General features: G+C 37.6%; 4 protein-coding genes across 4 annotated transcripts; 3 read left to right on the top strand and 1 right to left on the bottom strand.

The window, feature by feature from the left end:
- Window positions 1-2,619: 2,619 nt before the first annotated feature.
- mboat1 (membrane bound O-acyltransferase domain containing 1) lies at window positions 2,620-19,789 on the bottom strand. The gene is made up of 13 exons (XM_038275924.1): window positions 19,541-19,789; window positions 18,345-18,490; window positions 18,023-18,100; window positions 16,399-16,494; window positions 9,390-9,445; window positions 9,147-9,201; window positions 7,164-7,356; window positions 6,757-6,949; window positions 6,491-6,594; window positions 5,737-5,801; window positions 5,511-5,643; window positions 5,264-5,415; window positions 2,620-3,271 (listed from the first exon to the last, which is right to left on the bottom strand). The coding sequence occupies exons 1-13, from the start codon at window positions 19,628-19,630 to the stop codon at window positions 3,097-3,099; spliced, it is 1,536 nt and encodes a 511-aa protein (XP_038131852.1). The 5' UTR covers window positions 19,631-19,789; the 3' UTR covers window positions 2,620-3,096.
- Window positions 19,790-23,796: 4,007 nt separating this feature from the next.
- On the top strand, window positions 23,797-45,212 carry LOC119777100 (transcription factor E2F3-like). The gene is made up of 8 exons (XM_038275894.1): window positions 23,797-24,336; window positions 28,381-28,501; window positions 36,255-36,385; window positions 36,689-36,777; window positions 38,574-38,732; window positions 39,785-39,899; window positions 40,286-40,424; window positions 43,903-45,212. Exons 1-8 carry the CDS (start codon window positions 24,055-24,057, stop codon window positions 44,193-44,195), a joined length of 1,329 nt encoding a protein of 442 aa, XP_038131822.1. The 5' UTR covers window positions 23,797-24,054; the 3' UTR covers window positions 44,196-45,212.
- Window positions 45,213-48,388: 3,176 nt separating this feature from the next.
- Window positions 48,389-309,193, top strand: cdkal1 (CDK5 regulatory subunit associated protein 1-like 1). The gene is made up of 15 exons (XM_038275895.1): window positions 48,389-48,550; window positions 50,236-50,399; window positions 52,673-52,785; window positions 83,860-83,944; window positions 115,964-116,060; window positions 120,406-120,454; window positions 133,121-133,241; window positions 153,489-153,592; window positions 186,249-186,415; window positions 198,415-198,560; window positions 223,129-223,309; window positions 237,959-238,021; window positions 279,820-279,903; window positions 286,370-286,534; window positions 307,386-309,193. The coding sequence occupies exons 2-15, from the start codon at window positions 50,242-50,244 to the stop codon at window positions 307,545-307,547; spliced, it is 1,695 nt and encodes a 564-aa protein (XP_038131823.1). The 5' UTR covers window positions 48,389-48,550; window positions 50,236-50,241; the 3' UTR covers window positions 307,548-309,193.
- Window positions 309,194-432,802: 123,609 nt separating this feature from the next.
- On the top strand, window positions 432,803-437,047 carry sox4b (SRY-box transcription factor 4b). Its single transcript, XM_038275804.1, has one exon. The coding sequence runs from the start codon at window positions 433,335-433,337 to the stop codon at window positions 434,562-434,564; it is 1,230 nt and encodes a 409-aa protein (XP_038131732.1). The 5' UTR covers window positions 432,803-433,334; the 3' UTR covers window positions 434,565-437,047.
- The last annotated feature ends 40,392 nt before the right edge of the window (window positions 437,048-477,439 follow it).

Below are 477,439 nucleotides of genomic sequence, written 5' to 3'. Positions count from 1 at the left end.
GTGATACTTTAAACTTTTTATTCAATTTATTAGGGATTTTCTGTTCACTACATGAGTCTGATTGATATAAATCAGTCTTTTCAAGAACAAAAATAAAACTGATGATGCAAAGGTCTGAACAAAACATGATTCCTTTGGTGTTAAAAGGCTGGAAACTAAAAATGCAAATTAACTTTTTGTTTTTAAATAACATTACAACAGATTTCCTATAGCAGATATTAAAAAAAAAAATTGTTGTGTTTTATCTAAAGATCTAAATGACTTTTATTTTGATGGGCAGGGGGTAAAATGGCTCTTTGGATTTGAAAGGTAGCAGAATCCTGCTGTAGGGTTTGGATGTAACCGTCATGTTTGCTGTTATGATTACCTCAATGTGTTTCCCTGGTTGTTTAGAGATAACAACAAGCTGAGAGAGGATGAAAACAGAGCACACAGACAAACACCCACCCTGTTTCACAGGGGGAAAGAAGAGCGACACTCGAGACAGAGGTGGAGCCACTCTGAGGATCATACAGCTGGGGAAAAGCAACTCAGAGGTTTAAGATGCTGAAACGGATCAAGTCAGTGACCGTGACACAAAATGATGCTTGTTTATAGTTCAATGACACTTTATTTCACTTTAAGATAAATGTTTAACCGTTCACTCTTTCCTCTAGACCAACAATACTAAAATGGAGCAGCGGCATCATAAAATCAGTCTGCCAGACACTCTTCTAATCAGTGCACGAAGGTAACAAGTCTGCAAACGTAACAAATCTTCAACAGTGTTACATCATTCAAATAGCTGCTCATCCTGAAAACATGCAAACGTGCTTCACCGTCCTCCGCTCTGCTGAAACTTTACCCACATATACACAAACGGTGCTGTTGTTATTTTAGTAACAATACATTTAAAAGGTCCCCGTGTGTGGGGCCTGCTTCATTTTACATGCTCAGCCTTTCTTCAGGAGCCTGCATGCAATCAGCCTTAAACACTCAGAATAATGTTAAAAAAAAAATGAAAAACTACAGTGAACTGTGAGAGGTATAGGTGTGCAATTAAAGTGTAACACAATCAACTAAATTATTGTAATGCTTTTAGATGAAAAAAAAACTTTTTTTTTCATTTTTTTTTTTTTTGCTCGTTGCACCGATTACATTTATTAGAAAAGGTTCAATACTTCTTTTATTCACGTTAACCTTGATCATCCTCTGTTCTCGAGCCATTATTCAGCAACTGTCCATGAATGGTGCCATTTGGGCAACTGCCCAGGACGGCGTGTAAAGCTAGGGCGGCAACAGGTGGGGGAAAAAAAAATAAATACAAAACTTTTCAGTTGCATCTTAAACAAATTAAGTATTGCTTTCATTCAAGTGCAGGTAGCTGGAAGTTGGTGACAACAGGAATTTCTCTTACCCCCATATTTCCATTACTTTCTTATAGTTTGATTGGTTACTGGATGGCAAATCAAGGAACTAGGCAAGGTGACTAAAAACCACCATTGTCACAGCTTATCTGCATTCTGGACTCTTACTATAAACATGATTATTTAGCCCTTAACTCTGTGGATTTACACTTTATGGGTGGTAGAAAATGAATATATGGAACAAGCTGGGAAAAATGAGCAACAACACGCACATTTGCCCGAAGTGTAAAAAAGCCCAAACAACTCCTGTATGACACTCCTGAATTAAACAGTAAAAGTTGGTGTGCAAGTAAACTATAACCCAACAAAGTCTTTTTTAAGACGTCTGGTCATTTTAGATATGTCAATTTTAAAAAAGCTACCTATATAGACGTATCTAGAATTGTAATAAGCCTGAAGATAGCACCATTAACAAGCCCTCCCTCCCAATTTTTAAAAAGCCAAATTCATCGGCACCAGAACTAAAGTCACAACTCATCTGCAATCAAAACATGAACTTAAGTTTTAAATGTGCAAAAGTGGAAGAAAGGGTTAAAATAATGTCATTGTTACTAAATCTGTTGGAGGAAACTCTATTTTAACCAATTTAAGCTGAATTCATTTTTATTTTAGTTGAAAATATATATATTAGAATAGATGGTACGGGCAACCACCAGATGTCTCTGTTCAACCCTCCTACAGGGAATCGGTTTAAAAACAAACTCTTCTCTCCTCTGTCTGTCTGTCTGTCTGTTGGAGCTCAGTGATTCCTGCCTGATGACGGACAGTCTAAGCACGTTTTTTAGTCCAGCTAAACTTTTATCATGGTAACAGGTATCCAGCCCCGAACACATGATGATAGGAACATTAGGAACCGTATTATTGAATTCTTACCTCCTCCTCTGCATAGAAAGATATCCAAAAAAAGTGTATAAATTACATTCATTAACCTATAAAACATTGATTCACCAAGAAATATCCTATTTAACTTTTCTACCCATCATTCTGATTATTGGTGGAGATATAAATCCTCCTCTATAGAGAATGTGCTGCATTCACTGTCTGTTCTAGTTTTCAGCCCAGCCTACATGTCATTGAGATTAATACTGACCCATGTTGTCGCTGATATATGGTGCTGGCATGAAACTAAGAGCAGCTCCTCGTTCGTACAGTCAGCCACACAAAGCTACAACATTCTCTGGGTAGGGTGGGTGTAGCGGCTGCAGGCCGGTGCCCTCTCCTTTGTGAACTCACAGGGCAGCCTTTGTGTGGCACCACAGTGTGACCGAGTGCAAGCATGTCGGAGGAGAATGTGCATATTTACTTCCTTGTGTCTGTTTATAGACGAGTCTGTGTGTTTGGGTCGTCTCCCACTCTGCTGGCTCCCATCCAGCCGCCCGGGGAGGCGAGACAAAAAGGAAAGAGAGATCCGTTTTATCTTCTGATATCGGGGTATTGCTGCTGAAGCAGCCGCTGGGGTTCAGATGGGTGGCAGGGAGTGAGGGGGGTATGGGAGGGGAGACATTATGTCAGAGGTCCTCCTTACAGTCTGTGTGACTCCTCATCCTCCAACATGTCTGAAGGTTCCCATCATAGGAGGAATCTTCTGTGTTCTGACAGGAAAATAAATAGTGTTTGGTTCAAACTTTCAGCAGGCAGAGCTCTCTCCAAGAAAACTCCCAGCCTGGTTAAAAACGCTGTGAGGAGGGTTTCAGTTGATTTTGTCATTGTTGTTGGAGGGAACAGGCTGGCACTGAGCTGAGGAGGAGGAAGAAGAGGAGGAGGGGGGAGTCAACTTGGTGGCAGAGGGGTCTCTGGGTTTCTGTTTCCGATGCAGGGCGACTGCGGCCAGAATACTGATGATGTGGACATGGAAGTACATCGATCTGTGGGAAGAAAGGAGGAAAAACTAAATAGGACTCCTCTGCTGTTCCTCATGTGCTGTGAGGAGGAAGGTTAATCGTTTGGAAGATGTGAAGTAGCCTTTAGGGCTAAATTAGTCCACATAATTTATTCACACTCATTCAGAACAGGTCTGAGCAGATTTAAACAGTACATACCAGTTAGATAAACTAATATCTATGTTGGCTGATATTAGTGTTTTTTCTTGTACCTTCCAGTATGTGTATTCATTCACCATTTCACTGGTGGATTAAGCAGTTATGCAGATAATGTGAAGCACATGCATTGATGCTATACCTCCATTTTGCTGCAAGTTATTAAACTTCTTTGTTTTGTTTTTTTTGTTTAAATTGAGACTTGTGTTGCAAGTTATAAATTTATAATGGAGGAAGAAAAAGCTTAAAGATCTAGCTCCAAAGAATTTGGCAGCACACATCACTAAGACTGACATCAGAATAATAGATCCATCTGCATCGGTCGATCTCTACTCTCTAGGAACAGGCGTGGAAGCCCAAAATACTGATTGAATTATGCAAAATATAAAAATGTTGTTCTTTTAACCCTGGCTTTTATAAATCCTTCTAAGATTTGTAATGATTATTTCATTTCAGGATGACAGATGAACACATCAGCTAATCCTGCTACAGGCATTTAACCATAGATGGTTAATTTTGATGTACAACCTGAAGGAGCAACATCTTTTTATCAGTTAACACAGTGCCTTTTAAAGGTACATGAAACCTATTCCCACTTTGTCACGTTACTGATAAAAATCTGACCACTGCGGCGTGCATTTCTGTTTCACCCCACTTTCTTAGACCCCCTTATATAAAATACGGTGCAACTCTTTGCTCCACCAGTTTCAGTGGAGTTAAAATGTGTAGAATTTAAGGGTCTTTATAATAAGAGTGAAGATTAGTGAACAAACATCATGAAGAAAACGGAACACAGCCAAGAGGTCAGAGATAAAGTTATATCTGAAATAATATCTTAAGATCTGAACGCCTCAGAGCTTTGTTCAGTTCAGCTAAATATGCAAAGAGCAAACCTACACAGACATGTCCGTCCACCATAACCTACAAGCTGGACCAGAAAATTATTCATAAGAGAAGAGAAGCAAAGAGCTGGGGTCAGAAAAACTGCTATCAGTCTGTTCTAGCAATCAAGCCAATTATACCCCTTTGCCACTGGCTGAAAAACCCGTTTAAACCCAGAAACAATCAGCCTTAGTGGGAACAGCTCACTGACACGTGTCTAACCGGGTCAAACGACTCGGCAAGTGAGCCGCGTTAACAACGCCTCGGCTCTGATCGCCATGCTATGGGAACACCAGCCCCGCTTTAGCTGACTTATTTACGTGAACAAAACGCAACCTACTGACATCAACACACCGCGCCAGTTGCCTCTGATCTAACAAGTCGAAACAACTCTGTTAATATTCAATAAACATGGCGTAGCGCTAGTAAGAGGGATTAATGAACCACACTGACTACGCATTGGCTTCCTTACATGTTGCTCTTCATTGGTTAGTTTCCTGATTTCTGTCACATTAGTGACATCATCAGAGGCCACACACCTTGCCAGCGAGAGGTTAGATCCAGCTTTTTTTTTTTTTTTTGCCAGTAGAAAGGGAGCCAAATGCAGGTTCTTAGCGGGTCGATCCATGTTTGAAAAAAAACCTGTTAACCTGGTAATTTCAGAGGGAAAGAGGCTTTGGAAACCTAGAAGAAGTCCTCTACTGAAAGATTAAAGGTAAACATGTGGAAAGCAGTTCTCTGCCCAGATGAGACCAGAATCTAACCGTCTGAAGCCTTATATTGGACTTAAGATTTTCGTTCTGTTCAAAGCTGGTGGATCAGATGAGCTGGATGCATATGAATAACATTTTTTATAAAAACTGGAATCTTTTCTTAAGGAGTCTAATTTCCAAAGCACTGGAAACTCAAAGACATGCAGTTTAATAGCAAGTAGCATACCTGTAGTAAATTAAAGTGTGGTCCACTGAGAGGAGAAGAAAAGGCATGACAGTGTAGCCGATGGCCAGCTGGGTCGCTGCCCACGTCACAACGTCGTACCCAAGCTTCAGCGCTCTAGAGCCAGTGAAGTAGTGTCTGATAGACCTCCGGATCTTTTGCAGAGACAGGAAAAAATAACTAGGGGCTCTTAGCTGTTGCTTTTTACTTTCTTCCAAAGTTGCAATTCCACAGGAGGAGGTTTACTCACAGCTCTCGCTGCTATGGTGATAGGGATGGCAGTGATGAAGGTGAAATAGTAGCCTGGATACACGCCATGCCACAGAGCAGACAGCAGGAAGGTCAGCGCCAAACGATGCTTTGGAGCTCGGTCATAACAAACTCTGAGAAAGAGCCAGAACACCAGATACCGTACATTTATTCTAGGCCCTATCTAATAGCTTTATGTCTAAGGGGTCATTGACCTTTGAACTCACGTTTTGAGCCAAATCCCTGTTTGAATGTTCCAGTTGTCGATGAAGGTCTTAAAGCTGGTCGCTGTCTAGAAAAAAAACAAAGAGTCAGCAGTTTATGTTTTTCATCCATATTGAAGATTAATCCATATAAACAGAAATAAATATCAGAAGTTTAGAGTTGGACTTTAATTGATGCATTTAAAGCATGTCTTCATGGATTATATTATATTATTTTCTAAACCTTATACATTATAAAAAAGAACTGCATGAAAAGAAGAAAAAAATACAAATTGAAGCTCAAATACATGAAAACATCCCACTAAGGTTTGGATAAATATCCCTTAATAAACTGCAGAGAAACCCCAATGCTGTTTTATCACAACATTAAAAGTTTAAACAATCTGGGTTTAAGGTGAAGTGGAACATTTTTTAGTCATTAAATCATTTTATTATGGATCAGCCTTGGATGAGTCACAACCTCTTTCCTGTTATCTGAGTGTGACCCTATATGTGAGTGTGAATCATAGATCATTTCTGAGAGAAAAAAGGTCCAGTAAGAATCTACCCAGAAGATACTAGACAACAGCATGCAGAGTAGTAGAACTGAAGCTGAATCTATCTAAATAAAGGAGTTTTAATACATTTTCCCAAAATATCAAACTTCCGCAGCCAATTTTTGTATTCTGAAAATCATTAAGATTGCACGTTGTATCATCATGACACAATATGGAAATGAAAGGTTTCCTTGTTTTATTAAAACACCTGATGTATTTACCTCAATCCCTATAATGTTGAGGTTGGAAATGAGGTCCCAGGAGGGTCTTCCACTCTCATCTATCCCCAGAAAACCATAACCTGCTGCATTATTTACAGCATCAGCTGAAAAACAACAAAAAACAGTTACACAACCATTAAAAATTCTAAACAAATATCTCTTAACTTCTCTCAAACTTGAACCAACAACAAGGTTCTCAAACAATGAAATGAGAAGCTTTCATAATCCAACATGTCTGTGTTTTAGCTTTAATTCCCGATTTTTACCAAGCGTCCAGGCGAAGTAGAACTTGGGTCTTGCAGCTTGTATGGAGAAGAAAGCATATGTGAGCCGGGTGAGGAAGGAGGCATGGCTGACAAAGTGGTCATCTATGTTATAATTAATGGGCAACGAGCGGGTGATAAAAAGGAAGCAGGACATGCAGGCGGAGCAAACCAGCAGCTTTTTACACACTGCGCCCTGAAAAAAACATCATATAGGCAGAACAATTATAGATAAACCGATGAAGTACCCTAAACAAGACAAAACATGAAGGAATAATTAAATTCATGCAGATCAATGTTAATTATTTAACTTTAACAATTAAGGTCTATGATTTAACCTTCAATAGAAGAGAAACTTTTTTGTTTTTTTGATTTATTTATTATGCTCTAATGGGGGTTGATGAACTAACCAGAGGGGACAGGTCCGGTGTCTTGTCATGGCCGTTCTGCCCATTACACGCTCCAGGGTGCTGCTTTAACCTGCAGCTGATGTGTTTGCCCTCTATGAAGTCGATGTATTCCTTATAGTTGCTGCAAGGCCCGACCAAGACGCTCAGGAAGTTCAGGTTATAACTCAGATACTCCATGAGAGACGGCCTCACTCTGCAGGAAAATTCAAAGCAGATTCAATAAAACTGTACCCAATTAGAATAAAAAAAGGATGTTACATTATACAGTAATACATTATAGAAAAGTCTAGAATTAAAAAGTGCAAGATACATAATGTAGGATTTTTGTGTTTTTATATTCAGATCTAACATGCATTAATTATTCAGCCCCCTTTTCTCTGATACCAGTTACTAAAATCCAAAGCAACCAACTATAATCAGGAAATGGAGCAGAAAAGCTGCAAAGACCAGACCGTCTACCTGTCCTGGACTGGCTGGTCGAGTAGAGCATTAATTAAAGCGTAGTAACAGGGAAGCTATGAGTCATGCACTGTAAATATATGACTGTAATCTAAGAACGGCAAGAAGGAAGGAACAATAATGCAGTTCACTAAAAGCCATTAAGGGCCCAAAGCAAATATTTTCTTTCTTTTTTTTTTAACAGTGTCCTGTCTGGCAATGTGGCAATAAGAATAATTGTCTTGATGCCAAAAAAAGCCCAACAGATTTTACTTTCACAAGTGAAGCAGTAGAGCTACTGCCATATTGTTCCACTTGTTTCATGCATATAAGTTGCGTTATTATAATTATGCAGGGAGTTTTACAGATTAAATGGACACTGCAATGTAAAAAGAATACAAAAGGAAAAACAAGAAGAAGAAAAAAGAGAAAAGATGAAAGAAAGAGGAGATAGAAAGGAGATAATGATAAAACATTTTCAGCAAATATTTTCTTTGAATAAGCTGTGATTGGATGAGTCTGAAATTGTTTTTTTTGCTTTAGCCTGCATGCATGCATCCCTGAATGGAAACATGGTGGTAGCAGCATCATGCTGTGGGGATAGATTTGATCTGCAGAACAGGTCAGAGAGATGGTTTACAATTGATGGGAAGATGGATCTAAAAAAAAAAAAAAAAAAAGAGAGCAATCCTGGAAGAAAAGACGCGATAATGTTACAAGCTGCTGTGGGAGTGTTTGGAATAAAGCATATGCATGTAACTGATAGCCTCAGTTTAATAGATTTGAAAATTGTTCCAATAGGACTGAGCTTCACCTATTTTGGAAAGAAAAAGCAACAATTTCATCTTTAGATTAATGAAGCTGGTAGAGAAAACCTTCCAGCTGTAACTGCAGTAAAATGGATTTCTAGCTCTGACAGCTGAATATAAAATGCACACAGTCTGCAGAACCTGATGGGAATAAAAATTGCTTCCACCTGTCAGTTATGTGGCACTTTATGTTGGTCTATCATCACATTAGAATACAATAATTATTTACCTCAGCTGGTGGATTATATTGGTGGAACGGCTGATACTTGGTTTTAAAGTTAATATCCGATATCAATAGAATGCCGATAACATCCTGCATCCCTATACCACAGGAAATCAGCTCTTCATTTCAAGTCGTCTGACCTTCAGGTCACATTCAAAGACAACTAAGGTCAGATGGAGAACTGCAACTGTTTCACTTTGTCTTGATTTGCTAAGTTATTTCATATTTAATAAGCATGCAGCGTTGATGACGGTGATTCTATCAGTTTTCATGCAGAAAAAGGCTGGATGTTTCATGCAAAATGATGCCTCTCTTAAAAACAAGCTATTCACCATTATTTCCCCACCTTGTCATTGTCCTTTGTTGCTAAAGGAAAAGAAAAGGTTATTTAATCTTTAAGCATGGTGTTAGTTTAGGTACAAAACTCCCTTTTAAATAGCAGACCTCCCGTTTTTAAAAATCATGCTTGTCATAAAAATAATTATGGAAACCCGTCTTTTAGGGAAAACCTACCGTATAGCCAAGTGGTTCTGTTCCACTGTCAGCTGTTCACTTTTCTTACACATGCCTGAAACAAAAAAGATATTAAAAATCTAAATTCATGCTCCTTAAATTTCAGGAGGAATCACATTATAATAGAATCATAGTTAATATCAACTTCTCCTGTTTTCACATATTTACTTTACCAAATTTAAAACTGTCCCTGGCATTTCTTTTCCTTTTTTGTATTTCTGTGGATAAATTCTGGTGTCTCACCGTCATGCAGCTGGAAGGCCAGCATTGTTATCTTCTGGGTTACAATCATCAGGGGCCTGTGCAGAAAACGAATCAGTTTATTGATCATTTAGACTTTAAAGAGTCATAACTGTCATTTTTATAGCTTTGAAATATAAATTTAAAAAGCACAAAAAGCCATTAAAGGAACTTAAACCATGCAAATGATAAACAGGGCTTTACACAGTGGTAAAAGTTAGGCATTTCACAGGAAATTACTGAGCTGGGGTGGACGTATATATATCAAGGATCGAGGACATATCTTTATTCTTTTTTTTTTATGTCAGAGTTTCTAAAGACCTTTATAACTTATACCTCTGTGTGTCCTTGAGGTATACCTACGACCTGACACATAGACCAATTCTGGACATGCCACCCCAATGGAGCTAGCAAGCAGATGGTAATGGAAGTCAAAAATCAACAGAGTTCACTCTTAGATAACTGTCATAAAAAGTGCATCTGGACACCAAATCTCAAGACAACATCAGACAGCATCTATAAGCCGGATAACTTTTTATTAACAGACTGTAAAACACGCTCAATTATAAACACTGAAAAAAGTGTCAGAAGGATCATCTGCATGAATTAAAACTCTAGAGAAGTTGGAATACAATAATATATACCTTATGTATACAGAGGGATATTAAAGCTACAGTGTGTAATTTTCAGCGACATCTAACGTCCAGACTGCAGACTGCAGCAACATGAACATCTCCCCCCCACCGCTTCTCCCCCCAACAGTACGGCGAGCGTTACGGGACAAAATGTCAGACAGAGTCCAAGTCTTGTTTGTGGCACGGGGGTTAAAAGGCGAGGGCCGGGGTGGGCGTGCAGCCAGGGCCAGGCGAGGGAGAGGTGCCAGCGGGGTGACTAGAGCAGAGGAGGAAAGGCTTGAAGATCTCCAAAGGAGCCGGAGAGAAGTAACCGAGGTATATATCCAGAAAATTATTTTACAGAAAATTACTGAATCATTACCTGTGAAACGTCAGGGACGTTGCTGAATAAGTATACTGGAGAGTAACAGCATCATCACGCAGCATGTTATTGTAAGGGGCGATCTCGCAATCGCTAGTTTGTTGGCTCTGCGCTGCCGTAGCGCAAAGATGTCTGCCTCCATGGCTGCGACACCCGCTCCTATGTAATTATAAATAACGAATTCTAAGGCAACGCAAATATTAAGGTTAAGAGGCTGAGCTCCTAGATGATGATAAATAACATAGTTATGTATAATATATTACATTTCTGACTGTATATTCCTGTAATTATTACACACTGTAGCTTTAAAGAGCTGCACCAACAGGAAGTGCTGCTACCCTCTCTAGTTCATTTTTCTCCATTTTATGCTAATTTTTGCAAGTCCAGCCTCTTTATATAAGCAGTCAATCACAGTTAAAGGCTAACAGGTGAGATCACATTAATATCAAAAAGATAAAGATGGAAAAACCACCAGTGTGGTGTGAAATATTACAGTACAGAATCAGAAACAATGATGAACGTTCATCTTCATGACACGCATCTTAATCCAGTCTAGTTTCTACAATCAGCTTATTTGTCTCCACTGAGAGAAATGTGTTGTTTCTTTTTTAGTTAGAAGCTCTCTAAGAAGACTAAGACTTTGAATACATGCTGTGAAACTTTCTGTTAGATATCAGGGATGTAAATCCCCAGCTTTATCATAATCCATTCATCCATTTTCTGTCACGTTTTATCCCTGCAGGGGTTGCTGGTGCCTATCTTCAGCTGTCAATGGGCGACAGTCCATCGCAGGGCAACACAGAGACAAACGGGACAACCAACCATTCTCAGACTGAGATTTTATTTTGCCATTTTGTACTAACAATTGTAAAAAAAAAGAAAGTTTGTTAAGTACAGCTGCTCTCTAGACTTTCATTTTTAAAGTGCAGCCTTGATAAAGGCAAGCAGCAGCGATAAAAACATTGTCATGAAGAAAAAAAAAGTCATGTAAATATATGACTGTATAGTTACAGTTCCAGGTTGTTGTTTTTTTTAGAAACCATTTTACATAACATTCAGCAGTCTAATAGCAGTGGGGAAGAAACTGTTCTGGAATCTGCTGGACCTGCATTGAATGCTGCAAAGCTTCTTCTGAGAGGGCAGCAGGGAGAACAGTCCATGGTGGGGGGTGTGAGCGGTCATTTATGATGTTACGGGCTCAGGACACGCAGTGCTGGGATGAAATGCCTTTAATGGAGGGAAGAGGAGCCCCGATGATCTTCTCTGCGGTTCTCACCACTCTCCTCACTTCCTTCCAGTCTAAGGCGCTGCAGCCTCCACACCACACAGTGAGACAGCGTTTTAAACGCATATTTGAAATTGTCTAGAGCTGTTCTTTGCTGCTGCCTTGGAGCGCCGCCATGGTGACCCACTCACTGATTACCCATGGTAATTCACACACACACACACCTAAGGACAATTTAGAGAAACAATCTAACCTAACAGTCATGTTTCTGGACTGTGGGAGGAAGCTGGAGTACCCGGAGAGAACTAACATATGCACAGGGAGAACACGCAAACTCCATGCAGAAAGACCACGGGCCGGGAATCGAATCTCAAACCGTGCTGCAAGGCAGCAGTGCTACCCACTGCCCCACTGAGCAGCCCAGCTTTACCATAATATCATACCTTTTTAATTTGTTAGGTTGACAATAAGATGTTCACCAATAAAAAGTTGAGGATCATCTATCAGAGATGCAGTTTTTAAACTAAATAACTCAATATGCTGTTAGGAACCATCTCTAAACAGTCCTCCTTTATTAGCATCAGGATCTTTGTTTTCTGACATAGGTTTGCTGCTGGAGGCTTAAAAAGCCATTTAAGAGGCTACTTCATCTGATGAATTCATACTCTGTTCTGATACAGGCAAATGGGGTTATTTATTAATCTAGCGCTATAAATTCTAATCCTCAAATTGGCTGAATCATCTTCTCTGTTTTAATAGATTTTTCCTCAAATATTGGCCTCTATAGCAATAAACATTTCATAAAAAGAGCCTGATAGAAGCAATGCAACATACAGAGTCCAGCACTTTATTTCTGCACTTTTCTCACATTCAGATTTCTCTGTCACAGGAATTCTAAGAACTAAGCACCACATCTCTCCACCTGACACAAACACTCCCTTATTAACACCCTCAGTTCTCTTTTTAAATGGGCTCCATTGTATGCATAGAAAGCCTTGAAAGAAAAGGGGCGGGACATATGGCTGGCAGTGTCTGCTCATCAGCAGTTGGCAGGAAGGGTAGGAGTAAAAAAAACATCGTCAGGGTACCACCCAGCATGCTCACAGCTTCGATTTCACAGACTCGATTTCACATGTGGTCTATACAATCATTAGCTAATGGTAAATTCTGGGAGCAAAATACCGTCCAGACAAACCTTAGAGGGAAACTAAACTCCTCTCTGGAGAAAACAAAACTAGAAAATCATTTGGAGAGTGTGAACCGCAAAGAAGCTAATTTCCCCCACGAAATATTGTGACTTCCACCTTAAAGTAACGTCTGTATTCACAGGATCATTCAACTAATCTCTGGATCTAAATGGTGATTCAGATCATCATCAAAATGTAATAATTTGTTGCCCACCACAATACACACCTTCTTTGAAAACTTCAGCAAAGTCTGTGTAGAGCTTTTTTTCTTATTTTGAAAACAGACAGACAAACATAACCTCCTTGGGTGAAGCTAAATTAGTCCTACCAGCGGGCCAAGTGTTGTCCGGGGAGATCAGAGCGAAAAGCTGGAGCCTCTGAGGAGTTTGGAGAAATCATGAAACAAGACTATCAATCGGCCTCAAACTAAGTATGCTAAAGGTCTACCAGAGAGCTTGTTAGTGGGAGCTGCTGACCTTGACTGAAGACATTGAGGATCTCCTCAATCTGCCTGACACATCTTCTCTGGAAGAAACTGGTTGCTTGGAGCAGGACTTTATCACCGAGGCTGAGGTCACCACGGTGGTCAAAAATGTTGACAGTGGCAAGTCTTTAGGGGTGAATGTGGTCTGCCCTGACTTTGCTGTCATCGCTGGCACATATCTACAGCATTGTGTGGCGGTCGGGGACAGTTCTCTTGGACTGGCAAACTGGTATGATGATTCCCTTCAATAAGAAGAGGGACCACACATTTCTTAAGCCTGGTTTATGGTCAGAAACCAGGTCATCTGTGTGTGTTTCGCAGTTAACGCAGATATGACCCCCCTTCCGCAGGCACACTGGTGCACCTCTCCAAAATTGTAGGTGACCGCAGACAGTACCGCAGATAGCGTCGCGGGAGATAAAGAAGGCCTCTGATTGGTCAGTTCTACAACCGCTCTACACTATGCGTAATTCCTGTGTGGTACCCAGTGGCAGAAACTCTGGCTGTAGTGCCATCTACAATGCCTGGCACATCTCAGACACTATCCCAGACATCGTGCAGGATGCTAGTTTGTAGCTCTGTGCGACAGTCTGTTGATTTGCACCCGAAGCAAAAACACGCCGCACCACGGCCAGTCTTTCGTGTACATTCACGGGTGAACTGTGTGTCGTCCGGCGTGGGTTGAGGGGTTGTAGACGGCGAACAAACTCATCAAACCGACACATGGACACCCACAATCCTAGCTAGTTTGTGATTGTCCCTCTTGAGTTGTGGCATGGAATAACATAGTGCAGACCACGCTTCAAGATTGGGCATAAATCAAAAATATGTCATCATAATTGCGACAAGCTAACTGCGACACACTGCTGAGGTAGCATAACCAGCCCTTTAGCCTACCTGGGAAAGCTAATGACAGAGAGCTAGAGAGAACCATTATGCTGATTGTTGAACCTCAACTTTAGGACGTACAGTGTTGACCTTCATCCTGACTTAGAAACACTGGACCAAATGCGTTTTTTGGACTGGTAGGAGCCATCCAAAAGTCTGATATGACTGGTAGATTTTTTTCACTGCTCTTTTGTGTTATGCTCGTTCCCTTTCTGACAGACCCACAGCGTGCGCTGGGGCAGTTCACAGCCAAGTGTTAAGCAGCCCGGATGAACAACAGCTCCTCCAAATTTGACTCCATGGTGCTTTCTTGGAAAAAGGCAGCTTGTCCTGTTGAGGTTGGAAACGTGATGCCCTAAGTGGAGGAATTAAAGTCCCATTAATTCCTGTTCACAAGTGAGGGGAGAATGGAGCTGGAAATCGATGGATCATTGTCCTGCCATTATAATGTGCTCTTGATTTACCGGTTGGTTTACGTTCCTACCATCACCTTGGATCATGAAATGTGGATCCTGACTGAAAAAAGGGATCCTGGATACAAGCGGCTGAAAAGAGCAGGATGGCTAGACACCATCTTAGAGACAGGGCAGTGAGCTTGGTCATGCAGGAGAGGCTCTAAATAGAACCACTTCACCTTCACATCGAGTGAAGTTAGCTGAGGTAGCTAGGAAAGCTGTTTTGGTTGCTTGAAGGAAACTTCCCACAGGAGGTGTTCCAGATGCGTTCCATTGGAAAGAAGCCCAGGGAATGGCCCAGTACAGGATGGAGAGACTGTCTCTCTCTGCTGGTCCTGTAATGCATCAGGCTTCCCCAAGAGACACTGGAGGAGGTGTCTGGTGAGAGTCTCTGCTGACACCAGATCTAGCCTAAAAACCAATGTCTAAATGACGTCTGGTGTTTGGGGGGCCAGGGTTAACCTGACATTTCTCAATTATGTGTCTTGATAGGTTTGCAGTTGTGCAACATGTTCAGATGCTCAAAGCTTGCTATATTATTACCAAAATCTCCTTTGAACTTCTCCACAACTTTCTTCCTGACCTCTCCCCTTTGGTCATCAAAAGGCTGTTTGTCCACTAATGAGCTCTAAATAACTTCTGAGGACTTCATAGAACTGCTGGGTTTTTCCTTAAATGAAATTACTCACAAGTTGACCCATTTAACTGATTCACTGATGTCTGACAGCAATAAGTTCCACTAGAATCTACTTCTAGGTATTAAACTAAATATGACTACATATAAATGCATGCCATATTATTCAAATTCTTGCTTGCAAAACTGATATAAAACCATGTTTTCTTTCTATTCTAAAATGATGCACCATTTTCCATTGGCATGACAGTTAAAGTTGTCATGAAATTGACTCAAGTTTGTGGTTATAGACTGCAAGAAAAGGATGGATGTAAAAGGATGGGTTTAAAAAGTAAGATGGGTATAAAAACTATTTGGAAAACAAAAAAAATCCATGGGCTAAAGGGGATTTATCTTTGTTTTTCTGGACGGCAGACTGCATGTAGCTTCTGAGATTCCCAACCCTAAATATTTAGTGTCTGGAACAGGAGAAAAAAAGAAAAAAAAAAGCCTGACACAGATTTGGGTTCCTAATTTAATATACGACAGTGGGACGGGTTGCCTCACTGGCCAGGCTGGTAGAGCAGTCACATGGAGGATGAGTTTGGCTGCCAACTAGTTTATCCTCAGTGGAACTAAGCAAAAAGACAGAGGAACAATGTTAACTGGTCCCTTTAGAAACATCACATTTTACCCAGATTTACTGTTTGAGTGTTATAATTTAGTAGCAACAATATATAATCTACTCATATCTCCTTCACATTCAATAAGTTTGTGTATCTAGGTAGGGATATCTTTCAAAAACTCATTTAAAGCAGTCATTCCTAAAGCAAAGGCATGACTTATTCTCAGGGAACAAAAAGAAAGAAAAAAGCCTTTCCTTCCTTCTATGGAAGGTAATCAGATCCAACCTTCCTCTTTAAATTCCTTCCTTTCTTCAGACATGATTAAAACCTCATCAACTGTACCAGGGTGGACACTGTCACCTGCTGCTTTCAAATCAGTAGTGTCGTATTTACACAAGGCTGTGGTGAGGCGGGAAGCCCGCTGTTTGGAAATGTCAACCGACAACAAAGGACCCGCTCTACCACCAAACTGGCTGTCATCAAGTGGGAGTGGCCGGAATAACAAGTGAGGCAACAAAATGATTCAGCTCGTTCTTACCCGGAGAAGTCCGTGGAAAGAATGCCGTAGTTAAAGATGAAGACTCGGCTCACGTGGCAAACTGTCAGATAGCCCATTGCTGTCACCATGGAGTACCTGTGTGTGAGGGAGTAAACATAAGCTCTGCAGACAAAAGGCCATTCACATATTCTTTGGGAAAGATTGCAGGAATTACAGGAGCATTTTCCCACCTCTTGGCGAATCATTATGGTGACTCACAATATCTCAATGACTGAGTATATCCTCAAACATCTTAGAGGAGCTTTGTTTTTCTTTTGTTTTTTTTGTTTTTTGTCTTACAGTTTTTAAGAAATGTTGGGAAATTTCTAGAAAAACTTCCAAGGAAAGATGTTTGCCACATCTGTGGGCATGTACTTTGGATTATTACTATTGTTATCTTGCGTTTTTCTGTGAACTATAGAAATAATTTTCAATCCAAAGCATCTACGTGACCTTGAAAAAGTTTTAACACCCCCTAGACTTTTCCACACATTATTGCAATACATACAGATACATTATTTTAATGGATTCTATTCGTATTTTTTGTTATAGACCACCACAAAATAGACAAAATGGTCAGTGAAGGTCAAGAAAGAGTTTGTTTTCTTTTTTTCCAAAATGTCATACAAATAAAACCTGGTGTGATCTCTAAACCTCTTAATAAAAACACACCAATGGAAACACTGGAAAGGTTTCTGAAGAACCCAAACTCAGGTGAGAGAATCTGCCCCAAGAACAAGAGTCAGATAAAAAAACAAAAAGTTAGGGTTACTTTCTGGTTACTTTCTAACCTTCATGAAAAGCATATGGCTAGTTATGGGACAAAAGAAATGTAAAACATAACAGCTAAGTTTTTCCATGTTAAATTATGCGTTGTGATGTAGTTTTTTTTTTTTAAAGACATGAATCTATTACTCAAAATTTGAACGGTTTGCTTTAAAAAATAAGCTTTTTTTTAAGAGTCTAATGAAGGCAATCTCTAAAAACCACAGCTGTGGTTTTATCCACTTCTCTTTAACAATCAAACGGACTGAACCAAAGTCACAGAGTAAACTTTCACAACTTGTATCTGTAAGCTTGCATCACTACTATGGGAGTAAGAATGAGTAACACCCAACAGAAGAGCAAATATATACACACAGTAATAAAAACAAATTTTTTTATCAGAACTGCGTCGATGAAGGATCATAGAAGGTTTAAGGCCAGCCTTTATAAAACAACTTAGGTGAGACTAATTTGGGTTTCAAAAGCTTTTGTTTACAGTCAGCACTGCAATGCTGATCTTTATCTTGTTCAGCTGGCCGGAAATCCACGTGAATAAAACAGGAATTTTTCGACAACAGATATCGTTAAGGTAAATGTCTAATCTTAGCCCACCCATAGTTATTCACAGTTTCTGGGAGTGACTCAGATAATCTGACAAGATCAACCAGAAATCAAGTGAAACTGAAGGCAGCAACAATAACTCTGGAAACGGAGTTCCAAGAAGCTGTTCTGTCGTTCTGTGTTGAAATCACAAGACAGACATGTTCATCGGGTCTAGAAACAAGGTTTTCCTTGTGGAAAACCACAAGACAGGCAAGTCCTGCCAAATTTCCTTAAAGGTATGAAGAAAAACACCTGCCTGTGTACGTTGTTGATGTCACCTTTCAAGATGAGTAAATAGTTTACAGCCACCACAGCCAGGATATGACCTGAATACCTGCAGGAACGAACACACACAATCAACAAACAATTAGTCTATATAGAAAAACAACTCTAACGCATCAAAAATACGTCATGTGTAAAAAGATTGTGTCCTTTTTACCAACTCGGCTCATTTACTGACTTGGATTAGACTGGATTGGATTACAGATATATACACTCTGTCCTATCAACATAGCTAGATCGACTAATTGTAGATGAAAGGAAATAAATGGAGCACTGTGTGTCCATTATTACAGTACCATCCAAAGCAGAAGAGGAGAAAGGTGATTCCAAAGAGTGTGGCAACCATATGTCGGACCGCGGGGCTTGCATGGTTAGGACTGAGGCAGAGACGAAACCAGAAGGCAGCAACGAGGGCAAACAGCTGGCAGGCCAGGAAGTTCACCTGAAGGGATCACAGAGGGGAAAGGTTTAGAGTAAAACAGCTCAAAATGCTCCATAGTGGCTTTAAGAGATGCTTTACCATGGCCACTCCGAAATAAAGCTCAACAATGTATTAAATCCTAATAATTGTTACTGTATTAATCAGAGCAGTATCACAGTGACAAAGCTGATCTGTGCATCAAAAGTCTAATTTGAAATAATACTGCTGGTCACTGGGGTGTACAGTCATTTCACAGTGAGGGGTTCATGGTGTTTTTACTATTAGAGACGATGAACATGGCAGCTTTATGAATGGGAAAAGGATTGACAAGGCTTGTGGAGAACCACTACCATTTTCTACCAATCTTAGATCAATTCCATTCCTTGTTCTAAAGCCTTAAATTAAAAAAAATAAAATAAACTAGATTGCTGAACCCAACAATAAATGTATGTAGTAAATAAACTTGAAAAGAGTGTTGTTGTCATTTTTATCTATGGTCAATTAAATTGTGTAGCTCTGGAAAAAAGTAATTCCCTATAAGGAGAAAAAAGAAGACTGTCAGGTTTGTAAAGGTTACACCCCCCTAATCTAGAAAGTATTTGATATACAGAGTTAGTCTGGATTAGGATTAGGGGTCCAGATCATAAAGTTTACAGACATCTACTTAAATAAAGATAAAGACACGTTTAATGAATTATTTACTGATGTATTTCCTCGATCAAATGTTGTATTAGATTGTAGTTTTAGACTGAAGAGAGCCTAATAATACACAACAACAAACAAATAATTATATTTTATTTTTTTATAATCAGACATACTGAACTGAGCACCCAAACTTGGTAATGGAGGATTACCTGTAAAGTTAGACATGCTCATTTAATCAGCTGACTGTTTTGATTTTTGGATGTAGATTAATCTACAATCTCTGACGTCACACAAAATCGGGCTTAAATGTATGCCTCTCCTCGCGAGGTTTTATTGGATTAGCTCAAACTTTAAACATAACAACAGAAACATTAGAAAACTAGCGAGGATGTTTCCCTTAAAAACTTCTTGTCCAGTCTGTCCTACCTGGTCCAGAGACAAACCCACTGTAGCGCTGACAGGCAGCAGCCACCTGGAGCCGGTGGTTTTAAACATCGCGTCCTCCCGTCCGCCCATATGTATGGATTTTCAGTCCCAAAGCTGCGCTTTTTTAGGCTGCTACCTTTTTTAAACTCCGTGATATTGTCAGTCTGTGAAATGCATGCTCTGCCTCAGAGGGTGTGTGACAAGCCAAACCAGTCCTGTCCTCCGGACTCTCCTCCTTCTCCCTAATGTCCTCAGCATCAAACGCGCTCTAATTAGAAGATACCCAATTTCCGGTTAGTCCTTAAAAAATAAAAGCCGGGGCGAAGTTTTATTTCCCCACATTTAGCGTGGTGGATACCAGCAAAGCTGTTTTAAAAATGCATGCTGCATGGTAAGTTATTTCTTTCTCCTTTCGTTCAACGCTTTTATTAATTTTAATTAATAAAGTAGTAACTATTTCACATCACTTCCGGTGATTTTCACATTAAAGCAATATTTTGTACAACAATTGATTAAGATACTGTTTTGTGTGCTTGGGAATCCCATGTAAAATATGTAAATATAACAAAATCTATAGAAAAAGTTTATTTAAACAAACAAACAAACAAAAAAACACAATCCCCCCTTTCATTTGAAACTACAGTATGTTTTAAGTGACGCAGTGACTTCAAAATAATGGTATTGTATACTTAATAAATGTTTATGATAATTTTTGAATATATATACGTAAAAAAAAGTTTTTTTATTATTAAGATTTGTTTTAGATCAAAATTAGCTCCTTAAACTTTTGCTCACTTACTAGCATGCCTAGGTATTCCTGGTTTTAATCATTGGTAGTTCTTGACCAAATTTACTAAGGGACCCAGGCAAGGGCCATTATTTTTTTTTCTTTTTATCATGACAAAAAAAGAAAAAAAAATAGGGCAATAGCTCATCTCATAAATAAGAAACAAAGCAAATGTTGCAGATCCCTGATCTAACATAGGAACACTGTGATGCTATCTAAACATTGCTGAAGCTTGAAGTGATATTAATAATAACAACCTAATTACTGCATTACTGTAAAAGCAGACTGAAATATATATATTTTAAAAAGGTCCAAGAAGCCATTCAGTTAGTCTCTTTTGTTAAGTATATCATCATCAGAAATTGATTTAGTATTATGTTTTGAGTACAGGGGCCACAAAAGGGACCACAACCTGCTCTACAGGGGCACTGCCCCATGTTGGCCCCTCTGTAGAACCGCCCATCAATTGAACTAACTGACTTGCTCTTTCAGTGGCTGATCAAATAGCCTGTTATAGTTGGAATAACTTCTAATTTGGTAAAACTACAACTATTGATTTTTATTTAAATTTTTTCAGCAGCATCTGAGTTTTTTTGTGAAATATTTATATAGGACTCAGAACTGTTAATAAATGTTTTCATGTGTTGTTAATATATATATATTTTTTTTTTGAAGTCTAAGTTAATGTTGTGTGTCAACAATATTCCAGGCTGAGGAAATATTCAAAAACATTAATTTAACTAAACATTTAACTGCTGTTTTACTCCTGATTCTCTTACAAACTATATGTTCTCTGTTTTATCCTCTGACATTAGAACTGGCTTAAAGCTAATCTGCTTGGCTTTGTGTTTCCTGGACGGGGCCGCCTGTGGTGCTGGTTTACAGTTGCCTTTTGTATCTCTGCTTCTTTCTTTATGCTTGCTTCCACACACACTGAGTCTGGTTCTGCTGGAGGTTTATTCCTGTTAAATGGGAGTTTTTCCTCTCCACTGTCACTACATGCATGCTTGGTGTGAGGGATTGCCTTCAAGTCAATGAGCCGATGCAATCAGCTGGTTTTCTTTAGATAGAAAAATTTGAACCAATCTGACTGTATGATCTGGTTGAATTGTCTCTGTAAACTGCCTTGAGATGCATGTTGTTAATTGGCTATATAATTAAACTGAATTTAATTTAGTTTAAAGTAGGCTAAAGAGTTCATGTGAATAAACCTAAAACAAATGTTAAATAAAATATAGGTAAGATCTTACATATGTGCAAATCTTCAACTAAACACTGGAAATGATCAAATGCCTTCAAAAACAGTTCAAGAGATTTTTTTTATATTGCAAGATAGCAGCTGATCTTCTATGACAGCCTATGAGCCTATCTCAACAAATGCATTGAGGACGTCAGCATCACAAAGAACATCACCACCCGGGCCAACCAACCACCCTGGATGAATGGAAAGGTTCGGAAATCACTAAAAGCACGGAACTCAGCTTTCAAGTCTGGTGACAGAGAGGCTATGAGGAACCATGCTATCAGATCAGTGAAGCAGAACCACAGCCAGAAGATCCGGGATCTTTTCCACAATGCCAGCAACACCAGGAGGATGTGGAAAGGCATTCGGAAGATCACGGACTACAACACACACCCCCTGCACACCACAGCATCTGATGGGAAAACTGAAACAGCTGGGATTCAATACACCCCTCAGCAATTGGCAGCTAGACTTCCTCGCCAATAGACCTCAGTCAGTCCGGCTTGGACCAAACTCCTCTAATGACCCCCTAAGCACAGGCTCCCATCATGGCTGCGTCCTAAGCCCACTGATGTTCACTCTGATGACACATGACTGCGTCGCCAGGTTCACCACCAATCAAATCGTGAAGTTTGCAGACAACACTGCAGTGGTGGGCCTCATTAGAGACGACAACGACCTGGACTACAGAGAGGAGGTGGAGCAGCTGGTGGCTGGTGCAAAGATAACAGCCTGATCTGAACATGGAGAAGACGAATGAGATGATCTTGGACTTCAGGAAGAAGCGGCCTAACCAAAGTCCACTGATCATCAATAGCTCAGCTGTAGAGGTGGTCAGCAGCACCAAATTCCTGGGGGTGCACATCACAGACACCCTCACCTGGAATGTAAATGCCACCTCACTGTTTAAAAGGGCACAGAAGCGCTTGCCCTTCCTGCAGAGTATGAGGAGAGCCCACCTGCCTCCACCCATCCTCACCACCTTCTACAGAGGTACCATAGAGAGCTTTCTGACCAGCTGTCTCACTGTGTGGTGTGGAGGCTGCAGCGCCTCAGACTGGAAGGAAGTGAGGAGAGTAATGAGAACAGCAGAGAGGATCAGCTGGGCTCCTCTTCCTTCCATTAAAGACATTTCATCCCAGCGCTGCGTGTCCCGTAACATCATAAATGACCCCTCACACCCCCACCATGGACTGTTCTCCCTGCTTTGCAGCATTCAATGCAGATCCAGCAGATTCCAGAACAGCTTCTTTCCCACCGCCATCAGACAGCTGAATGTTGAGAAACTCTAAATCATGTCACAGACGCTGCATCAAACTGCACCTTGTTTTTGTCTTCTCCCACAATGTTTACATTTGATCACTGCTGCTGCTGGAATGGAAATGTCATGACAGCTGTACAAAACGAAATTGCATTTTGCATACACTCTGTGTATACCAAATGACAATAAAAGTTGTCTAAGTCTCTGAGTTTGTTTAACCTTTTCCTTATAATTTACTGCTGATTGAAAGAGTATGAGGATAACACTGACCCAATACTCATGTGGTTTTACTGTAGTACTAGTTTCCATTATGAACTGGTTTCCTATATGTAATACTACCACTAAAATAATTTACTTTCTCATATGGTTTCATTAGATTATTATTATCAATTATATTTTTCACTGTAAATTAGTTTTCTGATCAAATGTAATTTTATCCAGTGTTATAGGGGTCAAAGGTCTATGGCATTCACACTGAAAATAAGTGCAGCTAAATGAAGTTTTTTAGCAACTCTTCAAAGGCCATGAAATATTTCATTATTTTGAACTTGCTTCCCCATTTTTTAAACATTCTTGGCAACTTATTTTTCAGGTTATCTGATCTACAAGTTCTATTTGAAAATAGAGTTAAAATAGAAAAAAGAGAAACAAGAGTTAAAACTTGTATATATTTTTAATTTTGTTTTGGTTTTGTTTATAAAGACTGCTATAGTTACTGATGTCTTCCTCTTTTCACCACAGTAGGTCATTTGCGCCACCTAGCGTCCATCCTTAAAACATGCAGTGCGTGGCCGGTGACGTCCCCTGTTTACAACTGCCAATTAGCACGTGGCGGACACAAAGCAGATCCCCCATTGGTCAAAATGGGCGGAAGCTCAAAAGCGAAGAACCAATAGCGTTTGTCATGCAAATTCCGTTTGAAAATTTGCCGGGAAATCCGAGTTTCGCGGGAGGGCTCTTGAGCGCGCAAACCGTATCCCTTCATTCATCAGGCCGTTTCCTGAAGCCATTTCTAGACGGGAGGAACGAGAGTTGCGCTACTTTTAAATCCGTCGCATCTGCCTAAATGCACGTTCTCCAGGAAAAATCATTTTTAAAAATCGATCCTTCAGACATTCACCTTCACTTCGGTGTGATTATTTTTGTCTCTCTCGCGACTGATTAGCAGCCTTACGGGCTTTAAAGTTAAGAGACAAGAAAAGGGGTTACCCCGAATACGCAAGATGAGAAGAGGGATCTCCTCGGCTCCGGACAAAGTGATTTTAACAGGGGTTGGGGGCTCCTCTCTGGACAATAATCTCATTTTAACCGCTCTCTCGGACCGTTTAAACCCCGGTCAATCTAATACCACGTATATCCAAATAATAACCACCCCACCGCCTTGTAATGTTACACAGACATCCAATGTGTGTTTATCCGAGCCTCAGGTTAACAGCATTTATACGACTCCACAACAAGCTGCTGCAAACGGAACCGGACAGCGACCCTCTCTGGGAAGACCACCGGTAATAACCTCCACAGCATTATTTTCACACATTTCTGGAACTACAAGCAGCCTCCGGTGGGATAACCGTTAGCCTGCTAAGCTAGCCGAGCTTGTTGTTCGCGCGGCTAACGTTAGCTGCTTTAGCTTTGGCATCCCCACGACTATGAAGCTAACTAACTAACCTCAAAAAGAGGTAGTTTGGGGAGATTTGTTGACTTTATGAACGCAGAAGGGGAGTTTAGGTTAGTTTAAAGGAATAATACGAATGAAGAGCCGCCGTGTAGCATCGAGCTAGCCAACTTCATGGTGATTTAGGGTCCGCTTCACCTTTGCAGCCAGATGGAAATATCGGTAAGGGATGAGTGGCGTTAGCGTTGGCCTAGTAGCTGCAGTTAATGTCTTTATTTGTCTTTTTTTTTAAAGGGGTTTAAGTGCTTGGGGTTTTTAACGGCTTTATAACCAAGCTTCTTAATGATACAAGAAGCAAAGGTTACATTAAAACACAAAACTTCTACACGAACACAGCTTCGCATCAGTTTTTCTTTAAACTACTCGATAGATTATCGCCTCTGAAGATGCAAGCCAAGTTAAACTGCGTTAGCTTTCAAAGCTAGTAGGATTTATTGATTATTAGACTGGAGTGGGACGTGACTCGTTGTGTTCAATGACCTATATTTATTTTTTAATAAAGTGACATTGGTGAAGCCAAAGTGAAACCCAAGTTTGCTGCTTTTGAATCTCCTTGCTCGTTTCCTGTGTTGAACATCGCAGAAACCACAGTTAATGCAGAGTTCAGGGCGTAGAGCTGTTTGATTGCGATTCATCTTTCATGAAGGAAAGCAGTTAGTGTGTCAGGCTGGAGCCATGACCAGGCTGAGGGGGATCTGCCTGCTTATATAAAATGGCTGACTCTTTAAAACTGTCAGAGGACATATTCCCTCCTCTAGGTGCCAAAAGATTACTTTTATTTTCTTTTAGAAGGTTGAAGATTTCCTGAATATTGTTCTATCCCCCCTGTTTTAATAAGTGTAGTCATGCATTACTGCTTTGAGACTAAAACGAGCTGGGTGCTTTCTAAACACTTTTTTTCTTTACAAAGTGATTTAAATCCAGTGTTTCAGGGTAAATTTAACTTGGATGTTTTTGCAGGGAAGTACTGGAGCCTCTGCAGGATGGCATGCTCCCAGGCCTTTAAATGCTGTGTGGTAATGGACCAAGTTATGGTTGGGGGGGGTGTTGAAGAAGAGGACACATACCATTTCAGAAATTGGTTTATAATCTTGGCATTTGCCTATTTAAAGCCTATTTAACTCATTAAGATGTTTGCGCATAATTTATTAGTAAAAATACAACTGAAAATAAATGGAACTTAATTGAACCTTATCTGATTTTGCTAGGCCTGGTATATATTCTTACCTATATCAGAATGTTTGGTCTATTCCTAACGCTTTTTTTTTTTTTTGTTAGATTAGGGAACATAATCTTAAAGTATATATTGGTAAAAGGGTGTCTTAGGCTACTTTCACACTGCAGGCCTTGATGCTCAATTCAGATTTTTTTTTTGCATTGGCCTTCACATTTCCAAATATATGCGACTAGTATGTGATCTCTCTAAAATGCATTCATACAACTTAAGTGTCCTGCATGCGCAGTAGAGGACGCAATGACATCACAAGCCAGCGTGCTCTGTGTTTATGGAAGTAAACATGGATTTTTTGCTGGAGCTCATCTAGAAATCTTTCCAAACCTTAAAAACCTCAATCTTTTCAAGATGGTTAAAAAAAGTACTGCTCTCCGCATCATCGTCCTCCATCGTGTTTGTTTTTCTGGCCGCTTCTGGGTAGCAAGACCCAGAATAGTGACCTATGTCGGATATTAATGGCGTTCAGGTTGGATGAATGCGACCTGGCTGTTCAGACACAGGTCGTTTTTGAAAAGATCAGATTCGTATCGAATTCAGGACCAATGAGCCAAGCGGCCTGGGTCGCTTTGGAAAAAATTGGATCTGTGTTTTTCACACGGCCATGAAAAGATCAGATCCAGGTCGCATATGGGCCAAAAAATTGCATTTGGGTCACTTCAGGCTGCAGTGTGAACGTAGCCTTGGATGCAAAATTTTTTTTGTACTGTTATGTTTTAGGTGGAGCTCTTAAGGCTAATAGATCACTTCCAAAGATCCTCATGTTTGATATCGGCTTTGATGAACAATATTTTGAGCTAACGGAAGCCCAAGAAAATTAATCTGTAGATTAATTGCAGTCCATATCACTATTACAATATTTAGTTCTAATGCTGCAGGTGTTTTTAATACTGTGCAGCCCTAGGAAGAATTGCATGACGGTGCACATTTCCTTTCCTTTGCTTTACTCTGCAACATGAACACATGTTCACAACATAGGATGTTTCTATCTTTAGGTTTATGTGAGTTTTGTGCATGTGAGGATGCATGCTTCAAACTGGACCCAGAGGCTAGATGATGCAGATACATAGAAATTAGGTCTGTGATCACAGTTTTGGTGTGAGCCTGCATGGAGAAAAAAGGGGTGCTTCAAAACAGTATAACAGGTTTACAAAAGGAGGACCTGCTTTTAGAGCTGTTTAAATGACATTTCAAATTACGACATTTCACTTAAACACTAATATACCTAAGACAATATTTAGAATATACTTTTGTTTAACATTCATTTTCAAGTTTTTGTGCAATCATTAAACATGTATTTATTCCGCTTATTTTAGAGCAAGACCAGCTGACAGGGTTTTAGGCTTCATACTAAAGTAGTCGGGTTGGAGATGCCTTTTAATAGGCATGTGGTTTGCAGCTTCAAACGCCTCATTTTCCTTGGTGCTTAGTGTTTTTTTTTTAAACATCGTTTTTTATGAAGTGTGCAGAAAATGTGTGAAAATGACAATGGTGCAAACTAGAACTGGGCAGTTAGTTGCAATTGCGATATAATACAATTAAACATAATGCAATTTTCAAATCACACATGAACTTTATTTTGGTTGCATTTCACAACAGGACACTACATTTCTTACTCCAGCCCTATATCCGTAGTTAATGCACTTAAAGAGGGGTTGCGGCCATAAAGAATGAAAGAAAAGGCTGCGCCTAGCATGGAGATCAACGCACGCAAGGAGGAGGTTAGCGTAAAGTCCTGCAACTATAGACTCTGGACAATCAAGTTTTCATTGTCCTGAAAAAGCAACTCTTTAAATAAATGAAATATCCTCATGTGGTTAAAGACAAACTGAAATAACATCACACATTTTAATATTGGTTAAAAATAATTGCAATTTTAAAAAATTATATCGTTCAGCCCTACTGCAAACCTAGAACTATGCTGAAAGATTTTACATTTTAACACATGGTCATCCTTTCATACATGCCACTTTTGCTCTCCTACTGCTCTGCTTAAACATGGAAAATGAATACATCAAAGCCAAGTTTATGTTAGGTAGTTGATTACAAAAATATGAAGATTTATTCTGATAATCCATCTTCACTACTATAAATGTGCAAAATGCTGTCGTGCGGTTGTATTTTGTTTTTGCGGCAAGATTATTAAAGTCATTCCCAATTTATTATTTTTCTTATATAAAGATGACCATCAATAGTTTCATAGTTTGATTTAGGGATTGACTTTCAAACATATGTAAAAAAACAAAACAATGCATACCCACCTCCAAACATGGTGTAGGTATAACTTGTAATAAATATCCATATATCTATTATATCTTAAAATGGATATATCTATTTTGAGTTTATGTTTTTTGTCTCTTATATATTGAACAAAAATACGTGTCAGGATTTTCAGGTCTGTTTTGACTAATTTAATCGTTTTGATCGCATACTAGAGTGTTTGTACCCGGCTGTAAATAAGAACCAACTTCAGGCTGCCAGTCGCTCGATTAGTCCCTATACCGAGTCTGAAAGCACAGATACCCCATTTATTACTGGTCTGGTCGTATGAAATTAGAAGCAGGAATCATAGCAAGAACTTGGTAATGAATGCCTGCCCAACTTGATCAGACTTTCTGTTAAAACCTGTTTGTTCCCTTCCAGGCAAAAAGGCGGTTGGCGCTTGACGATTCAGATCACCAGTACCAGTCAGAACCAGCCAAAACACCAAGAGGTAGAGGAGGAGCTGCAGCAGCAAATGGGACACGGCTAAAGACGCCCAGGAGTAAGAAAGCTTTAAGGAAACCTGAACACTTTGTTGTCACAAATGGGTCACAAGTATACAGCAGAGATCCATGATGGGTAGGGGGTGCCATGGAACCTTTGAGTAAAGCCTTTTAATCCTGTTCTAATCGTTACTTATCATTTGTACTCCAGATAATGTAGTCATTAAACTGCGTAATTGTCTGATTTAAGTTCCTTCTGTTGCCTTTTTACCACTATAGGAATATTTGAATGTCTCAGATGAACCAATTGGTTAAAGGCTTGTGTATATTAGTGAAACAAACAGTGAGTGTAAACCCACATCCATGCCAACCGTACCTCACTGAACACATAAGGGCCACGGAGTTTCTGCCAAGCACCCCATTTCGCTGGCAGAGTTTCACAGCGGATAGCTTAAATTATGAATTATTTCATCATCACACAATAGTGGGAAACCTGTTGGCTTAACACTAGAACTCCCAGAATTCTGATCCTACTAGAACCTAACCTGACAACAGCCAGATGCATGTCTCGCTCCGCCCAGCTCCACTCACATACATCTGGGAACCCGCCATAGGAATTGCCTTTACTGAAGGCTGGGCCTTATCAAAACTCCTTGCATATGATTGGATAAGCCACTTGTCTGTCATCTTTATTGACGTGCTATTTCAACCACTCACACCGAAGCTAACCCGTGACGCTGTGAGAGGAGGAGCCATTTGATAGATCAAGCTCTTGCCATATCCGGTCGGGAGAAGGGCGAAAACATCGTTTCCACCAACAAAAGCCTTCAAAGCCGTTCTTTGATGTTCTTTTAATTAAACAATATCAGATAGATTGGACAACACAGAAGAAATAGCAGCATCAATGCTAACGCTTGCTTCCTCAATGCGAGCCGCCATTGTTGTTGGAATCTCACGGTCGCTTCTCCACTCCAGGACACACCCACCCTGCGTCCTGATTGGACAGACCATAAATTCGGTTGGGGAAATCACTTTCAATGAGCGGGTTCCCAGATGTATGTGAGTGGAGCTGGGCGGAGCGAGACATGCATCTGGCTGTTGTCAGGTTAACTAGAACCCCCACTGACTGTCAATGTGACGGCTGACATTTTCCCCAACGGAACGCATGAGTAGTAATGATGTCATCACCTGAGCTGCAGCCATTATGGATATGTAAACCTTATAACAAATCTAATATATATTTTTCAAAGGCTGTATTGTATGCTATTATTTTTGTTCTAAATTTATATCAAAAATAAATCCGTAGAGTAAGACTGTTTTACTACACAGGTTCAAAGTCTGAAATTATAATTTTATTTACAGATATTGAATGATTCCCCCAAACATTTCCCGCAGACCACCTTTTCACATTTATGACAAACCTAATATGAGCATTTATTTGTGCAGCGCTGAAGCACCTGGCGCTGTTTTCTGTGCCTCGCCAAAGCTGCTCTACGGTGAGGTAGGGGCTAGAAACCTGTGGTTTGCTTGCAACTGTTTTATCAGTTCAAGAATAAAATTGCTGCGTAAAAAAGTGACATTCAAACAGCTCCTGTAAAAAAACAAATGTGTTTATATCTGATATTTCCAGGAGATCATAAATTACAGCCACGGGCCAACTTCGCGTCGGAGCTTTTACAGAATCCTTTCTAATCATCTGATCAGACCCATCCACGCCGACCTGTAAGTGGTTATAGTAGACTATGGGCTCTGGTTTGGCTTTTGGGTGGATGTGGACCAGCTGAGGTGTGGGCAGTGCTTGAACAAAAGTTTAATTATTGTCTGATGGGTCACTGATACGTCTGCGTTCTCCCAGGGGTGGGTGATCATCCTCGGACTCACTGTTATAATCTGAGTCGCTGCCTACCCAGTCCTCCTCATCGGTCTCTTCCCCTCCGCCTGAATCGCTATCATCAATATTTTGAAGAATTTCTAAAGCCTGTTTCATGGTTAGATTTCTTTTGAAAGCCATTTTTCCGTGTTAGCCAAAGCGTTCTAGGAAGAATGTTGGTTGCGAGGCAACGTTACCGAATGTCAATCATCCGCGGGAAGAAGCTGCAATGCGACTAATAGAGCCGTCAGAATGACAGCTGTTGGAGATCAGGGTAAATAACCATATTTATTTTTTATGTTTTAATTTCATTAAGAAAACTGTGAAACTGAAGGAAATATAGAAACAAAAAAGTCAGTTAACATGAGCAACATAAGATTAATTTTAAATAAAGTTCTTTCCCTTTAAAATCTCAGAACCGGCTTTGGGAGTTCTAGTGTTAAAGGCACACCCTGTAACTTTTGGCCACTAGGGCACTAGTGCCGCAGCGCTGTCGCAAAAGTAAACAGTCAGCCGGCCAGCCTCCGGTGTCTTTTGAGGTTTCCCTGCTCTCGCACTGCTGACTTTTATTGATTGTTGAATAACAGGCTTTACACGAGTAAAAATGACATGGAGAAAAAGTCCCGAAGCGTGGGTGTAATAGATTATCACTTCCATGTTCTACTTGTTTTCTTTTATGAAAAGTAGGAATCAGTCGTTTGAGTGGAGGGCCTGAGATTAACACATTCAGGCTGTGCGGTTGTTAGCTTTTGTTTTTAGCCTGCTAGCTTTCTCTGGTCGTATTTTGCTTCTACCAAACATCGAAAATAATAAAGATATCTGACTATATACTAGGGTCAAACACTGCTGCTCTCTGGAGAGCACTGCCGGGGCAGGCCTGAGGATCAGCGGTGGAGCTCAGTGAACAGCCACAGCCTGCTAGCTTTCTCTGCCTGCATTTTGCTTGTACTAAATATAAAAATTAATAACAAAGATATATGAACATATACTAGGAGAAAAGTGTTAAGTTACCAGTCTAATGCAAGAATTGATAAAAGACAATCTGTTTTACATGCGGCGGCTTCTTTCAGCCTGCGCAAACGAACCAACTCCTTTCCTTGATCGAAGGTTTAAACTTCTTCCTGTCTCAACCATGACTCGTAGTCGAGCAGGTGGGAAAAATTATAGAGCAAAAGCCTTAGCTCCACGAGTATATAAGGTAGCCTGATAAACCGGAATAAATGTGAGATTAAGTGTGTAATTTAGTCTGGCCCCGATGAATGAGACATTGGAAGATTGTTGATGAGAACAACCCGTTGTTTTTCAAACCATGTCTGTGCCTATTGGCCAACGCTCTGATCAATGAGCGCAACTGACTGTGACATAGTAAGAGCGACAGAATGCTGGTGGGGAGTGTCAACAAACAGCCTGTCTGTAAAGTGGCAAATATGTCCTTCTTAAAAATGAATGAGCGTAGAGCCTCTTCCTGCTCACGTTTCAACGAAAACAAGTCTAATCCTTCCAAAACTGATTCCAAAGCAGGGGCAAACGAGAACTCTTCAATAGTTGTTTCTGCATCCAGAAATTTAAAACACATCTCTGCGTTGTGATTGGCCCGCCAGTTCTAGGGCCTGGGGCATTGATCGAGGCTAGACCACTCGCAGGCAAAAATGATTTTGGCCGCTGGTGGGTTGAGCTAGTTTACTAGTATATATATAAGAGCCTGTAAACAATATGTTCTTTAAGGTCATGTGGCCAAACGGTGCGTATTTAATTTACATATTTGGTATTTTAAGAGGGGAGCCCCGTTTGTAGCATTGATAGTCAAGCGCTGTATTTTGTCCTGAGGAATAATTTTAAATGTCCCATATGTGTCAACTCTTTAGGTCGCAAAGTCTGCGGTGTTCCTTTAAATAGAGCATTAAAATGGTTATTTTACATGAAGAAAGAAAATGTTGCCACGTTGCACCACGTATCTTTATTAAACAGAGTCGTGTCATCAAATGGTGAATTTTTTCACCTCCAAATTAAACGTTTTTCTAGCCATGCTGTTATATGAAATGAAATTCTCTGGTGCCTCTGTGCTGGAGCCGCAGGTAGTGTTTTTAAGTTTTAGAGTAAAATGCAGCCGACAGTCTGCAGATGCAGTCTTTACCTTTGAAACACCGTGGCTGGTCCTTCAGGGAGGCTCAGCGGCGCAATGTTTGGAACTGCTCTGACAGACTAGATTGGCTGTGATCAACGGATGCAGTTAGGTGGCCCTGTGCTGCTTCCATGATCTGTGGAACCTCAGGGTTGTTGCTTTACTGAGGAACATTTTGTGATAATGCAGAGAAAAATTTGGTCTGAAAAAAACAACATGAGCAGCAAGTGGTACAAATTATTAATAATTTCTGCATGTTTGTACACAGCCTTGTGTGGGACAGATTATAATTTGCTTCCAACATTTCCTGGATTTTAAATACACTATATTGCCAAAAGTATTTGCTCACCCATCCAAATTATTGGAATCAGGTGTTCCAATCACTTCCATGGCCACAGGTGTATAAATTCAAGCACCTAGGCATGCAGACTGTTTTTACAAACATTTGTGAAAGAATGGGTCGCTCTCAGGAGCTCAGTGAATTCCAGCGTGGAACTGTGATAGGATGCCACCTGTGCAACAAATCCAGTCGTGAAATTTCCTCGCTCCTAAATATTCCACAGTCAACTGTCAGCTGTATTATAAGAAAATGGAAGTGTTTGGGAACGACAGCAACTCAGCCACGAAGTGGTAGGCCACGTAAACTGACGGAGCGGGGTCAGCGGATGCTGACGCGCATAGTGCGAAGAGGTCGCCAACTTTCTGCAGAGTCAATCACTACAGACCTCCAAACTTCATGTGGCCTTCAGATTAGCTCAAGAACAGTGCGCAGAGAGCTTCATGGAATGGGTTTCCATGGTCGAGCAGCTGCATCCAAGCCATACATCACCAAGTGCAATGCAAAGCGTCGGATGCGGTGGTGTAAAGCACGCCGCCACTGGACTCTAGAGCAGTGGAGACGCGTTCTCTGGAGTGACGAATCGCGCTTCTCCATCTGGCAATCTGATGGACGGGTCTGGGTTTGGCGGTTGCCAGGAGAACGGTACTTGTCTGACTGCATTGTGCCAAGTGTAAAGTTTGGTGGAGGGGGGATTATGGTGTGGGGTTGTTTTTCAGGAGCTGGGCTTGGCCCCTTAGTTCCAGTGAAAGGAACTCTGAATGCTTCAGCATACCAAGACATTTTGGACAATTCCATGCTCCCAACTTTGTGGGAACAGTTTGGAGCTGGCCCCTTCCTCTTCCAACATGACTGTGCACCAGTGCACAAAGCAAGGTCCATAAAGACATGGATGACAGAGTCTGGTGTGGATGAACTTGACTGGCCTGCACAGAGTCCTGACCTCAACCCGATAGAACACCTTTGGGATGAATTAGAGCGGAGACTGAGAGCCAGGCCTTCTCGTCCAACATCAGTGTGCGACCTCACAAATGCGCTTCTGGAAGAATGGTCAAAAATTCCCATAAACACACTCCTAAACCTTGTGGACAGCCTTCCCAGAAGAGTTGAAGCTGTTCTAGCTGCAAAGGGTGGACCGACGTCATATTGAACCCTATGGATTAGGAACGGGATGTCACTTAAGCTCATATGTGAGTCAAGGCAGGTGAGCAAATACTTTTGGCAATATAGTGTATCTATTGTTTTTTTGTAATGATGTATAAGAGAAGTATGCTGCTCTGATTGGCTAAAAGATTGAAATGGGAGGCTTCTGCCACTTGATTTACACAATTTTACTTTTAGGATGGGAGCAGAATAGAGGAAGCAAATTTAGCACTGCTTTAAAAAATATTAGCTTTTAATGCAAAATATCCCAGACCAGATTATTTAGATGAAGCTGATTTTTATTGGTCTAAATGCCCGCCCAACTCAATCTGGAGCCAAAATGCGTGATGCATTTTATACTATTAGGCATGAACATGATAAAACCCCATCATTGATCATACAAGCTTACTTTCCAAAAGAAGATTTGCAATTTTTCCACCAAGTCAGACTTGCCACCGGTAAGTGAAAATGGGGACGAGCACGTAGGACGGCCTTACGTAAACGTATCACCAGAATGATTGACAATTAGAAGAACCACTTATTTTGATGATCCACCCGGAAAAAGAACATCCTCCACTCTACCTTTAAACCCAACTTTTATTAGCTTTAAATTTCACAACTCGTATAAAAGCAAGATATGTTTTTCTACTTACTCCTTCACTCCAAAAAATACAACTCCTTTCATAAAAAAAAAAAACATGAGTAAATTTGACTTCCATTAGCAACGTGTTCAATGGCACAAGCTTTACACCTCATGATAAACACTTTCCTTCTAGCTGCTCTGATTGAGCTAATCAGCCTTTTATCTCTTAGAATCTATTAAATTAATGTGGAAATGGACTCAAGATTCTCAGATAAGGTTTTCTAACAGATAAAGAAACATTTATCAGATTAATAACAAAGGGTGGAATTAATTTCTATTCCAGTTGATAAATTCTTTTACATTTTTTGTGTTTTAGTTAATGGCGGTTTAAAATGTCCAATCTTTATTTTAAGTCAAATACAATTATTTTGGTCTGTGAAGCACTTGGACACAAGCTTTATTCCTATATTCTCATATTATCATAATTCAGATTAATTTATCTAATGCTCTTTGTGTGTTCACTATGAACAATCATTATACCCTGTGAGAATTCTCCTTTAGTATTTATTTTTCTTGTACATCTTTTAGGTTTCACATTTTTTCCCCCACTTGTTAATCATAACAATAATGTGTGCTTTTTCCTTTTAAACGACACCAAAAGACTTAGTTTGCTTTCACTGCTTTAGATATAAAAAGGGTAGATTTAATTTACTGATGGCAAAAATAAATGATTTTGTTTGATAAATGATAAAAAGCTTGTATCTTTTTTAGTGCTGTCAAAATTATCGCATTATTATCGCGTTAACGCGAGGCCATTTTAACGGCGATAATTTTTTTAACGTGAGATTAACGCTATGTGGTTTTATGGTACAATTTTCCAAGTACATCCCGCTGCAGCCTGCGGGAAGGCGGGGCTATTTTCCCCCAGTCTATGCATTTCTCATAGGCTTCGAGAGCGGACCTCCTCAAGGAAAAAAGACGCTGATACACTGGGTGACGCTAGTGCCTTTTCTTTAAGCCCCACCACCAACAAACAAGTTGAGTGTCTGGTAACTAGTAGCAACCTGAAATACGCTGAGAAAACAGATTACTGAGGTGAAATGGAATCTGCTACGGCACTCTTGCCGTCTGTGTACGCCACAGGTCGGTATCGTGTGTGTGTGGGTGGATGGGTGCTTGTGTGTGTGTTCTCATTTTTGTTAAGAGGCTGAAAAGTAACTTTCTAGAGCATAGACTACCTCCATCTAGTGATGTCGGTCTATTGATTTTGATGTATTGATTGAAAATTGTTCATTATTACCTTGGTTAATTAACATCTAATGTTAACTCTACTAAATTTTATAGCAGTAGGGTAAAATGCTTGTCTTTGTTCAAAAGACTGTATTAACTGTAAAGACTGTCTTTTACATCAGCCTGTTTTCAGGGCCTTTTTTTTGGCTACATATTTGTTATTTTTGGCATAAATCAGTATCTGTGACCTGTTTTCATTTTTAAAAAAGAACATTGGCACAAACCTAGCCTGTATGTATTTTTTTGTATGTCATCGAGAGTATTTAAATGATTTTCAATCAGGAAAAAAATGTGCGATTAAAATGCGATTAATCGCGAGTTAACTCAGGCATTGATGCGATTAATCGCGATTAAAAAAATGTAATCGATTGACAGCACTAATCTTTTTATATATTAGTTTTGTAAATGTAAAATATAAGTTTTCTAAAGCATGGTTTTAATGTCTTGTCCGTTTCCACCTTCCTAAGCTCCCAAGTCTCCGCCTGAGAAGACACGATACGACACCTCGTTGGGTCTGCTCACAAAGAAGTTTGTGGATCTCCTCGCTCAGTCTTCTGATGGTGTTCTGGACCTCAACCTTGCTGCTGAAACCTTACAGGTGAATTCCTATTTAGAAGTCAGAACCTTGCATTGGGTTGGTGAGAAATGGGAGAACTAGGGGGGTGCTTGTTGTAACTGAACTGAACTGGAGGGGGGACAAGGAGTGAAAAATGAAAATGTGGAGCTGTGCATGGAGAACTTTGTAGTCTGTTACAATTATGACACAAATCTTAACATGGGAGCCTTTAGGTTAACAGTTAATATGAAGATATTAAACAAAGCCCATTTATGGAGATGTTTCTTCACAGCATGCATTTTGAATTGACCGTTTCTCTCTGCTTTTGTCCATATTTGCTTTCAGGTTCAAAAAAGACGACTTTATGATATCACCAATGTATTAGAGGGTATTCATCTCATCAAGAAGAAGTCCAAGAATAACATTCAGTGGATGTAAGTGATCACAGACTTGCACTCCACCCTGTTATGTAGATGCCAAGTGAAAGAAGGCTGCTAGACTACAGTTATTTAGCTACAGCTGAGAAAGAAGCTGTTCATATCTCTTTTATTTCACCAATTATTCCATCCTATGTACTTTAGATAGGAAATGACAGACACTTGCAGGCATCAACTCTGTTCTTTGCTAACACTGTGCCAGTATCTTCAGTTGTTTGATAGAAAACATTGCATCACAAACAAAACTCCATGAATTTAGACAACAAACATCCTCACCAGAAAGCAGCCTCAGGTGAAACCTTGCTGTGTTTTCACTCTGCATCTCAATGCCTACTGTATTATCATCCCATTTGAGCCAAAGGAAATGCTAGCCCCTAGCTATTTGCATTTAAATCTCTGGTGCCAAAATAATGGGAAATTGTTCTTGATGTCAAGATTTTCTATCACTTTACTGCCACTTACCTCAGTTTATTTTATTTGATGGACCAGCACAAAGAATACATATTAACATCTCTATACAAAAGTAAATAAATCTTCCCTTTACTTTGATACCCTTTAAAAGACCATGTTCTAAAGCACTTTGAGTGTTTGCACCATTCAGTGTATCAGCTGTAAATGGAAAATGCTGGCACACCTAAAAAACCCACTGTGGGACCACAGACCTATATTGACCTACATGCAAATTCATGGGTGCAATAAAGAGACACAAGGTCCTCCAGACGTTTTTAATGCAGGTGGTAGGATTTAGGGCTAAAACAATAAATCTGATTGATTGTGATTAATCGATTATTGCAATAGCCGCTAACGATTAATAGTTAACTGCAGTATAGAGACTGTAAAACACCGCTTTAGCTCACAAAGTTACCCATTTAGAGCATTAATTATGTCAAAATTGTAAAAAAAAAAAAAAATATATATATATATATATATATATATATATATATATATATATATATATATATATATATATATATATATATATATAACATTCTGCATTTAAGACCTAAAAATAGTTTCATCTGCTAATATGCTCTATCCAGAACTCATCAAGTGGAGAAGTTTGAGTTTCCCCTGGTTTACTTCTGTGAAAAAAATCTTCTGTAAGGAACCTTTGGCTATCTGATTATTAATCGAAAAAAAAATTAAACAATTTGTAAAATAGTTAGTTGCAACCCTAGCCTGGATGTCCTCTATGGAAAATTGGCTTTAAGGATGACCTATTTGTCAAAAGCTGTGTAGGAGACAAAACACACTCTGGTGAGATGAAAACAAAGCTGACCTTATTTGCCCTCATGAAAGCTGCCATGTGTGGAAAAACTGCAACAGCCTGAACACATCATCAACACTGTTAATTCTTCTCTTCACAAGCGACTAGAAAGCTAGTAAGAGTTGATGGAGAATGGGGTAAATTAATTGAAGACCAGTCCTAAGAAATGAGGATAAAAAGATGGGGGGTCGGAGTAGAAATTCACCAGAGAGAATGAGAGGTATTGGGTTATAGAGAGCCGCTGCAGATCTTAAGATGTTCTGGGGACACCTTTGTCGTTTAAATGAATTATGGTGGAGCATGGATGCATTTTAAAGCTGCAGGACTGAGGTCCATGTGGACTGTTATAGAAAAACAATTCAACTTTTAGATTATTTTTAAAAATAGATGAATGCATCTTTTTTTTAATCAGTTCTTTTTGGGTTTTTTTAAGTTGATTGAAGTGGTTACTTTGTAACTTAATGTCGACATTATCCAGAGAGATGATCACTTTGTTAAAAAAATCTATTTTCCTTCTCCTTCTCAGGGGCTGCAGTCTGTTGGAAGTAGAGGGGGCTCTGAGCCAAAGGCAGAACCTGACAGCTGAGGTTTCTGCGCTGGGTGAAGAGGAGCAAAGGCTTGAGCAGCTCATCCAGAGATGCAGCCTGGATATAAGACACATGAGCGAGTTACCAGGCAACCAGAAATATCCTTTTTTAGTTGGATTTGGATCGACACACGTGTGTGAAGATTCCTTTCATTTTTAAAATGCAGAGTTTTAGCAGGTATGTAATGTCATCGGGGTTTACTTCTTTCACAAGGATCTCTCCTCAAAACTCTTGAACCAAAATCAAACACCCTATTATTTTCTCACTGTACAACATCGCAGGCTAAAGGTTTACAGTTTTGGATCGATTAGGTTTACTAAAGTTATTATTGTTTGCTAAATCTCTAAAATTTAAAGCCTAATGTATATATTTTTCTTTTGTAAATTTCCACTTTTAACTGTATGACTTGGATACCAAAGGTATTGATTATTTCCCAAAATAGCTACATTTCTGCCATTTATTCTAGTTCCAGATGGCCGTTGAACATGTTTCTATCTTACAGCTACTGTTTAATGGCGTATTGGCAGAGTTTTGGTATAAAAGCAGTTCAAAGGATGAAAATCCAGACATGACGCTGAATTTGCTATGACTGCAAACCTTTCTTTTTCTTTTAATTTATTTATGTATTTATTTGGCAGGCTTTAAAAAGCAGCTAGGTTAATATCGCGATCATAGAAATCTTTTTTATGCAGACCGGTCGCCTCCGGGTGCATTGCTGCCCCCCCTCAGGACACTGGCTTGTGCATCATTTCATGGGCATTATGCTGCCGTGTGTTATGCATAAGTTAGGCTGTCGTTGGACATAAGTTCTGGGCTCCTTATTAATACTCTATGTATATGCCCAAAATAGAAAAATTACATAGAAAGTTCAGCGTATGCCAGCGTTTAAGAAGATTCTGGGATGTCAGGATACATTGGCTAAATTGTCATTGTGTGACGGGGGCTTTATGAAAGAAAACCAGATCAGACCAGATTCAGTTATTCATTTTTGGTAATTTATTACCAAATTGCTCTAAATCCTTGTATGTAACAAGCTTCAATAATATCAGATGTTTTCTGAAACGTTAATGCATCCTTTTGTAGTTTTACTCTAACCTGTCCTGTGTTCATCTTGGTAATAGTTATGTTTCTTTAACCCTGCTGTTTGCACATATGCTTATATAACGTACCAAGACATCAAACAGCTGAGGAGCCTGAGAGACCAGACTGTTATCGTCGTCAAAGCGCCAACAGACACAAAGCTGGAAGTACCGGACCCTGATGAGGTTTGTGCAAGTTCCCACAGGCTGGATGTCTTTGTTCTTTCACTCTCCTAATCTGATGTATGGGTTGCAGTTTGCTTAGTGATGATTGACATAAAGGATCCACTTGTTAGTGCTGTACTGCACTGTGGGCCGTGGATATTATCTGTATTTATATGTCGTTTATATGACGTCTTTTTGTGTCTCTGTAAACTGGAATGTTTTTAACAACTCCACAGTTGTTAAAAACTGCATCCTAGTTTCAGATTTTTTCAAAGTTTATTTGCTGAAAGTATGTCTGGATCTGTTGGCAATGTTTGGATCATATTTATTAGCGCTCATTTAAGGATGACTTGTGACTACATTTGTTGTAAATCCAGTGTTTATGTTTTTTTTTTTCTTTTCTCCAGAGTCTGTCCATCCACCTCACCAGCACCAAGGGTCCCATTGAAGTGCTCTTGTGCCCAGATGAGGAAAATGAAATAAGTCCTGTAAAGAATGGCAGCACAGACATAAATGGAAACTCCCCTTTCCTAAAAGTTGTCCAAGGTCAGTTTCAGATACCAGTGAAATACTTCACAAAAAGACTAAAGATTGTATAAATATTAGACTGTTAAGTTCATTTATAGATAGCTCTAGTTTATCCTTATAAGATAAGAGTAGAGAGTCTTTACATAAGTTCAGGTTTTATAAACATTTTGGGTTGAAAAGAGGAGTCAGAGTAGTCAGAAAAACTTTTATTTAAAACAGTTGCACTTCAGGTAACACAGGGAGAGAAAAAAACATTTTAAACAGGGTTTCTGTGGATCATTAAAAGTAATTAAATTATTTTTTAGATTAAGGCCTTAATTGGCATTCAAATTAATTAAATGTGATAATTGTGGCATTTAAAATGCTTTATTTAAAAATAAAAACGATCATAAAAGCAATTTTGTCAGATATATTTCTATATGTTTGTACAGAAGTAATATCGGTTGATTGTAAAGTCGAATGTTCGGAGAAAAAGCTAGAGAATGGGGAAAATGCTAATTTCAACAAAAGTGGCTGGAAAACCAGGGATTCGGGACATGGCTGCCCCCTGTCGACTGTAAATACATAAATATATATGAGAGTCATGGGTTTTTGTTGATGGCATTAAAATTATTTTTAAGAGCATTAAAAAGCATTAAATTAGTGTTACTCATTCCTGTATAAACGCTGTAAAATGATTATAGTCATGGTTACATCTATCAGCGGACAAGACGAAAAGATTTCTAAAATCACAATCAATTAAGACATAACTTTTTTTTTTTTTGCATCTTTACTACTTTATCAGATGTTAAATCCCCTGATACTGCGCTAGTCTCTACACTGTTCCACTTTTTAAACGGATGCTAACTTATTAAATAACCTGCAAACAAAACAGAAGGATGTAATATAAAAAGAAGTTTGTTAAACCCGAAACGATAAAAAAGATAAAAATGGATCATAATCTGTTTATAAGAAAAATAACAGGTTGTTTTGGGATTCTTTAAAAGAAAACATTAGATTACCTTGATGCAGTTCATTTGTTTTAAGAGCAGGTTTCATAGATTAATCACTTATTATAAAAACGTCGCAATAACTATAAAAAGCGTTACTATAAAAACGTCACTAACTATAAAAAAGTGATTAACACAGTTATGTATCTCATAATAAGATAATAAGCTGGTAAATCTCTTATCTACACCATAAATGGAAAACACTTTTCAGGGCTGTACACTTGGCTTTTTTTACCAGGAGCAATAGGGCTCCCAAATAAAAATTCACTATGAATTTTCTTACATTTTCTTCCCTTTTTGTATTATTTAACAAGTTTAACAATTACTGTTTCATGAGGCTGTCTTTTTTTTCAAATGTGGGTTTCCAATTACAAATGCTGAATTACCTGCCTGCTTCTGCTCTTTGCAATATCAGGTAGTCCTTAAACTCAGGCCAATGGAAGAGTTGGATCCGCTCTTATTTAAACTTGTAAACCTTGTTAGATGTGTAGCTTAAATCATCAACACACAAAACGCTAAATGAATGTCCTGACACTAAATCAAATTTAACTTGAAGGCAGTGACCTCCTTGGCCAATCCAGTGGGAGGGATAAAAGCCACCTTTTGTCCCCCCTAAAGGCCTGGTTATACTCCCTGCAGCAGTGTGTCGCAGATACTTTTGATTTATGCCCAATATTGAGGCTTGGTCTGCGCTATGTTATTGCACCCAACAACCCAAGAGGGACAATCACGACCTAGCTTGGGGTCTAGATACTGCCAAGGTGGTGAGGAAGTTGGGACAAGTTTGTGCGACAACGGAGGGACATGAGGGCGAAAAAGAGCGGGGATACTAATGGAAAAAGGGTCCCAGTGTTTTCGCGCACCTCGCTGTTCTAGCTTTTCCAACTTCATGAGTCGTTTTCCACAATGACGGTCATAAAAGCAAAACAAGCTGGTAAGGTACCAAACAGGAAATATGCATAGTGTAGAGCAGATGTAGATTTGACCAATCAGAGGCCTCCTGTCTGCGATCACCTACAATTTTGGAGAGTTGCAGCAGTGTTTGTCCGGCAGGGCTGGGGCCACATTTGCATTCACTGAGACACACGCAGACGACCTGGTTTCTGAGTAAAAATCAGCCTTAACTCTTTGTTACACCTACAGTATATTAATCGCAGTGCTCCCCACCACTAGTTAGAACTGATGAAGCCTCATGGATGAGAGGCGAAATGTCTTCTAGAAAACTTCACGTCCACTTGCCTAATCTGAGCCTTTTCAATCTTATTTTTTCCTTTAACAAGGGAAGTATTACTCAGCAGTCAGTCTCTCCATTTGACTTGGTCACCAAAAGGAAAACAGATTTCATTAATCAACTGGTAAACTTTATCATCTCAAAGAGCAAAGTTAGCCTCTTCTCTGGCTGTTCTTAAGCTAACACCAACTGCCCAAGGATAGATTATGCTGTCCCCTTGTCCTGCACCTTTCCCTCATATATCCTTTTACTCCCAGGTTATAATTGTTTTAGTAATTCTTTAAAAACATTTTTTTCTAGGACTGGGGGGAAAAAAGTAATTAAAAAAATAAATCTTCCCTGTTTGTGTTTACTTCTGTGGGGCTCCACAATGTGTGCAGACAACCTTTGTACCTCTTAATGAATAGTTGTTCTGTTTTGCCCCAAAACTGACAGTCACAACCTGGCTCAAAGGATGTGACTTCAACAAGTGGGAAAAGGGCACAGGAGGAAGGTTTTAAAATATATTTTTTTGCATTTTCCTTCAAAATAAACAAAAGCCAGGTGTACGAAGGTTAAATGTAAATGTTGAGTTTTCAACTGGGAAACTAAATAGCAAATCTGACCCTGGAGGAACGAGCATGACAGAGGGAGGAGTGACGACCAAGTCGTCACGCTACTCACTGTAAGATCGCTCCACCCACATGGAAATGTGACCCGGGATGAACTGACCGGCTGCACAGCATCCAGGCTTTTTATAGGGCTGAAGGTCCATATGTAGCGTTCTCAGTCAGTTTACCTGCTGGAATTCAGCCAATGGCTGCAATACTACAGCAGCTCAGCATATCCACCAACCTGTAGGGCTGTCCCTTTTTTTTTCAAATCAAGATGACAATCTTTCCTGTGATTCATTTATATTTTTAGGACAGGCTGGTTTTACAAAGCTGAGCAGAATTTTTTTTTACTGTGAAACAATCTTTAGCTTCGTCAGCAATTAGATTGTGATTGCAGACTCTGTAGCATTTGGTTGTTTCTCTAATCGTGGGGTTTTCACTTAAGATCGGCTTTGTTTCTATTATATTATATCTGACTTCTAGGTCTGTTTTTATTCTGTTTGGTTTTTTTTTCATTTGTATTTTACTAGCAAGGATTTGAAAGTTGAGTGATTGTGTGCTTACAATGAAAACGAGTATCATTAGTCATAATGTTCATCGTCATCTTAAAATTTGCAATGTCATGTTTTCCGAATCTGAGTCATCTATTCTAAAAACTAGCGGTGTTTTTTTTTTTGTTGCAGATTCACATTGCACGACCACATCTCCCAGCAACTTCCTGTCTCCACCCACATCCTCCTCCGCCGTCTCCGTGACAACGCTGTCCCCCATCTCGTCCCCATACACCAGTCTCCTCCAGCAGACAGAAGACCAGGTCCATTCATCCCAAGGTCCCTTCTTAAACCTGGTGCCTCCCATTCTGGAAGATGACTACCTTTTGGGTTTAGAAGACGACCAGGGAATCAGTGACTTGTTTGACGCCTGTGACTTTGATAAAATGCCCTCGCTTGGCCTGGATGATCTCCTGTGCAGCTAGCATTGGCTGAAAGACGGAGATGGAAACGCAGAGCTTTGATAGTGTCTTTCATCCCCCTCCCCCCCTCGGATATTTTTTAACACAGGTGGAAGAAACTGTAGGTAAAGGGAATCGGCTCTCTTCACAAAGCCTTTGTACAGAAAGGCAATTTGAAGGAAAAAAACGCCACAAAACTTGGCATTAGCATCACTGTCCTGGTTGACTGTTGAGTTTAACATGGCGGCATGATCACAAAAGTCCAAATGCAGAAAAGGGGAACCATGCAAGTAGATTTTTCTTTCATTTCATAGTTTCAGGTTTATTTTTTACAATTTGGTGCGCAGTACGAAACCCCTTATGTGTTTAATGCCAAGTGTCGTGGGTGAGAGAGTAAAGAATTTTAAAAATAGATTTCATTTTATTACAACAAGGATGTGTGTTTGAAGGCTGTGCCGCTATAAATGTGGCACCCTTGTGTGCAAATGTAGAATTGTTTTTTCTTTTAGATGTGAAAAATATGAAAGGTAAGGGTCAGGAGGTGGTTTGGCGGCCACCCTCGTATGTTTGACCACCATTCTCCAAATGAAAGCCGCATGTCACTGTTTTGGTGCACAGGTGAATGTTGGGTGCTGTGACAGCTTGTCTGGAGATGGTCTTGTTGTGATAAAGTGGGGCGCTGCAAATTATAATTGTGCAATGTGTATACAACATAAAAGTTTAGTCTCTTTGAAATTGCAGAGCCCCTGTCGTGCACACAAAAAAAGCCATAACCCTTCTGAAGTCAGAGGTTTAGCAGATATGTAAACCTATAAATTTTCTGCAGTGCATAGTTTTTGAAACTTTGTCAATTCAAAACCCAAACAGCTTCGTCTTGCTGTTGTCCTGTCTCCTAAATTCCTGCAATAGTCTCATAAATTCCTGTTAAGTAAGTGTGCTTGGAACCTTTTTTTTTCTTCTCATTTTTAAATGTTTTAACACTTTCCAACTGAAGATCGTGAATGAATCTGATCATTTCTGCCAGATATACAAACTTATCATCGTATTTTTCACCCTTGGTTCTGAATAAAACCTTATTCAATTTAGAAGCTGCCTACATATCAGCCCCCCACTGGCTTTTATCAGTCACAGATAATCCTCCTGCTGCTAGTGTTGACCCCTCCCCTCAGACTTGACTAATGTGTAATAGTGTGTACAGCATGAATGAGTTGACAGATTAAGCCAGCTGTGTGTAAGTAAACTCATGTACAGTTTTCTATTTTTTTTTCCATCAATGCACAAGGTACTGTAGGCTACCTCTCACTAAATGTTAGAAAATAGTAATAGATTCTAGAGGTCAATGCCATAGTGAGTGAGATTATTTGAATTCCCCTTTTGTTATAGAAGCGGGGTTGGATTTTACAACATTAAATGTTAAGGCTGAAAATACCAATGCTCTTATATCAGTTTGATAACATATTTTAAGTCATTCAAAGGGTGCATGTTTGATGTGGAAAAAGAAAAAAAAAAATGGATGCAATGAAAATAATTTCTAGATGATTTCTATACGTTATTTAGTTTTTGTTGGGTTAAAAAGTAGAAAATCTTGTAATAACCCCCACAAAAACAGCTTTTCATGACTTAATTCATTATTATTTACTCTTAAAATTGTGTCGGTGCTGCTGAGCAACCGTGTATGATCACAGGGTTCCTACATTCTTGGAAGAACTGAAGTCTGATGCTTAAATGGGAAGTCAAATGTTTCAATCTCCAGATTTCATTAGAAAATCATTTGGACTGAGGAAAAACTCTCCGTCTGTGGACCCTTTGAAAAAGGTTTCAAAGAAAAGGTCATGTGGTTCTTGGACTGTCTTTACATGCCAAGAAAAACTTTCTGACTTTTAGACTGAATTTGTTTTTACTGTTTTCTATATGTGATAATGGACAAATCTAGACACTATAGATCTAGGACTGAAGCTGAACCTAAAACCAAAATTTGTTGGAACTCTGTGATCAGGTCTTAAATTTTCTACCAACATGGAGACGGTTAAAAACCCTGTAATTTCCCTTTATTATGGAGTGCCAAGAGCGATTGATCGAAGAGTTACCCTAAATCTGTTAAATTTTGGCTTTATCAATAATTTTACACGAAGCATATTTACAATACTCCCCAGTTCTTGTAGATGAGCTATTTTGCATCCATTTCAAGCAACCAACTATTTTTTGTGTGATGAAAATGTTTCCTGTGTTTTTTTGGGGGGGGTTTTGGAAAATATACTTTTCAATAGATTTACAAAGAAATGTTCAAATATTTTAAAAGCACCACTGAAGGATAGTGTTTTTTACTAGAATCGGTGACGTAAAATTGACGCTTGTTTTTCTATGGTATGATTCTGATGTGTGATTAGATCCTGCAAAACTACTTAGGATTGTTATAACAGCTCAAGTATAGATCAGATCGATATCTATCTGATTTACGAACATTCTTGAGCTGTTACCAAATACAAACCTACACATGAATATATTTGCAAATGTTTGTGGGGAAAAATAGGAAAAATCTGGCTGGATAAATATTGCCTGGTTTCACTAACCCTGAAGAAAACTAATTTGCAGTTTGAATGCATGGGTGACAGTGCTGTTGAATGTTAAGTAAACTAATTGGATGTTTTTTTTTTATGTGTGTTGTCCAGTTCTGAATTGTTTCTCCGTAAAGTTGGGATTTTTGAGTTTTGGGTGGGTTGGCGGGTCTGGAAAGGAGGTAATTTGATGCTTTTTTGTATTCTGGAAATTTGCAATGGAGAAAAAAAATAAAATAAAGCAATATAAGCCAATAATTTCTTGGCATCTCTTATTTAAATGTGTCTGCATAGTGGTGGAAAAAAGAACATTGAGAAATATTGATCTTTAAGTTCCATGCCTAAACAATAATCAACAGAGTGAAAGTTTCTCAATTCAGTTAATTTATATAGCACCAATTCACAACACGTCATCTCAAGGCACTTTACAGTTCACAATACAATCGATTTGATTCAAAGTTTTCTATCTAAGGAAAACCAGTTGATTGCTTCGACTAATTAACTTGAAGGCAAACCCTCACAACAAGCAGGCTAGTAGCGACAGTGGAGAGGAAAAACTCCCTTTTAACAGGATGAATCCTCAAGCTGAACCAGGTTAAGTGTGAGCGGTCATCTGGCGAGGCTGATTGGGGTTCGAGAAGGCAGTGTGTTTGAAATGGTGCTTTCTCTATTGATTATTATCAGCTCATTCTACACTATGGTGAATTCAGAGAAGTGGTGGCTATGCTTCTATACATGATACAAAAGTATAGGGTTACACTTTCAGACACTATGCAATCAAAGAAACCAAAACGTAGAATTAATAAGCCCCAATAGCCACTTATCAAACATTGCATTAGAAAATGTTTAGAGCAATCTAAACTAAGTTTTCCTCCAATGTCCAAACTATGATCAGTACTCAGTGACACTATTTGGTGCCAAGACTGAAAACCAGTAGTGTGCAACTCATGAAACGTTATAGATGCACAGTTGTAGTGATGATTATGTTTGGAAGTTTGTGTATTTACAATCAATCTGGCTCTCATACAGAAAACAAATGATTTATGGTTCCCGCCCTACCTGCAGGAAAGACTATTCAAAATACCTGAAGATATATCCAGCTTTAGTCTATTTTATTATCCTTACCTATTCCCCACCTTTAAAATTCCAACAAACATTTTTTTAAATTACACTTTTGACTTTAAGTTGTGCATTTTAAACTTTATCAATTTAACACTTTAGTCGGAGTCTATATGTGTAGCATAACACCTTTTTCAATAGTATACAATAAGTATTGTCTGATCAATATACACACTACTTACACACAATATGTGTGTAAGTAGGGATTTCATACATTGTGTAGTTTTTTTCAGTTTCTTAAATCAAAATATACTTTCTAAAGCTTTTGAAAGGGCACATACAGGATTCCCATATTAATTGGCAGCTATTACAACAAAAATCATGCTTAGACAAAAAAGTGACAGACTATGTTTTAAGTTTGACTGAAGAATGACTTCAAATGTCTTAGATAGTGGGATAAATAATAGGTCTGGGCATAATAAATACAGTTATATAAATTGTGTTGGTTTTTCAGGGAGGATTGCAATTAGATGTTAAAATATTCCAGGAATACCAAATCAATCAGTGGTCATTCCCGCTCTGCGTATGCAAAAAATAACTCCGGTCTCATTTGTCCCTCGTTGCTTGCTGTACAAATACAATCATGGCGGCGCTGGAGTTGTAAGATCTGTTTTTGTTTTGCAAATAAACCAACATTTTAATAAAAAACAAACTCTCTCGTTGGGATTTGAATTTACCTGAACTTATAACGATATTCCAACTCGGGTAAGCTACCTTGTAGGAAATGTAAGATGCGTGTTGGTAGATAAACAGAGACACGTGGGTCATAGTTAGCCTGTGCTGCTAGTGGAGCTAACAGCTAGCTGATGTTTGCCTGTGAAAAAAAGAATAAACTTTTCATGCTCTTACATGTTTTTTTAACCCCGCTGTTTCTAATTACTGTCGGTCCATTGTTTGCTCTGGTTATTACTGTATGTGAGTTTTGATATAATGGAAAAAAAGGATGAAAAGTTAAATCTGCAGCTCGTAAAACAGGTGATAAACTTAGCGTTTGGTAGATTTACTACATATTTTTATCCTTTAATGTGAATTGTGCATTTTATTTTATGAATAGTATTGGAAACCGTGAATGTCTGCATTTTTCATGTTGCTCCTGAATGGGTTTTTTTTTTTAGACTCCATCTAATTTAAATCTTATCAATAAACCTAAAAAAATAAACACCCAGAGTATTTATCACTAAATTTTAAGACCAACTAGTGTTTCTGCAAGGAGAATATTTGAAGCAGAAAGGGTAGAGTTACAACCTATGTTTTAAACTAGATATTTTATGCTTTACATTGAAAAGAGGAAAACCTCTTTTCAACCAAAAAGTCAGACATCAAACCTTTAAAGGGAAGAATAATATAATAAAACCGACAGTCATTTTTCAAATGTTTGCTGAATATGCTTTTTAATGGAGTTTTTGTAGTTTGGTGGCGGTCAGTATTAGAGACAATAACTGGAAGCAAATGTGGGAACAAATTTGTCCTAAGTCACTCCATACATAAAAAAAATGCAGTATGACTGTTAAAATATAAATAACAGACATTTTTTCCGCACCTATAAGAGAAAAGAGGCAATAGACTTGAAGTTTAGGCGGGAAGAAAGTAAAGTAAATGGACATTTATTCCATTCTTATTTATATGCAAATTTAGGTTGAAGCTTAAATAACCCTATTATTTTTTCCCAAATTCAATCACAAATCTTAATTACTCAAAAAATAAAATGTATACATATATACATTTAAGTCATGGAATGGTGTTTAGACTTAAGATCTCAACCTTTTAGCTCTATTTCAAAATATTTTTAGACTTCATTTTAGAACTCACTGTTTCTCGCTAACCCTGGTCCATCTTATTAGTTTTGATTAGTTTTTCTAAACTTGTGAACCTAGAATACTCTCCTATTATAGTATTACAGCAGGTCCTGAAAAGATGACTATTTTTTTCCAGTCTCCACCCTGAAAAAAGTGCAAAACATTTCATTTTTTCCCCCCATCCCTATTATATTGTAGAATAAATTAACTAGGCATGCACATTATATCGGTATTAATATCGGTATCATCCAGTGTTAGTTCTTTTTAAGTACATGTATACAATTTATAAGTACATTTTTTTTATTATATTTTAAAACTTAAGATTTTAAAGAAATACATCTTCAAAGTTTTTTTAATTTGGGCCAAATGCTTTATCTGATGTTGGAGTCTCAGTGTTTATCATTATTTGTGTCCGATCTTATCTTCTTTCATTCTCTTATTCTGATATTATCTGTTCCCATTCATACACAGTCTTATAAAACACTCTTGGGTCCTGAATTTATTTAAACTTTCAGTTTTGGATTGTATGTTCTATAATTTAATTATCTAAACCCCTACTGTGCAACCTATACATTTGTTTTATGTTTTTTTCAGATCACTATGCCGTCCGCCTGTGACTCTCTGATTGAAGACATTGAGGACATGGTGTCTCTTAATGACCCCACTCCTCATGACAGACAGTCTGCAAGGAAGAGTATTATACCAAGGTCCAGAAAGAAGAAGGAGCTTCTGAGCTCCGAAGAGCTTCAAGCAGACAGGTACTTTGTTAGCTTAGACATCCATTACAGGTTTGATCCTTTTAAACTGAAACTTTGGTTGAACCGGATGAGCTTAAGAAACAACAAAGGCTGAATCTCATCCTACTAATTGCGTCAGTCTGATGGACAATGATGCTACGTTCACACCGGATGCGCTTTGGGCAGCAAAGAAGAGCCTGCTGCTTCATTTTTGATACTTGTACCCAGTAAGGTCAGAGCATCAAAGATGTTCCTGAAGCGCGTCCAGTAAAGTGTGTCCAGATGCGTCTGATGCTTCTGCTGCTTCTGTCTTCAATGGCAGAGAGCGGCTTTGCTATATTTGCTGTTATAAGTGTTAAGTAGTTTTAATATGTTTTTAAGTGAGAAAGTCCACTTCTAAACTTCATCTATGCAGTCCGTTCATCAAGATTATGATCCTCCCTTAAAATATAATTTTGCTGTTGAAGATCCCCCTATACCTACAGTGCGTTGTCACTGGGAATCCCCGCAGCAGCTGTATCAGGGCTTTTGTTGTCTCTCCTCTAATAATCTAACATATTTTGGCAGCAGGTTTCAACTTTTTAAGTTAATTTAGGCGTTAATAAACTGTTTCAGGGCAGTGATCATATCTGCATCAGCAGTGCTGTTTCCGTCTCCCTGCCGGCTCCCAGATCAGCTTCTCTGATTGGTTGATGTGTCGGTTGAGCAGCAAAAGTTAAATTTTTCCAATTCCAGCAGCTGCTGCTTGTGAATCGCATCAGGTGCTTCAGCCGCTCAGAAGATCATGAAGCGCTGCTCAGATTCATCAAGATGCGCTGCAGGACCCATTGATGCGCGTCAACCATAGACTTTGCATGTAAACCAGCTGTTTTTGCTGCTTCAATCACAAAGAGTTGCTAATAGGTCCTGAAAAAACAGAAACTCTGAAATGAAACATCTTCATGCGTGTGGTTAGTGCAAAAGAAAATCAAAATAAGAGATATTGGTTTAAAATAATAAGAGTTTGTTTTTTTTGGCTATAGCTTTTAGCCCTAATTTACAGGGTTTTTACATAGTTTTTTTTTCATTCTGTTTTATTTTGTCTGAAATATAATTAAACTAGGTGAGATGGCTGATATCAGAGTAACTAAAACCCACACAGAAAAGCTGGTTGTGGAGCTGCGAGGCAACGGTGCTCTAATCACTGTGTCCGCCACTAGGCAGGAATAAACACAAAGCAGCAAAGATCACAAGCTGCTGTAAAAAGAAACTGAAAATTATTCTCACCACTCTACCAAATCATAAGCTTACTGGAGCACGATAAAGACAATAAAACTCCTGGATGGGTGGCTTATTCTATTTCTGTTTGTAGAGCTTCTTCATCCTCATCACCTCTGTTGAAAATCATGCGGCATTTTTACGATTTACCATCTAGATGTTCAGAAAGGCATCACACCTTTCCGCCATGACCGCTCACATAAAAGAACTGCCTCTTTGTCTTCAGTGACCTTTCATGGAACCCAGATAAAATGTGTAACAGTGTAGATTTGGGCTGGTTTCCAAATAGTACCAAAATGATTTACTCTGTAAAGTTGAAAGTGGAGTATTCAGTCTCTTTGGTAGTTGTCTTTAGTTGTTTTTTGGCAGAAGAGGCCCCATCTGAATGAGACTGATCCAGAAGGAGACGTACCTATAACGCTTGTGAGCAGCGTGAAGCAAGAACTCTTCTACAACTGCTGGTTGATCATTGTGTTGATGTTGCACATCAGAAAACAGTAGAGTAGCAGCAGCAGCTGACATAGCGCCACACTGGACTCAAAGCAGAATGGATTCTCTGTTTCTACTTTTCCTTCAGACTTTGTAGCCTTGATTTCAAAACAAAATCAACACTTTTATGAATATACTCAGATAACGCCCTCTTTGAATAACAAGCTTCATTTGTAACTACCTTTTTAGCTTAGCCTCCTTATGAATAGACTGTCCTCATCTGTCATGTCAGCAGATTGTGAAGCTTACCTTCCCAGAGTAAGAGAAGATTTTAAGGTTCAAGAGAGCTTTGCTGTCTATTTTGAGTTGATTACCTTAAACTATAGGTTTCCGTTATTTATTATTATTATTTACAATATTCATTTTTCAAGACGCTGAATTTTGTAAGTTGCAATCATCATTTACAAGAAATAAAGTTTAGAAATATTTACATGTCTTCTTTTGTTTTGTCCCTTACTGAACGGATGTAATGAATGAACTTATGATGCAGGGCTGCCATACTGATTTGATATTTAATACTTTGTTAATAATTTGTGTCTTTTTTCCAGTTTTATCCCTGGTACCCAGAAGATCTGGATGAAAACGTGGGGCTGCAGTCATAACAACTCAGATGGAGAGTACATGGCCGGACAGCTGGCTGCCAGCGGATATAAGATGACCGGTAAGAACTGTGGTGTCATCAGGAGATATGATGGAAAACAATACTGACAAATTCATACAAAAGGATGGATTTGTATTTGCACCAAGCAGAAAAATAATATAAAATAGTGTAATTTTCACTTTCTATGTAAGGCTCACACTCATTGAAAAACATGACAATAACATTAATAAACACAAGAGGGCAGTGTTGTGCTGTTTGTGAGCAGGCTGTGTTGTTTTTTTCTGAATAAAACCGCCAGGATTTTTAGTTTGGTGGCAATTTAATTATTATTTTAAGCCTCATAGAATTTTTTTTACTTAAATAAAGATATTTTATTTTTTTATTAATGATCGTTGTTGTAGTGCAAATGCTTGAACAGAACAACTTGGCCAGATTGCAAATGCTTAAAACAATTTTCCTATGAAACGCTTCCTTTCTTTCTAAGATTTGCATGGTTTTTGCACAGAGACCAGACATTCATCTGGTTTTATTTATTCACTCGGTTATGTGTGATTAGTTGTGTAACCGGTATAACAATGGTTTTTGTGAGCAGGAGCACATATGTGTGTTATTTTTTAGAGACTGAGACAAAGAGCAAAAGGAGTCTCTCCCTCAGGCGTTTTTCTCTACATGGGGTCTCCCCAGCCAATGAAGAGACATTAATCACATATTTCAAAAAATGCAAATGTGCCCATTCATTCACATGCATGCAGTCTGTATCCACAATGCCCTCCTTAGCACGAACCAACATGTTTTGTTTCCCTCGTCTGGTCATTTAAACCTCTGATCTCTCCATCTTTTCCACCTTCCTTTGTTTTACTTTTTTCTTTGTCCCATGAGTTTTTCTGTGTTACAATGCATCTCTTAACTTAATTCCTCCTCACTGCGTCGTCTCTTACCTGCCCTGGAAAGCAAATCTTTTGTCCAACCATCTGCTGGGGATTTCCTTGCACTGTTTGTCTGTTTAAAAGTGGAATTTAAAACTTGAGGAGGTTGTTTTTTTCTATATATCTGTTCTCTGTTGCTAGGTGCATGAACTGTGTTTTTTAATTTAATCAGAGTATACATGTCTTAAGGTTCAGTGCAAATAAAGATCCAGGTGTATTATAGATAAGGTTAGTTTGCAGTTACAAAATGAGATTTTCTTATCTCTGTATTAAGTTAGTTTCTGCTCAATCCTCTGATTTGAAACAGAACTCTGCAGTAATCACCCAATTACAGTGGTCCCTAAGAGTGTTCAGCATTTGTTTTAGATCAAAGCCTTAAATTATTTTCAATTTGCACTCGGGGGGAAGGTTCCTTTTTTCAGTACTTAATTCATAACACAGATATCTGTGCAGAACGAAAAGCACTGTGGGTCTGTAATGAAGTGATAAAGATAAAAGCAAGGGCTGTTGCGTATCTCGGCGTGGTGTCCAATATGTCCCCAGAAAAAAAAAATATAAAACCGGACACATTCAGGGCAAGGAATTCGATTGCACACATAAACAGTCTTCGTTTGGTTGAATTCAAACCAAACAAAAGAACCTGAGAAGATGGATCCTTAATTTCAGGAAGCCAATCATCTAACAGTATTAACAAAACCAAAAGAAGTAGAATAAAGTGGAACGTCCCAAAGTGTAAATAGATTCCTTTAGTTGAACAGCTCAGCATGGAGGTGAGAGAACATTGCTCTCTAGACATGCTGTGCAAAGCATAGGAACAAGTTAAACAATAATAGTAATTCCTAGTATCTGCAGGATTTATTCAAACATTTGCATAAAATCATAGCAGAGAAGCATCTGTGCTTACATAAGTTCTGTTGGTAATGTGACAAACATACAAGTTTTTTTTCTTTTCTGACATCAAAAAATTAAAAATAATTAGATGCAGCCTTCTGAGCATTTAGAAATTCAGTTCTTCATCTGGAGAGGCAACCATTATTGCATAAATGTCGAGACCTGGCTTCTTACCCACTGCTTGTCAGTCAATCCAAAAAAAAAAATACAACACAAAAACTGAGGTTTGTGGTTTTAATAAGACAACAGCTGAGAAGGTGAAATATTTTTATCTCCCGGTGTAACTCGGATAATCCTACAAAAACATAAAGACTTTGTTAGTTCTGCTGATAGCTTTCCATTTGCTTAGATTCATTTTTTTGCAAACACCTCCAAAGGTTGGATCAGATGCCTTTTATTAAAACGCCAGTAAAGACACACTTCATGTAACAATCAACCAAAAGTTTCTCTGTCTTAAAATCATTAACTAAAAGTTGATGCTTTTTGTTTTTCTTGTCCCCTTACCCCCGACCCTCCTCACTGAATGTTAGACTTTCAATGCTCTCTACATTAACTATCCTAGAATAATACCCAAAGGGGCAGTTAATCATCTTCATCACACAGAAACGTAGAGACGAACCTGAAGCTACCTGGAAACAAGTTGGTTTTGAAGCCCAGGGCTCCTGTTACTAATCATTGCTGTGGTTGGAGAACATTTTGACCTCAGATTCGTTCTGGGAAACCAATGTTTTGTAACTGACTGTTTTTACACACAATTCATTGAAGAAAGTTGATTAGTAGCAGGTATCTTTTAGATAAAAAAAAAAAAAAAAAAATCTGGGCATATTTGTGCATTAAGTGCACATTTTTGCATGCTTGACCTCTGCCTAAAATTAATTTTAGTTGATCCACATGAAAGGGGGTGTTTTCATGTTTTACTCCATCCTTCTGCATTAACTTTAAGCTTGTAATCTAATCTTGTGCAGCATTAAAGGTTACACTTGCTGCTGAGGGAGACTCTTAACGATAGTACTGTATATTGTGTCTAGCAGAAAAGGTGTGGAGTTGTTGACCAGATTGAGTATTAATAAAAAAATGTTTTTTTTTTTTCTCCGATTATAGTTAGTTTTGCCTGCAGTAATGGAAAAGAATAAAAATCCTGACTCAAAAGCAGACCTTACCGTATTTTCTGCTTCAATCTGTGTCGTTTTGCTGATTTTTAACGAGGAGCTTGAGGACAAAGACGCTGCCACTGCACTGAAAACATGACATCATCTCTTCCTTTCTCTCCTTCTTTATGCCTGTTTCCTCTCTTTCACATCCTTGCCCTCTCTTGTCTCCCTTTCATACTCTACTCTAAATCTTTCTTTCTCAAACTATGACATCACCTGGTGTGTTGCATAGTAGTAGTTCATAGGACAGCCTGTAGGGGGCAGGCTAGGCCCACAGAGGAGATTTTTCTCAAAGAAAACATCTCTGCAGTATCAGGATGAGGTCATACCTCTAAAAACACCTCCTATTCATATTTTTAGGATTTTGAACTGGAATTTTTTTGCAATGCTTTTATGTAATGTATAAAATAGAGCCCCTTTTGGTGATTATTTGATTTAGAAAATGAATGTGGTTTAATTATAAATAAAGGGCCTTTAAAAAAATATCAATTTACCCCTAATTCTTCACTCATACATTCTGGCTCATGGGTCCTTTTTCTTATTAAATGTATTTCCTTTTTCAGCTGCTTGTGCTTTAACACTGTGTGTATTTATTCAGTGTCTACTACCCAGGATGAGCTTAATTATCAAAGGGATCCACCTGTAACTTTGCCCCCTCTGCACGTGGGAGCATGTTGTTCCCATGTTGATCCAAGGAGGGCACTGTTTACCCATTATGATACAACAGCATGAACAACCCTCATTTGACTAGCAGATCAATGTGCCAAATTGTGACTTCATAGAAAAGCATGAACACAGACACACGCATACATACACACAAACCCCCACCCTTCACGGAAAGTCACACTAAGATATTTTGATTGTTTTTGGCCGGTCCCTCTCCCCTCCTCTCTGCACAATCAGCCGCACACGCAGCTCTTCAGTTAGGATTTTACATACCAGTTAGGCAAAATGAGTCCCTGGTACACAATGTCAGCCAAATGAGGCGTTCACAGTTCCTGGTTTGGATGCAGGCAGTTAGAGGATCTGGCTTTCACTGAGAGGGAAGGAGTTGTTTAGATAAGAACAACCTGGAAACTGATCTCCATATGTGATGGACGCTGCTGATCTTCATGTTTTTTCTAGTCTAGAGCATTTTTAGGGAAATAAAGAATCCTATACATGTGAAAGATGCTTAAAAGATCATAATTTACTTTAATCTACTTGCATTAAAGCAATAGAAAACTTTATTATCAGCTTATATTTACTGAAACCTGATGTAGATATTGGAGCTAAAACTCTCGTGTTTGTTCTATACGGACCTCAAGCTGCACTTGCTTACAGCTCTGCAGCTCCGTGAAGTTGTGTGACATCACCGTAGAGTATTTTCACTCCGAGTGTGTGTACCTTGCATGCGTGCCGTCTCATTCATAAAACGACTCTTTCTAAATGATGGGATTGGCTGCCTGAGCACGGCGCAGCCCCAACACGCCGCGGCGTTGTAGCCAATGAAAACATACTATGCTGTGTCTGACTCCACCTCTCATACATACCCGCACACATCAGCTCTCTCTGCCCGATCACACACGCTTTCGCTCCTCTCGCACACAGTCGACGGCGTAATGAGAATTAGAGTTGCAGAGGGGGAATCGTGTGAGAGACGGTTCCGTTTTTCGACAGTCCCCGTTCTGCAAGATTACACTGATCGCCTGGTGTCTTTAAGAAAGACACTCTGTGCCCCCTTGTCTTTCCTCTGCAGTGTAAGATTCAGTGTCAAGGCTGTCGAGCCTCGGCTAAATTGGAGCAGGAGATGTGAAAGGATGAAGGAGAAATCCATCTAGGGAGGGAAGAGGGGAAACAAATCTGTTTTGGACTGTAGGATCATGTAGTAGTGTTAAAAAAGTAATGGAAAAGCAGGCTGGGAGTGAAGGAGTCTGACCAATGATGTTCTTCTAGAGCAAAACTGGAAGGGGAGAAAAATAGTGTAATCAGACCATGAGACTGAGAATACATGGGGCTGGATATTTGTGAAGGGAAAGGGAAATTTCTTTACAGCTTTCTGGTTATTTATCTGATAAAACATGAATAAATAAAATGTTGCCTGGATTAAAATTCAACCTCCTGGAGTTTGTATGTAGTAGAACTACATTACACCTCAGTTACAGCTGTTAGCCTCTATGGCTTTGTTTTCATAAACGATGCATATAGACAGGATGGAGGCCAACTGTGAACTTTGAATTCTCCATCAGTTTCATGATAACTTTGACTTGGCCCTTTTATTTCAGGACATGCTTTGAACTCATCCTCTCTGTGTTGGATGTTGTCCTGCTGAAAGGTGAAGCTCGTCTCAGTCCCAAGTATTTAACAACCCTAAAAAGTTTTTCTACCAGGATTTTCCTGTTTAGCACCCTTCATCACCCTTTTAAAAGGGCTAAGAGTAGATTCATTAGAAAAGAAAAATCAAGAAAAAGACAAGAGAATCAGAAACTGAAAGAAAGACAGAAGTATAGACGGGTTGCTGAGTTCAGAGAAAGAGATTGCATATTTGTACAGGAGTGACCCATGGTTTCAGCACCACTCTACTGTAGCTTTCCCATCCCTGTTAAGATAAAAAAGTAACCACAGCATTATACCCTCAGTGCTATGTTTCACCATTGAGCCGGTGTGTTCAGGGAAAGCTGGAACGTTAGCTTTAGCTTATAGTTTGACATGTAGATCAAAGAGCTCAGAAGTTGACCTCATCTGAGTAGTAGTTTGTTCTTCCACCTGTTTGCTGCATTATTTGATTGCTGGTGTCTTGCAACAGTAGCTTTTGTTTTATCCTTTACATTAGGGGCCACAGTTAAAGGGATGCAAAGCTAATGACAGTGGACAAACTCTCTACCATAACATTTAGATTTCTGTAAATCACAGAATGACCATGAGCCTCTAGGCTGTTTGTGTATCTCTTCAGTTTGGTGGACAATCAGTTCTTGGTAGCTTAGTAATTGTCCAATGTCCTTTTTTCATCAGATCCAAAGCAAGAATGCTGATAATCCGGATAAATTAGTTTTTTTTTTTTATATCCTAACAAGAGAAAGTACTCTGAGGATTCTTCACTAAATGAGATGATTAACAATTACTTTTCAGCATGCAACTGTCAGTAGTAGGGACATAAAAAAATAAGGCTTTCATTTTAAGAAAGACAATCTTTTTAGTTTTATGAACTTTTCTTACATGGATTAAAATATTTTAGTCAAGTAAACTGTTGGAGGAATAATCTCATTAACTAGTTTTTATTATTCCAATTCTGTTTTCCAAACCTCAGGTACTGGAGCCAAAATGGGATTATTTCCATCCATAAATTAGTATTCCAGTCCTCCCATGGTCCACTCATTTGTTTACTGGAGCTTTAGTGCCTTTAAAGAAGGCAAAAGATAAACGATGTGCTGTGGAGGAAAGACTCCTTTCTTTCCCTGTCTCGGTGAGAAACGCATTTCCGATTTACTTTGGAAGCGCCCTACTGAGAGACCCTCCAGTCTCACAGGAATACAGTATTACATTCCTCAGGGGTTGCAAATTCCCTAAAGGGATATAATGGGAGAATTATGGGAGGGTGATGAGTAATGGGACAAGTCAAGAGCTGAGAGAATGGTGGTGGAGATAGCCGGAGAAAGGAAAGGACAGAAAGTATTAGAGGTCTGAAGATGAGCTTTGTTATGCTGATATCAATATTATTAGATGAAAAATGAAAAAAATACTTAATGAATTCAAACGTAACCTTAGTGCATAAAGTTAAAAATTACATCCAAAGACAATGGATATGTTACAGGTCCCACTTTAAGATCCCTGCTTTCATTTAGTCTTATTTGTGATGCCACTTCTCTACTATAGATATTAAAATATTGTTCTAATCCTGTTAGAGAATATGAAATCTGACAGATTATAACCTTTGTTCAAGGCATAAGAACTCTAAGCAATGGTAGATTTTATTTATTGAATATATTTGTCTGCTTGACAGTGTTTCAGATCAGTGCATTATTCATACAAAGCTTTGATAATTCGGTCATTTATCTATTAAAGTTCCTGCTAGAAAAAATACTTAACTCAATCTGTTTTTATAAATCGGCAGCATCTTTTGGGCATTAAAAAGCTCCAATATAGCAGTGATGTTCCTCATCTCTGTAATCTGTGCAGTTTGTTTTAAAGACATAACGCAGGTTACTGAAAGTTGAAATAAACCATCTACAGTTTCTCTGTGTGTTTTCCCTCCTAATGTTTGTTTGCATGTTTTTATTTCTTAGAGGAAAAATCTGGAGCATTTTTGTTTCCAGATGAATGTTTTACAGCAGCTGTAGTCATTTTTATGAAATGTCAGGCCTTGGTCTGTTTAACACAGCGGCGTCAGGTTTCTTTTTGTTCTTCCTAAAGAGTTAAAGAGTTGTTTTTATTTGATTAACAGAGAAGCTGGCCACTCTAATCAGGTTCTGTGGCGTTTGACGTCTCATTGGTTCCTTTTTTTTTTTTTTTGGTCTATGAATAATTATCCTGTCCAGCATATTTGAAGCTGAAAGACACGTTTTAGCCCCCCTGTTAATTTTTTCTTCACCTCTGATTTCCCTGTCATTCCAGCTCAACACAGAAAACAAATGTAATTCTCTCCATGAAGAGGAAATTAAAGCTTAAAAGACATTTGTAATTAATGTGGGAATGAAGGCTGCTGGCTTGGTAGGGAAAATAATGTGGGTCACATTGGATTTAAATGAAGGAAAGTGATATTTATGCATTCAGGGACATGTTGTAAATGACTTTTTAAAGCCTCCTGTCCTCAAGGTTTTTCCTCCCTCCCTGTCTGTGGTTTGGCTCTTCTTGTTTGGAGTATGACCTCTCCTTTCTGTTTGGGCGTTCAACGTTCAGCCATCAGTGCCTCCGCTCACTGACCACCTGCTGGAATGGAAAGCACGATGACCGGAATGGCTGCGTAGGGATGTTCATTTAAGCCCACCTGCTGAAATAAAAGCATTCGCTGCCTCAGTGTGAGGACCAAAGTGCGAAACGAGGTGTTTGTGCATGGTTTGAATTTCTACAGCGTGAGATTTAGTCAGCATTTGAAATAAAGGAATGACTAATTAGGGTTAAAGTCCCAGAGGTCCTTGAACACATCGTTATCTCTGTGTATATTAGTCTTAAAGGTATGTTAAAAATAAATAAACACACAATATACAGTATAACCCACAGCATCAGCAGTAGTTTTAGGTTGGATCGGGCTCTTATTATATCTTTTGTAAATTTGTTGCTACAGTGGTTCGGTACCTGAAAGTCGATTTCACTGATTAAAGAAATTGGCGAGAAACTTTAGTACCCAAATTAAAGGAATAGTACACCCAAAACATGATTAGCCTTCATTTTCTACTCACCCCCATGCTGAACATAGGAAATCCTATACACTACTGTTTATGCTCTAAAAACATTCTAAATGACTTCGTTTCGAGTAAATTCTGGACGCTACCCACTCAGGACACTAGGAATACATTGGACGAGCAGTATGGAGGAATATTGACACGTTTTTTGTGGACTTTTATGGACCTTTCTGTCTCGGTCACCATAGACCTCCATTATTTGAATGTCAGCAGACAGCAAGAAGCCTCCCAGATCTCCAGATGCATTTGAGATATCAAAAAAGTACTCCAGAGTGTTGTTCAGCTTGGGGGTGAGTAGAAAATGAAGCCTAATCATGTTTTGGGTGTACTATTCCTTTAAGTTAGAATGATGACTCAGAAAGACCTGATTTTAAACAATTTTAATAACTATTGTGGCAGTTTTATGTTTTAAGAGATAGTGATGGAAAGTTAAGCTTGGTTCATGCTTGTCTGTGAGGTCCTTGTGCCCAAATCACATCATTCTGGGCTCCCCCTCCTCCTCGTGAGGCGGCAACATGGATAGACTTGATAGAACCGCGCAGATTTGGACAGAATTGCGTGGCAGACTTTCAGTGTGATCGTGCGTCATTTAGTCTACAGGGGGTTATGAGGGGCGATCAGCCTCTCACGACCACCTACCGATCAGGAATTGTGAGTCCCAGTCGTGGGCAAATCGCTCACTGGGCATGTGCAAACAAGGATTCTTCTTTTTCTTCTTCCTCTCAGATGTAAACAGAGAAGCATGGCGGGGGTGCAATAAGTGAAATAGAGTTCTGTCTGTAACATTGACGGACTTTAGTAGCCACGTTTGTTCAGCCATGTCTTCGTCCAAATACGTTACAAATTTGCACAAATTGCAAAGTCAGTGTGTTTCACTCTAGTGAGCTTCATTTTCGCCTTCTCTTTGTTCGGCTTCTGGATAGACGAGTCAGAGCAGCTCCATCTCACTGCGGAGCTGAGCCCGACGTGTTACGTACAGTGTGAGCAGATAGATCGTATCAGAGCGTTGTGCTGCATTTGCATCGTGAGCTGTGAGCAGTAGTTGCGTGCAACGATTGAAAAAAATTGCACAGTATACACCCGGCTTTGTGCATTTTATTTAAGAAATAACAGTAGTAGCAAAGTTGCTCAAGGAGCAAAAGGATAAAAAGAGACTGGAGGAAAAAAAAAACATGAATCGATACGTGTCTATTATTATTATTTACACCCCTAGCACCAACTATAAACTTGTACAGTGCTTCTATGGGGAACCCGATGTTCGAGTGTGTCTCAGCCTTTATGTTGTGATTTTCACTGATCTTCAGGCTGCATGTAGAAATGATTGATAAAGGGTTTAACTTAATGAAAAAAAAAAAAAAACATATTATTTTTTTTTTACATTCTGCATGAAGACGTTTATGATACAAAGGTCGCACATAACCTTTGGATTAAATGTTGCTATGTAAGCGGCCTGTCTTTGTAAGAAATTGCACACATTTTTGCTTAATCTTAATGTAAATGAATGAATAAGCCATATTATAGGTCTACACTCAACAGCCGAGATATAAAATGTATTTATTAACTGTATAAATAAGCAGGGATTTTTCTGTGAATCATGGCTATCCAATTATTCTTTAGAAACAAGCTGAAAACCTAGAATATAAGAAACTTTTGCAGAAAGACATTTTCTGAGATTATAATTATGTGGTCCTTTAATGGATCAGACTATTACTAGTGTAGGGACTGTCTTGTCCAAAACCCACAGAAGTAATAAATGAATGTCATGCTTGACCACTTTCCAGGTGGGTCTTACTTTTCTTTCAGGCTGTGAACTTCTCTTCAACCTTGCTCTCCACTCATCCTGTGGTTCCATTGGCAACATAAATCAATACGGAGTGAAGTTAGCAGCATAAATACAAGTAATGTTTCGCCTTGAAAGAGATCGATCGCAACGCATTGATTAAGCATCAAACATGGCCGCTGGTAATTTCCTGTTGTGCTGCATGTGACTGTGTTGGAAGGTGAGTGATTGAGTTTAGTGTTGTAGTCTTAGGACAGCGGTAAACAAGATGGGAATAACAAATTAAAAGGCTTTTAAATAAACTTTGGGTTCGCCTGAAGGGGAAGATTTTTCTGTTTAGTGTTATTTTAGTTATTTATTCTGGGCTGTTGATGTAGTGTGAATTATTTTTATTTTTTTTCACCCTTCCAGAAGCTGATCAAACTATCCGGCTCATTGAAGCACGCACATAGGGAGAAGTGTGTGAAGTTTCTTGATAATCAGTTGCTTTCCACATGGCAGACAGATGGCTCTTCTAATCTCTCAGGCAGACACTGTCATTCCAGATCTGATGATTGCTGTGCCTTTGCAAATGTTTGTGTATCTATCCTTCTATGGTTTTCCTCAGTTGAACTCAATAAATCTATCTGCACAGAGCTCCATGCGCGGCTGTGTGGTCTTCAGCTGTTTGATGCTACTCATTTTACAGTTTTAGTTGGAGTGCTTCCATGCCCTTGTCATTAGTCCTGATATATGATTGGTAGTTTAGCATAAATATTATGACATGTTTCCTTACCCAAACTTTGACTTTTCTTTGGTCTTATTTCAGTCATGCCTCGATTGGCTGAGTTAATAATGAGGTTGTTAAATATTTGTTTCTTTTTATCACAAACTGTACACATTGGAGAGAGGAAAAAAGGCCAACGCTTAAAGGTTGTTTATAGCTTTTCTCAATTTGGTGATAATTCATAATAGTGAGTTTTCAATTTAATGCATATGTGCATCTGTTTTTCTCTGGGAATATACATTTACAGCGCGGGACCCAGAAATTACAAGGAAGTTGACATTTATTCAATTTATAATGAAAGAAATGAGAAGTTTGGATGAAATAAACTGATTTTATAATTATTCTCCAATAATCTGCTTTATTCTCTTTTAATTATTCCAGTTTTTATTCCAACAATTGTTTTCTTAGCAGCCAAATCTGAGCCTCTTACACCTTTTATAATCACATTCCAGCATTTACTCTGCAGGTTGAATAACATAGCTTCAAATTTTTTGCAATACAATCAGTTTGAATGTTTTCTAAAATTTTACCAACATTCACACTAATAATGAGGAATCTACACACAATCTTTACACGATTATATCCTGAACTGTGATTGGAGTCAATGTAGGATGTGGTTCATGGTAGATAAGGTTTATTTACAATGTTCCATCAAAGAAAAATGAAAAAGAGAAATTTGCAATCCCTCTTGTTTTGGTAGTACCTGGGTTTTCATTGCAGTAAATGCCAACCCTTCTTTCATCACTTGCATTGTATAAAACGAAATCCTAATAATAATAATAATAATTTTGAAGTCCAGTCATGTCGAGCTGTTGGATCCAGCTTTAAGCATCAATAATGGCTTCATGTAGCAGAGGAACTGTGAAGAAAACAACAGGATTCCTGTTGTGACCATGAAGCCTGAGTGACAAAATGACGGTTGGCACATGCTGATAATTACATATTATGCAAAGAAAACACATGATGCTCAACAATCACGTGTGTAACATAATTTTTTTTAGATGTGAAAGCAACAGCACGTTGTGCCAGCATCTCATGACATCAGGAGTATTGATACGTTGGCAGTGTGACTACCTGTCGGGGTGTATTGTAATTCCCAGGCAGCACGGCTGTCTCGGCTTGATTTAGTTTCTCTGACCTGATATCTGATTAACGAGACTCAGACGTGTGTAGGAGCTGGATTAGCATATAAAAAGACAGTGACAGGACATCAGATAATTCTGACGCCATCTGTTTTTAATGGAATCGGTTAGAGGGAGAGAAGTGTGTGTGTGTTTAGTCATCTGTGTTTGGACCCCTCCTACAGCTCTGTTCTTCTCTCTATTGCCATTGCAAATGTTTTAGCCTATTTGTATTTTGCTCTGCAGATTTTCCCCTTTTTATTTTCTTTCTCTGAAAAAGCCCATCGACGTGGATTATATCAAAATTGCCCCATTATTAAACTGCTTTATTGATTAGGAGCCAAATTTCCCAGCATATCAATTTATGCCGACCCCACCTACTTATGCATGCTTGTTTGTGCTCACAATCATGCAGCACTAATGTAAAGGCGCTTTAGTGCTATTAAATTGCACCTGTTTCAAAGGATTATCCATTGGATGTCAGTTCTAAGCTTTTACAAATCAGATTTCAATAGATTCTGCAACCTTATAGTGCAGACATCAGCCTGGTTTGCAAACAGTACATAGAGTGCATGCATTCATTTAAGGCTGAGCCATTTAGAGGGCATCTGGAAATGCAACATGATGGATTAAGGAAAAAAAAACAAACATCTTTTTGCTTTTCGTTAGAGAGGAAAAGGGGAAAAACTTGGGCTTTAAAACCAAGCAGAAAACAAGTAATCTGGGACATGATGCTTAAATGTGGACTGCTTCAGTAGTTTGGTATATAGGTAATGGCCTTCAAGCTGCACTAGCACTTTGTTTAGTTTCTGTGCAGTGACTGTTACTGGCTTCACACTCTGAGTAGTCCACTTCGTCTTATGAAATGCTGACATCCACGTATTTTAAACTGTTCCGCTCTTTGCACACCAACAGCTCTCTATGAAATCAGAAGGAAGGTGTGCTGTAGCTTGGAAGTGTTTCTTTTAGATGTGGTGGTACTCCAAGAGGGAAAAAAAAAAGGGAACGCTGGATTTTGATTGAATGTTAATGATTTTATTGGACCCACCAATAAGGAGGATCAGAGAATTTAGAGGGGCATATTATAGTTGTGTCTCTGAACTCTGGAGGAGATGCATGGATTGGAAACTATTACAAAGTGTTTTTTTTTTGTTTTTTTAAGCTCCTCATGCATCGCTTACACAGTGTCTACTGTGTATCACCTCGTTAAGTTCCCACATGATTAATGTTTTATGAACCAGCTAGATCATTTTCCTTTTTTTTTCTCTGGAGGATATCATGTAAACATGTTTTTCTATGTGTTAAGCTTTCTAAAATGTTTTCTTGTCTTTCTCTGCCCTTTGTTTGCCTCCTAAGACTTTATTCCAGTTAGTTTACATTTAAATATAACCATTTGCTCTTACAATCCTGCTCTTTTGTTATTGTGACTTAATTTCTGCATCAGTTATTGATTAGAGCTGACAATGCTGCTTGATTATGGTGGTAAAATAACTTTTGCACAGACTTTTCTCTTCATCTTTTCCTCCGTTATCTCAGTTGGTTCGTCTATCGTCAATCATTGATGGGTGATATTAAAAGTGGGAGCATTGGATGAAGCACACATGAGCAGGCTTCAAATCTAACACGTAAACACTGTTTGTCTGCGCTAATGCAACAGAACAACTGTTTTCTGTGGTGCAAGAAATAAGGACTCTGCAAGTTTATTTGCATACAATTTGCATATGAACCCCAACTGACTGTTTTTGGAATGCCAAGAGGCTAAATTCAGTATTTATTACCCAGGCCATAAAACTACTTTTCACTTTTCTGCTGGCAATTTGCATCTAATTTGCATGTCCCATAGCTTGGTTCTGGGAATAAGGGGCCAGATGACCTAAATTGTTTCAATTTCACGTGGAAATAAAAACACAGAGGAAGGTCTAATTATTACTATTAATCAAATTAGGACGGTTTATGTGGAGTGTAAATCTGAACGTGTTTCTGCAATAGGAGGCTGATGCTGTCTGCTCTATATAAGGTGAATGAAAGCGCCCCAATGAGTTTTTTTATTTTGTAAAACATTTTTACTGCATTTGAACTGTTTTCCAGTTTTAATTAAACCACCTGAGCTCATTATTTCCATGATATCTACAGCTATTTGATGGTGTGTTTTCATAATAATTAAAGTTTCTGCTTTGTCGGGTGATTGCTGGATGCTGTGTATGAGTGACCCTTGTTAATGTCCTGAATTCATTTATAAAGAAAACATGAACTGGGTTCCATTAAGTGGTGTCCTGGGGCCACAGATGGTTTCAAAGTTATACCAGGGTGGGCAAATCTTTTTGTTTGTTCACCCTGACTGAGTTCGTATGAACGCATTTGATTTGACTCAGATGAAACGAACTCTATAGTTATATTATGGAGTGAGTCTGAAGCAGGGATGTTATGGAGTCTAGAAGCTGCTGGAACTCAGCAGCCTGGAGGCCATGTTTTAAAAATAAAACATAGACTTTCCTCACTTTGTTTCAAACTGTTACTCCTGATTTTCAAAGTATCGTTTTATTGATGATTCTTGGTGATTTTCCAGTAACAATGAATCTGCCATGTTTAATGAGTTTAGGGTTAAAGAAATTTTAACAAGAAGGAAAAGTGAAATGTTCAAAAGAGGGCAACGTTGCTGTCTGGAGGTTCTTTGTCAACTGTGAACTAATGTTAAACTGGAAATATTTCTACCTGAACTACTTGAAAAGCAAAGCGGTAAATTCATTTTTTCTAATACAAATACAGATATCAAATTTTCACAAAGATCTATGTTAAAGACGTACAGTGACTGTCTTCAAGGCAGCTGTACAGCTGATTGTGTAGACCAGGCATCCCCAAACTCGGTCCTCGAGGGCCGCTGTCCTGCAGGTTTTAAGGGTTTCCCTGCTTTAGCACAGCTGATTATCATGAATGCAGTAGAGCAGAAGCCTGTTAATCAGCTTTCAATTAAAATCAGCTGTGCTGGAGCAAGGAAATCTCTAAAACCTGCAGGACAGCGGCCCTCGAGGACCGAGTTTGGGGATGCCTGGTGTAGACTATGGACTGAGACTAAGATTATTTGGGTTAACTATAAATATGAGTTTGACTTGCTGAAAAAGAGACAAAAAAAAAAACACTCAACTTGATGATTTTTTGATTCTAGATTAATTTGCTAATTTAATTGTAGATTCTGGTTTGAGGTTCTGAAAGAGGGTACTCCATGTTTTATTCGTCAACTCTAGCTAATTTTAGTATTGTGTTACAATGAATAAGGAACCTATAATAATAAATCTACCAATATTTTTATTTTATGAAAAATTGTTCTGAATTTTAATAAAACCAAACCTCTAAAGTGATTGGAAATATGCATGGAAATGTGAGTGAATCCCAGTGTTTCTATTTGATTATAACCCTAAACCGCTGAACAGTGAGCCCGTCTGCTGAGTAAATATGAAGTGTCACCATTCCCCCCCTCCAGATTAACTAACCAGCCGAACACGTCTTTACTTTCTGGGTATTGTCTGTTTAAGTACTGATCCTTTCAGCTCCCACCACCACAGTTTCTTTTACTCTGGCTGCAGCTGCCATAGTTCACATTCAGCATTGAACTTGGGTCTATTTTCCTTTCATAGGACAGGTGAGCTTTTACATACAGGTGGCTCCTACTGTTCTTCTTTTCTTTAGCTGGCTCTCAGTCTTTGTTTCCCATGCAGGTGACAAGCGGGAGAAACACACTCGAACACTCCTGCGTATGTTAACACTCACACACAACACAAACACGGATACTGGTTTTGGAACTTTTAGCTCTTCTGTCATTTTTTCTGTGTACAGAACAAACTGAGGTGTTCTCTTGGTTTTATCATGCCTGTAAATGCATTTCTTCTTTAAATCCTTCATGAACCTACTCCCACAGAGTCTCACATGAGGGGACAAACATCCTATTTAATATCAACTGCCATCTCCTTGAGCAAACAGCAAATATAATCACATTTGTAATGTTGGAGAAATGGTGTGTCAATATTTGCCCGCTGTGTTATTGTTGTGAAATGGGGAACTGACTGTGGTTACAGTGCTGTGCATGAATTTGACAGTTGGCTTTGAGGCTCAGGCACACCTTCGCTTCTGCCTCCAGCACACTTTCATTTTTCAAAAAGAGATCTTTGAAATCATATCTGATGCCTGAATATTTTTTTATTTTTTTTTCCTCAATAGCTAAAAGAACATTTCTGTATCTAAGGCCCCATCCAGGTGGGGACGAGCCTATGTGTAGTAGGGAGGAGTATTGGCAAGGGTATTCCAATATGATAGGTATCGCAATACTTGGGTCATGATATAATCACAATATTGCTAAATCGCAATATATTGTGATATTATACCCAGCTAATATCAAAAAGGGGAGTGGTGGCGTAGTGGTTGGAGCATTGCACTTGGGTCTCATAGGTTCTGAGTTCAAGTCCCACACACTCCCACGGACTGCCGCTCTGGCCATCCTTAAGGGCAGATTATACTTCTGCCGCCGCACACATCAAATGTCGCTTGGGTCTGGTCGCGAGCCAGTTTTGCTGGCATGCTACTGCGCCGTTGGTCTGGAATTTCTAGGGACGCACAGCAGTTTCCCGCCAAAATGCAAGGGAGAACTATTCAAGAACTCCCGAGAACTTCGGCGGCGCCTGCGGGAGTGTTTATTTTCTAAAACAACAATGGCGCATCTGCAAGATATCGCGGTTACGGAGATGGATCTAGAGTTGCTAGACAGCGAAGAGGAACAGGTTCTGTTAATGGAGTTGGCAAAAAGACCGATTAACCTTTCGTCGTAGTTTTCCATTGTAATTGTTCCTAGGTTTTTAAAAATGGCGCGCCCCGGCATGGAATCGAGAAGGACGACCACACAGACAGCCGGAAAGGCATACCAAGGACCAATCACAGCTGCTTTTCGTCTGTGCACTTCCGCTTGAGGTGAGTTTCCGACCGTCTGATTTTTTTTTAATGGTGCGCAACGCCGGTTGCAGAACCTCTGTGCGGGGGACATGCTCGCACAGAGACAGTTTTGACGTTAGCAGAGGCTATGCGTCAGAAGCATAAATTGGCCTTTATCCCTAGACTGCTCCCCAGGGGCAGAGGGAGAGAGATGTTTTTGGCTAAAGATTTACTGAATCGATTTCAAATCACTGAATCGGATCGGATTGTTTTAAATGACACCAAAATCACCCATGAATCAAATTGTTGTTGAAATGAATCGTTGCACCTTGCAGCAGATCTCAGTTATGATGTGTTTACAAGTGTAGAAAAGGCATATTAGACCTATTAGGCCTCTTTATGAGGAAAATTGGCAGCTTGTAGTCATCAGCCAGTTTAGCTGCTAACAAATTAGATAATTATTCCCCCACCGAGAAAAAACTCATTGACATGATTATGATTTATCAAATTAGTAGAATAGGAAAGATTTGTCTTTTCAATACTAGACATTTGTTTTAGCAGGAATGTTTTAAAACTTAAGATCCACTGTTTGCAATAGTATTCAAAGGCTTTGTACTAATTGTTTTAGCTAGAGATATACAACAGTTTGAACATTTTGTCATAATTTCGTTGTTTGATATCTATGAATTACAGCTTATAGCCAAAAGCAGAACTCTGCAAACATACATAATAAAAAGAAACGCAGTAAAAAGATTTTTAGCCAAAATGGTAATAAGCTGAAACAGGATCTTGATATCGCTCTAGCTATTGCATCTTCCCTGTCCTGAAACTAGAAAGTGTTTCCATGTGTCATGTCTCACTCTGAGGTGTGTTTTAACCTGAAATCCCTGCTTTATTACTCTGTCAGTCAGTAACCTTCCTGCTCTTTCTTTCTCCCAAACACACTGACTTCAGTGCCCTTGACTCTAATAATCCCTTTCTCACTGTGTGAAATATCTTTTCATGTCTGCACTGATGATCATAATGGTTTTCTGTCTGAGCTGCAGACTAGTGATTGGCCCCAATTATCGCATGAACCTGAGGCTTCAAATCATCTTCTCTTTGCAAGGTGAGACATGCAATGGCAAAAGGCCTGGTTTCCATCCCGTGCTTTTATGCAGCTCAATAAATCACATTTAATGTCCATTTAAGATCTTACCGACTCGACTGCCAGATGTTTATCATTACTTACCTCCGTTGTACATGTCGCCCCAGAAGGCCTCCAGTCTTCTTTGGCAGTGACGGCTTTGAAGCGTAATAGTTCAAAAATAATCTGTTGCTTTACTTTATGTTTAATGCATAGTGCCTGATTCCAAACCCACTTCAATCACAAAGCTTTTGACATTTAATATTATATATTGACCACTTTAGGTAGTATTTAAACACCGATCAAAATCAGTAATTGGATGTGCGGCTATTTGTGGTTCCGTTGTATTGATTTCCCCTAGTTTTAGCCTCAGAAAAGTGTACTTGTATGGACTCGGGTGCAGCCACTGTGACTTTCTGATCAAAAGTAAGAGAGACAGATCGACTCCATCCTTTTGCACCATGAAAACACAACCCTGCCATCCAAATTAGCAGTTTTCTTGACTCGCAGCATTCATCATTCCTGCTCCACTTTCAGTTGAACCTGGCTGCTATTTTTCACTAAAATACCCTCACTTAATCTTCTAATACCGTCTCTTTTCAGCGTCCTCATGTTGCCACATCTCTCTGTTTCTTCTGCATATTTTAAGTTTTCTCGTCCTCATTTTCTCCAACCTATCTGTCTTTAGTCATTAGATTCTTTATTCATCTCGACTCTCTTGATTCTTTCCCTCCCTCTCAGCCCTCCCTCCTTTTAGCTGCTGTCTCTTACAGCTTCTATCTGTCAGACTGACTCTAACTCTAACAGCAAAGTACCCTGAGTCGTTAAGGACAGTGTAAAAATCCCAAGTGAATAGATCTTTTGGAGATGTCAAACTTTTGACGTGAGTGCTATCGTGGACCCCTGCTGTGTTTAACTCTGTGTACCCTCCCTCCTTCCCAGAGTACACAGACACACTTATATCCAGCTCGATCCGCCTTCTGAGTAAAGCTTATGAATACCCCACATAGTATCAGAAATTTGAATTTCAGACGATTACCTTTCATGGAGAAGGAATATATTGTAGAACTCATGGTGTGTTTGTGTGTCTGATGGGAAAATGCAGATGGAAGAAACAACAATGCCCAGAGATTCTGATGCCTTTGGAAAGTCCATAAAGCAACCTGTTCCAACAAAACTAATCCTTTAAACAAACATAGGAAAAGTACAACTCACTACACATTTGTTCTTATCACAGCTATATATGTATTAATTTTTTTAAGATCAAATATTGCATACCCTAATATGCAAGGTCTTTATATCCTTCTGCATTTAGACTTTAAGACTTTAATATTGTTTCTGCCAAACTATTGCCTATAGGCCCTCTGTTAAGGAGGTATTGATATAAAGCTGGGAGCTGGATGTGAAACTGAAGGCACAGTTTCCTTTTAAAGAAGCAATAACTAAGAAATGTACCATTAAATTAACCAAAATCATTTCTAATCTGGGATGGAAGTTATACTCTATTAACAATCAGTCCTCTGCATCAATAATGTCTTTGTCATGTTTACTCCTTATTTCAAGTAAAAATAAACCTAACTAAAACCTGGTTTATGCTGTTCAAGAGTAGCCATCCCTGAGCCTACACACAATCTGCTCAATTCAGACATTTTACATAAAACTGGAGCACTTCTTCAAGAAGAGAGGGAAGAGGGTAACAATAGAAAGTAAACAATAAAGAAATGGGGTTACACAGAATTTGAACAGATTATATATTTTTTATTGTTAGGCTAGATTCGTGTCCTGGTATAGTTTTCCATTCTTTATAAAGGTCAAATAGTGATTATTATTATTATTAATATTATTATTATTATTATTATTTTGTTTCATTGTTTAACTACTACAACAAAGAGTATCGTCCCCCCTGTTTATTTTGAAAACTGTATCAGCTTCAGCATCACAATGATGGCCCTTATTTAGTCTAATGCACCATCACCATTCTCTCTCTGTTCTCCTATTCTGCAGAATCTGTTTGTTCAATCTCTAACCTTCTGCTCTCTCTGCTTTTCCTCAGAGTAGCTTTGCCTCGTCTGTTCCTGTTTGGCTGTGACGTCATCCAGGAAAGAAACATCAGCTGTGCTGCTTCCATCAACACCCTTGTTTGTAGATGTTGGAGATCGGCCTGTCTTCAGGTGTGGTCCTGTTTCTCTGGCCGTGGCTGGGTGGATGTGCTCTCTTCATCCTCTGGCATGGGAGCTGCCTTGGAGCTCGTCTGCCTGGCTGTGTGTTTCCTGGACGGGGCCGCCTTTTACAGCTGCTTGTATCTCTGCTTCTGTCTCCTTGAACCCCAGTCGGCCTTGGCAGATGGCCGCTCACACTGAGCCTGGTTCTGCTGGAGGTTTCTTCCTGTTAAAAGGGAGTTTTTCCTCTCCACTGTCGCTACAAGCATGCTTAGTGTGAGGGATTGTATTTGAGTCAATGAGTCAATGCAATCAACTGGTTTTCCTTAGATAGAAAACTTTGTATCAATTTGACTGTATGATCTGGTTGAACTGTAAAGTGCCTTGAGATGACATGTGTTGTGAATTTGGCGCTATATAAATAAACTGAATTGAATTGAATTGAATTGAATCACAGAATCCTCTGTTACATCTTAAAGTTTGCCTCCTCCATCATCTGCCGTAAACTGTGTTGTGCGGGAACGACACTGGATGTGTGCAGGATGCATTCAGTCTGACTGAAGACAGAGCTGGGCTCTCTGTCATGATGCAAAATGTTTTCTAAGATATGGCATAACGGTGCTATTCTCACTTTTCTGTTTAATTTCCTCTAGAAATCTATATTTAAATGAAAAAATATATTTTTTTTTTGTAATGATCACTTGAAGCATGTCCAGATTGTTACTTTATAGTAAGTATTCAGTTGTGATTGACAGGTTGTAGCATATTGTGTGTGTGTGTGTGTTTAGCCAGCCAGCCTCTCTCTAATGACGGTTGATTGCATTATCATCCACAGCTGAGTGGTTGCTCACACAGCTAGACGGATAGACCAACTGCCAAACCCTAAGGCCCCTCCGTGTGTGTTTTTCCATGTGTCTGTGTGCGCGCCTGTCTTCTTCTTAATGTGAATGTGCTTGTGCGAGTTTTGGCTTGTAAAAATGTGATTGGAGGTGAAAATCGCAAGTCCGCTATGACCCATTTACAATTTGCCACGTCAGTGAGGCAAATACAACAATGCACGCATGTGCACTCTTACACTTAGTTTTTCCCCTTGGAAAAAAACCTTTTAGACTGAAATCTTGTCAGTTAAGAATCCTTCCTGAATAGAAATTCCCAAGATGCTTTGCAAACACACCGACTCTCACACGCATGCTGTGGAAATGTAATTCGGCACACGAGGAAGTATAGCTTAACAGAACTGGATCCAGTTACATTTTAGGCTGCAGGTGATCAACTGAATTCAGCCTCTGGCTGTTTTAATCGTCATGGATGCGTTGAGTTTGACACGGTTTTAGGGCTAAAAGTACTAATCAGATTAATCAATTATTGAAATAATCGTCAACTAATTTAGTAATCGATTAATCGTTAACTGGATTATAGAAACTTTAAAACTAACCCATTTAGAGCAGCAATTTTATTAGGATAAAAAAAAAATATTAAACATTTTGCATTTAAAGCTACAGTGTGTAATTTTCAGCGACATCTAACGTCCAGACTGCAGACCGCATCAACATGAACATCTCCCCCCCCACCGCTTCTCCCCCCCAACAGTACGGCGAGCGTTACAGGACAAAATGTCTTCCACGACGTCTGCATCACCTACCTTCTCAAGTGATGAGGTGTGTTTACATAGATAATTTTACAGATAGTATTTCATTAGTCTGTGTAGGGTATATTGTTCAGTACCGTCTCAGTTCATCTCTCTCAACTTGCCGTAGTCACTTTCGAGCGTAATGGGCGATCTCGCAATTGCTAGTTTGTTGGCTCTGCGCTGCCGTAGCGCAAAGATGTCTGCCTCCATGGCTGCGAGACCCGCTCCTATGTAATTATAAATAACGAATTCTAAGGCAACGCAAATATTAAGGTTAAGAGGCTGAGCTCGTAGATGATGATAAATAACATAGTTATGTATAATATATTACATTTCTGACTGTATATCCCTATAATTATTACACACTGTAGCTTTAAGATGAAAAAAATGAATTAATATATTGTAATTAGAACTCAAATGGAAAGGTTTTGGTTTAACTTCGTTTAAATTAGTAAAAAATCTTCTTTAAGGAACCTTTGGCTATGCAACAGAAGCGTACTTGTGACGCCACCACACGCTCAGCTGGTCTGGAGCTGCATTTCACCTCATGTTAATTATAGTCTGTAGATAATACTAAATTCTAGCCTAGTAAACTAGCCCCACCCGCCAGCGGCCAAAATAATTTTTGCCTGCGAGTGGTCTAGCCTCGATCAATATCCCAGGCCCTAGAACTGGCGGGCCAATCACAACGCAGAGATGTGTTTTCAATTTCTGGATGCAAAGCGGACGGGGTTTTGAGGGCTTGTCCACAAAGCTGCGTGACGCTGGAAAAAACACAACAAGGAAGATGGCAACAACTATTGAACAGTTCTCGTTTGACTCAGCTTTGGAATCAGTTTTGAAAGGATTAGACTTGGTGTTTTCATTGAAATGTGAGCAGGAAGAGGCTCTATGCTCATTCATTTTTAATAAGGACGTGTTCGCCACTTTACAGACAGGCTGTTTGTTTACACTCCCCCACCAGCTTTCTGTCGCTCTTACTACGTCACAGTCAGTTGCGCTCATTGGTCAGAGCGTTGGCCAATAGACACAGACATGGTTGTTCTCATCAACAATCTTCCGATGTCTCATTCATCTGAGCCAGACTGAATTACACATTTAATCTCACATTTAGTCTGGTTTATCGGGCTAACTAAATTCTTACTTTTTTCATTTTTTGGGGGAAATAATAATCAGATAAACACAAATAAAAATCATATTTTGCGAAATAAAACAAAAAACTCGCCATCAGAGCCAGCGGTACTTCACACACACGGCTATGCTGAGAGGGCAGCTTCAGACGGGCTACGGTTACCTCTGGCTGCGGTTAGCCTCGGAGGTCTGCTGGTTGCCGCGGTCCTCTCAACATAAATTTTTTAATTGGGCACTAAATCCGTAAATGGTGCTTAAAAGTATAATGTTATCACCTCAAATGATCTAAAAATTAACTTTTATAGAACAACAGCAACAGAAAAGAAATCATTTAATTAATACTCTGAGCTTTGTGAGTGCTCCCCTGGAAGCTGCTGCTGCCGCAGTGCATGCTGGGACAGCTGTCAATCTCAAGAACAGACAAGTCTGCTGTTGTGCATACTCCGTACAGAGGGAGGGGTGAGAACAACATCTGGGGACTTTGTCCGTTCTCGGTCCTGCGTTCTTGTTTATTGGAACCGTACTAAGGCTGAGGCTGATGACATTTTTTCGAGTACACAAGCACATGAGAACGCACAAGAACACATAATTAGAAAAGGCCAGTGATTATTCACATTCCACGTCTTTAATAAAGGTTTACACTTTTGTGTTATGGGACGTTTGCATTGAGACTATTATGACATTGCATATCAACAATTATTTCAACATTAAAGGGAATTAAATAATTATTTTTTAAATTAAGGTCTTAACTGGCATAAAAATTAATTAATTAAATGTGTTAATTGTGGCATTTAAAATGCTTTATTTAAAAAAAAAAGATGTTTATAAAAGCAATTTCGTCAGACATATTATATCACAATATATTTGTGTGGAACTGCTTCCGGTTGATCGCAAAGCTGTATGTTCAGAAAAGAAGCTTGAGTCGGAGAAAAAGCTACAAAATGGGGGGGGGGGGGGGCAAATTTCAGCAAAAGTGGCTGGAAAACGAGGAATTCGGGAGATGGCTGCTGCCTGTCGACGGGTACCTGTTGGTGGCATTAAAATAATTTCTAAGAGCATTAAAAGAGCATTAAAAAGCATTAAGTTAGTTATTCATTCCTGTATAAACCCTGAGTTACAATTATGTAGTCTTTGCTGGAAGTTGTAGTAAGCTGCTATTTTTCAGCAGCTTGTCTTTATAAATATACTTAATGAACGTCTATGACAACGTCTGTGTTTTTTTTAATGGCTCTTTTAGGAGACTTTATTATTGGGAGGTCACAGCTCTACAAAAAGCAATGATGGTAAATTGGACACATTTAAAGCAAAATTAATGACAATGAATCATTTTATATAGTTATTAATACCTAAAAAATGTATTCCTTTCTATATTAAATTGACTAATTATACCTCTCTTTATTTGAGCACTTTAGTTCTCTTTAAACATCCTTCATGTTTATATACTTTTAACATGCATTTTCAAGTGTTTATTCAAACTTGGATTTAAATGTTTTTAATAGTTTCTGTTGATTTATAGTCAACACAATGGAAATTGCTGCTGACCTCTAAAAAAAATCTTGAGAAATACAGTCGTGACGGTGATCTCACTTTTTTCGATGTATAACATTGGTGAGTGGGTCACTGCCCTGCCCTGCCCTCCAGTCCACCTGTCCTCCCTGCCTGTAAGCCTGGCACTCAGCTGTCTGGTCAGCCTATCAGCCATACATCCCTTGTTGGCTCAGTCAAGTGTGTCTATTCACCCCTAAGCCACCCCTTGCCCTTGCATGCTTCCCCCAATAAACACGCAGGGCAGTATTTCCCAAGGTCATTGTGTTCTGTGTGTGTGTGAGCGAGTGTTGAGCAATTTCAGAGGGCAGTGGAGAAGGAATGATGGTGTGTTTGAAATGTGTGGGATGGATGGAGCGTGGAGGGCAAAAAATAATAAGAAGGAACTGTGTGTGTGTCTGTGTGTGTGTGTGTGTGGGGGGGGTAATTGGGGGTGTGTGTGTGGGATTGGTTGGAAAGTGGGTCATGGTGTGATTTGTGAAGCACCAGGAGCATCATATTGACCCCAGGGCAACTGTCTGTCTTTTTTTTTTCTCTCTTGTAAACCTACAGACACACACACCATCCTAATTGTCTTTAGCTCTTATATATCATCTTCCACAACCAAAGAGAATAGAATCAGATACGCTACTGATCTGTTATTTTACATGGTATTTATTTTACATGTAGAAACCAACTGTATAGACTGACAGCTAGTGTAGATAACAGTGACATATCTCCACATTACCTCATATACTTGATGTAAAAGCAAACATTTCATTCAGTCAGACTCTCTGTAGATAAAATGGTAATGATATAGTTTACATTGTTCATACATTTTATAGCTGGCAAGGGAGATGGTTTGCAAACCTGTCAAATAATCTGAAATGGGGAAAAAAGAAATTGAAGCTCTAGTGAATATCATTAGTGAAACTGGGGTTATTTCTGGTTCATATCTATAATAATGAGGGAACTTAAAGGGACCTTCATGAAAACTTTATACTGCTTGGACAGCAAAGAGTCTGGCTTTTTGTTTTTTTTACCTACATAAATATATAAAATCTGCCTGCGGTGACTTTTCCTGAGCTGCCAGATATCAAATGATAGATTATCTATAATGAGCATTTGAGATGCCAGAATGCTCAGTGGAGAGCAAACAAATATGTTTCGTTTTTCATGACACCTCCGTAGGAAGTCAGCAGGCAAAACATTTTTTTTCCCTTGATGACAATCTGGACATATTTTAAAAAATAAAAAAATTTAAACGGACCTTTAATTGTATTCTTTAGCTTTGAAGTAATGAATTATTGCTGTATGCAGTGAAATATACATCTGTACTTTTCAATGACTTAATAAACAAATAAAAGTTATTTCAATGCCTTGAAAGAAGACCTACCGTAATATAGCTCGGACCCCCTCCCCAAAGCATCTTAACCATTACTAAGATCTCAGACATGCCATAAAGTATCTAAAAATGAAGCAAATAATTTGATAAAGTAAAAATTTGTAGTTTAATGTAGTAAATCACACCAACATGTAGCAGTTGAGCCTTTTCTGCCTAACTTGTTCAAACCTTCTTCAGATAAATCATTTTTGTATTGTAAGCTTAAGCCATTACTGTAAGTATTGTTTCTGTGGTATTAAATATTTTGATAAGAGATAAATGGTTAGGAAAAACCTTTAATGTCCGTTATTGCTCAATAAATTGGTTGATATTCACTGCAGACTTTGCTTTACTTCCAAAAAATTAGATTAACAGGCCTATTTGGACAATTTACCGCCGATAAAACATTTCCTCTGATTCACAGATACGACTCAAGTGTACTTCTTCTGAATAAAAAAAAAACATTAAAATGACAGCGTTTACACGTTGATGCTTTGTCAGTATAAAAACGTCAAATCGCACGAAGCTCACTGTCCAAATAAACATAGCCATCGATGAAACTGAGGTTTAAAAAGCAATAACAGACATGGTTTTTATTTTACTGTATTTTCCAACAGGAATTTATTGTAAGTTAGTGGTGCAATCCATTATCACTGTTAACACAGCCCCCGTTTCTGGTTTGAAACGGACACTGAAAATAAATTCTTACTCATAAGAGGAGGAAGTTCTTTGAGAGAGGAAGTCAGGTCAGGTTTATCTTGAAGCCAACTTTATCTTTACTGCCTAACAGAGAAACATTTGGAACCAAAGTACGGCTTAATATCTTTTTGTATGCAGACAAAACATTGGTCTGATCTTCACAGCTCTGGTTTTAATTTGCAGAGTATGTTAACATGTTTGAATAAAACTTGAGTTTGTGCAAATAAATGCCATACTTTTCAGTTAAACTGTGAGCAGCATCGGTTATCAGCGGACGGCTGACTTTGATTCACAGTTCAGAGTTTTGTTTGGTACACATGCCTGCATATTGTTAATCTCTGACTGGGCAGCTGAGCCGGATCTATGATTCCATGGGGGGAAAGCTGCTCACACCTTTGGGTAAATTGACTTCCACCCATGAAAAATACAGCAGAAAACAAGTATTTTAAGTTTGTTAAAAAGGAACAACATTATTGCATATCAGCATGATCACACAATCATTCATTGTGGTTTAAGAACCAAACAGTTGATTTTCCCATCACTGTGGGGTGCGGGTTCTCCCTCGCACTGTTTCCACTCCCCTGACTAGCCTCTGCATTCATGCATTTATTTGTTTTTCCATCTCTGTCCCATATATTTTTTATTATTTTTTCCCATTTCTTTTCCAATGTGTAGCTGCAACTCTCTATCTCTGACTGTTATTCTAGCAATACTTTTTTTATGCACCTGCTCCCACAACTACTTTGCCTCATCTCCATAGGGTGCAGTGTGATTGGAATGTGTTATGTATGACCCTTTGTATATGTATACCCAAACACACACACACACACATGCGCTCAAATACTGACCACAGGTGCTGGATCCACAACATGCCGATGTCTCGAATAATTCAGTCATAACCATGAATGACCTCCCGGATTACATCTAGTCCTGCCTGTGGAGATGTTTTTTTCCCCTAGTATAAGATTCTGTATAGGTCTACATATACCCAGACAGGTTGAGGCAAAGTTGGGTACCAACATATACACACAGTGGTTATTATACTAGGGTCAAAAGCTTGACATTGAATGTTTGCTTACTAATTCCCATTCAGCAATAAAAACCCAAACACTGTCTCTGCTGTGGGCAGATGAGTTCTGTAAAGGAAGATGCTAATGAAATTTAGCCAGTCTACTATTACTACCGCTGCAGCTTAGTGCTGCAGCTCATTAAACATATAAATAAAATATCAGTAGAATATAAATCCTCCTCACTAAAGATTTGTTTTCTATTTATTTTGACACTTTTATATGAGAGCCCATTTGTATAGACTAATCTAGTTAGAAGTAGGTATAACACCACACCCTGCTGGAGAGTATTTTTAACAACAGATGCATGGGTTTGCACAGTTTTACCCTCTGGGCTCATTATCAGATAAGTCAACAGTTTTTATCTACTTTTAGTTCTAGTAAAGTCTCACACGCTCATATAATCTATGAGAGGCAAAAAATAAACAAATGAGCTTCATGCAATTGGTTGCACGTCTATGCTTATGCAAATCTTATGCAAATAGGAGATTACCAAAATTTTCCAACAGTCCAACATGATTTTATGTTGTGGAAACTTTTTTTTTTCCTGCTGAGTCAGCAAAGGCTGCTTTCTCATAGTGTGATAAAAGTTGCTCTGATGATGGACCCATGTATTTAATGCAGGGTTTTCCCTAAAGGATAATTATTTCTCTTATGTTTTTGTTTTAAACGACTGATGTTTTCTCACCCGGCTCATAGAATATATAGGTATAGGGCTAAATCCTTGGCAGAAGTAGAGCAATAGGATTTTTTCAGGGCTTAATATGCCTGTATGTATTGGAGCTATTCTCTGAGTGCAGGTTTTAATCCTTAATCACATAATTTGTGATGAGTGTTGTGCGTGGGGGTTTGGCAGATCTTTTTTGGTTTGTTTTTTCTCTGTTTATATGATGGTGTGTGTTGCATACACTTAAAACTGGCAGTGAGCTTGTTGTTGGTGGTCTTAAAAAGTCCCTAGGGGTAGAGAGGAAACAGGAGTCGCACAGCTGAGATTCCTCCCAGCACGCTATTAGATGTTTGTTTTTTATTTTTAGAAGAATAAAAACACATAATCTGCATCATCGAATTGAATTTATCATGTAACATATTTTTTATTATTATGTGTGTGTGTGTGTGTATATATATATATAAAATATGAAAACATAGTATTTGTCTTTTAATTTTAATTTTTTATTTTTTACTCTCCTACCATGTTCCTTTCTACCATTCCACCCATGTAAATACACAGAGCCCTCCACTTTAGGAACCACTGTGTTAGAGAAACAGAAGTGTTGGTTTCCTTCAGGCACTGTTCTGTTTGATTGTTCCCTATTTTATAGAAAACAGCCAGTGTTTAGTAGACAAGCAAATGCTGAGAAGACAACTTGTTTGGTTTGATATGCTCTGCTGCAGAGGAGGAACGGCTTTCTGTCAATGTTGCTTTACTCATCAGTTATTATCCTGATCAGTAACTCGCCTTGAGAAAAACATACGATTGTTAATGAATGTTCACATTAATTGAGCATTATGTCAAAAGCACTGAAATATCAATTCACCCCTCGAATGTAACAGTCTGTTTTATTTCAGGTTTAAATATATTTGAATTCAAATGAAACTTTATGGTACTGAGCTTCTCTGGTACAATAAAAAGCTTTTTAAAGCCCCAAACCTCTTAGTGTACAGAGGAGCCTGGACTGTTTTTTTTTCTTTTTTCTTTTCTTATTGTTCAGGAATTGATGTTTAAAACTGCGCTTAAAATAAATGCACCTTTGTGTGTGCTTTTGGCCTCATTTTGATGTCTTTCTACACCCATAGCACCCTGTCCTCAGAGAGCAATAGTTGCTGAGATGTTGCTACACCTTTAATGTTTGACGTTTGCATCCATCATCCACAACCTGCTTGTAGGGTTGTGAAAGCTCAAAGAGCGCTACACGTTTTATCAAAAATGTATGATGCGTTAAGTCACTTAACACATCACTGGGCACTGGGGCTGACGCCTCTGTTGTCAGAATTTGAGGTGTTTCTCATCTTAAACAACCACAGACTGAACTCATCTTGATGTGTGACAGTTTTTAGCCTTTGGCGCCTGCTGAATGTAGAGTGAGGACATCAGGTCTGTAATATAACTCTTAGTGAATCTGTGCTTACATGGACATAAGTGGTTGTTGATCGTACTAAAAATATTTTATATTAACAAGTCAGTCTGGATATTCTGATCAGAAGGATTGGAATCAGGTTATAATCTAACTTAAGCTGGTTATATATAACTTGTCTGTCAGATGAACGCCTTTGAGCATCAAGTTATTCTTACGTGACGCATTTCCGCCTTTAGTGGCTTGTCGCTGAGGCTAGCTGTTACCAGATTATTCTGACGGACTTGTTTACATCACATATTTGGTTGGTTGTTTCATTCTGTTTACTTTTTTCCATATTAACCTTGCAATCTGTTTTTATGTTTTGTCTTTTAATCAGATTACATTTTAATCTGTAAAATTTTGTGTGTGAAATCATCAAATCAACCTTACAGGCAGAAAAACAAAGCTCCCTATTGTCTACTATCCAGTTATTTCTAGTTGGAAGGGAAACTGTAGTTACATACTTACTGTCGGTAGAGTATTTCTCTTAAGTTGTATGACTTTATATATTTTGAGTTTCTCCCCACAGTACTGGTGATATTTTAACCAGTTGTGACAGATCTGATTAGATGCAGTCCAGTTGTTTACAAATCAGTTTACTCTTTTAAGCTTCTTCAAAAGTGAACAATAACAACAAAAATTAGGTGATAAATTAACTTAGGTGTTTCGTTTTCACTCCTGGAGCTTTGATCCTGTACGGTAAGTATGAAAGCACAATCAGACTCTAATGTACACCAAACTACTGTGGCTTGAAGAGGTGGTATCGGTTCGGCTCCAGATGGACTCTGATGCGCACTAGTTGATGTCTTAAAACAACTGTACTCTGGTCCGATAATATAAATATATATCATGGGCATATATTACCGTTTCGTGCCAGATTAGTATCTCATTGTGCATGTTTAGGAGATTTAATCTGAACCTTCTCCTTAATCGGGTAGATATTTAAATTCAGCATCTCCAGTGCATCAGCATATTTTATATAAGCAGCAGCCACATTTCATTTTCAAACAATACCATTTGCCAGCAGTAATACATGCAAACCATATAGAATAAAAGGCAAGCGCTAATAAGGCTTTTCAAGTACTGCGGCATTTAGTCCTAAGTGGGGGAAAAAGGGGCTGACTTTGGGTTGGTATAAGGGACACAAAGGCTCAGGTTTGAAAAAAAAAAGAAAAGATTCTTTTTAATTAATCGTAAATAATGTATTATTGCTGATTTTCCTTTTTATTTATCTCTCTATCTGTCTGTCTGTCTTATCTATCTTATCTAATCTATCTATACCACTTGGCTTTTGTTGACTCCTGTGTTTGTGTTTCATTTTTGGCCATTTCCATATTTTTACCAAACTAAACTGAACTTTGTTTCTGCAGATGACCCGGCCGATGCAGACCTGTGGTTGCTCAACAGCTGCACCGTGAAAAACCCTGCAGAGGACCACTTCAGAAACTCCATCAAGTAAGTTAATAATAAAAATAACACAGACCTCCTTCTTTAATACTAAGCATCGTTTATGGTCATTTGAAGACCGTTTCAAACATAAAGAAAACAATTTCTGAAACCAGAGCCTTTCTGTTCATTCCTCCCTGAATAACAGGGCATTACAATAATGGTGTGTGTAATCAATTTATTTGTTTAATATTATGAGCTGACATGATGTAGCTAAATGAACGTTATCAAATGATCTTTTAGAAAATCTATGCAACCAGTGCAGAACTAAACCTGAATACATGCATTTTTTTTTGTACCCAAGAGTAAATCAAGATTCAAGACCAAGACTAATTGCAAAAATGCAACTAAGATCCAATAAATTCCCTCAGACTTCTCGGGCTTCAATTTCAGCTTCCCCGTTAAAAAAACAAAAAACAAAAACAAGAATTGTTTTCTAAAGGAGACTAATTTTCCTGCAGAAACTTATATCAAACCCTGTGTGGTCGACCTTTTGAGTTTCAGTTTCAGACTCCACCTACTCATTGTTTCCAGAGGTGGTGCACACAGGGAGAAAAGGAGAAACTTGTATGCTTTTGCATAATCACTGAGAAATTGAGCTAGAAACTGTTTTGCATTTTGATTAATTTGGCACGAAGCACACACACCTGGCAAATACATGCTTATGTTTGACATGGAGCTGCATTTTTTATTCTTTAAAGTAACTTTGGAGTATTTTACTGCTTTAAATTGGTCCCTCACTTCCTCTCACACTGCTGCAAAAAATCGAATGTACACACCGAAGAGTACCGTATTTTCACGACTATAAGGCGCACCTAAACGTCTTTTTTTCCCCTCAAAATGTGGGTTGCGCCCTATGGTGCGGTGCGCCCTATCTGCGGACGTTGTTGAGACCACCATGAGTATGTGAGAACCTTAAAGGGGGAAGTGTGGGCGTGGCTTGTGTATAAAAGAACAGTTATGTGCTTTATGCAGAACATTGTTTTCTTAACAACCCTGGAAATGGCAAAGAGACACGCCTATGAAGCCCAGTTTAAACTGAAGGCTATCAGCTACGCAGAGGAACATGGAAATCGAGCAGCTGCGAGAGAATTCAATATAAATGAATCGATGGTTCGCAAGTGGAGGAAGCTGGAAAACGAACTCCGACTGGTGAAGAAGACACAGCTGAGTTTCCGCGGACATAAGGCGAGGTGGCCCGAGTTGGAGGAAAGACTCGAGGGGTGGATCGTGGAGCAAAGAACGAGTGGGGCCAGCGTTTCAACTCCAGCTGGAGTTGTTATTAAGGCGAATGAAAAAGGCTGGATGGACGAGGAGATGATGAAAGCTTGGCTGAGGGAGGTGTATGTAAGGAGACCAGTTGGTTTTTTCCACGCATCACCATCTCTGTTAATTTGTGACTCCATGCGTGCCCATCTCACAGCCGATGTGAAAAAAAAGGTCAAAGAAATGAACGCTGTGCTTGCTGTTATTCCGGGAGGTCTGACAAAGGAACTTCAACCGCTCGACATCGGTGTGAACCGGCCGTTCAAAGTAAGGCTGCGAGCGGCGTGGGAGCGATGGATGACAGACGGAGAGCACAGTTTCACTAAAAGTGGAAGGCAGCGCCGGGCAAGTTACGCCACCGTTTGCGGATGGATTGTAGATGCTTGGACTAACGTTTCTGCTGGGACTGTTGTTCAAGCTTTCGCAAAAGCCGGCATCATTTCCAAGGAGCCGCCCGGCACGGAAAGTGACTCTGACAGCGAAGAAGAAGGGGAAACTGGCATGTCGGATTTAGCGCAGCTGTTTAATTCAGAAACAGAGGATGAGGACTTTGAGGGGTTTGATTAATACAGGTGCTGGTCATAAAATTAGAATATCATGAAAAAGTAGATTGATTTCAGTAATTCCATTTAAAAAGTGAAACTTGTATATTATATTCATACATTACATACAAACTCATATATTTCAGATGTTTATTTTGTTTAATTTTGATGATTACAAATGACAACAAATGAAAATCTCAAATTCATCATATCAGAAAATTAGAATATTGTGAAAAGGTTCAAAATTGATGGCCCCTGGTGCCACACTCTAATCAGCTAATTAACTCAAACCACCTGCAAAAGCCTTTAAATGGTCTTTCAGTCTAGTTCTATAGGCTACACAATCATGGGGAAGACTGCTGACTTGACAGTTGTCCAAAAGACGACCATCGACACCTTGCACAAGGAGGGCAAGACACAAAAGGTCATCGCTAAAGAGGCTGGCTGTTCACAGAGCTCAGTGTCCAAGCACATTAATAGAGAGGCGAAGGGAAGGAAAAGATGTGGTCGAAAAAAGTGTACAAGCAAGAGAGATAACCGCACCCTGGAGAGGATTGTGAAACAAAACCCATTCAAAAATGTGGGGGAGATTCACAAAGAGTGGACTGCAGCTGGAGTGAGTGCTTCAAGAACCACCACACACAGACGTATGAAAGACATGGGTTTCTGCTGTCGCATTCCTTGTGTCAAGCCACTCTTGAACCACAGACAGCGTCAGAAACGTCTTGCCTGGGCTAAAGAGAAACAGGACTGGACTGCTGGTGAGTGGTCCAAAGTCATGTTCTCTGATGAAAGTAAATTTTGCATTTCCTTTGGAAATCAAGGTCCCAGAGTCTGGAGGAAAAGAAGAGAGGCACTTCATCCACGTTGCTTGAAGTCCAGTGTAAAGTTTCCACAGTCAGTGATGGTTTGGGGTGCCATGTCATCTGCTGGTGTTGGTCCATTGTGTTTTCTGAGGTCCAGGGTCAACGCAGCCACATACCAGGAAGTTTTAGAGCACTTCATGCTTCCTGCAGCTGACCAACTTTTTGGAGATGCAGATTTCATTTTCCAACAGGACTTGGCACCTGCACACAGTGCCAAAGCTACCAGTACCTGGTTGAAGGACCATGGTATCCCTGTTCTTAATTGGCCAGCAAACTCTCCTGACCTTAACCCCATAGAAAATCTATGGGGTATTGTGAAGAAGAAGATGCAATACACCAGACCCTACAATTCAGAAGAGCTAAAAGCCACTATTAGAGCAACCTGGGCTATCATAACACCTGAGCAGTGCCACAGACTGATCGACTCCATGCCACGCCGCATTGCTGCAGTAATACAGGCCAAAGGAGGCCCAACTAAATACTGAGTGCTGTACATGCTCATACTTTTCATGTTCATACTTTTCAGTTGGCCAACATTTCTATAAATCCTTTGTTTGTATTGGTCTTCAGTAATATTCTAATTTTCTGATATGATGAATTTGAGATTTTCATTTGTTGTCATTTGTAATCATCAAAATTAAACAAAATAAACATCTGAAATATATGAGTTTGTATGTAATGTATGAATATAATATACAAGTTTCACTTTTTAAATGGAATTACTGAAATCAATCTACTTTTTCATGATATTCTAATTTTATGACCAGCACCTGTACTCTGTAATAAATACTTGAATAAAGCACAATCATACTCAGTTTTGCTCCAGCTCTATTTTTCTACCTGAAAACTTAATTCAACAGCAGCCTCTGGGCCGCGGCGCATCCGGGCTCACCTCCGCAGGTGTTTTTTCATCTAAATAATCTAAATCTTTTTAAGTGAGAAAGTCCACCTGAAAATTTAATCATTGCAGTCAGTTCATCCAGATTATTATCCTGCCTATGTTTTAAGTTAATTTATGCGTCAATAAACTGTATCAGAGGAGTAATCACAGCCCTGTGTCATCAGCGATGTGTCTCTCACGGCCGGTTCCCAGGTTTGAATAATACTTTGTAATAAATACACCTTGCAGCTTTATTTGCTGTGATCAGTGGGAATAAAGTAGTTTTAATATGTTTTTAAGAGGGAAAATCCACCTGAGAGGACATGTACCTGTATATAAAAAACGCGCCCTATAGTCCGGTGCGCCTTATGTGTGTGTTAAATACAGAAATGGCACACATAACTGAGACTGCGCCTTTTAGTCCGGTGCGCCTTATGGTCGTGAAAATACGGTAAAAATCAAGTGGAGGCTTGGTGAAAGCAAATATTTCACCTAACGAAGGCATTTTAGTCCCTTCTTGCTTAAAAATAAGGAAATATAAATCTCTACCTTCATTCATCATTTTGTTTGGGGACAACTGTTAAATGATTAACATTTACAATCAGGTTTGTAGGCATTAAAATCCATTTTATTTTAATGCCAATTATTCGTCTTACGGAACGTTTGTACAGATAAGTGCATTCTGCCAGTCTCTCTTCTACAGCAACATCTGTATGCTCACTTTTTTCCCTCTGCCACAGCATTTCCTATGCAAAATAGTCAATTAGAAAAAAAATACAAAATAATAACACTCTTCAAGAGTTTGAAAATGTCCTCTTTGTTAGTGCCCGACTTTTCTTTGACAGGAAATCACCCAGCTGTAATGCTAATGCAATTAATGCTCTATTCACCAAGAAGAACGCACACATACACACCCTCACACATGCATGCATAAGGCATAAAGTTTCTCTGCCTTTCATCGTTCAGTACTTTCATGATTGAGTAGCAAAATGAGGGGGTTCAAGATCAGAGGGAATCCAAATGGCCACTTGTCATCGCTCTTAAAAAAAAAAAAAAAAAAAAGTCTTTGTTTTTCTGAGGAGGAGGCAGTCCTGCTGGCTGCCTCACACTCGATCACACGCTGGCCATGAAGCCGGCGCCTCCTGGTACCAAGAACTTGTACTTGAATTTCATGTGTGTTTGTACAGGCGGGGGTCAGGGTGGGACAGCATGCTAAAAATTACTGGATGGGGAGTTTGTCCACAAGAACCCGAGGCCCCAGCTACTCAACTTCTTTTAAAGAATTGTCCCTAGTGTTTAGGATTATTGTGAAGGACAAGGTAAAATCTGCATCAGTAGGAAGATATCAACATTAACATAATCAAATTTAGGATATCATATAAAGTATGGCTTAAAGCGGTGCTTGGCTAAAGATTCTTCTAAAGTATCTATCTATCTATCTTTATGTTCTTAAGCTGAGGTTGGAAGTTAATTAGAAATGCTGTCAGTTAAAGAGACTCTTTGATAGAAGAACCCATAAAATCTGCACAACTGTTGTTTCCAACAATAGAAGCACTTCTGGTTATTGTTTTTTACTTTTTATTTTTTTTTATGGCAGCAGCAGCACAGCTGATAATTCTCCAGGATGGAGTCACAGCCAAACAGGAACAGACTGCATGAATCCACTATGAGAAAAAGCAGAGAGAGAATACTGTTAGAGATTGAACTAACAAATTCTGCAGAGTGGGAGAATACGGATAGAATGCAGCAGAATGATGAAGAAGGGGTCCTTATGTCCTCCAGGAGTCTAAGCCTATAGCAGCATAACTATAGAGATAACTCAGGATTGAGATTTTTGTTTTTAAGAGCTTCATAAATATTCATATTCCATAAGTGGTATTGGTGAAGATTCTCAGTCATCCAGTTCATAGTCATTCCAAAAAAAGGATGGGCTACTGCATAAAACCTCAAACTCAACACTATTCCTGACATTTTGAATTGAGAAAGCTTCCTGGATGGGAAGCGACATGTCTTCAAACTTAGAAAATAAGGTCCAGTGGATTCCTTTTTTTGGAATCCCATAAGTCAATACTGCATAACTACAGTCAGTAGGAATGTATTGCTCTTACTTTTTTAGAAAACTATAGTGTAGACAGATTCATTTACTTTCTATTCTTTTAATGATCTTTTTTAATCCCCTCTATTAAAATATGAATTAAGATTTCTGAAAAGGAGTGATGCTAGCTACTAAGTGGGTTATGAAACTGCAAAAGGATAAATCTGACATGTAGCTGCAGAAATGTAGGAAATGTACGGTTGATGTTATTAATATTGTATGCATAGGCAGTGTAAATGATATGCCACAAACTGAGCTTAGATAACTTTCTGCTTTATGAAGTTTTTTTCCCCCTGAACAAAGTCTTCATGAGGATAAGAGCTGCAATCACTGCAGATAATGCCCTTTTTGGCAAAAAGCATCCATGTTGGAGTGGACTGGATTGGAGCTGTTGGTGGATAGATGCCAAGGCAGCTTCTGTAAAGGTTTTTAAGGCTGTTTGCATGAGTGCAAGAGGACACTATCAGTATGCATGAGGTTTCTTTTGTGTTGACGCTGTCTTTGTGTATGTTTTGGCATTGATGTGTTTGCATATTCTGCATTTGCAAATATCACATCCATTATACTACCTTCTATGCCTATCCAAATAAACCCATTTAAATTGATCTATAGAAGATAGGGCAGTGTTGCTCAAAGATTTGATTTATTTGGTGATGATAAAGTGAATAATATTCGCTATTAGCCTATTTTATTGTGTTTCCATGTTTTTTTAATATATATATATATTTACATCTGGAATTTTATTAAAAAGCGCAAAGCATAGAAGACAACCTGAATGCTAAAAAGTCAAATATAATGAGGATTTAGTTTTGCTTGTGTGTTCCTGTGTGTGTTTTAAAATGCCAAAATCTATATCGTAATTCAATGTCAGAGACCTCAAATCAATAGATGCTGAATGCATTAAAAACAGTTGCTCAACAGCATGTTATTAAGCGGCTCAGTTTCGGTGTGCATCTGTGTATGTGTTGAATTTCTCCGCTTGGCTGTTTCTCCTAATTTGTATGATCAAGGGAATGTACGCTAAATGAATAAGTTCCTAGCTCTGCGCTCTGTACGTCTGTTTTCCAAATACACCAATTCCCATGTTGTATTTACATTCCTTTTAATATAGTTTTAATATTCATGAAATAACCATAAGAAAGGAAAATCATTTATGGTAATTAAAAAGGGATTCCAAATACACAGAATGAACTCTTGAAAGAAGTCCTCCTGAGCTCGTGTTATGCATTAATAACCTATGTGTAGGCTGGATAGTGAATATGCATAAAGGTCCCAAACTCACAGGACAGTGTTCATCTGTGTTATTTTAACTTAAGTTTGTTTACAAATGTTTACCCTTGATTGTGTTGACTTTATGCTGCTAAGATATAATTTCAAAAACGGGGCAAAGCCTGATATGTTGGGTTGGCTGAACCCAATATTTATAAAAGAAGAGGAAAGAAAAACAGGAAAATGGTCACACATTTCTACACTTCTTTGTTTCATATTGTCACACAAAATGATCTAAAAATAATTTACATATTTTTCTTTCAATGTTAAATAATTAGTGGTGAGACTATTAATTTTTTTTTATTAAGTTGATTACAGGGTCTTTAATTTATTGAAATGAATCATTAACCATAAAATCCACAGAATAAATCACCTTTGTAATTCAAAAACCCCTTTTCCTCTTCAATAATAAACAAATACTGATATAAGCACCACACCACATATATATCGTTTTAATCCAACTATTTAGGATATTTAACCTTCAGATTGGTTAATTGAGACCCTGATAATTTCTGAGCTACTTCTATAGAAGTGTTAACAGTACACAAACGTTTGTTATAGGACAATCCCATCCCACAAAACAAGGCATACAATATTGCCTGTAAATAGAAGATAAAGTTTTATTTCTAATCCTGACTGAACTGCGACAGTACAGCTTTGCATCAAACATTTGCTCTTCATTGTTCAGCATTTAATGCAATTCAGACTTTGATGCCACTGAGGCTGCATTTTCTCATGGATATTGTTACTCACACAAATAATCCATGTTCCTGGTCCTAGTTCCTTCCTACCTGCCAGCACAGTTTGGATATATAATGCTGATCTTGGCGTCACACGGATGCATTTCCACTGTTGCTCGGATATCCATACCGATTTGAGGTATTGGGTAAGCGCACCTCACTGCAGAAGTTGTCGGTTCGAGCATTGAGTGATTTAAAGCTTCAGTATTGCCAGTGGACCAACACCTGTGATCATGTTTGTGTGTCAGGTTTACTAGTTTACAAGAAGATTTTAGTATCTATTTAAAGAAATGCAATTATTATTTATTATTATTACATGTTAAAATGATTGTAATTAATTAATCTTACCGGCCCTAGAAGTAATAAATGCTATCTTCTCTTACAGCTTTATTTATTTATCAGTGGCAGGTCCACTGATAATGAAGATATTACACCATTAATGGTTCTAATAAACAATAATCAAGGAGGAAATCTAAGCTTTACCACAGTTTGTCATGGTGCCTTACTCTGCTTTTGAAATTATAAGTAATCTTATTCAAGTTTAGCTTTAATTTTAAGTCTTTAAAATGACAGATCGCTTGAGTGATGAACTGTGTAGTGAGCCTAGAAAACCATAAATGCCACTCGCCAACATTCAGATATATTCTGAAATATACATAATGTTGAAATTGCTGAACAGTCACAAAAGTGTTATTATTTAAGTGCTTATAATGTAAGGGGGCTGCGTTACAATCCTCACAGTGTGTTGTTTTAAATGAACTGATGCATAGAAGTGAGTGACATTAAGGCCAGAGCTGTTTGCTTTTCATCAACATGACATCGAGGTATAAACAATCTGAAATCTGCAGTGACCTTTTGAGTTGTTTACTTGGGGCAGTTGTTTCATGTCTGTGCTCCTATGCAGCAGACACCAGGTTTTGGTTTGTATCAGGCTGGAGATACACACACATACACACAGTCAGCACTTGATGCCTGAGGCTGGTTTTGGTACAACCCAGGGATTGGCATTTAATCTGTCAGTTCTACAGGGCATTAGCCTACATTCTCGGGTATGCAGACGCAAAAATAGTCTTGGGGATGGAGAGACAGACTGACAGCTACAGAGGGGCCTAATTCAGATGCCCTGTGTTTATAATGCTGAGCCTAAAGCAGTCTGAGAACCACACCAAGGACAAGGCTGACCAATAGTTGACCTTGCTTTAATATTTTCTTTTGAAATGTACCGTTGGTGTGGTAAACTTTTTTGGATTTGGGAAAAAAAGTTTCTTAAGATCATTTTCTTTAGTTTTTATACAATTTTTCTTGCTTTAGGTTCTTTCTTTTACATCACATATGCCATCAAGCTTTGCCTGATCTTCTGGCTCTCTATAAAATTTGACAAATTATTTTTAAATGGCATAATATTAGATGGGGCATTTAATGCTGTCTAATGATCAGTTATCTTTTTCTCCATTGCAGACATGACTTGCCATATCCTTTTTGGTTCTATGTCTTAAAGCTACAGTGTGTAATAATTACAGGGATATACAGTCAGAAATGTAATATATTATACATAACTATGTTATTTATCATCATCTACGAGCTCAGCCTCTTAACCTTAATATTTGCGTTGCCTTAGAATTCGTTATTTATAATTACATAGGAGCGGGTCTCGCAGCCATGGAGGCAGACATCTTTGCGCTACGGCAGCGCAGAGCCAACAAACTAGCGATTGCGAGATCGCGCATTACGCTCGAAAGTAACTACGGCAAGTTGAGAGAGATGAACTGAGACGGTACTGAACAATAGATGGCAGTATTAAAATTATCTATGTAAACAAACCTTATCACTTGAGAATTGAGGTGATGCGGACGTCGTGGAAGACATTTTGTCCCATAACGCTCGCCGTACTGTTGGGGGGGAGAAGCGGTGGGGGGGGAGATGTTCATGTTGCTGCGGTCTGCAGTCTGGACGTTAGATGTCGCTGAAAATTACACACTGTAGCTTTAATGTTGTGTTTCAGAAGTTCTTTATCAATTAGGTCCAAAAAGGTGTCTGACTTAAAGCTTTATTTTGAAGGGTTTTTTCTTTTTTTCTTTCAAATTCTCAGATTTAAACTACAAGCCTATATTTTATTAGGTATGTTATGATCAGTTGAATGAAGGAGAACAACCTTTTTCAGTAAGGACTGTGCAGAGGCAGATCAGGTTCAGTCCACAGTAGAATCCAACAGGAGTCCGAAGACAAGTCAGGCAAACGGATCAGAAAATGAGGCTGGCAAAGCTTAAAGATCTGAATACAGGAACGGGTCAGGGTCAGCCAAACGGTACACTATTGGTAACGCTCAAACACTATACACCAAAGGCTCAATAATAATCTGGCACTGATGGCTGGAACCAAGGAGTTTAAATAGAAGCAGGGGCAGGTGGATCAGATGAGTAATGATGAGAAACAGGGCAGAGCTAGACAGGAGAATGAAATGAGCAATAGAGCCAACCATCAGCACCAAAAATCATGAAATCTCCAGGTGCATAAAAACATTGCTTTTGCAGCAATCATTTGATCAATCATTGATCTAAACAATGCAGAGCAGTGGTCAAGAGGACCTGGATTGAGATCCAACGCTCTAGTGCGACAAAATCGACAACGACTTCTGGATATGTGTCGAAACATTTTAGAAATACTGAGAAAAATTCTGTCTCCCTCCAATTTAAGCCTGTTTTGTGTTTATCATTACCCGAATCACTGAGAATTTGTACAGGCATGTTGCCTTACATGTTATGAGCCAAACCATTCACACAAGCACCATTGAAGATTGCCCTATTTTATTAAAAGACTTAATTTATTAGATGCAATCATATTTAATTCTGGTGCAACTAAGATTCAATAATTAAAGTATTTTGATAACTGCAGACAGCTTAGAAAATATGTTATAATTGAAATGAGAATAATTTGTACAGTAAGGAAAAAGTACAGTAAGGATTGTTTTGTGTTTTGTGAACAAAAGGTATGGACATTGATTTAGAGACTCATGCATTTAAATATGATCTGGTCAACTAGAAATATCATAAGAAAAGCACATTTGAAATGAAACTGAATTACTGGACTCGATTTTATCTCCTTTTGATATTAGAGAATTAGATCTACACGGACATGCAGGGTATTTGTTTGCTTAAGATGCAGTGATATGGTTCTACTGATGCAGTTGATAAAAAAGGCAATTTTCTTTTTTGGATGGGCAAAGGAGCTTTGGAAATTATTTCAGGTTATACTTCAAGCTTTTCTCTGAACATTGTTGAGCTTTGCAAGCATCCCTGGGATGCAGTCATACATCACTTTTTGAATTTACGTAGTGTGTATACTATGTGTTCGTGAATTGTTATTCTTCCCACATAAACTTGTCTCATCAGCTTTAAAGAATTGTCTGGAATCCAGCCTCAGCTCAGCGTGAGACCCTGGTATCCAGAGTTAAATATGCAGAGTATGTTGTCACAGCAAAGATAAGATCTCTGCATGGCACTATAAGGACCTCAGGCAACAAACCCCCTAACTGACCAGCGACCTCTCTTTAACCAGAGTCACCCTTTGCGTTTTGTTCATCTTCCTTAGTTTATTCATACAACACATGATTACTTTGATTGCATGTGGCTAGTTTCTAATGTATTTATGGCACTTATTGCTTCTACACAACCTGTATTCATTTGAGGCTTATACACCCCCTTCCTAAAGTAGATATCAATGGAGAGATTAAATGTCATAAAGAGTCCAGAAAATGTCTATTGTTGCCTCCAACTTTAACGGCTAATTTAATGCAAGATGAATGAAGTATAATGCTCCTGATCAGTTTAAAAAGACAATCTGATAAAAATGCATCTTTAGATTTCACACCTTGAAATTGTCATAAGTTCAAGCAGGAAAAGAAATGGATATTTCTTGCATTTGTTCGTTTGGTCGTGTGTAGATGTGTGTGGATGAGTGACCCTTAAAGTAAATGGCTGCATAATTACAGCCTGTCATGTTCCATTCATACTTAAAACGTCCTTCTGAACAGCAATCACAAACAACTCATCTTTCATCTGTTTCTCTGGCAGTGCTTTGTGCTCTTCTTTTCCCTACTACCCAGTTGTGGTTTTAGACCACACCATTCAAAGTTCATAAAAAATAAAAATATAAATGAACATCCATGAGGACTGTGTTTCATAACAAAATAATTGTCTCTTTTCATATTTTGGATTTTTATGGGAATTTATTGAAGTTTTGGTGCGTGTTAAGAGATTAAAAAAATATATATCTGAAAAAATACAATGTAACAGTCTGATAAGTGAAATTAGAATAACACTTTATTCCCCAATTTGTATTCCTAACTAGGGAATTTCATTTCATGTTTTGTGTTGGGCAGTGGAACATTTCTGAAATATATTTATAAATGCAACCACCGTTTCAAAGATTTATACTTTAATTCAGTCAAAATATAAACAAAGCGTGTCCGATATCTTCATAGAATCCAAATAGAGAGCACTAAATTGCATGGAGGGGGGTAATAGCACATGCAAAGGTTGGTATGTTGGAATTAATTTACCAAGATTATGTGTCCAAGTGATAAGATCCAGCCGAGTTCCATCTGTGCACAATAAAATCAACAAAGTATCTACTAGGATTCTTATAATGCTGCAAAACAAAAGTAAGAAGAAAGTAGGGTTGTCAAAAGTATCGATACTCAAAAAAGTATCGAAACTGAAACGTTGTATCCGGATACAATACTCATTTTCAAAAGTATCGAGTACCAGTGGCACCTAAACAGTCATTCATCTAAAGTGCAGAATAGAGGAAAATGCACTTTCTGAACACTGTGTGATCAAATAATTCTGTGCACTTTTCAGTTTCAGTTTTTGTAACAGGTGCAGTTGCTGAGAATTATTTTTGTTTCTTAACTGGTTTGGCTAATGTCATTGTTATGTGTGCAAAGCATAGCCAAGTAAGGAAAACTTAATTTTAATTTTGTAAGTTTTTTATCAAGCTTGCTAAATACTGTGCACAGCAAACAACCTCAAAATGTTGTTCTTATTGTTTATTGTATTTATTTATTTATTGTATTTTAATTATTATTCAAAATATTTCTGTTGAAATGTTATCCTTGTGGTATCGAAAATGGTATCGAGTATCGAATATTTTCCTTAGTATCGGTATCGAGTTAAAAAAGTTTAGTATCGTGACAACCCTAGAAGAAAGAGGTGTAAATTACAAAGTTTAGGTTTAAAAGATTAGGTATCAACAATAAAAAAGTCTCTTTCACCACTGTTATTATTCTACAATAATTGTCTCTCACATTTAAAATATGTTCCATTTGGGGCTGAAACAATTCATCGGAATAATCGTGATTAATCGATTATTGAAATAATCGTCAACTAATTCAGTAATCGATTAATTATTAACTGGAGTATCTAGACTCTAAAACATGCCTGTAGCTGATGAGCGACCCACTTAGAGCAATAATTATATCAAAATGTGAAAAAATTATGCAAACATTTTGCATTTAAGATGGGGAAAAAAAATGTCTGTCAATATGCTCTATTCAGAACTCAAAGGGAAAACTTAATTTCGGTTTAATTTAATAAAAAGTCCTCTTTAAGGAATCTTTGGCTAATCAATTATTATTCAATTGATTGGAAAAAATTCTTGACAGATTAATAGATTTTCAAAATAATCGTTAGTTGCAGCCCAAGTTCCAATGCGCACATATTTTCTCTCCATTGCTTGTCGTTGTACCAAAGTCTCCTCTGGAAGAACGATGACTTTAGTTGGTTTGTTCATTAGAATATGATCTGAACATTTATTAAGGCACAGGTGCTAAAAAGTTTGGACACATTGATCTGCTGATTTTTGAACACGCAATTCTTTGCATATTGTATGAAGATCAGTTTTGCATGTGCCAACAAATTTAGATGTGTTTAAATACACGCAACCCTTTTGACGATGATTAAGCATTAAAGTTCTATGAATAAATGAAAATATTCAGAAATTGGTGGTTTTTCTTGCGGTTTTTTAGTGACATGATTTTTTCTTAAACTGGCGGTGTTTTATATAATGTTTTTAAATAGTATGTCTATATTGTGTTTACGGATCCTCATACTAAGTGTATCTTTCTGAAAAATATCAGTGAATATTATGTGCCATCTTTACTGATGGAATTTTACTGCAAACTTTAGCTTTATAACCATAACAAATGTACTTGATCACAAAGTACATCAGTGTTTTTAATGAACTTTTTTCAAAGATCACACTGTTATTTATTCTACAAACTAGAGATGCTCCAGTCAGACATATGAGGCTTTTAAGTAATGAGCATAATTGCTATTTTTCTCATCTCCCTCCTTGTCAACGCATAAAAAAAGACACTCTTTAACTCTCTTAAAATGCTGATAACGTTTCCATATCCAGCTTGTTCCAGAGCAGTTTAAAGTTTGAAATGTAAAGGAATGAAATGAGAACAACCTGTCAGCTGCTCTATAAGAGGAGTTTGAATAAACAGCTCACATGTCACTGTAGAAATTATTGTTCTGTTTCATACAGCTCAATCAGTGTATGCTTATATAGTATTGTATAACTGAATCTAACATATTCCATGTGTCATGAGCTCACGCTTGGCATGAAAATGTGCTTCACTCTGTTCTATTGAGTTTCACTGCATTAGACGCTCATACCTGAAGTTGGTCCAAAATGCTAAGATCTGTCTAGTAAAGGCATTGATGGTAATGAGGAGACAGGAAAATGTGCAATTATCACAACTCATATGTCCTTCTAAACATTTGAAATTAACAAGATGACTTGATTTTTTAACATCATAAAGCCCTCATCTTTAAAAAAAAGCATCAGGGACCTTTAGCAAGCGGTCAACAGCATTATTTAATTTTACGTTATTTTTTTCTTTTTGCATTCAATTTCTATAAAAGCATTCTGTTCAGTTTTCAAACTAGTTTGTTGTAGAGTTTATGTCTATGTTTTGCAGTAGCTTATTAAAACATTGTAATACACTGCCAGTTTTAATCCAGAGGTCAGATAAATATCTGGTAGATGTTAATAATTTCTACAAAACCTTGGAACCATCCATCTAAACAGAAATTCTTTAACTACTTTGTTTCTGCCATATAGATGTACAAAGAGACAGTTGTGGTGAGTCTATGATAAAGTTAAATATTTGTAATGAATGACTAACTAAAAAAGTGTGGTGAGAGCTGAGGGAAATTCAGAAAGGATAATATAAGTCAGCAGAGCAGGTGTTCTGCATTGAAATGCAATGTCTGCTGTCGTCTGCAATAAGAAAATGAATTATGTTCAAATGGACGGTTTCAGCAGGAGGCTGACATGTTGTTGTTATTTTTTATTAGGCCTGTATGGTATATGTTGGCTTTTTTAAAGAGTGAGAGGTGATATCTGTGAAAGATGGTTCTTGTAACAGTTGTTATTCTGTTTGATAGATCTGCAGTGACCCTTAGTGAAGGTCATCCTATAGAGGTCAGAGATCGTCCTAAAGATTCTGGAGGAGATGCTCTCTGCAGCAGGTGATTGATCACCTGGCTGTGTCTGGACTTTGGACGTGTTCTCTGTGTGTTTGTAGTTGAAAGAATTATTGATTGAGAGACCTAGCCTTTACTTTATTTGTCATCATTAGAGTGGTGCGATGTTAGTCCTTATATTAGGAGATGTTCCTGTTTGCTTTGGTCTTGTGTGTCTGGATGATTTATTATTTTAGTTCTCTTTATAAGGATGACAAAATTATGTGAATAAGTGTCCTAATGGAACTAGCCAGGTTTGTTTTTAAACCTGCTTCTCAAACACACAGTGCTAAAGGGTTCTATAACAGTGCTTCAATGTATTTTATAAGTCTTATCAAATGCTTTTCAGCACAACTCTATTTCAAAACTCTCCTCAGTTTGACTCCCTGGTCTTGAAAGGTTTGTATATTATCTATTGATCTTTACAGAATCTCCCAGGCTTTGGAGAACAGCTGTATTTATGCTAAAATTAAATTACACACAGGAAATGAAGGCTCTCTTCTGTTTTGTTTTATCAGAGTATCTGGGAATATAAATACACTCCATACGTTTCAGATTTTGGGTTGTAAATAAATCAACATTTTTCCGCTCAAAGCTCTGGATTTAAAGCGCCATTTGTTTTACCTGAGTAATGGGAATCACTTGGAATTCATCAGCCTGCTTTTCTCATTACTCTGAAAGGTTCCTGCACATTTATTTAAATTAGCTTGAAAAAAACTGCACTACACCTTCAATCCAGCCAATGGCAGTAACAAGAACACACACCTGCTTTTACCCTTCACTCTTAGTGCAGTTTAGATTACTGATGATAATATTAGTCGATTAACAGCTTATTGTTAGCTCACCATTAAGAGTAAAACTGTTGCACAAAAAACATGACACAATAACCTGTACAAAAAAAAGAAAAAGGTTAGAATCCCCACTGAATGAGCAATTGTTTAACCAAACGGCCAAAAAAGATGGATTACAAAAAATTATCCATTTCCAATTGTACTTTTTAACCCAACTTGTGATTAAATAAAACCAACCATAAAAATCACACAATCCGCAGCACAGTGTAGATCAATCCAACATTTCTCTTTCACACATAGCAGGGAAATATTTTAAGTTGTTTTAACCACACAGAAAAAAAAATTATAAATGACATTGCCTTTTTTAATGTAGCAAAACATCCAAAGCCTTAATCAAAACAAGTGTAGTGGCATGTTACGGTCTGCATCACCATCGCTTTGTTTTTTATCAGGCTGAAAAAAACAGAGGATCTTCACTACATGCATGCATGGTGGCTAGCATGTTTTCTACAAACGGGTCTTAAATCCTTCTGTACAACACTGATTTCCAGGCCCTAAATAAATTGTGGCCCACTGGCCGGATGGGGCTATGTTCACACTATTTTCCATACTGCAGGCCTTGATGCTCCATCTAATGCTTTTTAGGGAGGAAATGAGATTGTTCATTCATACAACTTTAGTGTCAAAACCCTAATTTAGGAGAGGCTAAATGGTCCACTACACATTTCCTACATTTGGGAAAATGCTGAACAGAACCACACAAAATATTTGTCCCGTTGTTTGCAGATTAGAGTAGAGTTCTTCAACAGGGGTCCACGGAGGTACTGCATGGGGGCCGCAAAAGTTTTGGTTGATTACTTTTTTTTCTATATTCCCCCCTGCAATTTTTCCACTAATTGAAATGTCTTTAAATGCACATTCACATGAATTTAATACACTGTAGTAAACAGATAAATGGAGGCAGAAGATGTTTTTCAGTCATCAATGCACACATTCAGCGACACACAAGAGCTCTTTGAAGCTGGGCACCGTTTCATTCACAACACCTGTCCCATCAACCAGGAATCAGAATGAGAAATACTTTAATAATCCTAGGGGGAAATCATTTTCGTTACATGACTCCATCTGTAATAGAGTGACTATAGGACCAGTTTGATATAACACAATTTCATACAACATATATAAGTAGGGGGCCCCCGCTCCATCTCGCCATCAGTTTGGGGGTCCTTGGCCCTGGAAAAAGACCCCTGGATTAGAGGATCTGAGCCCATCACTTAAGAAATGTTGGCTATTTATTAAAGTTTCATTGCTCTTCGTTACGCCTTTATATACTTGCTAACACTTGTAATTTACTCTACCATAACAGGGTTAATCTAACCTGCGAGTTTGGTCTAGCCTCGATCAGTGCCCCAGGCCCTAGAACTGGCCAGCCAATCACAACGCAGAGATGTATTTTGAATTTCTGGATGCAAAGTGGGCGGGGTTTTGAGGATGTGACGACAAAGCTGCGCGATGCTGGAGAAAGTACAACAAGGAAGGTGGCAACAACTATTGAACAGTTCTCATTTGACTCAGCTTTGGAATCAGTTTTGGAAGGATTAGACTTGGGGTTTTCGTTGAAATATGAGCAGGAAGAGGCTCTACACACATTAACTTTTAAGAAGGACGTATTCGCTGTTTTACCGACAGGCTGTTTGTTTACACTCCCCCACAAGCTTTCTGTCGCGGTTACAATCTTCCGATGTCTCATTCACTGGGGCCAGACTAAATTACACATTTAATCTCAAATTTAGTCTGGTTTTATCAGGCTAAGGTTAATCCAACTGGTTTAATCTACTACAGCAGTAAAGGCTGTACTCGACTTTACAACTTGTAGGTGGAATAGTCTGACAGTTCGCAGCAGCATAAATCTATTTTGTTTATAATTAATGACCCCTTTGCCCTGGTAATATTCATGGTTATTCCATAAGGAAAATGGTTAAATAAAAAAAAAAAGTAAGAATTTTATATAAAAGTGAAGCTGTTTTAATCCAAACTACATTGGATGTTCACCACCCATGTGATGTTTCTACTGGTATTTTCTTTGACTATTATCCTTCTCTCTTTGAAGCTCTAATTTTTATCTATGTATTTTTTACTCCCTCTATTGTGGTCCACCCCACAATGACAAATTGTTTTTTTTTTTTTTTTTTCTGGTATCTTTTGCTAAATCCAAGGAATTCAGTTTGAACGTTATATTGCAGGAGGATAAAGATGAGAGCAAAAAATGTCAAATGATCAGAGCTCAATAAGTTAAGTAAGGGGAAAGGGGAAAAATAGTGAAAGGAGTGAGTTGTTTAGAGCACAGGAAAGGAAACATTTCTGAAATAAAGTGAAGCTTAGAATCGGCTCAATCATTGAGAAGTTAGACTGACGAGATGTACTACATTGTGAAAAGCACGTGTGGTCCAAACTAAATGGCCTTACTCAGAAAAAGGTCAGCAATAGTGATTTCATCATGACAAGGCTGTTTTTTTCTAAGAAAATTAGTCATTAGTTTCAGTTTTTTATTCAAATCTGCCCGATTTTCTCATTATTTACAGCTGTTTTTATTTTACAAATTGTAACCTGTCTCTATAAAGTAAAGCAGTGTGAACAAAGACCAGTGTAGTGACTAAAAAGAAGAAGAAAAAAAAAAGAATAATGAATTAGAGATCAAGAAAAATCACTCTGACTGCCGTTTACTCTTTTTTTTTTATACCTGTAGTATGTTTGTCTATTTTTAATCAAATCATTTTTTAGAAATCTGGAAGTTAAGCACACAAATCTAATATTTTCTACAACGTTGTTCAGACAAAAAGCTGTCATGTTACTAAAAAGTTGATTTGTGTGATCTTTAACAAGTGATTTAAAGGGTTTATTTATAATTCATTAGACAAAAACTGCACATCTATTTATGCCTAATTGAGATGTTTTGTTTAGTGGAGGAGGTAGAGGAGGAAGAAAATAATCATATAATCTCTGAAGAGAGGGGGCATCTGTGCATGTTTGGGTTTTTGTTGGGTGAGCTGCAGAAACAGTGTATTTTGATCAAACCTTCATTTAAAAAATCTAAAATTATAAAAAAAAATGCATCAACCGTACTTTATTTGTTTTGTAGCTTTCCAAAAACATGTATTCTTATTGAATTGTCAAATTTTTTTAGTGGTGAATTGCTTTTTAATCAGTGTTATATTGTATTTAGTGGGCTAACTTTTAGAAATATCCTAAGGGGCATATGCTGTTTGTTCCAAGGGGAGGTTTGAATTGTTTTTATTTTTTTCCCTCTGAATGTAGACCAATGTCTTATGAAACAGTGACTCATGTGACAGATGGTGTATGGAGAAGACTGTTCTGACCTTTTGTTAACCCGTCGGTTACCTTTGACTGACAAAACCCAGGTAAACCACAGCACCTGCTACTTGGCGTGTCTTTTTGTCTCCACTCTGATTGCAGTCAAACTGCCTCATCAGCAACCTGATCTTTAAATATACTTTGTATTTTCTGAAATGTTAAGTCCAGGTTATGTTTTTCTACTCAAGGTTTTGTTCTTCAAACAGAGCTGCTCGGCTTCCAAGCCCCTCCATATGTACGCGGTGAACATACAAGATTTCTAAAAGTGTAAATATGTTTTATACTCTCAGCTCAGCCTGTATCGTTTTACACCTGACCACATACATCTAGCACGATGCCTTTTTTTTTTCCTTTTCTTACACTGATTTAATAAGTAAACATAGAAAGCTGTAGGAGGCGAAAGGGCAACGGCAGGTTAAAGAAGCAGCTGTAAGCTTTGACATTCTCTCTGTGCTCTTGTTTCAAGCTAAAGGTTTTCAAAGCTGACATTTGCTGCTGTTATCTAAACAAGCACTGACCTGAAAGGCCTGAACCACTTGGATACTATATACTCACTGCAACTTATAAATGATGGCATACATGCCCTCTGCAACAGAGTGCTCTTTTTCTGTGCACCTTTGAGGTGAAAAAGTACCGTAGAACTAGTTCAGAAACTTTACAGGTTCCACTTCACAATAGTTACAATACAGTATTTCGACATATCTGTCAAATCCAGATAAAAAAAAAAAAAAGTTTAAGTAAAGCACATGGGATTAACCTATAAAACCTATAAAAGTACATATGGATGTAAAGTGGCTCACAAAAGTATTAATGCCCCCTTTTTTACTTTCCTTTCTCTCTGAAAAATACTTTTTCATTTAAACAATCAAAAATAAATTCATAGTTGCAAAGCTGAATAAAACGGTTATTTAAAAAAAAAAAATATAAATCTGGAAAGTATCACATCCATACACATAAAACCATTATGTTTTAATAAAATCTGTTGCTATAGATTGGGGTTTCAAAGCTTACTAGTTAAGAAAGTCTGTGAATTCCCAGTCGTCTACCAAAACACCAAACTTTGATTAGGACACTCAAAAAAACAGTTTTTTTTCTTTGTTTTTTTTTTTCTTTTCCCTTTTCAGCCATTCAAAGATGTGCTTTTTGGTGTGCCCTTCGTCTTTTTCTTGATGCACGACCTTAATGTACTTCAGCTTAAGCTGAAAAACTGATGTCAGGACATTGTCCTGTTTCTCTGACCGTGACTGAGTGGATGTGCTCTCTTCGTCCTCTGGCATGGGAGCTGCCTTGGAGCTCGTCTGCCTGGCTGTGTGTTTCCTGGACGGGGCCGCCTTTTACAGCTGCTTTTTGTATCTCTGCTTCTGTCTCCTTGAACCCCAGTCGGCCTCGGCAGATGGCCGCTCACACTGAGCCTGGTTCTGCTGGAGGTTTCTTCCTGTTAAAAGGGAGTTTTTCCTCTCCACTGTCGCTACAAGCATGCTTAGTGTGGGGGATTGTATTTGAGTCAATGAGTCAATGCAATCAACTGGTTTTCCTTAGATAGAAAACTTTGTATCAATTTGACTGTATGATCTGGTTGAACTGTAAAGTGCCTTGAGATGACATGTGTTGTGAATTTGGCGCTATATAAATAAACTGAATTGAATTGAAAATTGTCCTTCAGGATTTTCTACTAGGAAGCAAAAATCATGTTTTCAAACAATTTCCAAGCAGCAGATCAGTTTTTAGACCATCATCCTTCCACCATCATGCACAGATTTTGAGAAGTTGTTAATCTTTGTGTGCATTACTTATATTACAATATGTTTTCATTAATCCTTTTATTGTTCTGGCCTCTTATGTGTGTGTGTGTGTGTGTGTGTGTGGTTGTTTGTGCATAATTAGGATTGAATTAACACTTATTGTAACAGAAGGAAGTGCATCTGCTTACAAATGTTTGAAAATATGATGAATTTTAACTGTTTTTCAGCCTTGTTCTGCAGGACCTCATGGGACACATTTTTCATAAGAACGACTTTAAATGGAAATAAAATAAATAAACTGAAGTAGATTTTAAGCTTTTGAAACTTAAGTATAAAAAAGCCAGTAATTTGTACACATATAATAAAATAAAAAGCCATTATAATAATTTAAGGTTTTTGTGGGAATTGTGAGTACCTGTTAAGGAAACATTAGTTGTTTTTTTTTCAAGGCACCTTTCATTCTTTTATTTCCATTTTATTCTTATTAATCAACTAATGTGAAACACTTTCACTTTAGTCTGCAGCAAATTAAAAGTAAATTCATTTTTTTAATGGTTTTGTTGGTGCTGTGTTGGCTCCTTCAGATGGCATAATTATTCAGCCTTTCTATTATTTTGATTGCTGCTGGTTTGCTGATTGTTCGAATGATTCCAGGTCATTGAGCTTGTGAAATTGCAATTCTTGGAGAGGTCTTGTAATAATTTATGACCTTGAAACCAACCTTGATTGTTTACGCCTGGGCTAATTTTGTCTGAATGCATTCAGCCAGGAGTGGCCTTTCACCTGTGTCATCATACGAAACACGTACAGCTTGTCTGATCTTTTAAATTCAGATAATTACGCAGAAATGGGCGCTTTCAGATAGAATAGAGAGTTTTAACCATACAGTGGAAACCAGATGTTTACATACACTGTATGAAAACACATACATCAGACCAAACAGCTCATGTTCGTGGGTGAGGTAGAATTATGAAACTTTCCGTTTTAAGACGCTGTTTTTCTTTGCAGATTGCATTTTATTCATTAACATTGAATAGTGCAAGACAACCATAGAAATGAAAATAACGCTGCCTTCTTCCTTATCAGGCTGAACTGAATCTCTACCTTGAGGTTGAATCGTTTGTTGAACCTTTCTGTGTTGGAATAGAGAGATGTTTGTAACCTTGCACAGAATAGGAGAGTAATTTTCCAGTTTGTAGCATTCCTGTGTATTCTTCTTTTGTTGCCTCGCTGCCTCTATCGGCAGAACACTATTAAATGATATGTCGAGGAATCAATGCTGGAAAGGTGCTTTCAATAGGCCCAAGTTTGTTGGGTTTTAGGAAGTTATTGCAAATGCTCAGATTTCAAGCTCTGCATGTTTCTGTGAAAAGAAAACATTCACATTTTCCTTTTACTACATTTTTTTACAACAAATAATTGGTCAGAGGTTAACAGTATTATACTAAAAAAAGGCAACTTGGTTAATTAGAACTTTTTGTTTAGGGGTCATTTTTTATTATAAACATGTGATTTGAATTTAGTGATGAAATACTAAAATACATGGTCGCTTTATACTCTATATAGACTTCTGTTTGTCATTTAAAATATTAACTTATCAGCTTTTCCTCTGCCACAGCCTGAGGCTGGTACTATCAAATTAATGCCCAATAATAGCCTTTCCTCTATAAATAACGGGACTTGGCATGGGGAATGGGACTCTTGGGGGTCTTTTTAGGATTTCGCTGTATAGTCTTCCGTCTTGAGGTTCATGCTTGTGCTGATGTCTAATGCAATTTCCAGCACGTCTGTGCGGTTCTTTTTCACTTGCCCTACCCTTTTCTTCTTTTATTAGCCCTTTCTCTATTATAAAGCATTCAAGCAGTCAATACAGCTCATTTACTGTAATATGATATTTATTACACATTCATCTGATTTTACATGACTGATTTGTCTCCATTTCATTCTCCATCGTAGTGTGAATGTGTGTCCGGTGTTTTTTAAAGGCCATAATCTAAAAGCTTTGCATAATATCTGCTTTTCCTTTACAAGGCCCATGTGGACTGTGGAGGAGCATCCTATCTGCAGCATATCCAAAAGGCAGAGCAAGTCGACCATAAAACAGCCATGTTATAGGTGTCTATTGATTGGCCAACAGATTGCCTGTATCTTGTAAATGGCAGACAGGTAATAAATGCTTAAGAAGGGAAATAGAAAGTCACCATTTCCTGATCTTGCAAGGTTTTATTTGCCTTAACATGGGAACTGATCACAAAGATCTGCACATGGCTTTAACATCATATGATTTAGCTTGTGCTGTATAGCTTTATATCTTTGGATGGTTTAATCTAGATTCAGTTCTCTGTGCTTCTGATTTGCTTGTTTATTTATTGTAAACCTTTGTTTTATCTGAATTTCTCTCTTTGGGGAGCAGCATAGAAAAATTGGTACCTAAAACTGCATCCTGGATATGTGTTTAAAGGAAAATAGAAAAGGGATTCTACAATTTGACCTCAAATCTCATCTTTCAATCACAATCCCCTTCATAGCTTCAGACCACTCATCATACCCCTTCAATTTCCTTATGATTGTTGTTGTCTTCCTCCCTCTTCATCTTCCATTATGGTGATAAAGATGTGAAGTTGAAAATGCTTTTCTTCACACCAGCATCAAGGTTCACTGGTTCTTTTTCTCCTCTTGCCTATGCCATTGCTTGCTACAGTCAACCAGCTTCTTTATAAGCTTAATCTAAATAGAGCAGTTTTACTCCTTGAAATGTTGAAAGAGGCTGTCATAAAATAATGGATTAAGGAATCAAATATTTCCCTCTAAGGCAGAGTTACTAGCCGGGATTAGAAAAAACCCTCCTCTATAAGATTATGGGCACAATTATGCCTTAAAGTGTCATAAAAAGTTGCTAGAGGAACAGAAATCTGGATTTGAACTTAGAAACATCGCTCCTATAGGTGTGTGGTGACATGTTTTTCTGGTAACGTTGCTGTATAGAGGACAATATGTTCAATATCTCCAGCGTTGTATGGACTCCATAGTTTTTGTCTGTTTCTGATATTATATGGCAAGTTTCTTTATGTTCACTTCTATATAGGTATGTTTCTAAATCAACCTCCCTGTTCCCTCATTGGGCTCTATTCTTAGTAAACACTGGAATTATATTTTACTATTTCGAGCTTGGGTGTGATTAAAGACAACTACTTACATTTTAGAGAGAAAATCTGCTCTATAATAGAGGTAAGCTAACATTCATCCAAGTGACTAAGCACTGTGGGATGCCTTTATTGGACTTCTACTGAAAACTGCAATGTTGCTGAAGTCCTTCAGCTTTTCTTTCATTTAGTCACTTATTTCCAAATACTGCTGCTCAGATTTTAGGAAGAAAAAACCAGCAGAAACATGTTTCAGTAATTCTGTCCACTCTCCTCCCTAGAATATACTATAAAAACTCAGATCTCAAACTGATCAAACACATTTGTAATCATTTAGACTTCAAGCTCGGCTTTATTACCCATCAACAGTGCTTAATCTCTAAAATGTGATCTCAACAAAGAATTGGCCAATATTATGATCTTGTTTCTACTATACTCCAATCATCTTAAACTTTAATTCAACATCCAGCAACATTTTCAGTTTCTGGTGTTATATTGGTTGCCTCCATCATCATTTATATAGTTCTTAATAGCTTTTATCCAGAAATGGCATCAATCTAAAAAGCCATAACAGTTTTATTACTTAATTTAATTTTAGTTTAACTATTATGTGGAATTAATATTTAACCGTTCTTGCTAGGGCTGTTTTGTAAATTCCACATTCAGCCCTATAATCTTTTTTTTTATTGCAATTCAATTATTTTAGTGCAAGATTTCAATGTGTGTTGATTTTCTTAAAGCACTGTTTGTTAAAGCTATGAACCGTTGGAGTTATCCTACTTTTAAAGCATTATTTATGCCTGTAATGTCCATGAGTTCCGCACTGCTAAATGGCGTTATTTTTGGCTTCCATGCTCCTCCGTGTAGCGTCTTTGTACAATTCAACAATTGAACAATTCTGTGTTGCTCACCTTGGAAAATGTGTAACTCATGGATGGAGCAGTGCGGAAAAACAAAATGAGAAGGCAGCAGCTTCAGCCGTGCAGGAAAACGCAAATATAAACGTCAAGAGACATCCTATGATTAGGCTTGTTAATTCCAGCACAATAAATGAAAGCTACAGACGTGACAGGCAGGTCATTCTCCGTGCGGATTGTACGTGCATCAACCAGAACCCAATCCTTATGGTGACCCCATTTTTTAGGTTGCTTTTACAGCTGGCGGCACACCTTTGTTTTTTTTTATTGTATGTTTCTGTATTTTACGATCAATATGGGTTATTTTCACTTGTTGTATTTTTATTGTCATAGAAACCTTTGGACAACCATTTGTTTTTGTCAGAGCACTATACATAAATATGATATGGTGTACTGCTATGTCCCTGTGGACATTGTCATGTCATTTTGACAGCTTCCTGTCAATCACTGTTTTCTGTTCTCTAAGAGTCTTCGTTACAGACTGTAACTCGTTTTAGTTTGTCCATATTCAGGTCCCACAGGGGTAAAGTTTGCAGATGTTTTTTTTTTTCTTTTTCTGATACTGTTTTAATCCTATCAGTGCACTGATACACGAAAGAATGAGTACAGTCTCTATCAGAGCAACAGTTGTTCAGTCTCTTCTTTCAGGAAGTGGAGGAGAATGTTCTGCCTCTGCTATAACAAAACTCTCAGGAATATAAATATGGAACAATGAATAAAACATTTAAAAAAGAGAAATAAATATGATTTGTGGATCCCCCTGTTGATAAAATCAGGTAACGTCTTGGATTACAATAGCTGTTGTGAAATTGAAATTGCCTCAGTGACCAAGAGTAAGGCTGCATTATTGATTCAGCTGGAGTTTGCAGAAGTGGAAAATATGTGAAGGAGCAATTTAAAACATTTGCTCACTCTCACTTACCCGCACTCACAAACACTCATGCACACATCGACTCACATGTTAATTACCGAGGCTTGATGGGTACTTAACCTTGCCCCTTGCTGCTTATGCTAATGCAGAGGGGTCAGGGGTGTACCGAGTGGCTGGCTCGCTGTCAAATCAACCAGAAACGGCCGTTGAAGTGCAGATGAGAGGGTGAGGGAGACGAAAGGAGCAAGGACAAGCCAAATATGGTAAAGAGACAAGAGAAGTAGACATGTAACAGAGCTACATCTTTAATATCCTCCTTAGATTAAGAAAAAGTTTTGAAACAGTTAATTTATTCTTCTAGCTGGATCAGACATTTAAACTCCCCTCAGCTTACTGCTGTTACTAAGATGACCTCATCTTTAAACAACATGCTTGTGAAGGAACATATGGCAGAGACTCATTGTGTGTATGTGAATGTTTAATGAGCTCATCCTCTCCCCTGCTATGTAGCCTAAACCTTATCGGTATACGGCGGAGGATGTTGTGCAGAAAGAAGTCACTGTGAGAAAACATCAACCCATAAATGCACAATGAAATCAGGCATTTATTTTTGGCCAGTAAAACTAAAAAAGCTTTCTGATCCACAGCATTGTTGTCTTGAGGGACAAAAAGTAACTATAAATATTTGATGAAATTAATATGAATACATTTCATTAAAATAAAGAGAAAAAACAATAATGCTCATAATGAGGGTCCTATGAAATCCCCGAATTTTGTTTATATTTTTTACCAGATTCTGCTTTTTCCATTTTTATTTTGTTGAACTCATTTTTTCCCCCCGTATTTCCACACTTTTCAAATTCAAACGTATTCATCTGATTCTGCACATATGGCAAGAAAATCTTCAATAAACTCACACCTCACTTAATGCTGATGTAGTTTACTGCTAAAGGGTTTGCAGGCGTATCCGTCTCCAGAGATCCCCCCAAAAAAAGTAACAAAAACTAATGTCCTGGAGATTATAATCGATAATCTCAGTAGTTCTAATCCACACATGGTGCACGAATTATTATATTGCCTGCCCGCTCTCACTCATATTAAAAAAACACCACCTCCTTTAGTCTAAAATCCGGGACAATTTATCCGACTAGTGGGCATCCGTGAACAACTATCGATATCAGGGAGACTCCCGGAACTTCCAGGAGACTTGGGATGTCTGTGTCTCATGCCAGCTAGCTAGCTTTTCCTCCCTGTTTCTGAAGTGACTCTTTGGCTACGTTCACACTGCAGCCTGAAGTGACCCGAATCAGATTTTTTTGCCCACTTGCGACTTGTATCTGATCTTTTCAGGGCTGTCTGAACAACATGGATCTGATTTTTGTTTTCAGTGCGACCCAGAGTGCTTGGCTATGTGGTCCTGAATCCGATACGAATCTTATCTTTTCAAATGCCAACTGTGTCTTAACAGCCAGGTCGCATTAATCCGACCTGAACGCCATTAATACCTGACAAAGGTCACTATTCTGGGTCTTGCTATGACGAAGTGGCAAGAAAAACAACAACCATGGCGGACGACGATGTGGACAGCAGTATTTATGTTTAACCATCTTGAAAAGATTGTGTTTATGGTTGGGAAAGATCGCTAGATGCGCTCCCACACTACCATACATGTTTATTTCCATAAACACGGAGCACGCTGGCCTGTGATGTCATTGCGTCCTCTACTGCGCATGCAGGACACTTGCGTTGTATGACTGCAGTTCACACAGGAGATCACATTCAAGTCACATGTATTTGGAAATGTGAACGGCAACGCAAAAAAAATGAGATTTCACAAAAAAAATCTGAATTTAGCATTAAGGCCTGCAGTCCCAGTGCTGAAGTGTGCCATAAAAACACAGGACATCCTAATGGTCTGCAATTTCATTGAATAATTGATTTCAAAAAGCTAAAATTCTCTTATATGGATTCATTACATACAGCGTTTCTAATGAATACTACTTAAACCTTTGTTCATTTTGATGATTTTGGCTCGTATGATTTATAGAACGCCAAATTATTTTGTTTCACTGTTCAAATAGATGTGCAACAAAGATTCTCAGTAAGCCTCTTTTCTCGCAATGTCTTCTTACAATATTATGATGGGTCTTTTTTTATTTTAAGGCAGTTTGCCAATCAAGCACAGTAACACCATGGTTATTCAGTCAGCTTTTGGTGCCTTGGGCCATGAGGAGAGGTTCCAAAATTAAATCAGCATTTCTATAGAGCCTTTCAGCTAAAGGAAGAATGAGGTGATCTGAAAATGTTTAGTTGATGTGATTTTGGACCTGATGAGACAAAGCAGACTAAGACAGTCGTCCCTCTGGACAGTGTAGTTGGGTATCCGAACCAAAGCTCACAGGCTCTATCTGCTTAGGCCATATCTGTGGTGTTCATGTGCTGCTAAGGCTGTCTTTAAAGCAACACTCATCCCTCACTCCCCTATATCCTCATATTCCTCATAATGGTTCTAGGTTTATGACTGCCTCTGCAAGCAGATAGAGTGTTTGAAATAGCTGGGTTGACTTCAACCCCCCATAAAGCATGTTAAAAATGTTTAGATCACAGAAGAAATGATGATCTGAAAATGGACATTGACTATTTGATGCACAGCCATCTCGTCAGCTGTCCCCTAACCATGTGGGCGATAATATGGGCGGAGCATATGTTTCTATTATAGAAATCATTTTTACTTGGTCTTAATACACAAATTTTCTGCAAAACTGTGAGCCGGAATTTTCCAGAACTGCGTAAATTGATACTTTAAATATATATAACTCCATATATAGATTCATTATACAGAAGGTTAAACGTTTTTAATTGACTCATTAAAATATTTAAATTTATTAGGAACTCCATCTGTTAATCAAGCCATCTGATTGGTTAACCTGTGCATCATGGCCGTTTCACACCAACTGCATTGGCTAAAGCACCGCAAAGGGGGCGCAGTGGGAGTGCCGTGTTGGCTGAGATTACTGGACTCCAGCATTGGGCAGTTTTAACAGACATGTTGACGCCTCAATAGAGCAAGTCTGGACATCAGCCAGAGACCACCCACAGCCAGTGTGGGTTGTGTGATAGAAAGGGAAGTATTTTCTAATGCGTGTTGCTTTCTTTTTTAATTTTGTTAGAAAAATGATTTAATCCTACCGGTACTTGTTTTTGTATAATAGATAGGAGTATGAGCTGTTTACCATCAAATGGGTCTGAAAAAGCCCTCTGGAAGATTGTCCCAATCCTCTAAGGAACACTTTCTCTTTCACTTTAGATTTTGCTGTGTGAAAGTTGAAGAGTCTCTTAAATGGGTCATGCTCTCTGGTCCATCTGATGCCTAGGGTAACTTAATGTCATATTCCTAGCAGGGGGGCATCTCGAAGTCAACCCGATCAATTCAGTTGGACATTTAGTCTAGTCTAATTTAACTTATTCACTGTGTCCACTCGGCTGTTAAAAACAAGCGTGTACAGCGCAGCGTTCCCTCGCACATATACCACAGAGGTCAGCCATCTATGTGTAGACCTCCCAATACTGCACTCATCACCAGCCCTGACTGCTTAAATGTGTATATACAGTATGTTGAGACCACGTTTGACCCTGTGGTGTCGAGACTGTAAGGAGAAGTGGCAGAGTTAAGGGAGGGCTGCAGAGATTTGGGAAGGAAAGCAAGAAGAGAGGGAGGGATGTGTTCACAAGCTAACACACACACCTCCCCACACACCCATCCCTGTCGTCTGATCTTGGGGGACATCTGCTCAAGTCTGGGTCACTAGCAACGAGAGCTCTATTAGGCTATTAAGCATCACCATAGCAACTGCATCCCACAACCCCCCCCACCAACTCATCCCACCCAGGAATTGTGCTCGACGTGATTGGCCTGATCCCACCGGGGCGCTCAGTCGGCAACTCAGGCGCTTTTTGCTTCCTCGCCATGTCAGCTATGGCTGTGAGTCTATGGGCAGGGAGCGAGAAGCACATTAAAGGGACGTTTGGTGCATTTTGGCATGAGACGGTGTCAATTAGGCAGCTGCACCCCTGCTGTGTGTGTCTGAAGAGAAGAGAGATTTTCATGGCTGTGAATTTGATTGGGAGAGTAAGGCACACTTACCGGAGGCATCTCTTGAGTGTTTGTTTGTACATTGGGTTAAGGCATAGTTATTTAACCAATTGAAATTGTTATTGTTGTAATAGTAGAAGTGAGGTGAGTCACTCGGCTCAGTCTCAGCAGAGTGAATTAAATTCTCCAAATTTTGTTCAGAATTTGATACCTCCTGTCATTTATTTATTTGGCTTTGCCACTATACTCTTCCATCGCTTTGTATATTTTTACAGTCTGTTGACACCATAAAAAGGCAGTTACAATAACACAGGTTTTGTTCCTTACTTTCTGAAAATGGCATAAGGCCAGAAGATAAAACTCTGACAGTTTGTGCACACATTGTAAATCGGCCTGGGCTCGGTGATGTAAAATGAGCCATTGTGTCCACCGCTGTGTTATCTTTACTTCTTTGTCAGCCTTCTTTGTAATTACCCATCAGCCTTCTTGGAAATGTGTTGGTGTGTATTAAAACACACATAATATATTGTTGAACCTTTTTGCAGCGTTTCAGAGTATAAATAATCTTTCCTTGGCCCAAAATAAGGAATCTGTTTCTAAAATAAACAACAAAAACGCTTTTTGATTCCTGGCTTCACCTTTTTTCCTTCATCTCCCACCATTTTTCATCTATCCTTGCAGTTCTCATTCATGTGACAATGTAAGCGGGCTTTGAATTGAGTTGTCTGCCTTCACATTCCCTTCTCTTACACCGTCCTCCCCCTCCATCACTAGCTCTTTGTTTTGTTGAAGAATACAAACAGTGTGAATTAAAACACTACTGACAGTTTGCATCCAGCCTCACTGCCGTCCCCAGTCCTCCTCCTACGATTTCTCCCTACTTATGTGCCTCCCCTCTTCCATCCTTCCCTCCTTCTCCCACTCCAGCTGTCAGGAGGCTTCATTATTAAAGATTTATGGCAGAGTCTGGGCAGCTCCTCCAAAAGCTTTTGTCAGACAGACCGCGTGACTCAAATCTCACTGCCACTAACTTGAGGTGACACGGAGACTTGTGCACATGGTGTGCACACACGCACACACGTTTTCCTCTCAGTTAAGGACACTGTTTAAATTGCTGCTAAGCTTTTTTTAGTTCTTTTAAACTGAATATAATGCACGGTTTATTGTTTTGAATAATAATTTACTGATAAATTATCTGCGGTTATAAATGACTGCCACTGGCCACTTAACACTATATACATAAATTACTTGGACATTTCTAATATGAATTTCTTAATCCTTTTTTACTAAAATCTAACTTCCAAAAACCTTCTAACCCCTTAGATTTTTGTTTGGATGTTTTCCCACCATGGAGTCCTAAAACAGGCTGTTTTAGCAGATCTAGTTTAACATATTTGCTTTTAATTTGGCCACTTTCAGATTTATTTTTGTTTTTGTGTTAGTTGAGATAGTTTCACCGTCCTCTGACTTTAAGGCAGATCGAGCATCATTCCTCCTTCAAAATACATTTATAGTTTGAGTTCAGGGATTCAGAAGATTCAAAATTTGCAATTCATATGTGAGACAAACGGTTGCACACAGTTTGGAGGAGGATTTAATTTGGTGCTGGATGCACTAAGTCTGTTAGATCATTAAAGCTTTTGATTCTCGTATGTGGGTTGAAAGTTTCTACATTTTAGCTTGATGAACCCACAGTATTTTTTAAATGACAGGAAAGTTTATTATAATTCTAAGCAGCTGTTGGAAAATGTTAACCTTACCCTATCATGCTAAATGTGTAAAATCTCTTCCAGGTTGGTTTAACTAAAATTGGATTTAATAGTAATTAAAATGCTACTTCCATTAGGCAGGCTGGTAAAAATAAAAATATTGGTCTTATCTTAGACTTATCTTTTATGTGTTTGTGCAGGAAAGCTCAGGAGCAGCAGAAGAAAGTGGTCGTTGCAGGTTGTGTACCCCAAGCCCAGCCACGGATGGAATACCTGAAAGGCCTCAGCATTATAGGGGTATGTGTTTGAGAAGTTTTACTGTTCTTGTTTTATTTTATTCAGCTTTGGTGCAAAAATGTGTCAGAGGCAACTTAGCCATGCCTAGTCACAGTAGAATAGGACAAGAATGGATGAGTGTTTCTTGGTGATCAGGCTAACCACTGTTATTGCTTTACTTAGCCGATCACAATATATTGCACTGCACTATCAAACGCCGTTGCTGTGCTTTTGTTTATTTAAGGTTAAGCTCTTTTCGACACAGTTTCATCTTTAAATAAAATGTAATTCAAAGAGAAAAAGGAGGGAAAAAAGTTTTAAGTTATGTCTTTATTTCATAAGGTAATTCACTAACTACATTCTCCCCATTGCAGGCGACTAGTCTTGGTCTGTTTGAGGATATAAACTGGTTCTGTGTTTCTTTAAAAAGTTAATAAAATAAAAGCACAATCATAAAGTCATCCATTCTGAAAAAAAGGAAATCTCCCCAAAATAAAAAAAATGGGGGCATTATAAAATTATTCAAAATTATTTCAATAAAGATAAAAAAAATGGAACTTCACCTTAGATTAATCATATTTAAATATTTGTTTATAGCACACCTTCTATGAGTAGGCACTATAAAAAAGGGTTTAATCAAACTTAAGACATACTGATTTAAATCAGGGACTTTAAATTTGCCTCTGCAATCATATCAATCAGGGGTCTTTTGCATATAAAAAAGCCAAAAGTTAATAAAGTCTAGTTTTTTTTTGTAACAATCTAAATGAATAGCTGGTACTTAAGAAACTCCTTACAGCGTTAGTGCTTCATCTTGCTTCTTTTTTGGACACTTAATAGAATCTGAAAATAGCTGCTAGTCTTCCAAGGCAAGGCAAGGCAAGGCAAATTAATTTGTATAGCACAATTCAGTACAAAGACAATGCAAAGTGCTTAAAATATAGGAAAGTAAAACAGAATCAAAGCAAGTAGAAAAAAAAACACTGAATTAAGACAAAACAAAAAAAACACTGAAAAAACAAAACAAACACTGAACAGTGCTGTTGCATGATCAAAAATAAAAAGAACTTTTGAATTGGCAAACAAGGACTAGTGAAGGTTAAATGTGCAAATCAAAATTCCAACTTCAAATTGCTTTTGAGCAGCTTTTAAACCTGAAACTCAGAAATTTTAATATCCAAAAGCTAGTGGAGCGCTATGCAGCTCAAAGGAAAATTAGTCCGCTGTTATAGTTTAATAAAACCGTTCTGAATTTTTTGAAGAGGTGTCATTATCTTGAAATGTTAAAACCTTGAAAATAGCAGATTTATTTATTTTTTGGTGAGAGTTTTATTGTTGCTTTAAGGCTTGTTGAGGAGCACAGTATTAGCAGACTGTTCCACTGTAGTTACAAACAGGCTTAGATAGTTATTCCTTCCAGTAAACATGGTACACTGGTTTGAAACATTGCAGTTCATTTCCACCATGTCTTTACATACAGATTAACAAGCTTGTATCTGTGGAAGCTTTCAAGGGGCAACAAAGAACCAGGAAGTTCACCTTTGTAACCTGACTTATTGTTATGAGTCAGTTGAGTTTATGGGCTGATAAAGGCAGAAATTCACACACCTGTTCTCCTTTTGTGTTTGTAGGGATCTGTCAGGGTTATGTTTTATGCCTGTTATTCTATTATTTAATCTTAAACCTGAGATAAGATCCCAGCTCTGAACATTTGTTTAAATTAGGTTCCTAATTGCTTTATTCACTTATGAAACAGTCTCTGAAATGTGTCGTTTGAACATCCAGTAAAAGGTATTTATCCATTTTCCATTCAAACCACAAGTCCATTCAACCCTGATTTTTATTTTTTCCCTTCATTGTAAACATGGCTGAATGTGCCTATACATCGCATGCATGCATGGACAAGCTGCACACAGGTATATGAGAAAAGACAAACACGGCTTATGTTTTTGTGGTGGCTACAATCCACTACATAATGACAGTGGCAGTTGGTGGGTTATTCAAATTAGATGCAAATGAGTTCAGAATTTGTCTATTGTGATTTCACTAACGGCTAGATAAGGGATCTGGTTAAAAACGGGCACTTCCTTTTTCAATTCACTGGGTTTAATTGACCTTTGTGTCTCATCTTTTTTTGTGTAGATCTGTTTTCATGTCTGAGTGAATGACAGTGCACTTTATATAAGGTACAGAGGCAGTCACGCAAGCCTGCAGTGTTTCACCCATCTTAACTAGACTTGTCATATTCTGAATCCAACACACACATACAGACATATACTATACTGAATAAAGAAAAAAAAAAAGACATAGCATGGGGTACGGACATTGGAGGCGCTCATATCTCAAACAAAGCTTTTCCATTGGCTGTTTTGTTTTGAACTCATAAATGGTGCTGAATGCATTTTATTTTTATAAACCTATAACTTGCCATATAAAAAGGTTGAGGTGATGTTTTTTTAATGTTAACAGAGTATGTCTTTTGATTTAATTATTTTAATGAAGGTACTTTTTTTCATTTTTTCCCCCCTTTAGGAATAGAAAATACAGATAAAAAACAAAATAATGCAAGTCATTGAAATTCTCTCTGTATGATATTATTAAGTAAAATCCATCAAAAACGTTTCAAAATTGTCCAATATAAAGTAGAAAGGAAAACGTTATTTTTTTCAGCTGCTTAGATTATTTATTATTGAAGTTATGTTTATTTATGATTTTGATTTAAATGCAGCTTTGTGGCCTGATATTATAGAGTTGAAACCATAGCAACAGTATGATGCTACATTTGAAGGGTTTCAAAACTAACCTTTAAAGCTCAGTGTAGATGTGTTGATGACTGAACACTAACTTATCTCTGATTCCAAAGCTCCAACTAAACAAACGTCTTATTAACGTTTCAGCTTCGAAATAATAAAACCAAGGATTGTTCATTTCTAATTAGAGGAATTAGGCTGTTAATCTGCTTTCTTTTACATTCCAACATTTTTACTTTACAAATGTTGAAGATATTGATAAATGTTTATAATAATAAAGCTAGCCCTCCCTTATTTTTATTTTTCTATTTTTTGGCTGTAGTACAGAGTGTCTTTATAAATGTGTTTCTTGTACAAAGCGATGGGGCTGATCAATAATCCTCTTTAATAAAAAGAATTGGCAAAACTTTAATTATTTTTCTGAATAATATGATTTTCCTTCCAATATATATTTATTTCCAGCCATAATCCGGCGGTTCCTCTTGTTTTTAACATTCCTCCATTTTTGAGTTGTGGAGTATTCTATGAATATAAAGTAGGATTTGAGCACAGAGTTGAAAGGGGAGATCTAAATTAGTTTGCAAAGTGTAAGCATTACCACACCTTTACTGTACAAAGAGACACCCGCTGCTGCTCTGAATGGATCCAGATTGCTTGGCTATTACAAGGAAATAGGTTTTATTTCAGTGTGTAACATGCATGGAACGAGTGCCTGCAAAGCACAGTGTGTCTCCGTGTGAATGTGTTTGGAAAAGTACTCTGGGTAATGGACCTGCGGGCAGTCGGAGCCCTTGGCAAGTCCAAAGTACAAACATCTGAAAGCAGAGGAAGGGAAAGACTTAGAGGAATTAAACCAGATATTTACGTTAAAGAAAATTGTACATTTTACCTCTTAAGGTTTCTGCTCCTCTTTTTAATCTCTTTACAATTAATATTCCGCTCTCTCTAACAATCACATTGTACAATGGTAGATTAATACATTCAGTGCTGTTCACTAGGAGATTTTTTTTCTCTTATTTTGTATGTAATTCAGTTTTCTAACAGTCTAATTAAATTTAAGCTGTAGCCAATTGGGTTTGCTTATTATCTTTGCTTGTATTACAGAGGTTTAAGCTGCCAGAACTGCAGATTTTTCTTTTTTTTTGCAGATGAAAATGAGAATGACTTTTACTGATTTCTGGGTTTTAGATATTCTTCAGTAATCTTATTTGAAGGCTCTTTCTAATTACCTACGTGGTGTTTTTCTGCTCCTTTTTTTTACCTCTCCCCTCTGCCATTGACTTTTGATTCACATCATTAAAAATGCTGCATTTCCAGTACACTGATCAATACAAACCATACATGTTAGTGTGCCTATGTACATACTCGCTGATTGGCATTTAGGAAATCCATATTACTCAATCCTTCTTGGTGAAAGTTTGTTGTGATAGTATCATTCTGCACTCGTTTGCCATTCTACTTATTGCACACTGTCTTAGTTTGGATTTACATAACCTCCTTAAATAAACCTTGATAAGTATATGTGTGTTTGTGTGCTGTCAATATTCTGAGTTTGACCGCGTGGGCTTGTTTAGGCTCCATCAATAACTGTATTCCCTGGTGTCTCTGCACTGCAGGTCCAACAGATTGATCGAGTGGTGGAAGTGGTGGACGAGGCTGTTAAAGGTATTTCAAATGAAAAAAACGATGCACATACTAAGCTTATTCATGGGATTTTGCGAGCTCAGGGAATGAAGAATTAGTTGACATGTAAAAAATTAGAATTTCAAATTTATTTTTCATCTATAAATAAAATGAGCTGCAAAGATTTTTATTTTTGTAAGGATCATGTTTTAACCAAAAATTTTTAGTGCATTTCTTTGGTATTTTATGTGATATTTCAAAGGGGTGCATCTTTCTTAATTCCTTTGCAGTTTGCTAAAAGCGATGTTGAAAAGCCAACAAACATCTGGAAGACGCTGCTACTTCTGCACATCGAAACCCTTACATGCAATGCTTAAAGTACACATTGGTTGTGATGCAACATGCTGCAGAGTTAAAATTTTCTTAAACAAGCACAGGTAACCTGTTAGTTATGATGGAACAATTAATGGAGGTAAATAAGGAACATCCAGGGGATGCAGCCACAGATATGATACTAAGGTAGAGGTTTACCATCCAGCAGGAGAGCCCTAATCAACCCGTCAGTGCTTCAGTTGTAGGACATTCACTAAAAAGTCAACGTCGACAAAACTGAGTCAGCTCACATCTGGATAACTTGAAGGTTTCCCCCCCACCACCCCACCCCACCCTGGCTTGACCATTTAAAATCCTTAAACAATGAGACTTGAAAACACAGATCAAAGAGAACAATTTTTTGAAAAAAATGTTTTTTTTTTTTTTTTTTACTTAATTCAGAGGTCATCAACTCTGGTTCTCAGGTACCACTGTCCAGTATGGTTCAGATGTTGTCTTACCTGACTTAAATAACTGGCTGATTAACAGGCTTCCCCAGCCCTCTGGATGCTGCTGAGGAGGAAATGCAATTATTTGATTCTGGTGTGCTGCAGCAGAGGCAGTTCTAAACAGAGGGATCTAAGGACAGGGTTGAAGACCTCTCACCTTATCAATAAAAATATATTTTTTGTATCACATAAGGCTGGGCATGTATGATATTTTCAATTGTTGAACTTAGCTACAGCTCAAACTGTACGATTAAACCGCAGGGTTTAATAGTTCTCAGCTCACAATGTATGTTCTTACACTGTGCTGCCTGGTGCTCTGATTCGAGCTACCTGATCACACCGCACAACCGAAAACCACACGTCAGACTCGGCGCTGAATGGTGCTGGTCAGACTCGTCGATCTGGATTTAGAACTGTTCAGTTTTTTTGTACATGCCCAGTGTGTGAGGTTCTGGTTAATCAGGTGGAAGACGCTCCTAACTCTGCTTCAACAGCAGGATTTGCACGCAAACACCTCACAAGGGCCAACTTAAATTTTCAACATGTTTGATTTTTCTACTGACCTTACGATTCCTGATCGGGAGGTGGTCGTGAGAGGCTAATCGCTCCTCGTTACCTCCTATATACAACACGACGCAGGACGCATGATGATGCTGAAACTTGGCCCGTTCCAAAAAGTCTCGTACGACTGGAGAATCGTCCCGAAAAGGGCCAAAAATTATACAGTGTATGTCCAGCTTTAAATCCCAAACAGTGCAACAACAAGTTGCAACAAGTAATATAACCAAATGTAAGAAGGTTTGAAAGATAAGAATGTTTTTACAAGGCACCAAGTATCTGTTTTAAAGTTGAGTTTGCACTAATTTAATGAATGTAAGGTCAAAAAGTGGCTTATCTAATGGAATCAGAACATACCTCTAAATATAATAATAGATTTAACATAATTCCAACTTTTTAAATCAGTTTTTTCTTAATCAAAATTAACTAGCTAAGTTTTTTAATTAGAAGTGCTTAAGTTGGAGTAACTAGATGTGCTGTTCGGTTCATAATGAATTTTAAATCTATATTTATTTTCACTTGTCGAAGATTAATGATGGGAAAATGTCTGTAATTAATGAGTTTTGCTGCCTGAGGTGCTGCTTAAAAAGATCCTTCTTGTGTATTAAGCTTATTGACGGGCTCACATGTCACTGATTAGGTCATCCATTTAAATTGTTAGTGAACCACTGCACTTAACAGTTTAATGAAGGTCAGAGAGAGTTTCCAGTGAGAGAGTCCAGTCAAGCTGTCATGCACCTCCAGCTGTTTTTCTAATAAAGAACAGATTGAGTTTGAACTGCTTGTGTAAGTCTATCAGTTTTGCACTGCAGGCTTTATTTTAATGAAGGACAGCTGAACTAAGCTTAATTTTTAAAATGTGCCATCACCTCTAAATTGGCTGCTTATCATCATTGCGTATGTGTAAACACATATATAACTTTATCCTGCCTTCTTGATGTCTTATGTTTTACCACTTTCCATTCATTTCCAATTTGCACCCTCTTCTAAGCATTTTTGGAGCCTTCGTTTTTTTGCCACATTCTACCTCCTCCTTTTCTCCTCCCACCATCACCTCCTCCACAGAAACCAATTTCCCCAGTATCATTACAGTCCTTTATGACCTCGTATAAACTGAGAGCTGTTTTCTTGTCTCAGAGGCCCGGGCATAAACCCTTTAAGATGGGGGATTTGCCTTTAGTAATGGCTACTAAAATACTAACGTCAATGAACTGGTAATAGTTGCATGTAATTTCTGAGCCAGGGCTGCTTGCAGGTCTGTTTTCCACATGACATGAGTACACAGCATGTTTTTATGAACTTGCCTTTTTAGGCAGTGAAACTGTCCATTCTGTTCATGAAAAAAAGTTTGGTCTATATGATAACTTTTCCTGTAAAGGTGCTTTCTATTATGCCTTACCTCTGTTGGATTTAATTAGTATGTATTGACATAATTTATACAGTTGCACAAATTACAATTACCGCTGCTCACTGTGGTGTTGCTAACCATTTTACAGCATTAGTGGTTTGATGGGTGTTAGAGGGCTTCTATTGTTCCAAGTTTGCTTACATAGATGCATTTTTTAACTATACCAGATGCTAATTTACTTTTTAACTGTGGACGCAGCTGGGACTACACAGCATTTTCTTGCCCAGTGGCACATACATAAAAATGAAACATTGACAGTCATTAGATTTGAAGGAAAATTAGCTGGTTTTGCTTTTTTGCATCAATAAACATGGAAACTTCTTTTACTTTTAGTAAAAGAGATGTTTTAAAGAGACTGTAGTGTTTTCAACAAAGATGTTGGTGACACCCAGTTAAACCACAAATGAAGAACAGAAATAACAAAAATGAAATAACAGAGAATACACTATCTCAATACCTACACATCGATACAAAAAATAAGTACTTCAACTTCACCAAAATAACATTTCCAAAAATCATCATTAATATTCAAACTTATCAGTGTAAACTGTCATATAATGTAACTTACTGCGTTCCTGCCTGATAATTCGGAGTGGATGGCATCTGATAACATTTCTGTGCTGCTTTTTGCATGTTACTCTCTGTTTTCATAGCAAAACGGTAAACCGGAAGTGCACAACCGGAACCCGAAGTACAATTTACCGACAATATTTCTTTTTTAATATAAACTTATACAGAGCATGAAATGATTAACTAAACTACTTGCAATCATTGTTAATACCATAGACATATTTTAAGAGTTATTTATGCAACCTTATGAACTTATCAATAGAAATGCCTTGAGGGCAACACAGAAACCTCGGCAAAAACTAAGCAATATGGTTTTCATTTTAATCTGTTCAAGCAAATGTTTATTTCCACAAGAATATTATATGTAGCAATCCTTATAATAGTGGCATCCTTAAATTATTTTTGAGATCAAATTTTCAACAAAGATCTTTTCTTTGTTTTTGTGCTTATCACAGTGAAGCTTTATTATAAAAATGGTCACAGTACTAAATGACAAACGTTTACAGCTTTGTTTGTGTTTAGGTAAGCTATATTTTTTGTTTCTTCCTTTTAAATACATCATTGTTAAAAATTAATAGCTATGAAAACAAGGGAAAGGCAATTATCATAATCTCTAAGAACATGACAAGTAAATACAATGCTCAAAAAATGAAGGAAACACTCAAATTATACATCCTAAATTTAAAGGAAATATTCTCATTGAATACTATTCTGTATGAAGTTGAATGTGCCAACAACAAAATCACACAAAATTCATCAGTGGAAATCAAATTTATTAGCCAATGGAGGCGTGGATTTGGAGTTGCATACAAAATTAAAGTGAAAAAAAAACACACACTACAGGCTGATCCAACTTTGATATAATATACATAAACAGGTCAAAATGAGGCTCGTTATTGTCCATTGCCACATGCCTGTACAGTGAAGAAAATAAGTATTTGATCACCCTGCTTTTTTGCAAGTTCTCCAACTTAAAAATCATGGAGAGGTATGAAAGGATCTTCGTTGGTGCATGACCACTGTGAGAGAGATAATAAAAAAAATATATATAATTTTACTATTTTCCTCCCTAAAAATGTCTTAGAACTAATTTCTCACTCATCACATCATATAAAGCCAAGTCACTCTCTCCAATGTTTCTACCATTGTACATAGATCTGCAATCTGGGTCTGATGAGTTTGCACATACTTTGCTCATCTGACTTCATTGTGCAGTAGCATCTAAAATGTGAGTCTTTGGAGTTCTTGTAACACATTCAGTGGAAACAGAATAAAGGAATCTTGTCAAAATATAAAATGGCAGAGTAAGATATCATTATTCAATCACTTGAATTGCCAAATACTTTATTTCCAAGGGATTTTTATTATTTTTATACACAATAGAATACACTAAATGTATATTTTATACAATATATTTGATAAGGTATGCTTATTTGTATAAACTAGGTGGGCATAGATAATTTTTCTTAAATCTAGATTAATCTTGCTATAATCTTGAAATTAACTGAGATTAATTCACATTAAAATGGCTCATTGAATTCTGCCAAAAGGTTTTACAAATCGGAATCAGAATGACTATATGTATCCCTTTGAGGAAATTTTTTTCTTTCAGTGCCAGTTTACAGAAAAGGGAAAAATAAGTTTATAAGTACAAATAAATTGTCAGAATAAAATAAGGACAAGAATAAACTAAGATAAGGATGATATGCGTGTGCTACTTAAAAAATAAGTGAAAGTAGATCTTAGAACAGGTTTCTTAATCCAGGTGACGCGTTAGACCAGGGGCTCATCTCCTGTTCCCAAAATGCATCACATAATACCACTGAACATATATTTTCAATAAGCGGCACATTTTACCCACATTCAGCAAAGCAATCATCAGGAGGCAAACATAATGTTGTTTTTATCCATTCGTGGTGGTAAAATCAAATTTAAAATCACATGACATCACCTACCTAAAGCGGAGGAGTGAAGTTCCCGGCTGGCATCGATGAGGTGTACAGTAACGCCGAGGTAGTTATGATTATTGACAGATGTCCAGTGGTTCAGTGCCAAACAAGTTGCCTTGATCAACTTCTCATCTTCCAAAGCTTTCTCCGCGGTGTGCTGGTCATGTATTCTCCTCATGATAGTTTGCTTGCAGGTAATTTATAAGATGAGTCACCTGTGGCCACCTGGAGCCCATCATCTTCAACCACGCTGATGGGCGTTCTTAAAAATAGATTTTCCCTTAAGCCAACCGAGCTACCCATGTTTGCGCATCACGTTCAATGTGTTTTTTTTTTTCCTTCTACTTGCTTTGTTTCTGTTTTATTTTCCTATATTTTAATCATGTAAAGCACTTTGCATTGTCTTTGTACTGAACTGTGCTATACAAATAAATTTGCTTTGCCTTGCCTTAACAGTAGGCCTACACACAAGACTGATTCGTTCTTGACCCCAGATATACATCAAACCAACTGTGAGAATCGATTAACGGCGATATTTTGTTTATCGCCCAATAAGAGTCTGGCGTTAATGCAGCACGTTAACACAGATAACGACCCACCACTAGTATAAACCTACATTGTAGCCATAGCTGCACTGGGGCTCGCTGAGAGAAGCAAGCCTGCCATACACAGACCACCGTCAGGAGGTAATGCTGGTTAAGGACACAACACTGAAAGCCGGAGCTTGAACCGTCAGCGCATCTGTCGCAGGGCAAACTACATCAGACGCCACATTTCTTGGAGCCACAGTACATAGGTTATAGCTCTGTTTATAGACATAAACATATAAATATAAAGTGTACTTGGCACATTATATTTTTAAATCTGCATATTCTTCAGTAACATTGGCAAGATTAACTGATAAACTGAGAAATCATTAAAAAGAGAGTAATTGTAAGGAAAGGGAAAGCTGTATAGAAGACAAAAACTAAATCCTACATTATTATCTTTCATTTAAAGCAGTCTTATGTAAAATAACATTTGTATTTACCGAATTTCAAAGAATGCACAGTTTTTAAGTCAAATATAATTAACTCGTGGAAAACGGTAGTAGTCCAAATAGATTAATTGGCGATGGTGTTCATAATTAATTACCTTAAAGTGTTTTCCACTGTAAAGCCCAATAGATATAATTTTGTTCTTTTGAAATCTACCCTAAATGTTAACATTAAAAGTTACAAGGCAGATTACATAGTGTTGAGCATCACCAGGATATTCTCAGATATGTTTCAGTTTTAGTCGATATTACTACCAAGTCCAATCACTGGAGGCTGAATGCAGTTTATAATATCAAAAGGTAAAGATCAAATGTTCAACATGCATGTGGTCATTATTTAACCTATAAACAAACCTACATTGCATCTAGCAGAATTGTTATGAATTTATTCTGTATAAAAGCTAAGATTAAGAAATTATGTGCATTTCCCCCAACCGACTCGTCTGATTCTGTTCCCAAAGTCCCCATCCCCCTTTAGTCCTGCTTGCTGCTATTTCAATCGAACCAGTGAGCACAACAGGACCAACCACTTAGAAAACCTCACACACAGGTCGGTGGGGTCATCCTTTCAGAAATCTCCCTCTCTCACCATCCATCCATCTTGCTCTCTTGTACATCTTTAATTTATTTCTGTCATCTTCTATTCATTCACCAGTATAGCGCCCCCCTCAATTTTCTCTCAGATGTTTTAATGTTCTCTTATGAGTGCACAAAAAGATTTATGGTGGTTTGTATTTATCACAGGAGATGGAAACAAGGACAGATTGGAAAAGGTGCATGTAGGATTGAGGAGGGGCACAATCAATAACAAGAAAATGTGGCACAGAGTGATGCGCCTGTCTCCGTGTGGTGATGTCACGGCAGTTGGCCTCTTTAAACTCTGTAATTGAAATGACAAATAGGGAAGCTTTCTTTGCTTTTATTCAGCAGCTCATGATGGCTATTTAAGTCCTTGCCCCTCATTTATGGACGCCCTGGCTCTGAAATTGAATTTGGCTTTGGAAACATTCCTGCAGTGATTCCCTGCTGTTTTTGAGATTATTTCTTCAGTCTCGGTCTGTGGTCACATTCCCAGATTCCATCCATTTAATGTGAGGGGATATGCGGGAAATGACAATTTCTAAGTTTATTAGAATGGGCAGTTTCATAATTGGAGAAACATCTGGAATATTCAGCATAATAAAGCTAATTGCTCTCTCTTGACATATCAGCATTTGTAATTATGCATAGTTAGTTTATTTACTCCCCATCCTGATGCAAATGATGTACTGGAAAATGCAGGATTTAAACTTCAACCGTGATGCAACTTTCAATTGTGTTGCATAGTGTAATTGTATAAATCTTTAGAGGAATTTCTCATTTAAACGTGACATTATGCTATATGCCTGTGGTTTATTTGGTGTCATCAGAAAATGTCTTTAGTGCGACCTTGTTTATCATTATTGGATACATTTAGCTCCTTGAATCTGAGATTCTTTTCAATTTTGGTCAAATATACAGTCTAATAAAGAATTATAAAATCGAGTCAAATTCTGAAATACTATATATTTTAATGGATTTTCCCTTAGTATTAGACACTTAGCATTGTTTTATTGTGGGGTTTACTCATATGTTCTATCTTTAGTTGGTTGATGATAAAAAAAAAAACTGCATACTAGTTACAGTAGTAAAGGAGCATACAGCAGGTTCGTGTCCTTGTTTAATCGTCACAACTCTGATATCTTGAAGAAAGGACGGCCAAATGTGCTCAAAGCCTCAGCTGTTTTCCACTGGGGAACATTTCTCATTTCCTTGCTTGTTCTGGGATATTACAAGCAGTCACGGCTCACTGATTGGCTCTCTGTCCTCCTCTGGGGCAGCTTGTCATTTTTATCTACCAATTGATAACTCTGCTTCCCAGCCTGATCCCTCCTTCCCAGGAGACTCATGTAGAGAGGATGAAAACAGGAAGACAATTCCATCCCTCAGTGCCTCCATCCTGCACACCTGCAGCTGGTACCCTCTTGGATGGGTTGAGTAAAGAGCCTTCATCTTGCTGTTTACACTCAAACTATGAATATTACGAGCAATTACACTTAATGGTAGATGTTCAGTTATGTTAGAAACAAAGTAACACCCATCAAAATTATACTTTGATTGTAGGATTAGTCATAGTATCTAATGTAAATCTAAGTAGGGTAGAACCCTTTAATTAGACCTATTCTTTTATTCATGTGTACCCTTCATTGTCTGCACTTGTAATAACTAGAAAATAATTATAGGAATTAATTTATGCAAATTGGTGACCTACTTACTACAATGTATATTGCCTCATTTCCCAAATGCATGTCCTTTCAAGTCAAGTCAAACACTTTGCCAATATTCTACAAATTCTTGGAATATAGCCTGGTGCTCAAGGGCACAAAATAACTAAAGCCTCGTTTAGAGTTAAATTAGCAGGTTTAGACTGGTCTGTAGCATGGATCTGACTTTAAGAATCAGGCGTTATTCCCCTGATTGTTATTAGAATGCCCAACATCAGCACTTTTTGCTGCTTTGATAACTTTTGTCCGTTCCCAACTTGTCTTCAGTCAAACGGTACAGCTATGTGGAAATAAGGCCACTAACACAACCTAACAGTCCTGTAAATGTGTCAGATCCGGACTTTACAAAAACCTTTTTTATAGGATGCCTTTGAAAAAACAACAATAAAAAAGATTATTTTTATACAATAAAGCTAATGTTTCATTCCCCTTGAACTGCAGTCATATTATCTTGTTGTATTTCCTGTTTACATTTTTATTTTGTGTTCTTTTTTATCAGTTAGATTAGAATCGGAACATTTTACTGTCATCATACCCTGAAAAAAGAGGTTAAACGCCTCTAATATCAGAGAAAATACAGAGTACAAAATATGAAAATATGAAATTTTCACTCAGGATTATAGTGTTTGTTAGTTGCATTTCTCCCTATGACAGATTTTTGACAAAAAAAAGGAGGAAAAAAAAGATAAAAAGCCAGTAAAAGAAAGCTGAAAGTCCAGAAGATTTGAAGTTTCTAGCCCTGACCTTAAGTGAATTCAGTGAAATCACTCCTCTGCTGAACGACTGTGACAAAAGCTGTAATATAAAAAACTAATAATAGCAGCATTCACACACCTGTAATTGTTGCTGTGGATTCATCCAGCATCATTACTCTGACACGCACAGTTGTTTAGTGATCTGCTGGTGTTGAATTTTTCATTAGAGTTGGACCAAAACACATAAACAATAATTACTTAAATTATCGCCAGAGATATTTATTTTGGATGAATGAGAAAAGTAAAGAAAAAAGGTAAATATTGTTAATTAAACTGTATATGTAGGTAACATAAATATTCAAATTAGATGGACTATAAAAGAGGGATTTTATTAGCCAAAGAACTTTATACTTACAAACAGAGCTGCTGTAAAGTCTGCAGCCTGACTGCAGAATCTGTTGAAGATCTATAGTAGATATACAACAAACTGTCTCTACGCCTTGGGTTGCTGCTGCTCTTTCTAATAAAGTGGTCATTATATAGGGTATTTGGAGCTAGTCGTTAAGGTCTCTGAATAGAGTGTGTAACATTGGTTGGGCTGAAAATGGCATATTTGCTGTTCTGTGTGCCCTAATGCAAGCCAGGTTAAAAATCCCTAGATTGCAACAACAGGCTCTGATTGGTTGGTTTACAATGAGCGAAGCTGCTGAGCAAAGACGCATCATAGCAACAAGCACTCACTCACTGAAACATCGAAATTGTTGATATGGTAGGGTGACCAGACGTCCTCTTTTATCCCGGACATGTCCTACTTTTCACACCATAACAAATGTCCGGGGGGGATTTGAAAGTTGTCCGGGATTTTGGTCGACTACAGTGCAGCACATAGTCAAAACCCACCAAGCATTCGAACTGAGCCGTCAACTCCGGGGACCCCGGCGGGCAGCAGCGGGGAGCCAGCGGGGGACTGAGCCACCGAACCCGACCCGGTAAGGGTAGTCTGGGCACCGGTGGCCCCGTCCTTCCCCCAAAAAGTGTTCTGCTTTTCAGAAGCCCAAATCTGGTCACCCTAGATATGCTTGCATGCTATCAACAGCTTAGCGACAAAATTATTCTTACAGCTTGCGGTTGTGACGGCCTTATGGTCGGAACAGTCTCTTGTTTCAGTAAAAGAAGTTTAGCAAATCCTGCTTTGGACTGTCCAAGATTTTGAAAGCTGTCTTTGGTAAAATGCTTAAAGCAAATGAACATCTGAGCATCGAACTTTGCAAGGATCTTCTGATACACAAAAATAATCCATGCCTGTTGAGTCTTCGGATCCTTGGGAAGACTGTGAAAATGTTCCCCTTTCTCCATGCAGCCTGGAACACTGCGTTTACGCCCCTGGTCCTGGCTCATTTTCAATAGAGAAACTGCCTGCTTTGTAATTCTTGTAGAAGTAAACCCAACTGTAGGCTATACAGCTAAACTAGTGTCTAATATCTTCGTGACCTCTGTTCATGTTCTTGAGCCATTGAACCAGTGAGCTGGTCCGTTTGTAAATTTCGTGGCGTGACAAAAGAACAGGCCAGAACCAAATAAGGCACCACCCCCGAGTTTACGTCAACTCTGGGCTTTGTTTGGATTCACCTGTTTTATGGTGGAAGTTTAGAATTGTGAGATTTGCATAGAAAGGAGGTGTCGATGGGGTTTGAAATTCTCTATACGTCCATTTCACTCACTAAACTATCGTTATTCATCTACGACCATGTAAACTCTGTTTTGCATACTATGACACCTTTAAATCTACTTTCCCTATGATTTTCGAATCCTGAGCAAAACTTTCCCACAGAGTAACGGATATTATTGTGTCCCAGTGTGTGCTCTTTGCCTATTTTTAGTTTTACAAATCTCAACCAAGTGTTTTCTTAGGTGAACTGTATTAAAGATGTACTCACTTCACCCCATTTTATTAATAAGCTGCTACACATCCATTGAACACGTTGACACAAAGATTTCTCAAATTTTAAAATGGACAACTCATTCTTTGACTACCAGTAATAGATGCTGCCTCATGTTCCAAAATTGGATCATATGTGTTTGGTAGGATCTCTGTTACGGGGTAGTGCGTCTCAAGAGCATACTGTTTCAGAAAAAGAAATATTTAAATGTTCTTTTATTTGAAAAAAAGATGGAAAGGCTGATATTTGTGTTTTAAACTTTAAAAGACAATTAATAAAACAATTTATAGATTTTATGCCTCTTTAATTAGTACACTCTAAAAGTTTTGTCATCTTTGCTCTGAATATAACTGAGAATCTTCACCAACAATATAACATGACTAACACCTTTAAAAAAGTTCCTCTTATTTCTCATATACGCATAGATTATTTTACCTAAATAAAAGCTTTAGAATCATTCAGAGGTGTTTGGGGGAAAAGTGAGAACAACTTTGGTATAGTTTTTGGTCAGCTGTGGATTTGGTCTGGTCACTCTTCCATAGATGCTGTTTTACATCCATTTATTTTATAGTAAATGACCATTTTACTATATCAGAAGAAAGTTATTAAGGTGTTTTCTTATCATTTGTGTTTTTTGATTATCTGTGGTAATAATTTAGTGAGGTGGCACTGCCTCCAATCCCCTCCACATGGACAGAGATCATAAACCTTTTTTCTGCTTTTAAATTTGACGGGTGTAGATCTGTTCATTAAATACGTACTTCATGTTTTCAGACCGATTCTTTTTAAAATAATTCTCGATTTTACAAGTCAGCCAGTAACCAGGCCTGAGTGTCACCAGATAAACTGAACCAGGGCTGATCAGCTTATTCCTGATTTACGAGAGGTGGTTGTAGTTTCACTTATGGCCAGGTAGTTATTGCCATTAGGAACGTTGTACTTGGATTTTACTTATTGTTGAATATGTTTTCTCCCATATCTTATCCATAATAAAGTTACTTAATAGGTTGTCAGTCCCTCATTTTGTCTGCTGCACACAAACATAGACAATTGGAGACAAAAGTATTTGTTGGGAGAGCTGTTGCACATAAAAAAGTAGGATTCCTGTGTTTAAAGACTATTGTTTGTGGTGTGTTAGAATCAGGATGGTTTATCCTGGGCCTCTTTTCCTGCATTTCTTTTCTAATGTTTTACCACTTTCACTGGTATCTTTGTCCCTCTGTTTTTCTTTTTGTACTATTATTTACAAAATCATTATTTTGAGATGATAAACAATCATAATTAAGTTAATTTCTTAAGTTTCCTATACCCTTCCCCCTTAAGCCAGAATCTGTGCATTGTAAAATTTGTTATACACGTAATTGTGACAGGAAAAGTGTTTTTGATGTGGCTAACATGTTGGTAAATTTGTATTTTTGATGTTTCCAGGTCACTCTGTTCGCCTGTTGGGCCAGAAGAAAGACGGAGGAAAAAGACTTGGAGGTGCAAGGTTGGACCTGCCAAAGATCAGAAAGAACCCTCTGATTGAAATAATCTCCATTAACACTGGGTAGGAGTCACAGTTGCAAACAGAAAACACAGCTTATAAAATATTCAGCTTAACAGAATTCTGCTCTACTGCGTCCCTGTTGCACTTCACTGTGTGTGAATGTTTGTGTGCTCCCCGGCTCTATTTGCTGAACCACACAGCTCCTCTGGGCTGGTTGTTGTGCCTCTAATTTTACCCATTTACAGGCTTTGTTTGGATGCGTGTAGTCTGGGCCTATACATATCTACATGTAATCCGATTACTTAAATGGAAATGGCACAAACTATAATAGAGAGCAAAAAGTGCAGGACCTTTTTGAGACCCATTTTTACTCTTCTATTAAGAGAGAAATGCAGGCTAAGTCAGAATTATTACCACCGCTGCATTATTGCGCATCATCTGTCACGATGGTTTTTTCTTTTTTCGCTGCGTATTTTAAAGGCTTGTTCTTGATTTATCCTATACATCACTATTAAAAAACAAAGTATTGCATCTTAACAAATACAATATTTCTCTACCCCTAAAGGTTTAATCATTTTAATTGATAATATCCTTTTTTTCTGATTTCAGGAATGAATAGAGACACATTCCTGTTATTACAAGGACACATTTTTATAGGTTAATTTTGCTCTGCTTACAGAACCACGCTGCTTTCTACACGGTCGATACTCGGTGGCATTGTTAAAAAAGGTTATGGGAGAGCATTTCCACAGTGTTAGACCTCAGTGATCCATCAGCTGCCTGTCTTAAAGGTGCCTTTTAACGACTGTCTACAACAAGCAAGTGAAGATCCCACAGACACATTACCTTTATGCTTTCAAAAGAAGATATAATTTGTTTCTAAACACAATTTTTATGCTAATGACTCAAAGCATCTTTAAGAGTATAGCAGTGAAACTAATTGTGAGTACAAATGTCCTTGTCTGTTTGGTGGTTTCATATTTTTCATGGATTTCTGCTGACGTCCTTGAACCCTCTTAGCTTATTACAGAAGCATTCTTAGCCATTTAACAGAGAGACCAAAGGGTGTTTTTTTCTTTAGGTCCTGACCCATTATTTATTACACCTATATAACTAGAATCTGTGTTTTATGATTACTTTGCTCGTTATCGTCATCCTGGAGATGCTTCACTTTGGACCTATAAATCTAATCAATTTACATCTTTATGCTTGTTATTGGGGGACCTTTGCGTGCTTAAATATTTATTACTAGTCATTATAAGGAATAGATTAAACTCCCACATTATATGCTCTTGATACAACATATTATAAAACATGATCAGTTTTTTTTATAATTCTGGGAACCAATCCGTTGATTCGGTGAGTGTCTGATAATTTAGTTGTCCTCTACCTTGTTTTTGGGTTTGAATAAAACTAGCTTCAAGAAATGCTTGAATAAAATGTAAAAGCAAACAGTCTGCTGTTTGTTCATAAAGAGGTGATGAGTGTTACTTGATTTGACTAAGTTTCTCGATATAGTTCAAGCTGTTTTTAGCTTTAATATATTACTCCTTTTTTCTATAATAAAGGTTTCTTATGTAGGGATCTAAATGAACAGTTCAGTCAAAAAGCAAGACAAATTCTATTGAAAACCATTTAGATTAGTCTTTAGTGCATGATTTGTTTCATTGGAATTTCATTCATAGTTTATGTTTGAGTTGCCAGCTAAGCTTTTATTACATTTTCTTTATTTTGAGCATAAAGAAAATAAATGAAGCACTTAAAGCAATGATGGACCTTTCATTGTCTTCATAATTTTATCTTCAATCAACACTAAAAGAGCGTTGTGCACAATTTTGATGAAAGAAAGAGCCTCAGTTTTAAAATATACATTATAGTATACATTCCAAAACATCAGAAAGCTAAAAAGTGAAAACTAGAGAAACTTGATAGACTGAACAGGAACACTGTTTGCATGAATCCCATCAATTTTGTAAAGAAGGAAAGAAATATTGTACCTCAGATAAACAGTTATTAGTTCCAACAAATCTGCTGGAGCATCTTTTCCCAAACAGAAAACCTTTGAGGATTGCCTTCCAGTGTTTTCCTCTTTCCTGTTCCAGAGGTCATGCTGAAGGTTTTCTCTTTGTTTGAGATCAGGATTCATTATTAAATTAATTAAAACATTTATTTTTTCATTTGATTAAAGGATAAGAGGGATGCGGTCCATACTTCTGTCCTTCAGAAAGATTTTCCCTGTCAACCTTTTTCTGCAAATGCTTTTGCTGCTTTCTATTTTATTTTTATTCTATGTTTACTGTCATTTTAGAGGAGGGTTGCAAACTTCTTTTTAGTGTTAATATTATATTTTCTTTTTCATTAGACAATAATTTGTCCCCTCTGAATCCCTACATTTTTCTGCTCGGGGTTTACAGAAACATTTTTTTTCCATTGGCCTTTGAACCCTTATTTTGATGTTTTCTCTTGATCCTGCAGAACCAAAAAAAAAAAAAATTAATTGGAGGCAGCTGGACTTTCGCACAGTTTCTGTTTTTGGAAACATTTCGACACCTAATCAGAAGGCAGCATCTCTCTGTAGAGCAGAAGAATCGTCTTGATTTAATCCATGCTGCCTGTATCTTGTTTTCAACTTTGTGCAGAGATCCATTAATAACAGTAATTACAGTTTGTTATTAATAACGATTAATAACAGTCTGAGCACGCTTTATTTAAATATCATCATGTCTTCACAAAAAACAGTTTTTAGGCTTGAAGCCCTTAAAATATTGATGAATCCCAATTTATATGACTAGTAATTATGAGCTATTGCAGAAATGTATATTAATTATTTATTTGTGGGGCTAAATATGTTTATAATATTTTATAAAGTAAATATGGAAGAGGGTTAGGGCCACTGAGAAAAAAAAAGTTAACTGATTTTTAAATTTTATTTCAGTTTAATATGGGAAAAGAATCTGAATTCTGACTTTTTTTTCTCAGAATTTCGACTATTTTCCCATATTAAACTGAAATAAAATTTTAAAATCAGTTAGCATCCTCTTCCGTAAGTAAGGGAACAGCTTATCCCCTTTAATGATTTGGATGATGATATGAAAGCTTTCTCAGGTTGTTCATTAAAGTGGTTTATCTTCTTTAAGGTGTTTACTAATCATAACAAACAATAATGCAAATCAAGTTTTTTCACTTTCTTTTTTATATTTGATTCCCTGAAAACTTCTGCTCTGCATTGTTGAAAAAAAATATGCAGATGTGATCCAGATGATCTTCATGTTGTTTTATATTTTTCAAAGTTTGACATGCTCCAAACCATGCTCCCCGTTTTACTCTGGAATGGCTTCAGCCAAACAGTAGATGTACGCTCATGCGGATGACCAAATCTCTCCAAATTAAGCCTTCAAGTTATGAAATGCTTTCTGTTGAGTAACAAATATCTCTATTCTGATGTGGTCATGAAAGGAGAGTATGTCCTCTATTTGCCTTTTTCCCTTGTTGGACAATCTGTTTTCATTACATCCACCTGAGGTAGCGATGACATCATGGCTGACATTTGTCAGTTGCTGAAACACAGAGATCCTCGTGCGACGCGTGGTATTAACATGCTCAACATCATGTAGGCTTTCTAATCCAAACTTTTCCAGCATCACAGAGAACAGTTGGAATCATTCATTTGTTGTGCATGTGGCCTTTGATGTCCCGGGTTTGTTGCTAATTTGTCTGTTGGTATGAGCATGTGGAATCATTAAAGCTCATGTTGTCCTGCTAAATGTCAAACTGATGTTTTCCTTTGGATTGGAGTTTGTGCGCAGGATGTTTTCAAGTCATCTAAAAGTCTTTAATCTCAAGCGTTTCTAGGATATAAAAGGTTAAAAAGTCAAAAGATGCTCGGCTTTGTTTGTGACCTGGAATAAAAAATGACGTCATCCATGTATGTAGCTAGTTAAGGGGAAGATGTCCTTTTTTACATGACAGAGTGACCAGTTTGACAAAATAAAAGATGAAGAAAAGTTAAACAAACATTCAAAGCCCCAACTAGGCTAAAAAGACTGATTGGTGCCGTATTACAAAACAATCCTGCCTGCTTTTTATTTTTTGTTGCTGTTGTTACAACGCAGATTGTTTGACTGGAATTTTTTATTCTATTGACTGTGATAGACAAAAATGTTTGACATTAAAATCTGACGGCGTTGTATCAAACCAAGTGTAAAATACAAATTTATGACCATGCATCTACAGGCTTTAATTGTTTTAATTTTTTTTTTTCAATCTATTTTATTTTTCCTTAATTCAAAAGCACAGAAAACCAGAAAATTATCCCCCCCAAGTAATCGTTTGAGTTTTAATTGCATTTGATTTTGCATAGTCCATTAACCTCTTAAAACCCACTGGGTCGCCGGCGACCCGGTGGCCTTAAGTGGGGCTAATAACTCAGAATGCATAAAATTCCACTGGTAAAATTTTTACCAGCAGGTGGAGCCATTGCACGCAGCTCAAAGCTGACACCAACAGTTCAAAGCCCCACAGCTCTGGAACTGTTACAGCTAGAGGTCTGAAATCTTCTGCATTGGTGTTGACATGATGTAGAACAAATATAATACAATAAAACCTGCTTTTTCTAGAATGTCTTTATTACTGCTGTTAAAAAAAGAACTATCATTTCCGATAATACAAAAAAAAAAAAAAAAAAAAAACATTGAGTCATGTTTGAACTGATGCAAGTTGGTCTGTGTTCTACTCACCCAATTTCATATTTATATGTTCAGAAACTAGACGGTGTTCGCTTTCAAATAATGTATTACACATGTAGTTTAGGCCTACAAGTTATTTACTTTTCCATTTGGGTATGCAAATTAGGCGAGGATTACCCAAAATGAGGTGGAGGTTAAGAGGTTAAAATATATATATTATATAGTAATAAACCTCTAACTATTCAGTTTTGTTTCTCCAAAGTTGGCCGTTTTTATTCAGCACAGCTGCATGCACTAACTCAGTCAAAAGTTAGCTAAAAATAAACCACCAGAGACTGCAAAATACTTTTTCTTCCACTAAAGCTCTAATACTTTTTAAATGTAGACTATGATTATATGAAGATTAATTTTCTTCTATTAAAGCAATTTCTCCTTTCAAATTACTCTGCACACGGCCCCGGGATGACAGATGAACCTTCCTTATTATCATCTTCACTTTATTAGTGCAGATCCTCACAACACCATAGTATAGTATCTCACCTGGGACCACCCATGAAAATTTAATTTTGTGTTCAAATTGATTCACAATATTAGTTTCATTAAGTTGCATATTAATTTCATTTGCACCTATTAAATCCAAATTAGATTGGCTTTTTTTCTCTCCACCAAGGTAATTTTAGCACCCATTCAGCTTAGTCCAGCTAGGCCTTTCCATAGCCTCTGGCTTTGTAATAAAGGAACATCATCAGGCTTCTTGTGGGCTATTAGCTTAGTTATAAGAGGATCTCTGTACTTGAAACATTAACACAAGCCTTGGTGTAAGTTTCAGATCATAATAACCATTTAGTGTTTGTAATTTATTTTATTTCTGGCAGTAATGGAAGTTTTAATATATATTTACATGCATTCAGGATCCACCGATTTATGTACAGAGCCGGATTTGAATATTAATAATTAATTCATCTTAATAGAGCTCAAGATACTTAAAAGAATCATGAGAGATGAGGAAGTGAGAAATAGAAAAGAGCAGGGACTTAGTCTTTGATTGGGTCGTTGCTCCATTCAGAGTAAAATCTTCATATAATAAATCAATAAATGTTCAGACCTTTAGAATAGCTTTCCCAGCTTTTAATGTAGCCCTATAAATGGTTTTTCAGAACAGTTGAGGTCCATGTCTGTCTGATCGTGGTTGTTACAGCTGTAGGGATATGTTTTTTTTCATCTGTTAAATTTCTACTGTATGCAACTGCCTGTTTAAGAAGATAAAAAAAAGGTTAAGGCTTCATTGATTTCATCTATAGGGTTGGTTTGTGATGGAAGAAATGCAGCATGATGGTTTCTTCCACTGAGGCTGATTCTACATGAATCTCAATATGGTTTCATTTATATTTAGTGTTTGTATTAAAATGAATTTTGTCTTTTTAACGATTTATTTCGACAACTTAACATTAGAATTTAAGTGCATTAAAAGTCTCTGTTTACAGTGATGTTCATCATGCAGTTTCTGCCTAAACAGATTACTTAGACGAGCGCATAAGCATTTAATTCTAAGTACTTTTTATGTTTTTTTTTTCAATGCACCTTTTCTTTTAAAAGTCTTCTAAGTGTGTTACAGGTCATTACATTCCATTAGCTGTCTTGTCCTTGTTCTCAATTTCCTTGCTTCTTTGGCTGTCAGTATCTTTTTCATTTGCATCGGGTTGTGCTAAACACGGGTGGTAATGATCCTCTACTCTCACTCTAAGCCAGAAACCATCTTCATCAAGTGTGTCCTCCGGGCAGGCAGGAAGGCCGGATGATTTAGAGTAACAGACACTGACAGTAGACTCGTGGTTTGAGTTCTCTCCTTAACTCAACAAGTGAGGAATCACAGACAGCCTAATAGTGAGGATCTGGCAGCTCATGTATTGAAATAAGTGGTTTTAGGGCAAATACTGCTGATTCCTAAAATGCAGCTTGAACCTGTGGAAATATATCTGCTATCTTTGATCATTTAGATATCTAACTTATTTTTAGTTGCATCTTTTCAACACAATTTTGTACACCTAATTTTTGACATTTGGGTCAAGTTTAACTTATTACTGGGAATACACTTATTATATAAGCAAAGCAGCTAGTCTATGAGGTGCAATTAAATAGTATTTGTGATAAATAAATTCTTTCATTTATAAAAGGTCTTAATCAATATAGATTAGGATGTAGAGTTGTAAAATACTTCAAATAGTTATCTGTAATTATAGATGTATTTTAATGCCACCCAAAGGTCAGGATGTGCAATCTTCATCTCACAGTTTAAATATAGCAGACTAAACTACTTCACCCGGCTGTTTCTTTTACCAGAAAAACAAGAAAACGTATTTATTTTAGCATATTTTCTTGTTTTGCAAAAAAAAAAAAAAAAGCTTATATACTGTGTTGCCCAGTTTGTGTTTTAACATTAAAGAATAACGTGAAAGTTCACAAGCAAATCAATATCTCTTCTCTCATGCTGGAGCAACACACCTTGGTCTGTTCCCCAAATGGAGAAAGACGAGGAAGAAGAAAACAGAACTATCGATTGAACGCCATACTGCACATGCGTTGAAAACATTTCAGCAAAGAGAGTTTGATTCATGGTTTGTTTTATTCTTCTTCCTCTTGTTTAATGGCGGTAGACTAAAACAACCTTCAGGCTTATTGCCACCAACAGCTGGTAAGGAAAGTAGCCGCTTCATCTGGGCTGCAGATTTATACTTGAACCTTTTTTGGGTTGTAATTGTATCATTGCAAAGTTGTAACCTTGTTGCTTGTATTTGTAACTTTTAAATCTGTATTCTCAAGATAAGAAATATAATTTGAAACATATGAGTTGCCAAGAAACAAAATCTTAAATTCATTTAATTTTATTAACATACATTTTATGTATGTATGTAACCTTTATTTGACCAGGTATGTCTCAATTAGATTATTAATCTCTTACAAGAGAGACCTGGACAAACCTAATAACGTAACAACAATTACAAATAAAATCTAAAGATATAAAAACCAGATGATGTACAAAATAGGTAGTTAAAAAAATAAAAGCATAAACAAACAAAGAGAGAGAGAATTTCCTGTATTAGCCCTGTTTTAAAACCGGCTCACTAACTATCAAGGTCACTATGTAGGGAAGGTATCTGATTATATAATACGCAGCACGTTGGTGGAAGATTTAGTGCAGTATGTAAACACAGAAGCTTTAAGTCGGGGCTTATATCACAAAGAAAAATATAAGAAAGCAACCACAATCTACAGCGATCTATGGTGTAAATAGTAGGGGTGGAACGATTCACAAAATCCACGGTTCGGTTCGATTCACGGTTTCGTGGTCACGGTTTTCGGTTCGGTTCAATTCGGTATATGTTGATTGTTACACCGAGATCCCATAAAAAATTATGAAATTAATGAAAAAATCCCCCAAAAAATAATGGATTGTAATTATTTTAATTGATCCGCGGAAACCTTGGATCATTTCCGTATGTTTTGCTACTTTGAATTTAATCATCTGGCTCATGCTCTCTACCATCTCCAAGGGACTCAGAGGGGAGCGGACGGGAGCCACAGTGGGGGCTGTAGGCTTTGCTTTGAGCAGCCGGAGCGGGGGTTGCTGAGGGAGTATGTGGGATTTCGGGGTTAGCATGACATGTTGGTCATGTTGCTGTTAGCATAAACAAAACGTGTTGCACAATGCTTGCACACTGTTGCACTTTTATCCAGAACTTTCTTTCCACCGTCATCGTAGGTCACTCTAAATGCAAAGCGCTCCCATACAGCAGACCTATAAAGTGCTGCTGGCGCGTCTTCCAACTCCTGTTCTTTCCCACTCGCCATTCCGACACAATTCTCTACAACTGATTTTTTTTCCCTGCTACACCCGGCTACGCTGCTTCGCTTCTTCTTCTTCTTGTTTACTACTGGTGGTTGGCTTTGGTCGCAGTACCGCCACCTTCTGCTCTGGAGTGTAAACGCTTCGCTTATGAGAAAAAGGAGCAGCGCATGAACCGAACGAAACACATGCGAATCGAACCGAGACAGTCGAACCGAACGGTTCGGACGGTTTTCATAAATCGTCCCATCCCTAGTAAATAGTGAAGTAAGGTTTGAAAACAATATTTATTTAGGAGTTGTTTAAAAATGGTTGAAATGAACCGACCATTGACTTTCCAGCTGCAGTTGGTCCTGTCCTTATCTAAGCTGAAGTAGTTCATCTCGCTGTCTGCATTAGAAACTACTAACTGCTGATTACAAGTCAAAACATTCTTAATTAAAAATTTAAATATCCCTTAAAGTCAACTCCTAAGTTTTAAGCTGTCAAGTAGTGTGAGTGTTTTGTATGTTGAGTAAAGCCATAGAATCTTACATTCCAACCAGCTATATTAACACTGGGAAGAGATGCTGTCCAGAATTGCTTTACACTAAAGCAAGAAACAGATAAGACCATCCAGCACATGATTTACATCAAATTGTTGCTGCTAAATGAGCTAATAAACCATCTCATTTAACGCATAGTGACAGATTATCTCCTACAAATATGTTAAGTGATATTCTTAACTTTTAGAAGTCTGTCAGATTCCACTTAGGTTGAGCTCAGAAATGTTCATAAAACACAAAACTATACGTTTAGTGAAGTCAAACACTAGGATTTAATTCACTATGTTGAGATCTATTCTAGAAAAAGTGCAATCTCTCCCTCTCTGAAGTACTTGCTTATCAGGAAACATATTGGATGCTTGCAACCCAAACAGCATTTTATGCCTCATTTGTTTGGCTACTTCTATTCAGTTAATCCTTTTTTGTTTGTTTCATTATATTTTTTCCCCCAATTCCTACTGTTGCCATATGTATCTACGTAACAGAGAATTAAATTTTGCTATTAAGTCACATTGAATATCACATGATTCCTTTGTTGGAAGCTTTATTCAACCACAATAATATTCCATGTTTTCTGTGCTATTTTCTATATTTGTGGTTTGCTTATGTTCATACTGTAAACAATTTAGGACTGGTTGTTCATTTTTAATAGATCTTTATCCCCCCAAATGTTCAGCTTATGCAGCCAGCAGTCACAGTAAAAGATTTGACAAATGTATTATACAAATGAACACAAAAGCAAAACCAGAAAAGAGGGAGTAAAGATGATCTTGGTGGTTTTACATCAAAATGTATTGTGAAGATACTGTGATTTCCCCACTGTGTAAGTTACCTGTTTTCTGCTTCCTTTGTCTTGGTCCCTTAACTTCCTTATCTAACATCCAGGCCGACGCACAGGGATAGACAATATCACATCTAGTACTGAGATGCTTAAAAAATGATGTTGGAATCCCGGCTGTATAAACTAGAAGTCAGTGTGTTTCTTGGTGGTCAGGTAATTATTAGCTGAGTTGATCAGCTAATTAAACTGATACAATAAGTCTTACTTTTATTTTCAAGCATCCAGCATCCTGAGATGATGAAGTGTCTAGCAAAGCGTAGTGTCAGATTATTTAATGTCATCCTGTCATTTCTATGGCATTTCAGTCACACTGACACTGTAACCATGCTCAAGAAGTTGGTGTATGTGTCATGTTAGACGAAGAATTGGCTAAAAGCTTTTGGATCTCATCCTATTTGGTGATCAAACTGTAAGGATTATGAAGGCGATGTAAAAGCGTCTTGTGTTGCGTGCCATTAAACTGAAACAATGATGTATCGTCTGACCAGGATATTTTCTGGGCAAAGAAGGTTAAGTTGGAACCGTTTGAATATCGGTACCTTTGCAGCAGATTGCTACTCTTTGTGTAATGTTACTGACATATGATTCCTCTTTAGCGCAGCCATGAGAGCGTCTACCATCGTCTCCTTTCCCTGCTCCCCTCTCCCTCTTCATTGTCTAACTTTAATAATATTTTTATCAACACCCACAGCTGTCTGATCATATATTTGTGGAGAGAGATATACGTGTTGGATTTCTTGGATTCGATATCGCTGCAGCAAGTAGTACAGTCCGATATCTTCCATCGTGTAGTTGCTACATAAATGGTCATTTTGTGCGTACAGCTGTTTAAATTGCATTGTTCATTCTGGTTCTTGCATGTTGTTTGCAGAGATTGACGGGAAAAAAAAAAAAGGTGGAGTCCCATCCAGGTGTTTGAAACAGCAGTTATTTCAACGTTTTAATATTAATGTAAAGAGCATTGACTTGATCATATATTTGACATATTTCCTCAGCATATTAAAGGATATTTTGATTTTGATTGGCTCAGTTTGTTTTACCAGCTTGACATCTCTATACATGGTACATTGTTTGATTAAAGATCTTAATGTTGGTCTCAGGCAGCTTTTTTTCTTATACGTCCATGGGGGCTGGGCACCTTTAAGGCGTATGGCACAAAATAAATAAACTACTGGTATATTTTACTATGCACTACTGAGGTATTGCATTCTCTTCTCTTTAAATATGTTCCTCTTTTTAATGTCTTATAAGCTAAGTGTGCTGAACCATTTACTTTTTTGTTCCTGTTTAGAGCTGGTCACTGAACTAACCCCTTTTTTTTCTTAAAGAAGCAGAAATTGAAAGCCTTCTTTCGGCCATGGAAAAAAGCGGCTGACAGACTGTTCTGATCTGCTTCAGAAAAGCAGAATTACTGCAGAGCGAGGGGTGTTTACAATAGGATTTCTGATCACGTACATACATGTGCAGGATTGTTGTAATGCATGGATGCACCCAATACACACAGTCTGCTTTGATTTTACACTTTAGTTCATGTTCAACACATACATACACCCTTTTTCTCTGAGAAATTCCCTTCTTTTATTTTCTTCTTGACACACATGATTGTATATTTACTCCATCACTTTCTTTCTCTCGCTTTCTCTCTCTTTCTCATGCACCTACTCACACAAACAAACTTCTTCAAGCCATGTATCATAGTGGTCTTTCATGCTGTTTATCAAACCAGTGTATGGGTAGTTTTCAGCTCCAGTGGTCTGAACATTTTATTCCATTTCACTCTTCCCCATTACCCAGCACACAAACACTCCAATATATGCCTGAGACTTTGACAAACACACACACACAATGTTCGTTCAGTGTTCTCTCCACATGCACTCAACAGAAGAGACACTGATCTCCCCAGTATATCCAAAAGATTGATGTGTCTCCTTGGGCAAAATGAGATTTTGTGTCATTACAAGGTAATACGCTACACAACCCCTGAGTAACTGAATTAGTTCTACTGTGTCACAGCCAAATGAAGTTTGTACATAGGCATACACATGTAACCACAACTCATCGTCTTATGCACTCTTTGCACAATCTAGTTTCCTATATAGTCTTTATATAGTCTATCCAAGTGATAAATGGTGAACCATCAAAATACGCAGGCCTCATTTCACTAACCAGGTATCTTCAGTAATCATTCAGCATTTTTGTTTGTAATAGAAGATGTACAAATGCTTTCCACTAACATGATTTGTATTGGAAAAACTCTTGCATGTAACCAAGACATCGGTTTTGAAAGGGCACAATCCAATGTTGTGCAGGACATCAGCTGTTTATCAAGTGTAAAAGAAATGCAAACCAAGCAAATCTTTAAAAGTTTGCATGCAATCTTCAGACACCAGCCACATAAAGATATGAGTGACACTGAAGTTTTGTAAAAGATTGTGCATCGCACAGACACACTTCTGCATTGAGTAAGGGAAACTCTGTTTGCAAGAAGAAAAGTATCCTTGTGATCACAAGCCACTGTGAGCACAAATGTGACCCAACAAACAAATAGATGTTTCCGATTTGCCCTGAACTTTCCAAATCCTGCTTAGTTGCTTATTGATTGTAGTACTTTTAAAGCAATGGAGGCAGAGACCGTGTCCTCTGTTTTGGTGTCTCCTTTGATTGGTACGTTTCTGGCTTGCCTTCTATCCTGTTTGGTTTTTGTGTGATATCTGCATGCCTATTTTCTCTGTCAGGCATGTTTCTTTTTAATTTGTTCATATCTATCCGTCTATCTGTCTGTGTAGTTTGAATCAATCTAATTGGAAACTGAAACGATATTCCTGACATTTTGAATTGAAAAAGCTTCCTGGATGGGAAGCGAAACGTCTTCCAACTTGGAAACCAAGTCCAGTGGATTGCTTTCAATTCTTTTTGGAAGGAAATTTTAATCGGAATTAAAACCAGCACCATTTTGATGAAACCTTTCCATAAAGGTCACTAGTCCTAACTTCACTCAACTATAAAGCCTCATTATAACTTATATAACTTATGCCCTAGTGCAATGGTAGAGGGATGCTATCTAAGGTTGGTAGATGTTGGGGACTGGGGTTACCGGTTTGGGTCTTGTAACACCAGTTTGGATTTTTATGACGGAAGGTGATAGAGGGCACTGTCTAGGAAGACAAACACTGTCTACGTTATCCTTTGGAGCTTAAAAGTGCTTTGATTGACATAAGACTAAGGTTAAGACAGAGTAAGAAAATATAGACATAGCATTTTTACAAATCGGAAACTGAACCTCGGAATCAACGATATTCCTGATATTTTGAGTGTAGAAAGAAAAACCTTTTTGGAATAAATAAAATTACACATCTGGTATATTACTGAATGAATGTTTTTAAACATCTGTCCAGTGCTTAAACCAACAGAAGGCCAAAAAGCAGCTGAAAGAATAAGAAAATTGCTGTCACTAAACAACCTCTAGAAATCCAGCCTTTTAGAGTTTAGAAACTCACGTTTTATGCCTTACATAGGGCATCAGTTCAGTCAAAGTCAACACACTTACTTTAACTAGTCTTGAGGATATTACACAGAAGAATCAGAGAAAGTCGTGTTACATTGGTGGGATTTACAAGTGCCCGGTGCTGCAGTAGGTGTTATCAGCTGTTTAAGCTCTGGTGTGTCTCTAAGTTCAGATCTTATCTCTCTGCAACACTTGTACTGACCACCAGTAAGCTAAAGGCTCAGCAATGACTATATTGCCATTCTTTTCTCCTAACAATGGCCTTATTGATCTTGCACTAACATAGTCTAGAGGCCTGCCTAAAGACAAAACAAGCAGTCATAAAAACAGTTTCAGTGTTGACACAAAGTCGTGTTTTCACACACAAATGCACATGACCTTGTAGGCATTCCTGGGCTGCATTTTTTTCGTAGTCAAAACAACAAAGGCGTTTGTTGGAGGAGTTTCCAAAAAACTGAACCCAACTTCACAATCCCTCAAGCATAACACTGACTCAAGTGATTCAGTCAGAAATAGGAGCTCCCTGCATTTCATACACATGCACCTATACACAAAACATGCAACATTATCTGAAATGATGTAGATCACAAGGTTTCTTTACCTTGTGAAGGCCCGGAGTGTTAAATAAGTCAAATACCAAGGAACCATTAGTACAGGGGGTTTCAGGACTCACTGTCCAACATTATTCAGATGTTTACCTTTCTCAGCAAACCTGAATCAAATGATTTCATTAACTACTTCATGGCCTTTCAATGAACCCCTATAGTCTACTATTGATTTAAATCAAGAAGTGAAACACCCAAAACATGGAGGATAGTATGTCCTGAGGATCACGTTTGAAGACCGCCACATTAGGGGAATGTTATTTACAATTTTGAACAAAAGATTAATTACAATTCCAAAAGTCCAATCTGTTCTATCATCTGGGCATAATTGAGGACTTACACAAAATGCCATTTTCCTTGAAAGTTGAGAAAAGATGATCAAGCTTTTTAAGAAGCTTTAAACACCTACAGATTGATTTAAGCCTAAATTCCCATTATGGATTAGTATATAAAAAAAACATGCCCAATGCTGTCTTCATCAGGGTATTTGTTGTGCTTGGGGAGCACCCATGTAATTTGAAGTGGGTTAAACTGCCAGACCATTTTTTTCAGAATAACTAATCACCCTCTATTCATTGCTCTCATTATGTGTTTTCTGCATTGTGTTGTCATTCTTTGTTCCCTGACTTCATATTATTTAGCTACCTCCACTTTGACTTTGAGATGACACTAACAACAAACTTACAGGCTCCATGCATTGTTCAGACATATAATGGGAGATTTAAGACATTGTTTGCTCATATACTCACTTCTTCTGTCTCCAAGTCCCATCAATAAGAGAAGTGAATAATCTGTCTTTACAATATGAAAAGTAGCCAGACTCCCCCTGTACACTTTCAGCTTTGTTTTCTTAATTACATTTTGAAGCAAAGCCCCTTAAACACACGCATGCTCTTATTTGAATACACCAATGGCCCAATCTGTTTATGCATGATGCTGTTTTCTAATTAATGTGTAGATACTAAATGCTTATCAGAATGAAAACATTTTTCACTCACTTCCAGTGTGTCTCTTTAAGATTCTGCAAAGGAGAATATTCTCATTTGTATGAGTCCGTGTGTCAAGGGAGGTTTGCAAGTAGTTTACACAGAGAAATCTCTAGACTTTCTTGTTCTTGTTACACTTTAAAGCCTACACTAACACAATAGTCTTTGTCTAAAGAATTACCTACATACAGTATTAGATACACAAGGGAAGTAGCCTTTTTCATTCTAACACATTAATGAATTACTGTGATGTCAGGTGTAGAAGCCACCTCTGTGGTTTAATTAACAGGAATAAAACAGAAGGGTTAGGACAGGTAGAGAGTAGGAAAAGATGGTAACAGATGGGAGGTTGGTGGCAGAATATTTATTTTGAACAGTTCTAGACAAATGTAAGCTTTTAAAAACTGAAAAAAAGGAAAACTGGTTTAAAAAATTCCATAAGGAGATTGTAAAGAGAAGTTGAGAAGTCTTAAAGATTACAGAAAACTGTATTTTATGTTAAATAAGTGTTAAATTGTTGCTTAATGTCGCATTTGTAACAGACTAAAACATCATTCTGAGTGAATCTGTTGGATTATTTATATACTTTATTAATTCAAATAAAAAACTATATATATATTTTTTTTTTACAATTGACAACTTAATGCAAACAGAAAATATACAATATGCTCCATATCATAAATATTTTATGTTTCTGGGACCTAGAGCTGCACAATACTGTACATCATCATAATGTCATTATGTCCAGTACTGGGATCACGAGGGAATCGTTTGGTCGCATAACAAGTATGTGGTTGGATGCTATGTTTAAGTGTCTGTATTTTACAATCTGTATATCAATATGTCTGGTCTGATAGATGAATTATATATAGTTCTAATGTTTGAAATACTACCTGCTGGTGAAGAAAGAGATGAGTAAGGAAATTATGGGTTAATCACAATTGTCAAGTTAAAACAGCAAATGGTGTATTGGTGTGAATGCAATACCATCTCCACCCAACTGGTACGCACCTCACAGAAATCAAGCGCACCCATCTGTCTCACTCAGGCCTTCAGGAGCCTATAAAGTAATTCAACACACCTGTGTTCTGAGCAATCTCTACAGACAAAGACCTCATCTTCAAGCTCCTGCAGAGACACCACTGGTAGGAAATGAACTTTAAAACATTAAACCTGCATTCAGAGGACCTAGCAGGCTTTACAAAGATGGATTTATGCATTTGGAATTAACTTTGTTTTGCTTATTTATTGATAACTCAAAAGTAAAAAACATTGACTGGAAACTTATTAATTCATTGTGTTTTGTTTATTTGTAGGTTTTCAACCTGCTTGGTTGTCTTGTCTTTGAAATTTAAGTGATTTAAAGAAGAAAAAGAAAAGAGAAATAAAAAGATGACACTGAGATGAGTTGGTCCTGAGTCTCTTTGATGGGAGCAAGCCCTTTTCAAGTTTGGGCAGAAGGCAAGGTGGTTTGTAGAGGCCAAAAACTTGACAACAATCAATATTAATATCACTATTATCAACAATGCTATTGCTGTAGTATTTTTTAGTGCATGCCCTGGAGCCCTACTTTAAAATGCCGTACCACTATCATTGAGCCAGGATGGGCTACCCTACAATATTTTGTTGACGTGTATTATTCGATTTCTACATTAATTGAAGACCCTACATATCTACCTGTCTGCAGAAGCTATGACAGCGTGCAGGTAGGGTCTGTGTCTCTCCATCAAAAGATCCTGAATCAGCTTTTCTGATTGGTTGAGGCTCCAGCATCTAGTGGCAAAAGTTTAATATACTAAACTCCAGCAACAAATGCTCACACGCCAGAACTCTCAAAATGCGCCGCTCCTCGCGCTCGTACACGCCGCTGGACGTCTTGAAGCTGTCCTCCTTAGACTTTGCATGTAAACCAGACGCCTGGCCGCCCTTAATGCCTTCGGTGTAAAATAGTATTAGGTGTCTGAATTAGCAGCATTAGCCTGATGAATAACCAAGAGCAATGTAGGTTGATGGTCAAATGCTAATATTGGGACTACTGCGCTCGGTGGATGACCATTTAATATTTTTCAATGTTGTTTGGTTTTATCAGAATATCTGATTGCATAATGACTTTTTGGACAGATTAACTCTAATATCCTTGACACGTAATGTGTTTTTTGTCTTATCTTGAGATGTATTTTTAAAGTGTTTGCATTCCAGAGTAGAATATGATGAAAATGATGAAAATATGAGTCAGAGCAAGCTGTTCTTCAGTCTAGCTTGAACCCTAGAGATTGTGTCAGAGATTCGTGTTTTATTCAGTTAGTCTTACAGTGTCAGGTAGCTTTTGTAGTTTGTTGAAGCTTGTGGGAAAGTCCCCTGTGTTGTTGTGATACTGGACAAATGTTTAACAGCAGTGTGCTCACAGCCATATGAACAAATGTGCACTTAATTGATGCAAATACTGACACTGACAACCAAGCCACTGATTGTCTCTTGAGATTAATGTTGATTTGATCCACTCAGCTGGGCCTGATCACATTAGAAAGGATGTACCCCCCAGTGGTGTGTGGGTGCGCATACACAGAACCCATCTGTCTGTGTTTTCTCAACTTAGGTGCTGTGACCCAGCTACCATCTTCAGCAGCCAGATGGATGGATGTTTATGGCTGGTTTCATTAATAATGTTGCTGTCAGTGTGTAAAATAAAATTCAGTTCAGGATCATTATTTTTTTTTTCTTTTTTAGCAATATAAAATGATAGTGTAGAGTACTAATGCATGTTATAGAAAAAAGTGGCACCGGCATGACATGAAGTCATTCTCTATATGCAATTTTAAAAATCTAATCAGTAGAGCTCCTCCCTTACAGCCAAACCCACCTGGTCTCTTATTGGATTGTGTTTACATAACTTTTACCAATCACAAGAGAGATGTTTTTTTTTCTCACGATATTTGGCAACTTCTAATACCCCTTTAGCAGATGGGAAAAAGCAACTAGCAGAAAAATGTAGTGACTTTTTTTCTTTGTGGTGTTCTTGACTTTAATACGATTCAGTTGTGCTCTTCCCTTGATCAGTTATTATATATTGTAGCACAAATCCTCAGACATTTTGTTTTGAAAGGTGAAAAAAAATTTTACAACTACACATTCTGGTTATGATCACGAATACCGTAATTTTCGGACTATAAGCCGCAGAAGATAAATTGCATGATTTGTACATATACAAGCCGCACCGGACTATAAGCCGCAGGTTTTTTGTTTAATTACCACATGGTTCGTGCACAGAGAGGATTGTCGGGAAAGAGGCAACTTTCTCCTATTTATTAACATTTCATTTCAACGCAATTTGCATATTTGCATACGTTAACTGTTACAATTTAGTGCAATAGAAGCTCCCATTTATTAACCGGTACGTTTGTTTCCCATAATGAGGGTGTCACACAAACTGTCTTGCGCTCGCAATGTCCGTCTTTCTCGCTGTCGTTCTGTCTCATACCACTCGCGGTAGAAGTCTGCTTCCGCGGCTACCGTACTTGGGTGTTGAAGCAAATATGACGTCAACATGGTGGATGGTAAAATCCATAGATTTAGGTATTACCCTAGTGGCCGTTAGCTGTAAAAGTCCATAGATAAGCCACATTGTTATATAAGCCGCAAGGTCGAAAAATTGTGTAAAAGTTGCGGCCTATATTCTGAAAACTACGGTATTTATTACTGGAGTCTGTTTCTTTTGATACCTATCATAAACTGTGTGGATTGGTCTTATTCGCTTTTATTAACTCCTTTATTTAAGATACCTTGTTTTCATTGAGAAGTTTTGTAGAGGTTCCCCTCCCTTTTCTTTCAACTAGTTTTTCTCCTTTTTGTAGTTGTCCAGGGAGCTTAGGCATTCTACTTTTGTTTTGTTAAGATAAGAATTGTCTTTAATTTTTAGTCAGAGGAGGGTATTTTTGTTTGTTTCTTCGTCTAGTAGACCCCGATGTTTAATGCTTCCTTTCTGTTTAAGTCGTGTGCAGAACCCTGAACTAATGAAAATAAACAATATTTTATGCGCCGTCAGATTTTGCTCTGGTTTTTTTGTAGTTGTTTACTGGATTCCTTTAATGTTTTTTGTATTGTGTGTTAATGGATTGTTTAATGTTAATGGTTCTAACATGAGGGTTAATTAGAGGGGTGTTTTTATTCATCCAGGGTTGTTGATCTGACACAAAGCGGTTACAGCAGGTATTGTTAAACTGCTAGTGAAGCTGTTGTTTGTGTTAAAAGCTTGTGTTGTGTTCATTGGCAGGCATGTGAAATTTGCATTGTGCCTGTATTCATTTTGCATAACATATGTAAATAAAATATCACTGATACATGTTTGCGTTTATTTTTTAACCACTGATGTTTAAGTTGTCAAATATTTTTTTTATTTTTTTACAAACTAGAAGAAGAATATAATAGTTCCCTGTATTAAAACTAAAGCAGCTGAAAACCGTCTGTCCTGTTGTTGAACCCAGTGTGACAGATTGGAGGTCAGAAATAATTGCAAATGCTGTACATATTAATAGAGACCATTCTGAAGCTTTTCTCTTGTGATTTACACACTTGAATAAAAACCCCTTTATCTAAGACAAAGTTCCCTCCAGACTTCATGCTTCTGCATCTTAGTGGGGGACAGCTATTCTCCATTTTCTTTTCACTTTTCCCTTTCCTGCTTTATTCTTCTCCAACTCCAGTCTTTTCACGCTCAATTTAAATTAAGCTTGCTATATTTGAAATACAAAACAATGCATTGAATCGAGGCTTTCCATGCCTCTCTCATTCTAAGAGACAGCTGGTCATATAGTCGTATTGAAATTAGCAAGTCTTTGTGAGCGTTTGACTCTATTTTTTTCCTGTATTAAGCCTTATCTGTGAAATCAAATATATGAATTAAGTGAGTTTTTTTTATTTTTTTATTAGCATGTTACCATTTGTTTTCATCGACATTTGCAACAGAGCTTAGTTTAATTCTTCCCGTTTCGTTAGAAACTATTAATATGCTAAAGATGAAAGTGTTTTTTTCCGCTTGGCATTATATTTTTCACATATTTATACTCTCTAAATATGCTTTGTTTTTTTATGCCTGGTATTTTAAAACCTCTGCTTCATAATGAAGCAGAAGCAAATTCAGTTAAGCACTAAGCGGTCATATATAAGAGACGCCATCTTTACAGGCTACAGCCTCCAAAAGTTTGTATTTATTTAGTTTATTTTGTGGGGAACAAAAAGAGTTCCTTTGTAGTGATGGGCTTTCTCTTCTTTTTTTTTGTGTGTGTTCATGTTGGTCCAGGTGTCTGAATGCATGTACTTACTGCAAGACGAAACATGCTCGAGGAGACTTGGCCAGTTATCCCATAGAGGAACTGGTGGAAAGAGCCAGGCAGTCCTTTCAGGGTGAGTATCCTGCTTTTCCTGTGAATATTTCTTATAATGATATTACGTTTTATTATGGGGAATAAAAAAAAATCAATAAAAGAGAGATCGTAATGAGAAATTACCCAAAATCATATATATTGACCCAACTTGTTGAATAAATGAACATGCCTCTGTATCCGTGTTCTTGGACAGAGGCCTGTGAGGTAGTTTAATTTATTATTCAGTGGGAGCCCATGAGTGTTGCTCTTTGTTTGCTGTGCAGTAGCAGCGTATTTGTGTGTCCTACCAGGAGGCTCTCGGTTTTAGTAACACATGTTGATGTTTTTATTCTTGGGGAGAGGCTCCTGCCAGTTGGCCCTAGTTTTATGCCAGAAGAACAGCTGTTGTGCCCTGGCATCTGTTTCTTAAGAGCACACTCCCAGAATCCCAAGCTGCACAGCGGGCTACTCTTCCATCAGAGCCGCAGGCGGGTCAAACAAGGGCAAGTTTACACACTGATAGCGCAGGAGTCCTGCACTCTTACCTAGGAGTGGTGTTGTCATCAGTTTTAGGAATTAATTGGCATGTATTATTGTCATATTGGGATGCATCTCATCACCTTCATTTGAAAGAATTAAAATAACAACAGAAATAACATCATGGGATTGTAACATGGTTAATTAGGTTAGTTTTATTCAAGCCCAAAATTTAATAGAGAATGAGAATTTAATCTCTATTTCTTGAGGTTTCACAATTACAAAATAAGATCAGATTTCTTTCCAAAATATATTAAATTGTTCATGTTCTGAAAAACGCTTTTGGTGCAACTTGGTTACATCGTCATTGTTGTATCATAAAGATATTTACAGCAGAAGAGCTTCAATATATATATATTTTTTTTTACAGTAAAGAGATGTGGAAAGGTTTTCTTCTTTTACAAACGCTTTAGATATTTGGTTATTTATTTGACTGCCGCACATGAATGTGTTGCACTTGTAACCCCTATGTGAGTCCAGCCCAATGTTTTGTGGAAAAAATTTAATATTTAACCTTTATGCCACATTTATGTCTTTATAAAATGGTTTATGCAGCTTGGCTTATTTTTATACATCTTTTAAAGTGTTAATTACAGCATTATTTCAATCTTATTTACGAAAGTATTGGATGTGTTGGTAAACACCCTAAGGCTATTTGGACAGCCTGCTAAAAACAGCCTTAAATCTACACCAGATGACAACAAAATGTTGAGATCTGAATCCGGTGCTTTTTGCCAGTGGTCATTCTCAGTGTAGATTTTCCCTAATTTGCTGATGCACAAAAAAATCCACTAATTTAATCTGCTTTTCTAATCTAAGTTGTGAATTTTTATAATAAGTATATTATCATAATAAATGTGCTTTATAGCTTAGTTTAAGGAAGTTTTCCCGGTTTAAAGTGGAAGGTATATTTATCTCTGGTATGTTAAATAAAATGGGACATTTTGTTTCTGCATGGCATGTACATTTGTTAGAGCCATTACTTAATTTAACTTTTGTTTTGAGGAGGCTCCTATTATATAGGAGGAATCCAAACTAAAACGAAGACGCCCTTGTGAAGGACAGCTCTTAGTAAATCCCTCCCAGAACTCTCCCAAACAGCTGCATCCATGCCACTGCCACAGGGTGGGCATTGAAGGGCAAACACACCAGCTGCCCAGACCTTCATCTGTGTCTGTGTAGTTTTAACATATAGGTGATTTTTTATTTATTTTTTTTATTTTTTTGGAGAAAATAAAACACCCCGATCACCGATTGGGAGACGAGAGTTGGTAAACAGTCACAGGTTTCCTAGTGGAGTTTTTTTTTCTTCTTTTAATTCAACAGAAAATGGAATAACAAGATTTGATTATTTGTTCATTGAATATCATAACTCTGTGGCCAGAATTACCCATAATGTCACAGATCTTTTCTGTAACCATAACAGTCAAGATTGGAGCTGCAATGGAGCGATGTTTTTTTAATTATGTCCTGCATAACAAGGACATATCTTTACAATATCAACAACTGGCTGCTGAAAGAGCTTTTCTTTAACAATTAATTTTTTTTGTCTTACATCCATAGTTGTCTAATTGGTTGTAACCTCTTCCAGCTGACTGTTATTCCTGCCTTTGAAATCAGGCTTTACCAGCTCCTTTCTAGACTGATATGCTGTAACTCAGTCTTTCTGGTGAGTCTAGGTAAAGCAGTCTGACGAGATGTCAGCTATTTCTATGCGTGATGACATTGTAGCCCAAGACTAAAGCTTCCCTTAAGGGAATAAAGTGTACAAATTAACACTGAACCTTTATTTTTTTTATTTCTGTTTTACAAACTCTCTAGTCATCAAGTTGCCCGGTGCCCCTCTCCAAAACATACACACGGCTTTCCTTATGCTGCATTTTTCAAACTTGTTTTACTTAAAATTGCCATTCTGCTCAACTTTCTTCACTCTTATCTGCTCATCATATTTTGGGGGCTGCTTGGTCTGAGTGTCTAATTATCTATAGGGCTCATTAATAAAATGATATTGAATCATGAAATGCTTTAAGCTACAGCAGAGTTATACATTTGCTGTGACAATATGTAACTCCAATGCCTGTAATCAGCCCCCTTCTGGTCAGAGCTCCATTATATATCAAAGTTATCTTAGTTTTTCTTCTTTATTGTTTGTCTAATACATATTTTGATGTCGGTTGTTTTTTATTCTCCTGAAAGAACAGCCTAATTGTGCCCATTCTGAATCCTTTGTATCGATGATGTAGGGCTGTGCCAAAATATATCTTCCCTCCCTATTGTTTTGCTTTTGGTCATCACATTTCATATCAGTCAGACCGCAGCCTTTAGCTTACACATTCCTATGTTTTTTTTTTTTTTGTTTTTCAGTTCCCCCTAACTACATCGTAGTCGAGATAATTTTATGAGAAATTATATCAAACAGTACAATCCATATCCTATTCTCCATTTATTGTAATGATCATTAAATCCATAAACCAACACTGCAAAATGTATTTGATTTGGTTGGTCATGATCATGTTATGCTCTGGTTGTTATAGTAACACACCTTTTCTGTTATGCCTTTGCGGTCCAAATACTGCCCTTCATTGTTTTGGTATGTTTTGTCCTTACACTGATTTATTATGTGACATTTATCCTTAGATCTAAAATATGTTAAAGAGAGATATTGAGGGAAAGCCATAAAATATGACTGCTGTCAGAGGTTGAATTTTATAGTTACACAATGAAGGACCTTTGGGAGCTCACAGAGTCAAATAAAAGACAATGAGAAGTGAGACCAAGAGGAGTGTGAGATTTTAGTGTTAGGGCGTAGTGATCAGAGGTCATTGATTGGTTCTTTATCACCAACTGGTACCAGAACGATCATCTTTAATTCAAATAGTTTTCAAAGAATAGGAGCAAGCATCTACAGTTTGGTGACCGTTACTTCCCAAAGGAAAGCACTGAAATTATTTTGTTTTGTTTTCTTAAACCTTATATAATTTCGATAAACTGATATGACCAATCTAAAAGCAGTTTTACTAAAAACAACACAAGTCTAACAGTATACAGCTTGTTCACTGAAGAGCATTTATATAATAATAAAGAAATGGTCTAAAAAGAAATTTAAAAAGAAGTTCATTTTGATCGGATTTTATTCACATCAAATCATATAAATTTCTGTCCAATCCAGGAACAATGCATTAAGAAAAGGGTGATTTTAAGATTTTATAATTTATGTTGTTTTTAATTTGTGACTTGGTTCTAGAAAGCTTTCAGTGGACTGTTCCTACTGATTGGCATTATTTATAAGTAGGTTTAATCAAAACAGATTTTCTTTATTCAAAAATATTCAGATTTGTACTCTACTTGTTCATCTGATGTATATATTTTCTGTTGGATTTGATTTCTGTTTTTATAAACAGATGAAATCATTTGTCACCTTTCCAAATGAAAGGCAAAGTATTTTCTCTATCAAATGTTTTTGTTAGGTTTTGAATTACATTATAGCAGTGTAGCAATTCCCCTATTCTCTCTGTCTCACTCTATTAGCCACCTTTTTCTTATCTCAAATAAATTGAGTCTTACAAAACCACACTGCAATTTGATTTACTGTTTGATCCATTTTGAATAAAAATAAACTGAAAGTATGAATTGCTAATTTTGAGTGGCCAACCTGCCAGTTTTAGAGCTATTTGATTGGCTTATCTCAGGGAACTTTGAAAGGATTTATGGGATTTATTCAAATGCTATTTGAGGTATATGGCTCTCATTTCATCTGGAAAAAGGTGGGAGAATGTGAGTGCACAGCTTTTAAAGTAATCTGAATTATTCAAATGTATGAATGTATAATTTTTAACATCAGAGGGGTTTGTTAATGCATGCAGGTAATGGAGGCTGTGAATGTCATGGCAAATGACAAGCTTGTGGGTGTGTATGTCTGTTTGGGAGAGGAGTGGAGAGGTTTATATGTGGAGTTATGTGTGACATGTTGAGAAGAGGAGAGTGGGCTGGCCTGTGTGTCAGGAGGAAAGGGTGCATCTTAGGGTGCATCTTAAGGTGCGTATTTGTCAAAGAAATGAAGGTGTTAAGTCTGGTGTTTGATAGTTTTTTGAAAGTGGGAGTATCCTCCTTAAGTTCTTGAATAAATGATAGAAATCCTCTTACTTCGGGATGTTTTTCTAGACAAAGTATCCTAGTAAACATTCACTCTTCATTTGTCTCTTCATAGTGTTTTAAGTTTTTTCACTACCAGCTTTTTAAATGGTATAATGGTCTGTTTTTCCCTTCCTTGATATCGTGCATTGTGACCAAAGAGCTTTAGACTTTTCATCCAGACCTTGGTTTGATTTTGCAGCATCATCTCAAGCAGACGGTTGGAGCCGATCCCAGCAGACTTTGAAAAGGAAAAAAAACAGCCTGGTCAGGTTCATGTACCTGTGGCCGTTTATGGCCTTAAAATTATTTCAGAACAGTAGAGCAAAGATGTGTGAAAGATTGTGAAAGGTAAATCCAAAAGTATATAGCTAAATATAATGCAGTTATTTAGTATATTCAGATAATATATTTAATTTAGGAGTTTAGGCTATCCAGTGGTGGTCATTAGGAGAGATGCAGGCTGCAGCCTGGACAGCTTACCTGTCTATTACAGGACAGTAGAGACGCATAGGAAAAACAGCCACTCACACCCATAACCAAGGATAGTTTGGAGAGGACGGAGGTCCATTATACACAGCTGAATAATAAATAAAACCAGGCTTTGCTTAGCCTGGTCAGTGCATCCTGGCTTTATCTGCTCAGTAGGTGTGGTTACATTAAGCCAGGTGTAAGTAAGCAAGCTAAATGGAGACCATTTAGCTTGTTCACAGATTCATTGATTTAGTAAACGTTAGATCGTCTTAATGCCTAAATAGCCTAGAATATATATTTCCTGACCCCCTCTCTGAACTGGAAATGTCATGTTTATCAGATGAACAGTGGAAGCCAACATATCCAGATCTTTAAATTTATAGATTGATACCAGTTCTTTTATCCCGACATTAATTTTCTGTGTTGTAATGGTTCTTTGACTTTTATACAGGAGATGGGTATATTATGAATGACATCTGACATTAAAAACTGCGTCAAAAAATGGATTTGACTGACATCCATGTTTTTTCTGTTATGTTTTTATTCCCAGAATTAATGGTAGCAGTCCGCATCACAGATCATCTGAAACAATAATGAATACTGTAATTCTCATAATACCTTTATGTATTTAACTCAGTCTTACCTGAATGTTTTATTTTATTTTTTATTTGTTGAGATGTTTTTGTTATTTGGTTTTTAACAGCAGCTAGCAAGTCATGTGAAATGTGTATAACCAAAACCAACAGACAAGATACGTAACCAGAGGTTTTGTAAAACCATTGGCCACAAAATCATATTGTGATTTTAAAATATCACATTTTTTTCATCACATTGATGCTGGTGGGAAGAGCTTACATTTTAGGGCCAACAATTCAGCTCATCTTTTTGTTAGCAATATGCGTTTCCTTCTCAGACTAAAGTAAAAAATCAAGTCAGCTTTTTGTTTGATAGCTTTAATGTGATAGCTATAGGTAGCCATCATTATTGCTACCTCTCAGGAATAACCAAGGCAACATATTCCGTGAGATGCGCTAAGGAGCCAGGGCTGACCAGAGAGAAAAGCTCTATTTTTGTTTTGGTCCCCGAACTCCTCACTGCTGCAGACGCCTTGTCATTTTAAACTGTCACCAGGGTGTGTTTGAAATGACCCCGTCGAAAACAGGATGTGACGCTTCCTAGACACAAACACACAAGGATCATTCCAACATGACACAATACATTAGCATGTGACATGCATCGCAGCAATCATGACGCAACTTTGTTTTTAGACTCTGAGGCTTGAGGCTTGCATAGAGCAACATTACATTTATTTATTGTGCCAAAAGAACAAGATAATGAAACATTTATTTTTTTCTTATAATTATATAACTGGATGTTGGGAATGATCTTTCTGCTCAGATTAGTCCCTGCTTCTTATGCACTGAAGGCAAAAAAAAGCACTAATGTTAACAGACATCTGCTTTCTTCTCATTTCTACATGACTGCTAGCATCAGTGTTAAACACTGATATTACGAGAAATGACACTGCTTAGATTCAGGGTTCTAGCTGGGTGATATATAGACACAGATAGACAGATGCATGGGTGAGCTCTTTGGGTAGGTCTAACATCTGTGACAGGTGTCAGCTCCTGTTTGCCTCCCCTGCTGAGTTTAGGCCAGAAGAGGCTGCCAAAGTTTACCGGCCACAATCCTGAATGGCTGAGTGGATCATTCAGGTTGTAAGATATAGTTTAGTGCCTTTGCATCACACCTTGAATCGGATTACAGAAGGCTCAGTGAACCATGCAGGGGAAGACTGGTCATCAACTCAAAACAGAAAAGGTTGGAGAGAAGAATTTAATCTTGGAGGAAAATGATTTGACAGATTCACTCGGTCAAAGCAGATGTGTTTTTTTTTTTTTTTGTAGAAGTTGATGAGCTGTTAGCATTATCAGAGTGCCGAGACTGAAAACAGAACTCAAAGCATAGAACGAGCAAGAGATTTGAATATTGAAGGAGGCATTGATCACAGTTTAGTTACGGAAGTGCAATCTATTGAAAAGAAGGGGAAAAGTGCCGAGCATGCAGGAAGGAGTACAATTTTCCTGTATGAGGGCATTCTGATTCATTATCCACTGCTAGAGTTCTCATGGAGGAGCTAAAATGGATTTTCTGAATCGCTTCCAGGCCAATAACTCGCTGATGTTTTGCACACAGACAGAGGTTTTCCCCATGTGTGCAACAACTGAGATATAACCCAGACTACAGCAACACAGAGTGCGCCAGGGTTCAGCCATACATTATGTCACCACTCCTGTACCCAAGCACTATGCAGCGATAACCTGTCATGTGTGCAGAGCTCTGAAACATTTCAACAGATGTATAGCGGTGTCAGTTGCACTGAAATCTTTTTTTTCCCACAAGTACGGGCCAAATTTCAAAAGAAAAAAATAGCTCGCTCTAAGCTATACAAATATGCACACCAGGTTTCATAAACTAAACTTGACTTCAACTGTTACCATTGTTCTTTGCTCTCTACTACATGCTTTTCCAGTATTAACACCTGATTTTTCTCTCAAAATTGATATGGTAAGCCTTAGTCTAGTTTAATATTAAACATAAAAGAGAAATAATACCAAAAATAGTGTAGTTTTTTTCAGTAAAATTGAAGGGAATTTAATTCACTTCAGAAAGTGGTGCTGGCGTAAAGTAAAAACACATAATGATATATTTCAAGAAAAATATATATAATTATTCTGACTTATAGCTAATTAAAACCCAACAATCTGTTTCTCAGAAATATGGAGTATTAATGAAGACATTTAGCAAAGCAATACTGTATCACATTAATTTTAGTGCACTGTGAAAAAAAATTATGTACTGCACAGCACACACACTCAATAATTAGTGCTTGTTTTGCATGAATCACTGCATTCATGCAGAGTAGTATTGAGGCAGTAAGACTGCAGCACTGTCTGGGTGTCCAGGTTACTGTAATGATGCCCTCAGTTTGTTTCGTTGGGTCTACCTTTCATCCTCATCGTCCTAATACCCCACAAATTGTCGGTTGACTTTAGGGTTTGTTTATTTAAAGCCAAAAAAAAAAATGCACATGCCCAACCCTGTAACAGAGTGTCTGCCCTAAATCCCTCAATCACTATATAGAGTGCGGGACATTTAATAGTATTCATGGGGAACTCGGTTAACTGACCGTTTGGACAGATCATCACTAGTTTTTGCTCCCCGTTGGTCAGGTAACTCCTCCTCTACTGCCCGGTGCCTCTGCCAACTTTATTAGTCGCCGCTGTCGGGTAGCGATAGCCTGTGGTGACCGCGGGCCGCGGTGGCAGCAAATCCCATAATGCTTTGCGAGGAGAGCTCTCTATTCAAAGCATTCTGGGATATATCTGCCTCTTCTGATGCATTTTCTTCTCAGACACTTCGTACACACTCATTCTCTTACAACCCTCTGCCACTTTTAAAGAACTGTGGTGAGAAAGGTGAGCTTCAATGACTGTCTGAAACCGTAGCTCACCACACATATACGCCTGAAAGTGCTCATGTTCAGAAAAAGATAGCTAACGGCACGGCCTTACATAAACACATCACCAGAATGATTGACAATTAGGAGGACTACTTATTTAGAAATAAGCACATCCTCCACTATACCTGTAAGTGAAATGTTAAGGGCTATAATGTCTTCCTAAAACAACAGCTGATATATTTCCAGGTCATGACTGGGTTTGACCTCAGACTGAGATGCTGATTTCCAAATAGGCTCACCTCTTTACTGGACTCTAATCTTCTCAGGTTCATGAAGAAGGAACGATTGGGACAATTATGGCCATATCCTCGACATGTCTGTAGAACCTCTGACTCCAGTTACCAACTGGCATGTGCATATTTTCATCCTTCCACTAAACTTTCCATTTATGTGCCTTGATAAAACCCTCTAAATAAACCTCATTCTGGTGTCAGTGACTATCTGCTATAGACATTTAGAAGCAGAAGTCTTCCCCACAATGATAAAGGTAAAAAACACAAGAGTTTTATTGTTTTTCTTTTGTTTCATATTATACATTTTCAAGAAAATTTAAATCAGTTTTTTGTAATTGCCTGCAATCTATTATCATCAGAATCAAAGACCTAAATAATCAAACTATTACCATGTGTAATGACATTATGCAATATGAGTTTCCTTTTTAATTCCTGAAATCACATTTTTTTAAACAAATTATATTTATCTTTTAATCAAACAACAATTTAGCCTAATCCTGAAGCTCAATATAGCTTTATTCTGAGACATTCAGATTACATTGTTGTAATTTAAAATGGTCACCAAAGGTGATTTAGGACAATGTTAAAATATTGTCACCTTTAATGGAACCTTTCAGGACCACATTCCTTTATGATGGCATAGTGACTGCAGAGCTGAGGGTTTTTTTTTATTTTATTTCCTCCTTGTGTTTTTCTTGTCTGAGACAATTAATTATAGTTTTAGAAAATATGAAGAAAGATGGGCTTTTGTCATCACTAAATAAGGAAAAAAGGAGCCAGTAGATCACTTTTTTTTTTGCTATTTGTCCCATACACACAAGGAGTCCTTCCTGAGGCTTTCTCTCCAGGCAAGGTTTGTATAACCCAGCTGCAGCCTCACCTCTAGCACAGCTCATTATGCACGGACATGAGGCTCTTTGTGTGTTCATATGCGTCTGTCTGTTTATTCTTGGTTTGACAAGTCGAAAGCCACTGGGACAGTAAAGAGGAGAGGGGACTGTTATTTTCTTTTCTCAGTTCTTGTGCTATTATATATATATATATATATATATATATATATATATATATATATATATATATATATATATATATATATATATATATATATATATATATATATATATATATATATATATATATATATATATAGCTGGTGTACCCCTAAAGTTCGGCCTAACTAGTGCTGTCCTTCATTTGTGCCTCTGCCCCTATATTCTTCCATGACCTCTTTTAATTCTCTCCCTGAGCTGGACAAAAAGACAGCAGAGGGTGGTGTGTGCATGCGCGTGTGTGTACCGTCTCCTCCTGTGATTTAGTGCCAAGCTGGCAGCCGAGCACAGTGAATAGGGGGCCCCTTCCATACAAAGAGAGCACATACACAGAGACACACGCACAACTCCTAGTCAATGCCAGACTGCAGGCCACCAACCACACACCTGGCATGCTGCTATTATGTCACCAGTGTGCTGTGCGTCTGCGTGCGCTAGCGTGTGTTTGTGCGGGATTGTGTAAGTCCAGCAGACACCATCTGCTCCGTCCTCTGTGAACTTGTCCACACTCTTCCTCTTGCTGTTCCACTTTGCCACATTAGAATAGTTCACAACCCGTTGGTCACTTTATTTTACTGTACTTCCACTGAAATGCACTTTGCTACTAAATACCATTAGGTTACTCCTTGGCCTCACTGGTATTTACAACTGTAATGGCTAACGTGCTCAATTGCTGTGACACTATGTGACAACCTTAATATGCAACTTAAGATTTCTTTGCTATATTATTGGATAAATGCATTCAGTTAAACATTTTGAGTTTTAAAAATTATTCTCCTGATGCACTTTTTGAAAGAAAAAGATAGAATAATTATGATTGAAGAACTGACGGCACCTATAAAAGCTAAAATAATCTTTCTAATAAAGGAAGAAAATTGTATTAGATTGTTTCTTTGAGGTGTATTTAAAAAAATAATTTTTTTTTTCCTTTTTCTACTGTTAGATATTACACTGATGATTTTTTCCTGAAACGTTTAATCTTCCTGATATTCTCTTCACCTATTCACACCAAAAGGCTTCTGTGTATTGGTGTTTTTCTTCTGCTCAATATACCGTAGGGGGGAGGGGACACCTGTTCCCCGCTCAATCAATAGGTGGCAGTAAAAGACTTGAATTTATGTTGGAGCCATGTGCTTGGCTCCCTGTTTTCTGAGAGTCGCCTTGTGCCTGGTAAAATGTTTAACTGCTGGAAATCCTCTGACTCACATTTGGGTTTTATTTCCTTCTCCTAGAGCGTCTTTCTATTTGTACACCTTCCCCATTTCTTTAGCTGTTTGGCACATTGTTGTTCTATCATGTAATAAACAATTTCTTACTGTTCTAATTCTCCAAAATGTCTATAAATTAGTTTAATATGAGGGAACATGAAAATTTTTCTCTATTGGCTTTCCGTCCAAAGTGTTTATTTTCCAGTGATTTGTCAGAATAAGTCCAGAACTAACTCCCATTTTAAGAGGGAGATCCTATCACTGTATATTCTATGTCCACAATCAAGTCCTAAGCAGTAAAGCCTATAAAAGCTATACATTTATTAACCCCAATGGAGTTACAGTGCAGTAAACACACAGAGAGGAGCAAATAAACATGCAAAAACATGTGGCTCAAATTATGAGGTTTGTTAGTTTCCATAGAAAGTGTTCACTTAACGAGGGGTTGGGGGTGTATTTATCCATTTAGTTCAGGTTGAACAGCATTTAAGTGTTAGAGCAGTCCCATTAACGTCTTTGAATCTTAAAAAGGTCCAGATTTCTCTCATTTAGCTGGATTATTTTTTAAGATCCAATTATTAGATTGTAACCTCCTGGGCATTAGTATCCTGACCTTAAGACTCTTTATAATGAATATTCACCAATCATCTTTACAATCAGTAATCTTTAAATGTTTAATATTATAATATTAGATTTTTTCTTAAAGCTCTAAAATAGCAGAGCAAGATGTAAATGTAACCTTTTTAAATCTTAAGCAGGAAACAGGAACCAGTTTTCAAACTGTTTCATCTTTAACAGTCACTCCATAGAGAAAAAACAAAACAAACAAACTTCGGATTATTTTTTTTCTTATCCGTTTAGCGGATTCTCTAAAATATCTTGTGCTAATTATTTTGTTTCCACCACCAACTCTACAGTCTTTCACACTGAGGTAGGGTCTGTAAAAGAGTGATGCTTTTCTTAACCGTGTGTTTTAGCACTTCTCTTAGAGGTGTTTGTGGTATAATTTGCTCAAAAAGCGACATAGAATCCCGTTAGTTGTCCCAAAAAAAAAAAAAAAAAGATAAATTCCCTTTGTAATTTCTATGACCGTTACTTTTCCAGCTCTCTGTATAAAAAAGGGCTACTGAAATGTTTTATCTAATGTGGACTTTTATGTAACTCCCTACATTATCTCTGTACAGCTGTGTGCTCAGTCAGTTGCTGGATGTTTGATTCAGGACCCTGTGTTTGCTGACGGAGTGGAGGGTTTGAATCCACAAGTTTGTTACCACTGCTCTCATGATCTTGCCCCTAACATTCTGTGCTGCAGCTGCACAGACAATCCCTCCATCTTAGCCTTTAACAAGTGACCCACTCAAACTGAGCACAACCCCCACTGATGTGCATTTAAACAAATGAAGCCGGCAACGAGTGGCAGCAGTGGTGCTGGATTTGAGTGCATGCTCTCTGCTTACAGACATAACATCCACCCCTCCGTGCAGCCTGGGGTCTCAATCCTGTCACTCTAATGTGAATGAGCGCTTCCTAAGACGGACTTAAAATATAAAAGGAACAAGATAGATTAAATATTTAACATTAATTCCAATCGGTAAAAAACAAAAAAAATATCTATGATCCTATCAAATATGGATTGTCTTATTACACATAATGCTTTTTGTTCAGATTTGTCTTTTATACTGGAGGATCTGCTTTTCTCCAAGTCTTGTTAACATTTTTCCTCCATAGATTTTACGTCCAGTTAAAGTAATTTCACTTTTGGCACAGGCTGTGTTTCAAGGTTTCATAAATCATTTTAACTTTATATAAGATCGACACGTCTGCAAAGTCTGTGTGGCCAAATTGTCATATTTAGCTTCCATGCCCCGTGCGGCGTCCATACAGGTGGAATATCTGCACCATGCACCTAGAAAAATTGGTATCTATATGGACGCATCTGTACAGAGAGACATAGCGAGTGGGCAACAGCTTCTACCTGCAAGGGTTTGATGTAAACATCTAGAGACATCTTGTGATTCAACTCATAAATACCACTGCTATCAACAAATAGTGAATAAGTCTTCCAAATAAATGACTGTTGCTCTTGGAGGGCACAAAGAGGCTTTGAAAAAGTTGTAGCTGTGTTTTCTACTTTGCATGTAGTTTGTTGTTGTAAGCTAGCTGTTTGTGCTGTACACGCCCCCTGGAGCTGGCCACAATGGGCAAAAGGCTGCAAACATTGTGACAGGCTGCTCATTTTCGGCCTTGATCGTATATGCTAGGAGAAATACTCAATCCTTACCATTTGCAAATCAGTAGTCTTGCCTGCAAGCTGAATTATCGCGCCATTTGTGAATTCACAAACACAAATATCCAATTATGCTCCTGCTACAACCGTTCAAGAACCAACCAAAAACAAGACGGCCAATCACGTTGCAGAATTATGGTTTAAGGCAGGACATACAGCCTGGAGGAAAACAACCCAGCTGAACCGAAATAAAAATGCCAGCAAGGTCGGACACTGCTTCTTTCACACCTGTTTTGTTAGAATCCATAAATTTTTAAAAGAAGAGGAGCAAGAAGTGTGGTGTGCATTTTGAATGAAAAAGATATTTATGCCTTTTTACGTGCCAGTTGGCTCAAACAGTAGCGTGGTGTGTCGCTGTCTGCTGGAATTCCCTCCTTTTCAATAGGAGTCGTCTCAGGTGTTAATGTGTAGATCTTAAATGAATCTGATAAACATGATCATTCTAGCTTACCAAATGAGCAAACCTGTAGGTATCAACTGTTTTTTGATGACCTTTTTATTATTTAAAAAATTTAAAATGGAACAATTGGAACTTTTCATAGTAATGTATAATTTAATGTAAATATAAATATATATATATATATATATATATATATATATATATATATATATATATATATATATATATATATATATATATATATATTGTTCACGTGTCAGCTGTAATGGATTATTGAAAGGAGAAATAACTGAAATTTCACATTTAGCTTCACTGTAGACCAAAACAAGATATGTGATAAACAATCTATCTGGCTATTATGCTATTAATTGTTTCCCCATTTGCATTAACGCTGTATGATTTACATGATGGCAGAATCAGTAACCCTTCCTCAAAAGCAATCTTAGTTGCTCCTTTGCTATGCTGGCATTTTATGGACAAGGAGCAAAGCCCTATGTGGCAGGTATTCATATATTCATATGTGCAGGTATTCATATGTGCGTTCATGCATGCGTTCCCAGCATGACTTGTAAATAATAGACTATAGAACAACACATAGTGATGGTGTGTGACATTACACCATAATTCTATGAAAAAGGCACTTTCTGTTTAAAGTAATTAATTATTGCTTATTGGCTGTAAAATTTGACAAATCCATCTCACATTAATTTGATTCAGCTACTGATTATTTGATTTAGCATCTTCCTCCCCAAATCATATTCTGTTAAGGACCCAGTTGAGTCCAAAAGTTCAATTTATTGTTTTTTATTTAACTCTAAACTGAAATACTTTATTAACTGACTTTAAAACTCAGTGTAAATTGCTAAATGGCAGTTATTCCCTTTATTTGATATCGGTATTAGATTTAAATACCCTTTTAATTAGATCTTCATAGTAGTCTATTAGCCAATTGAGAAAGGGAATTAATTAAATCTGCTCTCAGGTTTCGCTGGTATTGACCATCCAAACACTGACACATACAGCACCTAAACTAAACACCACAATTAGTGTGTCTACCTGTAATTGACTCCAACCTTACATCAATGCTGTGATCAACACACCTCATTACCTGAAAGAGAAAAAGAAATCAAATGGAGTCTAATAAAAAATGGCTAGAGAAACTAAAGAAATGCCAGTAAGAAAACGAGGAGAGAATGTTCACTGTGCTCCAAACATGTTTATAAAGTTATCTACTACTAAGCTATCTGTTTTATATCAGTTTAACTGTTGATCCTCAACCAGATCAGGGCGCAACTTGTTTTCTTATTTTTTCCCCCAAACACTCAATCTTCAACATTTATTTTTCCTTTGGTTTAGAAAAGCTGCTCCAGTTGTTCTCTTTTCACTCCATCTCTGAATCGTTTTTTTCTTTAATGTTGTTGTGATTAAAATCAGTTATTAAAGCTCAACAGAATTTTATTCATACGTTATTTATACTCAAAGGTGATCATTCTTCTTTCCCCCATTTACTGCATGTTGGACAGTGGCTCATCCTTTTCCCAGTCACATCTGAAGACAGATAGATGCAAACTTACTGGTTATATTTAAAATGGCCAAACATTGGTCCACCTTTGATTCCCTGTTGTGATAAAGACCTGAAGTCACACTATTAAAAAGTAAACTCAAATGTACTTTTCCCTTTAGTTTAATGTTCTAATTTACCCACGGCATGTTTTAATGACTAATTAAATATTGAAACAACTTACTAATAGCAATTTTAGCTAATTAAGAGCTATTAAACTGTGGGACAGATTGAGGCACAAACTTGAGGCTATACTTGAATATTTTTGTTTCAGTCAACAGTTACATCTGATTAACTTTCACCTTTGCAAAACTGTACCAATATTGCGAGTGTCATAATAATACAGCCAACTCCAAGTGTGAATCTGATTTAATTTTAGTTTAAAATAGCTCATTTTAATTAGCTAATTGTAAACGAGCTTCAAACCTAAATGGCTGATAACGAATGGACTTTTAAAATTCATTGGAAAGTCTGCTGAAGGGAGTGGGAGTCCATTTGAAAATATTAAAATAAGCCCTGTGACCCAAAAGCAGAAATGCATTTCTATTATAGCTGCAGTGTAGTACACTCGCATCCTCTTGGTGTGATTTGCAGCTCTGCGTGGTATTTAGGCATACATTTGTGTGTATTTCATCTCACTTCGGTATATATTTTGATACCATCAGGGGGTCTCTTCACACCCCCTGCAGGAAGCAGTTCTCACATAGTGGACCACCCATGGCCGCAGCCGCAAGCTCCTAGTGTTGGGTGACATGAAAAGGCCACAGGGGAGACAGCTGATCCACACACGCATTCACAATTAAGTACAAATACGCACTCTCAGAGAGATGTTCTACAAATGCTTGAAACTGTTTTTTCCTGCACGTAAATGTTTTTTCCTGATTGCTTCAACTCAACTACTCTAATAATGCTCTGGGTTGTCCCTGACATTGCCCCTCAATAAATGACCTTTTTCTAAATTAGCTTCAGTGTTATTCGATGAACCTTTAGGCATTAAATTATTTTAGCGAATACAACAAGGAAACATTCTTTTCTCAGTTTTATTGTACTACAGGAAAGGTACACCATGTCATTACCTATTTCACTTAAGTTTTTCAGTTTCAAAAATACTTTCAGCAGTGACAGTAAAAAAAAAAGGTTTATTTCAATTAGTTTATAACATTTTTATGTACTGTTAAATCAGGGTTCTTTTAACAAACTGAAAAAGGTATATTACCGATTAATCTGGTTGACATTCTGATTCAAAGGATGTGATATATTTAACTGTTATAATTAGTCTGGGTAGTGTTAGAAATAATCTAAACACACTTTAAAGTATCCCTAAATACATCAGTTCAGCCAAGGCTTTAGTATTATTATTATTTACTTAAAAGTTAAAGGAATTGATAAAATGTCACACGAAATATCCATAACTATTTAGTGATTGTTAAAGATTGCTCTAATTACATAAGATTTACTAAAGCAAATCCTTTTATAGAAGTATATGCATTCTTTGAGGCAATATTTTACCTAATATTGTTGTTTTATTGGAGGGGGAGTGCACCATCAAAGCAGAATAATTCAATAGTTCAATAAATGCTGAATATCATTAGATGACATTTAAAAAAACAAACAAAAAAAAACATGCATTTCAGAAGCTCAGTTGTTAACGATCTAGATGGTGCACATTAAGAAAGCCGCATTTATTTTTTAGTTTGTACCTGTACTTAAAATTTACATATATATCGTAAACCATATAAATGTAGTAAAACAAAATAACCAAAGAGACAGCAATAGCATGGATGAAAATAGGTGAAACTGTTCAGCTTCCACATTAAGCATGTCTGGGACATGTTGGGACTTGTCTGCAGTTTCCATCTCTCTGTATCTCTCCTTTCTCTCTCTTGACTCTTGTTACAGTTTCCTATTTTGACTCTAGTGATCTCTGTGCAGTAAAAGTAATTGACTAATCATGGAATAAATTGACACTTTTTTTTTTTTACAGTTTTCAAATGATTTGTCAGGGGAATTGCTTCGAGAAGTTTTAGAGTTACATATGAGGGAGGCAAATTAAAGGCACTTTATAAAATAAAAAGAAAAATAACAGAGCAGAAGTTACAATATTTTGTTCCTTTGACTTTAATTGGGAGGTGATGGCTCTACATGCTATGGAGTGACAGAGAAATTGGCGTGTGACTATTAACAATTAGCGTAAGGGCTCATTACTTGGTAATAAAATACCTGGCTGGTTCCATGATGCCACATTCAAATTCAGTTGTTAACTAGATTCCCATAACCTCCTTTACAGACATCTTGGGCTAATTAAGTAATCCTTACTCTGAAAGCTAGTCTCCACAGTAAGTTTTGTCACCTTTTGTTAGGCAGAATAAATCCCCCTAGACCACAGTACCGCATATATTTTTGCTCAGAATGTTTTAAGCAAAAATATACACAGTACTATCAACTTTGACATCATATTTTTTATTGGTTTAGAAGGGATCCAAATATTTTCATCTATGGATATAGGTTATCTGGCCAAACTTTCTCAAATATAAACATTTATCAGAAGTATGTCCAGCACTTAACACATTGGCCAGCTCTGAAAAATCATTACAAACAAATCACAACTCCTGAGGAAAGTTTAAAAAATTTGTATTTTTTTAGGCTTTCATTACAGTGGTAGCTCAGCCTCTTAAACATGCGAGAAAGGAAGCATGAAAGAAATAACATATTTATTTTCAGTGTCTTCGTGTAACAGGATGTCCTAATATTATGCAGCTATAAAGTCAGTTAGCATGCTCTATTTAAAATTCATTAGACCTAGACCTATCCACCTACATAGTGAATAATTGGAATATTTATTTTATCTCCATATATTTCGATGGTGAACCATATTTTATAGCTGGATCTGGAATACACAGAATACTTGTAAATATGAGGTAGATTTAAGGCTGTTTAGCGTCTAGTAAACAGTGATTATATTTGACCAATCTAATGAGGCTGTAATAAATGTGTAGCAGATTGGGATCAGTGGCCCTTCCTTATGGCCTAGCTCTGTCTCCACTATTTCATACAGTAAACAAACCAGTTGGTATTCCAAAATCTCAATAGACGAATGCCCCATATGTTTACATTAAAACACTAACATTTCCATCATCAAATAATGTTTTATAATCCAGGACTTTATTAATGCATGCATGTTTTTTTAACATTAACTTAATTTACACTTGCACACTCACAAGCCTGAGTACATAGTTCATCCAGGCTTTCCAGTTTAACTAACTCTAAGCAAACACACACATCCACACTGCACAGGCTGCCTAAATGAATTAACAAACACAAACACGCTGCCTGCTTGTGGCCCATGAATATATTAGCATAAATACTGACCGGACGTATTATTATTTATCAAATTATTGCCCGTGCAGGCACACATGTTCACACAAACAACACTCAAAAAAAGTAGGTCAACAGACTTGAATTGAAAGGAGTTAAGCCTTATTATGTCTGATTAATAACACAACTGTAGTGCTATATGTGTTGGTGTGTATTCTTTAGTCCAGTGTATGTGTGGGTCCACTGCCTTGACTTCTTGACAGGCGATATGAACCATTACCACTTCAATGACTTTTTAATAAGAACTCATTTCCATATATAATCTCAGTTTTGGGACTTGTGTGTGGCGGGAGGGGGCGGTCTGATGCCCAAAGCAGTCTGCGGTTCCTGGGGTCTCTGAACCATACAGAAATGAGATCCTTCCTGTAACACTCTCTCCCCTTACACTCTCCAATCATCCCAGTAGCCTGCTGTCGCCTTCTCAGCTTCATTTCATGTGCTTTTAATGACGGATGATACAAGTTCATTAATTTGATCGGCTCACATGGGTTAGCTTTGTAAGAGGATATGTGAGTCTGTGTTGTATTAACCCTGCAATTTACAGCAAAGTTTAAATGTTTTTATTTTTAAATTAATAGTAAACACATCCTCTTTTGAAAACCATAACTGTACAGAGAACTGCTTAAAATGTAACAAAGCAGCCAGAGATTTTACCTGCATTGCCGACTGATGGTGGTCAGAAGTCCCGGTGGCGGCTGCGTACGGCAGCACTCACTTTTGAGCCCCAGGGCAGTTGTGACTACAATGTATCTTGCCATCATCAGAGTGGGAATGTGTGCGTGAATGGGTTAATGACTGAATGTAGTGTAGAGTGCTTTGGTTAAGTCTCCTGACTTCAGTGTGATAGCAGACTTTCCTCTGATTGCAATCCAAACTAGTAATGGTAGCATTTAAAACTTCTGCTATCTCTCAAATCTATTCTCTTCTCCATCAAATCTTTGCTTTTGCTGTCAGATCTGATGCTTCTTGCAGAGGGATCTTCTCCTCTGGTTTCCTTATTTCTCCTTGTGTGAAAAGATCAGAGATCCGGGCACAAACCTGTCTCTTGACTGGAGAAAGTTCGTCACAGAACCATAGCCTCAGAAAGGGTGCGCTTGTTTTCTACTACTGAGTTTGCCTGTTACTGCTTACTGATGATAAAATTGTTTTTCAAAATTAAACCTTTTATAATAAACTGAAAAACAAACACTCAGGAAAAAAAGTGGGAATTTTATCGTAAGCAGTAACAGGCAAGAAATCAAGCGCACCTTTTCTGATGCTGTGGATCTATTGGCTGGAAAGCATCGGACTCCACTCTGAGAGAGCGTGTTTTAGTCGTACAGCACAACAAATTATTTGCCTTCTTTTCAATTTATGTCTTCTAAAATTAAGCTTTGGATAAAGGCCTGAGGACATTTTATTTGCTGTTGCACCCAGTAGTTAACATTTTTGGCCACCCTAAACTAGCCTGACGTAGTCCTACTCAATTCTATTCAGAATATGAGTCTGATACTGCTCCATAGAGCTGTGATTATGGGGCGTGTTTCAAACGAACCAGGAAATAAAATGCCTCTGCACTCAATTGGATAGACCTACAACCAATAAGAGCAACGGAGTGCGTGACGTATGTTAAGCGACGCATAGTTGTTGTCAACAAAAATCAAAGCGTGCAGTTGCACGCCTAGAATAAGAAGATGAGCCTTGATCGCGTTTCTCTGTTCCTCTTTTAAAATTAATTTGCTGTCGATATCTTCTAGAACAGACCTAATAGCAGAATCTTCACACCTCAACTCTCCAGCGGCAGCCATTGTTGTTGTCACCCAAGCGTGCTTTGGTGACGTGGTTGATTACGTTACTGTTGATCATCTGTTTTAGCATATTATCTAATTATCTTGTTTTAATAGTAAAAATCTCATTCCATTGAAAAACTATCCCATTTACCTACTCAAATTAAGAGTAGATATACTTCATTTAAGACATTTTTACTTATTTCTAGATCGTTTTCCCCAAAAAATTAGTAAAGAGAGTCAGAATTGAACTTAAGCTACATAATTTATTCACTGCTTTGACCTAATCTAGCATCAAGCTGTCCTCCGGTAGACCAATGTCCTGTCCGGATTCTCTGATGTAAATATAACTTAAATATCATTTAATAGCCTACATACATTTCTCAGGGTGTAAAAATATTATTAGTCTTTGGGGATACAACTAATATTGTTGTTCAGAACATTTTGAACTTATTAAAAAGTTTTAAGAAAAATACAATTCTTTTGTTGAGATCAATTCGGTTATTAAAAGAATAAAAAAACACAATAAGCATGTAGTAAATCATAGGGGTTGCAGTTAAATCTCCTTTATTTTTTTAAATTATTATTTTTCCGTCTATAGTGTGGGCTCTCAGTGCAGGAGAGTGATCTTTTTTGAATTCCTACTGGCCCACATTATTGATTCTTTGCAGCAACCCGCCAGTTCTGGAGGCTTCAAAATAAGCTTCCTTTATGATAACCAACAACCATGACATACACTCAAAAACATAGCCGAAGATGAGATACAAAATCCCCCCTTTCATTACCAATGTATACATATTTTATACACACAGCTGCCCAGCTGGACAGAAGGAGTAGCTTGATCTGCCAATTACTGTTGATAAATCTATAGAATGTGTGTGACCCAAATATACAATGAAAAACTTTTCTCGTATACTGAACACAAGACTTCAGGACACGTTTGTGTGTGTGTATACATACTTTGATGTATCTTGACATCCTATCTCATACACAGTCACACAGAAAAGGTCGCGCCTGCAGTTCAGAACTATGTGTGAAAGTAGGCTAAAGTTGATGTGGTATTTTAAATTGTGTGGGCTGCTGTAGATGCATGCATGCATGTCCAGTCACTCATGAATAAACTACATGCATGTGGAAGTTGATCATGCCTGTGAGCATTCCCATAAACACATCTTTATGAAACTTGCCAATGAGACGATGACTGCATAGACAATTGCGTGCGTTGGGTTTATCTGTGATGATTATGCTACCTGCCATGACACCCACACAGCCCGTCAACACTGACAGTTGTTGCTCTGAATTAGGGCGGTTAATTACTGCAATTAAACCCTTGTATGTTGTGTTGTTGGCGTATGAATTGGATTGTTGAGTTTTGTGTGATGAGTTCAAGTCGGTGTTTACTCAGTTTGGAGTTTAATGCGTGACAGAAGATGTTTCAATTAGTATAGTATAAGAAGTATTTCAGCTGTTGTTTTTAATTGATATTGGTTTGCAAAATTTTTTTAGAGCCAGTTTAGAATTGTACATGTATCAATACATTTACAATGATGATTCCACATCCAAAATTCCCTTTTAAATATTAATTAGTATTTATGTACTTTTAGTGTATATGCTCAATTTTCCCCCTTAGAGTTTAATAGCCTTTTTTTCATTTCCTTTACAGTAAGCCTGATTTTTATACCCTGGGAGCTGACATGTTTGTGTGATTTCTTTCTCTTTGCTGAGGGAGGAGATTTACTGTGGACCAAGTTAGCCAGAAGGAAGCTGTTAAGGATAGAGATGTTGAGGTGTTTGTAATTCATGAGAGAAAGTAGTGAATCATCTCTAAAAAGGGAAACAACTGCGTGTATGTCTGCATCTGTCTAAGATTTGTATTGATGCACAGTAATGTCAAACAACTTTATTTATGTTTAAGCGATGAAATTGTGAATGGTTTGCATTTAATGAGAGTTTATATTGAAATAAATTTTGTACTTTTGCTTACCAACTACTTCAGATGTTTTTTATCTTTAGTATTTTTATTTAACATTAACATTGTTGTTTTAATGGCTGCAAGTCATCAGTGCCTGTTAGCAGAGCTGTTTAAAATCACCCACCACCTCGATTTATATTGGGGGAATGTTACAGAAACTCATGGAAAGCCCAGAAGGGGAAGTGGCGGCCTAGTGGTTCAGGCATAGAGCTTGGAATCTTGTGTTTATGAGTTCAAGTCCCACTCCCACAGACGGCCACTCTGGGTCCCTGAGCAAGACCCTTAACCCCACACTGCTCCCTAGGCGCCGAACAATGGCAGCCCACTTCTCCCCAAGGGGATGGGTTAAATGCAGAGAGTTCATTTTGTTGCTCTGTACTCGTGACAGTGTAATGACAATAAAACGCTGGAATAAATTAAAAAAATTTTTTTCTATGTAGTTACACACTTTTTACAACTTTCTGTCCAAACATATATTAAAGGGTGAATATCAAGATTAGAAATTTATGTATGCGATTTGTTGTATTTATTTTTTTCTAAATCACTAATGTAAAGACTTTTATCTTTTACATGATAGTCAAAACATGTAAACATCTGTTTTAATTTTTAGAATTTCCTCTCAGGCTGAAATATCTAATAACTACTAAAATGAAGCATTTTTTGTTTTTTGTTTTATGGACTTCATTGTTCAAGCTCTCAACTCCCAGTTTTTACTTATACCTTTAGAACTGGAGAAATACAACAATTCAGTGGCAGCGTTTTTAATTTGCATGTATAAAATCATTTGCATTGCCTGTGGCATCCTGTCCATAACGCCAGAGAGATTAAGATTAAACAAATGTTTTACATGAGCATGTATGATGGGGATAGAATGAAATTAACTCATTTTATTTTTGTATTTACAATCTGTAAATATAGTATAATCTGTATATTTAGTATAATAACTTAGACAAAAATTTTTCTTATATTTTTTCCCCGGATAATTATATTATCTTAAGTTTTTTTGGTAATAGCTTTTCACTCTTGGTTTCATAAATCACTGTATTTGCAACGTTTTCTGCATTTTGCAGCAAAACTGTTATTTAAAGTTTTCTTTTTTTTTTAAACCTAGAGTCATATATTAGTGTGAAATATTTTGCTTAATGGATTTTTATCGCAGTATCAACCTAACTTTTTTGTAGAGCTTTCTACTTGGACAAGAGACTGGGGTTTCTGTACATGTCAGTTAAGAAAAATAACAAAATACCAGACAGACTTTACAAAAAACGTTCTGTAAAGATCAAAAAAAGTAAGAACCAATATTAAAATTTACAAAATGCTGCCGCTCAACTGGAACTAAAAGCCAAATTCAACTTTAAAAAAGATAGAAAGGCATTCATGTCCTCTGTTACCAATGCAAATATTGGAAAGCCATTCCACTGTTTTGTGGCAAACAACAAAGTTCTCTCTCCCCGATTTCCTGGGAACATCTAAATATACACTATATTGCCAAAAGTATTTGCTCACCTGCCTTGACTCACATATGAGCTTAAGTGACATCCCGTTCCTAATCCATAGGGTTCAATATGACGTCGGTCCACCCTTTGCAGCTAGAACAGCTTCAACTCTTCTGGGAAGGCTGTCCACAAGGTTTAGGAGTGTGTTTATGGGAATTTTTGACCATTCTTCCAGAAGCGCATTTGTGAGGTCGCACACTGATGTTGGACGAGAAGGCCTGGCTCTCAGTCTCCGCTCTAATTCATCCCAAAGGTGTTCTATCGGGTTGAGGTCAGGACTCTGTGCAGGCCAGTCAAGTTCATCCACACCAGACTCTGTCATCCATGTCTTTATGGACCTTGCTTTGTGCACTGGTGCACAGTCATGTTGGAAGAGGAAGGGGCCAGCTCCAAACTGTTCCCACAAAGTTGGGAGCATGGAATTGTCCAAAATGTCTTGGTATGCTGAAGCATTCAGAGTTCCTTTCACTGGAACTAAGGGGCCAAGCCCAGCTCCTGAAAAACAACCCCACACCATAATCCCCCCTCCACCAAACTTTACACTTGGCACAATGCAGTCAGACAAGTACCGTTCTCCTGGCAACCGCCAAACCCAGACCCGTCCATCAGATTGCCAGATGGAGAAGCGCGATTCGTCACTCCAGAGAACGCGTCTCCACTGCTCTAGAGTCCAGTGGCGGCGTGCTTTACACCACCGCATCCGACGCTTTGCATTGCACTTGGTGATGTATGGCTTGGATGCAGCTGCTCGACCATGGAAACCCATTCCATGAAGCTCTCTGCGCACTGTTCTATAGCTAATCTGAAGGCCACATGAAGTTTGGAGGTCTGTAGTGATTGACTCTGCAGAAAGTTGGCGACCTCTTCGCACTATGCGCGTCAGCATCCGCTGACCCCGCTCCGTCAGTTTACGTGGCCTACCACTTCGTGGCTGAGTTGCTGTCGTTCCCAAACACTTCCATTTTCTTATAATACAGCTGACAGTTGACTGTGGAATATTTAGGAGCGAGGAAATTTCACGACTGGATTTGTTGCACAGGTGGCATCCTATCACAGTTCCACGCTGGAATTCACTGAGCTCCTGAGAGCGACCCATTCTTTCACAAATGTTTGTAAAAACAGTCTGCATGCCTAGGTGCTTGAATTTATACACCTGTGGCCATGGAAGTGATTGGAACACCTGATTCCAATAATTTGGATGGGTGAGCAAATACTTTTGGCAATATAGTGTATGTTTATTTGGTTTATATTGGACAGAATAAGAGTCCACTGAACAGTGCCATAGAACTGTTAGAACTGCATGTCTACCTCCTAACTTTTTAATACCACCTCATAAAAAAATTACCCTTAGCCTGCAGAACTATCAATATTAAATTATTATTTTGAACTTTATTCCAACTCTAAGATTCTAATCATATTTGAATTTGCAGACTATAGAGAAAATATAATAAAACTTACTGTACAGTCACATAAAAGGCAAACGGGTCTTTGGCACAGAAATGGAGTGATGATTGTTTGATATGAATAATGCATGGTCAGGCTAACTTGTGTTGTTCTTGGACAAAGACAAAGGGAAGTTCGTCATAGCACAACTGTTTCCTCCCTCTGCTGTTCCTCTGTTTACTTGATGTTAAATACATATCAGAAAGTAAAGTCCTGATTTATTAAGCTCCTCCTCGGGCTTTATTTTTATTTTGTTTTTTAATACAACATAAAATGATTTACATGAGCATAGAGTAATACTGGCTCTGAAATGCCGAACTTTGAAATTATTTAACTTGTTTTGCTGTGGGGGGGTAACATGCTGTTTAAAAGCAGAACAGCACCTTTTCATCTGGACAACCACATTAAGCTTAATTATGTTAAAAAGTCCTAGTTTAAGTGAAAAGAAGTTGAACCGCAGCCTTTATTTAAAGCTTATTCTTTTTGTTGAAACAAATACTGTGTTGAATATAGAAGTCAAAATCAAATTTGCAAAAATCATCAGCCAATTTCCCTTAGATAAGCTATCTGGAAATCTTTTTTTCCCCCTTTAATTAAAAACATATAAACTTCAAAAATATTAGATATCGATCCATAAGCACATCGATCAATATCGGGTTCTTTGAGCTTTTTGGGCTCATTTTCTAATCCATTTTTTAAGGCAACATTACATAACTTTGGACCAAACTATTAGCTTAAATTTCAGGTATAATAAAGTGTTTTTCAGGTCAATACAAAACATTTGGAACTTGAAATGAGTCATGTGACCCAAAGTACTTTTATAGAGCCATCTCAATCCTCCTTAAACACCAGAGTTTAACTTGCGTACCACTTGTTAAGCTCAGATCCGATTATTTTCCATGTCACACCGACTGCGTATTGAGGCTCCGACAAAGCAGGGTGAGCAGTTCAGTGCTGATTTTTATCTCACCTCTGTTTCTGTGAGAGGTTATTCTCAGAGAGATTTCTGTGAAATTTGTACGAGATTTTGTTTTTCTTTTGTTTTTCATAAAGAGTGGAGAATGATGAGCTTTGCTTACCTGCTCTGTCTGCCCCTCGTTATATTGGTTTTTGTGAGGCTCAAAAGAGGATCTTTACTTTTTTCTGTCTTCCTCAACTCCTATCGCGGTAAAGACTTTTTTTGTTTCTTTTTTTTTTGTTTCTTGTTTAGTTTTATATTTTTTTTTGTTCTGGCCATAGCCTAAAAGTTGTTGCTAGACAGCAAAATAGATATAACCTTACCTGAGGGGACATTTAAGTGCAGTAAAGCATATATCTTTTAGTTGGTTTCTCAAGCAACAACCATTCACCATTAAGGGCGGATTTTACTTCTGCAACCGCACACAGCAAATATCGCTTGGGTCTGGTCGTGAACCAGTTTTGCTGGAATGCTTCTGCAACATCGGTCTGGAATTTCTAGGGACGCGCAGCAGTTTTCCGCCAAAGCGCCAGGGGGAGCCTATTCAACAACTTGCGCGAACTTCAGCGGCTGGTCTCAAGAACTTCTTCAGCGGCGCCGGCGGGAGTTTATCTTCCAAAACAACAGGTCTGAGGCATTGTACAAGTGGCTGTACTTCCGAACCTCCTCGATTAACCTTTCGTCGTGGTTATCCATTGTTGTTATTACTCCTCGGTTTTTAAAAATGGCGTGTCCCGGCATGAAATTGAGAAGGACGCACACACAGACAGCCAGAAAGGCATACGAAGGACCAATCACAGCTGCTTTTTGTCTGCGCACTTCAGCTTGAGGTCTGCATGGGTTTGGGACTGTCTGACGCGTAGTCAGGATTTTTTTGAGGTGTGAGATGACAGTTGCAGAGCCTCTGCGCGTGGGGCATGGTCGGGCACAGAGACAGATTTGACGCTATCCATCAGAAGGATAAATTGGCCTTTACTGTCATTTAGATTGCATAAAGAGGTCCAGTCTAAGAACGTGAAGTTGGCTAAATTATCTTAAAAAGCAACACATCTTTGACTGATTTTAATGTCATCATCAATTATACCTGAAACGGTTTCTAAACCATTTCTAAGGCACTCGAGCAGACCCCACTAATAGCTATCATTTAAAGATGGAGGAAACATGGATCAGTGAAGGTCTTCTCCAGAGGAACAAACTGATGACTCTTCTAAAAGGTCACAAAAGGAGCCCAGGACAAGATCTAAAGCTCTGCAGACCTCACCTTTATGAGTTACTATCATTGATTTAAAAAAAAAAATTGCATCAATGGACCAATCAATGGACACCTGCTCACCAGAAATAAAACAATTATACAATAAAACTGCCAAATTGTTTTAAGACATTTTCTAACATATTCTTGGGAATGATAAGACTTAAGCTGCATCCTTTTACACCTGTGGTAAAGGTATCAAAAATATTTCTGAACATGCTTATTTACTTCAGTTATCTTTTATTGATATTAAAGTTTATTTCATGATAAAAAACATTTTGTGGGACAAATGTATAGGGGAGCAAATTTTTTATAAATTGAGATATTTTGAATGAACATATGTGATTGAAATCAGAGCTGCTTTCAGCAGCAACGGTTTTGTGTAGGAATCATAATTGGCAGGTGAGACCCTAGACAAAGCCAGAAATCTATAATTAGCTAGAAAAACCCGATCATTTTATTTACAGTCATAAGTGATCTGATTAATGTATCTAAGTAATCTTGGAGACATTATTCCAGCCTGACACACGGCTGCTGGTAAGCAGAGGAAGCAGCTGTGCAGTTTAGATCAAACTTCGTGGAGTGGAGAGCTAACAGGCTTTTCCTGATGGCCACCTTCCCTACATTCCTGGCCAACAATAACACCATTGGCACACCTAATGACAAGGAGCAGAGAGAGGCAAGCCAAAGGCCATGTTATTGGTCAGGTTGTTGGGTTTATCTGGAGATCTACAAATGGCTATGGCCTTGAGTAAACATGGGATTTTCCAAAGCATCACCCTTTTTAAAATCATAATCAACAATGGAGTCACAGTATCTATGTAAGCAGATGATACACAAGCTTAGTGCCTCAGCAGCATTGTGTGGCTGGAATTTCAGGAATTTTGTTTTGGGAGGAATGCATTCAGCTTACAGACCAATTTAAAGCAGGTCTGACCCTGTAATAAGCAACCTCACAGGCATCGTTCCTCTGGGGCGGTTGTATTACGTTAAAAATGCCTGCTGATGGTCTGATAGTAGGAAAAAACTCACTCCCAGGATGCAGATGATGCAGTGAAGGACCTTGACATGGCAGTGGGACTGGCATAATTTATCCCACACAAGCTTGACATTAGGTACCTGGAGAACTCCCCTCAGCACTCTCCTTTTGGTCTGAAAGATTACAAACATAACACGTTATGGATAAATCATTACGCAGAGAACTAGCACTTTAATAATGTATTTTTTACAGATTATTTTTAATTATTAATGCTGACAGAGGGTAATGATATGTCCCTGTGTGGAGCTTGACCTCAAGCTTTTCAGGGGCCTTCGGAAGAAAGAATGTCTCGCATCTGTGATGTTCTTTAAACAGTGCTGGTGTTCCCAGAAATAACGTTTAAAGAAAAGTGAAAGGATAAAAGAAAGTTAACGAACTCCACTGTTAGAGAGACCAGCACAAAGGACATCATTCTCTGTATTGTGTGTGTGTGTGTGTGTGTGTCAATGTAAGGACGATACGATCTAAAAATTTAAGATTGGTTGTTGGGTTTGATGTGTTTTCAGTCATGGATGGCTTCGAAATCTTCATTGCATTTTAATGTTCATGATGATGATATCTGCCAACCTTTTAAATCAGCTTTTGACAATTACACTTCCATCCATTTTGATTTAACCCTCCCATGAATATGTATCTAAGTCCTACTTTATATCATCTGTATCTCTCTGTCAGAAGACACCACCACACTGACACACACCACCGTCCAATTGGCCAAGCATAGTTTTTGCTATCTAAATGACCACATGCATCTTTCTGTCTTTCCCTGCACAGTTAATGATAATGATTGTTGCACACATTTTTATGCCACTGTGTGTGCAATTTGCCTTGTGCCTCTGTAAGTGCAAATCTATTTTTGTGTGCCTGCATGAGCTAATATGTCTTAACACGTAGCTTAAGCAGACACTCAGCCATTGCCAAACCTACAGCCAAGTGACAGATCATTAGACAGTAGCACTGAGCGTGGCTGTAATTTACTATGAAGCCGGTAGATCATCCCCTCTTGCTACATCTGACCTTCCCGTTCCAGCAGTAATTGTTTGTAGGAAGGTTATTTTTAATGCTTGTCACTGACTGTCATGAAGAAGGTTTTACTAAAGGCTTGGAGCATTTAGGCGATGACAGCTAGGGGCTTAGTGAGGTAAGGGACTAACGGCATTGAGAGAAGAGCTGTTGGCTGGTTGACGAGCAAAGGATGTAGGCTGGATTGGTACAAAATATGGCTGAAAACAAATCAGTATGTGCTAATAAAGATGGTCTAAAAAATAGATTTAGATTATACACAAACTTCATTTGTACAACAAAATTCCAATTTCCAAGTAGTTTACATTAGAAATAATTGTCAGTTTGTACCAAGATTTCCTAACATTATATATTTTCTTTGATACATTATGATTCTTTTACTGAGATCCCAGAACAGGAGCCGCATGGGCCAGAGTTTTCACTCAATTCAACTCAACATCTGCATTTTACCGGACTATTGAGCAGCTTCTACCACCCAGGAGCTTTGTGGGGTGAAAGGTTTTGCTCAGGGGCCCTGAATGACAGTCTGAGGTTTGATCTTCTTATCTTGTAGCATCCCCAGGACACAAATCTCCTGCTTCTAACAGGGGGCGCCACCATTGGATATCAGTCAAATATCCGATTATGTCAGCTGGTATCTCAAACCTAAACCCGCATGTTTGGAAAAGAAGCGTAGTGGCTCAACTGAAAAAGACTAGAGAATGGGAAAATGCAAATTTCAACGGTGGCTGGAACAACAGGAATTTGGGATGTGGATGCAGCCTGTCGACGGTAAAGATGACGGAGGATTTTGCCGATTTTTTTTTTAAAGAAAAAAAAGTACCTTTGCACAATGTGTGTCAATCCGTTACGATTTCAAGAGCAGTCGAACAGCCACAGATCAGCTTTGAGGGACAGACAACAGCTAACAATGTCAAGTTATATTTCTGTAACCAATGCAGCCATGTCTGCAGTAGCTGCCACCACAAACAGCACAGCACCAGCTGGAGCAATCACTACCGCCACTAACTTTGAGAAAATCAGACTCTTCCAACAATATTTGGATCCAATGCAATACTGCAATGCAATGCATAGGGGGTGCTCTGGTTTCTGAACACAACCGTGCAACACCACTCACACGCTTTTAATGACGGTGTATCCAAATTGTTCCCGGCAATGTTTCAAGATTCAGAAATAGCCAATTCTTTCACCTGTGGAAAATTGTTTTATCACACTAATGACTCAAATGCTAACAAAATCCAATACTCTAAAGAAGAGGTAAAAGGACAAATGTAGTAAATTTAAAAATGTTGAGTCAGAACTCAAATTGAAAGCGAACCAACTGAGACGCGTGCATTAATCCTCTTTTCTAAAAAAATTAATCCTTCTTACTAAATGTACCATCTTCTGTAGCATTCTACTTTCCATGTTATTTTTGAAGCATGTGTTTTTGTATCCACTTTTTTAAAATATTTCCAGTTAATTTCCATTTCAATTTTAGTCCTATGTTCTTAAATCTTCTTAAGGCACTTTAGAATACCTAGATTACATAGAATACTTTTTAAAAAGTCTCTCCCTCGTCATGGGTACTTGTTGATGGCATTAAAATTATGTCAAACAGTATTAAAAAGCATTAAATTAAAGTTACCCATTTCTTTATAAACCCTGCACTTGTTCAAATATTTTCTAACAGTGCAAAATAAATAATAAAATTATGTATGATACGTCGTAATATCTTATTTGGTCAATATCAGTATCGGAAAATTCTCAAAGCTGGAATATCGTTATGGTATCTGAAATTAAAAGTTGCATCCGTATATCCCTACAAAAAGAGGCACCAAAAATATGCAGGACAGGTGTACTTTAGGAGCCATTTGGAACCACGGATATAGATAGGACAGGAATTATCAAAAAGCCAAGTTGGAATAGAATTAGCAAAGCCAACTCAGATCAGAATCATTAGATTATGTCCCACATGTTAATATTGTGGTTAAATAATCAAATTATATTTATTTAATCTTATTATATCTTCAGAATTTCCTTCTAACCAAAACCACTTTTTCATGTATTTATCTTTACCTAAAATCAAGTAATTTATTCCATTTGTTGATTATACTATGATTACATGACAAAAGATACAGTGGTAGCTATTTAGTGAGTCAAATTTATTATAGGAAGTCGTATGAACACCCCAAAATGACACACTGTGGATAATCACATGATGGATAATGTTTTCAACGCTATATAAAGTCATGCTTGAGTCCTTTTATGAGCAGTAACAGGGTTTAGAGCATACTGGAGTATGAATGTTAAATTACTTCCATTCTGTGCAGAATTAGACTCCTGCTTTAATGAAAATGATTGTGGAAAGGGAAAAATCCACAAGTCACATTATCAGGGCTATTATGAGTTATTTAGAAAGCTTTATTTTCCCCCATACCTTACCTGTTAGGATTCAGGTAAGGCCTGGTGGCAGGATTAATGTGGATGTTTGGAGACTAGAGATATTATTAAGTCCTGTCTCCACGTAAGGCAGGATCTGTAAATCATAGATATTTTTTTTTCTCATGTTGCATTTATTCATTCATTTTTCCTGTTCCACACCAGCACTGCCTGATATGAGTGTACAGGATGCCCCAACTGATTTGTTGGGATAAAAACTGATCACATGTATCTATAATCCCCTCTGGCTTCAGCCTAGGGGTTTAATATTCATTACCTACAATAGGTGAAGTTATTTTAAAGTCAGTTAATGAAATGTGAGATTCCCCCAAGTGTAGAGGCAGCTGCAATCAAAGTAGAGAAAACCCACATGGGATCCTTTACCTAATTCAGTGTTTTGTTTTGCTTTTTTACAATTATCCTAAATGTATTATTGGTTTATAAGGCAGTTATGTGTTCCGCACAGCTTAAACCTGAAAATCCTTAAAAAGCAGATCTTTGTCATCCCTTTTTTCCCTATCTAAAGTGCGGCTACTCTCCATTTATGTTTCCAGAGGGAGTATGTGAGATCTGGTTGACGAGTGAAGACACAGGTGCTTACGGCAGAGACATAGGGACAGATCTGCCTACATTACTGTGGAGGCTGGTGCAGGAGATTCCTGATGGAGCCATGCTGAGGCTGGGCATGACCAACCCACCTTATATCCTGGAACATCTGGAGGTACGTGCAGTCACACAGACTAATTTTCATTTTATTTACAGGACAGAAAACCGAGTCTGTTTTTTTTCCTCTAAATAACCCAAGTTGTACCCTGGCTATATCTGTACCTAACCCAAAGTCACCTCTCTGTCATTAATAAAATACATGGTGGTTATTTCATAGTTCATCAGATCCTCATGTTATATTTGTAAATGTGTGTCAAAAATTGGACTCTGCATATTTCAGATTTCATCCAAATATCTTTCAAAAATAATGACACATTAATGTTAAATTAAACTAAAACACTGAGGCTCATAAGAACGTTTGCTCCACACTGTTTTAAAATGTTTTCCCCCCAGGTCTCACATGCGCTCATCGTAGTTAAAAAAAACAAAAAAACAAAACAATATTGCTTTGCCTAGATTTAATAAACTAAATGGCCGTACGATCTGCTTACCCAGCAGTTCAGCTCCAGCCTTCCCTCTGCTCATTAGTTCATTTTCTCCCTCTCTAATGAGTCAATTAAAGACCATTGTGTATTCCTTAGCCACCCCAATTCTATCAGTCATTATTGTCTTTTCTAATGGAACAATGGACCTTGTTTACCCCTCCTCTATTCAGTTTACTTTGTCTCTCTGCAGCTCCGTGAAAGATGCAGTATTTAGAAAAACTGAAGGCATTTTCCGCATGCTTACAGTTTTGAGGAAAAAAAAATGTCTGAAAGTAATTGCTAAATGCTATTACAGACTTTCCTCAAAAGCTGAATGTAAATATTTATGGTTAAATTTTAGGCAATGGAGGAGCTTAGAGCAGCATTAAGAGAAGGGTTTTAGATTCAGCATGGTGTCTTTATTACATTAATGAAGGATCAGTGAAATTCAAACAAATAATGCTACTATATGCTCTTAAGGTTGCACTTTAAATATGGAGGCTTTTTCCTTAAAAGTCAAGGGATGGATGAACATGAACATTTTCTTATCAAGTCCCAGCAGTTTATATACAGGAGCTTTGGGGGGTGAAGGAGGTCCACTATAGAAACAGGTTCTTGCTGGAGAAGGGACACCTTTTCTCACATTTCAGCCCCATGTAAATCCACCTTGGAGATGCGCTTCTAGAAATGGCTGAAAATTCAAAAGAGTGGCTGCACATTTACTAAATAAATAGATCACTAAAATAGCCTGTGTTTGTTTTAGTAGATTTTTAAGGCACCAATAAACCCAACTCTGCTTATGTTAGGGAAGCTCTGGTTCATGTAGTGGCTCCAGAACAAAAGTGAGGACAGGCATGTTTATTCTTCAGTGTGATAAAATTTGCCAAAAGCATCAAATCCTTACAGTAGGAGGGTTTGCACAAGGCTTACTGTAGGGCAATAAAAATCTCTGATCCTCTAAAAATCTTGAAAAATCAAATTACTTTTGTTAAAAAAAAACACATCTCCTGTAACCTTTCTAGTAATGAAAGCTTTCTCCTTTGCAGAAAAGGTTGATTTTTAAAATTCTATGAAGCTGCTGCCAGGAATTTGAGAATTGTTCTCCGCAGTAAAAATGCTCATAACAGGAAGTTCAAATATCAGAGATGATTTCTGTCCTTGTAGCTCGGCTTCATCTTAGTTGTAGAGTCTTGCATGAGATCATTAACCGGGTGGAAAATGTCAGCAAGGCAAGTAAGATGTTATTAAGGAAAAAAAAAACTTCTACTTCTGTTAGATAACTTTTTAATTTTCAGATTTCTTCTGTTTTTGCTTGTTTTGTTGTACTTTAATGTGTCAGTTCATTAAATACAATTTTAAAAAGCTGACATCTGAATGATTATCTAGATTAACTGCTCTTCAGCTCAGCTTTAATTCTTGCATTCTAAGGCTCATCTATAAAAACCTATGGAAAAAATATATAATTACAATAAAAGATTAGGAGAAAAAACAGCCAGGGCTAATGTAAAGGAAACTATAACCTAGTTAGATCAGTGTTTTTAAGGCAAGTTTAAAAAAGCTACTTAAATTTGAACAAACAAGAATGATTGAGATCATAGATGAGAGGAAAGAGGGCAGGAAAAAAGGAGATAAACGGGAGGGTCGAAGGCCTGGGGATAGAGATGAGAGGTAAGGAAGAGTATAAAATAAGTGCTGTGGGAAGCAGCAATGGAGGTTGTAATTAACCAGGGGTTAATGGAGGTGTCTAATTGTCCCCCTCATGTATAGGTAGGCTTTCTGCTTGGCTACATTACAATTAAAAAACCATCCTCCTAATGATAGGGAATAACAATTAACTGATAATTAGAAATATACTTGGGTGCCACACTAGCTTAGTCTATGTGGATGTATGTTAAGAATCATTCATATGCTACCAGCTCTTTTATTGTTAACGTCTATGCAGTGAATTGAATTATATCTTTTTTTCTGCCTTAATTCCTCAGTCAATTAACCTACATAAAGGAAGATAAGAATGGTCTTCCTTAAGTTGTCATTTCCTTTTGTTGCTCCCGTCCCCTATTTACCCTTTCTCCTTCCCCTCTTCTCTTCAACTCATTGTCTGCAAGCCCTAGTTATTTTATTGTGCACATTTTTTATCTTATACCTTGTAAATTAGAATATATAGTTATTAGTTACCCGCCACTTTAAAGATTCAGCTTTTAGAGATTCTTCATTTAATTTCCCTCCTTTTAAGAAGACACAGACTTTTTTTTCTCTTTTCCTAACTTTTTATAGAGGTAATATAAATGCTCTGATGAGGGCCAGTTATCAGAACTATATTTATCCATCATCTATGAGTAAGGCCAAATAATAGCCTGCTGTCTTTCCTTTTCTACCGAAGACCAGCACTTATATAAGATCATCAAACTGAATGGCTGTGATTGAAGCTGAAAAGGCCAAGTAACTTCACCACTAGCCTGCTAAAGATCACCCTCTCGCACACATTCAGATCAACACTTTGGTGCCGTCTCCTTCTGTCACACAAGAGCACTTTTTTTTTCCCTTTCTGCAGCATGTTTTTCTTGACAGATGTCACCAGCCTCATAGCACCATTTGTTGATTGGAGTAGTTAAAGGCCCAATCGCCTCTCATGGGCCACTTCTCGCTGACATTTTAGTTGATTGCATTGTGCTGTCAGGAGTTCCTTTCTGAGTAGCTACATAAAAAAAAATACATCTGTCATTTTCTGATATTTTTCCCTCTATAAACTGTATATTTTTAACTTCAATTTATGTCAGTCTCCACTGAAGTTTCTCCACAAAAAAAGTAGATTTAAGAACTTAGTAATGATTTATGAGTGTACTAATGTAAAGTCAAACATCTGAATATATCAAGAAAGCAGGAGCAGTAGGTAAATAAAGATGACGATCAGACCTAACCTCACGAAAACTACCCAAATAAAAGACATCATTTGTCACCTGGGCAACCATCACCAGTGAAGGGACTGAGAAGAGATTTAAGAATTCCAGTCCGAGGAGCAATAGATAGCGATAGAGGCCCTGTTGAAACCTTCCTGTAAACGTTTTGTTAACCTTTATTCAACCAGGAAGACTGATTTATCAGCCGCATAATGTATCTTCAGTCTAATCAAACAGACAAGTTTTTATCAGACATGCTTTCACTCATTCACAATCATATATTTATTTTGTATTTCACAAGGGAATTACAGTATAATACAAATTAAGAGTAGATCTCAAATCTGGTTTCCCTTTATGCAAACCTCCATCCCTCATAAAACACAAAACAAACGTGCAATCAAACAAAAAACACACAAATAAGAAAAATAAAGTATATGCATATGTATGTATACTCCTATCTCCATGTAATAAAAAAAAAATCCACCCTGATTCATCAAATTTCAGTGACGTGCCTTACATCCAGATGAATAACACAATAGGCTGTTGCTACCAGTGAGTCTCTTGACATTTTCGTAGAATCCCCAAAACGTGCTAAATTCAAAATGTTTACAGGGCCTGGTCGATAACTGTTGCTACAAAATAATCAAAAACGCATATATTCACCTTTTTCATAACTGTTTTTACATGGTATTTTTTGAGCATGAAAATAATATTTGCACCGGATGCGATCAGCACACATGAACATTGCTGAATATTGCTAAATTCTAAACTTGAACAATGAGGAATATCGTACACACTCCATACCCTATTAGCTTTGGATCACTGTACCTTAGAGCCACTGAATAGCATTACTATCACTAGCAAAAAGCCAGCAGAATGTATTATTATATTTAAGGAAAAAGACTGTCCTAATCATTACTTCACTCAATTTTTTTCTTACTGAAGTCGGCGTAAAAAAATATTACCTCGAAAAAACGTTATTTTCACCTCTAGCGGCTAAGAATGGCAGTGGGATATCCTTTACTGCTTGGCCGGCTGCAGAGGGCTTTCATTGAGGACTCCACAGATGATGTTCCGATGGGTCTTTAAAGTTGTGTTAGAACAACTTTTTTCCAACTCCAACACAACAAACCGGTTTCAAAGAAGAGAACAAAGGGTATAAACACCCCGAGAGTCGGGCATCCAGGGAATCTGACTTTAAACTGCGCAAACGTCTAAGTTGAGGCAATGTAACCGGTTGGCTAATGATACATGGATGTTGACTGTTTTTCTGACTGTTTTTCTCTTTTTGAGTATTATCACTTAGATTAGATTAGATTTGATTAGATGAGCTTTAATGATCTCACAGCGGAGAAATTCACTGGTCACATATATTAGTCAAGCCTTTTTTGTTGGATTTGCACTACTATTGAATCGGCTTAGTTTTTGGTATCTGTCAATACTCCAAACTGCGATACCGGCATCGATAAATAAAAAAGTAGTTTGGTGTAATTACCTTAACCTTTTTGTTAAAAAAACATCCAGTCTTTCTTTTTACTTTATCGCCTCTCACATATTAAATAAAGGTCTATTCACATCTGCAACAAATATCCTTTCAACTGCATCAATGCCATTTTAAGCTAATCTTGGCTGCAGGTAGAATTCTTGTAACCTGACTCCGCCAGATGGATTTTCTCCGCATATCCATCAGGAAACCTTCCGTAGAAGTAATTTTGGGAAGGGGCGAAAATACTGGTTAGCTGATTGGCCTATGTTGGTGATAGACGGGCCAAATAAACCAATCAGATCAACGAAAAATATGACGTAACACAGCGACGACGAAGAGGAGCCAATTGATAGATCAAACTCTTGCCGAAACCAGTCAAGAGAAGAGCAAAAACATGTTTTGCTCTTCTTTCAGTGAAGAAATACAGTGTTTTTCTGATAAAACTTGCTCGATAGCCACGCTAACGCTAGTTTCATCGGCTGAAGCTGCCATGTTCTTTAGACTGAACTGTCGCGCTTCTCGTTGAGTCACACCTCAACCCGCCTAAAAGCCAACGCTGATTGGACGTTCGTTTGGTGAACGGCTCCAAATTTTCTTCAACGGAGAGTCTCCAGACTGATTAGCGAGTGAAATCTTGAAAGCTTGCGAGATCAGGATGGTCTCACGAGGCTAGAATTCTTGTGGTATTTATGGGTTTACAAACACACAAGAATCCATCTTGTACTTCTGCAGCTTAAAATGTTCGAGTCCGATCCAAAATGGGTCTGTTTTGTGTCTGATATTTCATTTTTTACTGGGGTTGGCTAAGACCAAACTTTGGTAGGCGGGCGCCAGGTATCCCTTCACCCTTGTCCCTGATTGATGGTATGTAGAACTAAACCTGAGTGCTATACATAATCAATGTGGCTCTCTAGCTTAATTTCAACCTGGGTTTATAAAAATCAAATGTCTCCTTAAGAAGGAAATGGAAGGACAGTTATTATTAAATGATCGCATGATTTTATTTTTTAAAAGCAAAAGCCGCTATTCTCCCTAAGTTTTCCACAGAAAGGTTTTCAGATGGTTCAGTGTGTAAAGTTGCTTGATATGGTCACTGTTTTCACAAAGGTTGATAAACTTCCAAACTATATTATGGCCTGAACAAATATTCACACACACACACACACATACATTCTTATCTTTCAGAAAGTAAACTAAATTATCTGTAGTTTACAATCTATCCTCCAGCTGCAGAACCCAGGCATATTCAGGGTCTTGTTTAACGTGTGATGGTTTTGGAGTGATTCCTGTTTACTTGCCTTAATCTTTTTCCTGCTGAAAGCAAACCTTGATACGCTATCAATATCTGAAGGAAAATGAGTAAATGGGATGTCTCTACTTCTCCACCTCACAGTTATAAAACACAACCGGCACATTAACTCAGTATGAGATTCAAATGCCATTCATTTACTTAATTTCTTCTTTTACAGTAAATTCTAAATTTGATCTGCTCCACAGGAGGGTCTGCTTTTTCCTCCAGGGTAAATTAATTGTAGCACAAGGTGTTTTGAAATGTGTTGTATCGTTTTTTTCTGCTGCAGTCTCACTTAAAAAAACAAATTTTCTGGGAATTTTTGTCTATATGAACCCCAACGAACCTGTTTGATCCTTGTTTGGTAATATAGAGCGCTGTAATGACTAGGGCTGGGTAAAAAAATCGCTTTAATCGATTTTTAATCGTTTCCTTTACATTTTTGCAAAGTCGTTGTCTAGGGAATGGGATCGATTAGTTTTATAGCGACGTTCACATTCAAATGAGCAGGAAAAATGAACCCAAGATTACTTCAAGCCAGACAGCTGCAAATATAGCCAATGGGTTGACTGAAGACAACGCTGCACATATGGTTTGTGCAGTGAAGATAATGCAGCTCATGCATGTCTGCTGTGTCACATCTGCTCGCTCGAGTGAGGCTTCACTCTTTCACTTTTTCAACAAGTTTGCACTTTTGAGACATTTATTCACATCTCAAGTTTAAACTGTATGATTTACAAGTTTGCTCTTTGTGTTTAATATGACAGGAAAAAAATAAATACATGAGTGTTTTATTTAAACACAGTTAAACCACTTTCATTATTGTAAAAACAGATCGAATCGAAATTAATCGATTTAGCACTGTATGAATCAAACTCAAATCGATTCAAGACCTACATGTAGTCTAAGTATGCAGCAATGCAGAATTCTTTCCCTTTCCTTAGAAAAATTTTCAACAGATTAAAATAATTCAAAAATGCCTTGAAAAAATGTTCAATAGATAATTGAAATGTCTACAAATAAAGGCTTTTCTTCCTTTCAATTTGTAATGTTGACATCTTACGAGTCTTAACTTAAAGATGCATTTGGTAAGTTTTTTACTGAAAAACATTTTTGAAATAGCCTTTTTAATTTGCCCTTTACGATTAAAACATTGTTTGATGAGCAGACTGACACCTCAGTAGTTCAGTGCAGATTCATATTTTCCTGATTTTCCTTCGGGTTGGCAGTTCCTGCACTGTTCAACCTCATAATCAATGGAAACGTTATATTCAGGACAGATTTTGTGGATACTCTGGAGCAACCGTCATTCAGCTAAACTCAGACAATAACGCAACATGTGAAAAAACACACAAAAAAAAACCTTGTCAAGTAGAAGTGTGAGCTACGAGAACGAGCAGAACAGTGCTGCAGTTCTGTATTTTGACCCCAGGTCAAAATAATGGCCACATAATGACTCTTTAAGATGCAACCTTTAATATATTATATATTATGCTTACTACAGTAATTCTAATCTCAATTTTATTTTACTATAAATTAATTTTACCTGCTTTAAGTATGTGATGTCTATTCTAGAAATAAAATGTCAGCATTTTGATTAAGATATTTTACTCTGTGCTATAGTTTGATATATGTATAATGTATATAACATTAGTGAGCAAGGCAACTTTATTTATAAAATATATTTCAGCGACAAAACACATAGAAGTAAAAGGAAATAAAATGTTATACTTAAAATTAAGTTAATGACATGTGTGTGTATATATCTATATAGATATAGATATATCTATATATCTATATCTATATAGCCCGCTGTCAGATAGCGACTAATAACAAAGATGGCGCAGGCACCATATGGTGGAGGGAGGGAGTTACGTAACCAATGGGGGCCAAAAAGTACTGATAATCTTTCCAAACGGTCAGTTAACTGGGTTCACTATAAAGTCCACTATATAGTCCCCGCTCTATATAGTGATTGAGGGATTAAGGGTTTAGGGAGGATGTTTGGACACAGTAAGCTTGTATGAGCTATGAGAACAGCTGCATATAGATTCAGCATCTCTCCTTTCTCTCTTCATATTATTTTGGGTTTTATGGTTATGGACTCTTAAAAGGCTTCAAACTGGATATTTGAAGACATTTACCATTATAAAAATTGAAAGAAGAAGTAAAAGCACTATGCAGCTAAATTAACCTTTTAAAAAAATCACTAAAATCCAATCTCCCTTTTACGTTTCTCTTTTTTATCGCCCAACCACATTCACACTCACACAGCAGCCTGATTTCTGTCACCAATCAAGCTCAATTTTCCAACCAAATTAATTCTTTCTAATTTGGAGCTTCCTGCGGTCAACCCCCTGTGGCGCTGCCACTGAGCTGTGTCTGTGTGGGTTCCTGTGCACATATGCTTTAGTGTCTTCGTGTGAAGGAGAGACTGTTCAACAATAGATCTTAATTGAGAAAATGGACTGCAATCAGCATATTCTTGTAGGGAATCATTAAATCATTCCTTCCTCCCCAGTCCTTTTTTTTCTTTCTTCTTTTTCTTGTGGTGATTAGCATGATGATGATACCATCTTGATTATGTCCATCACAATAAAAAAAAAAAAACTCACATCTGTGGTCTCTTAAGCTGTTTAAGAGGAAATAATTCAACTCAAAGAAAAACAAAAGATAGAATAAAAACGTAATAATCTTGCTCTAAAGTGTAAGAGCTAAAACAGAAAAAGAAAATACTTTTTTTTACATCATGATTGCTGTTTATCCACTGAAAAACATGCAGTTTTGATGGATTTGTGATCAAATGGAGAATGTTGGTTCACAGTTAAACATCCTGACTTTCTAGCTTAAAAAAAAAGAAGAAAATTTTTGATTATACTTCTAAATAGAACACCCCTTTTTCTTTTTATTTGATTTTCACATCAAGTATTTTGTCAACTGACTTTATTGTACAGTTATGCCATTCTGCTGTTGTATAACTGTTTATCTTTTCTTTTCTTGTGATGGGAAGCATTTCTTTAAAGAAAAAAATTATAATCTATTCTATTTTTATTTCCATGTTTTGCTTTTTATTTTATTCTAACTTCTATAAAACCCCTTTTGTGCTATTTATATTCTATTGTATTCTATTTTATGTTGCATTTATGTTAAATTAGCTGAAATAATGTCGTTAAACTTCAACTCTATTATCCTTATTCGATTCTCATCACTAAGGGTAAACACTGCCTTTGGATTACTCATATTGAGATTCTAATATAAAAAGAAAAAATTTATTTTTATTGTGCCTTTTATTTAATCTCAAGTTTCACTAAATAACTTGCCAGCTTTTTTCCCTTTAGAAAGCAACTCCAGAAGAAAGCATACCGTAAGCATTTGTACAACTCTTAGTAAAAACAGTTAGATGCCTCAGGGCCCCAAACATCTTCAGTGAGTTAATTATAGACTTAATGTATTTTTCTTTTTATTCTTCTTCATTTGGAAGTTGGGACCTGCATGTCTCGGTAGCTGCTATCAGCTTTTTTGACACAAAGGGTCTCTGCAGGAGCAACCTTGACTCCTGGGACTTTGAATCTACTGGGTGCACAACACGTTCCCACTGCTGCTTCTCTTTGAGCATTATGAAAAAGATAAATAAGAAAATGAAAGCATTATTGAAGGTCTGCAGGGAAAAGATTTCACAAAGAAGCAGGGATGTTAATGGAGCCTTCATTTTATTTAATGAGCCAACAGAGATATTTTGATTCTTTCACCTAGACTTGTTCTTGATTAACTTGTATTAAAAATATTTGAATTTCTGTTTCTGGGTTAAAACTATTGGCTGTTGGTGAATAGAATGAGTGTTTATCTCCTGACCTCTAAAGGTGTTATATTCCTGTTTCTGATTATATACCATAGAGCAAATACAGCTTTAGTAAGTTTTGGAACTGAATTAATTTTGATGTTTTTAATATAAAGATTCTTTAATATCCAGGTGACGATGCAAATCTCTTAGATAAGAAAAAATGTTAACTTTCTCAATTTCTAAACTTGTAACTTTAAAAAGTATTCCCCTATTCCACATGTTTTTTACTTTGATAAATAAGATCTGATTAATTAGATGTTTATTTTGTTTTTGGTTTCTTGTCACATAATTATAGTTTTATACCAAGATTATTTTGACATTGATACCTTTAAAGAAAAAAAGTGTGATTTCTATATAAGCTGTTACTGCTGTTTGAATTTAGGCTGGTGCAGAATAGCACTTTTTATGTTTGGTTGTTTAAAATATGTTTTATAAAATAAAGCCCTGAGTTATATATATATATATATATATATATATCGCTAATGGTTTTTTTTATATTGGATTTTTCTTTCTTTATATTTCCAACCATAAGATGTTGGAGCAGAGCATGGTCTAGCTGTGGAGAAGGCGTCAATTCATTTCTGTTATTTAACCATTTTCATCACTCAATGTGTTTTTCATCTAATCAGTTGGAGACTTCAAGTCAAGCCCAAGGTTATCCAAAGACTGCAGGATCCTCTCGGTCTCCATTAAGTCTACTTTTTCTACGATGACATCCCTTTTGTTAACTTCCCATGTACTGAAACACATACACAAAACATTATCACGTTTAACTATATAGGTGCCGTTATTTAGATTAAATATGTCTCCCTTTCACACCAAATGAAAGATCCATCAAGAAGCCAAAATGTTAAATCTTTTTCTTTAAAATGCAGAACTAGAATACTTATTTGCCCTGATGAGGTTTGATCAAACATGAAGCAGTCTTTGGTGAGCTTGATTTGGGGAAGTGGTCTGGATCCATGCAGTCCAGCAGTAATGCATGTCTGACTAAACCTTTTTCCAACAGCATGGCCACAGTTAGTCACAGCTTGCCACTATCAAGCTGCAGAGAAATGCTGTCTTCCACCTGTTGAGTTGATGAAATCAGCTATTTTCAGTTAATTAGGGTAAATGGGATGCTTTGGAAAATATGGGATATTTCCATTAATAAAGATGTTGTACATGCACTGTTAAATAAAATGAAAGCAGAAATTCCTTTAAATGCTGTTATTTATGGCACAGTCCTACTCAATTCTAGTCAGAATATGAGTCTGATACTGCTCCATAGAGCTGTGATTATGGGGCGTGTTTTGAACGAACCAGGAAAAAAAATGCCTCTGCACTCAATTTGATAGACCTACAACCAATAAGAGCAACGGAGTGCGTGACGTATGTTAAGCGAGGCATAGTTGTTGTCAACAAAAATCAAAGCGTGCAGTTGCACTCCTAGAATAAGAAGATGAGCCTTGATCGCGTTTCTCTGTTCCTCTTTTAAAATTAATTTGCTGTCGATATCTTCTAGAACAGACCTAATAGCAGAATCTACACACCTCAACTCTCCAGCGGCAGCCATTGTTGTTGTCACCCAAGCGCGCTTTGGTGACGTGGTTGATTACGTTACTGTTGATCTTCTGTCCATCATCGTATAAAGCATGCCCTGACAATTTGATTGGCCCGCCAGATATTGTGCGAGCATACTCGCGCTACTATTGAGCAATGCCAGACCGAACTTCCCGACCTGAAACGTTGTGGGCGGGACTAAGTTCGGAATGGAACCCAGGCTACAGCTGTGTGAGGGTAAATTCTGAACATGACTTTGAATCGAAGTCTAAATTATTTTACATTTAGGATTTTATGTTATGTGAAACACCATCCTTTTGATTGCTGTATATACTTCATCTATTTAAATAACTAACATTTTTAGTGCTACTTTGATGCCAAAATTCCCAAATGAGTTTGACCTATGACTTACTTTGATCTATGAAGGCAACATTCAGAAAAGTATTTTAGCGACTTTTGAATTCCTGTTGGTATTAATTACTTTCTCATTCGTCTGCCCTTACCTCTGTGTCCTTCTCCATGTTCCCCATTAGGAGATGGCGAAGATTTTGAATCATCCGCGTGTTTATGCCTTCCTCCATGTTCCCGTGCAGTCAGCCTCAGACAGTGTCCTGATGGACATGAAGAGAGAATACTGCATTGATGACTTCAGAAGAGTTGTTGACTTCCTCAAAGACAGGTAAGATTTGGTATAGACAACCAATCTTTACTTTAGCTTTCAATATGTTAACCTTTAATTCATTGACCAAATTTTCTGAGCTTTACTTTTTTTATTTTTTGAGTTTTTAGGGCAATAGTGGCTCGTTTTCTCGACAGTAGGCTGACAGGAAAGGGGGTATGAGAGAGGGGTAGAGACATGCGGCAAAGGACCACAGGATTTGGCCGGATTTGAATTCCCGGTCGCCTGCGTTGAGGACTAAGGCGTCCGTACATGGGTCATGCGCGCTAACCACTGCGCCACCTGTATGTCCTTCTGAGCTTTACTTTAGATTATTTGAATTGATGTAGAAAATCTAAGGAGTGACTGCTGGATTGTTGAACCCCAATTCATGTAAAAAAACATGAACAACAATCATTGTTGAAAAGACTCACCAAAAGACACACCCTTACAGTAAGATTTAGGATAAAATCACAAATATAAGCACATATATTTACAGGAGCCCTGTCACAGTGCGCCTATCTTAGCCTAAAATCCTTAGTGCTTCATTTGCTAACAATAACTATGAGCGAACAGTTGACATGAATACCTGTATCATTGAGAATATGGTTGACACCATTGCTAGCTGTAATGCTGTCTTCTATTAGCCTGGCTGGCCAGACTGACTACAGCTGTATATACAGCATATCGATATGGAAAGGAGCGGTTAGGACAGAGGACCAGTGCCTCTGACTGAACATTTCTGGGAGGACAATCAGGAGTGTCCTGCATCAACAAAACAGCTTTCTCTGTTTGTTTTGTCCTTTTCTCTGCTTTAGACAAACATCAAAGGCTTAAAGCAATAAAATTTACCTATGAAAATGAGTAGTTGGAGAGTCTCTACTTAGAGCAATGCTCATTCCAGGAAACATCTACCTTAACTGCGCTTTGCTGACAATCTAAACAAACATCCTCTTTCTTCCTTCAGGGTGTGGTGGTGTGAGGAAGAAAGCAATGTTGCTGGCTTAAAGTTAAGATTAAGTGGCTCTTTTAGCAGCTAATCTGCACAGAGCCGCAGCTTTTCTTTTTAAGCTAATGTCTAAATCCTGGAAACCTGTTTTTTTGGCCTCTGGTCTCAGACTTTTTTTTTCAGTTTTCTGAAATGCTTTAAAATTGTTCTAAAATGAGGGTCGCTCAGATGGGAGAGCTGCGACTTTGCTTTGAAGGCAAGTGGTCTTTTTGGGGATTAGGAGAAAACAAGTTTGTTTTAATACAAATTAATACCAATATAGTTTTAAATGCATTATTTTGTCATATATTTGCATATGGGTGACTCTGAAAGGCTCAAAAAAACATGATATAAAACCTTTAAGGCTCACTTTAAGTTCTTGTCACTACCCCTAACATTTTTTTTTTTTACTTTTGGAGCTCTTCTACAGTTACTTTGTAAGTAGCGTTTATTTTATCAAGGTAAAATAAAATTTGGGAGATTTAAAGATAAAAACAAATTTTAATCTTCAGATTCTTTTTGAGAAAAAGCCCAGATTGTTTTCTTAAAGTGAAAATAGTACTAGTTAATGTAGCCATAGTGTCATTTTTCCTGGTATGTCAAGCTTTAGAGGATCTTTTTGTAAGTAATGCTACAGAAAAGCATGTCATTGGTTAATTCCAGATTAGGACATTATCTCTGTAGTTGAAGAGCAGCATACCTGTGTTAGATGTGTTCGCAATTGTGTAGTCATTCGTTTTTTTCCCCTTTATTTTTATATGAATTAAAAAGAAAAAAATGGCTAATTTGGATTTATGCTGCGTTCACACCGGGGGCAGCAAAAGCAGCAAAATCGCGTCTGCTGCTTCATTTTTGCTGCTTGTACCAGTTAGTTCTGACGCGCGTCTGAAGCAGCTTTGCTGCTCTGGCTGCGCGGTCCAAAAGTGTGTCTGACGCGCGTTGGGCGGAGCTTCACTATCCTTTCTCTGCCTTGCAGCTATATTTGCTGTGATCAGTGGGAATAAAGTAGTTTTAATATGTTTTTAAGTGAGAAAATACACCTGAAAACTTCATCAGTGGAGTCAGTTCATCCAGATTACAATCCCGCCTTCCAATATTATTTCTGTCGGAGCCGCTCAGACCCCCACATACCAGCTGTGCGCCGACAGAAGGAATCCATTCATCAGCAGCCTCTGGCCGGATCGCCTCCTCGCGGTTTACCGCGGTGGCTGGTAGGTGTTTTTCATCTAAATAATCCAAACTGCAGGCACCAGAATAATAAAAGCGAACATATTCTGCCGGCAGATGTATATATTTTAAGTTAATTATGCTTTAATAAACTGTTTAAGAGAAGTGATCAGAGCAGTCTGTGTCATCAGCGCTGTGTCTCTCTCCCAGCCAGCTCCCAGATCAGCTTCTCTGATTGGTTGACGCGGCGCGTCGAGCAGCAAAAATTCAATTTTTCCATCTCGAGCAGCAGCGCGTTTGCGGCGCGTCTCGCGCGTCAGATGCCAAAACGCGCCCGACGCGCTGCTTCAGCTGCTCAGACGCGCTGCGCTTGCTGCTCGAAACGCGCCGCAGGACCTTTTGCTGCGCCTTGACGCGCGTCAACCATTGACTTTGCATGTAAACTCGCTGCTTCTGTCGCGCCAGCTGCCCCCGGTGTGAACGCAGCATAAGCCTTCAATGATTATAATGACCAATAATTAACCAAATGTACCCATAAATGTGTATATTTCAATTGATTCTGAACCTTGGTTTGAATTAACCACTTGTAAATGTTAATATTTTTATTTATTAATCATAAACCAAGCATAAGAAATGTCTCTACATAATTAACCTTTTAACTAAGAAGCAGTAATTTAGTACTAACCTTCAAGAAAGCAGATCAATGTCAAAATTAACCACAAAAAAACAACAAATTATTCAAAATTAGCAAAACTGATGAATGTGGATAATAGAAGCTCATTAGTCAACAAAACAACTAATTAAGCTTTGCTAAGTCTCAGTTTTGAATAATGATCCATCAAACCAGCAGCAAATATGAAATAAAAAGCACTAAAGGGAATTTAGAATATGACAGAATTCTAACTCCATATCTGCAAGAAACCATCTTAGCTATGGCTGGACCACCCCTCTCTCCCAGAACCTAAAAAAAGCAGTTTGGTTTCTTAAGCAAATTTCTTCTAAAGCAACTATGAACATTAAAACCTAATTCTAACAAAGCCTGCTCAGGCACAGTTAAAAGTAGCAAAGAAAGGTTAATGTTTGGTTCTTGGCCTAAAGTGACAAGGCAGACTGCCCTCTGAGCTGGCTCTGTCTGCAGAGAGAGGGGAGCAAGCAGGTTGCAACCTGTGCAGGCAGTTACTTTTGGATCACTCGGCCAAGACGATCAGGTAAAGCAGTTCTGCCGCGTTAAAGAAGGAGGATTTCTTGGTTTCCAAAGATCCAGGGGCGTCCCTTTTGTGGACAAAACAGGCAGCAACATTTTGACAAATAAGCTTCTTCATGGAAGGAATGATGAGAAGCGTTACTGCTGAGATTTAGCACCAAAAAGTAAAATTTCTTTTACTGTAGCAGTTACTTTGTTAATTTAATTGTTCCTTGTAAATCTACAAGCAGCAACATAATATTTTATGTCTAATCAGGCAGTAACTTATCTACATACAGTGAGTCACACATTCTGTTAATACAGCCTTATGTTGGATGTTTTTAAGTAGCTGAAGTTCATGCACAGCAGCAACTAACAATAGAGTTTGTATAATTACCTCATCATGGCTAAAGTCCATTATGATTAAATATAAAACTTCAAGCTGGGGATTTTTTTTTATTCAGGTCACTGAGCTCACTTTCTAAACTGTCTAGTTTGTTAACTAGGTTTAGGTACAAAACGCCTCACAATTTTAGGCACAATGATGGAAATAAAGGTTAAATTTCTCTCAGCTGTTGAATGTTTTTTGTAACTATCTCTTAGTAACATATGGATTTGCCTTCTGTTTCCTGAGGTAACTCAGCCAAACTAAACGCAATAATTGCTACCTTCTGCCAGGCAGCATAATGTTGGGAGATCTAGAATTAAAAAGCATTATTCCATCATAAGCTCCTTGGTGTATCTTCCTAAGTTTTGATGAAAGAATAGATATTTCATTTCTCTTTTCATATCTACGGCTGACATTGTTTAGAGATGTTGGTGTTTGTCTGCAGGAAAATCTTCAGCTGGAGAAGTGTCTCTTTATCTGTATTTGTGGAAAGATTTAGTTAAAAGTCTAAGCATAGTGATGAATAGTGAATAACTGGTTTCTGTTTGTCATTTTAAAATAAATAAATAGTCACTCAAGACAAAACAAGAAAATTGGCAAAGAAACTTTAACTACTCGTGAGGCATCTTTTGACTCTTTTCCTGAATCAGTGAGTGTTTCCAAGATCAGTTGCATCACATGCATCCAAACAACAATGTTTGATATTGTCTTTGTAAAATTTAGTATATTTATCGCTGTGTGACTCATTTGGCTGTAGTTGCTTCATCAGGGGTGCAATTCATGTTCTGGAAGAGAAGCAAAAGGTTCATGCAAGCTAAGTACACACGCCCCTATTTGTGTGAGTCTGTATAAGTCAGAATTTAATCAGAGCATATTGTTATTGTTGGCAAGAAGTAATACTGTTCTGTGGAAAAAAACAAAATAAAACAAACTTAATTTCTTTAAATTTCTATTCACTGAGGTGGACTCTTGTGTGTTTGAAAATACTACTTTTTTTCATAATTAAAATATGTTAACCAATGGTTAATGTTATCATGTGTACTGATAAACCCCAAGGCGGGGAAGATATTTAACTTTAGGAAAAACCCACATATTTAGGATTTTATGACAGTTGATGATGATCCAAACTCTCAGCCCTTAGAGTTGACCCCTTAGAAATGTACATTCTTGGCCTTATTCATATTCTCTGTGTATAGAATTATTCATTAAATCTATCCGAAGATTACGTTTAGAGAAAGAAACTCTTTAATCTATTTTTCTTCAAGTAACACCGTCTTTGAATTTTGTGGTTATAATGACTCCAGGCTTTTCTGTTGTAAGAAAATCTAATGAGTAGAGTGATGTTAACAATTAATGGTTAATTTGTACTCTTCCACCAATATAGCCCTGTTTTTTCTCTCTCCTCTTTTTTCCTTTGCTGAAATAAAATTATATAAGGATTTACACCATTTATCTAATGATGTATGGTGAAAATCCTGTTAGAGTGGAAAAAAGCTGTTACAGGCTGTGTGAACATGGTCAAAGGATTTTCCACACTTAGTTTATAGTTAGCTATAATGTCTGGGCAGATTTTCCCAGAACTCTCCTACAGGATTAAATATGCTTGATCCATTGGGACTAAAGATAAAACACTTGGAATGAAATAGCTGTGTGCCTGTGAGTAGGGGATTGCTTGTGTACGTGTCCAGAGGAGCAGAAATTGGCAGCATTAATTTGAAATTTTAGGGATGGTTAAACTGAGAGGAGTAAGAAGAAAGGAGCAGAATCATTCTATCTAAATGGAGAATAAAGCTGGGGTATGTGTGACAGGCTTATAAGCTGGGATTCCCCTTTGCTTTAGCATTCATTTTAAGTGACGTAATGTATAGGAGCAACTTCTTACATCAAGCTGATTGGCAGTGTGCAGCAACACGTTGAGTACCTGTGTCATTTCTTGCAATACAAAATCCTTTCCTGTTCAGGCCTCTTTGGCCTTTTTGTTGCATGTCGTTGAATTGAATATCCTTGCTTTAACCTGATGCAAACGTGGAAATAATTGTTGGTACCCCTTTTTTAATGAAATAAAAACCCACAGTGTTGACAGACATAACTCTAATCTGAAAGAATAAAATAAAAAAGAAATTCTATAAATATGAAGACACTGCTTTTTCCAACCATGCTTCAACAAATAAACTCATGAAAAGGCCTGAACAAAAACAATGGTATCCTTAACTTTATATTTTGTGGCATGACTTTTTAGACAATCACTGCAACCAAACTTTCCCCATCTTATGAAATAAGTTTTAAAGCAAAGGTTATCTTGTTTTTGTGAATATAAACAACATTCTTCAACTGTTAACAGAGATAAGTCTTCCCTCTCTATATAAGATAGTTTTAGTCTTTGTGGAGTTAGTGGCATGAAGCAGAGGCTTGTGTCACGAAAGGAGTAGCCAAAGTGGTGATAGTATTAGTGTAATATGTTGATAACAAATTTGGTGCGTTTGTTTCAGTAGTTCCTGAAGGCAGCGTTTGTCTCCACACAAGCACAAGGCTCCAAACAGTTGTTTGGGTCCTGTCTGTGCGTGTGATCTAGGTTAGTCATTGCTATTAGTCACAAGGTGCGACAGGGTTATATCAAACCTCCCTGGGTTCTGGCAGGACACATGCTTCAGTGGCGTGACTCCACAGTATCTTGTGTGCAATGTGGAGACCGTCTTCTGGTCTGTTTGTATTCAAAGATACCTTTATAGCACGCACTCACACTCAAGGGTTTAGGGTATCTGCGAGGGTTAATGTTTCACCCGAATAGTGTGAGGCAGAGATGGCATTCCCCTAAAGGCTTTGGAGAGAAACAATAAGCAAAGGGGAGGAAAATGTGTGGGAGTTTTGAAGGGAGGGAGAGCACGGGGGAAGGAGGGGGAGAGGCGGGAAGAGGCATGGGGAGAGGAAAAGTTTACTGCGATAAACCTGGCTCATTGGCGGGAGTTGTCAACATGGCATCCCTCCTTTCCTCCTTTCTTTTCCCTCCAGCTGATGATTCAGCAAGTGAGGTAAATGGAGCGTCGGGTATCTGTGTTTGTTTTGACTCTCGGTCTTTGAGTTAAACTCTGTTTAGTCACGGCAAAAGCACGTACAGCAAACAGGCTGCTTCAGTCATCTAGAACACCAGTTATTTTTTCTTAAACACAAACAAGCCTCTTAATATTTCATCTCAAGCATTTTATGGTTTTTCAGAGCTCAAATTTGAGCTAAAGCAATTTTTATCAAACCTGTCTTTTAAAATGTATCTCCCCCAAAAAGACTGTTAATTATAAATGCAGCTCAGTTTGTTATTAGTGTTATGTGGGTAAAGATTGATTGTTTAAAAAGGAGTCTTTCTCCCTTCAGATGTTTGTGTGAACATCTGTAATCTGAACACTGTGAACTGGTCCCTCTCTTTAAACAACAGAAACAAGCATAGACGAATCATTAACTTCACAACAAGCTGAAACTGAGCTGTGTGTATGTGTGAGGGGGTGCTCTGTAAAGCCAGAGCCGGCATGTGGATAATTACTCCTGCCAACTCCTAACACATTGTTGTCTTATTGACACTTCCTCCAGATTAAACCTCATTTCCTTCCCATAAACCACACACATGCAACCATAAAATAAAAACAGCTCCTCTATAATTACAGGAGTTAAGTTTTCCTTCATTAGGGTGATCTTTGTAATCAAGCCTGTCCGACCACGGCGCAGATCATTCCTGTCTTTAGAAATAATAGATGAGCAGAGGGGTATTGTTTGCAAATGAAAAGGTTTGAAGTATGTGCATTTCCGTCAGTGCCTGAGATGTCTTGTCATCAGTCAGACTTTGCTACAGATCTCCTGCAGCAGGTGGAAAAACCTCAGCCCATTCATATAGATTATATATATATTTATCAAGTCGAGGTAAAGTTCCCATTTTTTTAAATATTGCTATCACCTCTGCTGTTTTTAACAACTTATCTCCTTTGTGCCATGCTTATTTTAGTCAGGCGTCTTAAAAGAGGTCGTTCAATATTGTTTTAACCAAATTACTGTAGTTTGTCATTGTCATTTTTATCAGTTCATCCTTTGATGTGGATGTCACTCATGCTTCCTAAGGTTATCTGTGTTTGTAGACTGAGGCTATGTTTAGTTTAGCGCAGCGGTCCTACCTATCTTATATTTTCTGCAGTTGGCTAAACTCTGCTGTGCTATTTGTTTTTCTGCTTTTCAACAACCTGATGTGTTTGAGTGAGAAACTTTTTTCACTGGTTTCCTTCACAGAAAATTCAGCCATTCAATCAGAGGACCTAGTTTACTTTTCAGATATGACTGATTTCTTGCTTTACTGTGTTGTCTGGTTAAGATTAAAATTTAGATTTAGGCAGGTTAGTTTTTTATTTTATTTTTTTTATTTTACAAATATAGCTAATTTGAAAATGCTAAAAAGGCTAAAATGCCATATTTACCAGATTCTATCCATTTTTTTAAATGCTGTGTTAAGTGAATTTATTAAAAAAGAATTTTTTTTCCCTATTAAAGTAGTCTACTCATGTTACCAACAAAATGCTGGTGTAATTGTGGCATAAAAAATCATAAAATTGTAATGAATCTTGATACTTTTTAACAAGATGGCCGATTTGTCTTTTCCACGACAACACAGGTGAAATTTTGGGTTCTTCTGCAAAGTGTGCCTTATGATGAAGATGTTTGACTTCAGCACCAGCGCTATAATTTAAATACTTACAACTTAATTCTGCTTAAATATATCTGTCAACAAAGAAGCTTTCAACATATAATCCTTTCTCTTAACTTTCAGGATGTTGATTAATTGATAAATCATAAAACTTTTATTAAATACATGCATGCAAATAAAAGTATTGCCATCAGAGGTTTTTAATTTTATTTTCTTGTCACTCATGTTTCAGATCATCTTAAATATCTTGCTAGTTTGCTCCCTTAGCATAAGTGTTTATCCAACCCTTAGAAAGTGGGGAAAAAAACATTTATAATTACTTGTAATAAGCCTCTTGGTAAAATATTTTAGAACCTCTTTTCTTTAACTTATCAATGTTGATAAACTCCTGTTTAAGGCATTTATTTTGTTTTAAAATAATTTCCAGCAAGTCATCTAGTTCATGAAGCAATAAAGCAACCCCAGACCGATATCCTACTGCCACCATGTTTGACTGTTGGGATGTTCTCATTCTTCAAACTATATTACAGCCAATATATTCAGGTTTTCATGCACGTCCGTATATCCCCCTCCCCCCCTTTTTTAAAATTAATTTTTTATAAAACTAAAGTAATACATGATCCACTTTTGCATAGTACTTTTTTTTATTATTATCCCTAACCCTGACCAGGTAAGACCTGTTTTGCCCTTGCACCTTTTTTGGGGTACCTGGATGAGTCATTGATCAACTATTGAAGTCAATTGGTAGGGTGGTCACTGATTTTCATTTTCATAACTTCCTGTCTCCTCAGTTCAGCTTTTACACCCTGCTCTTCTCCTGTCCATCCTTCTTTACTACCGTGGCAGCATTACATCGTCGCTCGCTTGCATGCCATAAGCATTGTGATGCCTTTACGGCTTTATCTTTATGCACAAATTTGCTGCTCCACCTTATTTAGCTTATTGTACATGTAGCATCCATGAGGGTCACAGGGCCCAAAAGTAAATATCTTTGAATCACTGAGTACTAGAGTAGTAAACGTTAATGACTATTTCTCTTCTGTTATTTGGTTTCTTTAGATGTCTTATTCGCTGTTCTTTTTAATTTTCTATCTCAAAAAGATTCATTTGAACCCATTTCTTTATTTCATATGTCTGGCCTAAATCAGACTTAAGTAAGGTGAGTCAAATGAAACTCATCTTTGACGAATAATCATAAATCCCATTTACAGTCAGGATAACTAATGACTGAGTTTGCCAACATCATAATTTTCTTCTGATGGAAGAAAATAGTGCAGAACTGTCAACTTGAACTGACCCCTGGACAGCTGTGCCCACTGCTGTAATATGCTATATCACTGCAGTAATATGCTGACAAATTAAACAGCATTTACAAAAACTAATTATTGTGCTTAGAGTAATGAAAATACTGAATCCTAAAGTGTCATTTTGAAATCACGAACAAACCTTTTTTGAAAAATGCAGGATAGTGGAAATAACTTTTGGAAGTGATGACCTTGTATGGAAATTACTTTACAGTAGAAGAGAAAGGACTAAACACACTCAAAATACTCTGAAAAACCCCATCTTCTGTCGTTTTGCTTAAGATTGGCATTAATGCTCCTTTAATCAGCAATAAGGCTGAATCCTCCTTGAGCACCACTCTCTCTCTCGAGCTCTAAATAGCATCTCACACAGCATTGTAGAAGGGATGAGAGACATGAGAGGATCATTGTTAATCTATAAACCTTTGTTAGCTTCCTGTCTAACCAGGGAAGAGAGACGCTGGAAAAAATATCCCATTATAAGTAATGCAGTCTTAAGTATTAGCCAGTGAAACACAAAGAGGAACCCTGCCCAACTTTCACAGGAAGACCTATAAGGACTGCTGCTGAAAAGACGGAACTCTGAGACCCCATTTTTACTTTTATTAGCTTAACATATTGCAACATTCTGAAGTCTTTTATGCTCTCTTTATTTCCACAATACGTATATATACAGTGATATGAAAAACTTTGGACGCCCCTATTAGTCTTAAATAGATTTAATTTCTAAATATTTGGGGGTTTGCAGCATTTTTCTAGTCCAATAAAAATCAATTCAATACTGAAATATTGAATTGATTTTTATTGGACTAGAAAAATGTGCAACATGCATTAAAACAAAGCTTGACAGGTGCAAAAATATGGGTACCTGTATCATTTTATTGATTTGAATACCCTTATTTACTTTTCACTGACTTACTGAAAAACAGAGATGGTTTGGTAACTTCATTTTGATTTGAACTTCATACCCAGGTGTATCCAATCAGGAGAAATTGTATTTAAGGGGGCCAGTTGCAAGTTGTTCTCCTGCTGGTGAAGGTTCTCAGTCATCCAGGTCATAATCATAAAAAAAAAAAAGAATTAAACACAATCCACTGGACTTGGTTTCCAAGTTTAAAGACGTTTCGCTTCCCATCAAGGAAGCGGATTATAGCAACTTACAGTTTAGAGGAACCATCTTGGTTTCACATTTTAAATTGAAAAGGCTTCCTGGACGGGAAGCGAAACATCTTCAAACTTGGAAACCAAGTCCAGTGGATTGTTTTTAATTGTTTTTGGATGTTGTTCTCCTGTTTGAATCTCTTCTGAAGATTTATCATGGGCACCTCAAAACAACTCTCAAATGATCTGAAAACGAAGATTGTCTAACCTAGTCATTCAGCGGAAGGATACAAAAAGTTGTCTCAGAGATTTAAACTGTCAGTTTCCACTGTGAGGAACATAGTAAGGAAATGGAAGACAACAGTTCTTGGTAAGCCCAGAAGCGGCAGGCCAAGAAAAATATAAGAGAGGCAGAGAAGAAGAATGGTCAAGGAAATCCCACAGACCACCTCCAAAGACCTGCAGCATCATCTTGCTGCAGATGGTGTCACTGTGCATCATTCACCAATTCAGTGCACTTTGCACCAGGAGAAGCCGTATGGGAGAGCTTGTTAAAAGCTACAGGAAGCGACTAGAGGCTGTTGTTTGTGCAAAAGGAGGATCTTCTAAATATTAATGTCTTTTTTTTGCTGAGGTGCCCATATATTTGCACCCGTCAAATGTTTTAATGCACATTTTCTGTTAGTCCAATAAACCTCAATTCAATACTAAAATATTACTTTGTCCATCAGTTATTAGATATATCAAACTGAAATAGCTGTTGCAAACACCCAAATATTTAGAAATAAATTAAGATTAATAGGGGTGTATTCCTCATGCAAAAATATTTTGTATAAAATGTTAAATCAAAAAAGTCAAACTTCATCTGAAACCACAAAACATTCTGAGTTTAAATAACACCTAAATGGCATAACTTTTTTGATTCACTGACCCATTTAGCTAATTAAAATGTTATGGAAAGGTTCCTTAAATTCAGTACCTCAATTCACTATGTAAACTATGTAAAATTAATTAAATATAGTAAACGGACGCAAAATGATGTTTTTCTTTTTTTAGCTTTATTTCTAGTCATTTTAATTATTTTTTTTATTTACAGTTAATGGAGACATTTAAGATTAGAAAATTACAACAGACCAATTAGAAATAACTAAAAGATACAGAACTGTCAGCTTAATAAATGTTCATGTTTTATTCTGCTTATAGATGGTTGTTTGTAAAGGTTAATTAAGATAGGAGGAAAAAAGCCTCTCTGGAATGCATATTCTAATATGCTGAATGTGATTGCATACACTGCCATGTTCTTTTTTTCACACAGCCTGGTAGAAAAGATCGAGAGTTTGTGCCATTTAATTTACAGAACAGGCCTACAACATTTTAAGATATACATTTTCTTGTTAAATGTAAAATGTAAATGAATAATAAATAATACAAAAAAAGCCAGTACTTTTTGATAAAAGTTTGTACTTCTATGAAGCAGCACTTTTGCTGAGATACTTCCCAACGTAAAATACCACATTTTACTACTGGAAGAGACAAAACTTCTTCAGCTACTTCATGCTGGATGTTTTTCACTTTAGAAAACCAATTAGAAGTCTAGACACATATCTTAGTTGGTTTGAGGTCTAGACTTTGACTAGACCATTCATTTCCATTAATTTTCCCCCTGAAACTACTCTGGTGTTGATTTAATCGGCTTTGTGTCTCCTTCCCAGCAGGACATGGGCCCAGACAGACTGACATGCTCCTGCATTTAGTATCATCCAGCTTTACCTCAATTCAGTCCAGATTAACTTACAGTATTCTACATCTGAAAACATCCCACGGCATGATGCTGCCACTACTATGTTCCACTGTGGCGATGGTGTTCTAGTGATGGATGTCTTGGCTTTGTGCAAGACTAGCATTGTCCTTGGTGGCTCAAATATTTAATTAGTCACATCTGACAAAGCACCATCTTCCAAACATATGGGGGAAATCACCTACATGCATTTTTGGAAACCTTTGGGAAATGTATTACTTATTTAACACTAAGTTAGAGTGGTTCTTCAGTAAAGGTTAGTTTTATGTAGTGGACAGCCTTTTGTGTACAGATTATCCAGTCTGTGCTGCCTTTTCGGGGTTCCTTTGGCCTGCTTCATGTCCTGGTCTGTGAGATTTAGTGCGTAGCCCTCTCTTGGCAGTTTGTTTTTTGTAGTACACTATGCTTTCCACTTGAAAATAATGCATTTGATGGTGATTTTTATCTAACCTTGACTTGGACGTCTCCACAACTTTACCCGTGACTTGTGTTGAGCGTTCCTCATCAACACAGTTAAGCCTCTTGCTTATTGATGACACAGTCTCTGTGGTCTTCCAGAAAAGTGTTTTATACTGAAAGTTCAAGTGACACTTAAATTGCGCTCAGGTTGGCTTAATATGTCTTATTGTGTGACCTCTGAACATAATTGGTTGCACCCAAACTATAGTAGTCTTGTGACAAAAATTGTGGATGTATAAAACATTTGAATTAAAGGAATATGATATATATGTGTGCATACTTTATGACTATTTTCAGATTCAAATGTAAAATATCTCTTCAACAAATACCGGGAAGCAGGATTATGCTGCCACTATTACACTTATTCTGTTAACTCTGTTGAAGTCTGACCTGAAGCAGGTCATTTTACTGAGGATATGACAATGTTTAAAAAGGTGCTTTTATCCGATATCTCTGTTTGAAGAAAACCCCTTTAATTGATGTCATTTAGCCATTCTTCATTAGTTTAATGACTCATTAAATGAACAGTTAAGAATGAATTGAAGCCTTTGCAGCATTAGTATTACACCTGTATTAGATAAAACAGCCAAACCTTTAAAAATGTGCTTTATAGCTACATCTATAGTCTATAAAGTCTTTTTTCCATTTATACATTCCCCCCCCCCTTAATCATATGACAGGCTTCTTTATTGTTGTTTTAATGGTTTAAATTTGTGGAATTAGAAAGTTGAGTTGTTTAACTAGCTCTGTAAATGAAATAAAAAACAGTTTTAAGATGTTCAGTATAAGTACTATAGGTTCCTCTTTAAAAGCAAAAGCCTTTAGATATTTAACATTTTAAATATGGGTAATTGCTATCCTAACATTTACCTCAGTGATTCTTTTGACTTCCATCTGGCCTTTTTTATGAAAAGCTTTTTTGGGCTTTGAAAATGTCACTTTTAATTACTGGACTTTTTAGCATTTTAGAGCTTTGACTCATCTTTTCCACGACAAAAGAATCAACTTTTGCTTTCAGCAACGTATGTTATTAGCGGTATTTCTAACTACATGTGGGTGAACTGTGAGCTGCATGATGAAAAGAAAACCAAAGCCTACTTTAAAGTCATGTCGACCATTGATTAGATTCAGGTGAGGCTTTTATGTTCAGCAGTTGTCCAGAGTCTTCATGTTCCGCTTATCTGCGCGGGTCAGGTTAGAAATGATGAATCAGATCTTGCTGGCATGCCGGTGAAGGTTGAATTAAATTGAAATGAAGTGCAAAGGTTCAGTCCATTTAACGCCTGGCCAGACAGTCACAAGTTTCAAGCCTTTGCACCACTACCCTCTTCAAGCTTTTGTATGAACGTGTGTGAGCGTCGGTCTGTAGATGGATCTGCGGTGTCTTCGCTCTCATTACTTCCAGCTCAGACTAATGAAAAGTGTACGCGTGTGTTCTCATTACCCTTCTCTGAGGCTAATGATGTATGTCTGCGCTGGCATACGTCAGCGTTGTGTGTGTGCGTGGAATTGAGCTGCAGTTCTGCTCGGCCGTGTTCAGGCCATTTCATTAAATGATAAAGTTTACTGATGACTCCAGTTGAATCTGGTTTCCATTCATCCCACTGCAGCCACCTCGATCTTTACAAATGACCTGCTGCATGGACAGATCGAGATTATTTAACAGTGCAGCTTTAAAGCTTTGCCTTTTCCTTAATAGAGTTCCAGCATTCCCAACATGTTTACACTGCCCATACACAAATAAATCCACAATCACATCTTGATAAGCAGAATTAAAAGATGGGTCTATATGTTTTTGATAATTGAATAGGCTACGTGAACTAACTTATTAGTGCTGAAACAATTGATCGGATTAATAGATAATTGAAATAATCAACTACAGTAGTTTTGTAATCGATTAATCGTTAACTGGAGTGTAGAGACTCTAAAATGTTCCTTTTGCTGACAGAGCAACCCACTTACATCAGGAATTATACCAAAATTTAAAAAAAATGTCTAAACATTTTGTACTTAAGGTAAAAACACTTTTTTGTCTGTCAATATACTCTATCCAGCGGAACAGCTTTTTTTTTTAAGAAAGTCCTCTTTAAGGAATGTTTTGCTATGCGTTTATTAATAAAAAAAAAAATCGACAGATTAATTGACTTGAAAAATGATCATTAGTTGTAGCCTTACTTGATATGTCTGTATTTATATAGTTAATACATTTTTTATCTCTCTGTCTCTGAAGTGTTAATCAGCTGTTGTGTGGATTTTTATAGTTCTTGCTGCAGAGAACACAACCTCACCTGCATCTAAATGTGACGATGCTGTTAGGTCAGGACACCTGCTCTGTCACAATAAGAGCCGCTGTCTGCTTATATGGCTTTAATCATTGTGAAATACTTTCATTATATGCTGCATAACCTGACATTACTGACAGCCTCCAACTTCATCCTACATCATGTCAGGAAGTGATAACCAGACAAAGCTGGTTCTCAGTCTCTTCAGCTCTCACACTTCATAATTTGAGCTGTAACATGACAGTGCCATTACATTAAGATGCTACTGCTAAATAATACTCTTAAGGCTCTGAATTGTTACAGACAATCCTGTGAGTGTTTTTTTTTTCTTTTCTCAGATTCATCTAGAGAAAATTCATTCATTTTCTATTCCGGAAATTATCCTTTTTTTCCTTTAGTTGGAGTGAAGTAGTGATGTGGTCTGTAATAATAATTGATAACATAACACTGATGAGGAGAGTACTAAAATTTTTTTTTTCCTATTGTACAATAAAATCTGGTTAAAAATCCTGTGTAAATATCACTTCAAATAAGGTTTTAGGAGGGATGGCAGAACTGATGGACCCATTGGGGTCATAAGACATAGACATTTTTCTTTTTTTGTCACTTCTAGTTGTTTAAGATCTTTCATCAATATATAATTTGATTCAGTCCAAAATTGTCAGACAGTTATCCTATTTTAGCAAAGTAAAAATACCAAAGCAAAATACGCATGGTTGTGCCACCATGGGCAGGAAAGACTGCCATTATACATCTGTATTACCGTAAATATGTTGAGCTTTTTTTCACTTATTGGGGATTTTGGCTCCTAATTTAAACACTAAAAAAACCTAATTTGATTTAATGTATGTATGAGACATCTTATAAAGGTTTTATCTTGGCTGATGCAAATACAGGTTATTATTATTTTTTTTTAGGGGGCAGATTTTTTGACAGTGGCGTCGGGTGCAGGAGTTTGCCCTGCAATCGGAGGGTTGTCGGTTCAAGGCTCCAGTTTTCAGTCTCGTTGTGTCCTTGGAAAGACAACTGACCTGCATTTCTTGCTGATTGTGGTCAGAGAGCCCGGTGGCCCCAGTGTACGGCAGCCTCACTTCTGTCAGTGAGCCCCAGGGCAGCTGTGGCTACGATGTAGTTTGCCACCATCAGTGTGTGATTGAATGTAGTGTAATCTGCTTTGGTAAAGTCTCCTGACTTGAAAAAGCGCAATACAAGTACAGGCCATTTAAAGTTTTCTTATAAAAAGTTTTCCTTTTGTTTGTGTTAGGAAGATTATTTTGAGTATTTTTTTTTCTTTTCTCCTTTAAAAAAACATATATTGTGTAATGCCTGTTTGTTTTTATAAGATTCTATCTTTTAAATGTCTGTCACATTACCTTGTGCCAAAAAACACTGTTAAATTGTGTTTTGTGAATATAGTCATATAGCTGAAAATAATTTCAGAAATGTCACAGCCGATAATGTGAGGTATGAAATACATATTTTCAAATAGTGTCTAGGGAGTTTTTCATCCTCAAGCCTGAGTGCTGATACATTTCACACTGATTCTAGACCCATTCTACTACCCGTCCCCCCCACCCACCCCCATCCCCCCACTTCAATTACAAAAAGCTGAAATCTTCTCAAAACTTTTGTCCCTGTTAAAACATACATTTCCTCCAGCCATTCCTTTCTCATTTAATCTGTATCTTTCTTTTTAGCTCCTATGTGTTACTTCTTTCACCGTCTGCCTCCCACGCTGCAGCAGACCACACATTTTCATTTCAGAGAACACACATCCAACACGCAGCAGCAGCACAGATGGATAGCATGCTCTCTTTCTGACATGTGAATAAGTAAATATTTACCTTCCCAGATTGTATTTTTTCTCGTCTTCTTCACAACACTTTACTAACTACATCACCCAACTTCTCTCACTTTCATTTTGTAGTAAAACTCTACACTCATGTTTTAGATCATCACAAGGATCACTTACAAACTTCTGTTTGGCAAGAAGCTCGTCTACACATTTATATGCCGTTGTGCTTCATGCTTTACATACCCTCCCATTAAAAAAAATTATCCATTCACACTAGTAATTCAAATTACACAAAACTGAAAAAGTAACGATAAATAAAAATGTACTAAATGATAATTTAGCAAAATATTGACTTTGAATTTTTGTTAGAAAAAAAATTATTAAAGCACCTTGCTCATAAACAGTGAACCAACGTTAAAGAAAACACCTGATTTCAGTGATTGTCTCAAAATATTGCTCAGCAACATTTAGGAGCTCTATCAGGCTTTTTTCCCCCTGTTTATTTATTATTACCCATCCATTTTCCGTCATGCTTATCCCAAGCAGGGTCATGTGTGGTGCTGGATCCTATCTTCAGCTGTCTATAGGTGAGAGGCGGGGTGCACCCTGGACAGGTCGCCAGTCCTTCGCAGTGTTTATTAATATATATAATTCGAATAGATCATTTAGTCAGATTGCTAAGAAACAGAAAACCAGCTGATGGCATCAACTCGTTGAATTTGCAGGAAACATTCCTCCTGGATGAGCATGTGGTTTCAGTAGGCAAGGCAATTTTTTTGGTACATCACAATTCAGCACATGGACAATTCCAAGTGATTTACATGAATTAGATAATAAATTAGAAGAAAAATAAAAAGCAGAACAAAAGAAAGAACATTTGTAAAAAAGAAAAAGAAAAATTGGACAACAAAAAAGCAGAATAAAAACAAGTTAAAACAAATGATAAAAGTAGGTAGAGAAGAAAATAAGAGTCAGATCACAATCTTAAACTACAGTAATAATTCCTCAGTTCAGAGTTTAACCTCAACAGTCAAAGGCTGTTCTAAACAAATGGGTTTTTAATGTTGACTTAAAAGAACTCAGTTTTTGAGCACTTTTACATTCTTCTGGGAGTTTTTTTCTAGTTCTGGGTGTACAGAGTAGGCTTGAACTAGAAGCCCTGATGGTTTAAAAGGTTCATACACTGACAACAAATCTGTTATGTGTTAAGGTGGAGATACATTCAGTGATTTATAGACTAGCAGAAGGATTTTAAAGTCTATTATCTGAGCTACAGGGAGCCAGTGGAAAGAATGGGGCTGATGTGCTCTACTTTCTTAGTTCTAGTAAGAACAAGGGCAGCAGAGTTCTGGATCAACTGCAGCTGTCTGATGGACTTTTTCGGCAAACCTATAAAGACACTGTTGCAGTAATCATTTCTACTAAAGATACATTCATGAATGAGTTTTTCTAGAACCTTCTTGGACATTAGTCCTTTAATCCTTCAGACGTTCTTCAGGTAATGAAAAGCTGACCTGGTAACTGCCTTTAATAGCCGTTGACTCTACAGCGATTTTTCACAACAAGCATACAGTGACGATGGAGAGGAAAAACTCCCTTTTTAACACAAGAAACTTCGAGCAGAACAAGGCTCAGTGGGAGCGTCCTTTTGCTGAGGCCCAATGGGTTGCATATAATTTTGTCAATTAGTCCTTTATGAATGGACTTCAATGCTAACTTTGCCCGTTATTGGTCTCTGGTTTAAGAAGCCGACTCATCTGAGATTGGAGAAAGATTAGCAGAGGTAAAAAAAACAACCTATAATAGTTTTTTCTTGTTGTGCATTACCTCTAAAAGTAGGGCAATAGCCAGTCTTTTATATTCTGTATTTGGACAGTAACTTGTAATATTTTTTATATTTTCTGGTAGTTTACTTTAACTCAGAGAGAGGCTTGTAATTAAACCCCCCTAAAATAGTTTCTAAACTACTCACACAGAGATGTCTTGTATCAAGAACTTTTCTTGAATTGATCTTTGCCAAGTCTTCTTCATCAGTTCTAGATGTATTTAGTTTTGAGTGCCTTGAAGATTTACTTAGTAATAGCGAACCCCCGTATTTCAAATCAGAACAGCACCCAAAACAAATGTTTCTTTTTTTTTTCTTATTCAAACTTAATGTCCTGGTAGGTTGGAGGTTGCAGCAAGGGCTGCTGGGTAATATCAAGATGGGAAAAAAACTCACCATTTAATCATAGTTTTCTGTTAAAAACAGTTTAGGTTTGTAATCTGTTAAGGCTAAGCTAGCGTTATGTTCTGGAGGCTGCAGTTGTACGTGTTAAAATGGCAACATGAGAAGAATGTTTCACCGGTTTCATGGACAGGAAAAACTTTTCCTGGCTGGTTGAGTTGAATTAATAAAGAGCCCCAAGACTGGGCCCTGGTTGACTGGGCCCTGGTTCCAGTGTGACTTATTTACCTGCTGACAAACAGGCTACAATTTAGTTCTCGGTAATTTTTTCAGCTCCTTGTTAGGATAATATTAAATTCCTTTAACTAGCTTTGCTAAGGAACCAGAACATTACACCTCTGGACATAAAGATGAACACAGGCCATTTTTCATTTAGATTTTACTGAAAATAATAACTATTTAAAACACGTGACCAATGAATGACAAATTAGTGAGATATTCTGTTAGTATTTATACTGATCAAATGATATAAGGTTGAACATATTTTTCTTTTATCCCAAGAGACAGGCTGCCTTGACAAAGGGTTAGGGACCACTGTGCTGTATTACCATCAACAGACACTAAACGGTGGAATACATCTTTGCAGAATGAGGTAATAGTCCTTTAGTCGTCTCTCAGACATGATTAGAAATAAGAAGTAGACATTTATAGACCCTGACATATAAAATGTGTAATTATGGGCTTTACCTCTTACGGACTTATATTTAAATTGGAATTTTATAACACTTTCATCCAAGATCATTATATTTTTTCTTCATTTTTGTATTTGTTTTTACCCCAAATCTTAAGGATTGTTCTGTTTGTTATGTGTCTGTTCATTATTCTTGAAGTGATCAGAGTCAGAGGGTGCCATCTTCATACTGAACACAAAAAAACACCCCTTTCCCCACACCTGACCATGCTTCATATTGTCTGTTTCAATTGATCCTGATGTGTTTTTCAGTCTCATTCGCTGCAGCACAGATTTTTATGTTGTTTCATCTTAGTTTTTTTTTTTTTTTGTAGCTATTCTTTGTGGGATTAGCTCACATTTGCATCGGTTTAATTAAAAGCAAGCTGAGCTGAAATGTCATCTGCAGTCTTGATTTCTTTTTCTCTTTCTTTCATATTTCTTTTCCTCAGACTGTTATTCAGAGGTAACCAATGACAAAATACGTTTCTCTTCTTTCATTTTTAACAAGGAAAAGTATCACTGTGGTTGTTATTCATTAGTATCACACATCACACCTCTATCACCCTTAGATCTGGGAGAGGCAGGGGTGTCAAAATGACAGTATGTGCACATGCTTTTTTTCTTCCTTCGTCTTTTTTTTAACCCTCTCACCTTCTGCCTTTGAAAAATCCATAAAAGTCAATTTGCACCATCCTCTTCTGCTTCCTTTTTCTGTTCAGCTCCTTTGGTTATTTTGAAGCGCTGGTCTGAATTGTACTTCTTTCTTCCAACATTTGTATAAATCTTTTAGCATCTGGAGAGTGATGCCATAAGATAGATAGATTCCTGCCTGGCATCCTTATGATTACTGTAAAAAAAAAAAAAAAAACAGCTATACATTATAGATGTGAATTGACTCATTGAATTATATTTATGTATCAAAAACATATTAGTCTCCTAAAAATATATATAAGGGTTTGTATTGATCACCTCATTAGAATATGAATTTAGGAAACAGGAAATTCATTTTCCTGTCAAAGGGAAATTGTATTCTGTTCCAACCATGAGGTCTTTGTTTTTCAGAGACCAAAGCACTAGATGAAATGAATGAATTTCTGAAACACTAGTTTAAATTGTCTTTCTGACTGAAGGATCTCTCCTCTTAAAGGGGTCATAGAATGCAAAACAGAGTTTACATTGTCATAGATGAATAACGATAGTTCAGTGGGTGAAATGGACGTACAGAGAAGTTCAAACCCCATCGACACCTCCTTTCTCTGCAAATCTCACAATTCTAAACTCCCACTATAAAATGAGTAAATTCAGACGCAGTCCCGAATTCAGGGAGGTTGCCTTTTTTGGTTACTCCGTAGCTCCCTGTTTCAACTACGTGCTGCACTGTAGTCGACCAAAATCCCGGACGATTTTGAAATTCCCCGCTGGACATTTTTTTAGGTATGAAAAGTAGGAGATGTCTGGTAAAAAGAGGACGTTTGGTCACCCTACCTTATCAACAATTTGATGTTTCAGTCAGTGAGTGCTTGTTGCTATGATGCGCCTTTGCTCAGCAGCTTCTCTCGTTGCAAACCAACCAATCAGTGCACAGCTCATCTAAATACTCATGAGAATACCATAAAAGGAAGAAAACCTGTTGTTTCATTCTAGGGCCTTTAACCAGGCTTGCATTAGGGCTCATAGAACAGCAAATATGCCTTTTTTAGCCCAACCAATATTACACACCCTATTCAGAGACCTTAAGGACCAGCATCAAATACCCTTTGGTGTTTGAACGACATGTTTCAAAATCCATGGTTTTGTTCTATTCTTGATTAGTCACATTAGAGACATAAATTGAGTGAATTTGGGCATGTTCAAAAGAAGTGCATATTGTTTAAATAAAAGCGTTAATACATACATGTGTTCTACAACCTTTGTAGAGATAATGTGACTGACAATATTTGTACGGTCAAATCTTCTACATTAAGGAGTGTTGCACATTTTTGATTACATGGCTCTTAGTTTTCAGGTGTTGGAGGACAAAAACCACTTAATACCTGCCTCTAAAACCATCCAGGTTAAAAACTGAAACCTCCTTGGTGAAAAACTTACTGTTAATAACCCTGATGGCATTCAGGCATCCTAAAGTACTTTTAATTTGTCTGTATTGAAACGAGATAAATATTTTTGAACATGTTTTTTTTCTTCTTTTTTTATGTAAAAATAAATAGATAAGAATGGATAGAGATTGTACTTTACATTGTCTAAATATCTTTTCGGAAGAAGCTTTTCTCAGCTTCTCTCATCAAAAAAAAAAAGTATCTTTTTATTTATCTTATCTAAATCTGCCAACGGTGTAGATTTCAGCTTGCTGTGCAGGAAAATACAGCTTTGGTAATTCTTCAAAACTCCAGAGGTACATAAATGTTTTTTAAAAACAATTCTTAATGCAGGACAGCTTCAACTGCAACGAACAATTAGGTCTGCAGAGAGGATCACCAGGGCTGACCTTCCCTCCATCCATGACCTCTCCCGGTCTGAGGCCAATAGAAAGAGCTACTTACATCTCTGCTAACCCAACCATCCTGCTCATATGCTTTTCAAACTTTTACCATCAGGGAAGCACCACGGAGCATTAATGGCAAAAATCAGCTAGTATAGGAGCCATTTCTTCCCCCAGGATGTCTCTCTGTTGGACAGAATGGACAGCTAACAGCCAGGATAGTCAGATACTATTCTTGACACAATTAATTGCCTCCTGCCCAATTAAAACCTTCCTTCCCTCTTTTTTCATTTGTCCAAGACAGAAAATAGCTGCACATGTACACTTGAACATGCTGTTTTTTTTAATCATATCAGTTATCCTTATAAGTATTCCTCAATACTATGCTTTTTGTTCTTACTTTGGATTATTGGTGTAGTTGGTTTTGTGCAGAGCTGTTAGCAGGAAACCATGTTGTTGTTAGTAGAGCCGATATCTTGAACTCTTTACTATCTGTACCTTCTGAATAGGGCACTTAGAAAAACTTTCCATTGTTTCCATTCTGGACACAGTTAATTAATTACAGCAAATCCTGCTGGCTCCAGAGAGTCGTTTGTTTATCTAATAAGATAAGGGAATAGCCATTCGTTCTGTGTCAAATACTGGGGGAGCTTTAAAACAACCAAATGACCAGCTTAAGAAATAGCCGTAATAATACCCATGTTTATATTCCCCTTTCACTATAAACATCATTTCTGCCTTTTTATGTCTATGCAATTTCCCCTTCTTACCCGTTAGTTGTCAGGCACATCTAAAAGGTCAAGGGTGTCTTTGCCTGGGAGCCACTGGTTAATATTAATGACCATGAGCCAATTGAAACTCATCAATATGTCAAAGGTTATCACAGGGCTGCAGATGCAGGAAGTTAATGCAATTAAAAATGCATCATGTTGTCAATGGCAGAGAAAATGTCTTTTCCAATTCTTTACGTTTATGATGTCTTTTCTTATCCACCTCTCTGTTTTTTTGTACAGTTGAATACACTTGTGGTTTTAAGGAATATATCTCTCTGTTGTGGTGTTTCAGTGGTTTTTAATAAGAAAAACACTTTTGTGTTTTAGTAATTTCACTAATATAAATAATAAAAATAAATAAATAAAATAAACCAAATGGACAAGAATCCAAACTTTTTAGGTTCCTAAAAGCATCCTGGCTTACTGCAGCAGAATGGTCGTCATGTAAGCAATGCTTTGAATATCTTTTATGTTTTTCCTATCACAACATGAAACAAAGTGTGTAATCAATGGCTTGGTTTGCCTGAATTGAGAGCGATTTCTTATTGTTTCAATTAGGAGACCTTTTCAGCTGTGACATTAGGATGCGAGCGTCAGTGATTACCATGTATTTATTTAGCTCTGTACTCTGTCTAGTAAATAAAATCGTTCATATCACCTGTCATTCTTATATGAATCATTCAAAATATCTATGTTGACATGTCCAAAACGGTCCCTTTTTATATTCTGAATGTCAAGTATGTCCTAAAGAGAAACATTGCCTCCTGACAGACAGTGATGTCATCTCTCTGAAGCTATTTTATAAGCCGTCTGACTGCTGCAAGTACAAACAATATACATGCAAGAAATCAATCCCTTCCCTGCAAAGCTGTTTCTACTGGCCACAATTAATCGAATGAGCAAGCCAGTGCCGATAATCTATAGGTAGTGATTTGCACAGGAGGTTGCTAATCAGATTTTGATTGGCTGAATGAGTCCACGGGGAAAAGCATTAGCATCCTGTAAGTGCTGAAGTGCCTCAAGAAGTTAGTTTTTCTTTTTTCAAAGTGCTCAGTTAGAAAATGTCTCTGAACTGTAATCTTCAGGGTAATTCATGGCAGGCAATGGTTAATGATTTTTTGTTTTCCTTTTTTTATTTTAACTATTAGAAGAACACTTATATCCAAGATGCACATTCTGAAAAGTGAATAAACAAATGATAAAAAATAAATAAATAAACTGACATTACATTTACAGTGTGTTATGAGTCAGGAGTGTATCCAGCAACAGTCAAGTGTATTTCTCTTCCTTATAGAGTACCTGGGGTAACGATTGCGACGGATATAATCTGTGGATTTCCCGGTGAGACTGATGAGGACTTCCAGGACACCTTGGATCTTGTGAAACACTACCAGTTTCCCAGTCTGTTCATTAACCAGTTCTACCCCAGACCCGGTACACCTGCTGCTAAGATGGACCAAGTCCCAGCACATGTGGTAAGTGGAGACATCACTCTGTTTGATTATAAATGACTACATTGGTGCATAATGCTGTGTTCATTGTGTATGTAGATCTGTGATTCAGTCACATAGAGTAGGTCATTTTCAGCCTCTTTTCATCAAACCCAAAGAAAAAAGAGCATTCGAAAGCACTCATAATTCTTAGACTGATTTTATCTTGTCATATGATTGTTTTTATGACTCAAGAATAGAAGCATAAATGCAGAATTATTGAAACAATCTTTACCGAACCCCTGACTGTCTTTATGCTAAAAGAGGCCTTGCTTTTTAACGCACACCTTTTGTAAATATGCTCTCTTTAACTTTAACACTAAACCTGCTAACTGAGCCCAGTGGTGACAGAAATGTTGCTCCTGGGTCCTTCACTGTTTCTCTAAGCATAATGCAGCCAGACCTGAAGGTGAGAAGCTAAAACATCCGTACCTGGGAAGACCAGCTGCTGTCTTCAGTGTTTTTCTTTTGTGAATAATCTCTCTCACCTTTAGAATAATTGAGTCAACATAGCTCGGAATAAATCCCCATTGCATCTTTTCAAACTGACGGACTGCATTTTGTGTTTTTGCGAACACAGACCTAAACGCTCCAAATCTGCACACTCCCAAAACATCTGCTTTTATAAAGACATTACTACTTGATTATGATCATGTAATCAAGTTCATTTGATCAACAGCACCTGGCTGCTGACTGTTTCTTTCTACCTCACGAGGCATTAAGTGGGCTGCAGTTAATATGAGAATATATTTGCATAATTTTAGGATCTGCATAAGAAAACAGTTTTTCATTAGTTTTACAAGCTCAGCATTGATGGAGGAGTCCTCTAATTTACTGAAAGTCAAATAACCATGAGTAATTCATATCTTCATATATTGTGTTAAGATTTTTGGCAGATTTTTACTATTTAAATATGAATTAATACAAAATGATTCAGAACTATCAGTTGATATTGCAGGTTATTATTTGTTTGTGTTTAATTAAAGTTAAATTAATAGTTTGATATTCTTAATAATCATTGGAGGAAAAATCATCAAGTTTGTAGAATAATAAAAGTTTGATGGTTTTTAACCTCCCTAAATTGATTAGATGTTTGTTTTTATACTGTTGCTTAGAATAGAGTATCAATATAATCAGTGTATAGATTTATTTTATATTAATGCCTAAAATGTGGTTTGTTTGTTTTTTCCAGATTTTAAGGTGAGGTATTTTTTATTAGTTTCAACAGGATTAGAAGTCTATAAATATCGTAAAAGAAAATTTTACTACAAAATTTAATTGTGTTTGTGAAGTAACTCATTTAATAATGGGGAAGCTTTCATTTCCAAATCATATTTGTTTTTCTGTTGCTTTCTTTTCAGAACCATAAAAAAAAAGAATTTGACTGTTTAAACACCTTTTTAAGTATAGATTGGGACATTTTTAAAGATTTAGATCCACAAAGGAAATCTGTAGAAAAGGGAGGGATGAATAAATTCATGTACAATTTAAACTCTATCAACATTGATGTGTTTGTTGAAAAACCTGAAACTTCCTCTCCAGAAAAATCCAATCTGGCAAACAATATAGCAATTCAGTTTGAATTAATTGTAGTGTCATTACCTATAAGAATTACTCAGCTTAGCAGAGATTGAAGTGTTTTTAAAAAAAATACGATTTAAAAATGGGTGAAAAAAAGATTACTTGGTCATAACACTCTTTTTTTCATGTAATTATTTTTTGCTTATTTAGATCAACATATTATTTATTTATTAAACCTTTTGTAGTCTGGTTTCTTTAAATAATCAAGTCTTTGCCCATTCCTAAAATGCTCTGTACTCTTCTGCAACATAAATACTCTGACATTGTGATTCTCCTATTGTTTGGAGTCTAGTATTGCATATCTTTTGCTATCTGTTGCATCACTTCCTACATCTGTTTTAATTCATTTACTGCCCGTTATTGATAGGAATGTCCCAGTCCAACGTGGATATTGGTCCGATCTTTGCCAAAAAATCTAATTTATCATCTAAAATTCCATGCTTATAAAAACACTACCTAAGGTAAAAGTTTCCATAACTTATTGGTTAATTTTATAAGGGTCTGTTGTTTTCATACCTTTTGTTGTTGACTTTTTTTCCCCAGGTTTTAGTAATATTACTTGATCAAGCCTTTACTAACTCCTCAGTATAAAATAAGTAATAATAGACGTATGATTCATGCTGATGTCGTATCGGGTCAATATCAGTATCGCACAGTTCTCAAAGCTGCAATATTGATATTATATCAGAAACGAAAAAGCAGTACTGGGACACCCCAAGTTCTTGGCATGTTTTTCTTAGGTGTAATGATTTCTGTTCACCTCATTTGTCCATCTCCTTAATGGGCTCTATGCACAACGCCACTACATCCTGAACTTAAGGAAGCTCTTCTGTTTCCTGTCTTTCATTACTTGGGGAGTTGATTAATCCAGATGTGGCTAACCATGGTTAGTGAGATCAGGCACAACATGATTAATCAGTTCATCGAGTAGAAAAAGATAGGAAACAGAAGAGCTGCGTTCAATTCAGGAAGTAGTGGAGTTGTGCAAGAAGACCATTTTAAATAGATGAATGCCCAAACGATTGCTTTCCTATCTCGTTCTTCTTTTTCTTACTACTTTTTCTCCCTCATCTCTGATACTTTTAATTACTCATCTAAAAATTGTTACAGCTGCATTTCTATATATTTTATTTGTAGTATATACTTTGAGGAAGCAGGTTTAAGTACAGATTTAAGGTTGGAGCTAAAGTGATTTCATTTTACTTGCAAAACACCAAATGTTGGCTTGATTATTGTAATTGTAAGTTTATTTGTACCTGACTCCTTTACACAGAAAGGTGAAAGCGACATAGGAAAACATGTTTTTTTTTCTGTAAGCAGGACACCTGCTACAGTGGTTAAAGTGCACAAAAACTCACTTCATCAATCAGCATGCACCTGTTTTCCCCCCCATACATGGACACACATAGCACAGCGAGCGGTGGCAGTGAGGTGACATCTAAACCGTGTCGGGTCGGTCATTAATAAAGTGGACCAGATGGTTTGTCTGGAACACAACTGTGTTGAAACGCCACAGGAGGGATGGATGAAGAACTGGATGGACCAGGCAGAGAGGCCCAGGAAGGAGATGACTTAAAAAAGAGATGCTAAAAATAAAGAATATAGTTAAGATGGATGGAGAGACAGAGAGTTACAAATACAGGGATATGTTCTGACTGGGATATTTAGGAAGGACTATGCCATCAGCATGCAGGGGATCAAATGATTAGCAAGTTAATTATTTGCAAGTTTGGTTGAAAAAAAAAAGTATTTTTATACTGAATATTCAGACTCTTGATTTAGTGACTGTTTTTGTGTTTCATTTGTTGCTTTTTAAAAAATTAGTTAAATCTGACTCTATTTTCATTTTTGTTGTTTGGGACATTTCACAGCCCGATCTTAAATCTAAATAAGAGTGTATTTTAAAAAAAGCTGTCATGTTATCTTTACAGGTACCTACTAAGGTTTAGAAAGAGTCAGTATTTACTATCTTTGAAGAAAGTGTCAGAATCCAGGTGCTCGTGCTTTACTCGTCATCTACCGCTTTTCATTGACCATGTTGTGGGGGCAGTAGTCTCAGCAGAGACTCCTAGACTTCCCTCTCCCCTGATACCTCCTCCAGCTCCGCTTGGGTAAGCCTGAGCCACTCCCAGGCCAGCCGAGAGACATAGTCCCTCCAGCGTGTCCTGGGCTGTCCCCTGGGCCTCCTCCCGCCGGGATGTGCCTGGAACCCCTTCCTCCAGGGGTATCCAAAAGTCACTTCAGCTCACTCCTCCCAAGGAGAAGATGAGCTACGAAGGCACCTCTGGGCCCTCTTGCCACTATCGGTAGACAGTTCAGGTTAGTTTCTTGCCCAAGGAAATGACTGAGATGGAGAGAGCTTGGGTTTGAACTGGCAACCCTCCATTTGCAGGACAAACTCCTGCATCTTTCTCCCATGAAGAAGAAAGTCTATCTGTTGCTGCTCTAGTGTTCAAATCTAGTTCTTCACCTGCTCCTTTTCAGTATATATGTGCACATTCCTACTGTTTTTCTTCTTCCTTTACTACTTTAATGTGCTGCTTTTATGTCATACCTCAATGCAGTTGCAATATTGCCTGGTTTTATAGTCTGATCTAGAATCCTGGTTTGTATTCCAACAGGCATTATCCAGACTGTGACATGGTCAAACATGCTCCAAAGGTTAATTATGAACGTGCTGTAAGGCTTATTGCCTGTTTACTGAAGACACATCCCCCAGTGGGCCCACCACCTGCAGGGGGAACCATGAGGGACCGGTGCAAAGAGGATTGGGCGGCAGCCAGAGGCGGAGACCTCGGCGACCTGATCCGCGGGCGCTTGAACTAGCTCTGGGGACGTGGAATGTCACCTCACTGGGGGGGAAGGAGCCCGAGCTTGTGCGGGAGGTGGAGCGATACCAGCTAGAAATAGTTGGGCTCTCCTCTACGCACAGCCAGGGCTCTGGAACCCAGCTCCTTGAGAGAGGCTGGACTCTCTTCTACTCTGGAGTTACCTGCGAGGAGAGGCGGAGGGCGGGGGTGGGGCTGCTTGTCTCCCCCCAGCTCAGCCGTCTCGTGTTGGAGTTCACCCCGGTAGACGAGAGGGTCGCCTCCCTTCGCCTTCGGGTTGGAGGGAGGACTCTGACAGTTGTTTCGGCCTATGGGCCGAACGGCAGTACGGAGTACCAGGCCTTCTTAGCATCCCTGGGGAGGGTGTTAGAAAGCGCCCCTCCCGGGGATTCCATCATTCTGCTGGGAGACTTCAACGCCCACGTGGGAAACGACAGTGACACCTGGAGGGGCGTGATCGGGAGGAACGGGCCCCCAGCTCTGAACCCGAGTGGTGTCTCATTATTGGACTTCTGTGCAAGTCACGGATTGTCCATAATGAACACCATGTTCAGGCATAAGGATGTCCATCGGTGCACTTGGCACCAGGACACCCTAGGCCGAAGGTCGATGATCGACTTTGTAGTCGTATCTTCTGATCTTCGGCCGCATGTCTTGGACACTCGGGTGAAGAGAGGGGCGGAGCTGTCCACCGACCACCACCTGGTGGTGAGTTGGATACGCTGGAAGAGGAGGAAGCCTGAAAGACTCGGCAGGCCCAAACGTGTAGTGAGGGTCTGCTGGGAACGTCTGGTGGAGCCCTCGGTCAGAGACGTGTTCAACTCCCACCTCCGGGAGAGCTTCTCTCAGGTTCCGAGGGAGGTTGGAGACATGGAGTCCGAATGGGCTGTGTTCTCTGCCTCTATTGTCGATGCGGCTGCCCGTAGCTGTGGCCGTAAGGTTTGCGGTGCCTGTCGTGGTGGCAATCCCCGAACCCGGTGGTGGACACCGATAGTAAGGGATGCCGTCAAGCTGAAGAAGGAGTCCTATCAAGCCTGGCTGGCTTGTGGGACTTCTGAAGCAGCAAGCAGGTACCGTGAGGCCAAGCGTGTCGCGGCCCGGGCGGTTGCAGAGGCAAAATCTCGGGCCTGGGAGGAGTTTGGAGAGGCCATGGAAAAAGACTATCGGTTGGCCTCAAAGCGATTCTGGCAAACCGTCCGGCGCCTCCGGAGGGGAAAGCAGTGCTTCACTAACACTGTTTTTAGTGGGTGTGGGGAGCTGCTGACCTTGAAGGAGGATATTGTCGGGCGGTGGAAGGAATACTTTGAGGATCTCCTCAACCCGACAGACATGCCTTCCGTGGGGGAAGAAGAGACGAGGTGCTTGGGGCTGGGTTCGTCCATCACCCAGGCTGAAGTCACCGAGGTAGTCAAAAAACTCCACGGTGGCAAGGCTTCGGGGGTGGACGAGATCCGACCTGAGTATCTCAGAGCTCTGGATGTTGTCGGGCTGTCATGGTTGACACGTCTCTTCAACATCGCGTGGAGGTCGGGGACAGTTCCCCTGGATTGGCAGACTGGGGTGGTGGTTCCCCTCCACAAGAAGGGGGACCGGAGGGTGTGTTCCAACTATCGGGGAATCACACTTCTCAGCCTCCCCGGAAAGGCCTATGCCAGGGTGCTGGAGAGGAGAGTCCGGCTGATTGTCGAACCTCGGCTGCAGGAGGAGCAGTGTGGTTTTCGTCCTGGCCGTGGAACGGTGGACCAGCTCTACACCCTCTGTAGGGTGCTTGAGGGTTCATGGGAGTTTGCCCAACCAGTCCACATGTGTTTTGTGGACTTGGAGAAGGCATTCGACCGTGTCCCTCGTGCTGCCCTGTGGGGGGTGCTCCAGGAGTATGGAGTCAGGGGCCCTTTATTAGGGGCCATCCGTTCTCTGTACAAGCGGAGCAGGAGTCTGGTTCGCATTGCCGGCATTAAGTCGGACCTGTTCCCGGTGCATGTTGGACTCCGACAGGGCTGCCCTCTGTCACCGGTCCTGTTCATAACTTTTATGGACAGGATTTCTAGGTGCAGCCAAGGACCGGAGGGGGTCTGGTTTGGGGAACAGCGGATCTCGTCCCTGCTTTTTGCGGATGACGTAGTTCTGCTGGCTCCCTCCTGCCAAGACCTACAGCGTGCGCTGGGGCGGTTCGCAGCCGAGTGTGAAGCGGCCGGGATGAGAATCAGCTCCTCCAAATCCGAGGCCATGGTTCTCGACCGGAAAAAGGTGGCTTGTCCCCTTCGGGTTGGAGGGGAGTCCTTGCCTCAAGTGGAGGAGTTCAAGTATCTTGGAGTCCTGTTCACGAGTGAGGGAAGAATGGAGCGGGAGATCGATAGACGGATCGGTGCGGCTGCTGCAATAATGCGGACGCTGCACCGGTCTGTCCTGGTGAAGAGAGAGCTGAGCGAAAAGGCAAAGCTCTCAATTTACCGGTCGGTCTACGTTCCTACCCTCACCTATGGTCATGAAATTTGGATCATGACCGAAAGAACGAGATCCCGGATACAAGCGGCTGAAATGAGCTTTCTCCGCAGGGTGGCTGGGCTCTCCCTTAGAGATAGGGTGAGGAGCTCGGTCATTCGGGAGAGGCTCAGTGTAGAGCCGGTTCTCCTCCACATCGAGAGGAGTCAGTTGAGGTGGCTCGGACATCTTCTTCGGATGCCCCCTGGACGCCTCCCTCGGGAGGTGTTCCAGGCATGTCCCACCGGGAGGAGGCCCAGGGGACGACCCAGGACACGCTGGAGAGACTATGTCTCTCGGCTGGCCTGGGAGCGCCTAGGGCTTCCCCCAACAGAGCTGGAGGAGGTGTCTGCGGAGAGGGAAGTCTGGGAGTCTCTGCTTAGCCTGCTGCCCCCGCGACCCGGTTCCGGATAAAGCGGGAGACGACGAGTACGAGTACGAGTACTGAAGACACATAATGGCACTTATGTCTGGTAGTCGCAGTTCTTAGGTTTATTGAACAATTACATTCATTACGTTTGCATAATGACAATCAAGACTCTCAATTACCTTTGAATAGTTTTTTTCTTTATAGAGAAAACCATGCATTGAAATTTCAATCTGAATTTAGGGTATATTTTCTGTACACTGGAATGTCTGATTATCTGAGAGTACTTTTTTATAGCACTCAAAAATCGTTTTTGCAAAACACACATGTAGAAAGACTGACAAAACAAGAACTTAACAAAAGACTTAGTGAGAGAGAAAAAAACACTGTCCACCTACTATGAGGCCCAGGTGTTTGATAATTCCTCTGTATCTAACCTCCTGCAATAATAAATGATGTATGAGAAAACATTGGATGCACAGGAGAGACGACACAGATGGAGAAAATGGGAGACCACAGGGATGGAAGAAGAAAAGGGGGCATGTTGAGAATAAAGGGATAGTTGCTATTAGCTTAGATCTCCATAATCATCCCATAGGGACCAGAAGTTAGCCTTGATAAATGGACTCAGTGAACGGATACTGGGTGTGTATGTGTGTGTCTGGATGTCTCTAGGTAAAGATGTAGAGAGAAGCAGCAGCTGCATCAGGGAGCTAGAAAAAAAAGAGAATGTCATAGTTGATTAGTTGCTCTTGTGGGACTGTGCTTTTCATTTTTCCAGGTTGGAATGGGTTAAGAACTGCATTACCCGTGAGGCAGCAGTGCAGCAGCAGTCAGACTTAAACAGTTGTTCAGTTACTGCTGCTGATATATTCTGACTCCATTTGTCATTTATCTATAACTGGTATTACAAACAAACATATTTATGCACAATTCTTAATGTGTCAAACCTTTAAATGTAAATATATAAAATGTTCATATTACTCTGTATGCTCTTCTGTTCAGGTATATTCAAGAAAAAAAAAGACGTGTTCCATTCAGGCTTGTTCGGCTGATTAGGAGACCCTGTTCACATTTAGACAAAAATGTTTTCTTCTTAAAGCAATTTAGAATAAAGTCTGTTGGATGCACATAGCAACACTGATGACGCTTTAGTATCTGTGCTGAGCTGTGTGGCGGGACTATAAGGTTACCACAGAAACACACGGAAAAATGTTTGCCCAGGCATTCACATACAACCCATGCAAGGTAAATACAGGAATATGGGGACAAAGAGGTACTAGAGACGGATGATGTCATTATTTCAGAAAGGACACGGTTCACACGAAGACACGGAACCACGGTTTCCAAATCTTTTTACACCTGGACCAGGTTTCAAATATAAGCGCTTCTAACCTCCCAAAAATCTGGGTCACAAAAACAACTAAATACCTTTATGAATGCAGCTGTGGACGGGCCCTAAAAGTACCTTTTGAAAGTGACCATCTTTAAGCAGGTATCAAAGATGCACTTCATTGAGCCCTAACCTTCATAGAAATAATGGCATGAAAACATCACTCTGTAGTTTTAATGTTGGTAAAGTGTTTTACAGGTTTCAAAGTCTTCGAGTAGATTTCAGCAGATTTTTCTCTTTTCTCTCCTGTGGGTTTTTTTACAAAGTAAAGTGTTGCAGTAAAAGTATAAAGGTAGGATAGGAGTCTAGTACTTTGATTTTCACCTGTTTACAGTGTTTTCAAATAATAGGTGTGTGTAGAATCCCCTTATTTCAGATGTATATGTCAAAGACTTAAGAAATTACAGCCGATTGTCTTACTGGTTTTGAGTAACAAACTTAGATCGAAACAGAATCAGTATTTGCTTGTTTGCTGTCTATCGATACAAGACTGTTTCATCCCTCAAATCTGATGTCATTTTAGACTGATTATTTTCAGAGTTCAAGTGGTTTAAAAAAAAAATAATAAAAAATAATCTTGCTGCCTTTCAGATAGTAGATTGAAACATTAGATACTTTAAAAGCTATTTCTCCAGGTAACTTTTGCTGGCTAAAAGAATAGTTTTCTGCTCGTGATTAAGACATGTAGAATGACTGAAGAATGTTCCATCATTTGCTTATATGCACATGTCTACAGGATGTGCTTGACCAAAACGCAAATATGACAGCAGTGTGTCTGTCAGATTGCCAAGCCTTCACCTCTGAAACAGGGCAATGATAAAAATTATTCCTTTCTTATTCAGCTTTTCCTTCATTTTCTTTTCTATCTGATTAAAGCCTCTCCTAATCCTTTTCTAACTCAAAAGCAACTAAGATTGCTTTTCCATTTCAGTGTAGCAGACAGCCAACAATATAATATCCTTCCTAAGAAAAAAAACAACAATGTTTTTCTTAAAGCTAGACAGATGATAATGCAGTTTTTCTGAGATCAATCAACTTCTAAAGATCAACTGCCCACTCAACAACAGAGGATGCCTAAACAGCACGTTACATTTATCCTTTAAGGACTATTTGTAAAGTGAACTTTATGCATTGTAAAGGCAGAATGATATTCCTTAAGCAGAATACACAAAACTCCTTGGAGTCATAATTTGCATAGCAACAAAGAAAAGAGCTTTGCTTTAAAAGATATATCTGTTGCTGTTTATAGCTTTTGGTCTTAGGTTTCAGAGGTAACCAGCGTCTGAAGATAATGATCTCCATGTTTAATTAAAGTTCATGAGTTACCTCTCATTTTTAGCACACCGTAGTGTTGTCATAGTGATCTCTTCTCAGCACTGTGCCGGTATCTCGGTGTTATATTCTGGCCATCCACTGTCATTACATTCCCTGTATTAATTAGACAATTTTTTTTAAGACAACTGTTTATTACATGGAATATGGCAGCTTTATTTAAATTATAACACTTCAGATTATTAAAACAGTTGGATTAAACAAAGCCCCCTTGTCATAAAAATATATATATATATTAGATCCTTATGCTAAAAGGCAATTAAAAAGGCTATAATCAGTTTTATTCGTGTAAATCAGTGTTTAAATATATTTTTTAATCCCTTATATATATTTATGTATATTTTATACAACTGAAAAAACTAATAGTAATCATGTGTTGACAAAACCTAGGCTGTAATAACATTTGTCTTACAGTTCAAAAGATGTGGTTGTGTATCTAGCAAACAGAGTTGCAATAAAAGTGATGAAAGCATGACAGGAGGAGAGAAAAGGCTGTTGAGAAGTAATGATTGTTCTCATCGAAGGTGCTCCTGGCAAAGAAGAGAGAGAGATTGAGAGAAATTGTGTAGGGACAGACTTGTGAAGAGAAGGATGTGTAAGATAGTGGAGACTGAATGATTAGTGAGTTTTTGCCCTCTGGAAAAAAACAAAAGGAGCGATGGAGGGAAAAAAGCTCAGAGGAACTTGAGGAAAGCATAAAGAAAATGAGTTTAAAAAAAAAGGATTTGGAGATTGTGAAGGGCCTTCTGGCTGAAGACGAAAGAGGGAATCATACAAAAACAAGATTGAGAGGATGGTAGGAAGACAAGGCCAATGATTACAGGATTGTGTGGATCAGAGGAGCATTGTGTGAGTTTTAGATGAGTAGAAATATACTGCAGGGATGCAAAAGGAGTGGAGATACACACAGTTGGGAGGAAGGGAGATTAGAGCAACAGGCAATGAGAGAATCATTGAAAGAGGGTTCTCAGGAGAGGTAAAGAAATATACAAGTCCAATGTCTCTTCCCAATTATAACACCTTTTCCCATCAATCAATTTCACCCCAAATTCTTTATTTTTTCTTCCATTGTTTACATTTTCTTATTGCCATTTTCCATATTTTCAATTTGATAACATCCTTTTAGCCTGGCCTATCAGACTTTTGTTTCTGTTCATCTTTGTCCACTTTACCACATATTCTTGTTCTCCTCTTTACAAATCAGACTGGCTTTGCCTATCCTCAGGCAGTGCGTCTGTCATGCTATAATGATGGCTGACTGACGAGATTTTCTCTTCAGCATCTACAGGTCTGGGTTAGAGACAGTAAATGCAGGCTCCCCTTAGCTACAGGAATGCATTCATATATATATGCCTTTTTGGCTGGATGTGGTGTAATCGGCAAACTCATTAGTGCTCCCTGTAACTGAGCCAGTGTTGTGTAACTGAATGCCGTAGCAACAACAAGACACACCATAGAGTGGGATGTCACTCTTTTACATCATATTACACCTTACCAAGATGCCAACATTGATGGAAAAACTGTGATGAGAAATATTTTCTTCTGATGCTGTGAAAAAACTGCAATGTTTTCTTTTATTGAAACACAGCAGTGACCCATGGTCGGTTCTTTAAAGAGACTATCTGGTGGTTCGGCAATTCGAATTCTGTACAGTTTGTCTTGCACTTTTTAAACTCTTGTTACATGGAAAATATTATATAAATAATAACAAAACAATATTTCATGCAAGCTATTACAGCTTGGGACTAAAGAAGACACCAGGGGCAGAAGAGGTTAAGAAAATGAGAAAATGAGTACTAAGGTATTCCATAGAAGATAAATACCAGCTCAAAAATACCTGACGAGGTTACCATCATCAGGTATCCCACTACAATGGAGGATACCATGAAGAGCTGGACTGTGAGTCTGCTGATCAAGACGTAGCTACATTTCTCTAATCTCTTGGGATTAAACTAAACTATGAGCACATCGTAGCTCGCCATTATCTGCCAAAGACAAACTCTAAGGATAATCATGCCATCATCATGAAGTTTTTCAATCAAAAACATTAAAAAAAAACCTGTCTAAACAAGGAAAGAGGCTAAGTGGGACTAATGTTTAAATGTAAACAGTGAATATCTGACCAAAAAGAACACTGATATATTCAGGCCAGGATCCCAGAGAATTAACAGACAATTCAGGCAAACTAGAAGGTTGTATTAAATTGAAGGGATCACCAGAGAAGGCAAAGGTTATGGTCATCAGAGATACAGAGGAGCTAGAGAAATTGATGTGTGTACCATGCAGAGAAGTACCATCCAGTGACACTAACTCGCTAGTTGAATGACACAATCAGCATGTGCTGACTTACTAACAGTTGCACTCAGAGCATTATATGTTTCAACGATAAATGCTTGTATGGAAACTTTAACAACACCAAAGAATATCAAAAAGCAGTTTACCATAATGGCTTTATGTATGGACAGAAACCTAAAGAAGTAATTGATGCAACGACAAAAGTGATCGAGGGCGTAGTTGGATGTAATAGGATTGAAACCTGTATGCAAAAGAAGAAAGCCTGTTTGGTATCTATGGAATACAGAGCTGTGTTCTTGACATTTTTTAGGGGGTTTGAAGAAACATGTATAAATGTAAATCAGATCTTTTAACTGTGGGGACTTTAATGTTGATTTGCTAAACTCAGAGCAGCAATCATACGCCTACTGAAGTGTTTCTAAATATACTGTACAGTTTAGGCCAGACCCAGTAGGATCACATAAATATAGCAGATCATATATCGATCACATAAACAGCACCACGTAAATATATATTAACAAACCATATACATAGCTGCACAACCAGTAGTTCATTTATCAGTGATATCAGTGACCATTTTCCTTTGTTTGTGGTTTATGTCAACTGGGTAAAGAATGAAACCTGCTGAGAACAATACAGAAAATAGAATAATAACAGAAGAGGCAATAGTTGCATTAAGATAAGATCTGCTTAGTCAAAAATAGGGACTCCATACTCAAGGTGTAAAACATAGGTAAAGCTTATGAAACTTTCAATTCAATTCAGTTTATTTCTGTAGCGCCAATTCACAACAGTGGACAACAATTCCTAAAAATTTTCAAAGATGGATATGATGACACATGGCCAGGGTCCAGGGGGCATTTTTTGTCTGCCTACTTAAGAAAAAAAGGTCACTAGTGCCTAAAAGAATGATAAAAAAAAAAAAAAAAAAAACACATATAAGTACTGTCCAATAAAAAAAACCCAACAAAATAGTTAAATATTCTATAAAGGGTTACAAAATGGATTTAGATAATAGCTCTGCAGTACTGGAATTAATAGAGGAAATCACCAGCCGCATAGATAAAAGAAGATAGCAGCTGGTCTGTTAAAAAAAAAAAAAAAAAAAAAAAAAAGAATTTAACAATATTGATCAAATTATACCAATCAGAAAGTTGGAAAATAAAGGTGTACAATGGGTGGTTCTGGAGTTGAAAAGAGCTTTTTAAGTAGCAGGCAACAAATCTGGAAAAGTTAGTGAGGTTAGGATTGGGACACTGCTGTTTACTTGCTACATAAATGATATTTGAAGTTTCAAAAGTATTCAAATGTGTTCCATTTGCAGATAATGAAAAATATTTTCTGTACAGGTTCAATTAAAACAAATTATCCTTGAATTTGGAGAAAACCAAGTTCATGTTATTTGAAAATAATAAAGGAAGTAAAGATGGTGAAAGAACGTGTGAATAAAACAAAATTCTTAGGTTTGATTATGCTTTAGAAGAGCTGCTAGAAGCCTCACTTCAAAAACATGCAAGTTACTGTTTTAATAAACAGACACTTGAACTGCTTTCATTATCATTTGTTAGTGGTTGGTAGGGATGTGTCGCAGTGTGGATACAAAACTCACAGTTCTGAATCTGAATACTCAACATAGTTACGTTAAAGTCATAGTGGAGGAATTTTACAATTTTTTTTAGTTCCACTTAAAAAAAAAAAAAAACATGCACAACCCTGCACCCGCTCTTGCGAGGGACCGCCTATTAAATGCGTGTGAGAGCATGCTCGGGCACGATCTGTTTAAAAATTACTGTTTGCATCTTAGTTTACAAAAGATTTACAATTTTTCCACTATGTCAGACTCATCACCGTCATCGCTCATCACGAGCACGTAGGACGCAGAATAATCGACAATAACGAAGTACACTTAGAGGATCCACCCAGAAAAAAGAACATTCCCCAGTATATCTTTAATGTTAATCTACAATCTAATTTTTTTGGCAATACTAAAGTTGAAACTGAAGTCTTAAAATAGTTCACACCGGCAATCAATTAGTTTTTTTTTCTTTTTGTTTTTTTCTCATTACTTTCAAGGGACAAGTTATACACATGGATGAATAGCACGTCTTTCTACTGCTTTTCACCACAAGGATATCCACTTTGTACATAATATTACCCTCCTGACTGAGCAGATTCATAACAGTGGGATTCCACCTATGGATTCATTGTTAACAATAGATCAGATAGGGCCACCAGCTGCACTTTAGAGGTGTCGTGGTTTAGAAAATAAGTTGGTAATATTAATTTAAAATGCAATCATATGAAAATAATTGTAACTCCTTTCAAATGTATAATGCTTTTGTTTTTCTCTCATGCAGAAGAAGCAAAGGACTAAAAAGCTTTCTGAACTCTTCCACTCTTACAACCCCTACGACCACAAGGTAAGTTCCTCTACTTTTTTTTGGACTCTCTAAATCTTGTATTTATCAAGACCTGAGTAAGACACTTCAGTGACGTGATCTTTAAGTAGTTCGTATTACAAGGAAAGTGGTATATAAGTTCTGTATTGGATGTTGTATTTTTCAGCCACTTACTTTCTAATCGCCGTCCGCTTTTTGATGAGCACAGCCTTGAGTGTTTAGCACTCCTTCCCTTAGACCAGAGGCCATTAATCAGAACCAGGCAGAGCTGTTCTAGGTCACTGTCACCAGCATTATGTTACATTTATAGCCGTGGTTAGTTGGTTTGTCTCCTTGAGATGGCCATCTGTTGTCAACAGTGTAGTGGATGAGTACGGCACAAGTGTTTGTGCCTGATTACTCTGTAAAAGACTGAACCCAGAGATTGGTCTAAATCATAATGTGTGCACTTGTTCTGTCTGTGTTTGAGTTCCTGTGTTATCAAGCTTGCTGGATTTAAACATGACCTTCCATGTTTTTACCTTTCTGAGATTTTTGTGTCTAAATTGTGTCTGCAAAAAACAGGATCCAGGAGTTAGAATGTTCTATTGTCTCTGAATTTTGCTGAGAATGAGCTTTAGTTACGTACTTGTCTTTGAACTTTATCAACATTTTTATAGGCTAATCGTTATTTAGAAAAAAAAATGTCTACCAAAAAACAAATGTTTTGAAAAGATATGTTTGAACCCGACGTTGATGGTGAAAATCAGAGTTCCACAATGAACCTTAGGTTTGACTATTTTCTTCTTTTATGTGTTTTATGTGAATTTGAACCCTAGGGTGCATTAATTGTTTCACACTAATTAAAAGAATTCAAGAAAGATCATGCTTCCACTTTCGATAGCATTCTTTCTACACTCCCACACATAGAAAGAATAGAAGATGGACACAAACATAAATTAGACTTTTCAGCAAAAAAAGTACAACACACATTCACACACACACGTCTGTAAGAACATGGAACAATTATAATTTTAACCTAGTTAGTCTAAAATGTTTATAATTCATTAACACATTTGTGTCTAAATCAGGTACTTGGTATTTGTAAGCCCGCTCACTAATAAGATATATTGAGAAAAAAGACAGTGCTGCAGGGTGCCTTAATGAACCTGCTGTGCTTAGCTGCTGCATCTTACAAACACTGCTCAGATCTTAATTTTTCCTACGTCTTCATCTGTGTGCTTTTTTAACATACTTCTTCAAACATAAATGAATGGCTAAATACAATAGCAATGTCTTTAGCTGTTAATCTTTAAAGAGTCTTGAAGAAACAGTTCACTTCCTGTTTATTTGCATGGCCTTTTAGTTCAGTATGCAAATTTTTGATTTAAAGTCGCTTCCTTGAAAGTCTTTCAATGTATTTGATGTTATAATATAATTGATAATTAAATGGAATTATTTATTTCCCATTTTCCTCTAAATGTATCTCAGCTGAGGCATCTCCCTCAGTTGTTTGGTATGGTGTTACCAAACTGTGTGTAGGTCTGTGTACATAGTAAAAAAATAAAACTATTACGCAGTAAATTAAGCAGTTAAATTAAAAAAATTATTTCACTTTAATTATGGAAGTTTTATGATATAAAGAAGATTGTCTTAAATTTTTTTTATATGCATTTCACTGCAGTTGACCTATTTTGTTCAGTTGTCTACACTATTGGTCTTGTCTTGTCCAACCAATTGAGGGTCCAAGAATAAAAGTCGGGTAATCACAGGTTTAGGCTTATGATTGTGTAAAATAGAAACAGGAGGCTTCTGATGAAAGATCTTTTGTGTTCCTCTATAATCATCCAGGTTAAGGCAAAAACTTTTAAACTTAATGGTACCTATGGATAGCCCTGTTGGTCAGAGTTCTTCCAACATGATATGTTTCCCTTCGGACTCCAGGCCATCGCTCTGACCAACCAAAGCTATAATGACAAAATCAACAGCATACACCTCTTCATAATTTCTCTGTTTAGTAGTAAAAGGCTTAGAAGTTAAAATGTCAACAAAAAAAAATGTAATGAGTTGATACTAAAAACAAAAACACTTGACCAATACCGTAGCCTGCAATTACAGCAGTAAATTTCCAAAAGAAGTGTCTGAAAATGGTCCGATAAATTAATCTTCAGTAGATTAACACTCTCACTTCTTCATTATTTAAACAATCAGTAAAATGTCTAAAATCTGGTACATGGCCTGAAATTATTTAGTGCCTTTTCAAGTTAGGGGACTTTGAAGCGATTTACACTACATTCAGTCATTCATACATTCAATGATGGTGGCAAGCTGCACTGCAGCCACAACTGCCCTGGGACACACTGGAAGCAAGGCTTTCCTACACAGGTGCCGTTGGACACACTGATGGAAACAAGGCTTCCATACACAGGCACCATTGGACACACTGGAAGCAAGGCTTCCTTACACAGGCAGAATCGGCCACACTAATGGAAGCAAGCTTCCGTACACAGGTGCCGTCAGACACACCGAAGGAAGCAAGGCTTCCGTACACAGGGGCAACATCGGGCACACTGACGGAAGCAAGGCTGCTGTACACAGGCACAATCTGACAACAATCATCAGGAATGCGGGTGAAGAGTTTTGCCCAAGAACCTGACTGAGATGGACGGAGCTGGGGTTTAAAATAACATCCCTCCAAAGTTCATTGCAGGATTGACATCCTACGCCTTTGTCACCCCAGTATTTATTGAATGCATTGAAACCTTTGGTATTTAAAACCTGTTACCTTTATTTTTCCTCTTTATATTTGTGTATAAAACATGCCTAAAGAAATCTACCTCAAACCTATTATACATGTATATTTGAACTTGCCATAATTTCTTTAATTCTTTGAAAGTGTTAAAACCTTCAGCTATATTCCTTTACCCATACATAGTGAAAATATGCAAATGAGTCTCCTTATATTACAAATGATGTTAGCCTTAAGCTATGATTTAATGATAACAAATCTAGTGTCAGGCATGCTTCCTCGCAGATCAACCGCAGCTCTGCCTATCCTTGCTCATGTCCATACAAAACAGAAACATTGAGCAGATCAGCTTCTATTAAGCCCAAAAACCCCCTTAGATAGAAGTAAATGAAGTCTGATAAGATCCTTCATATTACATTAAGGTCCGTAGTGTATCTGCTTAAGGTTGTGGTTTATATAAGACTGGTCACGTTCTTGTATTTTGTCTGTTTATTTGTGATTCAGAGACGTTGAGTAAAAATGGGAGGTTTTGATGTTTTAAACACAATGTACCCACAGGGCCATGATTAAAGAATATTGGTGGAGTGAAGGAGATTAAAGTGTAGGATGAAGTTAAAAAAGTACAAAATGAAAGAACAAAATATTTATTTTATTGAATTTTGTTACTCTTTGTTTTCCTTCTGAATTTTTTTTTTTGGACTGATGCGTGTGCTAGGGACTCTTCTGTGTGTTTATATGAATCACGCTCGTTCTTCTCTGTACGGTGTGTATTCATGGGATTAGAGTGTGTGAGAGTGTGTGTGTTTGTGATGATTAATGTGAGGTATCCTTTAGCCAGATGGTGCTGAACAAGGCCCATCCATCAGCATTGAAAAGACCAGTGGGCAGAGAGCTGGCAGAGCACTTTGTCTAGGGCCAATGCCCCAATGGACACACACAAACACACACATGTGGACAAACTATACAAACAGGATCGTAGGCTTCGCCTGCGTAGCCCTCTAGGCTGTAGTGAAAACAAGTGTTGTGTTTTCAAATGAATGGTTTTGCTTGTTTTGTGGCTATGCCTGTCCTACATAAGTAGTTTTTCTCTAGTGATAACAAAGATGCTGGTTTGGCACCAGGACTTTAACTGAATGATGTTCAGATATTAAGCAAAGTGATGCATCAAAACATCAGTTGTCTACAATAAGCTTAATTACTCGTTAAATTTCTTGATGGAAACTAAGAAAATCTGTTGTTTATTGAATCCACTAAACACAAAAAAAAAAAAAAAAAAAAGAATATATTAATAAAATTGCATTAAAATGTACTAAACATAAATTTTCCTAAATTAGATTTTTCCTAAATCTGATTTTTTATTATTTTTTTTTCAAAGAAAATAAATCCATACATAATTCAAGACGGAAGTTTGTGTAACGCACAGGTTTTGTCTACACATTGGTAAACTGGAACTGCTCTCATCGAATCAGTTCAGCTATCTAGCTGATTAGCGAAGTGACAAGTAGTTCCTGAATACCAAAGCAAATAAAAAAACAGCACATGACATGACACCACAAAAAATGACTCCTTTATGCTCTTGCTCTTTCTCGTTTCTCATACATCCGACTGCGCTGCTACGGGTGGCCTAGTGCTCTAACCTCTAAGCCACCACTGGGTCCCTGAGCAAGACTCTTTACCCCAGACTGCTCCCCAGGTGCCGCACAATGGCAGCCCACTGCTCCCCAAAGGGATGGGTTAAATGCAGAGAGTGAATTCCCGCCATTGTGGGACTATAAAGGATTAACATTTTTTTTTTCCATGTTTAGTTTTATTCGCCGTTGGGCTCTGCATCTCTTGTTTTCGTCAAAGCTATGCGTCTCACTTCAAGCAAACAACAGTAAGTTTGGGTACAGTAAAAGCAAGGGGGTTTTGCTCTTTGGAAAACTTCGACTTCTGTCCATGATGGAACCCGAAGGATTTAGAAATGTGGGTAAAAATCATTCTGGTAGGTCTTAAAAACATGAACTTTGCTATTGACTCGTACACACAATAACCTGCAAGTAGCACTAGAATGGCAATTTTTCCCTTTGCCAATGAACTTCCCTTGTACTTAGATGGATTTTTTTTTTTTTTTTTTACTAGCACCGGTGTTTTTAGCCCTTCTGATTTTTCCTGGTTTAAAATAATAAACAGTTTTTAGAAATAAGGTACATAAACCATTCTTCCCACACAGACTGCTGTCCATTTCTTTCATAAGTGTGTCATCTCTTGTAAAGAAGTGCTCCCTGAAGGTTCTGCCCTTCCATGGTTGACTTTGTGAAGCACCCATCACGCCCAAGTTATTCTCTGCCATGTTTGTGACTGGCCTCACATTCAGCTGTTTCTAGGAGAGCTAACAAGAAAACCTCTCCCCTCTCACCGTGCAAGTCTCCTGAGAATACGTAGTCTGATAGAAACGCACATACATTCTTCACGCTGTGTTCATGGACCTGGATGACAGAGGTGACAGTTTTCCCTGTGGCAAGAGAGGGAGGGACAAGCTGTCAACATGGCCTGCTGCACCTGCCCAGCCACACAAGACACACGCACTGAGCAGTGAAGACAAGAAACAGTAAGATTGGAGAGAATGGGGGTGGCAGAGAGAAGAAACGGATTATAAAAGATTACCAAGGTCTATAGAAGTCATTTATTGAAAATAAACCACTTAATCAAACCTGGTAAACTTTCTCTTCACTTAGTGTAAATGCCTTGTGTTCCTCACTGTAGCAGACGTAATTATACTCTAAAGAAGGAAAGAAATACTGGTCTAATGATTCTCCTCTGCTCCCCAGATGTTTGTCTACATGTTGTTAAAGAGAACAATTAGTGTTTTTTTTTTTGCTTCCCTTTGGTGATTTAGTTATTTTTATGTTTTAAAGTGAGTTATTAACCGACTGTTGTATTCTACTGTTGACAGGAGCTAACCTCTGCCTCGTTCAAACTTGACATTTGTTGCTACACTGTGTTCGTTCTTTTCTTTTAATTAACTACTCTGAGGAAATGAGGAAGGGAGGATGTGAAAATGAAAACACTCCAATCCTTGGTTTGTTTTACAGTCTATCAGATTGCAGTTTGACACTAAATTCTTCTGAGTTATTGGTGCTCCTCACCCAACTTATTCGGTTTCCCTGTTGTTTTATTTGTGGACCTTTTTCTTTCTGGGATATTTTGAGTCATTTTTCAATATCTACCGTGTCAGCAGAAGTTTTGTAACAAAATGTGACTGTTTTTTCTCATTTAATATGCGCTAAAAAGAGTCTGTCCTTCGGTTGATTTCCTTTGACCAGGGCAAGAAAAAGTTTAACATACATTTTTTTTAATTCTGCTGTATAGAATTACATTTCATGATTAGAGAAAACAGCAAAGAGCCTAAACTCCACTGCACCTGTCCTAGTGTTTTTGCATGGTGACAGATATTTCATGGGTTCTACTCTGCAATATTTTCCCCACCATTAACATTTAATATAAAGTAAAAAAAAAAAGAAATCAAATTTCCACTTTGGTCGCTATGACTTTGCTGCAGTTTGCAGGATTAGATTAATATGTTCTGTCTCAATATTCTATCAGCCAGTGGCAATTACTTTGATTTTAACTGCACCACTGGAAAAAGGCAACTGTTTATATTCAGGAACAACATTTTTTGCTTTTTGTATTTACCTTTTTTCGTGAAAAGTAATGAAATCTAAGGATAATATTAGAAAAAATTGAAAAAAAAAGTTAATTAAAATTCTATGTGTTTTGAGCTGTGTCTTTGATTATGCCTCTTGTGTTACTTTGAATGGAGTGTATTTTCTATGGCTTCCGCTTGCTGCACAGTATTAATACTGTAGCTGCTTTTGCCTACTTATTGGGTAAAATATAGTAATGTGGTTTCTTTCAGTTGACATAAAAGAAAACTTTTTCTATTTCCTCTCCAGAGCTGAAAGAAATAAATCCGTGAAGAAACTTTTTTTTTTTACATGTCACTTACTAGTTCAAAGAAGGTATAATATTACCTCAAATACAGAGTTTTGGTTTGTTATATTTCTATACTAGACAAAAATATTCAAGGCTTATTTGATCATCTTCCCTTGTCTTCTTGTCTTAAATCGTACCATTTGGTTTTGTAGTTTCTGGCACAATTTTCCAGTATTTTCATTTATGAGTTGGTATTTTATCATTTTTATCCATCCAAATGCAGTTTTTGAAAGAAATAATCCTTTTGGATGAAAATACCTGTCTTTTTTTGGCAGGCGCTGTTGTTGATTTACTCAGGTTATGAAGTCCTGAAAGTATGGACAGCCGAGGATACAGATGATAAGCAGGCAGAGCGAACAGACCGCTCCGTCCACAAGCGCAGAGTTGATCGCAAACACAGCTGGCAGAGTAGAGACAATCATTGAGTGAGCTTTCGGAAGATTTAAAAACTAGTACTAGTCTCACTGAATGCTCAAATTGATAACCGGCCGTTCAATGGTAGCACAGAAAATATGCTTTATGTTTGATGTCTTTAAATACTTAGTGAATGCGCAGATTGAAAAATAGTTCGATGCCTTTAACTTTTTAAGTTACTCAGACTAAATTTGATTTTCTTAATATTTAAAAATCTAAAATACTTAAAATGATCAAATATGAAGCGGATCGTTCAATGCTAAATAATTAATGACACAGTTTAAATTAATTAGCTGTTTTTTTATTTATAAAATATACAATCATGGCTTTTTTTTCGTGCTAAAGGACCTCATGTTAAAATGTACTCTAGATTATTTCAGTATCAAAAATATGATCATTAAAATTATCATTCTGCAGAAAACAAAGAAATTACATTGAATTTCTTTTGCATGGAGCACCTTAGTTTCAGACCAATTAAAACTACAGTGCATAAGTGTGTGATACCTGGACTAAATTATTTAAAACTATTTTCTTTCTAAAACTGCTTTGTTTTGCATTGTTTTTACCTAAAAACTGTCATATGGAAGCAAATATTTAAAGGCTATAACATCTTATCCCATTCTTGTCAAGTTAATATCGTAGCTTGCCTTGAATTAAGAGACAAAAGTCATGTTGCATCTATATCTGTCTTTTATGGCAAACCTTTTGAGTGGCTGACTCTTGTAAAGTACAAAGAGGGACAAGTGACAAGTAAAAAACATTGCAGGTAGTCAATGAAAATCAGCATAACTGATATTTGTGTTTATTACCTTTATAAAACACCTTTTCTACTGGTATCTTCCTTTTTCAGCAAAAGTTTGAGTTCATTTTTCAATGACAGAGTTTAAAGGGAACTCATTTCTTTAGCTAGTGCCAGTTATTCCCACACCAGTGTTTATTAATAAACACATAAGTTACAGGGGAAATTGAACATTTTAACAAGTGTGTTTTATAGGCAGTCCCTCTGCAAATGTAATAATTTTACTGAAAGTTTTTTTTTTTTTTTTTTTTTTTTTTTTACCCAGAACATTGTTGTGTTCTAAACATGTTAAAATGTAATATGTGTACTCCATTTTAAAGGTAAAGGTGATCAGTACATCAAATGTAAAAGGTGAGAAAATAGAAAAATAACTGAAAACATTCTACTGTAGGTCAAAAGTCTTTGTGCACAGTATTGGCTATGTTGTAGTTTTATTTTCCATTTTCACTCCTTTGACCTCCTGAACGTTTGCACCAGCCCACCTGAGCTCAAAAGAGAAAAATATCCCTATTCAGTTGCAGTTATATTTTTCCCTTGGACACAAAGCATACCAATTATTAAAACCGTAACATATAAAATGATCTATTCAAAATATGCCTTTTGCTATTATTTCTGTTAACTAACCAACACTCTTATCAGTGGTTCATTAAAAAAGATAGCGTCAGCTTCAGCACAATGTGACTAAGATGTGAGGGGAGGGGGGATTCAGTGGGGAGGGAAAATGAAGTGGCAGAAAAGTGAATGACAGTGGGGTGTTGGGCCTCTGTTACTAAATGGTTTTCTAGACAGGAGAGAGAAAGCTTTCCTATTCAATCAAAAGGCCTGCTATTCAGCCAGGTTTCCTTTAAAAAGCCGTGTGTGTTATTGTATTGTAGATGGGTGTGTGTTTCTATATCATGCAGCAGCTCTCTAGGGAGGAATTTCTTTTTGAATCTTTCATATCTTTTTATATAATAATATATTAACATTTTCTGCAGAGTTTTCTGACTTCAAGGATGTGTTTTATGTTTCTTATTCCATATAAAACACCCTCCATCTGCATTAAAATGAAGAGACAAATGTTTAATGGAATTTTCTAAATTCTCAAAAGCTAAAGTTGTGAATTGAACTGCAGAATAAATGTTGAAGATTCTCTGCAGAAATGTTTCAGGAATGTTAGATCCATTTTATTGCTGCTACTGTACCTTGGTGAGTTAAAGAAATGACATTTTATAATAAAATATATATTCTTCAGCAAAGACTGCTGACATAATACCGTATTCTCTTTAGGTTCTGCTACACTGCTGCTACATGTGTAGAGATAAAAGAAGAACCATAGAGTTAAATCAATAGGTGAAAGTAATATTTTAAATGGCGTAAAAAGACAATTTACCATGGCGATAAACAGTCCTCAGTCTGGAGAGTGCGAAGATAAAGTCGTCCACTAGGAAACTGAAGCAGCTTCTTTATTTACAAAAGACAAAGTAGACTTATTATTCAGAGATTGGGAGACTGGGTTCTTCTTCTTGATGAAGCAAGATATGTAAGACTGATTAAATTAGGATTTTAGTGGAAGTAGTGAAATAAAACATTTTTAGAAGACCACAAATGTAATAAGAAAAATTTCTAAATAAGAAAATATCCAGATACTCAATGTTATGATTCTTGTCTGGTACAGCAACAGATATGCAGCTGTGGTCATTCTTATTATATAAATCTAACCCACTTGTTTAGAATATTTCTCACTGCTATAGTTGGTAATTCCACTAACTGACAAAATGCAGGTAAAAAAACAAATACTTCCCTTGGCATTGCTGTTGATTGATGTTCCAAAATACAAAGTTTACTGGAAAACCTAATGTTTTTTTCATGGAACTGCCACATCATCAAACAAACCTTTTTTTTTTAAACCAAATATGTCATATAATCACCCGACATGCTTTGTAAGACTAACGTTGCTCTTCTTCTTTACATTTTATTTAAACATTTGATTAGTTTTGATACGTGATATTTGGATGCTTCATAAAATCCTTGTTTTGCAACTAAGGTGTAAAGCTGTTGACAAACTTAGTTTGTCAACAGCTTTACACCTTAAAGGCAGAAGAGAGTGTGTTCTGTATGAATTAGTGTGTGACTGCAGAGCTAGAGAGCATTTATATTATGGATGGAGCCAATAAACATCTGTAATTATTAAAACTAGCAGGAAGATGGGCATGAATAGTTTGATTTAAAAGTCACATGGGATAGATGCTGAATGAAAACGGTTGAGTTAGTCAAAATTGATTGAATTAAATCCTAAGAAGTATCCTGGTTAAAATGTACAACTTGTCTTTAGTAAGCATCCAGAAATCACAGTTTGATATTGTGGAATCACTACACTGCTAATAATGGCTTATAAGCATTGACCTTTACTAAAGCCTTTTATTAACCTTCTTGGAAAGTTTACAGCACATTTTCTCTGTATTTCTGGAAGGCCATCCTCCCCTGAGGAGGTGGTTTGCTTTCTGAGTTTCTTTAGCCCTCTTTATGTTGTATAGGGGTCTCATTTGAGATGTAATCTGATTCCTGTGTATTAGGTTTACCATTGCATTGTCTATTTAATCGTGTTATTTTGGTATATCAAAACTTATTGGTCTAAATAAATATTTGATTAACAAAACATAAAAAAAGAGTAAAATACTGTGAATCATTGGTGGGACATTTTCTGTGAGGTAAAAAAGTTGAGCAAAAAATGAAAAGTGTCTGTCTGCTTTGTTTTATAAGCTCTTTTCTAACATTTTATGGTTGAGTTTTTACCTAAATAAAACTTAATGTGCATTTTGTTTTCATATAAAAGTTGTAATAACTAAAAACCAGGTGATATTTCATAGTTTGCCGTGTTGTCTTTTGTCAATGTTTTCCCATTCTGCACATTAGCCTGGACTTTCTTTGCACTTGAAAGCTGCTTGTCTCTGTGTGTGCAGATGTATGAAAGCCAGACTTGTTGAAACGAAGCATGGCTGTTTGAAGCTGTGCCAGTTTAAAAGTGGACCCTAAGCTCATTAAACAGCCTAAAGCATTTGGGATTTTCTTTCTATTCAAAAGAGCAGGCTTTTTTTTTTATTTAATCTGCAGATAGTTTTAATGTTTGCAGAAAAAGCTGGTAAAAATAAAGGTGAATGAGTGCAGGTGGGGATCAGACATTGACCCTAATGGCTCATTTCCTTTAGCCACACCTACCTGAAAAGAAAAATCTTCATTTAGAAGTTGGAGTATGTGTTTAAACTATTGGCAGTGCAGTTTTATTTTGCAAATCAAACTCTATCATATGAAAATTGTAAGATATTTAGTTTGAAACAGTTTGTTCTTCAGGGTCTAAGTTGTTAAATACATAACTGTAGTAAATCAAATCAGGGTCAGAGAAAGCAAGTGACATAAATGCTCTAATTATGCAATGCCACCATGGACTACACTTTGAAGTTGGTACCACTAGCATTAAATTGTCCTAATGCACCTTTGAAATTATTCTAAAGAATAAATTCAAATAGCCATTCAAATACGAATTACAAGTACTATACATTTGTGTCAGGTTTTCCTTGGTTTCTTTAAATTCAGAGTTTAGCAAACCATTTCACATCTTGCTTGTTAAAGCACTTACTCGTTTTGACACCATGAATGACATTAAATAATTTGAGAGTTTGCTCCATTTAAGTTACACCTTTTCATGGTGAAGCAAACTTAAAGTCAGCACTTTGTAGAGCCACCCTCTGCAGCAATTATTGCTACATGTCTTTTGGATATGCCTCTCATTTCAGGTCGTCAGATCCTCAATTAATTGACATCCATACTTTGACTAGGCCATTGTCCCTTCCTTTCTGGACGCATGTTGAACAAATTACAGTCTCATACTGCCACAATAAGGCTACTGTCCATCTTTACAAAGGTTTTATATGGCAGACTACACCCTCTTAGGTTTTATACGACTAGATTAATTTAATTTATGTATTTTTAGGTGTTTTTTGGGGGATTTTGTTATGATCAGCTAACAAGTTAAACAGTTTTAATGTTGTTCTGGGTCTATGTCCTGCTCCAAGGTAAACCTATGTACTCTTATCTAGGCAAATCACTCAATGCTTCCCCTGCTGCTGAGAAACATCCCCACAGCATGATTCTGCCACCACCATGTTCCACTGTAGGGTTGGTGCTCTTGTGCTCATGGGATGTATAGGGTTTGCCCCATATGCTGTTTATCATATTACTTAATGACTGAAAAGTAATATATTTTTCTCACCTGACCAGGGCAACTTTATCCCTATATTTGGATGTTTAATCTCAAAACATAAAAAATATTCACCCAGTAACTGACAAAAGGCAGGTACAGTAGAAGTTATTGACTGTAAGCAAAATGACCAGATTCTTTTTGAGTTTAAACTAAATATTATTATTAAATTGTATTATCCTTCCATAAAGTTCAGTTGTAATCGGTCTACAGCTTTAAGGTCCTAAGCATTAAGGTCCTGTGACTGATTCTTAGGTCTCTGCTGTGGAACTTTCCTAATCCATCAGGGTTACCTTTGGTGTCTGCGCTGCCTCTCTGATTAATGCTCCTTACCCCAGACAGTGAGTTTTGGTGTGCGACCCTATCTTGCCATGTTTGTTGTGGTTTCATTAGGTTTTTTACCAAAAATCTTTTATTAATTGATTAATGTTTTGCAAAAATTTATTGGGTATGTTTATTTTAATTGTCCTTTGCTCTAACCAACCAACTAATGATGTGATACCTCTTACTTAATATTAATGCAGCCTTTGGGGTCTTTCAGAAACGGATGAAACATGAGACAATTAAGATGCTTTTACATAGTGGAGGAGATGTGTTTTCCAACTTCTGCAAGGACTCTGTGTGACCTCGAGGCAGACTTGTGCATGCAAAGCAAAACTTTTACATATGCGTACATATTTAGATTACATATGCCATGTAGTGTCCAACTACACTGCATGCCAAGAAAATAGTTCTTACCTGAGAGAAGTGTTCATCACCAAATCTTTCAAAGGTGGCACTGAGCTGACAAGGCTACCAGGCAGTAACCAACAGTAGCGTGTCACTGGCGGCAGTCGCAAGGACCCACAGCATCACAGTTGCACCTTTCGCCTCACTTGACACCCACTTTTCTGCTCCCACTGGTGGAAACGGCACAAAGCACATATCTAGAAATTGTTTTTGTAGATGTGGAGGGTAAACTAGTTTGAAAATGCTATAATGGGGTCAGAAATGAAAGCATTTGTCATGGATAATCTAGGAAAAGGCCCGCTCTACTAGAGAGGCTGAAATGTTTGCATGGCTCACAGGATGCACAAAGTGTGCTAAAGTGCGTGGGGTTTGCACCCAGGTGGACTTCATTGCTCAAATGATTTGACATTTTAAGATTATATGTTGCATGATAAAATCTTTGGGGGTTTCATAACCTCCGCATGATGGATAGTATGAAACTACACTAACTACCTGCAGATCCATCATGCAACGTAAGATGAAAAAACATATTGTGAAAAACAGGTTTAAATGTAGTAGGTTTGCTAAGAGGCAAGGGGGTACATATTTTTGCATGGTACTGTAGATATTACTGAAAAAAGCATTTTAATTAAACTAACATTAATTAGAGTCTGTTATTTCCTTGTGTTGGTTTTTCTCTCAGCCATCTGACTGTGTTTCTGTTACTACTTTCTAAATAGATCCTTATTTGAAGGGAGGGCGCAGAGCCCTGAGGGCTTGTCAGCTAACTTGATAATATGAAGCTTCTGTTGAAAGAAATCAGGGAGGCACAAGTACTTAATAGCCACCTGTGTGTACTTTGTTATTGTGCTTGTAAATCTTTTCAAAGCCTTGACTCGTTTGATGTCCTCTAAAGTACTGCTTCTAAATAGAGTATACACTTAACATATTGATCATATATTATTTCAGTCTCATTTCATTATAAAACATTTAATTTGGAATAATTTACCACTACAGAAGGAATTAAGAAGGGGTGCAATAGATCATCTCAAATAAAGACTACCATTCAAAAGTTTGGGGTCACATTGAAATGTCCTTATTTTTTAAGGTAAAGCACTGTACTTTTCAATGAAGATAACTTTAAACTAGTCTTAACTTTAAAAAGAATACTCTATACATTGCTAATGTGGTAAATGACTATTCTAGCTGCAAATGTCTGGTTTTTGGTGCAATATCTACATAGGTGTATAGAGGCCCATTTCCAGCAACTATCACTCCAGTGTTCTAATGGTAAAATGTGTTTGCTCATTGGCTTAGAAGGCTGATTGATGATTAGAAAACCCTTGTGCAATCATGTTCACACATCTGAAAACAGTTTAGCTCATTACAGAAGCTACAAAACTGACCTTCCTTTGAGCAGATTGAGTTTCTGGAGCATCACATTTGTGGGATCAATGAAACGATCAAAATGGCCAGAAAAAGAGAACTTTCATCTGAAACTCGACAGTCTATTCTTGTTCTTAGAAATGAAGGCTATTCCATGCGAGAAATTGCTAAGAAATTGAAGGTTTTCTACAACAGTGTGTACTACTCCCTTCAGAGGACAGCACAAATAGGCTCTAACCAGAGTAGAAAAAGAAGTTGGAGGCCGCGTTGCACAACTGAGCAAGAAGATAAGTACATTGGAGTCTCTAGTTTGAGAAACAGACGCCTCACAGGTCCCCAACTGGCATCTTCATTAAATAGTACCCGCAAAACACCAGTGTCAACATCTACACTGAGGAGGCGGCTGCGGGATTCTGGGCTTCAGGGCAGAATGGCAAAGAAAAAGCCATATCTGAGACTGGCCAATAATATAAAAAACATTAAGAAGGGCAAAAGAACACAGACATTGGACAGAGGAAGACTGGAAAAAAGTGTTTTGGCTGGATGAATCCAAGTATGAGGTTTTTGGATCACAAAGAAGAAAGTTTGTGAGACGCAGAACAAACGAAAAGATGCTGGAAGAATGCCTGACGCCATCTGTTAAGCTTGGTGGAGGTAATGTGATAGTCTGGGGTTGCTTTGGTGCTGGTAAGGTGGGAGATTTGTACAGGGTAAAAGGGATTCTGAATAAGGAAGGCTATCACTCCATTTTGCAACGCCATGCCATACCCAGTGGACAGTGCTTGATTGGAGCCGATTTCATCCTACAACAGGACAATGTCCCTAAACACACCTCCAAATTGTGCAAGAAACTATTTAGAGCAGAAGCAGGCAGCTGGTATTCTATCGGTAATGGAGTGGCCAGGGCAGTCACCAGATCTGAACCCCATTGAGCTGTTGTGGGAGCAGCTTGACCGTATGGTACGCAAGAAGTGCACATCCAACCAATCCAACTTGTGGGAGCTGCTTCTGGAAGTGTGGGGTGCAATTTATCCAGATTACCTCAACAAATTAACAGCTAGAATGCCAAAAGTCTGCAATGCTGTAATTGCTGCAAATGGATGATTCTTTGACAAAAGCAAAGTTTGATGTAAAAAAAAAATCTTATTTCAAATACAAATCATTATTTCTAACCTTGTCAATGTCTTGACTATTTTCTTTTCATTTCACAATGTATGGTGGTGAATAAGTGTGACTTTTCAGGAAAACACAAAATTGTTTGGGTGACCCCAAACTTTTGAATGGTAGTGTAGGTATTGACTTTAAGTGTCATGTAAACACTGTTCTTAACGATTTTCATGGTTTACTAACTGTGCTAAAGGAATATCAGTATAAATGCTGCTATTCTTCAAAGGCATCAGATGTTTGAACATTATTGAACAACCAGTACCATGAACAGCAAGGAATATGTGGAGAAACTTACTAAGACATGCCAAAAAAGTTACAAAACAAACCACTGGACTTTGTTTTCCAAGTCTGAAGACTTCCTATCCAGGAAGCTTTTTCAATTTGAAAATGTCTGAAATAGCATTGAGTTTCAAGCTTTAAAGAGTAGCCTTAAATGACTATGACCTGGATGACTGAGAATCTTCACCAGTTTCCCACAACATGGTGGGATACATTTGCATAGGAACAGGAAAGTTAAGAAGTCCTGGTACTCTCATCCAGTCCATAGGCTGAAACATCAGTCAGAGGGGATTCAACCCTCTTCTCCACCAGGGACAGCTGCTGTTGGAGTTTTTGGATATAAATAGACCCATCTACCCATCTGTCATACCTTGTTTGGTCTGTTATATATCGTTCCGGTAAAGCACACTATATGGTATACTATTGCCAGATGCTAATCCATGATTTTGTCCAGTATGCCTTTTACACAATATGTGCTGAAGATCTAATCCTCAATATCCACTAATAGGCTTAATGTTTGGAATAAAGGGACACAACATAAACTGGTCACATTTGTTTGTTGACTGCTATGAATAATATCAGAAAAACAGAAGTAGGATGAAATGACTTCAAGAAAATGAAATGACAGGTTGACCACTTCCAGTCATCTTCTCTCATGCAGAAGCAATGTGCTGCCTTGAGAGCAGTCGTTTCCAGGAACTTCAGCATAAACAAATTAAGTCAGTGTCCCTACAGCTCTTTGTGTGCTTATCTGGAGATTTATTTGCCTCTCTGTGTATTTTGAATCTGTGTTTTTCCAAACTGTCTTGGGTATAGCATTTATGCATATGTGTGTAAGAGTCTGAGTGGGAAAGAGACAGAGAGAGAAATAGCCATTGTTTACATGTTTGGTATCTCTGTTATGGCTCTAACGGGAAAGCCTGTTTGTCCTCATGCATGCAAGTACTTAGTACGCTCTGACTGGTGCACTCTAAGGCAGTGCCTCTAAAACTAACTGCAAGCCCATATTATAATAAGATTGTTTGAGAGCATGTTTTATCTGAATAACACATGCATTGACAACAGTACTTCAAGCTGTATTTGGGTTTGAAAACAAGCAATACACTTCATTCCTTGGCATTAGTGTGAGAACTCAGTTTAGTCTTCAGGACAACAGCTTTAGTTATTAGCTATGTTTGAATTTTTAACCAGACCGATTAAAAAGATTACTGATAAACTTTCCTTTTTACAGTTAATATTTATCCATATGGCACTACCTCACTTTAAACTGAAATTTCTCCAGGCAAGTTAAAAGGCCAACATATCCAATATGCATCTGAACACACTACCTATTCATGGGCAGGCATTTATTTTTTGACATAGTTTAATGTGTTACTGTGGGTTTAAGCGGTTCACATGAATCTAGAGAAAAATCATTTTAAAAATAATGTTATTGTCTTTTTTTTTTTTACTTTGAGTTCTTACAAAAGCTCCAAGTCTTATTTCAGATTGAAACCTAAATGTATGCCTTAAAAAAGAGAAGTATGCAATAAAATTAACTTATGCAGACAGATTTAATTGTACATGTTGTGCAATGCAAATCACCAATAACAGAGCAGTACATTGAACACTTACTGAAAAAGGGTGATTATATTCACTTCACCAAAATAAAACATGCAGGGAGCATAAGTGAATTCAAATGTTATAAATCAGCAGCTAAAGTAGGTCATTGAGAAAAGGCTGTCAAATTAATTTTGATGTATCTGTAATACCAAGTGATAATATATCAGCTGATGACATGTAACTCTTCTCTACTACATAAAGCATTGTGATGCTTTTTATTGGCTTTTGCAATTAATCGTTTTTTGAAAACATCAACTTCATTTTACTTCAAATATGTGAAAACCTTTAAATGAATGCTTTGAGAATTGTTTATTTTTCAGGATTTTTTAAATTTGTAGGCATTCACTGTCAAAGTGTTTGAATAGAATTGCCTGATCTCTCTCTCTCTATATATATATATATAGCAGATCATCAAAGATGGAAAAAACATAAAATACTTGCATGTATAAAGTACATATATAGGCAAAACATATTAAGCTTAAAAAAGGAGTGGGTAGAAGAAAATGTATAAAATCCCACCAAAGATATGACTGTTTCACAAAAGATTATTTACAAATCCAACATATAATTCTTTTCGGCTTCACTTTTGTTTTTTTTATGCATGGTGTCTATAGAGAGTTACATTTTTAAAGACTGTCAATTATTTGGTGAGATCTCAGGTTTCTGGCTGGTCCCACACAGACATTTAGTTTTTACTGATACAAACAGCGCTGTCCATTTCATTGGCCTTCCTCAGCCAAATTTCACTCAGAGGCCTGACATCTGCTGGAAAACAATCAGCAACAAAGAATGGTTTTATAAAATGTGCATAAAACATGCTATATGTATGCCCTCACTTATACATTGGACAATTTTATATATATGTGTGTCCATATATGTATGTACACATGCATACATATATTATGTTGTGTCACACTATGCTTGTGGGGACTTTCCAATGACATTCCATTAATTTCTCACTCACTTCTATGGACTAACCTAAGCCATTTGCAAACACATATCTAACACTACACCTAATCTAAACTCAAGTCATACCTTAGTCCAAAACCCAACCCCCACCCCAAAAACAACACTTCTCATGAAGACCAGACTTTGGTCCCTCCTCCCTATAAGTCCCCAAAATCTAGCATATTCCTGGGAATTTGTCCCCACCAGGTAACAAAAACATGGCCACACACGTAGTGTGTAAACAGACCATTCTACACCTACAGTATGTAAATATAACTTCCTCTGTGTCATTTAGGATCATTATGTCCGTGTGTGTATTTGAATGTGTGTATACATCTTGAAGCCTTAATCCTTTTTAGCTATAAATCAGTCTGTGCCATAGAAATGTAAATATCCTTTTCCATTGGGTGTCATGTTTCTTTTAGGGTATCTTTCCTATGCAGGTTATAATTATTATTATAATTTTTTTTAGATGCTTTGATTTGCATTTTAGGAGCTGAAACAAAAAATTTGGTTAATCCTGATTAATTGATCATTAAAATAATCATCAGCTAATTTAGTAATTGAGTAATCATTAACTGGAGTATAGCGATTCTAAAACATGTCTTTAGACGGCAGAGCAACCCATTTAATGCAGCAATTATAACAAAGTTGTTAATTAGTATATATACATTTTGCATTTAAGATTTTTCTTTCTGTCAATATGGTCTATCCAGAACAAAAAACAAATTGAACTAAAAAATGTAGTTTCATCTGGTCCACTTAAGATAAGAATAAAGTCTAGACAGGAGACTGTAAATCATATTAACAAAAAAATGTCCATGCTTAAAGCAAATATGAAAATTAACTATATTTATTACATCAAATATGGATACCTAATAAAACAATAGCAATAGACACCTGACCAGACCAGTATCTAGAGAAAATAAGTCCAATAGTATGGTCCATAATTTCATTGAACGCTAATCCAGAACCACATGGCATGCTGGGGGATGTAGGCAGAGACAAATATTTAGCCTCTGAGTTTCTCATTATCAAGCTAAGCAAGGTTGGGTCAAGTATCGTATATATGACTCTGCGGAGCAGACTAAATTTGGGATAAAAAAGTCTACACTTTTATAACTGGCTCTAAATCAGTTTATCAGTCATTTTGGCAATATCTATTTTTTTTAAGGTTTTTAATAATTCTTTAGATAGACACTTTAAACAAACTTTGACACAAAAAATTTATTAGTCTTATTGTTTTCTAAAGGATATCATCAATATAGTGCAATGTAAAATAACTGATTAAGCTAAGAGAATGTTTTTCTATGTGTGGCATTTATTTACCGTAATAGATTATTATGGCAATTAATAGTTTGATAGCAAGAAGTAATTTTGGTAGATTGATTGTCTATCTGATAAGAAACTTTGAAAACCCAAAACAATAACAATGAAATTCTTTAGTTGATTTTCCTCATTGTTTGAATAGTTTTAATGTTTTATTGTAAAAAAGCTTATTCATATTTTAAGTACATTCCCATACAACAAATGAATTTATAACACCATGATATTCTAAAAAAAATGTTTCCAATATTAAATAGTTTGACTGTCAGCCTTAATGCAGCAACCTATTTTGCCTTGGCTGCTGATGCCCAGTACAGAAAAGGTCAATATAATGGTGCAAACCCTTGTCTCATCTATGTGGCTGAGGAATGAGCAGAAAAATAATACTTGACAATTCATCAGTGTAATACTGTGGATATATCACAAGTGTAATTGATGTAGAAGAGACAATTATAAAAAACACAAAAATATACCCTGACAATGTTTGGATTATACAGGTAACACACCAGAGATTATCAGCTCTGCTCAGTTTTCTCTACATAAAAAGGAAGACAGTTATGGTTTTCCTCACAGAAACTAAACAGATAAGAAAAATCAATGCATACAAAAATTCAAAGAAAGAAATAAAAAATGACATAAAGGATTTTTTATTATAAATTGACAGAATATTGAATCGTTTTTATTGAACCGTGAGGGTCAAGGCTTGATCCTTTAGTGCCTGACTAATGATTCCATAGGAATGTGAAAACATGCCTATGGAATATGAAGTCTTTTATGATAACTATTTTTCTGGTGAACATTCCCGAGTTACTCTTTCAATAACTGATGAGCATAATGAAGTTGCTACTGAAATGTAATCAACCAAAGGCACATTTTATGTCATGTGTAAGGTAAAGGGAAAATTTGCACAATCTTGAAAAGTACTGTGAGAAAAATGAGAAGGCTGAATTATGTCATTCATCAAAGGTCATGATCCAACTTTTAACCCAAACAGACATTGGAAATATCCTTCCCTTGTCCCACAGGGCCACCAGCAGGGCCTTGTAAATCCCTTTTTTTCCTCCTTTGTGTTATCACATCACATGTTTGTCTAATTCTACTCTAATTACCGTGAGGCTTGCCTCCATATCAAGCTGGTTGGCCATTTAGACCTTTTCATAAATCAGCTAAAGGAATTATCTTTAGGTGTGCCTCTTAGTGATGATAATAATCACACTGCTTCCACCAATGCCTCACTATCAGCTGAAATTATACAATGCAGATGAATAGTTTGTGCCTCACCCATGCATTCTCTCTTCCTTGCCATCATTGTGTTTTCTCTCCATCTCTGCCTCATACACATATCCACATAAATTACATACAACAAGGCCTCCAGGTCCACAGGGACATAACGGACAATCAGTCTGAGAATCACAGCTGAGCTCCAATTCATGGTGCAGTCGGAGACACAATTTCAGACACATAGATGCTGCAACGCCAAAGGCTTAGTCTTCCCCTCCACACCCATCGTGGACACAGACGCCCACACAAAGGATTGCACATTTGCTCTGTTTAGAAGCCCCACAGCAAAGGAAAAAAAATAAGAGTCGGATCTTTGAGTTTCTCTGTTGGTGTAAGATTTTAACAGTAGAAAAATACATTCATGAGGTAAAATAAATTTTTTTCCTTAGATTTTTAAATATATTTTGTATCCTTTTTTAAGAGGACTGTATAAAATTTGATGAACGCATACTTCAAATTCAAATTTTAGGGAAAAGAGGTCGTAGAGCACACATATTAAACGTATTGGTCTCCTGTAGAGCTGCAATTAAAGATTGCTTTTAGTCTCCATTTTTTTTGTTATTCCCATTATCAATTTCTGTAATTGCACATAACAATTACAGTATGTTACTTGTAAAAAATATTTCACTTCACTTGTGCTTTCCTCCATACCTGTGAATAACCCCCTGCTGTCTCTTGTTCTGACTCTTTGTTCTTTAAGACATGTTCAGTTAAAATTCATGAAATATATAATGTCCCTAATTTGTTTTAACAGAATTATCTTTTATGTTTAACCACTAGAAAGTCAGATAAGGAGAACACATTTAAAAAAAAAACCCCAAATCTTTTCACCTTCAAGTTTTACATTATTTCAAAGAATTTAATCAGTGTAAAAGGTTGAGCATATCAACTTATTCAAGCCTTCTTTTTTTCTGAGGCATCAGCCTTAAGTGATACAGATTTTTTATTTCTAAATAAACTAACCAGTTCTACAATAAAATCAAATGAGTCAAACCATCCCAATATGCAGCCTCACATTAATCTCAGTCATTCATCTCTGTAATGAATTGATTCACTGAAGTATGCCTAACATTAACTGTTGGATATTATCTGACTGAATTATATCCATTTAACGCTCCACTTGGTGGCGAGAGCCAGCAGGAGTTTGAAAATGATGAGCCAGGAGTTGGACTGCCTCTGTGGGTTTAGCAGCTGGGCTCACTTTTAGCACAAGGGGAATGTGGAAAACACTGAAAAGCTTAAAGCACATTTAAGCTATTACTCAATAAACCAAAGTGATATCTCAGGTTTGCTAAGCTATGCACAATCCCACCTAAACACGTACTGGAGGTTCATTTTGTGTCTAAGATAATGTAATTCATCAAGCTTTTCTCAGACTCTTTGTGCTCTCCTTATAGCAATTACTGCTCTGAGCTGCTATGCATTATGGGATAGGCTGAGCTTTACTTCCCAGCCGATCAAACTGATACTGCTGCAGCTTTATTGAAAAGCATGTTGTTTACAGTGCTCATTAATAAGACTGTGCACTATTTATATTTACTATTTGACACATGAAAGTTAACCTTATTGGATTTCTTTAAATAATTTGTTGTCAAATAAATTGACAAATCTAATGATGTGAGATTTATTTATTAGAGAACATGTAAATGTAAAATAATACTTTTATTATTTTCATGGTTTTTAAATCTTTTTACCACACACCCACATGCCTTAAACTGCACTCCTTGTTTTCTTTCTTTTTTTTTTTTTTTTTTTTACATATTCTAATCTCTGCTTAAAGGCCTGCTCTTCATCTTATTTGATCTAAGTTTGGATTTTTTTTAGTAGCACTTTGGTGTTTTTTTTTGTGTATAGTGTGCAATGTGCTTCAGTAAGTGATGTCTTAAAGCTTTTCACTCTGTGTTTGCTGCCCTGTCTTTGTTGTGATGTGATTTATTCTAGCATCTTAGGCAGTAAACAGCCTTTGGGCTATTGTCACAGGACCTGTGTGCTTCTGTGCGTGAGAGGCATCTATCCGTCTCATGTCAGACGAACTAGATTTATCACACTGTTGGCAAACTTGACGGCCTTTTCTTTAAAGATAGAAAGCATTGATAATAAATATAAATTTTTATTATTGTTTTTTTGTTTTAAAAATGCTTTGCGATTATGCATTAAACTCTTAAACATACTTTTATATGTAATATTTTATGTCATTAGGACTGGGAAGGAAAATGAAACTGGTAAATTGCAGAAAAATTCCTACACTTTTAAACTTTTTTTTTCTTTCATTTACAAAGTACCAAATTACTGCAAGGCAGATGGCAGATAATTAGTAATTTTTTATTCATTTACAAATCCCTAAACTATCAATTACAACTGAAACAAGTAATCAGATTAGTTGTGATTAATCTATTATTGAAATAATGGTCAACTAATTTAGTAATCGATTAATGCTACATTCAGACCACGCACTGCTGAAGCAGCAAAAGCAGCTGGTTTACAGGCAAAGTCAATGGTTGACGTGCATCAAGGTGCATCAAAAGGTCCTGCAGTGCATTTCAAGCAGCAGGAGCAGCGCATCTCGACGCATCTGAGCAGCTGAAACAGCGCCTTATGAGCTTCATCGCATCTAGGGCACATGACACACTTCACAAGCAGCTGCTGCTGGAGTTGGAAAAATTTAACTTTTGCTGCTCGACGCTCCACATCAACCAATCAGAGAAGCTGATCTTGGAGCTAGCAGGGAGACTGACACAGCGCTGCTGATGCAGATCACTACGATCGCTCTACTGAAACAGTTTAGTAACGCCTAAATTAACTCAAAATGTCGAAACCTGCCAGCAAAATATGTTTGCATTTATTATTCCGTTGCGTGCAGTTTGGATTACGTACATGAAAACCGCTACCATGTCCTTCCAGCCACCATGAACAGTAGCGGAAAACTCCCAAGAGGCAACCGGGCCAAAGGCTGCTGTCGAAGGGGATTTCCAGTGACATGCACCGCCCGTGTGTGGGGGTTTCGTGCTGCTCCGACAGCGAAATCATATTTGAAGGCAGGATTGTGATCTTGATGAACTGACTGCAGAGATGAAGTTTTGAGGTGGACTTTCTCACTTAAAAACATAATAAAACAGCAAAAATAGCAAAGCCGCTCTCTGCCATTGAACACAGGAGCAGCAGAAGCATCAGGCGCATCTGTACACACTTTACTGGACACGCTTCAGGTTTGCATTGCTATTGCATGCGGTCTGAAAGTAGCACAATTGTTAACTGGAGTAGAGAATCTAAAACATGTATTTAGCTGACAGAGCGACCCAGCTTGAGCAGTAATTATACCAAAATTGTAAAAAAAAAAAAACTAAAAAAAAAACATTTTGCATTTAAGGTAAAAAAAAACTTTTTCCTTCGTCAATATGTTTCAACTGGTTTAATATAATATAATATTACATTTCTTTAGGGACCTTTTGCTATCCATTATTGATTAATCAAAAAAAATAATGGACAGAATAACCATTTTGCAAAACAATCATTAGTCGCAGCCCTTCTATCAATGCAAGAATAGTTACTCAAGTGGAAACAGTCTTCCTTTAATCTGTAAGTAGTTTTTCCTCAGCTTGCTGAAGAAAGCATTACCCTATTATGATGCTGTCGTTGGTTTGCTTTACTGTGTTTTCCTACCTAATGCCTTTGATTATTTCGAAAGGTTTGAATTTTTGCTTTTTATGATGACAGCACCTTCTACCGTATGTTTACTATCTCTCCTACATAGGTTGCCTCATATTGTAATTCATATGGTGTACTTTCAGCACTTGCTTTCAGCAACTGATTATTTTCAGAATTTGATCAAAAGTTAATGTTTTTTAACTCTCTATCAACAGTAATGAAATCAACTTTGTATTTTTAAGGACTGACTTAGAGACCAAAGCATCTCACTGCTTTCTTATGTCATTGAAAATAAAGCAATATTCAATAGACTCCAAACCTCTCGTTTTATAAATGGATACAGTTTTGATATTCTTGATGGGGCCATGATGATTTGTTCTATGCAAGTATGAACACACTGGGAATGTGCTGTCATCATGCTGTTAATGAAGAGGTTCTGTCTCCAACAGAACAAAATGTTTGGCTATAAAATATATGTGCAGTGACAAAGAATGGAACAAAAAGAGCATGCAAAGATGCTGACTGAGGAAGATGACTTAATCCAAAGGTAAAGCAAGTCCTTTTTTGACACAGCCCACAAGAAAAGGAACACACTATTACTCCCTACATACAAGCCAAATTATAGATTAAAAAATACTAAACTGGGGGACATGGACCTAGATTGATATGTCTTGTGGTGCAATAAAACTAACCCTGCACTGTTTAATCATAAAGAACGTCTTAATGTTTGAAGGATTAAAGGGATATTTGCTAGTCTTCAAACATCATCCTAGCTGTAGATATGTCAGGGCATGTGTACGGCCATATAGGAACTCATAACAAATGGATGTCATATTAAAAAAGGAATAATGTTAGGAATAAAGCAATACTGTAGGTCAAAGAATCATCTAGGAAATCAAAGGTTGGGCTTACATTGCTATTCCAGATGGGCAATCTCCCTTAGTTTTCTGCCATATTAGTTTCAAATTGGTAACCAAATTGGTTTCCTTCTATTTTATAATCTAATTCATGTAAAGCACTTTGAATCGTCCATGTACTGCATTTTGCTATACAAATAAACTTGCATTGCCTCTTCTGACAGAGGTCTTTACTAACCTCATGTCCTATTTACATAGTAGAGATACACTATATTGCCAAAAGTATTTGCTCACCTGCCTTGACTCACATATGAGCTTAAGTGACATCCCGTTCCTAATCCATAGGGTTCAATATGACGTCGGTCCACCCTTTGCAGCTAGAACAGCTTCAACTCTTCTGGGAAGGCTGTCCACAAGGTTTAGGAGTGTGTTTATGGGAATTTTTGACCATTCTTCCAGAAGCGCATTTGTGAGGTCGCACACTGATGTTGGACGAGAAGGCCTGGCTCTCAGTCTCCGCTCTAATTCATCCCAAAGGTGTTCTATCGGGTTGAGGTCAGGACTCTGTGCAGGCCAGTCAAGTTCATCCACACCAGACTCTGTCATCCATGTCTTTATGGACCTTGCTTTGTGCACTGGTGCACAGTCATGTTGGAAGAGGAAGGGGCCAGCTCCAAACTGTTCCCACAAAGTTGGGAGCATGGAATTGTCCAAAATGTCTTGGTATGCTGAAGCATTCAGAGTTCCTTTCACTGGAACTAAGGGGCCAAGCCCAGCTCCTGAAAAACAACCCCACACCATAATCCCCCCTCCACCAAACTTTACACTTGGCACAATGCAGTCAGACAAGTACCGTTCTCCTGGCAACCGCCAAACCCAGACCCGTCCATCAGATTGCCAGATGGAGAAGCGCGATTCGTCACTCCAGAGAACGCGTCTCCACTGCTCTAGAGTCCAGTGGCGGCGTGCTTTACACCACCGCATCCGACGCTTTGCATTGCACTTGGTGATGTATGGCTTGGATGCAGCTGCTCGCCCATGGAAACCCATTCCATGAAGCTCTCTGCGCACTGTTCTTGAGCTACATGAAGTTTGGAGGTCTGTAGTGATTGACTCTGCAGAAAGTTGGCGACCTCTTCGCACTATGCGCGTCAGCATCCGCTGACCCCGCTCCGTCAGTTTACGTGGCCTACCACTTCGTGGCTGAGTTGCTGTCGTTCCCAAACACTTCCATTTTCTTATAATACAGCTGACAGTTGACTGTGGAATATTTAGGAGCGAGGAAATTTCACGACTGGATTTGTTGCACAGGTGGCATCCTATCACAGTTCCACGCTGGAATTCACTGAGCTCCTGAGAGCGACCCATTCTTTCACAAATGTTTGTAAAAACAGTCTGCATGCCTAGGTGCTTGAATTTATACACCTGTGGCCATGGAAGTGATTGGAACACCTGATTCCAATAATTTGGATGGGTGAGCAAATACTTTTGGCAATATAGTGTATCTTGTTGTAAGCTGTGTATCCAAATGACCAACCTTAGTTTTTAGCAAAAGCATTGCTTTTATAAAGGTTTTGTGTATAACTCCTCTATTTTGCATGCAGTGATGAATAACACATTCTCGCATTGTTTTTTTGTGTTTATGAGAGAATGTACCTCATGTACCTCATGTTCAAAAACAGGTGAAGAGGCTGTGAGAGTTTATATGACGTCCTGTTTGCATAATTGTCCTCATTATTGTTGCAGTTTAAAGATATGTATTTGTATTTAGCAAATAAAAAAAAAAGAATTAAGAAATGAAGCTGGCCTTTGCCCTACTAGTCACTGAAGGTAAAGCTTGCCATAAGGATACTAATCATCTGGATTTCAATTGGAAATGTTGGAAACCTTCAATGAATCCCAGTCAAGTGACTGTGCTATAGTTTTTTGTGTATATTGTCTAAAACTATATGAGAAAGGGAACAAAGTACTATCTGAATACTCTTTTCTGTATTACCCAGAAGCATGAGTCAGCACAGCATAAAAACAAGTCTGAAACATTCACCAGCCTGTGGATGAAACAACAACTTGATTTTGTTGCATGCCCTTACTCCCTCTGTCACACAAGGCTCTTTCTCACAGCTGAGTCAGAAAAATTCTGCTATGTTTGTTTTAAAGGTAGAAGAGTATGAGAATTATTTGCTGCATTCATGCAATCATCTAAACTTATTTATAGGAACTGTGAGAATGTTTTGAGCAGGTTATCTCAACTGATATCCCAGCTCCATGTTACAGAGCACCATGTACTAAACCTCCTTTTATTTACATTCTTAATTGCTGTCTCACTCGCCCTCTGAATCTTTCAAGAGCTTGTTATGACCTCAGTGTTCATAAAACTACCCGCATGGCTTTATTAGTTTTGAGGATATAATAGCATCAGTTTTCAATCTTGAAAATTCTTGCTGAGTATCATTTCAGAGTTCATTTGAGTTCAGCAGGGGGGCTTGCTTACATGTGAGAAGATGTTTGTAACGCTTTCATTTGCTTCCCTTTCTGTACATTTTCTGAGGATGTATCTCTCTCTTACAGTACTAACAACAACTTCTTGCTCCATTCCCTCATCCACCTATCTTTTATATAATACAATAATGCAGTAGATATTGTTCAAATACTGTTGATCACAACTGAGGTCATTAACATTCATCTTTCATTTAAAATTTGCTTGCAATTTGCAACCATAGCAATTACTTCTATGATTTTTCAATAGTTATGATATACATCAGAAAAATGGGTAATTGTCGTACAGATATATGATCCAGCCATCTTCTCCTGCTTAGGGTTGCGGTGGGACCAGTGTCTATTGCGATATCATTTTGTAGCACGATGAAACAAAATGAGAAAAAAAAATCTATTTGATTCCATATAACTTAAAAAATACCATATTTTCACGACCATAAGGCACACCGTACTAAAAGGCGCAGTCTCCGTTATGTGTGCCATTACTGTATTTTACACACACATAAGGCGCACCGGACTATAGGGCGCGGGTTTTATATACAGGTACATGTCCTCTACTACATTTAAATACCTCTACTCCATATTTAAAAATAAAGCGGGACTAAAACTGAGTATGACTGTGCTTTATTCATGTATTTATTACAAAGTATTAATCAAACCTATTGAAGTCATCATCCTCTGTTTCTGAATTAAACAGCTGCGCTAAATCAAACATGCCAATTTCCCCTTCTTCGCTGTCAGAATCACTTCCCGTGCCGTAAGGCTCCTCGGAAATGATGCCGGCTTTTGCAAAAGCTCGAACAACAGTGCCAGCAGACACGTTAGCCCAAGCATCTACAGTCCATCCGCAAACTGTGGCTTAACTTGACCAGCGCTGCCTTCCACTTTTCGTGAAACTGTGGTCTCCGTCGTTCATCCATGGCTTCCACGCCACTCGCAGCCTTACTTTGAACGGCTGGTTCACACCGATGTCGAGCGGTTGAAGTTCCTTTGTCAGCCGTCCCGGAATAACAGCTAGCACAGCGTTCATTTGTTTCACCTTTTTTTTTTCCCCACATCGGCTCTGAGATGGGCACACATGGAGTCACAGATTAACAGCGATGGTGATGCGTGGAAAAAACCACCTGGTCTCCTTACATACCTCCCTCAGCCACACTTTCATCATCTCCTCATCCATCCAGCTCTTTTCATTTGCCTTAAAAACGACTCCAGCTGGAAAAATCTCTTTAGGCAAAGTCTTTCGCTTAAAAATCAAGATAGGCGTCAGTTTCTGTCCATTTGCGTGGCAGCCAAGCACAACAGTAAACAACGCCTTTTCATACCCCCTTGTGTGTATCGCTACCGTCCTGGTTCCCTTCTTCTCCACAGTGTGATTCACCGGGATGTCGAAAGTGAGCGGCACCTTATCCATGTTGGTGATGTGGCTTGGCTGGATGCGTTTGTCGGCGATGTGTTTGCTGCATTAGGAGTGGAAACTCGCCGGCTTTTCATTATAATCCGCCGGACGTTGCTGAGCTACTGTAGTCCTGGTCCGGATGGAAAAATTGCCCTCATAGGTGTGTCTCTTTGCCATTTTCAGGGTTGTTATAACAACAATGTTGTACTGGTAGAAATGTAATTGGTGATATCTAAAATACTGTTCAGACTAGGAATATATTGTGATTCTGAACTCTATTGAAGACTACTGACACAGTAAATTAGATCCCAGATGGAACCCAACTAATTATCTTCTGAATACGAATAATTGAAGTTCCTTACCTACGACTTCTTCTATCAAAGAATATTGTAGAATATATCTTTGTATAGAAAGTCAAGTACTGAAACTACACAAATCGTAAAGAGGTAAAGTGAGCAGCACTGACTATTTTATTGAAACAGTTGTAATATTCTGGTGTACTTCAGCATTCTTGAAAAAGCTTTAAAAATTACCATTTGTACAAAAAAAGAAAAAGGGAAAAGTTGAAAGTTTTATTTTCCCAAATATTTTGAAGTACAAAAAATGCTTTCTCTCCTGGAATCGTGTCTCTTTAAGTATTCTTTTTTTTTTCCTTTCACTGCTGCCTTCAGTTCAAATGACTACACTGCAAAAACGATCTAGGAATAAGTAAAAAATTTCTTAAATTAAGTGTATTCACCCTTAATTTGAGCAGGTAAATGAGATAGTTTGCCAATGGAATGAGCAATTTTACTCTTGAAATAAGATAATTAGATAAAATGCACTTGAAATAAGACAATGCAATTGTGTTTTCTTATTTTAAGTGTAAATTCTCTTGTTCCATTGGCAAAATGTCTCTTTTACCTCCTCAATTCAAGAACAAATGCACTTATTTTAATAAAAAATGACTTAGCTAGATTTAAATTTTTTGCAGTGTACTAAGTGTGTGTTCTTTGTGTACATCCATCAAGCTAAGATTTATGCAAACACACTTTGGAAGTAAAGATACAACAAAACAAATATGGAAGATTACTGCTAATACAGTCTTCTAAGTATTTATTTTACTTTCAACACAATTCAAATTCTTTGTTCATAATTCTTTGCTCTAAATCATCCTCACAAAATTGCTATACTCGTCAAGCATGTAATTAAAGAGTCACAGTTCAACTCCTCCTTTCTATTGCCAGTTTCCAAAAACTATGTTTTACTGTCATACCAACAGGATTATCAGTTAATTAGTATTCAAAAAACAACCTCAGTTTCCATGAAATAGAGAACAACCAAGAAAGTACTTTTTATTTTGACCCTTGGAAAACAGTTTATGTGAAACTCAACATTTAAAGGTAGTGGACAGTATTAACTGAAATCCAAAGCATGGCTTAACAAGACAAAACACAGGAAATCCCCGATTTCAGTAGAGGGAGAAAATAATATACCTTATTACTGATAGTGTTAGGCTGCTTTATGACCATACCTTTGGGAGGCTTTTATCCATGCAAACATCCAGTTTCTGGGGTGAATCAAGTCATTGTGAACCCAATCCAGAAAACTCAAATGGCGCAACACAAGGAGTTTGCATTTAGCGTACCAAAAGCAAGAACAGAGGATATGATGTAAAAGCAGGGCATTTGTATAAATAAATAATGTAAGGATAAATATAGTAAGAGCTCAAATCAACAGACAAATGGCTTAAAAAATTGTGTAGGGCTACAGTACATGGAGCACTGAAGACATGCAGATGCGCAAATATATCTGAAGAACAAAGGAACAGCAGAAACCCCATGAGACAAACTCTTACTTTGTGCTTTCTTTTTTTTTCTTGGCATCAGCACAATGCTAGAGCAATACTGCCTCCAGAACAATACATTCTAGCTGCATGAGGTTGTTTGTTCTTGGTCTAAAAAACCCCATTTAAATGAAACTATGACACCTGAAGGTCTGCATTTCCCTACTCAACACCAGAAGCTGGATTCTTACATAGTTAAGAGTTTGCTGGTAAAGAATTGTTAAAGTAATCCAACTTAAAAAAGAAATCTTGGCTAGATCACAAATAAGTGGAGGCCAAATACAGCGATGAGCTTAAGACATTTTAAGTTATTGAACATTCAGGAATTCTTTGCTAATTGTTACCATAAAAGGTTAATTGTATATACTTTTTGTGTGAAGTTATTGGTTAACATACAGTATTACTCATGCCAAGTAATAACTTTATGGGTGATATTGTCCTGTCACACCTTCACGATTTAGACCAGGGTATGCCTGACGTAAGAAAACTCTGGCAGGAACGCTGGCATACGTTGGATAAGTTATGGGTCAGTTTTGTATCAGTTATGAGCATGCTGAAGCAATCTGAAGAAAGCTAAAACAAACTGGAACATGGTGACATATGGCGAGTACCTGACTTATGCCAGTGTATGATCATACGTGGGCCTTAAGCTACAGGTAAGTTACTTGATCATTTGACACACTAAGTGTAAGTTACTCATAAGTCATGGCGTCTAGCTTATCCAAAACCTATGACTGACCTGCGCATAACTTATGAGTAAATGATCAAGAACTTTTCTCCAATGCATATCAATGGCTTCTTTTTAGATCTTAAAGGAATAGTACACCCAAAACATGATTAGCCTTCATTTTCTACTCACCCCCATGCTGAACAACACTCTGGAGTACTTTTTTGATATCTCAAATGCATCTGGAGATCTGGGAGGCTTCTTGCTGTCTGCTGACATTCAAATAATGGAGGTCTATGGTGCCTGAGACAGAAAGGTCCATAAAAGTCCACAAAAAACGTGTCAATATTCCTCCATACTGCTCGTCCAATGTATTCCAAGTGTCCTGAGTGGGTAGCATCCATAATTTACTCGAAACGAAGTCATTTAGAATGTTTTTAGAGCAGAAACAGTAGTGTATAGGATTTCCTGAAAGCGCGCGCCTGCGCGTTCACAACGCTACGGAAGCCGGCAGACCAAACCAGATGAAAGTGCGCATTCAGCGTCTGCTCCGCTGATAATGCAAGCGTAGAAGAAGAAATGTGCTGTTTACCTGTGCAAAGAAAGAAACAACGAAAGAAAAATGTCTGAGGACTTCAGTGTTGAGGAAGAGCATGAGTTCTTTGCCGAGCTGAATGCGCACTTTCATCTGGTTTGGTCTGCCGCGGTTTCCATAGCGTCGTGAACGCGCAGGCGCGCGCTTTCAGGAAATACTATACACTACTGTTTATGCTCAAAAAACATTCTAAATGACTTCGTTTCGAGTAAATTATGGATGCTACCCACTCAGGACACTTGGAATACATTGAACGAGCAGTATGGAGGAATATTGACACGTTTTTTGTGGACTTTTAAGGACCTTTCTGTCTCGGGCACCATAGACCTCCATTATTTGAATGTCAGCAGACAGCAAGAAGCCTCCCAGATCTCCAGATGCATTTGAGATATCAAAAAAGTACTCCAGAGTGTTGCTCAGCATGGGGGTGAGTAGAAAATGAAGGCTAATCATGTTTTGGGTGTACTATTCCTTTAATGTCCAGAAATCGTAAAAAAAAAAAAAAAGAATATTTTGGTACAAAGATTGATGTTTAAAGAGGAATTAAGAAATCACATCAAGGAAAATGGGGAAATTTTGAATGGCTGCTATTGTATTTGACATGTTTTTTATTTTTGGCAGGCGGTAAACAGCAGTTAGGTTAATATCGCAATCAAAGAAATCTTTTTATGTAGGCTTTTTATGTAGACATTTTTTGCAGACTTCGCAGACATTTTTGATTTATGCTAAATTTTGAAGCTTGGTCTGTACTATGTTATATTCCATGCCACAACGCAAAAGGAAAAATCACGAACTAGCTGTGGGTCTAGATAAGGCCGAGGTGGTGAGGAAGTGGGGGCAAGTTTGTCCGACAATGGAGGGACATGAGGGCGAAAAAGAGCAGGGATCCAGGTGGAAAAAGGGTCCTAGCGTTTTCGCGCACCTCGCTCTTCTAGCTGGTCCAACTTAACAAGTTGTTTTCAGCAATTGCGGTCATACAAACAAAACAAGCCGGTACGGTACCAAACAGGAGATACTCAAAGTGTAGAGCGGATGTAGATCTGACCAATCAGAGGCCTCCTGTCTGCGGCACTGTCTGCGGTCACCTACAATTTGGGAGAGGTGCAGCAGAGTGTTTGCGGAGGGGGCAGAGACGTCTCTGCGTTCACCGCGACACCTACGCAGACAACCTAGTTTCGAAGTTTAAATTAGCCTTCAGGACACTGGCTTGTGCATCATTTCATGGGCATTACGCTGCCATGCGTCATGCATAAGTTAGCCTGTCTTTAGACGTACACCCTGAACTCATTATGCATACTCTATGTATACGCCCCAAATTGAAAAAAATTCATAGAAAGTTCAGCGTATGCCAGCATTTAAGAAGATTCTGGGACATGAAATCATTACTCTTTTCGTTTGGTTTGGTTATGTAGCACAGATATATTTTTTAACTGTTTAAAAAATAAATTAAACAATATTTTCTTGCTCTCTCTTTAAAATCAATAACATTAGGCGTACAAATGCAATGAGTTGAAGTGCTTTCTTCACGTTAAAACACATACCAGGTTTTATCTGACAGAACTGTCGGCTCTTGCTCGGGCCAAAGCTGAAAGAGTCCCCTCTGTTTACTTAGTTAACACTAATGTGTTTAAGCTGTTTTCAGAGTGTAGTTCCTTCCTCTAACTCTGAAGCCAATCATTACAGTGTTTGCCTGGCTTTGTACTCTTTTATGTTCCACTGTGTAATCAACATTTTAAGTACCTAAGATTGAACAGGCTTCCTGATTGTTCAGTCACTGAAATTTTTCTTTTATCAAAATGAAAACAGGGTTAGTGAGATATCTAGCTCAGTTTCTTTTGCCTAACTTACCCATAGTCATTACTTTAAGACTGACATGTACTCCATTTGGTGCAGCATGTATAATAAGTGATCAGTCAATAATAACGATATAAAGGAAAAACAATCTCATATATGACAAATAGAGTTTAAGTTTGTCAAATGGAATCAGTGAATAAAGATAATCCCTCAGCAAGACTTTGGCTTTACTTCCTGCACTCCAAAAAATAAAGAAGCTAATGTTCTTCAGAGGATATCAGAGCCACCTGAACTCCCCTACTCAAGGGTTTTTTTCCCCACCTTTTCTTGGCATCCACTTGTATATTTCGTGCATTCTAGAACCCCCTGTTTTAAATGTTAGGAAGTCTCAGAAACAAAGCTACATAGCTGGATTGTAAAAACCAGATGGATGTAGTTTATTGGCCGGAAAAGCACCTCCAGCTGCTGTTGATAACTAGGTTTGTAAAAGTTTGATGGCTGCAGAGCATTGTAAAGTATTTTACAGCATGCAAGTATTTAACAGCTTGAATACTTTTCTAGTATTTGTGCAATTTGATAAAAAAAATTCTTTCATTTGTGTCACTGCCTTTTTTAATTGTAAATTATATAATTTTTTGCTTGTTTTCTTTTTTACTCATTAGTCTTACTCTCTTCATGTGTTTTACTTGGTGGTAAGGCTCCTTTCAAAGTAGCTAATTTGTAGAACTTTGATCTGGTTTGATTTTATATTTGCCCCTGCAAACATTAAAACCCAAAGCCCTCAGTAATCCCCCGGTTTTTTTCTGGCCAACTCTGAAAAGTTTCTGTGTCTTTGAATTTTACTTTGAGGCTAAAACAAAACACCCAAACCAACAGGGGAGGTTTTTTCTTTTTTTCATCTTTCAAGAAGCTTATTCAAAGAGAACCTCCAAAAGATCAGAGAATCTTTCTTTAGCCCTGTTAAATCACTCCCCACAGTGATTGTTTTTCAGGGAACAAAACTCTGGCTTGTTTGTGTAGGAGTGCCTCAGTAATTACAAGAATGATAATCAGGGAAGGTGGATAAGTACATTTTGTGCACAGAAAGAATAATCACAATTCAGAGACCCCCCCCCCCCCCCCCCTTTTTTTTTTTAGATCTTCGATACAACTTTCACAATGACACTGTTGTTTTCACAATTTCTGAAACTTTAGCAAGGTAGACCCTTGGTCAGTTTACATCTTCGTCTAGTTTTACCAGTAAGGGAACTATTTTATTCTCACGTTCTCAAATTAGGAATCTGAGGAAATAACCACAAAAATGAACACATTAAATACATTATACTTCCCACCAGGCAGCACCTTCCTCGACCGTGCTGCACCTGCTTGATAAAAGCATGCCAACTTCCTCTCATCAATGAGAGATGATGTTGGGCAGAGCATGATGATTTAGCTTAAAGTTGAGATAAAAGCACCTAATATGCATGATAACAGCAATTGTTCCTTTTAATTAAATGTTAAAATAAAAAAAAATGTGTTTTCTATTAATTTAACCTTTCAGGCGAGACAACTCTCCCTCTTTAAAAACGCTACTCCACCCGTCACCTGGGTGGGACTTGTCTGGAACAAGGGGAAGTCTTTTTTTATAATGCATCTTGAGTTATCTACAAATAAAATGTCTGATTATGCAGTTCAGCTGATAAAAAGAAAAAGCCTTAGAAGTTTCCGTATTTTAGATGATTATTAAGTACTTTGAATCAGCAATGCCCTAGCTGGTACCGGTCCACGTGTCAAATGGTATTGGACCGCACAAAAAGAATTGACACATTAAATTATTTCCTACGGATTTATTATCTAAGTGTAAATGGTGTTTTATTTTGAAAAATTGACGGGATTCTTTCTGTTTCATCAGTCTGTGGCTCAATCTAGACGTATGTTGGCCACAACATCGTATGTCACTTAAGAGCCCCTGCTGTAAACTCCGCTGTCTCATTGCAGAAAACTAAAGGCTCCCTGCTTTTTGTTTTATTTCAGCCATGTTTAACACTAGACTACCCTGGTGACCAGAGCTACAGTTACAGACCAGTCCATAAAGATATTGTCTGGGGCCGCTGTTTAAAATAAAGCCTGTGAATTTGTAACTAACCGTTACCCTGGGGGGGAGGGGAAATTTCGATATCAAGAAGCTTTGTCTTATCTAACTAAAGGTTGTTGATTATTATTTTTTAATTTTGCCTCTTTAAGGGGGTTTCCGTTTTAAAACAACCTAATCTGTAACTGATTATTTTTTTTTGTTGTTGTTGAAAATAATGTCATGGAGGAATCTGGCGAAGGTAGCAGTATCGTTTTTATCTAGCACTGTAGCTTAAGATCTACTAAAAAATATCCAGCCTATATTTATTTATCTCGCAGTCTAATAAGGTACAATTCAACTGCCCCACAATTGAGACAAACATTTTGAAAAATAAAATCTTTATTTTCTCCCAGAAAAATATGAAATGACACTCTGGTTAGAAATGTATCTCAGTCTGGTTTCAATACTCTCCACAAAACTAGGAAAAAAATGTTTTTAATCAACAAGTAAAAGGATGATATGAATTCAAAGCTGCATTTCTCTCATTATTCCTGTTATGATGAGGATTAATTATCAATTAAATTCATGATCCCATAAATCTGCAGTGCCTCTACTGTGTATCATGGGATGTTATTCTCTTGATGGTGAAGTAAATAAATGCCTTGGTGCTCAGACTTTCATGCCGCGTTTGGTATGCTGTGGCTCTCTTCCACAGATGGAGTAAATAGAAAGCTAAATGCAGGCAACCAAATATGCATTGCTGCAAGGAAAGACAAACAGTAACACAATCCAGAACCAATAAATATTTTTCTATGCACATAAATTATTTGGATAGCAATGGTGGTAGTAAAAGGAAAAAATTAAATGATGACATGATCTTATCAAAAGGCAAACAGGCTTGGCCATAGAAATAAACAGATAATAGATTGAAAAATGGACATTGGTAATGCAATTTTAATCTAAAATTAAAGGAATGCATTTAAAGAATTTACATACAGTACTGATAAATTGATGGCCATGTTTTTATTTGGACAGTATAAATATTTTTTTTGCTGATGTTTGTAAAGTCGTTAAGATCTCTAAAAGTTAGTTTTTCACCATCGTAGAAAAAGAGAAAGGAAAAAAAAAAAACAAGCAAGCAAACATAGAATAATTAAGCTAATTTAAAACTATCATTTGGTAAATTTTTATCATGAGATGGGTTTATTGTTTACTGTGACAGGCCTAGCTGTAAATCATATTGTTTAGTGTTATAGTAGCATGCTGCTATACTCAGCTCTCTCTCTGTTGTTCATCTGAATTAAACAGGAGCTCCACCCCCATTAAGAGGTTCACATCATTCAGACAGAGGCAAGAAAGTCTAGCTGCAGACCTGCACTGTCAGGACCCTTCACTGCAGACCTGCACTGTCAGGACCCTTCGCTACAGACCCACACTGTCAAGATCTTTTGTTACAGACCTGCACTGCCAGGACATTTCATTGCAGACCTGCACTGTCAGGACCCTTCGCTACAGACCTGCACTGTCAGGACCCTTCGCTACAGACCTGCACTGTCAGGACCCTTCGCTACAGACCTGCACTGTCAGGACATTTCGTTGCAGACCCACACTGTCAAGACCTTTCGTTGCAGACCTGCACTGTCAGGACCCTACACTACAGACCTGCACTGTCAGGACATTTCATTGCAGACCCACACTGTCAAGACCCTTCGTTGCAGACCCGCACTGCCATGACCCTTCGTTGCAGACCTGCACTGTCAGGAACCTTGGTTGTAGACCTGCACTGTCAGGACCCTTGGTTGTAGACCTGCACTGTCAGGACCCTTGGTTGTAGACCTGCACTGTCAGGACCCTTCGTTGCAGACCTGCACTGTCAGGACCCTTGGTTGTAGACCTGCACTGTCAGGACCCTTGGTTGTAGACCTGCACTGTCAGGACCCTTCGTTGCAGAACTGCACTGTCATGACCCTTCGTTGCAGAACTGCCTCAAGCATTAGAGTCTGTTTTGTTAAAATCTGTAGTATGATAAATAGTCTTTGAAATATGATGGTGTGTCAAATATTAAATCCAAAAAAAATCCATCAAATTATAGCCAGACCTTAAAAACAAACTTTTAGGCCAATTTTATTCAATTAGTTTTTGTCTTTGAATGTAGCTCCTTGTAATATTTATTAAAGTTGAATTCTCTGCATTCTACAATGTGTTGTTGATTGTGCAGAGGACTTTAATTTATAATTGCCTTCTGAGTTGCAATTTAATCAACATAATCATGGATATGCCTCAATCCCAGCTCAGTTTCTTGCTCGTCACTGTGGTGAGGATTAGGTATTACTAATTCCAGAGGATCTACACATCAGTCATGCTTAACTCCTCTTCCTTCAATGAATTTCTAATTATGTGTGAAGCTTCAAAGCTAAATATAAAAAAAAACTTTAAAACTCACAGTCGTTAAGGCTTAGCACACAGTAATAAACCTATAAAAATAAAAGTTGTTAGGTGTAGAATTTAATTTTTAAACTGTTCAAAAAAGCTTTTATGTAATTATATATGGATATTTATTTAAAACATTAAATGTGGTGGATGGATAAGGCTTCTCTTACTGCCTGAGCTCACCCGGCAAGGGAGACAAACACTCCAAGATATTCCAAACAATAGGTGCAGCATCAAGGAAAGCTTCATAGATCAATATCCTTGGGCCCTGCATGGAAATTAAGTTAAAAAATCTATAGAAAATAATGAATTGATCCTGAAGGGAAACCAAATATTTCAAGCTGTTGTAGGTGTTAATAGCTGTAGAAAGGAAGGCTCTCCTGTAGTGGTCTGCCGTGCTGCAGAGCTGCAGCAGCCTCTGACTAAAGACACTCTGTTGTTATTAAACAGTTGTTTAAGTAGGAGGATCCAAGTTGTAACTAATTTTCTTTAGTTCTTGAAGATTTTTTTTTTTTTTCAAATCATCTACGTCGGTTCAGGAGGAGTTCAGAGAAAGAAGTTGTTCTTTATTAGCATGTTAAGCTTCTATAAGTCTGCTCCAAAGTTCAGTAGATGATCGCATTAGGTGTCACACTCTCCACAACTGACTTAAAGAAGATATTTAACATCTTGCTGGAAACGTAAGAGGGAAAAAAAGCAGACCTTGTGGGAAATAAATACAGATATCTACAACCATAAACGTTAACAAAATGTGTGTTAGCCTGCTTGACTTCAAGACAGACTAAAGGAGGTGATTGTCTTGGGATAGGGTTTGATTTACAAGCAGTTTAACAAGTTTTTAAGGAAGACCTGACATTGAATGTAATGGCAAGGACAGGATAAAGCACAAAGCTACTGTTAATTAGAGAGAAAAAACAACATTTTTTTACATCTCTATAATTTCTTCTGACTGTTATCTGTAGGGAACATTATGTGTCCTAAATGGTGCTTATTACAGAGGACGACATGCTCGGTAGTGTGTGGCACTTTCTTTGCAAAAAAGGCCTCTTCTATAGCCACTCATTTGCAGTGTTGTTACCTTTCCCACAATATGGCTGAAACCTATTCTAGAGGCAAAGAAACCTTCCATTTATAATAGGCAATACCATGAAGGATTAAGGAAAATCGTATATTGCAGATCTGATATACACGTCAGTAATGGACTTGCGGGAGAAGAAGTTTGTACCATAACAAAAAATGTATCTTAACAAGCACATTTTTGTCATTCCAATCATTAATAAAAATAAAATGTGATTCTAAAAACATGTACTAATCTTCTATGAATCAATAAAGAAAGGAGAAGGGAGAAATAGATGAGAGGGAACTCCTGGAGGATAAAAGAGGTTGGAGCAACCGAGGGAACACCCAGAAAAACGAGTTGCATGGAGGCAAAAGGATAAGTCTGGAAAGAGAGAAGAAAAGAGGAAGGATTATGGATGTCTGCAAAAATGGAAAAACCCAGGGCTATATGTCAGAACCGTGACTTCTAAGGCTTTGACATATTGCCAAGGAAATGATCAGTCAGCACAGTTTTAGAGTACGGAGCTCATCACAGGCAGACTTAAAATGCAAATACTTCTAAGCCTACAGGACTCCGAGTTTCCAACATTTTCAAGTATGAGCTCCAGATATTTATAACCCAGGTGGTTTTGCACCACAGCAGTATTTCCTAAATTGCTGGCTTGGGTCTAAACTTTCCTTTTGTGGTACTTTTGATATGAAAAAAAACAATTACATGTTTCCTGCACAAGGGGTAATATTGTGGGGGTTTTTTTGTAAGTATATCTTATGTTTGTATATATGTGTTTTTAAATTAAGGGTAATAAATAGTCAATAATTTCTTTCCACGGATGTACCACACAAAGCGTTTTTTTAAAACGATGACAGCTCACATTTTTGATTCTGTTTTGTGTTTTAACTTCCTTTAAATGATTTAACTTCATTTAGAAGATTGACGGTGTTGGCTTTCATGCACCACTTATTGCCTGCAGCCACTCGATAGAGTGCAGGGTGGTAAAGCAAATACTTAGATGTTTCTTCACAATGCTTTTGAAAAAGGAAAAGCTTCTCCACCTGCGCAAACCTCTGTTCAAGACATGTGAAGCAGAAATAGGCTCCAGTTTGAGCTTACAGAACAATGATGGAGTATGGCTAAAAGTACAAAAATATATCAGAAAATGATTTTAGATGAATAATTTAGAAAAGATTGCCTTCTTTACTTTTGACTTAACTCTGCGTTGACTTATTTGAGTTTGCACTGCTTTCTGTGGGGCTCTTTGCTCTTCATCTGTTTCACCTTTCTTGGAGTCAAAAACATTCTGTAACAGAAAATATGCTTTTTATCATGTCCAATAATAAATAGCTATATTTGGAGGCCTTGTAGTATTTGATTTTCTGGTTTCTGAATAGCCTGTATTTTTGCACGTATTTGAATTGTATCTTTTTATGGACTTTTTTGTAATTCATTTTCTTTCTTTTTTTTTTTGCAAGGACCAGAGTTGAATAGTTCTTACAGTCATCTCTGCAAAGTGCTAAAATGAAGTGGCTTAGAAACCTTGAAACTGTAATTAAAAGGTGAACCTCGGTAGCAAAAAATTTGAAAAAAGGAAATGTGCTAGAGCAAAGCCTTTATTGCATTTGTGATCTTTGTGAAAAGAGACATGACTGAAGAAGTCTCCTTCTGTCAAATAAAAATGAGGACGATTCACAGCTTTATGCACTGCCTGTGGAACACAACTTTTAACTATTTGCCATGGTGATCTTTTTTAATTAGGCACCCAGAAATATGTACTCTACATGGTTCTATTACCCTGTTAATGCATCTGATAAAAATTATTTTTTTTATTGAAACAAATTTGGAACAAAGAGTCGTTAACTGTTTGAGATTCAGTGCTAAATTGAAATAAGATAATACAGATCCACGTGTCCAGGTGGAAGTCCTCATTATGTTTATTGACCACCAGAGAAAAGGCACCCACTCCAAATGACCCTGAGCAGGAACAAACATGTTTGGCATATGGATGGATAAAATGCTACAAATAAAAAGCCAAGTCTAGTTCTTTTCTAGTTGTCTTTAGTGTAATAAATAACCCTTTAACAGTCAGAGGGTCACTCTATAGACTGTTTTGTTATATTAAAATATGTTTCATGTGTTTTGTGTGTCTGATTGCAGGTTGGAGAAAGGCAATTTGTGCTGGTGACGGAGGAATCTTTTGATACCCAGTTCTTTGTTTCCCACAACAAGTTCTACGAACAGGTAAGGAAGCTGTTAATTAAGGATATTCATTTTGCATCATAGGCTCAAAAAGCTTTTTGCACCTAATAAACAAGCTATGTAGTATTAATGGCACAAGGCATCAGTGAGAGAATTACAAAAGCATCATTTTATAACAGATCTTATCAAGGCACTTGTCAAATGCATTAAATTAAAATCCAGGTTGATATTCAATTAAAAACACTTCTGGTTAATTTCAACACAATCTAATGTTAGACTCACATTCAGATTCAACTACATCCAATCCAAATACAATCATTATTATTGAATGACAAAAACACGATGAGTTGATCATAAAATGCTCATAATTAAGAAGCGTGTATCTAGCTATGCCAAGTCGACTGCATGGAGTTATTGACTGCAGCCATCCGTCATCCTGAGCCATCATGTAGCAACAGTGTCAGGAGCGGCTCCCTTTTATCAGACAAAAACCTTCAGCTGTTTGGGAGGACAAAAAGCAGAGCAAAAACTATCAGAAAGGAAAGGTGCTTCTATATATATATATATATATATATATATATATATATATATATATATAAATAAAAGAGAAAGCATGCAGTGCTGAAGACAGCAAAAGCTCTGTTAGCAACTGTGTCTTGGAAAGAAGCTCTGCTTAATATTGAAGCACTAAAGTAGTTGTTCTGTCTGTTGGTTAAAAGTAACTAGACCTGCCTTTAGTAAGCCTCTCTTCTGGAAGCTAGTTCCACAGGAGAAGAACCTGAAATCTGAAAGATCTGCCTACTATTCTAAAGCCTTACTGTACTAAAGCCCCTGTCACACCTTGACAATTTAGCCAGCGTATGCCTGACATATGAAAAATCTGGCAAAAACGCTGGTATACGTTGGATAAGTTATGGGTCAGTTTTGTATGTTATGAGCATGCTGAAGTACACTGAAACATGCTGGCACACGTCGACATATGGCAAGTACTTTGAGGCCCACGTATGCCAGCGTACGCTCATACGTGGGCCATAAGTTATAGTTAATTTATGTGATCATTGATCATACGTTAAGTGTAAGTGACTCATAAGGCGTGGTGTCTAGCTTATCCAAATCCTATGAGTAACTTGTGCATAACTTATGGGTAACTTATAAAGAACTTATCTCCAACGCATATCAACATATTTGACGTGTCCCAGACGGTCACTGAACATGTTTCTAACTTACAGCTACTGTTTAATGGCGTATTGGCAGCGTTTTGGTATAAAAGCTGGTTCCCAGGAGGAAACTGTCAGTTCTCCTCCAGACTTCATCACCATCTTAGGGTTAGTGTGAAGGTGAGTGTGATGGATCCTCCCTGCGTTTTTTTTTTGCAGGCGGTAAACAGCAGCAGGGTTAATACCTTGACCAAAGACATCTTTTTATGTAGGCCGGGCGCCTCTGGGCGCATTGCTGCTCCCCTTTAGGACGGTTGTGTTGCATAATTTCATGGGCATTACGTTGCCGCACATTATGCATTAGTAAGGCTGTCGTTGGACTGAACTACTGAACTTGTTATAATTACTCTATGTATACGCCCAAATCATCAAGGTTTGAAAGGGGCTTAATATCTCCTAGTTTTCTGACTGCTCACAAGTCAAAGCCTGTGTAATTTGAACTTTGACATCTGCATCTGCCGTTGGAGTCTGACTGGATTCCGATGGCAGTAAAGATTTTTGTGACCAAACTCGGTCTGTTTAAGGAGTTCAATTTGTTGAGGTCTCCTGTTTTCCTTTATGCATTAAGTTTCTGTTAGACATAAACCTCAGAGCTCCAATTTCTTTGGTCTTTCTGAAATTAAACTGTGTTGTACTTCACATCTGCTACGGATTCATTAATACATCGTAACATGAGCATGACTCTCACAAAACAATTTAATTAAGGTACTTTATTAAGATACATTTTTTTTTTAATTTCTTAGAAAGTAAAATGTTTGGTAGATGCAAAGTTTTCTTCAAACAGAAGTACAGTAGGGTTAGGGTATTGATTAATTACTTTAAACTTGATCAGTTTTTTCTTCTTTTATTTGCAGACAGCATAGAAACACTGCTTTATTTTCTCCACGAGGCCATAAAAAAACGAGTGCAACACTGCTGGGCGGGACATGTTAAAAAAAGAAAAGAGAAGTCACTGACATTAGATGCATAATACAAAGCTACTCTGCTCCACACAGGGATCTATGCTGAAAGCATACAGTAAAATATCTTTAAACAAGTCTGAATTATAGATTTTTTTTGTCTCTTGGTTGTGGAACTAAATCAACTCTTTCTCATTTTCACACTTAGTAAATGACATCTTTGGGTTTGCTTTGGCTGTCACATGCATCACTCACAGCAGGTGTCTGAGGCATAGCTTATATTCACTAAAGTAGGTTAGCTCTAATATCTGACATACTCACAAACACACACCAACACACCCTACGGTGGTCATGAGAGAATTTGGCAGCTGATAACAGCAATACTTTTTTCCCTCTTTTTTACTGTACTAACATTAAGGTCAGCCCTAAAGACATACACATTTTATGCATACATGACACACACACGCACAGCAGTTGCATGGCTTCAAAGACCTGCAGTCAACCTGTGAAAAATTCACTTTAAAACATCTTCAAATAAATCAATTTCCTCCTGCTTTAACCATCATCAGAAACATGTTTGAAGTTATGTTTTTTATTAGCAGTGAGGGCATGGGACGGTAATAATTTTTCCTCCCTTCTAGTTCCCTCCCCTCCCCTTTCCTCCTCCTGCTTTGCACCTCCTTCTGCAGGCTATAAAGCTAAGTTACAAGTGTTACTTGGTTCATGCGTGTTGTTGGAGTGCACAGGCTGGTGTCATCAGTGTGTGTTTCCAGGCATATGCTATGGCTGAAATGAGATGTTTGGTGTTTTATTCTCAAAGCCCTCTTGTGCTCTTAAATTACACTTTTACTTAAGAAAGTAACAGCTTTGCAAAAGAAAAAATATAATAACATAACCAGCATGTCACTGAAGCTGTTGAAGTCCCTTGAAGAAAATGCCTGATAGTTTTGTAAATGCAATAAATCTGTCACACTATAGTGATCCTCTGGCTCTATAAACTTCCTAAAAGTTTTTTTAAGCATTTAACTACTTTTCTTTTTTTGAATATTTGCCATTTCTGCTGTTTAAATATACAACATCCAGATCTTTGAGGACATGCTGGCTGTTACTTTTGTGTATGTGTGTGTGTGTGTCTGCTCAAGATATTAGGAAAAATAACCATTTCCATAAAGGAGCTTTCAAATAATAATTTGAAGCCATATAAGTTCCTCTCCCTTTGAACCATTCAAAGTTGTAAGACGTGGTAATCAGATGCTTCTAGTTTTGAATGTTTACCATTTTTGGTGAAATAACTTTCTCACTTTAATCTAGGTTTTAAGAGCATGCTAGTTTCCCAATTTAAACTTTTAAAATAACTATCAGCTCCTGTAGTCTGCAGTTAGTGGGAAACTACTGCTACAAATTTAAACAGTTGTTGATAAACTTTCGTTGTGGACTCCAGAATCCTTCATCATCCATACTCACCCTTGCATTTTTTTTTTATTAAAAAAATACAAATTACTATTAATACATTTGTTTTGCTTTCCACTATCCTTCTTTTATAATGTTTCAAAAGCTTTGAATATTAAATAGAGCAGGTGAGATTGAAACCTTTAACAATCTGATAGAGCTGCTCTCTTCCTCCAAATTCATACATGCAAACAGACACACGCAAGAACGATGTGCAAGCACTCATGTTTCAGTTGTTCCTGAATGATAGATACAGCCTTACCACCTTCCATTTTAGCCTTTTTGCAGTCTGTGGCGTGACTTGGAGTGCACAAATCTAGATGCTCATAAAGAAAACTATTTAAACGCACAAATACACACCTTTGCATCCATTTACGTATGTTGACAAAATCCTGACTGACTGAGGAATCTAGTTTTTCACTTGCATTTAAAGTTTTCTCCTTTTAGAGTGTAATTGTTTTGGTTCAAGGTAAAGGTTTCAAAATAAATCCTGGAAAAATGTATTTTAATGTTTTATCTTTGTGTTTTGTTTTTGAGGGTTTGGTTGATTGTTGGTCAGTTGGGTTGAATATTGGCTGGGGCAGTCTTAGGCCTAATTTGTTACAAACAAGGTGATGTTAGTACTTTGCATTTTGACAAATAATTTTAACAGTTGTTTATACGTTTATACTATATTCTATACTTTTAGTTGTGCAAATAAAATGTAACCAACTTAAGTGTCCATGGTTGTGGGAAAACCTCAGTGCAGAAAATTATTTAAGGTTACATCTTTCAGCGATGTATCTTAAACACATCATCTCAGATTTCTTCTAGACTTCATCTTATTCTTTAGGATCTTTATATCCGTGATTATTATCAAGTTAATGTTTAACAAATTTATCCTAACATTTACATTTTCTAGTGTTTTTACTAATTTTTTCTTCCCAGGCTTGACTTTACCTTACTGAGCTGATTACTGTAGCTCACCTCTTTCACACATCAGTTTCACAGGAAGTGCAGATTTTCAGATCAAAAATAGTTATGGCATCAAACTGCTGAACTCAGATCAGTAGAAGTTACATTTTATTATCACAATTGTGTAACCATGTTCCAAACGAAACTGGTTACAAGGACATAAAAACATTGCTGTTGGAAAGAAATTAGTATAACATGTGGTTGAGAGGGGAGGGTTAAGGGGTCAGAGAAAAAAAAGGGCAGAGAGAGGTTCACAGGTGAACTTCCATTAGAGGGAACAGTGTATGAAGGTAGACCAATGTGTGAGTATGATTTAGTAGCCTGGTTTTACTTACACAATCATATTATATCTGTGTGGCAATTAAATTAGGTAGGTCATTTAACCCCTCTCAGTTGGTCCGTGTGTTTGCAGTTCAATGAGGAAGCAGGAGTTGGGGTCCTAATGAAATTGGACATGGTCTTTCATCATCTAATCACCATGTTATGGTCCAGGAATGACCCGCGCCCACCTGCACGCACAGCTATACACATTCTCACAGCTGTCCAGCCCTACAACCCTGCTGTTCTCCCGCTCTGCTCACAGGCTGCTGGCTGGCAACTTGCATGCACATGCACACTCTCTTACAGAGGTCAGAGTGTTGAGCAGCAGGTGTTTTGATTGGACAGGTCTGCAGCCGGCTGTGTGTCCATTTGGCCTGAGCTCCCTCACCTATCATATTCCACCAGGCGGATAAAGAGCGACAGATTAACAGGGAGGCAGGCACAGTCCTGCCAGCGCAGCAGTGACCATCTCCCCACCAGTTCATATGCTATTATCTTCCCAGTCAGTGACTTAGCCCAGGAGAATTGTGTAATGGTTAGACAGGCCACCAGATGATCTGAGTCAGCAGGTTGCCACCCTCCTGATGTGCTGCACTAAACTCTGAGTTGGTTCAAAGCTGCAAATTCTGGCCTTATAGAAAAAAGAGCAGCAAACAAATCTATGAATTATTATCTCTTTTAGCCTTTAGTAGCACTAACATGTAAAGGAAATGTTTGATATAGTGTGTATTGATCTCTGAATTTCCCTTTTGGGTTTTATTATGTATTTTTGAATGAAATTAAATAGAATTTGCCTCAATTTAAGGAACTGTAGTATAACTTGTGTTCTTATTGAGCCATGAAGTGAGTCCTAATAACAAAGAGTCATTTTATTTCCTTTTAGGTTTAAGTTTAGTTACAATTACAAGAAATAAAGAGCTTAAAATGAAGTTGTGACTATATTTCACTCAAGTTTTCACAGCTGCACTTTTAAATCTTTTCAGTAATCACACAACACAAACCATCCAATTAGTGCTCACAAAGAAAGATTTACTCTGAAAACAAAACACTAAATCAGTCCTATAATCATCCATTATACATCATTTCAAACTTGTCAGATCTAAAGTTTAAAAAGTGTTTTGAACAGGAAAGGATTTTCATACAATTTTTATTCACAGGGATAAGTCATTAAGAACACATTTCTATTCACAGGCAGGCATAATTATAATTCTTTGTTTTCCCTTCCCTCCTGGTGTGATCAGCCAAGGTTTATAGTTACCATGGTGAAATAATAGGACAAACTCAAATCCCTCTGGTTTATCGCGCAGCTGTTGCCGTACTTTTTGACCTTGAGGACTTAAATAAATGGAACAGAAAACAGTTTCTTCTTAGGAAGCCAGCGACAAACTAAATAATAATGTGAAGAAAACAGCTTTGAGCAGCAGTTAATTGAAAATGTAATTGACAGATATGAAGGAACATGCAGAGCCTCCATCGCTCTGTGAAAATGATGTTTATGCAGGACTGCTGTTAGGGGAAATTACAGCAAAATGCTGCATTGATCCAAAATCTGATACTAAATGACACATTACAGTATATTTATCAAAATTACTTTTTCTTTTCTTATGTGTAAAAAATTTTTTGGTGCTTGTATTTCACTTTTTAATTACATCGGCCTCTTATTTGCAGGTGCTGGTGCCTAAAAGGGCTGAATTCAAAGGGAAGATGATAGAAGTAGACATCTACGAGGCAGGAAAACACTTTATGAAGGGGAGGCCAGTGGAAGACAGCAAACCATTCACTCCCTCCATTGCTGCACCTCTTCGGAAAGGAGAAGTATCTGGTTTGATGCAGGTAAACACAAGGATGACATACCCACACATTCAAGAAGAAGCCTGTCTTCCAAATACTTGTTTAGCAAAAAAGACTAATATCCAAAAAGAGCACACTTAAAAACAAAAGCATCTCTATTTATAAACTAGTCTGCCATGTTCAGGCCTTTGGGGGGTTGTCATTCAGTCTGAAAGATCAGTAGATGAAACTTCTGCCCTCCTTTAATTCAAAGTACTCTTGAGCGACATTGAACAATACACTTTCTGTGCTTAGGTTTTTGGTATAATTATTGCTGCATGTCGCATTAAATAGATAGCATCTTTGTGAGCTAGTAAATTAAGAAGCGTTATCAGGATATATAGGTACATCCAAGGAAAGATTAACCAGAGTCATTGCAATACATTTACTGTTATACCACCAACTTTTAATCATTTGCAAAAGCTCATAAACTAAACACTAAAACACTAAAAGAAAAAACAGCAGTTACTTAAAATGAAATAAAATTTTCTCCTTCTGTTAGCCAATCTAGTACATTTGAAGTCATTTCCCACATTAGAATATGTTTTAAACACAGTTATGAAATATAAATAAAAGTTTTTCATCTTAGTGATAATGATGTCAGGCTGACAAACTGGCTAGACTTATTGTTTTTTTCCCTAAAAAATAAATTAACATTAAATATGTAAATACAAAAAGAATAAATAAACAGGGGTTTTTTTTTTGCGTTTGAATTAACTAAAAATGAGACAATTGAATGTGAGAATATATGCATAGTTATGCATTGTTGAGTCTTTAAGTATTGTGTTTAGTTGTATCTTTATTCACCTGCTAAATTTATTACTGTTCAACTTGGGTTTCCTTGCTTTGCTTTGACTCTAGAGTTGCTTCATATAATGCAATTCTGGTTTATAATTAAAGATGATCCTTTGAGGATCTGTCTGCCTCTAATATTACTGCAGCTGCATGCAGCATTAAACATTTTACATAGTAAAGAGATAAAGCTGGTCAGTTAGTTATTAAACAAAATATAAGCTCTTTTAGCACCTAAGTTTATATATATATATATATATATATATATATATATATATATATATATATATATATATATATATATATATATATATATATATATATATATATATATATATATATGCTAACTAAACCTTATTTCTCTTTACTGTAGTTTTATAGACTACTCATCCAAACTTGAAATACTAAGTATTTATTGTTATGAATTATATCATTGCAAAATGTGCTAACATTACTAAATGTTTTTTTTTTTTTTTTTTTACTGTTGTGCATGTGTGAGCAGAATATCTTGTATTGTTTAGAAACAAATGCACAAGATGATAAAGGTCAGGAATGAATTCCCACCAGATGTTGTTGCACATGGTCAGCTTTTTTAAAATATATATATTAAAGATAGGCATCCGGGTAAATTATAAAATCTCTGAGGTCTCCTTTCACTTCTCGCTGCAGGGTCTCTGTTGGTCATTTAAGGCTGAATGGATTAGTCAATAATCTAAACCATTTTATTTTATATTTGCACAAAATATTCCACACAGATAGCTTCATTTAGTGTCATGTTCCATATTCTGTATCTCAATGCGCTTTTTTTCCTCAACAGACTGCCAGAATCAGAAATAGGGCGTGCAATTGAGTTTCTTTGCTCTTTAGTAAACAAATAAGGTGTGAATACATGTGTCCTTTTTTAAATCTGTCCTCACCTCTGTAGCTTGTGGAAAAGAAGCAGTGTATCATCCGTGAGATAAGTAATTTTAGATAAGCTGTTGCTGGCTAAACTGTTCTCTATCTGCCTTTCACCTCACACACAAAACCATGTTAATGTATCTGTTTCACTGCATGTTATTTTTCACTCTGACTAGCTGTAGCTTATAGCTTAGGACATGGAGCCACTGAGCAGAATATGATACACTTTCTAATTTCACACTCCATCAGCCTTTACTTCCAGACAGAGGGGAAGGGGGAAGAAAGGTACAGACATGAGAGGGAGAGGGGCATTGATGATGAGGAAAGGAATGGATAGCAGAGTATGAAATTAAAATAAGGAAACCAAAAAGGGAAGGTTGCATATCAAGCCGAGCGCTTTAAAAAGTTCAGCAGTAATGACGACAGCTGGTTGGACCATAATGTAACCAGCCCATCCAGCATGTACTCTCACTCCGCTACTCTTTCTACAGGATTCCTGCCGCTGGTGTTGTTCCCATAGTCTCTCTCTCTCTCATAGATTCATGCGATAAAAACACATCACAATCATAGCTGTGCTCTAGATCCATTTTGCTATTTTTTTCTCTTCAATGTTTAATGAACTCAAAGAAAATGTATCATTTTAATTGTTAAAGGAATGGATTTGTAATGATTGGTTGATTATGTTTTTGGTTTAGACAAAAAAAAACACATAATGAAAGTACCTTAAAGTTTTTAAAATGAGCTCATAAATAGCATCTAATAACAAAAGTGATTTTCTTTTTCTTTATCTTAGCTCTTAACTAAACATATATTTCTTCTTGCCTCTATTCCTTCCAATGTAAGTGTTATAGCAAGCTAGATGTATTTTTCTATCTGTGGTCCCTTTGATTGATTTCTAAGCAATGATTATTATGACCTGCATTAGCTGGTCCTATTGGTTGTGCAATAAGTGGCCTAATGATGTGTGAAACAGCAGTATTATTTCCATGCTGCTCACTGTATTGTCAAACATCCTGGTAAACATAATATTCCTGGCCAAACACAGGATTTGTTTTTACTAATATCAGGAAATAAACACAAATACTAAGCTTTCGTTTTGTTTTCTTAGTTATTGTAATTTTCAACCAAAGCTTTTATTATTTTTTTTTTAAGAAAACAAGTACTGCTGATTAAAGATGCACTGATGAAAAAAAATGTACCCACTTCCCTATATGTGTTTGGGTTTGGGGTGCAAATATAAATGTTAGTATTTCAGAGCTATAATCTGAGATTTTCCTACATACCTTTGAAGAACAGTCACTCTATATTATATCTACATAATTGCAGTGGTGTCAAAAGTACCCACATTTGTTACTTAAGTAGAAGTATAGATACTGCAGTTTAAAAACACTCTGGTAAAAGTTGAAGTATCAACTTGACCTCTTTACTCAAGTAAAAGTGAAAAAGTATGTGCTCCAAAAACTACTTAAAGTATAAAAGTATAAAGTAACCTTAAAAAAAAAAACAGCCAGATGCCGCTATATGAATATTAAAGATACATTTTTCGACTATTTCTAAAAATTCTTTGAGATAGGGCCAAGGATGAGGGAGGTCTTGTTGGTCTCCGTCTCCCGATACGCTCTCGCCTGTGTCCGACCTTTCAGACATTTCAACATCTTTTTCTGAATCCCACATTGTAGCATGGCATAGACAATTCACGTTAGCAGTTTGAAGAACACCTTGCTTCTGATGATTTCCTTTAGCTAACCAATGAGTGTTTGCCTTATATGACTCATCCAATCACACTAGTTTTCACTAGATGTGGATGGAGCCAATGATCTGCATTGGATGGAGCACATGACGGGAAATAAATATTTACAAACATTAAACCACAGGGAACCAATTAAAAATCAGTGGGTCTGAATAAAGAAAATACATTAAATTTTTAAATTGAAAAAATAAATAAATAAACAAATTGCCAAAAATTGCATCCTGTGTTATCTCAGAGGAGTTGACACTTATATGACTGTATTCCTATACATCCATCAGTAGTTAAAGGTCAAGGGTCAGCAAATGCTAATTCTACCTGTAAAACAATAACAATGTAATTGTCGCTCTATGATCTTAAGCCTCATTTGGAGCTTCTAAACTGGCTTTTGAAAAACTTTGATAATTTGCAGCTAATATTACAGATTTTCTTAGAATAAAAAACTAGCAGATGTGCACAATCAAACAAAAATTAGAATGACAATTATAGAGCAATCAGTATTATAAAAAAGAAAAGCCCACACTGTTTCTTAATAGATACATTATTGTATTAGTTAAGTTCTGTTCCGTTTATGTATCTTTCCTTGAAAATATGAAATGTCCCATGCTCCTGAATGCACCATAGCTATCTGACGCTCGTGAATGCATCACACTGGTCTGTGAACGCTGTGCTGTGTAGATGCGCGTTTGATTTTCCGCTTCAGACAAAGCTTTGCAGTTTCCCGTCGGCATCACTGTTTATTGTTGTGTGTGAAAAACAAGAGACTAGAAAAAATAAATCAGCCGTACCTCGGTCAAAATCTTTGGATTTAATGTTGATCATAACACCCATATATTTTTTAAATGAATCTTCCATATAATCACAAATGTTTTCCCCAGGAGAGGAATATTTAAACGTTTTTATATCATTAATATAACAACAAGTAGCTCCATTGGTCATAGTTTAATCCGTTTCCCTCGTTGATATGTGGTTGTACAGAGCGAGGCGCGCTCCCGCTACTGGGGATGCATATTCAGCAGGGATGCACTTTTCCGCATAACACCGGACGGACCGCGGTCTGCTAATCCGTGACCTCTGCATTAAACAGAAGCCAAAAGTAACGAGTAACGGTTGTTTTAATAATGTAAGGAATAGAAAGTACAGATACTCGTGAGAAAATGTAATAAGTAGAAGTCAGAAGTAAGAAGAAAAAATAGTAATGGAGTAAAGTATAGATACCTAAAAAATGTACTTAAGTACAGTAACGAAGTATTTGTACTTGACACCTCTGCATAATTGCAATGTCATTACAGCTGATCTAGGGTTTACAAACTCAGACATTATGAATATAGCAAATCTGCTTCATTTAGCTTCTCTTGCTCTCTTCCACTCACTTATTGTCTAAATAAACGGTAGACCCGTCTCAACAAATCTTAAAATTTAAGTAATGTTTCCAAAAATATTCTTGCATCATTGTTCTTTTTTATTTTTAGTGCATGTCTAACCACAGTGTTACATACGTCCCCCTTCTTCCATTTCATACTCTGATGCAACAGAAGATGTCTTCCATTGGCCAAAAACACTGTTTATTAAACTATATTGCTGCTTCTCAGGATAGTTTAGTTTTTGATTCTCCCTGTGCTAGTGCTTTGCACTGTAAGTGATGAAGTGGTGAGCATCCAATGCAGCCGAGGTGAAGCTACCAATGGGCTGCTTATTTCACTATTCTATGATATTTTATTTTTAGAGAAGTAAAGCATCTTTAATTTTGATTCCCAAGACAAGAGGACACCACCTCTTATTTGACACATTGTTTTGATGCTTATTTCCCTTTAAACAGCTTGTTTACTAATTGATCTGTTCTATTGGTGCCTTAAATGTTGCCCTAAATCCATTAGATTGTCAGGATCTACTGCTAATTAGCTTTTCTCAGCCTTTTCTTGTCCATGCTGATTTTTTTAGTCATTCTAATCCTTTTGCTTTTAAGAGCTTTCCACAACAAACTGAGGATAAAGTTGATAAAAGTGTAACTCTGTGCAGTAATATCACAGTGAAATATGAGTGTGAAGAATAGATTCCTTTGATGTAAGATGAGAAACAGCATTTTTGCAAAACATCTGCTGAATATTCACTTGTTTAGATCCACCCTAGAGAACGTGATGAATGGGATCCCAAAGGTGCACATCTGTGATTAGTGAGAGCGTGATGTTCTCTGCTCTCTCTGTTGTTTAACATGTGTTCTCTTGACATCTTGACTTTTTAGACTCCGGAGGCCAGTGTAAATAACCTGATGGGCCTTACTAAATTGGCTAATCACTTTCTTTGCATCAAGTTAGTGTCCTTCACAGTAATGTTCAATGTTTACATTAGCGCTAGAAACATTCAGATTCTTTTTTACTGTTATAACAATAACTGGATCTAAATGTTTTGGTTTTTGTGTTAATGTATACATTTATAAGCTTAGTAAGTGCTTATATTTAAAATACTTTAGGCAATATAATGTATTCTTTGGAAATACTAAAGTAGATTTTCATTCATGTTGAATTAAATATCTCCAGCGAAAGGTGAGGTATACCCTGCCTATCGTACGGCTATTTAATGAGATGTTAAACAGAAACTGAAGTCTGATTAGAAAACAGTTTGGAATATTTAATGTTGCTCATGTTTCACATCTTAACCTAGGCTGCTTATTTGATATGTTTTCACAGTGTCACTTAGAACCTGGATTATTAAGACAAGGACATGGTTTTCTCACCAGGTTTTGCTAATAGTTAACACCGTATAATATTATAAAGTCTATATTTTAACATCGGTACTTAAGGTTCGCCAAACAAAAAAAAGTTAATCATTTGATGTTAAGTTTTTAGTAAATCTTTTTTCCCTTTTATGTAGGTCTCGAATTTTAATTACAGATGTCTTATAAAAGGTTTTCAAAAGTTCAAACCACATTTACTTGTACAATCTTAATTGTAATTTTCTCTTTATTTTTAAATAACTCTAAGCTTTATTCATATAAGCAATTTATTGACTTTTAAATACACTGGTAATGTGGCTGCAAAGCAAAATAAAAAGACTTAAACTTTGAGGACCTTTGAATGTAAAAAATGCTGCTTATGAATTAAACTGTTATTTTCTAGCTTCTTTATTATGAACAGAAGCAAACTCATTTTCAGAAATATTAGTTTTATCATTTTGGGCAAATTTTGCCGCCTGCGTATTCCGCAGTTTTTTTCAAATGTTCCGCGGTGAACAAAAGATTTGAACTTATTTTTGACATGTCCTGTTCAAGCTGACATTACTGCGACTTTCTTATAGAATATTCACTGTTGAGTGCTCTGCTAAAGGAAATTGGGCATATGTAGAGCCCATATCCATACCTTCTTTAAAAATTTTAAGTTTTTTACTGAAATCAACTAGAAAACAAATGATGAAGCACTAATAAGGAGACAGGTGGCTGTAAAAGGCTGTCGTCGCAACGCTATCTCATCTGCAGGAGAGCAATGTGTTAGTGTGAGAAAAGAAGTGGTGTATAAGTGGGTGATTGGGTAGGCTGAAAGATGGTCCGAGGTCTATGGTATGATGTGTGTGTCAGAAAAGGAGCAAAGTGAAAGCTCTATCATCTCTGAGGTGGAGAGGGATATGATTACATACCAGCCAACATAGTAATGTATGGGGGAGGGTGGTTGAATTGAAAAAACATTTTTTTTTTCAGATGCAGGGTATGATGTTATAAAAGGAGAGGGACAGAAATAAGTCACGATGGCTGTAGATGGCAGATTGAGGCGGATTTATCACAACAAAAATTTAGTGTTTTCTTTTATATGTCTTACAATTAGATCAGTGTCCCTATAAAGTAAAGCAGGTCTTTACTTTATAATGAAGGGTAGTTAGTTTTCTGTATTAAGGTTTATTTAAAAGTTTAAAAAAAAAAACTGCAAAGTAATAGAGTTTAAAGGTTTAAAAACGAGTTTCTGCTTGTTTTTAAAACTTATGCTGATACTAAAGGTATCAGCATAAGGAAGGATGAAGGATGGCCTTACGTAAACCCAAAAAAGAACATCCTCCTTATGCTGATACCTTTAGTATCAGCATAAGCAGCATGTTCTTTTTTGGGTGGATCATCTCAGTAAGTGGTCCTTTTAATTGTCAATCATTCTGATGATGTGTTTACGTAAGGCCATCCTTCATGCTGGTCCCAAGTTTTTTTTAGTATCTTTTCAGTATCTTTTTCTGCGAATGCGCACTTTTAAGCGTATATGTGTTGTTAGCTATGGGTTCAGACAGGCATTGAAGCTCACCTTTCTCACCGTGGTTCTTTGAAAATGGCCGAGGGTCGTAGGAGAAAAAGTGTCTACCAAGTATGTGAAGAAAAGAAAGGCCTCAGAAGAGGCATTATGGTATTTGCTGTAGAGGAAGAGTTACGTGACCAAAGGTGGAGTAAAAGGTAGTGATCATTGTTAAATGAGTTCACCATAAAGTCCACTGTCAAGTCCCTGCTTTATAGAGTGATTGAGGGATTTAGGGCAGACGTTGAGGAGAAATGGGCTTTAAATAGGCGTTCCCCCTCTGGAGTTGGTACAGGGTTGTGCATGTGCATTTTTTTAAGTGGAGAGGGCGGGTCTTTTAAAAAATTTGCCAAACTTCTCTAAGACCCCTTGAAGTATACAACATACAAGTCTAATAAGTTTGAAGCCATGAACTCTTAGGTGGACTTTTAAGTGCAAGTTGTCCATGGCACGAGAGCTTTATTAAATGCGCTTTAGGATTTTATCAGTTTATTACAGAAAAGCCGACCCTGAACTTCCTAAGAGATGATTCTTCCTCTTCTTTCCTCTCGTTCTGGCTTTCAATTTCTCTCTGTTTGTTAGTCCTTCATTCACAGGGACAGCACTTCCAGCAGAGGGGGAAGGGGCAGTAAATGAATCTTTTCGGTTGTACACAATAGTAGAATAGGCACTCACCATCATGGTGAAGGAAAGAAAAGAGAAAAATGTTTCCACCTCTTCACATCCTCTGATTAAATTAAATGATAGATGAGAGAAGCCAAAGAATAAAGCAGGAATGAAGAACAGTGAGTGAAGTAGAGGGAGAGATGAGGAGACAGCAAGGCAGCTCAGAAGCCATCTCATAATCTGCTGTTTTCAAAGAATACTTTTGTAAGAAGACGGAGAGAAAAAACATGCCTCTGATCTTACAGAGGAGAGCAAACACAGTGGCAGGAGGATAGGGAGATGTTTACCTAGAGGGATGAATGTCCCCATCCTGCCCTAAATGGAAAAGATCGGGCAAGTCTTTGCTCAAGTATTGAACTTAGTGGAATGTCTTTACGTACTTTAGTTCTGAGCTAGTGTCGCTTCCCTCCCTCTTTATTGGCTTTCTTTGGATGTTTGCAGACGTGTGATGGAAATTTTTTTTAACAGGATTAACAAAGATCATATAAGCACTTCTGTCTTTCTAGCCCTATGCTTTGTCAGTTAGTGATGATAAAATTGACCTGACAAGAGCAAAATACAAAAATATATAATCCTGAGTTTGACAAGGCAAGGTAAGTTTCTTTTTTTATAGAACACATTTTAGCCGCAAAATCATTAGAAAACAAAGTAGACAACTGTTGCAAATTCGACCAAAATAAATAAAAAAGCACAACAGACTGTAATTTAATGATGTTTGAGTGAAAAGTTAGTCTGATAAACCAGACTAAATGTGAGATTAAATGTGTAATTTATTCATTTATTTATTCACTCGCAGGAATACATTTTTTTTTTTTTGCCGCTGGCGGATGGGGCTAGTTTACTAGTGAAAGGTTAAATAGTGAGGATGCTGGCAGCAACGTTCTAGATCATCTGCTGCTTTCCCATTGAATTTTTAGGCACACATGTAAAGACACATTTGCTATAATCAATTCCACTAGAAACAAACACACAGATGAGGCTGAAAGCAATTACAGCCCCTTTTTTTGTAATGTTTTATTAAGTAATTGTGAAAGCCCTTGTTTAAAGTTGATGGCAACCCAGACAGAACCAATGAAGGAAAAAAAGACATAAAACTGTTATGTTGCTGTTTTTAATGACATGGTTCCTTTACAAGTGTTTAGATCTGTGTTAGAATATGAAATAGAAATATGTGAAATTATGTTAATTGTTTGGCTTTATTTCCTGAAATATATGGAGTGGTTGTTTGTTTTCAACACTAAAAGTGAAGTTCTTGAAATTTAGTCTGGAAAAGTATGACATCTTTAAAAAGGAAAAAAGAAACTTTAGGAATGCTATGATACAGAAAGCCATTAGTAGCACATAATTATTGATTCTGAAAAGATCAGAGTGAACCCTAACCTTGTTTTTCCAGACAACGCTTCTAGGTGCATAAAACAGATGGGGTCAGTGTAGAGCTATCCAGCATAGACTGTTTGATTTCTAGCACTTTGCATCATGTAAGCTACACAAAAACTGATTAAAAATGGCTTGCATCATTAGTATATAGTTCAAACTGGTCACATGCACACATTAATATCCTTGTGCACACACTGTTTTATAAAGATGCACCCTGTTGAGCTCCTCCTGGTGTGCCTAGCAGAATCCAACCTGCCTTAGGCTTTATACGCTACATAAAGCCAATACACAAGCTTGTCTGACGCACACAATTGAGCTTTTTCAAAATCTCTGCAACACGCAACTGTTGAGGATTGTTGCTGTGATGTTGCCTTTTTCTCCTTCATTGTCAAATATATTGTCAGGAAAGAGGAAAAAAAATCAAAGATAATGCTGCCTTTTTGATTGAGATACAGTTAATCCTTTCAGATCTATTTTAAACAGTTTTTTTTTTTTTTTTTAAATGGCAAAAGGTTGTGCTTGGCTTTTGAATGTTTGTTTACTCAAATAGCGAATAAATGGAGTTGTTTTCAAAACAGCAGGCAGAGCTATTTTAGGGGTTTCATTTAGCATGTCAAACAATGTTACCTGACCCCCACTAGTGATCTTAGGTCTCCAGAACAGAAATAAATAACACACCATCAGATCATCATTTAGCTTTTTGTTCACATCGTCTACTGTTTGGTGTTTTTTTCAAGCTTTATATTCATTTTGTAATGAACTTGTTAACCTGTGTGAGAGAACCAAACTATTACTGTCCAAACTTAATATTTTAATATTAAGTTTTATTTTAATTAACTTTTATCTAAATTTGAAATTTGGAACTCCATATAAGACTGATACATCTTCAGATAAATTTATGTTTTTAATGATAATGACTTAAAGTTTGATACTTTATGGCTATGTTCACACTGCAGCCTGAAGTGACCCAAATCCAAATTTTTGTGCCCACTTGTATATAATGTTTTCATGGCTGTCTGAACAACATGGATTTTGGAGTTTTCCATTGCGACCCAGGCCTCTTGGCTATGTGGTCCTGAATCTCATACGAGTCTGATCATTTCAAATGCGACCTGTGTCTGAACGGCCAGGTCGCAATTATCCGACCTGAACGTCATTATTATTCAACAAAGATCATTATTCTGCATCTTGCTATGCAGAAGCGGGAAGAAAACAGCAACCATGGCTGGCGACGATGCATGTGTATTTTTATTTTTTTAACCATCTTGAAAAGGTTTGGAAAGATTGCTAGATGAGCTCCAGCACAAAATCCATGTTTACTTCCATAAACATAGAGCACGCTTGCTTGTGACATCATCGCATCCTGTACTGCGCATGCAGGACACTTATGCTGTATGAATGTAGTTCAAACAAGGATTGCATACAAGTCAAATATATTTAGAGATGTGAATTGTGAAAAACTAATCAGATTTCATGAAAATATCAGAATTTAGCTTTAAGGCCTGCAGTGTGAATGTAGCCTATGTTAAATTTCTGCACCGATTTAATTTAAGAGATAAAAATGTTTAAAAAAAAAAAGCTTTGACCAAATAAGTTCATAAAATGTTTTGGGTGTTTTTTTCCCTTTAATTTCTACAACACTCTGCTTTGTTTTTTATAGCCATTTGAAAAACACATTGTTTTCCAAAGTAAAACCAAAAACTTTAATAGTATTATATAACCATTTCATTTGATGCACAAACTCCAACTAGGTGTGGAGTGTAAATACAGTATTTACATTTTATGTAGAATTCTTTCTAGAAATTTATATAATAAAATTTTAATAATATAATATTATTATGATGATGCTAACACATCCACATTAATGGGACCAAATAAATCTTATGAAACCAGCTGCCCTCACCTGGCTGAGATTTGATCTTAGCTTAAATTCCGTTGTAAAGGCTTCTGAGGCACATTCAAGATGTATAATTCTCCCAGAATCTTTCTCAGTGAAACACTATTTTGAAGCTGTGAGTCACGTAAAAGTGTTTTGTAAAGCTGTCAGGTCATGTTATCTTTAAATTTGCTTGACACGTGACCAAAGAATGGATTTTTTCATATTTTTTAAAAATTATTGTGCAATGTATCTATGCAATTGCTGGTATAATAAAAAAGGAAGTTGAAGCAAAACGAAACCAAGAGCTACTCAGATAAAATTGGCTCTCAGAAGGAAAGGAGATTTTCATCTTCTGCCGAGGACGAGCTCTGTAGAAGTGCAAGCCTTAAAAAGCATTAAGTCAGCTTAAAGCCCACATCAGTGTTTTCTCAGAGTACCAGGAGCTGACACATCCCTGCATCAGCTGTTCAGAGAAGGCTGCATGGATCAGGCTTTCATGTACAAGTATCAGCGGCTCTACATCAGATCAGAAGTCTGTTTTGTCCTCTCTATGTCCATATATAGACCTACTTAATGTATTAGAACATTACTGAAAAGCTCTTTTTTTCAGTAATTCAACTCACTGAAACTGTAAACCCAGAAAAGGCTGATATGTTTATTTCAATCTAGAGAGACTTACACAAAAAAAAGCTAAAAATGTTGTTTAAATTCAATTAATTTATACAGGCAACACACAGATTGGTAAAAGTTTTTCTCTAAGGAAAACCAGCTGCTTGCATCGACTCAATGACTCTGCAATCCCTCACACCAATTATGCATGTAGCAACAGTGGAGAGGAAACCTCCACAAGCTGTTTCCAGAACAATTTCCTAATAGTTTAGACAGAGCCATTGAACTGAGCATATTCTTCAACAGGTGAAGTTAAGAAACAAGCTCAGCTTTCTTCTCTCTTGCTCACAGTCAAACTATTCGTTTTGACACTGTAAACCTCCAACTTTCAGCTCAAGACGGACTCCTGTGATGTGCAGAAATGCTCCGATGAGTCATTGGGTGCATCAGAGATGGACACAAAGCTGAGTACATAGAGCCGGTGAACCGCTTTGTCACACAGCGTGGAAACAATCATCTGATCCTGAACGTCACAAAAACAAGAGAGATGATTGTAGATTTCAGAGGAAACAGGAACAGGTCAAATCCTATTGACAACATTTTGAAAGGAAGTGGAGGTAGTGAAGGAGTATAAATACCTTGGTGTTCACCTGAACAACAGACTGGGCTGGAGATGCAGCTGTGAAGCCGTCGACGAGAAGGAACAGAGCAGACTGGATGTTTATGAAGCTGAGGTCCTTCAACGTTCACTTTGAGAATTCTTCATAAAGTGAATTAAACATTGAAAACACCTTAATGTTTAAACCAGCATCCAGAGGTGATCTGTAGCTTTGTGTAGGGAGAATGCCAGCAGATTTCCCTGTTAGTGATGTATTTCTCATGGGATAAAGTTGGACAGTTGAGATTGCAGTCATTAATGTGAGATGAGGAAGATATATTCCCATCTTCACCACTGCTTCGTATTTGTTTGTTGTCCTGAGCTGTTTAGACTCAATATAATGACTGTAAGTTTTTGTTTAGTAATGTGCGGTATTACATTTCTCTCTGCTAATCTGCTGCTTTGAAACTAAAGCTGCAGCTCACACAATATTGGTCACTAGCTTTGTTATATCAGCCATGACTAAAGAGGCCACTCCAGTACCCATTTACATGCTCACACACACACGTCTTTGGTTTTTGTGTGTTAGGAGCGACATTGACAGCTGGTGGGGATCATGTGAGAAACATGACCACTCTGCATTATACTCTAGCTCCGGCAAAGTGCTGCTTGTGCCGGAGCTAGAAAAAACTGTTTTTTAGTGAAAGTGTCAGTATATTAGTGAAGGCTACATTCGTTTCTGAAAGGTGCAATAAGAACAGGAGGGCTTTTCTCCTTTTTAAGACATTTGAGAGAGCCGGAGTTTTGAGGGAAAGTTTCTTGCTGTGTTCGCCAGTCTGGTAGCTCTAGTGTAGTGTTAGATGATTTTCTGGGGGGATTATTTTGGTCTGTTCCACCGCTGTGAGCAGAGAGACAGACAATATCCACCACTGGTCTATACCGGCACACACACACACACTCAGTAATACTGCCTCCCTTTCTCACAGACAAATGCACAAACTCAGCACGCCAGCTAGCAGGTGGCGAACTATCACTGAAAGCCACATCTCTCATTTTTCCTCTGCCCCTTTTCTTCCTCTCCTCATTTCGTCTCTTTTTTCTCCACCCCTCTCCTCCCATCTCTCCCCACTGTGCTGACACGCACCTTCTGGCACTTGGATTTTCACTTATCCTCCCTAGTAGTAATAGATTTTAGACTGTAATATTCAGTGAGTCTCCAGGCACCCTGTTGTTAAAAGACACCTGCAGAGAAACAGATAAATAAAAGCATCAAGAAGATGTCAGTGCATTGAGCCTGTCAGCAAGAAGGAGGATAATAGTTTAGCTCCTCAACTTTTTCATTATTAGTTCCGTGTTCTCTTTTGATCTTTTTTTTTATTATTAATTATTCATTTTGGGATTGTAGCAGAGAGAGATGTGTACACTAAACTTTTTATTTGAGTATTTGATTTGCCAGCTGCTCCTTTTGTCCCAAACCCTCTTTGTCTCTTTATTCTTCTTCTCTCCCTGCTTCAGCTAATGTTTTAAACCTAAATTAGAATGTTACAGTAAAGACGCTTAGTCAGAAGAACTTCCTCCACCTCTGTTAAGTCAATCCTATTGGGAATCTCAAAACACTCCCTCTCCAGAAGCACCACAATGGCTTTTCAAGCATATTTTCTAACAAAAAAGGGGGATATCATTTAGCCATTAGTCATTTTAGTGGAAATCCTTACAGTAGAACAAAATATGATGCGTCAACCAGAATCATGTTACTGCTTCTGTGTCCGTGCATGTGTCACTAAGGCGGCAGCGGTTATAGAATCCATCGGCTATTGTGCGACCTAACAGAGGGAAGCATTCATAATGAAGCGGTGAAAGGAGGAGCGGGTGACAGGGTGGTGTTAGTAACCATAAGTGAGAGGGAGAAAAACAGGAGAAATGTCAACGATAGCGAGACAGAGGGCAGGCGCTGAGCAGCTGCTTGGACGTCCAGTCATGTGCATGCAACACGTGCAGGTGTGCTGGACTACATGCTGATACAGACTGCACGCCCAGCTGGTGCCCAACAGGTATGCTGAGAGCAGCTTGGTCACTTCTCTGTAGTTACCCACATGACAGGAAAACATTTCCACTTTTTACCAAATATTGTTTTTTGTGTTGTTTATAGTTGTATACAGTAGATTAATAGAAAATATATTTTTTAAATGACCTCGGCAGATTGAGAACATGTTGCTTCTGCTGTAATCATCATAGGTTGAGATATAATGTTTGGAATATTTGTTGATAATATTTAAATCCTCGGATAAATGAAGGACATCAGTTAGAAGATGTATTTAAACATTAAAATGTAAGAATTATTATGGAAGTGTTGCTATGGTAGATATGTAATATGGTAATAATAATCATGGTTAATCTATGTATGCGCTTTTTCACCTTGAAACGCCACAAACTTGAAGTCAGTAGGTCATGACATCCCCTAAGTCTGCATTTATAGCACCAAATTATACAGTACATACCCTCCAGTTTTGCACACATAGAGACTAAATCTTCTCCTTTTCTCCCTTCACATTGAGTGGAACTGAACATGATCAAATCTATTTTCAGTAAATCGGTGGGATTTAGGTCTAGACTTGTCCTGATCCAGCTGACATATGACTATGCTGTGATCTAAACCATTGCATGGCAGCATGTTCAATGTTCCACTGGTGGGTGAACCTCCACTGCAGTTTCAAGACCTTTGCAGCATATAAGATTAAATCAGATTCCTGTGTTGTCATACATACACAGAGCACGCAGGACTAGATGCAGGTGGGCTCCACAAACTCTGCCTGGTAAGATGAAGACGGTGTCAAAAAAGAAGTTGATGAGCGAAAGGGATCTTATATCATTATACTGAAAGCCCACCTAGAAATACACACAAAGAATGTCATTTCCTTACCATCTCTTCTGCCCCTATTGAAAAGAAAATGAGTTAAGGTGATGTGCAGCATTAGTTTTGTGTATGGTGGCCAAATGTTCAACCAATAGACCAGAGGTCACGGATTAACAGACCAGGGTCCAGATATTGATCCACCTGCTGGCTAATACGGACCGAACCTGTCTAAAACATTTAGAAATTACTGCATGATGTCTGGTGATAGTGTCTAACTCCACTTGCGCCACTTCTCCTGTTAACATGGTAAAACTCCGGGACCATACACATTAGAGGTGAGTATTGGCATGAGTGTTGCGATTCGATACATGTCGCGATACTTGGGTCACGATACGATATTATCACGATATTGCAGTATCACTATATATTGCCATATTTTCCCCAGCTATCAAAATCAATTGATGAGATAAAACAGCAAGTGCTGTATATTTTTATCAGAAAATATTGATTAGGTATTATTATCCATGTTGTTTGGGGTTTTCTTCCACTGTGACACACAGTTAAAGGGCTCCACATCGCTTTCTGCCAGAGTGGTGGTGCAGAGGTAGCCCATTTTCCCATCAATGTTTTGTGTGACCATTTTTTTTTTGAAAATCGATACTAAGAAGTGAAAGATCGATATTATATTGGGAAGCCGAATATCACGATATATCGTCAAAACGATTATTTCCCACACGCCTAATACGCATGATACAAATCAACCAATGAGCTGCTGTCAGTCTGGGCTGCTGCTGCCACTTTTAGACACAACAGGCAAACCTGTTGCAAGCCGGGTGATTGGAATGAAGGAGAAGACGATGAGAATGAGAGCAGAGAGAGTGTGGACTGCTAGAAGAACTGCGCCCAACTGGTGACAAAAAATTGAAATGGCATGCTCAAAGATGACATTACATTTTGAGTATGTTTGCCTCAACCTGCTGCTGTGAAGCAGGATTCTCCACCATGACCATTATCAAAAATAAATATTGAATGAGCACCTTGATATGTGCTTGAGAATGGCTTTTTTGCCATCCAAACCAAGGTTTAAAGCCTTACAGAGCAGCCTAAAGCCCACTGCTCTCATTAAGCCTTACAAAAAAAGTTAATAGTAATAATATAATACAAAAATAGTTTAAAAAATATGTGAATCAGGAAATTGTCTGTATACCAAACTGAACAATTGTTGTTCTCTACTTCAAAAAACACTTTAGATTTTGAAATGGAAAAATGTTCTATTTTTAATTTTTTTTAATGTTTTTAATAAAAAAGTCAATATATAACATGGATGCATAAGCACCTCGTTTTATTTAAATGCTGTTTAAAGTAACGGATTATAATTAAAAATGTCTCCGGACCTTTACTGGTTTTTCATTTTCTTTATTCAGACCTCACTGAATTTTAATTGGTTACCCCTGCTACAGGGCTTATAGCAGACTTCTTAGGGCTTTATTTCAATAATGACTTAGATGGTTTCACTTTATAAAGGCTAGATTTGTAGTTGTTATTTCCATTAACTCCCTCTTTTGAGTGGAGAATCTCTGTGGTACATCCAGGGTTACTTTGGACCTTAAAGGTATTGTGGAGAATTTTTGTGAATTTTTCCACCTTTAAAAAAAAAATGCACCTGCACAACCATGTACCCGCTCCCGAAAGAGAACCACATGCACAAGCCCATTTCTCCTCCTGCAAACTCTGTTTAAAAGTTGCTGTTCTCATAGCTCATACAAGCTTACTGTGTCTGAATGTCCGCTCTAACCCCTAAATCCCTCAATCGCTATATAGAGCGGGGACTATATAGTGGACTTTATATTGAACTCACTTAACTGACTTTTCAGACAGATGATCACTACTTTTTTACTTCATTTTTGTCACGTAACTCCTCCACTGCACGGTGCCTGCGCCATCTTTATTATTAGTCCCTGCTGTCGGGTAGCAACAGCCTATGGTGACAGCGGGCCACTGTGACAACAAATCCCATAATGATTTACAAGAAGAGCCTTTCTTTTCTTCTCATAAACTTCATAGATACTTCCTCTGACGACCATCAGCCATTTTCAAAGAACCGCGATGAGAAAGGTGGGCTTCAATGACTGTCTGAAACCGTAGCTCAGATACACGCCTGAAAGTGCTCATGTGCAGAAAAAGATAGCTAACGGGTCAAGCATGTAGGACGGCCTTACGTAAACATATCACCAGAATAATTGACAATTAGGAGGACCACTTATTTAGATGATCCACCCGGAAATGAAGACCCTCCTCTATACCTTTAATGATGATGATCAGGGACACCCATTTCCAATCCTCTAGAACTTTTATTTTATTTTTTCTGCATTTATTTGTGGTGGTCTTACAAATAAAATAATCTATCTATTGAAATAAAAAATCAAGAAAAGTAACAAAGAAATTGAGTTAAAAATGTTTCAGAGATTAGATGAGTCAATACACACCTACTGTAGGGTGATATCAGCCAAACCTCCTAGAATCCACTTTAAAGGAACCTAAAGGCTATTCTGGATATTTGGATCAATTTCTCAATACTGCTATGCATAATTTCCCGTATTGAAAGGCCATTTTACCAACTGTCATGCAGGAGATATCCAGGAGGGACCTTAAGGTAATCCACATTGATTTCCACTATGCTATGTGTTGGTGTTCTCATTCAATTTGTTTAATGCTCAAACTAAAATCATTGCAGCCTGTGCAGCATTTTGTATTTATTTAGCCTTTGCTTTTACTTCAGGTACCCACTTTAATACCAACTTATTTAATAAGGAGAAATGTAGGTTTAAAACCTCAGACTTCAGACCAAACAGTGACAGAGAGTCCATGATCTCCTTAACGTGAAATAAACAATGCAAAATAACTTTTGTCATCATTCTACATGCTTCCTTCACTGCATCGACATCCATCCTCTAATCTCCCTTTATTCAATAGACAGCACTCTGCTGTAATCAGATCAGTGTAAAACTGCATTAACTGCTTACACAGATGTAATTGAAATGCACTCATTTGCATAAGCAAATGGCTGCTTTTATGATTGCCTTCATTTAGGAAATATTGAGAGAAGCACTTCATCAAAAAAAAAGATTCAGTCTGTTGTCATTGTTTTTAAAAAGAGTTTTAGAGGAAGCAGATGTCGGAGTTGGGAGTACAGTAGTATATTATCGTTGAATGCTAATATAAAATGGTATCAAGTAGATGTATCTCTAAATGTAAATAATGATTAAAAGCAATTATCTAGGTTTTCATTTTCTTTTGATTAGGAAATATTAATAGGTTTATATAAATCCTGGCATTCATCACCCTCCTGTTACTGTTGATAATGCTGCAACAGCTTAAAACGCACGCATCTTAAAATCACCTGAAGTCTTTTTAAGGGTTTTTCTGTTTACTTTTATTTCTGTAACTTTATTTTAAATTATACATTCCTTAAAAAGTGAGAAAAAAAACATTTATGGAAGATGTTACTCAAAACCCAAAGCATTGATGAACCCAGGACGAATGTATGTATGTATAAAAAAAGTCCTTTACTCCACATTGTCGAAACTAGTCTCAGCAAAGTAGAAGAGTTAAATAGCGTAGATGGAAGATCCATTGCCTTGAACTTTAAGACAGTCATTGAGGCTCAGCTTTCTCAACGCGGTTCTTGAAAAATTTTGAAAAAAGGGTCGTAAGAGAAAAAGTGTCTATGAAGTGTGTAAGAAGAAAAGAAAGGCCTCAGAAGAGGCGGATATATCCCGGAATGCTTTGCGCAGAGCTCTCATCGCAAAGCATTATTGGATTTGCAGCTAATAACAAAGATTGCGCAGGCATCGGTGGTGGGGGAGGAGTTACGTGACCAACGGGGAGCAAAAAGTAGTGATCATTTGTCCGAACGATCAGTTAACTGAGTTCACTATAAAGTCCACTATATAGTCCCCGCTCTATATAGTGATTGAGGGATTTAGGGGGTAGGACGGACACTGTACGTTTTTATGAGCTGTGAGAACAGCAACTTTTAAACAGAGCTTGCAGGATGAGAAATGGGCTTGTGCATTCTCTTGCACGTTTGATATGTATTCATTTTGCAAGTGGGTACAGGGTTGTGAATGTGCAAATTTTTTTTTTAAGGTTTAGAGGGCGGGTCTTTACAAGCGCTTGTGAAAATTCCTCCAAAATAGCTTTAAATATCATGTACTTTTCTCTTTCCTGTTTTCAAATGTAAGAACAAATCTTCTTTGTTAAGCCACATTTGTATCCCTAGTAAACATTAAACACACATAGTTAAACTGAAAACAAATTATATGAAATAAATGTTTTTGCTTTATGGATTTTTATAGGGATTTTAGGGGTTATGAATGTGTGTTGCCATATTTATACAAAATAAGTAGTTGTAGGTTTGTTTCTATGTTTCTGTAAAGGTACATAAATGAAATGCTTTTATTTACTACCTTTTTCTACATGCAGTAATTAACATTTATTTTCTTGGCTTTTGCATATCAACCAGTAATGCCGGTGATTGTTCTGTATCTTTTAAACACACTCAATTAGACTATCTTTCTCGTCATTTTGTGAGTTTATCTTTCTGCTCTAGTTATTGTTTTCCATCATTTCCTGTCACCTCCTTTTATTGATGAGCATCTTCAGGTTTTGCATCGGCACATTTAGAAACAGAGGTACTGTTCAATGTATAAAAGCGGCCCGCTGATTTCACCTTAAAACACTTTTATAAACATGATTTACAGAGACTCTTGGCTGTGAGTGGCATTGATCTGTGTGGACAAGTCGCTGTGAGATCAGGACTCTGGCTGTACGATGATGCGCATAGCAGAGGGGTATTGCTCAGGATGTTGAAATTCAGTTATCTAACATGAGTTGACCCCAGTATTTATCCAATGATCAGGGGGACTGAGGCGGTGTGACTCTTATTAGTTGTACTGTAGCTTATCTCCCATTCAGTTTGGTTGCAGTCAGGTTCATTTCTGAAGCGGCTAAAGGAATCTGTAGCTCTGAAGAGGAGAGCAATCAGCAGCACTCCCCATCAAAAAGTCAGCAAAGAAGCAAATCATAATAAGTGCATGGGATGGCTCTAAATATGCATACAATTGATTTAAAAGAGGTTATATTATGTATATGTTTGTCTCCACAGGTACATAAAGTCAATGGAGTCAAAGGAGCAACTTCAGGAACACCCGACTCTGCGCTCCATGTCGGCTCCTACAATCTGGACAGAGAACTGCTGAAGAAACTGGGGATGGGCTTTGCACTAGCAGCCGCCATCTTGGCCTTTATTGTAGAGAAGCTGTTTTGAACAAACTGAATCAAGAAATAATTCGGAAAACGACAGCTTTGAAGTTTTCACAGAAGATGTTTTATTCAAGCAGGTTTGCTTCAGTTTTTTTTTTTTATTAGAAATTGTGACATCAAGGCTTTTTGTCTTTGTTCGCAATCTACCACATCTGGATGTTTTTAGTGCTCTGTTGCAACTTTTTACAGATAAACCAAGAACTGGAAAAGATGTTACTCATACTCCAGAGTATTTATTTTTAACAAACAATACGCAATATATTTTTAAGCTATTGGATAAATTCGTTCACTTTTTTTTTCTTTTTTTTTTAAACGTATTGTGGTTAAGATGGATGTTTATTTCCTCCAGTAAAAAAATTATAAATTACCTGTTCAAATCAAACAGTGTGAAATGCCTTGAATGTTAGAATTTCCTCTAAGTCTATAAGGCACATGAAGTGATTTGTTTTTTCATTCTGACCTTCTTTGCTTCCTACATGAGGAACGATTTCATTTGTTCTCTCTGATCTTTAGATGTTTTTCTTTGAGATTTATTGGCTTCCTCAGTACACTTCCATTTCCCGCATAAACTAGTCCCTTTTCTACCCACTACCATTATGATCCTTCTTTAAACTCAGATCATTATTATTATGGATAATCCATTGTACTGTCAGGATTTTAATTGTCTAATTAGTGAATACTCATAAAGCAGCTACTTTCTCTGTGTGTGGAGAACCTCTCTAATGTCTTGCAAAATTATTCATACACCTAAACCCGCAGCGTATATTTGCAGTGTCACATTAACAAACCTCTGGCTGTGTTCATTTAAATTTATATGATGACGCAACAAAAAGTAGGTTATAACTGTGAAGTGTAAGAAAAAAGAATACATTATTTTCTTTTATTTTAGACAATAATATTTGGGTGGTTTTTTGTTGATGCTTTATTGAACCAGTTTTAGCTGTGGATAAATCTCTATATCCTTTCAAGGTATGTCTCTTCTGGCTGTGCGTACCAAGAGACCACCATTTTGGCCGACTTACCTTTTGCAGAAATGCTCAACCCTTGATTGGACGGAAAACCCAGTTTTGAATTTAGTTGGACGATAAGCATTGATATTCTTACAGTTAACTCTGCTTTGAGCCAAAATATTCCTTCATGCCTCTGGATGCATTTTTTTGTTTGTTTGTTTTTTTACCTCCTACAGTTTAAAGTCTTTAAAATCCTTTCTCAGGTTTTGTTTTCAAAGCAATTAAAGTAGTTTCATTTTCCAGAAAAAACACAGCCACAGCATCATACTGCCACCACAGTGCCTTAACATCAGGATAGTTTGCTCTGGATGATTTGCGCTGTTAGTTTTCCTTCACATGTAGAATTATCCATTAAAAAAAATATGTGACAAAGAACGCAAATGCGCCCCGTGCTTTATAACTTGTTGTTAAAAAGTTTGAAAAACAAGTGTCATTTTCCTTCCACTTCCCAGTTATGAACTAGTTTGTGTTTTCTATCTCATAAAATCCTTATAAAATTGCCTGAAGTTCCTATTTTGAAAGTGAAAAAGTTAATGAGGTACAAATGCTTTTGAAAGCCGTGTAGCATGTATTATTAATTGCCGTCTTTTGTTTTCATTGTAACATCCAGAATCCTCTAATAAAGGCCAGAATCAGTTTATTCTGACTAAAACCGCCAAAGTTTTTGACTGATTCACTGACTCGCTAAATTATTGATTGTCTTGTTGCTGTCATAAATTAAGTCTGCTTGTGGTGCTGTCTGCTGTCTGTTCTGAGATACAAATATCCACACACATGCTGCGGGATCTCATCAGTAAATAATGTATGCCCCAATTTCTGTTGTTGCACGGAGCGTTTAGTCTCTATGCTTATTTCTGTGAGTGTACACAAACGTCTGTCCTCGTTATATACAGTATCTAAGCACCTGAGATGTACAGATGAACTTGTCCATCCCTGCACAGTGTAATCTATTGCTTCTTTTGATAATTTAGCTAAGAATATGAGAGTATTTTGACATGACACTAGTCTCTGGCAATACTCTTTTTTTATGTTTGTAGTTTTAATGCACTTAGGTTTTCTGCAGTCAGTAAATCAAGCAGGCCATGCATTCAATAAAGAGATGCATGCATGTTTGCTGGCTGGTTCTACATGGCTGATGTCTGTTTTTCTCTCTCCTACACAAACACCTTCACTCACATCACAGTAAAGCTTTGGGTTTTATGGGAAAATGATGCACAATGAGCAAAGTTTCACACCAGCATGGGCGCCCAATCAAACGTTGCATGTTATACAGGAAGACACGGTGCTTGTTGTGTTTGATCAATTGATTTTTTTGTAGCTGTGAGGCTCGTTACATCCATCCGGCAGCGCCGTACATTTTTACACAGCTTTCCATACAACTCCTTTGATGCTTTCTTAGCACATTTTTTCCCCTGCCTCTATGTGTCATTTATACTGTATTATTCTCTAGTGAAATATGAATGCAAAAGCACTCCTTATATTTAGGAGAACATCGCTTACTTTGAAATATTGAGGCAGGAAAAGACAAGAGGAGATCATTACTCAATTTGTATCATCCACTTGAGCTGCTGCTAATAAAAGCACCAGTTCTGGATTCTCGTCTTGTTGGCAGCTGTTGTCAATTTGTCACCCGTGAAGTGGTGTGAAACTTTAGACATGAGGAGAAATTAAAGGAAGGTGGATCATTAAGGGCTTTTCCTGTGTCATTTCTCAATTTTCTGTCCTTTAATTGAAGTTAACATTTTTAATTAATGTGTTGAGATCAGCTTCGATTATGTCAGATAATTAAACCAATAGGGGAAAAAAAGGGGGGGTTAAATTTCAAGATTCTTCTTTACTGGAGCAAAGATATAATGCACGAAATACATTGTGTTTCTGTATGTAAAGCTATGACTCATTCTAAATAATATTTTTAAATGTGAAATATTTTGATTGATTGTAGTTATTAGTGTAGAATTCAAATTAAATTTTGCACCTCCTGGAGGGTAATATGAGGAAAGTATGTTAGCATAAAAATCAGATGCAGCTTTTTGACTAAACAAGGCTCACTGGTGGTGGTGCATCTGGAAAATCAAAGCTGTTCTTCTGGTGTGTCAGAATAAACTAACCAACAGTGTTTTGGTATGGGACTCCGATGCTGCAGGTAGGTAAGGATGACCATCTGTATCCATCTATAAGAGCTCCACAGATGGAGAACTGGACAACAGAGCAGTTAAAGAAGATGGCCTGTTGTGATGAGTTATATTTCTGTTTTATCTCCATGATTCCCATATGTGTGTTTGTTACTTACAGGAAACATCATGATGCACAATGGTAAGGAACGCCCTTTTAGCATTTAATACTCGTAAACAACATTTAGGCATTGTCTAAAGCTTGTTAGCCTAAACCATCCACCAAACAGCCAAATGCATGCTCTGTCCAAACTCCTTTTTTTATTGAACTTTAGTAAACTTCTTCAAACTATTGCTTGACTAGGAAGAAGGAGTTTGCAGAAAATCATAAAGGCTACTCTGTTTTATTAGAGGCGTTTAATGAACTAATTGAAATTGTCCTCAACTTAGATCTGCATAAATCCTTGCCTTCATTGCTGAGACGATTGTCCATCTTACAAGGTAAATGATAATATCTATTTATTTTAAATATGCATCTTTATACAAACTAAAATAATGAATCTGTTTATAAATTGCTAGTAATAGTTGCCTCACGATGTTAGAGCTGTATGTTTAGAACTGCCTTCATTTAATTCTGCCAATGTTTTAAATTGAATCTGAAGTTTTCCTGTAGCCAATCTTCCCTCCCAGCTCCTTGTTACCCTTTACACCAAGCCGATCCAAAGTTCAGGTCAGCACAATTAATTTTAGATTAAACCTCAATTTCACAGATGATGAATTATCGTCACAAGAATGTGCTTTCACATATTCATAAATACAAATTGATGCCTGTAACAGGGAATAAGTTTGAACAAATCCTGAGCATCTTGACGCCAACTATATGCTGACAGAGATTCTCATTAGCAGCACTCGGAGGCTGTGACCTTTTCGTCTTTGCCTTTAAAGAAAATTCCTCCCAATCTGCAGCATCTGTCACTGTTCCCGCTCCTTGTGTGTTTACCTGTGCATGAATTATTCATTTGACTAAAAGAAACTTGAACACTCAAAAAATCATATCTATACACTGATTCTATGTAGGAAAGTGTTGCTAAGAAACAATTGACAGAATTGCTGATGTTCGTCAGGCTTCTTCAGTTTATCTCCATCTGTTTTCTATTCCGTCATCAAACAATCCTCCAAATGGTTTTATTTTTGTTGCTTTTCAATGTGTGTATGAGCCTTTAAAAGCTGAAAACATAGTGCAAGAAATCCGATTCAACTTCCTAATTCGATTTTTATGTTATTAATTGACACGTGTTTGCTGAAAGCTAATGGCTAAATCGGTGCATGTGCAAAGAAGGCTGGCTAAGCCTGAGGGCCGACTCGCACACAGCACACAGTGGACTGGCACCACCTAATAATTAAAGCCTATGCGAGTGTCTGGGTAGATCCATAAGTGTTCACTAATTTACAGACTCTACTGGTATTATTTATTAATTGGACTAAAAAAGACAAACGCCAACATAAGCCGGATTCTGCTTCTTCCTGTAACAGAAAATCATCAATCCAAATTTTGACATTAAGCAATAAAATTGAAAAAAAATCTCTTAAATAGCTTCTAATCAAGTTGAATGTAAAGATTTTGACACTATACAGATCTCAATCAATTAGAATGTTTTAGAAAAGTGTTGATTTCAGTGAATCACCTCAAACTGTGAAATTCATATATTACATAAGTTAATTACAAATAATTCAAGCTTTTGTTTAGCTAAGGTTAAAACTGCAAAATTACAGAAACAAAAAAACTATTTCTTACAAACAACATGTTAATATCATGGTCTGTGTAGTTATGTTCAAAAGTCATCAGTCTGCTCTGTCAACACGAAGTGTGGAAAAACAATATTGTTGTTGAACAAGCTAAATGATCATTGAGTAATGTATCCAGGCATATTAATGAAAAGTTAAGTGGAAGGAAAACATTAAAAAGTGCACAATCGGCTAAGAAAATGGAATTCTTGATGGAATTCTGAAGCTACTTGCTACTTTAAAGTTGTCAGATAGTATATTTATTTGGAAATTAGGTTCCGTGTTCACTGAGAGGAACACAATCCAACTTATTTCAATTCAATTCAGTTTATTTATATAGCGCCAAATTCACAACACATGTCATCTCAAGGCACTTTACAGTTTAACCAGATCATACAGTCAAATTGATTCAAAGTGTTCTATCTAAGGAAAACCAGTTGATTTCATTGACTCAAATACAATCCCTCACGCTAAGCATGCTTGTAGCGACTTATTGAGTCAAAGTTCTTAAAACTCACATGTTCTAAAAAAATGTTGACTCACAATCTACCAAAGAACCATCCACAATCTATTCATTGAACCACAAAAAAAGAACCAACTAATAACTCCTGTTTGAAAGCATAAGGTTTATCCATGCAGCCATTCTGGCCCAGCACCTTTCTCCCTCTGTGTGCTTTATAAGCTTTTTTTCATCCATTTTTCCCCCTATGACTCGGGTACAACTAGTTGTTTGGACAAAGGTAAATTTCCGTCAGTTGGTGTGAAATGCCTTCGTCTCTGTCCAGCCTGTGATTGCATCACCAGTGTCTCTGAACCATTAGCATTAGGACACACAAGCATTTTTAATATAACTATTATATATAAATTCAGCTTGTTTTGTAATAATTCTTCTGTGTTTGTTTCCTCCACTTTCTCTGTATGTTTTATCCACTTTCTCTTGCAGCTCTGCTATCCCTCTCCTGACACAATATATGCATGCAAGAAGTACTGGACAATTTGGGGTGCAACAATCCATGTAGATGAAAAACACAGCTTTACAATTTTTATGAGCTTGGATATATAAAATAACATTAATGTATTGTATAGTTTTCATTTTTGATGATGATATATAACTATAATACATTTGATGTATCAGCACTTTTAATAAAACAAATATACTTTACAAGGTTATTGAAAGCTTTGAAATGTGGATGAGGATCTTGAAGTGGATCTGTTGCTTTATGGAGCCAGTTAAATTGTTTTAGGAGAGCTGTTACACTGTTTTTTTTAAATGTAATTTTGACTTTTAAAGAAGTCTCTTATGTCTATCTTGTTCTTTTTTCAGATATGCTGGCTGTGAGTCTATTAACCAAACACATGAACACACATGAGAACAATTCAGATTTCTTTAGATTAATGCACCTGATATTACAACCTTTCTAGATTACGTGACACGAGAAGAAAAAATGCCTGATTTACGGTATGAGATTCCCTCACCAACTGATATCTTTCGCAGAGCCATGTTTTTCTACAAGACCTTCCACAGACCCAATTCAGTGGCGCATCAGATGTTTGTAAAGTGAGCTTCTCAGGAGTGACAGCCAATCACACAAGAAAAGACTGTGGGCCAATCAGGAGCTCATAGGCTTTTCTGCTTGTTCCTAGTCCTCAACGACTCAACTTTTGAAAAAGTGCAGGGGACATGTCCTCTGTGCCCCAAATTACGTCAGTGAGCTGCTGTGATTCTTATACATCCAAAGGAAACTCCCAGACATCAGCTTTATTATACCAAGATTATTCAGTTATCAAAGTTTGTCTTTCCTCAGAAAACCACACTTATATTTGGGTATGTTATTGTGAGCACAGACTTCAGGAGAACCCATTGAGGCTTAAGAGGTGAAAAATATTTTAAAGAAGCTACATTTCAAGTTGAAGCATCTGAAAGCTAAAGTGTTTAAGGAATCACTGGAGATGCTTTTTCAATTGTGACTTTTGTAATAGGAAACCGCTTTCCAGCTGCTGAGAATCAGTCCAATAGTCCTTTTTTTAAAGGGGTACAGTTCAGCTGGTCTGTAATAAGGCTCAGATATGCTTCTTCTGGGGTCTTTTTTTCAGGCAAAATGGAGGAAAACCTCTAACTTCTAATTTCCCGCACAAAGACCCAAGTGAATATGCTGGATGCAAATGCAAATCCACATTGGTGTGACCAATTAATTTCTGCAATTTTGGTAACCGGCATGCTTTATTGCTTTGTGTCTCTGTACCTCCCACCTCCTCTCTCTCTCTCCCTCTCTGTCACACATTACCTTTTCATTTATATAGGCTGAGTTCTGCTGGCTGTTGGCTCAGTGCTCTCTGGTGCTGAGGGGAAACTGTCTTTACAAGCATATCCAATCCTGATCATATATAAGTGTGTGTGTGTGTGTCTTTATGTATGCATACACAAGTCTTAATGCCAGCTTGGCCAAGCATTTAGTTTGGTGGCCCATGTGCCTGCATTCAGTGATTGCTGTTATTTTTTTTATCTTCGCACTCACACACACACACACTATTGTCACTGCAAAGCAAAGTGGGAATTCACTGCCTGCAATGCGAGGAGGAGATTGGCTCTGCTGAGTGTTTTGGTGGTTTTCCAGCTCTACTTTGTCTTTGTGCATTAGCGTGTGCTTGTGGTTTTGTTTTTGATGGACTTACACGCATCTTTGACATTGAATGATTAAGGTTATTTGTAACACCAATGGGACAGAAAGGGAATGTAAATATTTTAGCTGCACAGCAGCAGTTTCCCACCTATTTAAATACCAAATCATATTCTGTCTTTTTTTTTTTTTTTTTACCAACTTGCCTTCCTGTGAACACTGTCAGCATATGACTTATTGCCACAGCAAGTTGTATAACTATGGCTATTAATCGCTACTTATATTTAGTAACTTAAATTGTTGCTGCAAGGTCATAAACAGTAATAAAACTTAAAATAGAGTCAGGCTGTGTCGCATGTTTCTGCTTTGTTATTCTCATCTTCTGTTATTCTCTGTAACTTTTCTAGAACACAAAAAAAGTAATATTAAAATTAATATTTGCTGATAGGAAAGATGTGTGAGCCGCTGGTTTTAAGTTATTCTCTTTAACTTGCTATGTCCTACAAACACAGAAGTTTGCTCCTCTTACTCCATCCCTGCAGTGTTCAGCAGGTTTGTTGCCGTGGTGAACTATTTCTATGCATTGTTAATACATGGAACAACGAACATAATATTTCATTTTGTTTATTGCAGCCTTTATTTGACAAACACTACCGCCTTAAGAGCAAGGTTATTAAAACTTCTAAAATATCTTTTTCTACAGTAATCTGCTTTAAGAAAATCTTGTTATTTCAAACGATCATTAATGCAGGTAGTAAGATTTCTAAAAAAGAAAAAAGTCAGTTCTTTACAGTGATAAGTTGCTTAATGTGGGCAGCAAATCATTTTAATGAGTAAAAATAGACTCTAAGCTACATTTTTTTTCCGCTATTGCGCTTATTTTTGTGTACTTTAGAAGCATCTAGGTATCTTGATATATTTACCTGAATATCACAAGAAGCTTTAAAGCACCAGCTATTAACTGAAGGAAATGTGTGCACTTGAAGACCTTTGCATATGATTGTCTCACTGAATCAAATTAGAGCTTTCAGGTTTAGTGTGTGCTTGACTAATCAGCACTGAGGTGGTTGAGACCTTCCTGCTAGCACTCTTGAACACTGTGTGAACAGTTAATGAACAAAAGCTCTCCTGCCATAGAAGTAGATTACCAACTCGGCTTTAGATTGATTCAGAAACTTTTCTGTCTGCAGGAAAACAAAAAGCAATACCACAATGCATCCCTCCTTATTCATTAACCAAACAGAAATGGTTTCTCCTGAGTCTGAACTTCTCACCATCCACAGTATTTACCACATGCACCAAAGTTTATAGGTGAAGCTGGAGGTTTTATCATGTTTCCAGAAAATCCCAGGTGATTGTAACATTATATACAAAATAGTGGATATAGACTCCAACATTAGTGTTTAAGCTTTTCCAGTACACCTTAACATGCTAGTAGAAAAAATGTTATGCTTTAAAACTGTAAAATAAAAGCTTTACATGCAGTTTTTATGTCCAACTTTGTTTTATACATTCATCACAAAAAAAAAAGGAAAATTCAGACAGGAATACTTACTGTTATATTTTTATACAGCTAGCATTTTTTTCCTCAGTCTTTGCAGATAACGTAAGGTGACATCCCTAAAACATATAGTTTTGAGTCCATCCATTAAAAATAGGATTTCCTGAAATGGTTTACAGAAGCAAAGCTCTACTTTCAAATGTCAATGGATTGAGATGTTATAATGCTTCTTCAGTTTTCCGTAGCTTTCAAATTCTGAAGTAAAGTCCCTGTCACACCTTGACGATTTGGCAACCGTATACCTGACGTACGAAAAATCTGGCAAAAACTCTGCATGTGTTGGGTAACTTAAGGGTCCGTTTTGTATAAGTTATGAGCATGCTAAAGTATTCTGAAGCACGATGGCACACGTTGACATACGGCAAGTACGCCAGCGTATGCTCATACGTGGGCCATAAGTTACAGGTAAGTTATCTGATCGTTGACATACGTTAAGTGTAAGTTACTCATAAGTTGTGGCATCTAACTCATCCAAAACCTATGAGTAACTTATGTATAACTTATCAAGAACTTATCTCCAACGCATATCAACGTATTTGATGTGTTCCAGACGATCGCTGAACGTGTTTCTGTCTTACAGCTACTGTATAATGGCGTATTGGCAGCGTTTTGGTATAAAACGGGCAAATTAAAGTTTTCTAGGATTTTTGGCAAAACTTAATTTAAAATGCTACAGAACCCATTTTCATTGAGGATTTTTACTACACAACATTTCATTTCACAGCGACCAAATCTTGTCTATATGCAGTAATATAGAATCCAATCTGATCCCAATTTAAGTCAAATCAATCTAACTTGTTCCAATAAATTACAATTATAGTCTCATGTAGATAAAGAGTCCTAATGATGATACTGGAGAGTCAAAGTTACATAAATCATAAGGTTACGTATTTAAGTAAGCTTACTGCAGTCATCCTGAACAGGCATGCAGGGGAAGGGAGGAGAATCCACTCCTTTTTAACAGGAATAAAACTCCAGCAGAACCAGGCTCAGTACGAGCAGCCCTCTGCTGGCACTGGTTAACATGACTGTTTTCTGTTTGTGTTTTTTTTCTTTGTGATCTTTAAAAATCTAATGTTTTTATCTGTGTGCAAAGTTCTGACCTGAGACAGTGACAGTCCTCTACACCCCTTATCTGTTCATAATGCACAGGAAGAGAATAAGCTTACCTGTGTAAACTTTCCCCTGCGGAGATCCAATAAGAACCCACACCTGCACGTTGTTCACACATATACTGGGATATCTAAAGTGCTATTAATCCTTGATAGGAGGAAGCTGTTATTACAAAGGTACCTCTTAATGTGAGAGTAAGTGTGGGGAAGAGTCTGAGCGATGACATCTTGGAGACGACTCAATTTTGGAACTAATTTATTACACGCATCGCTTTCATGCATGTTTTGCCTTCTGCTTTGGTGGACTTTTATGATTATTTTAGTTTCAATTATAGCTTTTGAAGGCAGTTTTTCAAGGCAGGCAGTCAATCCAACACAATGCATCACAACAATCGCACATACAGCACCGAGAAGTCTTTCACAGAGTGGCCTTGCAGAGAGAGGAGTCGGAGATAGGAAAATGAATAGAAGTGAAAAATGCCAGCCTCCAAAATGCCCTCAAGACATTTTCAGCACATTTTTATGTCATTGAGTTTTTCTTTTTTTCTGTTCTGTATCTATATGCTCTCCTCTGTTCATCCCCTCTTTACTCTACCCCTTTTATAGCTCCTGCTCTTATTTTTTTCTCTCCTCCTCTCCTGGCCAGCCTCCCTTCTCTTGTTGACAGCTCCAGTTAATTTAATGTCAGCTCTGTCAGCTCGCCTCATCACAACCAGACAAACAGATCTGAGTGTCGGAGAGTGCGAGAGTGACAGAAAAGAACGGTGCATGGAAATAGGAGAAAGGTATAAAATGCCAAACAAAATGAAAAATCGATAAATGGGTACGAAAATAAGGACGGCCGGCTATCTCTCTCTCTTTCCTGTTGCCAGCCTTCCCACAATCATTTGCCTCTTACAAGAGAGGCAATTACAATTTCACAGGTTGAAATCAAAATTCCCTGTGGTACTTGGGTGTGTGTGTGTGTGTATTTATCTGTTAGTGTGTGTATTCCATGAGATACAGCAGGCTGTCAAAGTGATTTCAAGCTGTTTATAGCCTAAGCTCACAAAATGGATCCTTGTGGAGCAAAAAAGAGGAGAAGAATCTAAATCTGCCCTCCACCCCCTTCCCTCTCCCCTCTTTCATTTTTTTCCCCTTAAAAAAATCTAATTCCTTGAATATTAATTGCCAGGCTGAGTCTTGACGATCAGCTTATTTGTTTGTTATGAGGCTGCAAAAGAAAAGCACCCATAATCCGCCTCTCTTTGGCTCTTCTGCCTGTGTTAATCTCTTTCTGCCCTTTTCAGCTGCTCTTTCTCCCCCGTCTTCCTCTTCAATGGAACATATTCGTTTGTAATTCATTTCCAAGGTAAAAAAAAAAAAAAACATATTTTTTTTGTGGTTTTGTACTGTGGCTGTGTCAACTGATATTGAAGCTTTAATATCTGATTTCTCTCTCTCCATTATTCACATCCCTGAAGATTTATAGCCCACGTCAGGTTTCGGTTTCAAACACCAGAGTTTAGTTTAATGTACTCCCAACATAACAGTATCTACACCTTCTAGTCAGTCTGTCCGATTCTCCTCGGGACTCTTTGTAGGCTATATGATCTCTCAAAGTGTTCCTATATGTCATGAGTTTTATAGGGTATCAACCATATATTTTTCTGGAGCAATTCAACAGAGCCAAGTTTTTTGTTCTGAAGCTAAACTTACAGCTGGGAACGTCACAATGCAGCTGCAGAATCCTGGTGGCCTCTTGGCTGATCTGTTAAACCTTAAAGCTGATCTTCTTACTCTGAAACTTCAACTTTGACTTCTGGTAGAGCATTAAGAGTTCCCAAGGATGAAACATCATAAAAATATTGATGACAAATACTTGGGAGTATAAAATAAAATAATGTCTGCAATTTTCACTTTCTGATCATTTTATTTCTCCTCTGTATTTAACCCATCGCCCTCGAAAGCAGTAAGGAACTCAGAGCAACCAGGGAAAAATCTGGGGCCAAAGTTCCTGCTCAGAGAGCCTGAGAATCGGATAAATGCAGTATTCTTAGAAACAAGCGCTCTGCTCTAAACACTAGGACACCACTACCAACATTATTTGTGCTTCCACTTGATGTCATTCAGTCATTTTAGCTATAATCCTATGTTTAGGTAAATCAGCATCACTGGTCTTGTCTTTTAAACCAGAGGCTCTCAGCCGCTGTCCGTAATCCTTCCTGTTTGAGATGTATCCCAGCTCCACCACACATGATTCAGTGATTAGATTATCTCTTCAGCATGCCATTAGGTTAATTACTTATTCATTTAAGTCAAGATATATGGAAGAAAGGAGGAGAAAAAAGAAAAACAAACAAAACAGCAGGCCTTGAGGACCGTGGCTGAAAAACACTGTTTTGAAATATACCAGTTTAATTTGTGATCTAAATAGATTTATATACAGTAGTGAACGGCTTACTTTTGGTAATATTTGTAAAATTAGTTTTGTAAAATTGTTTAAAGGATGATGTTTTTTTTACTGTTGGAAGTTCAGCAAATGCTCTGTATTAAATGAATAATATCGGTATGTTATGGTCTTTTCACCATCATTTATGGACGATCCAGAGTTAAGATGGTTTCAAAAAGGTCTGAAAGCTATTGAACATGTTTTAATATTTTCAGACATATAAACAGTTTTAATTAGCCTTAGATATCCTGTTTTATCTTCAGAGTGTTTTTTTCCTAAAGTTCTTGTTGTAAAGATTTATTCAAGGAGGTCTGAGTGTGTCTGCTCTTTGACTTTTTAGCTAAATATACATCTCCTGAAGAGGAATAAATACCAGGAAATGCGCGTTACTGCTGCAAAGCAGACGGAGCTGAATGCTGTCATTGTCTGCTAGGTGGATTTTTCCTCTTATCGTCTTTATTGGTAAAGTTTTTTATGTCTTAATACATCCAAAGTCATTAACCAATAAAGTGCTTTTCAGCATGTCTTATTTTTTTTTCCAAGCCTTTGATTTTAGTTTCAATGTTTCTCAAATAATTGTATTATAAGGATTTGTAGTATTGGTGTGAATAGTAGTACAATGTGAGCCGTTTTAATGAATAATGCTGCCTATTTCAATCCTGAAGGAAAATATTCCAGTAGTTCATGGAGCAGTATGGTGAATCAAAGGTGTTTAGATAAGCTGAACCTGTTTGAAGTCCAGTTACAGAGTGAGCAGTTGTTCTTTATTTATTTTTTCTCTGCATTTGCAGATAGAAATCCCTCAGCAGCTGGATGAGGAGTGATTACAGACTGCTCTATGCTGCAGTGGAAATTACTGCTGCTGCTCTCCTCTCACACTTAACCCCCCTACATGTAAACTTGGGATTTCAGCAAGGTTAAAGAGGTCACACCTCAGGCGAAACCCTACTCACTCACTTTCATCTGCATTTTTATTTGTCAGTTGCCACCGCCCCCCACGTGAAAAATGTTTAAGGGCTCTCCATCCAACCCGTAGGGTTCTTTGGCAGAGTGGATTCTGCACAGGTGGAAACAAAAGTCCTTTAAGAAGACATTCTCTTTCCCTCGTTTGCTGTGTTCAGCTGCTGGTTATTTTTAAAAGCCACTTCTTAGGTAATCGAGAGGGAAAAAAGAACTTTTACATTATGGACCATTGAGAACCAGAATCAGTTCCTAGTCTCACAGTGCAGCGTGTTATAAACCAGAACCCTTTCTATAAAACGCTCTAAGGCAGGGGTAAGGAAGCTTTTTGTTGTCTTTATGTGTTTTGGGAAAATATGGAGTCAATCCTGTGTGTTAGGAGGCTAGAATTCCACTTCTGTAACACCCCTAAATGGAGGCAGCCATGACCGTGCATGAGCTGATCCATGCTGATCTGTGTAAGGCGAAGCAGGATCCACTTGCAAAGAGACCGACATTGAGATGAGCAACGGTTTGTCTAAAAATGTCAACAAGTCAGAAACCATTTCCTGCTATAGAGGTTAGAATGCATAATTCAAACTTTAAGCATTTGCTCAGCCAACAACAGGATCACTACACTCATTTGCCATTATTGCTTTGAATAAAAAGGGTTTGGGGAGCCTTCAGACACAGATCTGATGCATGATGCTGACGTCAGTGATGCACCAGGCTGTCTGTCCGCTATTCTCGCAGCTTAGAGTCGGCCTGTCTTTGTGGGTTTATGACAGAAATGTTTTGAAAAGCAGCTTGCAGTGTCATACCAGTTCATCGTCATCAAATGCTGCTTTAAGTATGTTCAGTCTGGTTTCACGCCAACTCTCTGCACATTTTGGATTAATTTCACACAGTGTAAAACAGTTTTAGTGAATGACTGCCAAAGTATTGATCCATTTATCAGTCAGACTGTATTTAAAGCTTAATAGACAGTCAAGTTTAACACAAAGGACTTCGCTGAGTTTTAAAACAGGCGGATGGATACAAATCTGCTGGAGATGCATTCCAAATAATCAAACTAAGTAGACAGAAGGAATAAATAATGATGAAAATGAAAACCTAAAGTCAGGTAGAGCTATCCTCCATTCATATTTACCATGTTTAATAAAACTAACACTCAGTTGAAAGTTCTCCTGAACATATTTATGTAAACATATTCGTGCACAACACTGAAGCCTTATATTATATGCAGGATCCTTTACATGTATTTGCATCTATGGTTCAGGTGCTGCTATGCAAGAAGTGTAAAATCCTTAGAACAAACTGAGAAAACCATAATTGTTGCAAAAGTTAACTGAGTGTAATATTCCAAATTAAATCTACTGGTTTTTGAATGAATATAACCCAAATAGTCCTTTGTCCTCCCCTGTAAGGTTTGCAGGTTCTTGCAAAGTATTTTACAAATTATAAGGGACATTTACCATAAATCTGGAAGGTCCAAAATGTAAAAGTATACAACAATACAAAAGAGCATATGATACAAAGCTAATTTCTTTTTCCAGTCAAATGTTATAATCAGACAAAGACATAAAGTACATATATATATATATATATATATATATATATATATATATATATAAACTATTTGAAATTTTAAATTAAAAAATAATACTGCTGCTTGAATAAAGAAAGCAGTTTGATTGTCCGAACCAAGATGTAAAAATAAGAAAACATAATTTTTTTAGAAAGCATTGTGAGGTCAGAGTGTTAGTCTGGTGGCCCAGGAATTGCTTGGCGTGTCCAAGCACCAGTTTAATTCCAAATTGTTTAAAACCATTATATCAGTTCTTTAAATATTCTGTTTGGCCATTAGTGTGTGGCTTTAAGTTCGAGCACAGTAGGGTTATTCAGAAGGATAATAGTCTAAAGCATTTCATAATTGATCCGAAAACAAACAGGGTTATGAATGGACTGAGTCAATCTCTGCTGACATGGTCCAGATGGTATACATGACATTAGCAGGCATTTTTCACTTAGCACAGCTGATATAAACATGCATAGAGATATGTTTTTCATTGAAGCTTCTGCTATTTTAGAATGACAGACAAGAGTAGAAATGAAAAAGTAAGTCAGGTAACATAGAAACCTAAGAGATAGACTTTAATAGATGGGGTTGTGTAATGAAGCAGTTTTCGGTATCTTTCTTCAGTAACTCTATATGCAGCTGATAACGTGCTGACCTGTGCTTTCTTATAAGTTCAAGGAAGTCATTACATGTCAGTTGAATGTACATGTGTTCATGCTTGTGTTAAAGCAGATGAATAGTGGAAGTATTTCTAAGATTGTCTCCAAAGTTATTCTGGCAGGTTTGGTTTCTATGGGCTCTAGTCTCAGAGGTCTACATAGACCTGTGATACCAGCAGTTCACCTTGTTTAAAACACAAATCCAAATACATGTGCTTTGCTTTCACCATCTTCTAAAGAACGCTAATCAGTCTCCTCTGGTTCTCTTGTCTGACAACCTCCTCCTTTCTGCTCTATTTTGTATCTTAGTTCTTATTCTGCGTTTTATTGGTATGAAAGATGAGAACTTGAATTCTTTAGCCCCTTTCACCTCACCCCCTACAGCCTTCTTCTTTTCCCTTTTTTTCATCTTTATCTTGGTTCCTACCCAGTCAGCTCTAATCCTGTTAGTCATGGTGGATACAGGGAGTCCCACTCACCGTGCCCGACTCTTTTCCAAAGAGACGTTTCCCACTGCGACCCTATACGGGTTCAGTTACATGCACACAGCATGCTTTTACTTCTGCATTTAAACATGCATTCACCTCTAAGGACATGTATGCTCAGATGTAAACACACTCTTTTAGATGTAGATGACACATTTCAAATCGATTTACAATGTAGATGTTATCTGGCACGCAAAAATACTACCAGATTTGTGTCTGTTTGCCTGTTTTGAGTTTGTTTTCTTTAAAGCTATATGTTTCTAAGCTGTTCTATTGTTTATTGCGAAATAGTAGGCATTCACATCACCACTTTTATTAATTTGTTCCACAATAGATAACTGTATATACACTATATTGCCAAAAGTATTTGCTCACCTGCCTTGACTCACATATGAGCTTAAGTGACATCCCGTTCCTAATCCATAGGGTTCAATATGACGTCGGTCCACCCTTTGCAGCTAGAACAGCTTCAACTCTTCTGGGAAGGCTGTCCACAAGGTTTAGGAGTGTGTTTATGGGAATTTTTGACCATTCTTCCAGAAGCGCATTTGTGAGGTCGCACACTGATGTTGGACGAGAAGGCCTGGCTCTCAGTCTCCGCTCTAATTCATCCCAAAGGTGTTCTATCGGGTTGAGGTCAGGACTCTGTGCAGGCCAGTCAAGTTCATCCACACCAGACTCTGTCATCCATGTCTTTATGGACCTTGCTTTGTGCACTGGTGCACAGTCATGTTGGAAGAGGAAGGGGCCAGCTCCAAACTGTTCCCACAAAGTTGGGAGCATGGAATTGTCCAAAATGTCTTGGTATGCTGAAGCATTCAGAGTTCCTTTCACTGGAACTAAGGGGCCAAGCCCAGCTCCTGAAAAACAACCCCACACCATAATCCCCCCTCCACCAAACTTTACACTTGGCACAATGCAGTCAGACAAGTACCGTTCTCCTGGCAACCGCCAAACCCAGACCCGTCCATCAGATTGCCAGATGGAGAAGCGCGATTCGTCACTCCAGAGAACGCGTCTCCACTGCTCTAGAGTCCAGTGGCGGCGTGCTTTACACCACCGCATCCGACGCTTTGCATTGCACTTGGTGATGTATGGCTTGGATGCAGCTGCTCGACCATGGAAACCCATTCCATGAAGCTCTCTGCGCACTGTTCTTGAGCTAATCTGAAGGCCACATGAAGTTTGGAGGTCTGTAGTGATTGACTCTGCAGAAAGTTGGCGACCTCTTCGCACTATGCGCGTCAGCATCCGCTGACCCCGCTCCGTCAGTTTACGTGGCCTACCACTTCGTGGCTGAGTTGCTGTCGTTCCCAAACACTTCCATTTTCTTATAATACAGCTGACAGTTGACTGTGGAATATTTAGGAGCGAGGAAATTTCACGACTGGATTTGTTGCACAGGTGGCATCCTATCACAGTTCCACGCTGGAATTCACTGAGCTCCTGAGAGCGACCCATTCTTTCACAAATGTTTGTAAAAACAGTCTGCATGCCTAGGTGCTTGAATTTATACACCTGTGGCCATGGAAGTGATTGGAACACCTGATTCCAATAATTTGGATGGGTGAGCAAATACTTTTGGCAATATAGTGTATCTATGTTTTACCAGAATCTTTCAGGTTTTACTATATTTCTTTGAAGGTTGTCTTTATTTATTGAGTGCATGTTCTTGTGCTTCAACATTTGTTTATAAGACAAAAATATAAATTAAAATCTAGTCATAACAAAATATTAGCCAGTATATTTTTGTTGTGATGGGGGGGAGCTTAATGACTCTAAAATGAATAGAACTGCTTTGAAATGTGAAAAGATGTGTAAAATGACAAGGAGAAAAAGTCCTTTAACATTAACTTCAATCATCTGCTGCAGAGTTTGAGGCAATAATTTTAATCCGCAGCACGCTTTGAAGGATCTCATTGAATATTAGCTTATTTCAGCATGCTCGCCAAGTCCCTCCTGAGACCGTCTCATGACCCGCAGATTAAAACCCACAGCTTTTAAGCCCTAGATATCCTTCATTTACAGGCCTGTTTCACTTTGATCTACCACATCGCTGTATCTAGAGCTTTTCAGAAGCCATCGAGGCTGGAAAAGGAGTTTACAAATCTTTTAAGCTCACTGTCATTTTAAACAGCATTTCTTACTGCTTTTGCAAAAGTTTATATGCATTTATTTGGGACAAGAAGTAAAAGAAATGCAATATGCCTGCCACAAGGGATTTTAAATCTGTCAGACATGCAGTTGAAGTATTTTTTCACAGTTGTCTGTGTTTACTACTTGAGCTGGGCATTAGTGTTGAGCTGTTAGGAATTTGAACAGAGAGCAGTCGTGGCATTATATCACGTGAAGTTTAAAAAATATGGATGATCAGAGCATGTCTTTGAAGAGCTGTTTGAGACTGCAGGTAGAAACTAATATTGTTACTTAAAGTCAGTAGAAAGCAACGTTGTAATATCATCTATCTTTCTCCTTTAGATAGGTTTTGTTACCAAAAAAAAACGAAAACATTCCTATCCATTTATACTATAAGTCAAAGAAATAAAGGCTAAAAAGGGTCTATATTAATGTAAGGGAAATAAATGCAGGACCTTCTACTGCTACTGAGCTGCCTAATGAGGATGTGTAAAAACTATTAAGCAATAATGTATTTAAATAAATTAGCAGGGGTATAAATGTGATTCAGAGGGTTATCCTTATCAGGAAAAACCAGGACATGAAATACAACTAATGCAAATGTGCTTTAACCTTAAATCAAGACATTCCGTAAAAGTTTAAAAAACAATTTCTTCATCTTAAATCAAGACATGCTAAAAGGTATAGTTAAAAAATAATAGTTTGATCTAGCACACATTTAGAGTGGCAATTAACAGAAGTGGGACTAAATCCTTACCAGTTGCCAGGTAAGGATTTAGGTCAAGTCAAACCCTATGGTTTTAATTTTAAGAAATCATGATAATCTATCCCTGAAACGGCAATGTTTTGATAAAAACGATACAGATCTGTATATTTTATATATGTATTAGTTTGTGTGGATAAAGACACTTAAGTGAAGGCAAAAAAAACAAGCCTGTGACGAGATTCTGACTCAAGTGATGTCATCAAGATAACTAATAAGTTAACATTTCATATTTTTTATTTTTTCCCTAAAGTAAAGTTTAGGATCTGTAACAGTTTCACTTTATTTGCAAAGAAGGTGATTTTTTTTTTTCTGAAATTAACTGCTAAAAATGTTGTTTTGTCCCATTCAATAAATATTGTCATTTCATTTTAATGTTTGGATTAATCATTACACCCCATCTCCATATCAAGCTGTTTAACACTGTGCAGAACAAACTTCCCTTCCTTGCATCTTTTTGACTGTGTCTAACTGCAATACTGTGTTTTCCAAACGCGTCTATGCTCTCATGTGTCCTGTTCTCAGGTTTGCAGCAGGGAACGGTTTCAAGTCTCGTGAACCGTGTGCATACGTTCTGATTAAAGTCTTCTCGGTGGGCCTTCTTCGATTTTAATTAAACAGCAGATGCACTACCCTCGTACCGTCTGCCGCCCTTATGTATATGTATGTGTGTGTGCCTGTGTGTGGGTGGGTGGGTGTGTGTGTGTGTTTCATCCAACTTCGCCTCACCATGTGCAAGTTTTAAACCATATTGTACCCAAGACTGTTAGTGTCCTCCGTATGGTAGATAAAATATGCAGACAGGATGAGTCCTCAGGAGGGCCTAAGGCTGCACTTCTGCAGGAATACCTAATCTAACAGGTTACCAAGTGTAAATTGTTTGAAACACACCAGGAAACAGACACCTACATCCTCACTTGAGCATTCTTTACAAATTTTATTAGGATGTAGAAATTCTTGGCTCTGACCTAGAATACAGACTTGTTTATCACTGTAACAGCTTCCTACAGGACATACTGACTCACTCTGAGCGCTGATTTAATTTCTGTAGGATCCAGCCGCTCTGAGAGAGTGCCTGGGTGTGGGTGTGTTTGGTCCGTGCGTGGAGTTGAAAAGAATTGGATAGAGGCTCTGCTGTGTAGACTCTAAGACAGCTTATTCTTAGCAGTTACCTCCTGTTGCATCAGCCCATAGTTCAGAGGACTCGGATGGATACCAACTAGCACCTTTGTGGGAGAATTTGGCAGAAACAAACACACACACAAAAAGCAGCCGCTTACTGATACTGTCAAAGAAGCTAAATTATAGTTATTTTTAAAAGGGATTTAAAATTATATTTTGCCTGTTTTTCATAACAGTTTTTTTTTATTTTTGGTCATAACTGTGATCCAGAGGACAGACTTGTCCCTTTTGAAGAAAAACATTTCCATAGCATAATGCTGACACCAACATGGGTCACTGTGGGGTCGAAGTAATCTTTCTACCATAAACAGCAAACTGCAGCTCGGCCAAAATGTTTTGCTTTCGACCACATCTGATCATAGCCCCTTCTTCCACATGCCTGCTGTGTTCCCTGCAAAAAGGATGTCCTATTGCTCACTTTTCAAAAAACATTTGTCGTCGTCATTCCTACATGAAGACCAGATCTCTGGTGGATTACTTGTCCAATTAACAGGTTCTCCCTCCTGTGTTGTAGATCACTAAAGCTCCTCCACACTTCCTTTTATTATCTCAGCTGGTCCTAATGCTCTTCCTGCCTGACCTCCTTAATGTAGGTGGACAGAAATATCAATGAAGGTTTGCAGTTTTGACAGACTACCATTACTATCTTATTATAGTGCTCTCAGAAATGTCAAAGTATGAGTTAATGTTTTATTTGATGAAATGTTTACTTAGAAGATGTAAATATATGAAATACAATTATATTGTATTTTTCCACTTCAATTCCATTTTACAAATATGTTCTGCTTTGTTTTGCTCATTCTTACAAACCAATACAGTTTGCTACAGTGTATTTCATTTGAGTGTTTCAGTGCATGTAACGGTTCCTAGAAAACTCCTTTGTATTCTTGATTAGGTCACTTAATACAGGCATTTAAGTTTATGTTGCAACCATTAGAACAAGAAACTAAAGAAAAATTGTATTGCATAATATTGATAACAGACAGACAGACAGACAGATATACATATGTAGACACAGTAAGGATTTGACAGAAGGTGTGATCTTCCTTTTACAGACGCACTAAAACGTGCCCTAACTCATCCTCTTTGCTTCGCTCTGCTCTTCCTCCTATAGATTGTTTGATGTCTTCTGTGCTGCGGATCAATGGACCAGCTTTCTTCCCCACAGCATTGTGCACACATCTGCTGTGGAAACATAGCCAGCAGCTGCTCTTCTGGGACACACACACATAATACTAACTGCAAACTCCAAAGTGAGATATTGACAATGCAGGATTCTGCTGAAGGAAGCCTGACCTCCTGAAAACCAATATGGCAGGCTGACCCTGGGGGAGGGGGTGGTGTCAGGGGCTGAACTTATTTGAATTTCGGATTTATTGACATTCTGACTTCAGGAGCTCACTGTGGTTACGATACTATCAAAGTAGTCTATATTTGTATCAAGTATGTTCATTAAGTAATAGCACATTTTTCTTAGGTTTTAAACCTTAAAATCAAGAATACTTAACTAATCAAATATAGCAGATTATTTTTTTCTAAACAGTATGTCCCTACTGACATTTTCCTCCATCCTGAGTCAATTCATTACAATTCCTTCAATTGTTGTCTTATTATTCCACATTAGTGCAACATTTGCTCTGTGCAAAAACCCATAAAGCAATTGATGATTTACAGTGGTAGATCAATTATTAACAGAAACCTTTTGAAAGTGCCAACTTTCAGGTAGGGCACTAATAGTCACTTTCCTACCCCTTACAAATGGAGACTGTTAGTCAGGTCAGGAGGCACATTTATATGAATGGCTGGATTTATATGCAGCCATTCAGTAAAGAAGCCTAATTGAATGGGTTAGGGACTGCACTTCTGCATATACATAAAAATGAGTACAGAAATATTGTTTATAAACAATATTGATAAATCTCAATTTTACAAATCTAAATTTACAACTACAACCCGCAGCATGCACTGGACAACGTAGCACAGAAGCCAAACTGCTTGCTACAATAGCAGTGACAGGCTGTTAAAACTGTGAAGTGTCTTTAAATAACAGTTCATTGAGAGTTTACTCGGCAGGAGTCTTCTTACGCCTGCAAAGTACAACAGTATGTGGTGTTTTGTGGGGGGATAGAAGTTTAGAGTTCAGAGACACAGCAGAGATGTGGGAGAAATTGTTTGTATTCAGAGTGACATGAGGTGTCTTCTCCGTAAATAATGCTGCCTTCATGCGGTATCATAATTATGATAAAAACTGAAATCATAATTGCGCACAAAAACCCACCCATGTTGTAATTTCTTCTAAATATTGAACATACCCCAATTCCCAAGATTAGCTAAATTTTGACCTTTCAATATGCCAGAGAGCCGAGAAAGTTTTCTGTATGGTGAAACCACTGATCCCTACTTATTCACTGGATTGCTGGTCAGAATGTAAACAATACGAGCACTATAGCATCACACAATATGATGTTCTGATTTGCAGGGGGGCTTAAGACTAAAGATAAAGTCATCACTTTGACGCACACTTGGTGTTTCATAGCATCAGTAGAGTACCGGTAGACTTACATCTTTTATTGTAATTTGTTTTGTGCAGTTTTCAGACAGTGTTTGAGCAGCGGCTTGGCAGTGAAATTAACATTTCCATTACAGTAATTTATGGTAAAAAAATAAATAAATAGGCAAATCACATTGCTTATTCAGTATGAACTATAAATCATGTAATATAACATTATACAAATCCATCACAACAAAATTAGTGTGTTAATAGATCATATAATCAGTGGCGGCTGGCCACTTCCCATTATTGAACTGGTACATTGTTTTTTTTTTAGGTTTGTGACACAATATTGGACCATGCAAAACAGATTTATCTTCACAAAGCCTCAGAAGGGCAAAATTTATGTACAAAAGTAAACCTGTTCATTAATTTCTTTTTCATATATAAAGTGTTTTCATAATGTTTTGTGTTGTTGGCATTCATATAAATATACTGGTGTGATAACTTAGTATATGTTTGACTGATTTTTGGTAGACGTCTATTTTTAATTTACAGCGCCCCCAGCGGAGAAAATTCCACCAGTCGCCACTGCATATAATAATAATAAAAAAAATGTAGTCAGATATTTAGAATATTACACATGCACAGACACACACCCTGATGATGTACATGTACATGTAAAATGTATTGATTTTTATTTTTAGGGTAATTACATCACATAACAGGCATTTTTATTGCGTGGCTCCGTGAAAGTGGGGAGTACAAAGATGGCGGCAGGTTTTTTTTTTCGGTCTATCAGCAATCCAGTGAATAAATAAAGGTCAGTGGGTGAAACCTGCATCATTGAGAGTTCTCTCCTGTTCCGTTTGTAGCCTATGCAATGCTGTGACATATATAAAAAAAATAATAATAATAATTTAAACTTGGGTCGTTTTTTTTAATGACTATTATCATTTTATCTTAGCAGATAGTCACTAGCAGTCAGTCAATTCATACGATTTTTTTAGGTTGATAGTATATTTTATGTCATATATTCGTAAAAGATTAACTCATTTTAAGACTTTCTACTCGTATGGAGTCCCAATGAATGTCTATAAAAGTTAAAAACAAAAAACTTTTAAAACCGATTGTTTTATATAGATTAAGTTGAATGCAGTTGTGGAGATTAATTGCAGCTGGACCCGTTTATTTGATCACCTATTCAGCTTTACACATCTTCATTTCTCAGCCTGTGGTCCAAAATACTACAAAGAAAATGACAAAAAGGTTCAGTCTACCAAAAGCTTCTGGTAAAAGCTCCTCTACAAATGAAAAACCAAATCTCTTGATTTACCAACTTTTGCAAAAACCTCCTCAAAGATAATGACCTCCATGGAGATAGAGTTAGTCCTAAAAGATCATAAGTTTATTTAGGTTCCAAGTTGTTAGCTAAGCATCTGAGAGTTTCTATGCTTGTGAAGAATAATCTCTGTTTCCTGACCTGCTCCAATCACTCTGAGATTCACAATAGAAAAATACAGTGTATACCGATATTTAGATTGGTTTGTGATTTAACACAAAAACAGCCAGATAGAAAGAGCTAGATCAGACCGTGAAGTAAAGCACACCAAACATGTCTTATATGAGCACTTCATAGATATAGTGTGTGAAGCCAATTAGAATAACAAGTCCTCCTCTTTTAAACTCAGGCACTGGCCTGTAAGGCCAGAGAGGTTGTAGAACAGCGTAAAGCTGTATATAAGATGTCAGTTGTTATGGTTTTAAAAATCTATCTCATTATGCCACAAGCATTATATTAACTAGTGGTTGAACTCACAAATATTAGGGCAAAAACCCTGTCGCTTTAACAATATGAATAAATGAATAAAACAAAAGAACAAAGTTAGTTTGTACTTTACATTGTTATCAGGCTTCTTTAATAAAAGAAAGGAAATAAGGAGAAATAGATGGATTCCTTTGGCCCATTCCAGAAGTTATACACCTTTTTTTTTATTTAACTGTGACACAACATCAACAGAATCCGCTGCTATGACCATTCTGCCTCCAGCCTCCACCCTGCACATTGAAATTAGAAAAATACTTTCCGGATCCTGGGACTACATAATAGAGTTACATCAGTGTGTAGACTGTCTCTAACATTCACCGAAAAACACTTGACAATATTGTTAGAGGGCTTGCTTTTCAGGCATGCAAAGACCAGGACAGCTATTGGGGACACTGTCATCAGGAAAGAGAAGAGCATTGCTTTGTGGCAGAGGAAGGCATTCATTAATGCACTTGGCAGGCAGTCATACCTTGGATCTGAAAGCTTTTGATTTGGTCCTACTGCTAACTTATTATATTATGCGGCAAGGGAGAATCAATTGTGGCCATGAAAAACAAAAGGGGCCTAATGAGAGGACATATTTGTGAAAATTAATTAAAAAAAGAAACTACTGAAGCACACATATTAAATTCAGTGTGATGGCTTTTTATACTAATAAATACAAAACAAACGAAAAAAAACATGATGCATTAAGGGTTTTTATAAGCACATAAGCATGTTTTATTTTTATATTGAAAGAAAAGTCCTCAAATGCAGTGTTCACATATTCTAACGCAGTAAAACAGCTGAGTGAATGTGTCCCAGCAGATGTATCATACTGAGGGTTGTTTTCTAAGTACATGTTTGATAAGGCTGAGATACTATTTGCTTGCTGTAAACAACACTCAGAGCCGCAGTAATGTGCAGTTTGAATTAGAAGAAAATCAATGCAGTGGAATAAAAGGATAAGCCTCTTCATAAGTGAAGATCTAATTGTTTTTTCTGAAAACGCCATTCTACATTTCATGATGAGCACAGATCCTATATTTGCTGTTGCAAACAGAACTTGGTAATTATCACTTGTATGCTTCGTTCTGCGTGTTGCAGTAAAAAAAAGCTGAACTTAGAAAAGCCTTGAAAGATGTAGATTTACAATTGCAGTAGCATTATCAGACTTTTAAATGTAAATGCATGAATGAATGTAAAGTACATGTAATGTAAATAACATTACCATTTGACTATATTTAGGTAAATTGTGTATTTTATTATACTGATTGGAAAGAAAAAGCTAAGTAACTGTTTTAAAAAATATCACAGGTGGAAAAATGTTGTTTATTGTCGGTAATTATCTTTACAAGTTGTAAGGATTATTTTTCTTGGTTATTTCATTGTTTTTTAGCGTACAGATTGAGCCATCTTTGACTAGTTTAATCTGCAATAATTAATCCAGAAATGTATACCTTTTTTTTTTTATTAGATCAATCCCGGACATCTGGCTTGGATACAGATAAAATCTAATGTTTATTGACTGAGATCCCGTCTTGGCCTTTTTACTGTCATTTTCACATTATGTTGTGACACAATAAACTTGTGCTAATGTCCTGTTTACTGCCAAATCCTCCAGAGAAACAACAAGCCATGATAATTAACTAGAAATTTGTAACTCTGATTAACTTTCAAATATTGTTTTAACTGAAAGAACATGCAAACTGTGCAATGTAGGATTTTGCAATACAACATATATATATATATATATATATATATATATATATATATATATATATATATATATATATATATATATATATATAAATAAAAAATTAGTCAAATTATTTGTTGGACTTTAACTAAAACACTCACAATGTAGCTGGTTGTAGCATTAAATTGGTTCAACAGAATTCAATCAGTTTCTTCTTTTTTGTTCATAACCTTTCAAAAGGCACAAGCACCTGTGACCAATGCTGTCTGCAGAATAATTTAGGTGATTTATCTTCTCTTCTATCATTTTTATAACTTTAAATATATATAAATAAAATTAAATACCACTTGTTTCATTTACAGCACCTCTGCTGATGTGTAAAACCCTTGATGTGATCCTAAATGTCAGGAGTTGACATTATGCAGCTGAAAGTAATCAATAGGAAGTGTTTGTCTGAATGCCTAACTTTAAATGATAAGGACATGTACCTCTTTCAGCTGCCGCTCAATGTGCTGGAAGTAGCGATGATTAAAGACAGAGCTCAACAGTTGAGCCTCTCTTGCCCATTGGCACACAAACAGGAAAATTATAAAAAGATGCCGCTCAGTTTTTTTGTTAGCTGCTATTTCTGTTTTTTTTACACCACATTCCATCTGTTTCTCCAGCACATAATTTGTAAAGCCTAATATGTTTTTCTTCAAATTACCATGACGATGATCATGTACAATTGCATCTTTTAGTTGAATCACTTCCTGCCATGTAAAGCTTTCACTCGAATTCTTAGAAAATAACCAAAACAACCTTTATCATGGAATAAAAGATCAGATAAAACATGCTTAACCCTTAAAAAAAAAGCAGCAAATCCAAGAATTAAACAAAACCCTCTAAAATGGCCAAACAATAGTAAATGGAATCAGTGAAGTAACTGTCATTCCCCTAAAAGGCCTTCTTTTTAGTTGAAGTCAGTAAATGAGGGGAAAACACTTCAAAGTGTTTTGCATCTTTTACTTTAAAGGCCTGCATATGAAAGACATTATGTTCTGTTAATTCCAAGAAACACTCATACATTTACATAGATGTAGGTGATCACATCTGATCCCTAGACTCAGAAACCTCAAAGCGGTTGTTTTGCAAAAGAATATTCATGAAAAGCCACAGAAAAACAGGGCTGCACTCGATCAGAGTAATAATGACCCTGCAGGCAGAGCAGAGCAATTAAAAGAGAGTCCAGGGGAGAGACGAGAACTATTAACAGCCACAGAGGACCTTCTCTTCCACGGTTTAACTCTTGGTGTCTCAACTGAGGGTACCAAACGCTGTAAACTGATGAAAACATTGCCGGGTATTGTGAAAAGGCACTAATTACGGGGGGTGGGTGGATGTTGGTGTGAGAAGGGTAACAGGAGGGTGGGGGACATGAAGATCCCCAATGCTTCCAAGACATTTCCTGTCCAATTTAATATGTTGCATCACTTATTTTTGATCTTTTCTGGCAGATTATTGTTGATTCCACTGGGTTAACTTTTTGACCCGAGTCCAAGCCACGCTTACAACAATAAAATGGAAAACCTGGCGTGGATGTTATAGTGGCGGATGTTTACAGAATCAGACATTTTTGCTCATACAATTGCTGTATGCTTTGTTTGTATCCTTTTTTTCAGCATTTTTTTTGTGCAAGTTATCAAATGCAGAATTTTAGGATAATTACTGTTTTTTTTTGTTTTTTTAAAGAATACTACGGAAAAAATCGCATTGGTAGGATAAATTACTACTATATGTTTACACCATGAAGCTTTCAGCCTTGGCCAGGCCTTTCTTTATGCACTCTGATCGATAAATCTAAAAAAATCCACTCTTTCCTCCATTACCATATACTACATCATACTTTACTATTTCACAAACGTTGAATTCAGAAAATCCAGGACGAGAGACATGGAGTGTGTTTGAATCCGGCGGCTTAGTCCTCCAATAACCTGGTCTACCTTGACTGGGCCCGTGACAATAAGGAGACCGGATGAGTTCGGCTATAGATTCAAACAGGTCCAGCCTTCTCCGACGGTCACCGCCCCCAACTCAGCTAAGCTCTGTCACCTAGCAACCGTGACAGTTGATGCACCGAACAGGCAAAGACTGAACTATCGAAGTTCTCACTACCGTTATGTGTGCCAATTTTATTTCCGAGTAGTTTTTCGCAGCAGCACCATCACAGCAGATATCAGATTATAATCCCCACACTGCACAGAAATGGGAATTTGTACTTAAATGTCAGCGTAAACCCATTTGCACAGGGAGAGATTAAAATATTTCAATAAACCAAGAGTTACCCAGAACATAACCATTTTACTAACAATTTTACTAACCATTTGAATGAACAATTTTGATATTTTAAGACAAACCTATTGACATACTTGTATTATTTTAACAGTACTTACAATTTTCACTACTGCTCGTTGCTTACTTGCAATGAATCATATGATACGGTTAGATACCTGTCCTTAAAAACAGGGCAAAACAAGGCTGCATTTGTCCCTCTTCTTGCGAAGGAGTCTTCGAATCTGAAGATGCTGCTCTGTGACATTATTGGCTAACTAATCTAACATTTGAAGGATGCTGCCGTTGGATTCAAACACAGTGAAACCTAGCATGAGGAATGTATCCTTGCTTCATCCCTTAACAAACACCAAGGCAGGCTCCACAGGCATAGGTACGTCAAACTAGGTGTAATCAAGCTAAATGCAGGTCTGCACATTTCTTCAAGACACCATGATGTCGATCTGAGATTAATTGATTCAGCAAACATAAGTGGATTGACAAAATGCCAAAACAACCTAAAATGCACATTTCCTAACCACTTCTTTCAACATAAAATAATTTAAGGAGTTAATTGTCATTTTTCATAAATGAACAAGTGCTAACCTATAAATGGAGCCAGTCATGGAAGCCAGTATGATATAGTAACATATGCGGATCTCACAATTCATAGATTTACAGTTTATTACACTTCTGTCTCATTTTTAGTCCCTCTATGGTGCAATGTGATATTGTAGAATCCCTCTTTGATGCAGTTCATTCTTCTGTGGCTGTGGAAAGTTATGTAGAAGTGGATGCAGCACAGGAAGATGATGTGGTCCGAATAAAATGCTCCTACTGGTAATTATTGGGAAAAATCAAATATGGGCATTTTTATAATCTCTTCAACACAGCAATAGTCTATTAAAGGCCTTTCTGTCAAATTTAGAACAACAGCCACCCTTAAAAACACAATGAACAATATCAATGTCCACATAGAAATGTATGAAGCTAATAATAGTACAGGCTGCCAAAATAATGATAAGACAATTAAAGCACTTGACTATGTCACCATATTGGTTATTGTTTTTTGGTAGGCCTATAAAAATGCCTTGTAACAGACTGGTGACCTAGATGAATGGATGGATAAAAAAAAATACCACGGCACGCACATAAGGTAACGGCTTCAATGACAAAACTCATTGCTTTGATTCATAGAGCATTAATCAGATTTGAAGTGGAATGGCATGATTTACAATCTAAATGCTGTTGGTCAGGTAGACTGGCTCATAGTCCAGTCACTGTGGATGGATGTAATTTCTTTTAATGTTTGCCAGCATCTACCAATGACCCCAGGAAGTAGAAGTCATTGCTTTCTGATTGTTGTCACTGCCGATTGAGCAGATATGGCACCCTGGTTAGAGTAAGCCTGCCCGTTAACATGGTTAGGAGCAGGTTAGCTGCATCGAATAAATAGGTTGCAGTTTAAGTTGACTTAGATATCAGGAATATACTGACAAAATCAATTATCTTGGTTTTGTGTGAGTCCTAGTTGTTCTAAATTGTTCGCTGGTATTACATCTTTTTTTTGTGATAGAATAATACCTTTTGAGGAAACCAATGCCTCTTGTTTGCTTCTTGGTATAGTACATCCAAACTTAAATATACCAACCAGAGGTGCAATAGTTGTATACAGTGAACACTCATGCTCCTTTTCTTTTATTCTCCAGAGTGACCCTTCACTACTCATTTTTTTATTTGGCACTAGTGACCTTTGTTTGGAAACTGGCTGTCAGGAAATGGGTTTGAGAGAGAAAGACGTAAAGCAGAGATCAACAGGCTGGGCTCAAACCTGTGCCAATAAGATTGAGGACTTGAGGCCTTCGGGCCGCGCACCTTACCCCTTAACCACGCCATGCCAGCCAATGTGCTTAGCTCACATTTTTTTTCTAAGTAAATAGTAAAAATAAAGGGATCTAAATCTGGCAGCCAGAGGATGGGAAAACCTGCCATGAGAGATGCACATTTGAATAATATTTGAATGTTATACTTATGCTTGACAAATATTCCTTGAAAAAAAGGGAATGTCTCATAATTAAACAAAACTGTGTCTAAGTCCATCTTTTACTCTTAGAAATAAAGGCAAAATAGATTCATCATATTAATAGGGTGGCAGATCGGGCCTGACAAAAAAGGTTTCCCTTATTTATTCTTCAAGAACTTTTAGCTGTAATTCTGCCTTTAGCCATCCACAGCCTTGATTCCTAAGGTTTTATGTGAAACCCAAATTTAGCATGAACAGAAAAAGCCTCTCTTTCCCCCAACCTCATGTGTTTTTTTATTAAGGCATATAAGCTACACTACATATCCATACAGTTTTTGGCACTCCTCTGACTAGGGGAGGTTTGTATTATTGTTACTGTGAATTAGAGCATTGTAGCAGATTCAGTGTGTTACGGTAATAGGAAAAAGACTTCAGTTGCTGCCAGCCTCATTCGTGATTTATGAAGAAAAAGTGGGCATTTAGCTGTCAGTCACAGGTTTGTCACTTTGTTACTTAGAATGTTCTGGCCATTCATTATAAACAGCCTCTCCTGTCTGGCAAAATGAAGGATGACTAAGGTACATTTCATACTGCAGTGTAGAATTACAATATATAATATACATAAACTAAAGACGTAAAAGCTGTGAATAAGACATGGAAGTAAAGTAAGGTTTTAATGATATCATATCATATTATAGCTTTTTCTACATAGTCAGTCCCCACACTTTTTGCTAGAACAATTTTAGAAACTGAATTTTTCTAAAGTTATTTCAAAACAGAATAGACATGCAAATTAAGGCCTATCTTTGTTAGCAAACAGATAATCTTGTGAGCAGGAATTAGCTATTACAGACTGTAGCCAAGTTTGTTTAGTGAGATATATGTCTTTTAGTAAATAATAAAGCTATTCATGTGTGAAGTGATGAGTTATTGAAGCATTTTAGTAGCTTTTTGCAGTAAATCTAACCAACACACTGTTGGAGCAGCATAATAAGGCTGTTTTGTAGAGAAAAATGGGAGAGTCCGTTCCCTCCAATCATTGGTAGGTTAGATAAATGAAATCCTATCATAATGTTGTACACCATGTAATACTGCTTAAATATAGCATTCATTTGTTTTAATGTTAATGATATACATGCAATGATTTTAATGAAGCATTGAACAGTTTTTTGTTTACTGCAAAATGCTTATCTTTAAATGACTCAGGAACAAAAACATGTATGTTGAAGTAGAAAATATTAATACAGCACTGCAATAATTCATGAAATCAACTCTAAGTGAAACCAGATATATATCTTATAAAGAATAAGGGTCTACCAAGAACTTTTGGATACGTTTGAACCAAACTTGTGACCATGAGCAGAGTGGAATCCACAGGTCAGCAAAGTTAGTTGAGAAAGCTGCAGAGAATCATTCTAAATTGCCTTTGTGCGAAAGGTTACTGCTACAGGGTTAAGCATCAGCATTATTTAAAATGTCACTGATACGATAAGGACACGTTCTTGGAGTATGCCTTTGTGCGTGCTGGCTCATGAGCAAGCATGGCAGTGGTTGAGAAGAGCTATCATAGCCTGGCCTTAAAGTCACATTTAATTGGCGAATTCCCCTTAGTAAATAAAAAAGGTGACATTTTCTCTTTGGTGCCTGGACTAGAATCCTAAAACTGATGGGCTGAGGTCCCTGAAATGTCAAGGAGGAATAATTTCCATCACATACTCTGCCAGCTTTTTGTACCTTGCCTTTGCTCTGCTTTGGGACACCCAGAAAGGTCATCCGTGCGTTTGACTTATTTAGTGTCAACATTTGGTTGAGAATCAATCATAGCCTTCCGTGATCAAAGATAAGTAGGCCACTGTTACATTTTGCCCTCTGCTTGGTGCACATTCCTTCTCTTTTTGATGCATTGATGCATTAAGGCTCAGATGTCGAATTTCTACCTACTCTTGCATCATCCACGGTTAGATGGTTCTCCCACTTACACTTACAGGAGTACCCCTTCACACGCTCACAAACACACACCGCCTGAAAGCCCCCTTGGCACAGTAAACAACTTTAAGCACCCAGGAAAACAAACAGATAAAAGCACGCCTTTGACATGAAAACATGACAATTTCCCTCTAAGAACCTCTCTGAAAAATAAAATCCTGGGAGAGAGAAAAGGGCTTTGCTGACAAGAACAGACACCATTGACTAAATCCTTGTTATTTATCATCTGGCATAGCTCTTTGGCCGGCTTTAGGCCAATACGCCCAGAATTACCTGCTGCAACATCAAAACCCTCCCTTGTAATCATTTAGCTATTCTAGGCTGCAAAGCATCTTAAGAGCCACATTTGTTTGTTGCTTTACTCTGTGATGATTTCAGAAGCAGAGACTGCAAAATGTTTAACACACTTCCCTTCCTTGGCTTCATATGTCTCTGTTTTTTTATCTGTAGGCATTTAATGGCATCTCATATAATGATGATCAAATCCTGTGAGATCAGGTTTCATTGACAAGGATTTGTAATTCCTGTTTTTTCACCAGGAAAGGCATTCAGAATAGAGTCAGAATACCTCTCCTTGTAAACCTTTCCTTGTTTTAGGATTTGTGACTTATGTCTTAGTGGGCTGATGCATAAAATGAAGATTTTTCTTTTCAGTCTTTGATACCAGTGTTGTGGAGGTTGATAAATCTATGCGGGTTGCAGTATAAATTGGGAAAGGTTTATGCATGAAATGCATTCAATCATTTTGATGGTATAGGATGTATCTGTGTGTCCTGGCAATTTAAACATAGGAATGAAGGACGTAAAAAGTAGATCAAAACAATTTGAAATTTATGTTTACAATCTGTACTGCAGCCAAATCATGAGTGAGACCAAAATATTCTAGAGATGAGAGATCTCATCAAAAGAAACACAAAATGTACACAACGTGTTACAGCAAAAGAACGCTTCCCTTAACTGCCGATCAGCTTTCTTTTATGCTTTTGCTTCATTTTGACATTAAACTTGGAGTCTTTGTGCCTGGATGGCCTTGATGCCATAACCCTAATCTTTACCTTCTTCCACTGTCTCAAATAGAGCTTTATCAAATCCAAGGATCCCAAAGCTTTTAACGCTACATTTAGTCGCCCATTGATTCACACATTCATATGCTAATGGTGGAAAGGTACACAGATAGAAAGCAGCAAGGCTGCCTTTAGGTCAGTGCTGAGGACAAAGCAGCGGCTGAATCACTACCACCTTAGCTACAGGTGCCCATAGGAGATAAGTCAGGAGTCTGCACGGTTATAAAAGACTTTTGCTTGCTGAAAAAACTTTAATAAAAATCATTAATAAAATTACTGAAGTTGGTTTCTAATAATATGACAAAATTAACATAAAATAGATGTGAACTCTTTCACTGTAAAGACTTCTCAGGGGCTGTTTTAGAAAGAGTGGTGCAAATTTCAATCTGTCTTATGTAGTCAAACTACAAAGCTAATCAAACTTGGTATCATGATATTTAAGAAAACAACAGCAACAAACAATCAGGCAGATAGACAGCCTCTAAAATTAGAAGCACACTAGAGGTCCATTATCTCATCTCATATTTAACAAGTAAGTGCCTGATTAACAAACAAGGGTTTTAACAAGCTTTGATTGTTTAATGATGGGTTGCATTAAGAGGAATCGTTGTTAGACTGATGAATTTTACTAAGTTAAAGCTGATGATCAGGATTTTGAAAGGACATTTTTAAAATTCAATACCTTTGCTGTCAGAAAGATGATTCATTCTGCATACTTAGAAGAATCCTAACCCATCAGTACATTTGCTCATTCCTTTTCAGAGCGTAACAGAAGCTCTAAGTACTAGAAGTACTTTTACTTTGATAAACACACCTATCTACTTGTGTAATGACATCATGGAATAAGTTTGGAGCATGTCAAACAAATAATGGGATACTGCCCCTATAATTTCCCTTTAAAATACATTTGAATATACTTGACTGCAGTTACAAACATATATACAGTTGATAGTTAAGCTTAAGCTAGTGTCTGGCCAAAACTATGCAAAAATTATACATATTTCATAAAGTTACTTGTATTGCTTTAGATAAAGTGTCTTTAGAGTGTTTTCTTTACAAGGCAAAGAGCTGAAACTCCATCAGACTGACCCTAAAGACTAGAGTCTCTGTTGGAGCTTGTATTGAAGTGTTGCCTCTGAAGCTCCTATACTTGTCTGCTGTTTACCATCAAACAGACCAGTGGCCATAGAGATGAGAGAGAAACAGAAAAACGCACCCTCCAGGCATCTCAGCCTCTCTTTCATCTATTTCATGAATGCCAGTCATCTTTAAATAGCTGAGGTAAATCCTGTGTGTGATCTTTTAAAGAATCCAAGTTTCTATATTGCTTGATTTCTGTGATATTTTATTCAGTGAAAAACAAATGGGTTGATTTGGCTGTTATTTACAGACATCTATACATCATGAATCCAAATAAGCAAAGCCATGAAGCATGGTAATCTTAGCACTGGTTTCAGTGGAGTACCAGTTGATTTATTGTGCCACTTAGGCTTGTATTCTCGAAATAGCAATATACATACATACATACATATACACACACACACACACACACACACGCACACACACACACACACACACACACACACACACACACACACACACACACACACACACACACACACACACACGTATATGAATATATGAGTATGGCATGTAAATAAATAACAAACCCTGCTCTCTCACCCTTGTACACAGGCTGGATGGTTCCTTCATCTCAAGCTTGGGTCCTCTACCAGAGGCCTTGGAGCTTGAGGGTTCCTCTCAGTATCTTAGCTGTCCCTAGAACTGCACATTTCTGGACTGAGATCTCTGATGTGTCTCCAGGTATTTGTTGGAGCCACTCCTCCAGTGTCGGGGTTACTGCTTCTGCCCCCCGTAGTCAGATGTCTGTGGGCACTATCGTGGCCTTCACCTTCTAGGCACTCTCTAGTTCTTCCCTGTGGTCTTGGTATTTCTCCAACTTGTGTTCTTTTTTCTTGGTGTTTCCATCATTTGGAATGGGCACATCAATCACCACGGCTGTGCTCTGCTGCTCATCAATGATAACAATGTCCGGCTGGTTGGTCTCAATTATTTTAACTGTTTGTATCTGGAAGTCCCACAGGATCTTAGCTCTGTCATTCTCCACCACCTTGGGAGGTGGCTCCCATTTTGAACTAGGGGGGCACAAGCCAGTTGCTTATGATGTTCAATGTATTGTTTTCCTGTCTGTATCTTAAACCCTGCTGTGAGTTGGTGAATTGTTTCTGGGGCCTCTTTGAATAGCCTGTACCCGGGATCTTGCAACGGTATTGTAGATCTGACATTTATCTGTATGTTCATTCAGGCATGGACCCAATTGTTTCCCCCATTCTCCATTGGTTTTAAGTTGTAAAATGGATGATACACAGCTTTAAAATGACACAGAAAAAAATGGATCAGTCTAATTGATTTGCAATTTATGTTGGATTTTTTTTATGTGTGGCATAGATTTTCTTGGGCGCAGGCAATGTGTGAGCAGTGTACAAACACGCAGCTTAGAGCTAACAGCGCTCCTGCCTTATCTACCTTATTTCAAAGAGTCTTAAAAATCCCATCTCTTCAAGAACAGCAATACCCAATAATGTCAGATTCAGATGTATTGACAAATAACCATATTGAATTTGCTACACTGCCTTGTTATTAAATTAGAACAGTTGTCCTAGTGTTAGGCTTAAATCTAGAAACAAAACATTAAACACAAACTAGTACAGTCTTGAAGGGTTTTACTATGTAGAAAAATAGTTATAGTTAATGGAAACATGGATGCTAAAACTATAGGCCAACAGTAAAGCTGTGTTTACCTAAGTATGGGGTTAGGCTATGCCAGCAGGATGAGAGTCATAACATACATCCAGAGCTACAATAGAATGTTTTAGAACGGTCCTTTGTGGAAAAAGTTAAGCTTAAGCACTTATATCTAAAAACTGAATCTACAGTCTTAAGGTTTACAGCAGCAGTACTTGACAAACAATACCTTCTTTTGATGGCTGGAAATATAACTTTGCATCAATAATTCTCTAATCATTTTGCCATTGCTATCACAACGACAACCTTTTCCTCCTCTGTCAACAAAATTGATGAAACCACAGCAAAGAGAAGAATCAAAAAGGAATACAGTGACATATTGTTGGTTGCAGGGGTTATGCCTTACTGCTTCACTGCTACAAATTCATCACGTTTGTGACAAGTGGAGGATGATGTTCTTAATTGCTACAACCTTCAGTGGCACCGAAGCCTTTCCCTTAGGGACCAGATGGATGTATGATTCAGTGTGGGTTAGACAGAGAAAATGTACAGCAAATGTGGGCCTACATGTGTACATGCTTGTACAAATTCAAATATGATACAGCTTCTTGATTAGCAGATTAGGTAGTCGTTTCATAATCTAAAGCTGGCTCCTTTGTACAAAATTAAAGAGAAGATTGTTGCTCTATTTTAAACAACCATAGTACCTATATATCATGTATATAAGCAGCTTATATCGTAATTATGGAATATTCAAAGATATGTTTAAATCTCTTTCATGCAGTCATATCAATTATAGAAAGAGAAAAACAGAGAAAAGTAAGGACACTATTCACAGTTTATTTGTCTTGGAAAAGAAACTGCACCTGTTATATTCAGCATTCCTCTCTGCTTACTGCACAGTTCCCCTCTCAACATACATTAGAGCTTCTCGCTAATGTCTCTCACACTTATAGACACACATTTGCACACACACACACACACACATGGCCCCCTTTACTAATGAAGCCTACCTCAAACACATTTGCATCTTTCTAAATTAGCTTGATTATTTCACTGTAATTAGCATAAGCGTATGGAAATTAAATTGGCTATAGTGGTGTGGCAGCCTCAAGGTGACAGGCTGCATTTGATGCTCTCTCACTAGATATGTAATTCATCTTGGTTAGTGTAAGGCCATTTTTTTTTTATCCAAAAAGCTTCTGAGTGTTCTCCAATTTGACAGGGGCTTCATTAAATTACATACACTGTAATTTAATGTACGAGCTATAGGCAGAACTTTTACATTATTAGGATATAAAAATCACAGTTTTATCTAATGAAGAGCTCGGGATTGACTTTAATTGTTGGATTTCCAGGACTGTTGCTAACATGAGAAAATACATTGTAAAACAGGCAAAGCCACTGAGATGAATGTTGAATTATCACCATCCGTTTTATGCCACAGATCTTAGTGGATGACTTCAGCCCATTAGCTTAAAGAAAAAAGTAACTGAATATGGAGCAAATTTGAATTTTTGTTTTAAGATGTTTAGAGTTAAGAAGCATGTGTGTCATCTTCCGTCGCCCTCAACCATGGTGCCCTTAGGTTATCCTCATCAACACTAATAGGGGCCCGTAAAGCCTCATCCACTAATAGCCCAACCATGGATTATTAATTAATATGTTCAGAATACGCATCTTGCTCAAACCACCCGACCACAGCTTTACTAATTCAAACTCTGTGAACTTCAGAAGGTGGGGGGAGGAAAATTTTACTTCACTTAAATCCTTTTTAAATTTAGGACTACTTTCTGGACTAGAGATTTGTCAGAAAATACAAGTAAAAAAAACAAAAAAACAACAAAAATATTATAAAAAATTATGAAGAAAACACCTGAAGAAAAAAAATCCTTAGCTTTGAACATCTCTCAGAGGGCAGGGGAAGTAATAATTAGAAGGAGATCAAGCCATAAAATGTTTCACTTCTAAAATAACATTGAATTCCTATAGAAAGCAGAAAAAATAACCAAAAAAAGGATGTCACTATTTTCCAAAGTACTTAAATCTTTGAATTGGTTTATGACAAAAACTTTCAATATTTTAAATAGAAGTTTGAGGATAATGTCAATAAATGTTAATTATTTTAATGATTTCCCTTATTTATATATTTTCTCTGCTTTGACTATTTCTTGTTTCATTATCAATGGAGAAATTGACTTTTGGGATTAACATTAGGGGCATGCAGATTTGAACTTGCTTTAATCTTGATTTACATTATTACAGCCCAACACATAATACGTGTGCCTACTGGTGCAGAGGCCTTTTAATAGTGTAATGCTGTGTAATAAAAAATACAGTCTCGCAAAGTGGGATCTGTTCTCACCAGCTGGCTTCAACCCAAAGAGGTAGATCGATAGCTCAAAATATTTCACAAAAAGTAAAGGCAAAATTGTGAACTCGCTATAGCTTAAAAGTCACTCAAAAACTGTATCTCTGCTGCAGCCAAAGTTGCAGTAGGTAGAAAGAAAGGCAGAAAGAAAAATATGTAGGGTTGGTTGGCTTTTACCTGCAATAACATTCTCTGCCTTTTAATGATATCAGCTGATAGAAGTTTTACTCAGGCCAAATGAAGAGACAACACATTTCTCACCCCCTGAAAAACACAGCTGTACATTGCTCATTCCCTTGTAAATGGACTGCTGGTAAATCACACCGGGATTAGCTGTGATTACTTCAGGGCAAAATATTGAAAGCATGAGAGCAACTTACGTGGTATTGCATAAACCTTTTTATTCGAAATTAAGGGTTATGAAAACATTTCAGCTCTCAAGGAGTTTGAACATGTAGAACAACCATAGGAGAGAGATATCATCATCAGCCACTTTCAGGAACTTCTGACAGGCAGTAGAAATTCGGATTAAGCATGAGTCGAAAATGGGTTATTGGTTGGTTATATAACGAAAACAACATTTCTTGAATGGGGGGGGGCACACAGATATTAGACTCGTCCGATTCTGAAACTGATGGTAGGTAAGAGCACTAATTTTTTTTGTTAAAGTTTCTTGTTGCCCTAGAAACAGGAGTATTGTGCACTAGTCAAATCAAAACTCCTTGTCATCTCCACACACATATAGTTACTTGCATCACAGGCTTTTTATATAAAAAAAGCCTCTTCTACCTTATGAACACCTAACTGTACGTTCACCTGACTGCATCATGAATGCACAGTGAAGGGTATGACGATTGAGTTCAAATAGATCAAGAAAAACTTTGTGAATATCAAAAGAAAATTTTCCATTGTTATGACTTGGGTTTTGGGTCTTGGTTTTCCAAGGTTCAGGGAACCAATATAGGGGCAGCTTTACATAAGTCAGGGGCAGAGCCAGACATCTTCATCATCAGTGGCTTAGCCCACAAAATGTTTCTCTATTACGACTGTGATTGGTACACACTCATATAGAGTACACAATTATAAAGATACTTGCACTTTGTCCTCATCTTTGTCCTGGACCAGGCTTATCCAGCGGATCAGGAGGGTTATCCCAATACTGGCAAACACACTGGCGTTGAGGTGGTGACAGTCCGCTGCTCAAATAATCCTCTGGTGACGACCCAACGAGCCGCAGGTGTGGGAGGAATACTGGAAACAACCCTCCAGGCCAAAACGGGGAAGGCGTTCCATCTAGATGTGGAAGGAGAAACTAAAAGAAAAAACAATAAAACAAACCCCAAAAACAGCACCCTAACATTAACAAGGAAATTCTTCTTCTTCTTCCAGATTGACGAGTCCAATCGGCGCCATCTTTCAGTGCTGAATCCGACATCTGGTTTTTGGACGTACAGTGTGAGTAGTTAGTTTGCATCAGGGCATCGGGCCGTGCATTATAGGAACATACATAGTGAGATGTAAACTTTTATACCCTGCAGTTTTGTTCTACTCTTTGAGCTATAGCTCATTACAATGATTGAAAGTACTATGCAGTGTATGCCGGCCTTTATCACTCTCCCCTTCTGAAAAACAGACATTCAGATTTTTCTCTCTGAAATGATCTCTAACTGCCTCCTCCGGGAACCCATATAAACAATCCCACAGTGTTATTGCTGCATTTTCTTTTTCTTCAATTCACATTATCTAATATATGCCCATGGAAATCCTCTAACTGTTCTGGTTTGAGATGCTGCACAGTAATCTGGTCTTAACTTTTCATAATCCTGTCAAATTTAGGACACTGTCTCAGACAAAAGTGAAAAAGAAAACTGCACAGATCAAGATCACCTCACCCTGCATAGTCAGAGCCACTCTATACACAGTCAGTGTGATAATGGGAAAAAAAAATCAGATCAGGGATAAAAAGTGGTACACAAGTGGTGTGACCCGATATTAAGGCCACCTCCCCTGCTCTGCCAAGGACATAGGTGTTATCCTGCGCCTACCTCTGCTGAGATGGCCCCATGGATGTTTTTCCAACGGAAAAACAATATTTGTCATATTGAGATGCTACTCTGGCCACCCATGACCCCAAGTAAGAATGTGTGGGATCGGTTAAGACATCATTCCCACTGTGTACCAATTTGCAGGACCTTAATGACTAGTTTTTTTTACAAGGAGCATATTTCCACAATAGACTATACAATTCCTATATGACTACACCTCCACATAGTGTAGGTGTAGGCGCAGGGTCAAAAAGGCCAGGCACCCCCAGGTCCAGTCGCAGGTCGAAACAAAGCAATACCTCTCCACACATCACTATATGTAATGGTTATTAAAAAAATCATTGGCTATCTACTTAATTAAATGAATACATTCCATAATTCTATTATTATTAGTAACTGTTTGTAACAGGATAACATTTTTTTGTTTTTTTATAGTAAGACTTAATGACTTCTGCTGCTGTTAATGAACTGACATGATGTCAATATGAATCACACCACAGCAGTGAAAAGCTCTGAGCCGAGTGAGAACAGTCTACACTGACATAACCAAAGACATGAACACTCTAAACGCTCCCCTTGGAACTCATACAGTAGCATACATTCATAGTGAAATGTAAATGGGTTTGATCTAATTCAGCGCTCATGAACTCAATTTCTCTCCGCTTCTCGCTCTCACACGCAACATATCTTGAACTTACATATCAATAATGGAATATAACATGTAATGCTATACATTGAGAGTAATGATAACATTTATGAGCATGACTCTGTTTCACAGAGGAGCTCTGTAGGTTATTGATGAATCTCACACTGCGTTATTACTTATAAATGAAAAGAAGGCCAAAGGGAGGGGATAGAGATGAGAAGAAGGTATGGACATTATAGGCTCATCCCTTGAACTATATTTCATCAAAGCTCTTGGCTAGAGAATCTTGCAGTAGACCCAGCTCACACAGGTTTCCAAACTCTATTTATTTTTTAAACTTGAAGGTCGCTTTCATGAGCTTTTGATTGATTTGATAGTACACAGTGTTGAGAGATCAGACAACCCAAAGACAAGAGCTGAGGGAAGGAAGCCGGCATGTGACAGACCTCATGAACTGGGTGATTTCTTATGTTTACAAGGGAATACTCCATGTTACGATTGTAAAAGGCTGAACGGTATTTGCATATTGACAGAACAAAAACAATTCATTTATTGAGCATTTCAATTTCCAGAAGCGAACATTAAATATTGAAAATAATCATCTTTTCTTCAAACTGTTCAGTATACCATCTTTATCCTCACTGGATCTCAAAGGGGTGGCCAATTAATGACATTTTTTATCCATTAAAATAAGTACAGACCCATTTATTGACAATAAGCTTGCAGCCCCACAGTTATACATTCCATCTTTGTAAAACACCACTGGATAAAAAGCAGCAACGTCTTTTAACAACTGAAAAGCCATTTTATTTGACTTTTGATCAAAAATTAATATTATGAGGCTCTTCATTTAGGGAAAAACATTTTTATTTGTCTTTACTGTCTGAGGGCTTCAAGTGATATGTACAAAGATATGAACGAAGGGCAAGCAAGCAAAGATGCTGTATAGAACATAAGGAAAGTGCTGAAACCATTCTGAGACAAAATTTTAAAGTTATCTTGGGTTAAATGTGAGCACACCTTAGAAGGATTCCTTGATCCAGATGCTGTTGTTGGTGTTCTTTGGGCTGCTTCATCCAGTTGGAAAGAGAAGTTTTATGATGTCTTTGATCTATCTGTAATTTTGACCACTTCTCTGTTCTTGCAGTTTGTGCTGCTAAATAGAGGAAAGCTGTAACCCAAGCCAAATATAGTTAATGTCCGCCCTTTCTTTACCTACACTTTTGTATGGATCTGCATATAAGAAGTGCTACACATATCCCGCTGTCTTGAAACAAAGCAGTTGTCACCAACCCTGGTCTTCACGTAAAACTTCCTGCAAACACCTTTGCAAAGAAATAACTCAAAGTTAAGACATGTGGAGCTAAGAACCAAGGTTGTGGACCACAAACCACTAAATAAGGGTTTTAGGGTTTCTTCCTATAAAACAACATCATCATACAGTATCTATATAATCATCAGATTTTTTTTTTAATAGTTACCGGTACATATAATAACAAAACAAAAGTATTAGAAATACCTTTTTACCATAGGGGTTAACTTTTCTTTGTAAATTAAAGATATAGTAAATATCACAAATTTTTTATTTTAAGGAAGATAACTTTATTTCTCATTCTTATAAAAGGAATAGCGCAATAATTAAGCTTCCTAAGCAAATAAATACAGAACACATTAAATAAACATATGTCTCTCAAAGCTTACAAAGGAACAGTTATTTTTTTACTTGTTTTATAAACTAAAATGTTTGTTTTTTTTTATTCTTAGGCTTTATTGTATGATTTTAGGAATCCTAATTCCACTACTGAAAAATAATACATTATATATTCAGAGACCAACCTAATTTAAAAAAGAATAGATAATTTGTAAACTGAAATATTTGATGTAACACCAGTAAGACGTTTGCTTTATACCTCCAAATGTTGAACATCATTTTATACATTATTGAATTTTAACATTATCTTCTTTGCTGCGGCTCAGTGAGGAAGAATTGTACCATAAAAGTAATTTAAATGGCTGCTAAGATGAGAGAAACTGCTTTCTAACTGCAGTTCATTTACACGTTCAACTGCTTGAGAATCAATCTAAATATACTACATTAATTGAACATTAGAATACAATTAGATTATAAAGGCATTGAAACAAAATGTTCAGAATCTGCTCTTAGTTAGCTTCATTAAAGATAAAAAAAAATATCAATCAGTCAAATTGGCTCGGTTATAAATATTCTGATTCTTGTCATTTAGAGAAAAATGAGGAGCTTGCAAATCTGGTTTATTATCAAAACAACACAGGCACTTTATATTACATTGATGCACACACTGATGGTGGCTACAGCTCTGGCTATAGTGCTGCCCTGGGGTACACTTACTGAAGCAAGGCTGCAGTTCAGTGGCAGCATAAGGCCCTCTTACCACAATCAGTAGGTCATACAGATAAAGGTGTTTTAACGAACGACTCAGTGACTAAATGAAAGGCTTTTTATCTAGATATTCAGAACTATAGCTGTAGGACTTAACTATAGATTCTTATTTATTCCTTTATTTTAAATTCATTTGCTTGTGCGTAACAGAGAGTATCCTTATCTATGGATTCATAGTGTGGTATAACAGCTGAACTGGATCTGAGAAGAAACGAGCAAGTCATCAAAATAGTGGATCATCTCTTCTTACCAGACTATAGCCCCATTTACACTACCCTTGAAAAACCGATCCAGGCCGAGACCGGTCCGAGCTTGGATCGGTAACCAGGCCAAGCTCAGTTTTGACGACCGTTCACACGTCACACTTATCTCGGTTATCTCGACGCCTCGACTCCTCGCCTCCTAGTGACGATGTGCGGTATTACTGCTAGGATTGAAGGAGGGACTCAAGCAGCTGGTGGCGGTAATGCACCAAACGCTGTTTGTCAACCGCCGTAAAACCCAAGAAGAAGAAGACGAAGGAGGAGGGAATCAAGCAAATCAAAATGGCGGCGCCCGTCACATTCAGAAAGTTATGCTTGATTATTATTGCTGTACTTCCGTGTTTGCGGTGGGTCAGGCGAAGACGGCAACCTTGCGCGGATGTACTTGAGAAAGTCGGCTTTTGGGAAGCCGACTTTCTGGAATGGAGTGTGAATCGGCATGTTCAGCCAGTCGGCGATGACGCGTTCTGCTCATGCGCTCTTGTTATCAGAGAACCGAGCCAGGAAAAAACCGAGCCGAACCCACCTCGGGAACTGGTCTGCAGTTAGCGCGGTCCGGTTATGTTTATCTCGGTTCAGTTCAGGTTGTTTCCGTTCACACACGACAAGTTATCTCAGTTACTGAGCTCGGACCGGTCTCGGCTCAGTTTTTTAAGGGTAGTGTAAACGGGGTATAAGGGTCGTGTCTATTCATTACTTTTTTTTTCATGTTTATCCACACAACAGACTTGAATAAAGCTTTATTCTCCACGGCTTTGAAGAAACCCTTTAGAAATATGTATATACACTCAACCCTTACCTAGCCTGACGTAGTCCTACTCAATTCTAGTCAGAATATGAGTCTGATACTGCTCCATAGAGCTGTGATTATGGGGCGTATTTTGAACGAACCAGGAAAAAAAATGCCTCTGCACTCAATTGGATAGACCTACAACCAATAAGAGCAACGGAGTGCGTGACGTATGTTAAAGCTGAAGTCTGTAAGTTTTTAAAAATCACTTTTTTGTCATATTGGCTAAAACTGTCCCTATGCACAGACAGCAGTACATGTGATATGTAACCTGTGAAAAAAACTGCTTCAATTGGTCCCGCCTACTGCCTGTATTGCAATCTGGAAAGAATAATTCGGGACGAGACAAAACAACCAATCACAGCCAGAGGAGCGTCTGATGGAGTGTCAATCACAGCTCACACACGCTGAATCCCGCCCCCCCCTCTGCCGCAGTCAGGAGGACGCGAGTGGAAATCATGGCGGAGCGACAGCCACCAGCGAAAGAGAAACTGCCCTTACTGCCCCTGCCGACAACTGCTTACACAGCAAACTTCGGTATAACCAGCATCTTATATCTAGCTGCTTGGAGGTGAGTGTTATCGCTCTTACCGGTTCACACTCCATGCCGCGTACGCTGCTTGGACGCTTCTGGTCGCATGCGGTAGCCGCGCAGATGCTGTGAGAGGGGTGGAGCTTGGAGGTGGGGCATGAGTGAAGCAGAGAGGGTGGGGAAGTGGCGTGAAACCTGATTTTTTTTTTTTTTTTCAGTCGAAGTCTGCTCTCTTCTCAATGTTACAGACTGCAGCTTTAAGCGATGCATAGTTGTTGTCAACAAAAATCAAAGCGTGCAGTTGCAAGCCTAGAATAAGAAGATGAGCCTTGATCGCGTTTCTCTGTTCCTCTTTTAAAATTAATTTGCTGTCAATATCTTCTAGAACAGACCTAATAGCAGAATCTACACACCTTAACTCTCCAGCGGCAGCCATTGTTGTTGTCACCCAAGCGCGCTTTGGTGACGTGGTTGATTACGTTACTGTTGATCATCTGTCCATCATCGTATAAAGCCCGCCCTGGCAATTTGATTGGCCCGCCAGATATTGTGCGAGCATACTCGCGCTACTATTGAGCAATGCCAGACCGAACTTCCCGACCTCAAAAGTTGTGGGCGGGAGTAAGTTCGGAATGGCACCCAGGCTAACCCTTACCACCTCTCTTTCCAATAAATTGACCACTGGACAATATTTTGCACTAATATTGATATAGACTATTTATTGAAGTGCATGTCTTTACTAGAACTAACTGATAACTGTTGTTCTGCTTTTTAAGATGCATTCATTTTAAATATTTGAAACATCTTTACCACTGTGCAACGTTAGAACAGGCTGCAGGTAACTAATTGCTATGTATTGCATTTTGATAATGAATGAAAGTGAAGAATAAAAGTTACCTTTGGCTGAACGTAGCTGAAAAACCAAAAAAGGACACATTTTTCCACGGCTTCGGTTTTGCTGTTCTGATCTTAATTTTTTTCGGTAGAGTAGGTTATTGCCTCCAGTTCTCAGGCATCTTTTCCTGTATTTTAATTTACTCTGTAGCTTTTTAATCTTTTCAAATATGAAAAGCTTTTCTCAGTTACTTCTGAAATGTTGGATTTAATCGATGTTTTCCCACACATAGTAGAGAAATATTTCATGAAATCTCTAATGTTACTTTTACATAACGCTGTATAGTGTTAATAGCATAACTTAAATCAATAAATATAACTATTTTCACACGTGCAGTGTTTTTAACAGTCAGGAACAAAATTAATTGAAGCATTCATTACATTCTAACCTGGAATTTCAGCCCTTTGACAAAAAGGTATAAAGGATTTTTTCTTCTTAGTTTTCTACATTGTACATTTAGTTGCACTGAAAGACCAATACTGCACTTCTGCACCTGATAAAACTGAAATAAATTATTTTCTTTATATTGCTGAGATATTCAGTTCCTCTTTTGTTAAATATCCAGCAACGTTTCTGTAACTCGACAAGCTTTTAACACAAATGAAACATGAAAATTGTGTTGAAGAATGGGACTGTAGAAATACCATAAAAGATTGTTTCATTGAGATAAAAAGAATTATTTTGCTTCTGCTATCCGATGTTTCTTCTTTGTCTAAAATATGTTTGAAAAAAAGCCCCCAACAAAATGCTGGTTTTCTTCATGAACCCTAGATAAACCTTTCACACTTCCATCCCAACACTGAGGCCTCCAACCCCGGACTTCATGCTATAAGCTGGATTTGAAAAGTTGAGGAATATAAAAAACAGAAGCTCTCTTAGCCTAATTGCTCTCAGTGGGAAGTAAACAGTTATTAACGTATAGCAAGCAGGACGCAGGGGTTTCAGACTGGGAGGGAGGTGGGAGGAGAATGAAGGAGGTACATGTCAAATGAGAATGAAAGAGATGAAGGGTGATGAAAGCGAAAACTGGGAATGGGAGAAAAACTGTGCAGAAGTAAGCATAACAAAGAAATCACCTCGTTGTTACAAAGTTAGTTGCCTTTCAGGATTTCCGACACTATAACAGTTGTTTCATATTCTCACTCATGCTTCTTTATCCGTCTCCATTCCAGAGCACCTCATCTCCTCAGAGGAGTACCCCACACCTCCACCCCATCTCAGTTTTCCCCTCTTTCTCTCTCTCCTTTAATTTTGTCTTCTTTGAATAATTTACTGCAGCAGGGGAGAGTGGAAGTGCGTTTATTTTGAGTGTGTTTGCGCTTTAAACAGAATGCTTAATGATCGCCGATGGGAGAGAGACTGCATTAATCCCATTTATGTTGAGACCTTTTAGATGTACTGACACCCGTGGCAGACAAGCGGGGCAAAGGCAATGTATGAGTGTGTGCTAGATTGTGTGTTTCACAAATGATCCCCCTTCATATCTGTGTGGAGGAGAACCCATATCACTCTCACACTGTATATGTAGGTGGGGGTAGATAGGATCAAAATGCCAACACTCTGCATATACCTCCACTAGTGATCAAGGCAAGGCCTTTGGGGCATACCCTTACTCGGTTGATTTGAAAAAGCTTCTTATGAAATTCCCTATTTTTCAAAGTGGGCTTTTCATACTGTTTTTGCATTTTTTCCAAAAAATTGCCAACAGCTTTGAAACTTTTTCATTGTTTTTTTTTTTGTCCAAAGGTACCTCATGTCAATGAATGAAAAAAAAAAAGAAAGTAAAAGAAGCAATTTCATTGTGTTGCGTTGTTTGCTTTAGGCATGGACTACACAGAGAGCTAAAAAATTGTCTCCAATTCATTTGGAAGCAATTATATTTAATCCATACATGCAGTGATATCTGAATTCAAGCAGCTTGCAACAATATTACACTGTCTTTAAAAGACTACAACATTAAAGTTAAAATAATCTCTTTGGCTATTACAAAAGCGCTTTTAAAAGCTTCTGTAAAGGTTTACAGGAATGTGCCACTCATGTTAAGAGCACTACATAAATTATAGTTTCCCTTTTTTTCCTCTTCTATTTTGTAATAATAATATATTTTTTTGTCATTTGCACTAAAAAGAGTCAAATCTGACAAGAAAACAAACAAAAAACAGTGACCCATTTTTACTTTTAATTTCCATTAATATCCATTGATAAATATTCTCTCCTCAAAAAATAAAGGGAACACTCCAACAACACAGATCTGAAAGAATGGAATATTTCTCCAATGAATACTTTGTTCTATACAAAGCTGAATGTGCTGACAGCAAAATTACACAAAAATCCTCAATGGAAATCAAATGCATTAACCAATGGAGGCCTGGATTTGGACTCACACAAAATGAAAGTGGAAAAACACCCTACAGGCTGATCCAACTTGGATGTCATGTCATTGAAACAGATCAGAATGAGGCACACCTGCAGGAATTGTGTGTGGCCTCTATGTGCCTGTATGACCTCCCTACAATGCCTGGGCATGCTCCTGAAGAGGTGGCAGATGTTGCTTCCTAAGTGGACAGTTTGATTTCACAGATGTTTTATGTAATTGAAGTTATACTGTGTTGTTTGTGTGTTCCTTTAATTTTTTGAGCAGTGCATCTTTACCAGGAGTGTAATGATACCTTCATTTGATCAGATGAGTCATTAGATGTTATTACATTGTTAAAAATGGACACAATAAATACAATTTATTTTTTGGATAAATAGATTTAAGATTATCCAGGTCAAGAAGACGTTTTTTTTTTTTTTTTTGTAACTTATTTGTGATATCTAATTGTTAGCAGGTGGCAGTATTTGTACTGTACCTGTGCATTGGACTTTTGTGAGTAAGTGCTCTCAGGCACCCTGAAAGGAAGCGTCTGCCCTCTCAGGCTAAGTGTGATTAATCAAAAAAACTAACAAAAAAACACTAAAAAGGTTCAATTTAGCATTTACCCAAAAAACTAGATTCACGTATTTCAGACCTCATTTAGGGCCAATAGGGAACTATAGATCATATACTAACTTTATCATCACACGGGCTGTTCTAATAAATGCATCATGTGTTGTCTGTCACTCTTTCACTGTTTGTTTTCTTTAATGAATTCCTGCCAGAAACTACACAGCTTCTGAACACAATGGTCCAGAAGTTATTTAGGTTCTACAAAGTTTTTAAAAGTAAGTGCTACTGGCCAGTGTTGAACCCTTAAAACAATAAAAAAAAAAACAAATAAATTCATGATTTTGTGCAACTTTATTAAACTAAATCCACGGTTCGAGCATACAGCATATACAGTATATAGTTTTTTTTTTCTTTTTTTAACATATACACAGATCATGAACTTTCTTTTCCCATCATGCATTGTGTCCTCTTAAAGGGGTATTATCATGACAGAAATGTCTGAAATACAAAAAAAAAACTATTTTGAGCACATATTTTGTCATAAACCAAATGAATGGTACTAACTCAATAATAAATCAAATAAACGCTTGCCCAATGAGATAATTATCCCTATGAATTTTTACTTTATCACATTCTACCCTGTTCTATTTCTAGGGCTCTACACCAGCCGAAAAAGAGGTATTGATTTGTCAAATCTGTAAACACAAAGAATAAAATCTATAACAACTTTATTGCTTACTTATCTCAAACGTAGATGAAATGGGGTTTACCCTAGACAACATTTTTATACTAGCTTACACTAAGTTAATCAGAATACAGATGTCAAATTATCAGCCTTTCACTGGATACACTCCTCTTAGATGGTAACATTTTAATGTAATGAGATATTTTGCCACCAGCTCTTGTTACAGCTCTGATGTTACACAGAATATTTTGTAGGTCTATATTTTCCTGCAAAAACGGCTCCAAAACTCCAATGAAAGGACATTTTCAATAAAAAGGGACCCTAGGGAGCATCTTTCAGCATTTGTCTGCCTTTTATTAGTCCCTTCTCATCCTCTTGGCAGTAGGAAGGGTCTACAATATATTAAGGATATTCTGTTTAAGTCCCTGGATATGTGTAGGGATTTGAAAATTAGGCATTTGATGCTGTCCTCTAAGGTGTCTCTGCAGCAGATTGTGCCTTGTTGCTTTAGACTGTGCTTCATCCTGCTGGAGAAGACCATTGTGACAGGTATTACCATTGTCAATAGGGATGCTAAAGAATACTTATACCGGTACACATTTTCAATTTTTTTATGTCCTATTTTGGTTGTTGCTTATTGGTATTTATGCACACAGACCTAAGAGTTAAATAAAACCTACAATACATTAACAGATATCTTTTGGTTTGTATTCAGAGTAAATAAGACCCGTTAATCTTGATTGTCACAATCTTTTGCTGTTCTACAACTAAAAAGGATTTATGCCAAATACTAACCTCTCAGATGCCTTTACTTTAATTAATTTGTTTGTAAGTTTCTCTATTTTTATTTATTTATTTATTTTTTGCCTCTGTTACTGATTTATGGATTCTAAACATATAGCACATTCTTCTGTGGGAAAACATAAAGTTTTCTTTGAGTTTAAATATGAGAAATATTAAACAAACAGAGAAAGAAAAAGAAAAACAACAACCTTGGTCTCCAAAGTATTTCTTTTCATTCTGCTACCATTATCTCAGTTCTCAATTTTCCCTCCTTAAGATTATATTTTAAATTCTAGAAGAGTAAAAAGAGAGTGACAATTTGTGAAACATCTGATAAAACACTCATTTATAATAACATTGTGACAGACTGATTCTCAAGGTCTCATACTCAACATTCACATCATTATTAATATTAGAATGTTTTTGTGCTTTATTTCTTCCTGTATGCGTGTGATTATAATCATTGTCAACCTGCTTCATCCCAAAAGAAAAAAGTACATTCATTTAATATTTTCTAGATACTTTTCAATCCTTCAGCCTTGAAGAAGTTATCAATAAGCACTTGATACTATAGATACATTCTTACCTGATAAGGTATTATTCACAGACATTATTAACCTTAGAGCAGCTTTTTAATAAAGACCTTTTCAAATCTTTTTTTCATACAAAGTACTTTGTTTTTAATTGAATTCCATACATCATGCACTTGGGGAAAGTGCACTGAGGATACAAGCAGCCATTTAGTTAAGGCAGGGGTCTGCAACCTGCGTTTCTCTCTGAAGCTGAATAAATGCTCCTCAGCCCACATGTTGTGGATCATGGTAACTTTGATATAATATCAAGTTTTACACATTCATGTTTCAGTATGTGTCTAACACTTTAAAACAGGGGTCTTTAACATTTTCCAGGCCAAGGACCCCCAAAACTGATGGCAAGATGGAGCGGTGGCCCCCTTGTTATGTATATTGTATGAAATTGTGTTATATCAAACTAGTCCTATAGTCACTCTATTACATATGGAGTGATGTAATAAAAGTAATTTATCCCTGTGGTTATTTTGTGAATGAAACGGTGCCCAGCTTGAAAGAGCTCCTGTGTGTCGCTGAATGTGTGCATTGATGACTGAAAGACATTATCTGTTTATTAAAGTGTGTTGAATTCATGTTAATGAGTATTTAAAGACATTTCAATTAGTGGAAAAAATTGCAGGGGGGAATATAAAAAAAACGTCTCTCAATGTCAACCAAAACCTTAGCGACCCCCATGAGGTACCTCTGTGGACCCCCTAGGGGTCGTGGACCCCCTGTTGAAGACCTCTGCCTCAAAAGAAACACATTTTCAATTTTGACTTAAAAAAGAAACTAATAATAAAACCAGATTAATTATATGTAGCAATCTGTACTCCATCAAATACTCATAGAAACTACAAATGTAATGTACTCCCTGCTGGCAGATGTTTTGCATCATTAATTTCAACAGATTATCTGTTATTTAATGCAATATTTTAAAAGTTGTTTTCCTTAAATAGAACACCTTGATTCAATCTGTCTGATTTGATTAAATTGTCTTTGTAATGTGCCTTGAGATGATGTGTCGTGAACCGGGGCAAAATTAATAATCCTAACAGATTATCTAAAGGCTTTAACTCAGTTCAGTTTAAAGTAGCGTTGTGTGCATATAATAACAATAGACAAATGTCTAAATAGAACGTGACCAAAAATTGGCTACAGGAATGATTGAAAGTTTGATAGTTGATTCAAGTCAAAGTTGTGACCACTGCACTATGTAGTATGAAAAACATTGGAGAGAGAAACTTTCAGGGTAAAAAGTGGGTTTTGTAAGGATGCAGAATAGAACTTAAGGCCAATTCCAGAAGAACTTAGAAAATCAATCAAGCAGATATTAGCCTGTTATCATTGTTCTAAGGTAAGACGTAATTCTGCTATGTTCAACTGAACATATAGAGCAGTCTGAATGAAATAAAATCCTAGACTAGTGGTGCTATGATGACAACTGGCAGGGAGCAGAGAGCAAGCACAACAGTGCCTGCTCCTGTGCAAAAGTTCTTGAGACAAAACAGCATTAAAGGGCAGTAACTGAGCAGGCACTGCGTCTGGGGAACAAAGGTAGGTACAATTCAGAGGACTGAACCTCAGCCAAGCAATAATCTTTGCACTCGATCTCTGAAAGATGGGGCTGCTTGCTTTGCTGTTAAAGGCTGCTGGTTGTGAAGATTGTTAGTGGTTGGGGATAAATTCCTGCGTTAGGCAGGTGCAGTGAAAGATAGTGGGGAAGTGTGAGTACCATTATCTGTGGCCCAGCTACTAGAAGTGGTTACACCGTTGCCTATAGAGAGAGATATTACACCAGACCCATTGGCTCCTTGTATTGTCACAGACAGCATACTGCCACAAAACTTTAATCCATAACGGGGGTCCTGAGAGTGTTTTTTGAATAGATTTTTTTCCTCTTCTGTCTACTGATTTGTGTGTCAAAGTTTAGTAGGTTTTGTGGTCGTGTTGTGGTGGGAAATACAGCTGACATTCAATACCCAAAGTTCTGGTTAAATAGAATGTGATGCTGATTTGGATTCCACTGAACAAGAGTAAAGAGACATCTTATCAAGACTCTTCTTTTCACACATTATTTTTTCACCACCTAAACCCAAAAGTTAGTAATAATTAATTGCATCCTTCTCCTTTGAGATTTTGTTGCAATAAATATATTCTGATAATTCAACCTAAGTTTCCATAATGCTCGACAGTTCTCTGTCTTGGAGGAAACCTTTTTTTTTTTAAATGTATGGAAATGCGTTGTAGTACTCTCAGAATGGTGGGTCTGGTTTCTTCTATAGAGCAGGGGTGTTGTTCTAATCCAAAGGTCTGTGTGAGGATCCTGAAGAGTGCATGGAAGATTCGTCAAACTATCTTTTTATGTTTAGTTAACTTTGCTTTTTACTGAAGAGGGTGCTTGTTGATATTAAGTTTGGTCAAAAATTCTGACTTGTTTCTGGTGATGGAGGCCGTCTAGGCAGTTTTCTCAATGATTGTTAATAACTTTATTGGGACAGTGTTTAGTTGCTGACACATGGAGGAGAGCTTGTAGTTTCTTCCTACTTTTTTCAGACAATGTGTAGTTGGCTTCAATATGCAATATGCCCCGTAGACCCATCTGGCTCACTGTTCTGTTGAATCTGTCTCCTGTCCAGCAGGGACTGGTGCAGCTGGCTCAGCCATTCTGCAATAAACGGTGAATAGAAGAAGCAGGAGATAGACTGACAGAACAGGGCAAAGATCTCCTGACTGTAAATACGTAGTCTTTGTTCCGAAGTTGCATTGTTATGAATGTTATGCTATCTACTTACGTCTTCTAAAGTTAATTATTTTGCAGAACTGCTGTTACTCTGATTTCTTTCTTTTTTGAAACTTCTTAAGTAACCTCTTAGTTTAGTAGGAATATACAAACATTCTTCAAAGAATTTGTTTCGATTTGGTTTAATCCAATATAACACCTTCTGGCTCAAGACCACATTTTCACAAGAACTTCAAATTACTTTAATATTGCCTTTATGGAGATTAAGTTTATATTGTTAGAACTGCAGAGCTGTATTTGCATACACATTTTATATGTTCCCTTCCTTTTAGTTGTTGGCACCATGTGTTGATTACTCACTGTCAGGGGAGGTATTCTCTAAAATAGCCCAGATCTCTGTGGGTGTGGGTGTGTATGTCTGTGAAGGCATCACTAAATCAACTTCATGCTAATCCGGTTCCACGCCTTGGCAGTCTTAGTGAGAAGCCACATTAGCATAACTTGCTAGCTGGTGCATTGACGAGCAGAGGTTTGGTGTCTCTCATGTAGCATGTTTAGATTGGTGCTTCTCACTCTGTTTGATAGTAGAGGTTTAAACAGGCAAACTTTTAGTCTTTGTGTCCCTGCTTTCCTTCAAATTGGTCAGAGTCGACATTATCAGACTTATTCACACAAAGATGGATGTGTATACATCATACCATAAAATGTTACACAAATCCTATACTTTTCCTTTTTGTCACACCTGGGTGCATCCAGTTATATTAAACAAATGTTAATATAAGACTAAGCCTATCTTAATTACTGCCTTGCTTGTGTAATTAAGATATCATTTACGTAGAAACTGTCTGAAACACTTTGTGCCTGTTTACAAAGAAAGAGATATAAAACACACTGCTGTATTTTTTTTTTATACACAAACAGGGTGTTAGGCGTCTGCAGCAAACATCATGTTTTTAATTTATAAATCAGTGATGCAGAGAGTCATCAGGTATGGGATGACATCATAGTTTGGCAATCTCTTAACAGTCCAATCAAAATTGCAGAGCCTGGTAGCTCAATGCAAGAAAGTGATGGTGAGGACTGAAAAGCTCTCCTCAGTCAATCTATGAGCAATCTGTAGTGTCAAACTCATCCCATATCGTTCAAGGAGAATATGAGATCTTGACTTTTGACAGAAGGATAAAAATAAAACAACAGCAACAAAAAACCCCTACTTTGTTGCTTTCTATTATTGATTTAAAGTTGTTTACTTCCAACATTTTACCTTGCATGTGTTCTGGATGTTCGTTTGTTAATCTCAGTTTTTGCAAGTCAAATATTTGAGTTTAATAGCCTAATTGTGGAGTTTACAGTACCTTTTGAATTTACCGTGAAATCATGTATTTAAACTGTATTTGCACCCTTCGGCCACCATAGGTATGAATATGATGAATGCAGCTTTAGCATAGTGTTTGAACTAAGACAGCTTAGAGTGTTTTTTGTATCTCGCTATAGCTTCCCAATCTAGAGGAATAGAGAAAAGTAAAGCAGTTACATAAGGCTGCGTACCCAATCAGAACCTATTTCTTCAGGTCATCTATCTATTCTCAGAGAGATAAAAGAACATCCAGGAATGTAAAATCTCAGTTGTTTACATACACTGTCAAATGCTTAGCCGGAAGTAATTTACATAGTTCACACGAAGCATCACGAGTTATTGAAATAATGTATATTGGCCATGATAAAAGTCACTACATGTTATTAACTGATGTCATTTTCTACTTTACATAATCAGTCATGTCTACATAATTCGAATCAATACTTCACAAGAGAGAAAATACATGTTTACTTATAATATATGTTTAGAATTACTCAAAAACTTTTAACAAGCTTAAGTGCTTCCACATCAGTGCTGCAACTAGCTGCTACACTCTAAACGAGTTGCTTGTGGGATCTAAATACCCACCAAACATAGTGAGACAGCTGAATGTTTTGTAAAATGGATTATTTTGTTGTATTTTAATATATTTTATTATTATTAATACACAATAAAAAAAAAAGTGTTAGAACTTTAGATATACAGTCAGATGTTTATATTACTGTTTTTATCTTTTTTTTGTTTTACTGTTTTCAATGCTGCACTTTAAAAAAAAATTGTCAAGAGAGCTTTTCTTAATGAAATTTCTTTTTGTTTACACTTGTGTATACAAAATGACAAAATAAATCTGTCTAAGTCTAAGATGGGAGCTAAGTTGGCAATACTGTTCCTTGCAGGAGAGGAAGAGAGGTTTGTGGAGGGTCTTATTACTTTTATGTATGCTAAGGTTAGCACAGCTCTGTTGATAATGTACTACAGTTTCAGCTCAAATGCTCCTACCACTTAATCTTCTAGTTTCCAAGAGTCTGCAAACTCTGAAGGTTAGGACTGGTCCACATTCTGCTATGATTTACATTTTGGTGATTTAAAAATCGCCTTTAGTAGCTTTTTTCCAATTTCTTGGCTTATTTTTTAAGTAACAGAGGGCCCTGCACATAGGAACAAAACAAAAACACACAATCACCCTCCCTATAGTGGCTGCTGGCACCGAGCCATCATGTCTGGGTTTGTCTCCATGCATAGGCCGAGCTGTCTGCCCTCATCAGTGCCAACATGTCGCCTGTACTTGAGCTGCTTCAGGGGGGGACCTGGCTGTATGTGTGTTTGTGTGCTCTGTTGTGTTTATCATTTTCTTTTTTTCTAACTACCCACTGACCATGTGGGGACAACAAAGCTCATTATACTGGTGACCCCATTCCTGTTTGATATGTGAATCCACAGTTAAGTCATATAAACATGCACACACACGTGTACAGTCAGAATGTGCATACATTCAGGAAGATGGAAGTTAATGTGAACATAGATTCACAAACAGGAAATCAGAGTGATGCCCAGAAAGGACAAGATAGTCAGGAAACAAAATATAAACATAGTCTTGCATATTTTTCCATCCTGTTTTGAACTGATCTCATGTTTTCTATGATTTCTGCCATGTTCATATGCAAAACAAACCGAGAATAAAATCCTGTTATATATGAGAACATTGGATCTGCAATTTGTTAACTGGAATTCATCAATAAACCTAAAAAAATGTTCAAGGTAAACATCAAGGTCTAAATATTTGAGATTTATATATTGTAGAAATGCATAGCAGCAATACTTTCTCTGAACAAGTAGGGACAGTAGGGACAGTTGTCATAAACAGGAAAAACACAAATGTTGAAAAGTCATAGCATGAAGAATTTCGCATAGGGAAAGGATGTATGCACATTATCCTTAACCCACCACATGCTCAGATAAATAGAAAACAAAGAAACACAAAATGAAGCTTGATGTAGAGCACATTGTATAAAAGCATCCCATTTATTACTTTAATTACATGCTAATTTCTTTTATTTTCTCATTCTTGGATACATTAGGAGAGCATAGAGAGAGCCACAGTCCTGCATACCTTAATCTGGGATTATTGCTTATCCTTTTATATGGCAATTATCCTGTTTAAATAAAAGTGCATTAATAATGAAAAATAATCCTCAATGTGTTTAAAATGTGTATTTTGTTTTTTTCTTTAAAAGCCACAAACGGATTTACTCCAACCCCTACTGCCCCTGTACTTCTCCCTTGTACTGACTGGCATTTGCACATAGCACTGACATGTTGAATGGCATTAAAAAATGGGCACTGTCTTCACTACTGATACGCCCACACAAAGATGCAAAAACAGATAGACATGTACTTAACCCTGTATATGTGAGATATATACATGTATAAGGAATTATCAATGTACTTATGGCTACATATTTAATTATGTTATTGAAATGTGTTTTTTTTCATACTCTTTACATTGATATGTGTGCGCACGCTTCTGTGTGTGTGTGTGTGCGGATGATAGAGCTCTCTCGTCCCTGAAGCCACAGTGTCAGAAAGTATTGCAGTCGAGCAGGCTCGCTGAGCTGACTGGCCTATAGAACACTGATCTTTGTGTCAGCTCATAGAAAAAGAATCACCCTTTTCTCTGTTAAACATCTTGTGTGTGTCAAGAGCAAGAAGAAGACAGAAAGATTTGCCCAAGCTTTAAACTCTGCCACTTTGTTCTAACAACTTCATGCTGTCTGTCTTTATCTTAGTCTGAGTCCTTGTCATCTCTTCATCCAGCTATATCTGCCTCTATGGCTTCTGAACATTACTAGTCAGTCCTCACTGCTGGTTTGATTCTTTCCTTTTTATTTGTTCGTAACAGAGATAAATCGGTTGAGCAGGTTGGGACCAAAAACCCATTCAAAGCTCTGTATTTACAGCAGCAGGTATTTATGTGGACATAATCTCCCCTTTGAGGTCTTTTTGGCTACAACTTCAGGTTTAATTCATCACTAGGTGATGTTAGATATTAAAGCCATAAGACATATTTTCAATTTCAGGAATTAGCTTTATGATAATCGAGAGGTGGATGAAGACTTGTAAATAAAGTCTTGATGAGTTTGACCACTTTAATACACAAAAAACTAATATTGAATTAAATGCACTATAGACGCCAATGAGGTTGCCTGTCTAGGTAGTATGAACCATTTAGTAATTCATGCAGGAAGCAGCAGCACCACTCAACTGTCCCATGCATGAACACTGGATGAATAAGATGCAAGATTAATGCTGATGCTATTAAACAAAGATAATCCTATTATTTAAACATGTGGAGCGTGATATTACTGATCGTATCAAGGTGTGGTAGCAGGTATGGGTATAACTTTCTGTTATTGTTATCGTACATTTGCAAAATACCTGGATTCTAACAATAAGCCTCAGTGCAAGTAGAACAGTTCGACTTGAAACAAAAGTGCTCATCAGTCTTTCTGTATTTTTACTATTTTAAAAAAGCACCAAAACTTCTGGTGAGAGTTCCATAATATTGAGAAAAATTTTGTTTTTATACAAACATGATTATTGTTGTATAATGATAAGATTTGCAATATAAGATAAAATACCAAAATAAACCGTTTTTTTGGTTTTGTTTCTGCTTTACATTAATTGCAAACATAGACCCCTAATATTGGCTGGTCTGTTCAGCAGCTGGAAAAGATTCAAATTACTTCCATCTCAAAATGGTGTTTATTTTTTTAAAACTAGCTGCATCAGGTTGGATCTTGTGTTGAAGAAACATGGAAAGATTTTCACATGAACAACTAAATCGGTGGCATAGAGAGCCTGAATGCATGGTATTCGCATGGTTAGCTGATATTTTTCACAATGCAAACTATGTTTTTAATTTTACATGCAGTGATATGTAGCCTAGGTGTAAATTCAAATGGAATAATCTTATCTGCCTGATAGGCTATCGATACAGTTCCACTGTCTGGCCTCACCCAGTCCTTGTTAAGGACTGTGCACTTAAAGGCCCCAGATCCAAGGACTTCTTTCTCCTTCCAACCAAAATGCTTATTTTATTAGTGTGAAGCTTTCCAGGTTGAAATAAATAATGTGCAACCTTTTTTAAAATGATCAAAAGTGCAAATATTTACTAACCAGTGCCTTGAAGTTTTTCTAAACTTTAATGTGTGTGAATCCTGGTTCACCAGGTTTTTTTTTTATATATATATCTCTTTAGAGCCGGGCACCCATCTACTTCCTCCTTATTCTGTACTGGAGGTTTGTGCTAACCTGGCAAGCCAGATTGAGAGTGTTAGCACTCTTGGTCTAGTTCTACACATTATCACTCAGTCTGATGATCCATCAAAACTGTATGGGGAAAGGGGGCAATTCTGTAGAGCATTCTGGGCAGATTCAACAAAACACCTACAGTAGTGCCCCCCAACCAAAGCTTGGATTTAGCCAGAGTAACAAATGAAAATGTCTGAAGCATCAGGCACTAGGGGTGTAAATCACACCCATCATGCCAATTCGATTCAGTATCGATTTCCTGACCCAACGATTCGATTTTTTTCGATACTCAAGAATAGGGCTGGGCGATAATTCAATAACGATATATATCGATCGATAGACGTGTGGCTCAATAGAAAAAAAGAGAGTCGATAAAAGTTCGATAAAGAAACGCAGTTTTCCTTCCTTCTCATTGTAGCCTAGCATGTAGGTTTATGCTAGTCCCTACTTCCTCCCAACCAATCACAATCGCAGACCCAGGCACACCGTCACAAAGCGCCGCCCTCTACAACCACAACACAGAGCACATGAAGATGTCGCAGCAAGGAGAGGCGGAGGAAATTGTTTCAAAGAAGGGTTTTTGTAGTTCGCCAGTTTGGCAGTATTTCGGTCATGGCAAGTCGGACAAAAAAGTACGAGCTGTGTAGGCCACGGCGCGGCTCTCCTCCGAGGAATCTTCGGGAAAATATATATGTATATATTCAGTTCTGGGCAGTTTCCCACGTAGTTCTAACAATTGAGAGAAAAATATGCCAATATGGCATATTGGCATATGGGGGGGGGGGGTACATTTATTTTTTTTATATTTATTTTGGTCACTTTTCTGGTCACTTTAGTTTATTCTTTGTCAGTATTTAATAACATAACTCAGGTCTCTTAAGTTATTTTTCTTTAAAACAATTCTGTTATGGTTAAAAAAGTTGGTTAAATAAAGATTTAATTGGAAGTCTGTGTTTGTGTTCTTTATTAAAATTAAATCATTTAGCAATATCATAAAATGTCCAGGCAATCTGCACATAAAATATGGTTTAAAATCTTTTCAATAATTATCGATATCGATCAATATGCTTTTTTTTTATCGATAAGCTTTTTTTCTATATCGCCCAGCCCTACTCAAGAATACACCACGATACGATTCGATTGATTAATTGGTTCTTTTTTTTTTTTTTTTACACCTTACAGGCTAGACAATGTTTCAAATTTAAAATAAATCAATGAAAGCTGTTATATCGTTTGTATTTTTTTTTTTTTAGAAACAACAGCAAATAACAGAAGTAGAAAAGTTGCACTCCACCTATTCCTATTAAAACCTCATTCACTGAAAAATAATAATACCCCTGCGTTATCAAAAAATACTGCACAAAATCAGTGCAATGAGTGCAATGCAGTACCTTGGCTCCAGAGTGTCGACGTCCCCGCCCCCTCTGCAGACACTCCGCTGCACCTCTCCCCAATTGTAGCTGACCGCAGACAGTGCCGCAGACAGGAGGCCGGCTTGATTTGTTTTTATGACCGAAATTGCGGAAAACAACTCGTGAAGTTTGACCCGCTAGAAGAGCGAGGTGCGCGAGAACGCTGGGACCCTTTTTCCACCTCGATCTCCGCTCTTTTTGGCCCTCATGTCCCTCCGTTGTCGGACTAAACTTGCCCCCACTTCCTCACCGCCTCGGCCGTATCTAGACCCACAGTGTGTAGCACAGACCATGCTTCAATATTGACTGTGTCAAGCTGTACTGCAACACACTGCTGTAAGAGTATAACCAGGAAGCAAGGTAGGAGGGCAAAATAGGTTTAGCGCCACCACAGCATGGGAGGGAGAATTACGTCCAGGAGCAAATGGATAAAAATAGACTGGAGGAAAAAAAACATGAATCGATACTCATGCGGATGTATCGATGCATCGGATTGTCGGCTGTTGGATCGATGCATCGATACAAAACGATTATTATTTACACCCCTAGCAGGCACCATGATCAAGTTATGCCTGTAATGGACTACTGTTCTACTTTGCAGATTCTGACAAAACAGATGCAACAGCAGCAGCTATGCAGGTTACTTTAGTATGGCTGTTGGCTCGGCACTTCCTGATGTTGCCACAGCTATATGTCAGGTGATAGGTCAACCTGTTTTGGATTCCTACATGTCAATATTTAATGTTTTTCATTGAGCAATAATAGTTATATATATCACAATAAGAAATTAAATGACACTGGTGAGATTTGGTCCAAACATTCAGTGTCATAATAATCCTCTTTCCCAGCAACCTAACTTACAATGTTGCTAATACAAACATTTAAAAAACAATGCCACCAGAACTTATCCTATAACTGTATCTTATCAAAGCTGCACTTGCACAAGCTTAAGTTTAAATGAACTTAAAAATCTGATCCTCTTCACATTACATTAATGTTCTAAAATATAAAAGATATAAAAATTACTTTTGTTTATCATTAAAATGTACTTTTTGGGGTTAAATTTGTATCTAAACCATACTAGCTTTATGTGTTAATATATATTCCCCATTTCAATTTGTTTGAATCACCTTAACTTTGGTTCCGTTTCACTACTTCCTGGCTAGATTAATGCCAGACCTGCCGAATATAGAAAAAACGTTGAAATGACTTGTCGAACACCATAAAGTTTTCTAAAAAATCTCAAGAATGCATCTCACCTTGATTTAAATTGAAAAAAAAAGGGGGACAGGAAAACAAGTTATACAAATTGATCAGTCTTGATCCATGTGTGCACCTTTGGAACTCCAGCAAGTCACAGTAAACCTCATTATAAACAGCTGCAGAAAATACTGAACAGTGTTGACTCTCCCTAAGACTTGCCAGGTCCTAACAAACAACCCACTTACTTTCCTAGGCCAAGGAAAAGGGCACCCATTTTTGCTTACACAAAAAAAAAAAAAACACAAAAAAGTGCGGTCATTGTAAGGTTTGTCTTTGTTTATGTGGTAAGGGAGCTAATGCAGCATTTCAGGCAGAAAATCATACAACAACTTTATCATTGTGGTGGTGGAGTAATGGTCCCATGCTGCTACACCAAGCTCAAGTTAGCGTTGGTTTTGCAGCAGGACATCAAATACAACCACGCAGTCCACCTCCGGATGGCTTAAAAAGGGCTTTGGGGTGACCTAGTTGAAGTTGAAATGCTGAAAAATGCCTTTCAAGCTAGATTATAGTCTAATTTGCCTCAACATATACAACTAAGTAAATCCTTCTCCACAATCCCTCCACAGTGATATTAAACATCCATTGTTGTTCCGTTATTACTAATTTAACCTTGATGACATTTGTTGACATAAGAGACACAAGGAGCCATTCGGTTTAGGGGTCATTTTTGTTTTTACATGCTGCAAGAATATTTTGGAGAAATTTCCTTCCTCTAAAGAAATTAAATAATTGTATTTTTCTTCATGTAATATTATTATAATTATTTCTCTTAGCTGTAACATTTAATTGTGACAGAAGTATAAACAGAATACATTAGCAATTAAACAATTTTTCACAACGCTGTATACGTGAAATATCGTATACATTTGCAGCCCCATGACAAGCCTCTTAGAACGACAATATCGTTGGTAAATCCTACATAAAAGTGACTGTCCTTTTCAACACCCCCAGAAATGCCAATTAAAGCCTTGCACTTCATTTGAATATTTCCGATTATTATGCAGCTCCCTCTCTTACGTATTCAAAACAGGGTTTTCAATCCAATTAAATGGGCCATGTGCTGTAAAGGCGTGGGCAAACATGATTGAAGGCAGAGCTTAGGATGACAAACAGGAGCAATCTGAGGGAGATGGAAAACCGCTTGCTGTGAAGTTAATGGAAGACTCTGCGATAATCACTGATGGAGCAATGGGTGGAGCTGTGTTTGTGTCTCTCTGTGTGCATTTGTGTGTTGGAAAGAAAGGAACACAGAAAAATAAAAGGGCTAAAAAGGAAAGTGTGAATAAGGACATAAGAGGGTGAAAATGAAATCTAGTTATAAATTTGGAGAAAACAGGAGGAAATAGTGCTGGCTTGCAGAGAAAGAGCATACATATTTGCATATATGCTCTTTGTTTAAATAAAATCTATTGCCACTGCATTTTCCTAAAATGCACTCATAGAATATATTTAAATAGAATTTAGATTTTCCAGCAAACATACAGGGGCAAGCTGCGATTAAAGTAATAACATTTTATTTAGAAAAGACCTAACAAAACAATTCATGGAGCAAAAAGCAATTACTCTAATAGCTATGGCACCGCATGTTGTGTTATCTAGAGAGAATGTTATTTGGAGAGAATATTTAATTGGCTTGTTCAAAAGCACCAAGTGTCAGAGGTGCCCTTTTACTCCCACCGTCAAGACATTATGATGATAAAAAAAAAAAGCAGAAGAAAGTCAGTAAATGCAATGGTGTGTTTTGTGTTTGTAATTGTGGCCCTTCATCTGCCCTTCGTTCAAAACCCAATCAGTGTATTTGCACGTGTGTTTCGCGAACAGCCTGATGCTTTTCTGTCAGACTGCAGCCTGATGAATGTCTTGGCGTCCCACCGGTTCGCTAAATATGCGCAGTGAAATGAGCTGAAACACGGGCCTTAATTAAAAAGTGGAGGCCCACGAAGATGTGATTAAAGCATCGCTCAGCGGATTACAGTGACTAAAGCGTCTCCAAAGGCATACAGAAGGAGAAATCGAGAAAGAGAATAAAAGAGGGGAGTGAGCGATTAAAGCACCACCTTCTGCCTTTCTTTTTCATATTTCGTTTTCCTTTGCAGGATGAATTTTAGTATTTGCCTGACTTGGCTAGCTATGACTTCTGACCTGACGTAGAGCTGGTTGGAAGAAGCATATCATAGATTGAACCTCCTTCTGGAAACTCATTATCTGTTCGCCTTATTATATATCAGTGTTGTAAAAGAAAGAACACACATATATTTGTAAGAATTCAGATTTTCTTCAGACCTTCAACTTCCTAAAAAAAAACTCTCTCACACTAAATGATGGTCAATAATCATGTTGCCATTCTATAACTATTGCAGGCTTTACTATAAGTTATCCTATAGACAACTTGTAGTTGTTTCCCATTAGTACCTACTCAGCTCAGCTCAACTCAATGAGTCTATTCAACTCTAATCAGTTTAAGTTTCTTTTAATTGTAATTGAGTTCCACCTTTAAGTTAGTCATAACAAGGCATCCCCAGAACTTGAATACTCAAAGATAATCTTTATATGGGCTTACATTCAAATAATCGAAGCATGATACAGCTTGACCAACACCAAGCTTTATTCAGAAGAACTCTGACATTCATATATGGTTATTAATTTTTGCTCAAACAACCGAAAAATTGGTGTTTTTATTTTTACTGTGGGGAAAAATCTCCTCAAGAACAAAGAAACTCAGAAGTTTGTTGGATCTGACTATTATGAGGGCCCAAAAATAGACCCTCACCAGGATCTAAAAGACGCTAACCTGGTAGTGATTTTCATCATCAAACTACAGGCTCAGCAGCTAATTCTGTTGCTTTTTCCTCCAGTATAGAATAAGAAACAAGAGGGACATTAACCTCCTTAGAGCTCTGTGCTATACTTCTGCCCCTTCCTCTGAACTCATGCGAAATCAGAGGCATTTGCCTGTTTAGTTTGACCATATGTGTCAAACTCAATGTTCATGAGCTGAATGCTGCACCATAACTACAATTGCTTCAGCCCTCAAGAGCCAAAAAAGGCTTATGATGTCATATAATAGTCATATATTATTAAAGTGTACAAAGTTTCTAGAACTACTAAATAAACAGAAGTTCTATCAGGGCAGATTATTCTTTATAAATAAAATAATGAATTGGATTTTGATTAAGGATTTGTATTGACCACACTTCACTTTTGGAATAAACCTTCATTCTGACTGAGCTGAATCAGATCATAACATGACAGCTGCTCTGTTAACATTACTTTTTTTTTTCCCAAGCAGCCCCATAATCCTTATGTCCTTGTCAACATACTGAGTGCTGTTACTCTCGTCCAGGTTTAAGTTAAGGTGAAAGTCCAGGTCATTTTTGAAGCAATCTTTCTCATACCAGTTAAAAATGAAGCCATAAGGCAGACGATTGTGAAAAATGCATTTAAAATACCTTTTACACTTTTCTTTACATCATTCTCTCACCACTCCTGAACCGCCCTTCCTTCCATATCACTGACACCTTACAGATATCGTGTCACCTGCTGGAAGTGACTTATCATCAACCTTTGAGGGCCTGTCTCACCCTTCATCTTGAAGCTCAGACCAACTAGCGCTGTCATCCAATGTTGTTTTTTTCTTTTCCTCAAAAGAAGTCCTCAGGTTTTAAGATTGGTGTTTATTATTTTCACTTAATTTCACTATTCATATTTTGAAATGTTTATATATGTATTAATTGTTGTAAACCTTATTTTACTAGGATGGACCGGAGCCCTTTTTACCACCTATTAACAATTGCATTCCCAATCTTAGTAGATTACATACAATATGATGCCCACTAATGTACATAGTTTGCTTGTTTAGTTTTTTTCTGCAAAAAGAACTTAATTCCTTAGTTTTTGGGATCACAGTAGATCAGGTTTTTTAGTGTTCTAACCACAAACTAAAGATAAAACTTGTTTTTCACAAAACGCTGGGAGCACTCCAGAAACAATAGCTAGTTTCAAAATAAGTATAGATCTTATGCAATTTTCATTTCCATTTATCTATAGATTGAATTAGTAAAAAAACCTTTAACCTTTCAACTCAACTAGAAGTTGTTGGGTTCTTTAAATCTCACTATTGATAAATATAACATGTATTTGATGAGCCAGTAAACTGAAAGGCCCACTGTTGAAAATATAGTCATAATTGGGTTATTTTTAGATAAAATTCCAGATTGATTCTTTCTGCTTATAAAAAAAAAATAAAAAAGAAGAGCATTTTACTGAGATTTTAGCCGAATTATAATACATCAGTTGCAAAAAAAGTACAGAAACAAATAAATGTGAAAGGCTGACAGAAAGAGGAACAGAAAAATTATGAGCTTATGAAAAAGATAAGGTAATTATAGCTTAATGTCATCTTATAACACTCAGGCTTTTGTTAAGGTATTGCAGTCACAATAATTCATTAAAGTGGTGCCTTTGAGTGTGAATTTCAGTTAGAACTTAAAATGTTCTCAATGTTTTTTAGAGGAGAACTTGTAAAAGACTAATTCTGGTTACAGACAAATGATTTTTCCACTTATCCTTTCTGATTGAACTCGCAGTGATAACCATTTAATCAAGTTTGACTTCATGAAATACTGGAGATTAATGACCCCTTTCAGAAAGAGATGAAATGTGCTGTACTTTGATCATTGATACAAACGTTACAGTTTTAAAACCACACTGCTTCACATACGCTTGCACTTTTACTATTTATTATCCAGTTTTGAAGAAACTATCTTGTTGTAAGCATTGTCAGACTGTGCATCACTGTGATGAGGCAGGAATTACATTTTTCATTACTTTGATACAGTGAGCTGTTCGGATGATAAGTCATTTGACTCGTGGTGTCACCTGTCCTGCTGTGTGAAAATCCTGAGTTGAAAAGGTCAAGGTGTTATTCTTCAAAAGAAGTGAGATTTTGCAGCTTTAATTGACTCTTAAGTGTCACTGTGTCCTGGTTTCTGTTAACATCACTCTAAAATTTCTTCTAAAAATGAGTCCATACATTTCTAGGCCATGCACCTTGGTTGTCAAACAGCTCATTCGCACTTTGTAATTGTGTGGGATTATTTTATATACTGTTTATCAGACAAGCTATACATTTAGGTCACTTTCACACTGCAGTGTTTTGTCCAGGGGACACATAAAGTGTGAAAATTCACACCTTCAGCTGCCCCAGTTTGCTTCTACACGAAGATTTTTAGACCTGACCAAAAAAGATCATGCCGCTCAATGGATTATTTTTAGGGCTGTATTTGTCCACAATTGTGCTAATGGGGAAGAAAAAAAACCCAAAAGACATAATGTCTCTCTTGGGGTTTCTGCTGCTGCTTCTAATTAGATTTCTTAATTTGTTTTGTGCCTTCATAGTTTACCATACTTACTTGACATTAGTCTGCACATAAAAGAAAGACATCAAATTTATAAGATGCTATCCAAGAAACTCTGCCTCGTTACCTATGTCGTTGTTCCATATTCATTTTATGTAATATTTGGCTAAATTAACACCCACTTAATGAGTAACTATAAAATCATCCTTGAAAATAAGGCATAAAAATCTTAAAACTGTCAGGCTGTCTTACACAAAGGTAATAAGCATCTAACAAAGCCAGGCTAAAATGTCAGAGAAATGTTTGGGGCATTATCCTTGGCCTCAGAAAATAGAAATACATAGAAATAAATGCCTTTTATTTTTCTATAAACAGGTTGCAATGTACAGTGTGTGTTTGTATGAACATGTAGAAGAGGGAAAGTGAAAGAGTGGAGGTGAGACAGCAAGGCTAAAAATACTCAGAGGCAGGAAGTTAGCAGGGCCATGAGTGCAGAGCGCTGCGAGAACACCACAGCTAGGTGAAACCACCTGATGAGGTGCCTCACTCCTACGCACACAAGTTCAGCTGTGTGACATTATGTCAGTGACTTCCTTTTTCTCATAATTGAAGTCTATTCCCTCCCTCGGTGAAACGGTGACCTAGTTACTGAGGCACAGACGATGGAGTTCGTTTTCTTCCTATGATGTGAAAAAGCATCATTTAAACTCAGCTTTGTTTGTCCTTTGTCAATGCTGAATAACTGTAATACAAGCTAAAATCATGAGATGTTACAAATATTAGGTGAACACAGCATGTTGCTGATATCAGCATGAACATAAACAGAGGCTTTCCATTGCTGAATGCTGCTACAGTCTTTACAATACAGTTTGTAGGAAGAAAAAACCTGTGGGTTGTTTGCACTGTGGCAAACTGCCTGAATCCTTCCTTTGTGTTTCACGCAGAGATGTGTCTGCCTGGTGGCATTTACATATTTCTATCTGTTCCATCTTTTAGGCAGATTTACACACTGCACCACAAAGTCAGCCACAGCTATTTAAGCTCCAAAGTCTGTGCCATCTGTTATAGTGAGCCCCGCATACACTAATGGCTTTTTAGATTTCAGTATTAATTGTTTAAGAGCTCATTACCAGTTAATGAATGAGTGGAAAAATATGGGCTCAGCTATTACTGGATGCAAATATACTTGTAGATTTTAAATTGTATTTTGAAATAAATATGATCTCCAGTAGTGCAGAATATTTTTTATATAAATAATTTCTTTTCATATGACATCTGCCACTTATGTACCCATTACCCTATCACTGTTGTATATCTTATTAAAATATGTACAGAGAATCAAGAATTTCTGCCTCAAGACTCTTCAAATAAATGGATTTATTAAAACTCATGATGTGCCTCATCAGTTGAGGCTCTATGAAAAAACAGGCCGATGACTGGGATTGTTTCATGATTCTAAGATTTTAGAAATGTTCATTCAAAATTTTAAAGACAAGCCAGTCTGCAATGACTTCAGACACATCAAAGACAGTAAGTGAATGGGAATACAGCCACTCGGACTGATCACATGGACCATTAGAGTTGGGCTGTAAAATAAACTAGTGCTCCTCTTTGTTTCCTCCATAGGCAATACAGTAAAAACAGGTTTAATCCAAAATCCAAAAATGCCTTGACCAATCCGGTAATGGCCATTCACAGAGAGACAGAAAAGGCAATACTCGTCCAAAGAGGAGAGAATCCCTCAATGACAAGGCAAAGGGAAAGGTCAGTGGTCATTGAGTGTGGTCAGTTATAAGAAGACTAGAGGGCAGGGAAGGAAATGCTGAATTTCTACTGGCAAACTGTGATTGATTACCTGGCCAGAATTTAATGACATTAAATAGTGCAAATCACAAGTGAGGGATAAATGATGGTACAGGATAAGCAAAAATAAGCCTTGGGGCTTCAGCCTATTCCTTTTTCGCTTGCTGTGTCATGGATTCTTTTGTAAAAAAAATATTTACCGTATTTATCTTTTGTTTTTAAACCGAAATAAAGCAATCATTCATTCATTCAAATAGTATCAAGCTGAGATTTAATGAATGAGGCCGATCCGAGCATGAAGCAGAGAGAGCTTGAAATGAAACTTGAATCATTACATAACGCTAAATAAGGCTTCATCATTGCCTTTCTCCATGTCTGATATAGAAGCATTGCATCATCTTAGCTTAGCTAGGCTGCCACAGATTTTGGAGGCCTAAAACTCATTTTGCATCACATGCATGTATACAACAGCGATAGTATTCTGTAACTGCTACTCTGATTGCAATCGTTACTGGAATGTATCATAATGTTAATGAATCCCACTGTAAATTACGTGAATGTTCTCTCTTCATTAATGAAGATTAACTCATATTTCCATCCTGAATGCTTGAAGAGGCTTATATGGCAACCATTACTTTCTGTTCAGTCCATCCTGAAATTTATCTGACCATTTGGGGCTTTCACAGTGGTTAGATAACCTTAAATCAAAGCTGGTCAGGTTCCCTGTGTCTGTTACCTCAGTGAGATTCTCCCTACAGCTAACCTGGTCAGGAGCAGCTTTTCCTCCTGTAATCTTAGCATGGTCACAAGAGGTCTTTTTGACATTTATTAGTTTGACTGAATATGTATTTCACATACAAGAAATACATATTCCGTTAAGCTAATTAATGTGAATATAGCCACTTAAAAGTATAAAAATGTCTTGGTATCTGAAACTTAGTTACTACAAGTCCATTTTTTTTTTGACATTCTGAAATTTCTGTTTCTGCTGGCAAAAGAGTAATTTAGGAAAATCTATTATTAGAGTTCTGAGTGATTTTGACCAGGAGAAGGGTCTTATTTTAATGATCACCAAATGGAAAAAGCAGAGAGGAGAGCACTTTGAATAAATGTTAAAAAAGTCTGCCACAACAGACTACATATAAAGTTACGCATTAACTCGAGGAGCAATCTTCGACATCATCCTTTGCAGCTGTAGTGCTGTTGCTCTTTCTTTTAAAAACATGCTCCAACTCACCATATGCATGCATTTCGAGTCACTACTTCTGGTAGTGTGAAACCTCCTCTTGCCTGTTGTCATGGTGACTCGTCAACTCTGGGCTTCGTTGTAATAATGGCTTTTTATTTGTTGCTACACACATGCTCGACTACGAGTAAGCCTCCTAAGAGTTGGTTTAACTAACCCACACCAGCCTTTTTGACGCTGAAACCTTAAGCTAGATCAATTCAGAGTTGAGGATCTGACTCTGAGGTTGTTGAAAATGCCTCTGAAATGGACCTATGTGCTGCATTGTGTGTTCTGGAACTTAGCCTATTGTGTAAATCTGAAAGGCAAGTATTTTTAACCGATAAAACTGATGGGGTTCAAGACCTTTTCTCCTGCTTTGCAGTTAAACATGGAGCTCAGATCTGTATCTTTTTGGTTTCAAGGTAAAGACAGCTAACTTTTTTTTTTTTTTTTTTTTTTTGAAGGGTTGTTTTGTTGTTAGGCCTGGCTGGTTATCTTTAAGTGTAAAAAAAAAAATCTTATTTTTGAAGGGACATCCTCTCATATTGTAGTACTTCCTTTGCCACCCTCTTTAGAGGGTGTAAAAACAAAAGTAAGTTACTTTGTGCTTATTTTGCACTTTTTCCGTTTAGTTTACCAGCTTTAAACAAATACACACACTCTAAAAAGCAAAAAAATAATACCTATAAACAGGAAGCATACACTCTCTTTTTTAAACCAGTGGAATTGTGGTTTATCTTAGGTTTATTGCTCCACAGTAAACCACAATCTAATTATCTTATGTTTTCACCTCAGTGCAAAGAAAAGGTTAGCAACCCCCACACATCTTTTTTGCATGCAACAATGCAGTAAAAGATCAACAACTTATGTTAACTTCATTACCTGGACATTTTTAAACCCTTTTTTTTTTCTTGCTTCTCTCTAAATCATTTGTTCTTGTGTTTTGTACTTTGATAAAACTGCACGCCAATACCCACACTCACCAATACAAGTAGATACAAATTTAGGAATAATTAACAAATCAGCTCTTGTTATTTAGCTTCAGTTCTGCGGCAAAACTCAATGTATAACCTTTGTTGAGGTGGTTTGTCAACGCACATTATGTCTACGGACATCTGCTACAGAAAAAGGGGAGGCATTAGACTTTCAAACAAACTTTAGCCAACAAAATCTTTAGTAAGCCTAACTTTTTTAAAAAGGCAGTTCGATATATTGTCTAGTTTTTAACAGCATGAGCCATGTAGCCATCCTGCTGCTGGATAAATTGATCAGACCTTTTATCTGCCATCTGCTGCAGCTCTATTCTGTGCCTCTGTATGTTACTTCAATTTAAGACTACACATTTACAGGGACCAAGTGTTTCCTCTAAGGATATGTATTTATCCCAGCCAAATGGAGCAAGGATGGACAATACATATAGAACTTTCCCCCGGAAAAAAACCTTTGAACAAACAGCCTGGGCTGCAATGAATTAGTCTAGATAAAATCATACTTATGTTTAAGAATGGTAAAATCAAAGTCCAAACCTTAATGCATCTGAAATCCTTCCATGAGGGTTGAGAATTAATATTCATTCTGTTTTGATTTAGATTAAGGTGACCAGATTTCTGAAATCAAATCTGGGGACATTTCTTGCTCGTGGATAAAAATCAATACATCTTATCGAGATGAAATTAGGAAACGGGGACAGTAATGGTTTCATATATTTTTACATATTTATTAATATTTAAACAACAAAAATCAAGTGTAAAAGCCAGGAATGTGCCTTTCCAAACGTTTAGTGTATCCTAAGATTAATAACATGAATAGTGTTATTAGTAGAAAACTAGAACTGTGTCTCTGGGTTGGGTCAAAGTGGTGGGGGTGGGAGCGGAGGGGTCAAGGGTCATTAGCAGGGCTTTCCAATTTTGTTGGGCTCAAAGAGCTCTGCCGCCTCCTAAGGGGAGAGTGACATGAGGAAAAGAAATTTAGAAAAGTAAATACAAACATTTATTCTATGCCTGTGGCTGTCTGTTGAGACAGAGTTCCCCCACCTCTTCAAAAAAGTGCAACAAATACTTATTCTGTTTACATCTACTGTACATACCTATAAGAAATATTTTTTTTTCTTCATTAACATAAAAAAAAACAAGTAGTAGTCAAGCCTGCAGGTAAAGGTTCATATATGTTTCTTACTGTCACCTAGCCACATCAGGGGCCTGTGTGTCTCAAAGTAGCAGGTTCATTTTTCCTACTAACCTGAGTATACAGCCACTCTGTGTTCCACAGCATACTTTGCACACTACATCACTCAATATGTTAGTTTATCACTCAAATCATGTCAACGCTTTATCACTTGAACTGTATTAATACATATTATACATTTTAAATGTTTGAAACAGAAATATTAACTGAACAGGGTCTGAGGCAGTGGCCCTGGTAATTTGGGTAAAATAATATAAGAGAAGACATAGCAAGTAAAAAGCAAAATAACCTTTTTAAATATCTTAAACAAGTTTAACCATTGAACAGCAGAATAGGCTTAACATCAACACAATGTATATAATCCAAGAATAGTCCATATTTATAAACAGCAATAACATATACATATATAATTTCCCAATGGAAATTCTGATTGTAATTTCTCCGTAAAATGACACTTCCTCTTCTTTGAAAGAGCCATCTGGTCATTCAGTCTTGTCTGTTTTCTTCCCTCTCCACCTTCGCTTTTGTTTCTAGCCCTCTTCTGACTTCTGCCTGCTCTCTGCTTTACTCCTCAAAGTAAATTTTTCTCCCTTCTTGTCAACCGTTTTTTCTATCAGAGTTCCTAGTTTCCTCCTCTCTCATTCAATCTCCCTTCTGTCTTTCTATCTTCTTCCTCACTCCTCCAGCATCAATCTTACATTATTCTAAAACAGAGACATTATATAATCAAAATCACCTCCAAAAAAAATTAGGATGTGCAACATGAAAACTTATTATTATTAATATCTCATCTAAATACTAAAAATGCTAATTACCACAATATTAGGTGCTACAAGCAAAAACCACATAATAAATGAACATTAAACAGGTGGTTATCTCTTCCTCCATCATTCTCAGATCATGTAGATCTTGTCTTATTCAGTTCTCCTGTTACTGACTCCTATTTTTTCTCAAGGAACTTTCATATATATCCAAACTGAGCAGTAAAAAAGCACACCAAAAACTGGAAGTCTATGCTCATAAATCACAACCATAAATCATCAAAACAAATTGAAATAACTCTACTTATAATAACTATCTGAAATATAAACTAAAGGTCACCTATCCATTCTAAAACATCTTTATACAAACCAAGGGCGTAGGTTTGATTTTAACTTTGGTAGGGACACGATTGGTCGGGTGTCATTGGTGCTATGCAATATGCACGCCCTTTTTTATGCTCGATGTGAGCATCCGTACTGATAAGAGGAATTCAATGTTAAAAGAGAAAAGCATAATTTTGCTACATTAATAAAAATTAAATAAAAAAAACACTACACTCATTAGATGCTGTTTATCAATGTTTGAAGCATTAATTGATTATTTCAATAATCGTCAACTAATTTAATAATTGATTCATCATTAACTGGAGTATAAAGACTCTAAAACATAATATAAATGTAAAATGTGTCTTTTTCCAACAGAGCAACCCACTTAGATCAGTAATTATACCAAAATTGTAAAACTACAATACATATATATAATCAAAATTCTCCATCCAGAACTCCTCATGTGGAAATATTTTAGTTTCACCTGGTTTATTTAGACATCACCTGAAGCACTGAATGGCAGCTGCTTCACCTACAAGCTGCCCTGCATCATTATTACTGGATATCTGTGTTTCCTATAATCATATAATGTATAAGTGCATTTTTAATAGTAAAGGATTAAATGTAACACAACCTTTTATCATTGTCCTATATTGCTACTGTCTGACTGTATAAATAGCTCCTTATGTATATTTTCTTTTTAGTGGCATCATCTACAAACACAACACTGAGAATGAGCCTAAGTTTATTAAAATATAAAATCACTTTTAACAATTATAAAAGACAATATAACACTATCTTATCTGTAATTTAATAATATCCAAAATAAACAGTCAGATTCCAGCATTTTTACCAGACATTAATGTTTGTACTAATTTACTTATAGACTGTGTGGAAATCTATGTAAGATAAAATCAATGTTAATATTCTTCATCTGTTTGTTCTTCTCTTTATCCTATTTCTAGAAGTATAAATAGTCAATTAAATTATTATTATTATTTGGAACCCTAATTATAATTTTTAAACGATATACAGCAGATGTTTAGCCGCCATTTCTTGTTGTTTTCCTCTATAAGAGAAATAACACCTGCTAATAATTATACCTGAACTTCCTCAGAGTCATCAAAAAATGAAACCAGTAACAGCAACTAAATATTGGTAAAAAGGAAACCGTCACATTTTCTTTTTTAGGTGGCTGTGGCTAAGAATCAGAAATGTTGATGGCTTACAGCCTTTATTTGCCCATTTTGTGTCTTCAGAACTCCTGGCTGACTCAGAATATTTCGTTTTATAAAAGAAAAAAAAAGGTTTTTGTTTTTTAGTGTACATGATATTCATTTTTTTTATTGGGACTAGTTTCATAGTCTAATATTAATTGTAGTAACCGCTGCATTCTAGTGTGAATAAATTTTCAATGTTGTGCTCCAAGCACAGCGGACTAGAAAACAGCCAATCAGAAAGAGAGAAGGCGGGACCTAAGGCAGAACAGCCAATGAGAGTGGAGTTAAACAGCGCAGCACAGTTCAATGCGCTGCTAGGTGAAAGGGACAGGAGAGACCAGGCAGAGGAGCTGCGAGAGGAAAAGAGCCACTGCTGTAAATTATAAACATGTTGCTCACATCCAATTATTGGTCGGGACAATTAGGACGGTTCAAAACTTTGGTAGGGACATGTCCCTATGGTCCCTATGCAAACCTACGCCCATGATACAAACCCTTGTTGATCCCTGGAGAACCAGCGTACCAGATTAGCGCCTTACAAGGAGTTTTCAATCATTTTGCTACATTTTAACCCAGCGTCTTTTACTCATGCTCAACTCGTGGTCTTGTCTTACTTTTTATTATTGTTTTAACCTGGACACAAACCAAACATTTATCACAAGATCAGCCCGATCAGAATAAAATAAATTGATTAACACACTTACCATCACTCAGCGTAGCTCCCCATCAGTTGCCACAGGTTGTAAAAAACGAACTTCCACTTCTTCTTCTGTTTTAAAAGTGATGCGCTCTTCTTCTTTTTTGTGTTTTAATGGCAGCTAACATCCAAAAGGATAATTTACCGCCCTTCTAGTGGTGCGCTCTGTTCCTTATCTTTATGTTATCAGCAGCGCAACCAGCTACCGTAATACCTATTTTTGCGCGCAACAGCTCTACCGTAATAACAGTCTACACGCAACATTTTTCGCCTCGGTAAAATCGGGGACATTTCCGGGGACAGCTTTAGCCGGGGACAGGTGGTCCAAAACGGGGACAGTCCCCGGAAATCGGGGACGTCTGGTCACCCTAAAGATGAGCTTGAAGCATTATTCTATGCAAAGAGGAAATGTCCGTCTCTTGGTTTAAAATTCTGGTGGAGATATATCACAAAAGGCTGGGAAGAGTTCTTTAAATGAGAACCATTTCTACAGTCTTTTACATGGGAGAGTAAATACAGCTGCATGCAACACTTTTCAATCTTTTCTTTCCATTTCAAATGGATGTGTCCCTTTGTACAATTATATACTACGTTTATTGGTCTACCACACAAAACATAATATAAATAGATGTCTTTAGTTATAAATTAAATTTTTGTTAGTTAATCATTAGTCACTTCATAACTTATGACTAACTAAAGTTTCCCTCAAAACTAGATACATCCCTACGATACTGTTTTCAAATTATGTACAACCAACTTGGATTTAAATTAAACTTTCAAAATAATTTGTACACAAAGGTATCCCAAATCAGATTAGATTTAAAATAGATATCAGGATTAAATATAAGAACACACATTTAGGATATTCTGTCATTACATATTAATGAAGCTCAGTACAATACAGTAATTAAAGCACAAAACTGACATCTAAGAGTTATAAGCTTTGTTTTGGTATTGTTTAAGCTATACAGGAAACTGTTGTTACATTTTTTTTAAGTTTATGAGATTCAAAACCGTTGCTTTTTCAATAAGTACCACAAAGGGTCTGCTCCTTACCTGTGTTTAAACCACAAATAAACACTGATTCAAGATCAGCAACTGCATTGGGTCAGTGTTTTTTTTTTTTGTACTCACATCTCTTACATGATATGTTCTAATCATGGTTCTCTGCAGCATTCTCATTTCCCTCCAGCCCTCATATTTTCTGGCCAGACTGGTGTTACTATAAATAAATTGAGCTAGATGCATGATCAGGATTGAATTTATCTGCTTGACATGCAGCCTGCAACAATTTCCAAGGCAATTTGTAACTGTTTGAAGTTTGAGGTGCTCTGAGGTGGCGGCTAACAAAATCTTATCAAGCCACAGCGGGCTGGCCAGAGAATCTGAGCCCCCCCTCCCCAATCTGTTGGATTTTATTCACTCCGGTGGCTTCAAGAGCTTTATCGGTGTGCCAGAAATACTAAGTAACCGAGTAAAGCCCATTTCTTTTTCTGGCAGAGCCTCTTCACATACACGTTGCGACACAAGATTGTAAGAACAAACAATACCTTGTTAAAGCACCTGTAGTTTCACTCAGCAGTGCTGTATTATTGTATAGTCATATGCTAAATAAGTCCAATCTTTTAAGTGAGCACGGGCAGAAATGGACTGGCCATGCAGTCGCAGACATACTGCCCGTCAACCTCCTACCGCCACAGTCACACATATAATCCCTCACACACACACACACACACACTGGATGGGTCCCAGCGCCTGCCATCTGCGTGTGTTTGTATGTTGGCCTATTGTACCGGGAAATGTGTTATATTAATGTGTGAAAGTGAATGAATGGGTGTTGAAATGAGTCTTTTGATATTTGGAAAGTACAGAAGGTCAGCCTGTTATGCTGTCAAGGCTAATGTTGTTTCTTTGAAGAAAGTTTTGACTGAAGTTTGTTCTTGCAGAGCGACTTGGACCACATAGCTCTGTAAAATGAAAAAAATACTCTTTTTGTTCAAAAAGAAATTGGATGCAGTTTTGACAGATTTTATTGAATAGGAAAGAGTCAAAACCTCTTTATATTATTAGGATGTGTTTAGGAATGAAAAGCATTGACAAGGATGAACTGCTTGTTTCCATTCCTCTTCGCTTCACCGGCTAATTGTTTTTTTATGTAAAATTCATGTCCTTCCAGATGTTGTGTGTGCAAAGATAGGTGCTGTCTCTTCATACTGTCATACTGAAACCTGTCTGTTGATTTTTCTGTGAAAAAAAAAGATCTGTGTGCTTAGTAAAAATATATACCGTTAAACTGCTTAAGATAAATTGCATTCAAAGCAAAAAGGAAGTAAAACAAAAAACAAACAAAAAAAACAGACCTGATCTGCCTCAGGTTTGGCTTTTCTCCTAACCCAAATCTAAGTTGTAAAATTAAGCTCATAAGAATATTCACTGTTTTTGTTATTATACTAAATCTTTTGACATAGATTTTTTTTTTTTGCTTTCATTATATAGCCTAAACAATTAAACACAAAGCAAATTCTACATCCTAGAATGAGATTAAAAGTATTTAATTTAAACTATCCATGTTTATAACCCTAGCCTATGATAAATAACTGTGGTATTACTTGGCTTTTAATAGAGAAATACATCTTATAAAAAAAAAAGTTAAATCAGGAATATAACATGGCAGTTACAATAAGTTCTAGACTGCTATCCATTTGATAAAACATAGAATTTAAAAATAATTAAAAAGAACAACAATAAAAAGCATACACTATGCTACTTGGTTACACAAATATAGTATACAGTTAAAGAAATCAACATTTTTTCTGTTGCAGGAACCTTTGTCAGCTATGTTAAGGACTAAGATGAACATGGGTCACATGCTTTACCCTTGAGCCCCTACCATGCCCCAGGGCAGACTTTCTAATAGCAAGGTGACCCCACAGTCCAAAGTGATATGTTTAGAAGTACAGTAGGTTAGCTTTATAATTTATGTTTAAGAAAGAGACATTTTGAAGCACTTTTTCCATGTTGGCTAGTGCTCGGTAGTAGCAAAATAAATCTTGCAACTTTTCATATGACACAAGGGCAGAGAAGAGCTTGATTGTCCAGAAATTGTTACCACAGTGTGAATGGAACTAGCACCCTCTATCATCTCACTAATGGCAAAAATACAGAAGCTTGTCATTTTACATAACACTTTAAATCTCAGCGAACCAACAGGATGCAAATACTGCCTGTCCACCCACACCAGTTTAAAGATGCCCTGCTACTTCATAGCAGCTCACAGATCAGTTGACACACGTATTTAAGTGTTACTGCTGGCAGATGATATAGTCTCAGTCTGTCCCTCACTGCTCTTTTAGTCACAGATGGACATCGAGCTGCAAATAACACATAACTAGACCGTATTCCTTTTTGCATTACTTAGCTGAGTTAGCAAATAAACATCCACAGCATTTATACTCCTAAATAATGGGAAATTATATTTTGTTTAGTGTCATTCATTTTTTTTTCATAATTTATGCAACTTTATTGTTTGAAAGTTGTTCTTTCCTATCAATGATTAAGGCCACCATATTTTCCTTGCCATGATTCATTATGATTACCTGACACAAAAGTAGAGATAGAAAAGTTTCTAGGTCAAACAGGAGCTCATAAGACCAAAATGTGTGTAGTTTTTTATCCAATAGGTGGAAGATGGGAGACATGGGTTCTGAAAGCAGTAGCTTTGGGACTTAACAGAGCAGCAATTTCAACAGGGAGTTTAAAGAACCAAGCCTATTTGGTTTTTTTTCTGAAATGATGAACAGCCAGTTGTGACAAAACCTGAAAAAACAAACAGAAATCCTGGCAGCATTCAGGTCGATGTTTCTGCTCGTTCTGAGTGTCACTGCCACTGTGATGTACATAGGGATTCATCTCACATTCATTTTTTCCTGTGTTATCAGTAAATATAAGCAGCTGAAGGTCTCTCTTTTTAACGAAACTGGGATTTCCCTGTAAATGTTGAACTGAACTATGTTAAAGTCGCTATAAAGCATTATGGGGACATAGCTTTAATGCAATTTAAACACAAAAATTTCCTCATCAGGAAGTTACATGAAATTTTACCTGGAAAATCACCAAGCAAATGTAGTATAAAAAAATCCACTTTGTCATTGTAGGAAAGTTTTTATTTTCCAACAAAACAATAAGTTTGGGGTTCACAACAACAGTCCATTTGGCATGTAGTGTTGATTTCAAAGTAACCGTTTTTTAGATTGTTATTTACTGCAGCTTTGTGATTTTCTTTAAAATATAAATAGGAAGATTTGGGTCTGGATCCACAATCCAATCTCTGTAATGATACTATAAGGCCTTCACAACACCCATTTTCAAATCAACTTTGTTTTCATTTAAATAAACACATATAGCCGGATAAATATTCAGTTTTACGATCATTCTGTGCTTTATTTTAACAATATTTTAACAATCACAGATGGACTCTGGTCATAAGGCAATAGACCTAAAAACAAGGGTAGGCACAACAGGACGCAGAGATAATCCTTTGATTTTATCTTTGGTTGTACATTTTTGGCTACAATGTGTCCAAACAAGATTGACAAGCAAAAGTAAAACAATTCTGAGCATGAACTATAGAGGACAAGCATTTTTAAGGCATGGAAAAGGGTTAAGGAAAAGTTACGACACCAATTATTGTGGTCCCATACAATATGTTTCAACAACCTGCTTACCTTGAACATAATTTTATTTAAATTTTATTTCCTCTGCACTATTATCCTTTTATTGTCAATGATAAGCAGCAGGTTGAAAAACACAAATATTGTACATTTTCACTTTTTCTATTTTGATTCCAAAGCAACCATTTTTAAAATGATACAGTGCATCTCCTTTTACCTTTTTCTATCAAAACAAAGCCATATATTTTTTGTCTAACCCTTTGTGACACACTTTGGTTTTTAACATATACACCTCAGCCAATTTAAAGTGTGCTACTATTGTCTCTTAAAACCTGATAAGCAAATCCCCAACCATGTTTGACAGACAAAAAGTAGCAGACAATGAAAATCTACATCCTGAACTGCTTCATGTGATCTCTGAAAGTCTCTATCTGGGGAGATGGGGGCTGTGATGGAGAATGCAGAACACAGACATGCTGAGAGGTAACGAGTCTAAGGAGAGAATGAGGTACTGTACTACATGGCGCTGCAGTGGCAGATAAGTGTTTTTCTGCTGTGCAAGATTAAAAGACTACAGTCTTCAGATGAATGTATTAACATTTTATGAGGCAAATCTGGGAATGGCAATTTCTTCCCTTGCATAAATAATGAGCTGGTTTAATATGACTGCCTGGTTGGGAGTCTTCCCTGACATGTGTGAAATTGAATGGGAAGCTGTGTGTGTGCACTTGCCAAATGCATGTAAATAGAAGTAACAATGAGTGTGTTCGCTCGAGGATGGATAAGGGGTGCATGCTGCAGTGAACAGTTGGGGTTTGGCTAGAGGTTCATGGGTGTATGCTTTGGATTCAGTATTGGCTTGTGTGTGTTTTGTATATGTGTGTATGCACAGGCAGGATGCTAATGACTAGATCACCGCCACTTACACCAGGACATTACACACATGTACATAGAAATGGGAGCACACAAGCACCTTGATAAAATGTGCAATTAGGAGCTGTTAAGCTGCAAATGAGGGTGTGTAAAGCCTTCCAGATTGCAGTTGGAAGACTGGGTGCGGCATCTTTTTCTATGATTTTTTTGTATGCTTTAGCACTATTTGTTGTTTGTAGCAAATATTCTATCTAAAATGTCACATCAATATATATTTTAATAACAGATGAATATTCTGTCACAATATTGTAATGGTTGGACAACTAAAAAATGATCCACTTGTATATTTTTAAATAGATATTTGTGAAAGTAAATATGACAAATGCTATTATGCCTGAATTTTTACTCTTTCACTGGTCCATCCTTGACATTGAACTTCCATTTAAGCTCTTGTCAACAAGCAGAATGTCTAATTCTGTGCTCTACAAGCAGTTAATGACATTTAACCGTGCTAAATAAACACACTGAGTGACTGAGAAGCAGAAATGCGGTAACAAAAGATAGATATTGACAATCTCTATCTTGTTATAATTGGTGCTCTGTAACCATTACCCTTGACGAATATTAAGAATTCAAGGATGGCAACAATTTGGTGTCAAGGGTGATGAGGTAGTGATGCAAAACAAACATAACAATGTGCTGAATTCAAAGCATCTGTCACAAAAAATGTATAACTTTGAATCTTTTGTAAAGGGATGAAAAGTTAAGGGTGTTAGGTGAGGATTTGAACATGGATTCATGTTAAAACAACCCAAGGTTCTTTTCTTTAGGTAAATATACTGCAGGTGAAAATGTGAGAATAAGATGAATAAGATACAAAGTTATCTAAGGAAAAATTGAAATTGATATTAAATGGGTATTGAAATACAAATTTCTTTGATTTGCTCTTGTCCTGATCTTTTGACTTACTTCTACTTACTAATAATGGGTAGATATAAAGACTAAGCTATACAGAAAATGTCTTTACCATGACAGGCTTTGAAACGTATTCGCCTCTTTTCCATCAACTTCCTTCCTTGTAATTCACTCAGCATTGAGGGCACTTCTCAGAGCAGTTAAAGAAAATGGAAAAATTCAACAACATGCAATAGAAAATAACTCATAAAGCTCTTATAAGTATATAGGCCCGATCTTCAAAAGGGTTGCAAGTATTAAAAACAAGTGCAAACTTGTAAGTATGTGCAAAGCTGATCTTCAAAGCGGGTCCAAAAAAACTTTTGTGTGAAAACGGAGCAGAACAGCATTGGCCAAAGGTTTTGCTGTAATTTAAAAGTAAAATGATACTGTACATGCAGGTTTATTTTTCATGTGCAGAAAGTGGATTTGCTGCTATGATTTACAAAGATTGCTTAAATGTTGAACATGCAAACTGGTTTGGGTTTCTCACATTAAAATGAGCAAATTTCATGTTCAACTGGGGGATTTAGCGTAACCGTAAGAGAAAGATGAGATTCAAAGCCATGAACATGGAGGTAATAATAATGATTAAGAAATAATAATAAAAATGGTGGTGGGCATAGATACATTTTTTAAACCTAGATTAATCTTCACTGTAAAGATTTCACTGTAATGTTGGAATTAATCTAGATTATTCTAGATTAAAATGGGTCATTTGAATTCTTCCAAAGGGCTTCATGAATCAGAATTATTCTATTAATCTCTTGTGTGAATTTTTTTTTTCTTGCAGTGAGACCATTGACAGAAGAGAGAAGAAAAGGATTGTTAGTACAAATAAGATATAAGAATGAAATCAGATGAGGATAAGAATAAAAAAAGATAGGGGTAAGAATTAAATAAGATAAGGATCAAAAGTGTGTGCTACCTAAATAATAAGTAAAATAAGTCTTTAAACAGGTTTCTCAAGCCAGGTAGCGCCTTAGACCAGAGGCTCATCTCCGGTTTCCAAAATGCATCACAAACTGCTTAAGAAAGCTTTTCTACTATGATAACTGGTGATGAAAATAAATAATATTCATTAAGATTTATTTGTGTTTAATAATTGTTTATTCAGATAAACTTAAATTTTGCTCATGATGAATTGTTTACAGTCAGTGGTTTGTGTCAGTCAGTCCAAGCTCTTTTTCTCCTTTTTCCTCCACTCACTCAGGCAGACCAACTTTGGGGCAACAGCGTTTTAGGATAATACTAAAATCTGTGTTTAGAATGTCTCTTGTGATGTAAAGTTCCTGCGGTTTTTAAAAATGTATCATACGAAACTCTAGCTCTGGAAATGAAACAGGCTTAAGTATACCATAGAAAGTTACTTTTTAATCATTCATGGTGTCGTGGTAAAATGAAATTTAAAAATACATAACATCACCTACCAAAAGCGAAGGAGTCCAGCTGGCATTGATGCAGTGTACAGCGACGCCAATGTAGTTTATTATTGACAGATGTCAAGTGATCCCCGGTTAGTGCTAAACATGTTGCCTCGACCAACTTCTCATATTTTAAGGCTTTCTTTGCGGCGTGCTGGCCATGTTTTCCCCTCATGATAGTTCTTCTCGCAGGTAGTTTGTAACGTGGGTTACCTTTGGCCGCCTGGAGAACAAGCTTGATTCCACCATCTTCAACCATGCTGATGGCCGTTCTTAAAAAAAGTTTTTTCTTAAGAAAACCCGTGGCTTTATAGCTGCATCCATGTTAGCATGTCACGTTAGACATGTTGACAGTAGGCCTACACACAAGACTGATTCATTCTCGCCCCCGGATATACATACGTACTACGTCATAGCTATAGACCCAGCTTTCAAACCAACGTTGACAATAGAATAACACCGAATTTTTGTTTGTCACCTGATAAGAGTCTGGCGTTAATGCAGCATGTTAACACCGATAACATCCCTACACTAGAAAATACAAGTAATCTTGTGGTGCACCTCAGATAAGTAGCCTATTTCGAAATGCTACAAACAAAACTAAAAAAAGTAGAAGAAGATTTTCTTTTTCTGGGTGGATCATCAAAATAAGTGGTCCTCCTAATTGTTGTAAAAACATTCAGCAGTCTAATGGCAGTGGGGAGGAATCGGTTTTGGAATCTGCTGGACCTGCATTAGATGCTTCGAAGCCTCTACCTAGAAGGCAGTCCATGGTGGGGGTGTGAGGGGTCATTTATGATGCTACCGGCTCGGGACACACAGCGCTGGGATGAAATGTCTTTTATGGAGGGAAGAGGAGCCCTGATGATCTTCTCTGCAATTCTCATCACTCTCCTCACTTTCTTCCAGTCTGAGGTGCTGCAGCCTCCACACCACACAGACAGCCCACCACCGTGGTGGTGGGCCTCAGCAGAGAACCTGGGAAAGCAGTCATTTGTCATCAGCATGAACAGCAGGGGGCTCAGGGGGCGCAGCCCTGAGGGCAGCCTGTGCTTAGGATGATGACATCAGAGTTGTTCTGTCTGATCCAGACTGACTGAGGTCTGTCTGTGAGGAAGTCTAGCAGCAAATTGCAGAGGGGTGTATTAAAGCCTAGCTGTTCCAGTTTGCCCATCAGATGCTGTGGATCATAAGAGAAAAAGGGTCTATGAAGTGTATGAGAAGAAAAGAAAGGCCTCAGAAGAGGCCAGATATATCCCAGAATGCTTTGGACAGAGCTCTCCTCGCAAAACATTACAGGATTTGCTGTCACAGCGGCCTGCTGTCGCCATAGGCTGTTGCGATCCAACAGCAGAGACTAATAACAAAGATGGCGCAGGCACCGAGCGGTGGAGGAGGACCAACGAATCACAGAAAAAGTTTTGATCATTTGTCTTAATGGTAAGTTCACTTAGTTCACCATAAAGTCCACTATATAGTCCCCGCTCTATATCGTGATTGAGGGAGTTAGGGCGGACGTTCAGACAAAGTAAGCTTGTATGAGCTATGCAAACAGCAAATTTTGAAAAGAGTGTGTAGGAGGATAAATGGAATTGTGCATGCTCTTGCACGCACGTGTTTCATAGGTGTTCCCTCCTGGGAGGAGGTACAGGGCTGTGCATGTGCATGTTCATGGTTTTTTTTTTTTTTTTTTCATTTGCGAAAATCCTACACTACACCTTTAAGTTTAACTTTTGTAATTTTCAGTTTTAGTTAAACATTTTTATTTTATTTTGTCCATAGAACTTTGTGTGTGTTTAAAACATCTCTCTTGATGTTGGCTTAAGCTTTACAGGAGCTGATGCACAAGCTGTTCCCTGTGGGAATGCAACCTAACCCTGCACATCAGCCTGAACCAACCACCTTTATGGTGACAGATAGTGGTAACAGTATCATGCTGTTAGAAGGCTTTTCTTCACATGGGATAAGAAATATTCTCAGAGTTGATGTGAAGATGGATAGAGCAAAATAAATGGAAACCATGAATGAAAACGTTAGAGGTTGCAAATATCTTGAGACTAAGGCTCAGATTTACAATGCAAAAGGAAGACAGCCCTAAACATACCTCTGCAAACTTCTGTCTTTGCAGCAAGAAGGTTTTGGGGTCGGTTCCCAGCTCAGTTTATGTGCTTGATGTTGTATGGCTCTGTGTTGCTCTGCGATGTCCAGGGTGTATCCTGTCTTTCCCACTTAGACTGTTGGAGATACCCACCAGAAGGAGAAGATGAATTTGATGTTAGTATGACCCTAAGCCCAGAGCTTTAAACCCATTAAGGATCTGTGGTTAGACCTGAATACAGATTTCCATTATGCTCTGTCCAATTTGACTTAGCACAGACACTCTGTCGGTAAATACAGACCTATGATGTCTAAAAACAATTTAAAATCCATAGCTTCCTTTCACTTTTCTAGATTCCAACCAAAATATCCCAATTTTGGGGTTGTAACCTATGTTTTTAAGTACGATAAAATGAAATTGATTTATACTTAATTGATTATATAGTTGCAAAGAAAAGAGACATAGAGTAAAAAGAAGGAAGTAAAACACAAAGTCCTATACAAAAAGCAACTAGTTCAATAGAAAATGTCTTTTTCACCTTGATACACTTATATGAAAGATGGCCAGGAGATTTTTAGTGTGTGCCATTAGTTCTGCTATAAATGTGTTCTTCTTTTTGCAAAGAGTTACTTTGGTGCATAGCTGCCTGGACTCTTTCTGATGTCTGCTTCCCATGAGTATGTCTGATTGGTGAAGAAGGGTCAACGCAAACTCACAATGACTGGTTTGCAAGGAGAAAACCAGCAAAAAAGTTTGAAATGGGAGATCTTTCACCCTGCTGCACCATGATGAAATATCCCAGGACATAAGTAACTGATCCAGCATAAAGGTCAACTTATTATTGTATTACTTGTGTGCAAGGGAACACATTTCTGCATATATATGGGAACTCTTAAGATTTGTACCCTGGCAGGGACATGATGGTAGAGCCCTTTATAATACAAAGGGGAGCCATGTGGCTCTGACCTACTGTGATGAAGTATGAATGTTATGCCCCCTGAGAAGAGTAGAAGCACAAAGAAACAGCTCAAAGTAGAGCATGACTTTGGCAGGTCATTAACAACATGGAGCTCTGTGCTCCTTCTGTGAGATACTTGGTTGAAGGGTCATTTTATTTTGACTGGTCGTTTCCAATAAAAGAGATTCCAAGCACTACGGTGGACACCTTTGTATTACCAGTGGCTTGAAAATGAGTAATAGGACAACAGATACCCAAATGAGTTTTATATCTTTCACTTACATAAAGCTCAAGTTAAAAAGTAAGAGTAAATAAGTATTTAGTATAAAGGCTACTCAAGTACTGAGTAACTGATCAACTTACTACCCGCGATCATAACAATTGATTTAATATTTTACAAAATGATGCAAAATTTAACAAAGTACTAAATAATATTACAATTCTGGTGTGTCAAAAAATAAGACAGAAATAAACATATAACATACAGTAATTACACAATAACATTTTAGATGGAATGAAAACTTTAAAATATATTTTTTTTGAGTTATAAAACTTACAACCTCAATACTTACTATATGTAGAATATGTCAAACTAGAGTATACTGTTTTTTGTATTTCCACTCAACCTCCAAATGACACATCAGTTCCAGGAGATTGAAAATAACATTTAACCAATAAGCTTTGAGTACAACAAATAAAAAAAAGTGTGTCACTGGGTGGTGAATATTTGTTTACAGTAAAACAAGACTGTTTTCATTAAGTGAGGTTACTCACAATGGATGGAGTAACCATCTGCAGTGATTCTTTATCATATTCTTACTCATGTTAAAGTACTACTAAATTACATTGTTTGTCTGAAGTAAATGTAACTGAGTAAATGTAACTAGTTACTACCCACTCATCGTTTTGACACCCCCTTTCTCTGAATAAGTATTTTATCGAGTCCAAAAAATAAGGCATGCAGACTGAACTGAATGCACGTCAACATGAAAGCTTTTAAAATCAATGATCAGCATGTATTCTGATGAAAGCAATCTAATAATGAGGCGTTGTAGCTCTCAATACTGTAAGAAATACAGCGGAAGCTACAAAAACCCAAACATAAAACACTGTAGGTTACTGAAAATACTGAATACCTAAAGGCATTCCAGGAATTTCTTTTGATGCTGGCAACAGCTTTTTTTCAGATCATATGAAGTCATCAGTGTTTTGCCCAGATCAAGAAATCCTGAAGGGTCAGCAACAGTGCTTCCACTCAGGTATAGACTAAGTAACTATTGAGACATCATCAGATGAAAACTGATGATTCATAGGGACTATTTTAGCCAAAATAAACTAGTGCTGAAGGTGATCTTTGCTTGTTTCTTGTTGTGAACAGCTTCTTTGGACTTCTACTGTAGATGTGAAGACTGCAAACAAAGCTACAGTATCACTCAAGTATTTTCTGTAAACTACAGTTTCAGTAGAAACAGTTGGTGTTGGAAGCATTATGCTAAGGCAAGGACAAGGAAGGCAGTCAGCGATGATAGAAAAATAAATCAATTAATAAATATAAAGGAAACCTCTCAGAAAATGCAATTGGAGAACAACCCTACACATTCAACCAGAGCTACAGTCCAATGGTTTCAATCCATGTAGAAAATTGATTAAAGGAAAAGGCTACATTGAGTTTCAGACCTAGAACTCATTGAGTAACTCTTGCATCTGCTCAAAGAAATATGGAGAAGTTACGGGGGCAAAATTAATCTATGGTAGAACATTTCTGCTGATTCCTGACACAATAATATGGGGGTGAAAAAAATTAAACAAATATTATTCCTACTTCTCACATGAACATGTATATTGTGTATATGTGGCTATTCATAAAAAAATATTATGTAATGACGAATGAAAATATCTTTTTTATCATTACAACCAGACCTCAGAGGTCAAATATAGATATGACTTTACACCTTAATCTAATTTGCAATATTAATAGGGATCAATTGTGAGATATTTTGTTTTCATATCAGTTACTTCTGCGTTTCTATTTCTGTTTTATAAACATGACAATATGTGAGAACAAACAACACAGAGGAATCGTTAAAATATGGGTTGTTATTAACAATAGCAGTGCTTTTGGTGCTATTGATATTGTTAATTTCATATGGTTAATATTAATACTAGTTTTGTGGAAACAAATATTAAGTTAATCTAAAAAAACATTAAAAAAGTGTAAATGCATTCAGTTTGCATCCACTTTTGGCTCATCCAATTCTCATGAAACAATCTTAAGTTTTAAAGCCCGTCCCTCTAGCTGATTCTAAATTAAACATAAGCCTAAGAGGGACCTCCCAGTTCATACAGTGGGAGTTCTAAAGTCAGTGGGTTAGGTCTGGATACTGTTTGAGGTGAAAAGCTTGGGCACACAGTGTCTCCAAGCTGTCCCTGACTGCTACCAAGAATAGGTGTGTACCTTTCACAGCTTTCTATACACACTACGTGCATCCTTGTGCTCTGTGCAAATAGCGCTGTGCACCTGAGCGCGTCTGTCTGCCTGTGTGTTTATTCCCTGCACAGCTCTTGACCACTGTCTGTGTCAAAGTCTGTCCATTGGGCCTTTGGGTGCACAGGTGGTGATAGACTGGCCCCTAATGAGCCCATATGGGACTGTCTGGGAGAGAGGTGTGTATTTGTGCTTTTCTGTGCATGTATGTGTGTTTCAGGTCAAACAAGTTAGAGTGTAATATTGATATACTAGTTCCTTGCTCGCTTATTGGCATTTTTAAGTTAAAAAAAACCTCCACTGTAAAGCCCTAACGAACTATGAAAAAAACTTTGCAAACCTGCTAAAGCCAAATGTGCAAGATTGTCTTGTATTTTGCTCTGCTGAGTCTGTTTAAAAATAAGGTTGAAAACTGGAGCCCACAATTTGTATCTCACCTGTCCTGACAAACTGCTGCGTGTGTGCGATCTCACTGGGATAAGCCATGACATGTTTACCTGTCTTCAAGCTCTATTTAAGTGTCTATATACATATTTGAGTTATGTTCCAATAAGTGTTTGTTGATAGTGTGGCAGGCAGCTGCCCCCGGGACATCCATATCAATGTTGAGCTACATTCATTCTTCCATTAAAGTAATGTTATGTGCACATAACATAAAGGCAGCACAACCTTTGTAGCTAATATACGAAGAAAAATAAAGATTTATTAACACTCATTATAGGTTTGGACATCATTTTCAGACCAGCTCACATTAAAATAAATAAACAGACACCTACTGTATGTGCAAACATTTCTGACCAACTAGCTCTACTTTTTAAACTTTGTTTCTGAGGAACAAGAGGATCTATCAATAATAATGTAAATGGTGAAAATACAAATAAAATGATTTATCAACATTCATCAATTTATTTGGCACATAAAGCTGTAATAGAATTTGAACCAAAGGAATAAAAGATGACCAAAGGGATGTGATGGTTGTTGCTTTTGTAGTAAAAACTGTCAAATGAGCAAAATTTCCGGGATTTTGGTCGACTACAGTGCAGCAGAACCGAGCCGTCAGCTCTGGGGCTGGTCCGGGAACCCCGGCGACCCGGTGACGGTATCCTGGACAACGGAGCTGATGGCTCGGTTCGAATACTCGGTCAGGTCCAGTCAGCGCCCCCCAAGAGTCCTTCTTTTCAGAAACCCAAATCTGCTCACCCCAGTAATAGAGACCGGCATCTCTCAAATATAGTTAAATACTCTACTACAAATGTTCATTTAAATTGAAATAATTTAATTAATTTCACAGAAAAAAAGTTATGTCTAAAACCTCATATACCTGTTTTGATAATCATTAGAAAAGTTATTAGTATTGATGACTCTATGTTTTCTGTTTCATGAGCAACTTTTTGTAAGTTTGTTACTTTTGTATTGTTTTGTTTGACAGTTTAGTTTTGATAATGAGCTCCTGAACAGACACGCTTCAGAAGCAGAAACTGCTGGAATTGGAAAAGTCTAACTTTTGCTGCTCCATGCGCCAAATCGACCAATCAGAGAAGCTGATCTGGGAGCTGGTAGGGAGACAGACACAGCGCTGCTGATGCAAATCGCGATGATCACTCCTCTGAAACAGTTTATTAATGCCTAAATTACCTTAAAATGTCAAAACCTGCTCTAAAATATGTTTGATTTTATTATTCTGGTGTCTGCAGTTTGGTTGTGTATGTGAAAAACGCCTTCCAGCCACCACAAACAGTAGCGGAAAGCCGCAAACAGGTGACTGGGCCAGAGGCTGCTTTTGAACGGGATTCCTGGTGATAGCGCACCACCAGTGTACGGGGGTCTGAGCAGCTCTGACAGCAAAATAATATTTGAAGGCAGCAGCAGCGACTTTCTCACTTAAAAACATATCAAAACTACGTTTTACCCACCTATAACAGCAAATATGGCTGCAATTGTTACAGGCAAAGAAAGGATAGGGTAGCTCCGCCAAACAGGCATCAGACCAACTTTTCAGCTAGAACAGCAAAGAGGCTTCACCCGCACATCAGAACTAAACTTGTACAAGCATCAAAAATGAAGCAGCAATTACAATTTCGCTGCTTCTGCTGCTTGCGGTCTGAACGTAGCATTAATAAGAAAGTTTAGGTTTGTTTGAGGTGACATAATCTGAAACTATTCATGTCTTGCCTGTAGTAGATAGATGTAACCTGTTCGGTTATCACCAGTGAAAAGCTGATTTTAGAGCTCACAGGAAATCAACCTTCTTTACTTAAATCAATCTTAGTTCAATGCTGACCACTCCACTGAAAGAGCTTTTGATAGATTTGACAAAGCCTAAAAAGAAGCGAGAATGACACAAAAGCCTACTGTACCTTTTCTGCTCAGTTTAATGGCTGCATTAGATCATTTTAACTGCAATATCCTTTTGCGATGAGATTAACAAAGGGAAAACACACCTCACTGGTCATTTATCCTACATATCCTGGTTTTTTACATTTATCGCAACAGGAGCGAGTAAGAAAATGTCTAGGTTCAAACTTGTGTTTAAAGATGAACAGTAACTTTATATGCCTCCACAGAAAAGAATAAAAACAGTTTGATCATAATAAAATAAGGTAATGTCAACCAAGTGTCCATCCTGGTAATCTTAGTCCTAAATAGAATTTAAGCTTGCACGTACGTGTGCGCCATTAGCTGTTAGTATCGTGGAACTACCAGAGAACTAGATGTTGACAATTCAGGCAGCTAGCCACTAGAGTCTGACCTAGCCCAATATCCTATTGTATTAAAAGTTAATATAAAAAGAATAAATAAATATATATATATATACACACACACACACACACACACACACACACACACACACACATACACACACACACACACACACACACACACACACACACACACACACACACACACACACACACACACACACACACACACACACACACACACACACACTAAATCATTTTTGATTTGCTAAATCCTTTGCAAATCACACCCAAAGAAACACACCTGATGCCCCTCTACCATGCTTGCCATAAAGGCTTTAAGGCCACCACTATTGCCATATTTGAAAAATCTCCTAAATAGTTGTCCCTGCAGGCTGGTGAATACATTCTTTCGACTTTTCAAAGTTAAGTAAATCTGCAGAGTACTTCCACAACTTGATTGCTGCAAAACAGTCACATTCTCTCTAATTTTATATGAACAATTTGGAGCCATAGGCCCAGGTAATTGGAGGAACCACAAGGCTTAACAAAGGACTGCAAACCACTTACAAAGCCTACAGAAAGCACAGCCTGGATGGGCTTTTAAAGTACTTCTCATTAAAATAAATATAACAATATACTGCAATATACTTTTTTTTTAATTTTGTATTGGTTCTCTCAAATTTTTCTGACTGCTGGGCTTGTGGGTTAATTGCATTGAGTCCTTATTTCATTCATTTACTGCTGTGGCAGTTGCTAATACTTATAGTAGTAACCTGGAGATGGCAAAAACTTTTGAAAAATTTTTTTTGAAGGCGCAGATTCATTATCCTCTAATATATCATTGTATCAGGCCAGTTGTCAGCCTCAGAGGATTTCTTGTACATACTTACTTACTGATCTCACAGTAACCATGGGTAAGAAAATATTGACTGACAATGGCTTCATAATACTGTGGATAAAAACAAACCTATCTGAACAATTTAATTAAAGATACAATTAATATGTAAATCCTCCTGTTGAGAAATAACAGATCAGTAGAAGCAGTTTAACTGAACTTCAAGGAAACAAACAGATTTCCTGTGTCTCTGTTGATATTGTGCACGCTCAGTTAAAGCCATGAGGTGTGTGTGTTCGATTTATTTTCCATTGGAAATCTGATGTTATCTCTTTTTCTGTTGACATAACATGATGAGTGTGAGTCACTGAGTTGAGTCAGTGGTTAAGAAACTGGTTCAACCAGTCTGTCACACGAAACCTGCTTCATATCTACCAGACAAGCAAGAGTGCAGCAGGAACAATAACACAATAGGGCCTTGATGTCTTCAGCATATGTTTGGAGCAGTAAGACTCAGTATACAAAGTAAATTAAAACAAGATTAGTCTGTATTTTCAATTGTTAAAAATATATATTTGAATCTGAGATGCTGGCTTCACCTGGTCACTACAGAATTATCCCACAATGGGGAAAGGTAGGTGCATTGGCAGTAAAAAAAAAAGAAAAAAAATAACAATCCAGATTCAACAAAGCTAAGCAGTAGTACAGTAAGGTCAAATTTAAAACATAAAAACTAAACGCTGCACTAGAAACAGCGCAGGGAGTGAGCAGATGAGTATGGTGAAAAATTATATCTGTACTTTTATACATAAGACACAACAACAGCCTATGATAATAAAAAAAAACTACAAAAACATCAGGGATGTAAATTCCTATTGAGCATTAAAGTCTAAGAGCTGTTGGGAGGAAGAATCTGTGATGACAATCCTTTGCGCATTTAGGATGTTCGCAGTTTGTCCCTGCATGAGCTCTTCAGCTTACACACACACATCCACGCACACATGCTTTGTCCCTCTATTCTTATGGGGACTTTCCATTGACTTCCATTCATTTCCACTCATTTATATGACCTAATCCTAACCTAAGCCTAATCCTAGCCAACACATGCCTAACCATAAACCTAAGCTAAACTCAATTTATACCTTAGTCTTAAACCTAACCCAAAGGAGAAAACATTTCCTAATTGGGACCAGTCGTTTGGGACCTATAATTCCTCAAAAGGTATCATATTCCTGGGTAATTGTCCCCACCAGGTAACAAAAATATTGATACTAAACAGTACTGAACAGAAGGAAAATTGGTCAATGCAGTCCCTCTTTTGATGCACTGACTTATAGTATATACAGCTAATGATAGGTTAGATGTTAAAAATTAAAACTGCTACACAAACTATATACTTTAAGTCCCTACAAAAAAGGAGGGCTTGACATGAAACTATTGTTATGAATAAAACAACAATATTTTAAAGTTATTCAACTCTGTTGTAAAATTTTACAATTTAGTTCATACTTTTTATCTAAAGTGAGCACAATATAGCCACATTCCTCCACAACACGATTATCCCTAATCCCCCTCCCTTCACACAGCAGATGTAAATCTTTTACAGATATAACTGGGATAACAGGAAAACAGCAGGAGGTCTGTAACCAACTCATTCTTTTTTCACAGAGGTTTTTAAATCCTTATTTTTATTCAGTGAGTTAAATCCATCTCTGCTGCCTGTTTGCCATCATAATATAAGAGTCTTCTTAAACATCCAAGTCTGAAGAATGAATTAAGTGTTGTAAATTAGTATCATACACGCACATGAGGGAGGCAATAACAGATAGGAGAAGGATTTGATGAAACATTTTACCCACCTACTGAGAGCTGACTTGGATCAAACGCAGGGAGGAAATACAGCTTAACGACAAAGCGTGTCTTTTAAAGAGGGGAAACCATTGCTACTTGATTAGGGCAGTGTGCAGTGGTCAGTTAAACATTTGATCTGTCAGAATTACTGTGTAATAATAAGTCGCTATTTCTAAAGGAAAGTGACATTTTATGGGGTCAGCTTGAATCAGCTTCCAGACAGATTTTGTGAAATCAGGATTTCTCTCGACGAATCAAGATCAACAGCACTTTAAAATATACCCTTTTGGCAAGTTTTTAGCAAGTGGGAAAAGGGTACTTTGTTATTTATTGTTTTTTTGTTTTTTAAATACATGTAAAATATATCTTGAATTTGTCATTTAATAGCTGTCAATCACATCTTTTTTAACAACTGACAGAGTTTGGTAACTGTACACAACTTTAAATAGAATTGTCCCTGTGTTGCTGCTGTAAAACCATAATTGCCCCATTGAGGAATTTTCTATTCTATTCTAATTCCATAAAGAATCATCTTAAAAGTGTGATTTCCAAAGGCTGCCAACATTTCTGCATCTAGCATATTCCATTGCAGAGTATAATGTTTAAAAGCATGAAACAGTAGTGCAGTAAAGAAATACGCAGACTTCTTGTAATCTACACTAACTGATTTAAGTAAAAGTCTGAATAAACTGTAAAACTTTAGAACTGTATGTTCTTTATATTGTTTGTTTTAAAACGTTTCTTCCCTGTTTTGTGCTTTCTTAGAATTCATTTCAAACAGTCTTTGTGTTAGGAGACGCTTAGGGGCAGGGCTGCATGTGTGGAGGGGCTGTTGGTGGTTAAACAGGGGTGTGTCAGGACGTTGGAAAGAGGGAGCCAACTTTGAACAGCCTAGCTTAGTTTCAAAGATCATTTCAGGTAGAGATATTATATATTCCTTGTTACCTGAGATTTAGGCAGACTTTCTGGTGACCACTGGGACAGAGCTTTATCAATTCAGGCTTCATAGCTTTTATAACGAAAGCATATAAAATATAAACCAACAGGAAAACGAGAGGGCAGAAATAACATGGTTTTGAAACAAATATTGCATAACTACACAAGTTCACAGAAATGTTTGTATTTTTTTCTCCAATGAAGCAAATTTGGGGTGAGTTACACTTTAAAGATATTTTTAAAAGGTTATTTTTAAAATCTTTTTTACATAATTTACATGAAAGGGTGTTGTTAGCAAGTGTCATTATATGGTGCATTCACAGACCACTATTTCTTTTAAATACTTTTGGGACCATAACACATCTCTACATCTTATTGTCTACACTTCAAGACATTAGGTTCCTGTGTCCATGTCACTGGCACCAGGATCCTTTTTGCTATTTTTTTCCTGGCAGACAATGAATTATATCCCCAAATTACTAGAGAATGGCGACAAATGGTGGTAATAAAAAACATAATTTCTATATCAGCATTAAAATCCAACTGCTATTTTGAACACAGAGATTTAAAAAAAAGAAACACCACACAAATGTATTTTATTTTTTCTACAACAAATTTGGAACTTGCTTCCTAATACGCATGTTGTACCTCTGAGGGTGAATGCTGTCTTTGTGAGCCTGTGTCTTAAATTACAACCTTAAAGGAGAAAATGTCTTTAGTATTATAAAATATATCTAGCATCTACTGTATAGAGGATGCTTAAAGTGAAGCACAGAAAAAAGAAAATCACGCAAGAATGCCTCTCTCACATCCTTTCCCAAATTGATGCTATTTACTTTAAGATGCTCAGAGCAGGGTGTTTTTGTCATCTTCTGCAAAAGGCTGCAGAGAATCCTCAAATTTCCACCCATATTTTCTTCACATTCATTGTGTTCCATGTCCTCTCTTAATAGTGCACCATATGATGCAGCAGTAATTCCAATCTTTTGGTTGTCTTTTTTTTTTTTTTTCAATTCCCCTTAGTTTTTCTTTTTTTTTAGCTTTAAAAGCAAGGCTTTAAGAGAAGACAGAAGAGTAGGAAGAAAAGCAGCAGATATAGAGGGTAATTTTGACTCACAAAGACAGCACCACAGCACAAATAGATGTGAATGACTATAAGTGGCTTAAAGCGACGGATGTGCTGTGTAGTTGCCATTTTCAAATAATGGACCTGTCATGATGTGGGAAGATGGGGGTATGGGAAAATGGGGGGGGGGGGGGGGGGGGTGGAGGCTGCTGGTTCATTTGATGCATGTTTATGTTTATGTAAAGGTCAACTTTATTATGTTGAAATAGAAAGAGTGCAGAAGCCCAAACTAGCTTGTCAACTAAAGAAAAGCAAGTGTCTCTCAGGGGCACAAGGGGAACAGAGGCATAGTTAGAAAAGATGAAGAAACCAAAGCAGAAAGCTTTGTTTCTTAATGAATTGGAGATGACAAAAATAGAGCTGGGGCACAGGAGAACACGGACAGAGCAATAAAACAAATATAAGATTAAAAGAGAAAATAATAATACTGTGTAAGCAGAGATGTGTGAATAAAGAGGTTGGAGTATTCATATTTCTTCAACTTTTGCATATTTTATAACACCAAAGCTAACAAGATTTTACAAAGGAAGATTATTTCTGACTTTCTCTCTTTTTATATATATATTTTTTACCAATAAAAATAATAATTTTACTTTGCATCCATATTCAAACAAGTAAAGTTGCAGTCGTAGCTGCAAGATTCTTTGTGCATATCTATTTGCAAATTCTATACTTAAACTTTTGGCCATTTAGTCCTGGTCTTATCTGACCAGAGCATTATTATCAGGTTGTGATGTGTCCCTGGCAGGGGAAAAGGGTTTGAGACACAGAGAGCAACAAACGACAGGGGGGGGTCGGAAACAGAAGCAATTATAAAACAGGAAGGGATTTGAGAGACAGACAGGATAAAAAGTCAGAAGATTTTACTTAAAAATTGACTGAAATCATATATTAAAGAAAAGTTGTAGAATTCAAATGTTTTCCTTCATGATGAAAGTCTTTACAGTTTTTAAAGCTCTCCTTTAATTTATGGCCAGTCAATGAAACCCTCAGTGATTGGTTTTAGTGCCTTCTGACAGCAACAAAGTTGAACTGTTTTTCAACTTGTTGTGGGGAAACACAATCCAGTGTGTGCATGACTGTGTGTGCAAGCTCTAAATTTCACATGCAGAGATTTGACCCATTGCTTGGCTGGTGGGGAACAATGTCGCCTGGTCGAGAATGTTCTATCGACAGTTAATGGAGACTCCCTTTAAACTCTTCATGACACTTTGATTGACTCTCTTTGCCTTACTCTTCTATAAAGACCAGGTTTTTAGATTACATAAAATAATAATTGTTCCATTTGCATACTTATTCATTTGTTTCGTGGATCTCTGCACCTCATCAAAATTACTCTGGTCTTCTTGATTTCTTCTCAGGTAGCTTTGTTGTTGTTGTGCCATAAGCTTTTAAATTTTTAGAGCTCAATGGGATTTTTGCAGCTTTGGAAATGGTTCTATTAATCTAATCCTTAAAGGTATAGAGGACGATCTATTATTTCTGGGTGGATCATCTAAATAAGTGGTCCTCCTAATTGTCAGTCACTCTGGTGATATGTTTACGTAAGGCCATCCTACGCACTTGTCCCGTTAGCTATATTTTTCTGTGCATACGCACTTTCAGGCATATATGTGTGGTGAGCTACGGTTTCAGTCATTGAGGCTCACTTTTCTCTTTGGCAATGGCCGAGGGTCGTAAGAGAAAAAGTGTCTACGAAGTGTATGAGAAGGAAAGAAAGGCCTCAGAAAAGGCAGATATATCCCAGAATGCTTTGGTTGGAGAGCCCTCCTTGCAAAGCATTATGGGATTTGCTATCATAGTGGCCTGCTGTTGCTACCCGACTGCAGCGACTAATAACAAAGATGGCGCAGGCACCGCGTACTGGAGGAGGAGTTGCATGACCAACGGGGAGCACAAACCAGTGATCATGTGTCCTAAAGGTTCACTATAAAGTCCACTTTATAGTTCCCACTTTATAGTGATTTGGGGCTAGGACGAATGTTCGGACACAGTAAGCTTGTATGAGGTTTGAGAACAGCAACTTTTAAACAGAGTGTGCACGAGGAGAAATGGCTCATGCATGCTTCCGCACTGGTTAAATAGGCATTCCCTCTTGGGAGCGGGTACAGGGTTGTGCATCATGCACAACCCTGTACACATGCCATGTGCATTTTTTCCATGCCATGTGCAAGTTGAGAGGGCGGATTTATGAAAATCCTCCACAATACCTTTAACTTTAATTTTATCATCTAAACCTCTCAACTTCTGTCATGTGATCTTTTTTTTAGCATTGATGTTCCCTATCAAATCACTAAAGTCTTCCAAGCATGCTACTTATGATGGTCACACTGGATTTAGTTTAAAAGCTGAACACCACATGTGATTTCCTCTCTTCTTTATCATTGTGAACTACTTTGTCCAGGAGATGTGTCTTTCTCAGAATCATTCTATAACAAGTCTTTAAGAAACCTCTATAGTTTGAATAACAACAACATTTATTCCGCTTTTGCAATGATATTCTAGGTTCGTACAGAATTATCATTTTATTGGTCTATCATATAAAATCCCATTCCATCGATGTCGCTGTAACTGTGTGTTTAAGAAAGAGAAAAATGGAGGCCTGATTTGTTTCCTTCACAAAAAAATCAAACCACTACAAGGTTAAAAGCAGCCATAGAAATGTGTTAGTAATATAAAAACGAAATGTCTTCACCGGTGACTCTTGAAGTCAAATGAAAAGAGGTACAGTTGATTCCTTTTCTATAGAGTATGAAAAGAAAAAAATAGGATTTGATCAAGCTTATTCAAGAAGGTGAAAGCAAAGTAATTTTGTGTAATGAATAATTCATCTCCTTCCCATTCCCAACCCTCATTTTCCTTGACAGATGTGAGTGTGTCCTCTTCTATTACCCATGTCATTCATTCTCTTTCAACAGCATTCCCCACATGTGTCCTTAACACCATACACTAAAGTGGTGATAGTGGATGAAGGAAGGGGTAGAAAATCCTGATTAAGAGCATTAAAACTAGTAAAGAGAGTGTGAAGAAGAAAGGAGATTGCAGTGGAAAATAAAAAGCACTTTTTTTTTTACTTTGATGCATATATAGACAAGCAGGCTTATATAGTGGACAGCTGGGAACGTATCTAAGTCTTGTCTAAGTCAAAAAGCCAGTCTGAAACCTTGTGGTATGACAGTACAAAAACCACTACTGCCAGATGGACAAATGCTCAGCCAGCCAGGCAGGCAGTCACACTTCAGTTTACCACCTTACCAACTGTGCGCTTTGCTAAAGAAAAAACTGTGAGAAGCAGCTTGTGAGCTGCCAGCATTTCAAACTGACAGCTTTCCATCCATAAGGCACACCGACAGATATAGGGACAGCCCAGCGAAAGTGAATCCTTTTCCCTGCAAAGGTTTTCGCTGATCCGGTGTCAGCTGAACATTTTGGTGTCACGAGTGAAGTTCCCTTCTATTGCATTTCTGCATAGAGTAGTCTGAAAACTTGCAAGGTTGGAATTGCAATGTTTTGCAAAACCTACAAACCTTTTTTTTTTTTTATTGCAAAGTTTTTTGTAATCCATCAAAGTAGTCTTAATCAGTGGTTCTGGTATCTGAAGAGATGGAGATTTAAGGAGCTTGAAATAAAGGAGAAAAAGGAAAAATAAAACTAAGGCTTGAATTGCTATCAGCAGATGATGGGTAGCCGGAAGTCATCTCCAAAGAATTAAAAACATCCCAGATCTAGTCGTCAGAAGTATCTTATTTTTCATTTCTTTCAATTTCATTACTGTATTGATGCTAAAGTACTGTTCTATAATTGTTGAATTGTGTTATGTTCTTTGACCTAGCGAAAAATGGAAAGACATTTTAGCAAGCATCTAACAAAGTTAATCATAATCAAAAATAATATTGGTTCTTTGTTACTATTTTACTGCTATGTTAAGAGAAAATGCTGGTTTAATAGCCATTTTGATGCCTGGAAAAGCCATCAGAAAAGTCTTAAGGGAATATTAATTGGCTTGATATGCAAACAAACTAAGACTGAACTGAAAATGAACACTCATGGGTAAGAAAGGAAAAAATCAAATTATGTGGAATAACATTGTTAGGTCTTAAAAAAATCTTCAAGATACTTCCCTGTGACTACTTTGAAAGGATTACAAAACCAGCATGTTGTTACTCAAGAGATTACAAGAGATGTACTTTATGTAACATAGAAAGATTGTTTAAAACAGGGAAAGTGAAATATGATGCATTTGTTATCATTTAAAGACTCAGGGACATCATACAGATTATAATGACTTTAATTTATTTCAGAAAAGTCAACATATCTTTAAACAAATAAAGAAATTTATCATACAAACAACAACAAAATTTTTATTAGTTCTGAGCCACTGGCTATATATTATTAATAATTCTAATTGTTGCTTCACTGTTGTTTTGTTCATTTCAAGACGTCCATTAGCTTAACTCAAGTTTTAATATTATGCAAGCAGTTTTATGCCAAAAACAAAACAAAAAAGAAATGTGGAAAGTCTAACAGCCTTTTGTTTCTATATAGATTTGGTGAAGTTTTTGCTTGTGCTGCAACTCTGTGAAGATGTATTATAAAATCAAATCTTCCTCAACCTAACAAATATTGTTCCTGTTTATCTGATTTAAAATGTTCAAAGTCAAAAATACATATTTTCATCTGAATTACTACAATGTTCTGTAGTAAATACATGATGACAGGCAGGGATATCCAAATTAGTTATTTCTTCCGTCTTAAAAAAAACAATTGGACTCATATAAGAACAGCTATTTGCAGATATCAAGTTTGGCTATGACATTAATGAAGTGTATTCCTCCCCCTCTAAGGGAGAGCTGAGCTTCAGATAATTGGCTCAGAAAGGGGAACAGGCTTAAAGACTGCAGGTCAGGAAATACTTTCTTTCTTGGCTTTTTTTTCAGTGAACATTAGTGTGAGTTTGCACTACACCAAAAAACTTTTGATCTTTAGAGATTCCTTTCATCACTGAATTGGAGATTTACTTGTTGCGTTATTACTAAATTACAACATGTTTTATGTGCTGCATACCAAATTTTGCAATTCATTTTCACAAAATGGGCCGAGTTTGTACTGACAAGCCAATTAGTTCAGATTCTGACTAAAGTTTTGGTTTTAAGAAAGGCTGTCCTAGGCTAATGCTTTTAGTGGTTAATTGAATTTATAGAGGAGGATGTTCTTTTTCTGGGTGGATCATCCTAATTGTCATTCATTCTGGTGATATGTTTATATAAAGCCGTCCTATGTGCTCATTCCGTTTGCTATCTTTTTGCGTGCATGTGCACTTTCCCGCTTATATCTATGGTGAGCTACGGTTTCAGACAGTCATTGAAGCTCACCTTTCTCACCATGGTACTTTTAAAATGGCCGAGGGTCGTAAGAGAAAAAGTGTCTACAAAGTGTATGAGAAGAAAAGAAAGGCCTCACAGAGGCAGACATATCCCAAAATGCTTTGCCCGGAGAGCTCTCCTCGCAAAGCATCATGGGATTTGCTTTCATATCAGCCCACTGTTGCCATAGGCTGTTGCTACCTTACAGCAGCGATTAATAACAAAATGGCGCAGGCATCCCATAGTGGAGGAGGAGTTACGTGACCAACAGGGAACAAAAAGCAGTGATCCTCTGTCCGGACAGTCATCATACTTGAGTACGCTATAAATTCCACTATATAGTCCCCACCCTATATAGTGATTAAGAGCTTTAGGGGTTAGAGCGGATGTTCTGACACAGTAAGCTTGTATGAGTTATGAGAACAGTGACTTTTAAACAGAACGTGCATGAGGAGAAATGGGCTCGTGCATGCTCTCACATACATTTTTTTTGTGAATGTGTGGAGAGGATGGGTCTTTTAAAAAATGATTATTTAGCTTGTACTTCAGTGTAGTTCCAACAATCATGCACAGGCAAACTCCAGATTAAGTAGATAACCAAAATACCGTATATGGCCAATAATACACTTTCACCGGTGAAGAACTAAAGAAAAAATTATATGTCTCACTGTTGTATCTGTGACTGTAATCACAAAAACAACAACAAGGGTTTAGACTTCAGTTCAGTTAGGGTCTCTGATAAAATTATTTATGATGCCAAAATAGGAATCCCTGTCATACCTGTCATCTGATTGGTAAATCACTTTCACGATAACAGGCTGTCTCAATATTTCTGCACTATAAGGCACCAATAACAATTGTGGTGAAAACACCAGGGCTCTTTCCATGATCCTTCAAGGCATGTTTGAATGAACTTTAAGAGACATTAATAAAAAAGTAACCAATGTGTAAACATCCTGATACGTATGCACTGACAGATGGATGATGCCATTAATGTTGTTTATCTCATATGTGAAAGGGCTATAAATAGAGACGCACATGGTTAGACATGGAGTTAAAGAAAATAGTTGGCTGTAAAAACTATGTCAAGGCAAGCACATGAGATAAGGCTAAAGAAAGTGTAACAAGTGAGGAATTGGGATTTAAGAAAGACGCATAAGGGAAAACATTGGCATGAAGAAAGGAAAATAAAAAATAGCAAAGCTATGATTTCAGGAGAAACAATGGGAAAGCAACAAAATTTACAATCAGACAAATAAACATCAAACATAATCCTGCCATCTACAAACATAATAATAATGTTCAGTTTCTTTTAACATTAAAGGTACAGTGGAGGATTTTCATGAAATATTGAAAAGACCCGCCCTCTCCGCTTTAAAAAATGAAATGCACATGCACAACCCTGGACCCGCTCCTGAGAGAGAACGCCTATTAAACGCATGGGAGAGCGTGCACAAGCCCATTTCTCCTTGTGCACGCTCTGTTTAAAAGTTGCTGTTTGCATCGCTTATACAAGCTTACTTTCCAAATGAAGATTCGCAATTTTCCCACTATGTCAGACTCACCACCGGTAAGTTAAAATGGGTAAACACATCACCAGAATGATTGACAACTAGGAGGACCACTTATTTAGATGATCCACCTGGAAAAAAAAAACATCCTCTACTATACCTTTAAATTCTTCTGTACTTTAAATAAAGATCATAGAGCAAAAGAGGGGTTGGTGTTAGACAGTTAAATCCCCTTCACATTTCAGTTTTTGGTGTATTAACAGAAACAAGTAGCAAACATAAGGCGGAAAGAGAAAACTTATAAACATATGAAGTGTACATGAAACTAGTAAATGAAAAGGTATATTTGCTTTCTATTCTAAATTAGAATTTCTTTTTTGTAAATTCTTTTCTTTCCAATTTAATTTCCATACACTATTCCTGCTCATGTCTGTCGTTCACTCTCCCCCTCTCGGCCTCTCTCTCTCTTTCCCTCTCCCTCTTGCTATTTCATTTATTCCAGACAGTGGTTAATGTAGGTCACCCTGTCTGGAAGCTCCTCTCCTGTGTCTCTCCCTTTTGCCATTCAACCATTCAATCTACAACTTTGTGCCACTCCTTCTTCACTGGGGATGTAATTCTCCAGACTGGGTGCGTGTAACTGGATAACTTGCCTCTATGGACAATGTTGTTCTGGATATAATTTATATCGCAACTGGAGGGAGCAAGAGCTGCACGATTACAAGGCCTGGTTGCATCATGCTACTGAGAAGGAGCACAAGAGATTTTTGTTATTTCTAATCAGATAAAAAATTCAGGTAGAGACTGAACATGTCCAGAGATGAGGGGTCATCAACTGACGGCGGGTATTCAACAGAGAAAACACTGGCATCCCATGTCTTCTCACCCTCATCCAAAAACAACAACTGGAACGCTTTATGTCCGTTTGCTTCCAAAATCCACAACCGAGGTCCAAATTTCCTTTTCTATCCTCCTGCTTTTGGCGAGTGTCGTTTTGTTTTTTTTCCTTTCATGATGACGATACTCCAAAGAGCTCTGAAAAAACTTTCATCAAATTGACAAAAAAGAAAAATTCAGAAAGATGTTCTCTACAAAATTCTGTGCTGGCCAGCTTTTCTGTCCTTGTCTTTTTCCTTCCAGAAACAGAAACGAATGTGTGTGAGTCTGTTTTCCCTGCCTACTGCAGTGCAGAGCGACTGGCTTGGAGAAGAGAGGGAGACAAAAACGCAGACTGTTGCTGACTCTGTGGTGGCAGACTTGCAGAAAGTGCAGGAGCTTAATGACTGACTGGCTGCACCTTTACAGAGACATACATTTGAGGTGGTCACCTGATGTCCCTGTCTTAACTATTGGTGAAGATTATTATCGTTATAAAATACCTGTTAAAGTTTGCCTAAATATATTAGAGATTAGCTAAGAATCTGCTAAACTTGTACCAAAAACATTTCAAACAGTAGATGCTTCCATTGTTCAGCTAAAGATTCCAGTTGGCTAATTTTATCACAATAGATTGAGGGCAGTCAATAAAAGAATACAACTATTTTTTCATTAGATCAATATTAGGTATCACACAGTTTTGGGTCTAGATATCCATCAACCCAAACCTTGTGCACTTTTCTTTTGTACTTTTTTTTCCCCACAACAAAATACTTTAGAGTTCCACTTAAATATTGTTTACAAAAATGATGACATTGGAGGAGTCTGACATTACTTAACTTCACATTTAACACCATAGCATAGCCATTTTGATTATCAGATAGCCCAGGTTGCTGTGTACTTTTTTCGGACAGTGCTGCAGCTCTCATATACTCACCTATCATGTGGATTACCAAAAAAAAAAATACTGTAGCAATAACAAATTAGTAACATTACTTAAAGTGAACCCGCAATTCTTTTTAAACCGAAGGTCTTCAACAGGGGGTCCGTGACTTCTAGGGGGTCCACAGAGGTACTGCATGGGGGTTGCAAAAGTTTTAGTTGTTTAGACATTTTTTTATATTCCCCCCTGCAATATTTTCCACAAATAGAAATGTCTTTAAATACACATTAACATGAATTAAACACACTGTAGTAAACAGATAAATAGAGGCAGAAGCTGTCTCTCAGTCATCAATGCACACATTCAGCTACACACAAAAGCTCTTTCAAGCTGGGCACCATTTCATTCACAACACCTGTCCCATCAACCAGGAATCAGAATCAGAAATACTTTAATAATACCAGGGAGAAATTATATTCTTTATATTACTCCATATGTAATGGAGTGACTATAGGACCAGTTTAATACAGCACAATTTTATACAATATACTGTATACAATTAGGGGGTCCCTACTCCATCTCGCCATCAGTTTGGGGGTCCTAGGCCTGGAAAATGTTGAAGACCCCTGCTGATATTTTATTTAAAGAAAACATGTATTTTAATATTTTTTTGCACCAAATCACTCTTAACAAAATAAAACAATAATGGGTTTCTAGGTGAGGGCTGTCAGCGCCAATTTAGACGTAATAATCAAATGTTTTTTTTTTATCATTGTTTTCCAGACGGCAACAAAACATTTGCTTATGGCCAAATGTTATTGCAGGTATAGCAGATATAGCACTTGGGTCCTTACTGGAAGCAGTAGAGATTTCTGTATATAGAGTAGGCCCCTTTTAATATTCCAACCCTGAGGATGCTGCACTCACATCAGGATGCTGGGTGCTTAAGATTTCAAATGAAATCGATGGTCTCATTTGCTTTTAGGTTAGTTTTGACTGAGTATGTGTCAGAATTGTAATGAACAAGTCAGACCTAACCATGATACAGGAATCAGTATTGGCCACGAAAAAGCTAGAATGATGAATCAATATCTAATACTCATTTTGAACCTATTTTTTCCAAATTTGAGTCTTCAGTATTTTTATTTTTTTTTACTGCCAAATGGAGATTTTTTTTTAAATGTATAGAACTACATTTCTGGCAGAAAATATGTGATAACAAAATATTTATACAATTGTGTTTGTCGAACTGCATGTTCACACAGACGTGCGTAAAAATATAACCGTGATGAATATAATAAAACAGCATTAAAAAATAATACAGCCTCTTGTGAAATGCTACAAATTTTAGTATTATTTCTGCGAAGACCTGGAGGTCAGAAAAACCAACCTTTCTAACCCTTTACATTTCTAATAGATAATATTAAATATTGTGGTATCTTATTGCAATTTTTCTTTCGGGAGATATAGTTACAGACACAATGAAGCCTTCTAATGTTGGTTTTGAACCTTTTACAATTACTGCTAAAAAGCATAACAAATTTTACTTTTGAGTCTCCTTACCTGTTTCCTGGACAACTGATTACTTTCTGAAGAAGTATTCTATTTTACTTTTTTTTTTTTTATTTAATCCATGAATCAATTTTGTAGCAGTAGAATTGTTCATGTGTATCTTGAGTGATCCTTAGTAATGCAATACAAGCATTTTAATCTAACTAAAAGAACTAATACCAACAACTTTAGGAAACAGCACACATAAGGCAGCATAGAATAATGCTTTTTTCACCCATCTGATTTTAAATCAGCAGAGAGAAAACATGATAATTAGCTGTCATTTCTTTTATACAAGCCTAGAGCATTTCACATGTAGAATAATATATATATAAAAAAACATTTAAAATCTAGGTGACTTTTAGCTCTCTCTAGGGAATATTGTCCTGCTTTCTAAGAAATAACAGAGTCGCTGTTATCATCAGGCTGCAAAGTCTCTCATGGAAGGGAGACAAAGAGAAAAAAGTTTTTTTTTCTCTCAGTTACTGCTTCTTCTTCTACTTTGTTCCATGCTCTGATAGACGGATAGTGGGATCACACATCAGTTTAATATGTGGTAATTAGTCCCAACTATTTGAAATCTTTGTTTATGAATTGCTGCATTTTTAAGTCGAACTCAGTTTCCTCTTAGGCTATTTCAGTATTCTCATATTTGATTAACTGATGTCTGTACTTTATTAAACTCAGCTTTACTATAATTCTATAATATTTGATGTCAATAAATGTTTTGTAAATAAGATTCTCTTGTGAGCATTTTTAATTGTCTTTTAATTGGTTTTTCATTGCACAAGTTAAGAGGAAAAAAAGGATACAGTCCGTTCTCTCATAAGTTAATTAGAAAAGGTCTGACTTACCACTTCTGGGAGAAACACTTGGTATTTTGCAGTTAAATGTTATAATTGCAACACAAAACACAATAACTTTTTCCTCTGCTTATATGTTCACCATTATGATGAGATTACAAATTCTTTGTCAAGAATTATGCTCATGGTAAAGACTGAAAATCATTCTTTGTTTAGTTTCAGATGTGTCTTAAAGGTCTAATATTATACTACATTCACATTATAAGCATTTTACAACAGTCTTATGTGTCCTGACGTCTGTATATGTTATTTATATATGAAAAAAAATATGTTTCACCTCTATCATTAGCTTCCCCCACCTCTTATCTAATATGTGCTTAAAATGGTCAGTTTAAAAAGCATCCCCCTTATGATGTCATCAGGGGATATAGGCTGTCCATTCATCTAATATATTATTTATTCTTCTAGATACTATATTGATTAACCCTGACCAGTTGACATGGTTGTGGGGGTATGAACATCGGGAGGGTTGGGAGTGTTCAAAGACAAAACAGCTTGTTAGGAAGAGGAATAAATTAGTAAATTTCTGGTACGTGCTGTTTGCCTAATCTGAGAGGAACTTTCCTGCACAAACAGTGAAAACATTCCTGGGGGGCCTCGTTGTTAAAATCATCCATGCATCTTCTTCTGCTTATCCGGGGTCGGGTCGCGGGGGTAACAGCTTCAGTAGGGAGGCCCAGACGTCCCTCTCCCCAGCCACTTCGGCCAGCTCCTCCGGGGGAATCCCAAGGCGTTCCCACGCCAGCCGAGAAACATAGGCTCTCCAGCGTGTCCTGGGTCTCCGCCTGGGCCTCCTCCCGATGGGACGTGCCTGGAACACCTCACCAGGGAGACTTCCAGGAGGCATCCTAATCTGATGCCCAAGTCACCTCAACTGGCTTCTCTCGATGTGGAGGAGCAGCAGCTCTACTCTGAGTCCCCCCCCGGATGACCGAGCTCCTCACCCTATCTCTAAGGGAGAGCCTGGACACACTACGGAGAAACTCATTTCAGCCGCTTGTATCCGGGATCTCATTCTTTCGGTCATGACCCAAAGTTTATGACCATAGATGAGGGTAGGAACGTAGATCGACCGGTAAATTGGGAGCTTTGCTTTTTTGCTCAGCTCTCTCTTCACCACAACAGACCGGTACAGGGCCCGCTTCGCAGCAGACGCCGCACCAATCCGCCTATAGATCTCCCGCTCCATTTCCCCCTCATTCGTGAACAAGACCCCAAGATAATTAAACTCCTCCACAAGGGGCAGTACGTCCTCCCTAACCCAGAGAAGGCACTCTACCCTTTTCCGGCTCAAGACCATGGTCTCGGATTTGGAGGCACTGATTCTCATCCCGGCCGCTTGACTCTCTGCTGCGAACCGCTCCAGTGAGAGCTGTAGATATCATCCTCATGAAGCCAACAGAACCACATCCTCTGTGAATAACAGAGATGCAATCCTAAGGCCACCAAGACAGATCCCCTCAACACCTTGGCTGCGCCTAGAAATTCTGTCCATAAAAGTTATGAACAGAATCGGTGACAAAGGGCAGCCTTGGCGGAGTCCAACCCTCACCGGAAACGAGTCAGAGCCTGGTCCGCATTGCCGGGTCGTTCTTAAAAAAAAAAAAAAAAAATTCAAATATCATTTAATATGGGAGCTTTAAGCTTGACGTAATCAAGCCAACCAAACCTAATCATAATCAGAGAGAAAGCAAAAGTAAACCATGTAAGTAAAGTGAAACAAGAACACTGCTCCTGCACCAACCTACTAAATTCAAATAAATTATGCGTATGATTCCAATAAAGTAAGCCATATCAGTAAAATAACACACAAAATTTCAGGATACACTTTAATCAGCAAAACAATCTTGGATTTTGCCCATCTCGAGTTAATGCATGTCAGCCCAAGTGTGATATCCCTAAGCAGGTTTAACTCTTTCACGAAAGCTACAATTATTTTCAGACGACATACCTCCAAAAATACTTTTAGCTTCAAAATGTACTCTGATTGATCTGATTTTACAAATACAGCACAGTTTTAAAACAAAACTTAGGTTCACACGGACTATAATGCAGATGTAGTGAGCCAGCAACAGAATGCTTTCTCTGTTTGGATGACTCTATGATCATTTGACTTGTAACATTTTTCATTACAGTTCCAGTTAAATGCATTGCAGACAAAACTCACGCAAAAAAAAGTTCTCCTACATTACCTTTGATTTTTGTTTTTAGATAAGTAATTCTGTATTTGATCGTATAACCATATCTGCTTTAAGCAACCTGACAGAGAGAAAAACTCTGAAGCCTTTCACTCACTTTAGATGTCACAGTTAAAACACAGGATAAACAAGGATTCTAATTCTGATGAAAACTACAATAATGTACACAAACTTTGAACATATTCAAACTGTACATTAACAACAGGTATTTGAAGCTGAGTGTAGTAAGATATGGTTATTTGTTTTAAATGCCCTGATCTGGATTCTTACCTCTGGGGTTGGACCAGGATCCACCAACTGGTGATTAGAGCAGACAGAAAGCAATGAAACTAGACTCTTCTTCTTTTTTAATGCAGAGCAGAGGAACAACATCAGTAATAATGGAATCAAACCAGTTAATTTTTATAAACATAAGCAACAACGTTAAACTGTCCCAACATGCTAAAGGCTAAAACACTGGCAGGTGTTGTTAATAGGCTGGATCTTCACTGAGTGAAAGTGAAAATGAGAAGGTGTGCTGTGTGTCATTGCACTTGTCAGAAAGATCAGACATGAGTAAGAGAGTGTTGTCTGTCGAGGTCTGACTACCAGAAAAACAGCTGCTTCTTCTTCCACCTAACAGTTGCTTTGGCAGATTTTCAACCCACACATGAAAAGAAATGAAAGCTCATTTTCTTCTTAAGCATATTTTTGACAGTAAAGACTGTAGCTTTCTCTGTCATATAGAAGGAGACATTAGGTTATTTGTTTTTTCATTTCAAGAGGTTTAACAAAAATCTTAAAGCATCCGATGAGTCAGCATCACAGAGGCTTGTTTACATGCTCATTGCTTGGAATCTTTGTCTTTCGGGCTAAATTTATGGACTTTAGCAGCAGTTTTCCTAAACTCCTTTTTTTTTTATTCCATTGTTGTTAAATGCCTTGAGGGATCTATTGTCAAAATATTGTGCAAATAAATTAATCAAACGGAGCAGATGTCATCCATAAGGCATTAGTTTTGTAATGGATTACTGTAGTGGAGATGGATGGACCCAAAGACAACCCACAAACAGGTCAGTGAAGCGTTAACAGTCTTTATTTAAGAGAGAGGGTGGCACGGACTCCCGGGAAGAACGATCAGGCTCAGCGACAGGCAGTTCCTATAGACAGAGTGGTGGTTAGTGACCAGTGGAGGCAGGCAGATGTTTGAGTAAGGAACTTGGTCACTAACCTGGCTACAAGAAGGCTCGGTTGGGCTCAGTCCGGTTTCAGGAGAGGAGGGAGTCCGTGCTGGGGAAAACCTAGGTTCGGTCCGGGTCTTGACGAGGGGGGAGTCCGTAAATCCAGCAGAGGTATCCAAGGGGGAATCCAGGGAAGGTTCCGAGTCCAAATCCAGTTCAATATCCACAGAAGCAACACAGTTCAAAGGGGCAGGCAATCTCAGTTACTCACAGGCAGGCTGGGTCAGAAACACGGTTTGGCAGTCCAGATCTCTGAGGCTGACGAGCAGGGCTCAGGCGGGCAGACAAAAATCCAGAAAGGGGGTAAGGCAATCTCGAAAAACTGGGACAAAAACAGGTCGAGGTTCAGACAGGCAGATGCACATAAGGAATAGGCTGGAAGTTCTCACCAAGAGGCTTGAGACGTTCTGGCACTGGAGGCAGGAGGGACAGAGCTTTTAAGCAGGAGTGGAGGAGAGAGAACAGGTGCACTGATTGCAATTAGCAGCTCCAGAGCCAGGAACATTACAAGTTTATCTTGCCCCATGTACAGGAAAGTGATATATGACACATATCAAGCTACTGTATTTTACCAACTGAAGCTGTTTTGCTTAACATGAATTCACCTATTATTTTAGGAAATGTATAAAAACACAATTTAAACAATTTAATGTAATATCAAGTTATTTTGGTAAACAAGTATAATCAAAAAATTATAATCTAAATTAAACAGACCTATAACTAACATAGTATTTTTCATGGAAAAATAGTGACATGGATTTATAAAAGAAGAAAAAAAGTCATATCGGTGTGATATTGCTGATAAAACCCCCGCATTGCATTGTTCACCTGATGACAGCTGAAGAAGTGTAAACACAAGTGTTGCCCTTTTTAATACACCTCTCTGACTCGGTCTGTCTATATGGCTCTTTTTGCCCATTTCTTCCTATCTTTTGTCCCTTTTCCATCATCTCATTCTGATACAGACACACATATGCTCATACACGTTGTCAAGCACATCCTCCCTCTGCCAGGTGTGAAGGGGAAAATGGCAGTCAGTAATTGGTGAGAAAGCACTTTGTCACTTTGCCTGAGGATGGATTACATCCTATATGCTTCTAATATGATGGAACCCAGAACATAGATATCATATCTACTATAGTTACAGAAAACCAAATGGGACTTTCTGAATTGGGGGAACAAAATACAGGGACTCGTGTTATGGATGAGTTTAATGATGGAAAATTTAATTTGTTGACTTCTCATAAAGCAAACACAATTTTTTCAAAAATTATCATACAAACTCAGCAGCGATAATCAATTACTGATTTAAATCTAGCAGGGAACAATTTGCATCCTACCAAACTTGAGCTTTTATTTTAGTTACTTGTTAAAGGCAAGTGACAGAGTTAATAAGCACAACTTTAGCTAATAGACTAAACTAATTAGGAAAGAGGTGAGTCGACCTCTTCACCACAAATGAAGAGATAATATTCTAGAGTTAATTCACTTACATACCAGCATCTTCATAATTAAATCACAGTTTAATTAAAAAGTCAATGGATTTTAATTTCAGGAATGATGAGTTGACAGCAAATGTATCTCAAGTTCATCAGCCCTGTAAATTGCTGCTTCCTATTTATTAAGAATATGGTGTATGGGGATCTTTGGTTCTTCTTTCTATGGACACAATTATTTGCCGAAAACACTACGTACTGCAACCGAAGTTACTAATGTAACATTTTGGAAAACTGTCAGAAGCTCAGAGCTTAGGACCCAATATTCAAAAAGACAGATCAGGGAAATTTCCAACAAGTGTTTATTTAGTTCTAAACGTGCGGCTGCGTCTTAGCTGAATGAATACACAGGATACTCTGGTTCCGAGTTCAGTTCTATCACAGAGGAAGGAGTAGAATCCAAACAGGAGGTTTCTCCACAACTTGCAGCGGAAAACGCCCCCGGAGTTCAGAGTGATGAGAACAGCTGACACCAGCCGACGCCAAGGAACAGCAGTATTTTTGAGCGGAAATACAAAGCCGAAGTTGAAGCAGAACCAGGTTTCCAGACCAGAAGATCAGAGAGCCGAGGAGGTACCAATGAAGAGTCCAAGGCGAGGTCAGAAGGCTGGTCAAAGTTCAGTGAGCCGGCAGAATCCAGGAATCACTCCAGAGCAGATCAGAGCAACAGAGCAAAACAGGGGCAAAGCAAAAACAGAAACAGGTCAGGAATAAAGATTCAGAATTATCTACAATCCCTAGAGTTACTCTCATAAACAGCTCGAATAATCTGGCACCGATGGCAGGCAAACAGGCAACATAAATAACAGCAGGAACCAGATGAACAAGTGGGCAAATTAGAGAGGTAAATGGAGTCAATGATTAAGTCAGCAATCAGCGCCAAGAATATGACAAAAACAATGCTAAAAAAGAGATTTGTACATATGTAGTAAATAACTTATGTCAAATTTTTTTTTTTTTTTATTCAGTTTTGTGTCATTAACATTAATGATCTGAAGGGACTCCTACTTCTTATCAAACAATCACTAATCAGGCCAATCAGAGATTATGTTACTTTTGTTTTCCTGGATGAAGTTTCCTATAGTGCACTTAAATGCTTAAAATGATAGTTTTGTTTAAAAGTTCTACATTTTTACTGTTCTATTACAGTTATAATTTGATAAAAGCCAGGCATATTTCTATAGAGCAATTTCCATAATAAGGATTAGTACAAAGAAAAAACAATTGAATTTTAGAGTCCTATGAAAACAAGACATTGTGCATATGAAATATACTGAATAATAATACTAATCTGCTTTAAAAAAATGATATTTTCATTATCACGTGCTATGCTGTGGGCAGGTTGCCGGTACATCCCAGTGTAATTTGGATAACAATATTTCTTTTTTCTTGTACCTTCCACATGTCATCTTCCCTTTTTTTTCTTGAAGTCAAATATTCACTTATTTTAAAATCAAACAGAACTCGACCTTCCTTATGCTAAAACCCTTCCTGAGTGTGCGTGCACCCGTGTTTGTGTGCATTTGTCATCTAAAGTCTGAAAGCAGTAGTCAATCTCCAGAGATCTGAAGCACACATACACACTGCTTATTCATCACCTGAGGTTCACTCAAGGGACCTTTCCATGCGTGTCATCTGTGCAGTCTGCCTAGGGCAGGTTAGCAGGGATCTCAGGAGAGGCATGCCTCCCCACACACATGAAGGCACAGTACAAGAAAGGTTGGAGGTGACACAGTGACACCCTATCTCACATACCTGCTTCCTGTCAAAGCTCAATAATAACTGGTCACCTCTGATACACACACACACAAACCCACAGAGGGATATGTCTTATGCATGCTATGATAAATACAGTGATAGGTACTGTATATAGATAGTAATAAAAAAGAGAAACACCTGGTTCTACATTCAAAGAGGCACATATGGACTCTATATCATGATTTCATTTGTATACGCATCAGCAGCCATTGCATTGCTATAGCCACTGCCTGAATATAGACAGTAATATTTTTGTTATGGCATCAGTCCAAACATCCAAACATTCACCTATCTTTGCTTTGCAGTTATATTTTAGAAACGCAGTTCACTAATGTACAGTATTTTACCCACAATGATAGTATGATGTGGCACATAGAACTGTGTAGATTTCAAAAGGATTGTGTTAATTATGTTTCTTTTTGAGCTATGTGGTTTAGAGAGATGGCTTCTTCCTGTTTGGACGAGGGAAGTGGCCAAGGTTGAATGGTTTTGGAAGCACAATGCCAGCGCAGCAGGGTCCAACCATTGGCTTGTCACTAAGGGGTTAGTTGTGGTTTCAATGAGATCTTTTGGCCCTCAGTTTACATTGATGTTTAGTTCAGTTCCCCCCTATGGTGTTTAAATGCTTTTGCCAAATCATTATAAAAAGAGCCCTTCTGTGTTTTTGTGTGAGGTCAGTATTAAGTTAGGTTGTGTTCACTTTGATTGCACTGCCAGTTGTTTTTTAGTAGAGCAAAATTAAGCTTAATATTTTGAACTTTGATATTTGTTGAACCCTCTGGGTAAAATAAAAGACCCACTCTGTAGACAACTTACCCGAGTCTTCTATGTCCTCACAGTGTGAAAGACATACAATTATTCAATTGTTATTAAACGCAGTAATTTCATTTAATTGATTTCAGGTGCCTTAATATGTCTTTTAAAGTGCCATTTCACAACACATGTCCTCTTAAGACATTTTTTGGGGACCATTCAATTGAATCATACAGTCAGATTGGTTACAAGTTTTTTTTAAATCAAAGATGATGGAGACCCAGCCAGTTGCATCGAGTAATTAGTATCGTTTCCATTACAAATCTGCTCAAAACTGTCAATATTCTAATGAATTTGAAAATGCAAAGTATTGCATTTGCAGCATTTCTATAAAAAATACCATTAAAATTGCATGTGAATACATTGGTTCACACGATAACTCAGATGTAAACACGAGATATATATCTATATTCCAGCCAGGGCTCAAGTTGGTGCTATCATCCTGGAGGATGATGCTTCTGGTCTTCTTCTTCCTCTTTTTACAAGGCAGTGCGGTTCAGCTGCAGATCACCTGATTAGTGTGATGAGAAAAAAAAAGTGTTACCATTGCAGTTTTAAGAAATATTCAAATTTTGATGCAACCATAAAACCAAACCACTGAGTTGTAACAACATTTTATCCAAAAACGTGTTATTTTGATATTGCAGAATTTTTTATTTATGAAATAAATTTTGGCAATTACAATTTTAATGGGTTGATGGTTAATGGAAATGCACCTGTAGACTTTGTTGGATTCATGCTTCCCTAATAAGCATCAGGCAATGTTTCACTAACTCTGCAGCAACCCTTCCTACTGACCATGCAAGCAGTGACAGATAGTGGAGAAGAAAAAGTTCCTGTTGATAGGAAGAAACCTTTAGTAGAGCTAGGCTCAGTGTGGGTGGTTTACTGCGAGGCTGACTAAGGGTTCAAGGAGAGAGAATCAGACATACAAGGAACATGGAAGCACTGTTCTATTAAAAAAATCCATATTAAAGAAGGTAGCTTAGTATGTAGCTTTATCTAGGAAAGAAGCAGTTAAGCAAATGAGCTCTGAGCTAGTTTTATTGTCAGCAGGGATAAAATAGAGCACATTTAGCTAGTAAAAATCAAAGCTCAGCATATAGCTATGTCTAGGACAGAAACCGGACTAAGCACTAAAACACAGGGCCAATGCTATCATAGATAATTCAAGATGTTGATGGCAGCAGTCCAGCTGATGTCTCCCTACCACTGCCCTATGCCATGTCTCTCTTTCTTTATAAACAGCATGAAAATAAGAGTAAATAATTTTCCCTCCCGTATGTACATTTGGTTGTATCAGCCTTTAAATAAAAACACAATCCTTATTCCACTTTGATATATGCAGTAACATTCACAGACAGAAGGACTGACAGACAGATAAATTGATAGATAGGTCACTCTCACTTGAAGTCATCCAAAGTGCTGCAGCACAGTGTTTACCAGGGAAAAAGAAGTGAGAGCATGATGTCACTTCACTGTTAACTCTTTGCCCTGGCTGCCTGTTTATTTCACGATTGGCTCTAAGGTTCTTTCCTTGTTTTTCTGTTGTTGTTTTTTTTTTATCCTCCTACTGGTTTTAGTCAAGCATATCTGTCAACCTGCTGCAAACTGTTTCCCATCTTGTTCATCTAAGCTCATCAGATGGATCTGGTGGATCCTAAATCACAGAGGTGTTTGAAGATTTTCTGAGGTGGCCTCCATGCTCTAGATAGACCTGCCTCTGCACATAAGACAAGTTTCCTTGGTGTTTTTAACCCTTAATTTTTTGCCTTTTTCGCTTTTAAAACAATGTGTCTCTCAATGACTCTAAGTTTTTAGTCTAATTTTATTTTTGCCACATTAGAAGAACAGTAAGAAATGTTTGAATTATATAATAATTTAACATTTTATTTGTAACTGATAAATATTTACCTTATCTTCTACTGTAATTGTGTATAGATACACTTATATATATATATGCACTATGGAAATGGATCTCTAAAAATTATTAAGCTACAAAGCATTTTTATTGTTTTTAACAAGGCATATAAGCAGAGCATGCTGCAATCTCACTTTTACATGCTTCCAAAGCAAGCATTGTTGCTATGCAACATGAACATCTCAGTGCTAGAGTAAATGAAAACTAATTAGCTAAACACATTAAACTTGGTACAGTGAACAGACCCAGTGTTGCTTAAAATGTATTGTTAAATATTCTCCATCACCTAATTTAACCTGCCTACATACGGAAATATAACATTACATTATGTGTAAGAAGCAAATATAATGGCATTCATATACCAGAAGGTTGTCACGAATTTACTTGCTATGTGTGTGTGTGTGTGTGTGTGTGTGTGTGTGTGTGTGTGTGTGTGTATTCTGTTTAATCACTGCCATGGTAGTTTCTCTCTGTGTTTGCTTTCCCTGCCAGAAACAACCTTGAAATGTGACAGATGTTCAAACTCAACCTGCTGAACTTCACAAATCAAAGCTGGATCTGTAGTAATCGGCTCCTGTCAGTTAGGGAAAGGAGAGACCTTGGTGGTAAAACAGGTACATAAACACCAAGACACACATGCACACTCTACATGCTCATCACAAATCATTAACAGGTAAGTTAGGGTCATACTTTGCAGCTGCTCTTTCTGGATAAGATAACACTTAGCTGCTGAAGGTGTGTGTTTGCACTCAAGCGTTTGTTTTTGTCTGGGTGTGTGTGTACATTTAAAAACACCTGTTCAAACAACTTTTTTGAAATATGACTGAATAAATACATTTCACATATACAGTAACTAGCCATCTGTCTGTTATGGGGTTGTAAAAAAAAAACTCTACTTGCAACACCAATGTTGACAGTAAAAATATGATAAATCAAAGAACTTCATTGTACCTATTGTCTGTGGGGGATTCATGCTGTTGCCACGGTGTCTTTTCATTTACTCTTTTCAAGCTCAGGTTTGGGTGAGCTTACCAGATCATATAAAGAGAATAAATGTATCAAGTCACCCACTGCAATTCTGTAAAAGATGAAACATACAGAACTGCTACTGTGTTTTTCCAGTTAACCTTTCCACAGTTTTTTTATGTTACAATCGCAGATTTATTTGCACTTTACTGGGATTTCAAGGTCAAGGGTGTAATTGAGTCATGGGGTTGGAAACTAACCAAGTGCATCAGCCTGAACAAACTATTCCTATGCTGAAGCATAGCGGTGGTAGCATCATGCTGAGGGGATTTTTATTTTCGCAGAGAAAGGTAAGCTGATGTTGATTGATACAGAAATGGATGGAGCTAAGTCCAGAGCAACACTGAAAAAATACCTGATAGAGGCTCCAAACAACAACAATCACTAAATTAAAAACAGAACTGCTAAGAAATTAGATGAAAGTGTAAGTGGTGTTAGACTGCAACCATAAATCCTTTTAAGAATCTGTAATAAACACTCTATTCAATATGACTGAGCTTGCACTATTTTACAATAGGGGAAAACAATATAGTTTCTAGATTTAAGGATGCAGATATAATCTAGACAATGTGTAGCTGTTGCAGCTTTGTATTGTGATCCTATAAGGTATAGACTCTCGGGAATTTGAGTAAATAAAACATCCTTAAAGTTGTAGGGAAGCGGCTGTTCCAACGGTTGCATTTCCAAATTCTCATGTGGTGGACCACTTTACCGAGTGAATAAAGTGAATGTGATTGGGTTTATCAAGGGGGCGGGATTGTTGTGGCGGAAGGTTTGCAAGCAAGTTTGGTTGTGGCCGGTTTGTCGGAAGCATCTTGCTAACCAGTTAGCAACTTAGTGCTAGTAGGTTCCCAATGGGAAATTACATTGGGACCAAATAGCACTAAATTGGTGACTTAGCAACGACACTGTCTAGGAACGCTATGGACAGTGGAAACATGCAAGAGGAGGAGACTTTTGTGTTGGAGGTCGTGGATGAGTCTCCTCCATCATACATTTTTTATTTAGAGGAGGAAAGTGGGGGAAGATGTTGTTTCAGAAGCTTCATTTGGTGTAGAAGGCTTACAGCCGTACATGTTTGAGCCCTTGCCTCGCAACGCTACCAGTTCTGTTAGCTCTATGGCTGCCGAAGACACAGACATCCATCCCCGTGAACACTGTGATGCAACTCAACAGTAAACTAAATGATTCTTATTTCAACCGTTGCGTATATTAGCTGTGACATATGAATAAAGATGCTATGACTGAAAAAATGTCATTGACAGATGACCGTTGATATATGATTGGCCAAATTTAGGTGTCAGGCTGACGTATAACTAACTGGCCTGCATAAGTCAGAATGTTTTGACATTTAAATATGACTTCCCTACAACTTTAAGATTTTAGGTTTTTAGAATTTGATGCCCTTTTTTTCCATTGACATTAAAACCCTTTTAAAATACAGTGATGTTTGTGGTCAAAACGTCAAAGAGTTCTGTAATCTTGCAAAAACAATGAATCCCTTTTTCCATTAGTAGGCTTTTGCAATGGTTTTACCAACATTCATCTAAAAAAGGACTTATCCAATTTTTTTTATTTCAGTTATTAAACCCTTGTTTATCTCATTTACAGGAAGCAGAGACCTACAATCTAATAATTTATCACAATTGAAACATGTAGATTTCCAAAAGCATGGGCACATTTACCCGTTAAGACTACTTATTCCACAATAAATACAGAGGCTTCCCTATTATTAAATGAGAAATAATCAGAGGTATTGCAGATGGTAACTTTTTTCAATTTCACTAAACATATAAAAGCTTCATAAACAACTGAAATGTTTCTCACCTCTTTAAATTGCAATTTAAAGGCAGTGTATTCCCAATAGTTCCTGGTCTGCGTTCATAATACCTCCACTTTACAGAAGAAGAGTCTGGCCTTAAGCATTGCATTTTAATTGCAATAAAGGTCAACCGTTGCCTCGGATGAGCAAATGGTTGGAAATGATCTTAACTGTTTATATCACTACAGGCTTTAGTTTCAAGCCTGATTTATTTATTTTTTTGTTAACTTTCATGGACCTTATTTAAAATATTTTTCTTCCCTTGCAGCCAACTGCATAGTGTAAACATGTCAGGATTTAACCCTTTGTTTAGTAAAACTTCATCCAGCAAGCCGCTTCGATCCGTTATGAAAGATCAGCACGTTTATAATGAATGTACCACTGCTAAAGATTCAAAGTTCGAATCGGCTAAACTCTAAGTAGTGTTTGTGACAGCTGGTCAGTACACACCTTCATTAATATTTAAATATGGGAAGAATTTAAGTTTTCATGAAACCGACTAGATGTACTCCGAGTGGGTGGCGCACCATATGGTGTCAGTGTTCTGAATAACAGATGACCTCAGATCGGATTTATCTGCGGTGCAAGAAGGGGGAGAGAAAAGAAAAGGGAGATGGGGGTGATTTGGCAGCATTCCTCATCTAGCATTGATGCCAATAAAGCAAACTGGTCTAAACTGAGCAGAGTTGTATAGAGACTTTTTGCAGCCCTCCAGTCCATAGGAAATCTTTTTAGAGTGATATATTAAGATTTTGCTATACTTTCATGATGCATTATTGTTTGCCCATACGGCTCATTTCACTTTGGTCAACTTTGGCAAATTTAAACATAGTAGTGAAGAGTGGTCAAGTCTGAAGGTGGAAGACATGAATAAAATATGAAACATTTTTCAGCTGGTTCTTGCTTTAACAAGATCCCATATGATCGTTTCATATAATTTTATTCCAAAGATGCATTAAAATAAAGCTACAGTATATTCACAGCCTGACGCACAACTCAAATTTCATATCTTCTTTTAATTCTTTATTACGTCTGATTCAATTTTATACCTACATGATGAGTTATATTTTGAATCTAATAACAAGTCAGGGGAAAGGCTCAGGGAAGCTGTGAGAAAGAGCAAGATAAGGAACAAATATAAAGAAAGTTTGAGGCTGGCAGGAGGGGGCAGGGGGGTTGGGGGGCACAAAAAGAACACCTGTTGAGATTAGGGTTGGCACGCGACCCACTCCAGCTCGCGTGGCAGCTGTACCTCACGGAAACAATGGCGGTAAAAGAATGAGACGGAGAAAGAGAGGGGGAAAGTTTGAATGCTCTGCTTATCCTTTCAGCCCGCATGCGTGTGTGTGTGTGCTTGTGTGTATGTATTTGCGTAACTAGGTGTGTGTGTGACTCATTCTAAAGTGTACACAGAAAAATAGAAAGAGATGAGGAGAGGGAGGGAGAGCTGCAGAGAGAGCAAAAGAGACAGAGAAGTCTGCCAAGAGACAAACTGTGAAGCCAAAACTAGGTGAAAGGTCCTATTTATTTGGGATTTAGAATAGAATAGGATAAAATAGAATATGACCTAAAAGGCCTACCAGCTGTCCAGTTGGGTGCTGCAGGTTTACATGAGTTCAACAGAAGTAGTCTAAGAGTAAGTTTTGGAAAGATTGTCCATCTTGTACAGTCCAACATTTTAAAAACTGAAAACAAACTATTCAGTCTGACTGATTGAACAAAAGTGTAAAGCATTTAATGTTTAAAGGTAGAACCACTAAAGAGTTTCAGCTGTAATAGCAATTTATGAGGGTAGCATATTTTGACCTGAATACAAAAGTACACCACACTTTTCAGACTCTTATCTGTAGTTTTTTGTATAACCCTGAAACCCCCAAAAAACTATGTAACCTCTTTCTTCAACTTTACAAATATGCATGGGCGGTTTTAAACGAAGGCCAGTGACCCTATAAAATTAGCCTTGACCCCTGTAACGAAGACATAATAACGATTCAATTTCTTATAATATGCTCTGGCACAGACGCTGTAACTTATTGGTCCATTACAACTAATTGTATTTGTTACGTATCCAGTTTTGCTTTAATAATTCAAGTTCAATTTTTGCTCTTTATTGAGACAGGATCACAGATTTCATCTGCTAGATCAGGTTTCTGTAACCTGCAGTTCTAGAACCACAAGTGTTTTTTTTTAATGTGTGGATTACTTTAAATAAATAAATAAATTATTTCCTTTTTAAAATTATGTTGCATTCCTATGTTCTGTGATATTATGACAAAACAATGGCCTCCCCCTGCAACTACACCACTGCAACTATACACTACATTATGTTGGTGTATTATGTTAACACCCAATAAAATCCATTCGAACTTTTGTGGTTTTTAAGATGACATAACTGAAGAGAATTCAGAAAGGCACTGTGTATAACTAGTTGTGAGCATTATTGAAAAAGAAAAAAACACGATAGTGAACCTCAACTATCTAAAAACAGCTAGATTTTTAAAATCAATTTAATTATCGCTTTATTCAGTGAAGTACTTTTCAAAAATACTAAGTAAAGCAGAAACTAAAGCAACAATCTTATTATAGTTTTAAGGGGCAATTTTTAAAAACAATTTTACCCTGCCTTACCTTTCTATTATGTAATTACTCTGTATGGAATCTCCATCTTTTCTGTTCTCTTTCCATGTTTAACAAAGAAAAGTGTGTGATATACCACAACCTGCCTCCATTTTCGCCATAAAAAATCCACAGTTTTGCTGCAAATAAAGTATTATGATATCAAGCACTACACATTATGATTCCAGATCAAAAGGTACATGTCATCTACTGCAAGAAGTCTGTTAAATAATATCATTTCCATGGAGTGACATAAAAAAACAAACAAACTGTTTAAGATTACGGGCATTATCATGTTACTTCACCAGAACACATTACCACTAAACTATGTTTTCTTTTTCTACAAGTTCAATGGAAATTTGTATGTAAAGCACCCCTTCTTCAGCCCCTCCACTTCTATAGGACTCACTTATATGAAATGATTTCCTGCATTTCCTTATTTAATTGGCATTGCACAGCAGTGCAAGATTGCAAGTTAACGTTCTTATTTCCATTGCAGTTCTGCTCCATGAACACACAAATTGGAGCCCAATTACCCGTCGTTTTCCTTGGATGCACTGCAGATATGAGGCCATATTGAGCATAATTGCATCCAGTGAAATGCATCCAGTATATTGTTATTTTTTCTTACTGACTTCCCAGTTGGGGTTCAAGTCAGCTGTGCCTTACTTTTTACTAATAAACAGGAAATCTTACCATCGCTTTTGTCTTTCTATTTTATGGGTTAATCATATCTTTATTTCTAACTTACATCAGTTGTTCTTCAAAGCAGAGACGTATGTGGTAGTCCGTCTCCAGAAATCATTAAAAGTGAGTGTTTAGAATCAAAAGCTGATTAGACTAGAAGAAAACTGCTGTCATTTTGAAGTTAATTTCACTTGTTACATCCCCACCTTAGCTTGGAGCAACTAACCTCTTTTCCTGCCCAGCAGTTTTGCTTGGATGCTGCTCTGTTGTACAGAGGCATTATGTAACTCACCCCTGCTAACTGTTCTCGTTGCCCTGGCTTGATCTCTTTTTTTTTACCCTCCACTAAACTCCGCAGCAAAGCCATGAATGGTGAGCGCTTTTTGGCTCTGCGACGCCATCTAGCGGAATTTCTGCAAAGCAATGTGCACAATGCTCTTTCATTTCATTTCTTTGCAGAGCAACGAATTATGAAATAAATATGAGGATTATAACTACTATTTTATTGGGAAAAAACATGTGTTTCTTTTAAATTATTCCTTATATTAAGGTGGGATATTGCTTCAAAAGGCAGATTATAGTAAAACATTTTATTATTACTGTTTAAATGAAACCTATAACCTGATAAACTGATTGTTGACCCAGACTTTACAGCTTCATAAACCACCAGGTTTAATAAAATTTTTTGAAACTTTGTACACAACTTCAAACTCAGCTGTGTGGCAACTTGTGCGCAATTTCTTCTGCGCATAAGAGCGCCTTCCCACACCTGCTCTTGTTTTTATCTCTTCACGGGAAAGTGATCTCCTCTAGCAGTTTCGAGCTGTGCGGATGTTGTGCAGCCTGGTTCCCCTCTCTACCCTTTTTTCTTCTGCTCTGTCTATTTGGTCTGATGTGGTTTGCTGGAGAGGGGCTGGTTATGTGACAGAAAAAAAAGCCCGCCCAGTCCCGCCTTGGAAGGAAAGAGAGAGGGGAGGGCTTCAAACCCTTTAGGCATGTAAGCTTGCAGACTTCTTTAAAAGCAGCCTGACGATCATGAAGACATTTTCCTGTTTGTGTGCCAATGGGCAAGAGAAACTCAACTGTTGAGCTCTGTCTTGTTTACAGTATGTGGATTAGTTATGCGCACCTGCAGGTGACAATAATTATAATAGTTGATCATCAACAAACAGCAGCAATAATAACAATGACGCCATATATTTACTTTATCAGTAGGATTTGGTTGCTTTTAACGCTCTTTAGGTTTTAGTCATTATTAGGCTACCGGTATATGACATCTCTATTTACCACCTTCCTGTATTTATACGTGAAAAATAAATGCTGCTTTTAACAGAGCAAAAGGATAATTGATTTCCCATATAGCAGAGCTTCTATATGTTAATGATAGACACATGCTAGTGGAAAAGGGGGTTCATAACATTATAAAAAGGAAGAAAAAAAATTCAAGTTTCTTGTATTCTGGAATGAGGTCAGACACGAGGCTTCTCATTGCACGCGCTGATTATTATTAGACTCCTTTTGGAGCCAATCAGGTGCGGCTGGGGGCGTGGCCTCTGTTCAGCAGCGTAGTGACAAGGTCTGATTGGTGGATTTTTATCGCTGTTGTATCAGAGAGGAATAAATGCAGGCAAAGGGGGGCAGTAGTCTGAAGGGGTGCTTGAAACAGCGACTGTTAGTCTTTGCAGATGGGAGGCAGGGGAGTGTGAGTTGCTCTAGCTTTTATTTTTTATTTTAAACCCTGCTTCTTTCCCCTATCGCAGCATGCAAGGTTTTTGACTCTTGGAGTAGATGCAGAGAAAAAGCACTGACTTTTACACATTATATACTTGGGAGCCCTTTGTAAGTGACTGAGTGCATGTGTGGGCACTCTGCATCTATAGACTGTGTTCAGTGATCACAAAGACTGTGTGGATTTTTTTAAAACACCATCAGAAACTGGAAATTAAACTTTTTCTTATGTATGTAGCCTTTTTAGGCAATTCTGGACTCTGTTTTCAACTATCCTGCGCATCTCAGGAGTGAATAACTGTGCAGTGTTTGCACTCAGCTCAAACTGTCAGAGTGGGAGAAAAGAGCTGAGTTTGCTTTTAAGTGAACCAGAGGAACCCAGAGGAGAGAGGGGGAGAAAGAGCAAGCATCCCCGCTCTCCCTTTAAACCGGACAGCATGGTGCAGAAAATGAGCCACGGTGAAAGCACCGCTGAGGCACTGTCCTTCTTTAGCGGGGACTCAGGCTCCGACTCCGGGGCGTGCATGGAGCTCGACCCGGCCGTCTCTCCTCTCTCCCCGACGGGCTCCGCAGCCTCCTCCACTGCCGGCGAGAAGCTGGGAGACAACCCGGCGTGGTGCAAAACTCCCAGCGGTCACATCAAGAGACCCATGAATGCCTTCATGGTGTGGTCGCAGATAGAGAGGAGAAAGATCATGGAGCAGTCCCCGGACATGCACAACGCAGAGATCTCCAAGCGGCTGGGGAAGCGCTGGAAGTTGCTGAGAGACAGCGACAAGATCCCCTTCATCAGGGAGGCAGAGCGGCTCCGACTCAAGCACATGGCGGACTATCCCGACTACAAATACCGGCCGAGAAAGAAGGTCAAGTCGAGCGCATCTAAGCCTGGCAGCGAGAGAGGAGAAAAAGTTCCCAGTAGCTCTAACATCACCAGCACTAAGACGTCTTCTTCTGCGAGGAAGAGCGGATCCAAATCACCGAGCAGCAGCAACAAACCCCAAAAAACACTTTCCGGGAGCAGCAGTAGCACCAAAGCTTCACTCTTTGCCTCTGAGCAGCCGGCGGAGCTCCTCCATAACTCCCTCTACAAGTCCAAGTCGGTCTCCTCGGCAGCTAAGCAGATCCCAGACGCCAAGAAGCCCAAGAGGGTTTACGTTTTCGGAAACGGCGCGGCGAGTTTGAGCGTCAGCCCCACGTCCTCCGTGGTGGTTCCCGCCAGCCCGACGCTCAGCAGCTCGGCGGACTCCAGCGACCCGCTCAGCCTCTACGAGGACGGCGGCAGAGAAGGAGCCGACTCCCCCGGCGGCAGCAGCAGCTACGGCGGAGCTTCGGAGCGCCGCAGCGCGCGCACATACAGCAGAAGCCGACGGGCTTCCTCTCCGACACCCTCCGGCTCCCAGTCCTCCGTCTCCTCCTCCTCGTCTTCTTCAGAGGACGAGGAGTTCGAGGACGAGCTGCTGGACGTCAACCCGAGCCCGAGCTTCGACAGCATGTCGCTGGGGAGCTTCGGCTCCTCGGTGCTGGACAGGGACTTAGATGGGAACGGCGAGTCCGCCTGCGGGGGGTCCCACTTCGAGTTCCCCGATTACTGCACGCCCGAAGTCAGCGAGATGATCTCTGGAGACTGGCTGGAGTCCACCATCTCCAACCTGGTGTTCACATACTGAGCAGAGGCAGAGGAGCTCCGGCTTATTGCTCGCTTTCACTACCCTGGAAAACTTCCCTCTGAAGTGAATACTTTGCCTTTTCTTTCTGGACTTCACTTCGGATGCCTGGACTGGGGGAGTTTTTGCCGAAACAAGAGTTTTCCTGGCAGCTCAGTCCTGGACTGTTTTGAACTGAATAACTTAACTGTGATTGATTTGCACGTTTTGCGGTCCGCCGTAACCTAATCAATGTCGATGAATTTTTGAGAAGGTGGAGAGAAAAAAAGGGACATTTTCACAACTTTTTAAAACCAATCGCCAAGTGAATTTCACCACTAAAAAAATAAAATAAACAAACAAAAGGTACAGACTAGGACTGCCGCGCGACAGTTTTTTATTGTATCACCAAGAGGCTTTTTTAAAAATGAAACCGAGGTGGGTTGATGTTTTTTTTTTTTTTTTTATGTATTTTCTCAAGAAACAAACAACAACAAAAAACGTGTTAAGCATGATAGCCTACTTTGTTCCTATATCTTGTCCTGAGATTTTCTGTGCGACTGTTCAAGCAGTTTGTTAACTAGTATTAGGGGTATTTAACAGGATCTAGGTGGCGCTCGCTTTGGTTCTACTTTTTTATATATATATATAAAAAACTGATATAATCACCAGCTCACTTCAGGACACAAACACAACTTCAAGTCTGTTTTTTTTCTCTATATGTATCAGGACCAAAATTCTATAATGTTAATTTCCAGATTATAGCTATAGAGAAACCATCTTTCTTTTTTTTGTACATGTATTCAGATGCCATTTTTATATGGGGAGGGGGGGTTGTATTTATATACTGGGCCAAGCATCTTTCATTTTGTTATTTCTTGTACACATGATCCTGTCAGTGTCTATGTCTGTCACATTTCCTTCTCAGGCGAAGGGCTAGAGTTTTAAAGAACACACAACTTTTTAAGTTCCATTTTTATATTTAAATGTACACATTTTTGGACACTTAAAAGAGAGGAAACAGGTTGATTATTTTCTCAGTGTATTTTTGTACAAATCTATATTGAACACGGGGGTGTCTGTAGCCTAACTAACACAGCTGTATTGGATTTCCTTGTTTTTTTTAATGCCCTCACAAGGCTGGTTTTTTTATGCTGCCTTCAAGTGCTTATGGTAAGCTCGTTACTTAAGGCTCTTGCTTTAGTAGGTTAGATCAAGCATTAGAGCTAACTCTTTTATAACACTGGTGCCTATTTTTTGCTTATTCTTCTAAAATGAAAGGCACCCTGACACTTTTTGACAGAACATATATATTAATGTAAATCAGGTGGCCTGGCCTTATTTATCCCTTATTTCACACACACATACACACACCAAAAACCAAGAGCACTCCTAAGTCTTCTTTGATGTCAAACTCTTAAACATCTGCAGCACAGACGTGACACACTTTAAGTGATTAGAACATAATTGAGATTTTTCAGACAGCACTTGAAAGCAGCACCAGTCTCAACCCCCTTTTCCAACGTTTACAGTATCAGACTGCAGGCCCTTTTTTCCCCCCTTTTTTATTTTAAAGACGCAGGAGTATGTTTTTTAGAGCCTCTTCCTGTGGGACCATGTGGTTTAAACAATAGCAGCATCATAAAAAGCAGCCACTTGTTTTTTTTTAAATGTTATTATTTTATTTTTTCATCTTGTGTCCAACATCTTGAAGATTGTAGCTTTAAATTTGACTCTGTTTCTTGATGTTTTCTCTCACTGATGTCACATCTTGCCAATCGACCATTGGATTGAGGCGGGCTGCCCCATATTACAAGAAAACAAAGATGACAACATCAAGCATATTCAAATTTCCGAACTGAGTTGCGCAACACTTTCTCGTACTGCGTTTCTCATTGTATTTGAATATATAATCTTTTCTACTTGTCAGCTAACTACTAGCTAATAATTGTTTTAGTATCTTTATGGCATGGTGAATAGCATTTGTATTTCCGATTCAGGTTATTATTAGCTGTTGTGTTTTTTCAGAAAAAAAGAACGTTGAGGAGAAAAAGAGGAAAAAACAATGAACTTGATCTTTGTATATTTGACTGTACCATAAAGCAAAAAGATTGTGTGTTTATGTACGTCGTTGCTATCGAGGACAGGCACTGTTTAGAACTGCTATCTTTTACACATCCTTACTTACATTTAAGGTGGTCAGTTCAGACTGTTTTTTTTTTGTTTCGTTTTTTTTATAAATATATAAATATATGAAAACATTTTTAAATATATTAACTTTATTTTTCATCCATCCTGTGCAATATGCTGTGTAGATTTATCATTTATTGTCTTTAATCATGCCATAAACAAAGAAGCCACCCCTTTTTTTCTGATTTAAAAAAAAAGGGGGGTAGGTTGACTCATGCCAGCTAAATTTTGTCCATTCACTGCCTGTCAGATTGTTGATACAAACTTGTGTACAGAACTTTTTCAAGGAAGGAAATAAATATCAGCTGGAACTGAAACTCCTGAGCTCTTTTTGTTTTCTGTTGTGTGCATTTTTATTGCCAATTGCAGCACAAAGTAGTTCAACTGTTACGTGCATAAGGCACCAACATTTTAGTTTTATGCATTTTGACACTCGTTTACAAAACTCCAAAAAGAGCAATTTCAAATGCAAACATCTTTAAACGGCAGCATGCTTTTTTGGCAGATATTTTATCTTTTAATTTTGCTGGGTAAACAAAGACAGCTGATAGTAAGGCTCAGTGTTTGGATTAGGCTTAAGTGCTTTAAACTGCCAATAAGAAATTATCCAAGCAATGATTGAAAACTGCTTTAAAAAAGCCATTTCTGTTTGTTTTGGGGGTATGCTCCAAAACAAAATGTCACTCATAACATCAACTCTGAGGGGAAATAGACTGAATTAAGAGCAAAAGAAGAGCATAAACATATTATTTTAATAAATACTTGATACTTATTAAGATTCATGACAAGTTTACAGTTTTTGTGGGTAAAACTCAACTACACACCAATTCCCCACACATGGAATCAGTTCATGTAATAATCTCCAAAGGTTGCTGTTTTTATTGGTGCCAAACATGTAGATAAAAAAAGCCTTTCATATGCTAAATTAGCACATACAACAGAATACAGGTCTTTAAATGCTTTACATCTGAAAGTTATCATTTAAAGTGTCTAAAAAGGATTGTGTCATGCGATGGTACGGCATGCTGATCGCAGACCTACATCTCCCATGCCAGTGATTACATCACAGCACAACGTAACTCAGCTTAGGGGTTTTACAAAGAAAAAAAGAAATAAACAACTATCTGGTTCAATAAAATGTGCGACACTTATTTTTGACATCAATGAAGTAAAATTCTAAACATGTAAAATTGATCTGCAGCTCAAGGCGTTGCAAATTATGTACAGTGATGCAGGAAACTGTGGTGCTACTGTGTAAAAGCAGAAAATGGGCTGGTGTCACATGTTTTGAAGAGAATATGTTTGTTGTTTCCCTTCCCAACACCACATGACTGTATAAAGTACTTAATTTCTTAGATTTTCACAGTGTGTGAAGTAGCAGTCCATTAAAAGTGTCTCAATAATTTCAATATATATTTTCTAAAGGCTAAAAAATACATGAGAAAAATTTGGAGTCATAATAAAAATGCTTATTAAAATGTTTGGGCTGAAAGACGTAATTCCACCTTTGAAATTCACCACGTAGCAAATTAGATCAGGTTTATTTCTAATTGCTTAAGCAGGAGAAATTCTATTCTGTGTCATCAAAGCTTGCCATGCTGGGGTCTAGACAGTTCTGTCTCCCCTTCCCCCTCTCCCAGACAGGGTCTTATTGGGCGGAGGGGGATGGGCATCTGCAGCAGCAGTCTGCCAAGGGCCCTCCAGCACTGCTGACAAGCATGCCTGTCTGTCTGCTGCCAGTGTGTTAATGTGTGAGCATATATGAGCTTTGCATGACATGCATGACACAGTATGTCTGGTTTTATAGAGCAGAATATGCAGATTGAGGGAAACCTTGTTTCTATTTTTTACAAGATATAGATGCACCAATCAAGCTTTCCTGACCACTATTGTGAGACCTGCTGATCTTAAAATGTTATCCAAAGACTATATTCTAAAAAATGAAAACAAAACAAATACATGCTCCATCTTTGATGGAGATTGGTTTGAATGAGCAGGAAATACAGAAAGGTTATTGGCTTTTATGCATCAAAGATGGCCAATCTTTTCCTGCTTTATTTTATTCTATTCTATTTAGAAAAATATTCATGTTATAGGGTGTCATTTTATTCTTCAACAGCTTTGCTAATTATCTTTTGATAATTTTGGATTGTGAGTCAGTAATATGATAATATTATAATCATATCCTGCTTATTTATAATCAGTCTTGTGTTATTAGCAGATTTTTATTCATACTGTCTGTATAACTGATAATTTACTCATAAAATAAGATGACATCATTTTTTTGTGTAATCTTTCCGAGAAGATCTAAATGCAACCCTGTGTGCTGAGGTCCTTCCAGCTTAAAGGGACCGTTTGCTATGCCGTCTGGTTGGGCCAGAGTATGAAAAAGCAGGACAAGCTGCTGGTTTAATCAGTAGTATAGTTGATTCAGCCTGGAAGGGATATGAGCGAGGTATGACTGCCTCTCTCAGTCTGAATGTCAGTTCTTTGGTAAACATGGAGGGCGCTCAATGGTGCAGAGTTGTGGGTGTTTCCTCTTACTGCTTTTTTTGTCTCAGGTTTATGCTGATGTATTTATCTTTAATTGCACCTTATCTTTAACATATTCTACGTTTTTCATTGTTTTACAAATAGTCTTGACCTTGTTTTTGTTTTTTTGTAAAAGATGCCTAACAATAATTTACTGTAACATAGGAGGAGGGTTGCTGCTGCCCTCAGTTTGTAAGTCTCTAAGTGACTGATTCTGTATAGGTGTTTTTGCAGGCTGACATTCACGCAGAAAAAAACATCACAAATATAACACAAGCCGCTGTTTTTCAAAAGCATACAATGAGGCTAAAATCCATTACCAAACACATGGTTGGAAATGAGTGTTAAAACCTACGTATCACTGCCTGCACTTGTAAAGGTATCATACGTCTTTGTCTGCCAGTATTTTTGTCTTCCTCTGGGGCATGGGATTATATCAGCGAGTGCAGAAGAAAAGATTTACAACTGGGAAATCAGAGACAAACCTGTGACATCTTTTCTTACAGCTGCTTGTTTCTCCATATTTCTCTACTGTATTTCCCTGCTGGTGTGGTGTATGTAATAAAATAAAGCCATTCCTGCTACTTTACCACCAATATGCATGTTAACATCAACATTCTAAGCATATATGTTAAAGAGGTGGTTGGATTATTTTCACTTTCAATTTTGTTGAACACTCTGAATGTGTGGATGGCTCAAGCAATTTAAGTAAGATATTCTTAAGTCATCAGTTTTGATCAGTCATCTATAAAAAAAAAAAAAAACATTCTCTGAGCAGGAATTGAACTCTAAATCAAATGCTATAAGTGTGTACCTCTTCGAATGGAAGAATATTATTATTTTTTATTATTAAAAAGAACTCCTCAGTTATTCAAATCATTTAAAAACCTTTCCTACTAATAAAACTGCATATATTGACAATTCCACGGCTAAATTTAGAAGGATAAAAGATTATAAAATAAAGTGTTTGCCCCCTTAAAGAAATACTTTGTTGAAGCAGCTTTTGGTTTAATTTCAGCATTTATTGTCCTTTGCTAGGAACCTTTTAGAAACTCAAACCTCTGTCTCAAAGTGTTTATCCAGTCAAACATGTTTTTTTTCCAGACTGAAACCTGGACTAAACCCATTTCAAAACCTATGAAGTTATTATGTCACAGTGATGCTGAAAACGTAAGTCCGCTTTTCCTTTTAGCTTCGCTGACACCTTTAGGGCTGGTTCCAAAACTGAGTGGTTCAAGGAAATAATCAACTTAGCTTATATTGATAAAAAAAATAAATGAATAATTTTATCTGAAGAAAACTAACCATGAAGGCCTTAAAATAACCTGGCTTCTGATCAAGCAATACCTTAAAAAAACATAGACCTAACCAAAACATTTGAATTTGTCCTCAGTGTGTCTGTGCATGTGTGTTTTATATAATATTATCTAAATGGCTGATTGGTGTTGTCTTACACATTGCATAAATCAAGCAGCATCAATAAATTATATGCAAAATACATTAAATCCATGTACATATAACACTTTTGAAGAGATTTTTAATTGAATAGTAAGTTTAAAATTAAATCTTAATCAATTTGGGTATTTTACATTGAGCTTAGACACATTCAAAGTGGAAGACTCACCCAAGTGGCACCTGCATTCAATTATATTATCATGCGCCTCTAAACCAGCCAATCATTGCACTCCCTCGTCCGTTTTCAGGTAACCATCCCATTAGGTTCTGCTTAAAGCTCTATAACAACCTGGTTTTCAGCTGAGCTTTGACCCCTACCCCATCTCCATCATGCTCTCAAGATCCATCCATCTTTCTTCTCCTCTGGCCTCCACTCCATCAGGAGGCCGGGGGCAGAAATCTCTAATCCTAGTCACACAATGGTTATCCAAGCTCGATGCCATTCGCAGCTTCCATGTCTTCTACCAGGGTCCGAGTGCCAAAGAACTGTTAGATTCATCAATAGATCTCTCTAGCTGCTGTTTTTCTTTGTGAGTTAGTCGTTCTACAGTAGGTTGAAATGCTGTTTCAGTGGAAAATTAATACAGATCTTTATAACTGCTTTCAATTGAACTTACAGGTCTCCAACTTGTTGTTTCTACTCTGCTGAACATATTTGAGGCAAGGTAAGTTAATTTATGCAACATATTTCAGTAACAAGACAATTCAAAGTGTTGTACATGAACAAAAATTAAGAAAAAAAAACACATAGAAGAAAGTACATAAAGGCAGAGAATATTAGAAATACAAAACTAAACTAAAATTGTCTTGGTTTACAGTTTTATAATAGTCAAAAGGAAACTTTAAAGAAATTAATTCTTAACCAGAAAGCCGCTTCTCTACGTCCTCTTTCCCACTGATCGTCACTTGGCTCCCCTCCCATTATCAAAAAAAGCTGGGTCTGACTCCCCACTGGCAAGCTGCGCGTCCTCTGTCCCTACACCGCTGAGTGTCCAGTGACGCCATCACGCTGGGTTAGTATTGATGATGTCACCAGTGTGACAGGACAGTAAACAACGGAGAGCAACATGGAAGGAAGCCAGGGTGTAATAAGTGTGCGTTATTGTTTCACTCTTTTGTCTCTCTGAATTTCTCTGACCATTCCCGTACACTCAGTCAGTGTAGGGACTTCAGAACTGGTGTAATGTACATTATTTTCTGTTTTAGTGAGGACATGGGCAGCAGCATTCTGGATCAGCTGCAGCTGAATTTAGACTTGTAAGTGACTACTGACTTTCCCTTTGTTTTATAGATATGACCACTGCTAAATGACTGATGTGACTTTTTTCATCAGTTTCAATGTGTTGAAGGGAGCGTTTGTATTCCTAAAAACAAGCAAACTCTTGTTCATTGGTGGTATTTGTAAACCTTGAGCTTTTTTACATTATGGTAGAATCATGAACTTTAGTGTATTTTCTTGGGACTTTATCTGATAGATCACATACAGGTGCTGGTCATAAAATTAGAATATCATGAAAAAGTAGATTGATTTCAGTAATTCCATTTAAAAAGTGAAACTTGTATATTATATTCATACATTACATACAAACTCATATATTTCAGATGTTTATTTTGTTTAATTTTGATGATTACAAATGACAACAAATGAAAATCTCAAATTCATCATATCAGAAAATTAGAATATTACTGAAGACCAATAAAAACAAAGGATTTATAGAAATGTTGGCCAACTGAAAAGTATGAACATGAAAAGTATGAGCATGTACAGCACTCAGTATTTAGTTGGGCCTCCTTTGGCCTGTATTACTGCAGCAATGCGGCGTGGCATGGAGTCGATCAGTCTGTGGCACTGCTCAGGTGTTATGATAGCCCAGGTTGCTCTAATAGTGGCTTTTAGCTCTTCTGAATTGTTGGGTCTGGTGTATTGCATCTTCTTCTTCACAATACCCCATAGATTTTCTATGGGGTTAAGGTCAGGAGAGTTTGCTGGCCAATTAAGAACAGGGATACCATGGTCCTTCAACCAGGTACTGGTAGCTTTGGCACTGTGTGCAGGTGCCAAGTCCTGTTGGAAAATGAAATCTGCATCTCCAAAAAGTTGGTCAGCTGCAGGAAGCATGAAGTGCTCTAAAACTTCCTGGTATGTGGCTGCGTTGACCCTGGACCTCAGAAAACACAATGGACCAACACCAGCAGATGACATGGCACCCCAAACCATCACTGACTGTGGAAACTTTACACTGGACTTCAAGCAACGTGGATGAAGTGCCTCTCTTCTTTTCCTCCAGACTCTGGGACCTTGATTTCCAAAGGAAATGCAAAATTTACTTTCATCAGAGAACATGACTTTGGACCACTCACCAGCAGTCCAGTCCTGTTTCTCTTTAGACGCTTCTGACGCTGTCTGTGGTTCAAGAGTGGCTTGACACAAGGAATGCGACAGCAGAAACCCATGTCTTTCATACGTCTGTGTGTGGTGGTTCTTGAAGCACTCACTCCAGCTGCAGTCCACTCTTTGTGAATCTCCCCCACATTTTTGAAGGGGTTTTGTTTCACAATCCTCTCCAGGGTGCGGTTATCTCTCTTGCTTGTACACTTTTTTCGACCACATCTTTTCCTTCCCTTCGCCTCTCTATTAATGTGCTTGGACACTGAGCTCTGTGAACAGCCAGCCTCTTTAGCGATGACCTTTTGTGTCTTGCCCTCCTTGTGCAAGGTGTCGATGGTCGTCTTTTGGACAACTGTCAAGTCAGCAGTCTTCCCCATGATTGTGTAGCCTATAGAACTAGACTGAAAGACCATTTAAAGGCTTTTGCAGGTGGTTTGAGTTAATTAGCTGATTAGAGTGTGGCACCAGGGGCCATCAATTTTGAACCTTTTCACAATATTCTAATTTTCTGATATGATGAATTTGAGATTTTCATTTGTTGTCATTTGTAATCATCAAAATTAAACAAAATAAACATCTGAAATATATGAGTTTGTATGTAATGTATGAATATAATATACAAGTTTCACTTTTTAAATGGAATTACTGAAATCAATCTACTTTTTCATGATATTCTAATTTTATGACCAGCACCTGTAAATATACTCTATAACTATGAAGGTAAAGGTTCCTTAGAGAATTTTCTTTTCACGTTAACATGATAGCATCAATGAGCTGTCATACAAATCTCCTGTTCATCCACATATCAAATATGGTCTAATAGATTAAGGTCTGTTGACTCTAGGAGCCATTGGAGCTGAGTGGATTCATTCTCATGATCAATTAATCAGTTTAAGATGCTTTAAGATTGTGGCATGGTGCCTTATCCTGCTAGAAGACTGGTACAAGACAGGTTCAGCAACAATATTTAGCTCAGCTATAATGCTTCAAACAATGCTCGGACAGTATTCAGGGGCCCAAAGTGCGCCTAGAAAATATTCCTCTTCTTATCATACCCCAGCAGCAGGCAGAACCATGGATATAATGCAGAGTGAATTCAGGCTTTCAAGGACTTTATCCCAAATTATCATTCTACAGCATTAATGCACACTGAACCTGAGACTCTTCAGACCATAAAGTATTTTCCATCTGTGTTATTGTCCAACTTTGGGGAGCCCTAATGGACTGTAGACTTGGTTTCTTTTCTCCTGGCTGACAGAGTGAAGTCTACTCCTGCTGCAGCCTATCTGCTTCAAGGTGCCATCAGAGAAAAGCATACACCATACCTTGGTTGCCGAGTAGTTAGGAAGCACCTGTTGCTTTTCAACTAGAATGGCTATTGTTTCCGACCTCTGACATGAGCGACACATTTTTGCCCATGAGACTAGAGCTAGCTAGATATTTTCTTTTCTTTTTTTTTTTATCATTCTTGGTGGGATGTTTGTGAGTAAAAATATAATTAAATTAGCCTGTTTGAAAATATACACAGAGGAAGCAGCCTGGCAACAATGAAACATTGTAGAACATTTAAAATGTATTTCCTTCTATTTCGATGTGCAGTTTGAATCTCAAAAACTCATCTTCCTTTTGTTTAAATGACCGAACAAATTCAGTTGCTGTAGCTGCCATGTGGTTGGCTGATTTGCTCTGTGTGATAATAACTAATGACTAAACAGATTTACCTAACAAAGTGACTAGTGAGTGTAATGGTAAAAAAAAAAACCAAAACAAACAAAAAAACAGTTTTTACCATGCCATCGGTTTTAAAACATTGGTTCCTTTATCTTTTTTAGATCCTTAAGCTCAGTCATATTTTTTGGTTTTTTAATTCCACTTTCCACCCCATCTTACAAGGAAGCACGCCATATTATAAGTCATATTCTGGTCCAGTCTAGATACCACTTTAGACAAAGACTTTTGGCTTTTCTTTGTTTGCCTGCTGCTGTCCAGACACAATGTCCGTCTCCTACTGGCGCATTGAGGGAAGTTTCTGCTTCCCCTTTAATTTTCAAACCTGGGCAGGGAAGTCAAGGTAAGTAGAAGGGATGATGCACTAAAGTTAACAGTGTGGATTTTCAGCCAAATGAAACGACATAACAGGCTTGGTTTAAACTTAAGAGCATTTACTCACTTGCTAAATATATCAAAAATGTTTTTTTTTTCCCTCTAACAATCAGGAGATTCCTCTGTCCGACATTGTTTGTGCGCATAGTTGTTTGACTTTGAGAGGGCGGGACTCTGGAGAGCGAAATGAACTAGGCGCGGCCAAGCGGAGCCCCATCCATCTATCACACGTGCAGACAAAGGGGGGACTCAACAACACAGAGCTTGGTGCCCCTCTCAAACTTTTTCCACGGACGCACGGGGACGCGCGCAAAGCGAACCAGCTCAGGTGAGTTGCATCCAACCGGGGATGGTGCGCTCGCTTTCTTCTCTTTGGAGTGGCTTGGTATGTGTGTTTCCAGTATAAAGTTGCGACTGTAGTTGGTGCGTCAGCGCACAAAACTTGAGGACAAAGCACGAGCGAGAGACATAAAGAAGTCTAGGGGAGAAAGAGAGAGCGAGAGGAGCGGTCCTCTTTTCCTTTGTCTTTGAGGAGAGAACTTGAGGGGATGCTCAGAGACGCATCTTCACAACGCTCATTTATAGCAAACTTGTGCTGTTTCAGAAGGTGTTAAATCTGAGCTTATGATAGAAGTGAGATGGAGTAAGAGCTGGTGCCATGTTTTTGTCTCCTGGGGATGTTGCAACACACAAAACAAAGCCTGTCAGAAGTTTGCGCAAGGAAGAACCCTTTACGCACGCAGGAAAAAAGAAATCAAAGTTGCATATTTTGTTATTGTAAACGATTAAATCGCTGCCTGCTATCGATTTTTGTTTATAAAGTTACTGTATTTTATTTTTTGGGAAGTTGGAAGAGCATCGAGGGAATTATGTGAAATGCAATCAGGTGTACAGTCTGCAGGAAAGTGAGTCACAAACTTTACCTACATGATATGTTTAAGGGCAAAAAAAGATGTGACCAGATGAAAACCAAATTAATGCAAACGGAGGGTCTCGAAGAAAGTTGGTGAAATTAGATCAACAGGTATAAGTCGCTGCAGCCGCGTCTTTGTTACAGTAAAGGCTCCTTTGTTCTCAACCCCATACAAAGAAGAGCGAAAGAAAAGAGCGCAAATCCAACAGGAAATGGCCGGTTTCTCCTAAAACTCATTTGATTGAATATCTTTTTAATGCTGTTAGGTCAGATTACTGTCCAGAATAATACAGATTTGTTCAAAAAATGTATTTTGCACCTTAGAAATAATACTTAACAACTTCAGTTTTAATTATTAGAGGACCAAAAGACAACTAAATGAACCCATGAGAGTTAAAAAAACCCACAACAAACATACAAAACACAATGAGCAATAAAACATTTTATTTTACCTAATAGTTTGTTTGACATATATGCACATTCCTCTGTGTAGTGAGTCCATCTGTAGTTCTAAACTCGCTCATATCAACAATAGATGCCCATTTATTGTGCATAAGGTGTAATAAAGACAATAATTTCTCATATATGCTGTTTTAACTCAGAAAAAGTTTATTACAACTTAATACATTCTTCTTTAAGCCTCACTAAACTATTAAAAGTGTATTACTCCTCTGTTAACTTGGACATGTTTAGCAGTTTTGTTGTTAAAGAATAAACTTGTTTTATTTACAACAGTTCTGAACTCCTAAAACTTTGCAGAATATGTTGCTGTAAAGCTAGGAGTTTATTTACGGTAAAATCAATGTGTTCTGTACCACATGATTTGTTAAAGTTTTATAACTGTCGATTCAAAATGTATTCTGAAAAAAAAAAGAAGACTTTAGATTACAGTAATTATAGCTAATGGCGGGAGAGCAGTCATAACTAAATCTTGGTATTTCATAGCCAATTCTTATTTATCTTAAAGTGTCAATCTCAAACGTGTACAATGGCTAAAAAACACTGTGATGAATATACGTGTTTATGCAATTAAATGAACAAAAAACAGTAAACACCTGGATTTTATTTAGTAGTAGATTTGTAAAAAAAATGTTTTGTGATATTACATTAATGTTACAAAATGTTTTGTAATATTACATTAATGTTACATTAATGTTACCAGTGCAGGACTAATTTTCCCTGGAAAGGAAAACACAGCAGTGGTTTGATGATTATTTCAAACTGATAATTGTTTGACATCAAATAGATTACAGAGCACAGAGCAAAACTTTGATTTATTTGCAATTTTTTCTACAGTCTTCCTAACCTGTTTTTTGATTTGTCTCCATCTTCAGGTGGAATTTTAACTCAGGTTGTTTTGCACAGCATCTCCTGCGGAAGGTGAAGGAATAATAAAATACGCAGAAACAGCATGAAGGTCTCACCTATCAAGCAACGTTTCAAGACAGAAGAGGATTATGAGGCTATGGAGCTTATTTTTGGGAGAAGGTAAAGACTTATCGCACGTAGGATTTAAACTTCAGCAACAACTTTGCCAGTCAGATTGCATTTTAGGGAACCCTTGGAAATCCAGAACTCATGGAGACATTTTTAAGGATTATAAGAATTCTTTGTAACTCTCTCTGCAAGACACATCTTGGACATGAGACTTTTGGATAGCAGTATACTGCATTTCTGATCCTACTCATCCTTCTGCATGGGTAAGTTATATGTGATGATCCCAGATATTGTTAAGTATATGTATATGCATAGTATTGCTGATAATGAAGTAGAAATAAAGACAACAGAAGCTATTTTATCAAATCTGATATTTGAAACAACAACCCGGCAGCAGCTGTTTTTTACAGAAAAATAGAAATAGAAATAAAATGGCAGATTTTACATCTTTGGCCTTTAGTAAAAGCATCATGTTTTCACTGTATGGGTTTGACACAGAAAGTTAAACAAAAAATTGCTTTTACTCCTGCAAAATAGTGGATATATCTAAAAATATAATTCAGATAAATAGATCCCTACAATTACATATTTTCTGTTTTATAATAATCTAAAATTCTACCCTTGTCAGGCTGTCTGCACCAGTAGCCAACAACTATGTAACAGACATGTAGTTAGACAACTCTATTGTCTTTTCCTTAATCACAGAAAAAATGCCTTTATTTTGAGCTACCAAAAATAATGTTTCACAACAGTGAAATCTGTCTTTGTTGTAAGTGAAGTAAAAGTGTAGCAATTTTTTTTTCTCCGGCCAGAATTCCAGGAAGATAACTAAACAGGTGGGGGAGGGGCAGGATGCTTTAAGTATTTGCTTTAGTTACTTAATTTATTTGTTTTGAAGCTAGAATGTTTGAAACTCTTGGGTATTCCTAATGCAGCCATATATTAAAGTAGTCATTTCTTCTTTTTTCAGTCCACATTTCCCACACTATGATAAGCTCTCTGTTTAGTTACATTAATTGTTCATTATTTTGAGATATGCTGAAATATATTCAGATTTATCGTAACTGTGCAACAATTCTATAAAGTGCAATACCAACTAGCAACATCATGTTATACCAGGAGTTTTAGCTGCTCGAATTTAACAATTCCTAAGATTTCATCTCAGAAAAAGCACCACATTCTCCTCAATTCCTCAAAAGTGCAGCTCAATGGGCAGAAAGAGCTTTTTTTTTTTTTACCTTTATCATAGACAAAGAAAGTCGGCTGTCATAAAATATTTCCTATTGAGAAAACAAAGGACAGTCAACTTAAATGTCAGTACAGTCAATCTTACATAAAATATAAGTGTCTTATTTTTATATAAGACACTTAAAGCTACAGTGTGTAATTTTCAGCGACATCTAGCGGTCAGACTGCAGACCGCAGCAACATGAACATCTCCCCCCCACCGCTTCTCCCCCCCAACAGTACGGCGAGCGTTACGGGACAAAATTTCTTCCACGACGTCCGCATCACCTACCCTCTCAAGTGATGAGGTTTGTTTACATAGATAATTTTACAGATAGTATTTCATTAGTCTGAGTAGGGTATAGATTTCATGTAGACTTAAGATAATAAATATACCCGTTATTTTTTCTACATCGTTGTGACGTTTTGGTGAGCTGCTTTGCATGGTGATATAAACAGACTACTAATTGTAGTCATTAGTTTAACAGCGAGATTGTGTTCGCTGGAAGAATATATATCCCCCGTTTACAGAGTCCAAGTCATTTTGGTGGCACGGGGGTTACAACGCGAGGAAGAGGGAGAGGACGAGGGCGAAGGCAGGGAGGCCGTGCAGCTAGGGCCAGGCGAGAGAGGGGTGCCAGCGGGGTGAGAGCAGAGGAGGAAACGCTTGAAGATCTCCAAAGGAGCCGGAGAGAAGTAACCGAGGTATATATCCAGAAAATTATTTTACAGAAAATTACTGAATCATTACCTATGAAACGTCAGGGACGTTGCTGAATAAGTATACTGGAGAGGAACAGCATCATCACGCCGCAGCATGTTATTGTTTTAGACAGGTCTGAGCATCCTGTACTCCAAAAACTGCAGTGATATTAGACAATTGTGTGTGTAGGATTAATTACCTGTCCAAGAGAAAACTGGCAACTTGAGCGTCACTTTGAAAACCTTTTTCCTCCATCAGTGACTTACATTGTGTAAATGCCGTGCCAATGTTGATCCGTGTTTTTTGTCGTTTCTTGTCACGCTTGCGTTTATTCTCGTCGTGTTTCCGCTTCTTAGATGACGGGGGTTCGGTGTCCGCCGCTTTTCGTTGTGATACAGAGTAGGCATGATCCTCCATTCGTCTGATGTTTGGCCACACAGTGCCAAACAGTTTGCAAAGTCACTCACGCCTGCCGCCTTTGTTCACCTTTCTTGTTACTGATGCGCAGTATACCTGCTTCTTCTTCTTCTTTGGTTTCAGGCAGACTAAACGCTTCTCAGGCATAATACTGCCATCTACTGTTCAGTACCGTCTCAGTTCATCTCTCTCAACTTGCCGTAGTTATTTTTGAGCGTCATGGGAGATCTCGCAATCGCTAGTTTGTTGCCTCTGCGCTTGCCGTAGCGCAAAGATGTCAGCCTCCATGGCTGCGAGACCCGCTCCTATGTAATTATAAATAACGAATTCTAAGGCAGCGCAAATATTATGGTTAAAAGGCTGAGCTCATAGGTGATGATAAATAACATAGTTATGTATAATATATTAAATTTCTGACTTTATATGCCTGTAATTATTACACACTGTAGCTTTAATAATACACTTGTTAGTAGACTTGGGCTTCCATGGTTCAGTGACATCAGTTCATAAATTTTTGTTCTTAGATGTCGACCTAAAGCTGATAAACTATCTCACTTCAAACATTTAGTTTTTTACACTTTCATTATTTGATGGAAACACAATAATTTAACCAGCATGTTTTAGAGCATTGCCCTTTAAGTTATGATCATAAAAGGGTTGATTAAAATAAAAGATATTTGTGTAATTTCTCATTTTTTATGAAGCTTAAGGGAGAAAAAAAATAAGATAATCTTATTTTGTGGTGAAAGATTAGATTTTAAGCCATATCACCACACCTTTTTGATGGCTATTATTTAATTTGGCTGTTTTTTATTCTGTAGTTATACTTAATTCTAGACTTTCAAATTAACAGTAAATCAATTTTATACACAATTTTAACTAAAATGATTTCTATTTCTTCATATTTCAAAAGCAAAAGTCATAATTTTTTGCTTTTTCTCTACTAAAAACGAGGGTTTTAAATCCCAGCAGTGATACAAAAAAACTTAATGTTGAGAATCATATTTTATTCTTCATGTTACATCCAACGATTCAGTTCGGCGACTTGCAACACAAAAGCAAATGTCTCTCAAAATCTTGCTTTATATGCTTACTTCATACTTGCTTGTGTTGTTCAGCCAAGCAACGTCCTAAAGCTGCATGACTTCATTTGATTGTAGGGCAATGAGCGAGCAGGATTCACTGCTTTCTCACTCTCTCTCTTTAGAGGTCTTTATCAATGATGTCACTGGGAGCCAATTACAACTTACAACCGCTCTTGTCATCTTTCAAGCCCCGCCCCTCTTGTGCATGGCAGCCGTCATGGTCATGCAGCATCTCATTTTCACTATGTATTACCGTGCAGCGCTGAGGCACAGACACAGTGGGCGTACAGCATGTGGCAGGACTGAAAATCTGCCATGTTCATTCAGGAATGAGTTCCTCATCGCTGTAAGCAAATATTACAGAAGAGATGACTGCAAAAGTTAGGAGGGAGGACGTTTCTATTCACAAGCATTCTTTTCACCATACTGTGAATAAGCTAAAAAGTCTACCAGAAATTTCAGACATTCTTTATTTAGTGTATATTTGATATCCATAAAGACTTACAGTAGGTACTAGTCTTGGATGTTTTTGTCTTTGTCAAATTATTACAGCACCTAACAAAAGAATTCATGCCTCTTAAATCATTGCCATATTTTCACATTAGATTTGCACATTTTAATATTTTATTGGGATATTGTTTAATTCAAACACAAGGCAGTTCATAATTGTAAAGGCAGAAGTAAAATGATGCATGTGTTTTCTGATTTTTACAAGTGAAAGAGAGTGGCGTGGGCCTTTTTCCTGATCACTGCCAGATCTTTACCAGTGTTGCACAACCTTGGCCTTCAGGGCCCACTGCCCTGCTGTTTTATGTTTTATTATGGGTGATTAACAGAGCTCTGTGGAGCAGAAATGCATGCAGAACGTGAAAGACTGTGGGTCCTCAGCAACAGGAGATCCATTTATTGTAGGGCTGCAACTATTGATTATTATTATTGTTTTCAAATCGTTGAATCTGTCAAATATTTTTTCAATTCATAGGCCTAGATTAATAATCAGTTAGCCACAGGTTCCTTAAAGAAGACTTTGCATAGAATTAAACCAGTGAAACTAAAACTTTTTCACTTGAGGTGTTTTGGATAGATCAGATCGACAGATGAAAAATATTTTTTTTTTAGCCTTAAATAAAAAAATGTCTATATATATATATATATATATATATATATATATATATATATATATATATATATATATATATATATATATATATATATATATATATATATATATATATATTTGAAAAACTCTTTTGTTATAGTAACTGCTCTAAGTGGGCTACGCTGTCAGATAAAGGCATGTATTAGAGTCTATATACTCTTGTTAACGATTACTGGATTACTGAATCAATTGATGATTATTTAATGATTGATTAATCATGATTAATTTGATTAATTGTTTCAGCCCTAATTATAATGTAACTATTTTATAATAGCCTTGTCTGTAAGTATTTTTAGGGTTCTTACTCTCCTAGAAGGGGAAACTTCATACCAGTCTCAAGTCCTTTGAAATCTCTAACAGATTTCATTCCAAAACTACCAGTCTGCTTAACCATCGTTTGCTTAACACTGTTAATGTCTATTATTTAGATTGGGTGGTGTTGGCCTAGCTGTTAGGGCAGTGCGCTTGTGCTCTGAGAAGGTTGCAAGTACCTGGTTTGATCCCCACAGGCTGCACTCTGGGTTCCTGAGCAAAACCCTTAACCCCACACTGCTCCCCTGGCGCCACAATGGCAGCCCACTGCTCCCCAAGGGGATGGGTTAAAATGCAGAGAGTGAATTTCCCCATTGTGGGACAAGAAAGGGATTTACATTATTTGTTCTCTGCCACAAAGTTTTGCCTCCAGAGTTACCATGGGCCTCTTGGCTGCTTCCCTGTTAATTATCTTCTTCTCTGACCTTTGAGTTTAAGTAGATCACCATGTCTTGGTAATGCCCCTGTCACCCCTTGACAGTTTAGACCAGCGAATGCCTGACGTATGGAAAATATGGCAAAAATGCTGGCATACGTTGGATAAGTTATGGGCATGCTGGCACACGTCGACATACGGCGAGTACATCAAGGCGTATGCCAGCGTACGCTCATACATGGGCCATAAGTTACAGGTAAATTATCTGATCGTTCAAATACATTAAGAGTAAGTTACTCATAAGTCGTGCCATCTAGCTTATCCAAAACCTATAATAACTTGTGCATAACTTATGCGTAACACGTATCTGACGTGTTCCAAACGATCGCTGAACGTGCTTCTAACTTTCAGCTACTGTATAATGGCGTATTGGCAGCGTTTTGGTAGAAAAGGGGGTTCACAGGAGGAAACCGGCAGTTCTCCTCAAGACTTCGTCCCCATCATAGGGTGAGCTAGAAGGTGAGTGTGATGGATCCTCCCTGCGTTCGCACGCACGGCCACGACCAACAAACTTCCTAGCAGACATGATGCTGAATCTGCTGCAACTGCAAACTTTCTTCTCTTCTTTTTCTTATTTCTTTTTCTTTATTCTTTTTTTGGCAGGTGGTAAACAGCAGCTAAGTTAATACCGCGATCAAAGACATCTTTTTATGCAGGCCAGGTGCCTCTGGGTGCATTGCTGCCCCCCTCAGGACACTGGTTTGTGAGATTTCATGGGCATTACGCTGTCATGGATTATGCATAAGTTAGGCTGTCGTTAGACATAAGCTCTGGACTCCTAATGAATACGCTATGTATTAGGGGTGGGTATTGGCAAAGAAGTCATGATTCGATTCGAATCACGATTCACATGCCACGATGCGATTCTATCACGATGCATCACGATAATATTGCGATGCATTGCGATATTTTCACTGAACACTAAGAAAAAGATACAGCCCTTACCAGTGGCTGACTGGCTGGGTATGATCTGGATAGTGTCTTCAATTGATACATAACTGAAAGCAACTGAATTCATACATAGCTGTATTTATTGAAACGACTTTAGGGGGTGTTGCCATGAAAACAAATACTGGACAGAAATATTACTATTACTGGTGTGGACACACTGACAAAAAGATCCTAGGATTCATAAAACTTAAAATAACAAAATAAGGATAATCAGTGCCGTTTACATGGCCTCAGTGGTCCTTTAAACCAATGAAACGAAAACTTTCAAATGTATGTAATTTCCCTTTTTGTAAATAACGTGCATCATATCAATTTCATTTTTACCTTCTTTGTTTTTAAAGCCAAAATGCATCCAAGCATCTGACTTGAAATGTGATGGAGCCGGGCGAATTTTCATAGTGTCCTCCATGTTTTATTTCATATGACTCGTCGCAGTATCCCACGGCCGGAAATGCTTGTGACACAAGGCAGCGGGCGTCAACACATCCGCAGCGACATCTGCTGGACTGGAAGTTGTATACCACTTGGTTTGGCTGATGTGCGCCAACCATTCATGTATTTTATTTGTTCATTTTTTAAAATTAAGAATTGATTCTTGCCATCAAGAATCGATGCAGTAGATCACAAGAATTAGAATTGCGATGCATCGTCACAGCGATTATTTTGCACACCCCTACTATGTATACACCCAAAATTGAAAAAAAACATAGAAATGCCAGCGTTTTAGGAGATTCTGGGACGTCAAATCCCAGAGACGCTGTCTAAATCGGCAAGGTGTAACATCGCCCTAAGTCTGCAGATGTGTCACCCTTGAACTTCACCTAATGTTCTCTTATCCCAGGCTCACACCGACTCCGGTCTTACCGTTGCGGTGCGGTGGGTGCGGCGCCGCAGTGATTCCAAGTCATTAAAAAGACGTAAACCTCTCTCACCGGCTGCTGAGCTGTCCGGTTACCGAGACACTCCGGCGCTGCAGAAAATTCAGCAAGAAAGCTATCATTGCGGCGTGCCGGAGCCCTCCGCAACAAGCTCTCGCAAATATCCTTATTTGGGCCGTGTTATCGCGTGAAGTTACGTGAACTCAAGTGAACTTCTGTTCTCGCGAGTTAAATCTCGGGACCTGTTGCCGGACCCGCAGAGCCGCACCGCACCGTAGTCAAAAGGGCGGTGTGAGAGGGGGTGTGCGGGAGTAACCACACCGGAGCCAGTGTGAGCAAGGGGTTACAGTCTTATAAGACCTTTGAAGGGTACGTGCATTATTATAGCAGTAGCATACATTTGGACTTTTTGTACTCAGTTTTTTAATATTGTGATTTTAATTATGTATATGTACACCCTTGCAGTGTTCATGTAGAATCAAATTATGTATTGTACATAACAGCAGGTGTCATGACCTAAAGAGTGACATTTTTTTGTGTCATGCTGCTTTTGAGCCACAGAAAAGGGTAATAGCCTGGAAATGACTAAATTATAGGAAAACCAGGTCAGTGATTTCTGACGCACAGGTGAGAGTTTTTGTTCAGTGGAAGAGTGAGTGTTGACATGAGTCATGATGTTTGATAGCTGAAAACACATGTTTAATCAAAGAAGATCAGAATCTTAGGAGTGTAATTTCTGCATCAATCATTTGGCTTGATTTTGTCTTTAGAGTAAAGACATTTTTATAAAGTGTGAACATTTGTGTAATTTATTTTTAGGTCTTTCAAGGTCTAAATAGGTATAAATGCTTTGTCCAGGAGATCTTTTTATTTCATCTACCTTGTCTGTGTACACAGAAACTCGTTTTATCAGAAGCTGAATATGGATAGCTCAGACTTTCTGTATTCAATTCAATTGAAATTAAATGCATTAGTTTAAAAATGAATTTCATTAAATGCCTGATAAAAAATACATTGAGTGATAGAACTAAAAGAGAAGGCAGACAAACTGAATTTTTAATACATTTTCATATCAAAGGAATTTTGTTTCTACACCTTGAAATTAAGTTTTGGTTTAGTGAAATTAATCTGCAGACAAATGCATTTATAATAAATAAAGATTCAGTCTGAGCAACTGAAATTCAGCTTTTGATGACATGTTTTTGCCCTTTCTCATGAGATCAACAATTCACCCATCAGGACTGTTTTTTTTTTTTTTTTTAGCTTCGTCTTCTGAAATCTAACATGCTCATTCATTACTATCATTTCCTCAGCTGTCAGACTCTGTTATCTACAAATAATATTGAATTACAGTCATCATGTTAACATCAATGTGGGCACTATTGCAATAGCAAAGGACCACTACAATGGACTATTGAACTTCAGCTGCCAAGCACCCATCTGCATTTCAATAATATTTGCAGTCAGACTGAGGAATTTACTGTTGAAGCCTGATTGACATTTATGACAGACAAGGGTGGCAATAAATACCCCAAGTGCAATATATAATTATAATCACTGAAGCTATACTATTTTCCAATTTTATGGACAGTATGTGTCTATGTTGTATTTAAATATTTGTTAAATATTTTCCTTTAATTTAGTAATTTCTTATGTCTTTTTTGTTTGCCTTCATCTCTCTTGGCATGTAGATGTGAGGTGGATAGGAAGTGGGACTGTCTCTCGACTTTTTAAGTTTGGTGGAAACAACTGAAGTAGCAAATGAAATAAGGTTGAACGTACAGCTCAGATGACGTCCACAATGAATGGAAGCATGTGCATTCACGGCACTTTCAATAAATTCTTACATCTGTCTGTCTGTCTATACTAGTGTGTATGTGATCAATTTAATCAAAGTTCAATATTTTAGGCGTGGCTCTTTGATGTGGATTCTTTGTGGAGTCAATCTTTCACGGATTAAGCTGTCTTACTTTAAATTAAAATAGACATTCTTGCCTGTTTTTCTTTTTACTTGTGGTATTTGTTTAATTTCCATTGGAAAGTGATCATGTATAAAAATATAAAGCCAAAAAGAATAATAAAAAAGAGAAGAATCAGTGCATCTGTAAGGGAACTGGTGTAGTTAAAATTCTGCTCTGATGAGCCAGACTCCATTCAGTTCAATTAAAAAGTACTTTATTAATCCCAAAGGGAAAATAAATAAAATTAAATAAAACCAGACTCTATATTCATGAAGAATGCTTTCATTTGGGACTAAAGCTATTATATGTGTTGGCAACTGAGTGCTTGTTTTTTTCTTTGGACATGCATTCATAAGGCTGACCAATTTCACCAAAGTCCATAAAAATGCTTTTTGGCGTCAGCCAGATTAATCTATGGTGCACATCATTACCAATCCACATTTAATGTTCAGTTAATTTTAAATGAGCCGTGAAACTGTGTCTGCATTTTGGTCTGATAGTAAAGATTGATTATATTCATGGCGAATGCAGTATCTTGAGTCAAACAAACATTTGTCTTCAAAGTTATTATTCTGGATTCAAGTTAAAGTGGCCATTTTTAGTATGAACTGCTTATATATTTAAAGCCATTAGAGCAATTAGCCACAGCTTTAAAAAAAAAATCATGACTAGTTCTCATACTAAAACACTTTTGCATTTTTAAGCTACTATCTAAATTGCTGCAAACATAAAGAGGTGGAGAATAAGTATTTTGCAGCCTGAGAGGATTTTTCTAAGTTTATTCTGTCAAACAGCAAGGCAACAAAAAAAAAAAAAAGCTTCATTATACTTTAAAATAAGGCCCTCAAAGATATATGCAGGCTACTAATCTTAAAGCTTTCAGCTTCTTTTCCAAGGCTTTATAATAGTAGCTTAAACTTAGTTCACTATGCAAGGTCACATATTGATTCCAAGTAAAGACAAGGGGGGATATCATGACCTTTTTATTTTTATGAATAAGTGTTTAATGACATCCCTTTACACCCTACTGATATAGTTTCTAAGCTTAAATGTTTGTGTCTTCATCCTTATGCCTTATATACCTCATCCTCCTCCATCTTTTTGTACTCGCAATGAAAGCACGGATGAAGTCATTGCTGAATCTGCAGCTATGTAAATCATAAAAAAAATCAAAATCAAAAGGATTCTGACTTTCAATAATTTAATAAAATGTCACAGTGTTGATTATAGAGTGTATCCATCACCAGCGAAACTCAGGTGTTATACACCTCTTACCCAAATACAGGCATATATTTTGTCAGTGAATGCACACAAAATGTGATTACAATCTTTCTTTTAACCTGTCATATTACTTGTCTCTGAAGTGATCTGTATGCTACACTTAAATGCAAAGTTTTCTGAACAAAAATGTAGGAAATTATTCTCAAAGCCATCCTGTAACACCCCACCAGAAACCTATCAGCTTTATTTTTTCAGCTCACTGACTGCATATAGGTGCCAAAGTGTGCAGCCACATGCAGAAAAAAAATATTCATCTAAATATAAGCTAGTTGATATTTATCTTTTATAAAGCAATATAAGGACAACTTATTTTAGCTGAGGTATAGTCTATTTCAGTTTTAAAACATACAGCGTTTCTCTTGTCTTATATTATGCTCATTGAATTCTGACTCTTTTTCAGTCGGGGAGATAATGGGGGATGCTCTGATGCAAGTGCTGACATAAGGCAAAATTTGTTTTAGATGGAGTTTGGCAATATACCTGCTTAAACAGATTTGGTAAGGAAAAATGTATCTTTATAAAAAAAAAGCAGTGATTAAGATTTGCCAGTGGTGGAAACCTGGAGCTGTAATAATAATAATCATTTAATGTCACCCTGCAGCTGAATTTAAGTTGATATTCCTTTTTTGCTCAAAAGTGAGTCATAAAGGACACCGCACTCCGGGTACAGGACAGTAAATTACAGGGCAGCAAAACATAAGACCCACTACTACTAATCATGATGACAGTCCTAATTTACTAAGCTGAAGGCATTTTGTGGTCATCCTCCTGCAAACTATCAAAGCTTAGTTTTACCATTTGGTGCCTGTAGCCCTGAGATAAGTTAATGCTCTCTGCTGTAATGCTAATACTTAGCAGCACTGGGGGACTAGAATAAATGATTTCTTTATTATAGTGGACTAGTCTGAGAAGTTGGATAAGGCAAGATATTGAGAGGGTTAACAAAAGTGAGGGTTGACAGAGAGAAAATATAAAGATTTAGATTGAAAGAGAAAAAATTGGCAACAAATATGTAAAGAAGAGGAATAAAGCAGAAGTTAGTCTTTTACTGCACTTTAAATTAGTGTTTCTTCTGTTAAGACAAAATCTTTTACCAGGACTGTGAGCAAGGAGGTCATAAGTGAAGAAGTAAATTTATTTTCCTGTTTGAGACGTAGAGAAGAAAGATAACCAGAGGGATTTTCTCAGATTGGTACATTTGAAGCTTTGAGCTCAGGAACGCTACCAGGTAATATTGGAACATAATAACCTTACTGATGTATTTTACAGCTTTGAAATGAACACTGCTATGGACAAATCCCCAAAAGATGTGACCTTTTGATCATTTTTATTATATATATATATATATATATATATATATATATATATATATATATATATATATATATATATATATATATATATATATATATATATATATATATATATATATATATATATATATATATATATATATATATATATATATATATATATATATATATATATATATATATATATATATAATATATATATATGCTTCTCATGTATATCTCATGCTTCTCATGCTAAAGTGACAAATAAATGGGAGAAATGCATAAAGGTGTGGGCAAGATCAAAATGCGCCGAATGACATTCAGCTGATGCATGACGCAGCACATCTAAAATGCTTCTGAAGATTTTGCCTTTTGCCGAGCTTTCATCCTGTCCCGGGTATAGATACAGGGATACAGTTTCCAATAACAGCTTTAGCCAGTTGCCTATCTGTCCCTTACAGATCAACTTATTACCGCCATAAATGCACAGCATGTTGCTGTCTGGGGATGGACTCGTAATCCCTCCAAAAACTGGGATTTTATCACAACCAAATCTGCTTCACAATTGCAAACACACACAGACAAGGGAAGCATCAGGAAACCCAGGATGTGGACACAAAACCCACCGACCCATGAAAACAAGCTTGCCTGTTAGGAACACAAGATGGGGATTTTCTTGCAGACAAATCTGTTGGTGTCTGGCGGTTAAGAGAATTTATGAGGCTGTGGTTATGGGGTACAAACATTCATGGTTAATAACCAATGAACACTTGCTGGCTTGTTTACATTTTTAGCACTGTTAGTTCATATCATTAAAGGTGTGTGCTAATACTGTAATGGATGGTGGTGTCATAATGCAATTAGGTCAAAGCAATTTATTATGTAGACATTATTGGCAAAACTAATTTTTTTTCCTTATTAACATTCACAAAAAGACCAAAACATCAGAAAATATTATTATTTTTTTGGAGTTTTGAACAGTATTGATGAAAAAACTTATAAAGGCCAAATCAAGGCAAAGCAAGTTTATTTATATGACACATTTCTGTAGCCGGACAATTAAAAGTGCTGTGCATGAGAGAAAAGAAAAGTACATCACAGGGGTATAAAGGTAACACTAATTAAAGAGAGCGAAATAAAAAAAATACAATTAGATATTTATATTGAAAATGATAAAATTATTGATTAAAATTGATAGAACAGGAAGCAATTATGCTAACAGTATGCACTCAAATGCAATTCTAAACAAATACATTTTCAATCTCCAATATCCAGATTAGCGGAGGCTAGGAACTAAAAGCTGCTTCTCTGTGTTTCTTTCTGGTTCTGGATGTACAAGTTAGGTAATTTATGTAAGTCTAGCTAAAGCTTTACCAATCACAAATCAGAACTTGTCCAAAGACATTCTATGTCATGTAACTCAAATAAAAAATGTTCTAGAAGATTCTTTTCATAGGATATGGGAGTTTTTATTGTTATTATGACACAATAATTGATTTCACAGAGCTTCAGGTGTTCTGTCAGTTCAGCATACCCTGTCGGACCAGCATACCCATAGTCAATACGCATGTGCAAGACGTCAGATTTGCATACAGGAATGATAGTCCTGTTTATCCCTTTAGTTTATCCACCTTTTTCCCTTTAACTAGGATAGGCATGTGTCCTTTTATTCATGTACAAAAAACTATTTGAGGTCAGATTGCCATATGCTTCAAAAAACACCATTAAGTAAGTACTTAAATAGTTTTTTGTACATGACTAAAGGGATAAACGAGTACTAATTATGGGTATGCTGATCTGACAGAACACCGGCTTAAAATGGAAATTTGGTTCACACACATAAATTAGTGGTTGCAGTTAGGGCTGCAACTAACGATTATTTTAAAAATCGATGAATCGGCCGATTATTTTTTCGATTAATCGATGAATCGGACGAAAAATATTTTTTATATTAACCTCTTTATTCCAAAATAAACATTTTAGACAGAACAAACAAGCACACAAGTACAGGTTGCTCATTAACTGTACTGGTGCAATATGAAAAATAAATGTTTGTGTTAAAACTACGCAAACTTACATGAGAAATGTAGCTGTACATCCACAAAATATAGGGTACTTTGTTTCATAAAGTGCAAAAAAAGACATTTTTGTTTTTTAAAGCCCCTAAGGGGTTCAAACAATAGGCCCCCCCATTTCAACAAATGAGTTTTTTTTTAGACTAGAAGAATTGTGCCTTTTAAGACAGGAAAGTATAGCAGTTAAAGTTGCTGCTTGAGAAAATACTGAACCATAGAGATAAAAATAGCCCTGTGATTCAAATTATAAATTGTATTTGGAATAAAAATGAGAGAACTAGGGGTGGTAAAAAACACATCCTCCAAAGACAGATATTTACATGGGAATGTGGCAGATAATTAATTGACATATTACTGATCTTGCTGGATTTTATTCTGCTTTACTTCCATAAATTGCAGGATCTTTACTTTATCTTTGCCAGAAGATTTAAACTTTAAAAGCCTTGCCCTCATAATTTACAAGTTAATTTATTTATAAAGAAAATATAAACGCTGCTTAAGCTAATTCAAATGAAATTAAAAGTAAAATAAGAAGCCAACCTTATCACTGTCTGTAACCTACTAACACGGTAAGGAAAGCATCAGATGAGCTACCTGAGAAACTAACGTTACATTTCCCCACTTTAAAACCAAACAAACATGGTTACTCATCCTGCTGATCAGCTCTCTTCACTGCCATTGAAGGCTCCAACGTGTTTTCTTTTCAGGTGCTGCGTCATAACAGTGGTGCTTCCGTGCCATGTTCATTTGTTTTTACAAAAGTTGCATGTTACGACTTTTTTCACTTTACAAAGCGCAGGCTATTTTAATTATTGTGATCAATTTGCGCCGTCAATCCTGGCGCATGCGCGCTTCATTTGCAGTCTGGACGCTGAGGGTAAACTCAGCGTCCAGACTGCTGAGCTAAGAGGGATTCCTGTGGGAGAGGGAGAAAGGGGTTTGGATGGGGGAGGCGCCCCACGGCAGGCAAAAGCCGCCAGTGACACCGTAAAAAGTCGCCAGATTTGTCGCTAGTCGCTTTTTTGAAAAATAGTCGCTGGAGGGGTCTGAAAAGTCGCTGAGTTGGCAACACTGCAACTGCTGCGCTGACTTGCTCCGCCATATTTTTTTTTCTTCCCCCGGATGACGGCGGCGGCGGATGACGCATTAATCGCGCGACACAACTAATCGATGATTAAATTCGTTGCCAACGCTTTTAAAAGTCGATTTTTATCGATTTTATCGATTCGTTGTTGCAGCCCTAGTTGCAGTATTTAAAAGCTGCCTGCAGTTGCAAACCAACAGAACTTGCAAGCTTTGGTTGAGACTTAAACAGAACTTCTTTGTGAAGTCTGAATGACAAGTGAGGGCAGAATATTCCCTTACTTGTCATGCATATTTTTCACTTCATTTCGCTTCTAATCATGCATTGATGAAAAGGTGATAAACTATTCTGTAAAGTTGGGTTTCAATTCCCAAGTAGATATTGTATGTCTTTTTTTTATATCAGCTTAAACTTTTAAGTAATCTGATATATCACAATTTTTTAGTAGCTCAGGTTTGTTCTTTTTTTTTTGTGGAAAATTAAGTTTCATGATGTGCCTGAGTGAGGTGAGGTAGAGAACCATCAGTCAGATACATCAGCTCAAATAAAAAGATGTATTTTACAATAAACATCCAAAACAGAGCGGGATTTAAACAGTTAAGGAGGTTCTATTATTAATGATTGGATTATAGGAAAATAATAGACTATATTATACATTGAACATAGCAAACATGTAACAGTAGCATTGCTACATTGATGGACAAGCTTCAGTAATATGAGATGAAATTCTCAGCTAAAAACAGTTTCTGAACACCATGTATTAAAAATATACTCCTGGTTTTTAGCCTGAATTGTTGCTTTGTTTTAATTCAGAACCATTCCCGGTTTCAATGATCTATTACAGCATTTTTTTTTGCAATGTAAACTTTTTAACAATGTAAATTCTAACAAGATGAACCATTAAGATTAAGACATGTTATTCGTAACACAGGGTCTGTTGTTTGAGCACACAATCTGATTGTATCACGATTTTTCTCTGAGTTATCTCTCTAACTAAAACATACATTACTTTGGTGTGCAGGTACATCAAACTTTCCAAAGTGTGAAGGCAGCTTTTTTTTTAAGTTAGTGAAGTCACATACGCCTGTGCTGAAGTAAAAGGTTACCTTTACAACTTTAAGATTTTATTCTTAAAAATGCTTACATTGCAAAGTAGGGATGCTTATTCTTCCACTTTATGAATAATTCAAGAAGAGAAGATGTGACAAGACAGGTGCAGGCTTTATCCTTTTCTATCCTTCTTTAAAAAATCCTCTGTAAATGTGTCGCCTTTCCCCGTTCCCTGAGAGAAAATCCTTCGAACAGCTGGAAAGCAGTGTTTTTCAAACCTGCCTCAGCTCTCAGTTGCAACACAGCTGAGTGCAACTAAAGGATAACTGCAAAGTATTCTGTATACTATAGATAAAAAAAGTAAAGCCTGTTTATTTAGAACTGCAATTAATTTACTATCACATGTTTTGACAGCCTTTAGGTTAATATGCAGTTTGAAATAAATCAAATAAATGAGGCAGTTGATCAGTGATTTCCTGAGTTTGAGAAAAAATAGTTTCAATAAAGTAGCATTTATTTATCTGGAGGTCAGTGGAGGCAATGGCAATGGCATAAAAATATTTTTTTCTTAATTACCTTTTTTTAGTTTTGTTTTTCTCACTTAAGAATGAATAATCAGACTTTTATTTTAATGCATAACTTGTTAAATATTTTAAATTTAGCCTTGTAGCGACTGCTGAAATCCAAGCTCATCCTCTGCAAGTAAAGTCATACTATAGTCAGACTTAGACTTAGAAAATCTTTACTGTCATTTTGTATACACAAAGTGTGCAGTGAAAAGGAACATTTGCATTTCATAAAGTGCAGCAGTGATCAAATGTAAACAGTGTGGGAGAAAAACATTGTGTAAAAGGTAATGATGTGGAAGTTCGGAGCAGTGCAGAAACAAACAAATACATATGGTGCAAAAATATGTAGAAAAACATTTTTTGAGTTGAGTTCTATTTGGTATGATGTTATCAGTGTGATGCAGAGTCTCGATTTGTGACTTGATTTAGTTTTTTCCAACAGTTTAGCAGTTATAAGGCAGTAGAGAAAAAGCTGTTACAGAATCTGCTGGACCTCCTGTGGATCGTCATTAGCCCACCTCTGCAGCCCCTCTTTCGTCTCCTTGCACAACGCTTCCTCGAGCCCTCTCTCCTGCGTGGCCTGCTCTGTTCTCACCTGTCCAAAGCACTCTGCAGCTATTTAAGGGGTCAAGAGTAGCTGTATTTAGGAGTCCAGAAAAAACACTATGTGACCATAGCTCCAGCAGCCGCCGGTCGTCGATGCGGGATCGCACCTACACACTAATGTCCCTTTACTGTTAATTACCCTTTCCTGCAATTAGATATTATTCATTAACAAATAATTCCTACATCATGTAAACATATTCAATTTTGTAAACAACTATATGTTCTCCTGTTAAGTAGTAGGGGGGGGGGGGGATAGACAAGCCTATCAAGTTTATCTTCCGTATATTAACCTCCAGGTGGATCTGTCTGCCATTTGTGCAGAGAATTAGCCACCATTTAAGCTGAGATTCAAATTATAGAACTAATGGTTTAAAAAGGCCCAATCCGGTCCTGGTAGAGGTGAACCTGCCCAGTTTGGATGTGAAGTAAGTTGTCACATACTTTTTGCTAAACAGTTTTCCCTTTTCCCTATAAAGTTAGTGAGTTTGGTATTAAAAATCAGAAGCTTTTCTTTTAAGAAACTTCTGTGAATGTTAATTCCTTTAATAATCGTATGAGTAGTGGTCTCATACTTTATAAGTTGCCTATTTTTTTAATTTTTTTAATGGATTGATGTGTGGAAGGGGTTTGATATTTCAGATATAAGAGCATGATTATAGTTTCTGCCTTTAAATGTCTCTTGGCCTTCACAACATCATCCACTGCTAAACTACAGTACAGACAGATACTGAGATAGATAAACATTCAACAGTATCTTCTGTTGTTAGGATGTTGTTACTGCTTTAATTGAGATAACCATCGGTCCAACTTTGTCAGTCTTTTCCCAAATGGGGTGCTGGTCATGAGGGGTGTTGGTGCCTGTCTCCAGCTGTCAACAGGCAAGAGGCAACGTGGACGGGTCACCAGTCCATTGCAGGGCAACACAGATACAAACAGGAGAAACAACCATTCACGCACACACTCACCCACGCATGCTCAGGGAGAACACACAAACTCCATGCAGAAAGAGGAAGGAATTGAACCCGGAACCTTTTTGTTGCAAAGCAGCAGTGCTACCCACTGCTTCACTGAGCAGCCCCAAAGATGGCCACTCATGCATGTGGCATGTGGCTGTGTGAACAAAACATTTTTCATCTTTATCTGACATACTTAAACTAAATTGCTGACTTCTGTAAAGAAAAGCAACTGATTATCTTTGAGTTATGCCTCCAAAATGAGTATCAACCAAATTCATCGGTATCTAAAATATTTGTAGATTTTTTTCTTTTTTTTTTTAACATTAATCTTATTTGAGGGGTAAATATCTGCTAACGCTGGCTTTAGCTGATAACATGCAACGTGATGGTGTAATAATATATTCAAAAGTTAAACCTTTCTTGAGAATATCACTTGTAGATAGAGTATAGTAAATAAAGTACCATATATATGTAGAAGTATGATGGACATAATATACATATATATATATAATGATGGCTAAACTTTGGATTGTGTGCAGCTCAGGCCTTGGATTGCCTTCTATAATTTGATATGAAAATATCTGCTGATGTGATTTTCCATACATCCATACTTAGGCACATTATCTAAGTGGATCAAAATAAGTCAAACATTTATTATTAGTGTGCTTGTCTATCCCTAATAATGTAGATAATAGGGAAACATGCAACACAGTTGGATTTCGTCTCTGCAAGCAGTCATCAGTCACTGATATATGACTGTCCTTTTCTATAAGGTTGAAAAATACCCTAATTTCCGTTTTAGGGCAATCCAGTTAGAGACAATAAACAGTTCAGTGCTTAGAAAGGGTATTCTGGTCACCTCTGTTGAAAAGGGCTAAATAAGGCCATGGTATGCACTGCTCTAATTATTATGCATCTTATCAATATGCGTCAGCTCTTAGGTATTTTATTCAGGTTTCCATGGAGGTCTTTATAGGAAAATGTGGTTTCAAGGTGGGATGTTAGGAACATTGCCACAGGCAGTATTTCAAAACACTCTAAGTGTGTGCAGAGCAATTTGGGTATGCATGTCAGGGATCATTTTGTACTTGCCAGTGTGTACGGTATACTTACATACATGAATGAATGTATGGTCCAATCCCTCTGCAGGATCTCTGGAATGGGCTTTTATTTTTAGCTAAGAATTAAGCTGAGTAAGCATGAATCATCCTTTTATTAATGCATCAGCCTGTCATTCTTCCCAATTTCACTGATAGGTATTGTTATCTTTCAGACGCTGTACCTGTTACAGGCTTGAACTCCAAACTTATTAAACAATAAACACTATTTTTTCATTTCATATTCTAGGTATGCATTTAATGTACATATATGTTGATGTTGTTTATTAAAAATGACATGTTGAAAAGCATTGTTTTGAAAGGAAGCTGAGAAATATCTTGGGAGCTGCAAAGATCTATAGCTCATGAGAATCTGTTGACAGCATAACTATAGGTCAAACATCTGGCTTTTATGAAAGAACAGCATTAATGCAAGTTTGCCACTCACAATGTATTGTAGACAGCAAACATATAAAAAGGTGTCTTTTTTATTTCTCAGCATTATCTAATATGTCTCTATACAGTGAGATCTTTAATTGTTTAGATTAAAGTGTATCTAAGTGTTACAATAGTCCTGCTATTGTTGAGACTTAGATATAATTTAAAATCTGCTGCAAATATTATTTTTAGATGCTCTTTATTCAATCTATTTTGCAAGAAGACGGTTAATGGATGTTATTTTTTGTTGTTTTTTCTCTGATAAACTACATAAAAATGTGTCTCTCTAAGGGTTGCAAATCTAAGAAAGTTCAAGTGGCATGAGTACTTTGTGAGGCACTGAAGTAGTTAAGAGCAACTTAACAGACTTGCCTACCAGTCAAAAATTTAAATCTGAACCCCTTAGATTTTGTTGCATCCTTGGGGACCATTTAGGCATCCTTTCAGTCGGTTTTGGTTGATAACCCACTTGCAGCCTCAACAGTATGCAGATGCCTAAGTGCACAAGTGTTTCATGCATATCAGTGTCTCAGTGTTCATCTGAGAGCCTTTCGCTCCCCAACACTCAGTGTTTGTTGCATGTCTCTTGGTCTCTGAGGTGCTGTTGTTTGCATGCAGATAAACACAGGCAGCTTCACTGGCCCAAGCAAATCTCTCTTATGTCCTCAGCAGTGTGTGTGGTAATGAGAGCTGCTGACACAGTAAAATGTAGCCACTCAGACACAAAGATACTTGACTTGAAAACAGGCAAACACAAGGACACTTGTGCATGGGTGTTTATAAAATTTTTTCTCCTGTTGTACAGCATGTTATCCTTTTGTTATCAACAATATTTAATCATCCCTTCTTTCCCCCATTGCTCTTTACTTTTTTTTAAGATCGATTTTCTCTATCAGTTCCAGACAAACTATGAGACGCTACCTCCTCTACAGTTCACTGGCAGTTCATTTAGCTTTATGCTGACTGGAACGACAGCGGACAGAAATGCAAATTTGACAGAGACAACAATGCCTGGCTCAAACGTTTCAACAACTTGAAGAACCAATTTACATGCAATTGAAAATGCAGTTCCAGATTTTTTGTGTCGGTTTGTCTGCAGCTGATGATATGCTGTCACTTTATGCTGATTCATCTGTCCCCAGAGCATCCAAGGAGTCTAAAAATATGCCATCAGACCCTGTGAAGGCAAAAAACCTGTCTCATTTGCCATCAAAGCGGCTCTGTTTTATCAGACGCAACTGCTGCACATTCTGAGATAGATTAATTCCATTTGTACTGTCCTTGTTAGCTCCCAGCTCTCTCTTTTTTTTTTTTACAGCCATAAGTTGATGGCTGACTCTGATGCTTCACAGTTTCAGTGAGCAGGCTAAAGAGAGTGTAGAGGAAAGACAACTTGTCCTTGTGACGTGGAGTTTTTTTTTTTTTTTGCGTTTGGACTGTGCCCTTAGACAAGAATCTTAGAATCCCTGCTGAGTAACTCACTCTTTGTCAGTCTCTGTGTGCGTCTCTCTCATCATACCAAGTTCTCACTCACGCACCCTGCTTGCACATCCTTTTCTACTACTTTTTCCTCTTCCTGTCTTCCCTCCAGTTACACTTTGACTTTGTCTTCTCTTTTGCCTCCCACTGCTTGTATCTCCAAAAGAAGTTTTTCTTTCAGAGTAAGCATTCTGGGTTTCCTCACACCAGTGCTGCCCGTCTGTGACAGTTGGGATGCCTGTCTTTATGCACCCTTTTATTCTTGATCCCTTGTCTTTCCATCTGGTTTACTAAGTTTATGCTTGGAAAAAAAACAAAAAAAACGTTTTGTTTTTTCATGGTACAATCATAAAGTTTAATGCATATTATTGGAATTCATCATGATAATGCTACATAATGCAGAGCATAATTATGAAGTGGAAGAAAAAAGATGCATCTTTTAAAAAAAATTATTAAAAAGAAATCTGAAAATTGCCTCTGATACATTTTAGAACTCTCTGTTAACTGTACAACTTTCAGTCTTATGCTTCACAAATCGAAAGAGAAGAAAGCTTCTGTGAAATGAAATCCAATTTGATAATTGTCACAATTAATAAAGGAGAGTCTGCAAGTGGACAAGAGAAGAAGTTCTGATGAAGTAACAACCCATTTGAATACTACATACCAGACAGATGCTATAAGTATGCATCATAGTAAAATGTGGTGTTGGCAGCATTATGTTGAGGAGATGCTTTTACTTTGGCAGGGGCACGGAACTTGGTCAAAATATATATTCGAAAACCTGGTAGAGGCAGCAATTTCCTACCACTTTGAGGTAGGACCCTAGACATAATACAAGAGCTACAAAAGGGTATAGCATATTCATATTGCAAAAAACAAATATATATCATTTAAAAGTCGTAACTAAAACTTTATAAAGTTTAAATGCTATTGCAAAGCACCTTTTATTGTCCTGTTGCTTTAAACTGCACATTGTTAGTTGTTGAAGGAATAATCCACCCTTGCTCCCTTGTTAATTCTATTTAACAAAATTGAAACCCCTCTAAATATTGAGCGAAAATAGCAGACTAAACTTTCTAAATCTTTTTATTTTTCCAAGAAATCATACATGCTCTTAACAATTACTTCTCAGCTTTTCTGGAAGTTCTGGCTGCCCTTATTTTCTGTTTGATCGTTGTACCTCCCAATGGTTGGCTCTTACTATTTAGACAAATTTCCACTTCAGGTTCCTTCCACAAGGGAAAATTGTATTTTTTGTTTTTTTATCACATAAAACCATAATAAATTAATCGTAACTTGAAAATAACTTTTATTATTTGGTCAACTATGTTATTTGCAGTTAACCATCCTTCTCAGGCTTCTCTGCTCTTATCATTAGTTGTTCATAATTAACTTTATGTCATCAATTGAATCTTTGTCGGACCTCCTCGTTCTTTGACAAAGAGACCTTGTTGTCTGTGTCCTGATGACTCACTCACTGCCACCCAGATTAATGTGAGGTTATATGATCTCTGTGAGAGTTTGCTGTTTCAGAAGGTGCACCTTCTTAGATTACCAATGACTTCCTCAGAATGAATGGTTAAGCATTCCTTGCTTATCACACCAACATAGTAACCAAACCTATGGATTCTTGGAGTTGAGTGAAGAAGATAAAACTGAGGTCATAGTTAATGGTGCTAAGGTGTACAGATCTTAACATGGACTTTATTTGGCAGCAAAATCTATCTTTACATTACTTTTAATCCATTGAAGTAGCTACTGGCTAGTTAATGCACAATACAACACTCCCATTACACATGTTACAAGTATTGTATTGAGCTCTTGCTTATAGCTATATTAAGTTATTTATGTATCTTTGCACCCATGTGTAATGTATCTGCTGGTCCATCTGTGCTTGTTTTTGTTTATTTACATTTCTGTGCATTTGTTTGCTTTCTGCCTTTGATTTCCCTTACAGTATACGCTCAGTGCATAATCTAACACGGCATCCAGTGTTACTGAAACTCTACAGGTTTCAATGTTTGCTTTATAGTCTCTGTTTAAAACCCTTGGATTTAAGTTTTTTTTTTTTTACTGAAAGTGTTTCTTAAATGTCCAACTATTTGAGCCATTATCTGAGACTGGGGAGTCATAAAACCCAATTTCCCAAAGAGGAAGGTGGTGTGGGGGGATATTCTGAAGTCCAAATGTTCTTATCTCATGCACTATTAAGCAAGGCAGTCGGGTGTGTGGGTAACATGCTTTAGAGTCCGTCTGTCACAGCCTCGGGGCATGTTGTGCTCACAGACACACATATGTACATGTAAAAAAAAAATGCATATCGAGACTTGTGAAGACACACAAACATACACAAATAGAGGCACATGTATACACACACCTCTTCCTCTTAGTCATCTATTAACTCATGCAAACATGCCCACAGCCTCAGGGTGCTTTAGCGCCAGTCTTATGCAGCCTTGGTTGAAAACAGAGAGGTCAACTGAGACTCTCGCTTCATTAATCACAACTGTTAGACTGGCCAGTTATTTATGTGTGTTTCTTCATAAATATTCACCCTGTAAACAATTTTATATTGAGGGTTACACATAAAGCTCAATATGTCTTTTGAGTAGTTAACATGATTCGATTTACGAAGGAAATGTTTATTAGTTAGGACCATTTTTTTTCTTTGTTTGTCACATCCCTTTTTCTTTCATTTTCAACAGAATGAATCACTGGTGCAAAGGATTTTCATTTCTGGGGATACTGCTAATAAGTTTGACTGCATGCATTTTAAAGTATATCAGATTGTTACGTACGTTTACACTTTTTTTTTTCTACCAGTGCAAGGCAGAGTTTAAATCGACCATGGAATAGTGGTTTTATGCATTTCCAAACAGAAAAAATACTGGCCATTTATCCATCTACATAAACACAATAGAAACCAATCCATTAAAAACTTATTGCAGTATATCTTGCCTAACCCTCTTGTAAAGTGCCGGGGTATCCTTTGATGAGAGGAAATCTGAGAGTTGTTGGCAGGGTAGCATTTAGCACCAGTTTATCACTGTGAAGGTGATGTTTCACATTTTGCCCATGGCTACTGGCTCTCCTTTATGTTAGGGAGCTTTGAAATATATACATACATGTTTGCCTGTGCATTAGAAAAAGAGAGTAAGGGGAGTCTCCCACTGTTAAGATTTGGTTTGGATGCTTACTTTGCAAAACTTCAGAAAGAAAATCCAAACGCAGATGGCAAATATCAGGTGTTTCTTTCTTCCCCTAAGGGAGAGTTTACCTGCGTTGCACATGATAGATAGTGAGGATATGTAAAAGATGTGTTCGCATCAGCAGAATTAACACTGAACAATAGACAGAAAAGAAAGGTTGATGGAAATAAATTGTTTCAGTACTTTGATTTTGTTCGTCATTTAAACATAATATTTTTGATCAACAGGAAATTCAAACTTACAGAAAAGCCTTTGTCCAGACTTGTTTGTCACATTTTGTTTTTTAAGTTTATGTTATTTTTGACTACCAATGTTATGGGGCCCAGAGCACAACAGTTCTTTGTTTCATCTTTATGAAGTCCCAATATCTCACCCTTGGAATAAAATCAGACCCACCTTACTCTGCAGTAAAAACATTTAATTTTAATGTTAATTTTAGGCTTTCTTCCCCCCCCCCCCCGATATTCATTAGGGGTAATTAGTCATTAGTCATTAAACTAGCACTTTTCAGACTAATAATAATAAGGGAGAGGAGCTGGGTAAGGCTAAGGGAGACTATCGGTTTCTAAAATTAACTTTTTAAGTCTTTACAAAGTAATTCCTTATTTGTAATTTCTTTGTTTTCGGTTTTCTTTAACTTTGCGTTTGGATAGTCAAACAAAACACTCACACATACTCTTGGTGAGTAAGTAGCACAGAGTCCGACAGACTGTGTGATGTGCGAAGTGAGCAGAAGACTGTTTAACAGCCTCTCACAGTGTTTCACCAAAAGCATGTTGTGTTGGCAGAGGAACTGTCCGTTTTGAACAGCTAGTGGCAGTGCTGATCAGATGTGTTTGTGTGTCTGTTTCTCAGTATGACTAAAATCACAGCAATTCCTGCTGAGCGGTTCAGTTTGTTTAGAAATGCCAAGTTTGGAAGTTCCGGCTGGGTCTTGTGATGGGCTAGACGCATTTTTCAGCACTCCCCGAACTTATCACCTCTACTGATTTTTTACTCATTTTCACTCCCAAAAAGTAACCCAGTAACAACCTGCCCTTATTAGGAACAGAATCATGCCTCCAAAGCCAAAGAGAGATGAGCAAGACCGTGAGGATTCAGCTAATGTCGCCGCGTTCACAGCCGTGCTAACAGCTAAGCTAGCGGAGACCAAAAGCGAACTACTAACGGAGATCAAAGACACCTACTCGAGGTACGAGACAAAGCTCATCAGTGTCCAAAACTCTGTTGAAGACCATGACCAACGTATTGCCAGTCTGGAACAATTCGCAAACTCCACCAGTGACGAGCTGACTGGCATGCGGTCTGAGCTAGCCGCGGTAGCTGCGGAGAATACTAAGCTAAAGGCTAAGCTGATCGACCTCGCTGGACGGACCCGCCGTAACAACATAAGAATCGTGGGTCTGCCGGAACAAATAGAAAGTCAGACCAGACCAACGGAGTTCTTTTCCCAACTATTATGTGATGTGCTTGGTGCGGACATTCTGTCTTCACCCCCGAGGCTGGATAGGGCTCACCGCGCGCAGCCTGCTAGGCTAGCAACCACGGGTAGACCACGGCATGTAGTGATCTGCTTCCATCATTTCCAAACCCGGGAGCTGGTTGTGCGGGCTGCCCGACAGCTGCGGGGCAAACTGAAGTATAAAGACACACCTATCCATATCTTTGAGGACTACGCCCCGGAGGTTCTGGAACAACGTACTCAATACCGGGACGTGATGAAGAGGCTGTTCGAGCTAGGCTACAAGCCCGCACTGAGGTACCCTGCTAAGCTAACTGTTGTGCTACCCGACGGATCAAGGAAACTTTTGCCCTCCGTAGAGGAGGCGGCAGACTTTGCATCCCGTCAACATCGACAGAAAGAACCAGAGGCAAACTGACTTTAACTTCCCTAAATGATGATCACGGAGCCATGACTTGAATATTTGCAGCAGCCTGACCATGGCTGTATGTTTCTGTTCAAAGTGTTTCCTCTGTATACTTCGAAGAAGGTTATTGGTTCATAAACATGTTTAAATGTTGAGTAATCCTAGTTTACAGGACTTTGTATTTGTCGTATACCTTTTTGAGTAAATCTTATTTGCTTACTACGTTTCTTATCTATCATTGTTTACTTTTACCTAATTTATTTAGCCATTTTCAATGATTAATATATCTTTTTTATCTACTTATTGAATTTATTTTTAATATTTATTTTTTATTTCTTATTTTTCTACTACAATGCCTCTATTACCGTTGGGGACTTGTTCTGGCGCGCCTAGTTGGGATAAAGAAGGTTTGAATTCATATAATTGTCATCGGAATGCTTTATACATGGCTGGGGGGTTTCCACCTTTTGGACCATGACGAAGTTGGAAGTCTTAATGGTGCTGAACACCACTGTGCAATGGACACTGGTTTTTCATGTATGTATGGGATATTTTGGGCCATGGGGTTTATTCTTATTTCGTTTTTTTTTTTTTTTTTTTCTTTTTCTTTTCTCCTTCCTCTTCCCTCCGTCTCTCCCCTACTCATGTCTTTTCAGATACCTGCTACTCTACGCCGGGTCCCACCAGGTACATGCTGGAAGCCTCTGTAACATCTCCATAACCTTAAGAATACATGAAACATGACAACAAATGTAAGTACCTCACTTAGACTCGTTTCTTGGAATGTGAAGGGGTTGGGTAATACTGTTAAATTGCAACGTGTAATGACCCATTTAAACCAACTTAAGGGGGATATCTATTTCATCCAGGAGACCCATATGCTTAATAGTCATGTCAAAAGGATTAGGAAACAGTGGACCGGCGACATCTTCCACTCAACATTCAACGGGAAGGCCAGGGGCGCTGCAATAATTTTTCGTAAAGGCGTTCCTTTCATACCAGAGAAATCAGTTCTAGATCCCAATGGCAGATATGTCATGGTCTCTGGAAGGCTTCGAGAAATGCCATTTCTCTTTGTTTGCGTTTATGGCCCTAACTGGGACGACAGCCACTTTATATCTAAACTTTTCTCATCTTTTCCGGATGTCGAAAATCACTATATACTAATTGCAGGGGATTATAACCTGGTCCAGGACCCTTTCTTAGACCGTTCTTCCAATAAACCTGCCCCTCTTACGAAGGCAGCAAAAACTTTACTTGCGTGCTCTCAGCGACTTGGTCTAGTTGATCCTTGGAGACATAAATTTCCTTCCACCAAGGCTTTCTCCTTCTTCTCACATGTTCATCACTCTTACTCCCGGATAGATTTCTTCCTTATGGACCTTAGATTAATCTCAAATTTAGTTTCCACTGACTACCACACCATTGTAATATCAGATCATGCTCCAGTTTCCCTTGACTTGGCACTACCGTACCGGTCAAGCCCATTCAGGCAATGGAGATTCAACTCTGTTCTCTTAGCAGAGGAAAATTATCAAGACTTTATACGTACCCAAATCTCCCTATTTTTCGAACTAAATGACGTGCACAATATTAGTAGAAGTAGCCTTTGGGAGGCATCCAAAGCCTACATGAGAGGCCAACTTATCTCCTACATTTCTAATAAAAAAAGAACTGAAACTGCCCGCTTTAATGAGCTTTTAAAGGAAATCAAGGAAGTGGATGTACAGTATGCTGCCTATCCGGATCCCGACACTTACAAAAAACGACTCTCCTTACAGACAGAACTTGATCTAATTTCCACTACTTCTGTCAGAACTTCATTGCTTAAATCTAGACAACTTTTCTATGAATCGGGAGATAAGGCCAGCAAACTTCTTTCATATCAGGCTCGGGCTGAGGCATCCTCTCGACTAATACCAGCTATTAATTCCAGCTCTGGTGAAACAACCACTGACCCAAAGGGCATTAATGATGCTTTTGTTGAGTTCTATACCTCTCTTTATACATCCGACCTTCCACCCTCTCCTGATAATGTATTAGATAAAATCAACTTTCCTTGCGTTACTGAAGAACAGGCAGATCGACTCGGGGCCCCAATTACTACATTAGAGGTACAGGAGGCTATAGGTTGTCTTCAAGGATCTAAATCACCCGGACCCGATGGATTTACCACTGAATACTATAAAGCTTTTTCCACTTTGCTTAGCCCTTTTCTTAAAGAGATGTACAACGAGGCCTTTTCTTTGGGCCGGCTCCCCGGTACCCTGTCGGAGGCTACGATCTCGTTGCTCCTTAAGAAGGACAAAGATCCTTTATCGTGTAGCAGCTATAGGCCCATTTCCTTGTTGAACGTGGATTTTAAAATCTTAACTAAAGTGCTGGCATTACGCTTACAGCAGATTCTACCCTCAATTATCGATCTAGATCAAACGGGCTTCATGCCCGGGAGGCAGTCCTCATGCAACACCAGGAGGCTTTTCAATATCATCACTTCCCCTAATACTACAATCCCTGAAGTCGTTGTGTCCCTCGACGCCGAGAAGGCCTTCGACAGGGTTGAATGGAGCTTTTTGTACAAGGTACTGACAAAATTTGGATTAGGCAAGACCTTTGTTGATTGGGTAACACTTCTGTACTCTTCACCAAAAGCTTCAGTACGGACTAATGATGTTATCTCTTCCTCTTTTCCTTTAAGCCGGGGTACCAGACAGGGCTGTCCCCTGTCTCCACTCTTGTTTATTTTAGTGATCGAGCCCCTAGCCCTCTGGCTGCGTGCGGAGGCCTCCTTTAAGGGCATAACAAGATTTGATATAGTCAATAAAGTTTCGTTATATGCAGATGACCTTTTGTTGTATGTTTCAGATCCTATTTCTTCCATCCCCGCCGTCCTACACATTCTTAACGATTTTGGCACCATATCAGGATACAAACTTAATTATCAAAAAAGCGAACTTTTGCCTATTAATGATGCCGCTAAAAAACTCCCTCCCTCAACAGTACCGTTTCGCTGGTCTAATAATGGTTTCCGATACTTGGGTATTCAAATTGTGCTATCTCTTCCCGACCTATATAGAGTTAACCTTACTCCTTTGGTGGAGAGGACAGAAGCTGACTTCACTCGCTGGTCAACTTTACCTATCTCGCTCGCTGGCCGAATAAGCTTAGTGAAGATGGTGGTTCTTCCCAAATTTCTTTATATGTTCCAACATCTTCCACTTTTTCTAAATAAGTCATTTTTTGCAAAATTGGACACAATGATTTCAAGTTTTTTATGGGCTGGGAGGCCTGCCAGAATTCGTAGATCGGTTTTACAGTCCCCCAGGGAGAAAGGAGGATTTGCCCTCCCAGTTTTTAGATATTACTATTGGGCTGCAAATGCACAGAAGTTGCTGTTTTGGATAAAGGAGGAGGACCCCTTGCCAGTCTGGGTACAGTTGGAGAGGAAATCCTGCCCGTTCTCACTCCGTTCAGTCTTGTGCTCACAACTCCCTTTACAACGTTTAACTACTTGCCCTGTCGCGTCCACTTCTTTGAAAATATGGAATCAGTTTAGGAAACAGCTTGGTCTCTCAAACCCATCCGCCCTGACATCATTGTTTAAAAACTGTATGTTTGAACCGTCCCGAGATTTAGGATATAAAATCTGGCATGACAGTGGTATCAAGTCAATAGCAGATCTCTATTCTGAAAACATTTTCTCCTCTTTTGAACAGTTGTCTGTCAAATACAATCTTCCAAAAC

The sequence above is a fragment of the Cyprinodon tularosa genome, unplaced genomic scaffold, assembly GCF_016077235.1.
Source record: "Cyprinodon tularosa strain WSP-4 unplaced genomic scaffold, ASM1607723v1 ctg98, whole genome shotgun sequence".
NCBI classification, from domain to species: domain Eukaryota; kingdom Metazoa; phylum Chordata; class Actinopteri; order Cyprinodontiformes; family Cyprinodontidae; genus Cyprinodon; species Cyprinodon tularosa.
This window is presented reverse-complemented; position numbering and strand designations above follow the sequence as displayed.

Bases quoted from the DNA above. Each gene is read 5' to 3' on its own strand.
- LOC119777100 (XM_038275894.1), top strand. From the start codon at position 24,055: ATGAGAAGAGGGATCTCCTCGGCTCCGGACAAAGTGATTTTAACAGGG. The intron at 36,386-36,688 runs GTGAATTCCTAT...ATTTGCTTTCAG, and splicing joins TTGCTGCTGAAACCTTACAG to GTTCAAAAAAGACGACTTTA. The intron at 36,778-38,573 runs GTAAGTGATCAC...TCTCCTTCTCAG, and splicing joins AAGAATAACATTCAGTGGAT to GGGCTGCAGTCTGTTGGAAG.
- mboat1 (XM_038275924.1), bottom strand. From the start codon at position 19,630: ATGGGCGGACGGGAGGACGCGATGTTTAAAACCACCGGCTCCAGGTGG. The intron at 18,491-19,540 runs GTAGGACAGACT...TGATCCCTTCAG, and splicing joins TGGGTTTGTCTCTGGACCAG to GTGAACTTCCTGGCCTGCCA. The intron at 6,595-6,756 runs GTAAAAATCGGG...GTTGTTTTTCAG, and splicing joins CTACTTCGCCTGGACGCTTG to CTGATGCTGTAAATAATGCA.
- sox4b (XM_038275804.1), top strand. From the start codon at position 433,335: ATGGTGCAGAAAATGAGCCACGGTGAAAGCACCGCTGAGGCACTGTCC.
- cdkal1 (XM_038275895.1), top strand. From the start codon at position 50,242: ATGCCGTCCGCCTGTGACTCTCTGATTGAAGACATTGAGGACATGGTG. The intron at 198,561-223,128 runs GTAAGATTTGGT...TCTTCCTTATAG, and splicing joins GTTGACTTCCTCAAAGACAG to AGTACCTGGGGTAACGATTG. The intron at 286,535-307,385 runs GTAAACACAAGG...TTGTCTCCACAG, and splicing joins AAGTATCTGGTTTGATGCAG to GTACATAAAGTCAATGGAGT.